The 497,343-nt window shown below is 48.6% G+C and overlaps 7 protein-coding genes, 4 long non-coding RNA genes, 1 other non-coding gene and 2 pseudogenes across 38 annotated transcripts, besides 60 other annotated features; 7 read left to right on the forward strand and 7 right to left on the reverse strand.

Moving 5' to 3' along the window:
- Positions 1 to 4,100: 4,100 nt before the first annotated feature.
- On the reverse strand, positions 4,101 to 7,989 carry LINC02075 (long intergenic non-protein coding RNA 2075). The gene is made up of 3 exons (NR_110805.1): positions 6,662 to 7,989; positions 4,829 to 4,976; positions 4,101 to 4,378 (listed from the first exon to the last, which is right to left on the reverse strand). It is a non-coding gene; the product is annotated as a long intergenic non-protein coding RNA 2075 (long non-coding RNA).
- Positions 32,521 to 33,226: an enhancer, noted in NCBI's record as "H3K27ac-H3K4me1 hESC enhancer chr17:47563643-47564348 (GRCh37/hg19 assembly coordinates)". NCBI's record gives its function as "activates a minimal SCP1, AML or CMV promoter by ChIP-STARR-seq in primed H9 embryonic stem cells {active_cell/tissue: H9 hESC(primed)}" and the evidence as "EXISTENCE:reporter gene assay evidence [ECO:0000049][PMID:30033119]".
- Positions 41,386 to 41,755: a silencer, noted in NCBI's record as "silent region_8669". NCBI's record gives its function as "represses an Ori minimal core promoter by ATAC-STARR-seq in GM12878 lymphoblastoid cells {active_cell/tissue: GM12878}" and the evidence as "EXISTENCE:reporter gene assay evidence [ECO:0000049][PMID:35858748]".
- Positions 41,533 to 61,248, forward strand: NGFR (nerve growth factor receptor). The gene is made up of 6 exons (NM_002507.4): positions 41,533 to 41,723; positions 48,303 to 48,444; positions 52,539 to 52,898; positions 56,652 to 56,904; positions 58,132 to 58,292; positions 58,948 to 61,248. The coding sequence occupies exons 1-6, from the start codon at positions 41,658 to 41,660 to the stop codon at positions 59,247 to 59,249; spliced, it is 1,284 nt and encodes a 427-aa protein (NP_002498.1). The 5' UTR covers positions 41,533 to 41,657; the 3' UTR covers positions 59,250 to 61,248.
- Positions 42,710 to 42,909: a silencer, noted in NCBI's record as "silent region_8670". NCBI's record gives its function as "represses an Ori minimal core promoter by ATAC-STARR-seq in GM12878 lymphoblastoid cells {active_cell/tissue: GM12878}" and the evidence as "EXISTENCE:reporter gene assay evidence [ECO:0000049][PMID:35858748]".
- Positions 51,897 to 120,304, reverse strand: NGFR-AS1 (NGFR antisense RNA 1). Its single transcript, NR_103773.1, has 3 exons — positions 120,059 to 120,304; positions 57,223 to 57,353; positions 51,897 to 52,740 (listed from the first exon to the last, which is right to left on the reverse strand). It is a non-coding gene; the product is annotated as an NGFR antisense RNA 1 (long non-coding RNA).
- Positions 54,675 to 55,326: an enhancer, noted in NCBI's record as "H3K27ac-H3K4me1 hESC enhancer chr17:47585797-47586448 (GRCh37/hg19 assembly coordinates)". NCBI's record gives its function as "activates a minimal SCP1, AML or CMV promoter by ChIP-STARR-seq in naive and primed H9 embryonic stem cells {active_cell/tissue: H9 hESC(naive and primed)}" and the evidence as "EXISTENCE:reporter gene assay evidence [ECO:0000049][PMID:30033119]".
- Positions 55,978 to 56,628: an enhancer, noted in NCBI's record as "H3K27ac-H3K4me1 hESC enhancer chr17:47587100-47587750 (GRCh37/hg19 assembly coordinates)". NCBI's record gives its function as "activates a minimal SCP1, AML or CMV promoter by ChIP-STARR-seq in naive H9 embryonic stem cells {active_cell/tissue: H9 hESC(naive)}" and the evidence as "EXISTENCE:reporter gene assay evidence [ECO:0000049][PMID:30033119]".
- Positions 56,629 to 57,279: an enhancer, noted in NCBI's record as "H3K4me1 hESC enhancer chr17:47587751-47588401 (GRCh37/hg19 assembly coordinates)". NCBI's record gives its function as "activates a minimal SCP1, AML or CMV promoter by ChIP-STARR-seq in naive H9 embryonic stem cells {active_cell/tissue: H9 hESC(naive)}" and the evidence as "EXISTENCE:reporter gene assay evidence [ECO:0000049][PMID:30033119]".
- Positions 57,057 to 57,140, forward strand: MIR6165 (microRNA 6165). The gene has a single exon (NR_106751.1). It is a non-coding gene; the product is annotated as a microRNA 6165 (primary transcript).
- Positions 57,735 to 58,702: an enhancer, noted in NCBI's record as "NANOG-H3K4me1 hESC enhancer chr17:47588857-47589824 (GRCh37/hg19 assembly coordinates)". NCBI's record gives its function as "activates a minimal SCP1, AML or CMV promoter by ChIP-STARR-seq in naive H9 embryonic stem cells {active_cell/tissue: H9 hESC(naive)}" and the evidence as "EXISTENCE:reporter gene assay evidence [ECO:0000049][PMID:30033119]".
- Positions 59,768 to 60,543: an enhancer, noted in NCBI's record as "H3K4me1 hESC enhancer chr17:47590890-47591665 (GRCh37/hg19 assembly coordinates)". NCBI's record gives its function as "activates a minimal SCP1, AML or CMV promoter by ChIP-STARR-seq in naive H9 embryonic stem cells {active_cell/tissue: H9 hESC(naive)}" and the evidence as "EXISTENCE:reporter gene assay evidence [ECO:0000049][PMID:30033119]".
- Positions 60,544 to 61,318: an enhancer, noted in NCBI's record as "H3K27ac-H3K4me1 hESC enhancer chr17:47591666-47592440 (GRCh37/hg19 assembly coordinates)". NCBI's record gives its function as "activates a minimal SCP1, AML or CMV promoter by ChIP-STARR-seq in primed H9 embryonic stem cells {active_cell/tissue: H9 hESC(primed)}" and the evidence as "EXISTENCE:reporter gene assay evidence [ECO:0000049][PMID:30033119]".
- Positions 61,319 to 62,094: an enhancer, noted in NCBI's record as "H3K27ac-H3K4me1 hESC enhancer chr17:47592441-47593216 (GRCh37/hg19 assembly coordinates)". NCBI's record gives its function as "activates a minimal SCP1, AML or CMV promoter by ChIP-STARR-seq in primed H9 embryonic stem cells {active_cell/tissue: H9 hESC(primed)}" and the evidence as "EXISTENCE:reporter gene assay evidence [ECO:0000049][PMID:30033119]".
- Positions 61,362 to 61,411: an enhancer, noted in NCBI's record as "active region_12363". NCBI's record gives its function as "activates an Ori minimal core promoter by ATAC-STARR-seq in GM12878 lymphoblastoid cells {active_cell/tissue: GM12878}" and the evidence as "EXISTENCE:reporter gene assay evidence [ECO:0000049][PMID:35858748]".
- Positions 61,442 to 61,501: an enhancer, noted in NCBI's record as "active region_12364". NCBI's record gives its function as "activates an Ori minimal core promoter by ATAC-STARR-seq in GM12878 lymphoblastoid cells {active_cell/tissue: GM12878}" and the evidence as "EXISTENCE:reporter gene assay evidence [ECO:0000049][PMID:35858748]".
- Positions 61,607 to 61,901: an enhancer, noted in NCBI's record as "tiled region #8308; HepG2 Activating DNase unmatched - State 1:Tss, and K562 Activating non-DNase unmatched - State 5:Enh". NCBI's record gives its function as "activates a minimal TATA promoter and a strong SV40 promoter by Sharpr-MPRA in HepG2 and K562 cells {active_cell/tissue: HepG2 | K562}" and the evidence as "EXISTENCE:reporter gene assay evidence [ECO:0000049][PMID:27701403]".
- Positions 102,716 to 102,785: a silencer, noted in NCBI's record as "silent region_8671". NCBI's record gives its function as "represses an Ori minimal core promoter by ATAC-STARR-seq in GM12878 lymphoblastoid cells {active_cell/tissue: GM12878}" and the evidence as "EXISTENCE:reporter gene assay evidence [ECO:0000049][PMID:35858748]".
- Positions 112,402 to 112,511: an enhancer, noted in NCBI's record as "active region_12365". NCBI's record gives its function as "activates an Ori minimal core promoter by ATAC-STARR-seq in GM12878 lymphoblastoid cells {active_cell/tissue: GM12878}" and the evidence as "EXISTENCE:reporter gene assay evidence [ECO:0000049][PMID:35858748]".
- Positions 121,893 to 122,152: a silencer, noted in NCBI's record as "silent region_8672". NCBI's record gives its function as "represses an Ori minimal core promoter by ATAC-STARR-seq in GM12878 lymphoblastoid cells {active_cell/tissue: GM12878}" and the evidence as "EXISTENCE:reporter gene assay evidence [ECO:0000049][PMID:35858748]".
- Positions 122,111 to 130,067, forward strand: NXPH3 (neurexophilin 3). Its single transcript, NM_007225.4, has 2 exons — positions 122,111 to 122,513; positions 124,836 to 130,067. The coding sequence occupies exons 1-2, from the start codon at positions 122,460 to 122,462 to the stop codon at positions 125,538 to 125,540; spliced, it is 759 nt and encodes a 252-aa protein (NP_009156.2). The 5' UTR covers positions 122,111 to 122,459; the 3' UTR covers positions 125,541 to 130,067.
- Positions 122,997 to 123,527: an enhancer, noted in NCBI's record as "H3K4me1 hESC enhancer chr17:47654119-47654649 (GRCh37/hg19 assembly coordinates)". NCBI's record gives its function as "activates a minimal SCP1, AML or CMV promoter by ChIP-STARR-seq in primed H9 embryonic stem cells {active_cell/tissue: H9 hESC(primed)}" and the evidence as "EXISTENCE:reporter gene assay evidence [ECO:0000049][PMID:30033119]".
- Positions 123,104 to 123,153: a silencer, noted in NCBI's record as "silent region_8673". NCBI's record gives its function as "represses an Ori minimal core promoter by ATAC-STARR-seq in GM12878 lymphoblastoid cells {active_cell/tissue: GM12878}" and the evidence as "EXISTENCE:reporter gene assay evidence [ECO:0000049][PMID:35858748]".
- Positions 127,887 to 128,440: an enhancer, noted in NCBI's record as "H3K27ac-H3K4me1 hESC enhancer chr17:47659009-47659562 (GRCh37/hg19 assembly coordinates)". NCBI's record gives its function as "activates a minimal SCP1, AML or CMV promoter by ChIP-STARR-seq in primed H9 embryonic stem cells {active_cell/tissue: H9 hESC(primed)}" and the evidence as "EXISTENCE:reporter gene assay evidence [ECO:0000049][PMID:30033119]".
- Positions 145,124 to 224,403, reverse strand: SPOP (speckle type BTB/POZ protein). 10 transcript variants are annotated; one of them, NM_001007230.1, is made up of 12 exons: positions 224,173 to 224,403; positions 214,267 to 214,318; positions 182,999 to 183,049; positions 168,973 to 169,116; positions 168,186 to 168,307; positions 165,474 to 165,625; positions 165,221 to 165,348; positions 157,520 to 157,697; positions 154,114 to 154,169; positions 153,490 to 153,612; positions 148,105 to 148,247; positions 145,124 to 146,762 (listed from the first exon to the last, which is right to left on the reverse strand). In NM_001007230.1, the coding sequence occupies exons 4-12, from the start codon at positions 169,048 to 169,050 to the stop codon at positions 146,618 to 146,620; spliced, it is 1,125 nt and encodes a 374-aa protein (NP_001007231.1). In that variant the 5' UTR covers positions 169,051 to 169,116; positions 182,999 to 183,049; positions 214,267 to 214,318; positions 224,173 to 224,403; the 3' UTR covers positions 145,124 to 146,617. The 10 variants fall into 10 exon arrangements, with proteins under 10 accessions (NP_001007231.1, NP_001007227.1, NP_001007230.1 ...); NM_001007226.1 differs by lacking the exon at positions 182,999 to 183,049 and adding an exon at positions 222,135 to 222,256; NM_001007229.1 differs by lacking the exon at positions 214,267 to 214,318.
- Positions 152,638 to 152,835: a silencer, noted in NCBI's record as "fragment chr17:47683760-47683957 (GRCh37/hg19 assembly coordinates)". NCBI's record gives its function as "represses an EF-1alpha promoter that drives an FKBP-Casp9 reporter gene in an ReSE screen in K562 erythroleukemia cells {active_cell/tissue: K562}" and the evidence as "EXISTENCE:reporter gene assay evidence [ECO:0000049][PMID:32094911]".
- On the reverse strand, positions 159,492 to 165,214 carry LOC107984999 (uncharacterized). The gene is made up of 2 exons (XR_001752929.1): positions 164,744 to 165,214; positions 159,492 to 159,845 (listed from the first exon to the last, which is right to left on the reverse strand). It is a non-coding gene; the product is annotated as an uncharacterized LOC107984999 (long non-coding RNA).
- Positions 164,043 to 164,557: an enhancer, noted in NCBI's record as "NANOG hESC enhancer chr17:47695165-47695679 (GRCh37/hg19 assembly coordinates)". NCBI's record gives its function as "activates a minimal SCP1, AML or CMV promoter by ChIP-STARR-seq in naive H9 embryonic stem cells {active_cell/tissue: H9 hESC(naive)}" and the evidence as "EXISTENCE:reporter gene assay evidence [ECO:0000049][PMID:30033119]".
- Positions 192,597 to 192,686: an enhancer, noted in NCBI's record as "active region_12366". NCBI's record gives its function as "activates an Ori minimal core promoter by ATAC-STARR-seq in GM12878 lymphoblastoid cells {active_cell/tissue: GM12878}" and the evidence as "EXISTENCE:reporter gene assay evidence [ECO:0000049][PMID:35858748]".
- Positions 222,785 to 222,834: an enhancer, noted in NCBI's record as "active region_12367". NCBI's record gives its function as "activates an Ori minimal core promoter by ATAC-STARR-seq in GM12878 lymphoblastoid cells {active_cell/tissue: GM12878}" and the evidence as "EXISTENCE:reporter gene assay evidence [ECO:0000049][PMID:35858748]".
- Positions 224,163 to 224,212: an enhancer, noted in NCBI's record as "active region_12368". NCBI's record gives its function as "activates an Ori minimal core promoter by ATAC-STARR-seq in GM12878 lymphoblastoid cells {active_cell/tissue: GM12878}" and the evidence as "EXISTENCE:reporter gene assay evidence [ECO:0000049][PMID:35858748]".
- On the reverse strand, positions 247,183 to 254,437 carry SLC35B1 (solute carrier family 35 member B1). 5 transcript variants are annotated; one of them, XM_006721632.4, is made up of 10 exons: positions 253,970 to 254,204; positions 253,583 to 253,684; positions 253,205 to 253,308; positions 252,444 to 252,574; positions 252,106 to 252,136; positions 251,364 to 251,521; positions 250,340 to 250,466; positions 249,428 to 249,534; positions 249,098 to 249,251; positions 247,183 to 247,750 (listed from the first exon to the last, which is right to left on the reverse strand). In XM_006721632.4, the coding sequence occupies exons 1-10, from the start codon at positions 254,182 to 254,184 to the stop codon at positions 247,698 to 247,700; spliced, it is 1,182 nt and encodes a 393-aa protein (XP_006721695.1). In that variant the 5' UTR covers positions 254,185 to 254,204; the 3' UTR covers positions 247,183 to 247,697. The 5 variants fall into 5 exon arrangements, with proteins under 5 accessions (XP_006721695.1, XP_011522482.1, NP_001265713.1 ...); XM_011524180.3 differs by lacking the exons at positions 253,583 to 253,684; positions 253,970 to 254,204 and adding an exon at positions 254,316 to 254,437 and having other exon boundaries at positions 252,444 to 252,549; NM_001278784.2 differs by lacking the exon at positions 253,583 to 253,684 and having other exon boundaries at positions 252,444 to 252,549.
- Positions 253,507 to 254,140: an enhancer, noted in NCBI's record as "H3K27ac hESC enhancer chr17:47784629-47785262 (GRCh37/hg19 assembly coordinates)". NCBI's record gives its function as "activates a minimal SCP1, AML or CMV promoter by ChIP-STARR-seq in primed H9 embryonic stem cells {active_cell/tissue: H9 hESC(primed)}" and the evidence as "EXISTENCE:reporter gene assay evidence [ECO:0000049][PMID:30033119]".
- Positions 254,141 to 254,774: an enhancer, noted in NCBI's record as "H3K27ac hESC enhancer chr17:47785263-47785896 (GRCh37/hg19 assembly coordinates)". NCBI's record gives its function as "activates a minimal SCP1, AML or CMV promoter by ChIP-STARR-seq in primed H9 embryonic stem cells {active_cell/tissue: H9 hESC(primed)}" and the evidence as "EXISTENCE:reporter gene assay evidence [ECO:0000049][PMID:30033119]".
- Positions 254,269 to 254,408: an enhancer, noted in NCBI's record as "active region_12369". NCBI's record gives its function as "activates an Ori minimal core promoter by ATAC-STARR-seq in GM12878 lymphoblastoid cells {active_cell/tissue: GM12878}" and the evidence as "EXISTENCE:reporter gene assay evidence [ECO:0000049][PMID:35858748]".
- On the reverse strand, positions 256,572 to 335,350 carry FAM117A (family with sequence similarity 117 member A). 5 transcript variants are annotated; one of them, XM_047436858.1, is made up of 8 exons: positions 335,303 to 335,350; positions 278,791 to 278,960; positions 268,739 to 268,834; positions 266,566 to 266,676; positions 266,000 to 266,134; positions 263,753 to 263,954; positions 262,405 to 262,555; positions 256,572 to 257,795 (listed from the first exon to the last, which is right to left on the reverse strand). In XM_047436858.1, exons 6-8 carry the CDS (start codon positions 263,844 to 263,846, stop codon positions 257,495 to 257,497), a joined length of 546 nt encoding a protein of 181 aa, XP_047292814.1. In that variant the 5' UTR covers positions 263,847 to 263,954; positions 266,000 to 266,134; positions 266,566 to 266,676; positions 268,739 to 268,834; positions 278,791 to 278,960; positions 335,303 to 335,350; the 3' UTR covers positions 256,572 to 257,494. The 5 variants fall into 5 exon arrangements, with proteins under 5 accessions (XP_047292814.1, NP_110429.1, NP_001398055.1 ...); NM_030802.4 differs by lacking the exon at positions 335,303 to 335,350 and adding an exon at positions 310,132 to 310,371; NM_001411126.1 differs by lacking the exon at positions 335,303 to 335,350 and adding an exon at positions 293,421 to 293,468.
- Positions 265,408 to 265,968: an enhancer, noted in NCBI's record as "H3K4me1 hESC enhancer chr17:47796530-47797090 (GRCh37/hg19 assembly coordinates)". NCBI's record gives its function as "activates a minimal SCP1, AML or CMV promoter by ChIP-STARR-seq in primed H9 embryonic stem cells {active_cell/tissue: H9 hESC(primed)}" and the evidence as "EXISTENCE:reporter gene assay evidence [ECO:0000049][PMID:30033119]".
- Positions 286,218 to 286,307: an enhancer, noted in NCBI's record as "active region_12370". NCBI's record gives its function as "activates an Ori minimal core promoter by ATAC-STARR-seq in GM12878 lymphoblastoid cells {active_cell/tissue: GM12878}" and the evidence as "EXISTENCE:reporter gene assay evidence [ECO:0000049][PMID:35858748]".
- Positions 310,082 to 310,291: a silencer, noted in NCBI's record as "silent region_8674". NCBI's record gives its function as "represses an Ori minimal core promoter by ATAC-STARR-seq in GM12878 lymphoblastoid cells {active_cell/tissue: GM12878}" and the evidence as "EXISTENCE:reporter gene assay evidence [ECO:0000049][PMID:35858748]".
- Positions 310,372 to 310,731: a silencer, noted in NCBI's record as "silent region_8675". NCBI's record gives its function as "represses an Ori minimal core promoter by ATAC-STARR-seq in GM12878 lymphoblastoid cells {active_cell/tissue: GM12878}" and the evidence as "EXISTENCE:reporter gene assay evidence [ECO:0000049][PMID:35858748]".
- Positions 334,069 to 334,842: an enhancer, noted in NCBI's record as "NANOG-H3K27ac-H3K4me1 hESC enhancer chr17:47865191-47865964 (GRCh37/hg19 assembly coordinates)". NCBI's record gives its function as "activates a minimal SCP1, AML or CMV promoter by ChIP-STARR-seq in naive H9 embryonic stem cells {active_cell/tissue: H9 hESC(naive)}" and the evidence as "EXISTENCE:reporter gene assay evidence [ECO:0000049][PMID:30033119]".
- Positions 334,069 to 334,990: a biological region, named in NCBI's record as "NANOG-H3K27ac-H3K4me1 hESC enhancer GRCh37_chr17:47865191-47865964".
- Positions 334,691 to 334,990: an enhancer, noted in NCBI's record as "active region_12371". NCBI's record gives its function as "activates an Ori minimal core promoter by ATAC-STARR-seq in GM12878 lymphoblastoid cells {active_cell/tissue: GM12878}" and the evidence as "EXISTENCE:reporter gene assay evidence [ECO:0000049][PMID:35858748]".
- On the forward strand, positions 334,921 to 381,266 carry KAT7 (lysine acetyltransferase 7). 6 transcript variants are annotated; one of them, NM_007067.5, is made up of 15 exons: positions 334,921 to 335,089; positions 338,126 to 338,273; positions 342,990 to 343,166; positions 344,559 to 344,798; positions 351,603 to 351,685; positions 355,359 to 355,448; positions 357,716 to 357,814; positions 362,043 to 362,153; positions 364,060 to 364,251; positions 367,577 to 367,666; positions 367,890 to 368,030; positions 369,442 to 369,535; positions 372,240 to 372,386; positions 372,933 to 373,039; positions 373,641 to 381,266. In NM_007067.5, the coding sequence occupies exons 1-15, from the start codon at positions 335,075 to 335,077 to the stop codon at positions 373,740 to 373,742; spliced, it is 1,836 nt and encodes a 611-aa protein (NP_008998.1). In that variant the 5' UTR covers positions 334,921 to 335,074; the 3' UTR covers positions 373,743 to 381,266. The 6 variants fall into 6 exon arrangements, with proteins under 6 accessions (NP_008998.1, NP_001186084.1, NP_001333635.1 ...); NM_001199155.2 differs by lacking the exon at positions 355,359 to 355,448; NM_001346706.2 differs by lacking the exon at positions 344,559 to 344,798.
- Positions 335,211 to 335,260: an enhancer, noted in NCBI's record as "active region_12372". NCBI's record gives its function as "activates an Ori minimal core promoter by ATAC-STARR-seq in GM12878 lymphoblastoid cells {active_cell/tissue: GM12878}" and the evidence as "EXISTENCE:reporter gene assay evidence [ECO:0000049][PMID:35858748]".
- On the forward strand, positions 341,583 to 341,909 carry SRP14P3 (SRP14 pseudogene 3; annotated as a pseudogene).
- Positions 348,579 to 349,080: an enhancer, noted in NCBI's record as "H3K27ac hESC enhancer chr17:47879701-47880202 (GRCh37/hg19 assembly coordinates)". NCBI's record gives its function as "activates a minimal SCP1, AML or CMV promoter by ChIP-STARR-seq in naive H9 embryonic stem cells {active_cell/tissue: H9 hESC(naive)}" and the evidence as "EXISTENCE:reporter gene assay evidence [ECO:0000049][PMID:30033119]".
- Positions 349,081 to 349,580: an enhancer, noted in NCBI's record as "H3K27ac hESC enhancer chr17:47880203-47880702 (GRCh37/hg19 assembly coordinates)". NCBI's record gives its function as "activates a minimal SCP1, AML or CMV promoter by ChIP-STARR-seq in naive H9 embryonic stem cells {active_cell/tissue: H9 hESC(naive)}" and the evidence as "EXISTENCE:reporter gene assay evidence [ECO:0000049][PMID:30033119]".
- Positions 361,917 to 362,909: an enhancer, noted in NCBI's record as "OCT4-NANOG-H3K27ac hESC enhancer chr17:47893039-47894031 (GRCh37/hg19 assembly coordinates)". NCBI's record gives its function as "activates a minimal SCP1, AML or CMV promoter by ChIP-STARR-seq in primed H9 embryonic stem cells {active_cell/tissue: H9 hESC(primed)}" and the evidence as "EXISTENCE:reporter gene assay evidence [ECO:0000049][PMID:30033119]".
- Positions 380,097 to 380,309: a silencer, noted in NCBI's record as "fragment chr17:47911219-47911431 (GRCh37/hg19 assembly coordinates)". NCBI's record gives its function as "represses an EF-1alpha promoter that drives an FKBP-Casp9 reporter gene in an ReSE screen in HepG2 liver carcinoma cells {active_cell/tissue: HepG2}" and the evidence as "EXISTENCE:reporter gene assay evidence [ECO:0000049][PMID:32094911]".
- On the reverse strand, positions 384,540 to 394,309 carry TAC4 (tachykinin precursor 4). 5 transcript variants are annotated; one of them, NM_001077506.2, is made up of 5 exons: positions 394,153 to 394,309; positions 390,304 to 390,397; positions 387,792 to 387,824; positions 386,090 to 386,149; positions 384,540 to 384,913 (listed from the first exon to the last, which is right to left on the reverse strand). In NM_001077506.2, the coding sequence occupies exons 1-5, from the start codon at positions 394,255 to 394,257 to the stop codon at positions 384,882 to 384,884; spliced, it is 324 nt and encodes a 107-aa protein (NP_001070974.1). In that variant the 5' UTR covers positions 394,258 to 394,309; the 3' UTR covers positions 384,540 to 384,881. The 5 variants fall into 5 exon arrangements, with proteins under 5 accessions (NP_001070974.1, NP_733786.2, NP_001070971.1 ...); NM_170685.3 differs by having other exon boundaries at positions 394,135 to 394,309; NM_001077503.2 differs by lacking the exon at positions 387,792 to 387,824.
- FLJ45513 (uncharacterized LOC729220) lies at positions 392,126 to 393,882 on the forward strand. The gene is made up of 3 exons (NR_164135.1): positions 392,126 to 392,246; positions 392,385 to 392,481; positions 393,172 to 393,882. It is a non-coding gene; the product is annotated as an uncharacterized LOC729220 (long non-coding RNA).
- Positions 406,404 to 406,806: a transcriptional cis regulatory region, noted in NCBI's record as "candidate enhancer chr17.3537 targeted for multiplex CRISPR interference". NCBI's record gives its function as "positively regulates LRRC59 and PHB gene expression in K562 cells {active_cell/tissue: K562}" and the evidence as "EXISTENCE:mutant phenotype evidence [ECO:0000015][PMID:30612741]".
- Positions 406,404 to 407,487: a biological region, named in NCBI's record as "CRISPRi-validated cis-regulatory element chr17.3537". NCBI's record gives its function as "regulatory_interactions: LRRC59 | PHB1".
- Positions 406,538 to 407,487: an enhancer, noted in NCBI's record as "H3K4me1 hESC enhancer chr17:47937661-47938610 (GRCh37/hg19 assembly coordinates)". NCBI's record gives its function as "activates a minimal SCP1, AML or CMV promoter by ChIP-STARR-seq in naive H9 embryonic stem cells {active_cell/tissue: H9 hESC(naive)}" and the evidence as "EXISTENCE:reporter gene assay evidence [ECO:0000049][PMID:30033119]".
- Positions 407,488 to 408,435: an enhancer, noted in NCBI's record as "H3K4me1 hESC enhancer chr17:47938611-47939558 (GRCh37/hg19 assembly coordinates)". NCBI's record gives its function as "activates a minimal SCP1, AML or CMV promoter by ChIP-STARR-seq in primed H9 embryonic stem cells {active_cell/tissue: H9 hESC(primed)}" and the evidence as "EXISTENCE:reporter gene assay evidence [ECO:0000049][PMID:30033119]".
- Positions 410,470 to 410,969: an enhancer, noted in NCBI's record as "H3K4me1 hESC enhancer chr17:47941593-47942092 (GRCh37/hg19 assembly coordinates)". NCBI's record gives its function as "activates a minimal SCP1, AML or CMV promoter by ChIP-STARR-seq in primed H9 embryonic stem cells {active_cell/tissue: H9 hESC(primed)}" and the evidence as "EXISTENCE:reporter gene assay evidence [ECO:0000049][PMID:30033119]".
- Positions 411,800 to 412,494: an enhancer, noted in NCBI's record as "NANOG-H3K27ac-H3K4me1 hESC enhancer chr17:47942923-47943617 (GRCh37/hg19 assembly coordinates)". NCBI's record gives its function as "activates a minimal SCP1, AML or CMV promoter by ChIP-STARR-seq in naive H9 embryonic stem cells {active_cell/tissue: H9 hESC(naive)}" and the evidence as "EXISTENCE:reporter gene assay evidence [ECO:0000049][PMID:30033119]".
- Positions 417,164 to 418,107: an enhancer, noted in NCBI's record as "H3K27ac-H3K4me1 hESC enhancer chr17:47948287-47949230 (GRCh37/hg19 assembly coordinates)". NCBI's record gives its function as "activates a minimal SCP1, AML or CMV promoter by ChIP-STARR-seq in naive H9 embryonic stem cells {active_cell/tissue: H9 hESC(naive)}" and the evidence as "EXISTENCE:reporter gene assay evidence [ECO:0000049][PMID:30033119]".
- Positions 426,792 to 426,881: an enhancer, noted in NCBI's record as "active region_12373". NCBI's record gives its function as "activates an Ori minimal core promoter by ATAC-STARR-seq in GM12878 lymphoblastoid cells {active_cell/tissue: GM12878}" and the evidence as "EXISTENCE:reporter gene assay evidence [ECO:0000049][PMID:35858748]".
- Positions 436,005 to 436,842: an enhancer, noted in NCBI's record as "H3K4me1 hESC enhancer chr17:47967128-47967965 (GRCh37/hg19 assembly coordinates)". NCBI's record gives its function as "activates a minimal SCP1, AML or CMV promoter by ChIP-STARR-seq in naive H9 embryonic stem cells {active_cell/tissue: H9 hESC(naive)}" and the evidence as "EXISTENCE:reporter gene assay evidence [ECO:0000049][PMID:30033119]".
- Positions 436,843 to 437,679: an enhancer, noted in NCBI's record as "H3K4me1 hESC enhancer chr17:47967966-47968802 (GRCh37/hg19 assembly coordinates)". NCBI's record gives its function as "activates a minimal SCP1, AML or CMV promoter by ChIP-STARR-seq in primed H9 embryonic stem cells {active_cell/tissue: H9 hESC(primed)}" and the evidence as "EXISTENCE:reporter gene assay evidence [ECO:0000049][PMID:30033119]".
- Positions 445,147 to 445,888: an enhancer, noted in NCBI's record as "H3K4me1 hESC enhancer chr17:47976271-47977012 (GRCh37/hg19 assembly coordinates)". NCBI's record gives its function as "activates a minimal SCP1, AML or CMV promoter by ChIP-STARR-seq in primed H9 embryonic stem cells {active_cell/tissue: H9 hESC(primed)}" and the evidence as "EXISTENCE:reporter gene assay evidence [ECO:0000049][PMID:30033119]".
- Positions 449,627 to 450,128: an enhancer, noted in NCBI's record as "H3K4me1 hESC enhancer chr17:47980751-47981252 (GRCh37/hg19 assembly coordinates)". NCBI's record gives its function as "activates a minimal SCP1, AML or CMV promoter by ChIP-STARR-seq in naive H9 embryonic stem cells {active_cell/tissue: H9 hESC(naive)}" and the evidence as "EXISTENCE:reporter gene assay evidence [ECO:0000049][PMID:30033119]".
- Positions 455,445 to 455,945: an enhancer, noted in NCBI's record as "H3K4me1 hESC enhancer chr17:47986569-47987069 (GRCh37/hg19 assembly coordinates)". NCBI's record gives its function as "activates a minimal SCP1, AML or CMV promoter by ChIP-STARR-seq in primed H9 embryonic stem cells {active_cell/tissue: H9 hESC(primed)}" and the evidence as "EXISTENCE:reporter gene assay evidence [ECO:0000049][PMID:30033119]".
- Positions 459,261 to 459,816: an enhancer, noted in NCBI's record as "H3K27ac-H3K4me1 hESC enhancer chr17:47990385-47990940 (GRCh37/hg19 assembly coordinates)". NCBI's record gives its function as "activates a minimal SCP1, AML or CMV promoter by ChIP-STARR-seq in primed H9 embryonic stem cells {active_cell/tissue: H9 hESC(primed)}" and the evidence as "EXISTENCE:reporter gene assay evidence [ECO:0000049][PMID:30033119]".
- Positions 459,817 to 460,372: an enhancer, noted in NCBI's record as "H3K27ac-H3K4me1 hESC enhancer chr17:47990941-47991496 (GRCh37/hg19 assembly coordinates)". NCBI's record gives its function as "activates a minimal SCP1, AML or CMV promoter by ChIP-STARR-seq in primed H9 embryonic stem cells {active_cell/tissue: H9 hESC(primed)}" and the evidence as "EXISTENCE:reporter gene assay evidence [ECO:0000049][PMID:30033119]".
- Positions 459,817 to 461,509: a biological region, named in NCBI's record as "MED14-independent group 3 enhancer GRCh37_chr17:47991434-47992633".
- Positions 460,310 to 461,509: an enhancer, noted in NCBI's record as "MED14-independent group 3 enhancer chr17:47991434-47992633 (GRCh37/hg19 assembly coordinates)". NCBI's record gives its function as "activates an origin of replication core promoter dependent on BRD2, BRD4, P300/CBP and CDK7 cofactors, and independent of MED14, by STARR-seq in HCT116 cells {active_cell/tissue: HCT116}" and the evidence as "EXISTENCE:reporter gene assay evidence [ECO:0000049][PMID:35650434]".
- Positions 462,283 to 462,795: an enhancer, noted in NCBI's record as "H3K4me1 hESC enhancer chr17:47993407-47993919 (GRCh37/hg19 assembly coordinates)". NCBI's record gives its function as "activates a minimal SCP1, AML or CMV promoter by ChIP-STARR-seq in primed H9 embryonic stem cells {active_cell/tissue: H9 hESC(primed)}" and the evidence as "EXISTENCE:reporter gene assay evidence [ECO:0000049][PMID:30033119]".
- Positions 470,657 to 471,166: an enhancer, noted in NCBI's record as "H3K4me1 hESC enhancer chr17:48001781-48002290 (GRCh37/hg19 assembly coordinates)". NCBI's record gives its function as "activates a minimal SCP1, AML or CMV promoter by ChIP-STARR-seq in primed H9 embryonic stem cells {active_cell/tissue: H9 hESC(primed)}" and the evidence as "EXISTENCE:reporter gene assay evidence [ECO:0000049][PMID:30033119]".
- Positions 474,550 to 475,749: an enhancer, noted in NCBI's record as "CDK7 strongly-dependent group 2 enhancer chr17:48005674-48006873 (GRCh37/hg19 assembly coordinates)". NCBI's record gives its function as "activates an origin of replication core promoter dependent on BRD2, BRD4, P300/CBP, MED14 and CDK7 cofactors, with strong dependence on CDK7, by STARR-seq in HCT116 cells {active_cell/tissue: HCT116}" and the evidence as "EXISTENCE:reporter gene assay evidence [ECO:0000049][PMID:35650434]".
- Positions 482,891 to 483,091: a silencer, noted in NCBI's record as "peak2887 fragment used in MPRA reporter construct". NCBI's record gives its function as "represses an SCP1 promoter by STARR-seq MPRAs in K562 erythroleukemia cells {active_cell/tissue: K562}" and the evidence as "EXISTENCE:reporter gene assay evidence [ECO:0000049][PMID:32103011]".
- LOC124865 (MRT4 homolog, ribosome maturation factor pseudogene) lies at positions 485,340 to 486,215 on the forward strand (annotated as a pseudogene).

A 497,343-nucleotide genomic window follows, 5' to 3' on the forward strand; every position in this document is an offset into this window, starting at 1 on the left:
CTGGCCAGTGACCGAGGCTCACTGCAGCCTTGGTCCCTCAGACTCAAGCGATCCTCCCACCTTGGCCTCCCAAAGTGCTGGGATTACAGGCATGTGCCACTGTGCCCAGCCTGGAACCTTTTTTGTAGGGCAAGACACATGAGTGGCTGGAGCTCCTTGTGAAGAAGGATCACCCTCTAAACCGGCGACTTAGCCAGCTCCCCTTCCTTCTCCTCTCTACCCATCTCATACTTTCTTCACCTCCACCAGTGCCTGCCGCACCAGTCTCCTTCCCTTCAAGTGTTCCTTCCTGTGGCCCTGGAAAATCCCTTCATGGGGACAGTGAGGGATGGGGTAGTGCTCAGGGGTTTGGGGACAGAGGATCAGGGGAGGCTGCCTGGACTCAGCCTTGGTGTCTCCTTGGCTCTGGGACAAAGAGAGCCATGTCGGGAGTGACCTCACCCTTTGGGCATCCTCTGTTGGACAAAAGGCCAATTGTTCCCCAGACTGGAAGCAGGAGGCGGAGGATGACACTCCAGTCCTTGGACCCTCTTTGGAGCCCCGGCACTCTTGCCCAGAGCGGCTCAGCATGGGGTGGGCAGGCCAGCACAGTGAGCCAGGCCTGACCCAATTTGGATGGCAAGAGAAAGGCTTGAAATACCTGTTAAGAAGTCCCTCCTAGGGTCTAACCTCAATCTGGGGACGTGAAGGCTCACTGCTCTGAAGCTAGAGGTAGATACTCTGCTTTCTGCTCTTCCATTTTTCCAGCTTTGGCCTCCATTTGCGGGGAAGCTTTTCTTTTATTTCCTGAGAGAGCAGTAGTTTTCAATTTTTTTTTCAAAAGTATTGAGACCCTTCAAATAAAATCTTCCTAGAAGCCCGGTCAGTAAAGCAGATGAAGGTGGAACTACTTTGGCTGAGGTGGTGGGGATGGTGGGGTAGAGGGCAGAGACCTCCTCAAGCCCCTTTCCTCGTCCCTTATCTTGCCCCATTTGAGCTCTTAGTTTAGATTTTCTTCTGGGGTAATTAAGCTTCAATTCTCTTTGCCCCCCTGCTCCATCCTCCTATATCGCCTTGTCCATAGAGGTTCCATACTCTTACATCTCCCTGAAAATGAACTTCACCTCCCACTACACACACATCCTTTTCTCATCCATGTCCGTCTATACTTTCATAATCCTCCTTCTCCAGGAAGTCCTCCCTGACCTCTACTTTATGTCACTCCCCCTGGCCTCAGTTCATAGCTCCCTAAGCTGACTTCTGTCAAGGCCCTCCTTATGTGGGGCCTCCTTAAGGCTCTCCCTTCTCTTAGAAGCTCCTTGAGGAGAGAGACCTTGTCTTTTCATCCCAGAATCCCTGCTTCCTGGCTCACAGCAGGGCCTTGTGGAAGGGAAGACATGAATGGCCCAGAGGGAAGCACTCAGTTTGGGGTTGGGTGAGGCCTTGTGTGTGCTTGGCCGGGCAAACACTCTAGACTGTCAAAGTTGTGCCCACCCCCACACATCCAGACAGCCCAGCGCAGACACTTTACCTCCCCCTCAAGAGCCACCACCCTCTCTCAACTGCAAGCCCCCATATGGGGGGGAATGGGGCATGGGGGGGATGGAGGAGAGGACTGCCCTCCAGATGTTGTTGGAAATCCAACACGTCCCCTCCACCCTCCCTCTCCCACTTCCCGCTCCATTTCCCCTAAATATTTACCGATTTTTATTTACATTCTTTGCCTGAGGTGCCCGGCCCCTGTCAGGTCCCATTTGCATGCCCTTGTTCCCTCCTGCCAGCTCCCCTCCTCATCCCTCAAATCCGAAGCCAGGAGTTGTGTGTGGTTGGGTGTTGGGGGTGGTGAAACCTGCGGGCTGGTAGCTCTGGGAAGGGCTGGGCAGGGGGGTGCGGGGAGGGGTAGGTCAGCAACAGGGCCAGCTTGCCTGTAGACTCCCCCCTGCCCCCAATCTGGGATCGCTTTAGCCACCCCCCTTTGTTTCACAGGGACTTCTGGAAGGGACTGATGGATTCCAGATGCCAGGAGCACCGTCACCCAGGGATGACTCTGAGGGTGGGGAGGAGGGAGAGCTGGGACAGACATAACAGGGGCTGAGACAATTCTGTTCCTGGCATGTTGGGTGGCTACTTGGGAGCTGCCCACCCACTCTGGGCCTCTGTTCTCCCACTGACCAAGGAGCCTGGAAACATGATTTTCCACTCCATTCCCAGGCTCCCAGCCCCACTTCCGCCTCTACCCCTCTTAGCTATTGAACCAATTTTTGTTGAACACCTACTATGTGTCAGGACCTGTCTCTTGTGCTGACACGTCAACAAAACAACAGACCATTATTCTTGCCCTGCGGAGCTTGCTTTCTCGTGGGAGAGAGTAAATAAATCATGGGGGATGTTAGAAAGTTATAAGTTCCGTGACTAGGGGAAAAAAGCAAGGTGAAGGAAGTCAGGAGGGCCAAGAATGGGGCTAGGGAAGTGTTGCAGTTTTACATAACAACGTCAGAAGGCAAGACTTGAGCAGAGCTTTGCAGGAAGGGAGAGAGTGAGAGTGGAGCTGGGTAGGGAAGGAGGTTCCAGACAGAGGAACAGCCTAAGAAGCATGCGATGCGATGCAGACTGGGAAGAAGGCCAACATGGCCTCAGCAGTGGGAGTGGCAGTGAGGGGCATAGGAGAGGAGAGCAGGGAGGATGGTTTGTGGTTTTTCTGAGTGGGATGAGAGCCTCTGCACGGTTCTGAGCAGAGAGTGACACAACCAGACCTGTTAATACAACAGGGTGATTCCTGCCTCCCTTGCAATGCCCCCTCCACTCTGGTCACGCTGCCTTTCCTTATTTTGCTGTCTCCTGCTTCTCAGCTATTACCCTGGGATGTGGTCCTCTCTCCCTATGATTCTCTGCCTGTACTATCTCCCTCCCAGGTAGCCTGTGGCTTCTATAAAGCTCATCTCCTCCTGGAAGCCCTCCAGGATTGCTCAGAGGAGTCTGACTGGCTCTGCCTGGACAGTAGATGTCTTTTTCCTTCTCCCTTCCCATGGGAGGGATGCTAAAAAGGGAGATGGTGATGCCTCCCTGGGGCCACTCAAGAACCAAGGGAGGGTGAGTCATTTTCTAGAGGTGCCTCCCCAAATAGCCAATATCCTGCCTCTCATGAGCCTTTCTACTGAGTTTTTCATGGACACTTCTGTCTTCCCTTTCCTTCCTCTTCATCCTTCTCCTTCCCACCAGAGACACCTTCCCTCCACCCTGTAAGCATGTAAGCAAGGGACTGAAGCCTCCCACTTCTCTTCTCTGGGGTGTGCCTGGGGAGGACCATCTCAAAAGTAAAGAGGTAGCAAGCGCTAGGCTCCCAAAACCCAAAGACCAGACCCCTGCGAGAGTACAGCAGCAGTGGGACTGTGGCGGGATTCACTGCTCTAACTGGCACCCTCCTCCACACCCTCCACATCCAGTCTCTGTGGGGCTGCTTGCTATGGGGCAAACTCTGTTTTCAAATAGTGACCAATTGCTGGCCCAAGCACAGAGCTGGTGGCATTCTCTTCCAGTAGGGCACAAACTGTGGCTTCCCCAGCTAGCCTCGGGCACTTAACCATCTTCCCTTCCCGGGTTGCCGAGGGCTCTGAGCTCCTGGTCCTGCCTTGGTAAATAACCGTCTTCCCGCCCTGGGGAGCCAAGGGCTCTGAGCTCCTGGTCCTGGCTTGGTTAAGGCTTTGCTCACTCATTCAGGCCCCACTCAAACAACTATTTATTGAGCACCTACTATGTGGCAGGCACTGGGCTAGGCTGGCTCTTGCCCTCATGGAGCCTGCAGTGTAATGGGGAGCAGACATCAATCAAATAGCCACCCAAATGCAGTCAGGATGACAGCTGTGGTCAGTGCCAAGAAAACGAAGAACATGATGCCCTAAGAGTATGTACAGGGGATTTGACCGGCCAGGGAAGCTGGGGGCCTTCCCCAACAAGGTGATGTCTGAGTTGAAACCTGAGGGGATGGAAGAACAGCCCAGGCAGAGGAAACAGTATGTGCAAAAGTCCTGTGGCAGGAGGGAGCATATACAATGTGCTGGGAGAAGGCAGACAAGGCCGGAGTGCAGAGAGAGGAGTGAGAGGTGGATGGAGACTGACAACGCGAGGGCTTCTAGGTCATGTTTAAACCCTTGATCCAAGAACAGAGGAAGCCTCTTTGCATTTTGGAGTTGTGTTGGGTGTGGAGGGGGTGATATGATCATCTCAAGTTGGCTGCAGATCGGGGGTAATGAGAGCGGAGGTGGAGGTGGGAATCCTGTTAGGAGGTAGTGGCAGTGGTCCAGGAGAGAGCTGATGCTGGCTGGAACTAGCAGTTGGCAGGGGATTAGATAAGGGTGGTGTCAAGAATGACGGCTGGATTCCTGCCTGCAGCGTTTCTCACCTGTAAAGAGGAAAGAAACAGCTCGACTTTCTCCTGGTGACAAATGAATTAACGGAGACAAAAATTATCTCAGGCAGGCATTGGTGTGAGCTGTGAGAGTAGCGCAGCTTGCTCTCCCCAGGCAGGTAGTTGTATCTTGGTTCTACCCCACATCCTTCAGGCTACCCATACCCATACAGAACCTGATGATAAAACCTTGTACTGAAAACCGCAGTGAGCGTGATTTAGATTAGACTGCTGCCAACAGGGCTGGAGGAAGCTGTTGGTGGAACTAGGGCCAGGGGATGAAAGAGCAGACAGAATCCAGGTGGAGGGCCACGTGCCTGGAGCACAGGAGAAAAGCTGTAAACACCTCACAGAACAGTTCAGGATCTGGTGAAGCTGGCAGTGGCCTGGGAATTAAGAAAGCCCAGGTGGAGGGAGCTTCAAAGGAAATTCCATACTCTGTACCTGCAAAGGTGATGCTCTTCAAAAACCTCAACCTGGGCCGGGTGCAGCGGCTCATGCCTATAAACCCAGCACTTTGGGAGGCCAAGGCGGGCGAATCACGACTTCAGGAGTTCGAGACCAGCCTGGCCAATGTGTTGAAACCACGTCTCTACTAAAAAAAAACATACAAAAATTAGCTGGGCATGGTCTCGCGCGCCCGTAGTCCCAGCTACTCCGGAGGCTGAGGCAGGAGAATCACTTGAACCCGGGAACTGGAGGTTGCAGTGAGCCAAGATTGCGCCACTGCACTCCAGCCTGGGTGACAGAGTGAGACTCCGTCTGAAAAAAAAAAAAAAAAAAAAAAAGAACCTCCACTTCTTGCTGATGGAGGAAATAGAGCATGCCCAGAACACAGGGAGATGGAGTGGCCAGGATGCAGGGTATAGGCACAAGAGCTGGGCAGGCACACAGGGAACACACCTGTGGGGGTGGAGATGACTTGAGGGGCCTTCCTAGAGGAGAAGGAAGAGGTGGAGAGAAGGAGGAGATACTCAGATGGATTTGGGGAATGCTGGATATGTCAGTCTTCTCTGGCTCAGCTGGGGTTTGCTCATTTAAGCTGACAGTGAGTTGGATGTTGAGTGATATTGACACCCCACCCCCACCCCCAATTCAGCACCTCCCTCCAGGATCCCACGTTGCTGTCAGTTTCCAGGCCTTTAGTAAAATGATGGTGGGCTCATCATTCAGCCCCTTCATTACCCTTTCCTCCTCTCCCGCTCCAGTTTATAACTCCACCCACTTTGGAAGATCTGCATGCTCTGCTCCCTGCTCCCACCTGCTCCTCCCTGGCCAAGGCCCAGAGTAGCCCCCATAGTGAGCACCCACTTGGCTGGGAGCTCAGGGTCTACTGTGCCTCTGGTTCACATGTTGGCATTTGAGGAGGGCCTGAGTCATCTTGGTCTTCCCTGAGCATTGCTCTACCCGAAAAGAGGCCCCTGGCGGTAGGGGGACCAACCTTCGCCTTAGGTGTTGAAGTCAAGTGCAGGAAGGATTTCCTGGGCTACAAAGGGTGACAGCTGAGGGTGTGGAATTCGAGGAATCAACTTATGTGCTCCATGTTGTGTGGAAAGTCCATAGCTGAGGGCTTGGCTGGGGGAGGGTATTGCCTCAGAGAGGAACAGGGACCACAGCAATAGACGGGCAAACAAATGGCTGTCAGCACCACCCACACAGCCAGACGGAACATTTGCATCTCACTGTGAACACAGCGCCTGGCCCAGAGTGCTCCTCCAGTGAATGCCTATGGAGAGAAGAGAGATTTTGCTTCCCAGTTCAATTTTCCTCTTGATCTTCCTGATCCTCTAGTTCCTTGTCTACCAAATGGGGTGGTAATCTCTACTTCCTATCTTGTCAGATTGTCATGAAGAACAAACTAACCAATGATGGCAAAAGTGCTTTGTAAACACTTTGTAAACTCTGTATGAAAACATACAGGAGGACCGAGCCCAGCACAGTGCCTGGCCCACAGAGGCTGCTCAGTATTGAATAAATGAACGAATTACCTAATCCCTACAAGAAGGTATGCTCCCCACAGGCACAGACCCAGCCTGTTTCTCCTCAGCACTGTTTCCCCAGTTCCTAGCATGGGGAAGGTGCCTGACAAGTATTTGCATGGAGTGAATGAATGAATGGTGAGACTTAATCCTATCTTCGGGGATCTTCGAGAACTTTGGAGGTGGTGAGGCTGATACCCCAGGGCAACAAACCACGCTGGCTCAATAACCCTGAAGGCAGCTATTATTTCCCCATTTACAGATGAAGAAACAGGCTTAGAGAGATTGAGTGACTTACCCAAGGCCCCACAGCACCTAGTCAGTGATGGATCAGGATGGGAATCCCGGACTCGGCCTCCGATGCCCATGCTTTTTCTACCACAGAAGGCTCCTGCTGCTGGGGATCCGGTGGAGCACTGGCCTCCGTGACCATCCCCTGGACAAGCTGGAATGTTCTTTTGTGGTGGGAGGATATGTCATAACTGCACAGCATCTCAGCGACTCTGCAGCAGGAGGCTGCTGGGTTCATTAAGAGGCCAAGATTCACTCAGGATGTGCCAGGTCTAGAAACACACACGTGCCCAGGACATCTGTGTCTAGATGAAGAGACTGAAGGCAGAGAGGAGAGCTGCTGATGGACTTTCCTGACCCACAAGTCTCTGTCATGTCTGCACACAGCCAGCACCTTCCCTTTTGCACCCTGAGCCATCTCAGTCTCCCACAGACCATGTTCCCTTGGGCAGGGACTCATCACACAACCGCTGCCCTTCCCCTCCCCGACTGAACTTCAGGCTCTACCATGCAGCTCACTGCTTCCCAAAGTATGTTCTGTGGGACTATGTCTTGGGCTGTTTGTAGACATTGCTTGCAAAAAGATTGCCTGTGATGGAAAAAGCTTCGGAAAACTGTATCAAATATGCTAACCTGGCTGCATGCTAACCTTGCAGGACTTCTCAGATCCCTGATTATGCTCATAGGGCATGTGAATCTCCAAGGGCTGGGGAGCTTCAGTAAAGAGCATTTTCTACATTTATTTTGGCCCTAAGCTGTTTCTTCAGGAGCATCTCTTGGGACTGTTGTGCCCCAGGGCACTCTTGGGAAGTCATTGCTGTAGCTGTGGAGAGTCCCTGAGGCATTTCAGCAGAGTCAGAGGATCCGATCAGTCAGTGTCTTAGGAAGACTGTAGGGTGGACTGGAGGAGCCAAGATGGGAGGCAGAGAGGGTACTTAGGAGGCTGCATCAACAGTCTGCAAAAGAGGAAAAGAGCCCTCCTGCCAGCCGGGCACCATGCTAAACTGGGGTGTCTGTCTTCAGTGAGCTTGCAGTTGAAGCAGGTGGGCTGAGCGCCCACCAGGAGCTCTCCTCCAAGGCAGAAGATGCTAAGTGCTGCAAATGGAGCCGCATCGTCAATCCAAGAAGACTCTTGATAACTTATTCAACTGGCACTCCGTGGCTTTGGCCAGCTTCCTTTCATTTTCCTTTTCAGGAATCAATAAATAATTTGAAGTTGTCAGGTGGTACTTCGTTGTTGTTTTTATAACCCTCATTGATAGGGTTGATGGTCTCAGTGTTCATTCCCAAAAGTCACGTGAGGTCAGTCTACTGCCTCACTGGGGCATTGCAACTGAATGGGGAGACTTGGCTCTAAGGCTTTAAAGTGGTAAATGCCCAGTTTATTTTTAGTCTATTGTGTTGTCACAGGTTCAGTTCCATGGCACTGAGGACAGTTTAGGTTCAGCCAGCCCTAGGGTATAGGTAGGACTTAATAACATCTGCATCCTCTCCTGCCCCCAGCCTCTGCCCCTATCTTGCACTCACTCTGCAGCTCCATTTCATGGGATAATGTAATGGGCTAATTCCGCACCCCCTCCTCCTTCCTCCCCAGGTGGATCAGGGAGCAACCAGGTCCCCAGAAACACTGGACAACAGCAGTCTTTCTTTTTTTTCTTTTTTCTTTTTTTTTTTTGAGACAGAGTCTCACTCTGTTGCCCAGGCTGGAGTGCAGTGGTGTGATCTCAGCTCACTGCAACCTCCACCTCCCAGGTTCAAGCGATTCTCCTGCCTCAGCCTCTGGAGTAGCTAGGATTACAGGCACGTGCCACCATGCCCAGCTAATTTTTGTATTTCTAGTAGAGACAGGGTTTCACCAGGTTGGTCAGGCTGGTCTTGAACTCCCGACCTTGTGATCCACCTGCCTCGGCCTCCCAAAGTGCTGGGATTACAGGCATGAGCCACCGCGCCCAGCCCGAGCAGTCTTTCTTCACTGTCCCTCCAAAGAGTCAATGTGGGAGACTGCCTGTTCTGTATTAGTCTTCCATCTGCAACTTGGCTATTCATTCAACGATTGTGGCTGTCAGGGTACTTTAGAGTGAGCATTGGGCTGCAAGTCAGGACATTTGGGATCTGGTCCTGCCTCTGCCGCTACTGTGTGACATTCTCTGGGCCTCAGTTTTCTCGTATGGATAATAGGTATTTGGGTCTTTTCCTTTGACTTGCTGTGATTCTCCTGAAACCCCTTCCTCCAGAGATCATCTCTGGGTTCACAGCTGGGGACATTGGAAACACCTTGGGAGGCCGAGGTGGGCGGATCACCCAAGGCCAGGAGTTCAAGACCAGCCCAGCCAGCACAGCGAAACTCTGTCTCTACTAAAAAGATAAAAATTAGCCAGGTGTGGTGGCACGCACCTGTAATCCCAACTACTCAGAAGACTGAGGCAGGAGAATTACTTGAACCCAGGAGGCGGAGGTTGCAGTGAGCCGAGATTGCACCACTGCACTCCAGTCTAAGTGACAGAGCGAGACTCCATCAAAAAAAAAAAAAAAAAAAAAAAGGAAACACCTTCTCCTCCCTGCCCCAACAGGTTGAATTGGAATGGGATCCTTTCCCTCAGTCCCTGTTTCTCTTTGGAACCAACCTGGAAAACAGATTTGTTTCCAACATAAAAATCTAGTTGAGTCACTCCCCTTTTCAACAACCTTCAGTGGCTCCCTATTGGCTTCAGGATAAAAGCATCTTTAGAATGACATAAAAGGTCCTTGGTGATCCAGCTTCTGCCTACTCTCCAAGCACCTCTCCTGCCTCTTGGCCACATTAGGCTTCAGCTTCCTGAATCTCACTGCAATTCCCCAAAAGGTTCATGTCCTATCCCTGTGCCTCACGCATGCTGGTTTTTTTTGTTTGTTTGTTTGTTTTCTGCTCAGAAGAGCTTCCTCCTGTTTGTTTGTCTCACAAGTTCCTATTTGGCCTTCAAGTCTGGCTCAAGTTCTAGCTCCTCCATAAAGCCTTCCCTGTTTTCTGAGCAAATACTAGGTGTAACTCACTGTGTCAAGCAGTCTCCATGCACCATCATTTAATTCTCACAACTCCATGAGATAGGTGTCATTATTTTTCCCACTTTACAGATGCGGAAACTAAGGCATAGGTAGGGCATAGTAATACCTGCATTCTTCCCTGTCCCCAGCCTCCACCCCTATCCCACACTCACTCTGAAGCTCTGGTTCACAGGGATAACGCAATGGGCTAAGGCAGCACCCCCTTCACCTCCCCAGGTGGATCAGGGAGCAACCTGGTCCCCTGTAAGTGACTTGCCCAGCATCACAAAATGAGCAGTCAGGATCAAGACCTCACTTCTTTCTGGCTCCAAAACCCCAAGTATTCCCTTACTTCTGGCTCCTGTCCCCATGCAGATTGCAGCTTGTATATACCAACCACCAAAAATCACTCTTTTACTATGTGGTTCTTATGTGTTTGCATGTCTGTAGTCCCACTAGACTGGAAGCTCCTTGAAGGCAGGGCTGTGATGATTAAATTGGTATGTGCTTGACACATCACGGATGTGCAATTAATGCTGGGTAAGGATGAAAGAAAGTGGAGGGGAAGACTCACTGGGTTCCCTACTGGAGCCCACAAAGCCTCTCACCCCAAAGCCTTGTGTAATTAGTTTGTAATTAATTAGCAATTAGTTACCTATTGCTGCCGTAACGAATTGCCACAAATTTAGTGGCTTATAAACAAATTGAGCTCAGAGGTCAGAAATCTGAAATGGGTCAGCAGGGCTGGTTCCTTCTCAAGGGGAGAATTGGTCCCTTGCCTTTTCCACTGACTAGAGGCTGCCTGCATTCCTTGGCTCATGGCCCCATCCTCATATCACTCTCACCTCAGCTTCTGTCCTCACATCTCTGTGAGTCTCCTGTCTCCCACTTTCCCTGATAAGAATACTTATGATGACACTGAGCTCATCCAGACCATCCAGGATATTCTCCTCATCTCAAAATCCTTAATTACATCTGCAAAATCCCTTTTGCCATGTAAGTAACATATTCACAGGTTCTGGGGATGAGAATGTGGACATTTTTGAGGGGCCATTATTCTGCCCACCAGACCCTGGAAACTGAGAATGAGTCAATTTGGAAAGAATGAAGACTTCTGCAGTCTCAAGTGAGCCCTCTGTCTGGCCTCATCTGCAATCATAGGGATGGGACTGTAGGAGGAGACAGGGTCTTGCTCCGTCACCCAGGCTGGAGTCCAGTGGCTTGATCACCACTCACTGCAGCTTCAACCTCCTGGGCTCAAGCAATCCTCCCACCTCAGCCTCCAGAGTAGCTGGGACCACAGGCACACACCACCACGCCCAGCTTGAGGGACATTCTGTGAGCCCAGGATTCTACCCCTGAAGCAGGAGAGATTGAGGTCAGACCACAGGAGTACCATCTCCTTTTCTTGCCATGGGTGACACCTGCCCATCCAACTCCAACTTTAACTCTGACTATCCCCAAAGCCCCCTCAACCTCCACTGAGCTAAAGTCTTGTTTCTGAGACCAAGACTGGTGCCAGGGATCCAGGGACACCCCCTCTCCCACATTGCCTTTGCCTTCCTCTCCCGGTGCGGGACAGCAGGCTCTGTCTTGGGGGTTCTGTGTACGCACAGAGCCCCGCCAGCGTGACTCAAATGGGGCACAGGGACCCTTGAGTCCTCCTTGGGTGTCTTCAGCAGGAAAAAACAAAGGATAAAATATGGTTCTGCTTCTCACTGGAAGATTTTTCAGGGAAAAGTTTGATAATTTAACTGGGAGGTAAAATATTTTCATATTGAAATAACATGGACATGTTATGGAGAAGAATACAAAATTGGCCAGAATTTTGGAAATAAAACTGGAGAATCCATTGCTGGGCAGCCACTGAAGGAAAAGCTGGAGGAAACAGAGTGGGGTCCTCTACTGGGGGCCCGGGGTCGGAGTGGGGCCGCACTGAATTGTTTAGAGAGAAAACAGGTGTGTGCGTGTGTGTGTGTGTGCGCGTGCGCGTGTGTGTACTGAGGGCAGCCAGGAGTGAGGGGAATCTGGGGAGATGAATGGCAAATCTGTGTAGAATGAGGCCTGGGGGAGGTGGGGGTGAGGAAAATGGGCCTCTGTTCCTTCCGTCCAGCTTCCCCGCCCGCCCCGCCACCCGCAGTCCTGCCTTCACCACTTCTTCCTTCAGAGCCTTAACTGGGACCTCTTGCAGGAGAGGCAGATGTTTCTAGATGAGGCCAGATGCTGAGAAACAGGGAGGAACTGGCCCCTCTGGGCTTGGATGCAGTGGGGAATAAAAGCAGGACAGGAAATGCGTGAGAAGGGAGTGTGATCTCCAGCCAGAGCCCTTCTATGCATGGGCCCAGCAAATCCTCACGGCAACTGGGGGAAGCAGGTGTCAGGCCCAGTTTACAGATGAATAGTTGAGGCCCGGCACCACCATCTCAGCTTCTGAGGTTGCCCATTTCTCCGCCCCAGCCCTTTTACCCCCTTTCCACACTCTGGCTTGGGTTTTCTGCTTTCAGATGGACGAATCCATCCCATACCTCCCCCACAGAATCCCCCTTCTCCCTTTCAGTCTCACATAGACGCTTCCTCCCTTTTTCCTTGCCTTGCTCCCCTGTGCTCTCCTTTCCTCCTCCTCCAGGAAGCTCACCTGAGGCCATTTCCCAGCTCTGTTCTGCTGGTCTATCTCTTCTTCTACTTGCTCCCCTCCCGCAATCAGACCGGGAGCCCCCTGTAAGCTCAGACTGTTCCTCCCATCAGATCACCTAACTAGTTCAAGGCTCAGGACTTCTCACTTACAGTCTTTGTTGGGGCGGGACAGGCTAGTCCCCCATGGCAGGCGCTGGGCATGAGAAGAGGTACAAAGGGAGCCGCCTGGGGGCCCCAGATGAGGAGAGAGTCTTGGCTTCGTCCCCAGCCCCATAAAGAAGGATGTTAACAGCCTCTTAGGGAGTGGGCGAGGGGCGATCAAAGGGGTGGCCGGGGGCTCACTGCTGAGGGAATGGCTCCGTCCATGCTCAGGGTCAATGCTGGCACCTCCTTTCTGCCCCACCAAATGGAGTGAAATACTGGGAGGCTGCTGATGAAAAAAGAGTGGCTTATTCCAGGTCCCTACTCCTTCCTACCACTTCCCCCAATCAGGGTCTCCTTGGACGCCCCTCCCAAAAAAGGTCCATGTCTTCCCCTCCCAGGACACCCTAGCAGCTGTTTGTTTCCTTCCATGGAGTGAGTGAGGACTGAGTGGTATCAACTGGGAGAGAAGGAGGGGAAGGGGAGGGAGGCCCCAGCTGGCCTACAACAACCTGTGCTCCCACCAGCCTGAGTGCCCAAACCAGGATCTGAGAGAGGCTGGAAGGCCTGCCTGGAAGTGAGAAGTTGGGAAGCAGAGCCAGACAGGGACTGCTATGGGAAAAAATCCAGAGAAAGCCAGCAAGGCGTGGAGGAACCCAGGGGCTGGTGGTGGAAACCTGGATAGAGGGGTCGGAGGTGGTAAACAGGTGGTGGGTGGACTGAGGCTGGCAGAACCCTTGGTGGGAGCACCTTGTATATGCCAGGACTATGGCTCTTGGGGATGGTAAACTCATTATTTTATAGGTGGGGAAACAGAGGCTCAAAAGCAAAGAAGGACTTAACTCAGAACCATATCAACACGAGTCAGTGGCAGGGCCAGGACTAGGACCCACGTCTGGACTTGGGAACAAGGAGCAAACGGCTTGTCTCCAGCACCCTGTGTCCATCTAAACTTACAACAATGAATTTCTCTTGAACATTATATCATGTGCATTTTCACTGCACCTACATTCTCTGTGTCCTTCTCCCCGAGATTCTAATACCAGGCTTTTTCCCTTCCATTGCTCCATCCCTGAACCCCAACCCACCTGGGCCTTGCTCTGCCTATAGAACCCCCTGGACCAGCCCTGGGAAAGGATGCCACACCCACCCCATTCACTGCCTGGGAGTCTCCATCCCCCTGTCTCCTGCCTCTGGCCACACCCTTGATTTTCACAATTCACTGACTCAGGAGAGCTACAGCCATCCTCTCAGTGTATGTCTGTCCTGACCTCTTCTCCAGCTGGTCCCTTATTTTCTCAGAAGTCACTTCCTGGGAGAATGGCTTGTGTGTCCTGGACAGCCCACCTCCAATGCACAGCTCTTGTTTCTCATTCACATACCATGCCAACCGTTGAGGGCCCTGCCCAGGCCATGGAACCAGAAAGCAACAAATTCATAAAACATCAGAGCTGGAAGGGACCTTAGAAGCATCATCTACCCTCTACCTCATTAAACAGATAAGGAAACGGAGGGCCACAGAAGAGAGGTGACTTGTTCATGGTCTCCCATGGAGGTTCAGAATCCAGATTTCCTGACTCCAATCTGTGTTCTCTGTGTGGCTTGTCCATGTGGTTGTCCAGGTCAGGTACCTGTGGGTCCAGGGGTCACATAGACTCTGGCCAACTCCCAGATTGCCTTCTGGCAAGACTTCTTAAAGTGGATGGCTTCATCTCGGGAGACAGGCCAAACAGGAAGGTGGAGAGTAGAGAAAGAGGAGAGAGGGCAGCTCACCCATCCATCAAACCAGTATTGAACATGTCTAACGTGCCAGACCCCATCACAGAAGCGGAGCTGAGCAAGTCATAGCCCCTGCCCCAGGCCTCTTAGGCAGGGAGGGGGCAGACACTCTGCTAACCGCACTACTGTGTGTGGAAGTGCTAGGCTAGCAATTTGAGCAAAGTGCTTGGAGGAGCACAGAGGAGAGGGCAATTCATCCTGCCTGGGCAGGGTGGGGGAAGCTTCAGAGATGGTGGAAGGAGGAGACTGCAAGTTGCCAGGTGGAGATAGGGAAAGGGCATTCCTAGCAGAGCTGACAGCAGGAGCCAAGGCTGAGAGGAGGGAAGATCCTTGGTACATTCTGGGCAAGGCGAGCAATCCCATGTGCCCAGCAACTTACTGGATCCTGAGGGGCAAGTGGCCAGAGGTGGGTTTAGAAAGGTATTCTGTGCCCACCTGTGAAGGCCCTTTAGTGCTCTATCTTTTTGAAACTTTTGATTTACTTATTTATTTTTTTGAGACAGAGGCTTGCTCTGTCACCCAGGCTGGAGTGCAGTGGCGTGGTCTTGGCTCACTGCAACCTCCACCTCCCAGGTTCAAGTGATTCTCGTATCTCAGCCTACCAAGTAGCTAGGATTATAGACGTGTGCCACCACACCCAGCTAATTTTTGTATGTTTAGTAGAGAAGGGGTTTCGCCATGTTCCCCAGGCTGGTCTCGAACTCCTGGCCTCAAGTGATCCACCTGCCTCGGCCTCCCAAAGTGCTGGAATTACAGGAGTGAGCCACCATAACATTTTATCTTGAAAGTACTGGGGAGTCAATTTTTTTTTAAGGTAGAAAGTGAAGTATTCAATTGCACTTGAAGAAGTGCACTCTGGCAGCAGCACAGAGGAAGGAATTGAAGGGAAGGACCCTGGAGACCCACTGGGAGAGTACTGAAATTTTCCAGGTGAGAGAGGCCCAGGGTCTGAGCCATACCACTGACACACAGCTGGGAAGGAGAGGTCCCATGAGGGTCCCATTTCACAACAAAACTGGCCAGATTCCACACCCACATGCCTGGTCAGATGTGGAATGGGAAAAGGCAGAGGGAGGAGTATCCCCATGTTGCTGGCTTGGGCAGCCAGTGGCTAATGGTACCTTTTGCAGAGAAGAGAGGAATGGGCTGGGGAGGCAGGGATAATGAGCTCAGGTCTCAACACAGTGAGTTAGAGGTCCCTGTGGGACAGCTGGTTGGCCATGTCACACAGGCAGGTGGATGAATGAGGCTGCTTTCAGGACAGAATCAGAGTTGTGTGGCTCAGAGATCATCTACTCAAGCTCTGAAGCAAAACAGACCTGGGTTCCAATCCGGCTCCTATGTTCTTACTTGGGGTCCTTGGACAAGTCTCTTATCCTCTCCAAGCCTCAGTAATCTCAGCTATAAAATGGGGAAAGTAATAGCAATGATCAAATGAGACCAAGTCATGGTCAGCCTTGTCACATAGCAACAAGCTCTGGCTCTTTCTCCCTCCACCTTCTTTGACTCCCTCAGTGCAATTCTAGTTCCCCAAATTCATTCCTACCTAAGAGGGTCCAGACAGAGGACTTCCTCCCCTGCCACTACCTTGATGCCAACCATTGACCAGTCATATTAGAGTCCAGCTTTGGGGCCTCAGCCGGCTGCGAAGAACATCAATACAGAGACTCCCAAGGGCTCAGGCAGGAGGCTCTAGGCTCTGGCTAGGCTGACAGGGTGTGGTTGTTCACTACCTGGCCGAGCTAGGTCTCTGATATGCTCTTGCCTTCTGTGGGCTTCCACTCCCTCCTCTGCTAGAGGAGGGGACAAGTTTGGATGGCAGGAGTTGGCCTGGGTGATCCCTGGAGCCCGGTCCAGTGCTCCTATTTCTTAGGACCTGGCAACGCAGGTCTAGCCTCTGCTCGGGAAGATGAAGGAAAGGGGCAGGCGCCCTGCTCCCTGGCTGCGCTAAGGGGTCACTGGCGGGGTCTTTTCTCACGGTGAACCTGTCTGGAGGGTGGACGGGGCAGGTGGGAGGGCCCGTGTCAGGGAGCGTCCAATGCCCTCGCGCCATGCAAATGGCACGCAAATGACCCGCATGCGGCCCTGCCCACCGCAGCTTCCCGGGGCGAGGGTCTTCGCAGCGGTTCTGAATAGAAAGGGCGCTGGGGACGGGGGAGGCCGTCCAGAGAGAAGCAGCACTCCCCACCCTGCCAGGGCCAGGACCCCACTTTTGTGGAAGGGAGGAGCGAGTCGGCCCTAATGGCTCATGATTCATCGCTGGGCTCTTGTCTGAGCTAATTGGCTGGGCCAGCGACTGATTCATGGCAGGGAGCCGGGCTCTCGGGGACCCCCGTGTCCCTCCCCCGCGCCTCCCGCCCAGGAAAGGCTGCGTGAGGCTTTTAGACCCAGGATCCGTTCCAAGGGACCGCTGCCCGGCATCCATCACGGCTGACAGACTGGGGATCGGGGTGGGGGAGGGGACGCCGACACGGAGCTGCCATCGGATGCGACGGACCCCACCGAGCACCCCAGCCACGGAGCGGCTTCCGCGGGCAGCCTGGGGCCTGGGCGGGGTCCTAGGGAGTGACACTGGGGACATCCAGGCAGGTGTGAGTGGTGAGAGGTGGCCTCCGAGAGTGTGGGGAGATGGGATGCAGCTGGAAAGTGGGAAGAGCATTGGGGGCAGGAGGAGAGGCTTTGGGAACAAGAGAGGGTGGGGCTCAAAGAGAACAGAGATCTGTCCCAGGGTGCTCTGAGCTTCATCTCAAGTTGCCCAGAACAAAAAAGACCTAAGGCTTTGTTTGAGAAATTGCTGTGTGACCTTTGGTAAGTCACTATCCAGCCTGAGCCTCCACATCTCAGGACCTTTAGTGGAAGAGGATCACCCCCAGGCATAGGCACTCTTGGGAACTTCCTTTGGCAGCCTCTTGCTCCAGGCATCCAAGAATCCCTGTACTGTCATTAATTCATTACACTTCACAATGACAAAAAATGTCCACCAGTGCCTGCCCTCCTGGGTCCAGGGATGGGCTGAGGCTCTGCTCCCTGGACAGAACAACCCCCAACACACACACACCCATTCTCCTCCAGAGTATCTCACCACATAGAGAGATTTTCAAGTTCTCCAAGGCCGCTAATGTCTCCACCCCACATCTGGGCCGAGGCAGGGCATGAAAGCACACACCCACCAGGCTGGAGGGGGAGGGCAGCTGTCCACCCTGACTGTCAGAAATAGAGCAGACTCTGGGCAGGGGCTGGGCAGGGTAGGGCAGGGCTAGGGGTTGGAAGGGGCCTAGCTGAAGCTCAGGAAATATCTCCTGCTGGAATCCATGAATGAATACTGCCTGCAGCCTCCGCAGAGGGAGCCCTGGACTTGCAACAGCAGGGGATGAATGGAGAATGCAGCCCGCAGCGAGGCACCACCAGCCTCTCCGTGGCTCCAGCCAAAAGCTCAGGCGTCATCTCTACTCCTCCCTTTGACCCTCAGCGACAGTCAGTTGTCAGTAAAGACTCCTGGCTCTGATTCTAAACTAAACATAGAATCAGGCTCTTCTCTCTGTGTCCACTGCCGCCAGCAGCTCTCAGCCAGACACTGCAACAGCACGGGTCTGCTCTCCCCTCCTGGCTTCCACGCTGGCACCTGCAATCCATTCTCTGCACGACAGCAGGAAGGATCTTTTAGATATAAATCAGACCTCGTCACTCTGCTACTCAAAACCCTCTCATGGCTTTCCATCACATTTAGGAGAAAATTCAACCTCCTTGCCTTACCTTCCAAAGCCATATGCAATCTAGCCCCTGGCTACCTCTCTGACCCCACCTCTGGCCAGTCTCACTCCACTTACACTGGCCTTCCTCTTCTGGCTCTAAATCTACCAAGCTCATTCACATTCAGGGATTTCAGGGTCATTCCCATTTCAGAACCTTTACACCTGCTGCTGTTTCTGCCCAGAATGCTTCCCCCACCCCCAAGTTCTAAACCTGGTTAGCTCCTTCTTGGCTTTCAGCCATCAGCTTAAGTATCACCTCCTCAGAGAGGCCCTCCATGACTACACCATCTGTCGCAGCCCCCAGGCACTGTCTATCATACCAGCCTATTTTATTATCTTCACCCTTATAATGATCTGATAAATTCTCATTTATTTGTTTAAAAATCTGCTGCCCTCCCTGCCCAGTCCTGTCTCCTGAGCCTTCTCTGTACTGGCTGCTGCTTTTGGGGGTTGTCTGGATCTCTCCTAGCACTCTGAGGGTTGAAAGAAGGACTCAAAGGGCAAGACTCGCCACCAGCTTTTCCTAATGGGGTATTTTGCCGCTTCTGCTTTTGTTTTTGGAAAGTTCGTCTTCTCCATATCCTCCCTGCAGCTGGACAGCTAGCCCTAACCGGTGGCCGGCCCACCCTGCATCCCACCCCATGGCCTCTCGCAGGCAGGAAGCTGAGGGGCAGAGCTGTGGTGGGAGGGTGGTCACCAGAAGGTGGCCCCTCTTTGCTCAGGGTCTCTGTGGCTTTGTAAGAGGACAGGTGGCTTTTGGGCTCTGAAGCTGGCAGGGAGGAGGACCCTGCAGCATCCAGGAGTCTAGCAGCTGCCCACATCTCCATGCCCAACCTCTGCCCCTGGGGAAGAGGAGTAAGAAGAGCTGTCTCAGGAGAGAGGATCCCACCCAGGAGGGGGTGGCCACGCCTTGCGGGACTGCCGGGCCAGGAAGTCCCTCTAACCTCGCCTCCATCCACTCTGCTGCAATTTGAGCTCTCGGGTGACCTGAGTGACCCTAATCCTCCCATAGGATTTATTTCCTTTCCTCCAACCCCACCACAGAGGAAACTGGGGGTTAGAGGTCAGGATAGAAGAGGCCAAGTTCATGTCCTCAGTGCTTAGAGGCCAGGGCCAACAGGAAGAGGCTCTGCTGTATAATTGGCAATAGGGCCAGAATGGAGGAACAAATCTCCATTTTCTGGAAGGAAAACTGAGGCGTGGAGGGCTGGTTCCACCTGCCTCAGTTTTCCTAAGGCCACCTGGGGACCAGGATCCTCCTGCCACTCCTGCCTTCCCCCTTTCCTGGAGGGCTCCAACTGCCTTCAGCCGCCACTGCAGACACCGTCCCCCATAGGGGGCCCCTGAGATGTCTAACACCCCCTGTGCCTCTTCCTTTCTCTTCTCTCTCCCCTAAGAAGGGATGGGCTTCCTGAAGGAATGTGGTGACCTCTGACCCTGGTGGTGGCCACTGCTGGCTCTGCCCAATGCCCACACCTGGGGGAGGCTGCTTGTCTCTGTAGTGGACCCAGTGGGTGCTCTGAGGCAAGTGGTGTTTCTTCTCTGAGTCTCAGTTTCTCCATTTGCACAGTAAGCCAAAGGGTCCCTCTGCAGCATTTGTTCTGTGAAGCCATCCAGCTGGGAGATGGGGGGGTCAATGTACACACAAGGGGATGGGACGTGCCCACACAGGGGAGTTGGGGTGGAGACTGCAGTGCCATTCTGAGATCTATCACCTTGGCCACTCTCTGGTCCTTTTAATTTAATTTTTTTTTACTAACCCTCTTCTTCCCCATGCCTGGCTCTGGTTAATTGCGAGAAAAAAAACTGGGGAGGGGGCTGTAGAAGAAAGGAGCAGAAGGCATGGGAGGACCCCCAGTCACCTCCTATCCTGTTCCAGCCATCAGCCACTGACCATCTGTCCCCAACTCACTGTCAGCCGAGGAGGGTGGCATGGCCCCACTCTAAGGGCTACCATTTGTGGAGAGACACAGGCCTCATCTCTTAGGGAGCCCCACGGGGAGGCACAGGTCCTGCCCTCAGGTCTTTTTTAAAGCAGAGTCTCCCTGGCCTAAGGTCATTCTTCCCCAAACTCTACTGATATCAAGACATGAAGATTATTTCTCTGATACTGGGAGAGACTTGGCAGCCACCCCAGCTCCTGGGGGCTCAGAGAGGGTGAAACCTGGGTCTGGGACCACCCTGTGAGTGAGCCACAAAGGTTGTATGTTGGGCTGAGCCCACCCTTGGGGACGCCAGAAAAAGGGCAAGAAACCCAACAGGTTGAATTTCTGAAAAATGCACCAGGATCAAGTATATGTTCTCAGCCATCTCAAGTGTGGTTTTAAATGGAAAACACCAGCCACCAGGGCAGAAGCATATTTAGATGAAGAAAGTCCCTCCCTCCCCCACCCGCCCGGGAGCTTTCTTTTTGCAAAGGCAAACGTGATTATATTTATTTTGCAGGCCTGGGAGGCCCAATTGTTACCCCTCCCCTTCTCCCCACTGCGGGACACAGATCTGGACTTTACCACCAGTGGTTTCTTCTGCCAGGAGCTTAGGGGTGGTGGAGAGTTGCTGGGCTCAGAGAGAAGGATCAGAGTTCCAGCCTCTGCTTTGGATGACCTGGAGAAACTAAATGAACTCAGTTTTCTCCATCTGTAAAATGGAGGTGATCAGATCTCCTCCTGTGGTCACCAGCCTGCAATATGGTGCGCAATGAACTTTGCATCCTGGAATCCATGCTCTGTGTCCCTTCCCACACTGCACAGGGCTCATGTCTATGACCGATTGAATATTGCAGAAACGATTGTGTGAGATGTCATAAAAGACACACCTTCCTCCTTGTTCTTTCCTAGATCACTTGCTTTACAGGAAGCCAGCTGCTATGTTGTAAGGACACTCGAGCAGTCCTATGGGGAGGCCCATGTGCTGTCAGGATCACAGCCAGCCAGGTGAGACAGCCATCTTAGAAGTGGCTCCTCCACCCCAGTCAAGCCTTCAGATGACTGCAGCCCCAGGTGACACTTGACTACAATCTCTCCAGAGATCTCTAGCCAGAACTACCCAGCTAAGTTGCTCCCAGATTCCTAACCCACAGAAACTATGTGAGGTAATCAATGGTTGTAATTGGTTTAGGTCTCTAAATTTTGGGGGCAATCTGTTATGCAGCAATAGATAACTAGTACATCCCAACAGTCCCTAATCCTTCTGGCCTGGACCACACCAGTAGCTGCCCCCTTGTCTATGGGCCCTGGGTCCCTCTCTATCCCATTTGTGCCACCTGCTACATGCCAGAACCAGCCTTCTTTGCCTTTTCTCATCTGCTGGTGTTTCCCAAACTTGTCGGAGCTTAACAATCACTGGGAAACCTTGTTAAAAATCCATAATCCCTCTAGAGGGTCTGAGTCACCCCAGCAAGTTTAATGATCCAGCAACTCTGGAAAATTCTAACCTATGTAGAAGCTTCTTACATGGCTCCTAGCACATAATAGTTATTCAATAAATTTTTTTCCCCAAAACTCCGTTTCCACCCTTATCTTCTTAAGGGATGCCACATAATGAACACACATGCCATGTGCCAGAAGGTGCTAAGCATTAGCCTATTAATTCTCACTACTGGTTAGGTGCAGTGGCGCACACTTGTAATTTCAGCACTTTGGGAGGCCAAGGCAGGAGGATTGCTTGAGCTCAGAAGTTCGAGACCAGCCTGGGCCACAGGGCAAAAGCCCATCTCTACAAGAAATACAAAAAAATTAGCCAGATATGGTGGCATGTGCCTGTAGTACCAGCTAATCAGAAGGCTGAGGTGAGAGGATCACTTGAGCCTGGGAGGTCAAGGCTGCAGTGATCTGTGATCATGGCACTGGGCAACAGAGTGAGACCCTGTATTAGTCCATTCTCACATTGCTATAAAGAACTACCTGAGACTGGGTAATTTATGAATAACAGAGGATAAATTGACTCACAGTTCCACCAGCTGTACAGGAGGCATGGCTGGGGAAGCCTAAGGAAACTTACAATCATGGTGGAAGGCAAACGAGCAGCAAGCACATCTTCACATGGCAGCAGGAGAGAGAGAGAGGTGGGGAGGTGCTATACTTTTTTAAACAAGCAGATCTCGGGAGAACTCTATTACGAGACAGCACTAGGAGTATGGTGCTAAACCATTAGAAACCACCCCCATGATCCAGTCACCTCCTACCAGGCCCCAGGCCCCACCTCCAACACTGGAAATTACAATTCAACTTGAGATTTGGATGGGGACACAGAGTGAAACCATATCAGACCCTGTCTCAAAAAAAAAAAAAATTCTCACTCCTCCTCTGAGGTGGTTTGTGCTAGAAAGCTGTGGAGCCAGGACTTGAAATCAGCTCCTTTCCCTCCACAGTCTACTCTTAACCACTGCCCCACACCACCTCCCATAGGCACCACCCCTGCCCACTGGCTGATGTCTCCCTGAGGGCTGCCTTCACATCCTTCTCTCATTTTGTCCCCAGCTCGTCCCACTTTGGACCGGTTTGATCCAACTCACAATTCTGGCATCTTCCTTGTGCCAGATGAGCTCTCCCTGTCCCCTAACCAACCCCTTCACTAAATTTCATGCCAGCTATGCCCTGCCTGCCCCCCTCCTCTGCACCCCAACCAAACTCTATGGCTCCCTCTGCCAGGAAGCCTGCCTGGGCTGCCTGCTTCATTCTCATGTCTCCTTCTCTGTCCCTGGGTCTAGGCTGGGGCCCCCAGTGCATCAGTCTTGCCACCCTGCCCCACCCCACCTGCCTCAGTTTCAAGGCTCCACAAGGGTCAGAAACTCTGAAAGGGGGTTGCTCAATTCAGAGGCAGCCTGGCAGCAGCTGTGTGATTTGGGGTCAGTCACTTGAATTCTCTGAGCCTCAGTTTCCTTATTCCTACAAGGGGCATCTAAATCCTGCCTCCCATGGCTTGTGGTAAGGGCTCAATGAGACTGTGACTTTGAAAAGCACCTACAGGCCAGGCGCAGTGGCTCATGCCTGTAATTCCAGCACTGTTGGAGGCTGAGGCGGGTGTATCAATTGAGGTCAGGAGCTCATGACCAGCCTGACCAACATGGTGAAACCCCATCTCTACTAAAAATACAAAAATTAGCAGGGTGTGGTGGTATGTGCCTGTAGTCCCAGCTACTCAGGAGGCTGAGGCACAAGAATCGCTTGAACCCAGGAGGCAGAGGTTGCAGTGAGCAGAGGTCATGCCATTGCACTCCAGCCTGGGCAACAAGAGTGAAACTCCATCTAAAAAAAAAAAAAAAAGGGAAAAGAAAATCACCTTACAGGTTGCAAAGTGCTGTATAAATGTGAAGGGTTAGTATATATGAGTTCTTCTCAACACTGCCTTTCCTCCACCACACACACACACACACACACACACACACACACACACACCCTCTGCTGAAGTCCAGGGGTTACTTTAATGCTCCCCAAAGCACCCCAAGTCTTTGTTCATGCCACCTCCACTGCTCAGAAGCTCTTCCCTTTCTTCTTTGCCTGGCTTGCCCTTATTCATCCTTCTCACGCCAGCTCAAGTGTCACTGCCTCCATGAAGCCCTCCACTTCTCCTGGCAGAATTGATGCCTTCCATCTTCTGCATGGGTGCCTTTGCTGTCTTCATTATCCTACTTGTGTCAGCTTATACAGCTACCTCCCCCAGTGGACCATCTTATTGACCTCTGTCTGTATGCATGCAGCAGGCACTCAATACATGCAGATTAGTTTTACTTTCCCTGCTATACATTCCAGTCTTACTTAATCATAGTTTGCTGCTTCTCTTTGCTATCCATAAACATTTCCTCGTTCAAATAGGTCTTCAGGATTCACTCCCTTCCCCTCTAAAAAAAATCTCCACCCATTACCTGCCCTCTGCAAAAAGAACCAAAATGAGGCACGACTGTGGTCTGGCACTCAGCCTCTCTCCTAGGGTCTGGGACAGACAAGAAAGGCATTGGGAGGGTGCAGGCAGGCAGGAGGTTCTATCACTCCACCGCCACCCAAGGGGAATTGGCTTTGGCTCCACTGTTGTGGGGATGGGGGTGGGGGGTCAGTATTTTGTTTTCTGGCATTTCATTTATGCCTTGGAAATTGGCTTGGGCTGTCAGGGGAACTGGGAGGGGAGCCTGGCTGGTGGCAGGGGGTGTCTCTATGAGTAGTCCTTGACATCTCATTGGCTTTCTCCCTGTGCTGAGGGCAAGATCAAACATCAAAAGCACGGCCTGGCTGGTGCCTAGGCTAATGGAACCGGGCAAGCCTCTTCCAGATGTCTGCAGCTGTTTTCTCCTATTCCCCATCCAGAGTCTTGGGCTTGGAGACTCATGTGAGCTGCCCAGTGGGTCACACATCCCCAGGTTTGGGGCTGAGGCTGGCCTCCCCTTCTCCCACCCACGACCCCAGGTCTCCACTGATGGAGACTCTCTCACCTCCCCCACTTCCCCTCCTTCTAGCCAAGGATTCTTTTAATGCACCATCTACTGGGAAGTCCTTCTTGCTATAGAACTTGCTACCTTCCTGCTGCAACAGTCTGTCCCCTGGGACTGGAGGAAGGGAGAGGAGGAGAAATGCTCAGGCAGAGAGGAAGGAAAGAGAGATGTTTGGGATCATTTGACATGGGGAAATGTGGGGAGATAATGAAATATGTGGAGCTCAAGTTAATTTGAAAATGGGAGCACTCCACTTCCAGGCACTCAGCCTCTCTGATATCCTCAGAGAGGATATCAGCCTCTTAGCTGCCCAAATCCCTCTTCCCAAATGCTATAAGCTTCTAATAAGGATGTAATACAATTGAATTTATTACAAACTTAATTGTTTATAGAAATTTACCCAGCTGCAGACAGGACTGGGAGGATGGACCCAGTGGGAGGATGGGAGAGCTGGAGAAACAGATGAGGAGAAGGGAGAGGAGTGGAGGAGGGATGGGAAGAGAGAAAGGGAAAGAAAAAGGAGGAGAGGAGCACAATGAAGAGAACCAAGAAGGAAGGGTGTCTGGAGAAGGAATCAGAGAGAAAGAGGATGGGATGGAAAGAAGCAGCTAAAGACAGACTAAGGGGAGAGTCAAGAGGAAATGCAAAGGAAGAGGGCTCAAGGAAGAATAAAAGAGAGGAGAGAAAGGCAGAGACAGGGAGACAGGAGAAGGTGGAGAAGGCGGAGAAGGCAGGGAGGAGGGAGGAAACCCTGCAGATAGCAGTGGGGCCTTGCTGCCCAGAGAGGATGGTCTCTATCGGGGAGGAGACCCAGACCACTGGTGCCCAGCCACACTCAGAGGACTGGGGACAGTGGAAGACAGGGTGTTACTAGGAGAATTAGCTTGGGGGATTGCTGCCAGAGGGAGAGAAAAGAATGTCCTCTGTAGGTGGGAGAGCTGGACGATCAACTATGGACCAGTTTCCTCCGAGGTGGCACCCCCAGGTCAGGATGATCAGAAGGTGAGGCTTTGGGTGCTGCAGAATCTGTGCAGAGAGGCTAGAGCCAGCTGTCTCCGTCCCTTCCAGCCTGCATCTGTAAGATAGGGAGGGTCACTCTGCCCTCATATCTCCCAGGAATGGTGTGGGATTTGGTGCTGCTACTCAGTTTTCGGATGGGGACCCGAGGCTCAAGGAGCGGGTAGTGATGTTTCCAAGGTTACCCTCAGACAGTGGCAGGGTTGCAATCAGAACTCAGGTCATCTTAACTCCCAGTCAAGAGCTCAGTCTGCAAAGACTAAGTCATCGCAGGAGTTTGGTGCTGATTTCTAAAGTGGCAGGAGAGCCAGGGGAAGGGCGGGGCGTTTTGGCTCACCTGAGGCCCGGCTGTCAGTCCGTGACTCCCTGCCTCCACGGCTCTGAGGAGGCCCCAGCCCATGTTGGTGAGCGAGTGCTGTGTGTGAAGAATGGGCCCCGTCAGCCTGAGAGGGAGAGGCTACATTGAGCCCTCACACGAATCCATGTAGTGGCCAGGCGGGACACTATGGGTGGGGTTTGGAGAAGGGAAAAACTTCCAGAGACAGCTCTTCAGGACTGGTGCTGAGACAGGGACGCCTGTGTTGCAAATGTGGGGAAGGCATCTATCTGCAGGGAGACATCTGCTCTTATTCAATTGATCAGAGCCGTGTGCTGGCTTTTCTGGCTGAGCCCTGGCTGGATCTAGAAACTTCCAGGACCCTCTCCTCTGCTATGGGTGCTATGTCATATTGTCCTTCTCTTTGGTTGTCCACTCCCTCATCCCAACACACATAAACACACACAGAAATCCACATTCTTTCATTCATTCAATAAACACAAGCAATTAGCACACGTTAGGCGCAGCCTTAGGCACTGGGGATTCACCAGCATGGTGCCCATTATCCAAGAACATACAGTCTAAGAGGCAGAGGCAGACACAGTCTGGGACAATTCTACAATAGGAGGAACATGGAGCCTGGCCTGAAGTAGGTAACCAATGAACTTCACTCTCGCCCAGGCTGGTGGTGCAACCATAGCTCCCTGCAGCTTCAACCTCCTGGGTTCAAGGGATCCTCCTGCCTCAGCCTCCTGAGTAGCTGAGATTACAGGTGTGAACACCACATCACCTAATGTTTTTATTTCTTTGTAGAAGTGGGGTCTCCCTGTGTTGCTCAGGCTGGTCTCAAACTCCTGGCCACAAGTGATCCACTTGCCTCAGTCTCCCAAAGTCTTGGAATTACAGGCATAAGCCACCACTCCTGGCAATATTCATTGAATGAATAGTGTGAACCTAGTGCTGGGAAGCAGAGGGGAGAAGGGGGCTCACTGTCTGTGGGAGCTGGCCAAGTAGTCACAGAGGAGCAGCATTTGGACAAGGCTTAGGAGACTCCAAGCTCCTTGAAGGCAGGAGCTGTGTCGCAGTCATCCTCGGATTCCACCATCCTGTGTAGTCTGGCATAGAGCAGGAGCACAGTGTTTGACAAATGAATGATGCGTTAGTCAGGAACCTCTGGGTTGTCAATAACAGAAGTCCATCTCAAACCTGCCTAAGAAAAAAAGAAGAGACTTTATGGCTCAACATAACTTAAGTTTACTGCAGTAGGGTTAGGGTTGAGGTCCGGTTAAAGCTAGGTGCAGGTGTTAAATGTCGCCACTGACCATCTCTTGGCTCTGCTTTTTCCATATATCAGCTTTATTCTCAATCAAGCTCTCCCAGGGAGTGGCAACCCCAGCACAAAGAAAGCACTTCTTTCCATGCAGCCCGAAAGAAAGTTCAGGGCTGACTCTCAGTGGAGATAGTGATGTTCCTATCCCTGAACCAATCTGATGGCTGGGGTTATTGTATGCAAATTTGCCCCGCTTTGCTCACATGGCCACACCCAGAGTGGGCAGAGGGGTGAAGGTGGAGTGAAAGTAAACTTCTCTCCATAAAAGAGTTGGGAAGAGGAAGTTTCCCATAAACAAAAAGGCAAAGTGGTGCTGAGAAACAGATGTCCATGACAAATGAATACATGAATGATTGGATAAGTGAATTGGGCCTGGAAGGGTGAATAGGAGTTCACCAGGTAGAGAAAAGAGCAAGGGTCCCCTTATGCATGTGTATACACACAGAGTCTGATTTCAATTCTGTTTTATTCTCAACCCCAGCTGTCCATTCGTGTCTGCCCCCATCTGTGTGTCTGGATCATCCTGGAAGCCCCAGAGGGCAGGGACAATGTTTGCCACACTCCATCTTGGCACTGCCCAGGCCTGTCCATTTAGACACTTAATCAAGGCTGTTTGGGTTCTGCAGCTGACCTTCCCTGCAAGCAGGGAGTTCTCTCCCTTCCCCAGTAGATCTGGGCTGGGCCAGGCCACTGTCCAGTGCCAGGGGAGGGGCTGGAAGCAGTAAAGAGCCAGAGACTTGAGAACGGGATGATAGCAGCCCCCTGCCCGCAGTCTCTCCTGTTCATCTGGGAATTCCTCCCTGCCCTCACTGGCATCAGCAAGGCCTTAAAATGTCACTTGTGAAGTGTAAACTTAGCAATGTGACATTAACAGAGGGGTTTTTTTAAGAGGAAAAAACACATACAATTGCTCCCTTCTGTTTCTTTTTTTTTTTTTTTTTTGAGACAGAGTCTTGCTCTGTCACCAGGCTGGAGTGCAATGGCGCGATCTTGGCTCACTGCAACCTCCGCCTCCCTGGTTCAAGTGATTCTCCTGCCTTAGCCGCCCAAGTAGCTGGGACTACAGGCGCCCACCACCACACCCAGCTAATTTTTGCATTTTTAGAAGAGACAGGGTTTCACCATGTTGGCCAGGATTGTCTCGATCTCCTGACCTCGTGATCCAACCGCCTTGGCCTCCCAAAGTGCTGGGATTACAGGTGTGAGCCACCGCACCTGGTCCTCTTCTGGTCTTTGAGCACATGATGCAAGGAGTTTACCTAGAGCTGCGGTTTCACTTCTTTCTACCTGATACTCTCCCTGTGCTGCACCTTGCCTCCCAATCACAGCTTTTAATGGCTAAAGTCCATGGAGGGGCTTTCTTTTATGTCCCTGATCCTCTACCAGTGGCTGTTTAAGCTGTTGTTGGTTATCTGTTCCTTCCTTCACTCCTTTATCATACATTCATTCACCCACAGCAATTGAGTATCTGCTATGCAGGCTTGCTCTAGGCAAAGAGGACACTCAGATAAAAGAGGCAATCACTCCCCTCCCCAAGGAGCTCAGCGCCCGGGTGGATGGAGAGGGAAGGAAAGCACCAGCCACACCACAGAGTGCTGGTGACAGGCAGAGAAGTACAAGGTGCCTGAGGTCCGCATCAGTCACCCAGGCTGTAATGAAATGGAGGACTTCCTGGAGGAGGTGATGCCTGTGCTGGGATGAGTAGAAGGGAGTAAGACAGTCCCAAAGAGGGACATGGTGAGGTGGTGAGGCTGGAGAAAGAGAAATGATGAGTCATTGGCTTACAGCTTTTTCTGCAGCTGAGTTCCTTCCCCTCCCTGCTGCCATGTCTTCATTCATTAGTTTGTTTGACTGTTCATGCAGCTCATTCATTCTAACCTCCCTCCCTCAGTGCCAGGCACAGGCTGGGTGCTGTGGATCCCAACAGGGACCTTCTGTTGGAACCCAGTGGAGCAGTCAGCAGCCCTGTCTCAGACAGTGGGGGTGTATGCTTGAAGTGGGAGGGGGGAGGCAGCCTTCTGCCCCCTAAGATCCAGAGTTGGGCTGAGATTGAGGGTCACACCATAGGTTCCCCCATAAAGTTTGGGTGACCCCATTGCTGGCCCGCTGCAGGAGGGGCCTCCAAGGAGGACTGGGATGGGAGAGGGACCTCAAAAGGCAGAGGAAGGAGAGAAAAGTCGCCAGGGAAATTAGAGTTTCTGAAGCTGCCTTGGCTGCAGTAATGAGAACCAGAGAAGGGGCTAATGGAGATCAGATTGCCCGGGGGCTGCCTCCCAGCAGCCCCCTCCCCAGCATGCTGAAAGGAGAGGCCTGGGGACAGGATGTAGATGGGAAAGGGCCACTCTCTCCACGTGGTCCATCTCTTAATCTCAGCTGGAGTTGAGGGAGTTGAAGCTAGAGGAGGAGGACCAGATGGACTGTATCCTATGCGAGGTGGTCAGAGATGGGGAGAGAGTGTAGAAGCCGGCTGGCTACTCAGCCCCCAGGCCTTGGGCTCCACAGGTGGCCACTCGGTTATTGATGAACTAGCCTCCCCATGCACAGGACCCTCTAGCCATGAAGGGCTGGGGTGGGGCACTCATAGGAAGAAGAAAACCTGGGCTACGCCGCTGAGAAGATTTCCCCACCTGATGGAGGGGACACACTCCAGAAAGCCCCGGCCTAGGATGCAGGATGTCCCTGGCCTCGGGGAGCCCGTTTGGTGAGAGAGGTGGCTGGTGCAACAGTCTGCCTGGCTGGGAGAAGTGACAGTGCTGACCCCCTGGAAGCACTCACAACAAGGGGAAGACAAAACTACTACCACTTCTAGGATTAGTACTTCTACTACTAGTACTGCTAGTAATAATAACAACAGCAATCTCAAATTGAGCATTCATTTTGTGCCAGAACCCTAGTTAAGAGTTTTGCACCCACTTAGCCTCATTTAATTTTCACAACCACCTCAAGAGGAGGAAAGGGCTGACGTCACCATCATTTTGCAGATGGAGAAGACAAAGCTCAGAGAGGGGAAGTCACTTGCCCAAGGTCAGAGCCCTCAAGGAAGCCCACTGAGCACTGGCCCCCGTCGCCTGATCTCCAGGAGGCCCTGTGCTCTGGACACCAAGGGACCAAGAGTCAGTGAGCCCAAGCCATCGCTCTCCACTGTCCTTTATCCCTCTGTCTTTCTCTATGTCTGCCTCAGTCTCTGTCTTTCTCTCCTTCCTCTCTCTTCTTCTCCATCTCAGTTCCTCTTTCTCTCTCTCTCTCCTTGTCTCTCCCTCCTTTCTTCTGCTCTAACTCTGTCTCTGTTCCCCTACTTCCCTCCCTCAAGTGCAGTCAAACAGGTCACTTGGCCCAGGAAGGTGCTGAGCAAATCCCATGGCGGGGGCTGGGGTGGGGGGATTCTGTGCCCTTGACCTGTGTCCTTTCCCCCAAGGCTGGGAGCCAGGAGCCAGGGCCTGCCTGCAGGGGGCTGTGAGGGCATGGGGGTGGGGCACACAGGCCACATGACCTCTTGAAGGATGCCAACAGCCCCGGGAGAGGAGACAGGAGAATCTGGGCATGAGGCAGCTGAACTCGAGGTGGGACGGCACAGGAGCTGCTCACTGGGTCTCCGGGCCAGGGTCATGGTGCAAGGTGGGGACAAAAATCCTCCTCCCTCCTCCTCCTTCCAATCCCTCTTTTCTCTTCCTGTCCTTCTGTTTCTTCTCTCTGCCTCCTTTCTCCTTCTCTGGTTCTTTCTCCTCACCCCTTCTCATTTTCTCCTCCTCCCTGCATTTATCCTAGAGCTTGCATTTTCTCTCTTTCTTTTTCTCTCTCTCTTTTCTCCCTCCCCACCCCTCCTCCCCTTCTATCGATCAGTCTCCCCAGCTCTAGCCAACACGAAGGCCTTGGATGGTACTCACAGTCTTGCTTTAAAATTTATTGCCCAGTGAATGCGGCGGCAGATGGAAGTCTCCACCACCCCACCCCCACCCTCTCTATCGCCTCATCCCAACAAAAGCCAATCTAGACAAACGTCGTCCATCAAATGCACCAATATGGGGTTATTTATAGGCTACCCCCTTCCAAGAAAGCAGAGTGTTTTTTCCTCCTCTCTCTCTTTTCTCTTTGAGCGTTCACAGCTCAGGAGTGAGAGGGACGGTGGGATTCGATATTCAAGAAGCTGCACAATGAGGTTCCCATCCGTCAGATTCTAGGGTAGGGGGGCGTAGAAGTGCCTTGATTGGAAATGAATTAATTAGAAGTGAGGCTCTTCAAGTCTCCAAGTTGGGTTATTTATAGTGTTCGGTTAATTTTGATAATTAACACTGGGAAAGAATAGTGAGTTCCGGGCAAAGCAGTGCCCGCCAACGGAGACGCGCTTCCCGCCCCGTCGCTGCCCCTCCCCACTTGCTCCATTTGGACTCTGTCAAAATAGGCTACTCTCTGCTGCCGAGGCCCTGGGTTTTCTAAAAGTAGAATGTAGGTGGGAAGGCCAAAGGCATAGGGGCTGCAGTAGGGGACTCAGGCTGTCAGAGGTCCAACGCTATAGCACCAGGCCAGTGCTCCTCTCCTCTTCTGGCCAGATGGCCTTCCTGGAGAAGCAGGTGCCAGCTGCTGGTCCGGGTGGGATGTGCAGTGTAGCCCACCGCACTGGGAGAGCAGGAGAGGCTGTACCCAAGCTCTGGGCATAGATGTTCATTCTACCAAAGCAGCCAGGAGGAGCGAGGCTGGACCAACCAGGGTGACAGGAATCAGAGACAGCCAGACAGCTGCCAGGTTTGAAAGGAGAGAGGAGAATGGGAGAGCTTCTCGGAGAAGCAGGAGGTTTTGACCTGCAGCCTGCTGTCTGCCTGTGGGCAGGAAGGGCATTTCAAAGAGAGGCAGTGATCACCACCTACCAGGAAAGGGGACTTCAGAATTTGCCAGCTCCCCTCAATCCATTTGCTGCCCCATCCCCTACCTTGCCACCAAACTGATAGCTCAGCATTTCCATCCACACCACTCCCTTTCGCAAGCAGCACCCCCTGGCCCGCCCAGAGTGCCCTGCCCTCTCCCCTGTGAGGGTCTACCATGGTTCAAGGCCAACTCTCCTGTTGCCTCCTCTGAGCCCAGCTGAGTCGGTGGCTTCCCGCCTCCAGGGCCCCCCTCATTTTGTTTAGTGGGATTCTCAGTGGTGGCAGAGAGGGCTGGTGGTAAAGATAGGACTGGAAAGATACGGAGGCTGGATTCTGAAGGGTCCTGGATGTCCCACTAGAGTCTGGCCCCTTCCCTAGAAGTGATGGGGAACTGCTTTCTTGCCTGGGAGCTGGGCAGTGGGCTGCCCCCAACACCAGGGTGGTTCGGCAGGCAGAGATCACATTCCTTCCTGGGTTAAGGACCAACTCCCCACTCGGAGTGCAGAGCAGGGGGACCACCCCAGCGCAGGTACAGGAAGTGGTGGGAGGCCTTTCCCTCTGGGCCCCAGCAGCAGTTTCTGCAGTCTCCTGTCCCACTGGAGTGCAGAGGCGGGTTGGGAACGAGAAGAGGAACTTCAAATGCAACACTCCTGCCTTACGCTCTTGGAGGGAAGCTCCACTCCCGGGCCTGCCAAGGGCTGGGGCCAGACCGGAAACGGGATCATCTTCGATCAAGGGCTGTGGGCTCTGCTGGTTCCTGCTGCCTGTGCCGGCTCCCCCGTCCTCCCCTCCTCCCCTTGCGGATGTTCTCAGGTGTCTCATCTAAATCCCTTCCCTGGCCACTCCCCTCTCCTCTCTTCCCTCTTGATCTGTGATAGAAAGAGGGAGGGGAGAAGGGGAGAGTCCTCCTCCTGGTGGCTTCTGCCTGCTCCCAATCTCCCCATCTTTGTATTGATGTAAGCTTCACCTCTCTGCCCACTGGCATCCGAACTCCCCTGAGGGAAGCCTGCAGAGACTGATCCTGCTGCCTCCTGTGTGCTGTGCGCCCGCATTCTTCAGTCTCTGGGCTCTGGACAGAGGGGCACTGGGCCACCCCTGGGCTTGCCCCAGGTTGCCTGGGAGTTGCTGATCCATATTCTAGCCTGAATTCTCTGTGGCAGACTGCAGTCCTCCTTGAGGACAGTGACTTGGTCCCCCTCCTCCCCAGACCTGGGGCTCCCCAGTAGTGTGGAAATGAAGTATCTCTGTTCCCCACCCCACCCCACTCCAGGTCCAGCCATCCCACCCTCCACCTGTGTCCTTGCCCTGTTCCCAGTGCCCACCAGCCTCCAGGCCCTGCTGCTCTCTCTGGCAGGGCCTGCGGCACTGGCAGCTCCAGGCCAGGCCCCTGACCTCAGGCCGCCATGGGCCAGCCCCCAGACACCTCTCAGTGTTTTTGCCTCGATTTTCAGCCCAGGGGCCTTTGGGGAGCTGCAATCCCGTCTCCAGCTTCCTCTGAAAGGAGAGCACATTTTTAATTAAAGTGGAAAAAGAGCTGAAAATCTGTTCGCATTTAATCATCTTGACGACCTTTTTGCTTAAGAGTTTCCAGCTGAGGTGGAGGGAGCATATAAGGCGGGGGCAAAGACATTTCTCAAGACCCGGCCTGGGTCGGGAACAAGGAGGGAGAACCTCTGCAGGGATGAATAATGGAACAGGAGCGGAGGTGGCCAGGGCTCTGAGTGCCGACTCAGCACTTCCCCTGCTGGCTCCTTCAGGAGGTGCCCCCACCCTGCCTCTCTCCCCTCTTCTGGGCACCCTGTAGGCTGGGCTGGGCTGGACAAGAACCGGGACTCAGACTCCCCAGGGAGCAGGAGCAGAGGCCATGTGGGAAGGACAGTTCCTCTCTGTCACAGGCGGAGGACACAGGTATGGAGGGGCACTGTGAGTGGCTTCTAGACACACAGAGAATTGGGGCAATGCTGAGGGGCCTAGCCCAGGCCTTCTTCACCACACCTGCCGAAACTGCTGTATAATCCCCTTCTCTGCAACTGCCTTACTGAGTGACTTGGAACATGTGGCACATGTCTCTGGGCCTCAGTTTCCCCTACTGTTGATGGCCTCTGGGCTACTTTCCACTTCTGAAATCCGACTCCCAGCCTAGAATGTGTAATTGAGAATGCTTGTGTTCCTGCCCCAGGTGTAACATGGTCCTGTTTGTTGTTGTTGTGTTGTTGTTGTTGTTGTTGTTGCTGCTGCTTGAGACAGAGTCTTGCTCTTGCCCAGGCTGGAGTGCAGTAGCACGATCTTGGCTCACTGCAACCTCCACCTCCCAGGTTCAAGCAATTATCCTGCCTCAGCCTCCCGAGTAGCTGGGACTACAGGTGCCTGCCACCAAGCTCGGCTAATTTTTTGTATTTTTAGTAGAGATGGGGTTTCACTGTGTTAGCCAGGATGGTCTCGAACTCCTGACCTTGTGATCCACCCGCCTCGGCCTCCCAAAGCATTGGGATTACAGGCGTGAGCCACCGCACCTGGCCCAACACGGTCCTGTTTGATTGGGGAACTCCTTAGACATCCCTCCCCAAAGCCATGGGCTGTGTATCTCCCCCTCCCTGCTCCCCTGCCAGCCCCAGAGCCTAGGAGAGGAGTATTGCACTGAGGTTCTCCTCCGAGTTCCAGACCCACCTCTGTCCTCCTAAGGACTGTGTCTCCCTCCTCAGAGCAGGGGGACTTCCAGGCCTCAGACTGGAGCTTCCTCCAGGGCAGGACTGCATTTCTCTCTCCTCCTTCCTTGGAGGAAAGCACTGACTTGGCAAGTGGCATTGGTGGTACTGAAAGAGCTGGTGCAGGAAGAGCTGGTGACTCAGTCTTCTGCTTTTAAATTTCCAGCCCTGTCTCAGGGGTCCCCTGGCCCGGCCAACCTGGCCTTGCAATGGCAGGACTGGGAAATGATCCTCCTTCACCTCCTCCCCTTCCTGAGCGCTCAGATGGGTTTTCCCTTGAAGGGGAGGCGGGACTTAGTCCAAACTGTGCATCCATGCCCTTTGCCCTCCCCTGCTGGAAACCAACCCAGACAATTGCACTTGACCCCACTTCCCAGACAAGTCCAAGTGAAGATAAGCTGAAGCCTGGGACGTCTCCTACCCCAGCGATTCCCGTGGGAATCTTGCTGGAGCTGGAGGCCTGTCATAGCTCTGGCTCTTATCTACAGCAGGAAGGACCCCGGGCCTCAGTCTCCAGTGCTGAAATGTCATCTCACCCCTCATCCGGCCTCCAGCCCGCAGGCACCATCAGCAGCAGCATCAAACAGAGTAAGACTAATTGACATCTCTTCAGCTCATCTGACTTTCAAAGCACACTCACACTCAATACAGTACTTCCTTGACTCCTCAAAGTAATTTGGTGAGACTAGTATCTTATGCCCACTTTACAAACGAGGAAAGGGAGGCCTAGAACAAGAAAGGGACTGTCACAAGGCCACACAGCAAATAAATGATAGACTAGCGCCCGTGTCTCCCAATGCCTCTTCCTCCTATCTTCCCATTGTTGACTTCCCGCTGTTCCAGCCATGGTGTAGCCTATTTAGTTTCTCTTTAAAACATCCTAGCCCGTGCCATGGCTCATGCCTGTAATCCTAGCACTTTGGGAGGCCAAGATGGGTGGATTGCTTGAGCCCAGGAGCTCGAGACCAGCCTGGGGAACATGGCATAACCTCATCTTTACAAAAAATATAATAATTAGCCTGGTCTGGTGGTGCACACCTGTAGTCCCAGCTACTCATGATGGCTGAAGTGGGAGGATCACTTGAGACTGGGAGTTTGAGTCTGCAGTGAGCTGTGATCGCATCACTGCCCTCCAACCTGGGCAACAGAGCAAGACCCTGTCTCAAAAAAACCCCAAACCAACCAACCAAACAAACAAACAAAGTAACAAACTAACAAGCAAAACAAACAAAAAACTATCCTGCCTGTCCTTGGATGCAAAACAAAAAGTGAAAAAGATGACTGGATGCTTCAGAACTGTCAGGCAGCTCCGCAGTCCTTCAGGGCTGGGAAGAATCAAAGTTGAGAGTTGCGAGGAACTTCCTAGAGGAAGGCTCCTGGAGGAGAACTGTGTGCTGTAGAGGTGAGGAGAGAGGCAGGACCAGAAGGCGGAGGTAAGGGGCTGGCTCCTAGACTCAGGGAGATGGCTGCCCTGGGGTATGGGGTACTCTCTGTGCCCTTCCCATTCAAGCACTTGGGTTTAGCATTGCCCACTCTGGGTACCCCTTCTCCAAGACACAAAGCCTAGGGAAGATGAAGTCCCCAGCACCTATGTTTGAATGAAGTGACCAGATCTTGTGACATTGACAGAAGGTATGGGTGCCACACGGGGGAGTGTTGGGAGAGAGGGTGGCCTGGAAGAAAGACGACTGCAGACGTCATTCTACTGTCATGTCAAAGGAAAAGAGAAGACAGGCAAGGGCTTGGAGGTGGGAGAAGCTGACGAATGTGGGTCAGATGGGGCTCCTTCCAGGATAGGGTGGAGGCGCACCAGCCTCTGAGGCTGGAGCAGACGGTGGGGGAGGGCACTGTGCAACTGGCCCACTTTGATGCTCAAGTTAATCTAACTGGACTCCAACCTTGCTAATTCCTCCCACCCCTCTCACTACTAATTCAGCTCCAGAATCAAAACTCGCTGACCCCAGACCAGTCCCCAGGCCCCACCCTGTTCCCTCATTGGACAGAACCCCCTTGCAGCCCAGGAGTCAGCTCAGAGGTAATCACTGCATCATGCTTCAAAGCCGCTAAGCAAGCTCTGAATGGGGGGCAGCAGGTTTCACTTACCTTGCCTGGCCGCCTGCCCGGGGCAGATGGGATGCAGCTGGGGGAGGGCCCCACCTCGTCCTCCGCTCTCTCCCTGGCTCTCTGCCTTGGAGATGGTTGTCTCCTTGCCCACCTCATTTCACCCCTCCTCTGGTTGGACATTGGAATTGAAGAATAGGGGAAGTGATTCCCCCAAAGCAGGAAAAGTGAGAACTGGTGAAGGTCACTTCCCTGGCTGGCCTCCACCCCTCCTCTCCTGCCCCCTAAGCTAAATTCTATAAATACATGTCAGGAGAGAGTCTGAGTAGTAGCTGGAGGGCAGAGTTCACTTCTTTGAGATGGAAGTTCTATCTCCCCAATCCACGGGGTGGCTGCCAGTCTAGCTGGGGTGAAGGCTGGAGGAGCTGGGATGGATGGGAGAAGCGACCGGGGAAGGCGACTGTTGAGGGCCTGGTGCAGAACAGTGGCCACTTACGGTACCACTGCTTCCTTCTGGAGGTCCTTGGACAAGTGGCTTAACGTCTTCAAGCCTCAGTCTCTTCTTCTGTAGGATGGTGATCCCAGTACTGTACTTCCCTCATGGGATTGTAGTGGAGTTTAAGGGGGTCAAGCAGTCCCAATAAGTGTGAGTTCTCATTGTCTGCGATCCCATTTCTGCTTGGAAGTTGGCTGGAGCTGCAGGCTGGCTCCCCAGCAACTGCTGGGGACATGAGGCACAGGGAGCTGTGAGTTGTGCTTTGCTGAGGGGCTGAGATGAGGGGGGTGGAGTGGAATGGGAGGACAGGGAGGACAGTGTGTATTAAGGACGTTGCCTTTCTGGAGGGGCAGGGTGACGGTGGGGTGGTGAGCTATATAGGGGAGGAGTTGCCCCTCCCATTTGATTCCTAAAGATGCAGTTTGACGTGACTGCCACTCCCAGCTCCATGTGGAATTGCACTGATGTTCTCCACCCTTTCTCTTCAGAGTCACTATAGGACCAGGAAGCTTGGGGGTGGGGGGTAGGGGGAGGAGTCCTCTCTATGGGCACTCTGTTATAGGAGATGGTTCTGAGGGACTCTCCAGGAACACTGCTGGCCTCTTGGTGCCCTCTGTGGGATCCCACCTGCTGGTCAGCCCCTACGAGCCCTCTCTCCATGCCATATCCTGCAGCTGTGGCTCTAAGTGCTGAGGATTAGGAGAGAGGGGGCTGGGAAGACAGTGTGGCTTGTCAAGCAGGGAGAAACTTTTGGAGCCCGCTCATGTCTGGGGCCAGGAGTTGTGGACACTAGAGGGTTATACTCAGGCAGGCAGTGGCTCCATGAGGCCTCTGATATTGTTCCTAGGAAAAGGAAGGGCCAGTGCATCCTGCCCTCATGAAGAATCTCTGTTGCTCGTGGTGGTGCAGATGTAGGAAGATAGGTGTTGGAAGCCACGGCCATGGCAGCCGTGGTGGTGGTGACTATGGTGATCATAGTGATGGTGATAACTGTGGCCGTGTCATGGTGGTGATAGTTGTGATTCTGGTAGTGACACTGATGGCAGTGGCATAATGATGATGGTCATAATGGTGCTGGTGTTGTTAGAAGTGGTGGTGATGGTGGCAGTGGTGGTGATGATGGTGATGGTACTGGTGGTGGTCATAATGATGATGGTCATAGTGGTACTAGTTTTGGTATAGATGCTTCTGGTCATGGTGATAGTGGGAGTCTCAGCAAAGGAATATCCTGATCATATCCAGGCTATCTGGTATGGTCAGTCAAGCCAAGACCTCACATTATAAACTAACTCTTCATGGCTGGGCGCGGTGGCTCACGCCTCTAATCCCAGCAATTTGGGAGGCTGAGGCGGGTGGATCACCTGAGATCAGGAGATCGAGACCATCCTGGCCAACATGGTGAAATCCTGTCTCTATTAAAAATACAAAAATTAGCTGGGTGTGGTGGCACATGCCTGTAATCCTAGTTACTCGGGAGGCTGAGGCAGGAGAATCACTTGAACCAAGGAGACGGAGGTTGCAGTGAGCCGAGATCGTGCCACTGCACTCCAGCCTGATAATAGAGAGAGATTCTGACTCAAAAAATAAATAAAATAAATAAAATAAAATAACTCTTCATATCAAATAACTAACACACTAGAACATCAGCTTCATAAGGAGCTGCATGAATCCCCAAGGCCTGCAGAATCCCCAAGGCCTAGAGCAGTGTGTGGCACACAGCAGATGCTCAATAAATACATGTTGAATGAATGCAAGGGAAGTGAGTTCCTCCTTATGATGAACACCACGTTACTTCATTTGATCCTCACCCCGCCCTTTCAAAATTCCCATTTGATAGATGAGAAAACTGAGACCAAAAGAGATGATGTAAACTGCCTGAGGAGTCAGCAATGGCAGAGAGGGAGGGAGGAATAATACCCAGGCCTGTCCCACTCCCAGTGCAATGCTCTTTCCTCTACACACTTTGCAGCCACTCTCCCCGCCAGCACTCAGCATTACGTAGTGGTCTTGCGCTTGGGTTTAATCATAGAAATACCGCTAATAATAGTAACAATTGCTGTTTGTAATTGTTTGAGTAAGGCTTAAATGATCAGGACCATGGAAATTATTAATAACCCAGGCCCAGCCATAGTGTGGGTCGTATTAAATTGTGTTGAGATGGATAACGTTAGCAATAATAGTAACTGGGATCATAAATTAATAACAGGAGTATTTAAATTAATGCCACACTGTCGATACCCTTAGTCATAAGCAGCTCAACGCTGCTGTTAGTACTAATGTTGCCCCTTCCTTCCTGCCTTTTATGAATTCAGCTGAGAGGAAGGCAGGTCTAGAAAAGCAGCGGGAGGAGGAGACATCTTAGAAGCAGTCCCTGTCTGGAAGGAATGACTCTTCAGTGATTTCTGAAGAGGTGCTCTTTGCCTGGCCTCTTATGTCCAGCCATGAAGGTGGTGGCTCACCAGCATTCATGCTGAAAACCACAATGATGTCTACCTGTCCTTTCCAGGCCAGGGCTGTCCCCTGGACTTTGTGGGTTACACAGGAAAGAAATTCACAGGACAGATATTTTTTTCCCCCATGAATGAATGAATTAGCTTCAGCCGATCTTGGAAGTCACCTACAGACTGCTAGCGTGCTCTCTTCATGAGCACTGTTTTTTGTTTGTTTGTTTGTTTGTTTTTTGAGATGGAGTTTTTGCTCTGTGGCCCAGGCTGGAGTGCAATGGCGCTATTTCCGCTCACTGCAACCTCCGCCTCCTGGGTTCAAGTGATTCTTCTGTCTCAGCCTCCTAAGTAGCTGGGACTACAGGCGTGAGCCACCACGCGAAGCTAATTTTTGTATTTTTAGTAGAGATGAGGTTTCACTATGTTGGCCAGGCTGGTCTCGAACTCTCGACCTCAGGTGATCCACCCGCTTCGGCCTCCCAAAGTGCTGGGATTACAGGCATGTGCCTGGCCCACAAGCGCTCTTGATCTCCCTTTTGTTTCCATAACTGGGGAGGGTAGTGAGATTTTTTTTTTTTCCAGGAGGAAACTGAAATCCAAACATGGTTAAGATTTGGGTGTTGGGATAGACTTTGCAGACACCCCCATCAACTCTGTGCTCCAGGGTCTTGATGTCTGGGAACGAAGAAATGGAGGGAACAGGAAAGGGGTAAGCATGGGGGTGGGTGGCATGCTTTTGGGGTTGGGAGGCATATTATTTGGACTTGGCAAGGTTTCTAGGGCAAGATGAATTTGGTCCTAGCACATGGATGGGTACACAGATATGAGTCCATTTCACCACTTTTCTATTTATTCCCTTCTACAAAACTTTCTTGAACCCTACTGTATACCAGGAATTCAGAGAAGAAACCATAATCCCTGCCTGCAGAGCTCATAAGCCCATGGAGACACTCACAGTCTGGTGAAGTCTATATTGTTGAAGATGCATCTGTTTGTTTGTTGATGGGTGTCAGTGTGTGTGTGCACTCATGAATGTGTGTGTTTGTGTGACTGTATACATGTGAGGGCTTATGCAGACACGACTGTATACATGCATGTGTGAATGTGTACATATGCGCGTTTGAATGTCCGGATCACATATGTGCCCGTGTGCATGCCTGGAGAGGTGCATGTGTGGGACAGTCAGGTCGGCAGGAGTGCATGAGAACGGTGTGGGCACACGTAAGTGCACGATCACACATACAAGTGAGCTTGAGAGTGTGTATTCCTGTGCACTGTGTGCACACCTGTGACCCCTTCAAACCCCTCATTTGAGAATCAAATGATGTCGGAATGGACTCCACCTTGAATGTCGATGGCCGAGGTAAGGGCGCCTGCGCCCCTCCCCTCCCCCTAGGCCTCTGCCCAGGGATCTCCTGCACTGGGAAGGGGAGGGGTGGGGATGGGGTGGAGGTGGGGTGATGGACTGAGATGAAGGGCAGGGAGGGCAAGCGGGCATTCTTACTGATAGGGGGCAGTTAGGGAGCAAGGCTCCAGGGAGAAGGTGAAGCCAGAGGCGGAGGAAGATGGGTAAGAGAGTGAACCCTGTGGCGGGCCGCAGCCGGAGAGGAACAGGAACCGCAGTGGGGACGCCCTGGTCCCCGGGCCCACAGCATCCGGGACGGACGCGCAGTAGCGCGGGCCGGGAACTGGGTACCAGGGCGGGATGGGTGAGAGGCTCTAAGGGACAAGGCAGGGAGAAGCGCAGCGGGGTGCGGGGAACCGCACGCCCTCCCTTTGCCTCTGCTTCCCACCCCGAGGCGGCAGGGCGGGCGGGCGCGGTTCCGGGGGTGGGCGGGCTGGGCGGGGCGGAGGCGGGGCCGCAGCACTGGCTTCACCCAGCCTCTCCCGCCCGCAGCCAGAGCGAGCCGAGCCGCGGCCAGCTCCGGCGGGCAGGGGGGGCGCTGGAGCGCAGCGCAGCGCAGCCCCATCAGTCCGCAAAGCGGACCGAGCTGGAAGTCGAGCGCTGCCGCGGGAGGCGGGCGATGGGGGCAGGTGCCACCGGCCGCGCCATGGACGGGCCGCGCCTGCTGCTGTTGCTGCTTCTGGGGGTGAGTGTTAGCCGGAGGGGGCCCGCTCCCTTTCCCGGGATCAGAACTCCGAGAAGAGCCGGGCGCCGCCACCAAGGAAACAGAACAGAGCATTGGGGTCCCAGATACTGAGGGTGGGTGGTGGGAAAGGACCTCTGATGCCGGGACCACGAAGGAGGGTCTAGGGTTCCCGGAGCGCAGAGGCGACTCTCCAGGGTGGAGATGAGGGCAAGACCGGAGCACGGATGCCGGTCCTCAGGTACCGCAGGGGGCGGTGGGGGAGCTGGGAGGGGTCTTTCAAGAGGGGGCATGGGGCTCTCCGATGCCCAGGTTCTTCGGAAGAGGACACTCGAATGCCGGGATCCCGAAGGGACTTTCCCCTCAGCATCTCGGTCTCTGGAGAGTCGTGGGACAGAACCAAGGCGAGAGAAGGAGGGGGAACTGGACGGGGACTAGAGATGAGAGGGGCGAGCTGGGCTGGGGCGGGGAGCCCGGGACGACGGGATGGAACAATGGAGGAGGTCGGAGGGACTGGAGGCAGAGGGGACCCGGCAAGGACAATGGGGACCGGCCAGACAATGGGGGGGAGGGGCGTCGGAGGGAGAGGTTGGGGAGCGGGAGAGAGGTTGAGAAGTGGGTTAGGGAGGGCAGAAGAGGGGCGACGGCGAGGGCGGCAGAGAGATGGAAGCAGAAGGAAAGGAGACAGAGCGGGGCGCGGACCCTGAAGTGGTCGGGGTCCCGCCTGCCCGCTGAGGGACAGTGAGACGAGAAGAGAGAGCAGAGGCTTGGACATTTCCAGCGCCTGTCCCCGCGCTCCTGCTCGCGGCCTCTCCCAGTCCCGGAATTGGGGCTGCGGATCTAAGGCTGGGAGGGGAGTGCCCACTTCGCCGGGGCGAACCCGCTCCCGGGGTTCCCCCACGGCCGGCGGGCTCCTCCGACGCGCGTGTTCTCACGGCTTGAAGCAGCGCAGCGGATCGCGAGGGACGGAGCGGGTGTGCCCCTACCCGGGCTGGCGGTGGCTACGTCTCGGGGTGCAGAGCGCCGGGGCGCACTAGGCGGGGACCCTTCCTGGCCGCGCGCAGCTCTGGCTACGCAGGCGGGAGGCGGCAGGCAGGGGGCGCTGCGGGGCGAGGCAAGTGCAGTCCGCCGCTGCCTGCCTGCGAGTCTGGGGCTGCGCGCCGCTCCCCACCTAGCTGCGCGACCCGAGCGCCGCGCCCACCGCGCTCCGTGGGCTCCCGCGCCTCGAAGGGTCGGGATCCGGTCTGAGCCTCTCCTGGCTCTCGGTGCAAGCCGCTGGGCACCTAACGAGACGGGGGCGCCCGGACGCCTCGGATTCTGTAGCGCGGTATCCCGGGCCACCGACTCGGCAAAGGTCGGCGGGTCCTCCGGGTGGTCCGACGAGATTGTCAGATGTGGCCTGCTTTATGGCCATGAACCGAATGCCCTGGAAGGTCTGGCAACGGAGGAGGCGTCTTCACTCTCCCCGCCAGCATCTTTCATCAGAGCACTGCGCCCCAAATTCCGGCTTTACAGATACGGAGACTGAGGCTCTGAGAGTTTAAACGACTTGGCCAAGATCTCACAGCAAGTTGGGCCAGAGTCGTGGCTAGACTCCCCGACCTGATTCCCAGCTCGGTACTCCCCCACCTTTTCAGGGGGCAGCCGCTGTCCCAGCTCGGGGTCACGGCTGCGTTTCCCAGCAGGGCGGGGGGGGTTGACACTGTCCCCAGAGTCCGTCGGCGGTAGAGCCTGCGGGTGAGGTGGGCAGAGATTCTGTCCGGGTGCGGGCCCCAGCCCGAAAGCTCAGCCCCAGTTCCCTGGAGCTGTCAGGACCTGTGGCTGCGTCCGGGGATTTGGGAGCGACCGCGGGCACGTCTGCTGACTAACGCCGCTGGTTAGAGACGCTGCTCAGACGCGGGTGGGCGAGCGTAGACCAGGAGAGCGGGGAGGAGGGACCGGATCCCAGAGGGGCAACGACTTGGGCTCCGGGTCTGGGCAAGAGCGAGGGTCCCCGCGCGAAGACCCAAGGAAGGAGGGGAGCTGGGCGTGGAGGACCTGGGCGCTTGGGAAGGTGTACCCCGACAGGAACCTGCCGTCTGCAGCCCCTGCGGCTCCCGCCTCCGCCTCGGCGCGCGGCTGCTCGGTCTGGGATGGCTGTGCGCGGTCCGAGTTTCTTCCTGGGCCGCGGTGAGAGAGAGAGGGCTGAAACCAGAGCGCGTCCCGGCGGGTCGGCTGGCGGGCCGCGCCGGTAATGGAGGCACTTTGTCATTCAGACGTCTGTAACCAGAGCCGCCGGGCTGGCTAATGCGCCTAATAGGGATGGAACGAGGGCAGCAAATGGGCGTGCGTGAGCGGCCGGGCTGAGCTGGGTGGATGGTGGATGGGGAGGCAGCTCCGCGGGGGACGGGCCCCTACCGCACTGTTCCAGCCCAGTCTGGCTCAAGCGCCTCGCTTCTTCCCTGGGGGACCGCGTGGGGAGGCGGGAATAATCGCATGTGCTGAGTTCCTACTAAGTGCCTTGCACTTCCCTGGTAGTTTCTCTTGAATTATTTAATCCTTATAAGGTCCTAGCAAGGTGAATTTAGTTATTCCCACTTCGCAGTTGAGGAAACAGAACCTTCTAGACTTTCAGGCCCGAGACCAGGCTCCCCCAGTGAGTCAGTGGTGGCGTCTTTGTTGGAACCCAGGATGCTTGGCCTGGGATGTTCTCTTTCCTACATATGCCAGGCTCCCTCCCGCCCCCTACCTTCTAGATCATGGAAGGAGTCGTGGCTCTGAGAGATTAAATCGTGCCCTATGCCTTTGGCCCCACACATTTAGATCTGAGCCCCTTCTCCACACGCAGAGGCCCTGCCCCCTCTCAAGTCTCTATGCTACATTATCTTGGGTAATTAGCTCCTTTCCTCCCAACTCCTCCCCTATCCAAAGGGAGTGAGGGGTATGTGCCAGTGCCTCCCCTGGGTTTGCATCGACCTCAAAAGGCCCTCCAGGTGTTTGAAAATCTCTCCCATCCCATGGCGGTGACCACGGCCCCATTCACTTAAGAGCTCTTTGCTGAAGCTGTTGGAATGGCCAGGGCTGATTATACTGAAACATTCGTATGGTTTCAAATACTTTCAACTGTTTCGCTGTTTCTCTCTTTTCTCTAATTAAAAAAAATGAAAATTCTTAAAAGTCAATTCATCTAAGGATCCTTCCACCTTAGTTCCTTGTAAGCCTTGAAATGGCCAAAACAAAAAGATTACAAGCGTTCTTAAAAATGAGATGAAATCATTCTGTCAAATGTGAAATGACTAAGTGTAACACATACAAATTTCAGGGAAATTTATCTGTCATCCCTATAAATTAATCCTTTTGGATCTGATTTTGGAGCAATTAGCCTGAATGTTAGTCACCCCTCCCTACTTGGCTAAACTCTCCCCTCCTGCCTGGGGTCTCCTTAAGATGAGATGCTTCTTTGATAACTAACATTTATTAAATTCCTACTGTAGACCAGACATATTTGCATAAATTATTTCACTTAATTCTCCCAGCAATCCTGGGCAATAGACATTATCAACCCAATGTTTTAGGTGAGAAAAACTGAGGTTTAGGGAAATTAAGTAATTTACCCTAAGCAACATACTATTAAGAAGCAGATCTAGGATTTTACAACATAGGGAACATAAAACAAGGACAGGAAATGCATGGTTACTAATTATCTGGCCCCTACTCCAAATGCAGTTTTTAAGAGAAGAGAGAGGACCTCAGGCTGCAGCAGGGAGAACAGGTTTCTTGGCAGGGGCATTTGCACAAAGCCCCCACACCACCCAAGACCACTGTAGACAGATCTCCTCAGCTGTCCAGAGCCCAACAAACTGGAACACAGCCAATGGCCACAAAGTAGACCCTGGAGGACAGAAAAGAGGGGTCCCAAAGTACATAAATACCTTATTTACTTGTGTAATACTTACAGCAATCCTATGATGCAGGTACTGTCATCATTACCTAATTATGACCCAGGACAAGTGTGGAGCCAGGATTCAGAGTGGCGTGAGAGCTCACAGATTGTATTCAGAGGCTTGCCTCCTCCTGGTTCAGATCCTATTTACATACCTTTATATTTTTTATTATTTTTATTTTATTTATTTATTTATTTATTTTGAGACGGACTGTCACTCTGCCACCCAGGCTGGAGTGCAGTGGCACGATCTCGACTCACTGCAACCTCTGCCTCCTGGGTTCAAGCGATTCTCCTGCCTCAGCCTCCTGAGTAGCTGAGACTACAGGCGCCCGCCACCACGCCTGGCTAATATTTTGTATTTTTAGTAGAGATGGGGTTTCACCATGTTAGGCAGGATGGTCTCGATCTCCTGACCTCGTGATCTGCCTGCCTCGGCCTCCCAAAGTGCTGGGATTACAGGCGTAAGCCACCACGCCCGGCCGGCACATGCCTTTCTACCAAGGCGAGTTCCACAGTTTCTGAAGATTCAATTAGACCTTAAATAGATTAGCGTGGTGGGGGAAGGGTTGCTTCAGGTCACACTCTGGTAGCAGCAAGAAGTGACAACTGATACCTTGACAGGAAGGGAGGAAACAGAAAAGCTATATTAAAAAAAAAAAAAAGGCTGACAGGAGAACTCAAAAAGACAAAAGTGTGGTAATTTGGGAAAAGAACAAAAGAGTTTCCCTGTATTGCAGCCCAGAGTAATCGCTGGTGTAAATACAGAGTCCCTGAGTCATGGGAAGCCATGAAGCTTTGCTCCAGAGACAGGGAAGGGTGCAGCCACCATGGTGAAAAGCAAAAATGATGAGGGCAGCAAAGCCTGGCAGTCTGGAATCTCGGCTAACCAACAGTCGCTCTCCCAGAGTTCTGGTTAATTGAGGTCATACAGTATTTTCATGTATTTCAACTCCACGCGTGTATGCATTGTGTCCCTACTGCATGCCAGATACCGCATCAGGCCCTGGGGCAATCCAGCTCCCTCAGGGAGCTGACAGTCCAATGAGGGAGTCTATAAAGTTCAGGCCAGACAAAAGCAGAGAGAACCGGAGAACAGGCTGGATGCGTAACATGGCAGCCCCACCTAATCTGTGAGCGGTGGGTGCAACAGGACCACTTCCTTGAGGAAGTGACATTTAAGCAGAGCCCTAAAGGATGAAAAGAAATCAGAACAGGCCCTTCTGGAATCTTGCCTCTTGAGGGAAAGCCTGCATCTGGGACCCTGAGGCTCCTGGTCTGCAGATGTTCCCAGCACTGAGTGTGTTGCTGCCCTGGAGGAGGTGCGGCAACACCAAGGTTCCACCTCCTCTGTTGCCTGTGCCTGTCCTGCTGGTCTCATGAGGACCACAGACTCCCTCCTGGGTTGATCCAACCTGTCTATCCCCCTGACTCCTCTGTTTCCTTCCCCACCAAACCCTGATGAGGCCGCAGGATATTTTAAAAGGCTGGAGGGAAAGGAGTGTCTTGGCCATGATCTGGCCAATGTAGAAGAAGCAGAATGCCCAAAACAAGCTTGTAAAGCTTCCCTCTGGTCCCACGACCCCAAAGCCCATACTTCTCAGCATCAAATGAGGGCTGCATGGTCTGGAGCTAGCAAAGCAGGCTTTGGAGTTTTATTAGACATTAAGTTTTTTTTAAAGGAACAGAAATATAAAGCAAGCCTCCACCAGCCCCTTCCCCTGGGGAATCTGGTGTTAAATTGTTACATCCACGAGCAAAGATGCTTCAGTGGCAGGAACCTGACTCCCCTTTCCCTTGGTTCCAGCCCTGTTCCCAGTGGCCACATGGGGGAGGGGGAGGACTGGTGGCTGGAAATCAAACCGTGGCAGGGCAGGGCTGCTGGGTGGTGAGAGCAGCCACTGTCCCATCATTGATAACAGTTCTCCCTTTCTCTCCATCTTGGTGCGAGGCTTTTGCCAAATGGCTGGCCTTTTGCCCTGGCACCAGGCTGTTGCCATCTCTGTAGAGAAATGAAGACTCAGAGGGAAGATGGGCAAGCAAGACCCCCAGTGTAGAGTCAGGATTCAAACCCAAGACCCTGGCCCTCTCCTTTCTGCTCTTGGGCATGGACATCTTCCATTTATTATTTAATATGTGGAATTAAGGACCTGGAGTAAGGCCCTGCTGGCCTTTGTTAGAAAAAGGCCCTCCTCTGGGTAGATACAACCCAGCAGGTGCAAAGCTTAGCAAATGGAGTTTGGGATAGGTTTCAGCTCTACTTGCCCCGTTGGCTGGGAGCCCTGTGCAAGCTACAACCTGTCCAACCATTCATGACATCCCTGTTGGTAGGCCCTCCGCTGGGCCTCTGGCCACCTTCCCCATGTGGTATATCCTTGGGATTCCAGGAGTTGCTGTAACCCCAGGATGAACTTTGCAGAAGGTCAGCAGCTGAAGCTCTGACCTCACACCCCCAGCAGCCTGCACGGGCACACTGTCCCTCACTTGCCTTTCCCCTGTCAGCTTTGATGTTCCTAACGCCTCCCTGGTGAGCTCATCCCAGCCCAGGTGGTTCTAATAGAAGGCAGTGGGAGGAGGGTGTTTGATTCCCCGGAAGAACCCCCCCCAACCCACCCCAGCTTTCTCTTGCCAGTCTGACCCTCCGATCTCCCTCCATCCAGGTGTCCCTTGGAGGTGCCAAGGAGGCATGCCCCACAGGCCTGTACACACACAGCGGTGAGTGCTGCAAAGCCTGCAACCTGGGCGAGGGTGTGGCCCAGCCTTGTGGAGCCAACCAGACCGTGTGTGAGCCCTGCCTGGACAGTGAGTAGAGGGTGGCGGGCAGGAGGAGGGGAGAAGAATGGGAGGGAGGAGAGGGGTGAAAGGGAGGGGCGCTGGGGAGAAGCATGCCCAGTAGAGGCCTTATAAGACCACCACTGTAAGGTCATCAGAAGTGGGTCTGACCCAGTGTAGGAGGCGCTTCTCCCAGATTCGAGAAGCTGAGAATGGAGAAGGGAAGTGTGCAGAGGGAGGAGGGGAACCCCATGGGGGATCTCCAAGGGGTGCCCATTCCCAGCTCTGGAGAAGGCAGAGGCTTGGTAGAAGAGTGTGGCTGGGCAGGGAGGAGTAGCTGATGCTAAGACCAGCTAAAAATATCATCTGCACTGCAAAATCAATGGCTGCCACTTATCCCCGGTGTGTTTGGGGGAAGGGAGAGGAGGATCAAATCCTGGCTGCCCTGAAGGCTGACCTTGGGGGATCCTGGGGGTGTGGCTGTTCCTCCCTACAGGCCAACTCTTCTCCAGCTTTGACCAGGAAGCAGAGTTTTCCCGAGGCAGCAGGGATGGGGGTCAGAGCGCCATGAAGACGTCCTTACTGTGGGGTGACAGAGGGGAGGGGAGACGGGGAGCTGTGCCCATTCCTGCCTGGGATTTCTTCCTTCCTTCCTTCCTTCCTTCCTTCCTTCCTTCCTTCCTTCCTTCCTTCCTTTCTCTCTCTCTCTTTCTTTACCTTTCTTTCCTTTCTTTCCTTTCCTTCCTTCCTTCCTTCCTTCAACAGAGTTTTGCTCTGTTGCCCAGGTTGGGAGTGCAATGGCATGATCTCAACTCACTGCAACCTCCACCTCCTGGTTTCAAGTGATTCTCATGCCTCAGCCTCCTGAGTAGCTGGGACTACGGGTGCATGCATGCCACCATGCCTGGCTAATTCTTGTATTTGTAGTAGAGATGGGGTTTTACCATGTGGACCAGGCTGGTCTCAAACTTCTGGCCTCAAGTGATCCACCTGCCTTAGCCTCCCAAAGTGTTGGGATTAGAGGCGTGAGCCACCGTGCTCGACCCTGCCTGGGATTTCTTTCAGGAGGGGAGAGAATCTCATCTTCCTGGGCTGGTGGGTCTGGGCCCCTTGGCCCCAGTCTTGTCCAGGGTCTGAATTCCCTCATGCTTTTGAGTCAGGAGTCTCGGTCCCTGATCGGTGCCCCCAGTCCTCAGTTGCTGCCTTTGGGCCGTGGGCTCCCTGCCCTTTTCCTGACTCCCTGCCTTCTACCTGGCACTCGATGCCCACCTGGAGGGCTCGAGGGAACCATACTCAGATTATTCTTTAATCCGGCTGGGAATAAGGGGATAGAGCTGGGGCCTCTGAACCCACCTGCGGACCTAGTGTTACCTCTGGATGTCCCCCCTGAGTCTATCTGTCCTCCAGGCAACCCCAACTCTTGGTGTTCCCCAGACACACTGTTTTCCCATCTCTGTGCTTGTGGATCCTGTAACACCATTCCCCAGCCAAGAAATGCCTGGGCGTATGTGTGGAGGTGGGACATCCTCCAATGCCTTTGCCGTCTTGCTTCATGGCCACCTGCTCTGGCCCTGGCCTAACAGGGTTTCCATTCCAGGGCGGGGGTGGCCAACCATCAGCTATCCCAGAACCTCCAAATCTGCCTCTCTTGCTTCCTAGACTCCAGCCCAGGACTCTCCTCCCAGGACCTAAATGATGGGAACCCTTTCCCTTCAGTCAAAGGACCTTCAGCAGGAGGTGGGGCGGAGGACACCAGGAGAGGGAAGTTCCAGAATCTCTGGAAGGGAAGGGAGGCAGGCAGAGAGGTGGCTTTGAGAATCCTCCCTTCCACTTCCTCCCTCCCCTCCATTTTCCCCTCCTTCCCTGTCTCCCCCTCCTCCACCTCCAGCTGCATTAACAGGCTGCCTTTACAAGCCCACTTTATGGGACGGAGACCCCAGCGGACTTTCCCTCTACCCTTAAAACGTTTCCACAAGGAAACCTATTAAGCCCCTGCCTTCATTCTCTGCCAAAAAAGACCACATTTTTCACACCACCTAAAACCCTCTCCCAGGAGTTTTCTGCTAATTTTCTGTGTTTTGCCATGAGCAGGCTTCTCCTCTTCCCCTCCTGTGTGACTAGACTTACCCTCCATCACACGCCAGCCAGCCAGGACCCTCTTGTTTGTATAGCTCAGACATCCTGCCTTTGCTGTTTGTGTTTGGACGTTCTTTCTGCTGTCTGACCATATTCCTACCTCCAAAGTTCAATGTCCTCATCGCTCTCCACCCCCATGGGGCCCAATCTTTATAGGATCCCAACTACGTGCCAAAGCTTTATGGCTGAATTTCATTTATTCCTCACTACAACCCTGTGACTGCAGATATTGCTCCTTATTTTTACAGAGAAAGAAAAAGCTCAGAGAGGTTAAGTAAAACACCCAAAGTCACACAGCTTATAAGCGATGGAAATGGATTTTGAATCCAGATCTGCCTGCTCCTAGGAAAAGGGACACAGGGTTCCTCTGTCAGAATTCACTTGAAACTGAAGTCTCCCTCCAGGCCCTTCTTCCTGGGTCTTTTCTTCTCTCCTCTACCCTTTTTCTTTCTTTCTTTCTTTTTTTTTTTTTTTTTTTTTTGACAGCGTCTCACTCTGTCACCCAGGCTGGAGTGCACTGGTGCAGTCTTGGCTCACTGTAACCTCTGCCTCCCATGCTCAAGCAATCCTCCCACCTCAGCTTCCCGAGTAGCTGGGATTACAGACGTGCACCACTACACCCAGCTAATTTTTGTATTTTTTATAGAGATGGGGTTTTGCCATGTTGGCCAGGCTGGTCTTGAACTCCTGGCCTCAAGTGATCTGCTCGCCTTGGCCTCCCAAAGTGCTGGGATTACAGGAGTGAGCCACCACGCCCAGCCTTTGTCCCCAGTTCTGCCCCTTTCACTTCTCTCTGGCTTTTCCTTCTTTGCCTCCTCATCCCCCCACCACACCCCCGAAGCCAGTGACCCCTTGCTCCATCTTGTCTCTGATGCCTTTGAATAATGTTGAGACCCCCCTACAGGCCTCAGTTTCCCCCTAATGGCGCTTTAGCCTTTCTGCTTCTGCTTCCACATTCTGAACAATCTGTCCTTCCCTGGTTCTCAGGTTCCTAAATCTATGCTCTTCCTGTCCTTGGAGCAAGGATAGGTCCTGCCAGATCCAGGGTGGCACAGAGTTCCCCACCCAAAGCTGGAAGGGGTGAAGAAGATCTGGCCCTGTTCCTTCCCCTCCCTGTACAAGGAGGCAAGGACCCTGGCGTGCCCAGCCTCCTTCTCCTTATTCTGGAGTGCACATCCAGTAATTAAGAAAACATGAGTGAAGAATGAGCTTGGACATCTCCCTTGCATCCTGGCCGAAAGGGCAGACGACGCATGTGCAGATCTCAAAAGGGTGATCATATAGTTGTGCAGCTTGTGTACTGCTCAACAATATCCATCTGAGAGAGTGAGTGTGGGCTAAGAGCCAGCTCTCTAGCTTCAGTGGCTCCTGCCTTACCTGAGCCCTCTTGCCTGCAGGTCCGTCCCCACCCTCAGGATCCAAGCCCTTCAGCAGCATGGGGGTAGTGCCATGGGTGGGAAATTCTGCTGTCTAACCCCGGTCACTCCCATTTAGGCTGCATCTGAGCCCACACCTGTGTGGAGAGGAACTGAAGGCAGATGAGGCAGGAGGCTCCCTAGGGGAAGGCCTACCTTGCCTGGACCGGGTTAGCAGCCCAGCTCTGGCCCGCGGGGAGGGCTGGGTGGGAACCACGTTCAGATTATTCCTTAATCATGCTGGGAACATAGTACAGGCCTGGGAACTCTCAAAGAGAATTTGCCAAGAAACTTAGCGGCACCAGCTGGGTTATGCCGGAAAGCCTCCCGGCCGGCCAGTGCTTCTGGAGCCTGGAGGATGCGGCTCCGGGCCTCCTCCCCCTTTCCCAGTTGGCTGCCACCAACTTTCACAGGCTAGGGGTCAGGGTCCCTTGGAAGAGGGTGGGAGCCGATGAGAAGGCTGAAGGAGGAAGTCAGCGTCCTGGCAGGCAATAGGGGAGGGAGAGACTCCAGCTCCTGCGTCCCGGGTGCCCAAAAGAGCAGACGACTAAATCTGGTGTCCGCTGCGCTCAGGCGTGACGTTCTCCGACGTGGTGAGCGCGACCGAGCCGTGCAAGCCGTGCACCGAGTGCGTGGGGCTCCAGAGCATGTCGGCGCCGTGCGTGGAGGCCGACGACGCCGTGTGCCGCTGCGCCTACGGCTACTACCAGGATGAGACGACTGGGCGCTGCGAGGCGTGCCGCGTGTGCGAGGCGGGCTCGGGCCTCGTGTTCTCCTGCCAGGACAAGCAGAACACCGTGTGCGAGGAGTGCCCCGACGGCACGTATTCCGACGAGGCCAACCACGTGGACCCGTGCCTGCCCTGCACCGTGTGCGAGGACACCGAGCGCCAGCTCCGCGAGTGCACACGCTGGGCCGACGCCGAGTGCGAGGGTGAGTGCGGTTCGGGGGGCGGGGGGAGTGGGGGTGCGGGGGTGGGCTGGGGGCATAAGGAAGGGCGCTCTCTGGAGGTCGACAAGGACCCTGCCTGGCCTGCTGGGGCAGCTTGGTGACCTTGAGGCAGCGTGCACCTTCCCTGAGCTTCAGTCCTTTCCTGGTAACCTAAGGGAGGAGGTCATTCCCCATCCTGTCTCAGCAAAGAACCCCTCTCTGTGTTACCTTCTTTGGGCTGTTTGGAAAGTGGGCGTTCTCAGCGTCCCAGGCCGCGGGTACTACATTGTAACTCATCCTCCGGGACGCATTTCTCTGTGGCTTCCCGCTAGTGATTAGCTGAACAGCAAGCAGCTCGAAGGTGGCCACTACCCCCAGGGCACAGAACGGGAGAGGTCTGATCCATGAGGCAGGCTTTCTGAACTGGAAGAGCAGCTTGAGGACCCTCAGGAGCTGGGACCCTTTGACTCTGAGCCCTGGTCTAGGTCCATGGTGGGTTTTGGCTCTGGGACCTGAGATGGAACCCACCCTGTCCTTGACTGACGTTAGGGAGTCCACTCCTGTCTCTGGGCCTCGGTTTCCTCACTGGTCATATGGCTGCCAGGGTTGTTGCGGGTTAGGGAATACAGTGGGGCTGGCCCACTTCAGCTTGCCCTGTCTAGGGGAGGGGTCAACCGTGTTCCGCAGTTTAGTGAAGGATGAGGGGCATGCAGGGAACACTAAGGAGGGGCTCTGTGGAAGAAGAAGGAGGGGAGGGGCAGACCTGGGGCTCAAAAGCCCGGGGACAAGGCAGTGCATGCTCGTGGCTGTCAGCTCCAGGGATGGATGGGAGCTGGGCGTGCCCACCTTAGCCAAGCACAGGCCCCAAGGAGATGGGGTGGTTCTTGGGATGGGAGAAGGAAGCCCCGTGGGAGCCAGGGCAGAGCTGTTTTGGTCTCTGGTTGGTGACGTCCGTCTCAGGGGAGACTGGTGGGCTTTTCCACTTCGGGGAGAGGCTGGCAGTGCCTTTACATCCTGTCCATCATCCTGTGGCCATGCACACATTGAGCTATTTCCCTTTGAGAACTAACCTGCATCCTCAGGTTGCCTTTACCCTGAGCAGGCAATATAGTACCTCCTTCAGTGAGCCCCCAGTTTGATGGGAGAGATAGCCTTCGCCCAGTCTAATGAGAGAGACGTGGTCCCAGCACTTAGTCCCCAGCTGAAGGAGAGATAGCTCTCACTTTAGAGATCCCCCATTCTGATGGAGGCAGCAGAGCTTCTGCCTCAGTTAGCACCCAGATCTCCTGCCCCTGGGGACCCTCCAGTCTGATAGGGGCTCCAACCCACACCTGCCTTCCAAGTCCTGCCATCTCTGGCTTTAGGAGCTCAGGATGGGGAGGGCTGTTACGCTGGGCTAAGGCCAGGTTGAGCTCAAAGCTTCCTGCCTTGGAGAAGGAATGAGGAGTAGGATGTGGTGGTTCTGTTGGCAATTGCCCTGGGCCAGGAGACAGGCAAGTGGCATCAGGCGCCAGGCAGAGCGCAGGAAGGGTTTCAGCAGCCAGGCATCAGGCAAGCAGGCAGCTCATTTCTGTAGGCAAGTCCAGACCAGCCAGCTGGGGGCGGGGCGGGGGGACTTGGGGGCGCTGCTAGAGCAAAGAAAGGTGGTGACTGTGGGAGGAGCAGGCTTTGTCTTTTGGGGCATTCACAGATTCCTCTCAGATACCAGCCCACTTTCCCAGCCACCCCGAAGGAGGAGGGTGCTCCTGAGGGAGTGTTCATACCAGACCCTGTTCCCCTTTCAGCTTCAGGCTCTGAAGGGTTAAATGTCAGCTCTGGGACAAGAGACCATTTCAGGAAATGGAATTTGATTCTTGGTTTTGTTGCCCCCTCCCCTCCAGCGTACCATACTTTCCCCGCATTTACTTACGTTTCAGGTGTCAACATGGTGACTCACCCACCCTCAGGGCAGAAGGGCTACCCGCTGCCCCAGTGAAATTCGGTTTGAATAGGGATAACCTGGTCCCTCCATGCAGCCCGGAAATGGCTGTCAGGACCTGCCAAGGGCTTAGTAGGTTGGAATGCTAGTGGACGTGGCCACATCTGGATCTCATCCCCCCGCCCCCGTCAGAGGGGATTGGAGAGATGAGGGCAGCTCCCCAAGAGTCAGTGCCGCCTCTGGTCTGGCCACGCCTTGCTACCCTCCCAGCCTTCCCCTACCATGCTCTGATCTCGGTGATGGTCTCATTCATTGGGCACCCGGACATGTACACTCCTTCACCCTCTGGCTTGGGGTCAGTCTGAGCTGAGCTGTGTCTCCAGCCTCTGGACTTGGGCTGCCCCCCAGCTTGCCCAGTCCCCTGGCAGAGCAAGAGAAGACCCTCCCCAGTCCAATGCTCCACCTGGGGCTGCCAGAAGACAGGGCTCTGTCTCCTTCACTACCTCTGGCCCCTCCCAGGACGGAGACGGGGAAGGGTGGTTTGGGTGACAGATGGCAGCCCCTCACTGCTGGCAGCCAGATGGATTCTAGATTCACATCTGGGGGCTTTGCCCCTCAGAAGGTGCTGAAAACGGGCCTTTGAAGCATTTCATCTTGAGTGGAAGAGGCCAGAAGATGGGTGGCAGCTTCTACTCCTGCTTGGGTGGGCAAAGTGGGGGCTGGGAGGGCAGAGCTGGGAGCCAGTTACCCTCCCCTTCACCCCATTGGCATGTCCTGCCTGCTTTCCCTCCCTGCCCCAGGCGTGGGAAGTGAGGAGGGACGGGGTAGGCAACATTGCCCAGACAAGTATCCCCAGGCCGTCCAGAGCCCACAACCCCTAGCACTGCCCCTGGCTGTGTGGCAGAATGGAAAATCCCACCCACTGGTGCCAGGAAGGGCTGGGTCCCCTGCCAGGGAGGCTGGCAATGCCCAGCTAGCATGAGAGGGTCTAGGTGGGTGGCAAGTCACAGTCTCCCCCCGCCAGCTGAGGCATTGAGCTGGACCTGCCTCATGGGCCCCTTCTCCACTGGCTCTCTGCTTCCTGACCAAGGAGGGTTGGGGCTACCTGATGCTGTCATCTCTGGTTGGCAGGATCAGGCTAGGTGGGAGCCAGGCAAGACAGGAAACAGAGGCTGGCCACTGTCCAAGGGCTGGCTGGAGGGAGGCAATCCAGCTGCCCCCGCACCCCTCCTTTCCACCCAAGCCTAGAGCCTGAGACATGAGGTCAAAAAGTCGGGGAGTGCTCTCAGGGAGGTGGTGTGGGGGAAGCACCTCTCTGACCAGACCTGTGTACCCTCTTCTTTCCTTAGGACAGGAGTGACTAGGGTCATCAAGGACAAGCTGGGGCCAGAGAGACATTTCCCAGAGTGACTCCAGCTCAAGGCCTCCCTGTGGTCAGGCTTCTTTGTGTGTTTGCTCCTAGATAGGCCTCTCTAGGTACTCAGGAGGTGGAATAGAATTCCAGGACCATAGCCCCAGATGGAAGGGAGCTTAGAGACTGTCTCTCTTAATAGCCCCATTAGATAAATAAGGAAATCAAGGTTCTGAGAGAAAAGGGGGCTGGGCCAGAGTCACCCAGCAAGTCAGTGGCGAAGCTGAAGGAGATGCAGCTCTGTGGGCCCACAGGCCTTGCTCTTTAGCATCATGACATCATGCACGCAATCCCAGCTGTGCATAACAGCTGGGCACAAGAGCACCTGGAGCCAGGGCGGGGACACAGGAAGAACACGGCAGTGGGTTAGAGCTAAAAGGGAGGAGTGGGGGAAGTGGGTCCTCACTCCTGTGGCCTTTTCTCCCAGAGATCCCTGGCCGTTGGATTACACGGTCCACACCCCCAGAGGGCTCGGACAGCACAGCCCCCAGCACCCAGGAGCCTGAGGCACCTCCAGAACAAGACCTCATAGCCAGCACGGTGGCAGGTGTGGTGACCACAGTGATGGGCAGCTCCCAGCCCGTGGTGACCCGAGGCACCACCGACAACCTCATCCCTGTCTATTGCTCCATCCTGGCTGCTGTGGTTGTGGGCCTTGTGGCCTACATAGCCTTCAAGAGGTAAGAGAGGGCACGGTGGCGACAGAGAGGGGAGATGTTTGCCCTCAAGGAAGACTTTGCTGTGACCTTGACCTGAAAACATACACACCCTTTTAACTCAACCCCAAACCAAGCTCATCCTCACTCATCATCTGCCGCCCCACTCCAGGGTGCAGCAGGTCAGCAGGAGGTGAGGGGAGAGGATCCACCTGTCCTGTCCTGTCCTCTCCTGCCCTGTCCTGGCTCCAGCCCCTCCCACTCCCATGCCGCACCACTCCCTGACTCCCCACCCCCAACTGCTTGTGTCCTCATCCCCAACCTCCTTCACCCCACAGTCACCTGCGTGTGCATATGTCTCTTCCCCTTCGCTTGTCACACTGGGAATGCTGTGGCACCCACATCCAGGAATCCAGGATGTGCACGAACTCCCAGAAGGCATTTTAAAGCTTTAAATGCATTTTCCATTCTTTCTAAAAAAAAAAAAAAAAAATCATCAAAGTAACACATCCGTGTTTAGGAAAATGCAAACAAGACCAATATCTTTCAAAGCAAAAAGTAAAAGCCCCCTTTTATCTCCCCAAATCCTACTTCTCTCCTTATTGGAATCTGTTTGAAATGGATCCTTCCCAACTATTTTCTGTGTGTCTTTTTTTATAAACATGTATATAAACCTTTTATAATTACATGTAAACATGGAGGGCTTTTTAGGCATCAGTGAGATCACATTGTACATATTCTACAGCTTACTTTTTTCACTCAGTCTCCCTCAGGAGACCTTTCCTCAGGAATGTAGATTAGCTGATCATTTGTAACCACTCATTCAATAGTATGGATGGATGGTAATTTATTTAGCCAGTCCCCATTGATGGACATTTGTTTTTTTTTTTTTTCCAGTTTTTTGTTATTGCTTATAATTGCAGAGGAAATCCTTTTATATGTCACTGCCCACATGTGGGAGTATTTTAGAAGGGTAGATTGGGAGAAGAGGAGTTCCTGAGCAGTCACTTTTGCTGCACTGCTCATTCCAGGAACATTTACTGAACACTTACAGAGGGCCCCTCTGCCCTCATGGAGCTTTCAGGGTAGGTGGGGGCAGATGTGCAAAGAGGAGCCTTAGATGGTGGGGTGGCGGTTATAATTGGGCACCCGCCATGCCCCTGGCCCTCACACGGCAGAGCACAGATACTCAGCTGCATCGGCCACTACAGCCCCTCGCCCCCTGAAACCTGGCCTGTCCTCTGGCTCCAGGTGGAACAGCTGCAAGCAGAACAAGCAAGGAGCCAACAGCCGGCCAGTGAACCAGACGCCCCCACCAGAGGGAGAAAAACTCCACAGCGACAGTGGCATCTCCGTGGACAGCCAGAGCCTGCATGACCAGCAGCCCCACACGCAGACAGCCTCGGGCCAGGGTGAGCAGCGGCCCGCTGGGGAGCTGAGGCGGAGCTGAGGCTGAGGAAACAGAAGCAATTAAGATTAGACTCCAGGAAGGACTGTCGGGGGGGCGGCAGGGCTGGCTCAGCGGTGCCCCTGTAGATGGATGGAGAGGCTGGCCGAGGGGAATGGGAGGGAGAGGTCCTCTCTAGAGGAACGACTTGGGAAATGGAGGCTTTTACAAGTTGGAGCATCCAGACTCATCAAGCTAATTGTCCCCCCTGGGGGCTAATTATTGCCCAAAGTAGCTGCAATTAGCCTCTTGCCCTGGACTTCTGGGGAACAAGTAGTTAAGTGTGTACCCTAATTAGTGGCCCATAGCCCAGCTCCGGGACACTTGCTGTAGTTGTCTAGAACTGAGAAGCCCTATCTCCTCCTCTGCCATGATTAATTGCTGGGGGGGAAGAGAGGAGGGATGGGGATAGGGATTGGGCTGGAGTGACAGGAGGAAGGGACAACGAGTCCCCCCAGGTGCCTTCACTTCCTGGTGCCCCACCCAGGACCTTGTCTTGGCCCCAGGCCTCCAGATGGGGAGGAGCACTGCCTCGGCCCTTCTTGGGTCTCACCCCAGTGCCCACTGTTGGGGAAAGGAGTTCAGGGGTAGGACCTGACTCTCCTCTGGTTTCTCTGCAGCCCTCAAGGGTGACGGAGGCCTCTACAGCAGCCTGCCCCCAGCCAAGCGGGAGGAGGTGGAGAAGCTTCTCAACGGCTCTGCGGGGGACACCTGGCGGCACCTGGCGGGCGAGCTGGGCTACCAGCCCGAGCACATAGACTCCTTTACCCATGAGGCCTGCCCCGTTCGCGCCCTGCTTGCAAGCTGGGCCACCCAGGACAGCGCCACACTGGACGCCCTCCTGGCCGCCCTGCGCCGCATCCAGCGAGCCGACCTCGTGGAGAGTCTGTGCAGTGAGTCCACTGCCACATCCCCGGTGTGAGCCCAACCGGGGAGCCCCCGCCCCGCCCCACATTCCGACAACCGATGCTCCAGCCAACCCCTGTGGAGCCCGCACCCCCACCCTTTGGGGGGGGCCCGCCTGGCAGAACTGAGCTCCTCTGGGCAGGACCTCAGAGTCCAGGCCCCAAAACCACAGCCCTGTCAGTGCAGCCCGTGTGGCCCCTTCACTTCTGACCACACTTCCTGTCCAGAGAGAGAAGTGCCCCTGCTGCCTCCCCAACCCTGCCCCTGCCCCGTCACCATCTCAGGCCACCTGCCCCCTTCTCCCACACTGCTAGGTGGGCCAGCCCCTCCCACCACAGCAGGTGTCATATATGGGGGGCCAACACCAGGGATGGTACTAGGGGGAAGTGACAAGGCCCCAGAGACTCAGAGGGAGGAATCGAGGAACCAGAGCCATGGACTCTACACTGTGAACTTGGGGAACAAGGGTGGCATCCCAGTGGCCTCAACCCTCCCTCAGCCCCTCTTGCCCCCCACCCCAGCCTAAGATGAAGAGGATCGGAGGCTTGTCAGAGCTGGGAGGGGTTTTCGAAGCTCAGCCCACCCCCCTCATTTTGGATATAGGTCAGTGAGGCCCAGGGAGAGGCCATGATTCGCCCAAAGCCAGACAGCAACGGGGAGGCCAAGTGCAGGCTGGCACCGCCTTCTCTAAATGAGGGGCCTCAGGTTTGCCTGAGGGCGAGGGGAGGGTGGCAGGTGACCTTCTGGGAAATGGCTTGAAGCCAAGTCAGCTTTGCCTTCCACGCTGTCTCCAGACCCCCACCCCTTCCCCACTGCCTGCCCACCCGTGGAGATGGGATGCTTGCCTAGGGCCTGGTCCATGATGGAGTCAGGTTTGGGGTTCGTGGAAAGGGTGCTGCTTCCCTCTGCCTGTCCCTCTCAGGCATGCCTGTGTGACATCAGTGGCATGGCTCCAGTCTGCTGCCCTCCATCCCGACATGGACCCGGAGCTAACACTGGCCCCTAGAATCAGCCTAGGGGTCAGGGACCAAGGACCCCTCACCTTGCAACACACAGACACACGCACACACACACACAGGAGGAGAAATCTCACTTTTCTCCATGAGTTTTTTCTCTTGGGCTGAGACTGGATACTGCCCGGGGCAGCTGCCAGAGAAGCATCGGAGGGAATTGAGGTCTGCTCGGCCGTCTTCACTCGCCCCCGGGTTTGGCGGGCCAAGGACTGCCGACCGAGGCTGGAGCTGGCGTCTGTCTTCAAGGGCTTACACGTGGAGGAATGCTCCCCCATCCTCCCCTTCCCTGCAAACATGGGGTTGGCTGGGCCCAGAAGGTTGTGATGAAGAAAAGTGGGCCAGTGTGGGAATGCGGCAAGAAGGAATTGACTTCGACTGTGACCTGTGGGGATTTCTCCCAGCTCTAGACAACCCTGCAAAGGACTGTTTTTTCCTGAGCTTGGCCAGAAGGGGGCCATGAGGCCTCAGTGGACTTTCCACCCCCTCCCTGGCCTGTTCTGTTTTGCCTGAAGTTGGAGTGAGTGTGGCTCCCCTCTATTTAGCATGACAAGCCCCAGGCAGGCTGTGCGCTGACAACCACCGCTCCCCAGCCCAGGGTTCCCCCAGCCCTGTGGAAGGGACTAGGAGCACTGTAGTAAATGGCAATTCTTTGACCTCAACCTGTGATGAGGGGAGGAAACTCACCTGCTGGCCCCTCACCTGGGCACCTGGGGAGTGGGACAGAGTCTGGGTGTATTTATTTTCCTCCCCAGCAGGTGGGGAGGGGGTTTGGGGGCTTGCAAGTATGTTTTAGCATGTGTTTGGTTCTGGGGCCCCTTTTTACTCCCCTTGAGCTGAGATGGAACCCTTTTGGCCCCCGAGCTGGGGGCCATGAGCTCCAGACCCCCAGCAACCCTCCTATCACCTCCCCTCCTTGCCTCCTGTGTAATCATTTCTTGGGCCCTCCTGAAACTTACACACAAAACGTTAAGTGATGAACATTAAATAGCAAAGAAAGAAAAATAGTACAAAGAGATTTTCTGGAAATACACATGGTTTGAATTGTTTGGGATTGGGTGTGTGGCAGGGACCCAGGTATAATTTCCAATTCGGTCAATTCCTGCCCTCTTTTCCCCCACACCAAAAGGGGAAGTTTTAACAGAAATCCAGTAAGTTCCCATGTATCACTATGGGGTGAGGTGGGGAAGGAGAAGGGGCCCTTTGCTCCCAGATCTTGGAGAGGGAAAGTGAAAATGGCCACGCAGGAAGCTAGCCAGCTGTGAACTTGACCAGATGTCAGAAGTGAAACTGACCACAGGCAAGTCAGAGGCTCGCCAGGAGGGCCAGGTCACAACCCCACAGCTCCCAGCCACCCACGTGGCCTGGGAGACACACACACACACATACACACCACAGAGAGAGAGAGAGAGAATCTGGCTCCAGATGGCCTAGCAGGAGGCATTCGGCAGGCCTGGCCTGGAGTTAGGCAGGCAGGCCCCTCCCTTGTAGCTCTCGTGGGCAGGTCCTAACCCAGGCTCCTGACAGCCTGGCTTCGAGCCCCGCCTGGCCCAGGCCTGGGAGCTCCCAGGGCTGTAGGGCTCCTGGCCCTGGGCCTGTGCCTGTCTCTGAGGCTCAGCCTCAGCCCCTGCTGGTTGTTTGGCCAAGTCCTCCGGGGAGACTGGCTTGTGGTCACTGAGGAAGACAAAGGGAGGCTTGCTCTTCCAGTAAAAACAGCAAACAAGCCTGCCTGACCTCCAGATCCAGGGAGAAGGGCCAGCCAGGCCCAGCCAGAGTCAGACAAGGGTGGAGGGGAGGTTCTCTGTCTTCCATTCCCCTCCTACGCCCCCAGACTGTGAGGGGTGTAAGGAAGATGGAAGATGTTGCGGGAGGGATTCAGAGTAGGTAAGAGAAATAATCCTGGTACTTGGAAAATCAGTGTGATGGGAAAGACAATCTCTGTCTTGAGCGAGGCTCCCATCTAATGAAGGAGACAGTCCCAGAATTGAGGATATTCTAACCTGATGAAGGAGGCACACCTCCTATCCTAAGGGTGCCCCCATGCTGATGGGGAAATATACTCTTTGACCTAAGAGTGGCTCTCCACTCTGCCCCCCACTCTTGTCTGGTGGGGGAAAACCAGATGCTGTCCTGTGAAATAAGGAGAACTCAAATCCCTGCCTTCACCAGCCTTACATTCTTGAGGGAGCTAGAGCAGACCGGCCCTCTATGGTGTGTACTGCTATAATAGTGGGGGGATCCTAAGCAAGACCCACCCACACCAGGGGTCAGGGAAGGTTTGCCAGAGAAGGGATATGGAAGCTGAGTCTTTAAGGATGAGTGGAGTTAACTAGACAGGTCGGGGGGAGAGTGCTTCTGGCAGAAGAACCAGCTCAGCAAAGGCCCTGGAGGGCGCCAGCACAGAGCACACGTGGCCTGGGGAGGCTCTAGGGCCCAGAGCCCAGAGAGTGAGTAGGAAGGTGATCAGTGGGGCCTCAGCGGGGAGGGCTTGTGAAGAGACACACTAGGGGGTCTGGACTACATTCTTGGAACACTGGGGAGCCACTGGGGGGTTTTAAGTATAGGAGTGCCATAGACAGACTTGTACTTTATTATTGATTATTTTTTATTTTTTAAAATTTGAGACAAGGTCTGGCTCTGTCACCCAGGCTGGAGTGCAGTGGTGTAATCTCAGCTCACTGCAGCCTCAACTTCCCAGGCTCAAGTGATGCTCCCACCTCAGCCTCCAGAGTAGCTGGGAGAACAGGCACACGCCACCACACCCAGCTAATTATTTTGTATTTTTTGTACAGACGGGGTTTCGCCATGTTGCCCCGGCTGCTTTTGAAATTCTCGGCTCAAGCCATCCTCCTGCCTTGGCCTCCCAAAGTGCTGGGATTACAGGTGTGAGCCACCACACCCAGCCCAGACTTGTACTTTAGAAAGCACTAGCTCCAGCTGCAGAGTGGAGGGTGCTGGGTGGAGCAGGGTGGGCTGAGAGGTGGGAGTCAGTGGCGGCCTGAAATCAAGGAGGAAGCATAGGGGTGGTGAGAAAAGGGGCTTTTAAAGAGCTCCTCAGAGCCAGGGGCATGGGGTGGTGGGTAGGGAAGTGACTGACACCGTCCAGGGGCTCGTAGGAACAGGAGGGCTAAGAAACTTAAAGACGTTTGATATGGTTTGGCTTTGTGTCCCCACCCAAATCTCATCTCAAATTGTAATCCCACGTGTTGAGGAAGGGACCTGGTGGGGAGTGATTGGCTCATGGGGGTGTTTTCCCCCAAGCTGCTCCTGTGATGGTGAGTGAGTTCTCACAAAATCTGATGGTTTAAAAGTGTGTGGGCCAGGCGTGGTGGCTCACACCTGTAATCCCAGCACTTTGGGAGGCCAAGGCAGGTGGATCACCTGAGGTCAGGAGTTTGAGACCAGCCTGGGCAACCTGGTGATACCCCATCTCTACTATAATACAAAATTTAGCCAGGCCTGGTGGCGTGAGCCTGTAATCCCAGCTACTCTGGAGGCTGAGGCAGGAGAATTGCTCGAGCCTGGGAGGCGGAAGTTGCAGTGAGTCGAGAACGCGCCACTGCACTCTAGCCTGGGTGACAGAGCTACACTCCGTCTCAAAAAAAGGAAAACAACAACAACAACAAAAAAACTGTATGGCACTTTCCCCCACCGCCCTCGCTCTTCCGCTGCCGTGTGAAGAAGGTGCCTGCTTCCCTTTCGCCTTCCGCCATGATTGTAAATTTCCTGAGGTCTCCCAGCCATATGGAACTGTGAGTCAATTAAACCTTCTTCTTGGTTGGATGCAGTGGCTCACGCCTGTAATCCCAGCACTTTGGGATGCTGAGGCAAATGGATCGTTTGAGGTCAGGAGTTTGAGACCAGCCTGGCTGACATCGTGAAACCCCATCTCTACTAAAAATACAAAAATTAGCCGGGCGTGGTGGCACATGCCTGTAATCCCAGCTACTCGGGAGGCTGAGGTGGGAGAATCACTTGAACCCGGGAGGCAGAGGTTGCAGTGAGCTGAGATCGCACCATTGCACTCCAGTCTGGGTGACAGAGCAAGACTCTGCCTCCAAATAAATAAATAAATAAACCTTTCTCTTTATAAATTACCCAGTGTCAGGTAGTTCTTTATAACAGTGTAAAAATGAACTAATACAACATGGTACCCAAGATTCCCTCTGCAGCACCCCCACCATCACATTGTGTAGAAATCCTCTTTGCCTCCTTCCATTTTTCCTTCTCTGATTCCCTCTCAACAGCTAAAATGCTTCACCAGCTTTCAGCTTACCGTTTTTTTGTTTTGTTTTGTTTTGTTTTTTTAAAGAGATAGGGTCTCCCTATGTTGACCAGGCTGGTCTCAAACTCCTGGCCTCAAGCAATCCTCCCATCTTGGCTTCCCAAAATGCTGGGATTACAGGCATGAGCCACTGCACCCAGCCTGCTTACCAATCTTAGTGTGGCCTTGGAGGCTGTGTGGAAGCTAAGTGCTTAAGGATGAGTGAAGTTAACAAATGGGGAGAGGAGAGTGGTTCTGGCAGAGGACCCAACTCAGCAAAGGCCCTGGAGGGCGGGAGCACAGAGCACAGGGGCTCCCCCAGACTCACTGCCTTGTTGTAGCCATCCTCCTCCTCCTCCTCACCCCCAAGTCAGGCCTCTTATAATTCTTCAAGTGTTGCTGGTCCCTCAAGCCACAGGGCCTTTGCACACGCTATCCCTTCTGGCTGGAAGGACACTCTTTCAAACCCTTTTTCCCAAGTTTCCTCAGCCCAATACTTTCTTAGGGCAGCCCTCACTGAACTCTGTGCCGAAATCAGGTTTCAGAGCACACCACGTTCACTGCCTTTCTTTAGACCACTTCATCTCTCTTCGTAATTAGGCACCCGTCTGAGTGATTATTTGATTACTGTAAACTCCAGAAAACCTGAGACAGGGTCTGGTTTTGCTCATCTTCTAATCCTTAGCACCTTGCCTGGCATATAGTTGGCACTCATAAAATTATGTTAAATAAATGAATGAGTGTGGTCTGAGGCAACTCCATCCAATAAAAATATGATGCAAGTGACATATATGTAATTTAAAATTTTTAGTAGCCACATTACACAAGTGAAAAGAAACAGGTGAACTTAATAATATATTTTATTTAGCACAATAAATCCAAAATGTTATTTCAACATGATTGTATACATATCGAAATATTATATATAATATTTAAAATATTAAGATATATATATAATTTTTTTTTTAGAGTTGGGGGTGTCTTTCTATGTTGTCTGGGCTGGTCTCGAACTCCTGGCCTCTAGGGATCTTCCTGCCTAGGCCTCCCAGAGTGCTGGAATTATAGGCATGAGCCACCCACGCCTGGCTCAATATTTTTAAATTATTAATAAAAAATTTTACATTTTTGGTCCCACCAAGTTTTCAAAATCCAGTGTGTATTTTATTCTTGTAGCACATCTCCATTTGGACTAGCCCCATTTCAAGGAACCATCCTAGGCAGCTCAGCTCGTGCCTCCCAGAGCAGGGACTCATGCTGAGCCCTCAGTGGGCTCCGCGGCAGATGATGGATACTCCCTTGCTTCTTCCTGTGTCATCCATCTCCTTGGGCTTGAGGACTATAGTTCTCCCCTCCTCCTCTCCACTGCTACCCCAAAGCCTCTCTCCTCTGGGCCCAGGCCTGGAGGCTGTCTCTGTCTCTCTCACCCTCCAGGCTGGAGGATCCATGAGCCTTCATCTCTGCTGGCCCATCAGGGTCCCATCTCTTCCCCTAGTGCCTCCCTCTGCTCTTTCATCCAGGGCAGTGAAGCAGCGATGAGACTTGGAACAATGTGAAATGCCTCTTCATCCAGCGGGGAGGGGCGTGGGGGTCCGCTGAGCCTGTAACCCTGTGCTCTAGGGGAAGAAGGGGCTGGGCCAGCTCTGGGGTCAAGAGAAGACACTTCCCATGATGCTCGGGCTGGGGGTCTGCTGACCATATGCCTGGGGGAGGCTGCTTCTCTGATAATGCAAAGCAGATTCCTCCCAGCTCTGCGGCAGCTGGTGGGCAGAAGGCCAGGGGACAAGGCTGGGCCCCCAGGCATCTGGATACAGAAGAGCTGAGGCAAGGAGGGCTCCTTCGTCAGCCTCCTGCCCCCCACCTTACACTCCTCCCAACACCCCTGCCCCCACACTGACCCTCCCCAGCTACAACAGGCTCCCCTCCACAGTCTTCCTGCCCTGGGCCATGCCCGGGCTCCAGATCTCTGTCTAGCTCCATCAAAGTGGGGGGCGGACATTCTCAGCACATACCCTTAGGGTCTCCAGCACAACACCCCCATTCAGATCATGCCCACACGCAGGGTGATCCCACCCAGGCTCAACTGGAAGTCAGGGTTTTGCACAATAATCCCCACTCCCCAATTCCCATGATACTCCAGCTGGGGCATCTACCTATTCCAGCCTTCCAACCATCCAGGGTTGAGTCCAAAAACATTTCCCAAAGGCTCCATCATGCAAGAACATTCAGGAACATTCCAGCTCTCACCTCCCATCCCTCACAGGGCACTCAGTCCTGCCCTCTTCCCACAGTATCCGGGAACTTCCCCATCCCTCTGCTCCCTTCCCGACAATCCCTGCTCTAGCCGTTTCCAGCAACATTCCCAAAGGGCTTCTGGGAGACGTAGATTTGGGTCTCCTCCCTGGGCTGGGACTGCTCCCTTTGGAAAAGCTTGGGAATGTTCCTACCCCCTGCTCTTTGTATTCTAGAGACTCATAGAAATTGGGGGTCCTTCTGACTCACCCTGAGAAGCCCTTGGAGTCCACATTCTGAAGCCCCAGCTCCACCCCAGGGCCTAAGGCTTTCAACAGTAGTCCAGATGGTTCACCTTCTACCCTGCGGACCTTGGGATGCCCGCAGTCTGCACGGGATGTGCGGGCCAAGGGCACAGAACTGCCCGGCTTCCATTCATCAGTGTTAAAGGCCCCACCACCACCTCTGGGAAGATGAGCTTGAGGGCTCTGATGCGGCCACCTAGCAGCTCCTCTCTCCTCACCCTCTACACCAGTTAGGATTTTTTGTGTTGCAAGAGAGAGAAAACCCAACAGAGGGTGGTGAGAGGGAACTTACTGTCCGTCAGAAGTGAAAAGGGAGTAGGGCTGGCTCTAGGCACAGCTTGATTCAGAGGCTCAAACAACACCCCCAGAACCCGGTTGCTCTCTTTCCACTTCGGCCTCTACTTCCTCAGATAGGCTGTCTCCTTGTGGGGACAAGAGGGCCGCAAAGCGTCAGGTTCAAGGCGGTGGGGAAGAGACCCCCTCAGTCCTAATAATCCCAGCAAAGGTCTCCAGGTGTCCCTGGTACTGACTGGCCCATCCCTGTGGCTTGGAAATGTGATCATCAGTTGGCTAAGGTGGAGGTCCCACGCTCTGTCCCTACGGCAAGGATATCATCCTACCTGAAGCATGGGACTGAGAGTGGGGGAAATTGAGGTACCATCCCCAAAAACAGGCCACTTAAAAACAGCAAATGTGGCCTCCAGTCTAGATTGACAGTTGGGCTTCTTCGACAGGCAGCCTGAGCAAGCCTCCTCCCCCAGACCAAAGTGTGAGTTTCCACTAAGGATCACTAGGAAACAATAATATATTACGACGCAAGAGTGTCCAGGACGCACTGGGGTTCCGAAGAGGGAGGAAGTTTTCTGGCTGCAGGGACCCAGGAAGAATTCTGCAGGGGAGCCGTTTGAATCCAGCCTGGAGGGATGGACAGGATCCGGGTTGTGGGGCTGGAAAGGAGCTGGGGAGGATGTCTCAGGCGGAGGAAAGAGCTGGAGCAAAAGCACAAGAATGGGGGTGGGAGGTTAGTGCTTCATGTTCTGGGGGAACCAGCAGTGAGGAGGAAAACAGGGAAGCAATCCAGGGAATTGTAAGGAGGGAGAATGACTAGCCTTGGCACCAGATCAGATGGGAAGATAGTGAGGCAGAGAGGAGTCTAGATGACTCCCAGCCTTAAGCCTTGGCAATGGACATGATGGAGCTGTTCATAGGTGGGGAGCTCAGGGGAGGAGGGTTTCTTGCAAGAGGAGGAATTCCATGTGGAGTTGGAGAAGCCTGTGGGACATCGGGGGGAAAGTCAGGAGACACTGGTTATACTCTAGTCCCCCTTATCCACTTCCCTTTCACTTTCCCCAGTTTCAGTGACCTGTGGTCAACCGCAGTCTCGAAATAGGAAATGGACAATTCCAGAAATAAACAGTTTGTACATTTTAAATTGCACCTCGTTCTGAGTATCGTGATGAAAATCTCACGCTATCTGGCTCCATTCTGCTTGGGACGTGAATCCTCCTTTAGTCCAGCATACCCATGCTGTGAACACTACCCACCCACTAGTCACTTCGTCTCAGTTATCAGATCAAAAAAGCATAGGATATATAGGATTCAGTGCTGTTCACGGGTTCAGGAATCCACTGGGGGTCTTGGATAAGACCATGGATAAGGGAGTGGGGACAGCCGTACTTGTCACAAGCTCAGGGAAATTCCAGGGTTACAGTGGAAGGTTTTTGAATCATCTGCAAGCCACTGCGTGAGGTTCCTATGGGTTAGGCCCTTGGACAGGCCTGCTAAGGTGACCAGAGGAGAAGAGGAGGCAGATAACTGAGAAGGGCTTGTCAGTGAGTTGGGAGGCCTGGATCTTACCCCATCAAGAAAGCCTAAGGTAGTAGCAAGCTTTCAGGAGGAGGCAGCCGGTGATCCCCAGTGAGGGACCGCAGGGAGGCCCAGGAGGCAGAGGGCTGGACAGGCCACTGGACTGGCCTGGAAGAAGGCTGCAGAGACAGAGGGCAGTGGCCAGAGGAGAGAGTGGCAGGTGAGACAGTGGAGATGCCCCTGTATAACTCTCCTTCTAGGAGCTTTGCTGAGAAGGGAAGGAGAGAGGCTTTCCCTGGGATGAGGAGGAGCTTTATTATAGGGATAGGGAGGGAGGATGTGATCTGTGGGATCAGGGAGCTTTAGATTTTAAAACTGGGCCTGGTTCAACCATCCCAGCACCTCTGTGAAATTCCACAGCTAACACCCAGTGAGGTGGCTCCTGCTTATGATCTTAGCATTTTGGGAGGCTGAGGCAGGCAGATCACTTGAGGCCAGGAGTTTGAGACCAGCCTGGCCAACACAGTGAAACTCCGTCTCTACTAAAAATACAAAAAATTAGTCAGGCGTGGTAGTGCATGCCTGTATTCCCAGCTACTTGGGAGGCTGAGGCACAAGAATCACTTGAACCCAGGAGGCAGAGATTGCAGTGAGCCGAGATCATGCCACTGTACTCCAGCCTGGTTGACAGAGTGAGACTGTCGCAAAAAAAAAAAAAAGGAAGAAATTGCACAGATTTGGTCCTCAGTTCCTGGCCCTCTTGTTGCCGCACCCCCCTCCCCACCTGACCCCGGCCTGCTTTAGTCCCCTGTCAACCATCACACACCACTGGTGCAGGGGGCTAATTATCAGGGACTCAAATGGCAGACAGGAACCTGTGCCTTGTCTCAAGGAGCTCAAAGTTCAGGTAAAATGAAGAAAGAAATTGTCTAAAAATCAAAATGGGATTGGGCTCTGCCAGGGAACCACATCCTAGATCTCCGGTCCAAATGCTACCTCTTCGATACTTTAATGAGCAGCCATTAGGCCCTGTGAGTGAGACCCCCACACCATCTCTTCCAGGGCGGTGATTGGCTGAAAGCCAGGGCGGGACAGAAGAAGCTGCCAGAATCACATCACATTAGGTTCATGCAAAAGCCACCTCAGCAGCTCTGGGTACCCAGCCCCCACTTCCTGGGGTAACACATGGGCTGGGCACGTGCCCAGAGACTGCCACATGCCTATCAGGCTGGGGCCTGCCTCACGCCTCTCCAGGGAGGTTGCCAGAAGCCCTGGAGCTGGGTAAACCCCAACAGTGACTCAGGTGAGGGGTGGAGGCTGGGGCAAGAAGGCTGCAGCCCAGGCCAGATTGTGGTCCCCCCTCCCCCCACCTGGTGCCTGGTGAGCTGAGGGACAGGGCGGGAACATGGCAGGCTGGCAGCACCAGAAACAGGCTGGGCGCCCTGTCTGGGAGCACGGTAATGTCCCCCTTCGCAGGAGGAGAGTCTGCTTGGCAGACTGGCATAGACACTGCCTTAAGCAGATGCAAACTCAGAGAGGATGCCTGATGCCAGCCAGGCAGCCCTCCATCAGCAAAGACCCTGCATCCAGGGCAAAGATGCAGCCACCGTCCAGTCCAGGAGGCGGGATCTGCCCTCTCAGCTTGCAGCAAGGAGCAAGTAGAGGGATTCATAGCCTGATTCCCTGGACTTTGGGTGCAGAGTCTGGGAGAAGAGGCCCTGCACACCCTAGGGGATGCGAGGGGGCTGGGAGCTAACCAGAGTCACTAAGCAGCTGAACCAAGCAACACAGCTCCCTGTTCCCTGGGGCCTCCTGAGACGGCGGATGACATTTGCCCAGCATTTGAAAGTTTACAAAGCACTTTCACAGCCATAATTCCATGTGATCGTTTCATTAGTTCTGCCAGAGAGGCATTATAGGACCCACTTTATGGATGAGACAACTGAAACCCAGAGGTTTGCCCAAGGCCACCTGAGTAAGGGGCTGAGCCAACCTGGGAGCCACATCTGCCGCCCTAGCACCCTGGTCTCGTTTCCCCCGTGCCAGGTTGACTGCCACCAACATGGGGGTGGAGGTAGAGGTGGTTGCACTGGGGATGGGGTGAAGATGAAGGGTGGGGGCAAGGGTGGGCATCTGGAGAGGTGGGGAGCCTGGAGTGGGACCGGAATTCAATTCAGAGAGGAGGATGCAGGGTGAAGATAAACGGACCCCATTTCAATGTTGCCAAAAGCTCGTTCCCCTCCCAATATCGCCTGCCCACTCCCACAAAGAGTGACAGGAACAGCTGGAGCCCACAAGGGAGAGAAGAAAGGGGATCCCAGTTCAGAGCCTGGCGTCTTAACCTTAATGCTGCCCCCGGCACCCCCTCCCCTCCACTCCCAGCCCCTCACCCCAGGCTGCAGGAGGCTGGTGCCGCCAGGAGCCTGGCACAGGGCCACATAGGCTAGGCCTGGTGGAGAGGGGCAGAACAGCATGGGCATGCTGCAGACTGATTCCTACCCACCCCCGGGGCCCCTGCCTGGACCCCTCAGCCCATCCCCAGGTGCCCACCACTCTGCCCATCCGTGGAGTTTCCCCAGAGCCTGGGACCTCAGTTTGGGATTCGGAAAAGTCTGCCTTTTCAAGACACCCCGGCCCTTCCAACTTTGGGCTCAGCTGGATCCCACTGGTTAGTCCCTCAGGTACCCTCCCCGGGTCCCCGAAATGATGTCTTCCAGGCCCACCTTCTAGAACACTCTTCCCACCTTTGCTGCTGGTTATTTTGGCTTCATACCCCAAGGGATATGAATGGAAAGAATGTGGCCTTGGCCGGGTGCAGTGGCTCACACCTGTAATCCCAGCACTTTGGGAGGCTGAGGCAGGTGAATCACTTGAGCCCAGGAGATCGAGACTAGCCTGGCCAACATGGCAAAACCTGGTCTCTACTAAAAATACTAAAAATTAGCCTGGTGTGATGGCACATGCCTGTGGTCCCAGCTATTTAGGAGGCTGAGGTGAGAGGATTGCTTGAGCCTGGGAGGCAGAGGTTGCAATGAGCCGAGATCTAGACACTACATTCCAGTCTGGGCAACAAAGTGAGACCCCACCTCAAAAAAAAAAAAAAGAATGTGGTTTTTAGAGTCACACAATCCTGGGCTCAAACCCAGGCTCTGCCACTTACTAGCTCTGGGATCTTGGGCAAGGCAGTCACATATCCTCTCAGAGCCTTTGTTTCCTCAGCTGTAAAATGGGGATCAATAGCAGCCCTTCGGAAATTTGCTGCAAAACTGAAAACTAGTATGTGTGAGGTTAGATCTAACACAACCCTGGGTCACAGTGAATACCTGAGTCATCATCATCTCCACCCTGGTGTCAGAGGCCCTCATAGGAACCCCAGCCTGCCAGTCCAGCCTGTCTCCCTCCCTGCGGCCAGTGTGCGCAACTCATGTTCCCTGACGTCGGCCTACATTTTCCCATTTGGAGCCTTTGCTGCAGAGCCTGTTGCCTGTGGGGCCCTCTCCACAGACCTATCTGTAGCCACATCCCTTTGCCACCTCTTCCTGGAAGCCTTTCCAGATTTCTCTCTCACATTGCCTACAGGACTTCCTTAGCACTTTGCATAGCAAGGGCTCTGCTCCACTTTGGGTCTTTACTTTACATCTTGTATTAAACTATAAGCAGATTCATCTCTGCAGCCTCCCTGTCCCCCCGCCTGCCTCCCCGCTACCCCGGCCCCATGCTCTGACTGTCGTCCTCTTCCACGACAGTGAGGTCAGTCCACCTCCCTCCTGCCCACTCAGATCCACTTCCACACGGAGGCTTCGGACCATGCGGGCTGTGTCAGCAAGTGAGGACAGAGCACGGCCATCCCGGAGAACGCAGAACCCAACTGTGCGCAGATAGACAGATGAAGAACACGGGAGAGCAGAGAGACGCAAATGAACCGGGCCAGCCCTGTGACTTAATCCAGCCTGACATGGTTTGGCAAAAGCCACTCATGGTCGTCTCTGAGGCTCCAGCCAGGCCAGCAGCTTGCGCCTTCCCCCATTCTTGGCTCATGGTGATGTGGAGAAGTAGAAGCCACCCACAGGCACCAATTTGTGAGAAAGACGCAGCCTGGGCCTCTAGGCAGGAGTTAGAGGAAGACCGTGGGGTGCGGGGAACGATGGCTGAGCTCGGTTGCGGCTGACACAGGGCTGGAGACTAATGCATCCCAAGCCTGTCTGCCCTCTGGTCTGCTCTCCTGTACACTCCCTGCCCCAGCTCTGCTTAGATTTTTAGTAAAGTCCCTTCTTCATTTCCCCTGAACTGCAACCTCCTTGAGAACGAGGGGCTGGTTCTTATTCATTAATTCTCCCTCCCCAGTGCCATGCCCAATGGACAGTTGCTAGTACAATCACCCCACTGTACAGATAAGGAAATCGAGGCTCAGAGAGGCATAGTGACTCTCCCAAGGTCACACCATGAATGCACAGCAGAGACAGAGACCCATCTGAGACCTGGACTTTTCTCACAACTCCCACAGGAAAGGTTTCACAAGCAAGATATCCTCTGCAAACTCCCAAACCTCGGCTGTTTGTGGAGGAATTGGGAGCAGAAAGCAAGCTTTTTCCTTCCCACCGTGGACCCCCCAGGCTCCCAAAGTGACCTCCTTAGCTTAGAAGGCCCTGAGCAAGGCCATTCAGCTACTGACCAGGCAGTTTTACTGCAAACCCCTGCCTCTCCCACCTTTCTTTTGCTGCCCTGGTCCTACAGAGGGGGAAGCGAGGCCCTGGAGGTGTAGTGAGTCAGCCAGCGATGCCGCCCTGAAGGCAGCTCAGGGCTCTGGCTCCAGGTTCCAGTCTGCCCTGCGCTCTGAGCCATCTTTGTAAAAAATAACAAAGCTTGGCCGGGCACAGTGGCTCACGCCTGTAATCCCAGCACTTTGGGAGGCCAAGGTGGGTGGGTCACCTGAGGTCAGGAGTTCGAGACCAGCCTGACCAAGATGGTGAAACCCCATCTCTACTAAAAATACAAAATTAGCCAGGCGTGGTGGCGCATAATCCCGGCTACTTGGGAGGCTGAGACAGGAGAATAACCCGGGAGGCAGAGGTTGCAGTGAGCTGAGATCACGCCATTATACTCCAGCCTGGGCAACAAGAGTGAAACTCTGTCTGAAAAATAAATAAATAAATAACAAAGCTCTACCCTCTCCCTTCCTCCTGCCTTAGGCTTAACCTCAGTGCCTTCTGCTATTTACAGCAAATAAGAGTTGCTTGGTGCAACCTTTAAGAAGCCTCCCAGACTGATGGGAAAGATGTGTTTTTGGTCTTTGGCCACTTCCTAGTCTGATGGTAGAAACAGGTCACACATGGAGAACTGGAGAGAGACAAAGAGCAGTGGGCACTGGTGCAGGCAGGGGGCTGGGGGCAGAGGAGAGGTGACATGAATGGGCAGGGTGGATGGGGGAAGAGTTTTTGGCCCAGTGAGAGGCCAGGGGGAGAAGAGGAGGCTTGTGTGGGTGAGGGATGGAGGTTGCCTGCCAGGACTAGCCCAGGGAGCCCAAGGGGCTTGAAGGGGGGCGTGGGTTGGGGCAAGACCCTGGTGCTAGAGGCCCCAGATCCTGGACCCAGCTCCAGTGGAGAAACTTTAGCCTGTGGGTCCTCCCCGTTCTCAATCCCCCGGTGCTAAAAAGCCCACGACATTTACGACTTCAGGAGGGTAAAGAGCCTGAGAAAAGAATTGCAGACCATATGGATTTGTTTCCTGGGTTTAGAAAAAAATCCCTCTAATTAGGCCGGGAAAAGCCATTGGCCTCTGCCTGTCTTGAGGTCCCTGGATTCAATTACTGCCCAGCCTCCCCACTTGCGGTCTGGTCCTCCCAGCCCCCTCCACGCACAGGGGGTCAGGGGTGGGTCCCTGATAAGGGGTGGCCTGAGGGAAGAGGGGAGGGGGGACCAGGAGGTGGGAAGGACCTGGGGAGATAATCTTTTTATTTATTTCTGACAGATTCCTTATGAGATCCCCTTGTGGCTGAGTCCTCAGCGCCCAGCCCCACAGCCCACCCGCCCCGTCTACTCTTCCCAGGGCAGACCAAGGTCTTGGGATGGCACTGCCTTGGATTCCCTTCCTCTCCCTGCCAGGAAAAGTTTTTGACATCAGAAGAAAACGGAACCCTTAAGCAGATTGAGAGATGAAATTATAGGTGTTTTCCATTTCTTTCTTTCTTTGTTAGGAGTTAATGTCATACTTTTCCTATAATAAATCGAAGCAACCCATGAAAAAGTCTCTCATTCCTTCCACTTGTGCTCATTGCTCTGGGCTCTCTCTGAAGACTCTGTCCCCTCGGTCTATAAACACTCTCCCACCTTCTTCATCCTATAAACACCTTCCCTGAGCCCTGCCACCCTCTCACACTTCTCCTCCTGCCTTCCCTGCAGAACTCCAGATTGTGGGGAAAAAGATTCACCCCTCATCCCTCCCACTGGCAACCAACAGTGTCGCACTCCCCTCTGATTCCTTACCCTCCTCCCACTGCAAGCTGGCCTCCCTCCTTGTGGGACCTAAGCCTCACCTTCCCAGCCTCCCTGCAGCCTGGGCCCTGGGGCCGCACCTTCCTTGAGCCACTGGACACAGAATTACCTCTCCATCCAATCCTCTGCCCACTGCCTGAAGGCCAGAGCTTCTGGGTCCCCTTCTTGGCCTTTTAGTCTCCTTTTTCTCTTTTTCTTTTTTTTTTTTTTTTTTTGTTGAGATAGAGTCTCGCTGTGTCACTCAGGCTAGAGTTCAGTGGTGCCATCTTGGCTCACTGCAACCTCCAACTCCCAGGTTCAAGCAATTCTCCTGCCTTCACCTCCCAAGTAGCTGGGATTACAGGCTTGTGCCACCATGCCCAGCTAATTTTTATATTTTTAGTAGAGACAAGGTTTTGCCATGTTGGCCAGGCTGGTCTTGAACTCCTGACCTCAGGTAATCCATCCACCTCAGCCTCCCAAAGTGCTGGGATTACAAGCGTGAGCCACCGCGCCTGGCCAACCTTTTACTCTCTCTAGGCTGTATCGCCTTCCTGCGTAAGATAGCTCACTGCCGTGGTGGCTGCCACCCCACTCTAAATGCCTCCCAAATCTGTTACCTGGGTACCGCCTCTCTCCTAGACCCGGTTTTCTGGTTGCCTGTTAGTTACTGCCTTTTGTATGTTCTACCAATACCCCAAACCCAACATGCTCAAAATGCAATGAGAATTCATTCTCTATCTGCATCACTCCTCCAAAAACAAAGCAATAACCAACATTCCTTCCTCCGTGCTCTGCTGTTGCTGTTGTTTTTTAATAAACTTTAATTTTTTTTTTTTAGAGACAGGGTCTTTTTCTGTCACCCAGGCTGGAGTGCAGTAGCACAATCATAGCTCATTGCAACCTTGAACTCCTGGGCTCAAGCAGTCCTCCTGCCTCAGCCTCCCAGGTAGTTGGGAGGCCTGGCTATTTTTTTTTTTTTTTTTTTTTTTAGCAGAGATGAGGTCTCATCTGTTGCCCAGACTGATCTCAAACTCCTGGCCTTAAGCAATCCTCCTGCCTCTATGTCTCAGAGTGTTGGGATTACAGGTATGACCCACTGAGCTCAGCCCTAAACTATAATTTTTTAGAGCAGTTTTAGGTTAACAGTAAAATTGAGCAGAAAGTACAGAGTTCCCATACACTGCCTCTGTGCACCCCTCCATGCACACACACAGCCTTCCCCACTGTTGACATTTGTTGCAATCAATGAACCTCCATTGACACATCATTATCCTCTAAAGTGCAGAGTTTACATTAGGGTTCACTCTAAGTATTGTACATTCTATGGATTTTGACAAATGTATAATGAGTTGTATATCCCATTGCAGTATCATACAGAACAATTTCACTGCCCTAAAAATCCTCTATGTTCTACCTCTTCATCCTCCCCTCCGCCAACCCCCTGGCGATCACTGATCCTTTTATTGTCTCCACAGTTTGCCTTTTCTACAGTGTCATATAGTTGCAATATATAGTATGTAGCTTCTTCAGATTGGCTTTTTTCACTTTAGTAATATACATTTAGGTTTCCTCCATGTTTTTTCATGGCTTGATAGTTAATTTCATTTTAGCAATGAATAATGCTCCATTGTCTGGATGTACCATAGTTTATTTATTATCTGTTCACCTCCTGAAAATATCTTGGTTACTTCCACATTTTGGCAATTAAGAAAAAAAAAAAAAGGCTGCTCTAAATATCCAATATCTATGTGCAGGTTTGTGGACATGACTTTTCCATTCATTTGGAAAACGAAGTAGTACAACTGCTGGATAGTACGGTAAGAGTGTGTTTAGTTTTGTAAGAAACTGCCAAACTGTCTTCCAAGGTGGCTGTATCATTTTGCATTCCCACCAGCAGTGAATGAGAGTTCCTGCTGTTCCACATCCTCATCAGTGTTTGGCATTGTCAGTGTTTTGGATTTTGGCCATTCTAATAGGTATGTAGTGGCATGTCATTGTCATATTAATTTGCAATTCCCTAATGACATACGATGTTAAATATCTTTTCATATGCTTACTTGCCATTTGTATACCTTCTTTGGTGAGGTGTCTATTCAGGTCTTTCTTTTTTCTTTTTTTATTTGAGATGGAGTCTCACTCTGTCACCCAGGCTGGAGTGCAATGGCGTGGTCTTGGCTCACTGCAAGCTCGGCCTCCCAGGTTCAAGCAATTCTCCCGCCTCAGCCTCCCAAGTAGCTGGGATTACAGGCACGTGCCACCACACCTGGCTAATTTTCTTTTGTATTTTTAGTAAAGACGGGGTTTCACTATGTTGGACAGGCTGGTCTCGAACTCCTGACCTCATGATCCACCTGCGTCAGCCTCCCAAAGTGCTGGGATTACAAGCGTGAGACACTGCGCCCAGCCTCATTTATTTTTAATTGGGTTGTTCATTTTCTTGTTGCGTTGTAAGAGTTCTTCAGATATTTTGGATAACAGTCCTTTATCAGGTGTGTCTTTTGCAAATATTTTCTCCCAGTTTGTGGCTTGTGTTCTCATTCTCTTGACATTGTCTTTTGCAGAGCAGAAGTTTTTCATTTTAATGAAGTCCAGCTTATCAATTATTTCTTTCATTGATCATGGCTTCTGTGTTATATCTAAAAAGTCATTGCCATATCTAAGTGCCATATCCAAGGTCAATTTGGTTTTCTCCTATATTATCATCTAAAAGTTTTATAATTTTGTGTTTTACATTTAAGTTTATGGTTTTTGTTTTGTTTCATTTTGTTTTGTTTTTGACAGAGTCTCACTCTGTCGCCCAGGCTGGAGTGCAGTAGTGTGATCTTGGCTTACTGAAACCTCCACCTCCCGGATTCAAGCAATTCTCCTGCCTGAGCCTCTCAAGTAGCTGGGATTACAGGCAGGCACCACCACGCCCAGCTAATTGTTTTTGTATTTTTAGTAGAGACAGGGTTTCACCATGTTGGCCAGGCTGGTCTCAAACCCCTAACCTCAAGTAATCCACTTGCCTTGGCCTCCCAAAGTGCTGGGATTACAGGCGCAAGCCTAAGTTTATGGTCTATTTTGAGTTAATTTTGTGAAGGATGTATGGTCTGTGTCTGGATTCATTTTTCACATGTGGATGTCCAGTTGCTCTAGCACTAGTTGTTGAAAAGACTAATTTGCTGTACTGTATTCCCTTGTTCCTTTGTTGAAGTGTTTATGTGGGTCTTTTTCTAGGCTCTGTATTCTGTTCCATTGATCTATTTGTCCACTCTTTTGCCACTACCATACTGTCTTGATTACTGTAGCTTTTTTTTGTTTTGTTTTCAGGATGGAATCTCATTCTCTCGCCCAGGCTGGAGTGCAGTGGTGTGATCTCAGCTCACTGCAACCTCTGCCTGCCTGGTTCAAACGATTCCCCTGCCTCAGCCTCCCGAGTAGCTGGGACTACAGGTGCGTGCCACCACGCCTGGCTAATTTCTGTATTTTTAGTAGAGACGGGGTTTCACCATGTTGGCCAGGCTGTTCTTGAACTCCTGACCTTGTGATCCACCCACCTCAGCCTCCCAAAGTGCTGGGATTACAGGCGTGAACGACTGCACCTGGCTGAGACTTTTTATCATTATCATGAACAGGTGTTGGATTTTGTCAAATGATTTCTTGGCATTTATTTATAGAATCTTGTGTGTTTTTTTCTTAGCCTGCTAATGTGATGGATTACATTAACTGATTTTCAAATGTTGAACCAGGCTTGCATCTCTGGGATAAATCCCACTTGGTTGTAGTGTATAATTACTTTCATGCATTGTTGGCTTCGATTTGCTAGTATATTGCTGAGGACTTTTGCATTTATGTTCATGAGAGATATCGGTCTGTAGTTTTATTTTCTTGTAATGTGTTTGTCCGGTTTTGGCATTAGGGTAATGCTGGCCTCATAGAATGAGTGGGAAATCATTCCCTCTGCTTTTAACTTCTGAAAGACACTGTAGATAACTGGCATAATTTCTTCCTTGAATGTTTGGTAAAATTCACCAGTGAACCCATCTGGGGCTGGTGCCTTCTGTTCGGGAAGATATTGGTTATTGATTCAATTTCTTTAATAGATACAGGTCTATTTAGATTGCCTATTAGTGTTCTGGTTTTTTTGTTTTGTTTTTCGTTTTGTTTTGTTTTTTTGCTTTTTGTCTTGGTTTTGGGGGGTTTTTTTGAGACAGAGTTTTGCTCTGTCACCCAGGCTGGAGTGCACTGGCGCAATCTCGGCTCACTGCAACCTCTGCCTCCCGGGTTCAAGCAATTATCATACCTCAGCCTCGCAAGTAGCTGGGACTACAGGCGTGTGCCACCAAGCCGAGCTAATGTTTGCATTTTTTATTAGTAGAGGCAGGGTTTCACCAGGCTGACTAGGCTGGTCTTGAACTCCTGACCTCTAGTGATCTGCCCGCCTCGGCCTCCCAAAGTGCTGGGATTATAGGCGTGAGCCATCGTGCCTAGCCTGTTTCGTTTTTTGATACAAGGTCCCCTTCTATCACCCAGGCTGGAGTGCAGTGGCACAGTCTCAGCTCACTGCAACCTCTGTCTCCTGGGCTTAAGTTGTCCTCCCACCTCAGCCTCCTGAGTAGCTGGCATTACAGGTGTGCACCACAGTGCCCAGCTGATTTTTGTATTCTTTGTGGAGACAGAGTTTTTCCACATTGCCCAGGCTGGTCAGGTTCTCTGTTCTTAATTGCTGACACTTGTACCCACACAGGCTTAAAATCTTGGTTACCAGTGACTCCACTTCTCCCCTACCCATAATTGCAAACCAAATGGCAACTGCCTTGGTTCAGGTCTTCCCCCCGACAGGGTAACTAAGAATCTGGAAGCTTGGTTCTAGGAGAGTGGAAGCTTGTTGCATCCCTACCACTCACCATCTATGTGACCTTTACCAAGACACTGAACCTCTGATCTCAGTTTCCGCATCTGTAAAATGGTGACGATTGGTTGCGACAGCCATGTTGTACACCACTTGGCTTCACAGTGAACAATATTTACATGGTCAAATGCTGTTATGTTTTATTTTAACAAGGATCAACTTTTAGGCAAATCATAGAAGACTTGTCTATGGTTACATCCTAGAAGAAAGGGGATGGGGACCAATGTCTTCACCTCCAAAGTGGAGAATCAGAGCTCATCTATGGTGGGCTGAACAAGAAATAGAAGTTCTGGCCAGCCGCGGTGGCTCACAACTGTAATCCTAGCACTTTGGGAGGCCGAGAAATGTGGATCACCTGAGGTCAGGAGTTCAAGACCAGCCTGCCCAACGTGGCGAAACCCCGTCTCTACTAAAAATACAAAAATTAGCTGGGCATGGTGGTGGGCACCTACAATCCCAGCTACTCGGGAGGCTGAGGCAGGGGAATTGCTTGAACTTGGGGGTCGGGGGTTGCAGTGAGCCAAGATCGCACCACTTCACTTCAGCCTGGGTGAAAGAGTGAAAGTTTGTCTCAAAAAAAAAAAAAAAAAAAAGAAAGAAAGAAAGGAAAGGAAATAAAAGTTTTAAAAAGTGATGCTTGATGCTGCAGGGGTGAAGAGGAGCAGAAGGTCTGAGAACAGTGGAGTGTAACCATATTTGGAAGGAGATGAGAAATTGGGAGGTTGAAAGCTAAATCCTCATCAGTCCTAAAAGGCAATCAATCAATGATGTCTAAAGGTGATAAGACAAGGAAGAGAAGTAAATAATAAATAAGGTATAGAAATTAGAGGTAAGAAGGCAATAACCAGAATAGAAATAAAAATGGTTAAAAGGGTTCCCTGGGGAGCAGGACCCTAGATGGGACAGGGAGAAGTTGTTTTTCACTCTCCTCCCTTCGGGGCTATTTAATTTTCTAGTCATATGCACTTATTACTTAGTTAAAACAAAACTGTTTAAATAAATTGTTTTAATTAAAAGTTTCAGCTGGGTGCGATGGCTCACACCTGTAATCCCAACACTTTAGGAGGCTGAGGTTGGGGGATCACTTGAGCTCGGGAGTTCAAGACCAGCTTGGGCAACATAGTGAAACCCTGTCTTTACAAATACAAAAATTAGCCAGGCATGGTCGCTTGTGCCTGTAGTTCCAGCTACTTGGGAGGCTAAGGTGGGAGGATGGCATGAGCCCTGAGCCCAGGAGGCAGAGATTGCAGTGAGCCGAAATCACTCCCCTGCACTCCAGCCTGGGCGACAGAGTAAGACCCTGGTTTTTTTTTTTTTTTTTTTTTTTTAAGTCAACTAAAGGATTTTTTGAGTTTTCTTTCCAGATATATTTTCTTTATTGAGATACAAATAACATATAATAAACTGCACTTTTTTTGGGGGGGGGGGCGGGGGACGGAGCCTCGCTCTGTCGCCCAGGCTGGAGTGCTGTGGCGCGATCTCAGCTCACTGCAAACTCCGCCTCCCGGGTTCACGTCATTCTCCTGCCTCAGCCTCCCGAGTAGCTGGGACTACAGGCGCCTGCCACCACACCCGGCTATTTTTTTGTATTTTTAGTAGAGACGGGGTTTCACCGTGTTATCCAGGATGGTCTCGATCTCATGACCTCGTGATCTGCCTGCCTCGGCCTCCCAAAGTGCTGGGATTACAGGCATGAGCCACCGCGCCCGGCAACTGCACATATTTTAAGTGTGCAACTTGATCGTTTTGACATGAGTATACACTTAATGAAACTCACCATAATCAGGATAGTGAACATATCCATTATCCCCAAAAGGTTCCTCACGTGCTTTGTAATCTGTTCTCTCCCCCTACAACTCTGATCTGCTTTCTGTTACTACAGGTTAATTTCTATTTTCTTTTTTTTGAGATAGAGTCTCGCTCTGTCGCCCAGGCTGGAGTGCAGTGGCACACCTCCGCTCACTGCAAGCTCCGCCTCCCGGGTTTATGCCATTCTGCTGCCTCAGCCTCCCGAGTAGCTGGGGCTACAGGTGCCCGTCACCATGCCCGGCTAATTTTTTTTGTATTTTCAGTAAAGACAGGTTTTCACCATGTTAGCCAGGATGGCCTCGATCTCCTGACCTCGTGATCCGCCCGCCTTAGCCTCCCAAAGTGCTGGGATTACAGGCGTGAGCCACCGCACCCGGCCAGGTTAATTTCTATTTTCTAAAGTTTTATATGAATGGGGCCAGGCACAGTGGCTCACACGTATTACCAGCACTTTGGGAGTCTGAGGTGGGCGAATCACTTGAGGCCAGGAGTCTGATACCAGCCTAGTAAACGTGGTGAAACCCTGTCTCCACCAAAAAAATACAAAAATTAGCTGGGTGTGGTGGCAGGCGCCTGTAATCCCAGCTACTGGGAAGGCTGAGGCACAAGAATCGCTTGAACCTGGGAGGCAGAGGTTGCAGTGAGCCAAGATCACAACATTGCCCTCCAGCCTGAGCCTGGGCGACAGAGTGAGACACTGTCAGAAAAAGAAAGAAAGAAAGAGAGAGACAGAGAAAGAAAACAATGTACATAACAATTTAAATATACTTCATTGCTAAAAATGCTAATGATATCTGAGCCTTCTGAGAGCTGTAATCTTTCTGCTGGTGGAGGGTCTTGTCTCTATGTTGATGACTGCTGACTAGTCAGGATGGTGGTTGCTGAAGGTTGCAGTGGCCATGGCAATTTATTAACATAAGACAATTAAGTTTGCCGCATTGATTGACTCTTGATGTTTCTGTAGTACGTGACGCTGTTTAACAGCATTTTACCTATAGTAAAACTTCTCTCTGCCGCATAGGCTCTTTTTAAAGGTGCTTTCCCATAGCACAGACATTACCAGTAGTCGTGTCAAATAGCAGTTGGTGTCTTCATTTTATGTATATTTATCATATAAGTCTGATTTTTTTTTTAAGCGTCTTGAATGGTTTTCTGGAGAGACAGCACTGGTAAGTGGCACATGACGGTATCCCAGTCATAAGAGGGTTGCATGATTCCTTTGAGTGTTTGATTTGAAAAGCCTAGTCTTGTCTCTCAAGAGCATCTCGGACCCAGAACATTCTCCAGTAGTGCATTCAGTTCAACACAGCAAGTGCTTCACTGCATGGAAAACACTTTGAAGACAAAAAAGAAATCTTATTTCTTTTTTTGTAGCCTTCCTGATATTTACAGTAATACCATTAACTGTTTTATCGATAGCAAAAAAAGGATACTTTTTGCAATGTAATTAGATGTTCTATAGTGCTACAAGGAATTGCCTTCCGAATGGAGGTTCATGTATAATACTCATTTACAATTCAATATATAATTACACAAATAATTTTTAAATATAATCAATAGTGAAGACTGTTCTGTGGATGGTAGTGTTTAATACATTTTCTATTTTGTATAGTGATTTCAGGCCTTTTGTTTTCTTAAAATCAGCAGCTATTTGGCCTAATTCTTAGCATTATTTTGTCCTTTGCGTCAGTACTTTTTTGTGCACGCTTTTTGTGATCTGTGTTAAAAACCTGCATTGCCAGCATTGCAGCTTGAACTTAAACTTGTTATTCAAATAAATATTTAATTTTTTAAATTGCTCTTGTATAATCAGATGCCCCTTTTAGTATTATTTTAGAAGCGTTGGGAGGGTTTTGTCTAAAGTACAATTTATCGGGAAAAACTAGATTTTAGCTTTATAAAACTTTTAAGTCTTTCATGGGACCTATATTTTCTTGAATTAAATTTTGTAGTTCTAGAATTAAAAAAAAAAAAAACTTCTCTCAAAATTGGAGTCGGTCCTCTCAAACCCTACCACTCCTTTATCAACTAAGTTTATGGAATATTCTAAATATTTTGTTGTCATTTCAAAAATGTTCATTGCATCTTCACTGGTAATAGGTTCCATCTCAAGAAACCATTTTCTTTGCTCATCCAGAAGAAGCATTCAAGTTTTATTATAACATGTAGCATTTCAGTAATATCTTCAGCTCTACTTCAATTCTAGTTCTTTTGCTATTTCCACCACATCTGCAGTGACTTCCTCCACTGAAGTGTTAAACCCCTCAAAGTCATCTGTGAGGCTTGGAATCAACTTCTTCCAAACTCCTGTTAATGTTGATATTTTCACCTCCTCCCATGAATCATGAATGTTCTTAATGGCATCTAGAGTGGCAAATCCTTTCCAGAAGACTTTCAATTTACTTTGCCCATCTCCATTAGAGAAATCACCATCTCTGGCAGCCATAGCATTATGAAATGCCCTTCCTCAATAATAAGACTTGAAAGTCAAAATTACTCCTTGATCTATGGGGCTACAGAATGGTTGTTGTTGTGTTAGCAGGCATAAAAACAACAGTTTTATGAGCAGTAGACCTCAACGATGGACTTAAAATATTCAGTAAACCATGCTGAAAACAGATGAGATGCCATCCAGGCTCTATTGTTCCATTTATAGAGCACAGGCAGAGCAGATTTAGCATCATTCTTGAGGGGCCTACGATTTTCAGAATGATAAATGAACATTGGTCTCAACTTCAAGTCACCAGCTGCACAGTTCCTATCCAGAGAGTCAGCCTTTCCTTTGAAGCTTTGAACCTAGACATTGACTTCTCATCTACAACTATGGAAGTCCTGGATGGCATCTTCTTCCGAAAGAAGGCTGTTTCATCTACACTGGAAATCTGTTGTTGAGTGTAGCCACCTTCACTGATGACCTTAGCTAGATCTTCTGGATAACTTGCTGCAACTTCCGCATCAGCACTTCCTGCTTCACCTTACAATTTTATGTGATGGAGATGGCTTCTTTCCTTACACCTCTTAAACCAAACTCTGCTGGCTTCCAACTTTTCTTCAGCAGCTTCCTCACCTTTCTCAGCATTCACAGGATTGAACAGATTTGGGGCCTGTTTTGCCTTCATGTGTTCACTGGAGTAGCACTTTTAATTTCCTTCAAGAACTTTTCCTTTACACTTACAACTTGGCTGTTTGGCACAAGAGGCCCAGCTTTTGGCCTGGCTTGGCTTTGACATGCTGTCCTCGCTACACTCCATTATTTCTAGCTTTTGATTTATAGTGAGAAATGAGAGACTCTTTCACTTGAACACTTCAGGTCCATTGTAGGGTTATTAACTGGCTCAATTTCAATATTGTCCTGTCTTGGGGAATAGAGAGGTCCAAGAAGAGGGGAAGAGTTGGGGGTAAGACCAGTTGGTGCAGCTGTCAGAACACGTGCAACATTTGTTGATTAAGTTCATCATCTTATATAGGTGAGACTCATGGCTCCCCAAAACAATAGTGGCATCAAAAATCACTAGGCATAGAGCACTATAACAGATACGATAGTAATGAAAAAGTTTGAAATACTGTAAGAATTACCAAAATATGACATAGAGACATACTTTCATACTTTGTATTATAATCCAATATCACTTAATTTATTTTGTTGCTCAGATTATTCCCTAAAGTAAGCACATTCTGTTAGAAAAATGGTACCAATAGACTTGGTCTATACAGGGTTGCCACAAACCTTCAATTTGTTTTAAAAAAATATATCTGGGAAGTGCAATAAAGTGAAGCATAATTTAGCGAGGTATGTCTGTATATAATGTATTTTTTCTTTCTTTTCTTTCTTTTTTTTTTTTTTTTTTTTTGAGGCAGAGTGTCTCTCTGTCGCCAGGCTGAATGAAGTGCAGTGGTGCGATCTCGGCTCACTGCAACCTCCGCCTACTTGGTTCAAGCAATTCTCCTGCCTCAGCCTCGTGAGTAGCTGGGATTACAGGCATGCACCACCACGCCCGGCTAATTTTGTATTTTTAGTAGAGTTGGGGTTTCACCATGTTGGCCAGGCTGGTCTCGAACTCCTAACCTCATGATCCACCCACCTCGGGCTCCCAAAATGCTGGGATTACAAGCGTGAGCAACCTCACCTGGCCAGATTCCTGGTTTCTTTTGTTGGAATTATTATTAGATCCCAAGAGCTGGGCATGAGATGTGATCATTTTTAATAGGATGTGGTTGCTTTAGGCCTTCTCATCTGACAGAGCAAGGAAATATATATATATATATACACACACACACACACACACACACACACACACACACACACATATACATATATACGTATACATATATATGTGTGCTAACCCATGTATAGATGAATCTATAAATATTTCTATATGTAACCATCTTTATCTGTATTAAGCTAAACATGGGGCCAGGCATGGTGGCTCACACCTACAATCCCAGCACTTTGAGAGGCCAAGGCAGGAGAATCGCTTGAGCCCAGGAGTTTGAGACCAGCCTGCACAACAGGGTGAAACCCCATCTCTACTAAAAATACAAAAAAATTAGCTGGGTGTGGTGGCGTGTGCCTATAGTTCCAGCTACCTCGGAAGCTAAAGTGGGAGGACCACCTGATTCCAGGAAGTCAAGGCTGTAGTGAGCTGAGATCACACCACTGTACTCCAGCTTGGGTGATGGAGTGAGGTCTTGTCTTGAAAAAAATAAATAAATAAGCCAACTAAACATGAGTTTGTACTGATGTCTCCAATTCTGATCCATAGATCATTCTATCATTCTTGCCTTCTCTCCTTGCTTTCCTGTGACCTCCCCTGCTTTCTTGTAACCTCCTGTAACCTCCTACATAGAGAGAAATCTGGCTCCTCCCATCAACCATCCATTTACTGAATTGTTTTGGGGTTTTTTTGTTGTTGTTTGTTTGTTTGTTTGTTTGTTTGTTTTTGAGACAGAGTCTCGCTCTGTCACCCAGGCTGGAGTGTAGTGGCGTGATCTCAGTGTACTGCAACCTCTGCCTCCCAAGTTCAAGTGATCCTCCTGCCTCAGCCTCCTGAATAGCTGAGACTACAGATGCCCGCCACCACACCTGGCTAATTTTTGTATTTTTAGTAAAGATGGGTTTCTCCATGTTGGCCAGGCTGGTCACAAGTGACTCTTGGCCTCAAGTGATCTACCTGCCTCAGCCTCCCAAAGTGCTGGAGTTACAGGAGTGACCACCATCCCCAGCCTTCTTAATTGTTTAATTTCAGTACACACATATAGCAGTAACAGAATTGTTAACCTTTACCTCTGTGGGAAATAACTTTATCAACTAGAGTACAGTGCTTATGTAAAATTTCTTTTGACTTTAGTCTTACAGACTCTACATATTTCCAAAGTGACTTGGGTCAGCACCTTTACCCCCACCTCCTTTAGTGAGGTTGTTTTATACATTTGTGATAGATTGTATTGACACATTCTGCATTCTCTTCTGAGATCCCCCAACCTTCTAAATGATTTTTAAAATTTGCATACATTATGATTTGCTCTTTGTGCTGTAAAGTTCTAGGGTTTTTGACAAATGTATAACATCATATTTACATCATTACAGTATCATATAGAATAGTTTTCACCATCCTAAAAAAAAAATCCATGTGCTTCATCTGCTTCATCTATTCAATCCTTCCTCCCTACCCCACAAACTCCTTTTAACCACTCATCTTTTTACCATCACTATAGTTTTGCCTTTATAGAAACATGTAATTGGACTTATACAATAGGTAGCCTTTTTAGGCTGGCTTATTTCACTTAGAAATATGCATCTAAGATTCATCCATATCTTTTTTTCTTTTTTTTTTTTGAGATGGAGTCTTGCTGTGTCCCCCAGGCTGGAGTGCAGTAGCACAATCTCAGCTCACTGCAACCTCCACTTCCCTGGATTCAAGCAAGTCTTCTCCCTCAGCCTCCCGAGTAGCTAGGATTATAGGCGCCTGCCACTACACCCAGCTAATTTTTGTATTTTTAGTAGAGATGGGGTTTCACCATGTTGGCCAGGCTGGTCTCGAGCTCCTGACCTCGTGATCAGCCCGCCTCAGCCTCCCAAAGTGCTGGGATTACAGGTGTGAGCCACGGCCCCCGGCCATCCATATCTTTTCTTTTATCACTGAATAATATTCTCTGAATGGATGTTCACAGTTTGTTTATCCATTTACCTGTTGACCATCTTGGTTGCTTCCAGTTTTGGGCAATTATAAATCAAGCTGCTGAAAACACTTGCATGCATGTGTTTGTGTAGACATAGTTTTCAAATCAGTTGGGTAAATACTCAGGAGTGGGATGGTTGGATCGTATATTTAGCCTTATGTGAAACTTCCAAACTGCCTTCCAGTGTTCTGTACCATTTTGCATTCCCACTAACAATGAATGACAGTCCCTATTGCCTCATATCTTTGTCAACCAATTGATATTGTTAGTATTTTAAATTGTAGCCATTTTGATAGGTGTGTAGTGATATCACATTTTTTGTTTTGGCTTTTGTTTTAATTTTCAATTCCCTGATGAAATATGACATGGAACATCAAATGTTAATTTGCCATCTGTGTATCTTCTTTGGGGAGATGTCTGTTCAGATTTTTTGCTGATTTTTTAAGTGGGTTGGTATGTTTTTATATTGTTGAGTTTTAAGAGTTATTTGTATATTTTGGATACAAGTCCTTTTTCAGAAATGTGTTTTGCAAATTTTTTTTGCAATCTGTGGCTTCTCTTCATTTTCTTAACAGTGTCTTTTGAAAAGATTTTTATTTTGATGAAGTCCAATTTATCAACTTGTTCTTTTATGAATTCCTGGTTTTGTTGTCATATTTAAGAAACCTTTGCCTAGCCCAAGGCCAAATATATTTCCTCTTAGGTTTTCTTCTGGAAGTTTTATAATTTTAAATTTTACATTTGGCCTATGACAAATTTTGAGTTAATTTTCATATATGGTGAGATACACAGTTCAGGTTTTGTTTTGTTTTGTTTTGTTTTGTTTTGTTTTGTTTTGTTTGAGATAGAGTCTCGCTCTTGTCACCCAGGCTGGAGTGCAGTGGCATGATCTCGGCTCACTGCAACCTCCGCCTCCTGAGTTCGAGCAATTTTCCTGCCTCAGCCTTCCAAGGAGCTTGGAGTACAGGCATGTGCTACCACGCCCAGCTAATTTTTTTTTTTTTTTTAAGACAGAGTTTCACTTTTGTTGCCCAGGCTGGAGTGCAATGGCACGACCTCAGCTCACTGCAACCTCCGCCTCCTGGGTTCAAGCGATTTTCCTGCCTCAGCCTCCTGAGTAGCTGGGATTACAGGACATGCCACCACGCCTGGCTAATTTTTATATTTTTAGTAGAGACGGGGTTTCACCATGTTGCCCAGGCTGGTCTCAAATTCCTGACTTTAGGTGATCTGCCTACCTCGGCCTCCCAAAGTGCTGGGATTACAGGCGTGAGTCACCGCGCCCTACGGGATCAGGTTTTTTACATGTGAATATCCAATTGTTCCAGCACCATTTGTTGAAAAGACTATCCTTTCTCCACTGAATTCCCTTTGCACCTTTGTCAAAAATTAGTTGCCCATGTACATGTGGGTCTATTTCTGGATTCTCTACTTTGTTACATTGATCTGTTTATCTATCTTTACCTCACACACATGCACTGATTAGTACTCTGCCTGATACTCAAGGCAGCCCTTTCTGCAGATCTGGGAGTTGCCCTCTGAGCAGTTGTCTCCTCTCCAGCACTCTGTCTTGCTGACTCTAGTCCCCTTGGTCTCTCCTTGGACTCTCACCTCCATCTCTTCCTTCCAGAAAGTCCCCCAGGCTCTGCCCAGTTCTTTCTCCCTGTGCCACAGCCTGATAACTCTCTAGGCAGGAAGCTGGAGAAATCTTAGGGCTCAGCTCACTTGTTTTCTGTCTCTCAAGAATTTCTTTCCTTCATTGCCTGATGTCCAGTACCTTGAAACTGATGTTCCATATATCCTCTCCAGCTGTCTGAAAGTTTTGAAGGGGAAGGAAATACAGTCCCTGCTACTCCATCCTGGGCAAAGGCCTACAACTAAAGAATTTAAAACTCTCTGTGTTAGTCTGTTCTCACACTACCATAAAGAACTACCTGAGGCTGGGTAATTTATGAAGAAAACAGATTTAATTGACTCACAGTTCCACAGGCTATGCAGGAAGCATGGCTGGGAGGCCTCAGGAAACATAACCATGGTGGTAGGTGAAGGGGAAGCAACCACATCTTCACATAGCAGCAGGAGAGAGAGAGCAAAGGGGGAGATGCTACACACTTTTAAGCAAACAGATCTCATGAGAACTCACTCACTATCACAAGAACACGAAGGGGGGGAATCTGCCCCCACGATCCAATCACCTCCCACCAGGTCCCTCCCCCAACATTGGGAATTACAATTCGACATCAGATTTGGGTGGGGACACAGAGCCAAATCATATCCCTCTCTTCCAGCTTTAAATTTTGAAGTTAATTAAGACTTCTGGCCAGTCTCCCTGCTCCATGCAGGTCTCACTTAAAGTTTAGACTGCCAGGATGCAGGAGGGCAGGAGCATGCCAAACAGAGCAAAGGGCCCGTGCAGGGCCTGGAGGTGGGGAACTGTAGGGCGGGATGTGTTTGGGGACATGGGAGTAGGAAATAGAAAAGAAGAAAGTGAACTCGGGACAGATCGTCCCATAGCTGGAGGGGAGAAGAGGAGATGGCAGAGGGGTGGGACACAGTGAGGAGCTGAGAAGAGGCCAAGGGAGCCCAGGGGTTCACCCCAGGGCACGGGCTGGTGCAGGGGAATGTGCCAAGGCTGAACTCGGCTCCGCCTGACCCCAGAGCTCAAACTCTGAACCACTTACAACCCTGCCCATTCTGATAACCTGGCCAGAAAGGTGAAGAGGAGTTCATACGGGACCCAGACCGAGGGACCCTGCCTGAGGTTCACAGCCCCCAGGAGGAACAGAAATGGAGGACAAAATTGGGTTTTCCTGGTCCCAGAAGGGTTGCTCCCCTCCAGGATGCTGAGCAGGGCCCCTGCAATGTGAGGGGCTTGGTCTGAGTGTCACAGGAGCCCAGAGTTCCCACCCGGTCCCCACATGGTCCCAAGGGCTGGGGTGAAGGCAGCTCATGGTGGACACTTTACTGTGCCCCTGAAGATCCTGGGGGTGGAAAGAGGTGGAGCCTTACAATGTGAAGCTGGGAACCTGCTGGATGTGCAGATGTCTGGGCACCTCCTGGAGATTCAGACTCATTGGGTATGGGTTGGGGCTGGGCCTTGGAGCTCCCAGGCGATTCTGTTGCAACAGGTGACCTGGGGCTCCTCCTTGAGAGGCCCCGCTTCATGCAATGGGCATCTTTTCCCAAAGAGCCGCTGGGAAGGTGGAGGGCCAATCGTTCAGTGCTCTAAGAATCTCCCAGTCAGTGTCCCAGTGGGAGTCCAGGGCCTGGGGAGAGAACAACAAGCAGGTGGGGGAGGGGAGGGGCCTCAGCAGGCAGGCAGAGGCAAGCTTGGTGAAGGGGGTTCTGTCGGCAGCCCTTTAAAGTCCCCTGTGCTCTGGGCTCCTTCCCATCCCAGATCTTATCTCTGGGTGCCTGTCCCTGGATGGAGCTTCCCCAGGGCACCCCAGGACCCCCCAGGGAAGGAAGAGGGGGCAGATCAAAGGGCGGGCGCCCAGACAAGGGAACCTGAGATGCTGTCTTTGTCTGCATCCTGGAGAGGCCCGGGGGAGACAGGATGGATGGGAGCCCTGGGCCAGAGGCTAGTGGGGTGGGGGGGTCAGTGGAGAAACCAAATCCTGGTGTATTCACTATGGACAAAAGGAAGGGGTTGGAGAGGGGGTCAGGCTCCTCTCACCAGCTGCTCTGGCTAGAGGCTTCCGGCAAGGTCTTGGTACATCCGGGTCAGGTTCTCTTCAGGGTCAGGAAAGAGCCAAAGGAGGTGGCAGTTTGGGGACCCAAATCCACGCATCAAGACTCCCTTTTAACTGATTCCAAATTATCCACACCCAGGAGGGGGCCTAGGAGCAGAACCGGGGGTGAGGGTAGAGTAGAAAAATAGGCCACTCCCCAGATTCCCCATTCCCAGACACCCCCACCCCTCCGGGAAAGCTGAACAGCCACTTGGGTGTAACACCATCCCCAAGCTTGGGCTCCCTCACATCTGGAGCCCCAGCTGCTGCTGCCATGGAGGCTGTGAACTCTTCCCCGCGGCCTGCCTGGTCACAACAACAGGAGAAGAGCCGAGGGGGCGGCAGCTGTCTGCTCGGGGCTGTCTGGCCACAGGCTGACGCCAGGGCTCTGGAAGGGGGTGGCGACAGTGGGAATCCGTGTTTCACCTGCCTCTATGGTAATTTGGGGCCTTACAGTTGGAGTTAGGGTTGGGCATGTGTTTGGGATAGGATTAGCATTATCCCAACTTTGGTCAGAATTCAAGGAGAACCAGAGACTGAGACCCCCAAACCTTGTGCCCCTCACAATATTCCAGGCGAGAAGAGGTGGTGAGCTGGGTGGAGGTGGGGCTGGGTAAACCCGGGGGCAGGTGGGAGTGCGAAGGCCTGAAGTCACCTTCCTGTTCTCCAGGGCTCTCACACACCATGACCCTTCCCTCCATCACCTCTGAGGCTGGTTGTTCTAAACCCACCTGTACCTGTTGCTGTCTCTGTTACCACACATTCAGCAGCTTAAAACAACACACATTTACCACCTCAGAGGTTTCGCGGGCCAGGAGCCTGGGTGCAGGTCCTCTACCCAGGGTCTCACAGTCCAGGTGTCGGCTGGGCTACCTTTCCTCATGGGCCTCTTCCAAGGTCACACGGTTGTTGGCAGCCTTCAGTTCTTGCGGCCCTAGGGCTGAGGTTCCGGTTTTCCAACCGGCAGCCAGTGGCTGCTCTCAGCTCCAGAGGCCGCCCACAGTCCCTGCCACTGGCCCTCACCCAGGCCCCCTCAGTGCAGGGCAGGACACATCTTCAAGGCCAGCAGGAGGCTCTCTCTGACCTCAGGGAGGGCCTCAGTCCCTCTTTTAAGAGCTTTCACTTGATTACATCAGGCCCACCCAAGGTAATCTCCCTTTTGATAAATCAAAATCAACCAGTTTGGGACCTTAATTACATCTGCAAAGCCCCTTCACCTTTGCCGTGTTCTATTGGCTGAAAGCAGGTTGCCGATCCTGCCTGCGCCCGGGGGAGGGGAATCTGCGAGAGCATCACTCACTGGGGTCACCTTAGGTTGCCTCTGCCACCATCCCACCTTTTCTCACATCACTACATCTCCTCCTTCTGCAGACTTCTGCCATCTCGGTCTCCGTGAGTCAGCGAGCCTGCCAATAGTCCAGGGAGGGGGGCAGGGGGGACCCTTTCTTTCTTCAACTTTGACTTCACAGAGGGCTGTGGAAGGTGCACCAGGCATGCTGGGGGTGTGCAGGCCTGAGACCCCCATCCTTATCGGGGAGGCTAACTCCACATAAAGAAGCCACTTTAGATCCTTAGAGGAAACCAGGAAAGTGTCTAAGCAGAGGGGTACTTTGAGCCAGGGCTGGTGGCAGTTTGCGGGCAGCCAGGATGGGGGGTGGGGAGAGGAAAGGACAGCTCCAGCTAAGGGGCGGCTTAAGCAAAGTGGATTTGGGGAACAATGTGGCTGTTGACTGCAGGGCTTTAGACAGACAGATCAGACTGGCAGGCAGCTGGGGGAGCACTGGGAATGTCAGGCTGGGGGCAATGGGGAGCCACGTGTGCCTGTGGGTGGGGGACATGATAACATCTTGTTATGGACGCCTCCTGAGAATCCCGTTTCCTTCTCTATATTGAGCTCCCACTATAAGCCGGACACTGTGTTTGGGGCTGGGAATGCAATACTGAATCAGCAGAGAGGGGACCTCAGGGATTTTAGAGACGAATCGGGACAGACAAACCAAGTCATCAATTACATCTGCAGTGTGAACTAGGAGAGGACAGGGTATTGCAAGAGCAAGGAACCAAGGATCTGACCTAGTCTGGCAAGTCCACAGAGGCCCGGATGGGAGGGGATGTGGTGGAAGGAGGCAGCCAAGCCGTGGTGGTGACCCATATATCACATCGCCCCACGAACCACGGCAGAGAAAACAGAAAAGGACAGGGGAGTGCCTCCTGGCCCTCACACATGAAAATAAGGTCTGGAACCAACCTCCTTGTCCCTAATTCTTATCCTCTTTCAAAATAAAGGCCACCCACACTCCTGTGTGCCCAAGTCCAACCTGGCACCTTCCTCCTGATTTCACCCACCATGAAGGAAAAGCCCCAGAATCCCGAACCCCTGCATGGACTCAGAGGCACGCGGCCAGCCAGAGGGGCATTGCCGTGTGTCTGCAGGCTGTGGGTGCTCCCCGGGGTGGGTCACCCCTCTGTGCCCAACTCAGCAGGCCCAGGGGCCCCCGCCCCACTGCCTCACTGTTCTGCACACCCACCCAGATGTTCTCACGCCCCATCGCCCCAGACACAGCCCCAGACAGCTGCACAGCTGGCCTCCTGGCCGGTGGGACAGTAGGCCTGCCAATAGCCCGGGGAAGGAGGGCACACAGGGGACACCTCAGACAAACAGATCTGCTGCCCTGAGCCAAAGCATACAACGGGCAGGGGCCTGAGCAAGCAGGCTGGCCAGGGGGTGGGCTTAACCCTTTCTCTTCCAGCATGGCCCCAAGGAGTCCCCTGTGAACTCATCGCTGCCATTCCCCTGCCTCCAGCCTCATGCTCCCCCTTCCTTGCTTCCTGAAGAACAGGTTCATTCATTCTCTCATTTTTACAGACATGGGTAAGACAGGTTTGCCCCCAAGGTGCCAGGGTCTAGAAGTTCTTCCTGTTGTCTGACCCTCCTACTCTGTGTTGGTCACTGCTGTCCTCTGCTATGGCAGCTGCTGACTGCCCCCTTCTGGCCAGTGGCTCCTGCCCTTGGATCTCCAGTTCCCCTCAGCCTCCAGGTGGGCCAACAGGAGGTCTAGGAATAGTAGGAGCAGGAGACATGGCCATCGCAGGGTCTGGAGGGAGCTCAAGGCACCTCCATGTCCCAAGGGTGTTGCCTCTGCTCTGGAGGCAGCACAGAGCCATGGGTGCAGCCTGGTCACAGGTCCCCACCCACTAACCAAGCCTGGACAAGTCTCTGAGTCCCTGCTTCCCCATCTGCAGGATGACAGTGAGCATAGGAGCCCCATGCGGGCTACTCAGAGGACGAGAGGAGGCCATGCCTGCCACACAGGGTGACTGCTCGGCGGCTGCCTCTGGCTATCTTTATGACAATAGCAGGTACTGAGCACACTCTGGGGACAACAACATCTGAGCCATCTTGAATTCACACTCTTGTGCGCGAGGCAGACATTGAACCCATAGGCAAATCAGCAAAACGTGGTAATCCTAGATGTGACAAGTGACAGGAAGGAAATCAAAATGGGGGTGAGCAGGGGCCTGGGGGGGAGGAGGAGGGGGCAGCCACAGTCAGGGCTGGGGTTTAGAGATGGGGTTTGCCCATCTCTCAGGGCCTGGGTCCTGGTATGTGTTGGGAGACAGATTCAAAGGTGAATGGGTGCCAGGCCCTGCCCCAAGACCTCCTAGCCCTGACAAATGCTGAGACATGCAGGGTTGCAGGCGCACACAGAAGGGGCCCTTCGTCGCCAGGGCAGGCAGAGGGAGAAAGGGGCTCTGGGCTATTGGAAGAGAAAGTGAGGCTGGGTGTGGTAGGGCGGCCCTGTGAGGCCGGAGGTGACAGGCTCTGAATGCCAGGCAAAGAGTTGGGGCGTTCTCCTGGGGCACTAGGGAACCATGGAAGGTTTGAGGCCAGGAAGTGATGTCTCAGATGTGGGTTTCTGGAGAGCCACTCTGGCTACTGTGAGAAGTAGGGGTTGGCAAGGCCGGCCCTAGGGAATGGTGCGGGCCTGAAGCCTGGTGGCCCAGAAGCCCAGGTAGAAGGGGCCAAGTTTGTGTTGAGGAGGAAAATGGGTAGTTCCTGGCGACTGACTGCAGCTGCAGAAGGGAAAGAACTGGAGTCTCCCCAGGAGCGTGACTGTGACCCGCTCCTCTCAATTCAATGCTTGGGTGAGCATCTGTGACAGGCCAGGCTTGTCCCATGTGCAAGGGACAGCCATGAACGGGCCAGATGAGGAATCTCACAGAGCTCCCAGCCTGTGAGGGACAAGCGGGTGTTAAACACATCGCAAAGAGAGTGATGACTTACGAATTCTTAAAGGAAGGGGCCAGGCTGTGTGCTGTGCACCTCGAGCTCCCTGAGGGCAGGGGCTGTGTCTCCCCCTTCACTCTGGAGTCCCTGAGGTTGGAGCAGTGTGCTCTCTGCAGGCTGGAGGCTCCCTCAGAGAGGGTCTGTCTCCTGCCAGGGCTGTGGCTGTGCACCGGCTGTCAGGCCCTGCCTGCTCCCTACACCACCTGAGGCGCCAGAACAGAGGGGAACAGGCCGTGTCATCCTGAAACACTCACCAGCCACCCGCTGAACTGAGCTGAGCCCACAACTCCAGGGCAGCCAGGCCGCCCACTTTCTCTCAGAAGCACCTCTCAGGGATGTGGCCAGAGGAGATCTCCCCACATAAGGTCCCCCCTGGGGCTCCGCCCTTGCTGCCACAGCTGCCCAGTCTCCCCACAGCCCTGGGCCCTCCGCTGTGGAAGCCAGGGGTGGCTGCTGAGTGGGGCTGGGGACTCTGGGCAGAGGCTGATATTCGCTCTCACTTTCAGAGGGCCCGAGGGCAGGAACAGGAGGGCTGGCTGCGGAAAGTGTCCTTAGCCTCCGTCCTCAGTCCTGTGGGCCTTTGTTCTATTGGCCTCAGTTTGCCCCTGAGGTGATGGATCTGCGGTGGTCATGGCAGTCCCTTCTGGCCCTCACAGTTGTTGGGGTTTTGTTTTGTTTTGTTTTTGAGATGGAGTCTCGCTCTGTCACCCAGGCTGGAGTGCAGTGGTGCAATCTCGGCTCACTGTAACCTCCGCCTCCCAGGTTCAAGCGATTCTCTTGCCTCAACCTCCCAAGAAGCTGGAATTACAGGCATGCACCACCATGCCTGGGCCAATTTTTGCATTTTTTTTTTTTTTTTTTTGAGATGGAGTTTCGTTCTTGTTGTCCAGACTGGAGTGCAGTTGTGGGATCTCGGCTCAATGCAACCTCCACCCCCTGGGTTCAAGCGATTTTCCTGCCTCAGCCTCCTGAGTAGCTGGATTACAGGCATGCGCCACCACGCCCAGCTAATTTTGTACGTTTAGCAGAGATGGGTTTCTCCATGTTGGTCAGGCTGATCTCGAACTCCCAACTTCAGGTGATCCACCCACCTCGGTCTCCCAAAGTACTGGGATTACAGGCGTGAGCCACTGTGCCAGGCCAATTTTTGCATTTTTAGTAGAGATGAGGTTTCTCCATGTTGGCCAGAATGGTCTCAAACTCCTGACCTCAAGTGATCTGCTCACCTCGGCCTCCCAAAATGCCGGGATTACAGGTGTGAGCCAATGAGCCCAGCCTATCTGTTGTTTTTTAATTTCAATAGGGACAATACATCTTGGGAAGTTGAAAGGTAAGGAATTATGCCATGTGAGAGACCCACGAGGCAAAGGAGGGGAAATGCCACAGCATGAGAGATTTGAGGCTGACACCCAGAAGGACTTTCGAGAAGGAGGGTGTGAGCCGCTGGATGGGCCCCGTGTGGTTTCTTTACAGGGCTCCATCTGGCTGGCCAGGAGGGGTCTGGGGCCAAGGCAGTCTAGGAGTACACATTTGCCCTTTGTAGCTGGGCCACAGAGTTTTGTCCTGGGCTGCTCTGGGCTGGGTTCCCTTCCTGGCATGCATGGAGTTTGACCTTTGGCCTTTGGTTAGGCCTAGGGCAAGGCTGTTTGTCTGTCCACTCACCCCAGATCATTAGGACTGTGTAGAACCCAGGGCTGGGCTCTGAGAGGAGCTGGCAGTCTGTCTGGAGGTCAGAGGCAGACACGCCCCTGCCTTCAGGACAGTAGGGACAGTCGCCACTGTCAGGGAGCTCAAATCCTATGGGGGATACCTGGCTCCTGCCATCAGGGGCCCCACCCAGTCAAAGGAAGGAGTCCCAGGCTCTGCCTCAGGGAAGAGACCTGTCACATGAAGAAAGACCCAGGAGTCAGGCAAACACGAAGCCCCAGCTCTGGAGGCAGCTGGACCCCCAACCACGTGTGACTATGAAACTGATCAGAAGCTACAGGGAGCAGAGATGGCCGCCCACCGAGGAGAAAGTGTATTATGTTGGAGGAGCAGGCATCGCCCCCTACCCACAGCCTGTCTGGACACCTGCATAGGGGAAGACGGGTGGGTGGGAGAAAGTCCTGCTCGGGGCTGTGAGCACATCCATGGGCAGGTGTTCTGTGCTCGGCCTGGAGGTTGGGCGTGCCTGTGTGCTTGGTCCTCAATGCCAGTAAACGTGCTCCGTGTAGACACTCTGCGGAGGGCCTAAGAGGGTGTGAGGTGTAGGCGTGTGCACTGCCCGTGCAGCACGCGTGCATGAGTCAGGATGTGTACTCCCGGGCAGAGGGACAAGCACTCGCCTGAGGTGGGGAGCCTGGGCACGGTCTTGGCCCGATGACATCGTGCTGAGTGATCTCGGGTGCCCTGTGCGCAGGGAGGGAGTCAGAAGGCTGTGTGAGCCTCTCCAGCAACATGGGTCTGTGTTCTGAGCCCCAAGGAAAGCCCCAGGCGCCCTGCATGCCCACTGCAGGCCTCTGTCTACCCTTGATCCCTCACCCTGGCGCCCCGACAACTGGGCCTGACCAGTGAATGCTGGCTGAGCCAGCTGTCACTGTGACATCCATTCTCCGCGGTGGGGCCTGGGAGCCCTCACCCAGCTCCCCCAGCTCTTCCCCCCTCCTCTCCTACGCCTGCCCCCACAGCTGGGAACTAGGCCCAGTGGCAGCTGGAAGCCTCCCGTGGGGTCTCACGGAATACGTAGGGTCTTATGGAGTTTTCAGCCTTAACCCATGAGCTAGAGGGGACCAAGGCAACAAGGAGCTCTGCTCCCAGCACTGCTAGAGCCCCTCTTTCCACGGCCCCTGTCCCCAGAACTCCAGGAAGACTTCTGGGGTGACAGCCCAGGCAAAGGCCAGGAAGGAGAAGACTGCTTATTTGCATATCACTCCCATCTGATTTGCATGTGCAGTGAGGCTGGCCATTTCTAAGTTATGCTGGAATCTTGATTTCAGGATGCTGAGCCTTTCCTCACATCTATTCTTGGGGCTTGCCTCTCTCCATCCCGCCTTGACCCAGACACCTCCTAAAGGACAGCCACACACACACACACACACACACACACACACACACACACACACACACTTCAGTCCCTGCATATACCTGCATTTACAGACCTGTATTTGCATACATACACCTATAGCCCCCTCCATGAGAGTCCTGGGTGCCTGGCCCTGTGCATGCTCCATGGGGATATACACTGTTACACACATGTACACACTTGCACAGGCAGTTGCACAGACACCCATGGTTATGTGTTTTCACACCCACACACAATTCACCCACATTTCTCTACACTCCTATACACCCTCCCAGAGCCTCCAGTGCATTCTGCACCCTCCATTGATGAATGAGCACACACACCTCGGCCTCACACAGGGGCCCAGAGCCTGCACACGCTCCACACACTGGGCCTGGCTGCCAGTGAGGTGCTCTAAGCAGCAGACCCCTCCCAGACCCCAACCTGGGCAGGACTGGCAGCAGCTGTCCTGTGTGACTGTTTCAGTGGCTTTACCACCAAGGGGTCTCTGGAATTCCCAAGTTAGGGGGCAGTCCTTTAGTGAGAGCTTTGTCTCCACTGAAATATGGCTCCTACCTGCATTTTCTGTCTTATCTCCATCATCCCTCCCACCCCCTCAAGTCCCCTGCCTTCATTAATCACCAAACACAGCTTCCTTGGGTGGCCCTGCCTTCTACCTTTGTTCACCCTGTTCCCCACCAGAACACCTGCTTGCTTTCCTCCACCATATACACTTGTGCCTCTTTGCCCTTGTCCATTCTCTTCCCTCCTCCTAGGTTGGCTTCCCTCCCTGTCCCTCTGATGAACTCCTATGCATCCTTCAAATCCCACCTCAAATGTCACCTTGTGGGTAAACTCTTCTCCAGCTTTACCAAGCAGAAGTAGTCATTCCTCACTCTGGGCATCCAGAGGCAGAACAGTGTGGTGGAGAGACAGGATTGGCCTGTCTGGATTGGGGCTCGTGGGCTGCAATCCTCTGTTTGTAAGAAGGAGCCAGGGGACTGTTCTGGAAACTGCAATTACATGGCAAGCATCTTGGTTTCAATGGTATTTTGTGTTTATTGCTGTGGAAGGGCCCAGGCACGGAAGTCACACAGTGCTGCTTCCCCCTTCTCTGCTTTGCACCTTTGGGCAAGTGTTGCAATCTCTCGGGGCCCGTTTCCCCGCCTGTACCATGGGCTCACGGTGGGGGATTATGAGGACCCAATTAAAATGTGAACCTTTGTGACCTGAATTCTCATTACACCGAACAGTAAAGACGAATTTGGCTCAAAGGATTTTTGCTCACTTCTCTATCTCCCTGCTGGACTGGAAATTCCTTGAGGGCAAGGGCTATGTCTCTTTTATCTGAAAAATGAGGATAAGAGGCCAGACCTTAGACTTATGATGAGGATTAGAGTTCATTCACAGGATGTGCTTAAAAGAGCTCCCTGGCACTCCCTCAGGGTTTGTTGCTATAATTACTGTTACATACACTATCATTTAATCCTGACATCAACCTTGTGTTGTTGGAGATACGGTTATCCCACTTCACAGGTGAGGAAAGCAAGTTTTGGAATGCTTAGGGCCCTCGTTGCTAAGGTAAGCAAGGTTCAGAACCCAGATTTGAACCTGGATCTGGCAGAGGCCTAACCAAGATGTCCTCATGTTGTCATCATGGATCAGGATATGATGGTTCTGGGCAAACTGATCACATGTCCAGCCCGGGACTTGGTGGTGTGGCCTGTCTGTGTGTGTCTATGCCCCCGCTGTGTCTCCACAGCATGCAGCCTGTGCTCCAGGTGGACCAGCAACTGATGACAGTGTGGACACCTGAGAAGGAGCTGCCCCGTGGCCCCATCCCCATGGCAAACAGGTTCATCTGTACCCAGGAACAGGAGGCCACAAGGGGAAGGGGAGACAGGAGGATCTGGGGCCAAGGTCTTTTTCCACAAGGGCCCAGGGTGCTGGTCGTTCAGCCCCTCCCAACACTTCCACTCAGCATCCCGGCCCGGAGCACCTGGCTGGGGAGACCTTTCCACTCCACACGCCACAGGAGAGTGAGCACCACGTGACTCCTGGGAAGCCTGCCCTGGAATGCACGTCCGGGGAGCCCTATTCCCCCCGACCTTCCCACTACAGACCTCGGGCCAACAGCCTAATGGGGGCCCTCAGTCCTGTGAGGACGGCTATGGGGACTGCATAGGGCAAAAGAGGCAGGGGCACATGGGTTTCCTGGGTGACATCTGGGCCACAGCCAGGCCAGAGTGGTTCCTCCAAGTCACACAGCAAGCCTGGGCCTGCCTGGCCCCCTGAGTCAGTGGGAGCCCCCTTGCCCTGACCCTGCTGGGGGCTTGGCTATCAGGTGGTGGGAGTCCCTGGATGTTCTGCTGTGGGCCTGGTTCCACCTGTGTGCCCAGTCTGCTTCAGGGAGGGTGTCTCAGATGGCCCAAATCCCAGTAGGGACAAACTAGGCGTCTGAGAGGTGGTAGAGCTTCCTCTGTTCTTGGGACCAAGCACACTCCCGGGAGCCTGCCAGCCTGGGACGGCAGAGCCAATGGGGCATGAAACAGGAAAGGAGGGGCTTTCTTGGAATGAAGCAAGACACGGGCGTGAGAGGCCTGCAGCTTGGGGCTGATGCTGCCTTTGGATGTCCCCGCTGGGGCCCGGCCAGCTCTGGGCGTGGGGAGAATTATGGGGAGGAGCGGGGATGTAGGGATTAGGGGTGTGGGGAGGGTGAGGCCTAGAAGAGCCCGTGATGGAGGTTGCCGTGCACAGGAAAGGGCTGTCCAGGGATATTCTAGCCTTGGGGTCCCCTGCCCTGGGCATGCACCAGGAAGCCAGCCACCCTCTCAGCCCCCTTCCCACTGCCAGGTTTCTTGGGGAGAATCTGGTAGAAGCCTCCCAATTCAGCTTCTCCCACCTGCCCGCTGAGACCCAGGGCTCCCATCCCAGCTATTCTCCACTCCCAAGAAGAGAGGGAGGAGGGCTGTGCTGGGGTTAGAGGACGGCGGGATTTACTGGGATTTATTGGTTTGGGCAGGGAACCACTAAGACGCCTGGGAAAGTGGCTAACACCCCTCTCCTGGCTTCTTCAACACCAGCTCCCCCTCAGCTCTGGAAGCAGCCATGTCGCTTTTAGCTACAGTGAGAGAGATTCGAGCTGGACACCAAGACCTGACACCAGGGGTAACGACTGCGTGGCGCAAGGAGAGCTCTCTCTCCTGCCCAGAGACACACCAGGCTGTGAAATTTGCCCGGAGGCAGGGGCATGGAAGGAATGACCTCCTGGGCAGGTCCAGATCCAGCATGACCTCACCGGCCGGGGCCCTGAGAACCGGACACTCGAGTCCTGTGGACACTCTGGAGTGAATAGGGCTGCGCGGAGAAGGACACGTGGACGAGGAGGTACCGGATGCCTGGGGCCCACCCAGGGCCTGGGCTACAGGGACCCGCTCTGCCATGCGCCGAGCCTGCTCGGGTGCGGCGGTGCCACAGCGCCCTCTGTTGGCCAGAGGCGGAGGCCGCCTGTTCAGGGCCTCTGATGGAAACGGGGACTGGAGCTGCCTACAAGACAGGCAGGTGCTCCAGCGTTCTGCCCGGAGTCAGCGGCCACGGAGGTGGCCATCCCAGCTGGGAGAACCTTGGAGACTCCTGTGCCAAGCCCTGTTCTTTTGCTGGGAAACTTGAAGCCAAGAGAGGAGAGAGGCCCGGTGCATCCGGGTGCTGGGCCCGGGACTGGACTGTGGGGGCTGTCCAGGTTCCAGTGGTGGAAGCATGGGATGCCCCAGGACTCCCTAGTCACCCCCACGAGTCACCTCAAACCCCCATCCAGCCGACTGCAAAAGCACAGCTTCTAGACAGCTCCCACCCCTGCCCCCACCTTCCACCCAGACTGCAGGCCCCTCAATCCGTAACAATTCTAGAGCCTCCCCATCTCCCCAGCACCCTCTGCTCCCACACACCCTCCAGCCCCCTTTGCCCCACTCCATCCGCAGCCTCAGGAGACTCTCTGTGCTCACCTATACACCAACCATTTCCCACTTAAAGCCTCTGCTGCTTTCTTCTTTTGTCCCCAGGAAGTGAAAACTTTATGTCTTTTCCTTTTTGATTAACTTTCTTGGATTTTCTTTTTAATTAAAAACCATAGTACTACATGTTCTTTGTAACAGCTTAAACAAACCAGAGGTATCTAAAGAAAAAGTTGATAATCTCCTCTCTCCCTCTCCAGTCCCCCTTCGCCGGTCACTAATGTGGCTGAAGGAGCGTTGTTCTGCCTTGGGTTCTCTCAGGACCTTCGTTAAACAAGTAAGAAGGACTGAGACCTATTATGTGTTGGGCTCTGGGCTAAGCCTGGCTGCAAGAGCCAACAAGTCAGCAGCCATGGAGCCCACTGCCTTGATGGGGCCTCGATTCTAGTGGAGGGGAGGAGAATGTTTCAAATGGTGATGAATTCTTGGGGGGAAGGGATGGTGGGATGATAGGTGATGGACCGGAAGTCAGGTGGCCTGGAGCAGGAGTAAAATGCCACTTTCCACCTGCTGCAAGTGGGATTGCCAGGGAAGGGCTCTCTGAGGAGGGACATTTGAGTGGAGCTCCAATAGAGGGCACTGTAGGCCACCATAAGGAGCTTGAACGTTATTCTGAGGGCGTCGGAAAGCCACTGAGGGAAGGGAGGGGACCTGATGTGATGTGCGTTGCCCAAGGACCCCTCGGGTGTCCACTGGGTGGAGAACAGATTGAGAGTGGGACAGTGTAGCTGACAGGAAACAAATTAGATAGACAGATAGGTAGATAATGGATAGATAAATCAGTAGATAATTGATAGATCAAGAGATATGTTGATCAATAGATAATAAATAATGGTTGATAATTGATTGAACAATAGATAATCGATAGCTATAGATAGGAATTGACAGATAAAATAGACATTCCTTCTATTTATTTATTTATTTTGAGACAGGGTCTGACTCTGACGCCAGGCTGGAGTGCAGTGGCATGATCACAGCTCACTGCAGCCTCAAGCTCCTAGGATCAAGCGTTCCTCCCATCTCAGCCTCCTAAGTAGCTGAGACTGCAGGCACACACCACCACACACAGCAAATTTTTTAAAAAATTCATAGAGACAAGGTTTCACCATGTTACCCAGGCTGGTCTCAAACTTCTGGGCTCAAGCCATCAGCTTTCCTCAGCCTCCCAAAGTGCTGGGATTACAGGTGTGAGCCACCATGCCTGGCCTTCTTTTTAAGTAAAAATGGGCCCAATGATACAGATTGCCCTGCTCCTGCCCCTTTTCCTCTGGTACTTCCAGGTCAGAACACGCTCCTCCACTCCAAAGGGGCAGCAATTCATCCTCTGGGCAGCCCCACAGCTGCCACAGCCCTGGCTATACATCAATCTTTTGATTTTTCCAATCCACAGGGTAAAACACCCCCCCCCCCCCACACACACACACACACACAACAATTTGAGCAACAAAAATATATTGGATAATCACTTAAAGTATAAAATAAATATCGATGAGTCCACACTGATATGTATAAATGATTGAATAAATTAGTAAGTGGGGGCCAGGCATGGTGGCTCACGCCTATAATCTCAGCACTTTGGGAGGCCAAGGCGGGCGGATCACTTGAGGTCAGGAATTCAAGGCCAGTCTGGTCAACATGGCAAAACCCCATCTCTACCAAAAATACAAAAATTAGCTGGGCGTGGTGGCAGACTCCTGCAATCCCAGCTACTCAGGAGGATGAGGCAGGAGAATCACTTGAATCGGGCAGGCGGAGGTTGCGGTGAGCCGAGATCATGCCACTGCACTCTAGCCTGGGTGACAGACCGAGACTCCATCTCAAAAAAACAATTAATAAGTGGGAGAGAAGAGACAAATATCTCATGCAGGATTCCAAATAAATTATGTCGCGACCTCACCTTAAAAGAGGGGGAACATTACTCCCCACTATGGGGTGCACATCAGGACTTCCTTCTAAATAGCACTGTATGGAGATTAACTCTGCAGTGGAGACACTGACCAAGATGACACCAGCCAGGGGATCAAGGTCAATACCAACAGTTTTTTGGCTCCTTGATATGATGAGTGAAATGGCACTTTACTTCTGTGGTCTTCCTCCCAAAAACCCACAGCCCCAACTATGAGAAAAACATCAGACAAACTCCAGCAGAGCAGTACCCTACAATATCCTTGACCAGTACTCCTCAAACTGTCAAGGTCATCAGAAACAAAGAAGGTCTGAGAAATGGCCACAGCTGAGAGAAGCCTCAGGGAAAATCATAACTAGAAGTCATGAGGCATTTGGCAATGACGGATCCTGCAAAAGAAAAAAGGACACTAGGCAAAAACTAAGGCATTTTAATAAACTATGGACTTGAGTTAATAAGCAAATATAAACATTGATTCACTGATTGTAACATGTATCATACTAAGGTAAGTTGTTGATAATGGGGAAACAGAGTTGGGAGGTACCGATGGGAACTCTCTGTACCATCTGCTCAACTTTTTTCCATAAGTATAAAACAACTCTAAAAAATTGTCTATTAATTTTTAAAAATGCACAACTTGTTGTTTTATTTTTATTTTTATTTATTTATTTTGTGTGTGTGTGTGAGACAGGGTCTCACTCTCTCACCCAGGCTGGAATACAGCAGCATGATCCCTGTTCACCACAACCTCCGTCTCCCAGGCTCAAGGGATTCTCCTGCCTCAGCCTCCCGAGTAGCTGAGATTACAGGCGCCTGCCACCATGCCGGGCTAATTTTTGTATTTTTAGTAGAGAAGGGGTTTCACTGTGTTAACCAGGCTGGTCTCGAACTCCTGACCTCAGGTGATCCACCTGCCTCGGCCTCCCAAAGTGCTGGCATTACAGGCATGAGCTATCGCACCCGGCCTCATTGTTTTTTTAAATGGTATTTCCACTAAACAAGTAAGAAGGACTGAGAACTACTATGTGTTGGGCTCTGGGCCCTGACTCCTACTGAGGCTGAATCTCTTTTCGCATAGACTAGCACACCTTGCTTTATTACGTTTCACTTAATTGTGCTTCACAAATAATGTGTTTTTTACAAATTGAAGGTTTGAGACAACCCCACGTTGAGCAAGTCTATTGGCACCATTTTTCCAACAGCATGTGCTCACTTTGTGTCTCTGTATCACATTTTGGTAACTCTTGCAATATTTAAAACTTTTCCCTATTATTATTATTATTTTATTTATTTATTTATGTTTTTAAGACAGAGTTTCACTCTGTCACTCAGGCTGGAGTGCAATGGAATGATCTTGGCTCACTGCAACCTCTGCTTCCTGGGTTCAAGCGAATCTCCTGCCTCAGTCTCCCGAGTAGCTGGGATTACAGGTGCATGCCTCCACACCCGGCTAGTTTTTGTATTTTTAGTAGAGACAGGATTTAATCATGTTGGCCAGGCTGGTCTCGAACTCTTGACCTCAAGTGATTCACCCACCTCAGCCTCCCAAAGTGCTGGGATTACAGGCATGAACACCGCACCCAGCCTCACTATTATTATATCTGTTATGATGATCTGTGATCGGTGACATTTGATGTTATTGTAATTGATTTGGGGTGCCACAAACCATGCCCATATAAGACGGTAAACTTAAATGATCAAAGTTTTGTGTGTTCTGACTGCTCCAACTGGCCATCCTCACATCTCTCTCCCTCTCCTTGGGCCTTCCTATTCCTTTAGACACATTATTAAGATTAGGCCAATTAATAACCCTCTAAGTATTCAAGTGAAAGAAAGACATATCTCTCAGTTTAAATCAAAAGCTAGGAATGATTAAACTCAGTGAGGAAGGCAGGTTGAAAGCCAAGATAGGCTGAAAGTTAGGCCTCCTGCACCAGCCAAGTTGTGAATCCAGCTTGGAGAACCTCAAGGGAAAGGTCTTGAAGGAAATTAAAAGTGCTACTCTAGTGAACCCACCGATGATAAGAAAGTGAAACAGCAAATCAATGTTGTATCTCATTGCTGAGGTGGAGAAAGTTTGAGTGGTCTGGATAGAAGATCAAATCAGCCACAACATTCCCTTAAGCCAAAGCCTAATCCAGAGCCAGGCTCTAACTCTTTCAGTTCTGTGAAGGCTGAGAGAGGTGAAGAAGCTGCAGAAGAAAAGTTGGAAGCTAACAGAGGTGGGTTAATAAGGTTTAAGGAAAGAAGACATCTCCAGAACAAAAAAAAAGTGCAAGATGAAGCAGCAGGTGCTGATGTAGAAGCTGCAGCAAGTTATCCAGATCTAGCTAAGATCACTGATGAAAGCAGCTACACTCAACAACAGACTTTCAGTGTAGATGAAACAGCTTTCTATTGGAAGAAGATGCCATCCAGGATTTTCATAGCTAAGAAGAAAAGTTAACGCTTGGCTTCAAAGCTTCAAAGGACAGGCTGAGTCTCTTGTTAGGGGCTAATGCAGCTGATGACATAGAGTTGAAGACAGTGTTCATTTATCATTTTGAAAATCCCAGGGCCCTTAAGAATCCTGCCAAATCGACTCTGCCTGTGCTCTAGAAATGGAACAAAGCCTGGCTAACAGCACAGATGTTTCCAGCATGGTTTCCTGAATATTTTAAGCCCACTGTTGAGACCTATCACTCAAAACAAAAAGATTCCTTTCAAAATATTATTGCTCGTTGACAATGCACCTGATCACCCAAGAGCTCTGGCAGAGATGTGCAAATGTTGTTGTCATGCCTAACATAGCATCCATTCTGCAGTCCACGGATCAAGGAGTAATGTCAACTTTCAAGGCTTATTAAAATTTCCATTTCAGGCCGGGCGCGGTGACTCACGCCAGTAATCCCAGCACTCTGGGAGGCTGAAGCGGACCGATCACAAGAAGTCGGGAGTTCGAGACCAGCCTGACCAACATGGAGAAACCCTGTCTCTACTAAAAATGCAAAATTAGCCAGGCGTGGTGGTGCATGCCTGTAGTCTCAGCTACTTGGGAGGCTAAGGCAGGAGAATCGCTTGAACCTGGGAGGTGGAGGTTGCGGTGAGCCGAGATCGCACCATTGCACTCCAGCCTGGGCAAAAATAACAAAAAAAGCTCCGTATCAAAAAAAAAAAAAAAAAAGAATTCCATTTCATAAAGCTGTAGCTACCTTAGGTAGTAATTCCTCTGATGGATCTGGGCAAAGTAAATTGAAAACCTTCTGGGCCACGCATAGTGGCTCATGCCTATAATTCCAACACCTTAAGAGGCTGAGGCAGGAGACTTGCTTGAAGTCAGGAGTTTGAGACCAGTGGGGGCAACAGAGCAAAACCCTGTTTCTACCAAAAAAAAAAAATAGCCAGGCATGATGGCTTGTGCCTGTAGTCCTGGAGGCTGCGATGAGAGGATCACTTGAGCCAGAAGATTGAGGCCACAGTGAGCTATGGTCATGCCACTGTACTCCAGCCTCAGCAACAGAATGAGACCTTGTCTCAAAAAAAGAAAAAAAAAAGGCCAGGCGCGGTGGCTCATGCCTGTAGTCCCAGCACTTTGGGAGGCCGAGGCAGGCGGATCACCTGAGGTCAGGAGCTCCAGACCAGCCTGGCCAACATGGTGAAACCCCGTCTCTATTAAAAATACAAAAATTAGCCGAGTGTGGTGGCATGCGCCTGTGGTCCCAGCTACTCAAGAGGCTGAGGGAGGAGAATTGCCTGAACCTGGGAGGCGGAGGTTGCAGTGAGCTGAGATAGCACCATTGCACTCCAGTCTGGGCAACAGAGCAAGCTCGAAAGGAAGGAAGGAAGGAAGGAAGGAAGGAAGGAAGGAAGGAAGGAGGGAGGGAGGGAGGGAGGGAGGGAGGGAGGGAAGGAAGAAGGAAGGAAGGAAGGAAGGAAGGAAGGAAGGAAGGAAGGAAGGAAGGAAGGAAAAGAAAAAACCTCCTGGAGAGGATTCACCATTCTAGACGCCATTAAGAACATTCATGATTCGGCCGGGCATGGTGGCTCGTGCCTGTAATCCCACCACTTTAGGAGGCCAAGGCAGGCAGATCACCTGAGGTCAGGAGTTCAAGGCCAGTCTGGCCAACCTGGTGAAACCCCGTCTCTACTAAAAATACAAAAATTAGCTGGGCTTGGTGGCAGGCGCCTGTAATCCCAGCAACTCAGGAGGCTGAGGCAGGGGAATCGCTTGAACCCAGGAGGCAGACGTTGCAGTGAGCCGAGATCGTGCCATTGCACTCCAGCGTGGGGGACAAGAGCGAGACTTTGTCCCCCCACCAAAAAAAAAAAAAATTCATGATTCATGGGAGGAGGTCAAAACATCAACATTAACAGGAGTTTGGAAGAAGTTGATTTCAGCCCTGTGGCTGACTTACTTTAAAGGTTTCAAGACCAGTGGAGGAAGTAACTGCAGATTTGGTGGAAATAGCAATAGAACTAGAAGTGGACCCTGAAGATGTGACTGAATTGCTGCAATCTCACAATAAAACTGGATGAGTAAGGAATTGCTTCTTATGGATGAGCAAAAAAAGTGGTTTCTTGAGATGGAATCTACTCCTCCTGAAGAGGCTGTGAACATTGTTGAAATGACAACAAAGGACTTAGAAAATTCCATAAACTTAGTTGATAAAGTAGTGGCAGAATTTGAGAGGACTGACTGCAATTTTGAAAGAAGTTCTACTATGGGTAAAATGCTATGAAATGCTATAGAGAAATAGTTTCGTGAATGGAAGAGTCAGTCAATGCAATCCCCACCCCACAAAGGCCCCCACAACTTCATTGTTGTCCGGTGTTAAGAAATTGCAACCAGGCACTGTGGCTCACGCCATAATCCCAGAATTTTGAGAGGCCAAGGCAGGCGGATCACCTGAGGTCAGGAGTTCGAGACTAGCCTGGCCAATATGGCAAAACCCCGTCTCTACTAAAAATACAAAAATTAGCCAGGCGTGGTGGTGCACACCTGTAATCCCAGCTACTCGGGAGGCTGAGGCAGGAGAACTGCTTGAACCCAAGAGGCAGAGGTTACAGTGAGCCAAGATCGCACCACTGCACTCCAGCCTGGGTGACAGAGCCAGACTCCATCTTAAAAAAAAAAAAAGAAAAAGAAAAGAAAAAAAAAATTGCAACCGGGCACAGTGGCTCACGCCTATAATCCCAGCACTTTGAGAGGCCAAGGCAAAAGGATCACAACAACTTACCAGGAGTTCGAGACCAGTCTGTACAACATGGTGAAACCCTGTCTCTACAAAAAAAGATACAAAAAATTCCATCCTGGTAAACCCCTTCTCTACTAAAAATACAAAAAATTAGCTGGGCTTGGTGGCGGACACCTGTAGTCTCAGCAACTCGGGAGGCTGAGGCAGGAGAATGGCGTGAACCCGGGAGGCGGAGCTTGCAGTGAGCCGAGATTGCGCCACTGCACTCCAGCCTGGGTGACAGAGCAAGACTCCGTCTCAAAAAAAAAAAAAAATTACCCAGGTGTGGTGGCATGCACCTATAGTCCCAGCTACTAGGGAGGCTGAGGAGGGAGAATGGCTTGAGCCTGGGAGGTTGAGGTTGCAGTGAGCCATGATCATGCCACTGCACTCCAGTCTGGGTGACAAAGTGAGAACCTCTTTCAAAAAAAAAAAATTGAAATTGCCACCATCACCCCAGTCTTCAGCAATCAACACCCTGATCAGTCAGCAGCCATCGACTTCGAGGGGAGACTCCCCACCAGCAAAAAGAGTACAACTCTCTGAAGGCTGAGATGATGGTTAGCATATTTTAGCACTATAGTACTCTTTAATTAAGCTATGTACATTTCTAGACATATGCCATTGCACACTTAATAGACTACAGTGTGGTGTAAACATAACTTTTATATGCACTGGGAAACCAAAATATCCGTGTGACTCACTTTATTATGATATTCACTTTATTGCTGTGGTCTGGAACTGAACTTGCAGTATCTCCAAGGTATGCCTGTATATTCTTCTGTAACTGCTTGTTCATACCTCTACTTTCAAATCTTTTCTCTTTTAAAAATGGTTTATAGTTTTTTTCATAGGAAGGATACTAATCCTGGCCAGGCGCAATAGCTCACACCTGTAATCCCAGCACTTTGGTGGCCGAGGTGGGCGGATCACCTGAGGTCAGGAGGTGATCCTGACCAGCCTGGCAAACATGGTAAAACCCCATCTCTACTAAAAATACAAAAATTAGCCGGGTGTGGTGGCAGGTGCCTGTTACTCCCAGCTACTCAGGAGGCTGAGGCAGGAGAATCGCTTGAACCCAGGAGGTGGAGGTTGCAGTGAGCTGAGATCCCGCCACCGCACTCCAGCCCAGGCAACAGAGTGACTCGGTCGCAAAAAAAAAAAAAAAAAAAAAAAAAAGGAAAGAAAAAGAAAATATATTAATCCTTTGTCTGTTACACACATTGCGAATATTACTTCGGTCTATTTTTTTACCTCTTTATTTTGTTTACAGGACCTTATGTCATTCAGAAATAATTTTTTCATAATCAAATCTCTCTCATTGACTGTTTCTCTTGTTGGTGGCTTCTTAGTTTCCTGTCTTACTTAAAAAGAACTTCCTCACCCACAAGGGAAAAGAATTAGTCTTCTAAATTTTCTTCTAATATTTTTAGTTGCTTCTAATATATTTAGATTTTTACTTTAAATCTTTGGTCCATCTGGGATCTATTTTGTAGGTGTTATCAGATGGGAGGGAGGATTTGGCTTTATTTTCTCCCAGATGGATCACTGATACGGCAGCATCATTTATTAAATAAATTGACTTTTGCCCTAAATTGGCATTTCCCCTTGAACAGATAATAAATTCCCATATAGATCCCTGGATTGGCTTCCAGGAGACCATCTTCCCCAGCTCTCCATGAGGTCATCAACATCCAGCTCAAAAGTCCACACCCACCATCTTCTTAAAGGCTGCTCCTACCTCCCCCCATCCTCCCATCTGAAATCAACATTTTCCCCACCTGCACTCCCATGGAATTCATTCACTGCACACACATTTATTGAGCTCCCCCTGGGTGTCAGGTGCTGGACTAGAGATGACTGTCCCTGTCTTCTAGGAGTTCAAGCCGGGGGCGGGAGAAAGGCAGAGAACAGAGTATAATGATGCTTGAGGACAGGTGACTGGGGTTACAGTGGTGGGAGGGGTGTCAATTCCATTTCAGAAAAGCCTCCAGGAGGAAGTGATATCTGAGCTCTGTTAAGCCTCAAATGGTGAGTAGGTGTTTGCCAGACAGCCAAGAAGGAAAGGGGGGGTCACGTGGAGGGAACACTGTGTACAAAGGCACAGAAAGCCTGCTGCGTTCGGGGAGCTGCAAATGGTTCAGAGGCCACAGTGGAGGGAGGGCAGAGGAAGGGAAAGTGGAAAGGGACTGGCGGGTGAGCGGGCCTGAACGCCCTGGCGTAGGCGTGCTGACGGGTTTGGACTCTCTCCTGAGAGGCAGTATGTTGCGATAAGGATGCCAGCACTCCTTCTTCCACACCAACATTCCACCTGTGCTCGCACGTACTTAGTGCTTTTCTTTCAATCAACTACTTTTTTTTTCCTCAAAATAAATGTATTTTAAAGGAACATTTTGTATCATTCCCATAAATGAGAAACCAGTATCCCTTGCCAGAAACAAAATAGAAGAAAAGCCTTTAAAAAGAAACATATTTCTATTAAAATTTAAAATGTTCATTTGTACTATTTTAAAACAGAGAGAGGACTCTCCCAGCCAATGCATGCCTACCTCATTTCAGGAAACGCTGGCATGGGAAAACCAAGGGTGCCCGCATCCAGGCTGCCTGGGTTCAAACCCCAGCTCTAAGGAGCACTCGGTAGAAGTCCTTGGGAAAGTCACCTCCTTTTCCTATGCCTCAGTTCTCTCACCTGTCACATGTGGCAATAACAGGACCTACCTCATTGGGTTGCGCAACTCAGTGAGAGAATGTGGGGAGTGTTTAGTGAATATGCCTTGGCTAGTTTGGGGCCATGAAAAGCCCTCCAGCATTCGAACCAGAAGAGGGGCACTGTCTAGTTTGCATCTTAGAACTAGATCTCCCTCTGGCTGTGGGATAAGGAGGGGCCAGGAGAGACCAATCAGAGGCTGCTGTGGTTCCGAGAAGCAATGATGGAGACCTGAAGCCTACAAAAGGGTGGAGAGGAAGATGCAATTGAGTACTGGGGACAGAGACCAGAGGCAAAGCTGGCACCGAGATTCTAACGAGGGGAAGCATCGGGCCCTTCGTGGAGTAGGGACCACAGGGGTTCACATATTTCTAGGACAGGATGTGTCTAGTACCCAATTTATATACCTTGACTTGGGGGAGTCAGTGTGTCCGGAGGCAGGTGACCTCAGGCCGGGTGTTCAGGAGTGAGTAGGCTGCGCCCATGGGCCAAGGTCGGGCACCTCACCAGCCCCCGCACCCCTGGAGCTGGCAGGTGCTGAGTTTGCATGAAGTGGTTGTGGCAGCCATGCCTCCCTGGTGGTCCAGGGATGAGCAGGGGTCAGAAGTGCTTTCCAGGTGGCATCCCTCCTGCTCCTTTGCTCAGTCCTCTGCTGGTCCTTTGGGCCTGGTGGCTGCCACTGAGCCCTCCAGAGAGTGCCGGGCCTGGGACCCCAATCAGGCTTCAGCCACCCTCAGGGCAATTTCCCTGCCATGTACTGCCCTCCATTGCCTCATTGAAATCTTAAGAGGCTGGGGCACTAAAGGAGGACAATGATGACCCCAAAAGGGGTGGAGGAAGGAACTCGGGAAGTCTTCCCTTCGAACTCTCTAAGATCTCTTCTGGCGTCCACCGCAGCTGGGCCCCTTGCTGGGTGCCCCTCCACTCCCCCTACCTCCACCTCTCGTCTGATGTAGAATCAGAAGATCCTAGATTCCATCCCCCCAGTAGAAGCTCAGGTCAGCGCTGCTGTGAGAGGCCCTTCTACCTCGTGGGTCCTCCTGACAGTGTCTGCTGCTCCTCTCCGCCACCATTCACTGGCGCCCAGAGGTGCCCCACAGAGAGGAGCTTCTCAGTGGGGGTTCCTGGAAAGGAGTGGAGGTCGCGGTTATCCCTCCCGCCACCGCCAGGCGTCACCACCAGCCTGGAAATGAAAGGCACAGTCAGGCCGGTCTGGACGCCAGGGGAACTGTCAGCCTCGGGACTGGCTGAAGGGCCTGGGCAGGACTGGCAGGGTGGCCAAGGACGTCCGGAGATGGCTGCCACTTGGCGCTCTGACCCCAATGTCCATCGGGAGTCCAGAGAGGCACACGCCCCTGAATTCAGGCCGCTGTGGCCGCGACACACGCCAAGCCCGAGGGCCAGGTATGCAGAGAGGGTCCAGACCCTGGACGCCCACCCTGGGCCGCTTGAGTGTAAAGGAAGCGGGAACTTCTCGCCGTACGCGTTATATAGATCTGTTTCACAAATAAAGAACCCGAGGCTCAGTTTCGTATTCCAAGTGGCACCAACCCCATGACCCGCTCCAGTCGAGACTATTTCCAGAGATGCGATCTCCTAGCACGACAGCGACACTTGGAAGTCTGTGGCTGAACGAGTAAATGAATGCGAATATAACAACAGCCGGCACTTACTGAGCACCTACTGTGTGCCAGACGCTGTTCTCAGCAGTCTAAAATGTGGATACTCTTATCCCCACGAAGAAACTGAGGCACAGAGAGGTGATGTAATTTGCCAGACGACACTGTGGCAAATCCAGGATGGGGACCCAGGCGATCTGGTTCCAAAGATCAAGGTCAGGCTGGTAACAACGCCTCTCTGTAGCAAATGCTTTATTTTTTTGTTTTTAAATTTTTTTTAGAGATGAGGTCTCTCTCAGTCACCCAGGCAGGACTGCAGTGGCGCTATCACGGCTCACTGCAGCCTCGACCTCCCAGGCTCAAGTGATCTTCCCGCTTCAGCCTCCCGAGTAGCTGGGACTACAGGTGTGCACCACCACATCCGGCTAATTTGTGTGTGTGTATATATATGTGTGTACACACTATATATAATATATAATATATAAAATATATTATATATAATACATAAAATATATTATATATAATATATAAAATATATTATATATAATATATAAAATATATTATATATATTATATAAAATATATTATATATATTATATAAAATATATTATATATAATATATAAAATATATTATATATAATATATATTATATATATAATATATAAATATAATATATAAAATATATTATATATAAAATATATTATATATAATAAATATATTATTTATTTATTTATATATAATTTATATATAATATATATATAATATGAATAAATATAATTATTTATATATATACACACACACACCTATATATATTTGTGTGTGTATATATATTATATATATAAAATATAGTATATATAATATATATAAAATATATTATATATAATATATTATATATTATATATAAAAAATATATTATATATAATATATAAAATATATTATATAATATATAAAATATATTATATATATTATATATGTATATATAATATGTAATATATGTATATATATAATATATATATACACACACAAATATATATAGGTGTGTGTGTGTATATATATATATAAATAATTTTTTTTTTTTGTAGAGACGGGGGGTCTCCCTGTGTCGCCCAGGCTGGTCTCGAACTCCTGAGCTCAAGAAATCCACCTTCCTCGGCCTTCCAAAATAGAATACTGGGATTACAGGCGTGAGCCACCGCGCCCGGCTGCCATTCGGTTTTATCGTTGTTTGAGTTTTTGTTTTGTTTTGTTTTTTTGAGACAGCGTCTCGCTCTGTAACCCAGGATGGAGTGCAATGGCGCGATCTCGGCTCACTGCAACCTCTGCCTCCCGGGTTGAAGCGATTCTCCTACCTCAGCCTCCCGCGTAGCTGGGATTACAGGCGCGCGCTCCCACGCCCGGCTAATTTTTGTATTTTTAGTACAGATGGGGTTTCGCCATCTTGGCCAGACTGGTCCCGAACTCCTGACCTCAGGTGATCCGCCCACCTCGGCCTCCCAGAGTGCTGGGATTACAGGCGTGAGCCACCGCGCCCGGCCCGCCATTCGTTTTTTAAGTTGTCTTTATTAAGCGCCGCTGTGCGCCAGAAACCGGGAGCGGAAAGGGTCTGCGCCCCAGCAGGCGAGTGAGCAGAGCGCGCGGCGGGCGCGGCGGGGCCTCACCTTCTCCCGGGCCAAGCGCCCACAGGAGGCGCCCCGAGTGCCCACCAGGTGGCGCGCTGACGCCACTCGCCTCCCACGCGCCACACCCGCTTGGTCTCTTCATCGCCCCCTGCGGAGCTGGCGTGGACCGCAGCGACTTGGGTCCAGCCGACAGGTGGCCGAGGGGGCAGCCACTGACCTGGTGCCAGGTGTCCCTGGCTCCCTGCCAGGTGCCCTGCAGTCTAGCGGCCCTGCTCAGGCCCTGCTTTCTTCCCTTGCTTCTCACCTCTGAAGACACTGAAGTGTAGCGAGAAGGAGCCCCGCACGACCCCTTCCCGCCAGTGCTTCACTGGGGACAGAGCACTTTCTACCGGCTACGTGCCGTCTCACACTCGCCACGTCCTCACCCCAGGAGGCGGGCAGGATGATCCCCCTTTGCAGATGAGGAGGCTACCGCCCAAGAAGGGGAGAGACTGCCCCCAGATCACCCTGGCCACAGAGAGCGAGGCCCCCAATCCAGGCTGCCGGACTCCAGCTGCCACGCCCTCCCCACTCCACCAGAGCACAAGCAGGAGCGCTCACAGCCAGGAGAAGGTCCCTTCTGGCGGGTGAGGTCCTGTGAGAGGCAGGGGGATAGACATGTTGACCTCTCAGGCCAGAGGAGGGTGCGCTCTGGGATGTCAGTGGCAACATCCCTTAGGGCCTTCTGGGCCAGAAGTTCCTCTGCTCCCCTGGCTCCCTCGCCCCCTGCTCCTGTCCTCCCCGTCTTTCCTCATCCCTTCCTATGCGGCCTCCCCAGGCTTTGCTCTGCTCTCTACAAGCTCCCAATACTCACCTCAGATGACTCTCCGGGCTCACACACCTCCCAGTCTTGTCCCTCCAGTCTGACCTCTATTGTGCACCCTGCTGTTCACCTGAGCACCCTCAAGCCCCTTGCAGGCCCCCTGTCCAGGATGAGATGCCACATCACCCCTGCACACCTGTGCTCCCTAAGCCAGAATGCTGGGGGTCCTCTTTGACTCCTCACCCTCATGTCCTAGAGTCTGTCCCCTCTCCATTCCACCCATTAGACATCTTTCAAGGTCATCCCTTCTTCCCAGCAGATGCCTCTGCTCTGATACAGACCACCATCACCTCCCAGCCTCTAGTTTCACCCACCCTCTCGGACCCACCCTCCACGCAGCTGCCAGAATGGTCTTTCCAGAGATCTTCCTAAAGTGCAAATCCGAGCCGTGTTTAAACCTCATAATCAAAACAGAAACAAAGACACCTTAACCACAGGATGAAACCCCAAACCCTTAGCTAGACCCGTAAAGCCCTGCATGGTCTGGCCCCTGCCACCTCTCTGGCGGTGTTGTGTCCCTCTCCCCCCACTCACTAAGCTCAGCTCCCTTCAGCTCCTCCAAAGCACCAAGTTCTTCCTAGGCTCACGGTCTCAGCAGGTGCAGCCCCTCTGTCCAGCTCTTCATCCTTTAGATCCCAGCTGAAAGGTCACATTCTTGCAGAGGCATTCCCTGACCCCTCCCAGGTAAATTAGGATCCCTCCTTAGTTTCTCTCTTGTTTGGAATTTGCTGTTCTTCTTCCCCCGTACCTCTTGCCAACACATCTCAGAGCTTATGTTTTCATGTGCTCAGTTATTTAATGTCTGTCTCTCCCATAGCCCAAATTCTCCATGCAAATAGGACTGCAGTCTCCCCTGTCCACACTGTACCTCCACACCAGCCCAGGACCGGACATAAAAGTAGACACTTGGTAAGTATTTGTGGAACAAATGAATCTTTCATCTCGTCCTCATCAGAACCCCATTCCCAGGCTTTCTTTCATCTCTGGCCTTTGCAAGAGTTGCTTCCTCTGCCTGGAAGGTTCTTTCCATTCCCTCCCACCTGGGCAGATCCACACGTCATTTAAGATTAATCTCTCTGCAATCTGTCCATCGCCCCCTCATTTGAATTAGGGTTTCCCTCCAGGCCCCCTTGGAACCCTATACATAGCACTCTATCCTAACACTTTAAAATTGCAAATTGCCTGCTAAACATGAGAGATTAACAACAATAATGATCTATCTACTCTTGCCTCTCCCCCAGACCTCTCCACTGCAGCTAGCTCAAGGGCATCACTCTCTCTGCCTTTCAAGCCATTAGGAACCCCATTTCCCATTCATTCATGAGGCACTGCTCAGGTGCCCACTGTGTCGCGTTGTTTTCCTTCCGGCAGCACTGGGGAAGCATGGAGGAAGGAAGCAGTGTAGATAGGATTCTTCCAAGGGTGAGAGGGAAGCAGGTGAAAGCATCAGAGGTGCTCAGCAAAAGCCCAGCCACCCCCATCCAGGGTGCAAATGGGTGCAGGGAAGGCTGGAGGCAGAGGGGTGGACCTAAAGTGCTCAGTTCTGCCCCCTTCACTGAGCACCTGGTGTGTGCAGGGCATGGCTGGGGAGAGGGGTGAGGAATATGGAGAGGTGCACCTGAATGGCAGACACATCACCTCTAGCACAGCTGTTAGTGTGCTTGGTACACAGAGTTTACTGTGTCTTGGATCTGTCTTCCCACGCTGGGAGTAGCTGGAGGGCCCAAGGTTGGGTACAGTTGTTGTCAAACCTCAGCCAAACCTAGTGGTCACTTTTCTGTCTCTCCCTTGCCAGGTCACTCTGCTGTGGCTCATTCCCCTCTTCCTGACACTCCCCACACCCAGATCTAGAGGCCACCTTCATCAGCATCACCTGGGTAGGGGCAGGAGCTTATATAATATGTAGTCCTCGGTTCCTGTCTACCAACTAAGGCTCCCTGGGGATGGGACCCCAGAATCTGCATGATGCACACTCCGCACTGTGTCCACTCTGCTTGGCACCTTGAGCGTGAGAACCCCACTTCTCCAGTGGCTTCGGGATCAGCCCCACCTGTCCTCCTAGCCCCTGGCTCCCTGTTCCTCCCTGGAATCCTCTGGGGGTTCTTTTCCTCTGACCACCTTACCTTAAATGCCAGGGTGCCCAGTGCTCCTCTGGCACCCTCCATACCTCTAGCACCCCAGGCTAGACTTTCTCCTGCCCTTGGGTGGCCGACAGCACCCAGACTTGACATGGCGAAAGCTGACCCTCCCACCCTCACCACAGACCCCATCCCTCTCCTCCCATCTATGGTACCCACCTCATCAACTAGCCAGCCTGTTGCTCAAGCCAGGGAACTGGGTGTCACACCTGACTCCTTCTCTCCCTTCCTGCCTCACCACAGCAACAACCAAATCCTGATCATTTTGCCTCCTAAAGATGCCTTCAGTCTCCCTGCCCCCCACCCCCAAACCACTGCATTTGTCTCCTAATGATTTCCTCTCCTCTCCCTCCCTCTAGTCCAGGGAATTCTCCAAAAGCTTTTAAAATGCAAATCTAACTATAATCACAGCCCCCTTAAAATCCTTCAAAGATTCCTCATAAACAAAGATCTCAACCCCTTGACCCTCCATCATCTGGTCCCAGCCTCCCCTCCTCCCGCTCTGTGCTCCCTGAACAGCAAACTGCTTCCAGTTCCAGCCTCCAGACCTTTAGTCATTCAGTGCCCTCTGCCAGGAATAGCCCTTGCCAGACAGGCTCTTCCTCACAACTGCAGTATCACCTCCTCCAGGAAGCCATCTCTGACCCTCTCGCCCCTGCCCCCAGCTTCCTCAGTGCATCCATATGCCTTCCTTGTTCAAGGATCTGTTATTCCACTCACCATACTGAGTTACAATTATCGATTTTCATGTCTCTGTTCCACACTTGCCGATGAGATCCTTGAGGGCAGGGAGGGTGTCCCATTCATCTCTATCTCAACCCCTGGCCTGGCGCCTGGCACGGCGGACAGGCTCGGCCAGTGGGTGATGGATAAATGCGGAGGGGAAACTTGAACAAAGTGAGAGCCAGAAATGACCAAGAGGGGAGTAAGGGCAAGCCTGGCAGGAGGAGCAGCCGGAGCAAATGTGTGGGAAGTGGAGGAGCGAGAACTTCCGTTTACTGCACTCCTACGACTGCCCACCAGCCATTGTGCCTGCGCTTTGTTTGCACATTTTGTCTCATTTGGTTCTTGCAAGAACAGATCAGGAAACGGACATCAGAGAACCAAAGTAACCTGCCCAAGGTCACACAGCCAGGTCTGGAACAGAATCTGGGACTGTCTGGCCTGAAAACCTGTGCTCTTTCTGCTGGGCCACACAGCTCTCCTAGGGACAGGACCTTCTGGAAACCAGACAAGGAGTGGGCCCAGCTACGCCCCTGCCTAGCTGAGCGCCGGAACCAGCTGCCCACACTCAGGCCAACAGCTTCTCCCTCCCAGCCAGACCAGAGGCTTAGAGGCCAAACAAAGATTTGCCTGTTCCTGCCTCCCCGGCTTTGGGGGGGTCTTTGACTAGACATGCACGCCACCACCCACCCCACCCCCCACCAACACCAAGAAAGAGCTGTTGCATCTTGGTATGGCCCAGGGTGCCTGGAAATGCAGGGGGCTCTGTGATGCTGTCTGGGTTTTGCAGAATCTGTCTCCCTCATCGCACTTGGCCCAGGCTGATATTAAGATTCATCTGCATTCCCCGCGCACCCGCCTGGCAGATGGTGGGGGAGGAGGCTGGGTGCGTGCCGGGGTTGCAGCCACGGGACCAAGCTGGGCCTTGGAGGGCCACAGAGCAGAGTGCCCACCCACCGTGCTCCTTGGGCCCAGCCCAAGCTGGGACCACTTCAAATGATGGGGTGCCTCCTCACCTTCATAGCCTCCAAGGGATGCCAGGACTTGACCTTTCATTTTTCTACAGACTAAAGGGACCCTGGAATTCCAGGAGGGAGACCTGAAGATATGGAGTGGGGGTGATGGAGGATGGGCCCCCATCTTTGGGAATCTCAGATCAGGGTCGTGTTCTTCCTCCTTGCCCTGGAGGTTTGCAGAGACCCCACTGGGACAGGAGCCACTCTCGGCCTGGTGACCCCTGTGGCATAGAGAGGGTAAGTAGTGAATAATGAAGGGACAGGCTCCAGGAAGGCCTTGCTCCCCTCACTCTCCAGCTTCTCAGGACCTGCCCCCGGCCCCAGAATCTAGCCTGGCCCCTAACAGCCTTTTCAGCCCAGGGGCCCAGCCAAATACTTCCTGTCACAGTGGCTGGACCGAGAAGGTCCAGGGATTATCTCAGCCCCTCCAAGTAAAGTAGAAGAGGGAAGGAGCAGACATCATAACAAAAGGAGTGCAGGCTAGACACCCAGAAGGACTTCCCTCAGCACAGGTTTTGGCTCTTAGAATGGGTTTTTTAAAAAAAGGATCTTTCTTAATTCCAGGACTCCTGAGTTGGGGGCAGGGCAGCCGATTCTTGCTGCCCGCTCCCGGGGAACGGGCGCCCTGCAAAAGAGGTGGAAACGGTAGGGTCCGTATCCCCTGGCCACCACCCTCTCCCTTCCTCTCCAAGAGCTACTCCGCCCCCGCGTGCCGTCCTCTCCTGGCTGGAGAGCCGGCGTCCTAGGTCCCCGGGCTGCGGGCCGGCAGGGGAGGAGTTAACTCCGGAGGTACCGGCTGGGCTCACTGTACCTGCCGCCGCCGCCGCCGCCGCCGGTGGGAGGGACGAGGAAGCGGGAGCCGCCTGGGCGCCAGGAGCGCTCTAGTCTGGCGGGGCGCAGCGCAGCGCGGGGAGCGGGCGGCCGGGGCTCCGCGCGGCTGGGGGCGTCCGCCAGGGGGCGCGCCGCGACGGGGCGGGTGGAGCAGCCTGGTTTGGGGAATTAGCACCAAGGACGGGCGCGCGCGCAGGTCCCCAGCACATCTGGGCGAGAGCGGCGCCGCTGGAGCCGAGGGGGGCGCCGAGCGCAGATCTGGAGCAGCAGAGCCACGGCGCAGCTGGGGCCCTTCGAGGCGCTCGGGGCGCACATCTGGGACCTCGAGCGGGGGCCGTGCCGCGCGCAGCTGGACCAGGGGAGGGGGGCGGCGGCTGCACAGCTGGACCGAAGGGGGCGGGGTCGGCCCTGGGCGACCCGCTGAGGGGAGGGCCGCGGGCCGCCGGGGACTGGAGCATGGGACGGCGCGCCTGAAGGAGCAGGAAGGGGAAGGAGGCCTGGGACCCCGAAAAGAGAAGGGGAGAGCGAGGGGACGAGAGCGGAGGAGGAAGATGCAACTGACTCGCTGCTGCTTCGTGTTCCTGGTGCAGGGTAGCCTCTATCTGGTGAGTGGTCCGAGGGGAGCTGCGCAGAGGGGCGGGGGCCCGGAGGATCGGGGGAGAGCGCGGGAAGCTTGCGAGCCCTGAAACTTTCTCCCTTCCCCCGACATCCCGGGGATGGCGGGGAAGACTGGAGGCTGGGGGAGAGGGCGGGTCCGAGGCCGGAGACTGGACAGATAGGGTTAATAGGGGCGGGGAGAGGGTGCTTGGCTGGCCCACCCACTCCGCAGCGGGTGGCTGGAGGTGCGACCAGCGCTCGGAAAAAGGCCTGGAGCCGGGTCGCCAGGGTTACCCTACCCCTTCCCAGAGCCTCAGGACCGCTGAAGCCGGGGGCGAGTGGGGCGCGGGTCGTGGAGCTGGTGACCTGCAGGCTTTTCCCCTGACCTCTGGGACTCAGAGAGCCTCGGGTTCTGGGTCCCCCAGAGCACAGAGCCGGTCCAGGCGGGGGGCGGCCCCCGCGTCCCTCCCCTCCCGCCTTCCCTCCCGCTCCCTCCCTCCCCGCCTGTTGTTTTCCTCTGCTCTCCCGGCTGCGCGCAGCCGGAGCCCCACAGGACTTGGGCAGGCGGCTCCCGCCCCAGGCACTCGCGGCAGCTGAGCGGAGCGCCCAGAGCCCGCTCCCCGTGCGCCGGCTCCGCGGCTTCTCGGCGACCCAGGGCGCCGGGGATCCCCTCCCCGAACCCAGCCCGTGGCTTAACTCCCCTCCGACCGAGCGCCCGCTGACCCTCCCCGCAATACTGTCGTGAAGCCTCAGCCCCACATCTGGACCTGCCCCTTTAATCAACAAGCCCCTTGCCACCGCCCCATGCCACTGTGGGAAGAGCCCTTCCCTTCTCACGGCCCCACCTTTACCCTCCAGCCACTCAGCCGTGACCCTCAGGAGCAAGTACCTACAGGTCTGCAGCCCTAGACCCAGACCCCGAGCCTCCCGTCCTAGCCGTCCCTCTACCCCACCTCTGGGGCCTGGCAGTCAGGGCCAGCCTGAACTGTGGGGCAGAGACAGACTCGGCCACAGCACACAGCTGCCGGCAACACCCAGGCCAGAACACAGGCATGAGGACCCCACAGCCCCTTGGAACCCTACTGTCCCCACCCCAGTGTCACCACCAAATCCAGATGCCCCCCGGTGCTGGTAGTAAAGACACCTAGGGCAAGTGGTTGCTTTCAAAAGCTGAGCAAACCCACAGCCAGGCTGCGCCTCAGGAAGCCCTGTCAACCCCCTGATGCCCCCCACTGCTGTCCCACTCTCCCTGTGGCACCTCCAGGAATCTCCCAGGTGTGGGTTGTCACCACAGCTGATCCAGCAGAGGGAGGATGAGCCCCTGCAGATTCCAGAGGCGGATGGCGCCTGGATAAAAACCCTTTCAAAAAGACACATCTGATCTGTGAGGCCAGGAGTGTGGAGTGTAAAGGAAGGGCTGACCCTATGTGAACTCAGCCTTGTAGTGTTGTAATCTCTGAGCCCCAGTGTCCTTATCTGTGAAATGGGAATAAGAACTCCTACCTCAGAATGCAAGTAACATCGTGGCATGTCATCATCAGTGTACCCTGGAGAGGTGTTTGGCTTTCCATTCCCATGGCCATCCTGGGTGTGGCATTCACTCCGGGTCTCCCCTAGTTCTCTTGCCAAACCTAAACTATATTCGTGCTTGAGAATTACACTGTGTTCTGCTTTCTTATTCCATTGTCTGGTGGTTCTCTTTGCATCTAAGGGTAGAAATTATCCTAGGGTAGGGACGGTGTCTTACCCAACAGACTAGGAAGTCCCAAAAGGCAGGGGCTGGCCTCTCCTGTCAAACCAGGGGCTCTCCCAGGATAAGAATGGTGCTTCCCTGTCTGACTCGGGGCTGTTTCAGAGCAGAGATTATGCCTCCCCCATCAGCCTGGGGATTTCACAGAGGCAGGGATTCTACTTCCTATCAAATTGGGGGCTCTGTCAGCACAGGGATGATGCTTCTGCAATTAGATGGGGGCTCCCCAAGATCAGAAGCTGGGCTTCCCCCATCAGACTGGGGACTCCCTAGGGGTAGGAGCCGTTGTCCCTGGTGCCACAGTTCACTGGAGAGAATTATTGTCGGTCTTTGAGACTTTGAATTTGAATAGTGGCCAAGACAGTGAGGAAAGGACAATGGGGGGGGGGGTGACCCAACTGTCAGAACCTGAGATGTACACAAGCTAGAGTGTACACTTGCCCCCCAGCTTCAGTGGGCAAGACGCAGGAGCTCCTCACCCAGGTCAGAGTGAAGTGGCAGGGACAGGGGTACTGCTGGTAGCGGGGGTGGTGGACCTCCAGGGACAGGGCTCTCACTGTACTCACAACTCCCTCCATAGGTCATCTGTGGCCAGGATGATGGTCCTCCCGGCTCAGAGGACCCTGAGCGTGATGACCACGAGGGCCAGCCCCGGCCCCGGGTGCCTCGGAAGCGGGGCCACATCTCACCTAAGTCCCGCCCCATGGCCAATTCCACTCTCCTAGGGCTGCTGGCCCCGCCTGGGGAGGCTTGGGGCATTCTTGGGCAGCCCCCCAACCGCCCGAACCACAGCCCCCCACCCTCAGCCAAGGTGAAGAAAATCTTTGGCTGGGGCGACTTCTACTCCAACATCAAGACGGTGGCCCTGAACCTGCTCGTCACAGGGAAGATTGTGGACCATGGCAATGGGACCTTCAGCGTCCACTTCCAACACAATGCCACAGGCCAGGGAAACATCTCCATCAGCCTCGTGCCCCCCAGTAAAGCTGTAGAGTTCCACCAGGAACAGCAGATCTTCATCGAAGCCAAGGCCTCCAAAATCTTCAACTGCCGGATGGAGTGGGAGAAGGTAGAACGGGGCCGCCGGACCTCGCTTTGCACCCACGACCCAGCCAAGATCTGCTCCCGAGACCACGCTCAGAGCTCAGCCACCTGGAGCTGCTCCCAGCCCTTCAAAGTCGTCTGTGTCTACATCGCCTTCTACAGCACGGACTATCGGCTGGTCCAGAAGGTGTGCCCAGATTACAACTACCATAGTGATACCCCCTACTACCCATCTGGGTGACCCGGGGCAGGCCACAGAGGCCAGGCCAGGGCTGGAAGGACAGGCCTGCCCATGCAGGAGACCATCTGGACACCGGGCAGGGAAGGGGTTGGGCCTCAGGCAGGGAGGGGGGTGGAGACGAGGAGATGCCAAGTGGGGCCAGGGCCAAGTCTCAAGTGGCAGAGAAAGGGTCCCAAGTGCTGGTCCCAACCTGAAGCTGTGGAGTGACTAGATCACAGGAGCACTGGAGGAGGAGTGGGCTCTCTGTGCAGCCTCACAGGGCTTTGCCACGGAGCCACAGAGAGATGCTGGGTCCCCGAGGCCTGTGGGCAGGCCGATCAGTGTGGCCCCAGATCAAGTCATGGGAGGAAGCTAAGCCCTTGGTTCTTGCCATCCTGAGGAAAGATAGCAACAGGGAGGGGGAGATTTCATCAGTGTGGACAGCCTGTCAACTTAGGATGGATGGCTGAGAGGGCTTCCTAGGAGCCAGTCAGCAGGGTGGGGTGGGGCCAGAGGAGCTCTCCAGCCCTGCCTAGTGGGCGCCCTCAGCCCCTTGTCGTGTGCTGAGCATGGCATGAGGCTGAAGTGGCAACCCTGGGGTCTTTGATGTCTTGACAGATTGACCATCTGTCTCCAGCCAGGCCACCCCTTTCCAAAATTCCCTCTTCTGCCAGTACTCCCCCTGTACCACCCATTGCTGATGGCACACCCATCCTTAAGCTAAGACAGGACGATTGTGGTCCTCCCACACTAAGGCCACAGCCCATCCGCGTGCTGTGTGTCCCTCTTCCACCCCAACCCCTGCTGGCTCCTCTGGGAGCATCCATGTCCCGGAGAGGGGTCCCTCAACAGTCAGCCTCACCTGTCAGACCGGGGTTCTCCCGGATCTGGATGGCGCCGCCCTCTCAGCAGCGGGCACGGGTGGGGCGGGGCCGGGCCGCAGAGCATGTGCTGGATCTGTTCTGTGTGTCTGTCTGTGGGTGGGGGGAGGGGAGGGAAGTCTTGTGAAACCGCTGATTGCTGACTTTTGTGTGAAGAATCGTGTTCTTGGAGCAGGAAATAAAGCTTGCCCCGGGGCACTGGAGTCAGAGTTGTCCAAGGAAAGGGCCTCAGGCATCCCTTGGTCCAGGAAGAATTTCTCTGATGGCCGCAGGACATTTGCTTGAGACCCAAGTGGCAGGGATCCAACCGCCCTTGGCGCTGATGTTTGCTGAGGGCTCAGGGCTTCCCTCTCCAGCCCCGGTTCCAAGCTGTCTGATCCCCCACGAGGAAACTTGAGCAAACACCCTGGGCTCGGTGCTGGAGGAGGGCGTAGCATCTTCAAGAACAGCTCAGGGAGGGAGAGCTAGCAGGTAGAATGGGCCAATGAGGGTGTTCCTTGGTGTCCTCCCTGAACTGCCATCTGCAGACCCAGCAGGGTCCTAGCCCCGTCATTTTGCTGCGTGGCCTTGGCCATGTCCATTCTCCTCTCTGGCTTTCTTTCTTTGTTTCTTCCTCTATGACATGAAGGGCTTGCCCAGACCAGGGGTTCTCAAACGCGGATCACCCAGAGGGTTTGTTAACACACAGATTTCTGGGTCCTACCCACATTTCTAATTCAGCAGGCCTGGGTGGGGCCTAAGAATTAGAATTTCTAACGAGTGCCCAGGTCTATGCTGATGCTGCTGCTCCAGGGCCCATGCTGGGAGACCCACTCAAAGGACCTTGAAGTTCATCTCTGGCTATGGCTCCGCAGGAGGGGGAGACACCTCGGATGTGATTTCCCAGCTGTAATTTCCATCTGCTTCTCCTGGGGAAGGGGCCTTTCAGAGAATCGGGGCTATTGTATTGGATTTTCAATCTGACCACATGCCAGTGAAGGAACAGGCTGGAGTGGGGTGTGGACACAGGGCCTGCGTCAGTCACTCCCCTCCTGCAGCTAGTAAGAGGCCTCAGAATGGCCAGCTGCCAGTGGCACCTTGTCTGGGAGTTAGTTGGGCCCTTTGGGACTCTGTGAAGGGAAGACACTACCAAGGTCACAGTGCCTTCTGGAGGTCATTCTAAGTCGGCTCTCTTGGGAGGGCAGCACTCAGGGCCCTTTGGGCCCTCTTGAGGAGAGGAGAGTCCTGGCAGTAAGGTAAGATGGGCTTGCCACCCCCCACCTTTCGCCCCTGCCCACCAGCGCTCCGCGCAAACTGGTCCCCTCATACTGCAGCGCAGAGTTGGGTGGGGCTGAGAAGCCATCTGGTTACAGCCCACCTTGTAGGAAATGACCCAGCTTGTTTCCCCCACATCATGCTTCCAGGGGCCGTCTCTCCTGAGTGGAGATGTGAGACACACACCCCTCCTCCAGACCACCCTCCGCTCCCCACCCTGGAGGCTTGAGACTGCTGGCACTGGAGCAGCCCACCAATGGACACCCACCGTGTGCCGTTCAGCCTCCCACAGTGCTGTGGAGACTGCAGGAAGGAGGAGGAAGCAATGGGGCCAGAGGCCCTGGGCGCCCTCCCCACCTCCCCTGGCTGAACTCTCAGCAGGCACTGGGGGCACTTTGACCCCCCTCCTGCTCCTCTCCTCCTGTGGAGAGCCAGATGCTGGCGACAGCTGGAGGGCCCGGCCTTCCTGGCACACAGTTCTGCCTGCACCAGGGATGGATTCATTTTAATAACTTCATTTCACCCTCATGCACACTGCCGCCTCATCCCTCCTTTCCACCTTCCCCAGTAGCCTGGCTGCTCTCCTCAGCTAGGACTTCGCTAACAGATTTCCTCCCAAACCTTAATTCTTTGGAATAGCCCTCTGGTCCCTACTGTTCTTGCCAGATACTTCTGTGCCCGCTTGGTCCTCACAAGGGCAAGGGGTCCATCCAACTTCCTCTGGCTAAGAAGACGTCACCTCTGCCCCATTGGCGAGCAGTGTCCCCATGGTGATGCCCCCCCACCATCACGACGAAGTGCGCTGGCCTCCCACTCTTGCCATGCACACACTCACAGGAGATTCCTCTGAAGAAACCTGTCCCCACTCTGCCCAGACCCCAAAGGGCCAGGTCCTACTCACACTCCAACCCGTTGACCTTCCCCATCCACTGCCCTTCAAGGCAGTCTGAAATGCCCTCAGACCGTTTAGCGGTCCCGTGGTCCTCCACCCTAACCCCTCAGCCCAGCTGGGGGCTGCCGGGGGCCTTGTCTCCTCCATCAGTGGAGCCTCTGGGACAAGTTTACCAGGCTGGGGGTTCTTTAAGGACACAGCTTGGATCTCCCCATCAGGCTGGGGAACACCTAGGGCCGGGGGCCATGCCTCCCTCATCAGACTGAGGACACCCTGATGTCAGGGGCTGGATGGCCCCTTAGACTGGGGGTCCCTGAGGGCAGAAGCTATGCCTCCCCTCATCAGACTGGAGTCTCCCTGAGGGCAAGAACTGTGCTATGGATGGGAGGGGGACAGCTTGCCTTTTCCTAGGCATCAGAGCACCTGGAGGCTGCCTCTGCCCTTCAGCTTTGCTCAAAGGCGCTGTCTGGGTCTCAGCATTCCTTTCTCAAGTAGGGTGAATCTCCTAGCACTCTGTGAAGCTAATAAGGGGGATTACCCGTTAGGTCAACTGGTAGCAATGCCCGAGTCTCCTTCTCGATGAAGCTTAAGGCAAAAGCAAATGAATATCTAGGTCCCTTCCCCCCCTTCCCCCCTTCCCTTTCCTGGGATGAGCAAGCGGGAACTGAGTCACCCTGTTCCCCATCCTTGGCAGGAATGCTGGTGACCTTGCATTGTGGCAGATTCAGGTGGCGAGGCCCATTGCTCGAGATGCACCTGGTGGGTGGGTGGCAGGGATCCTGGGGGAGTGTTTATGGGGACGGAGGCAGCTGAAGGGCAGGGAGGGGTGACCAGGTGCTGGGATCATCGAGTGAGTATGTGCAGGAGGGATTGTAGAGACACAATGAAACAGTTGCTCTGTGTTGGGAAGTGATCCAGTGTCATCGCTGGGAGTGGGAGACAGAAATGTTACTTCCAAAGATTCCGAGTCCTGTGGTACTGCCAGGAGAACCGGGGGCTGGGGTGATGGGTAAGGAGAGGCACCATTAGCCCCGCCAGGCAGAGGCAAGATGGGGTGGGGGCGGCACCTGCCAATTATGCCAAAGTCTTGGAGTGGCAGCTGGCACCATCACCAAGGCACAAATGCCAGCAGAGACCTGGCACTCACCTGGGTTGTGATTCCATAGGGCCCCTGTCTCCTGTTGGTCTCCCAGGCTCAAAGGCTGACCTGATAATTCAAGTGAAGGATGCCTAGTTCAAGGCCTCCCAGTTCCTCATCCCAGGCCACCTGGTCAGGTGGTCCCAAGGGACAAGCTAGGTCCTCCTGAACTGCAGAGGCTGCCAATAAACTGGCAACACAGGTGTTGCAGGAAGATATAGCTGGGTCCTCATCCTGGGTCTGTAATTTATTAGACGTGTGGCTTTGGACAAATGACATAATTTCCCAGAGCCTCCTTAGATAAAAAACTAGGGCTTTGCTTACCTTGGCGTATTGTTAGGAAAATTAAATGAGTTGCTCAATAAATGTTACTTCCTCCTGTCTTTTTTTTTCTAAGATGGGTTGTTGTTAACCTTGGCCTTGCTCCTGGTGTGGACAGGGGAAAGGGTCCCAGGCTGGAGGTAGGAGACCTAGGTTCCTATCCTGGTTCCACCCCATCATGCATGTGGCAAAGATTTCTAATTGTCCCATAATACCCATTTTCCCTTTCTCCATAGTAATGGGATTCTCTGATTTTAGCTGGGCATGTGGCTGCCTGAAATAACTACTGCATTTCTCAGCCTCCCTAGATGTAGTCATGTGACTAAGATCTGGCCAGTGACATTTAAGCCAAAGGTTTAGGTGGCACCTTCCAGAAATTGTCAGACAGCTGATGTGCACTCTTCGTCCCTTTGTTCCACCCTCTATCCTGCAGCCTGGAATAGGTACGAGACTGCTGCCATCTTAGACCGGCGGTAAGAGCCACACCCTAGAGGTGGCAGAGCAGTGAGTTGGAAGAAGTCTTGGTCCCTGGGAATGTTGTGGAATAGAAATACCATACCAGGGCCAGGCGTGGTGGTTCATGCCTGTAATCCTAGCACTTTTGGGAGGCCGAGGCAGGTGGATCACCTGAGGTCAGGAGTTCTAGATCAGCCTGCCCAACATGGCGAAACCTCGTCTCTACTAAAAGTACAATTAGCCAGGTGTGGTGGCAGGCGCCTGTAATCCCATCTACTGGGGACGCTGAGGCAGGAGAATCGCTTGAACGGGAGAGGGGGGATGGGGATGTGGGGGAGTGAGGGGTGGGGGAGTGGGGGGTCGGGGGGCCAGGGGGCCAGGGAGGGGTTGCAGTGAGCTAAGATTGCACCACTGCACTCCAGCCTGGGCAGAAGAGTGAGACTCTGTCTCAATTAAAAAAAAAGAAATACCATACCAGCCCTAGGCTGCCTGCCTTCAGACTTTTATGTAAGAGAAAAATCAAAAACAATTTTTTTTTTTTTTTGAAACGGAGTCTCGCTCTATCGCCCAGGCTGGAGTGCAGTGGCGTGATCTTGGCTCACTGCAAGCTCCGCCTCCCGGGTTCACGCCATTCTCCTTCCTCAACCTCCCGAGTAGCTGGGACTACAGGCGCCTGCTACCACGCCTGGCTAATTTTTTTTGTATTTTTAGTAGAGACGGGGTTTCACCATGTTAGCCAGGATGGTCTCAATCTCCCGACTTCGTGATACACCCGTCTCGGCCTCCCAAAGTGCTGGGATTACAGGCGTGAGCCACCGTGCCCAGCCAGTTCTATCTTATTTAAGTCACTATGCTTTGGGTTTCCCTTTCTTGCAGTTAATTCTAGCTCCTCCTAAGTCAGTGGATGTATTTGGGCACTTTACTTACATGGCCTCAGTTTCCTCATCTGTGGAACTGAGATAATGCTTACATCTTGGCACACACCAGAGAGGTTTTATAGACTCACGGGCAAGAATAAACATGGAAGGCTCTGGTCCTCCTCCCTGTCTCAAGGCACACAGCCTCTATTTTGAGGGGAGTAGCAAACAAGTTGCTACCGTATTGTTGGGAGCCCTGGAAGGGCTCAGGAGGATTCTCTAGCCCTGAAAGGCCTTAGTCCCCAAATTCGTCCCTGACACCTCTGAGTCCCATCTACATTCTGCTGTTGGTGACACACAATCCTCATTAAGGGCCTGAATGATCCCAGCCAGATGGGATCCTAATTTAATTAAAACCCTTTAATTACCTGCAACAACACTGCTTTGGAAGTCCAATGCCTTAAAAGGGCCCTGTGATGGGAGGGGCACCATCCACAGGGCAGAGTAGTGGCTGCCCTTTTAGCACTGAGGGAACCCAGGGATGCAAGGTGTTTCTCTCACCCCAGTGGGCATGGAACAGCCAGTGTGGTCCAGGCTTCTGGTTGGTTTATAGGGTACAGCCAAGCAGGGGAGTGCATGAACCAGGCCCTTGGGAGCAGAGTACCAGGCTCTTGGCCTGAAGCTGTCAGTGCTGGTTTTGTGCTGACACTGAGACCAGTACAGCCTGTTCTGGTCAGGTCTGAGCACTCCCAAGACCCTGCCCCTGCAGGACACTCCGGGTAGGAGCAGGCATGGCTCTAATTTCTCCTGAATGGGCTGGCTTAAGAAGCAGCAGTTACCTCTGCAACCACCAAAGGAAATTCGTGCCCTTGTGAACAGGGTCTTTCTTCAAGATGTCATCTACTTGGGGAGGGGCGATGAAAGGGAGTAACCTGAGTGGGCTGCAGAGGGGCCACATGGTTTCTTGGGGACTTATAAGGACTGCTCATTTTTTTTGTTGGTGGTGGTTTTTTTTTTTCAAAACAGAGTCTCACTCTGTCTGTCGCCCAGGCTGGAGTGCAGTGGCATGATCTTGGCTTAATGAAATCTCCATCTCCTGGGTTCAAGCAATTCTCATGCGTCAGCCTCCCAAGTAGCTGGGATTACAGGTGTGAACCACCATGCCTGGCTCATTTTTGTATTTTCAGTAGAGATAGGGTTTTACCATGTTGGCCAGGCTGGTCGTGAACTCCTGACCTCAGGTGATCCGCCCACCTCAGCCTCTCAAAGTGTTGGGATTACAGGCGTGAGCCACCACACCTGGTCTCTTCTCGTGGTCTTGAGCCTCAACTGGCTTCTCCTGATAGAGGCAGAAAGAAGGAGCCCAGCCCAGGCCAGAGCCTGCTAGGCCTTGGCAAAGGCAGACTCAGAAACCCAGACCTGTAAGCTGGGCTGTTTGGGGGATATCATGTGTTAATACGCCCTCAGTTCTCCCTTAGTACTGAGTCCTTCAACAATTGCTTAATTAACAAAGCCTCTGAAAGTTCCGGCTGGTCTTCCCTGGCCCAGGAGATCCAGGTGAAACGGCTTTGATTCACACCTGAGCCATAGTCTTAAAGCAAGAGAAATGTTCTACTGGAGTCAGTGTGATATCAGCAGCTGGAATTGAACCAACAAATCCCAAAAGGAAGGAGAAACTCAAGAGGGAAGAGCTAAAACCACCAGGCCCCACCATTCCACACCATTCCACACCTCAAAGATTCTTCCAAAGCTAAAGCCAAGGAGGCTATCTACATGCTTTATTGAACAAGCCCTCCAGTACCAAGCCCTCTGTGCTCCCACCCACCCATCCTCTTCCTCTCTCCTCCAGAATCCTGCTTCAGTTACCCTCATCTCACTTCCCCTGCTGTCCCTACCATTCACAGCCTCTGAAAAGCCTGTTGCTACCCCTGGACTCAGGTTGTCTGAAGTAGTGTCTGCAGTGCCAACCTGCAGACTCTCTGAGCAGGAAATGTGGATGTCCCCTCTAGACTAGAGACGGGGAACAGGAGTGGCCTTCCCCTTCGGACCAGAGACTCCCTAAGGGCAGGGGCTGTGTGCCCCTCAAGACTCACCAGAGGCCGGGTGCGGTGGCTCACGCCTATAATCCCAGCACTTTGGGAGGCCGAGGCGGGCAGATCACAAGGTCAGGAGTTCGAGACCAGCCTGGCCAATATGGTGAAACCCCACCTCTACAAAAAATACAAAAATTAGCTGGGCATCGTGGTGAGTGACTATAGTCCCAGCTACTCGGGAGGCTGAGGCAGGAGAATCGCTTGAACCCGGGAGGCGGAGGTCGCAGTGAGCCGAGATCACACCACTGTACTCCAGCCTGGGCAACAGAGCAAGATTCTGTCTCAAAAAAAAAAACAAAAAAACAAAAAAAAAAACTCGCCAGAGGCAGAGTGGCACTCCCTACAGAGGTGCGGCTGATAAGCTACCTGCATGCAGGTGCTGCGGCTCATCCAACTCTGCATGAGAGGTCATCCCTGCTGTGCCTCACTGGCCTGCTGCTGATGCATGATCACAGCCTCAGCCCACTAATGTGGGAGAGGAAGTGGCAACAGGAAGACAGACTGCTGCACGGTAGGCACCCCAAATTCCCAGGTCCTCCTGGCCGGAAGAGCAGGTGTGGCAGGAAGGGTGAAAGTGGGAAAGGATGGTGGCATGCCAGCCAGTGCTGACACACCCCTCCTCTCACCTGTCCCTGATATTGTATGTTGTCTTCTCTAGAAAGGCTTTCAGAGACCCAGGTTGGCTCCTGGGGCGCAGTGAGGGGCAGGTCTCACCCTGAATCTCTTAGTCAGAAGAGAGCCAAGGCTTCTGGCTCCTAACCAAGTGACTTTTTCCCATTATGCCAGGCTTCCTCGCCCCAGATCCCCTTCATGGCTTGGCAAAGAAAGCCCTACTTGGTCCTAGGGAGCCTGGACTCCCCTCACTTTGGGGTGAAGGCAAAGGTGTGCCAAGCTGGGATATGTTTGAAGACAGCTGTGTCTGAGTCTTCATTGGCATGTGATCATCTACCCACCTTGCCTCTCTGGGCCTTGGATGGCAATTCTTCCCCCACCTGCTCACATGGTCCCTGTGAGGGCCAAACTGGCCCAGTGGATGGTGAGCCCCACATCACTGTCGGCCCCAGCCGCTAGTGCTCACAGGCATCCACAGGAATGGGGAGAGGGCTGGGTTTCTCTTTCTTTTCAGGGCAGGCTATGTGGCACAACAGCTGAGTGCACAGATTCTGAAGCCAGGTTGCGTGGATTCAAATTCGTGCCCTGCCACCTCGTAACTGTAGACCTTGGGCAAGTTACTGATCATCTTTGCATTTCAATTTCCGCATCTGTAAAGTGGGGATGCTTGCTCCTCGCAGAGGGCTGTTGTGAGTTGGAGCTGTGTTTGGCACAGGGGCGGTGCTCAAGACCAGCGGCCCAATGACAGCTCATGATGCCTGTCCTGCTCCTGCCAAGCCTGGGTGGGAGGTAGGGAGAAGAGTGGCCATGGGCTCTATCATTCCTTGCTGCATATCCTAGCTGGGCACAGCTTTGCCTTCACCCCAAAGTGAGGGGAGTCCAGGCTCCCTAGGACCGAGTAGGGCTTTCTTTGCCAAGCCATGAAGGGGATCTGGGGCGAGGAAGCCTGGCATAATGGGAAGAAGTCACTGGGTTAGGAAGAATGTGCAGGAAAAAAACTAGGGAAGGTCAGAAGTCTGTCATGTCTACAAAAGATGACACATAAAAAGGAATCTACTTTTGTTTTCCTTGATTCTGGCCCAAAAATGGGGCACTCGGTTGCATTCCCTCTGTTCCTTGGCCCAGCATCTCACTTGTGCAAGCACCAGCCCTTCCAGTGCACTGAGTGGTTTCATCTGTGTACCACCCTCTGGACCTCTACCTGTAAACAAACGAGGCTCAGAGAATGCAGGCAACTAAAGGATTTTTATTTAGGGACCCAGAGAGCTGTCCAACAGGCACACTCTCCAGGCAAGGGGACCCTCCTGCCTTACCTTGCCCTGAGTCCTGGCCCCAGTGCCCTGTCCCCCAACCATGTACCGATAACCCAGTGCCCTCCCTCTCTCCTCACCCAGCCTCATCACCTTCGCCTGGCAGATCAGTTTCTCTAGGCTTGGATGGCCCCATGATCCCTTGCTGGTACCCCCTGTGAATGCGTGTGTGAAACATGTCCCTGTCTTGGACTGTATCCTTGAGGGTGAGGACCATGTCTGTTCTGCCACATAGTGAGTCCCCTGAGGACAGGGCCTTTTGTGACCCTTTCCTTCCATACTTTGAGAAGGGCCAAGTGCCTCGGGTACACACAGGGCCTGGCTAGTAAATCTGGTTGACTCACAGATGAACTCAATACAGTTTCTATTGTGGGAATCTTTCACAGGGACAGGGAGAAAGAGAAGGGAAAAGACAGAGGTGAGGAGGCAGCTACATTCTGCCATGCCACGCTGGCTTGGGTAAATAGAGGGTAGACGGGGCATGAGTGTGGAAAGGTATATAATGCCCCCATTTCCCAGTCTTGGCAGCTCCCAGGCCTGGGAGAGGAGGGGGCCTGCTGCCACTCAGTCAGGCTCTGCCATCTGCCACATCTCAGCAGAGATCAGAACTGGAGGGCTCATTGTAGGCAGGTTTTGTTTTTTCTCTAAATGTGGCAGGATCAGGCTCAAGATGTCACTCTAGTGAGCAGGACTAGAGATGGGGAGATAAATGTCTACGAAAATAGGGGAGAAATAAATGGAAGCTTCTATGTTCCAGAAGAGAAGAATGGGGGCAAAAAAAGAAAAAAGAAGAGAAGCTAAATAAGATAGTGTAGGGAAGATGGGCTCGATTTAGCAGGTTTGCATCCATCTTTCCCCAGCCACTCAGAAGGCAGCAACAGCCCAAGACACAGGACTCCTGGGTCCCAAGTGCCTTCCTCTCCTCAACCCTTGTGTTTTTTGTTTTTTTTTATTAAAAAAATTTTTTTAGAGACAGGGTCTCACTATGTTTCCCAATCTAGTCTCAAACTCCTGGACAAGGGATCCGCTCGACTTAGCCTCCAGAGTAGCTAGGACCACAGGCTTGCGCCACCATGCCCAGCCCCAACTCTTATCTTATTTTTTTGAGACGGAGTTTCGCTCTTATTGCACAGGCTGGAGTGCAATGGTGCAATCTTGGCTCACTGCAACTTCCACCTCCCGGGTTCAAGCGATTCTCCTGCCTCAGCCTCCCCAGTAGCTGGGATTACAGGCACGCGCCACCACGCCCGGCTAATTTTGTATTTTTAGTAGAGACGGGGTTTCACCATGTTGGTCAGGCTGGTCGTGAACTCCCGACCTCAGGTGATCCGCCCACCCTGGCCTCCCAAAGTGCTGGGATTACAGGCAAGAGCCACCGTGCCCAGCCCCCAACTCTTATTTTCATACCTACAAGCCAAACTGCCTCTGCCATGCCTCTGAGCTTCCTCTCTGGAATGCCTAATCTCCTAACTTTTGGAGACTGTAACAATGATGACAGTGATGATCATAAATGAAGAAGGAAAGAGTGATTTCCAGGTGAGTGAAAGATTTGACACAGGCTCTTTCCTGGGACCTCTGCGGACTCTCCCTCTTCCATATCACAACAGGTAAGATACCTGGAAACTTGCAGGACGCCAGGCCAGCTCGTCTACTCAGGATGCTTTTTCCAGAGTGAATCCTACTCAGAAGATTCCCACACTCCCAAAGGTGCCCATTTTAGTGTCTCATTACAGATTTTTATTCCAATCTAAGAAATCCTTACAGGAACTGGTCTCAGAAGGCCATATATGGCTTAGTTCAGAAACAATAATATAGCAATAGCTATAATCTTAGTAGCAGTTTACCTTTCTGAGGCCTTTATTCAATGCTAGGCACCATGATGAAGATGTGACATGTATATTTTCATTAATTCCCCACAAGAAGTCTATGAGATATACCCATTTTACAGATGAGGAAACTAAGGCCAGGATCACGAGTGGTGGCAGGAGATGGAAGCCAGACTCCTAGACTCCAGGTGTGTGCTCTCCAAACACCTGCCGCGGCTGGGCCCTTGGTGCAGCCTGCACTCTTACCAGCTCTTCTTCAACAGCTAGTTCAGATCATGTCTCCAAACCCCACCCTTTCCCAGTTCTCAGCCACTGACCTTATTTCCACTTAAATCTGAAAAACATACGACAAACTTGCTCAACCTCCCAGTATCAGACAAACCCACTTATTTCTGCAGGACTCTCCTCACATCTAGAGAGAGGATTCATCCCTGCCTAAGCCCACTTATCTGTTCCTTCTCCAGCACTCTTAGAACCTGAAGGCATAGACTGTCCCCGCTGTACCGGATCCTGGAGTTTCGACTGCTTCCTCTCTACTGGATCTTTCCCATCAGCTTTAAACATGTTACGTCTCCTTCATTCTACAGACAAAACCAAAACACTCCCCTCAACGCTTTTTCCTCCTCCAATTATTGTCCTTTGTCCTTCCCTTCACAGCCATGCTTCAAAGGCTTGCCTGTCTCCAGTTCCTCACCTTCCCCCATCAGGGTCCCTTCCCTGAAACGGCATTGGCTAAGGTCACCAATGACTTCCATGTTGTTAACTCCAGTGGGCATCTTTTACTCTCTTATTCAACAGTTTTTTAAAAAATTCTTTTAAATCTGGTTCACTTAACTTTGTATTTCCTTCATATAGATCTCTGGCCACTTCTCCTTTGTGGCGTATCTTCCTGTACTAGGCTTTAAGTATAAGAATTCCATAAAGTTCAGTCCTGGGCCCCCTTTCTCCTCACTCTACACTCCTCCTCAGTGATCTAACACCCCAGGATTTCAATGGCACCCCTAAAACTATATCTCCCAGAACCATCTCTCCAGTCCCAACCTCTCTTCTGAGCTCTAGGCTTATCAACTCAACAGCCCATGTGATACCTCCATTTGGATTTCTCAAGGCATCTCATAGTCAACAAGTAAAATAAAATCAATGACCTGATTGCCCTCAAGCCTGTTTATCTTCCCATTGGTCTCACTTCGGTGAATCCATCTATTCACACAAGCCGGAAACCTCTTCATCCTTACTCTGTCCAATTCATCAAGTTCTGCCAAATTTGCTTCCTAAAATCCCTCTCATATAGATGTACTCTTCTCCAGCTGCGCCACCTTCCTACTTCAAGTTCTGTCATCTCTTCCCTTCTTCCACCCCCAACCCCAATGCTAATTTTTCCATACTCTAGCCAGAGATCTTATTAAAATGCAGATCTTGTCATCCCCTGCTGCCTAAAGCTCCTCCATGGCTTTCCCATCGCTCTAGTTTAAGTATCTAAATCCTAATGTGACCTACGAAGGTTCTGCCACGGCTTCCAACTTGCTCTCACACCTCTCCACACTCTAGCCACCTGGCCTGCCCTAGGCTCCTGGAACAACACACTAAGCTCCCTCCTGCCTCAGGGTTTTATGAATGCAATTTCTGTGTGTGGAATGTGCCTTCCCAAGTACCAAGCTGACAGCTCCTCATCCTTCAGTTCTCACTTCAAGAGCTGATTTCTTAGAAAGGCCTTTCTGGATTCCCCAGACAAGATAGTTCCACGCAGAGGATCTCACAGTACCCTACACATTTCCTTCAGGGTGCTTACCATGCTTTGACATTATTTGTGGGATTATTAAGGATAATCTCGTCCCATTAGACTCCAATGACTACAGGGAGCAGTTAGTTTTACTCACTGTTGTATCCCTAGAAACTAGAACAGTCCTTGGCACATAGTAAATGGAATGTATAAATGAACTATTAGCAAAGAAAACAAAAAGAGCTGTAAAAACTCTTGGCCAAACCAAGGCAGAGATTCTTAAATATTGGTGGGAGAAGACCCTCGGGATCACCTGTTGGCAGGCGTGCTGACCACTCTCAAATGCCCTTTTCTTCTTTTAAAATGAAAAACTGTTGTTCAGAGATAATGGGGCAGAAAGGATGCAACTACGGAGAAAACTCCATGGAATCACTGAAGATTATGTTGGATAACATGTCAGTCACAATGTCTACTTTTCATTAGTGTTTCAATAAAATACACACTTCTGGCTGGGTGCGGTGGCTCACGCCTGTAATCCCAGCACTTTGGGAGGCTGAGGCGGGCAGATCATGAGGTCAGGAGTTCGAGACCAGCCTGGCCAGCATGGTGAAACCCCAGGTCTACTAAAAATACAAAAAATTAGCCAGGCATGGTGGTGCATGCCTGTAGTCTCAGCTACTCAGGAGGCTGAGGCAGGAGAATTGCTCAAACCCAGCAGGCAGAAGTTGCGATGAGCTGAAATCACGCCACTGCACTCCAGCCTGGGTGACAGTGTGAGACTCTGAATCAAAAAAAAAAAAAAAAATTACACACTTCCAATACTGATAAGATATAGAAATTTTAAAATGTGTTAATTTAACCAGAGAGTAAAATATATAATACAACAGGTATCAGTGTCAATGTATCTTTCGATTTCTGAAAAGGCAGTATTTCATTTTGCTTTTAAACTACATAAATGTATTATTTTTGTTTCCTGAGACAGGGTCTCACTCTGTCACCCAGGCTGGAGCGCAGTGGTGCTCATGGCTCACTGCAACCTCAAACTCCTCGGCTCAAGCGATCCTCCCACTTCAGCCTCCCAAGTAGCTGGGACTACAAGCATATGCCACTGTGCCCAGCTAATTTAAATTTTTTTTTTTTTTGTAGAGACAAGGTTTCATTATGTTCCCTAGGCTGGCCTTGAACTCCTGAGCTCAAGCAATCCTCCTGCCTCAGCCTCCCCAAGTGCTGGGATTACAGGCATGAGTCACTGCGCCCAGTCCATAAATGCATTTTTAAAATGCTATGGGTGGCCAGGCATGGTGGCTCACATCTGTAATCCCAGCACTTGGGAAGGCCAAGGCGGGTGGATCACTTGAGGTCAGGAGTTGGAGAAGAGTCTGGCCAACATGGCGAAACCCCGTCTCTACCAAAAACATAAAAATTAGCCGGGTGTGGTGGCGCACACCTGTAGTCCAGCTACTGGGGAGGCTGAGGCAGGAGAATCGCTTGAACCTGGGAGAAGTCCGAAGTGAGCCACGATCGTGCCACTGCACTCCGGCCTGGTGACACAGCGAGACTCTGTCTAAAATAATAATAATAATAATAATTTTAAAAAATGCTATGGGTAACAGGAGATGAGGCACACAAATGTCCAGTGGTGTGCTGGAGCTGGTTCACACTGGATCTCTAGAGATAATCATTAAATTTTCAGGAATTTGAGAGCTGGTTGCTAAACAGCCATTATTAAAAATTCAATTATACTAACATACAATTAGTAAAGGTAATAAGTACCCAAGACTTATTTCTTTCTAATTATTTTACATTTTACTACTATCCATGCTCAGCTATGGTGGGCTGTGCTGCTCTTCCCAACTCTGCTTCAGTGATGTCATTTTAGTGATCCAGAATCAGCCATGGTGGCAGTGTTTACACCGTGGGAACTGGCAATGCTGCCAGCCGGGCTTCCATGTCTGGGAACTGAATGGTGTACCTTTATAGCACACCAAGAACCAAACCACTGGCCCATGAAAACATTTGAAGGTCTGAAGCAAATGTTTACTTGGAAGATGAATAGGTTAAAAAGTAAAGAAACATGTCAGCTGGGCGTGGTAGCTCATGCCTGTAATCCCAGCACTTTGGGAGGCTGAGGCAGGCGGATCACCTGAGGTCGGGAGTTCAAGACCAGCCTGACCAAAATGGAGAAACCCAGTCTCTACTAAAAACACAAAATTAGCCAGGCATGGTGGCGCATGCCTGTAATCTCAGCTACTCGGGAGCCTGAGGCAGGAGAATTGCTTGAACCCAGGAGGCAGAGGTTGTGGTGAACCGAGATCGCGCCATTGCAATCCAGCCTGGGCAACAAGAGTGAAACTCCGTCTCAAAAAAAGAAAAAAAAAAAAAGTATAAAAACATGTCTTTAAGAAATCCTTCTCAAAATTGTGTAAGGGTTGAAGGCAATTTCTTCTCAACTTAAAGCTACAGTTGTTCTACAACATGGCTTTCATAACAAATACCACTTACTAAAGTGTCCATCGTTTATAGGACAACCTGTACACCATTACTTCTAGACAAAAACAAATGTGTTGACTAGATTGAGATACAAATCCTGAAGAGTAGGAGAGATCCCCTTCCTCTCTCCCTTTCAAACTTCTGGAAAGAGGAGCTTATTCTCAATCTATGTTTTCTCACCTCCTTGTCAGGCTTGGCTCCTGCCTCCACCATTTGACTGAAACTGCTCGAAGGTAACCCTTGACCTCCTTACTGCTAAATTCAATGGCTTCTTTTTAGTCCTCAGTTCTACGGGCTCTCTGGTTTATTTCTGCCTCCTCCATTAGACTGAGTTAATAGAACAGAAATCCTACCTTCCATACTAGGCTTAGCCTAGCACAGTGTCTGGGGCCTCCTAGATGCTCAGCAATTGTTTGCTCAGTGGCTGGAAATGTAATCTCTGTGACCTTGGGCATGCCACCTCACTTCCATGGATGTCTGTTTTCTTAGACATGAAAAGAAGGTGAATCATGTGGGACCCCTTCTTTTTTCTCCTTCAGTTTGTCGAGACTCACCTTTAAGGGTCTTGCAAGGGCTAAAACTCTCCCCCTGCTCGCCTTTTTTTTTTTTTTTTTTTTTGAGATGGAGTCTCGCTCTGTCACCCAGGCTGGACTGCAGTGGCGTGATCTCGGCTCACTGCAACCTCCGCCTCCTGGGTTCAAGAGATTCTCCTGCCTTAGCCTCCTGAGTAGCTGGGACTACAGGCACATGCCACCATGCCCAGCTAATTTTTGTATTTTTAGTAGAGATGGGGTTTCACCATGCTAGGCAGGCTGGTCTCAAACTCCTGACCTTGTGATCCGCCCACCTCGGCCTCCCAAAGTGCTAGTTACAGGCATAAGCCATCGCACCCAGCCAACTCTCCCTATTTCAAGTGAGCGTTATAAGTGGATGTGTCCACTTTTACTACCAGGCAAACTCCTGGATTTTCACCTTCTCTTTGGTCCTTGGGTCTAAGCTCCAAAGCTTTCCCTTTGCCTCCTGTTGTTTCTTGGCTCAGAGTCAGGCTGAGTGACCTTGAGGAAGTTACGTAGCTATCTTCCCAAGCTATACAATTGGAATGAATGGGAGCTGTGCAAGACAAGCTGGCAAATGTTTAGAACTCCTGTGAGATCTGTAAACTGCAGGTATTGGAGCTACATCCCCAAACTAGAGTTACACATATTTTATCTTCGTAACATTTCTCCCCTGGAGTTGATCCCCTTCAACTCCTTAATCATTTCAGTTGCTTGCACTGAATTCCCTCAAGTCTAAAATTCTTTTTTTCCTAGAGCTGCAGAAATCAAGACCAAACAGTATTCCAGATGCCACTTTCTACTCCAGCAACTATAGGATTTACAGAGGGGGAGGGATCATCTTGCTAATGGCTCAGCAGCATAAAGATCCCATCAGTCAACAACATTCAAGTTCCTGTTCTCATCCGGAGGTCAAAGCTTCTGGTTCTCCCAACTCATTATCCCAAATACTGATCATCCTACATTTGCTTTCCTGCTCACTGTCTCCATGAGGTGTCCATCTATTGGGTCAAAGGCCCCAACATGGCGCGGTCACCTCTGAAATTAAAAGAAGGAAAACGCATTCACCTTGTGCATACACGTACATAAAGAGCAGCCCAACGATACTCACCTGAATGTTAGATTAGTCAGCAAGCCATTAGAAATGAATCTAAATGATGTAGGGCAGAGTTCAGTGACAAGTCAAGAGATAAAGGAAACATACAGGGCTCAGGCTGATTAAAAAGATAATTAGTTGTGGAAAATAAGGTTGGGCTCCAGCCCAGAATTTGTCTTTGACAAAGATAAACCAAAGGCTTTGATACAGTCATTTTGGGGGGATTTAGTTGTTCTTTTATAGGAGTTGAAGAGCAAGAACAAAGCAACAGTCAGTTTCAAAGTGCAGCTCAACTCCCCCTCTGTTTGTTGTTCTGCTCATAAACATACAAGCTGTTTCCTTTCATCTGCACAGGCTCATACAATATGGAGATCCCACAATAGATTTACACCAGATTTAAAGATGAATGTGCAGAGCTGTGGTCAAGCCAGGGATCTTCCGGCCTAAGAAAGATCTCAATGTGCCTGGCTGGAATTAAAAAAAATACAAGAGAAAGCTCTTCAAGACCTAAAAGGCTTTAACAGTGAAAAAGAAAAGAGGAGCATCTCTTACCCAAATTGTTAAAACCCACAAAGGTGTTTGAGATGCCTAGTAACAATGCAAAGAGCTTTAATCTTTACATAGGGAATGGGGAAAATTTTCCATAGGTGGTCGGATATATGGGGTAAGCTGACAACACAGGGGAAGGGGAGATGGGGATGATGCCAGATATTCTATGTGGAACTGAAACTGCAACTCCAATGGTTCTGCGAAACTACTTGCCCGAAATACTGTTTTGATAAATAAGCCATATCCTCGTGGAATTGAAATCTCCAACTGCTTCACTGGCACGGACATCTCTGCAGTGACAGCTCATGCCCCAGATTGTGGAGTTAACTTGAATTAAATTTCAGATGTGGGGGAGCTAAGGGAGGGGGGTGGTGGCAGTGGGAGGTTTATGAACAGTATGCTGGGGCTCTGATGTTGTCATAACCAGATGGCTTCAACTGTATCATTTAAAACAAAAACAAACATGTCCAGAAAGAATGAAATAATGACAGAAGCATCCAGTAGCTTTACCTGTACCTGAAATCCCAACAGCTTTGTACCCACAGTAAAGCCCAAGTTGGAAATTCCATAAATATTGAAGATCCCAGAAGAGACCTTCATCCTGACAGAAGCTAGGTGCCAGGACTGCTGTCCTCCTGAGGGCATAGTCCCTGAACTCACCAGCATCCCAACCCACAGCTGTCTGTGAATGAAGAGGAAAGCAAATCTGAAGCCTGGTTTGTCCTTCTGGAACCTCTGAAGAACAGGCCAGCAGAGGCACCTTTCCAGAGCTTTGTTCTTGCTATTCCCACAGGAAGGAAGCTTTACTTTCAGTTTTGTACCTAAACATTTCAGAAATGGAACTTCCTCCAGTTAATTACGTAATCTTCAGGATACTCCATTAGAAGATCTGGCATTCAATAGTTGTATGATCTGAGGCATGTCCCTTCTCTGGGTTTCTGCTTCCCTCATCTACACAGTGGGAAGATGCCATATCTCACCTGTCCCACCAAGTTCGTCAAGTTGTTGGGAAGTTCAGATGAAATACTGTATATAAATTTAGCTGGAAAAACCTAAGACGATATGGGTAGAGGAGACTTTGAGTTCGCCCGGATTCTTGGACTTGTGTGCTGATCTGGAAAGCTAGGATGGAGGAGGCACAGGACAGCAGCCAGCAGCCAGCAGCCAGCACATGCAGAACTGGGTACTTCCTCACACAGGGGACGCTTCCCAGGGGAAACCGGGAATTGCAATGGAGTGGTTTCCAATAAACTAATCCTGCCTTTGATTATGTTAGTAACAGATCATATTTATCCATTCTAGAGGCAGTAAGATAAATGAAAAGTCGGAAAATGTACAAAGTCTAAGGTCCACTGAAGGGAAATAGAAGGAGAAATAGGTTGAGGTTCCATCAAAGGTAAAAAATACACAGGCTGGCCAAATAGCTGATGCATTCTTCAATATATCCCACTGTCCTAACAGAGCCACAAAAAAGGCAGACAGGGAGCCCCAGAACATTCTTGTGAGCTCCAGTATTAGCTTTTCTGGAAACACATCAAGTCAATGACAGAACCAGTTAGAGACAATAATTTCCCTTTATTTAATCTCCACATTTATGTCCCCTGGATCTTTTTATATTTAGTTAGAAGAAGGGAGGTGGGGATTAGGTCTTAAAACATACGGGGGGCAGTTTAAAAGCCCACTACCATTACTTGCCTTGGCAGAGGTAGGGGCCTGATCCCTCATCAGGATATGGACTGTGAGATACTCAGGGAGGACAAGAGACTGGCAGATGCTGATAGCTCACAAAGAGAACTTGAGATTACGGAGTCTCAACAAATCCCTGCGACTCATTAGGCATTTCAGACATAATCTCTGCAAGCTGAAAACTAGGACTTCAAAATCCCTTAAGCAAGGGACTCAGACCCAAGAGACAAGGCAGGTGAGTGAAACAAAAGACCAGAGATACCACACAGTACAAAATAGTAATTATTTATATTTTCAAAAAAAAAAAAATTAACATTTGGAAGTTCTCCCCTGGAGGAAGAGGGGCTAGTCAGAAGGAACAGAACTGGCTCCTATGCAGGCGGCAAGTCAGGTACAAACAGCTGAGCAATCTGGGCTGGGATTTTATCACACAGCATTTTTAATTGATAAAATTTCCTTCTCTCTTCTTTTGTTCTGTTTTTGTTTTGTGTGTTTTTTTTTTTGTTTGTTTTTTAGAAAAAGGGGTGGGGGAGAAGAAATAAAATCAGAGAAAAATGCCCAAAAACATTTTCCACAATATCTAAAAACAGAGAACCATAGTTCTTGTCAAGACAATATGAATTCTGGATGAGTTATTTTTTCCAGTTTTCAACACCAATAAAGATTTTTGCAAAAGCCACCACATCAGAACACTCATCTTCCAGATCAAATAACCTTCCCCTTTTGCCTTCACTTGTCATTTTTCATAAAAGGATAAAAGGATGTATTCTGTTCTTGCAAACAATAAGTGCTAACAACAAGAGAGCTCTTCTGATGCTTGTATGGTGGTAAGGAGTTTTCACAAATATCCAAGTTTTAGCACAGTTAGAAGGACTAAAATTTGTTTCTCTCAATATAAATACTACTGGAATCCACAAACTGATTTTTGAGAAATTCTGCAAAAATCTTTTCTTCTTTCCTTTTCCCTTCTGTTAAAACTCAATGTCCTTTCTTTTTTTTTTTTCCTTTTTGCTCCAGGCACCTGACGATTTGTTCTGCTCAGTCAGATGCAGACAGGTGTCTCCGAAGTACCACCGCTGGGATATCCTCGGGCCAGCGCCTAAACTGAATCCCCACAGTATCAAACTCAGCCAGGCCAAAGGGAACACAGTGACGCAGCAACAGGGTTTTCATTTCATTTTCCCTCCCCCCGTTTCCCCCAAGTTATTTAGTGCTGTTTTAAAAGTCTGGGGCCACAATGCAGTCTCTTCCCCTCACAACAGAGTAAAAGCTCCACAGATTGCGCTGTCTACCTGGTGGTCAGTGGCAGCAACAGTGGCTGCTGCTTCTGGAAATTAAACGGAGTCTTACAACAAGCAGGATCTTAGGATTGCTTCAGGCGTTTGCGTGGGGGTCCCAGAAAAGGGCACTGTGCTGAAGCCAGAGAGCGGTATGCCTCAGCCACCAAGTGGGGATGTGACACCACCATTGACTTCCACCCAGAGGTCTCCAAGACATCCGAAGCATGACTAGGAGAAATGTGGAGAAATGGGTTACCAAAGGGAGTGAGCAAGGGATGAATTCAACAGCCACCTAGATAGCCTAATTTTCCACTGTTAGGTATAAAGGGTGTCAATGCAAGAAACAGAAGAACCCTTAATATGCATAAGAATTTGCTTGTTAGACAATGAGCAGACTGGTGACTTGCCTGTGGCTGTCGTCATCTGAAAACCAAGACTTTGAGCCACTATATTCTCAAAAACAAAAAGCAGAATGTTCCCCAGGCCCCCAACACTGCCTATGTTCCTTATATTCACCGGTGATGCTAGTCATAAAAAGGAGCATGGGCTCCCTCGGCCAGAAGCCCTGAGCTTCTGCCTGGCTTTGCCACTCACCAGCCTTTAACCACAGGGCAGATCAGAGCCTGGGGCCTACTTGATTATCAAAAAAGAGGGGAGGATAACCATACTTCATTCAATGGTTAATATCTCAAAAGCACCAAGCAAGTGTCCAGCACACAGTAAGCACTCAAAGGAACTCACACTGATGGGTCTCTCCCCTCCCTCTTCTGCCTCACTTGATCACTCCTTAGAAAATAATTCTACAACTAGACCTAGAGGATGTTATTTCCTGTCTTTGGGAATTTTCTATGTTGAATATTGTTCACTCATCCACCTGGAATGTCTCAGACCTGTCCTGCCCCAGAACTGCTGTTGTGAGGGCTTTTCTTCTTTGGGTTTTTTCCAGCTTTTGCTCTCTCCATGGGGCAAGGGAGTAGAACATGTCCCACTGAGAAGATGGGTTGTAGTTACAACTCATCTTTCATATTATTATTCTTATTATTTCATATTATTATTATTCCATATTATTATTTCAGAAAGTAGTATTTCCAGGTCATTTGTCACTTAAGATGAAGGAACAGACCTAGTGGAATGAACATTTCTTTCTCAAAACAGTGAAACCAGCTACTGATGATCCCTTCTTTTTTCCTTATTCTACAACCAAACATGAGGTACATTTTACTAACTCATAAACATATGTCTATCCTCCTAGAAATCTACATGTCTTTTATTAAGTCACTCAGTGTGAAGTAAAGATACTATCATTTGGGGCATACAGCTTTTTCAGGCCAGCAAGTTATTTTCATCACTTCGATTCACTATGAGGAAGTAAAACACTTTACTCACCAATAGGATTCAACCCATGAAGTCAATTCCATACGGTCAACTGAAGGAAAAGATGAAAACTCTATTCTTACTGCCAAAAGGTTAATGAAGCTACTTGCCTGCTTTACCCACTAATTCAAAGCCTTTCTCATTTCTTCAGCTATCCAACTATTTTGAAAGAAGAACTTTGAAGATGCCAACTCACTAGTTGATGAAATCCACTGCCTGAGTTTTCAACTGATCTGCACTGTGGAGGTCGGCCAGGATGAGAATTTCTGCAGCGTTCTCCACGGACAGGTTACTGCAGAGGGCATCCTCACACATGACCTTTAAGCGCTCCAGGGCATACTGTAAAACACAAGCACTGCTGTCATCAGAGCAGCAATAGTTCTGGGCTGACCACTACTGAAGCTGTTTTCTTTAGCTGTACCATCATATTAACTAGATACTTGAATAGAACTGCACAGACCATGAAAAGCTACTACTGCAATGATAAAACATAACCATTTCTGAAGGTTAGATGTTTAAGCTTGAAATGTAAACAGCTAAAGTAACTTGGAAAGCTGCCATTAGAGTTCTAAAGTCTACCTATTAGAAAAATGGCAATTACAGGGTAGATCTGCATCCTGAAGTTTACTCTCCTCCTGACTGTGATGAAAGTTGTTCTTAAACCTTCACCACTTACAATTACAGTGAGGCATCAGTCTGCTTCACGTCAACAGGGCAACTCAATGGTCTGCCCTTCTAGGCCCTGCGGTCTGTGGAAACATGATCTGTGGGGAAGGGTGAAAGAATTGGTGTCTACCCTGTGAAATCCCTTATTTACTGCAATCCCCTTAGAGCCAGAAGAGGGTGAAGCACAGTCCTTTTGACTTAAGCACTGTCACTAGCCCAGCAAGATATCCCAACTGGCCCATCAGGTTGTGAAAAGGAGCCCTGTGGTGACTTTTACCAACACCTCTGCCACTAGTTGTTTCTGAATGAGGGTCAACTAAAGGCCTCCTTTTAAATAGAGAAGGATAAATAGAGTCTTATTTTACTGGGGTTGAGGTTAAGCTTCTCAGGGTAAAAGGACAAAGTGGCAGAGAGCCTAAATGCAGTTTCAGTTTAAAAACTTCAGTTTAAAAACTTGTATTTTCTAAGAAAAGGGCATAAATGTTCTTGAAATGGAAAGCCTAGGTTAATGCTGGGCACATCTGATCTACTTGATTGGTTCAGATACAGCTCTACCACTTGTTCTCTAATATGAGATTATGAACTTACTAGGAACTTGAGGGATAGGAAAGAGGAAGGAAATACAAGGAGGCACAAAATAAAATGTCATTGATCAGTTCACAGGAAAACAGTTTGCTTTGAGGCTATGCACAGTCTCCTTATAGGCCCCAGCTTGAAGGCCCCAGAACTCAATGACACAATGCCCCTTCAGGGTGAATCATGGCAATCAAATCAGGACAATTTAATTGTTATGAATTCTGGGTGAGGAGGCATATCTGCTGGCACTGTGATCTCCTGCAGCAAAAAAGAGAGGTTTTATTGGTTTTGGTGCAGCTTTAATTTTTTACATTTGAGTAACTGGAAAACAGTTTCCATGGAAAACAGGAATAACATTAGATAAGCAAGAAATGAAGTTGCCGTTTTTGTTTTAAAAGGCTGAAATGTTCAGTTTTTTATACAGTGCTGCCCAGACGATTCCTCTTATCCTTTCTCAATACATTCTTTTAAAAGGACTTTTACTGTGAATAGCTCTGATCCCTATTGCATAATTAGACAAAAGTAGCCATTCTTGTCCCTTGGGGACAAAGTTTTTTCTTAATTATGCTTCTGAAAAACCTGCCTAATGGCAGTACTTACCCAAGAGATGGAAATTGTGTCTCCCAGGCCTAGCCCAACGAGTTTTGTTGTTTTTGGTCTAATTACACATGTCCCCAGGAGACTGGAAAAGCTTAAGAGAAGCTGTTTCAGCCTCTTGGGTAAATTCTAGATGTTTAGATCATTCCATGAAAGATTTCTTATTCTGTTTTCCTAAAACTCACGAAGAGGTGTAAAGGTAAAAACGTTTTCAAATAGGCTTGAAGCAAAAACTGTCTAGTTGGAAATTCTGAATGGAATTTGAAAATACACCCTTCAATTACTTCTCATTCATAAATTTAAAGCACTGCCGTGATTCAACAGCTTTATCTTTTAAAACCACAAGTTAACACATTGTGCTGAAATGCTATCCTTGAAATGGCAGTTCAGGCTGATCACCATGCCCTGTGTACTTACAGTAGGTTACCAGTAGGTTTTCTGGCTAGGGAGCAAGAATGAAAACTAAGGGACATGGCAGAAGTTTAATCTTGGCTCTGCGGATATACAACTCTGAGCCTTAGTATTTCTGTCTAAAAAGTGGGCCTTGCAATACTTATCCTTATGGAATCTAGAAGATGAGAGGATAAACACATGATGTGTATAAGTACAAGTGACCACTTCCTTAAAAATCAGAGCACAGATCAGGCAGAATCATAATTAACTTTATAAAAGGCAGTTATTGGATTGTGTCTTCTACTTTCCCAGAGCTTGCAGTGAATATTTTCTTACTGTCTCCATTAAAAGCAAGTTTCCCCTGGTCAGAATTGAGGTAGACTGGAAGGGTATGGAATTTTCACATTGCTTCATTGTACTCATAAAGTCTTGAAAAGTGACAAGAAAGATACGGTTATTATTCCAATCTTCTTCATCAGGAGCACTGATGGCATTTACCTGCCCCATCCTCCACATACACTCCAAAAGCTGATCAATAAAGATAAAACCTCCACTATAAACACAGGCACTTTCCTCTGTCCTCAGGCACAAAGGGAGGTAGGAGACTATCCCATGAGCAAACCCTGGAAGGCTCTTGTGTCCTTAGACCAGAGCCCACTTTTCCCTCCAATGGGTATTGCAGCATCACAGCAGGAAAAGGAGGTGCTTTTGGCAGATAACCCTCTTTCTCACAGGGTCTACTGCTGGCAGGATCTACGCCCTTCTCCCATCCTCACGCCAACTCTACTTGTCCGCCAACACAGGAAAAGCTCCCACAGGGTAAACACCAATTCTTTCACCCTTCCCCACAGGTCATGTTTCCACAGACCGCAGGGCCTAGAAGGGCAGACCATTGAGTTCTCTCTCTGATGTACCTAAACAATGAAAGTCCGTTTCCCAATGTGCGTTTTGGGGACCACTAATCTTGCAGGTGATCCTTGAGAAAAAGGATTCCAGGGTTAACTAAATTGGAGAAATGCTGTCTATCATAATTCCTGTTAGAAAATTCACAGTAACATTAATATGCTACATGTTCTGAGAAATCCTGCAGTAAGATAGCAACTATTTGTCTTGGTTAAACTCAGTATTTTTCATAAGACTTTCCCACCAACCTAATATCTGTTGATATTTCACCTTATTTTGGGAATCACTGACCGAATTATTTTAGGTAATCATCATATGTCTTTGATTCTAAGATCTGCATTTTTATTTCCACACTTGAACACTTCTCAAATTGAAATGTGTCATGAAGTACAATTTATTCTACTATTAAGCTATTAATTCTCTCATAATTTTGAAGAAATACTGTTTATTTCAATAACTACTAAGGTAAAAGTTGAAAATGCTAACCAGGACACTAGGTAAAAGATTACGGCCATGCCTCACTATCCTTGGGGGACTGGGTCCAGGGCCCCGCAAATACCAAAATCTGTGAATGCTCAAGTCACTTATATAAATTGACAGTATTGGCCAGCCATGGTGGCTCACACCCATAATTTCAGCACTTTGGGAGGCTGAGGTGGGCGGACCACTTGAGGTCAGGAGTTCGAGAGCAGCCTGGCCAACATGGTGAAACCCTGTCTCTACTACATATACAACAATTAGCTGGGTGTGGTGGTGCATGCCTGTAATCTCAGCTACTCGGGAGGCTGAGGCAGGAGAACTGCTTGAACCTGGGAGGCGGAGGTTGCAGTGAGCCGAGATTGTGCCACTGCACTCCAGCCTGGGCAACAGAATGAGACTCTGTCTCAAAAAGTAAATAAATAGACCAGGTGCAGTGGCTCACACCTGTAATCCCAGCACTTTGGGAGGCAGAGGTGGGCGGATCACTTGAGGTCAGGAGTTTGAGACCAGCCTGACCAACATGGCGAAACCCCATCTCTACTTAAAATACAAAAATTAGCCAGGGATGGTGGCGGGCGCCTGTAATCCCAGCTATTCAGGAGGCTGAGGCAGGAGAATCACTTGAACCTGGGAGGTGGAGGTTGCAGTGAGCCGAGATCGTGCCATTGCACTCCAGCCTGGGTGACAAAAGCAAGACTCCCTTCTCAAAAAAAAAAAAATAAACAAACAAATAAATAGGCAGTATTTCCCTGTATCTTTATGTATATCCTCCTGTATACTTTAAATTAGCCCTATATTATCTATACTAATTAATACAATATAAATGCTATGTAAATAGTTGTTATACTATTTTGGTTTTTTATTTGTATTTTTTTAATTTATTTTTTTGAAACAAGGTCTCGTTCTGTCACCCAGGCTGGAATGCAATGGTGCAATCATGGCTCACTGTGGCCTCAACCTCCTGGGCTCAAGTGATCCTCCCACCTCAGCTTCTCAAGTAGCTGGGACTATGGGCGTGCACCATCACACTTGGCTAAATTTTTTTATTTTTATTTTTGTAGGGATGGAGTCTATGTTGCCCAGGCTGGCCTTGAACTCCTGGGCTCAAGCGATCCTTCCTCCTTGGCCTCCCCAAGTGCTGGGATTATAGGCTGGAGGCACTGCACACCCAGCACCACTGTGCCCAGCCTGTTTTTTCTTGTTTCTTTTTTCTTTTTTTTTTTTTTTTTTTTGGAGACAGAGTCTTGCTCTGTTGCCCAGGCTGGAGTGGCACGATCTCAGCTCACTGCAAACTCTGCCTCCTGGGTTCAAGCGATCCTCTTGCCTCAGCCTCCTGAGTAGCTGGGACTACAAGTGTGCACCATCATGCCTAGCTAATTCTTGTATTTTTTAGTAGAGATGGGGTTTCGCCACGTTGCCCAGGCTGGTCTCAAACTCCTGAGCTCAGGTGATCCACCTGCCTCGGCCTCCGATAAGTGCTGGGATTACAGGCATGAGCCACTGTGCCTGGCCTCTTGTTTCTTTTTTCTCAAATATTTGTGATCTGAGATTGGTTGAGTCCACATGGATACAAAGGGCTGTTTTACTGATAAAGTTTAAATACATTAATAAACTCAAAAACATTTTGTAAATTATAAAGCACAATCCAAATGTTAGTATTATTTGAATCTTTACTATCACTGTGGTTAAATTTGAGATGGAAAAAAGAGGAGAGGTAGAAGTCAAACTTATCCTTCTTTCCCATAGTTAGGTGATCATATAGTTTACTATTCAAAACAGGACACTTTTGAGAATAAAAAGTGTGCTATTAATAATTGTGTTGGAATAATATGTGTAAACCAGGACCGTCTTGGCCAAACCAAGATATATGCTCATTTTACCCACAATGCAACATAGAATCCTGTTCATGAAACACAAGAAGTCACAATAACTCCTAGTCCTGATTATTTTTCTATTCTTATCTTACCTTGTCAGCAGCTGCCAGCAAATCATCAGCCATTTTGTCGAGGTTTGGAGCCTTCCCCGTGTAAATGAAGCACATCATTTCCTTAAAAACTTCAGGCTCCACATCATTGATTTCAACTCGATTCTATGCCAGAAAAACTGAATATGAGAAACATTCCAACAGAACAAAATCCCTAAACTAAACTATTTTCATGATTTTAAGCTCTAGTGAGGAGAGAACTTTGTATCATTTAAAACCTAACATTAATGGAAAATTTCTTTGCCCGGCTTGATTATAATAGCCTTTTCGTCCATCACATGTTCCATCTTTGTTTTCTTAAACATAACAGCAAAACAACTCTTCGATTTTTTCACCTTTCTTTTCCTCAGTTTTCTGAGTAAAAACATATATGTCTAAATACCCTCACCCAAAACTGTGTGGATGATCAGCCTCATTTAATAAGTCAATCTGCTTTACCCATAATACTTCTACACCACTTCTCTCTGCTCTCAGAAGGAGTTTAGGGACTCATACTCCATTTTAGTAAGAAAAAAGTAATTAGGAAAATGAATCTGCAGCTAAAGTGGGAAATCATCTGACTCTAGATACCTGGCTAAACAGACATGTCTTCATCTTGTTACATACCTTTTTGCTCTCCTCCATTTCATGTTCAAACATGGCACTAAAAACCGGAGAACGAGCTACAAAGTCAAAGAGAAACAAGCAGATAAGGCTATCACAGTGAAATCTCTTGGTTGTTGCCAGTCATGAGGGAGAGATCATTTTCTAACCTATCCTACTGCTATAGGAAAGGTCTCTACCTCAATTTACATCAGAATTACAAAATTCCTTTCTTCATATATTATAACAATAAGTAACTAATTATAATACATAAAGGAAAATAAGAAACCACTACTTCCAAAATAACTTATCGGCTCTACTCCAACCATTCACATTTCAAGAAAATTACTTATCTATGTTGGATGATAATGCTATGTTCTCTGTATAGATTTGGGGTTCAAATGGAAGGTCCCTTATGATCAAGCAGGGTGTTCTAATACCTATGTTTTTGTTGGAACTGACACCATACTTTCTGCACCTCCAGGGACTGCACAGGAAGAAGGTCAAGAACTGGGCTCAATGGCATCCACTAACCAGATGAAGCGCATGCTCACCTATGGCAAACTGTCTGTTTTTCTAAGCTATGCATTCCTAACAGAGATGATATTGCCCCAAAGAGGTGGGGGGGGAAAGAAACTTTAGATATTATAATGATTTGTGTCCCTTTAAAGCACAACCCTACCTGATAAAATCTTCTTCCTTAGTATTTTATTTCTCTCATCAGGGAGAATTTAAATTTAGTTTTTCTCCTTAGAGGCAGGGATAATGAAGGTTGGAAGGTTGAGAAACAGTGCTCCAACTCATGCTCATTCTAGTCCAATGAACACCATGAAAAATAATAATCTCAACCACGAAAAGTAATAGAATGGCTAAGAACTCAAATTTGTTCATGTTGTCAAATAAATCAGGGGTTCTGGTGAAAGCTGAGATCCAACGATTACCTAAGAGTGAAAGAATGGACAAAATATATAGTAGAAAGGTTTTGAGCTAACAGAGAACTGGAAATTTTGGCCTATAGTTTATGTCAGAAAGCACTAATTTTAGCTCTGCCATTTTTTTTTTTTTCTTTCTGAGACAAAAGTCTTGCTCTGTTGCCTAGGCTAGAGTGGAGTGCAGTGGCATGATCTTGGCTCATTGCAACGTCTGCCTCCTGAGTTCAAGCAATTCTCCTGCCTCAGCCTCCCAAGTAGCTGGAATTACAGGTACCCACCACCACGCCTGGCTAATTTTTGTATTTTTAGTAGAGATGGGGTTTTACCATGTTGGCCAGGCTGGTGTCGAACTCCTGACCTCAAGTCATCTGCACACCTATGCCTCCCAAAGTGCTGGGATTATAGGCATGAGCCACTGCACCCGGCCTAGCTCTGCCATTTTCTAACCACATATTCTTGGGCAAATCACTTAACCCTCTGAACTTCAGTATTTTAATTTCTACCGAAAGGATATCAATTCTCATTGTTCTTATTTCAGAAGGGTTACAGACCATAGAGAACTAAATAAATATATTTCAGAAATTAAAGACTAAAGGCCCGGTGCTTTTCATAAAGAAGGAAGGGTCCAAAGCAGCCAGGTCTTGAGGGTCCTCGGTAAATAGGCAGCAGCTGATGCAACGGGAATAAATGAAATCACTCAGGGAGAAGAAGTGGAATGAAAACGGAACTGAAGCAGATCCTCAGGGCTCACCAATGTATAAAGGGATTGGTGAGGAAGAAGTAAGGAGACCACACATCAGAAGCAACCAGAGAATCAGGAGAGAGGAGTCCTAGTATATGAACTAAAGTCCTTCAAATTTAGGAACCAGTAGATCATGTAATTTTGAAAAACTGCTTTCATAGCATGGAGGTGAACTGAGGATAAGTGGGAGGAAAGGAAGTAGAAAGTGAATATGCTAACTCAAGAAACTCAGTTCTGGGGAAAAGAGAGAGAGAATAACTAGAGGGAGAAGCTTGGAGCCTGTACAGGCTGAAGGTGAAGAGGCAATAACAGAGAGATAGTGAAGATACTAGATAGATAGCAAGGGTATAACCGGTAGAGTAAGGTTTCTGAGAAGGCAAGATGGGATATAAAACAGAGCAGAGGTAGAAAAAAAGTCTGCTTTGTCCACGAGGAAGAACACCTCCACTGAGAATGCAGGTGAGGTAAGAAGCAAGAGTTGAGGAAGTTCCTACAAAAGGGCCTCCTTTTCTCTTGGAGGAAGTAGGCAAGGTAATCTTTTAGGAGTTTGGAAGGAGTTAAAGAGTGGTTAAGGTTTGAGACAGCTATCGTTAAGAAAGGGAGTTGCCTAAACATCTGTAGAAAAACTATTGGCAGTGTTGAGGGCCTAGCTAAGTGTGGAGACACTAACCAAAGAGTTATAGACTTCCTTGAGTTTTGTTTTTTTTTCCCCCGAGACAGAGTCTTGCTCTGTTGCCCAGGCTGGAGTGCAGTGGCATGATCTCGGCTCACTGCAACCTCCGCCTCCAGGGTTCAAGCGATTCTCCTGTCTCAGCCTCTGGAGCAGCTGGTATTACAGGCGCATGCCACGATGCCCAGCTAATTTTTGTATTTTTAGTAGACATGGGGTTTCACCATGTTGACCAGGCTGGTCTCGAACTCCTGACTTCAGGTGATCCACCCGCCTCAGCCTCCCAAAGTGCTGGGATGACAGGCATGAGCCACCGCGCCCGTGACTTCCTTGAGTATTACACAGTAACAGCCAGTTGTGAGAGGGAACAGGAAAATGTTTAGACTGAGGCAGTCTGAGGTTTTACCAGGTGTGTACTTTAGAATGACGGAGCGGAGGGTCTTAGTAAGAAGTGTGTTACTTGAAGGTTCACACAATTTCCTGTTAGGTCTTATGGTCTTAAGAGAAGTATACGGTGATTGTTACCCTTCCCTGGGCGGTGAAGTCAGTCCTTCCTCATCAGTTCCTCCTTGGTGTCAATCTCCCTGGTCTTGAAAACCATGGGCCTATTAAAGCAAGACCTGATCCTCCATGTCAGGGGCAAGAGTTTCATTCTTCTAGTATGTTTAAATTGAAAAGAGGGCTAACCCCTCCAGGGCTGAGGACTAGCTAGATGGCATTTAGTCCTGAGTATAGAATCCTCTCCATTACATCCTAAACCCTTATCTAGGGGTTGATACCTGCTCTTAACTGGTGCTCTGACATCTACTCTCTAGGGGCAAAGGCATTCAATACCTTTGTACATCATCATCCATGCCTTGAAAATGATGGCCTAGGTCCACTACAGAGAGGAAAAACAGAAATGTCATTTTAGAGAGCAGCTTTTTTGGTTCTGAGCATTGTTACCGGAATACAAAGATATATTTAGCTGCAGTTTGTTTTGTAGTTGAGTTCAAAAAGTTGAAGTTGTTCAAAAGGTGATTATGCAATCACTTGTTTTTCCTTATTTCACCAAAACTATAAAATTCCTCATGAATAAATACCAACCTGCTAAGATAGCCTTGTGAGCCTGGAATTCCTGGCCGGCAACACACAAGCAGCAGTCTGTGAACCGGGAATTCTCCCACAGTCCTCCTAACTCATCTGCCAGCCGGCACTCAGGAACCTTTACCATGTTCATGGTATTCTGGCCAGAAATGTTGACAGAATCTTGCACAACACTCACCTGTGAAAGACAAGGAAACACAAGCCAAGCTTTTGTTACCAGGAATTTTTTTGCCAGCAGATAGACGACTTTTACCTAACTGCTGTAGTACATTCAGATACTAATATTAATCATATTATCTTGAAACCACCTCCACAAATCAAGGCTTTAGCCCCGGATCAAGTAACTCCTTTTCTGTCACAATCAGACTTATTCTATACCATCTCAGGACAATAGGAAGAGAGCCCCACAAATCTCTTTTTCCCCCAGTTTCTAATAAGCTTCACCTCCCTTGGACTACAAACCTGGGCAAAGGTGCCAGAGAGACAAAACTAACAGAAACAAATGTTAAACCTCAAGTATTTACCTTATTCTGCCTTAAGTTCAATACAAAGAACTCCTATAAATACTACCATTTAAATTAAACTCTAGAGACAAGAATCTGATCACTTTTTTTTTTTTTTGAGACAGAGTCTCACTATGTCACCCAGGATGGAGTCCAGTAGCATGATCATGGCTCACTGCAGCGTTGACCTCCCAGGCTCAAGTGATCCTTCTACTCTAGCCTCTGGAGTAGCTGGGACTACAGGCGCATGCCACTACATCTGACTAATTTTTTATTTGTTTACAGAGACAAGGTCTCACTATGTTGCCCAGGATGATGTTGAACTCCTGGGCTCAAAGTGATCCTCCATCCTTGGCCTCCCAAAGTGCTAAGATTATAGGCATGAGCCACTGCACCTCGCCAAATCTAATAACTGAAGCCTAAAAGACGTTATTTTAGTTAGGTCGAGAACATGCACATAAAACGCATCTTCTACAGAGCCTGGTAAATAACTGGCACTTCTTCAAAAATATTAGTTTAATGAACATGACATTATTGACCCACTGTCAGTAAGGACCAGACTTGGAAGATCTTTCTAGTAGTGAAAACTGGGTGAGTATCCCACACTTTTATACCTTTAGTCAGTTGTGATAATGACATACAAGATGCTTGGCTGTAGCTACACATGCACTTATAGCTTTGGAAGATAATGATGACAATAGGTTTATAAAGGAATCCCAACTTCCCACTATGGCTTCAGCAGAAGCATGTTTTAACCAGTTCAGCCTAGGTAAAAAACCAAGTTAACTTCTAGGTGAGTCAGTGAAACTCAGATAAATCTGTTAGGGTACCAAATACAAGGATTTATAAATCATACAACATCATAAAATAAATGTCAGTTGCCCAACTGTAGATAGGACACTGCAGATCAGTCATCTGCCTAACAATTGTTGTTATGCTTCATCTCCTACATCACATTCTGTTAGAAAAGTTAAATTCAAAGCAGAACTCACAAACCTTGAGAATTAGCTCCCCACTCTTGCTGTTCCTAACAGTAAGATGAGAAAGACAGCTTAGGAACATCCTTAATGACCCAGATTTCTTTTAACCTTCAAGATGCAAGTCATCCCTTAAACGCAGTCATAAGCCCAGAGGCAAAGTTAATGACCTGTAGTTCCTTCTGTGCAGGAGTGAGATATTTACTATCAGGTCAAGAAATTTATTCATTTGTTTAAAACTAGCTGTTATGGTCTTGGGCAATGAAACAGCCAAGTTAATCAATTATGAATATACTTGGCATTAGTATCACATTTATCAGAGCCAGATTATAACATTATTTTAATAGCCTAGGACACAGTACAAACCATCCCATAGAGATTCTCTCTTGTCCTTTATAAGACCTCTAATTTGCTTCTGCCACTTTCTCATATTAATACCCTCACTTCTTTGACATAACATTAACACTGAAAGTAGAAGTTGCCTGTTCTCAGTTATAGCTCTAAAATACTAATTTAAAAAAAAAAAAAAAAAAGGAAAAGACCAATTAAATCCAACTTTCTCACAGGGAAAGGCAGGAATCTCCTGGGATGGCCAATGAAGGGAATGGAGAATGCTTTTGGCACTGGGTTCCTAGCTTGAATTAAACCAGGTTGACAGGAGCCCAAAGTCATTAACACTTGATGGCAATTTAGTAGACTGGGTGAAATGAATTGGCAAGAAGAGCTAAACTGAATTTCACATAATCAAACCATAGTTACCAGTGGGCCTTCTGCTGGTTAGATGCACATGTGGTAATGAGTGGGGCCCAAAGGCTGTGACATCTCTCACTGGGGCAATTCCTCTCTCTGGACACAGACAGGAACACAGCAGAAAAGAGAATGTACCTTTATTGTCTGAGCCAGGCTTGTTCTGTAGATATATAGATGCCTGGAGTCTCCAGAGCTCTGAATGTCTGGCACCTCTCACCAACATTAAATACGCTTAATTAAAAATAAATTCTAAATGGCATTCACAAATGAGTCTTCAGAGCCCAAACTTTTAACTTAGAAAGGGATTGTTTTCCTCTGCAAATGATGATGCTAAAATGAGACCATTCTGAGAAAAACTAAAGATTTTTTTTAATGCCTATAAAGTTGACTGGGGAGACTCATTCAGAACTGCAGCTGTGAAGATGACGTGACTGTGACATTTATGTCATCTTATAAATGACTGCATGAAAATGTCTCAGGAAGGCTGTATAATCTCCTTAACTTCAAGTTGTAAAAGGGTCTCACTTTTAAAGTCAATCCTTTTCTTAAAAAAACAAATTTCATAAAAAACTAAAGATTGTGCCAATTCTTGTACATTTCATCTATACATAAAGTAAAACCCAGGGAAATACATTTTTTAACTTCTATATAATTAAAACAATCTAGGAAAAACAGACACTGCCTACAAATTATTTACAACAGGAGCACTATTTCTACTAGCAAAAGATTAGCAACAACCTAAATGTCCATCAACAAAAGAATGAATAAATTATACATTCACACAAGACTATTATATACAGCACTAAATATGGATGAAGTATAGTTATATAAATTTTAGAAACATAATGTGAAAAAGCAAATCTTAGATGACTACATACAGTCTGACACCATTTTTATAAAGCTCCAAAACAAGTAACCTAAACAATATATTATTCAGACATACAAATAATAAACAAGTGCATGATAACATAAAATTCAAAATAGCTATTTATCATCCTCTGAGTGGGGAAACAAATCTTAGGGATTGGGGAGAAGCATTACAGGTTAGTTCCAAGTTATTGGTCATATTTTTAGGTTGAGTGGTGGGTTTAGTATATTCTCATGCTTTATAACCTACAATGATGTTACCTATTGAATCACCATTTGTGTAGGTCAAGAACAAGCAAATATTGGTATTTTCATCCAGTACAAATAATATATTCAAATAATCCAATAATTAAAGGATAAAAAGGTAAAAATGAATAGATTCATTTATTTAAAATTTAGCAAAAATACCTATTCCCATGCTATGAAGTGTGTGTGTGTGTGTGTGTGTGTGTGTGTGTGTGTGTGTGTATAAAACTATTAGTTTAAAAAATTTAGAGACAGGGTCTCCCTCTGTTGCCCAGGCTGGAGTGCAGTGGTAGCGGTGTGATCACAGCTCACTGTAGCCTCCAACTCCTGGGCTTAAGCAATCCTCCTGCTTCACCCTCCCAAGTAGCTAGGACTACAGGCACGTGCCATCATACCTGGCTAATTTTTAATTTTTTTGTAGAGACAGGGTCTCACTATGTTGCCCAGGCTGGTCTCGAACTTCTGGGCTTGAATGATCCTCCTACCTTGGCCTCCGAAAGTGCTGGGATTACAGGTTATAGTGAGCTATGATTAAGCAACTGCACTCCAGCCTGGGCAAGATCAAGATCCCATCTCTTAAAAAATTAAAATAAAGTTAATTAGTGTCTGGATATTTCACATTTATGTTATTTCATATTTCATCTTTAGTTACAACATGACAAAGAGGTTCTGGGATTATCTACCTGTCAAAGGCATATATGGTAAAGTTGGAATACAATGCTTCTTTATTGCTAATGGCTATTTGTTTTCAATATAAATAATTGGAGAAAAGGGTCAATAGAAGCTGAACTATTTCATGAAGATTTTCTGTGGACCAAATTATTAAAGAGAAAATTTAAAATGGAATTTAAACATGCCTTCATGTCTCTATTTATTTATTTATTTATTTATTTTTTAACAGACAGGGACTAATTATGTTGTCCAGGTAGGAGTGCAATGGCTACTCACAAGCACGATCATAGCACACCACAACCTCGATCTCCTGGGCTCAAGTGATCCTCTTGCATCAGCCTCAGGAGTAGCTGGGAACCACAGGGGTGGGCCACCACTCCTGACTCTTATGTCTCTCTCTTTCATTACCAAAGTAAATGCTCTGTCAAGAAAACTTGGGACCCGAGTTTGTGCTTCCTTGGGTGAATGGCATTCAGCTCCACTTAGTGTAGTGCAGCGGACTAGAGATAGAAAATAGGGAGCTGACATGACCCTCGCACTAGTTTGCTGCACAATGTTAGGAAAAATTTCCTGACTCCCTGGGCACTGCTTCTCTCCCCTTGTAACATGAAATGAAGAAAACAGAACTAAACCTAGCTCAAAGGATTGTAATAAGGGACAATTCAGGAAATGCTTTGGAAATGCTTCCAAATAAGTTAACTAAGCAATAACAACTTGGAAGAACTGCCACATTTCCTAATAGGTAAAACATCACTGAGAACTGAAAGTGATCTCAGTGTCTACAGTCATATCACCCTGAACACGCCTGATTTTGTCTGAAAGTGAACTCAATGTAGGGCACATTATAAACAAGACCACCCATTCATCATTTTCAGAGTCCACAATCTAATTTCATTTAAACATTCAACAACAGGAATACCACTGAAATAAAGGCCAAACATAAAAGGGTGCTTCTCGGTCTTCCACCATAGGAGTCCCTCTTGTGGCCTCTGGGAGCACCAGAATCCCTATGAAACAACTGTATTTATTGTATCAGGATGAGAATGAGAAGTGCCTCAGTCAAAGGCTGAGTGACGAATGGGGCACTGGGGTACTAGAACCTAGATTTCTATCTGGACATCAACTTCATAAAAGCCTCTAAACAATATGAAAATACTAATCAAACCAATAACAAACAAAATGTAAATATGAATTAAAACAAATGTGTTTATAAATATTCCACTGATAGAAGGGAAACAACAGGTCAAAGGGATAAAATGTGCACCAAAAATGATCTAGCTATGAAAAGTGCTAAGAACTTAGATGAGCTGCAGACATCCTTAAAACCCACACATCCAATACACACCCCCACGCAACCGTCTTGCAACGCTGAATGCTACTAAGTCCACAGAGAGCCTTGGAACAGAAACAAGTCTCACTAGGCATAAGCCCAAGTATGAGAAGCAACACTCAGCACCTGTGGCCAACAGAGAAGTGTGAGAGGAACAGATGGCACACCTGGTTCGATGGTAAGAAACCGATGGCATCAGCAGAACCCAGCAGACGTTACCCTGTTCAACATCTCCTCGTTTCTAAAGTGTCATCTCACTTCCCATCTAAGTCAAGGCACATCTAAACTTAACCACAGGATTTCTCCTAAGAGAATTTCATATGGGGAAGTGAAGGGAGAGAGCGAGCGAGCTGGAACTTGGCCTCGGATTTAACCACAGGATAAGAGACTGCCAAGTGAGGGCAGGCCAACTGGCTTCCAAATCAAGACTGTGAAGACAGGGGTTGGAGCAGCTGGAATGGATTGGGAAGAGAGGGGGAAGCATATGAGAAAAGGCTGGACCCACTGTGGACTCAAAAAAGCTGCAGTAAAGGTTATGGTATTGCCTAACACTGCCAGATGCAGTATTTAGGGGAGATTTTCTTCAGAGAACAGTTTAAAGATTGGCTTTCATTTCCAATAGAAACTAGAATTTTCTACTATTTTTAAGTTTTTCTGAAATGCAAGTCTGTAAGATAGGTGAAGATTCAAACTGTGATCTGTTTACATAACATCTAACCTCATGTAAAACCAACTAAATTCTCATTTCTTCATTCAGGCAACTGAGTATAATCTGTGACGTTAGATTTACACAGAATTCACACTCCAAGTTTATCAGACATAAAAGAACTGCCACATTTTATGTATTTATTATAGATGCTATCACTCTAGTATTTCCTTCTTTTACTTGGTAATTAAAAAGGAGAGGGGATACCAAATTATGCAAACTATATTTTACATATTTAGTGTGGTATTATAAGAAACTGCCTCCAAAGTTTTCTAATCATTTGCAACTACTCTGTTGCAATACAGAAGGCTGGCTGGGCGTGGTGGCTCACATCTGTAATCCCAACACTTTGGCAGGCTGAGGCAGGCGGATCACTTGAGGTCAGGAGTTCGAGACCAGCCTGGCCAACATGGTAAAACCCCATCCCTACTAAAAATACAAGAATTAGCCAGGCCTGGTGGCATACACCTATAATCCCAGCTACTTGGGAGGCTAAGGCAGGAGAATCACTTGAATCTGGGAGGCAGAGGTTGCAGTGAGCCAAGGTTGCGCCACTGCACTCTAGCCTGGGTGACAGAGCAAGACTCCGTCTCAAAAAAAAAAAAAAAAAAAAGAAAGAAAGCAATACATAAGCCTGCTACCGACCGCTAGGCCTTTTCTGCAAAAGGGCAAGATTCCTAAGGGACTCCATTCCCTGCTACTCAGGTGGTGATATGCCTTTGAAACTGTCATTAACTCACAGTGTGAGCCTATTATTTGACCGAGCGAGTTGGCAATTGGGGAACAACTGTACCATCCCCCATGATGATACACTGTTTATTATTATCAAGCGGTGCTGCTCAGGAAGTGGTTCCTCAACCTATGTGCAGGGAACACTAATGCCCCAGTTGACTGGAGATTTTATTCATTTATTACACTGTGAGCTTGTCAGTATTTCTAAATGTATTCATAACAGCATGAAATGACTAATCAGTATATACTCATTAAAGAAACCACTTTCCAACTCATTCTTGGTTTGGGAATTTTATTTCAAGGCTTCTCCTGTAAACCTGGGAAAAGCTCTTAGGTCACTGGTGAGAGGACTTTCCTAACTGACTACAGATAACTCTGTGAGCTAACTGTGAGTTAGAGAGCTTTACATAGCCTTCACCCTAGAAAAAAAATGGTTCTCACCTTCTTATTTCACAATTACTCCAGCAAGACAAACCATAGGCCTCAACTCTTGATAAGAATCTAGTTCAAAGAGCAGAAAAGGTAAGTAATCTGCAAACACACATGGCCCTCACACTTAAGGAGCCAGAAAGTATAAACAACAGATACACATATTTAGCTTGATGTGACAGTCCTTTCAAATGCTATCTGAAAAAAATCCCACAGTGAAAACTCCTGACCCAAGCAACTTAAAACTGACACATACCAAGGTAGCATACATACAACCTTTGTTTTTAAGAACAGTAACAAGTGGAAAGCTGAGATGCCCAACAACCTTGAAATCATCAGGTAGCTCAATCAGTCACATAAATAACATTTGTGCAGCACTACTCCACTTGGGGCTTTTTCTTACTCTACATCCCTGATACAATATAATTAAGTCTACCAATACTCATCAGATCTGGGAACTGCTAGTCTCAGCAGAATACAAGGACTCACCTCGCAGAAGAGGGTAAGCTTGTCATCAGGGAGAAGCCCGTTGGCCTCATCCAAAAGAAAATCTCTACGGATGAATTTCTTGAATCCCCAGTCTTTGCCTTGCACAAACCTATATGCCCGTTGACTCTCTGGGGTGGGGAAAAAAAAAGTCATATTTAAGGTTACGCAAAAACCAGATCAAAGCCACAACTTGTCAGTGTATGAAACTTCTGGATGTGAAACTTAAGAGTTGAACAAAGAGGAGAACATTTACCCATAGCTTTGGTTTCTTCTCCCTTGGCATTCAGGATGGAGAATTTGAATTTTGCCCGAACTTCACTCTTTGGACAGCTGACCAGTAACAGGTAAAGTGACAGGTAATCTTTGCTTTCTTCATCTAACCCTTTGGGGTTTACTCGCAAACACCTGTCCAAAACAGATAGAAAAAAAAAATGTCAAAAGCATCCATTTTGATAGAACTGGAAATCAGACTCAAGAGAGGGAGATGTTTAAAAAACAAATGCAGGCCCCATAGAAGAATATAATTCAGTAGAATGACTAGTTGGGAACAACTTTTTTCTCTTTTTTTTTGAGACATGGTCTTACTCTATCGTCCAGGCTGGAGTGCAGTGGTATGATCATGGCTTACTGCAACCTCGATCTCCCTGGGCTCAGGTGATCCTCCCACCCCAGCCTCCCGAGTAGCGGGGACTACAGATGTGCACCACCATGGCCAGCTAATTTTTGTAGAGATGGGGTTTCGCCATATTGCCCAGGCTGGTCTTGAATGCTTGAGCTCAAGCGATCCGTCTGCCTCAGCCTCCCAGAGTGCTGGGATTACAGGAATAAGCAACCACACCTGGCTGGGAACCACTTTCGTAAAGCAAAATGGGTCACCTTTTAAAAAGTAAACAACAGGCTGGGTGCGGTGGCTCACCCCTGTAATCTCAGCACTTTGGGAGGCCAAAGCGGGCGCATCACTTGAGGTCAGGACTTCGAGGCCAGCCTGGCCAACGTGGTGAAACCCCGTCTCTACTAAAAATAAAAAATAAAGAAAAAAACTAGTTGGGCGTGGTGGCAGGCGCCTGTAATCCCAGCTACTCAGGAGGCTGAGGCAGGAGAATCGCTTGAACCTGGGAGGCAGAGGTTGCAGTGAGCTGAGATCACACCACTACGCTCCAGCCTGGGTAACAAGAACGAAACTCCATCTCAAAAAAGAAAAAGAAAAAAAAAAGAAATGTGTGGACCAGGCACGGTGGCTTATGCCTGTAATCCCAGCACTTTGGGAGGCCAAGGCAGGCAGATCACTTAAGTTCGAGAATGGCCTGACCAACATGGTGTAATCCTGTCTCTACTAAAAATACCAGGCGTGCTAGTGGGCACCTGTAATCCCTGCTTCTCTGGAGGCTGAGGCAGGAGAATCACTTTAACCCAGGAGGCAGAGGTTGCAGTGAGCCGAGATCGTGCCACTGCACTCCAGCCTGGGCGATAGAGTGAGACTCTGTCTCAAAAAAAAAAAAAAAAAAAGTGTGAATAATCTTTTATAGATAATAATATACATAATCTTTTATAGATATTTTACCAATCTGGCAACAATATTCTAAGACTAAAATAAAAGAGGCAATATGAAGGAAGCACAGACAAAAGTAAATTATCATTACGCAGCACAGAATTCCAGGCCAGACTTCTAAATAGTGTTAGAGATGCCAATCTGTTACGGAGAGATCAAAACAAAATTCAGACAGAATAGGTTCAACTAAGTTGTAAATGTCATTAGTCAAATGCATGGGTTTCAGGCACTGCTTCTACCACATGCAATACACAGGTCATATGTATCCTTAAGCCTTATCTGTATTATTGCACCTCTCTCAAACAGGTGGCCCAATCCAGTGTCTCTCTAGGGAGTGCATATGCTACATACATTACTATACACCTTGCTAATGATGAGGATTTAAATACAATGTCTAAGAATAAACATCTCTCTCAACACTTAGTAGTAAAATGCACAATATATAGCCAAAAAATACTAAATGAATGAAAAAATAACTTTTGGTGGGTTATCAGAGGTCAAAACTGGTGGTTCAGAGACTTGCGTTTTGGTCTTTGCAGTGGGTATATGGTTGTATCCTCAACTGCCTGCTCCTCAGGCAAGATGACACATAGTCTGAATGAGACTGATCCTCACTCCTGGATCATATTTTCCCTGCTCCAGGGATTGGTTCAGGGAATGCAAACGTAAAACAATTGGTGCATGTACGACATATTCCTGGCCACACAGTTCAGAGAAAGCTCAAAGACTTTTGCTAGCATGTAGTAGATTATACCCATTGGTACTGCCAGTTATCCCTTAAGCACAAGAGAAGCCAGACCTGAGATGTCCAAGAGCGTGGAGAACAGGGCCAGGGCAGAGATGGTGTTCTTACTCTAACTACTGGCTTGCTGGATCAAGCTACCTTCAAACCCATCCTATACCCTGTCAATACAGTTACATAAGCAAATAAATCCCCTTTCTTGTTTAAAAGCAGGCAATTTAAAAGTAAAGAGATTTTTATGTTAAAATCTAGATTTCTTGCTTTTCTTGAAAAATCAGAAAATCTGGCAAGGGTCAGCCCTTACTCATGCATAGCTATAGTTAGCTGGAGCTGAGTAGCCAGCACCTCTTTTAGAAGAACACTCACTAGTTTGCCAAGCAGTCACCAGTCATTCCATTTATGGATATCATTTATAACACTGGCTTTCTTTATTTATTTACATTACCCTATAGCTTGAGTTTGCTGATTTCTGATATACTCATTGAATTAGTTCAACAAACATTTAGTGAGTACCTATTATGTGCCAGGCACTGTGCTAGGCACTGGGAAATACAGTAAGAACAAAACAAAAGTCCTGGCCTTCATGGAAATTACATTCTTGTCAGTGTCCCATAAAACCAAACAAAACAGACAACTTCAGAAAAATTTTTACAGTTAGACGTATTCTTCCTCACCATTTCAGTTTATCATTTGCTCCTGATGAAAATGTAGAACTTTTAATGACTTCACCCATTTCCTCCCGGCAAAAGCTAAAGTTATTGATGGTCCACATGTAGGAGAATTTCACTACCTTGATCTGTTGATAGAAAAACAGGAAGCAATTAAATAGGAAGTGGACAACCTGAAAAAACAGGATGAAGGGCAGATTATCATTTCCCCTCCCTCCCTCTGCATGATCCTGATAGGAAGATAGCAGTTTTCAGGTTTTTCTCACCTTATGTTCCTCATCCACATTTTAAGAAATCTCACACTGACCAATAGCTTTTATAACTTTTTTCAGCTGCTGAGAACACTGGATGGAAAGTGAGAGAAACATACAGGAAAAACAGAAACAAAAAACCCACCACCACCATGGACAGGGCTGGGAAAGCATATGATAAAACCGTACTTAAAATGGGTCTCTGTTATTAAAATGTTGATGTCACTGCCTGGGGTTGCACATCTCAAACTTGTTTCCCCAACAGAGGAAACTCAGAACACACTTTCATCAAGGGCAATGTAAGCAGATCTAGTTTCAAAGATTCCCCCTTTCAACCTCCACTGAAAAACACTAGCCTAGGGAATTTAGATTCCACATGGAAAACTAAGGAACCTGAGGCTAACAAGTATCTTATCTATCTGCTCTTTGGCAGTTATGTTCCAGAGAAAGCAAGAAGCCCAATGTAGAAAAGCAATCCTACTCCTTTCGTCCACCAAATCCTCCCCAGATGCAAGATTCACAGGCTGAAAACTTCAACTTACCTGTGTGTAGCACCAACTCTCAGCTACGGGGCCACTCGACATTTCTGCCGGAGGTGGAGGACTTGGAACCCTTGACATCGCCAGTTTGAAGGTTAAACGAGATTTCCAAAGTCAGGGGGCAAAGATTTCTGTTCCCTCTTCACCCTGGTCAGATCCAAGAAGCAAGAAAACTTTATTAGATTATTAAGATACGATCCTAACTATTGTTTGACCTGATAGAGGCTGGAAATTTTGTCTCCACATTGTTTGAGTGGCTCCTTACCACTGAGGTCCTAAAATTTTTTTTTTTTTTCCTGATAGTTTCGCTCTTGTTGCCCAGACGGGAGTGCAGTGGTGCGATCTTGGCTCACCGCAACCTCCGCCTTTCCTGGGTTCAAGTGATTCTCCTGCCTAAGCCTCCCGAGTAGCTGGGATTACAGGCATGCCCCACCACACCTGACTAATTGTGTATTTTTAGCAGAGACGGGGTTTCTCCATGTTAGTCAGGCTGGTCTTGAACTCTCGACCTCAGGTGATCCACCCTCCTCGGCCTCCCAAAGTGCTGAGATTACAGGCGTGAGCCACCGCACCCAGCCGAGGTCCTAAATTTAAATGTTAACATCAGAGAAGACTATCTAATGTAAAGTAGTCACCTAGTCACAATTATATCACCCTATACCTCTGCACAATACTCAATAACTCTATTGCTGAATGAATTTATTCAAAGGGTATTTAAAGTATATCTATGAAAAGGCTGCCTGAAGAGGAGACAGCATCATTAACATCAGACATAACTTGCCATGGGCTCCTTCCTTTGGGGTAAAAATACTCTACTCCTAAAGCAAAATGACCTTGTTACCCTCTCTAAGTTTGCTTCATCTTCTCCTATGCTTCACTGCAAACTTAAGGAATCTTCTATTCCTCAACCCATTGCTGGCTGCTCTCTTGAAGGGGAATATTTTTACACCTTTCTTAGATGTATTCCTTTCTCTGCAGCATTCGTGATCTCTCCCTGCTTACATTCCTGTCATCACTCGATATTTCAGATTCTTCTCCTTGCTCTGTTTTGTGATCATTCCTCAGTCTCCTTTACTAGATTATCTTCGTCCACTGTTGCTCCCCATCATTTAATCCTCAATCATTTTCTCAATCTACATTCTCTGTGTCAATTTTTTGTTTTTTCACCAGTCAGACATATCTTTATGGCAATTTCATCCATCCCAACAATGTCAAATTTCTACCTTTATACAAGTTTTCCAAATCTCTACAACTCTCACCTCTCTCATAAGCCTCAGACCATTCTCCAATAACTGTTATATATCTCAATGGGGTGTCTCAGTAGCAAATCAAATCCAACTCAAAATTCTTCCCTCCAACAGCCTTTCTAAATACCAAAGCCATTAAAAAAACTGGTGAACTTGGGGATGAGGGAGTGGGACTGGGGAGATGTAGGTCAAGGGGTACAAAGTTGCAGATGGGTAGGATGAATTCATCTAGAGATCTACTGTACAACATGAGGGCTATACTTAATAATATCGTATTGTATAATGGAAGTTTGCCAGAAGAGATTTTAGGTGCTTTTACCACCTACGCGGGAACACACACACACGCGCGCGCGCGCACACACACACACACACACACACACACACACACGGTAACTGTCAGATAATGGATATGTTAATTGGTTTGATTATAGTAATCATTTCACTATGCATATGCAAATCAAAACATTATGCTGCATACCTCAAATATATACAATTTTTACTATTTTTTTTGAGACAGGGTCTCACTTTGTAACCCAGGCTGCAGCACAGTGGCGCAATCTTGGCTCACTACAACCTCTGCCTCCCAGGCTCAAGCAATCCTCCTACCTCAGCCTCCTGAGTAGCTAGGACTACAGGCGTGCACCACCATACCACCTTGCTAATTTTTTGTATTTTTTTGTGGAGACAGGGTTTTGCCATGTTGCCCAGGCTGGTCTTGAACTCCTGGACTCAAGCAGTATGCCCACCTTGGCCTCCCAAAGTGCTAGGATTACAGGGATGAGCCACCATGCCTGGCCACAATTTTTTTTAATTGGTGAATTTGGTTACAATTTTTAAGCACCATAAACAAAGCCAAAAGACAAACTAAAAAAAAAAAAAAAAGCTTGTAACACATGACAAAGGGACTTAATAAAAAATTGATATATAAATTATTTCTGTGAAATCAATTGGGTGTTATCTAGTACAGTGGAAAATACATGTACCCTAAAACTTAGTAACTCCACTTTTAACAATACATGTGCTAGAGCTGTGATTCTGAAGTGTAGAGTGCACCACAATCTCCTTTTAAACAGATTGCTGGCCCCACCCCCAGAGTTTCTGATTCAGAGATTTGGGATGGGCCCAAGTTTGCATTTCTAACAAGTTCCCAGATGATCCTTTGAGAACTGCTGTCCTAGAGAAACGCTAAACGTGGGCACAAGATACAGACAAGGGTTTTCAATGCGGCACCATTAATAACAGTGAAAACTAGAAACACACTGAAAATCTTTAGTAGGGGAATAGATAACTAATTTGTATTATTTCCATGTAATAGAAAACTATACTTCAGAATTTAAAATTAATGAACTAGGCTGGACACGGTGGCTCACGCCTGTAATCCCAGCACTTTGGGAGGCTGAGGTGGGAGGATTACCTGGGGTTGGGAGTTCGAGACCAGCCTGACCAACATGGAGAAACCCTGTCCCTACTAAAAACACAAAATTAGCTGGCTGTGGTGGCATGCACCTGTCATCCCAGCTACTCCGGAGGCTGAGGCAGGAGAATCGCTTGAACCTGGGAGGCGGAGGTTGTGGTGAGCCGAGATCGCACCATTGCACTCCAGCCTGGGCAACAAGAGCGAAGCTCCATCTCAAAAAATAAAATAAAATAAAAGAACTAGATCTACAGCACCATGGACATCAAACACAGAGCTAATAAAAAAAAGCAAGTTTAGGAATGACATGTACAGTACATTATTTATGCAAATTTAAGGTTTATATATTATTTACAGATATACGATACAGTAAAAGTAAAAAACAACAACAACAACAAAAAACAGCCTTGACAGCCTATATATCAGTTTCATACTGGGAGAGGGAAGGAAGGAGAAGGAGACTGGGAAAATAATGTAAGATGCTTCAAGTTTATCTCTTGTGATTCTTTTAAAATAAGGATACAAAGAAAATATGATAATACAAATATCTGTTAATTAGGGATGACAGGTACTTGGGTATAAACTACTTTTTGTAGTGTTCTGCTTTATTTTTATCGTTTTGATATTGGAGCAATTGTGTAAGGATATATTCCATTATATCACACATCTCTGGTTTATAATATACAAGGGAGAAATTTCCTGAACACCTAGTTTGTTTTCAAAGGCCAAACAATATGAATCTTATAACTGATCATGTTGCCCTCCTTGCTTGGCTACTAAGAAATCCTGAGACAAGTTTGTGACTCATCTTTTAAAACTATAAGCCCATATGCCTGCTTTAGATGCTATATTTTATACAGGATCATTCTATAATAGTTTTATTATAGTTCATTCTATAATAGTTTTATTTTCTTAATTATTCCCTTTGCTATAATTCTCTCAACTTTTAATCTTTTATATGTTAAGTATTTTTGGAATCTGCCTCAAATCCTCTGCAGAAAGAGGTATAACAAGTAACAACAGGCTGGGCATGGTGGCTTATGCCTGTAATCCCAGCACTTTGGGAAGCCAAGGCAGGCGGGTCACCTGAGGTCAGGAGTTCGAGATCAGCCTGGCCAACATGGCGAAACCCCATCTCTACTAAAAATACAAAAATTAGCCGGGTGTGATAATGCGTGCCTGTAATCCCAGCTACTTGGGAGGTTGAGACAGAGAGTAGCTTGAACCCAGGAGGTGGAGGTGGAGGTTGCAGTGAGCCAAGATGTCGCCATTGCACTCTAGCCTGGGAGACAGAGGAAAAAAAAAAAGTAACAACAAATCACACAATAACTCAACTCACAAATATTCACTGACTACTTAAATAATAAACACGGAGATTAATAAACTACAGTTGCACTTTCACAGAGTAATACTCATAAATGAAATGAGATGTTATTCCCATGGTCATAAACACTATCTTACAGGAATTTCCTTTTTTTTGAGACGGAATCTTTCTCTGTCGCCCAGGCTGGAGTGCAGTGGCGATCTTGGCTCACTGCAAGCTCCGCCTCCCGGGTTCATGCCATTCTCCTGCCTCAGCCTCCTGAGTTGCTGGGACTACAGGCACCCGCCACCATGCCCAGCTAATTTTTTGTGTTTTTAGTAGAGACAGGGTTTCACCATGTTAGCCAGGATGGTCTCGATCTCCTGACCTCGTGATTTGCCCACCTTGGCCTCCCAAAGTGCTGGGATTACAGGCATGAGCCACCACGCCCGGCCAGGAATTTACAATTAAAGAATCTGTGAAATCACAAATGAAGCTAACATGGTGTGCTGTCTCACTTAAGCTAGCAACCTAAGCACTGCAGTGGCATTTGGGCCTCCCTGGCTTGTGCAATTCATGATTCCATGATAACATGAAGAAAAGAAGCCAAATGCTACTGTGGTCACCTCCAAGATAGGCTTGCATTTGATGGAAAACACATTCTTAAAGAACTGTTTTATTTTTCCATTAACAAGTAAGTATAAATGAGCTAGTTTTACAAATCCCAATTATCATTAATGGCCAGAATGAAATTTCAAAATTCCTACTTTGGGACAGGGTGGCAATGAAGGTTTGATTTTATGCATTAGTTAAGAACAAAAAATTTGGCTCTGGAGAGGTGGATTATAGGCACAGCTCTACACTGAGTAATCCTAAAATACCAATTTGAACTTATTTTGAGGTTAAAAAAACTTCAAACTGATCTAACAATGAACAATTTATGAATTATCTAAGCCCAGGAAAAGGCCAAATTTTAATAACTGGTTTATTTTAATGCCTTAATTGTTGTTACTCATCCTTGGTTCATTATTATAACCAGAAAAAAGAAACTACTACTTTGATCTTGACCATTTTTTCCCACCTTTTTTTGCTTCTGACTTATTTTGTAGCTACATCTTTTCCCTTCTTCTAATTTTTAAAAATCTCTAACCTCACAGCCAGCAGAACTGGAGAATCTGTCTCAGACTCTGAGGAGCTCTTAACCAAACAACCTGCTGGAAAGGAAATTGACTAGGACAGCACAAGTCTAATTAATTTCACTCATAGCAGGAACCATGGGCAAAGTGTTCATCAGCAAAGTAGCCTAGTGCTACATGAACTCTCTAGCACTTCATGCCAACTGCTGCAGATGACCAGCAGAAAAAAATTTTAGAAAAGAGGAGACCTACCTGAGGGTTAGAGTTCGAGAACCTCTGCAGCAGACAGCTAAAGCCAAAATATATTGCTCTTGCCTTCAAACAAGTTAAGACAGTCTGTCTGCATTCTCTATTGAGAAATTTATTTTCCAAAGCTTACCAAACTTTCTAGTACGCTCAAACTCTGAGGCTGAACATATACCACCATTTATTTTCCTGCTTACTCTATTAAATTCTGACCTGTGAGAACAGACCTCTTCGAGTTACATAAAAAAATGCACTTTAAAATATCTCTGTCAACTGTAATACTGCTTAATTTCCAACGAAGGTAGTATCAGCTAGCAACTAATAAAAATCTCTAATGGAATGCTTCCTAGTGGGTATTATAAGACCATGAAGTCATTAACCAGTTTTGATGTGATTCAAGCCAACAATATAATTTCTAACTAGAATATTAAACTTTGGAGGACAGACAGAAGGACAAAAAAAAAAAATGAATTACAGGTTGAGTATCCCTGCTCTGAAAAGTTCCAAAATCCAAAAGTTTTTGAGCACTGACATGACATGCTCGTTGGAACACTTTGGATTTCAGATTAGGAATGTTGAAACAGTAAGTACGTAACAAAACTATTCCAAAAAATCTGGAAAAATCTGAAATCCAAAACACTCTGGTCCCAAGCATTTCCGATAAGTGGATATTCAACCTGTAATGCTGTCGTGATGCACAGATAATGCTTTCAACTGAACCTACGGTGCACTTCTTTCCTGCCTTCTTTTATACTTATGAACACTTCTGCTGACTCCTGTAGACTTCAAGCTCCTTAAACAGAACCTGCAACTATTCTATATATCCCTTATCACCTAGCACAGCCTGCCTGGAACTCAAGGAATTCAGTACAAATACTCTGATGAAGGCCAGGCGTGGTGGCTCACACCTGTAATCCCAGTACTTTGGGAGCCCGAGGTGGGCGGATCATGAGGTCAGGAATTCAAGACCAGCCTGACCAACATAGCGAAACCCCGTCTCTACTAAAAACACAAAAATTAGCCGTGCGTGGTGGCACGTGCCTATAATCCCAGCTACTCAAGAGGCTGAGGCAGGAGAATCGCTTGAACCTGGGAGGCAGAGGTTGCAGAGAGCCGAGTTGGTGCCACTGCACTCCAGCCTGCAACACAGCAAGACTCTATCTCAAAAAAAAAAATAAAAAATACTCTGATGACTGAAACACTCATCCAGTTGCATTCAAGTTCATTAAGTTTTCTGGTTTTTTTTCACATATCTCTAAAACAGCCCTTTGAACAATGCTGAGTATATCAGATTTGCAATGTAATGAGAATAATTAATTTGTTATTTCAGATAAATTATATTACAAAGCCCAAAACTCCCAGCCCGGTACCTCTAATCCCAGTCCTGGTAAAACTGAGTTTTTCATCCAGTATCAAGTATATATTTATTCTACAAGAGGAGAAAGCCTTGTTATAATTTCATTTTGAAAACAAAAATCAGTAACTTATCTGAACTAAACTCTTGCATAATCAGAATTCTTTCAAGATAGAAGACAAATTCCCTGTACAATAAAGGAAAATGTCCCAATAGTTTATTTTGCAGTATTTACAGAACTAGGCTAGAACACCCTCTGAAAAGTGTTACACAGACAGCTTGTGCAGTCACTTTTTAAATCTTTCACTTATTTCCCATGAGCATTTCTCCATCATCAGTCTAATCTACTTATCCAGAGAATTAAATCAACCAGTTAACAGAGAGAGAGGCATGAATCTCATACATGATATCTATGAATTAGCCTTACTTATATCCATCAGTTTTAAGATGACAGGAACAAGATTGTGAAGATATTAGATTGAATCATGAAACTGTTGTTTTATATGACAAAAATAGTTGAATATCAGCAATTTCATGTGGTTCAACATAATACACAGCATGTACAAGCTAGATGGCTGGGAACAGACCAGAGAATGGTCTGTTAGGGACTTTTTAAAAGCCTCTCTCTCTGCTTTCTTCTGGTTTAAAGCTTTGTACAGTTTCCAAGTAAAGAAAAGCCCCAGTGTCATAACTATTTTCAACCCGAGATGTTTGCGTTTTCCAAAACAGAAGATGCCAAAAAGATTGACGACAATTGCAAAAACAAACAAACAAAAAAACTGTAAGACTTTTGTATACTAATTTTTGAGAAACTAATGTGACCAAAAGGAGCCTTTTGTTTTTTCTGTTACAGTGTGCTCAATCATACACAGCCCAGGAGGTAATCTTTTCTTTCTCATTACCCCAAGGGTAGTTATTACAGGTCATACTGACTTCTACTGTTGCAAGGTTTAAATGACTTTTGAATATTTGTTATGAGTAAACTTTCTGCAGTTCAATCTAGTCCAACAAAATACTAAATATACTTAAAAAATTTTTAGAGACACTGCTTAAAATGAAACTCAGGGCTTCAGACAGACCTCAATCAGCAAAGGAAAGACTGAGGTTCTCTTATGTCTTTTATCGGGTTCATGCTTTGTAAAACTTTACAAATTAAAGATGCCTGTTTTTTTGTTTTCTTTAAATTTTTTTTAAAAAAAATTTGTATAGACAGAGTCTTGCTATGTTGCCTAGGCTGGTCTCAAGCTCTTGGCCCCAGGCAATCCTCCTGCCTTGGCTTCTCAAAGCACTGGGAATATAGGCATGAACCACTGTGCCCAGCCTGTTTTCATTTTTTAAATTCTTACACTGCACCTATAGGGGGATTACCGATACCAAGTGAATCTAGAGATCAAGAAAAAAGTCCACAGCCTTACAGAAAAATGGGCAAAGAACAACCAACGGTGTACAGAAATGGAAATACCCAATGGTTCTTAAATATATGAAAAGATGTTCAACTCTCATTCAAGATAAAAATGCAAATTAAATCACACATTGATTCACCCACTGAATTGGCAAAGATCAAAATGTTTGATAACACTTACCCAGGGTAAAGAAAACATTTCTGGTTGGTGTATAAATTGTTACAATCTCTGTGAAGGGCAATGTCTATCAAAGTAAAAAATGTGCATCCCCTTTAATCCAGCAATTTCACTTCTAGAAATGTATCCCTACTGATATGTTTTAAAGGACAAATATAAAAGGTTTTTCACTGTGGGGACTATTTATAAAACACGTGAAAATGGAAATAACCTAAAAGTTCATCAACAGTGGATTAAATAAACTATGATACAGATAATGTAATAATATGCATCTCTTAAAAAATAAGGAAGCTCCATTTTTTAATAGAAAATATACATTTGTTTTAACATATAGAATATCTCCCAAAAGACACAAGGCTCTAGGGATGCTGGTTACTCCCATGGGAGGAAACTGGGTACACCTGAGTGGGAAGAAGTCCCACTGTATTCCTCTTAATACTTTCTGAATTTTGAACCATGTAAATATATTACCTATTCAAATAGTAAATTAAAAAATTTAAAAAGGAATTAGCAGCCTTTACAATTAATTTTTCCAAGTTGTGAAGAGGCTTATACATCGAGACCCACATGAGAGACAAGAAAGGAATTCTTCAGTGGCCTCCATTGCTATCTGAGTAAAATCAACCTTTTCATCATGACCACCATGGCCTCAGCATACCTCCCTGACCTTCTCTAACAATCTTCTCAATCCTGATGTTTTAGTCACTCAGGGCTTTAACTCTAATCCACAAACACATTGGGCTCTTTCCTCAGCCTAGAAAGCTCTTTCTTCCCTCAGGTCTTTTTATAGGTGGGTCCTTCTTGTCATTTAGGTCTCCTAGCAAATGAAGTTATCTTCAGAGGAGTCTTCCCTGACCACCCAATCTGAAGCCACTTCCACTTCTAGCCTATTCCTCTCATCACATTACCCTATTTTATTTTCTTCTTTATTACCACTACCTGAAATTATCTTGTTTTTATTTTTTCACTTGTCTATTGTGTTCCCTACTAGAAGTTAAGCTCAACGAGAATAGTATCCCCCTGTGCCTAGAATGGCATAACAGGCACTCAGTAAATATTTGTTCAATGAAATTTTGGTTGAGCAATTAGACTCCTTCTCTTTTGGGATCATTTTTCCCTAATGAGTTCTAGTTAATAAATTAAAGTTTAGGAGTTGTTGAATGAATGTAGCTATAGGAATCCAGGCATACTTTTAAAACAATAAAACATTTTAAAAAGAAAACTATCAAGTCACTCCAACTTTAAGAATTTATTGAGTACATTACAAAACTATTTATACCCTTCCCTGATTAAAAATCTTTTCAAATCCAAGAAAACGGAAGAAAAGGGAAACGTACAGAGCTATGGGGGGAGTTCCTGAATCCACAAGACAATAGTGAGAAAAGTACATTTCCCAGAATAAGTCAATCCTGGTTATAGAAGTACCATTACAGCAGCTGTCAGGAACCCAAGCTAAACTCTTAAGTTATTTCAAGTTAAATTCTTCTTTTTTTTTTTTTCCAGACAGAGTTTCATTCTTGTTGCCCAGGCTGGAGTGCAATGGCATGGTCTCGGCTCACTGCAACCTCCACCTCCCGGGTTCAAGCAATTCTCCCGCCTTAGCCTCCCAAGTAGCTGGGATTACAGGCGCCCACCAACATGCCCAGGTAATTTTTGTATTTTTAGTAGAGACGGGGTTTCACTGTGTTGGTCAGGCTGGTCTCGAACTCCTCACCCACCTTGGCCTCCCAAATTACAGGCGTGAGCCACTACGCCTTGCCTCAAGTTAAATACTATATATTATAATAAAATTCCAATATATTAAGTGAGGGAAATCCTTAGCATCTACTTATATTTGATCTATTGTTTTTGTATCTGACACTGGGTTGGATTCTGGATGTATGGAGAAAAGATAACTAACATTTATTAAATACAGACCAGTGTAAATATGTACATATGTAAAAACATGACTAGGCATATAACTAAATTTTTTCTATACCAGGCTAAGATGTAGAACACATTTCTGGCATAGCCAAATATTTCTCTAATTAAGAGCTGAACTACTTTGTAACTGTTGTATATAAGGAAAACCTAGAAACAAGCATAGTATTATGTGTTCAAGTCAGTACTTTTAAGATTTTCCCAGTTTACAGGTATTTCTTAGGTAAGTATAGATTCTAAAATGATTGTGAGGATTAGATATGCACTTGTACATAAAAAGCCTATTTCTCCTTCCTCTCCTCAATCTGTGTTATAATTTTATAGAAATGCCTAGCTAGTAAGGCTCATCTAGATAGATCAAGGCAAGCTGAAGATGAACAAGAAGGTACATGACTCTCAAGTCACTAAACCCAATAGGATAACAACAGAATGCTCCGACTATCAAGCCTCGGTGTGTGCTGGCAGTTTACAGGCTTACTGCTCTTCTTTCAGGCTATAAATAACTACAAACTGTCCTTGTCCCCAAGGAGACCTTAGCAGCCAGCTCAAAGGTTAAAATATGGAATAATTCTCACTTTGGATGCAACTTTTCCAGTCAGCAAAAAAAATCAAAAAAGCAGAAAATGTAATGCCAAGTTAAGTTAGGGCAGGGGGATCATTCCCTTGCCCTAGAAACTATCCACTATGTAACAGTTATTGATATAAACATGTTAGCAAAATTATTTACCCCAAAAATATGTCCAGGAAGAATGCAATGTATCTCTGCTCCAAATGCCGAAGTTTGTCCTAGAAAGGGGCAGATGCCACTCAAACACCTTGTAGGACTGCAACTCCCTGGACCTTAAAAAGACTTCTTGAATTTTTGTTTTACTTTTAATTTAGGCACAAAGGATTACTGAGCTAAACACATCCACATAACAACATCAGAGGAAAAAATTCCTCTGTCTCCATTTGGATGGAGGATCCAGCAGAATAATGGCCGCAACAAGCACAGGTTTCACAAGATCTGGGTTAATACCATCAGGTGACATGCTGCTGTTGTTAATTACAGAACCCCTGCTAGGAAGAAAAACTCCTCCAGCTGCTTAAAAAAAAAAAAAACAGAAAAAGAGAAAATAGAGTTCCTCAGATTAGACTTTTCCACACTGGGAAATACCTGAAATGGAAGGACAGGAATCCGAATCAGGAAACAAACCTGATTACAAAGGGGCTATTTCACTTCAGAGTGGGTCTCAGTTCCAAAAGAGAACATCTTTAGAAATGAAGTCAGAAAGGCAAACGCAAGCAATCAACAACTTCTCCATTCTCACAAATTAGAATCATGTGTTGATTCCACTAAATGGCTTGGGCACAAATCTCTAGGGCCACAAAGAGTGAACTTGGGAAAGATGAAGATTTTAACACGTCCCACATGTTATAAAAGATGCCTCCTCTAGGCTGAGAAAATTTACTTATTCTAAAGAAGAGCTGAAAAAGGATCAGAAAAGGAGGAAGCAGGGAAAAGCCCTATGGTAAGAAGATTCCATTTATTACATAAGTTAATATTCTCACAGCTGTTTTCCAATTTGAGAGGTTATGGTCTTTGACCCACTCCCCTCAATGATGACTATGAAGAACCTTATAAAATCTAAACAGTAAACAGATGAAAAGGCTGGCCCTAATACTATTTAAGCATGTCCAATCTGCAAGGAATTCAAAAACAGAAGAGTCATTTCATGAAACAAATAGAGCTTATATAACCCCACAGAGTCCCCTGGCTTTTATAGAAGCCAAATTCAACAGGCAGTTCTCTTTGGCCATCTATACTTCAGCCAAGCCATTTAAAAATATTTCTTGCTAACATGATTCGGCTATGGAAGGGACCCAAGGAATGAATTTCAAAGGAGAAAGTCTAATTAGTCTTAGGGCATACAATTTGAAATAAGTTCATTAACTTGGAAACTGAAAAGGCCCACCTGCTCCAGGGGATTTGGTCTCCTACAAGGGCAACTGATTATGTTCAGCATTAACTATTACTATCCAGCAGTAAAGAATTCAGTATTCCCATGAGATACTTTTCTTCCTGAAAGGCACCTAGACCTCCTTCCAACTTTAAAAGAGAAGGGAGGTATATGTATGTTTTTAATCTTCTCCTTTACAGTCTTAACTAAAAAAGCCTAACTACTATTTACATGGACCACGTGCCTTACCTAGAAACAATCTGCAGAAAATAAATTCCCTCTTCTAACATTATTAAAAATAAGCAAAATTCTATGTTAATGTTACAGTTCTAAGTAAACGAAATGGAACAAAGGATGGGCAGGAATTTCTCAGTTTTAAATGTTCATTCCAAAATTCATGACTCAAGGAAAAAGTAAAACCACACAGGCAGACAAAATAGGGAAGGTTAGACAGAATGTCTGTCTTAACAGAATTTCCTGGCTCCTGATGATTTGTGTCAGAATTTAAAAGATTAAAATGCAATAACACCTATTTAACCCAACATGACTCTGACAAAACATACACAAGCTTTGGAAGCTAAAAATTTCATACTACAAAGTAACAAGTTTTCAGATGTTACACAAAATGGTGGAGAGTTTTTTTTCTGTAAGTTACCCAGAGAGATATGAGCTCCAAGGTAAAATACACAAAGGCAATTTGTTCAAAATCAAACTCCTTTTATAAAGTAAAATGAAGCCTACAAATTTCTTTAAGGTATCTCTCTTTTTTTTTTTTTTTTTTTTGAGACGGAGTCTTGTTCTGTTGCCCAGGCTGGAGTACAGTGGTGCGATTTCAGCTCACTGCAACTTCTGCCTCCTGGGTTCAAGCAATTCTCCCACCTCAGCCTCCCGAGTAGCTGGGATTCAGGCACGTGCCACCATGCCTGGCTAATTTTTGTATTTTTAGTAGAGATGGGGTTTCTCCATGTTGGCCAGGCTGGTCTCAAACTCCTGGCCTCAAGTGATCCACCTGCCTCGGCCTCTCAAAGTGCTGGGATTATAGGTGTGAGCCACCGCACCTGGTCCCAAGTATCTCTTTTTCATAAACTGTAATTCTAATTTCCCTGAAGGTCTTTTATGTTTTTTCTGTTTGTTTTTGTTTTTGTTTTAGACAAGGTCTTGCTCTGTCACCCAGGCTGGAATGCAGTGGCACAATTATGGCTCACTGCAGCCTAGACCTCCTGAGCTCAAATTATCCGCCACCTCAGTCTCTTGAGTAGTTGGAACTGCAGGCATGTGCCACCACACCTGTCTAATTTTTGTATTTTTTATAGAGATGGGTTTTTACCATGTTGACCAGGATGGTCTCGAACTCCTGAGCTCAAGCAATCTTCCTGCCTCAGCCTCCCAAAGTGCTGGGATTACAGGCATGAGTCACCATGCCCGACCTTCCTGAAGAACTTTTCTAGGAAGAAAAATAATCTGACTCTAAGGTTTCCGTATCATATATTATCAACCATTGATTAAAAATTTAAATTCAAATATCATTTCTCCCCTCCACCATTACTGTAAAGTCTTATCCTATATCTAGAAATCACCAGAGAAGATCAGAATAAATAGTTCTGGCTTACTCCAGGTAAGAATATTTAGAATAAAACTTTTTTTGAAGACACTTATAGAAAATGTTTATTTAACACTGTAATAATTCTTATTTTAAAAGAAAATCTTACACGCTTACCTTATATGACTTTAACTTTTTAACTTTACCTATCATTTGCACTAAAATGAAACAGTAGATTGTACTCAAGAGGTGTATTTTTAAAAGTCATGGTAAATGTTTTTATGCATTTCATTCTGCTTTTTCCCTCATGATTAAACTATATTTAAAATAAAACTATGTAAAAACTCACCAAGTTAAGTCAGTAGGAAAACTCTAATTTGTCTTGTCTAACAGGAAATCTCTGTTGGAAATAGAGAATATGAATCAGACTTAACTAGATTCTGAATCTCATACAAGTCTTTACTTACTTTGTCTATTCCTAAAAAGGAAAAATCTCACAAAAGCAGGTGATATATGAAAGAAGAAATGACTAGTAAAAATTTACTAGTCAAAATTACCATTCTTAGGCCAAGGTGGGTGGATCACTTGAGGCCAGAAGTTCAAGACCAGCCTGGCATCATGGTGAAATCCTGCCTCAACCAAAAATACAAAAAATTAGCCAGGCATGGTGGTGCACGACTGTAGTCCCAGTTACTTAGGAGGCTGAGGCACAAGAATTGCTTGAACCCGGTGGAGGAGGGACACGCAGGGCAGGGCAGAGATTCCGGTGACCTCAAAATCATGCCACCGCACTCCAGTCTGGGTGACAGAGTGATACTCTCTCAAAAAAAACAAACAAAAAAATTACCATTCCTTTATCTCACTAGCTCTGAATGCTCTATTTCTTAGTCATCTCTCAAAAAAATATTATACTTAGAAATGGAAGTCAGAAAAATCCAAGCTGGTTCTCCTTTTTTTTGAGATGAAATCTCAGCTCTGTTAGCCAGGCTGGAGTGCAGTGGAGCGATCTCAGCCCACTGCAACCTCCACCTCCCACGTTCAAGCAATTCTCCTGCCTCAGCCTCCCAAGTAGGTGGGATTACAGGTGCCTGCCACCACGCCTGGCTAATTTTTGTATTTTTAATAGAGACGGGATTTTGTCATGTTGGCCAGACTGGTCTCAAACTCCTGACCTCAAGTGATCTGCCCACCTCGACCTCCCAAAGTGCTGGGATTATAGGCGTGAGCCACTGCGCCCAGCCCCAAGCTAGTTCTTCTAATAAACTGACCTATGAGTGCAGCAAAAATGAGGTGACTTGTCCTGTGTCAATATTTACAAGAAAAGAGAGATCACTGTTGCCAGCTCTTTCACAAAATGCTTAAAGAATTATTATAAGTTTTTATGTAAAACACCTTTTAAAAAAGTGCTCTATGGGTAAATTACACCAAAGCAAGATGCATTTAAACAAAGCCATGTATCCTATGGTTTTCTGTTTAGAGACAGGGTCTCACTATGCTGCCCCAGCTGGAGTACAGTGGCTACTCACAGGACTGATCATAGTGCACTATCTCAGCCTCCTGAGTAGCTGGCACTATGCAGGCACACGCCACCATGCCTGGCCCTATGGTTTTAATAAATAACTGTGACAATGAGATGCAGAATGGACTGGATTAATAGTGATTATACAAGGGAGAGAAAGAGGTTCCTGTTGAAGACTGGAGAGATAGCCAAGCAACACCAACCTCTGATAATCTACCATATCCTACAAAGTAGCTCAAAACAGAAACTGGGATAAGAGAAGTAGCAATGCTTCTAGGAGTCTAACATAGGCAGAAAATTCCACTGCTATATTCCCTTTTGTGAGAAAATAAAGTATTGCATAAATCATGGGTAAATGATTCCTTAAAAATAGAATCTCGGCTGGGCACAGTGGCTCACACCTGTAATCCCAGCACTTGTGGGAGGCCGAGGCAGGCGGATCACGAGGTCAGGAGATTGAGACCAGCCTGACCAACATGGTGAAACCCCGTCTCTACTAAAAATACAAAAATTAACTGGGCATGGTGGTGCACGCCTGTAGTCCCAGCTACTGGGGAGGCTGAGGCAGGAAAATCACTTGAACCCCACAGTGGTTGCCGTGAACAGAGATCGCACCACTGCACTCCAACCTGGTGACAGAGTGAGACTCTGTCTCAAAAAAAAAAAAATAGAATCTCTTCCTGAAAATGTAAGCACCAACTTTAACTAGTACATGGTACAAATAAGCTTCTCTTAGACTATAATAGGTTTTGGTAAACCAAGTCCAGTTACTATCAGTGATCAAATGAGCCATCACCAAAAACTGTGCTAAATGACTGATGCTAAAACAGGGCAGTCTTAATCAGATACCATAAAATAAATTCACCTGAGGTCAGGAGTTCGAGACTAGCCTGGCCAATGTGGTAAAACCCTGTCTCTACTAAAAATAACAAAAGTTAGCCAGGCGTGGTGACGGGCGTTTATAATCCCAGCTACTTGGGAGGCTGAGACTGGAGAATCGCTTGAACCTGGGAGGTGGCAGTTGTAGTGAGCAGAGACTGAGCCAACAATCCCACGTAGTTCAGTTAATAATAGCAGGAGTCAGGCTGAATTCATGCAACAAATATTTACTGAGTACCAACTGCAGGGCATTCTTTGAGACACAGTGGTAAAAGAGACAGACAAGGTTCCCAACCCTCTGAGGATAGAAAGATAGAATGCCTTTAAGGCAGAAGATATCAACCAACTCTAACAAATGAAAATAAATAGCTGTGATTCTTAAAGCAGAAACCAATACCTTTAGTCCCTTACTCTCCACTTTTTTTTTTAAGCTTAAGGTTTGGGTTTCTCAAAATTTAAAGCATCTGACAAAACTGGTAAGGGCTGAACAGGGAGACTATCATACTGTTGGTAGGAGAACAAACTGGTACCACCAGTTTGGAAAATAGTTTATTATTATCTAATAAGACTAAAGATTCTGCAATTCCACTCCAAGTATATGGCCTAGAGAAACTTCTGTACATGTTCACAGCAGCATTGTTCATTAACAGCCAAAAACTAGAAACAATCAAAGTGTTCATCAACAGAATGAATACATAAATTGTGGTATATTCATATAACAGAATGCTATATGGCAATGAAATCAAACTACAGTTCTATATAGTAACATGGATGAAAGTTATGAACATATATATTGTTAGGTTCTTCCTGAAAGAAGACATAAAAATGTAAAAATCACATAATGTATTATTCCAATTTATACAAAGTTTAAAAACAGACAAAACTAAATTATATTGGTTTAGAATGAATCCTAGGTGGTAAAATCATAAAGAAAAATAAGGATATGATTATCACACATGTCAGAAGAGTGGTTATTCTGAGCAATGGTATACGTTATGATCTAGAAGGGAGACGCAGCAGGCTTCTTCCAGGTGCTGGCAATGATATATTTCTAGGTCTAACTGGTGGTTACCTAGGTATTTGCCTTCTGTAATTAATCCTTACATTATACAGTCATGCTTTGTGTATTTTTCTGTTATATTTCATAATAAAAATGTTCAAGCCAGGCATGGTGGCTCACGCCTGTAATTCGAACACTTTGGGAGGCTGAGGAGGGAGGATCACTTGAGATCAGGAGTTCAAGACCAGCCTGGCCAACATGGTGAAACACCATCTCTACTAAAAATACAAAAAAAATTAGCCAGATGTGGTGGCGCACACCTGTAATCCCAGCTACTTGGAAGGCTGAGGTGGGAGGATCACTTGAACCCAGGAGGCAGAGGTTGCAGTGAGCCAAGATGGTGCCATTGCACTCCAGCCTGGATGACAGAGTGAGACCCCGTCTCAAAAAAAAAAAAAGTTCAAAGCATACATTATTAAAATAACCTAATAGAGTAGATGTCTATCTAGCCTCCAATAATATATAAGTGTGAGTACATCTTGCAAATAATACAGTTTTTTTAAAAAAAAAGACAATTTAGGATGAGAAGTCAGTAATAAAGCAGGGCCACCCAGGAATAAATACCTATAGGCAGGATTTTCTATTACGTTCTTTGAATTTAAATGCCATACCTAAGATCTATATTTCAGGGAAATTTTCTGTACTAATATAAAGGTTTAAATCTACATATGACTACCACCAGGAACCATGAGTTAATCCCCAAATTATTTTGAGACAAAATCTTCTGAAAAAGCAAAGCCAAGACACAAGTATTTTTTGGTTTTACTAGTTTAATCATGGCCTCTGATGGAACCTCCAGTAAAATCCCAACTCCCTCTGAGTGAAAGCCTTACAATGGCCAAAAGGGTCCTGCACAATCTGGACTTGATTACCTCTCTGGCCTCATTTCCAACTACGTTTTCCTGATCTCACTATGTACCAGCTACACTGCCGTTCTTTGTTGTGATTCCTCAGAATAAGCCCATTCCTGCCTTGGAGCATTGTACGTGTCATTTTCTGTCTGAATAAGTCTTCCCCTAGATGTTCTCAGGGCACACTCCTTCACCATTGCTAAGACTTTCCTTGTCACCATCTCTGTGAGGTCTTCCCTGATACCCTTAAAAATGAATTCCTGGCTGAGCGTGGTGGCTCACGCCTGTAATACCAGCACTTTGATATGCCGAGGCGGGTGGATCACTTGAGGTCAGGAGTTCAAGACCAGCCTGGCCAATATGGTGAAACCCCGTCTCTACTAAAAACACAAAAATCAGCTGGGCGTGGTGGCACACACCTGTAGTCCCAGCTACTCAGGAGGCTGAGGCAGGAGAATCGCTTGAACCTGGGAGGTGGAGGTTGCAGTGAGCAGAGATTGCATTACTGCACTCCAGCCTGGATGACAGAGCAAGACTCTGTCTCCAAAAAAAAAAAAAAAAAAAAAAAAAAAGCAATTCCCTCCGTTAACAACCACAATCCTATTCCTGCTTCATCATTTTTTTTTCTATAGCGCATAAAGTCATCTACCATCCTGTATCTTTTTACAATCTGTCTTCTCTAACTGGAAAATAAACTCTACCAAGACAGGTTCTTGTCTGTTTTGCTGCTGCACCCAGACAGTGTCTGGCACATGGAAGGCTACAAATACTTATTTAATAAATGACTGAATTAATGTTTTCTTTTAGATTCCCGTGCTTGAAAGATTAGACAGTAACTCTATAGCACAAAAAAAAAGAAAAAAAAAAAACCCAGAATGTTTCTCCCCTTGTATGTCAAATTAACAAAGTTTATTTTACTAACAAGTTTCAGGTTTATGCACTTATTAATATTAATGAGTCAGAGTTAAGACTTCTAAAAAGTTGATACAAACATATTTTCCCTTAACAAATGTGTAATAGTGGCCAGGCACGGTGGCTCACGCCTAAAATCCCAGCGCTTTGGGAGGCCGAGGTGGGTGGATCACCTGAGGTGAGGAGTTTGAGACCAGCCTGGCCAAAATGGTGAAACCCTGTCTCTACCAAAAAATACAAAAATTAGCCGGGTGTGGTAGTTGGCACCTGTACTCCCAGCTACTAGTCAAGAAGCTGAGGCAGGAGAATCGCTTGAACCTGGGAGGCAGAGGTTGCAGTGAGCCAAGATGACGCCACTGCACTCCAGCCTGGGTGACAGAGTGAGACTCCGCCTCAAAAAAAAAAAAGTGTAATACCTGTTTTTAATAACAATGCCATTGAGGGCACAAAGAGACAAGAACTCTCATGTACTGCTGGTGCGGTGCAAATCAGCATAACTATTATGGGAACTACTTGACAATATGTAGGATAAAGATTGAGTACTTACTATATATACTATTTAAGTTTGTAAAAAGTGAGCACATTTTACTTTTATAGTCAGAAAAAAAAGGTTTTTAAAAGAAAGAATCATGCAAAAAAATATATAATTTCAATAAAAAAGTTCTTCAGCACCTTGGGAGGCCAAGGCAGGCAGATCACTTGAGGTCAGGAGTTTGAGACCAGCCTGGCCAACATGGTAAAAACCCATCTCTACCAAAAAATACAAAAATTAGCTGAGCATGCTGGCATGCGCAGAGGTTGCAGTGAGCCGAGATCATGCCACTGCACTCCAGCCTGGGTGACAGAGTGAGACTCTGTCTCAAAAAAAGAGAAAGTTCTTTATATTGTATTTTGACTCCAACAAAAGCAATAAAGGCTTCTGTTACATATCCAGATGAAATATCTCAAGAGGGTAACTACAGTTAGAAAAATAATGGTTTTTTACTTAGGAACTAAAAAAAGTTTTATAGCAGTTTCCAGAGTGGAAGGGAAAACGAACCCTACAGTGTTAGTGTTCCATATAAGAGCATCATTTTCTTCTAAAGAAAGATTTAAGATAGGAACATTTCTCTGTAGCATAAAATGTGGGACTGATGTGACAAAGAGCAGGTAAACAATTCCAATCAAACTTGGTGACTATGATGGCATAGGGAAGATAATTCACTGAATGAAATTGCCTATTGGGTGACATGACAGATACTTCCGAGTATACATATAGTGCTTGTACTTTTGATGGAATACGTCATCTATGTTAAAGTTGGCGTAAGCCTAGATCCAAAGGTTACTTTCCAACCACAATACTTATTACCTGAACCAAACCCTAAGACAAGAACAGATCTGAGATAAAATACACAGGCATCTGATATACTAGTTCTATTTATTACTCTGATTTCTATTTGAAGGTCTTATTGGTTGTCTTAAAAAAAATTCAGCACATAAATTCTCAAATTCTTAAAGATAGTTGATATATTCATGAGACAGGTGGCTGCCCAAACTAGTTGTTAAGAAAGGAAGTCCTACTCAAACGCTTGCAGCAGGCAGAGTGTGTTATTAGAGAAGAGTAACAGTTTTCATTTGTAACACTTCAGGATTCCAAGTGCTCAAAGCTCTGAATAGGAGCCAGGTTTAAAGGGTGAAAAAACATGGAGCATAAAAATTAAAAATATACTCAACCTCACAATAATGAATAAGGCACAGTGGATTAAAGACTCCAGAAAAAATTTATAAATGAAAACCACTGGCAATTGAAACATATGGTCCTTGAACAAAATTTAAATGTAATAATTCTAATCAAATATCGAGGTGAAGACATATTTTTTAAATGCTACCTTTGGCTAAGAATGCTTCAAGAAACCCTTCTATAAATATCAACTATGTCTGGATCACACTGAACTTATAAAGTAATATAAGAAGAACATGAACTGGATTGGAGATCACTAAATAGTCCCACACAGTAGGGAGAAAATATTCTAGAAGAAGGCCAGGTGTGGTGGCTCACACCTGTAATCCCAGCACTTTGGGAGGCCCAGGCGGGCGGATCACTTGGGGTCAGGAGTTCAAGACTAGCCTGGCCAATATGGTGAAACCGCATCTCTACAAAAACACAAAAATTAGCCAGGCATAATGGCAGGTGCCTGTAATCCCAGCTACTTGGGAGGCTGAGGAAGGAGAATCGCTTGAACCCAGGAGGCAGAGGTTGTAGTGAGCTGAGATCGTGCCACTGCACTCCAGCCTGAGCGACAGAGTGAGACCCGTCTCAAGGAAAAAAAAAAAAAAAAGAAAGTATTCTAGGAGTTAAAAAGTAGTAAAAGAAAGCTTACAAGGAGAATAAAAGGTGAGCAGTAACTGAAATTTATTAAAAAACAGTTAATAACATGAGACAACAGAAATGCAAAATATTAAAATACAAAGCTGGCCAGGTGCTGTGGCTCACACCTGTAATCCCAACACTTTGGGAGGCCAAGGCAGGAGGATCACATGAGCTCAGGAGTTCAAGACCAGCCTAGGCAACATAGTGAGACCCTGTCTCTAAAAAATTAACTAAATTAAAATAAAATGCGAAGTTGCCAAATTTATCAGATTCCAAAAAGAATCCATAAGGAAAGAAAATTTCAGAGCCTCTCATTCTCTGATAAAAGAAGAGTATCATTTCAAAGTATAGAAGGTTTTCCTCATCCCTCTCCCTCCCTCAAATAATGACTATAAATACCAAAGTGTTGGACCCAGTGGGAGAACTCAAATAATGAGGTAGTTTAGGACAAAATCAAACCACTGAAACAAAAGAAGAGGAGAAGGAAGAAGAAGATGATGATGATGAGGACAAAGACCAGAAAAGATATGTACAAGGTTGTTCACTAGTTGTCTGTAATGTAATGGGGGGTAAAAAGGAAAACAATTTAAATATCCATCAAAGGGATTGTGGAAAAACTGTGAAATATTCATACTGTATAATAAAAACAAAACAGCTAAAATGGAAGACCTAGATCTGAATCTACCAACATGTACAGATTTTGGAAAAAAAGAATGAAAATAAGACTGCTGCAGAACTTATATACATATAAATATATATACATATGCACATATATACTCACACATATGTATATAATTTATTGTCTAAAAATTAAACACGTAAAGCAATACATTTTCATACATACACACATACATACATACACATCTATATTGCACTGGAATGATACACACTAAATTCATGGCAATAGGTTGTCTCTGGTAGTGAAGGATGGAAACAGAACTGAAAGTATAAATAAATAAAACTTTAGCTGACAGTGTCACAGTCTCTTTTTGTTTGGCTTTTTCTTTTTTTAAGCTTTTCAAATCGATGAATTCAGGAAAAATGGTAAATTAGAAAAGCTAAAGATTGCTTAATGACTTGTGATATAGGAAAAAAAGCTAAATAGCTCAAAGCAATATTTTAAATAGATACTAATGCAGCCTAAATCAAACCAAAAAGAGCCTATGAATTCAGTCCAGATCATCTCACTAAGGAAAATCCTGTGTTGGTAAATATTTTTCCTATAGCTGATGGAAATTATACAGCACTGGGGTTCCTTAAGCAGAGAAAGTATAGGGACTGACTTCATAAATGTCAATAAGAAAGCACATCTTCTTTCTTTCCTTCTTTTTTTTTTTGAGACGGGGTCTCCTTCTGTCACCCAGGCTGGAGTACAGTGATTCGATCTCTGCTCACTGCAACCTCTGCCTCCCAGATTCAAGCAATTCTCCTGCCTCAGCCTCCTAAGTAGCTGGGATTACAGGCACGTGCCACCACACCCAACTAATTTTTTTTTTGTTTTTAGTAGAGATGGGGCATGTTGGTGAGGCGGGTCTCGAACTCCTGACCTTGTGATCTGCCCACCTCGGCCTCCCAAAGTGCTGGGATTACAGGCATGAGTCACCGCGCCCAGCCAGAAAGCACATCTTAAATAAAAATAATGTCCACAGTAATCTGACATATCTTCATAAAGACCATAAATCCTTATACTTTGCCTTAATTTTATTTATTCCTCTAAGAACCAATCTCTCTTTTAATCATCTCAAATTTTAGTACCTGAAACTCAAAGACAGATTATAAAAAGAACACTTAAGGCTTTTTTGCCTTCTTGAATTCACTTAAGCTTTTTTTCCCCTTCTTTCAAACATGTTTTTCCTCCTTCTTCCTTGACGTTTCCCATCTCCAACCTGTTGTTGTTTTTTTTTCCTTCCATTATCTCACTGACCAACAGTTGCTTTCAACTGCTAGCAAGCCTCTGGCATATTTATATTTTTCACTTCTTAAAGGAAAAGATGCTCCCACTCCACAGCCCAAAGGTCAAATAAAGGGGAAAAAACACATAAAAAGTACTAACCATATTTTGCTGCCTTTCCTTTCTGTATTATGGCTAGGAATAAAGCTCTAATTGCCAAATAAGAGAGCAAAATCAAACTTACCTGTACATTTTATCATCTTTATAACATTTAAATTTATCCAGGGTCCTCTGTTTCACAAGTCACTTTGGTTAGGAATTATAAGGCCACTTAAAATAGGCCACTATAGTTGAGCACTATAGTCTAGTGGAAACCATAACCTCAAGATTCACAGTAGAGGAACAACCTAGGCCAGGCGTGGTGGCTCATGCCTTTAATCCCAGCACTTTGGGAGGCCAAGGTGGGCAGATCACTTGAGGTCAGGAGTTCCAGACCAGCCTGGCCAACATGATGAAACCTCGTCTCTACTAAAAATACAAAAATTAGCCCTGCATGATGGCGCAAGCCTGTAATCCCAGCTACTTGGGAGGTGGAGGCCACAGTGAGCCGAGATCACGCCACTGCACTACAGCCTGGGTGACCGTCTCAAAAAAAAAAAAAAAGAGAGAGAGAGAGAGAAGCAACCTGTGCATTTCCACCCCCATCCTCCTTTAAAAGGATTTCCAAGGTCCTTTCCAGTTAAATGCTTTAAGCTATATAACCACTCCCTCATAAGCAGTATTCAATGTTTCACAGTCTTCAAAGTACTCTGACATTTATGATCTTATTTGGGATTTTCAACAGCTCTGTGAGGCACACAGAGCAAGCAAGTATTTTACAAATAAGGGAACAGAAGCTCAGAGTTCCAATTTGCTGTGGTCACATGGCTATTAATGGGCTTGAGTTTAGAACACAAAGTCTTTTAACTCCTAAACCAACACTTTGCAATTCCTTTGGGGTGACTCTTAGATCAGGTATGGTCTTTTATTCAACATGTAGAAATGGAAAAAATACCTGAGAAAGATACTTATATTCTCTAGCTTTCAGTTCCAATTTCATTTTCAAGTGGCAACTCAGTATGAAAGTATGTTCTTTTGGCCGGGCAAGGTGACTCATGCCTGTAATTCCAGCACTTTGGGAGGCCAAGGCAGGCACATCGCCTGAGCTCAGCAGTTGCAGACCATCCTGGCCAACATGGTAGAACCCTGTCTCTATTAAAAAATACAAAAAAAAAATTAGCCAGGTGTGGTGGTGCATGCCTGTAGTCCCAGCTAATCGGAAGGCTGAGCGGGAGGCTGAGGCTGGAGAATCGCTTCAGCCCAGGAGGCAGAGAGGTTGCAGACAGCCGAGATCACGCCACTGCACTCCAGCTTGGGCTACAGAGTGAGTGAGATGCCGTCTTAAAAAAAAAAAAAAAAAAAAAAAAAAAAAAGTTCTTTTGTTCTAATGAATTTGGAGCACCATTATTAATGGAGACCTCAGCAAATCATTAATGGGTTCGTGTCTACTTCCATGACTGGATCCTGGGAACGAATCCTATGTTGTAATTATTTTTATTTTTTTTAAATTTTTTTATTTCTTGAGATGGAGACAGAGTCTTGCTCTGTCACCCAGTCTAGAATGCAGTAGCGCAATCTCGGCTCACTGCAACCTCCACCTCCCAGGTTCAAGCGATTCTCCTGCCTCAGCCTCCCGAGTAGCTGGGATTACAGGGGTGTGCCACCATGCCCAGATAATTTCTGTATTTTTAGCAGAGACGGGGTTTCACAGTGTTGGCCAGGCTGGTCTCAAACTCCTGACCTCAAGTGATTTGCCCACCTTGGCCTCCCAAAGTGCTAGGATTATAGGTGTGAGCCACTGCGCCTGGCCCTCCTATGTTGTAATTATTTTAGAATGACTTTTCATGCCTTAGCACCTAATCATCATTAATTTTTTCAAATAAAATATCTATTGTTCTAACTGCCAGAGTAATTTTTCTAGTCTAAGTTTTCAAGAAACCAGTGTCTTTCTCCACAGTTACCTTCCTCTCCTTTGCCACAAGCTTACAGAAAAGCACAATTTTTACCATTCTTTAATTATATTCATTTCAGGTGTCCATACTAACTGGCACCTCTTCAACTCAATTGCTTAAGCTAAAAACCCTATCTTTTCCTATCCTCTTTATCAGGAAGTCCTGTCAGCTGTCCTGCTTCTCAATGTATTCCATATTTATCCATTTTTGTCCAAGCCAGAGTTTTCTCACCTGAATAGTTACTGGTTTCTAATTGATCTCCCAGCTTCCTCTGTAGCCCAATTTATGTATTCTTCACATAGCAGCCACAGTGAGCTTTTAAAATGTAAATCCAGATATTGCTCCTTCACTTAACCACACTTAGAATTCCAGCTCTTTATCTGAACCTACAGAGTCCTATAAGAGCTGGCCCATTATACCAAATTCATCACCTACCACTCTCCCTTATCACTAACTTTACTCCAAAACACTGGGTTTTCTTTCTACAAACAAGCCAAGATTGTTTCCATCTTAGGGCCTTTGCATTCTTCCCTCAGGCTGGAAGACGCTTCTTCCAGATATTCACATTGCTTCTTGTTACTTAGGTCTTCTCTGACCATAGCCAAAAGTAGTAGCTCTACTCCTACACCTGCTATGAATGTTTCATGTGACTTAATCCTCTACACTGTGGGTGCACTTAGAATAATCACATGTGGTCCTGCCGGGCTGAGACTCAGAACCTAGACAATGGGGGCTCTCCTCAAAGAATGCCCATTTCTACGTCAGAAGCAGCTCCCTGGTCTTTTTCTTTTCAGTGCCCAACAGAGTACCTACTAAACTCTTTTTACTTTGGATGTAAATTTTTTTTCTTTTTTGAGACGGAGTCTCACTGTGTTGCCCAGACTGGAGTGCAGTGGCGGATCTCGACTCACTGCAAGCTCCGCCTCCCGGGTTCATGCCATTCTCCTGCCTCAGCCTCCCGAGTAGCTGGGACTACAGGCGCCCGCCACCACGCCCGGCCAATCTTTTGTATTTTTAGTAGAGACGGGGTTTCACCATGTTAGCCAGGATGGTCTTGATCTCCTGACCCCATGATCCGCCAGCCTTGGCCTCCCAAAGTGCTGGGATTACAGGCGTGAGCCACCGCGCCCAGCCTGGGTGTAAAATTTTTAAACAAAGCCATACTTAATCTTAGAAAATTTTCCTATAATGTTGTTTAGGTCTCTCTTTTTAAAAATTACATCACACCTCTAGATTCTGTATTTTTTATTTGCCTTAAAGAAATCAGCCAGAAGCGGTGGTGTCCCATTATGACTAGTTTTTGTTCTCTTTAATTGATAGAAAGTAAACTATGGGCCGGGAGCTGTGGCTCACGCCTGTAATCCCAGCACTTTGGGAACCAAGGAGAGCGGACCACCTGAGGTCAGGAGTTTGAGACCAGCCTGGCCGCCATGGTGAAACCCCGTCTCTACTAAAAACACAAAAATTAGCTGGGCGTGGCGGCGCATGCCTGTAATCCCAGCTACTAGGGAGGCTGAGGCAGGAGAATTGCTTAAACCGGGAGGGGGAGGTTGCAGTGAGCTAAGATTGTGCCATTCCACTCCAGCCTGGGCAACAAGAGTGGAACTCGGTCTCAGAAAAAAAGAAGAGGCCGGGCGCGGTGGCTCACGCCTGTAATCCCAGCACTTTGGGAGGCCGAGGCGGGCAGATCAAGAGGTCAGATCGAGACCATCCTGACTCACACAGTGAAACCCCGTCTCTACTAAAAATACAAAAAATTAGCCGGGCATGGTGGCAGGCGCCTGTAGTCCCAGCTGCTCGGGAGGCTGAGGCAGGAGAATAGCGTGAACCCGGGAGGAGGAGCTTGCAGTGAGCCGACATTGAGCCACTGCACTCCAGCCTGGGCGACAGAGAGAGACTCCATCTCAAAAAAAAGAAAAAAAGAAAAAGAAACCACTAGTTTCTTACTTTATAGTACATAGTTTACTTTCATTTATTTATTTATTGAGACGGAGTTTCGCTTCTTGTTGCTCAGGCTGGAGTACAATGGCACGATCTCGGCTCACCTCAACCTCCACCTCCCAGGTTCAAGCGATTCTCCTGCCTCAGCCTCCCCAGTAGCTGGGATTACAGGCATGCGCCACCATGCCCGGCTAATTTTGTATTTTTAGTAGAGACAGAGTTTCTCCATCTTGGTCAGACTGGTCTTGAACTCCCAACCTCAGGTGATTCGCCCGCCTTGGCCTCCCAAAGTGCTTGGATTACAGGTGTGAGCTACCGCACCCAGCCCATAGTTTACTTTCTATCAATTTAGAAAACAACAACTACTCATAGTGGGACCGGGGAGATGAGATTTGTTTTCCAGGATGAGAAATTGGCTTATAAATAGAAAAACAGGCTGGGTGCAGTGGCTTATGCCTGTAATCCCAGCACTTTGGGAGGCTGAGGCGGGCAGATCACTTGAGGTCAGGAGTTTGAGACCAGCCTAGCCAACATGGTGAAACCCTGTCTCTACTAAAAATACAAAAATTAGCCGGGCATGATGGTGCACGCCTATAGTCCCAGCTACTCGGGAGGCTGAGGCAGGAGAATCCCTTGAAACCGGGAGGTGGAGGTTACAGTGAGCCAAGCTCGTGCCACTGCACTCCAGCCTGGGCAACAGAGCAAGACTCCGTTTCAAAAATAATAATAACAATAATAAATAAATAAGTAGAAAAACAAAAAGTAGAGATATGAGTATTTTTGGAGATGAAGATCTAAGTAATACCAGCAATTTTAACAAATACCTTATACAGTGATAGTAAAAATTGACAAAACTTGCTAATACTAAATTTTTCCAGAGTAAAAGACTAAGCTGATTTGAATAAAGTGATGGAAGTTCTAAATACTCTTTGTGGGCAAGAAGTTTGTACCCAGAACATCCTGTATTGTGCCTAGCACAGAGAAGGTGCTTCACAAGAAAAGTCTGGTGAATAAAGGAATAAAATAGCTCTGGAGATATAAAAGGACTTAATAATATCCAGTCAAATTATTTCATTTTACAGATCAAGGAACTGAACCCCAAAGCAGCTTAGTGGCTTGCCCAATGTGTTAATAATACACACAGGAAGCCAGCAGCGGAGTTTAGAACAGTACCTAGCTATCATACTATCTCCCCACAGTTATGTGAGGAAAAAAAGAGATGTTGGGCTCAAGAATTTCAGTGTGGGTAAATGAAAGATAAAAGATTGGTGAAAAATAATCAGACTGTAATTCAGGATATTGGGTCCAATAATGATTGATAAATTGGAATAGCACAAGAAAGATATTGGTGAGGCACTATAGTTACCATTAAGTAGGGTCCAAATGGGCCACCAAATTCTCCTCATTATCAGAAACGATACTAGAAACAAAACCAGAAAACACACACAAAATTGACTTCCCTCAACCTAGCTTTCCAGTCTTATCTAATGTGACTGTTCAAATTAAGTCAACTGTCAAGCTACTCAATTCCACTGCTCAGTCTATATTCACAACAAAATTAAAGTGGCTATACAAACTGGATTCCTCCTAAGGATATGGAGTTACAAAGATAAATTTGCAACTCTATTTGTTCTTGGCTCCTGTAACCTTTTATTTTCAATTCAACCAAATCTTTACTGATTAAAACAGCACAGACATAATTTGACTCTGATTCTTAAGATGTGAAAGGTGTCTTTATTTCCGGAATAAAAGGCTTCCTTTATTTCCTCTTTCAAAGCAAAGATTCATCCTATCATCTTAATCAAATTATTACCAAATATTTAGAGTACCCATTTTGTGATAGGCCTATGGATCATTAAATTTTGGAAGAATAGGCCCAACACGATGGCTCATGCCTGTAATCCCAACACTTTGGGAGGCCAAGGCAGGCAGATCACTTGAGGTCAGGAGTTCCAGACCAGCCTGGCCAACATGGTGAAACCCTGTCTCCACTAAAAATACAAAAATTAGCCAGGCGTGGTGGCGGGCGCCTGTAATCCCAGCTACTAGGGAGGCTGAGGCATGAAAATTGCCTGAACCCAGGAGGCGAAGGTTGCAATGAGCCGAAATCGTGCCATTGCACTCCAGCCTGGGTGACAGAGTGACATTCTCAAAAAAAAAAAAAATTGGAAGAATAAGTTTTCCCCACCAATACTACTACAGGTGGATCATCCCTAACCTGAAAATCTGAAATGCTCCAAAATCCAAAACTTTTTAAGCACGGGTATGATGCTCAAAGGAAATGTTCATTAGAGCATTTTGGATTCTGAGTATTTGGATTAGGGGTGTAAATATTTCAAAATCAGAAAAAAATAAAAAATCTGAAACACTTCTAGTCCCAAGCATTTTGGATAAGGGATGTTCAACCTGTAGTAGAGTCACCAGAGAGACAGATTTTAATCTTAAAGCTAACAACTAATCTTAACATTAGTAAATGTGTTTCTATTGCTTGTGCCTAACTGAAGTCAATCAACCATAAAAAATATTCATTGAATGTAGTTTGAATGTCCAGTCCCATGCTGAACTGCCAATCTCACCATTACCAATGTCTTTGTGTGGTTTGAATAAGGAGAAAGTGTTTCTGGCCTTGAAGAGCCAGGAAAAGACTCAACTTAAAAGAGTAACTCATATGTTCAAGAACTTAAGAGTTTCTCTTCAGTACATAAAATTTCCTCCTCTAGACAATTTCCTACCATCTCTTACAGTAAATTCTTCCTTTAAATAGCAAGCCATTTAGAAGTCACCAAAACTATACCCTGACCCTTTCATCCCTGCATACCAAATGGAACAAAAACACAGTAAAACCAATTTTAAACATCTAGAATAGTCAGCTAGGAATTCAAATCAGGAAGGGAAACTTTGGACTCTAGACCCAAATTCGCTTCAAATAATACTTAAGGAACTTATAAATATATTTCTAAGGGATTGGGCCCCTCAAAGTTACAAAACATGGGGAAGAGTTAAAACTACCACTTTATCATTATTGCCAGAGGTAGTTGCTTTAAGAACTGTCTTACAAAGGTCAGCATTTTATTGGGTCTTCCAAAAATCAATCCTTCACAATGAGAAATGGACGTCAGTTAAATAAACTGTTAGAATAAGAACAAGTCAATATATTCATAAGCTATTGCTATCCTCAGGGCCTGAATTCTAGTGCAGGCTTGAAGATACTTTCCTGAATCTGAATTTCCTCATTTTTTTTCCCCCTCATCTTTAATTGAGGGTGACTGTGTAAGAATCTCTAAGGTCCCTTCAGTGCTAAAGTTCTATGCCCCTTTGGAAACACTGTTAAAATTGTATCTACTTTTCTTCATATATGCATTTTATTTTAAAGAAAAGCAATATATATACATAACCTAAGTAATTCAAAAGTTACAGGAAGCTACAATTGAAAAGTAAGTTTCCTTCTAGATTTCAAATCCCTCTCTAAAGCCTTTAGAGAGGGATTTTTTATATCCTCAAAACAAACAAACAAACAAAAAATGAACACAACAGGCATCTACCAGCATATATATATATAAAATACAAATAATATTTTCCCTGTAGACACACTTTATTCTTTCTAATGGTTGCAGAGAATTCCACTGTTACCCTGCCGAATGGTTTCCATGTTTTTGCTACTGCAAACAATGTAGCAAACAAGTATATCTAAACATAAGCACAAGTAGGCCCAATAGCCTGCATGCTGTTTATTTTGATATTGTCAAATTGCCCTCCAAAATATATCAATATGTACTTCCAATGTGACTCCCACTTGAGCATCTACCCTCTTTGATACATTCAGGATGGTCAGAGATAGTCACAGAAGAGTGGGTACAAAAAAAACCTTTCAGTAGAAGAGCCAGTGAGATTTAGACCAAAAAAAGAGAAAGTCAGAAATGCCTTTTATAAATACAAAAATAATATAAATATATAATATAAATATAATATACACAATATATAAGTATATAATAGATATGATATGTGGTACTTTGTTTACAAGATTTAAGTGTTGATGCTTCCTTGCAGAGCTCTGAAAGAAGATACAGACAGAAAAAAAGTTTTTTCTATTCAAGGAGAGTAGGTGAGCAACTTGTATTGCAAATCCTATGAATCCCAAGAAGGCCTAATTCTGTCTTAGATCAGGATGTGAATTTAAATGTACAACTAAATTCCTCTACATATAATCTGGCCTCTTTCACCCAGAAATGGTTATTAGCACAGTGAAAGTGAATTTAGTTCTTTGTCTTTGTCACTGACAAAGGATACCTATTAATGCAGCCATTATCCCCCAATTAAATAGGACAGTGCACAATTCCAGAGGTGATAAACATGTTAGTAAAACACATAGACAACAATTCTTCAGGCATTTTTAAAACTGTTTGTTTTTTACTAGTGACAGTGTCTATCTATGTTGCCCAGGCTGTTCTCAAACTCAGGGACTCAAGTGATCCTCCTACCCTGACCTCCCCAGGAGCTGAGACTACAGGTATGCTGCCACCACAGCCAACTAAATGTTTAATTAAATAACTGTTACAATGTCTGGCATGTAGTAGATACTGAATAAGTAATTATTAAATTAATTCATGGCATCCACTTTGGAAATTATGTTAGTTTCTTTTTTCCTTTCTTTCTTTTTTTTAAAGAGACAGTAGCACTTTGTGAGGCCGAGGCCAGCGGATTGCCTGAGCTCAGGAGCTCCAGACCACCCTGGGCAACATGGCAAAACCCTGTCTCTACTAAAATACAAAAAATTAGCCGGGCGTGGTGGTACATGCCTGTAGTCCCAGCTACTCAGGAGGCTGAGGCAGAAGAATCGCCTTAACCTGGGAGGCGGAGGTTGCAGTGGGCTGAGATCGCATCAATGCACTCTAGCCTGAGTGACAGAGTGAGACTCTGTCTCAAAAAAGTAAATAAATAAAATAAAATAAAATGGCATTCTGGTTTATTTTGTCAACTGTTAGTGAGTTTTGCTAACTACTTTTCCCAAGACCAATTAACTCTGGTAACAATGAAGAAACTGAGTTTACTAGCAAAACTGAGGAACAGATCCTGAATCTTTAAGACTCCACCAAGTTAACAGCATCCTAAGAGGGCCTGTCAGAAAAGCCAGTCAGTCACCTTATGGTGCCTTACCTTGGTCAAAACTTGTATAATTTAGTGAAAAGAATGTAACACTAGGAAGGAGATACTTAACATACACCCCTGATAAGCTCTGAACATGGTTATATACTTTAAAAAGAAAGTTACTGAGTTTAAAAAAGTACTAGTCAGTTCTCAATTTTCCATATTAAAGGATGTAAAAAGTGATATAAATATTCCAAAACAGGTATTAAAAAAGAAATTCTTGCCGGGCGCAGTGGCTTACTCCTGTAATCCCAGCACTTTGGGAGGCCAAGACGGGTGTATCACGAGGTCAGGAGATCGAGACCATCCTGGCTAACACGGTGAAACCCCGTCTCGACTGAAAATACAAAAAATTAGCCTGGCGTGGTGGCGGGCACCTGTAGTCCCAGCTACTCGGGAGGCTGAGGCAGGAGAATGGCGTGAACCCGGGAGGCGGAGCTTGCAGTGGGCCGAGATCGCGTCACTGCACTCCAACCTGGGCGACAGAGCGAGACTCCGTCTCCAAAAAAAAAAAAGAAAGGAAATTCTTAACATTTTAGTTTGGAATGCATGATGTAATTTTTCCTATAGATTTACATCCAAAATTCTATCTTGGCTGAAATAATAGTAATTATTTACGTAGCCTGGACATAGATTAAAAGACATCATGGGAGTGAATTCAAGATAAAATAGGAACTCAGCATGAGATAAATGTTGATGGATAATGTATATGAGGATAATTTAAAACTACTATATAATAATTTCTCTCGATCTCACAGCATATTCTAACAGCTCAGTCTTAGCCATAAAATAATTTTCGAATGAAAAAAATTTTTTTTTGAGACAGAGTTTCGCTCTTGTTGCCCAGGCTGGAGTATAATAGCGCAATCTTGGCTCACCGCAACCTCCACCTCCCGGGTTCAAGTGATTCTCCTGCCTCAGCCTCCTGAGTAGCTAGGATTACAGGCATGCGCCACCATGCCCGGCTAATTTTTTGTATTTTTAGTAGAGACGGGGTTTCTCCATGTTGGTCAGGCTGGTCTCGAACTCCTGACCTTAGGTGATCCACCTGCCTCAGCCTCCCAAAGTGCTGTGACCACAGGTGTGAGCCACCGTGCCCAGCCAGGTATTCTTAAAAGTTATGTAATAATCTCTGTGCCAGAAAGAACTTCAGAAACCACCTTGTCTGAACTCTTTGATATTACAAAAGAATCTGAGATCCACAAAAGTTGCAACTAGTCTATCTATAGAGAACTACAAAGTAAAATAAATATTTAAGTATTGGGAAGATCATTATTTAAATAATCCACATATAAAGAACCTTTCTCCAGTATTTCTTGTAAAAAGAGACTTCAATGTATCCAGTTTGCTTAAAATTAGGCCACATCTAGATACTGCTTTATCTTACACTTGCATACTACACAACTTCAGATGTACTAAAAATAAAATCAGTCCTCTGGGACATAACTCCCATAAAAACCTCTCCACTACACCACAACACAAACCCTCCTCTCCAATTAGTTGACTCTAGCCTGTTTGTCAGCTCATACATACAACCATATGCCTTTCTCAAATTTATTCATACCACCCCGAAAGCCAGAAATGTTCTACCTCCTATCTGAATACTACCCTTCCAGGTCCAAGTCAAGTCCTACCTTGTTCTGAAGCATTTCCTAACTGCCCCAGTATACTCTAAATTCCTAGTGTCACTTTCTTGGCAGTTAACAAATGTTACTAAGAACCCATTAGCTGCCAATTAACGTAGGATGCCCAGAATTTTAATTCTCTGTATGTTTTTCCCTATTCCAAAATTCTCTTTTATAGGTCTAGTGAGATCTAGGAATTGGTACTTAAAAAACAACTTATCAGATGGAAAGAAGAAAACAGTTGCTATACGAATAAAACTGATTTAGGCCAGGCGCAGTGGCTCACGCCTGTAATCCCAGCACTTTGGGAGGCCGAGGCAGGCAGATCACGAGGTCAGGAGATCGAGACCATCCTGGCTAACACAGTGAAATCCCGTCTCTACTAAAAAAAAATACAAAAAATTAGCTGGACATGGTGGCGGGCGCCTGTAGTCCCAGCTACTTGGGAGGCTGAGGCAGGAGAATGTGGTGAACCTGGGAGGCGGAGCTTGCAGTGAGCCGAGATTGCGCCGAGATTGCGCCACTGCACTCCAGCCTGGGCGACAGAGCAAGACTCTGTCTCAAAAAAAAAAAAGAATAAAGTTGATTTTTTTACCTTTATCAAAATGTCCTTTAATGCTGTTTACATATTTTTTCAATTACAAGAATATTTAAGGAATAATTAGGAAAAATCTAATATTGTACAGCAATTCTACTTCAGGAATAAATCCTAAGGAATCAATATGATTGATGTATAAAGATTTATGTACAACGATGTTCATCACAGCAAATTTTTTCTTTCTTGAGATGTAGTCTTGCACTGTCACCCAGGCTGGAGTACAATGGCGTGATCTCGGCTCACTGCAACCTCTGCCTCCTGGGTTCTAACGATTCTCCTGCCTCGGCCTCTCGAGTAGCTGGGATTACATGCACCCGCCACCACGCCCAGCTAATTTTTGTATTTTTAATAGGGACGGGGTTTCACCATGTTGGCCAGGCTGGTCTTGAACTCCTGACCCTATGATCCACTCGCCTCGGCCTCCCAAAGTGCTGGGATTACAAGCATGAGCCACCGCACCCGGCCTTTTTTTTTTTTTTTTTTTTTTGAAACAGAGTCTTGCTCTGTCACCCAGGCTAGAGTGCAGTGGCGTGATCGCGGCTCACTGCAACTTCCACCTCCCCGGGTTCAAGCGATTCTCCTGCCTCAGCCTCCTGAGTAGCTGGGACTACAGCAGCGTGTCACCACACCCAGCTAATTTTTTGTATTTTTAGTAGAGACAGGGTGTTACCATGTTAGCCAGGATGGTCTCAATCTCCTGACCTCATGATCCGCCCACCTCAGCCTCCCAAAGTGCTGGGATTACAGGCATGAGCCACTTCGCCTGGCCATCACAGCACAATTTATAAGGAAAAACTGGAGGAAAAAAATTCATTATTGGGAAATTGGCCAAATAAAGTATGATTAATCCATAAAACAGAATTCTATGTAGTTACTTTGAGAAGTTATTTTTTTACTGGCATAAAAGAGGTCTACAATATGCTGAATTTTTAAAGCAATTTTAAAAACACACAATCAATTTTTTATAGATATAAATATCTACATGCACATACACATTTAGAGAAATGCCCAATAAGATGTTCAGAAAACGTTAACTGTAGTTAACTCTGTATGGTGGGATTTGGGGTAATTTTTTACTTTTTTCTTTATACTTTTCTATTTTTTTCCACAAATTATTTCATAATCAGCAAAAGCAAATACTTTTATTCTGAAAAAATACCATGTTGATTTTTAAATCTCTTTTTAAGGATTCATGTGGAGTGCATTACTCCCTTTTACTACTAACACCACCAATAAAGAGCCACATAGGTGCTCCTAATGAGAAGTAATTCCTAACAATATGTCAAAGTGGACTGCAAGGAACTTCCCTGCTGTTTTCATGTTGTTTCTTCAAGCCAGCAAGTTTCTGAAATAATTTACCCATAGCTTTCACTGAAGGGAGTTTCTCACCTATGCAGAAGATGTTTCCATCGGCGGTGGCAGGACAGATAGCAATGAGTCAAGTCATATTTCAAAGGTGGACCATCACCACCACCATCATCAGACAACCAAGCGGAGAAGAACTACCACTGCTGTAGCATCTCTGGTCAACAGATTTGAGTACTGGGATACACTGAGACCAACATGGTACTCTGTGTCTTTGTGTTGACCAAATGTCAACGTCAAGGGCTCCCACAGCCATTCTACTTCATGTGCTCATCCATGCTCCCACACCTTAGCAAAGATCTGCTTGCAACTTTCTCCACTTCCCAGACACCAACTTCTGAATTTTTCTCAGCCCTCTTATCCCTCTACTAAGAAGGAGAGAAGAGTTAAAATGAGAAAATAAAAAGTGCAAAAGCCCAAAGGAGGACCTAGCTGGGTATGCTGGAAGAATAGAAAGAAGGGCAGTATAGCTTGAACACGGTCATCAAAGGAAAACACTAAAAGAAACAGGTAAGGACCACATCACAGAGATCCTAACAGGTCAGAATAAATCTGGGGATGTTGCTATTTTCATAAATGTTGCTGCTCCCATGGTGAATCAATTTTATGCAAATGAAAGTGTTTCATTTTCAATGTACGAAAATCTATTTCTTGATCTACGTTTTGAACCTCATCTACTCTTCCAAAACTCAGTGCAATAGACCCAACTGCCTGCCTGCTAGGCAGCCTCTCCTAAACATCAATACAACCAAAGCCAATCACTACCTGTTTTCCCAAACCAGCTCCTCCGACAGCTTCGTATCTGCTAATGGACGGATCATTCACCTAGGCTTTATATCTCAAAGTTATCTTTCATTCCTTGCCTATTGTCCACCTCCGTTACACACAGGCTCCTCAGTCCTTAAACCTCCAACCTACTTATATTTTTCTAGAGCCACTGACACTATCCTGATTCAAATTAGCACCAATTCTTGTTCAGATTAGTAGAGTAGGCTAGTTTCCATATCTCCAGTTCTTTCACCATTAAGTTTGTCCTACATGATGTTATTTAGATACTTTCAAGACCATCAACAAGCGGATGATATAAAATTGTATTACCTCAAGCTCTGATTTCATTTCAAGCTCCACTCATATATCTGCCTACTTAACATATTTATACTTAGCCTCATTCGCATCTCAAATTTAACATGTCTAAAATTGAACTCCTGATTTCTGATCTTCCCTCCAAATTCCACACCTACTCCTCCCATTCCTATCTCCCACCCTCATCTCAGTGACACGTCTACCCATCCAGTTGCTTCAGCCAGAAACCTGGGAGTCATTCTTGACACTTTCCTCTTCCTCAACCCCCACACTCAATCTATAATTAAATGAATTCTTTCTTTAACATACTTCTCAAATCCATCCACTTCTCTCCATCTCTTCTGCCACTAAGTCCCACCTGCAGAGATTCTTACTTAAGTGGTATGGGTGCAGCCCAGGCACCAGGAGTAGAAAAAGTTCCCCAGGTGATTCTAACAAACAGCTAAGAGTGAGAACCACTGCTCTACAACATTTGGACTTCCACCAACCTCTCTGACCTCATTTCTACTACTTTCTCTCTTGTTCACTTAACTCCAGTCATGCTGGCCTCCTTGCTGGTTCCTTGAGTATGGCAGGCACATACATACCTCATGGTTTTTGCTATTTCTTTTGTCTAGAGTGCTAGTTCTCTCCTGCATCTTCTACAGATATTTACTCAAGCATTACCTTTGATGTGAGTTAGTGAGGTCTTCCCTGGCCATTCTATCTAAAATCACAACACCTACTCCCACCCCAACATTCTCTATCTATCCCTTTTTCGGGTCGTATTTTTCTCCTTGAAACTTATCACTTTCCAATAAACCATATATTTTATTTATCTTGTTTGCTGCCTGAATATAAGCTCCATGAGAGTAGGGATTTTTGTCTGTTTTTGTCTCCAGCATTTAGAATAGCATCTGGCACATAACTGGTACCCAATTAATATTTAATGCCCCAGAAAGGCCTTCCCTGACTCCTCCACCTAAATTTAATCTCCCCATTATTTTCCTTAATAATTTATTCTGGCCAGGCGCAGTGGCTCACGCCTATAATCCCAGCACTTTGGGAGGCCGAGACAGGCGGATCACGAGGTCAGGAGATCGAAACCATCCTGGCTAACAGGGTGAAACCCCAGCTCTAATAAAAAATACAAAAAAATTAGCCAGGTGTGGTGGTGGGTGCCTGTAGTCCCAGCTACTCGGGAGGCTGAGGCAGGAGAATGGTGTGAACCCGGGAGGCGGAGCTTGCAGTGAGCTGAGATTGCGCCACTGCACTCCAGCCTGTGTGACAGAGCAAGACTCCATCTCAAAAAAATAAAAAATAATTTATTCCTTTCCTTCATTACATTTACAATAATTTATAACTGCATTAGCTTGCTGAAGTTCCTTTTCTAGACTGCAAATTCCATCAGAGTGGGGATTTTCTATGAGGCTCACCATTATACAAACTTTGCCTCACTTATATGGCACACAGTACCTACTAAAAAAATAGTTAATAAATCAGTAACAAAATTTGTGAAAGCACACCCTAATCATGTTATTTCTTCAATCAAAAGTTTTCAATCTCTCATGCTTTACCACATTAAACCCAAACTGCTTGGCCATGGTCGAAAACCTTCCAAGCTCTGAGCCCATTTATTTTCCAGTCTTATCATCCATTATCCCATCTTCTGCTTCAGCCATGCTATGCTCTTCATCATTTTCAGTACACACCCTATACTAACACTGAGCTTCCCCACCTCCACATTTTCACTCATGACATTCCTTCTGCCTCAATTCCCTTCCCCATCTCTGCCAATGGAAATCCAACCTTCAAAATACCCACCCTTCAAAGCCCAGCTCAAAGGTAACCTTCACGAAGACAGTCCTGAATCTCACCCCAGCTTCCCCAAAGAACTCTTCCTCTTCTAAGCACCAAACATATAATACTGCTTTAATCCCCCACTCATTTTGGAACATACCCCTCCCTGTCTTTCTACTATGCTTTTGCTTATAGTCACTCAGCAGGTATTTGTTAAAAAGAAAAGTCAGTTAACACTATTCCCTTCCCTTCTCTACCATAAAACATATTTAAGGCCGGGTGCGGTGGCTCATGCCTGTAATCCCAGCAGTTTGGGAGGCTGAGGCAGGCAAATCACCTGAAGTCGGGAGTTCAAGACCAGCCTGACCAACATTGAGAAACCCCGCCTCTACTAAAAGTACAAAATTAGCCGGGCATTGTGGTGCATGCCTGTAATCCCAGCTACTTTGGAGGCTGAGGCAGGAGAATCACTTGAACTGGGAAGGCGGAGGTTGCGGTGAGCCGAAATCATGCCAGTGCACTCCAGCCTGGGCAACAAGAGTGAAACTCCGTCTCAAAAAAAAAAAAAAAAAAAAAAATTTAAATTTTTGGGGGTAGGGAGGTCTCTTCCTCTTTAGAGAGACCCTTTAATGACCAAAAGATACAAAGCTAGAATGGAGAATTCTCAGTATGAACTTTCTCTTCTATGCCTTTTCTAGAAAGGCAGGACCTGCCCAAATGCAATTTTTAAAGCTCAGATTTTTGCCCCCCTCAGATTGTGACAGATTTTCAAAATATATTCAAGTGCTTGAAAAAAATGTTAAGCTGTATGTACTACTACATGAGACAAATTCCATAAGCTTCATTAAAATGGTTTCCCCTAAGATTATTATATACTTGAAAGACTATCTGGCTGAAAATCCAAACACCATAAACTCTGCTGTTAGAAAATGGTAATTCCAGGCCAGGCGCGGTGGCTCACGCCTGTAATCCCAGCACTTTGGGAGGCCCAGGCGGGCAGATCACCTGAGGTCAGGAGTTTGAGACCAGCCTGGCTGACATGGTGAAACCCCATCTCTACTAAAAATACAAAAATTAGCCGGGCACCACCACATGGCAGGCGCCTGTAATCCCAGCTACTCGGGAGGTTGAGGCAGGACAGTCGCTTGAACCTGGGAGGCGGAGGTTGCAGTGAGCCAAGATTGCGCCACTGCACTCCAGCCTGGGCGACAGGGGGAGACTCCATCTCAAAAAAAAAAAAAAGTAAATGATAATTCCTAGAAAAACATTTCTGTTCAAAAGAAATTTGAAACTTTTTATGATCTTTAAAAATATCCCATTCGTGTTGACATTATGTTCAGTGATGTTAAGTGACTGCACTAACGATCCGGTAAAATTCCATCAGGAAACACCTGTACTTCAAGTATTGACCTTTGTTTCCCCACCCACACCCTCTCTTAAGGTTATGGTTCTCAAAGTGTGGTCCCAGTAGATTCCTGGAGGTCCCTTTCAAGTGGTCTGTGAAGGCAACATTATTTTCATAACAATACCAAGAAATTGTTTGCCTTTTTCATTATGTTGATATTTGTGCTGATAGTACAAGAGCAATAATGGGTAAAACTGCTGGTGCCTTAGCACAGGGGTCCCCAGCCCCAGGGCGGCAGACCTTACCGACCCATGGCCTGTTAGGAACCAGGCGCACAGGAGGTGAGAGGTGGACGGGCGAGCAAGCATTACTGCCTGAGCTGTGCCTCCTGTGAGATCAGCCATGGCATGAGATTCTCAAAGGAGCCTCAACCCTACTGTGAAATGCAAATGGGAGGGATCTAGGTTGCAAGCTCCTTATGAGAATCTAATACCTGATGATCTGAGGTGCAGCAGTTTCATCCCAAAACCATCCCAACTACCAGGTAGTGGAAAAACTGTCCTCCACAAAACCAGTCCATGGGGCCAAAAAGGTTGGGGACCACTGCTAGCATGAGCTATTACTCATCAGCATAAGTAATGACATCGAACTGTACTACAGTCATTGTCTTTTGCCATCACACAGGTGACTTTAAAAAACAATTGCTTGCACTTAAGAATGTTCTTGATGAAGCAATAAAAATTATTAATTAAATCTAAACCCTTGAGTGTAGGTCTTTTAAATAGTCTGTAAAAAAACTGGGAAGTATGCATAAAGCACTTCTGCAAGATACTCAAGTACAATGGGCTGTCTCCAGGAAAAGCACTTGTGACTCTGAGTTGTGAGTTGAACTAGCTGCTTTTTCCATGGAACCCTACTTTTACTTGGAACAAAGAACAAACTGGTTATTTAGACATGAATATTTAGCAGACATTTTCTTGAAAATGGAGTCTGTCACTTTGAGGAAAACAAGTGACAGTATTTGTTGCCAATGATAAAAACCAGGCTTCTAGAGAAAAACTAGAATTCTGGAAAATCTGTAGCTACTTGACAGCTTCCCAATACTTATAGACTTTGCTGATGAAATGGGTGGTGATATAACTAATGTGGGTTTTTGTTATTGTATTATAAAATGTTTAAACATTTAGAAGATCTGCTTAACTCAATTAACAAGTATTTCCCAAAAGACCGCAGCATGATATTCTAAAATCACATATGGGTAAAAGATCCATTCAAGTGCAAGTCAGGTTAATGGATTTTAATGTAACAGTAACATCAATATGATTTCAGATTTCATACTGCAACTTAATTTATAAGAAACTAACACTTGTCAAGTTTTGGTGTAGTATCAGAGAAGAATATGCACAATTGTCTGAAAAGGCTATAAAATACTTCTCCCTTTTCCAACTACATGTTCTTTCAGGCCATATTTTCTTTGGGTACTTCAATCAAAACAAATTGTCACATCAGACTGAATAGAAGCAGATATGAAAATCTAGCTGCCTTCCATTAAGCTGGATATTTAAGAGACTTGCAGAAATGTAAAAAATGCAACTCTTCTCATGAATTTTTCTAAAACATTTTTTCATAAAAATATATTATGTTAACGAGAAAGGTTTATTATTTTATAGTAATAAATATTTTTAAATGTCTTCCATTTTAATATCTAATTTGGTAAATATCAATTTATATAACCCACATAAACAAAAGCTCTTTAGGGTCCTCAAAAGTTTTTAACAGTGTAAAAACTCCTGAGACGACAGTGAGAATCACTGTTCTAAGAAAAATACGCCTGATTCCAGCCACTCCCAAAACTGCTCTGTTTGTACCAAAATCTCCCACTTCCTCACCCGCAACTGAAGTTGAACCTGGGGCAGGTATCTGGCCCGGAGGAAAATCAACCTTTCAACTGACCATATCAGATCTCCCCCAGGAATCTGAATTATGCCTCATGGAGACTAAAGCCTATTTACAGCAGAACACTAGAGTCCATAAACTCTTGCGGAAGACCCTGCTACTGTTTTGGTTCCAGCCTTTTCTGAGGTTTGGTTGTTCAGCTTTTCCTTAGATTCTGCAACAGCTATTTCCTTTTTCCTTTAGATAAATCTCCCCTGGCTTATGTTTTTTTCAACCCTGCATGTGGCATCAGAAACTCTTTTATATGAACTGGTTTGAATAGGTTTCATTTCCTTATGATCAAGGAAGTCTTGACACCATAAAACTTCGATGCTTTTACCCAAACTGTTTTATTTGGTATCCTTATACAAGACACCAAATTATAATAAGGTTCCCTTCCATTTGAAGATATCCCTATATAAAATTACTCCAACAAAACTAAAAGTTGAATGGAAATTGTAGGCTCATTCAAAACAAGTGATCAGTTACTAGATAAGGAAGGTGTAATTTTTCTTTTCTTTAGGAAAAGTCCATTATATATCATGTGAATATATTTTGGACAACAAATAGCTTCATTAAAATATACCAATTTGGGGCCCGGCGCAGTGGCACACACCTGTAATCCCAGCACTTTGGGAGGCCAAGGCGGGCGGATCATGAGGTCAGGAGATCAAGATCATCCTGGCTAACATAGTGAAACCCCGTCTCTACTAAAAATACAAAAAAATTAGCCAGGCGTGGTGGCAGGCGCCTGTAGTCCCAGCTACTCAGGAGGCTGAGGCAGGAGAATGGCGTGAACCCAGGAGGCGGAGCTTGCAGTGAGCCGAGATCGCACCACTGTACTCCAGCCTGGTGACAGAACAAGACTCTGTCTCACAAAAAAAGCAAAAAAAGATTATATATATATACAGACACACACACACACACACACACACACACACACACACACACACACACCAATCTGGCCAGGTGCGATGGCTCATTCCTGTAATCTCAGCACTTTGGGAGGCTGAGGCGGGTGGATCACCTGAGGTTAGGAGTTCAAGACCAGCCTGGCCAACATGCTGAAACCCCATCTCTAATAAAAATACAAAAATTAGCCTGGTGTGGTGGTGCACACCTGTAGTCCCAGCTACTCAGGAGGCTGAGGCAGGAGAATTGCCTGAACCCAGGAGGCGGAGGTTGCAGTGAGATAGCGCCACTGCACTCCAGCCTAGGCAACAGGGCGAGACTCCATCTCAAAAAAAAAAAAAAAAATACCAGTATGACAGAAAGTCTGAAAAATAAAGAACAAGGGAGTGAGACTTGCCCTATCAAATATAAATAATTATTATAAAGCTATGAGAATTAAGGCAGTGTAGTACAAGATAGGCAAAAAGACCAATGGTATGGAATAGAGAAAATACAGATACAAACTCTCATATATATGGAAACATTTAAGTGGCATTAGAAAAGTTGTAGGGAACAGATGGACTATTCAATAAAGGATGCTTGGTCACTAGATTATCCTTATGGAAAGAAAATTGGATCCATATTTCAGGGTTATCTTTATGAAAAAAAAAAGTGATCTCTACTTCACAGGAAACATCGAAATAAACTCCAGGTGGATTAGAGACCTAAAGGTGAAAAGCAAACTTTTACAACTTTTAGAAGAAAATATAAGATGAAACCATTACCTCCATATAGGGGAGGATTCCTTCATGAAGACAGACACACACACACACACACACACACACACACACACACACACACACACCCATATAGGAACAATATAATAAATCTGATTGCATGAAAATCTAAAACTCAAGGCCGGGCACAGTGGCTCATGTCTGTAATCCCAGTACTTTGAAAGGCCGAGGCAGGCAGATCACTTGAGGTCAGGAGTTTGAGTCCAGTCTGGCCAACAATGTAAAACCACATCTCTACCAAAAATACAAAAACAAGCCTGGTGTGGTGGTGGGCACCTGTAATCCCAGCTACTTGAGAGGCTGAGGCAGGAGAATCACTTGAACCTGGCAGGCAGAGGTGGCAGTGAGCCAAGATCGCACCACTGCAACTCCAGCCTGGGCAACAGAATAAGACTCCATCTCAAAAAAACAAAACAAATCTAAAACTCAGTTTGATAAAAGATAAAATTAAGTTTAAAAACAAATTAAAGGGCTGGGCGTGGTGGCTCACGCCTGCAATCCCAGTACTTTGGGAGGCCAAGGTGGGTGGATCACCTGAGGTCAGGAGTTCGAGACTAGCCTGGCCAACATGGTGAAACACCATCCTAGTAAAAACACAAAAATTAGCTGGGCATGGTGGCGCAAGCCTATAATCCCAGCTACTCGGGAGGCAGAGGCAGGAGAATCACTTGAACCTGGGAGGCAGAGGTTGCAATGAGCCGAGATCATGCCATTGCATTTCAGCCTAGGCGACAAGAATGAAACGCTGTCTTAAAAAAAAAAAAAAAAAAAAAATTAAAACACACCCATTAGGATGGCTACTATTACAAAAAAAAAATTTTTTTTTAACAAAATAAGTATTGCCCTAAAAGGGATATCCAGAGCCTTAAAAAAAAAAAAAAGGCCAGGTACGGTGGCTCACGCCTATAATCTCAGCACTTTGGTAGGCCAAGGCGGGCGGATCACTTGAAGTAAGGAGTTCGAGACCAGCCCGGTCAACATGGCGAAACCTCGTCTCTACTAAAATACGAAAATTAGCTGGGCGTGGTGGCATGCGCCTGTCATCTCAGCCACTTGGGAGGCTGAGGCAGGAGAATCGCTTGAACCTGGGAGGCAGAGGCTGTAGTGCACCAAGATCGCACCACTGCCTACCAGCCTAGGCAATAGAGTAAGACTCCATCTCAACAGGAAAAAAAGAAAAAGTATTAGGCTGCAGAGAGGTTAGCACTTTTGTGAACTGTTGGTGGCAATATAAAATGGTTCAGCCACTATGGAAAACAGTATGGAGTTTCCTCAAAAAATTAGAAATAGAATTACATGATCCACAATTCCACTTCTGGGCATATACCCAAAAGAACTGAAAGCAGGGTCTCGAAAAGATGTTTGTACACTCATGTTCATATCAGCATTACTCCCAATAGCCGAAAGGTAAAAACAACACAAGTGTCTATCAACAGATAAAGGGATAAACAAAATATGCAATGGAATATTATTCAGCCTTAAAAGAAAGGAAATCCTAGCACATGCCACAACATGGATGAACCTTAAGGACACTGGGCTATGCGAAACAAGCCAGTCACAAAATAGACAAACTCTGTATAATTCCACTTACACCACTCACCTAGAGTAGTGAAATTCCTAGAGACAGAAAGTAGAAGGGTGGTTCCCAGAGCCTGGGGGTGGGAGGAAACAAGAAGGTGTTTAGTGAGTACAGAGTTTCCGTATTGCAAGATGAAAAAGTTCTAGAGATCTGTTGCATAACAATGTGAATATACTAAACACCACTAACTGTATCCTTAAAAATGGTTAAGGTGGTAAATTTAATATTAAGTTTTTTACCACAATAAAAAGATTGTTTATTATGTGTAATAATAAAAAACTCAAAATACCTTATGTGTATTAAACAGAAAATGGATAAACCGTGGTACAGCATATTCATACAACCAAATACTAAACAGCAGTTAAAATGAACTCAAGTTACATGTATCAACATAAATATATCTCAAAAAAACATACTAAGCAAAAATATTAAGGTAAAGAATGGTATTGACTGGAGTATATAGTACATATTGGATTATAGCACAGTTAGAACATAATAAACACCAAATGCAAGATAGGTGTTACCTCTAAGGAGGGAGGGAAGAAGAAAATAGGAGTACACTAAGGCTTTGCTATTTCAGTAATGTTTTATTCACTAGAAAAAGTATCTGGGGGCAAATATAATAAAATGTTAAGATTTTATAAAGCTGGGTGATAAGTATATGCATGGTATTATTCTTTATATTTTTCTATATGTTTAAGATATACATATATACACACATATATATTGACATATATATAGACATATATACACTCATATATATACATATCTTTTTTTTTTTTTTTTGAGACGGAGTCTCTCACTCTTGTCACCCAGACTGGAGTGCAATGGCACGATCTCGGCTCACTGCAAGCTCCACCTCCCAGGTTCCCGCCATTCTCCTGCCTCAGCCTCCCGAGTAGCTGGGACTACAGGCGCCCGCCACCATGCCCAGCTAATTTTTTGTATTTTTAGTAGAGACGGGGTTTCACCGCGTTAGCCAGGGTGGTATCGATCTCCTGACCTCGTGATCCGCCCATCTCGGCCTCCCAAAGTGCTGGGATTACAGGCGCGAGCCACCGCGCCCGGCCTTTTTTTTTTGAGATGAGTCTTGCTCTGTCGCCCAGGCGGGAGTGCAGTGGTGCGATCTCAGCTCACTGCAACCTCCGCCTCCCAGGTTCAAGTGATTCTCCTGCCTCAGCCTCTCAAGTAGCTGGGAATACAGGCGCCCGCCATCATGCCCGGATAATTTTTGCATTTTTAGTAGAGACAGGGTTTCACTATGTTGGCCAGGCTGGTCTTGAACTCCCGACCTCAGGTGATCCACCCGTCTCAGCCTCCCAAAGTCCTGGGATTACAGGCGTGAGCCACCACGCCCAGCCTAAGATATTTTTATAATTAAAAAATTAAAGAAACACCCAAGAATGATCAATAAAAAATAAATTAAAAAAAAAAAAAAGCAAGTTGTAGTACGGAATATTAAAAAAAAAAAAAAATTAAGACCAGGCATGGTGGCTCATGCCTGTAATCCCAGGACTTTGGGAGGCTGAGGTGGGCGGATCACAAGGTCAGGAGATCGAGACCATCCTGGCCAACATGGTGAAATCCCGTCTCTACTAAAAATACAAAAATTAGCTGGGCGTGGTGATGTGCGCCTGTAGTCCCAGCTACTCGGGAGGCTTAGGTAAGAGAATGGCTTGGACCCGGGAGGCGGAGGTTGCAGTGAGCCGAGATCGCACCACTGTACTCCAGCCTGATGACAGAGCAAGACTCTGCCTCAAAAAAAAAAAAAAAAAAAAATTAAGACAGCATAAAAGATGTTCACTGAAAAACTGTCATTTTTATTTACAGAAAATTTCTACATGGTTATCTGTTTCCAAATATCAAGTAAAGGAATATATAAATCTCAATTTGAGGAGATGAATGATCACACATACATTTTTCCTCTTACAAATAAATAGATATATAGATGGGGAGATTAGAGGCTTTCAAAGAACTACTGACATGGCAAGGAGATTTACACTAACAGCTTTTTAGAAAATCAAAAGTCAAGAATAAAGGTCTCCATGGTCAAGAAGGTGTTGCTGTCTGAATGGTTAATTCCCTAAGGTCTATATCCAGCTCTCCCAAAGCTGCATGACCAGCTCTGTCATAGAGTACCTAGGCAACTCCTTGCCAGTTCTATTAAAACATGATCATAATTGGAAGAATGACAGCCCAAGCATTTCCTCAAGAATGTGTACTTTAGAATTTCTTTTTCCTGTAATGGGAGCTTTTCAAAAACAAAAATAAAAGCAGCTACTAGGTCTTATTGGCAAATGTGTCAGAATAGCCTTTCGGAGAGATTCACTATGCCTGAAAACAAACACAAGAAACAGGTGTGCTTCCCTGAATATACAACCAGGATTTAATTTGGGACCAGTATTGTTATGAAACCAGGTTGAGAATAACCTTGTAAATATGACAAAATGGTAAAAAGAAACTGAAATATGAATTTCAGATAAATATCAGAATACTGTTATTATCTGGCTTTGAGTAACCTGAAATCAGTAAGATTACTCAAATACCACTACATTGTAGGAGTCTAACAAAACATTTTTTGCTAAGATAGGAATTAGTCCACTCCGAAACCCACTTTAGAATGCAGTTCTGCTGTATCTTTCATTTGTATTAACCTTTATTAGTGTGATGAATTTTCAGAAAACATTGTGGCTGCCCTGACTTTTCTCCTGAGTCTACAGTACATGACAGAAAGCCACAGGATTCAGCACTGTTCCAGACCCTGAGTTAAGACAGCTAGATATCAGAGTTTACGGCCTATCTGAAATTTTTCCCTAATTAAGAACAATTTGCCTCACTTCTTTATGATGAAAATCTAGTAATAAAAAAAATATGCGATTACAGCATAATCTTACATAACACTGTGTAGAGATGAGGAAAAGGGAAGACATACTTGTGCATAGACGCACAGATGTTTTTATATAATAATAAAACCGCCACATCCCAAAGCTTAGAAACACACAATTTCAACTTCTAAATTTTATTCTGTGTGCCTTTCATCTTAGAAAAAAACAAGTTTGCTCATGAGAGGTGGGGACAACGGGGTGGTCAATGCTCTCTTCAGAGATACTGCCTTTCACGAAGAATATTCAAGACAAGGAAGCTGTGAGTTCTAACATCCAGAATCCAGCAATGCCAGTGACACAGAAGCGAGTCAAACACTAGGTACATCAAGTTAAAATTAAAGCACCTTTAGTTTTTAGAATTTGGTTCCAGAAGCTCCATATGGTAGACAAATAACCTGTTAGAGGTTGGTGCAAAAGTAATTGAGGTTTTTACCATTAAATGACAAAACCGCAATTACTTTTGCACCAACCTCATAATTTACTGAAAGGGAAGAAAATGTCATATACATAAAGGTTAAGGGTAAGGGTTCTGCATCTAGGACGGGAAAAATACAAAGTGAGCTAGGAACTTCTTGTGACAGAAAGCAAGGAAGCACTCATAGCTCAAGCTTAAAGGGCTCCCACAGGCCAAATACAGGACAGTGTGAGCATCAAAAAGAAGGTAATGTTGGTAAAACAGAATAAACTAAAATCCATGACACTAAAACAATGAGAGTGAAAAAAACTCATTTACCACCATTAGAGATGATATTGTACCATTTCCTTACTCAGAAAAGTGTTAAAGAAAAAAAATTAAGAATTTACCTCAATTTTTTAGTAGAAATTATAATTTAGGCCAGGCACAGTGGCTCATGCCTGTAATCCCAGGACTTTGGGAAGCAGAGGCGGGAGGATCACTTGAGGTCAGGAGTTTGAGGCCAGCCTGGCCAATATGGTGAAACCCCATTTCTATTCAAAACACAAAAATTGGCTGGGCAGGGTGGCTCACGCCTGTAATCGCAGCACTTTGGGAGGCCGAGGCAGGTGGATCACAAGGTCAGGAGATCGAGACCATCCTGGCTAACACGGTGAAACCCCATCTCTACTAAAAATACAAAAAATTAGCCGAGCGTTGTGGTGGGCACCTGTAATCCCAGCTAATTGGAAGGTTGAGGCACAAGAATCACTTGAATCCAGGAGGCAGAGGTTGCAGTGAGCCAAGATCGCTCCACTGCACTCCAGCCTGGGAGACAGAGCAAGACTCCATCTCAAAAAAAAAATTATAATTTATTCCTAACCGATGAGGAAAATCCTTACAGAAGATTGAAAGCAAATCAGTGTAAAAGAAATGACAGAATCAGAAAAATCACTATTTCCAAAAACCAATGAATTAACTGATTTAGGCAAAGATCATTATCATGAGGTGAAATGTTGCTGGAGAAGTGTAACAGTACAATGCCAAAGTAGCACCACTCCACAGATAACTTACTAATTACAAAGGGGGAAAATTGTCTTTACAACAAATGAGTCTGGTATTTACCACCTTAAATGATCAAACAAACTCAGCATCATTAATAGTGGGACATTATGACATTGTGTTTCTCCTACTATGATGCAGCGAGGAGCAAAGAAACACGTACAAAGTAGTCTCATCAAAAATGTTTAATGATAATCTAATCAGACCTTTAGAGCTCAATATCTGTTTATGAAACTATGAAGAAATAACCAGAAAATCCCATAAGTGATATATTCTACAAGACAAACAGCTCGGGCTCTTTAAAAACCAGTATCATGAGGCCAGGTATGGTGGCTCACGCTTGTAATCCCAGCACTTTGGGAGGCCGACGCAGGCCAATCACTTGAGTTCAGGAGTTCGAGACTGGCCTAGCCAACATGGTGAAACCCCGTCTCTACTAAAAATGCAAAAATTAGCCAGGTGTGGTGGTGGGCACCTATAATCCCAGCTCCTCAGAAGACTAAGGCAGGAGAATGGCTTGAACCCTGGACGCAAAGGTTGCAGTGAGCCAAGATCATGCCACTGCACTCCAGCCTAGGCGACAGAGTGAAACTCCATCTCGAAAAAAAAACAAAAAACAGTATCATGTGGCTTCTAAATTGTTCTAGATTTAAAGAGACTAAAGAGATATATTTGGAGGAAAAAAAGAAGTGTCATCTTCAAGACAATTGGGAAAATCTGAACACGAACTGGATATTAGATGGTATTAGAGAATTACTGTTAATTGCCTTAACTGTGACAATATTATAAGCTTTAAGGAGATACAGCTGAAGTATTTAAGGGTAAAGTGTCATGATGTTTGCAATACAAAAATTTATATATTTAAATATATATGCACGGCTGGGCACGGTGGCTCACGCCTGTAATCCCAGCACTTTGGGAGGCCAAGGTGGGTGGATCACGAGGTCAGGAGATCAAGACCATCCTGGCTAACATGGTGAAACACCATCTCTACTAAAAAATACAAAAAATTAGCCGGGCGTGGTGGCGGGCGCCTGTAGTCCCAGCTACTTGGGAGGCTGAGGCAGGAGAATGGCATGAACCCAGGAGGCGGAGCTTGCAGTGAGCCAAGATCGCGCCACTGCACTCCAGCCTGGGTGACAGAGCAAGACTCTGTCTCAGAAAAAATAAAATAAAATAAAATAAATATGCATATACATAAAGTAAATATAGCAAAATGTGAACAACTGTTGAATCTAAGTGATGGATATAAAGGTGATAATTGTACTATTTTTTCCATTTTTCTGTATGTTTAAAATTTTTCACTTAAACCATTATACGAAAAAAGAAAAAGGCTCCAAATGCACTTCCTCCAGGAAGGCCTCCCAAATGAACTCTCCTCTAACCCTTAATCATGTCTTCACAAGGTCCTCTCAGCATGGAACACAGTGTATTACTGTTCCAGTTCTGTTTTCTAATTGTTCTCTTATTATTTCCTATATTCAGTAGGTGTGGCTTTACAACAAGATTACATCTTTGGGCCGGGCGTGGTGGCTCAGGCCTGTAATCCCAGCACTTTGGGAGGCCAAGGCAGGCAGATCATCTGAGGTCAGGAATTCGAGACCAGCCTAACCAACATGGAGAAATCCCGTCTCTACTAAAAATACAAAATTAGCCGGGCGTGGTGTTGCATGCCTGTAATCCCAGCTACTCAGGAAGGCTGAGGCAGGAGAATAGCTTGAACCAGGGAGGCAGAGGTTGCGGTGAGTCGAGATTGCACCACTGCACTCCAGCCTGGGCAACAGCCGTGAAACTTGGTCTCAAAAAAAAATAAATAAATAAATAAAAAGATTACATCTTTGGTTTTGGTATCAGGGTAAGGCTGGCCTCATAGAATGAGTTTAAGAAGTATTCCCTTCTCTTCAACTTTTTAGAATAGTTTGAGTAGAATTGCTATTAGTTCTTCTTTAAATGTTTGGTAGAAATCAGCAATGAAGCTATCAGGTCCTGGGCTTTTTCTTTGATGGGAGACTTTTTATTATTGCTTCAATCTCGTTACTCACTATTATTGATCTGTTCAGGTTTTCTATTTCTTCATGGTTCAATCTTGGTAGACTACATGTGTCCAGAAAGTTATCCATTTCTTCTAGGTTTTCCAACAAGACTGTAAGCTCTCTTCAGGCACAGACATATTTAATTATTTTCTATTTATTTGAAGCTCATAGTGAAGTATTCTGCTATCAGCAGACTTAAAAAATGCTAGTACCAGTATTCTGTACCAAGAGAGCAGACCTCAACTAACTAGATTAGCTTTTCAATTTCTCACCAGAATAACAGCAGTTTACTTGGATAAACAATTTAAAGTCAGAGCTATCAAAAGGAGATCATAAATCATTTACAGGTTTACAGAATACTAACAGAGAAACTAGCATCTAAGAGTTAAAGGAAGAAATTGGAATATAGGTTTTTTATGTCTTCCTAGCATTGTCATGGATTTGCTATTATCCAGACATATGACTTTATTCTCATGACATTATTTTTCAAACAAAATCCTCCATGACCCCTCCCCAATCTGCAAAACAGTGAGGTATTTATACACAACTCTTCAGTGAAATGAAGCTTAACAAACTACATAATGAGCTTTAAAATCTTAGATAAAAGACTGCACAAATGATCAAAAATTTTGATAATAGTGTTGGTGAGAAAACAGGCAGACTCACACTGCTGGCAGGAATATAAATTCATACAACCTCTGTGGAAAGCATTTAGTAATACCTAACAACATTACAAATGCACATCCATTGATCCAGCGCTTCCACTAGGAATTTAAACCAACAGACACCCATGTACACAGAATAAGTACATACAAGGAATTAATTGTATCACTGGAAACAACCTAAATGTCCAATAAGTGTTGGCTGAATGATGGTACATCTACACAATGGAATTATCTGCCATCTTTCAAAAAGGAAGAGGGACTGTATTTACTACATGGAATGATCACCAAGATAAATAAAGTGAGAAAAGCAAAGTGCAGAATGAGCATAGTGTCTTATTGTGTAAAACAAACAAAAACAAAAAATGTGAAGAATATATAGGTGTATATGCTTGTAAAAGGATATACTGTCTCGGGATGAATAAACAAGACTGTTGCCTTTGGGAAGGGGAACTCATGGATAAAAAGAGGATGGTAAGAAAAGAAAGACTTCACTCTCTGTGTACCTTTTGAATTTTGTTTCATATGTATGTACATGTGTTAACCCATTTTAAACAATGATTTTTTAAAAAAGGCTCTGCACCAGTACGAATTATTTAACAATATTCGTCTTAATCTAAAAGCATTGCACGCCATCAAAATTTTAAATGAGGCTTCAGTGAATTCAACTAGACAAAATGTTTCTAGAAAAAATCAGGCCGGGCACAGTGGCTCGCACCTGTAATCCCAGCACTTTGGGAGGCCAAGGCGGGGGTGGATCACTTGAGGTCAGGAGTTCGAGACCAGCTTGGCCAACATGGCAAAACCTCAACTCTACAAAAAATACAAATTAGCCAGGCATGGTGGCACTCACCTGTAATCCCAGCTACTCGGGAGGCTGAGGCAGAAGAATCGCTTGAACCCAGGAGGCAAAGGTGGCAGTGAGCTGAGATCGCGCCACTGCACTCCAGCCTGGGTGACAGAGCAAGACTCGATCTCAAAAAAAAAAGGAAAAAAGAAAAAATCTAAGCATCCCAATGGCCGAAACCTACTGAGAAGACGGACACTTACTACAATAGTTTCACTTCTAGATACTACCTAAGTAATATCTAAGTATGGACATAGGAAACAGTAAACATCTCCAAATACCAAACTAGCTACTATGAAGAGCTCTAAAACGAGAAATCAATAAAGTACTAAATGGATAACAACTACCCCAAACCTAAGGGTGGGGTAGTCTTACAATAACTTCTACCTCTAAGGAAAAAAAGGTGAGTTTCCAGCTCTTTCCCAGGAAGATATATGCACCCCAAATTTCTCTGTTCCCTGTGTGTCATCTCTTGGTTCTAACTGTAACCATGGCAACAGGAAACAGCACAAAAGACAGCAGAACCCTGTAAGGGCCAGGGTTAAAAGGGGAAGTGAAAAATACATATACTTTAAGGCCCAAGAACATGCGGTTTTGGAGTTAACAGTGGCAGCCAAAAAAGCCTTGAGAGAAGAACATCAAAGAATACAAACTAAAGAGAATTGAAAGTAAGGCTTACTAATAGTTCCCTTCCCAGTTATCCAGCTAGGAGACGGGATTGGCAAGGAGAACTGAAAAACACAAAAAATGCCCCTCCTCTCGCACTCCCTTCCCCACAACAATTTAGCTATTCATTTCAATGTTATCTAGAAAATCTTTTGCTATTAAGATTTTATCTTTTCTTCACTCTGTTTTGATGGCAGAGGTAAGCAGCAGCAAAGTATCCAAAAAAAGGGCCACATATAATCGCTAACTGAAAACCCAGGTCCTAGATCACTGAAATACTATTGTACTTCAAAGTTCGTTATTTACATTTCTTTTTGTTATCTGCCAACGTGAAAGAAACATCACATTACTTAAAACCTCCACTGAATAAGTTATTGTCCACCAACAGTTTCAGATTGCTTTCCGATTTGTTTTCATGTTACAGAGCACCAATAAGGTACAGATAAAATGAAAAGTGCTAAGGAAGATCTTTGACCAAAAAAAAGGCAAATAGGTCACACAAAGTAAGAAGGCCGGTGCCCTTTATCTCTCTTATCTAGTTCTGCGAATTAAGAATTTTACTAAAATGAAATGCCTCACTTAGTTCCATTTATGACCCTTAGTCTTCTTTAGCAAGGCTTCCAAAATCCCCTGCCAGAATAAGTGATGGGATGGAGCACCCACTCCTAAATTTAGGGTAAGTTGGTACTAAAAGGTACAAGCACAACGATGGGAGTATAGGAATGGAAAAGTAATCCTAGAACTAGAAGATACAGTGACAGTTTCAAAAGAAGGGTCAGTGTGGGACACGCTGGCTCTGCGAGGCGTTTGTAGCCTGGGAGTCTCTAGGGCAACACCAGATGAGAATAGTGCTTTGTCCGTTAAGTCTTTCACATAATTTAAATTCTCCCCTTTGGACAGGAGCAACAGGCTCATTATCTGGCAGCAAGTCTAGCCCACAGCCTGGGAAGAAGGCGGACTCGTGCTCCACCGGCTCTTTATCCCGCAGGTCCCTGCAACACCGCGATGCGCATGCGCCCCCGGGGCAGCGAAGAAGCAGCCCGAGCGCGTTCACACTCGCGCATGCGCAGTCACCCATCTCGCCGCAGGCGACAGCTCAGTATTTGGCAAGGGGGATGGGGCTGGGAAATGATGGGGGGGCTGAAGGCAGGGGGCGCGTTTGTGTCTTCTGAATGCTTGAGATAGGGAGAAGGGACGGCTGATTCGGCTCTGGCATTCGCAGGCCACGTAATCCGGGTGTAGGAAATGGGACTGAGGAGAGTATATGTGTGTGGCGGGGGGTGGGGGGACAGTGGGGGTCAGTCACCTCTTCAGGGAGGTGCCCCCCCCCCACTCCGACAGGACAACCCCCTCCCTCGACTCTCCTCCCCCCACTCACCTGAGAGCGGCGGCGACAGCTGCTGGTCCCCGTCCCCCTGCGCTTGCCTCATACTGTCCGCAACATCCGGGACCTGCGGGACCGCCGATACACAAATACACACACACTCGGAGCGCGCACACTCACACACACACATACACACCGACACACACCAGCCGGGGCGTCATGGCGTCAGCACGTCGACGCAGCCAGCGCGTACCGCCAGACCCCACCCCGCGCGGCCTCCTCCCCATTACTCCCTTCTCCTCCCCTCCCCTCCCTGGGTTTCCCTGCTCCTCCTCCCTCAAGACTCCGCCTATCTTTCCTAGTGCGCATGCGTCTCGGGGCCAAGTCAGGGCCCGGGGATTTGAGAGGAAGGAGGGGCCTGAGTAAAAAGAGGCGGGAACTTGGAGGGGGTCGCGCGCAGGGCGCGGGAGCCCGCTGCGAGGTGCGAGGACCAAATAGAGGCGTAACAAGCCAAGGGTCGGAGTGGGCAACGGAACAGTTAAAGGCATTTCACAACAGCGATTTAGGTCTGCAAGCAGTTTATGGAGTACCAACGACTCTTATATGTATTAACTCATTTTTTAAAAGCCAGCCCTGTCAGTAAAATATTTTTTGGACTTTATGATGATGCTAGAGACCCTTTTAGGTAACTTTTAAAATTTAGCACTTGTAAACAAAAACAAGGACTATCCTTTCAGGGGAAGGCAGGAGATATAGGTGATCTAACTAAAAGGAAGCTGACCACGCATGGTGGCTGACGCCTGTAATCCCAGCACTTTGGGAGGCTGGGGTGGGCGGATCACCTGAAGTCAGGAGTTCGAGACCAGCCTGGCCAACATGGCGAAACCCTATCTCTACTAAAAATATAAAAATTAGCTGGGCGTGGCTGGGTGCGGTGACTCACGCCTGTAATCCCAGCACTTTGGGAGGCCAAGGCGGGTGGATCACGAGGTCAGGAGATCGAGACCACGGTGAAACCCCGTCTCTACTAAAAATACAAAAAATTAGCCGGGCGCAGTGGCGGGCGCCTGTAGTCCCAGCTACTCCGGAGGCTGAGGCAGAAGAATGGCGGGAACCCGGGAGGCGGAGCTTGCAGTGAGCCGAGATCGCGCCACTGCACTCCAGCCTAGGCGACAGAGACTCCGTCTCAAAAAAAAAAAAAAAAAAAAAAAAAAAATTAGCCAGGCGTGGTGGCACGCGTCTGTAATCCCAGCTACTCCGGAGACTGAGGCAGGAAAATTGCTTGAACCTGGGAGACGGAGATGACCAGAGATCGCGCCACTGCACTCCAGCCTGGATGGCAGAGCAAGACTACGTCTCAAAAAAAATAATAAAATAAAATAAATAAAAATAAAAGGGGCCGGCGCGGTGGCTCACGCCTGTAATCTCAGCACTTTGGGAGGCCGAGGCGGGTGGGTCACGAGGTCAGGAGATCGAGACCATCCTGGCTAACACGGTGAAACCCTGTCTCTACTAAAAATACAAAAAATTAGCCGGGTGTGGTGGCGGGCGCCTGTAGTCCCAGCTACTCAGGAGGCTGAGGCAGGAGAATGGCGTGGACCCGGGAGGCTGAGCTTACAATGAGCCAAGATCACACCACTGCACTCCAGCCTGGGCGACAGAGCGAGACTCCATCTCAATAAAAATAAATAAATAAATAAATAAATAAATAAAGGAAGGAAGGAAGGAAGCTAATTCAGTGACAATTTGTTGTCTTGGACACCTGAGTTCCCTGTCAGCTTCACATTTTAGCTCCAATGGGCCATAAGTGATTCCTGAGTTGAGTGAAAGAAAAGGGCTCGGATCACCTTGGCCCTTAGAGAAAAAAAGTTGTCTCGGTGTTACAGTAATAATGTTAGTGTTGGGTATTAGTTGTTATGATTCTTTCCTTTAGCTCAAATTTTAAAAATTTTTAAAAATTATTCTTGGGCTGGGCACAGTGGCTCATGCCTGTAATCCCAACACTTTGGGAGGCTGAGGTGGGAGGATCGCTTGAGCCCAGGAGTTGGAAACCAGCCTGGGCAACAAAGCAAGACTCCGTTCTACAAAAAAATTAGCCAAGTGTGGTGGTACCTGCCTGTAGTCCCAGCTACTCAGGAGGCTGAAGCAGGAGGATCCCTTGAGCCCAGGACTTTAAGGTTACAGTGAACTGATTGTGCCACTGCACTCCAAAGTGGGCGACAGAGTAATACCTTGTCTTAAAAAAAAATTATTATGACGTTGTGTCTGTAATCCCAGTACTTTGGGAGGCTAGGGTAGGAGGATCACATCACTTGAGCTCAGGAGTTCAAGACTGCAGTCAGCCATGATCACGCCACTGTGCTCCAGCCTGAGCAACAAAGTGACATCCTGTCTCTAAAAAAAAAAAAAGAAAGAAAGAAAAAAGTTTTTAATATATGTTCTTACTGAACGCCTCTTTCGTGCTGGAATGGTATCATTACACATACACACACACACACACACACGCACATAGCATTGGACACGAGAGCAACCCAATGAACCTGTAGATTGGGAGGTGACACAGTGTGGGCCCTGCTTTGGGAACAGCTTCCAGGAGCCCTGCTGTCTCCCAGGCCTATGTGACTGTCTCTAGGAGACAGTGCTCAGTGTCTCCTGCCACACGCGTCCTGGTGCCAGGTGGCTGGTGAGTCTGTTCAGCCAGGAAGGCTGGGAGCCCATGAGCAAAACCCCAGGGGTTTGAAAAAAAAAAAAAGCCCCTGACAGTGCCAGGCTGTCTTCCACTTTCAAATACAGAAGCAAGTCCTATAATCTCACAGTTTAAAATTTCCTAGGAATCACGGACAAAACACTCCAGACTCCTAGAGTTTACACAACCGATTTTTCAGCCAGAATGATCAAGAAATGTAGATCCTAAATTCTACAATGATGTGGTGACTGTACCTGCCCCACTGCAAAACAAAAAGAGCCTTTGTCACCTATTAGGCAGAGGCTTGAAACTTTCCAATTAGATTTCACTTATCAGGTGGCTCACACTTGTAATCCCAGCACTTTGGGAGGCCAAGGCGGGCGAATCACTTGCGGTCAGGAGTTCGAGACCAGGCTGGCCAACATGGTAAAATCCCCGTCTCTACTAAAAATACAAAAATTAGCCTGACATGGTGGCACACACCTGTAATCCCAGCTACTCAGGAGGCTGAGATAGGAGAATCGCTTGAACCTGGGAGGCAGAGGTTGCAGTAAGCCAAGATCAAGCCACTGCACTCCAGCCTGGACGACATAGCGAGACTCTGTCTCAAAAAAAAAAAAAGAGATTTAACTTATCATTGTTATCAACAAACATGATTCCTTTAGCTGAAGCCAGCAAAGTTTTTGGTCCTGAAAATTCGGAATGCCCCAGAAATAATCCAGTAACCAGTAACAAGTAACTGGTTCCTGGTGTCACTGAGGTTGCTCAATTACCTATTCTCTTGACTTCAGAGTTCACACAAAAGCAGGGAAAAAAGAAAAGGGGTACTCTTTGCAGGAAGGAGCATGAAAATCGGGAACAGGGTGCAGGAAAAGGAAACTGGATGCATGGACAACCTACTGTAGCTCCCTCACATTTGGAGCTAATCGTAACAGCTTCGCCAGACTCTACCCAGGACCTGGAAGGGGACTCCTTGGGGAAAGTGAGTCTGTGCCAACAGCTTGTCCAGGCTGGGCCCGAATCCCCAGTGATCTGGAAGGGTATGAGAGGTCTTATCCCCATCTGTAGCCTGGTGCAATGAAGCTCCTATTATACTGTGGGGACCATACCTCCCACCTGAGATGTGATCCTATCAGCCTCTGTACAAAGGACTTTGATTTGGTGTGGAGCTGATTAAACGATTGTAGATGTCCTTGGAAGCACTGTGTGGAAGAATTTTAAACAGCTTCTCCTTTTTAATATGCACTTCCTCTTCGGTTTTAATTATTTTGTTCCTACATTTTCCCTTTCAATTTACTAAAATCTAGAAATGTAATTAGAGCAGAGGCTGGGCTCAGAGAAAGCTGCCAGGATTTCTACAGCATGATTAAATATACCAGGCATCCCTTTAGTGTGGGACTGAAAAATAGGATTCTCATTATTATCTTTCCCTTATCCAGGAAAGAATCCGCACCACATACAGATACGGATTTATTGAACATGCAGCACTAATTAAAAACTCACCCAGCCTCTTGACGAGGTTTGGGTAAAGAAAAAAAAAGTGCAGTTATTTAATTTTTTCCTCCATTAAATGTTTTGTTGCTGTAATGACAACAAGCAAGAAGCGCTTCTTGTTCTTCTTTCCTCAAAATAAAATTCTTGTCTCCTCCTGAGGGACTTAATGAGGCTTTTATCTATGCAACAACAATCAAGCTTACAATGGCACCAATTCAGTTCACTGCTCCTTGTGATGGTAAGCAACAAGCAGAACTCATTTTCTTAATCCGAAACACAGACAACAAAGTGTTCATTGGCTGTTATGAGCCAGGTCTGGGTGCGGGATCTTCCCCAAAGGCTCTGAGATGCCAACGAGGATCTTCGGCTCCATTTTACAGTCCAGCAAGCAAAGGTGTGGTTTCCCTTGAAGCTCTAGGGGAGGTGGAGGCAGGCAGGACTGAATAGAAAATGAGTACAGACTCCCATTTTGGTTGTAAGTGCTGTAAGAAGCTGAAGTCTTTCTCTCCTCACTGGACAGCTCTTCCGTTGAGTGGTCAATGATCAACTTTTCAGTTGGGCAGTTGGTCCCCGGGCCCAGCGTCTCCTTTGGTGGAGCCCTTCATGGACATTAGAGATGAATATACAGGAAGGAAGATCTTTAGTAGGGGCAGAGTCCTGTGTTCCAGAGGTACCCGCCTAAAGGAAAAGAGACAAATGTCATACCCCAGGACACAGGTGTAAGAACATGCACAAAGAAACAAGAATAACACATTTATGATGTTGCACTGGGGCCTCTATGGGGCTCACAAATATTAGCAGTGGAGACATTTTCATTGATTCATGAAATTGCATAGTGAGGCATCTGTGGCTTAATGAAAGGGCTCCAGCCCCCTTGTCTGGAGACTCAAGTTCAAACCCAGCACTAACACTTACTACAATATAAAGTTGGACAAACCTCTCTAAGGCTCAGTTTTTCCATTGGAACAATAAGCAAAATAATGCCCACCTTATCATATACTATGTGAGGATGAACTGAAATAATATTTTGTTGTTGTTTTGAGTCTTGCTCTGTTGCCCAGGCTGGAGTGCAGTGGTGCAATCTCGGCTCACTGCCACCTCGGGCTCCCAGGTTCCAGCATTTCTCCTGCCTCAGCCTGCCCAGTAGCTGGGACTAAAGGCACCCGCTACCATACCTGGCTAGTTTTTTTTTTTTTTTTTTGAGACGGAGTACCCAGGCTGGAGTGGAGTGGCACAATCTCAGCTCACTGCAAGCTCCGCCTCCTGGGTGCATCCCATTCTTCTGCCTCAGCCTCCGGAGTAGCTGGGACTACAGGTGCCCGCCACCACGCCTGGCTAATTTTTTGTATTTTTAGTAGAGACGGGGTTTCACCGTGTTAGCCAGGATGGTCTCGATCTCCTGACCTCGTGATCCGCCTGCCTCAGCCTCCCAAAGTGCTGGGATTACAGGCGTGAGCCACCGTGCCCGGCCTTTTTTTTTTTTAGTAGAGATGGGGTTTCACCATGTCAGTCAGGCTGGTCTCGAACTCCTGACCTCAGGTGATCTGCCTGCCTTGGCCTCCCAGAGTGCTGGGATTACAGGCATGAACCACTGTGCCTGGTTGAAATAGTATTTGAACACAGCACAGTCTCTGGCATACAGTAGACTCAACTTATTTATGAATGTGTCACTGAATGTGGATGTTTTGGAGTAAGTGTTCACATACCTGCTAGCCTTCAAGTCCCACTCTTATCTGTGCACTGTGTCACTCCTTGCCTCCGTGCCCTTCTTCAGAATTCTTTGGGGAGTGTGGAATCAAGAAAACAGCACAGATTTCTCAGCCAGAACACCGTTACTTGCTAGCTGTGGCCCCTGCACAAGCTCTTTGACCTCAGAACCTGTTTCCTCAAACATCAGCCAGAGTTCCCAGTTGCAAGAACTGCATCAACTCTGGCTACATCAATCAGAACTGGAATTGACTGAAGAAATATTGCTGGCTCCGAGAATTAACAGGAGCTAAAGAGTCCAACTTGGAAATTCAGCTGGAAACCAATGGCTGGTGGAGGAAGGACAACCACCTTCTTCAGCAGGACAGTCTGGAGAGGAGGCCCAGCTGCTGGGCACTGCCACAATGTGCCACCAGCAGACACATCACCACTGCTGCTGCTGCTGCTGCTGCTGCTGCAAAGGATGTCTAATCTTCTCTTCATCTGCGTCTCATGCTGCAAACCCACAGCTCCAGGTGGAAGTATCCGGTTGGCCAATCCTAGTCCACCTCTTGGGCCCTAACTACCATGGTGGGTAACAAGGAAAGGTCTCCCTGCCATGGTGTCCATGGTGTGATATGTGACCCTCCTCACTGATGCGATCCACAGCAGAGGACACATCCCAAACAGGAAGCAGATCAGATGCTGGACCTCTAGGCCCCCAACCCATCAGTGAAATGGGGCATTCCATCATAGGGTAATAAACAGCATTGGATGACATATTTGTTCAAAAGGGCTTGACATACAAAAGGATTCCTTTACTTTACTTCCCTCTTTAATAAAACAAAAGGGAGCTGGGCTGTGGTTTGTGCCTGTAGTTCCAGCTACTTGGAAGGTTGAGGCACAGGAGGATTGCTTGAGCCCAGGAGTTGGACGCTGCAATAAGCTGTGACTGCAACACTGCACTCTAGCCTGGTTGACAGACTGAGACTCCAACTCATAAAATAAAGTAAAATAAAATGACAAAACAGCTGGGCACAGTGTCTCATGCCTGTAATTCCAGCACCTTGGGAGGCCAAGGCAGGAGGTTCACTTGAGCCCAGCAGTTTGAGACCAGCCTGAGAAACATAGCAAAACGCTGTTTCTACAGAAAAATACAAAAATTAGCCGGGCATGGTGGGTACCTGTAATCCCAGCTACTCAGGAGACTGAGGTGGGAGGATCACTTGAGACTGGGAAGTCGAGGCTGTAGTGAGTTGAGATTGTGCTACTGTGGCGACAGAGCCAGACACTGTCTCAAAAAAAAAAAACCCAAAAAACAAACAAACAAACAAAAAACAGCTTGGAATGGTGTACTTATCTGAGGACTTGATCAATATATGTTTACAGACATAGAAGTTCTGAGGTTTTAACCTGGGAAATGGCAGGAATACATGATATCTATAGGGTGGCACTCCAGGCAAAGAAGAAACAATAAGAAAAAAGAAAGAAAAGGAAATGGCAGGTTTGAGCCTATTTTTCTTTTATTTTTGTCTTGGACTAGCAACACAACTCCATCTCCATCTCATTCATCTTTAAAACGGGTCTAAAAGTTATCTGAAGTCATTACTTCAAAATAAGTTTTAGAAGGTTAATATTTGTTTTCAACAAAGAATATATTATCAAAAGTAGATTTTATTCACTGTCATGAATTATTTCCGGTGGGTTTTTTAGGATTTCCCAATCCTATTCTGAATGGGATTGATCTACCATCTGTTGGCATTTGCCCGAAAATAACATTTACCTAAATGTAGATAATTAGTTTAGCAAAAACAAATTTTTTTCTACATCAACTCAAATAAGAATTACTTTGGATTTTACTGTTTTAGATTATCCTTGCCATGGCTCTACTTTATCAAGGTGAATTGATTTCAATTGAAAGTTTACTCTACATTAGAATCTTATTTTTAAAAAAAGAATTTAATCTAAAATTCAATTATGGAAGATCTGTGCCAAAGTGAAAAGTCAACTGAATGCTCCCCAGGTACAGAGCTCTACCAGGGTACTACAGGGTGAGTCAAAAGAAATAGAAATATTGTCCCTATTCACAGACTTTTCAAGTTAGAATAAAAGAATTTTATAACTTAAAGGGACCTTAAAGCTTCTCCAACCCAGTGGTTTTCAAACTGTGCTTGCTTCCCAAGCTCCGGGCTTCTGAAGACTTGCCTCAGGGGCTCCAAGGAAGTTTGGGAGGGAGGGACCTGATGGGGCCAGGACAGGCCAAGCCAAGCAAACCTGGTTGTCTTTTTCACCCATTCAGTTCAGAAAGTAGCCATCATTGACCAGGTACAGTGTCTCACACCTGTAATGCTAGCATTTTGGAAGGCTGAGGCAGTCTGGTCACTTGAGGCCAGGAGTTCGAGACCAGCCTGGCCAAGATGGCGTAACCCCATCTCTATTTAAAAAGGTACAAAAAAATTAGGGGGGCGTGGTGGCGCATGCCTGTAATCGCAGCTACTAGGGAGGATGAGGCAGGAGAATCATTTGAACCAGGGAGGTGAAGGTTGAAGTGAGCCAAGATTGCGCCACTGCACTCCAGTCTGGGCAACAGAGTAAGGCTCCATCTCAAAAAAAAAAAAAAAAAAAAAGAAAGAAAAAGAAAAAAAGAGGCCCGGCATAGCGGCTCACGCCTGTAATTCCAGCACTTTGGGAGGCCAAGGCAGGCAGATCCCAAGGTCAGGAGATCGAGACCATCCTGGCTAACACAGTGAAACCTCGTCTCTACTAAAAATACAAAAAATTAAAAATTAGCTGGGCGTGGTGGCGGGCGCCTGTAGTCCCAGCTACTTGGCAGGCTGAGGCAGGAGAATGGCGTGAACCTGGGAGGTGGAGCTTGCAGCGAGCCGAGATCGCGCCACTGCACTCCAGCCTGGGCGACAGAGTGAGACTCCGTCTCAAAAAAAAAAAGAAAGAAAGAAATTAGCCAGTATCCTTGGCCTTGGCTCCTCTAGTCCCGAAGTCTCACACCTAATCCATCAGGAATTCCTGTTAAGTTCTAGTTTCAAAGTGTCTCCTGAATCCATCCACTTGTCTACTTCTCTTCTGTCCCACCGAAGTTCTAGCCACCATCCTCTTTTGCCTGGACCATAGAAAGAGGGTCCTGAATAGTCTTCCTAATTCTCTGCTTGTCTCTCAATCCATGCTTCACTCAGCAATCAGGGCAATCTAATTAAAATTTAAGTCAGACCACATTGCAATCTGGCTTAAAACCTTTGAATGGCTTTTTGTTGTACCAAGAATAAAATCCAAACTTTGTATCACCAAGTAACAGAGCCTCATCTTCAATCACATCTCATGTTGCATCTTTTCCTGTCCTTGCTCCAGCAACCCTGGCCATCTACAGATTCCTAGAAACCCATCAAGCTCTTTCCCTCCCCAGGCCTTTGTGGCTACTATTGTCTCTGACTAGAATACTTTTTGCCTGGTTCTGTCTCTTCTTCAGGTTTCAGCTTAATTGTTATATCCTTCTCTGACCTCCCACCATATCCAAAATAAGAACTTTCTGTTATTTTCTATCATGGTACTTTGTTTACTTCCTTTACAATACCGCCAACAATTTGTAACTGTTTTTGTGAATTTACTCTTTCATTATCTGTCTCCCCTACTGGATTGTCAGCTCCATGGGGACAGTGACCTGGCTGGCTGGCTCTCCGTTATGTCCCAGCATCCAGCATAGTTTGAGACCAGCCTGGGCAACATAGCAAAATCCTGTCTCTACAGAAAAAGACAAAAATTAGCTGGGCGTGGGTGGGCACCTGTAGTCCCAGTTACTTGGGAGGCTGAGGTGGAAGGATCATTTGAGACTGGGAAGTTGAGGCTGCAGTGAGCTGAGATCCTGCCACTGGGGCAACAGAGCCAGACTCTGTCTCCAAAAAAAAAAAAAAAAAAAAAAAAAAAGTCTTGCGGCCAGATGCAGTGGCTCACGCCTGTAATCCTAGCATTTTGGGAGGCCGAGGCGGGTGGATCACCTGAGGTCAGGAGTAAGAGACCAGCCTGACCAACATGGTGAAACCCCTCTCTACTTAATACAAAAAATTAGCCGGGCATGGTGGTGCATTCCTGTAGTCCCAGCTTTACTTGGGAGGCTGAGGCTGGAGAATCGCTTGAACCCGGGAGGCAGAGGTTGCAGTGAGCTGAGATTGCGCCATCGCACTCCAGAGCCTGGGCAACAAGAACGAAACTCTGTCTCAAAAAAAAAAAAAAAAAAGGCATGGAATGGAGTACTTATCTGAGGACTTGATCAATATGTTTACAGACATAGAAGTTCTGAGGTCTTAACCTGGGGAATGGCTGGGATACACGGTATCTATAGGGTGGCACTCCAGGCAAAGAAGAAGCAATAACAAAAAAGAAAGGAAAGGAAATGGCATGCAGCACATGCTGACATGTGGACAGGAAGTGCTCTGTACTTACTTACTTACTGAATAAACATATAACAGGAAGCCTTAGCCTTGCCTGGAATGTCACAGAAGACGCAAGCAAAAGTTGGAGGCATAAATGGAAGGCTGATAGGTAATGTGGGTGAAGGGGAATTGGGGAAAAACCGTCCAGGCAGGCAGAGAATCTAAGGCCAGGGAGGGCTTGAAGTTTTTTAGAAACTCCACGAAGATTAGTGTGGTTGGGCCAGGTGCAGTGGCTCAAGCCTGTAATCCAAGAGCTTCTGGAGGCTGGAGCGGGAGGGTTTCTTGAGACCAGAAGTTCAAGATCAGCCTGGGCAACATAGTGAGACTCCACTCTACAAAAAAAATTAAAAATTACCAGGGTGTGTTGGCACGTGCCTGTAGTCCTAGCTACTTGGGAGGCTGAGGTGGGAGGATTGCTTGAGCCCGGGAGATTGAGGCTGCAGTGAACTGTGATTACACCACTGCACTCCAGCCTGGGCCTCAGAGTGAGAGCCTGTCTCAAATAATAATAATAATTAATTAACTAATTAATTCATGTGGTTGGAGGATAGAGAGCGAGCAAGAGGGCCGTGTGAGGTGGGTCAGGAGGGCAAGGCAGAGCCAGCCTTTCTCCCCTGGAATCCAAACCACAGGACCTGAGAGTAGGGGAGGAATGAACTTCCCCAAAGCACAGTCAGGGTGCTCTGGGTGGGGAAAGAGGGAAATGAATGCAGGGGACAACAATGCAAGACCACTACTCTTGGTTTTCCTCTGCCTTCTCCGGCTGCTCCTTCTCTGTGTCCTTTACAAGCTCTTTTTTTAGCAATCCTTTGAAAATCTGCTTTCCTCGGATTCCATTCACTTCCTCTCCTCTTCACACTGTCTTCACTTTCCTTGAGATCTCTCATTCACTCTCACAGCTCCCCTGCCATCCATCTGCCAGAGAATATTCCCAGTCCGTCTTGAGCCAGGCTTTCCTCTTGAGCCCCAGACTTACCTACCCAACTACCAACCTGATAGCTTCGGTCAGATGTCCCATGGGCACCTAATATCCAGCAGATCTAACACCTGGCTTTCCTCTAGTATCTCACCAAGCTGCTCATGCCTGAAAACTGGGGAGTAGCCTTGATTCCTCCAGCCCTCATCCAATTAATAACCAAATTCTGACATTTCATAGTTTAGTTAATCTCTCAATTCTGCCTACTTCCTTCCATCTCCACTGACATTTCCCCAATTCTTTCCTGGATCACAACGGCCTCCTCAGCAGCCTCCCAGCCTCTGATTATCCCCCCTCCAGTTCATTCTCCACCCTGCAGCCAGAGTGAGCTCTCTAAAATAACAATCTGGCTGGGCGCGGTGGTTCAAGCCTGTAATCCCAGCACTTTGGGAGGCCGAGGCAGCAGATCACCTGAGGTCAGGAGTTCGAGACCAGCCTGGCCAACATGGTGAAACCCTGTCTCCACTAAAAATACAAAAATTAGCTGGGCGTGGTGGCGCGGCCTGTAATCCCAGGTACTCGGGAGGCTGAGGCACAAGAATCACTTGAACCCGGGAGGTGGAGATTGCAGTGAGCCGAGATTGCAGTGAGCCAAGATTGCATCACTGCACTCCAGCCTGGGTGACGGAGCGAGACTCTGTCTCAAAATAAATAAATAGGCCGGGCGCGGTGGCTCATGCCTGTAACCCCAATACTTTGGGAGGCTGAAGCGGGTAGATCACCTGAGGTCGGGAGTTCGAGACCAGCCTGACTAACATGGAGAAATCCCGTCTCTATTAAAAATACAAAAATTAGCTGGGCATGGTGGCGCATGTCTGTATTCCCAGCTACTGAGGAGGCTGAGGCAGGAAAACCACTTGAACTGGGGAGGCGGAGGTTGCAGTAAGCCAAGACCGAGCCACTGCCCTCCAGCCAGGGCAACAGGAGCAAAACTCCGTCTCAAAATAAACAAATAAATAAAAATAAATAAAATAAAATGCCAATCTGATAAAGTCACTTTGCATATAACCCTTCATTGGCTCCCACTGCCATCAGGAAAATAAAATCCAAACTCCTTAACAGGGGTGAAAGGCTCTCTAAAAGTGACCTGTGCTTTTAACTCTAGGTGCCCTCTTACCCTCCCCACCCCACTTAGCAATATATTTCCAGTCGTACACAGATCTACTTTCAATTCCCTGAGTGAACCAAGTTCTCTGTTTTTGCACATGCTGTTCCCTCTTCCCAGAACAGTCTTCTTTGTGTCTTTCCCTGCCCCCACCCCCTTCCCCCTGTTAATTTCCTGCTGATTCTTCAGGCTTCGGCTTATCCATCTGTTCCTCCAGGAAGCTGTGCAAGTGTCTCACAGCCCTGAGCCAGGTTTTCCTAAAATTCTTCTTCCACTGCATGTCACCCTGGATTGTGGGTGCCTGAGTCCTTCCCTCTGCTCATTACTAAATTGTAAGCTCTTTGGGGACTTATTCTTTTTATTTTATTATTTATTTATTTATTTTTTTTGAGATGGAGTCTCTCTCTGTTGCCCAGGCTGGAGTGCAGTGGCACGAACTCGGCTCACTGCAACCTCCGCCTCCTGGGTTCGAGCGGTTCTCCTGCCTCAGCCTCCCGAGAAGCCAGGATTACAGGCGCCCACCACCACGCCTGGCTAATTGTTGTATTTTTAGTGGAGACAGGGTTTCACCATGTTGGCGAGGCTGGTCTTGAACTCCTGACCTCAGGTGATCCACCCGCCTTGGCCTCCCATAGTGCTGGGATTACAGGTGTGAGCCACCACGCCCGGCCTCTTTTTCTCTATTGTATTTCTGGCACCAAGCAGCATTCCTAGCACATCACAGGTATTCAGATAAGTACTTGTGGAATGAATACATGAATGAATGAGTGAAATAAACATTCCTCTCAGGAACTTAGTTCCAGGAGCATTAGGCACAGAAGCCTCCAGAGCCTTCCTCTTCTTGCATCCATTATTTGGCCTCAGGCTGGTCGGTGGGCTGGCTGGTCAGAGGCCCGTGACAACCCTGAATACCCATCCAAGAGGTTCCTTGACTCAGACCTTCCGTTGGGAGCCCAGTCTTCCCTTAAAAGGCCACCTTATCGGAAAGTGCCTGTGAAGGCATTTATGAGCTCTATTTTTATCCATGTTGGAAAGCCTCAAAGTCAATTCCCAAGCCAAAGACATTACACTCAGCAACGCCGACGAGCAAGGAAGCATCTCTGCGATGCCTTTGAGTCACAGCTTTGTTTTCTGTGGCAAGGGCCTCAGTTCCTCCCCATAACTGGGCCCTTGTTTTTAAGGACTGACTCTGAAAAGCTTTTGATCTCACATTTGTGAAAACTAGATCTTGCAGCTCTTAATGGTCTGTGCAATGGTGTCACCTTCCCTACGATTTCTTAACTCTGCCAGGCAGGGCAGAGCAGAGTGGATTGCCAAACATCTCCCAGTTTATTGAAACTGGCTTCCCATCCCCATCTCCAAATGGAAATTCATCTTGGATGATGGAAGGAAGGAGGCAGGGTGGTCAGAGGGGAGGGCTCCCAAGGAGCCTGGTCAGGGAGATAATTGGACAGAAGCTACAAGGCTGAGGAGAGTAACACAGCAGGGCTGGTGAGCAAGTTGAGAGCCTTTGTCAGGGAAAGGATTCACTGTCAGCACTGCAGACAGCAAGAGCGGGAGAGAGAGAGCGCCAAAGGGAGGAGTGTGAAGAGAGGAAAAAGACAGTGAAAGACCAGAGGAAGGGAGGATAGTGGGAGGAAAGCAGGAAGCTGCAGGATGTAAGGATCACTGGTAGTTTACGGAGAGGGAGCATGCATCCTCCCCTTAATCCAAGTCAGGTAAATTGGGGAGAGAGGGCGTTAGAGAGTCAGACGGAAGCCCCAGAGAGATGGTCAGTCACACCCTCAGATGTGACTAGAAATCCGGATGTCGGTGTTAGAAATGAGAGTCGGGGAAGATAGGAAGGAATGTTCTCACTCCCAAATTCCAGGCACAGACTTTGCCATCATTCCTGTTCCTGGGGATTTAGGAAAGATAGGGTTTTTGTTTTGTTTTGTTTTGCTGTTTTAGAGGAAGGCTCTCGCTCTGTCACCCAGGCTGGAGTGTGGTGGCAAGAGCATAGCACCTGGACCCCCCTTTCAAGTGATCCTCCCACTTCAGCCTCCTAAGTAGATAGGACTACAGGCATGTGCCACCACGCCTGGTTAAAGATAGGTTTTGTCGGCTGGGCATGGTGGCTCATGCCTATAATCCCAGCACTTTGGGAGGCCGAGGCAGATGGATCAGGAGGTCAGGAGATCGAGACCATCCTGGCCCACGTGGTGAAACCCTGTCTCTACTAAAAATACAGAAATCAGCTGGGTGTGGTGACGAATGGCTGTAATCCCAGCTACTCAGGAGGCTGAGGCAGGAGAATCGCTTGAACCAGGGAGTCCGAGGTTGCAGTGATCCAAGATGGTGCCACTGCACTCCAGCCTGGCAACAGAGCAAGACACCATCTAAAAAAAAAAAAAAAAAAAAAAAAAAAAAAAAAAAAAAAGATAGGTTTTGTCAAAGAGTGCTGGAGCCCAGAGGACTCAAGACACTGTTAATTCACTCTCTCCTTTCCTTTAGCAAAAGAGGCCCTAAACAATTGAAGGTCCATGCCCCACTGTCTCTCCAACCCCACATTCCCCCTTCTGAGAACAGACACAGCCCGTACCACAGTCCCTTATATGCCTCTGCCTCTGTTGGCCACTCTGGGACAGGAACCAGAGTTAGAACTTGGAGTCTGGGCTGAGTCAACACTGTCTGTGGGAGAGATGGCTTCCTGGGAAGTCTGGCTTCAAAGCTTCTGACTGGCCAAGCACGAGGTACCATGGAGGCTGGGGGTGGCTTTGACTTTCAAAGTACCTCTCACTAGAGACACAATCATGGGATAGAAGTTTCCATAGTCTAGGCCAGGCGTGGTGGCTCACCTGGATTTCACCCGCCTCTTTAGTAGAGACAGGTGAAACCCCATCTTTACTAAAAAATACAAAAAAAAAAAAAAATTAGCCGGGCGTGGTTGTGAGCGCCTGTAGTCCCAGCTACTCGGGAGGCTGAGGCAGGAGAATGGCGTGAACCCGGGAGGCGGAGCTTGCAATGAGCGCCGAGATCGCGCCACTGCACTCCAGCCTGGGCGACAGAACAAGATTCCGTCTCAAAACAAAAAACAAAAACAAAAACAAATTGTTGTTCCCAGGTTGTCTCCTTCCTCCTCCCTCCTTTCCTTCCTTCCACAGACAGTTACAGAACACCTACCATGTGCCATCCGCCATGTTAGGGGCTAAAGATACAAAGATACAGCGCTGGGGGAGAAATACATATAAATACTAATCAGATCCAAGGCAATGATATAAGTACTTCAATAGGGTAGGTGGCAAACTAGTGACCCTAGGCCAAATCTGACCTGCAGGCACGTTTTATTTAAACTAACAAAGAATTTAGGTCAGGCATGGTGGCTCACACCTGTAATCCCAGCACTTTGGTAGGCCAAGGCCGGTGGATCACTTGAGGTCAGAAGTTCGAGACCAGCCTGGCCAACATGGTAAAACCCTGTCTCTATCAAAAATACAAAAATCAGCCTGGCGTGGTGGTAGGCGCCTTAGTTCCAGCTACTCGAGAGGCTGAGGCAAGAGAATTACTTGAACCCAGGAGGCAGGGGTTATAGTGAGGTGAGATCCTGCCACTGCACTTCAGCCTGGGCAACAGAGCAATACTCCCTCTCAAGAAATAAATAAATTAAATAAAATAAACTGACAAGGAATTCAAAAATTCGGGTGGGTTTATGTAAAAATTGGGATTTCCACCTTCTCTTAAAAAAAAAATTGGTGGGCCGGGTGTGGTGGCTCACGCCTGTAATCTCAGCACTTTGGGAGTCTGAGGTGGGTGGATCACCTGAAGTCAGGAATTTGAGACCAGCCTGGTCAACATGGTGAAACCCTGTCTCTACTAAAAATATTTTTTAAAAAATTAGCTGGGCGTGGTGGCGGGTGCCTATAATCCCAGCTACTTTGGAGACTGAGGCAGAAGAATCGCTTGAATCCGGGAGGTGGAAGTTGCAGTGAGCCGAGATAGTGCCACTGCACTCCAGCCTGGGTGACAGAGCAAAACTCTGTCTAAAAAAAAAAAAAGAAAAGAAAAGAAAAAAAAGGGCCAGGCTCGTGGCTCACGTCTGTAATCCCAGCACTTTCGGAGGGCGAGGCAGGGGGATTGCCTGAGGTCAGAAGTTTGAGACCAGCCTGGCCAACGTGGTGAAACCCCATCTCTACTAAAAATGCAAAAAGTAGCTGGGCGTGGTGGCAGGCACATGTAATCCAGCTACTCGGGAGGCTGAGGCAGGAGAATTGCTCGGACCCAGGAGACGGAGGTTGCAGTGAGCCAAGATCACACCACTGCACTCTAGCCTGGACAACAGAGCAGGACTCTGTCTCAAAAAAAAACTTTTTTTTGATAACAATGGGAAGGAGGTGAAAAGCCACAGCACTTGATTTTTATTTTTTATTTTTTTACTTAGCATAGTGGGCTCTTCTAGAACACTGCACGTTTTAAAAATTTATTTTTTTTATTTTGTTTTTCTCTCCTGAAACTCACCATTTAGAACACAGCATCTTTTAGATGGAACACGCATTCTGTTTTTCACAGGCTGCGTCCCACCCCTTTTCCTATTGACCTAAACTGGCTTGCCTCATTCATCCATGTTCCCTGCAATGATTGTGCAGGTGTCAGAATTTAGGACCCTTAAAATGAAAAGCCATCACAGGACCCAAAGGAGGGAACAGTTGACTCTGCGTGAGGAGGGCAGATCAGTTAGCCTTTGAACTAAGTCCAAGTTCCTTGTTTATTTGTTTACTTGTTTATTGTCCCCCTACCCCACCGCCCTCATTGTGAGACTCGTAAGAGAAGGGCTTCGGTCAGCTGCCTTCTCCACAGGGTCTCCGGTGCATAGCCTGGTACAGGGTCGGTCTCAATACCTATTCGTGAAATGTGTTGAATGAACAGAGTTGCTAGAAGCGCCAAATGGAAAAGGGAATTCCAAGCAGAGGGAACGTTGGGCACCAAAGCATGACAGTAAATAGCATACAGGGAACTGCAAATAGTTCCTGGTGAGTGGAAGTGCCGGGAGTGCGAGGTGGGTGGGATCGAGCAGGGTGGAAGTAGCAGGAATTGAAGCAGGGAAAATCGACTCCGGTGGGATCCTGAAGGGCTTTTTGTGCTGCGCTAAGAAGGTAACTGTGGAACCTTGGAAGAGATTTGAGAAGTGGAGGGACAGGATCAGGTAGATTCTTGTTGCACAGAAATAGCTCTGGCTGGGTGGGAGTGTGGGAGATGTGGGCTCCAGAGGAGAAACAAGCAGCAAACAGAACCTTCCATTCAAACTCCCCTCCTCACCTCCACCTTCCCCTTTTTGAACCCCCTGAAACTGGCCTGGGAATCTATTTTAAGAGAATGGTGCCCCCTGCTGACTAAGCCTGGGCTTGCACCTCCCCGGGCCATCAGGGAAATTAAAAAATTTTTGGCCCTGAACAAAAAAGCACCTGGAAGGCTTGTGCACAGAACTGCAAGTCGTGATGTATCTGAGAGTGCCTTCCTTTTCCTAGGAAGAGAGGGGCCCATAAGAACACTTGTGATCATGAGTAATGCCACAATAGTGTTGCCAGATAAAATACAGAACACCAGCTAAATTTGAATCCAGGGACATACTTACACCAAAAATTTGCGTTGTTTGCTTGAAATTCAACTGCAGCCAAGCATCCTGTATTCTTATTTGTTAAATCTGACAATTCTAGGTAGTGTGTAGTGGGGTCAGGAGAAAACTGGAAATGAAATTGGACAGGTTACTCTCCTTGGGTATCTCTGCAACCTCAACCTCATCTAAGCAGGCAGAGCTGGAGATGATGCTTTCTCGTATTTTGCAGTGGCTCTTAGTTGTGTGGTTCTATTTGGGAAATCACTTTTAATTGAGTCCCGTGATTATGGTGATCCTGTGTATGGACTCCTTCGTGAATATGAAGAGAACTGTGGGCCCTTTTTACAGAAAAATGAACCTACTAGCTACACACACACACACACACACACACACACACACACACACAATGTTTTCGGGGAGTCCCCAGCCTTCATGTAAGAGTAACACATTCCCTCTAGGGCTGTGGTCTGACTGTGGCAGTTCTTGGGTTCTGAGTAGGAGGAAATGGCGTCTTGTCGGTAACCCCAGCTGAAACATAGTGCTTCTGTTAGCTCTGGCCACCCACACACCATGACAAAACACAGAAGTGGGCAGGAAGAAATATACCATCCCTCCCCTTGGTGAATGCCTTGAACCACTTCCCTCTTCTACCTCTCCCAGAAGTCACGGGGGAGTCAGGCATATTCAGACCAAAAACCCACCTGTCCTCGCAGGCTCATACTGCCACAGAGTGGAAGGCACTGAATGAAGTCACGCTTCATCCCAAGTCCCTCTTCGCTCCCCTTCCCGCCCTTCCTGCCAATGCCAGGCATAGCCCACTGGCTCCCACTCTGAGGACCATGTCTGTCAGAAACTGGCTCTCACCAGCTGGTGGCAACCCTCCAGAATATATTCTGGACATTCTGGGCTGGGTGATCAAACCCCTGGTCTGAACACGCTGGGGGCAGATCTCAGCAGGCATGCCTGGAGTCTCATTACAGCCCTTTCTGGAAAGCTCTCTAAGCCTCCATAGCCTGCTGTCCTCCAGGCCTTATAGAGGGAAGGTAGAAGCAGCCAAGGCCGGGGGATGTGGCTTCCAGAATCTCTTAAAGTATCCAAATTACAGAAAATCTCATTTCAGGTTGCTTCTGTCTCTGTCAGACAAGCATGTTTATGTGACATTCAGCTCTGCTGGACTGCACTGTGGAATACAGTGCCCAAACTGACCAAGTACATCAAGCAAACAAGCATAGTGATATACCGTACAATGTATGATTGTAGAATAACGTTTTATGTTGAACATTTTCTGCAATTAAAAATTAATTTAATGAATACAGTAGTATGATTTCCAATCATAATTTCTTTTTTTTTTTTTTGAGACGGAGTTTCACTCTTGTTGCTCAGGCTGGAGTGCAATGGTGCGATCTTGGCTCACTGCAACCTCTGCCTCCTGGGTTCAAGCGATTCTCCTGCCTCAGCCTCCCAAGTAGCTGGGATTACAGGTGTGCTCCACCATGCCCAGCTAATTTTTTGTATTTAGTAGAGATGGGGTTTCACCATGCTGGTCAGGCTGGTCTCGAACTCCTGACCTCAGGTGATCCTCCCGCCTCAGCCTCCCAAAGCGCTGGGATTACAGGCATGAGCCACCATGCCTGGCCTCCAATCGTAATTTCTTTGGAAGAAGGGTCCTTTTTTGTGAGGTTGGATAGCTTTTCCTAAAATCTTCTGAGTTAGGCCAAGAGTGGTGGCTCATGCTTGTAATCCCAGCACTCTGGGAGGCTGAGGCAGGTGGATCCCTTGAGCTCAGGAGTTTGAGACCAGCCTGGGCAACATAGCAAAACCCCGTCTCTCCAAAATTACAAAAATTAGCCAGGTGTTGTGGCATGCACCTGTAGACGCATCTACTCAAGAGGCTGAGGTGGGAGGTTGGCTTGAGCCCAGGAAGTGGAGGTTGCAGCAAGCCATGATCGCACCACTGCACTCCAGTCTGGGCAACAGAGCCAGACTTTGTCTCAGAAAAAAAAACAAAACTTTTTAAACCACAATGGTGATATTTGATTTTTTTTAAATGTCCTTACTTGAAAAAAATTAAAAGCCAGCATACCTCCAAATTATTTGAAAATTCTACTGGGAACTTTCAGAAAATCCAAACAGCTGGAAACCACTAGTTTAGCCCACTGAGGGTTAGGGTTCCCTGACCCTGGAAAGTGGGAAGTGAAATAGGAGGCTCCTGCCCTCCTGTGGGGCAGTGCAACGCGACCTTCAGCTGATGCATTTTGGTGGGTTTCAGGCTCCCTCTTCCAAATATGGGGAGACTGGTTTCTGGCCCAACCTCTTCCCAGGAGTGTTCTAAGGATAAAATGTCACGTACTAAAGAGCTTTGGGAAAGAAGGCGCTCTATAAATATATGAGATTACTGTTCCCAAAGACAGCTGGTGTGTTTTTAGTGGGAAGGGCTGAATGATTCCACAGAGACTCAGGACAATTTCTCTGCCAGGGCATCCGGGGAAAATGACCAGCACTACTCATAAAACCTGCAAACTGTTCCACTGATAAGCGGGGCCAGACAGAGGCAAAGGGTCTCCCAGTGGGGGCTTCACTTTCCTCCCTCAGAGGGCACAGGTCCAAAACGCAACTTGAATTCAGGGAGCCTGGAGTTCTAGTTTGTGTCTCAGGGACATACCTAGGGACCAACCACAGGTCACCTAACTCTCCGTCATTTAGGTTTTCCCAACTCTAAAAAGTGTGGATGTCTGCTGAGTCCCCTTTTCACAAGGGTGGTACGAAGCTGTGAGAAAACACATAATCCATTCCTAAATACCTCACTTGATAGATTACCTACCATTCATGTTTAATTCCTGCCACCTTAAGTCTTTTTAAAAACAACATGGGACTTCAGTTTCTTTTAATGTTTAACTCCAGAATAGCTTTCCCCATGATCGTACCCCAAATCACACTGCAGCGGGGCAGTGGGGGCAGGGGGTTACTCCCCTTGCCACAGATGAAAAGGTGAACAGGGAATGAAAAATCATTTTATCATGCATCTGAGCATGAACAGTAAAGGAGATGGCTCAGATGCTTTGACCAAAATAGCTGTAAGCACCATACACCCCAAACGAAAAACAGTGTCGGGAAATTTGTGTGCCGGTTCCCTCCCTTCGACACATAGCTGAGAATTAACTGCAGATGAAAGTCCTTTGATCTGTAGAAACCTGAGGCATCAGGCCGCCCAGGGTTAGCCATCACCATCACTTTTGTTTGAACTTGTCTGGTATTTCACATTTATCAGCCCTATTACAAGTTAACAGTGTTACTGACTTTAGTCAACTTTGACTCTCCCAGTCCCTGTGATCCTGCAGGTAAGTTGACACCCCAAGCAAGCTGGCAGCTCACAGAACCTTTTCAGGTATCTTCAAGTTGAGCAAAACAATGCCTCCTGTAAAATCTGCTCTTCTTCTATATGTTCCCTATGGAACTGACCTAGGCAGGAGCAAGGGGCGAAAGGTAGTCAGGCACCCCTTTTCCTGCTTGGCAGTGGAGCCCAAGCTCCAGCTCCTCCTCCTCCTTTCATCTTCCTACACTCTCCAGCTCAAGCCTCACCTTGCCCAGACACCTTCCTTCGTTGTTATCCCTGCATTTCTGAGATGCAATAATGTGTTTTCCTGTCTCCCTATTAGACTGTGAAGTCCCTAGAGTGTAAGTTCTAGTCCTACTTAACTTTGAACTCCCAGCATGTTCACAATACATGGCACCCAAAAGGAAGTAAATGTAAGATGGATGGACAGGGGACTGAACAAATACACTAGAACTGGGCCCCTAGCCCACCCTGGGTAGGACAGGCTTGCTCTACAAGCCATTTCTCTAATAACAGGTGAGAGCCATGCTGAGCTGCTGAAACCCTGCCTTGCTCATGACTAGTATTAAGCGTTTTTGAGACAACCGGTTGAAAATGGTAGAAGGAAGAGGTAGAGGGAATTGGTCTGGTAGCTGGGAAGATGTCTCTTAAAACAGGCCCAGATGACAACTGCTTGCACTTGCAGGTCCCCGGCCCTAGTAACATGCTCTAACCACCTAACCAATCCACAGGAGAAGACAGTTTCGAAGACCCATAAATCTAGTAGGGAAGAAGCTAATTGATGCAACTTTCAGGGTGAAAAAAAAGACAGGGGAAAGAGGGTGGAGAAAGGAAGGAAGGAAGTTCAGCCAGATGTACTTAAAGCATCTTCTCTCTCCAGCAGCTCAAAATGATAGGGGGCTTTTGGGGGCAGGGCTGCAGCGACACCTGGGTCCCCAGAGAGTGAGATGAGCACAAGTGAGGCAGGGCTTGAAAGGCTGGGCGGGGGGTGGCAAGGCAGCCGTTCAGGAAGGAGGCCGGGCTCCCATCTGGAGAGCCAAGGGGCTGGGGCTGCTGAACAGATGGAGAGAAAGTTGCAGCTGGTGGAAATGCACTTTCATGTGTAAAGTTTGGTCCTTGGAGGATTGCGATTTCCAACTCTAAAGGCAGCAGTGGGCAGGTGGCTCTGCTCCATACTCCGCCTTTTCCCTCTGCTGCCACTCAGACAACTCGACAGTGGCTGTGCCAGGACTCAGCCACCATGACTTCCGCCAGCATCCCTTTCAACAGGCAGAAGCTGGCATGGTGACACCTTGGCACAGCAAAGGATGGCAGAGGACTGCAATGCTTCAGCAGCTGGAGGAGGCAGGGGAATAGGAGGGATTAACCCAGCCTCCCTGGAGGGGACCAGGTAGACTGAGAACAGACAGACAGATGGAGGGGGAATATCAGGAAAAGTACATCACAGACCTTCCAAAGCTGATCATGATGTATGCACTGGGTCTCCACTCTGGTCTTGATAGAGCTGTGGCTGAAGGGGAGGCAGTGGGGAAATGGCAAAACAGTAGATTCTGAAACTCTGGGTTCGTTTTACCCCAGCCTCAATGAATATTTCTTTTCTGTTTTTGATTTTTAGTGGAGACAAGGTCTAACTATGTTGTCTAGGCTGGTCTCAAACTCCTGAACTCAAGTGATCCTGCTGCCTTAGCCTCCCAGAGTGCTGGGATTACAGGTGTGAGCCACTGCACCAGGCCTAAGAAAAAGACAGAACACAACTTTGTTTTTTTAATGAAATATTTGCCCACAGGAGCTTTAGGAGAGGAAGTGACTTTTACATTCTCTGGCTCTAATGGACAGCCACCCGTCCTCTAATGGGACCAGCTCTAACGGGACAAGCCTCACCCATCGGAACAGAAGCCATTAGCACAATTCTGCGATCTCACAGAGTTCCTCCCTATAATCCTCAGGTTCTTGGAGGAATCGCCCACTCAACCATGCTAACCACACCCGTGAGAGGAGCAGCCTGGGTAATGAACATCCAGCTCTGCCTCTTCCCTCCCTCTTTTATTTACCATAGACTGCTCCAGGGCATGAAGAACAAAAACCACCACTCTGTCTTGTTAAAATCCAAGTGCATTTTTTAGAATATGTGATTTTGCTTGATTTTATTTTATTAAAAAAGACTGGAACTCAGTCCCATATTCCTATTAAGTCCATTTTCCCAAGAGATGTCACTGTTTGAGATAATAACTTAAATATTCTTGATGTGGAGGTAGTCTCTCTCTTCCTAGTGGGATGTCTTCTTAGCTCCTTTCCCAAACTTGGCATCAAGACCAAGACCTATGAAAAGGAAGAAAATGGGCTTAGCCTTATGGGGGGAAATGAAACTTACCAATGATTGTGGTGGGGTGGGGTAGTCGGCCTTGTATCTCCAAAATGGGGGCTTTAAATAAAATACATGTCAGAACACTGGTTTTATGTAACTTCCTCAGAGACAAGAGAATGGCACCAGGATACTAGTTATTACAGATATCTGTATCTATATAAATATATCTATATAGAGATACAGATAGATATAGATACATATATAATACAGCAAGACTAAAAGAAATTTAAGAGTCAAAACTTCTAGGCTATGGCTGAATGTGGTGACTCACACCTGCAATCCCAGCATTTTGGGAGACTGAGGCAGGAGGATCATTTGAGCCCAGGAGTTTAAGGCCAGCCTAGGCAACACAGCAAGACCCCATCGCTACAAAAAAAAAAAAAAAAATTGGTCAGGTATTGTGGTACATGCCTATAATCGCAACTACTCGGGAGGCTGTGGTGGGTGGATCACTTGAGTCCAGGAGATCAAGGTTGCAGTGGACTATGATCATGCCACTACACTCCAGCCTGAGCAACAGAGGGAGACCCTAGGAAGGCTGGATTAGAAATAAAGCTTCCTTTTCTCCTTTTATTTTCTTTGGATACAGATTTTCACTCTGTCACCCAGGTGGGAGTGCAGTGGTGTGATCACAGCTCACCTCAGCCTCCACCTCCTGGGCTCAAACGATCCTCCCACCTCAGCCCCGAGTAGCTGGGACCACAGGCGTCTGCCACCATGCTCAGCTAATTTTTGTATTTTTTTGCAGAGACAAGGGTCTCATCATGTTGCCCAGGCTGGTCTCGAACTCCTAAACTCAAGCGATACTCCTGCCTCAGCCTCCCAAAGTGTTAGAATTACAGGCGTGAGCCACCACACTCAGCCTCTTTTCTCTTTTAAAAAAGTTTTCTCTGGGCTGAGCGCGGTGGCTCATGCCTGTAATCCCAGCACTCTGGGAGGCTGAGGCGGGGGGAATCACCTGAGGTTGGGAGTTCGAGACCAGCCTGACCAACACGGAGAAACCCCATCTCTACTAAAAATACAAAATCATCCGGGCATGGTGGTGCATGCCTGTAATCCTAGCTACTCCGGATGCTGAGGCAGGAGAATTGCTTGAACCCAGGAGGAGGAGGAGGCTCACCCGATTGGTGAGCTGAGATCGTACCACTGCACTCACTCCAGCCTGGGCAACAAGAGCGAAACTCCGTCTCAAAAAAAAGAGAAAAGTTTTCTCTAAAATATTTAAACAAATTTCATAAATATACAAGTAAATTTTAGGAGAAAAAATTCAGCTGTCACTGTGTCTCTGTGTGGCCACTTACCCAGGAACACAAGCACAGTGCCCACCCACTGCATGGGGCTGATGGGATTGGCGAAGAGGATCACAGAGGCCAAAATTGTGAAGAACTTTCGAGTTGTAGTGATGATGGAGCAGGTCAGGGGACCAAAATACACAACCGTCATAAAGATGAAGCTCTAGAGAAAGATAAAGGTGAGGTCCGGTGGGCTTCTGGGTATCTGCCATTGGTCTAAAGTCTATAAACAGACCTCAGGGCTAATCTTGCCACCCTCTTCTTCCAGCCAGGCCAGTCTTTCTTAGGGAACCAGCTGCCAGAGTAGGGAAGCCAAGCCATCCCCTTTCAAGCACTCACCTGACCCAGGGCACTGGTCAGCCCAAAGAGCAGGATGTTATAGATGATGGCAGGGTACCTTTCAGCAAAGCTCAAGAACTCCCAGAGCTCCCCAGTGAACAGGATTCCTGAGAAGACATGTCAACAAATGTACGGCGCATTTTGTGCACACAAAATGTGCGCACACACACACACACACACACACACACAGACACTCCTGCACATGGCCTGTTAAAGAACTGCAAGGGAGGTGGGACGCGGGAAAGTGTATGGTGTGGGTTTGCATCGTCTCATCATTGATTCTTCTCATATTTTTCTCTGATTAGAGAAACTAAAGAGAATTTTGTGAGAAAGGCTTGAAAGTTAATGAGTTACTTCTACCAAAGTGATTACAAGCAGAAATCCTCAGATGCTGTAGAGATGCTGACCCACACATCCTTAGCTCAAGGAAGCCCCTCGCATTAGTCACCTTCAGCCATCAGCAGCCTCCACCATTAACCCCAGTGTGCTGTATAAAAAATACTTTCTACATGTGCCCAAATTTGAAAAGTTAGGAAGCACTGATTTCAAAGCAAATCATTCACATTTGAACTGTCTTCAGTGTACAGCTAACTCTGTTTCCTGTGAGCACTACGTGTGTCTCATTTCCCTCATGAAAGGGAAAGTTCCCAGGTACCTCCCTGTGTTTTACTACTGAGTGTCTTCCCATGACAACTGACACACGACTCTCCTTCATTGTGCCAGTAACAAGTAGCAAACAAATCCTGCTGGTGCAGGTTTTTCCAGGAAGGTTTCTCAAGGGCTTGAACAAAAGGGCATCTTGGAACTAATTCAGGCCCTTGGTCTGGGCAACTAACAGCTAGAGGGATCAAAAGGATGAGGGCAGCCTGCCCTCTGGTGATACATGGGAAGAACAGCAGAACTGGCTCTCACCCATTCCCAGCAGCAATGTCGACCAAAGGTTGATGTTCAGCATCATGTGGTTGGAGCCTGTTTGGTAATGAGCCCGCATGTGGTCCTGGGAAACACCAGTCAGTCCATCCAGGGTCAGCGATAATAGCTGGGAAAGAAAGGGTGCAGCCTGCAGTGAAGTGGCCAACAGGGCCCTTTCCAAACCCAGGACACAGGATTCTCACTCTCAGGCTCCTTGGAAAGCCACTGCCTTTAAAGTCCTCAGAACAAAACGTTGCCATTTGGTCACAGGTGGAAGGTGGGGAGAGACCATGCTCACTACCCCCCACCCCCGCCCCCCGGCCCACGCACTGGACTGACAGGCTAACTGAGCTACGTAGTGATTTTGTAATCAGAGTAGAGCAGGAAGCTCACTTCCCAACATACTGGGAGGGGAAAGGTAGTCCCAGCAGGTTAGCTTCCTAGCTTGGAGTATAGTGCTCCAGAGACCGGATCCTGTGCTTAGGCTGCCTGGATTGGAATCCTGACTCTACCACTTCAAATAGCCAAGTGACCATGGGCAAGCGAGTTAACTTCTCTGTGCCTAGTTTCTTCATCTGTAAAATGGAGATAATACTACATATGAGATTATTGTTGTAAAAATTAGTCAATTAACATGTAAAACACTCGGAACAGTGCCTAATGCATACATACCAGCTACTATCATATTATTTTAAACTCTGGCTTCCAGGTTTCTTGGAAAGCCACAGTGAGAGACATTATTCCTTCCCTCTTTGCTCTCAGGTCTCTGTGACCTCACACCAGGATTCAGCCACAACCCTCAGAGTTATCTCTTCTCCAGAATGAGAGCTGAGTTGTAGTTAAATATTTCAGGTTTCCCACTATGGCATTAATAGAGTCAGGGGCCTGCAGCAAAGAGCAGATATGGGGACAAGGAGCACCACAACCTCCCTTGACACAGAACTGGCCTTCTACCTGCCTAGGTGAGACTATCCTTTGGTTAAGTTTGCTGGAAAAGGGTGCCTTCCCCAACAGGATCTCATACCAAGAGTAGCTCTCCATAGCCGACTGTGTGTTCTTCTATCCCAACAACTTTCTTGGGTTTGTACATGAAAAGGGCCACTCCAGCCACAATTAACAGCACACACAGGTACTTGGCCAACGGGTACTTCTTCTTCAAGAGGGTCACCCCAAGGAGCATGACTACAGGGAAAAAACAGAGTGGAAAATTCAGGCATCCATAAGGTATTGATGACCCCAATGCCCTCCCTCCCAGGAACCAAGAAAAGACTCAGGGAGAAAAGAATGACTGAGAAGGAAGGCTTAGAGAGGACAAAAGGAGGGTGCCAGGCTGGCACCTAGATAAGGATTGAGCAACAGGGTTAAGTATAAGACAGGGAGGAGGTAGAGAACAAAGGTGAAAAGTCCAGGAAGGGACAGGACAAGGGTAGGGAACAGTGGAGAAGGAAAAGAAGTTGAGATAAAGAAACTGATGATCAAAATGGGAATTAAGTTGTCTAATGACAATATAAACACATGCAACACAGAAATGGCTGACCAAGTGAAGCAGGCTAGGTCAGCCTTTAGCTCCTATTAAGGATTACCAGCCTATGAACATCACAAGAAGTGACACAGATGACAGGATGGGCAGCAGGGAGAGCTGGGGGAAAGTCCCTGGAGACAGCCATGATGGGATGATGAAGCCGAGAGGGACACAGTTGTAGCAGAGAGAGAGCTTACTATAGGAAGAGTGACGACAGAAGAGGAAGACCATCTTCTTTGCTTACCTGGGATTGGCTTGCAGGATTTACCAAGGACCTGAAATTAAATCCAGCAAATAATTTCTGAGCATCTGTGATGTGTCAGGTACTATGCTAGGTACCGCACTGATTAAGATGAGTAAGCACAGGGCCTGCACCAGAGACCTCAGCCTCAGAAAGCAGCCCTATCATGGCCCAACCCACCACCACTAAACGTAAGTTCTATGGTTCTATACACTCCCAATGTCTTACAGGACCGTTATCTTTTTTTTTTTTTTTTTTTTAACTCACAGACCTGAGGGAAGAACTCTTAGTCCTTTTCAAATGATATCTGAGCCAACCATCATCCCACCCTGAGGTTTCACCTGAGTTGGGTAGTTGACAAACTGTAGTGCTGAATTGCTGGAGACCATGGCACCCAGATAGGAGATAGAACAGGCAGCATAGAGCCAGCTCCGGGTACGATCCACCCTGGCAGTGTCAAAAAACTGGATCACTGGGAGAAGACAAAAAAAAAAAAAAAAAAAGAAAAGAAAAGAAAAAAAAAAAAAAACAAGAGAAACCTGGTGGGGCTAGGATGGACCACTAAGCAAAGCTGAAGCCACATGAAAGGAACTTGTCTGTCAAACAAGACACAAGCTATTTCTGTCCTGTTACACTGGGAAATCTCTGAAAATTATTCATCTTTCCAATTCTACCTAAGCCCAACAAAAGACCACATGCAGGGTGGAGGTGGGGGCCTCATTCAGTTCAAGGGACCAGTCAGCTCTGCTGCTAGTCCCCAGGGAACAAAGAGAGAATGCTCAAAGCATGCTTGAAGCTGACACACAAAAGAAACTCAAAGGGAAAGAAAAAAATGTTTTAAGTATTTTCAATGGGGATTTGGAATATAGAAGACCCATTCTCTGAACATTTCTAACTCAGAAGCTGATAAAAATTGGGGAAATAATATTTTACTCCACTTCAAAGTCATTAGTTTTACAGACTTCACAGAGAGGCTGTGTAAGTACAAAATGGGGTGGAGATCATGAGTTAGCCTTTAAGGTTGAATCAATGCTTAATGCCCAGCATACTGAGGGAACTTGGGGTGGTGGGGTACCCAACAAATTACTATCTGGGTACTCACAGATCTTGGCAAACACAGCATTGATCACACATTGAATGAAGACCAAAGTTAAGGCAAAGGTGAACGTCTCCTGCTTGGCTCCTTCCCCATACTTTCCTCTTGTTCTAGAAATGAAATGCATGAGAAAAGAGGGAGAAATTAGTGTATTTCACTCACTGTCATCTAATATATCCCGAGCCACTGAAAACTTTAAAATTATCTTGCCTCTCTGGATGTAGGCAGAGTTTGTTAAGGACCACTAGGCTCATTTGCAAAAGGGGCTGATTTTACTGGATCTAGAAACTAGACATCCCAGCCTACTGATTCCAAAGCCTAAGAAAAGAATACCCGAAAAAGACGGAGAGGAAACATGCAGAACGAGATAGTGAAATCAGGTACCCCAGGCAGGAGGAGACGGTATTTCGGCTATGGCACCAAGGCCGAGGACGAATAGGTTGTTTGCAAGCATCTGGGAGTACCAAAAGGGGGCCGACTCGGGTCCTGTTTGAGGAATAGAAGTCTCAGCCTGTAAAACGCAGGCCCTTAGAACCAAGCGGGGAAAAACAGCTAAGAAAAGAAAATAACCAAGTCCGAAGAATCCAGAAAATAATCCTGGAGTTCTGGAATTCTGGGTAGGCTCAGCCATAGCTGCAAAAGTAGTAGGGTGCTAAGAGGGCGACAGCCGGGCAGGAGGACAAGAGGAAAGCCCGGGTCCAGAGGCAGAAGGCCCGGGATCCCTGTCACAGGCTGGGGAGAGACTGTCGGCCCGCCCCCGGGGTCGCTCACATCTTTTCCTGCAGGATCCCATAGTAAAAATAGCAGACAAAGACACCCAGGAAGCAGAGCGGCAGGCGCAGCCGGTCGGGCACCAGGGAGCTGCTAGAGGCCATGAGACGCCCAGAGGAGCCGACTGGAGACCCGCTCACAACCGGCACCGGCAGCAGCGGCGGCGGAGGCGACAGCTCCAGCCGGACATCGCCGACCGGCGGCAGGGGCCTCATAGGAGCTGCATGCGACCGCTGTCCAGCAGGGCCCAGCAGTCACTACCAGAACTGCCGGCTCATGGCTGCCAAGGGGGAAACTCCTCAGAACCCAGCAACCACTTCCTAGGAAAGAAAACCCGCCCTGGGACCTTGGCTCCATCCCTGAGGGCCAGGGGAACCGGCAGCCTCGAGACTGATCCCTCGCCCTGGAGATTTTTCCAATCAGGCAACTCTGAGGACAACTGCGACCCAGAGCACCACAGGGTGTCCTAGAGCCACCTGGGCGTAGAATAATGACGTATAAGGATGTGGAGGCCACCAATTGGCTGCGCTGTGCGAAGACGGACAGGTAGGCGGGGCGGGAGGAGGTGTGGTCGGCAGAGCAAATCCAATAGTCTTTTCCGCGGCGGGCGGCCAGGCTTCTGCTGGGTCCTAATGCCAAATTCCTTACTGGAGCTTCAGCGCCGTCTAGCTGCTGCCCAGCGTCAGCGACTTTACCTGCTCATTACCTAGGCACATCACTAGGCTTCCAAGGGGGAGAGCGGCACAGTAAGTCTCGGCTTGGTCACTTAAAGGCGGGGTAACCTACCCGTGTCACCCAAGTTCTGAGCCAGAGTTTTCCAGGTCTGGAAACTAGGGATAATTAGTAATAGCCACCTTGTCGCCTCTTGGCTGTTGTGAGGATCAAATAAGAGTGTTTTGTAAACTGTAAAGTATGCTGTGCAAGCTTAAGGTATTATTAGTCATCACTGTTTGTCAGCCCTGATCTTATTTCCTCACATCGAGGGGTGGAAATGGAAGCTTACTGAAGTCAGTTTTCTTCCAAGTCTTAACAACTCACCAACAATGGCGCAAACCCTTCGGCCGCGCTCCTGAATATTTCCCATTAATGAGCTCCTCGTTGGATCCCTTCCTCATGCAAGTGTTGGGTCTTCACTTGCTGGCACGAATTGCCAGGGCAAGACTGACCTCAGGTCTTCCTACTACTACCTCCAACCCCCTACTTAATTGGCCCAAATCTCCGGCCACCTGGTGGACTCTGGGCTGCTCTCTAGGTCGAGGCTCCTCTTCTAGCAGCCTGCTCTTTTGGCACAGCCTCAGGCAAAGGAAGGAAATACTGGGCAGCACCACACCCATCGCTCCGGGCCTGACTCAATAAGGCTTTGCGGGGGAGCCAGAAGTCTTTTAGAGGGAGGAGTAAGGGATAGAAGATAGGGTGTCCCCAGCCCACTGTCTCCTCGATATTAGTGGCATGGGAAAGCCCCATACATTTGCTCTCTTGCTCACTAGCTTACTCTACTGGCTCAGCCCGCGATGCCAGGGCACCAAATAGCTGGGAAGAGAGACCTGCCAGCTCTACTTCTTTACCAGCTGGGACCTCAAACAATTCGCTTGTCCTGAGTCGAGTTTCCTCACGTGAAATTAATGGGAATATAATAACAAGCAGGAGAGCGCTGTGGTTAGAAACATGGGCACTGGATTCAAATGATCAGGTTTCCAATCCTAGCTCTCCCACTTCATATCTGTGTCTTTTGGGGAAAGTTATTCGATCTATTTGTCCTTTCCTGATTATACAGTGGGACTTACCATATTTCTCTTACTGGGTGGTTGTCATATTTCAATAACACTTTATGTAAAGCACTTAACATGGTAGCTGGTTCTTACCAGCCCAATGAATGGTGGTTGGGATAGCCTGGTTTAGGAGTTTGTTGTCAGGTCTTATGAGGCAGATACAATTGTACTTATTATGACTGCCCTTGGGGTAGTCAACTGTTCACCCATACAATGGGGATGTGTCTTTTGTGAAAATGCTTCGGAAATTCCAAAGCATCATTGAAATATTGAGATGGTTATTCCCATTTTCCCCAAAAGCCTAAGAGCTCTTACAGGTGCAGCATTATAAAGGCTGCGAAAGGATAAGAGTAGTGTCTTTGTATAGTTTCTTTGTTCCCTTTAAGGCTGCACACTATGTTGTGGGTACTCCCTGAGATGAACCAAAGCTTCCCCAAAACTGTCAAGAGATCCAACCAGTGCAAAGAACACCCACAATGTCAAACTGTCTTCCCTTGGTCACCTGCTTTTCCTTTCTGAAATCCATTCTCCTTAGGGAGCTTTTTCAGACTCATACAAGAATGGGTAACTTCCCCAGTGACTCCCTCACCCCACCTCTAGGACAAACCACCCTCTTCATTCTGGACAGCCTTTTCATGGGTCTGTTGTTTATATGTCCATGTAAAGTATGCAAGCATGGTGTCCAGAGGACAGGAACTCTGTGTACAGCCATAACAACACCCAGATGTGGGAATTGAGGCTCCTTCTCTTGAAGACAAAGATGAAATGATCAGTATATACCCTTAATCTCTACCCCACTCCTCCTTCCCCAAATATTTAACAGAACTTCAAGCTGCTGGGAATATTTATTTATTTATTTGGTCTATTAACACCAAGATCTGCAAAAAACAACCTCTAAACACAAGATAAGAAAACTCGAACATTAACATTCTTCAATTTTGTGTAAGCTCTGCAGTACGGAAAATATACAAACTTCAAACAGCTGCAAAAATAGTGTCTTTGGGAGAAAATAGAGTCTCTACATCGATACAAGAAAAATAGGCATTTTTCTAATCCATCCAGCCCTGGGGCGGGCGGAGAGTATAGAGTCGCCATTTGCCACCTGGAGGAATGCCAGCTCTCCTCCCCACTACCCACCTGGGGCTGGGCGGGCTGGGCTGCTACTTAAGACAATCTTTAGTCAGGGTGAAAGCGAGATGAAAATGCCACTTGGGAAAACACTTGTTTCCTCCCTCTGCCAGCAGCTGAATTGGTCAAGTGTTATGGCCCGTTAGGGCTGCTTTGGTCAGCTCCTCCAATGAGAGGGAGGCATGGGAATAGGGCTGAGAGGATGGGGGATCTATCTTATGGTCTCCTGGAGGAGAGGGAAGGAAATCTGTGGCGTCTTCTCTCCTTCGTTCATGGCCAGCTTGCTCTGTGACAAAAATAAGGGCCTCCTATACAGTCATTTGGACTGACACCCAGGGGTGGGGGACTCAAGACCTTCTGGGTGTTTTCCACCAAGTGAGGGATGTGGCAGGTACACAGGTGTGAATTGTGAGCTGCCCAGCTACTAGTGGAGAAGGCAGGTCCCATCACGTTCAGAGGGGCCGGTGCCCATCAAAAAGAGGACCCAGGGCTTTGACACAGTAAGTGAAAGAAAGTGCTCGAAGGCCGAGAGGGAAGGGCCCCTCCATACCCCATCTCAGGGGACCTGGGGAGGGACCTGCCACCAAGGCACTGGTCTCTATGGTAAAGTGGGGCAGGGGTGGGACCCTCAGACCATCAGGGAGCTCTGGAAAAGCACAGGCTCTTCTGATGGTGGGGTGCGCTGCCATGGCTCGAATGGCAGTGGGGAGGCCTTGGAGGCTTCCGGATCCTTCCGAGGTGGTGGCCTGGGGCTGGCCGGGGGAAGGGGAGATCCCGGGTTTGAGGGGCAGTTACGGAAGATGAAGCCCATGCCGGGGAAGAGGGGCTTCATCAGGTTGACGGGGCAGAAGGCTGAGCCAGTCGGGTTGAAATGGACTTTGTTCTTGTCAGGACAGGAAGTCAGGAAGGCCAGGTCAGGACCTGGAGACCTGGAGGATGAAGAGAGACACACAAGACACATACGTACACACAGAGAGAAACAGACAGCGAGAGAGGGTGAGATGTCACAGCATCAAGGCAGCAGGAGAGCTGGGTCTCTGTTCAAACAGAATTGGAACTTGACCGAAAACCAAGCCCCTCATCTCTCTATTTTTAAAAAAATATGGCTAAACAACGGGAAATGCTCTTCAGCTAAAAAAAGGAGGGATTGAAGCTAGACAGGAAGGAGAACTTCCTGACAATGTGATTCAAGAAGTGGAGACCAAGAAATCTTTTCATTCGAAAGATTTCATCAGTGGCCGGGCACGGTGGCTCACGCCTATAATCCCAGCACTTTGGAAGGCCAAGGTGGATGGATCACTTGAGGTCAGGAGTTCGAGACCAGCCTGGCCGACATGGTGAAACCCTGTCTCCAGTAAAAATACAAAAAATTAGCCGGGTGTGGCAGCATGCTCCTGTAATCCTAGCTATTCAGAAGGCTGAGGCAGGAGAATCACTTGAACCTGGGAGGCGGAGGTTGCAGTAAGCCAAGATCGTGCCATTGCACTCCAGCCTGGGCAACAGAGCAAGACTCCATCTCAAAAAGAAAAGAAAAGAAATATTTCCTTAGTGAATGGTGTTTTTGGGGACAGACCACATGCCTGAAAGCAGAGATCAAAGCCAAGTGACTAAAGTGGGGTTTCTCAGCCTTGGCACCACTGACATTTTGGGCTGGATGATTCTTTGTTGCGGGGTGGGGATGGAGGCATTGTCCTGTGCATTGTAAGATGCTTAACAGTGTCCCTGGCCTCTACTTACTAGACCCCAGTAGTACCACGACTCCTCCCCTCTAGTTGTGACAACTAAAAATGTCTCTTGATATTGCCAAATGTTCCCTAGTTGAAATCTACTGGCCTAAAGAATCTAATTGTTGGGCACATTTGAAAGGTATGGGGTTGTTTATTGTTGTTGTTTTGTTTTTGAGACAGAGTCTCACTCTGTGGCCCAGGCTGGAGTGCGGTGTGGCAGGATCATGGCTTACTGCAGCCTCGACCTCCCCGGTCCAAGCAATCCTCCCACCTCATCCTCCTGAGTAGCTGGGACTACAGGCATGAACCACCATGCCCAGCTAATTGCTTTACTTTTATTTTGTAGAGAAGGGGTCTCTGTATGCTACCCAGGCTGGCCTCCAGAAAGGTGTGATTTTCAAAACTTTGAGAGGAAAGGATGGTAACAACTGTGAGAAAGGCAGCTAGACCTTATCGGAAGATCTGGGTTCTAACTCACCATGTGGTCCTTGTCATATCTGTCTCACCCTCCTTTTTAATTTTAATTTTTTAATTGTTTTTAGAGACAGGGTCTTGCTCTCTCACCCAAGCTGGAATACAGTGGTGTGATCATAGCTCACTGCAGCCTCAAACTCCTAGGTGCAAGTAATCCTCCTGCTCAGCTTCCCAAGGAGCTGGGATTACAGATGCCTGCCACCATTCTAGGCTAATTTTATTATTATTATTATTTTTTTAGTAGAGATGGGAGTCTCACTATGTTGACCAGGCTGGTCTTGAACTCCTGGGCTCAAGTGATCCTCCTGCCTTGGCCTCCCAGAGCACTGGGATGACAGGCATGAGCCACCGCACCCAGCCTGTCTCACCTTTATAATGTGAGAGGAATCATCCTTCCTCTTTTGATTGTTTAGGAAGATGGGATGATAAAAGGTCAGGTCAGAGAGTTCCTGAGTAAGGAATAGCCCTGATTCCTTACTGTATGGCCAAGCCTAGAGGGTGAAACAGCCCTAAGAAGCTGACGGTTTGAAAATCCCAGGTGAGAAGACAAAGGTATGGGAAGACGGTGAAGCTCTGCCACCAATGGTTCTCACCAATCACCTTTTTCTTTTTTACTTTTTATTGAAGTATAATATATACACTCAGAGAAAAATGCACTCAGTATACAGACTGATAAATTGGTTACCATCTTTTTTTTTGGACAGGGTCTCACTCTGTTGTCCACGCTGGAGTGCAGTGGTGCAATCTTGGCTCACTGCAACCTCCACCTCCTGGGCTCAAGCAATTCTCCCACCTAAGCCTCCTCAGTAGCTAGGATTACAGGCACCCACCACCACACCTGGATAATATTTTAACATTTTTTGTAGAGAGGGTGTCTCCCTATGTTGCCCAGGCTGGTCTTGAACTCCTGGACTCAAGCAATCCTCCCTTGGCTTCCCAAAGTGCTGGAATTATAGGTATCAGCCACTGCACCCAGCCAATTACCATCTTAATTCCGGAATTCCAATAATTCTAGAGCCCAGGAAGAGCAAGGTGTGAAGAGAAGAGCAGAGACCTGGCACAGAGTCAGGAGAGGTGGAGGGTAAAGGCCCACGTGGTGGGTGTGTTTGGGAAGGCCTGGCGTCCTAGAGACTCCACAGTGGCAAGGGCTTCCCTGATGGAGAAGGGTTTAAAAGAGTCCCAATTTACGGAGGGATGGGGAATGGGCAAGAGAGAGAACGTTCTAGGTGTGTGCATGTACGTGTTGGGAAGGTGACCAAGGGGAGACCCAGCAACACTCAGAGAATATGATGGCAACCAGCATGACCCTGAATACCTTGACTCCTTGCCTGGAAAATCCAGATGATCTTGGAGGGGACAACAGCTAAGAAGGGGGAAATGTGGCAGAAGAATGGCTAAACACACAAACTTCCCAATAGGAAAGTTGATTAAATAAAGAAACCTCAGTGAACTACAGAATTTAAATCCCGGCATATCTTAGAAAATCACTGATGGATCACCACCACTCTTTTTTTTTTTTTTTTTGGAGACAGAGTCTCAGTCTGTTGCCCTGACTACTGAAGTGTAGTGGTGCGATCTCAGCTCACTGCAATCTCCACCTCCTGGGTTCAAGCAATTCTCGTGCCTCAGCCTCCTGAGGAGCTGGGATTACAGGCATGCACTAACACACCCGGCTACTTTTTGTATTTTTAGTAGAGGCTGGGTTTTGCCATGTTGCCCAGGCTGGTCTCGAACTCCTGGCCTCAAGTGATCTGCCCACCTCAGTCTCCCAAAGTGCTGGCATTACAGGCGTGAGCCACTGCACCCAGCTGATCACCACTTCCTTTTTTTTTTTTTTGAGATGGAGACTCACTCTGTTGCCCAGGCTGGAGTGCGGTGGCGTGATCTCGGCTCACTGCAACCTCTGCCTCCCAGGTTCAAGCGATTCTCCTGCCTCAGCCTCCTGAGTAGCTGGGATAACAGGTGCCTGCCACCACACCTGTCTAATTTTGTATTTTTAGTAGAGACAGGGTCTTGCCATGTTGGACCAGGCTGGTCTCAAACTCCTGACCTCAGGTGATAAACACGCACCTCAGCCTCCCAAAGTGCTGGGATTAGAGGCATGAGCCACTGCACCGAGCCCACCACCTCTCTTAAAGGGTTAATGCAGGGGCAGGAAGATAAATGAGCTGACTTTAAGGCCTCTTCTGGCACTGAGTCTATGAAAAAATCAAGATGAGCTACAGCTTAATTTCCACCCACATTTCCAGGTTGTAATTACTCCACCATAATGTGGATTGAGGGAGGGTACAAGAGTCTAGAGCCTGCTGAAGCTAAGAGATCTGGCCTCTTCCCTCCACAGCTTCTCAGAGGACCTAGGAGTCTTGAAGGGATCCCAGGCAACAATAATAACAGTAACAAAACCTCTAGTGGCAATGGTTTTCTCTGTAACTCCTACTGTGGCTTCTGTATGTACCTTCGGCTGCCACCATGGGTTATTGCTCCCTTATTTGAGATACAAATGGTGCTCTCAATGACCCAAATCCAGTCCCAGCTACATCTTCACTCACACACCATGACTAAACTTCCTGACTGCCACTGAAACCCCAACTTGGTGTGAATCTGCCCTGGTGAGTATTAAGCTGGCAGCAGGAAATGAAATGAGCTCTTTGGTGCCTGCTAACGGGGACAGGGGCATTTGGAAAGGTTGGCTCTCAATTCTTTCGGCTAATGGGAGGAAAGTGTAAAGAATCAACAGAAGAATGGCTTCTGAACGATCCAATCTGGTTTGGAAATTTTCCATAGTCCTTACTTGCAAGGACTGGAAATTTCTGTCTGGGAGTTCATGACACTTGAACCACTGCAGCCACAGGGTGAAGACTTGACTCCGAAGCTCAAACTGTTAAGCTGTTTAGGCCCCCCATTCTACTCCAGTGGGGCTGAAACACTTCTAATCTCTGACTGAAGAGAAATACTAATATGTTCTCCCCACACCCCCCATCTCTCGCTCTCGCTCTCTCTCTCTGATTATGGTCTAGCAAATTCTCACACCTTCCCCGGAGATGGAAAAAAATAGAAGAAACAAAGGGCTTAGGTTTCAGATATATTTTCTTTCCAGCTCCTGCTGCGCTTGTGGCTGGCATGTGGGCAGAGAGCAGGTTTCTATGGAGATAATGATAAGCAAAGATTTAAGTGCTCAGAGTAGGTAATGTCAACACGTTTGATCATGGAAAGCTGGCAATACTTATCATCTAAAGTTGACAACACCTCTATGACAAGAGAGAGTCCAAGACTGAAGAAGGTGGGAGAATGTAGGCCCACCCTCCCCTCCCACACCCTGTCCACTTGGTGTACTCACGTGGCTTCTTCAAACACACGCACTTTCTCACAGCCTTCTGGGGGCTCCCGTTTGAAGATGTAGCTATGATTAGGTCGAGGGGAGGCAGCAAAGGCAAGGACTGGAGATGGGCTGCCATCTTCAAGAAAGGCTGGGTGTCCTGGAGAGGAGGCTGTGAACAGAGCAAGGCTAAGTCTAGTGGAGATGAAGGGAAGGCCTCCACTTTTCTGGGTCCAGGACTGAGGTGTAAAGTGGCAAGGCTGGGGACACATGGTAAGGAAGAGGGTAGCGGGTGTGCTTATCCAGTGTGATTATACTCTACCTTAAAAACCTTTGAGGCAGCTTACAAAAATACACAGTGTATAACAGAACAGAAAAACGGAGTTGAATGTATGGAAAGTTAAGATCTCATACCAATTCTATATTCCCAGGAGGTAGACTGGGACCGGAACTCCAGATCTCAGACTTGAAGGAATACTAACTGTGTCTCTCTCTGCCTTCTTCCAAGACTGTCACACCCTCCCTGCCAACATACCACAGCTTCTTCCTGTCCACAGTCTTGAAAATCTATCCTTTCTTCCAAGAACTCTTCTCCGACTCAGAGAAGCAATCTTTACTCAACCCCACTTGTAGGATAAAATTCCTCTCCCTTTCCACACAGTGAATGTACTTTGCCTAGGTTGCAAATATTGACTTTATCTGTATTTATCTCACATTTATTCCTCCTTATTCTATGCTCTGTTTACCCATGTGTATTGTTAGATCATGCCCTTGACCAGCCTACCTCATGGGGTTGATGTGACAATCAAATCAGACAACATAGGCACAGTGCTTTATAATGTAAGGATTATTATTAGGAGGTAGGAATTTCATCTCATTTTCTCAGAGAAGTAGCTAGGGCATTGTAGAAAATAGAGATTTGGAGTAAAAAAAAAAAATGAGTTTTGGTCTGGGTCAAACTATGCAACCCTGGGCAAGCAACCACATTCTCTTACTTTGTATCACTCACAACCACTTTGAAACCATTGTTGGGAATGAGTACAGTGGACACCTGAATGAAGACTTGCTGCTTTCCCCTACAGCTTGCTGAACCTCAGCCCAAAAATGGGGATGGCAGGGATTGCTTCTTTGGATCCCAGTGAGGATTAAATAGAAGTATAAATGCAGTGACTTCATAAATTATCAATCAGAACAGGATGTATGGGACCATTATTATCATTGGTATAATGTGCAGAAGAAAGATGACTCATAAAGATATTCTAGTAGGGTACTGAGAATGCTAGGCCTGAATTGACTAGAGGTGGAAAAGGGAGTGGAGCCACTCATGTGCCCCAGAGTCAGCCCTGCTGCCTCAGCCTTCGCGGCTTACCTTTGTCGTTGGGGGTGGATGCCAGCTCCTCGGCGGCACCCCGATGTTCCTCATGACTGGCCAGGCCACAAGGCTGGGGAGATGCCAAGGACATGGAAGGAGAGCTGGCAAGGTTGCCAGGCTCCAGGAGGAGGAGGGGATGATCACAGCTGCCACTCTGGGGAGGAGCTGGGGCCCGGTGCCCATCAGGGATATCAAGGATCTAACGGGGAAGGACGGTAAAGACTGTCAGCCCTGAGTATTTCAGGCCTGCAGCAGCACAGTGACCCCAAGGGTATTTCCCTTGCTGCTGTCATTCTCTATCCATGACACACAACCACAGAACACCATTTCCTCCAGCGATTTATTTCCCTGGCCACCCTTCAATCTAGAAGAAACTCCCTCCTGTTTCTTCCATAGCACTTTGCTCTTATCCCTAATAGCACTCACAGTCCAATGTATAATTACATATTCACCTGTAGGGCTTGATCAATGTGTTGTCCCCATAAGACTATAAGCCTCATGAGGGCAGGGACCTTCTGTGCCCTGGGCTCTAGGAACACAAAGATGATAACGTATGCTGGAGGGCACAATAGCGGCAAACCACCAGGAGCCTATAAGTGCTGTAACCATTGCAGAACAAGTATGCTGATGATTAGCATGTGTTACATACCTCCTCACCCCCTTTTAAAAACACTCAATGGTACTTGAACCTGTAGCTCACCAAATTATGTGCATGTGTTTGGGTATATGTAAAATCCTGCATACATGCAAATTCAAAACCAACTAGTAGGTAAATCATAAACTGAGAAGTGTGCCCATTAGAATCATATTAATATTGGCCAACTGGCATTCCCCAATTAAACTGTGTCAATATAAAATTGTGCCTGAGGCCAGCTGGGCGCAGTGGCTCACGCCTGTAATCCCAGCACTTTGGGAGGCTGAGGCGGGCGGATCACGAGGTCGGGATATAGAGACCATTCTGGCTAACAAAGTGAAACCCCGTCTCTACTCAAAGATACAAAAAAAATTAGCCAGGCATTGTGGCGGGCACCTGTAGTCCCAGCTACTCGGGAGGCTGAGGCAGGAGAATGGCGTGAACCCAGGAGGCGGAGCTTACAGTAAGCCCAGATCACGCCACTGCACTCCAGCCTGGGCGACAGAGCGAGATTCTGTCTCAAAAAAAAAAAAGAAAAAAAAATGTGCCTGAGACCAGCACGGTGGCTCACGCCTGTAATCCCAGCACTTTGGGAGGCCAAGGTGGGTGGATCATGAGGTCAGGAGATCGAGGCCATCCTGGCCAACATGGTGAAACCCCCTACTAAAATACAAAAAATTACCTGGGCATGGTGGCGCATGCCTGTAGTCCCAGCTACTGGGGAGGCTATGGAAGGGGAATTGCTTGAACCCGGGAGGCGGAGATTGCAGTGAGCCAAGATGGCGCCACCGCACTCCAGCCTGGCGACCAGAGCGAGACTCTCCAAAAAAAAAAAAAAGGCCGGTGGCTCACGCCTGTAATCCCAGCACTTAGGGAGGCCGAGGCGGGTGGATCATGAGGTCAGGAGTTCAAGACCAGCCTGGCAAAGATGGTGAAACCCCATCTCTATTAAAAATACAAAAATTAGTCAGGCGTGGTGGCAAGCGCCTGTAATCCCAGCTACTGGGGAGGCTGAGGCAGAGAACTGCTTGAACCCGGGAGGCGGAGGTTGCGGTGAGCTGAGATCGCGCCACTGCACCCCAGCCTGGGCAACAAGAGTGAAACTCCATCTCAAAAAAAAAAAAAAGTGCCTGAGACTTCAGCAAAGGTAGCACATATTCTGCCTGGGAGTGGAGTCGGGGAGAAGGCTGCATAGGAGCAGCTTGGCATGAAGGAGGCATGCGTGTTACCAGGTAGAGATGGAGAAGGGGCAGGGAGCAGCAGGCACTGAGGCGCCCATGCCGGTGCCGAGCACACGGGGAACAGTGAGAACTGGCAGTTTGGCTGAAGATGACCCCTGTCTGTTCCTCCCAGCGGGGGGGCCTCCTCTCTGCCAATCCTTGCCCCCTGTCTTTGTACTCACCACCACAAAGCCTGCCCTAGTGACATGGGTTAAGGCCATTTGAGACTAATAAACTCCATTTGCATTCCTTTTGCAGGCTGGTGTTTGTATGCTGCTGTTTGCGTAGCCATAGCCTGTGAGGCCCCAGAGAGCAGGACTCCCAGTTCCCCTCGCCCAGGCCAAGTGAGGCACGGACTGTGGGTGCACTCAGGGTGCAGCCGCCACTCACCCTCAGCAGCTCCTCTTCTCCCTGCTCCTTCACAAATACCTCCTCCAGCTCTTGGTTGAGCCCTTCCAGGCTCCTGTGCAGGCAGGGGCTGAGTCGCAAGACAGGGGACCCTGAGGGGAAGCTGGGAGGGGACGCCTGAGGAAGAGGCAAATGACAAAATCACACACAGCCCCACCAGGCCTAGACAGTCTTTCATTCTGACCAGGGGTAATGGTCATGTCCACACAGCAGAACTGAGTGAATGAAGGGTGATTTGGGGACAGTTACAGATTGCAATAGGTCCACTCAGGGCAGTTTTCTCCAAAAGTTTGAGCTTTGCAGAGTCTACTGTGTGCTGTAGAGTCATTGCCTCAATTATATGGGGATGGGGGTAGAAGAGAGGGAGATTCAGAACGGCAAGAAGCCCTTCCAATATCACACAGCAAGACCAAGTTTGGACTAAAACTTCACAAAGCATGCAGTGTGGTAGGGGGCTCGGCAGTTCCAAGACCCAGGAAACCTCTGCCCATATAGGGGGGCCTGCATGGAGGAGAACAGAGGGGAGAGGGCTGGGGGAGAAAACATACCCTCAGTGCTCCCCGCACTGCGTGGTCCCCTAGGAGTGGTGAACCTCGCTCCTTCTCTTTCCCACTGCGGCTCAGCTTCGTCCTCTGCAGTTGTTGCTTCAACTTGGAAATCTAGCAGCCCAGAGAGAAGACGACAGAGGCAGATTAAGGAAAGCCAAAGTGCACTGGGTCCCTCTTCCAAAGAGTGGCTCCTGGCAGAGGCCCATGAAGATATATACAAGGAGGATGGAAGTTAATCTTCCATCTCAAAATAGCTCAATGGTGTTAAAACTGTGATGATCTGTTCCTCAGACGAGTTGGATACCTCACTTAACTAGATGGATTGGATTCCAAATAATTAAAAATATACAACATGGAAACCATTTTGTCTTTTACAGATTCCAAAGGCATGGACTACCCCTCTTTTTTTTTTGAGACTGAGTCTCGCTCTCTCACCCAGGCTGGAGTGCAATGGTGCGATCTCGGCTCACTGCAACCTCCACCAGGTTCAAGCAGTTCTCTGCCTCAGCCTCCTGAGTAGCTGGGATTACAGGCACCCACCATCACCCCCAGCTAATTTTTGTATTTTTAATAGAGATGGGGTTTCACCATGTTGGCCAGGCTGGTCTTGAACTCCTTACCTCGTGATCCACCCGCCTCAGCCTCCCAAAGTCCTGGGATTACAGGCATGAGGCATTGCGTCTGGCCCTACCCCTCTATAAATAGCAATGGAAGATGATGTTTCTGAATGCTAAGGACATTCAGAGTACATTCACAACGATCTTAGAGGCCCTGAGACCAGGAAGGATGGGGATATTCTCCCTTGTTTAAAGTAGACTACACTAGGAACAGGGATAGACACTCAAGAAGGGGATATTGGATTTCATCTTGACTTTCATATCCTGAGACTACTACAGATTATCATCAACAGTTTTGAATATTATCCCATCACATGTGCAATTCTGGACCTTCTTGCCCTCAACTGGAAAATGCTCAGGGGATGAAGAGCTATTTAAATATAAGCCTAAATTAAATGGAATTCAGAGAGTAGATCTGCTACCCACAGCCATAAGATTTATGACTAGAGCCAAGAAGAAAGAGCTTTCCAATTTGCTATTGTGGGTCACTCATACCACATCTCCCCATTCTTAGTGTGAATAACTTGCTTACTCTGACCATTGAAAAGTTTAAATATTTTTTATTTCCCCCTTGTCTTAAGCTCTCAACGTATTCACTTCATATTTTCTCATTGTTCTCAGCAATAGAGGGCAGAAGCAACTTCCTCTTGTAAAGGCGTGCAGGGTGAGTCCTATCGAGTTGACCCTCTCAGAAGCTGCCACACAGCATGTCAGGAGGAGCTGATGGGGAGCCCTGGAATATTCCAGCCTACGGCTTTCTCCCCTTAACCTCAATGACTTGAGCACTCCTGAGGGAGAGGGAGGGCCAGGAAAAAGTGTTTGGGAGCATTTCGTTATTTTTCTCTTCTCTTGAAAATAAGGCTAGGGCTGGGCGTGGTGGCTCACGCCTGTAATCCCAGCACTTTGGGATGCTGAGGCTTGCAGATCACCTGAGGTCAGGAGTTCAGGACCACCCTGGCCAACACGGTGAAACCCATCTCTACTAAAAAAAAAAAAAAATTCAAAAATTAGGTGGCTGTGGTGGTGGGTGCCTGTAATCTAAGCTACTTAGGAGGCTGAGGCAGGAGAATCGCTTGAACCCAGGAGGCGGAAGTTGCAGTGAGCCGAGATCGTGCCACTGTACTCCAGCCTGGCCAGTAGAGACTCTGTTTCCAAAAACAAACAAACAAACAAAAAACTAGATGAGTAGTTAAGAAGTAAATGAGGCTGGGAGCTCCTAATTCCCAGGAACTCCCTCCCTGTCTTCCTCCAGTCTCTGAGCTGCTTATCTGGATCCAATCCCAAAGAACAATGGTGGCTCCAGCCCTGTGCTTGCTGCTGAAAGGCACTAGCAGCCTCTGGCCAAGCCCCTGCCTAGCAGGAGGGTCTGGGCTCCTAAGACCTGGCCACTTGGAGAGTGGGAGTCAGCTAGGAAGGAGCCATCTCATCAGGAAAAGGCCAGGTCAAGATAGGAGAGGTGAGCAGTGTGACGCCACCATGGAGCAGATGCATTGCATGGTACTAGGGGATCGAGAAGAAGCCGCTACCCTAGGCAGGGAGTCAAAGTGGGTAGCTACCTCTTTTCGGTGGTCTGTGCTGCCCCAGGATGCTGAGCGCTTGTGTGCACAGGAACTGGCACGCTCACCTTCTAGCTCTTGCCAGGACAGGGGCGTCTGCAGGGAGAGAAACACAGTGAGACACAGCAGCTTCTTTGGCAGGCACTGGGGAACAGGCACACTGTTTTCTGGGTAGAGGTGATGGCCCTTTGAGCCCTTCTCTCTGCTCATCAACCTCTGAACACTCCCAGTCGGTGTTCTTCTTCAGGCTTCTCCACCTGCACTCCCTCCTTCCCAGTTCATGTCCTCCAGCAAACATTCCCTGATGACCCAACAGGGCCAACCTCCTCTTTACTCTTTTCTGAGTGCTATACATATATGATATCCCAGTTATTCCAGCTGATCCTCAGTGGTGAGGACAAGTATTGCCACTCCTATCCCAACCAGCTCCAAGAGAATATAGGCTCAGGCTCCGGGAATCACTGGCACTCTTTATTCTCTCGCCCTCTACATGTGTAGCACAGGCCCAGGCTCCTGGGAGCCTAATAAAAACAAGTTAATATATAGGAGTGCATTAAGGGATTATTAACTGGTAAAACAGGAAAAAATGTCAACATAGGTCCCCTGACCAAAGCAGGGGACTCCTGTATGGTGCAGTGCTTCATTTTTCCCTGCACATGGAATAAGTGTTACTCCCCCAACCCCTGCCCCCGCTGCAAATAAGCAGGAAGGAGACATTTTCAGAAAGGAGAGAGCCACAGTTCTGAATCCAGCCCTGATTCCTGATCCCTCTTGGCCTTATCACTCCTTTTCCTCCCGGGCCTGCCCAGCCCTCATAAAAACAGGGCCCTCAGTGTGCATCTTCTCTCCCTTGCTGCACCGAAGACAGAGTGTCCAAGATGGAGGCAGGGAGAGCTGCAGGACTACTTCCTGAGCCCCGACCCAAGGGAGGAAGCTGTTGGCTCTAAGCATGAAGCCAAAGAGGCCCAGAACCCTCCCCACCACCAGTATCCCTACTTCCATTCCAAGGGAGGGGCCCAAGGGGGAACGCTCCAGTGGAACCAGTTTCTCTCTAACTTCTGTGCACAAGCACAGGCTGCCAAAAACATGAGGGCCTGGGAACTGTCTCCTCCAAGAGATCTGCTGACCTCCCCCGAGAGGTTGTTGCAAACAGAAAAGGGGGAGGACGGGGAAAAAAACCCAACTACTCGCCACCCAACAGCTGCTAAGAGGAGCTCGGCGGGGGAGTCTGAGCAAGCTTGTGAGAGCAGACGGCCGTATGTGACAGCTGCAGTGGAGAGGGGCCACTGGGGATTGGGGCTCCCTGGCTCTTCCTTCTCCCAGCTGCTCATGGATCAGCACCTTTACTGGGCCACGCAACATAGCCAGGGTGAGACAACTACCCTAACTTTCTTGTTCTGATGAGCATCACGAGTAAGTAGGTAACAGAGGAGTCTACAAATGCTAAATAAAGCATCCAGAGATCCATTTCCCCACAATTCCCTTCTTTAGGAAAAGGGCAGACAGCACATCCTTCAGGCCCAAATCTTCAGCACAAACCCTAAAGCCATATACTGGCTCTGTCAGTATATGGAAAGCTACTTCCAAATGCCCATGTCTCTCTAAACCAGGGTTCTACCAGACAAAGCCTCAGAAAAGGCTGGTGCATGCACTGAAAAGTGAGGAGGAAGCCCATCTCTCCCAGCCACCTCGACCCAGCAGACACACAAAGGATCCTCTCCTCAAGGCTCCAGGACCAACTCTAAAGATGACTACCTCTGCTAATCGAAGCTGGGCCCCGCACCCCCCACACAAACCTGTTGTCCCTGGAAGGTGGCAGAGGCTATAGAGGGATGACAAAAGCTAAAGGGACCGTTCTGCCCATTTCCCTTCCTCAGGGAAGATACTGTACTCACAGGTGGGTGGTAACAGAGAGGAAAAAACAGCCACATTCAGGCCGCCACGGGTACTACTAATATCTCTTGCAAACTCTTCAAGTACCTCTTTCTTCTGGGATATGCGAGAGGATGGAAAGAGAAATGCAGGCTAGCACAGGACTTAAAAAGGATGTGAGGCTGGGGGTGGTGGCTCATGCCTGTAATCCCAACACTTTGGGAGACTGAGGCGGGTGGATCACTTGAGGTCAAGAGTTCAAGACCAGCCTGGCAAACATGGTGAAACCCCGTCTCTACTAAAAATAGAAAAATTAACTGGGCGCCTGTAATCCCAGCTATTCAGGTAGCTGAGGCACGAGAATTGCTTGAACTCAAGAGGTAGAGGTTGCAGTGAGCTGAGATTGCACCACTGCACTCCAAGCCTGGGCGACAGAGCAAGACAGTCTCAAGAAAAAAAAAAAAAAAAAGAAAGAAAGAAAAAAGAAAAAAAAGAAAAGAAAAAGAAAGGGATGTGAAAATCATAGCAGCTAGGGTCATCTCCTCTCTCAATCCAAGTGACCCCACCTCTCTCCGCTCAGCAACGTCTTCCACCAACCACTGCCTTCTCTGTGTAAACTATACTACTAAGGCCATTTCTTTGTGTCAACACCCAACCCCTGGCCATAGAATTCACCATCTGACCCTTCATCCCACGGGCTCTCCATCCTTGGCTCTCTGTCCTCCCAAGCAAACCCATCTCCCTCTCCTTTTTCTTACCTTACCCCCAACCTCCAAGCCTGGTCTCCCGATCTAAGACGGCCTGCCCGGCCAACTATTCCCATTCTTCTTGTCAGGGAGCCTTTCCTAACTTGTCTGCCTCAGGCTGACTGCTCTTCTGCTCTGTGTCTCCTCCTTGCAGATGGGCTCTGAGTGTACAGCATTCGTGCAATCAACAAATAGTGGCTGAATGTACACTGTGTGCCCGGTACTGTTTCAGGCACTGGCCATACAACCATGTACAAAACAACACAAATACTTGTCCCGTCTGAGTTTATGTTCTTATTGGGGAGACAGTTTAAACAGTGATAAGTGCCAAGGAGAAAAATACAGCAAAGAAAAGGGATAGGAATGCTGGGTGGGGGATACAATTGGAAATGTCAGGGAGGCCCCCAATGAAAAAGTAACATCTGAATAAAAACACGAAGGAAGTGAGGGAGTGAGTCATGTGCGTATCTGAGGTAAGAGTAATCCAGACAGAGGGAACAGCCAGTGCAAAGGCCCTGTGGCGGCAATGAGCCTGGCATGTTTGAGAATGATAAAGAGGCCAGTGTGGCTGGAGCAGAGTGTGTCAGGAGATGCAGTGACAGGTTAAAAAACAGCTCCTCAAAGATGAGGAACCTATAAATGTTACCTTGTATAGTAACGTTTTTGCAGATGTATTAAGGATCTTGAGATTATCCAAGATTATCTGGGTGGACCCTAAATACCATTACAAACGTCCTTAAATAAGAAAGAGGCAGAGGGAGATTAGATGTATGCACACTGAAGAGGATAAAGCGATATGACCACAGAGGCAGAGACTCGAGTGATGTGGCTGCAAGCCAAGGAGTGCCAGCAGCCACCAGAAGCTAGAAGTGCAGGAACAGACTCTCCCCAGGAGCCTCCTGGGAGAGAATGGCCCTACCAACACCTTGATCTCAGCCCAGTGAAACAGAACTTGGACTTCTGGTCTCCAGAACTGTGAAATAATACATTTCTGTGGTATTAAGCCACTAAGTTTGAGGTAATTTGTTAAAGCAGCCTCAGAAACCTAATGCAGTAGGTTATCCTGTGTTTGAAGTTGTTGACATGCTGACATCGAGTATTCTTTTTTTTTTGAGATGGGAGTTTCACTCTTGTTGCCCAGGCTGGAGTGCAATGGCGCAATCTTGGCTCACTGAAACCTCCGCCTCACGGGTTCAAGCGATTATCCTGCCTCAGCCTCCCAAGTAGCTGGGATTACAGGCATGTGCCACCACACCTGGCTAATTTTGTATTTGTAGTAGAGACGGGGTTTCACCATGTTGGTCAGGCTGGTCTCGAACTCCTGACCTAAGGTGATCTGCCTGCCTCAGCCTCCTAAAGTGCTGGGATTACAGGCATTAGCCACTGCGCCCACCCGACATCGAGTATTCTCAAGGCAGGAGTGTACACAGGTGTGGACTATAGCCCCTCCTAAACTGGGAGTGCCCAGAGTGGGGACTGTGTCCCCAGTTTCCAGTGCCCAAGGTTAGATAGGACTCCTCTTCTGAGTCTCACCATGTAGTCACAGCTAAGAAAAGCTCCCCTTCAAAAAGCTAACCTGGCCAGGTGCGGTGGCTCATGCCTGTAATCCCAGCACCTTGGGAAGCCAAGGCAGTAGGATTGCTTGAGGCCAGGAGTTCAAAACCAGCCTGGTCAACTAGCGAGACCCTATCTCTATAAAAGAAATAATTTTAAATTAGCCAGTTATGGTGGTGCATATCTGTAGTCCCAGCTACTAGGGAGGCTGAGGCAGGAGGACCACTTGCGCCCAGAGTTCGAGGCTGCAGTGAGTCATGATAATACCACTGCACTCCAGCCTGGGCAATAGAGTGAGACCCTGTCTCAAAAAAAAAAGGAAAAAAGAAAAAGAAAAAACTAACCTTCTGGCCACAACAGGGGTCACACCATGCTGCTCAGTCATTCTAGATGACCCTTTGGAAGCAGGGTAGAGCTGGAGCTCAGCAGACCAAAAAGTCATGTTTGTCTCCAGGCACGGTGACTCATGCCTGTAATCCCAGCACTTTGGGAGGCTGAAGTGGGCAGATCAGATCACTTGAGGTCAGGAGTTCAAGACCAGCCTGGTCAACATGGTGAAACTCCGTCTCTACTAAAAATACAAAACAATTGGCCGGGCATGGTTGCACATGCCTGTAATCCCAGCTACTTGGGAGGCTGAGGCAGGAGAATTGCTTGAAGCTGGGAGGCGGAGGTTGCAGCGAGCCAAAATCGAGCCACTGCACTCTAGCTTGGGCGACAGGGCGAGACTCTGTTCTCCAAAAAGAAAAAGAACAAAAAGTTGTTTGTCAGGGGGAGTCATGCACTGGAACAGATTTGACACCCTGGCCCAGGGTGAGCAGCTGAGGGACAAGTAGGGTAGCTTCTGACCATGAGTGGCATGGGCCAGCTGTGCAGATGATACTTAGGTTATGCAAAACTGGACGTGGCCAGACCAAGGAAGCCTTGCCTGGGATTGAGATCCCAGAGCAACATGTGGAAGGACAGCTGGGCATGGGGGTGGAGGACAGTTTCTCAAAGAGCCATCTAATATAATGAGGAGGAGGGGCGGGATGAAGCTGAAAACCCTCCAAACTGGAATCTCTCAGCCTCCAGCCCAAAAGTTTCTACCTAGACTCCATGACCACAGGCAGGAAAGTCCTGGCCCTCACTGTCTCCAGTGACCTTGGCACCTGAGTAAGCTCCATGTGTGGAGCTGGGCTAGGCCCTGGGAACGTAACCCACTATCCCTGCACGGGACTGTCAAGCAGCATGGTGCCTGGCCTGGTGTGGACCGTCAGGACCACGTGTTCAACTGAAATTCTGCAGGGAATCAGTCCCTTAGGTCTCCGGCCAAACAAAAAGGCCGGAAAAGGCTCTGAGGGTGGTCTGCTGGTCAGCACTGAAAACTGGCTGCAAGTGGCCAAGGCCACCATCTCTGGCCCTACAGTGACTATGCAACTCTCAGATTTTCCATCATGGCCCCATTTTCAAATGTTTGGTACTTTTGTCAAACTATGCTGAACAACTGGTCCTGATCGCCAATCTGGAAAACAGGCAGTGTGCCCAGGCCCCCACACCCACAAAGAAAAACATTTTTAAAAGGTCCATGATGGTCAGACTGAATTGTGTGTCATCACTGTTGGGGCACTGGCTTGGGAAAACAGGGAGGATAGTACACAGGTAGGGGAAAGACACAGGAAGAGAAGTCTTCCCAGTGAGCATGCCCACCTTCACCTCTGGCCTTCCTCATACTCCGTGTGGTTTGTCAAGACTTAAGCTTTTTTTTTTTTTTCTAAAGGGTAAGTTGGGGCTAAAGAAAAAAATATCCTATCATAGAAGCTTCCCCATCTTACCTGGGGAATGCAGAGGGAATGGGGCTGGGGATGAGTAGAATGGGGGGCTGGGCTAGGCAGGACAGGTACCCAGAGTCCTGTCCGTCAGCAGGATGAGACCAACAGGGGAACTTTGCTCAAACAGTCATTCCAGCTGTGATGAGACCACTTCCTCCCTCCAGAAAAATACACGAAGACTCAAAGGTTTGCACAGCAAGAAGGGAAAGGGGTAACTGCAGCCACCGGCATGTACTGCCCTCACCCACCCTGGCCTGGGCCCAGCCACTAGAAGTGGGCAACACAAAGCAATCGGTGGCCAGCTCTAGTTTACCAACTGACCTGGTCATCTCTCCCGTTGCTCAAAACATGCAGCATCTCCAAAGCACTTCTTCCCCAATTACCATGTTCACACATCCTCCTCCCAAAAACAACCAATATCACAAATAACATATATCCGCACGCTTCCTCTTTCCTTGCCCCAAATATTTGGGTAACCCAGTTCTCCATGTCTGACTGTAAATGGCCTGAGGACAATCCTTTGTAACCACCTAAGAGTTTAAAACACAACGAGGAAGGAGATACTAGGATGAGATTGTTGGCACTACTGGGCTATATTCAAGAACTGAGAGCTTTTCGCTCCATCTTCTACTCTGTGAAGAAGCCTCAAGATAGCATGCCCGGCTATCTAGACAGCAGGTGTCCCAGGCTTGCTGCCTAGATCTGAAGCTGGCTTGCAATGGGCAGGGCCCTGGTCTCCTCTCAGGGATTCAGAGGAAGGAGCTGCTTAGCCTGAACCATAACTGCAGCTGCTGACCTCATTGCAAGGCATGCCCTGGGAATGCCAGGGCTGCTGGCTCTTGGTGGAGGGAGGTTAGGCAAGTAGGACAGTAGTAGTGAGTGCCCACCAGTGAGGGAGGATGAAGCAGAAAATAACTACTATATTGGTATGACTAGAAGAGAAAGGGCAAAAGGTAAGGGCAGCGGTAGGAACAGCCCCACCCTCAGCTTAGGGCAATTGGGAAAAGGTTCTGGCATCAGTCTTTTTTTTTTTTTTTTTTTTTTGACACAGAGTCTCGCTCTGTTGCCAGGCTGGAGTGCAGTGGCATGATCTCGGTTTACTGCAACCTCTGCCTCCGGGTTCAAGCGATTCTCCTGTCTCAGTCTCCCGAGTAGCTGGGACTACAGATGTGAGTCACCATGCCCAGCTAATTTTTGTATTTTTAGTAGAGATGGGGTTTCACCATGTTGGCCAGGATGGTCTCGACCTCCTGACCTTGTGATCTGCCCACCTCGGCCTCCCAAAGTGCTGGGATTACAGGCGTGAGCCACCATGCCTGGCCATATTAGTCCATTTTTAACAGCTTAAAAGCTTTCAAGGACTTTGGTAGATCCTGCCACCCTCCCTTCCCTCTTCCCCTCTCCAGACACCTTCATGTCTTCCCAGTCAAACCTCTCCTTCCTCTCCAGTCCTTTCTGGGTGATATCCCAGTACTCAATAGGAAAGGAACACCAGTTACTTAGGAATATGTCAGGTGAGCCTCAGACCTCCACAGTGTAATACCAGTGTTGAAGAGGGTAGCTTGGACCAGGCCCGGGGGCTTAAGCAGGAATTTGAATGGAGCCCAAAACCTAGAAGCAGCAAATTCCCAGAAGACCAGGAATGAAAGATGGGTAGAGTGCATATTTTGGTTTGGATGCCTAGGTTGATCAGCATTCTCCACCTCCTGACTGCGGCCACAATATTGACAGGTTGCTAAGAGTTCCTCGAGGGCTGGAGCCCATCCCAGGGAAAGAGGAAAGCTGCATGGCTTGGCCTTGCCAGACCCACGGAGGCTCATCGCTGACCTCTGTCTTGCTGTGGCAAGAAGCCCAGACTTGTTATATAAAAGATCTGGCCTACAGCTGGAGCCTGAGCAAAAACACACAGCCTAGGGCCCATGCCTCTAAACTCAGCCAGGGAACATCTGAGGCCAACCCTGCCTTCAGTTGACAAAGAGAAAGCTATCTGAGGAGTGGGATGGTGACTTCCTAGAAGGCTGAAAGCAGGAAATGACAGAGGCAGAAATAGGTGGGCTACACAGAAGCCTGCCATCTGACAAACAGGGATGCAATAATGAGCTTACACACTCAAAGGAATCTCAAGTCCTGTTCCTCCAGGAAGCCCTCCTTGACTACAAACATATTTGAACTAAGCACTCCTATCAAAAGACAAAGTTATGTGTGCTCCCAGGCCTGTGAGGAGGAAGCATAATTTATCCTACTTGCCTTTTCCAAAGGATAAAGGGAATGGCAGTGCCCAGGGCTCCCAGGAAGGAAGCCTACTCTCTCTCCTTCCTGGAGGGTATTCTCCTTTCACAGTCTATTTGTAGATCCAAAGAGGGCCATGATTTTAACTGCAGCAAATTCTTGTTGATTCAAGGTGGGGTATTCCCATGAGAATTCCCCTTCTTTAAACTTTGCCAGATATTTGGCTCCATCTCATCCCTTGGCTGTCTGTTTACTGGCCCTCATAGAACTGGAATCCAGACTCATGGAGGCCAAATCTTGTCCTCATTTCCTTATTCTTCATTCCAACATGCCAAGAACAGTACTGGGCATTCAAACATTCACTAACAACATTTGAAAATGGATCGCATTAACAAAATAAATAAAGGAAAGAAACTGACATGATGTGGTCAGAAGAGGTACCAAGCACTTTCATGTGTCATTTGGCCATCATGCCACCTACACAGAGGCAGACCACGCACTCTCCACCCAGTTTGCAAAGGAAGAGCTGACTTGCCCAATGTCCCCCAGGGTGAAGGGCTGACTCGGACCCTCATGTCCTAGCCACCCTGTTTCTGCCTATCTCGAAATAACTCATTTGCTCTGAAGATGAACAAGAGTGCGTTTAAACTGCATCAAAAGGGAGATTTGACTCTTAACAACTTAGCTGCTAAGAATGAAGTCCTGAATCAGATTAAGAAATGTCTGTATAATTTCACATATGAGATACGTTCGTGCTAGCTTATCCAAAAATTGGTAAATGAACTGGATGATCTGCAGAGATTCTTTCCGAGCTTGGGATTCTTAATGAAAAGACTGTCTTAATGAAAATACTGAAGGAGAGGAAGCTGGCTCCCCAGTCCTTGAATGGGTACACTGAAATCCCAGTCGGGGCTGCTGGCAAGGAAGAATTCTCCATTATCTGAGAACTTCCCATTCCTATGGCTCCAGTGGGATCTATTCTGGCTCAGCATACTTTTTGGCCACTTCTTTGGGAAATACAAACTCAATAGAATGTTGGCCTTGGTTTAATTTTAGCAAGGTAAATCTCATTTTTTATTTTTTTTATTTTTTTGAGATGGAGTCTTGCTCTGTCACCCAGGATGGAATGCAATGGCGTGATCTCAGCTCACTGCAACCTCTCCCTCCAAGGTTCAAGCGATTCTCCCGCCTCAGCCTCCCAAGTAGCTGGGACTGCAGGCACCCACCACCACGCCCAGCTAATTTTTGTATTTTTAGTAGAGACGGGGTTTCACCATGTTAGCCAGGCTGGTTTCAAACTCTTGACCTCAGGTGATCCGCCTGCCTAGGCCTCCAAAAGTGCTGAGATTATAGGCGTGAGCCACTGCGCCCAGCCTAAATCTCATTTTTTAAAAAGCTAGAATAAACTCTAAAGTCAGCTGTTGATTACCCCGACACAAATACTCAAAGCTAAACTGAAAAACCCAGATTGACTTCTCTCTTCCACCAGGCAGGTGGAATGCAAACTCATTTCCATATAAGTTTACAAAGAAAAACGGTGGTAAATTAGCAGGGCGTGGTAGCAGGCACCTGTAATCCCAGCCACTTGGGAGGATGAGGCACGAGAATCACTTGAACCCGGGAGGCAGAGGTTGCAGTGAGCCAAGATCGCACCACTGCACTCCAGCCTGGGTGACAAAAGGAAACTCTGTCTTAAGAAGATAAAACATTACATGGATAATATGTACGACCAAAACCCAAGACAAATCATCGCAATGACTTGAGGAAGACCAAAGGCCTCCTCAGCCAGCTCTCCCGCCCCATCCTTATCCCTTATCCCATCAGGAGAGAGCTTCATTACCTGGGTGGCCTTGTCATTGGTGCAGCAGGTGAAGGCCCCATCAGCATCTCGTGGCCACTGGCCCAGAAGGTAGGAGCTGAGGATGGTGTCCAGGGAGAATGTACGCCGGACCTGAAGTGGCTGAGGCCTACACACTGACTTTTCTGGGGCCACCGAGCATGGGACGCTGGCTGCAAGAGAACACAGCCCGCACGCCTTGCCATCAGCATGGAGGAAGGAGACGTGGCAATCACCTTCCTCTTCTAAGAGATGTGGCCTGCCTGCCCCGTCTTCACTCATATCCACCACTGTCCTAAAAGAATTTGAAGCAGCCTGAAACAGCACATATGGTCTGACAAGACCTTTCCTGACCTACTCAGCCAGCCTTTATCATGGGAAACAATTTATACCATTTTACTTTGGACTTGGATGTTACTTTATAAATGTCCTCTATCCTTTTCCTGCTCCTAATGGACTATGAACCGTGAACTCCTAGATCTCCACACTGAGTTTCCTGAGAGCAGCACTGTTTCCCATCATTAAAGATAAAACTCTAAGTGGATAAAAAACAAATTTTCTTCCATCTTTTATCTCCTGCCCTTCTTCCTCCCTCCAGCACCTTTGCAGGGCTTAGGCACTGCACAAATTCATCCCCTTAACTGAAGACCTCCTCTTCCTCTTCATACTTCCTTCAGGACTGGTTAGCTCCCCAGGGAACCCCGGTGGCTGACATACTGGAACTACTTTCAATTATCGAGGATTGAGGAATCTAGTTTACGGAAACATCCAAGTTTTTTGGTTCTCTCCTCTGTCTCTGACTTCTGTCTAAATGGGACAAAAATAAAGCAATTATAAATCCATTCATAGGCCGGGTGGTGGTGGCTCATGCTTGTAATCCCAGCACTTTGGGAGGTGGGCAGATCACTTGAGGTCAGGAGTTTGAGACCAGCCTGGCTAACATGGTGAAACCCCATCTCTACTAAAAATACAAAAATTAGCCGGGCGTGGTGGAGGGTGCCTGTAATCCCAGCTACTCAGGAGGCTGAGGCATGAGAATTGGTTGAACCTGGGAGGTGGAGGCTGCAGTGAGCCAAGATCGCACCACTGCACTCCAGCCTGGGTAACAGAGGAAGACTCTGTCTCAAAAAATAAATTAAATAAATAAATCCATTCATTTATTTTTACTTTGGTTAAAGCTTTCTAGAAGGAGGTAAAAGTTGAAACTGTGGATAAAATGTAAGGGTACTGGAATCATTTGGAAGTTGCAATCATCTAAGTTGACCCTGTTTTCCATGGCCACATTCAAAACACTCTACTATCTTAAGATCTATGGCTGGGCGTGGTGGCTCAAGCCTGTAACCCCAGCACTTTGGGAGGTCGAGGCAGGTGGATCATGAGATCAGGAGATTGAGACTATCCTAGCTAACACGGTGAAGCCGCGTCTCTACTAAAAATACAAAAAAATTAGCCAGGCGTGGTGGCAGGCGCCTGTAGTCCCAGCTACTCGGGAGGCTGAGGCAGGAGAATGGTGTGAACCCAGGAGGCAGTGCTTGCAGTGAGTCGAGATCACGCCACTGCTCTCCAGCCTGGACAACAGAGCGAGACTCTGTCTCAAAAAAAAAAAAAAAAAGACCTATAAAGGCTGTTGCATTTAAACAGAACAAAACACTTTCACATCTGTAGTAATCCCTTAATAATTCACATGTATTTAGCACAGCAAAAAGAACTGGGAGCTGTAGGTATAAATAAACCTGAAGAACTTTATATTAAAAAGACACTAGGGCCGGGCGCAGTGGCTCACACCTGTAATCCCAGCACTTTGGGAGGCCGAGGCAGGCGGATCACGAGGTCGGGAGATCGAGACCATCCTGGCTAACACAGTGAAACCCCGTCTCTAAAAACAAAAAAAAAAATTACCCGGGCTTGGTGGCGAGTGCCTGTAGTCCCAGCTACTCGGGAGGCTGAGGCAGGAGAATGGTGTGAACCTGGGAGGCAGACCTTGCAGTGAGCCGAGATAGCGCCACTGCAGTCCAGCCTGGGCGAAAGAGTGAGACTCCATCTCAAAAAATAAATAAATAAAAATAAAAATTAAAAAAAATAAAAAGACACTAAAAGGTTGGCAGTTCCTCAAAAAGTGAAACATAGAATTACCATATGACCCAGCAGTTCCACTCCTAGGTATATACCAACAAAGAACCGAAAGCAGGGACTTGAAGCATTTTTCACAATAGCCAAAAGGTGGGAGCAACCCGAGCATCCACGAATGGAGAAACGGATAAACAAATGCAGCACATCCATACTGTGGAATACTATTCAGTCTTCAAAAGGAAGGCAATTCTGACACACACTCCAATACAGATGATGCTGAGTTAAGTAAGCAAGACAAAAGGACAAATATTCTGTTTTTCTTGAGGTATCTAGAATAGGCAAATTCATAGGGACAAAAAAATAGAATAGACTTTACCAAGGGCTTAGGAGGAGGAGGGGGAGTAGGAGTTATTGTTTAATGGATACACAGTCTCTGTTTGAGATGATGAAATTCAGGTTGTGGAAATGGACCCTGGTTATGGTTGCACAACATTGTAAATGTATGTAATGCCAGTGAACATAAGCTTTTATGGTTAAAATAGTGAGTATATATTTTACTACAATAAAAAAAAGGACACTAACTGACCAATATGGTGAAACCTCATCTACTAAAAATGCAAAAATTAGCCGGGCGTGGTGGTGCACACCTGTAATCCCAGCTACTTGGGAGGCTGAGACAGGAGAATTGCTTGAACCCGGGAAGCGGAGGCTGCAGTGAGGTGAGATCACGCCACTGCACTCCAGCCTGGGCAACACAGCAAGACTCCGTCTCAAAAAAAAAAAGACACTAACAATACTACCTCCACTCTCCAAATTCACTGAAGCATTTACATACATTTTGCCATAGTTGTAATCAGTAGGAAATATGCTATATTATGTTCTGCTTGGTTCCACCTATTTCATATACCTTTTCCCATGTATTAACAATCTACATATTTGTTATTTTAAAAGACTATATAATATTCCTCCAGGTTGATGTACACTAGTTTGCTTAGCCATTCTTGTATTTTTGTCTTTTCTTTTTATTTTTTGAGTCAGGGTCTCACTGTGTTGCCCAGGCTGGTCTTGAACTCCTGGGCTCAAGTGATCTTCCTGCCTTGGCCTCCCAAAGTGCTGGGATTACAGGCATGAGCCACCACACCCGACCCATTCCTATATTTTTGAACATTTGAGGGATTCCTCTCCAATTTGGACATCAAAAATGTTACTATATGGCCAACTTTTACTCTGTGTTTTTATCTAATCCCTGGCATAGTTCTAGATCATTCTCACTCAGCCATCATATATGTGCTTATTTAAAACAAGTGAATAATTTATAACTACAACAGTAGTAAGTGTGAACTGTAGAAAAGTCAGGAAATATATAAATATAAACAAACAGAAAAAAACCCTCAACTCTCAACACCCAGAGATAACCAATGTTATGAGAAATATAAACTTACAGGTCTTACCTCTTCTGTGTGTGTGTATGTGTGTGTGTATATATACGCTTTACAATTTAAAATGGGATTATACTGTACGTATTGTTTTGTTATGTTTTTACCTTATAAACATCTTTCCAAATCAATATATATTGACATAAAACACATCATTTTAAATGATATTAACATTCCTAGGTTAAACCTCTTCAAAGGCTCTCTTTCTTTTTTTTTTTTTTGAGACGGAGTCACGCTTTGTCGCCCAGGCTGGAGTGCAGTGGCACAAGCTCGGCTTACTGCAAGCTCCGCCTCCCAGGTTCACACCATTCTCCTGCCTCAGCCTCCCAAATAACTGGGACTACAGGCACCCACCACCATGCCCGGCTAATTTTTTTGTATTTTTAGTAGAGACAGGGTTTCACCATGGTCTCGATCTCCTGACCTCGTGATCTGCCTGCCTCAGCCTCCCAAAGTGCTGGGATTACATATGTGAGCCACTGCACCCGGCCCAAAGGCCCTCTTTCAAAGACGGAGGTAAAGCCTTCATGTTCTGGTCCCACTTACCTGTCCTTTATACCTCACTCTTCCTTAAGGTCACTAAATCTCAGACAAACTATACTGCATACCATTTCCCACCCATGTCCCAAGCCTTCCCTCCTCTGAGATTTTGCATGGGCCCAGGGTTAAAATCTGTTCATCTGTCAGGGCCAGCTTTACTGCCTCCACTCCACCAAGCCTTCTGCATCCACTGGAATCCCCTGGAAGCAATGTCTTAGAATTTTCTGTTTCCTCAGTACTTTGTACTCTTCTAGTAATGAGCACCTTCTCTTGAGGAATAGGGTATTTGTAACTCCTAGATAATAAACAGCCTGAGGCCAAGGGCAGGCTCTGTGTATCCCCCACAATGTCTAAAGCATAGGGCTGGCAATTGGCAGGCATCTAATATTTGAATAAAATTGAAAAACCTTCACAAGAAGGGTCAACTGGCTCTACTTTTACCAGGGGTTCTGACTTTGCATGTGTGTTCAACACACCCACTTGGAGTAAAGATCCCATAGCTGCTTGTCTTTTTTTCTCTCTCTGAGGCTCAGGAAGGCCCAACCTCTTTCTTACCCTTCCTGCAACCTTGTTGCCTAGTAAGTTGGTGACAGGCACACTGGGTTCAAGGCACAACTTTATCTCTACACCAGCATTTCAAAGACTCATTTTCCTAACCTGGGTTTAAAATCAAAAGATAGCAATCCAGATATTTCTGGGAGCTTCTGACCCACATCAGCAGCCAGCTCAGGCCAAAATGCTGTCCTACGGGCCTCCAAAACTGTCTATTAGAGTCCAGTGACGAGGCAGGGACTCTGGAAAGTGGATTTACAAAATTACATGACAGATAACCAAAGAGGCAGATGGGCCACGGACGAGCAAGTGATTGGCATAAGGGGTAGGATCTCATAATCCTAAAGGCTGCTTCATCACTGTTTCGAAGGAAAAGGAGTAGGACTCCAAGGCTGAGGGATAAGTGACAGGAGAAAGGTTTCCTGGAGCTGCTTCTCCCATGCCCTCATCTGAAGTCCCTGCAAAAATCTCTTTTAGATTCTTTCCTTACTGGGACCCTAAAGCTATCTCGTGTTTACGTTGTGCTTTCAAGTTTTGCCCCATCCCCACAAAGTACTTTGGTGTGCTGTAATCTTTTACTCTCCTGTCAGCTGTAAAAGGGGATAGGGAAAGACTGTTAAGGAAGACTAAGGCACAAAGAAGCTTAGTCTCTGATTAGACTCCTTCACTCTGTAAGTCAGCAGCAGTCCCAGATCTAAATCCAAGCCTCCTTCCTCCTAAATCAGTCTTCCAACTACTCACTGAGGCTCACATCCCTCTTCTATCAGGGACACCCTCTGAGGCTGCTGGGACACCTGCCTAGACACCTGGAGGATGAATTGCTTTTGTATTAATAGCTTCTTTTTAGCACCTAATGGAGGAGATGGCAGGCCCAATCCTATTGTCTCCAATGACCTATTTTTTGTTTTGCTTTTGTTTGTTTCTTGAGGAAGCCTTTGAAACTTGAAGTAAAGGACTCTATTATCTCCTAGGGATAACTTTAACCCATTTTATATTGGTTTCCATCACTCTTCATATCCTACCCTATTCAATGAATCCAATCTCTAGGACAATAATCATAGGTGGTACTTTGCTCCCAGTACTCACAGGGCTGGGGAGCACCCAAATTCCTGGAATGTGATGTGAGAATCCAACCAACGCATTTTGGTAAACTCTACATTCTTTCCGGCTCCCTCTGACCAGTTATCCATTAAGACTCAGGACTCAGTGGGTCCTGACTTGTTCCTCCATATACAAAAAAATGTCACACAAATAGCAGAAAAGAAATAAAAAGGGGAAAAAAGGAGGGAGGGGAAAGGATTGAGGAGAAACCAAGGAACCCCCAATCCAGAATCTGCAGCCCCTGACTCCCTCTCCCCTGGCAGATATGCAAGGATCTTACTACATCTAAATCAAACAGGAGGACTTGCCTCAGTTTCTTTTCCTTAAATGAAGAGACAGCTGGGCCTCAGCCTTATTTCCACAGAGGCCACATCCTGGCACAGGGTGCTGGCACAGCGCCTCACTGGCCATGAGATGACAGAATTACCTTCTGTCTCAGAACCCTTAGCAAGGTCCACTACCCTCCCAACTCTCCAAATTCTTGGCATGTCCCAGCTCTTTTGAGGAGACGAAAATACCATATTTCCTTTAAGCCTAGGAAATAAGGGAGGGGACTTTTTTTAAAAATTAGATTTTAATAGTTTAAAAAAAACTACCACTTATTTCACAAACCTCATCGCAAGTGGTTTGGTAAGCACCTGCTTCTTTGGACATCAAAATTGGTTAAGGGCTAAACCAAGGTGTCAAACTTCCCCCAAATGCAACACAAACCAAAGCCAAAATGAGACAATGACATGTCTCGTGCCACCCTTGAAGGGGCTGCAGGCTGGTGCAGCATGGCCACCCCAGATATCTAGTAGGAGCTAAGAGGTGGGGAGGGTAGGTCTGACTACAGCCAACGCCACCCAGCCTCACTGGGCTGGCTCTCCCTCTGGCCTAAGTTACCTCTGAGGGATGTTATGAAGAGATGCAAATACACTTTAAAGCCTTAGTTAGAAAGATTATGTCAAATCAATTCATGTCCTTTAGGATTGAAGGTGTAGGTGAAGGAGTCCGGAAAGAGGAGACTACCCAAAGACGTGCAGAGTAAGCCCTAGCCCCTCTATCCGTAGGCCTACACTCTCCTGGGCCCCTGGGAAGATGCCCATTTTTAATGTCAAAGCCCTTTCCTTTACTAGTGACAGTCTAACCCAGGAATAAGTGATGCAGGGTAGAATACAAAGCTGCTTGCAGACCGGAGCATCAGCAGCTTCAGGTCAACACTTAAGTTCTGCTGCCCAATGAGATTGACCTCAATAGAGAACGTCCCCTAAGAAATCTTCTAGGTGAGCCTAGTTGAGATAGAGGCTCTTGGGTTTATCCTCCATGGGCATACCGGAAAGATCTGGGCATCGGGTTCTGCCCTGCACTTGTGTGATTATTGTTAAAGGAGAAGCAGCATTGAGAAGTCACAACGGTTGCTTGTGGTTGGAAGATGAACTGGTTTCATTTCTGGAAAGTACCCCTCTCAGATTTAGGAAATAGGGGAGGGAAATACGACAATAGGCTTCCCTATCAGAGAAGAGAAGCCCATATCATGACAGGCCATGACAAAGCAGCAGGCTGTTGGGGCACTGGCTGGGTGGCTGCAGGAGGGTGGAGTGTCCTGTTTACAGCACCGTGGGGTATTATCAGCCCATCACATGCAGCAGCCTCCACAGCCCAACCACCTGGTGAAGCACCCTGGCACCAGGCCAGGCCATTTCACCATGCAGCTGAGCAGTGGCGGATGCTTTGGTTCTTGAGCAACGGCAAATGGAAAAAACAAAACAAAACAGCACACACAGGAGATAAGAAGCCTTAGGTGCTATCTTCCAGAGCCACTTGGTCCTGTCTCACAACTGCTACACTAGGATGGCTTTAGAGAGAGGGAGCTATGAGTGGAGAGGGCCAGCGGTCAAGTATCTGCCTGTTGGGGGAAAGTCAACATGGCAGAAGGCACACAAACGGCAGATAAGACAATGAACCAAGAGCAAAAGATGGGCCTGGCACACTGCAGCAGACTGATGCCTTTGGTAAGCAGATTTTTTTTTTTTTTTTGAGAGGGAGTCTCACTCTGTCCCTCAGGCTGGAGTGCAGTGGCGCGATCTCGGCGCTCATTGCAAGCTCCGCCTCCCGGGTTCACGCCATTCTCCTGCCTCAGCCTCCCGAGTAGCTGGGACTACAGGCGCCCACCACCGCGCCCGGCTAATTTTTTGTATTTTTAGTAGAGACGGGGTTTCACCGTGTTAGCCAGGATGGTCTTGATCTTCTGACCTTGTGATCCGCCCACCTTGTCCTCCCAAAGTGCTGGGATTACAGGCGTGAGCCACTGCACCCAGCCTGGTAAGCAGATTTTGAGCACTCACTACGAGCCATCTGTCTGTGATAAACACTGGAGGAGTAAGACAAGAACCTGCTGATGAGATTGAAGTGAGCAAGGCTGATGCAAATTCTCTCTAAGTGCCAGGCTACCAGGCAAGACCCCCAGGGGATACTCCCCCAGGAAATGCTTTTTCAGAAGGACCACCAATTTGTCTCTGCTATTCCCAATATCCCTTGCTGAAAATCAGCTCAGGCCTGGCCACACCAGCATATCTCCCCAACAGGTACCTAAAGGAGAAGGGTGACAGCTCTTAGAAGAAGGGCAGGAATGGCATTAGAGGAAAGACAGTAGATAATGCAGGAACTGAGGCATTGTGGCTGCTCTTCTCAGCGTGACCAGAGATAGACTGTGGGGTAGAGGCTTAGCACTTTACAAGGGGAAACAAGCCCCTGACCAGTGGGTTCTGGGCATCTAGGGGACGTGCTCCACTTATTTCACTATCTTTGGGGTGATATAGGAGAGAAAAGCCTGTGAAATAAAGACAGGGCTACTCTCCACCCATCGTAGTTATCCCAAAATACCCAAGAAGGACTACAGAAGGAAAATGAGAGAGGCAGCCAACGAGATCTTACACATGGCAAAAACTCAACAACTAGCTGGTTCAACAAACAAGTTATGAGTCATTTTCTCATGGCATCAAGACTTGAAGCATTATTAGCACTAGTCTTCTCATTTCCCCTGTTTTTTGTTTTTATTTTTGATTTTTTGATCTCACCTCTCCCCTTAAAGAGAAAATAACTTATAACAGAAACTATGCACATGTTAGAAGAAGAAAATGCAGATAAACAAAAACTGAAAATGACCAACTATGCATGCCCGCACTCAGAGATCACCACTTTGCTCACCAATCCTGATCTCTCTCCATGCACGAGCCTGCATATGTATTTTTAGTAAAATGAGGTCATATTATACATGCTTTTCTACAACCTGTTTTTTTTCAGTCAGTGATCTTCACTTAAGGAGGAGAAGCAGGCAGGGTCAGAGCAGTGTGGTTAGACACAGGAGGAACAGATCCTGTCCTGTCCTGTCCTAGTTGTGATACAGCATTTCTGTTAGAGGGAAATGTTAATCTGGAGTTAGAAGAGCAAAGTAAAACAGGAATTCAGAATTTCTAAACATTTCCCCAATAACAGGTTTGCAGTAAGCACGGGAAGTTCCTCCTAGCAGCCTCACAGGGATTATTTTTCTATTTCAGCACATTTGTTGGGATTAAACAGGGCAGGCCGTCTTCTGAGCTCCCTGTGGTCCAGTGCTGCTTAACTGCTTAACTAGGGATGGGTGGGTTTTGTGGGGAAGTTGTGGCGAAACTGAAATTTCCAATATGACTGTACAAGAGTTAGAAGCCCTCCTTGGAAAGCCCAAGGAGACCCCATCCATCCCAGCTGAAAAAATTAAATCTGGAGCTGCAAACACTTCTTTAAACAACACTTCTTTCAATAGCTATCCTTAACAGGTAGAAGAAACTAAAGAAACTACATTAGAAAGAAAGAAGAAAAATGATAATATCCCATGTTATCCCTACCAATAAGACTACCCCAAATGAAAAAAGGAGCGACGATATTTGTACACACATGAAAAACTTCTCAGCCAGGCTCTCAATTAATTACTGACTCCATATTTAAGTGTACAGCTTAAGTGAGAGCCACTGAAAGCATTTCTGGCTGTGTGTCCGACTTCCCAAGATGCAGACCATATCTGTAGGCAGCTGGAGAGACAGGCCAAGAGAAACCCTTCTGGAGATGTCATTGTGGGAAAAAAAATAAGGAATACATTGGCTCTTTGTAACAGTAAGGAGAAAAAGGGTGAACCCAAAGTCTATGTGTGTATATAAAAAGAGTAGACAGCAGTTACTTAGACATTTGTTCAATTCTTAAGCTGCAGTTAGAAGAAAAGGAAGTGGTGTGAACTTTTCACCTTTTATCTGAATTCTCTGAAGAGGAGTTCTGCAGGATTTCAACATCCTTAAAACAAAACACTAGCAGTTACTGATTGGAACATACTTTCCTTTGGGATCTACATGGCCTTTGCAAGAATAGCATAAATAGCACATAGCCTAGCCCCTATCTCTAAAAAAAAAAATCCTTACTCCATGGTTATTTGGGAGTGATGGGTTTCTGGAGGGCTGTTTTAAACTCAAAGGACAGGCATAAACCCTTTGAATCTTCACTTCTCACAGGAATCTGATTTCCATCAAGTAGGAAAGAAATCATGAAGCCCAGTCAGCTCTTAGGTAGTGTTTTAAGTAAGGTGAAGGAAAAACAAACATTAGGGAAGTTCAAAGACAAAAAATCCTACAAGAGGACAACCATGATTGAAACTGTACTCTGATTTCTGTTATGGGTATGTGCACCCCCACAAGCTCATGAATTCTCTTATGGAAGAGAGGGCTGAGCTTCCAAGGTGATGCAGGGCCTATGACACACCCCCATGTAGACAGGTGAACTGATTTCTCCAAGGTCATAGAAAAAACTGAGACCTTTTATTACCCAAACAGAAGATTTCTGAAAGTACATTTCCTACCCTGTGTTTTGTTATCAGACTCAACTATGTCATGACCTCCTGGCACCCTTGGTTCAGGAACTACTCCGTGGGTTGGAAGGGTCTATTCCTTTCCCTTGCTAGAAACCAGGATGATCACACCTGGGTCTCAGGAACACTAGTATACCCATTGGGCATGTTGGGTGGGCCAAGGTAGGAAGAGAACAATTTAAAAATCAGGGATTGGCCAGGAGTGGTGGTTCCTACCAGTAAGTCCAGAACTTTGGGAGGCCAAGGCAGGAGAATCACTTGAGTCCAGGAGCTTGAGACCGACCTGGGCAACATAGCGAGACTCCACCTCCAAAAAAAAGAAAAAAAAGGCCAGGCACAGTGGCTCACGCCTGTAATCCCAGCACTCTGGGAGGCTGAGGCGGGCGGATCACGAGGTCAGGAGATGAAGACCATCCTGGCTAACACAGTGAAACCCCGTCTCTACTAAAATACCAAAACATTAGCTGGGCATGGTGGCGGGTGCCTGTAGTCCCAGCTACTTGGGAGGCTGAGGCAGGAGAATGGCATGAACCCGGGAGGTGGAGCTTGCAGTGAGCCGAGATCGTGCCACTGCACTCCAGCCTGGGCAACAGAGTGAGACTCTGTCTCAAAAAAATAAAAAAATAAAAAATAAAAACAAAAAAGAAAAAATGTTTTATTAGCTAGCATGGTGGCACGACATGCCTGTTAGTCCCAGCTACTTGGGAGGCTGAGGTTGAGAGGACTGCTTGAGCCCGAGAGGTTGAGGCTGCAGTGAGCTATGATTGTGCCACTACACTCCAGCCTGGGTGACAGTGAGACCCTGTCTTAAAAAAAAAAAGGTTGGGGGGGGCGTCCCTTTTCCAGTGAGGAAGGTAGAAAGCAAGTGAAAGAAGGAAAAGGAAATCAGAACAGGATTAGAGATAACTTTCGGATAATCAAAATAATTTCTGCTTTATGAACAAACCATGACTTATTTTTGGCTCCATTCAGCTTGCCTTCTCCCTAACTTAAAACAAACTGCCAGACAGCAGCATACAGTCATCACTCGGTATCCATGGGGGATTGGTTTCAGGACCTCCTGCAGATACCAAAAGCTATGGATGCTCAAGTCCCTCATATAAAATAGTGTAGTATTTTCATATGACCTATGCACATCCTCCCGAATACTTTATTATTTGTTTATTTATTTTTCTTTTGATTCAGGTTTTTGCTCTGTTGCCCAGGCTGGAGTACAGTGGCATGATCATAGTTCATTGCAACCTCAAACTCCTGGGCTCAAGTGATTCTCCATCCTTGGCCTTGCAAAGTGCTGGGATTACAGGCATGACCCACCTCAGCCTCCCGGGTAGCTGGGACAACAGGTGAGAACTACTTTGCCTAGCTAATTTCTAAATTTTTTGTAAAGACAGGATCTCCCTATGTTGCCTAGGCTGGTCTTGAACTCCTGGGCTCAAGCGATTCTCCTGCCTTGGCCTCCCAAAGTGCTGGGATTATAGGTGTGAGTCACCTTGCCTGGCCTCCCTGCAATCCCACACTTTCTCTCTAGATTACTTATAATACCTAATATAATGTAAATGCTATATAAATAGTTGTCGTACTGTATTATTTAAGAAATAATGACAAGACAAGAAACCAGGCATGGTGGCTCACACCTGTCATCCCAGCACTTTGGGAGACTGGGGCAGGAGGATCACTTGAGCCCAGGAGTTTGAGACCAGCCTGTGCAATATAAAGAGACCAGATCTCTACAAAAAATTTAAACAATTTTAAAATTTGGTGGTATGTGCCTGTAGGCCCAACTACTCTGGAGGCTGAGGTGTGAAGATTGCTTGAGCCAAGGAAGTCAAAGCTGCAGTGAGCTGTGATCGCATCACTGCACTCCAGCCTGGGAGACAGAGCGAGACTCTGTCTCAAAAAAAAAAAAAAAAAAAACACACACACACACAAGAAAAAATAAGTCTGTACAATTTTTTCCAAGTATTTTTAATACTCAGTTGGTAGAACTCACAGATACAGAACCCACAGATACAGAGGGCTGATGGTATATGTTTTAGCAACTGATACTCAAGTTAAAAACCTACAAACGTTGACAGAATTTGATGGCCCCATTTTGTTGCCTTCCCTCCAGTGATTTCAAAGGCCAAAAGACAATTTTTTGGTTATTCTTCTTTTGAACTGCTCATGTCAACACTCACATCTATTAGTGTTAATTCAGAACTGGCTTTATGCAACTCCCAGAGTAATATCTCTATCAGGAAGAGTTGTCAACAGATGCCAACACCACTGGGCCAAAGGTCATAGGGAACAGAAGATTTATATAATCCCAAAGTATTATCCAGAAACCACTTACAAAGAGAATAATGTACTTTTATAGCCTGGGGGCTACCATACCACCTCAAGTGATCCAACTGAGCCTGACTAGCAGTGGACATTCTGGCATTATGTATCTCCTAAAGTGACATTTTATGAAGTACATAGCTTTATCCATGAGATGTTCTTGTCAGAAATGTTTAACCTGAATCTAATCAGGCCCCAGATCTAACTTCCCATTTACAGGAAATACAGGGGATAGAGGAGCAAGTTAGATACCACCATGAGGAAACAGAAAAATCCAGTGTGGGACAACCAGAGACAATTGACATGTTTTCAAAATGTTAGTCTCAAAAAACAAATACAGCAAAACAAAGAAACAGGAATGGGAAGTAGTTCCAGATTGAGAGACTTTTAAAACAGACATAACCAAAAGGGGACTTTGGCTGGGTTCTGATCAAAAACAAAAGAGCCATCAAAGGGGAAATTTGAAAATGGACTAAATGACATCTCTAGTCCATTTTTGCCTTTGGCAAAGCCACAATTACTTTTGTACCAACCTCATAGATGATGTCATTTCATTAGGTATAATGATGGTATTATGATTATGGAGAAGGATGTTTTTATTCTCAGGAGATGCCACTGTTATGAAGTGACAAATGTCATGATATTTGCAACTTACTGTCAAATTGTGCACCCAAAAAAGTGCATATGGATGTATATATGTGCATATGTGGGTATGTCTAGACACACATATACATAAACAGAAGGAGAAAAGAGAGATAAGACCATTGTGGCAAAAGTTATCAATGAGTCTAGGTGAAAGATAAATAGGTAGACATTGTGCTTCTAACTTTTCTGTAGGTTTGAAATTTTCCAAAATAAAGTTGTAAGAAAAAAAAAATACTGGCTTCATTTAGGAAGACAAATTCAAATCACTCCTCAGAAAGGACCTAAACCCTTTAGCATTTCAACATTGGCAGGTTATAGCCAAATTCAACTGGGTCACTAGACTTCTAATTTGGGGGACTGAAGGTAGGCAAGGAATAAAAGCATGGATAAGGCTGAGGCAAGGAACTGAAACTCACAAGATGTAAGTTAATGCAAGGTAGAATCAAGATACTAAGTGAAAGAGACACTAAACTAAATTAAGAAGTGTCATGTCATCCCAGGAGCAAGACCAAGACTATAGGCAGAATTAAGAGCTTCCTATAAGTCCAGAAACATGGCTGGAGTGGGATATAACCTCAGATATACACAGCCAAGTGGCCCCTCGGCATCCATTTGTCATGATTGCTCTTCAAAAGGAATGCAGAAACCAGAGAGATCCCAGAGACAGAGGTAAAAACAGCTAAACGGAGGGTAGCTTGATCCCAAGGGGGAAGGAAAATGAATTAGAATTTATCGGTAGTCTTCCTTGCAGGTGCAAACATGAAGGACAGTAAAAAGGCTTTAGTTAGAATAAGAGGGAGTCTAGCTAGATAGATAAAAGGTTGAATGAGGGTGGCTAGAATCCGCCTCTGAACAGCCCCAGGAAGAGATCATTACACGTCCCCAGCTGTCTCAGTTATTTACCCTTGAAGACAGGAAACTGTACGCAGATGAGTTTGGGCCTCCTCTAGTTCTAGAATTCCCCAACTATTAAAGGGTAAATAAGAGATGGCTACTGATCAATCAGCTAAATTGAAAGCTCAGAACCCATGCTATTACTTGGGGCAAGATAAGTAGAAAAAAAAAAAGGCACAAATTCAAAGGAAGATTTGCCTTACCTAGGCTGATCAAACAGCTGTGTTGTGGGCTCCCAGATGATCTCTCCCACCTCCTCTACCACACAGGAGAATATAAATAGCACTCAGTTTACCTGTGGCTAGCCACAAGCAGAAGTCTGGTCACATGACTGGGCAAGCTGGGAGTAACCATCAAGTAGACATGAACACTCAGAGGGCAGGTTTGCTCTCTCGCTACAGCTCACTAGGTTGGACTCTGTCAGGACCCTCTGCTCCTAACCCTGACTGATTCATTTTGCTCTGGGCTATGGGGAGGAAGTTGGGGGGCACTTATAAGGAACTATTCAAGTTCCTCAGGGCTAGAAAGGTCACAGTAATAGAATTTGCTCTGCCTTCAGGATCAAAGATCCTAGTAGAGTTGTTCTTCTCTACCCCCCGCATCCTTGAAAATCTGTGTGAACCATCTCAACCCACTTGCAGAAAGTCTTCTCTGATCATCTCCAACTCCTTAGTCAAGCTCTATCTACTTCATGCCCCCAGCTTCAAAAAGGGGAGATACCTTAGAGACCACAACATCCCATCTAGTGGTTCCCTGCCCGGGCCCTGATATTTTGGAACAAACCTCAAATCAGTGGCAAATTCCCATGCTGAGCTCTAGCTGTGAAAGAACCCCAAAGTGCACTGGGCAACATTCCAGGGCAGACCTTGTTTTGAAGCCCTGGTCTTGCTGGTTGTTCAGATTTCCTAAGGGAAGCTCAAAGGTTATGTAGTGCCTCCAGGGTAAACCTAGTCTGAAAAGCAAGATTAGATGGCCCTTCCAGAAAGAGTGTTGAAGATATCACATTGGAAAGATTCCTCCTACCCTCAATATATGCTGACAGCTTCATATCAGAAGGATACTTATGAGGTCGCCTCTCCTGTGCTTCCAGATGCAGAGGAGTGGGTGGCAACACCACTGGAAGGTAAGTTATAGCCTCTTCCCCTGTATATGATGGGCTTTAGATCTGTTCTGAAATCAGGGATGCTTAACAGTAATGTCACCTTCTTTTATACTTAAGTAAAAAGGCTTAACCTCATGAAGCAAAAAATTGATCCAGGGAAACATTGGTACATTAATTACCAATAAGTCCTAACCAAACCTCCAAGAACTAGAAGGTCCAGGCTCAGTTATGATGGTCCTCTCTGAGCAGACAGCATTGCCATTTGCACAGCAGCTCCAACACACACCTCTAAGCTTCAGACAACCCAACAGGAATTTGAGGGCAGCCTCTTCGCATCCTCCTGCATCTTGCCCTGATTCTGGTTGGCCACTACCGGAAACTTACGTTAGAGGAGGAAAGAGCCTGAGGAATCAAGAGAATGGTGGGGGCAGTGTGTATAACTTCATCACTGCCTAAGGACAAAAAATCTAAGTATATAAGCTGGGGTAACAATATAGTAAGTGCTCATGGATCTATTTCATACAACTAGCTGGGCCCCTGAAAAAAAATATTTTGATGACAACTTAACCATGGTCAGGATTAATTAAGTCTAAGGTACCTACAGGTAGGCATTTCAGATAAAGGATGCACTCTAAAACTAAAGATTTTCAGGAAAATGTTTTCTCTATGTTAAGAATTTGAGTGGGACACATTCATTCACTTACCCCCAACTCTGACAGCTGGGGGAAAACATCAGTAAGCAAAAATGACAAGAATAATTCAAGGGCCTTCAAGGAGTACAAACAGGTGCATAACATGTGGTTTGGTGTGAGAGGAAAGGGGCCGGCACACAAGCGGCAGTGTCTGAACCTCTAGCTCTGTCTGCTTAGCAATGATTACCAGATCCACCCCTCCTTGGGCCCTGTGGTTAATGAAAGGTTTTCACTGACTAAAAATGAGCCATCTCTTTGTGCATGAAGTTGTAACTCCTGACCTACTTGATACAATGTGCTGCACTGAACCACGCAACCTGCTCACTCACAAGGCGGTGGGTACAAACAATCGACTGGTACGTAGCAGAAGAAAGCTCTCTGGCCTAGGCGTATACCTGGCATCACTTTGTAAACCAAACCCACTCCTTTTTCCCTCAGATCTCGACTATATATATATGAGGTAATAGTCCCTCATGGCTCTGGTGCAGCAGGGCCTTCCATTTTCATGTATTTTAAGAAATGAAGGCCAGGCGCAGTGGCTCACACCTGTAATCCCAGCACTTTGGGAGGCAAGGTGGGCGGATCACAAGGTCAGGAGATCAAGACCATCCTGGCCAACATGGTGAAACCCCATCTCTACTAAAATACACAAAAAATTAGCCGGGCATGGTGGCACGCGCCTGTAGTCCCAGCTACTCGAGAGGCTGAGGCAGGAGAATCGCCTGAATCTGGGAGGCAGAAGTTGCAGTGAGCCGAGATCGCGCCACTGTACTCTAGCCTGGTGACAGAGCAAGACTCCGTCTCAAAAAAAAAAAAAAAAAAAAAAAATGGAGATTGTTGAGGGCAGAACACAGTGAGAGTGTTTCTTAGTCTAAGGAAGCACTTTCTCTAGAAAGTTCCTGGCCATCCTGAATATGCTCAGTGTGCTTCAGCATATATATAGCTGCAACCCTGCTGACTCCACTGCTGGGTCAATGTGAGGCGTGGACTGGGCTGGGACACACGGCAGTGGGCACCCAATCAGCTCTCAGAATCTGATGCCAACCTGGTCCAGCTAGAGTAGTAAGGACCAGCTATGGTCTCCTAAGAGGTGGCCTACTATAACGGTCAATACCTGGGCTCACATCCTGCTTCCACCCCAATGTGCTATGTGAACTCAGACTGATCACTTAACTTCTCTGGGTGTCAGTTGTTCCATCTGTTAAATGGGGAGAGTAAGATATGTTATCAGGATGTAGAAGAAAATTTCCATTCCAGAGAACTCCTAGTGCAGTCAAATTAGTCTCACATATATCCATGTGTTAAGTATCTTCTTTGGAAATAACTTCAAATTTATAGATGCAAGAATAAGAACAGTACATAGAACACTCATATAATCTTTACACAGATTCGCCTATTAACAGCTGCCCCATTTGCTTTACTGTTTGCTTTCTTCACATGCACTTTTTCTTACACATGCTCAAACACGCCCACATGTCCACACGCAAGACAGATACTCACATGCAGACACACACACACACACTTTCCTTCATTGAGTTTCCTTGTGTGGTGTTCTATTTGAAAAGAACAGGGAACTACTGGAGGAGGGGAGGATCAAGATGAAGAGAAAGCGAAGGAGGCATGCTATTTGGTGATGGTTCCACAGCTCTGTTCCTTTTTCTTTGCCAACAATGCAAACAGCAAGCACTCAGGTGTTCCTGCTTTAGAGATGAGCTATTACTGGCCGGGCATGGTGGCTCACGCCTGTAATCCCAGCACTTTGGGAGGCCAAGGCAGGCAGATCACCTGAGGTCAGGAGTTCGAGACCAGCCTGGCCAACATGGTGAAACCCCCCATCTCTACTAAAAATACAAAAATTAGCCCGGCATGGTGGCAGGCACCTGTAATTCAGCTACTTGGGAGGCTGAGACAGGAGCATCGCTTGAACCCAGGAGGCAGAGGTTTCAGTGAGCCAAGATTGTGCCACTGCACTCCAGCCTGGGCAACAAGAGCAAAACTCCATCTCAAAAAAAGATGAGCTATTACACGAACAGGTACCAGAAAAAGTGCTTGGTATATAAGATTATTAGTTACTACTTTTTTAAAAACAACAAACCCCACAAAAAACAACAAAGCATTTATATGAACCATGGAAACAGCTTTATCATACAGAAGCATTTTTGTAATATTTGTTGTAATGGGATTTTACCTTGTGAAGTTGGGAAATAAGTAGGAAAGAAAGGTTTCGGCTGGGTACAATGGCGCACGCCTATAATCCCAGCACTTTGGGGGGCCGAGGCAGGCGGATCACCTGAGGTCAGGAGTTTAAAACCAGCCTGGCCAACATGGCAAAACCCTGTCTCTACTAAAAGCACAAAAATTAGCCTGGTGTGGTGGTGTGTGCCTGTAATCCCAGCTACTTGGGAGGCTGAGGCAGAAGAATCGCTTGAACCCAGGAGGCGGAAGTTGCAGTGAGGTGAGACCACGCCATTGCACTCAGTCTGGGCAACAAGAGCAAAATCTGTCTCCAAAAAAAAAAAAAAAAAAAAGCCGGGCGCGCTGGCTCACACCTGTAATCCCAACACTTTGGGAGGCCCAGGCAGGTGGATCACGAGGTCAAGAGATCGAGACCATCCTGGTCAACATGGTGAAACCCCATTTCTACTAAGAAATACAAAAATTAGCTGGGCATGGTGGCATGCGCCTGTGGTCCCAGCTACTCGGGAGGCTGAGGCAGGAGAATCGCTTGAACCAGGGAGGCAGAGGTTGCAGTGAGACGAGATTGCACCACTATACTCCAGCCTGGCAACAGAGTGAGACTCGGTCTCAAAAATAAATAAATAAATAAATAAACAAACAAGAAAGAAAGGTTTCACACAGCATATGGTTATTAGAATATTAAAGACTTCTGGGCCACGCACAGTGGCTCACGTCTGTAATCCCAGCACTTGGGGAGGCTGAGGTGGGCAGATCACAAGGTCAGGAGTTTGAGACCAGCCTGGCCAATAATGGTGAAACCCTGTCTCTACTAAAAATACAAAAAAATTAGCCGGCATGGTGGCGGGTGTCTGTAATCCCAGCTACTCAGGAGGCTGAGGCAGGAGAATTGCTTGAACCCGGGAGATGGAGGTTGCAGTGAGCCAAGATTGCACCACTGCACTCCAGTCTGGGCAACAGAGTGAGACTCCATCTCAAAAAAAAAAAAAAAAAAAAAAGACTTCTAGGCCAGATGCAATGGCTCACGCCTGCAATCCCAGCACTTTGGGAGGCTGAGGCAGGAGGATCACTTGAGCCCAGGAGTTTGAGACCAGCCTGAGCAACATAGTGAGATCCCATCTCTATTAAAAAAAAAAATTCTATACAGAGTATGCTTTGGAGGTAAGAGTGGCTTGTAATCTACTTGGGAGGGTTAGATAACCTCCAAGAAGTCAATTATCCGTGATACATAGTCCCTAGATGGAGCTTTCTCCCAGAGTTTAAGGCCTTGCTATTTCCCTTACTGGGCACATGCCTGTCTCGGAAGAGCACTATCATACATTACAATGACTCCACTTTCAGTTAACCTAAAGCTAGGAGAGGGAGACATGCTCAGACAGATCCTGCGCCCCCCAGGCTTCTTTCCCACTAGAAGTAGGGGGATGGTTACACCAGGGGTCCCTTACAGAGAGGACTAAGCTATTATGGCACAATGCCACTTGCATCTACCCCCACCCCTGCCATAGGAACGCATCACCCACATGTATTCCCAGGTGCTTTTCTGGGTTTCACATCATCACACATAAGAATCCTTTTCCTGTAAGATCCATCTTCGCATGTCTCCCTAACATGGCCTTGCCCCAAGCTCAGTAACCATGACCACCCCACAGAGGCAGAAAAATCTGGTCTGCCTCCTATGTCCTATCTGTCCCTGGTTAGCCACTCATTCTACATGGAAATGGCATATCTCAAACCAGCTGGAAACACTCAAAAGCCGCCACCATATCACACACATAATAATGTATTAATAGTAACCATCATCTTCCAACTACTCACACCAAGTGAGTATTTATGGTGTGGATAGTCACCTTGGGGTGCTAAAGGAAGAAACGGACTTCTTTGCAGCCCAGTTTCCAATTCTTTTTTTTTTTTTTTGAGACAGAGTCTCACTATGTCACCCAGGCTGGAGGGCAGTGGTGCAGTCTTAGCTCACTGCAACCTTCGCCTCTGGACTCAAGTGATTCCCCTACCTTAGCCTTCCGAGTAGCTGGGACTAAAGGAAGGTGTCACCACACCCTGCTAATTTTTGTAGTTTTAGTAGAGATGGGGTTTCACCATGTTGGCCAGGCTAGTCTCAAACTCCTGACCTCAAGTGATCTGCCCGCCTCGGCCTCCCAAAGTGCTGGGATTACAGGTGTGAGCCACCACACCCGGCCCCAATTCTCTTTTGCTTAGCTTAACAAATGAATCTTTGCTCCTGGAATACAGGTATATAAACATAGAAGAAACAAATGCTGGAGGTGTGCTGGGCAGGTGGCAGTGGATGCCAGCCTGAGACAAAATTCACAACGGACTTTTTCTGCATATGTGGGAAATGCCCTTTGCCTAATTAAGCAAAAGGGGTTTATTAGTCATTTGGTGTTGGACAAGAACTTCCTTTCTGGGCCTCAGTTTCCTTATCTGCAAAAACAATGAAATGCCACCTGCACCTGCAGGACTGTTGTGAAGATGCACGAAAACATTTGAGAGTTCCCATCAGAAGCACCACAGAGCTAAACAAATGGAACATATTGTCAAAACTAATGAAGGCCAGGCACGGTGGCTCACGCCTGTAATCCCAGCACTTTGGGAGGCTGGGGCGGTTGGACCACCTGAGGTCAGGAGTTCGAGACCAGCCTGGCCAACATGGTGAAACCCCGTTTCTATCACAAATAAAAAAATTAGCTACTTGGGAGGCTGAGGCAGGAGAATCACTTGAACCTGGGAGGTGGAGGTTGCAGTCAGCAGAGATTGTGCCACTGCACTCCAGCCTGGGTAACAGAGTGAGACTCTGTCTCAAAAACAAACAAACAAACAAACAAAAAACCTAATGCTATCTATATTCTCCATTTCCCTGAAAAATACAGGTGAATTTTTGGGCCTCTTAGAGTTGAGATTCAGAGACTCTTTCTTTCTACAGAAGCAACTGTTTTTGTCTTCCTCTGTGAACACGGAACTACTCCAGATTCCAATAAGAAAGAGTCCAGATGCTGCTCTCAGCATTAAGATGTGCACACCCCCCATGGATGTGGTTCACATAGCCCTTCTCTCCCCAGTTGCTAAATCCAGACTATGTCATATTGTGAAAGCCCTCTGGCTGCATCCCCTCTATCATGCCAAATGCTATCCACTCCCACCCCAACCCCACCCCTGGCTTATGTCATATCTGATGGGCAGGAGTTAAGAAGACAATCCCCAAACAGGGGCTGTGTGGCAAGTTTTCCACCAGCCTGCAGCTGTGGGGCAGGGAGTGCACGTGTTATCAGGAGTGGTTTTCCCAAAGCCACGTGGGCGACCAGACATGCACAGAGCACAGCAAACTCTTTTTTTTTTTTTCGAGATGGAGTCTCGCTCTGTCACCCAGGCTGGAGTGTAGTGGCGCCATCTCGGCGCACTGCAAGCTCTGTCTCCCGGGTTCACACCATTCTCCTGCCTCAGCCTCCCAAGTAGCTGGGACTACAGGAGCCCACCACCACGCCCGGCTAATTTTTTGTATTTTTAGTAGAGACAGGGTTTCACTGTGTTAGCCATGATGGTCTCGATCTCCTGACGTCATGATCCACCCGCCTCAGCCTCCCAAAGTGCTAGGATTACAGGCGTGAGCCACCGTGCCCGGCCAAGCACAGCAAACTCTTAAAGGGAAGGGAGTGTGGGGTAGAGAGGAGAAGAAGGGGAGGGAAGAGGGGATAAGAGAAGCTGCCTATGCTCCCAATCACATTTTCACTCTGTTCAAACTTACACCCAGCTGGGCAGGTTAAAACAGCCGTTTTCGGCCAGGTGCAGTGGCTCACACCTGTAATCCCAGCCCTTTGGGAGGCCAAGGCGGGTGGATTACCTGAGGTCGGGAGTTCGAGACCAGCCTGACCAACATGCAGAAACCCCATCTCTACTAAAAATACAAAAATAGCTGGGCATGGTGGTACATGCCTGTAATCCCAGCTACTCGAGAGGCTGAGGCAGGAGAATCGCTTGAACCCGGGAGGTGGAGGTTGTGGTGAGCCGAGATCGCACCATTGCACTCCAGCCTGGGCAACAAAAGTGAAACTCCGTCTCAAAAAAAAAAAAAAAAAAAAAAGCCATTTTCACTAAGCCACCAGACACATGGTTGGCAGCCTTCAAGGCAAGGAACACAGACTCTGTGGACAACAGTGTAAGTGTCCAGGGCCTGCGAAGTGGTAACAAGCATCTCTTTCTTGCACTTCCCTATCTGGTGGTTGGTGGGAGAAGAAATAGCAGTGCCTGCTATCACAGGATGGTGGCTGGCTTGGGAGAGGGGCGCTTTCAGCCTGATCACACCTCTGAAGCCATCCTAGGGCCAACAGATAATTCTCCTCCTTGGCCTAGAAAAGCCACTGATCCAGATTTTGTTTTCCTCCATCTTCTTGCTACACAGAACACTACTAGGAAGTTGGCAAAAATCTACCTGGAGTGAAAAGACAGTTAGCATTCATCTTGGTCTCCTTGGCCTCTCACCATATCCACTTCAAAGCCTAAAGCCAGGCAGTCTGGCTTTTTAACAAAATCATAACAAAATCCTACACATTGGCTGTTTCCATGGATCGACCTGGTAACTGCCCAAGCTCACCCTCTAGCTATAAGTGTGTTGGGAAAAGAACCTACAGGCCTAGCAATGACATCTATGGAAATGCCACGTCTTTGCCACCAACTGGGCTTCAAGCCCAATGACCAGGATGAATAGGAGACCAGTGATTTAAAGAAAGAGAGAATACTAACACTTCGGGGGGTTTTGCCTTGTAAGTAGCTGAAGAGAGGTATTATAGAGGGGGAACAGTATGTGGGGACCAGAAGTGGGAAAGACCATTCTGAGTGAGCCTGGGGGAGGTGTGGCTTACTCTCCCCACTCTGCTGCCTTCCCAGCAACTCAATCCAACAAGTATTTATTGAGCATGACACTCCCCATCTGCCCTGGTCCTCCCTCTGCAAAAACACTCAAATCTGTTCAAGCTGCAGGGTGAGTTCCATTGCACTTGAACTTGAAACGTGAGGTGCCTACTCTTAAAAAGGCAGGCACACAATTTCCAGTATACGGCAGAAGGGACTCAAGAGGTTTGAGAAAAATAAGGAATATAGCTGACTAGACAAGGCGAAACAATGTCACTTTTGAAAGGGAAAGGAAAGGAGAGAGTAAAAACTTAATTTAACCTTAGGGAGAATAATATATTGACACTTTTTTTTTAAAGCCTATTCAAAACATCCCAGTAGTTTTCTCTAATTAACCTCACCAAACACTGAGTATTTCTTCATTCTTTGCCTACTCCAGCTTGAATTTATATTTTATTCACTTATGGATGTGTTAGCAATCTACTTTTAGAGTTGCACATTAATCCTTCCTTTGACCTTTGAGGAGGTAATACCTTGGTGCTCTCCTGCATGTCTTCATTTAGGATCAGATAATAAGAGACTCAAGTGGCAGAGCTCGGGGTGAACTAGGCTGCCCCCTAACAAACATGGCTTCCCTGGAAAAGTGATCCTTCATTTACAAGATAGAGAGTTCAGAGTCAGAAAGGAGGCACCCCGTGGATGGCTTGAGCCCAGGATGCTATAGTGAGCTATGATGGCATTACTGGATTCCAACCTGGGTGATGAAGCAAGACCCCATCTCTCAAAAAAAAAAAAAAAGAGACAAAGGCCAGGCGTGGTGGTTCACACCTGTAATCGCAGCACTTTGGGAGGCCAAGGCAGGGGGATCACTTGAGGTCAGGAGTTCGAGACCAGACTGGCCAACATGGTAAAACCCTATCTCTACTAAAAATACAGCAATTATCTGGGCGTGGTGGCACACTTGTGTAGTCCCAGCTATTTGCGAGGCTGAGGCAGGAGAATTGCTTGAACCCAGAGAGGTGGAGGTTTCAGTGAGCTGAGATCACGCCACTGCACTCCAGCTTGAGCTATAGAATGAGACTCTGCCTCAAAAAAAAAAAAAAAAAAGAGAGAGAGAAAGAGGAGGCACCCCAAACCTACAGCTTTGTTCTGTCAAATACCATCCATCCTCTAAGAAGCCACATTCAGACAGTCTCTGAGAGAAAACTCCTCAACCCTTGATCACAGGCCAGCTGCTTCAGAGCAACCAAAACCCTCCGAGTCTTCCCAGGCCTCCCCCAGCCTCCACCCCTTTTATTGGGGAGCTGGGAGCTCAAACTGCTAATGTGTAGGCAGAGCTGAGCTAAAGGCACTCCATCTGTCCTCCACCCCCCCAGCAACTCTCGGGGGCTCCTGAGCAAATCCACAAACCTGTATGCCTGAGCAGGGCAGGGTAAATGTCTGTACATGGCCTGGACTTCAGTTCCAGGTCCCCCAGGGCCTGGACTTGAAGTTTTTCTATTATGAAATACTTGGATAGCATTCTTTTAAGTTCATTAAAGCCACCCTTGATTAGCTGCAGTGCTCCCACACAGTAAGGGTCGATCAAGGCATATGTGGGCCTGAGGGGAAGCATTTAAATGACTGCAAGGCTTGGCATTCAGCTTTGTAGTGACCCTGAGGGGAAAGCACAGTGCCAGGCAGAGTTTTCCAAACCAGGAGGTTTGGTGGGGACCACAAGCTGAGCCCGAACACTAGCAGCCAGCTGTTACGAGAACCTCCCACCATCCAGCTGTTGCCAACAACAACGGCCCCTTCATGAGCTCCACACGACTGGAGAAAATGGGGGCACAGATAACTTAGAAATTTCAAATATCATCCACAACTCTTCCCTGAGATCAGGATTTGTTTTTGACCTAATAATGTGAGTAGATTTGGCTAATGTTTGGTTAATTCATACCCTGCAAACCAAATAATGGAGCCCTCTGTGAAGATTGAACCTAGACGAAGGGGGGAAACTGACCAGATTTCCCACCCATCCTTTCTTTGCTTCCACTCTTCCCTGTTCCCACTTCTGTGACAAAGAAGGGTAACATGCATCTCAAAGGATGGCAGAGCTTACTAACCCAAGAAGAGACTGTCCACTCTCACTAACTCACTCTCTAGTGAGCATCTACCTTTGCTCTGAACTGGGAGCGACACCCAAAGTTTTCCTTTCCACTGCTTTAAAAGGGCTCCAGGGCCAGGTGTGGTGGCTCACGCCTGTAATCCCAGCACTTTGGGTGGCCAAGGCAGGTGGATCACCTGAGGTCAGATGTTGGAGACCAGCCTGGCCAACATGGTGAAACCCCCGTCTCTAATAAAAATACAAAAAAATTAGCTGGGCATGGTGGTGCGTGCCTGTAATCCCAGCTACTTGGGAAGCTGAGGCAGGAGAAGCGCTTGAATCTGAAGGTGGAGGTTGCCATGAGCCGAGATCATGCCATTGCACTCCAGCCTGGGTGACAGAGTGAGAGTCCGTCTCCAAAAAATAAATAGGCCGGGTGCGGTGGCTCACGCCTGTAATCCCAGCACTTTGGGAGGCTGAGGCGGGTGGATCACAAGGTCAGGAGTTTGAGACCAGCCTGGCCAATATGGTGAAACCCCGTCTCTACTAAAAATACAAAAATTAGCCGGGTATGGTGGTGGGCACCTGTGGTCCCAGCTACTTGGGAGGCTGAGGCAGGAGAACTGCTTGAACCTGGGAGGCGGAGGTTGCAGTGAGCCGAGATCGTGCCATTGCGCTCCATCCTGGGTGACAAAGCGAGACTGTCTCAAAAAAAAAAAAAAATAAAATAAATAAATAAATAAATAAATAAATAAATAAATAAATAAAATAAAAGGGCTCCAAACTGTCTGTGGAGTAACGGTAAGCCCAGGCAGGTCTAGTCAGAACACTTGAGCTAGAGTCAAACGTGATAGTGTCAGTAAGAACTCCATAACCAGACCTGCCCCTCAGAAGATGCCACACCCAAAAGCCTGAATCCTTTAGCAGGAAGGCTCTATGTGAGTCATCTAAGAATCTGGAGGAAGATGCTCTAACAGTTCTTCTAAGATCAAGGAATAGTGTGGCCCTGATGCCCATCACACCATTCAAAATAAACTGAATTCAGCAGAAAATAAAGGCATAGTGTTCTCTTGGCTATTAAAGCCCACCAACCACTGTGGTAACACCCAAATTAGCACCATCACTATGAAAGTTTTGCATTACTGCTTGCAACTTTCTAAAGATCTATCTATGTCTAGAATGTGAGAGAACAAAGTCCTCTTGCCATCACAGCCCACTGTTGTTCTCACCCCTCTGACACTGACCTCAAATGGTTTAAGATCTCTTAGCTCTATGTTATATAAGTGAGACCTTCTCGTACTATATAATCCTTTGCTATCCAAAATACCGAAGAACACATGGACTCACACTCCTTTGGGTACCAAAGAGATAAAGCAGTTAAGCAGCTAGTCCCCAAATTCAAGGATGTCATCACTGGTGATAACATTTAAGAGCCAGATGCTTCAGCAGTGCATTTTGCTGACCATGTATGTGCCTGGTGCTGGCAAAGCTGTCAAAAGCAACAGTTAGCAGTGTTGGGCTAGGAAGTGTCTGGTGTTTTAATGCTTCCCAAACAGAAGCTGCCTCAATCACAGGTTTTAGAAGGGGAATTGTAGCTCTTAAAGGGTTTTAACTGCACCCCCAGGCCTCATTATAGCAAGATGATGCCTTGGCATAGAACGGTTGGAAATCTCTTCTAATCTCCAGGCTGTTTCTGGCACCAGTAGCCACACGGACCAGTTTGCTGAGGGCTTTCTCTTAGGGTCTCTAATATGCAACCTCCTTTTTATGGTTCCAGACCTATCTAAACACCTATCCCCCAAGAAATAAGTTTTCAAAGCATTGCAAAGAAAGGAGTTTAACAATTTAATAATATAAGCACTGCAGCCTCGTATTCACGAAACAGCCATCCTGGGGAACCTAATCGACATTTGATATAAATTACCCTTCTTATATCCCCATGGGGAAGCCAATATTTTAGGGCAACCATGACTACTGCCAGCTCTTCATAATCTGTTCACAAAAATAAAAGGTAATGAGAAAAATTCAAAACAGGAGATAAGCCTAAAGTAATTTCCATCTGATTTTGAAATGTGTTCACCGCAGTTTTGGGTTGTCAGGTTGGGGGAAATGGGTTAAGAGAGGAGAGGGGGCAAATTTGCCTAACAGTTAAGCTTTTATATAAATTCAAATTAGCTTATGTCTACTGAACACATCACCTGACAATGGTGGGGGTGGAGAGGCTGGATTCACACATGATGATGTTCTACAAAGATTGAGAACTGACTGGAAGCAGGTGACCTTCTTTTCTTTTGCCTTAAAATAGAGTGGGACTACAGGCTTGTTCGTTTTCTTTACCCCCTTAGAATTTTCTGAGGTTTATATTACACACATTTGAAACTGATCTTTATATAGGAAAAACAGGTACACTGTTTGAGACAAGAGTTGGCAAACTTTTCTGTAAAGTGACATATAGTAAATATTTTAGGCTTTGTGAGCCCTACAGTCTTTATCACAACTCTTCACTCCACCACCGACAGCACAAAAGCAGCCCTAGACAATATTTAAATGAAGCAGTGTGGCTGGTTCCAATAAAACTTTATTTACAAAAATAGGCCCAGGGCCAGATATGGCCTGTAGACCATAACTGCCAATCCCTGGTTAAAGAAGGTTCTGGTGGTCAGAGGAGGTTCCAAGGCAGTATTTAGCTTCCCTAGCACCCAGCTGGTCCCAGTGGGGCTGGTCCACTGGAGAAATAATTTGCAAACCTAGATGAAACATTATCTTCATTTTAGGGACATACAGACAGACACGCTAAACAAGATAGGTAAGACTGGAACCCAGAACAATTCACCTCCTAGTCCTATTTTGTCCTTCATCATGGTCCTGGAAGAGTATAAAAGTCAGCGGCCTCTAACTGACATTAAGACACAAAAGAGAATTTAATTTAAGGGAGAATTGCAGTGAGAAGTTTATCTTAGGTTTCTACTACCCAATAATGGCTCTTAGCTTTTTTAGAGTTATCTTTCATTTTTCTCTCCACTCTCTTCAGCCTTCCTCACTCCTAGCCCAGGTTCATAAAAATGAAGCCATTCCTCATTTTACGAAGACATACCTTATGATGAATGGTTGCAGAAGGCAAATCCTGCTCTTTACACCATAACCCTTTTCACGAGGTCTAATATATCTTGTCAAGAACACAGCAGGATGTGTGGTGGGGAGATAACTGCAGAGCCCTGAGCGTTACATCACTTTGAGATGGGCAAGAGAAACAGTGGCGACCCTTAATTGTTCCTGAAGCCCAGTCACAGCTCACATGCCTTTTTAAACAGCTGGGTTTCAGAGCTCTGTTTAGAAAGTTCATTTTAAAAGATGAGGGAATAAAAATGCAAGAGGAGGCCCTGAAATTCTGAAACCTGCAGTACTGGTTTCAGATCAATCTGGGTTTGCTCTTTGAAGCCTGAAAAGGCAATGGGCTCTGGCCAACAGTGCTCTCACCTTGGCGAGCAGAGGGAATAATAATATAAGCAGCAGCAAACACTTTTATAGCACTTCTCATGTGCCAGGCACGTTTTAAGCACTTTCTATCTATTAACTCATTTAATTCTTATGATATAGATATTATTATCCACAGATGAGGAAACTAAGACACAGAAAGAACTTCCTCAAAGCCACACAACTAGTAAATGGCAGAACCTGGATTTAAAACCCAGGCATTCCAGCTCCCAGTGCCAATCTCTTAAAGGTTTATGACTACAAGGGGTTTCCTTTTATCCCATATACTCTACTGTCCTAGAAAAAACCACCTCTGGTGCTTTCCAAGGCCAAGGAATGGAAATAATGTGAACACGTATGTGGGCTGAAGTTAACATATAAAAGCCCTGATGTGCCTCCAAAACAGAGGCCAGGTACATTCCCCTAATGCCTGGCCACTTTCTTCTCCTATTTTTTCCCCTCTCCTGCCATACTGAAAATCTACAGATAATCCCCCCAACTACCAACTAGGCGAATGCCTTATTAACACTTCTAAGATATTAATAGGTGGACAAATTATTGATCAGACCAATCTATAAGCAAGAGTCCACCCAACTTGCCTTAAATCACCTGACAAATTATGCAGAGCTCTAGCTTCCTACATTTCTACCAGTATCCCAGGGCCTCTGGCTCTATAAAAGGAGCAGGCCATGTAATGAACCCAGACATCCAAACCTACGTTCTTCCCCCTTCCACAGCATCCACCAGCAATTGTCCTTTTAATATTAGTTCTATAATAGACACAAAATAACTGATCTTAAAATGATTGCTAATCAGTTTCCAGCTACTATACAGGTAGGCTTTCTGTTGTTTTCCACTAAAAGTGACTAAGGTTCCGGTTCTTGTTCTACCAACTTCCCGGGGTTTCAAGGAAGCCCAAACAAAACCAACAGGTTTGTAGTCTTGTGGTTTGCTTTATAACTCATGATAGGCATGAGTTAGTCTGGGCATTGCCTTACTCTACACCACCGGATTCTAAACATACTTTTACTACTTGGTCACCATCTTGCTACCAGATTTGACCAAGTTTCTGCATCCCAAGATGTGATGCTAACATATACAGTGAAAAGTCCAGAAAGACTTGGGGGCTTTCTATCTCAGAGATCCTCTTAAGCCCATTCCTACCTAGCAAGGAGTAGCCCTGTAGTAGCTACTACTTCTGTAATAGCCCTGCAGAAGCAGGAAGGAGATGTGCAGTAACTAGGCTTGGTAATCATCAGAAGCTCAAGAGACTCTGGTTTAGAGAATGTCATTAACCGTTAAGACGGCAGGAATCATGATTTTTGTACATTTGGTAGAGGCTCCGGCTTTGGAAGTGTGCAATGATCTTTTCACATCTGGTGTGAATCAAATGCAAGCCTCACTTTCAACTTATTGCCAACCTCCTCATGCAAGTAGGTTCCTTTTCCCCTTCCTAAGTACTTGCATTTGTGGGATCCTCACAGATTTGAGTATCAAAGCAAGGTTAAGTTTGCTTCTCCCTAGTTTCCCCACAGCCACCACATCAAGCTGTTATTAAGAACCCATTTCAGTGCTGTTCAGAAAGTGGGGTACTTGCCACCATGCACTTGACTGTAGCCCTCACCCCACTGCCACGTTGGCTGCAATGCCCCGGACAAAACAGCCTTGGTGGGTAGAGGGGTGGAGGGAGTAGAAAGAAAGGTAGGGGGCAAAACTGCCCAGGTCTCCCCCCCGCTACACACACACACACACACACACACACACACACACACACACGCTCGTACACAAACGATGGTTGGAATGAGACAGCCATATTAAGCAGGTCAAGAATCTGGGAACGTACAACTTCTGGGACACAGGGAGAAGAATGCAGGGAGCTGGGCATTTGCACCACGGTAAAAGCCGTTAAACTTAGTCCAGCGGGCTGAGATGAAATCAGTTCCAGGAGGTGGCATAAAGGGAAGCGCACGTGAAGTGGTGGAGAATGGAACTCCAGCGCAGTTGAGAGGGATGCTGGGGCCAAACTCAAGCTGGAGAAGTAACACACGGCTGCACGGGGCTCTACTCCATGCCCCTCCCCCTCCCCGTGCAATAGTCCAGCGCCCACCGACTCCTGCTCCCAGCGCCAGCCATCCGCACGGGGCGCCCCCACCACGCGCCACTCCTCCTCACGCCTCGCTCCCACCCCCTGCATCTTCCACTCACCCCACACGACACCTCTGCCCACTTTTCGGTTACGCCCCCAAAGCCAGCCTCCATCTGCCAGGTCCCTCCCCTCACCTCCGGGACCCGACTCCCCGCACACTCCGTCCCAGCGGTGCTCCCCACGTTTCACGGCTCCTCGCTCTTGCTCCCTCCGCCCTCATAGACTCTGAACGCCCCCTTTCTCTTCCCTCGCCCCCATCCACTTTCCCCTCACACTTCTCCCCGTCCCCCTCCCGCGGTCACGCGCCCCCCCTCCCCCAATGGCTCCTTCCACGGCACCCGCTCCAGGCCCGGCTCACCTGCACGGCCACCCCCGTCCCGGCGCTGGTGCGGCTGCTGCAGCTGGAAGGGGATCGTGGCCCTGAGCGGCTGCAGCCCAGCCCGGGGGGAGCCGGCGGGGGCTGGGGGAGAGCAGCCCCGCCGGAGCCCCCCGGCCCCTCCGCGCCCCGGCCCCCAGGCACCTCCGCCTCTGCCGCCCGCTGCGGCCCCCGCCATGGCTCTCCCGGCTGCCTGCCTCAGCCCCACTGCGAGACTCACACAGCCCCCCAACCCCCGAGGCCGCTGCTTATCTGCTGTACGGGGCGGGGACCGGCCCCCTCATCCTAGAGCTGTCATTGGACTGCGGAAACCCAGACCTTCCACCCCAGCCAATCCACAGCTTAGCCTTCCCTTTCCTGAGGATGATTGGTCGATGAGCCTAGCGATCCAAGCCAAGACCCCACCCTCACACCGCCCCCTTCGGTTTTCCAACATCCCAGGGGCTGCTGATTGGCCTGTACAGAAGAGGGCTGGTTCTCCAGCGCCACCAATGAGAAGACGCAGAATAGGGGAGCGTCACACCCAGTCCCAGGTAGTATGCAAATATAATGTCACGTGACGTCAGGCTGAGCTGGAGAGTGGGCGCGGCGCTGGGTGTAGGTTGGAGTCAAACACTAGTGAAATAATTTTTGGGGGCGGGAGTAGGGAGCAGTGTCAAACTTTACACAGTTGAGTCCCTGAATCACAGAGAAAGCGATACCTTCAAAAAGTATTACATTTAATTTAACCTAAAAAACATTAGTTTTAAATCCTTATAGGATCTCAGTGCTACTTACAAGCTCCAAACTAAGATCCTACAAATTAATGCAAGGTTTGCATATCATTTGCATGTGATTTGCATTATATTTGTGTATTTAATGGCGACCTTGCCTCGTGTGACACTTACATCTGTCTTTCTCCACGTTTCCAAGTCCCTACTTGGTGTTGATCCAACCTTAAAAAAACAATTGCTAGCCTGTAAATTAAATTGGGACTCTGAAAAGAAGCAGGGAATTTCCCTTCAGAGTCGTCCACTCCAAGTCTAGCTCAGCAGAGTGAAAGGAACAAAGCAACTGAAAAACTTGCCCAAGTTTGCACCGCGACTCCGTTAACAAATCCTGGTCTTCCAAGATCAATGCTCTCTGACTTACAAGTCAGAATGAGACTGGAAGGTCCCCAAAGAGAATGCATGCAGTTGTGAAAAGCACATGATATAATAATATAAAGGGATTTGGGAAAGAAAATAACATTTAAGATACTATTAAAAAGTATTATGCTTCAAAAGAAAAAAAATATTACTCTTGGTATTTGTTAACCATTTTGTTCTACATATGGAAAAAGCAAAAGTCAATCAACCCTGGATTGTCTGTGATTGGGGACCATTCAAATAATTGAATAATTCCCTCCAGATTTATATTTAGCTGTGAATTCTATTTTTGATCTTGCTACAGATTTTTCTTTCTATTTCTGTTTTTGCCCAGTTTAATGTTAAAAAGAAGATATTCCCTGAAGCCATACTAACTAATCAGAGAAAAAGAGGTAATCTGGGAGCCTGCTGTGAGGCAAAGAGAAGTCATTCTGGGATTAAATATTGAAAGTAGATAATACCCAAAGTGGAAATTCAAGAGTGGGTTGAATATTAAAATTAGCCTACATACACTGAATGAATTGAGGCAATGGAACATACCGAAGAAAGGTTTTCTTTGCAAAGAGTGTACTCTTGCAGTTTTGAAGGATTTACTTCAAGATCTGACATTTGAACTGTTTTTTTAATTGATTGAAGAAATGCTGTACTACTTTTCCATGAAGAGGACAATCTAATCAAAGACAGAGAAGAATAAACAAAAATTGATGAACTGATTAAAAACTCAGTCTTTATAAGATTAATTAACTCAGTTGAAAAAAGATATCTTGCATTTATATTGTTCCTCAATTTCAAGTAGTTCAAAGTCTTCATGTACTTTTAAGAAATCCTCATGACAATCTGGAAAAGGAAAAACATGGATTCTTACCATGTTACAAGTAGTGAAACTGAAGTCCAAAGAAGTGAGTCCTTTTGATTCCTAGCTCAGATCTCTAACACATCATATTGAACCACCCTGCCTCACATCTTCATTAATAAAATCAGTAATGGTAGCAACGAATATTCATTGAATTCCTTTCTCCATGCTAGGTACATGTTAAGTACCATGCATACTTTATCTTATTTATTGCTCAAGACCACACTTGTGAAATGGGTATTATTTCCTCTTCATTGAGACTTCAGGGAGAAATACAGTAACATGCCCAAGATTACCCAGGTAGCCTGACTCCAGAGCTGAGCTCCTGATCTCTATGAGTGTAAAATTTTCTTAAGAACACAGGATTACTGTTCACATCTTACATAAAGGGTCTCCAAAGATGCAAATCTGATTAAGATGTTAAAATTAACATCTGTCTAGTGTTTTATAGCTTTCACATACATTATCTCATTTAATTATCACAATAGGCATGTAAGGCAGAAAATGTAGATATTATTGTCCTCATTCTTCAGGAGGTTAAGTCCTACAGAGGCTAGGTGACTTGCCCAAGATCATCTTAGTAAATGGCAGACCTAGGACTTACATCCTTGGTCTTTTGACTCCAGATTCAATGCTTTCCCAACCAACACTCAACTTCTAGATCATTGGTCCTGCCTGAGAGGCAAAAGGTAGACTAGTTGGTCTTTTGAAAGCTTTTCTTGTCTGACAACTTATACTGTGTTAGGACCCCTCAACATGTAAATTCTCAATCTTAGGAGATGATGAGTGGTTTTTATTGGCTGAGCCAGACAATGTGTGTTTAGAAGTAAAGCCCTAGGATGAGAATCTTGAAACACTTTGGGTAAGTGGCTTCCTCTCTCTGTGCCAGAATCATCCCTGCTCCATCAACCTCACAGACTTGTTCTAAAAATAAGGCGACACATTATCGTACAGATGCTTCCTTCCCTCAGAGAGAGGAGTAATGTGCATGGTTCCATGGATACTGTGTTTAAACTTTATTCCAAAGCCAAGGTACCAGAAATTAAGAACCTGGACGGTAGAAAAAGAGGCAGTGGAGGTGGTATAGCTAAAGAAATGGATCTTCTGAGTCCAGAAAGTCATGGTCTTTCCTGATAAGTTGCTGGCAAGACACTAAAGTTGATCCTAGCTGGAGGAGTGAGAAGGGAGGCATGCATAGGACAATTTGGTCCTCTCCTTACTAGGTATCATGTCCAACCAGCTGTCTCTTATTCTCTTCTCTATCACTGATAGCTTCTCCTGGCATGGGCATGATGGGAGGATAAGGACTACATCTGAAGATTAATCCGTCTGCTTCCTCCAATGAAGGAAGCCTTGGCTTTGGGGAGGCTGTGCACTGCTAAGGGGAGATGACTTGCATTCATTACAAAGCATCTAACTTGCAACAAAACCTTTGCCACTGCCCTTACTGTCATGCTTATCAACATCATCGCCATTAATTAATTAGCTCATCACAAATTTATTGAAATGAACACTATGTGCCAGACACTGAGCTAGGCACTGAGCTCTGAATGACAATAATGTTCAGAGACATTGTCCCTATGCTGAAGTTCACAAGCCAGCAGGCCTTGAAGCCTGTATGCAGAAGTGGCCCTGGGCTAGATGCTATTTCATTTGGGATACATGACCTGGTTCCTGCTTTCAGAGACTTTGGGTCAGAGGATGACATTCAAAAACATCAAAAGTAGAGGATTGGCTGGGTGTGGTGGCTCACGCCTGTAATCCCAGCACTTTAGGAGGCCGAGGTGGGTGGATCACCAGGTTAGGAGTTCAAGACCAGCCTGGCCAAGATGGTGAAATCCTGTCTCTGCTAAAAATACAAAAAATTAGCCGGGAATGGTGGCAGGTGCCTGTAATCCCAGCTACTCGGGAGGCTGAGGCAGAGAATTGCTTGAACCCAGGAGGCGGAGGCTGCAGTGAACCAAGATTGCACCACTGCGCTCCAGACTGGGCGACAGAGCAAGACTGTCTAAAAATAATAATAAAAAAAAAAAGTAGAAGATTATAGATACTAAGTGTATCAATAATTTTTTTTAATCTATAAGAGACTTATTTGCTTTATGGGTTTCCAACAGCAAATGCTGTTGACTGCAGCATGCTCTTGGGATGTCCACAGCTAAATGTCAGAAATAAATGAGAATTGGCATTATTTTTCCTACAGGTGTAAGTCAGAGATATAGCCATTCCCCAAGCAGTCCCTATGAGGTTTCAAGTCTTAAAAGCTGCAAGGGTCTAAGAGATTACCAAGGGCAAAAGGCTGTGGGGACTTCTGGCAGATCAGAGGATCAGCAGGGAAGCCTTACCCTGCTGGCTACTGAATCAAGAGGAACTTTCCACTCCTGAAGGACCTCGCTGGGCCTACATCCAGGGCACCTTGAATTCCACCCTGTGCCTCCATTTATGCCACAGGAACCAACAAGAATGGGAGTTTCAAATCACCATTTTTACCCTTCAAAATATGACACCCAGTAGCAATTATTCAGCGGGCTAGAGAAGTCTTGGTATTCCTTGGTACCTGGAAGACGGTCTCTGAACTTCCTAGTAAATTCTAAGTGCTTACGTCTTTGCTCCCCACTCCAAGTTCCAAAATAATAAAACAGAAAATAAGATGACGCAGATACACTGTGTCTCTTTCCGACCTACCTCCTTTACTCAGCCTCTGTCTGAAATGTCAGGACTGGCTCCTCAGGGAACAAGATCCTGAGGAAATGGGGTCAGAACTGAAGGAGCAAAGCAGCCTGAGAGGGATTGGGAAGGAGGGTTGAGGGAATGAATGAGGTTATGGGAACAGAGTAGGGAGGGGGGTCCTAGCCCTCAGCATCTCTTCCCACTCTGGTGCCTCCCTCTCCCTGCGTCCCTTCCCTCTTACTCTCAGGGTAGCCAGATGGCCTGGATTTTGACCTTCAGTACTTTCTCTGACTCATTTTGTCCCTTGCTGTGGCCCACGACATGCTGTCTTCTTAGCTCTCTCACTTGTTCCTTCTTCATTCAGACTGGCTGACATTCACCCCTTCAGTCTCCTTTTGCTCTCAGTGGCCATCTACTTTCCTTGCTAAATGGCAGCCCTTTTAAAATGAAGATTCTTGGCTGGGTGTGGTGGCTCATGCCTGTAATCCCAGCACTTTGGGAGGCTGAGGCGGGCAGATCACTTGAGATCAGGAGTTCAAGACCGGCCTGGCCAACATGGTGAAACCCCGTCTCTACTAAAATACAAAAATTAGCTGGCCATGGTGGCACGCGCCTGTAGTCCCAGCTGCTTGGGAGGCTGAGATAGAAGAATCCCTTGAACCCGGGAGGCGGAGGCTGCAGTAAGCCGAGATCGTGCCACTGCACTCCAGCCTGGGTGACAGAATAAGACTCCATCTCAAAAATAAATAAATAAATAAAATAAAATGAAGATTCTCATCCTTGACAATATATGATATGGTGGAAGTTTTCAAACAGGTAAAGGGTAAATGTAGGATCAGAGACATTAAAACTTTAGAATAGGCCGGGCGCGGTGGCTCACGCCTGTAATCCTAACGCTTTGGGAGGCCGAAGCAGGTGGATCACGAGGTCAGGAGATCGAGACCATCTTGGCTAACATGGTGAAACCCCATCTCTACTAAAAATACAAAAAAAATTAGCCGGGCATGGTGGCGGGCGCCTGTAGTCCCAGCTACTCTACTCGGGAGGCTGAGGCAGGAGAATGGCGTGAACCCAGGAGGCAGAGCTTGCAGTGAGCTGAGATCGCGCCACTGCACTCCAGCCTGGGCGACAGAGCGAAACTCCGTCTCAAAAAATAAATAAATAAATAAATAAATAATAAATAAAACTCTAGAATATTGGACTTAATGGTACTCTAAGAAAAATACAAGGTAGATTTTAAACAAACAATTGGAAGAAACAGTAGAAACTATATGTGATTCAGCCTCTCACATTACAGACCTAGAAACAGATGCCCAGACAAGGGGAGGACTTGTCAGAGGCCATTCAGCAAATCAGAGACAAGCAAAGGACCAGGACTTCTGGATCCCGTTCAGTGCTGCCTCAAAACATAAATAACTTCTAAAAGAATTTAGGACCAGGCATGGTGGCTCACACCTGTAATCCCACTACTTTGGGAGGCCAAGGTGGGCAGATCACGAGGTCAGGAGTTCGAGACCAGCCTGGCCAACATGGTAAAACCCTGTCTCTACTAAAAATACAAAAATTAGCCAGGTGTGGTGGTACGTGCCTATAATCCCAATTACTCAGAAGGCTGAGGCAGGAGAATTGCTTCAACCCAGGAGGCAGAGGTTGCCGTGAGCTGAGATCGCGCCACTGCACTCCAGCCTGGTTGACAGAGCAAGACTCTGTATCAAAAAAAAAAAAAAAAAAAAAAGGATTTAGATGGAGTACTTTTCAGCAACAAAAAGGAACAAGCTACTGATATTTGCTATAGCATGAATCGACCTTGAAAAAATTATGCTAAATGAAAGAAGCCAGGCGCAAAGAACTACATATTATATGATTCCATGTATATGAAATGTCCAGAAACGCAAATTTATAGAGAGAGCAAGCAGATTTGTGATTGCCTAGGACTGGAGGTGGGAGCAGGGATTACCTGCCAATGGACACTTTTTCGAACTCTTTGGGGTGATGGGAATGTTTCTATGCTAGAATGTTGTGATGGTTGCACAATTCTATAAATACACTTAAAAATAATAGAATCGGCCAGGCGTGGTGGCTCACGCCTGTAATCACACCACTTTGGGAGGCCAAGGTGGGAGGATCACTTGAATCCAGGAGTTCAAGACCAGCCTGGCTAACATGGTGAAACCCTGTCTCTACAAAAAATACAACAATTAGCCGAGTGTGGTGGTGCACGCCTGTAGTCCCAACTCCTCGGAAGGCTGCGGCTGGCAGATCTGTTGAGCCTGGGAGGTGGAGGTTGCAGTGAGCCATGATCATACCACTGCACTCCACCCTGGGTGACAGAGTGAGACCCTGTCTCAAAAAAATAAAAATAAAAATAGGCTGGGCATGGTGGCTCATGACTGTAATCCCAGCACTTTGGGTGGCCAAGGTGGGTGAATCACTTGAGGTCAGGAGTTCGAGACCAGCCTGGCCAACATGGAGACACCCCCATCTCTACTAAAAATACAAAAATTAGCTGGGTGTGGTGGCAGGTGCCTGTAATCCCAGCTACTAGGGGGCTGAGGCAGAAGAATCGTTTGAACCTGGGAGGTGGAGGTTGCAGTGAGCCAAGATTGTGCCACTGCACTCCGGCCCAGGCAACAGAGCGAGATCTCTGTCTCAATAAATAAATAAATAAAGAATAGAATTATACATGAGTAATGGGTGAATTTTATGGTTTATAAATTATACCTCAATCAAGCTGTTTTGAAAAACAAAAAGGATTTAGATACATTTATCTCTGAGAGATTGATGATGTGTGGGAGACCCTGCTAATCTTTTCAGGGGAATGTCTTAGGAAACAAATATACCTGCCCTTATGATATCCCTAAAGAGTTACTGTGACAGACAGAAGATGCCGCTCTTTGGACTATGGAATATCCAGGCTGGTATTTCTCATTAAAAAAAAAAAATGTCCTCCTGCACTAAAATATATAAGCTTCCTAAGGAGAGCAGGTATGTCTTGGTCATCTCTCCATAACACCTAGCACTGTAACCGGCATGCAGATGGTGCTTCATGAAAAATGAATTAAAGTTTACTCTAGTTCCACTGTGTCAAGTGGGTACCTTGAGAAACCAGCTGGTTTCTAGAGCAGTGCCTTAGCAGGAACAGTCTGCATCCTCCACACCTGACTTTCCTAGGCACCCCCTCCCAGAGGAAAGTCTCTGGAGAGGGGATGCTGGTTGAGTACATTCCCAGGAGACTGTGTATAAACCAAAAGATCTGTTTCATGCCCCACTTTAGATTTCTTTCTTCTCCACTGTTCCCACTTATCTTCTTCAAGTCTGCCTCAAAACTACAATTGTCCCTGGGGGCAAATAAGCTACAATATATCTTTGACACTCTCCACCTGATTCTACATCCACTCCCACTCCCTTCCCTTCACACCATGCACCAAATCAGGCAACAAGTATCATCAAAAGGGCCAGGTACGGTGGCTCACACCTGTAATCCCAGCAATTTGGGAAGCTGAGGTGGGAGGAGTACTTGAGCTCAGGAGTTTGAGACCAGCCTGGATGATACAGTGAGACCTGGTCTCTAGTAAAAATTTAAAAAATTAGCCAGGTATGGTGGGGCATACCTGTAGTCCCAGTTATTTGGGAGGCTGAGGTGGGAGGATTGCTTAACCCAGGAGATCAAGGCTGCAGCAAGCTAATTTTGTGTCACTACATTCTAGCCTGGGCAACTGAGGGAAACTCCACCTCAAAAAAAAAAAAAGTATCATCAAAATCCAGTTCAAGCTGGGTGCGGTGGCTCATGCCTGTAATCCTAGCACTTTGAGAGGTCTAGGTGGGTGGATCACAAGGTCAGGAGTTCAAGACCAGCCTGGCCAACATAGTGAAACCCTGTCTCTACTAAAAATTCAAAAATTAGCCAGGTGTTGGCCGGGCGCAGTGACTCACGCCTGTAATCTCAGCACTTTGGGAGGCTGAGGCGGGTGGATTACGAGGTCAGAAGATCGAGACCATCCTGGCTAACACGGTGAAACCCCATCTCTACTAAAAATAGAAAAAAATTAGCCGGGTGTGGTGGTGGGCACCTGTAGTCCCAGCTAGTTGGGAGGCTGAGGCAGGAGAATCGCCTGAACCTGGGAGGGAGAGGCTGCAGTGAGCCGAGATCATGCCACTGCACTCCAGCCTGGACAATACAGTGAGACTCTGTCAAAAAAAAAAATCCAGTTCAAAGATATGAAAATATAACAGAAGAGATGAGTAATTTGAAAAGTGGTCTATGGTCTGATTTCCTTTAGACCCAGGGCATAGGCCCCAGAGCTTATTTTCAGAGTTGAAAAATATCATTTATGGCCAGGCGCGGTGGCTCATGCCTGTCATCCCAGCACTTTGGGAAGCCAAGGCAGGAGGATCACGAGGTCAAGAGTTCAAGACCAGCCTGACCAACATGGTGAAACCCCGTCTCTACTAAAAAATACAAAAATTGGCCGGGCGTGGTGGCTCACAACTGTAATCCCAGCACTTTGGGAGGCTGAGGCGAGTGGATCACAAGGTCAGGAATTCAAGACCAGCCTGGCCAACATGGTGAAACCCCGTCTCTACTAAAAATACAAAAAATTAGCCAGGCGTGGTGGTGGGCGCCTATAATCCCAGCTACCTGGGAGGCTGAGGCAGAGAATTGCTTGAACCTGGGAGGCGGAGGTTGTAGTGAGCCGAGATCACACCACTGCACTCCAGCCTGGGCGACAGAGTGAGACTGTCTCAAAACAAAACAAAAAATTAGCCAGGCGTAGTGGCACACACCTGTAATCCCAGCTACTCAGGAGGCTGAGGCAGGAGAATCTCTTGAACCCGGGAGACGGAAGTTGTAGTGAGCCGAGATCACACCACTGCACTCCAGCCTGGGCAGCAGAGCAAGACTCCAACCAAAAAAAAAAAAAAAAAGAAAGAAAAATATCATTTATATTGTAGATATAAATTGTTGTACATAACTACAAAATATCACCACAGATTCTTATTAAATTTTATTTTCTGTGCCTTGGTCAATGAGATATCACCCTGCCCTGCAACTCCATCTTCACCATCATTTACTTTAGCTTCAAATTAGACCTCGCTTTCTCCAAGTGTTCCTCATCTACCCTTATCAGCTACTAATTCTTTCAGGACTTAGGTGTTCAGTTTGTAGCCCATAATAATTTTGTAGTAGCTTAAGGTAGCTTTTTTTTTTTTCTGGCGACTGAGTTTCATTCTTGTTGCCCAGGCTGGAGTGTAATGGCACGATCTCGGCTCACTGTAACCTCCACCACCCTGGTTCAAGCGATTCTCCTGCCTCAGCCTCCCGAATAGCTGGGATTACAGGCATGCGCCACCACGCCCAGCTAATTTTTGTATTTTTAGTAGAGATGGGATTTTTCCATGTTGGTCAGGTTGGTGTCAAATTCCCGACCTCAGGCAATCTGCCCGCCTTGGCCTCCCAAAGTGCTGGGATTACAGGCGTGAGCCACTGCGCCTAGCCTTAAGGTAGCTTTATAATTTCTCCAAGTCATTTTAAATATGGTTGTCTTTTCTCCACAGCTGAAAGCAAAGGAACTCATTAACTCTGGTATTTCTTTTTCTTTTTTGAGATAGTCTCACTCTCTCTCTGTTACCCAGGCTTAAGTGCAGAGGTGCAATCATAGCTCACTGCAGCCTCGACTTCCCAGGCTCAAGCAATCCTCCTCCCACCTCAGCCTCCGGAGTAGCTGGGACTACAGGCAGTCGCCACACCTGGCTAATTTTTGTATTTTTTGTAGAGGCATGGTTTTGTCATACTGCCCAGGCTGGTCTTTTTTTTTTTTTTGAGACGGAGTCTCGCTCTGTCATGCAGGCTGGAGCGCAATGGCGTGATCTCAGCTCACTGCAACCTCTGCCTCCTGGGTTCAAGCGATTCTCCTGTCTCAGCCTCCCGAGTAGCTGGGACTACAGGCTCGCACCATCATGCCCAGCTAATTTTTGTATTTTTAGTAGAGACGGGGTTTCACCATGTTGGCCAGGATGGGCTCAAACTCCTGACCTCGTGATCTGCCCGCCTCAGCCTCCCAAAGTGCTGGGATTACAGGCGTGAGCCACCGTGCTCTGTCAACTCTGGTATTCCTTGTCAGCAACTAGCACAAGCTAGTGCATCCAGCAATGTTGAGTCAGTGTTTGTTATTTAAGTATTTGACTGTTTCTCCAACTAATATTCCTGATCCACTCCTGAAAGTTGATGCTAACGGTCCTGCAGGCTGATAGTGGGAAAGGCTCCAGATTTTGTGAGGTCTGATGTTTCTTCTTAAAAAAAAATTACTTTGGGGGTTCCTCATTAAGTAAAAGAGTTTAAAAAATTATACACATAGAATTAGGTACAGTGCCTTGGAAGGGGTCTGTGCGAGTAATGGGCTCTGACTCCCTAAGTTTCACTAGCATTACTGTAAATCTACTTCTCACCCCACCCTCTGGCCCCCCTCTGTTGCCTAGGCTGGAGTGCAGTGGCGCGATCTCAGCTCACTGCAACCTCTGCCTCCCAGTTTCAAGAAATTCTCCTGCCTCAGCTCCTGAGTAGATGGGATTACAGACATGTGCCACCATGCCCGGCTAATTTTTGTATTTTTAGTAGAGACGGGGTTTTGCCATGTTGGCCAGACTGATCTCAAACCCCTGGCCTCAAGTGATCTGCCTGCCTAGGCCTCCCAAAGTGCTGGGATTACAGGCATGAGCCACTGCGCCCGGCACTGTAAATCTACTTCTGACGGAAGGAATGAAGCCCAGTTACATCCCACCCAACACTTCAACCCTGACTGAATTTGGTGTCTATTCCTGGTTTTTACTGTGGATTTCCTGTACCCAACACATCTATTCCACAAGACGGCCCTGGCTCAACAAAATGGCCTTGGCAGTCTCTCTAGCTGATGAAAAAGTCCCAAAGGGCTGACTGACACTCCTCCCACTTAGTAACTTAGTGGCTCTTAGAACAGTGCTCCTTTCGGCAGGCGGTTTCTCCTGCTGTGCATGGTTGAAGGTGAGGAACTTGTACCCAATTCTGGAAGCCCCTGATGGTTCAATGCCTCGAGGAGTTGTGTTGTGCAGCGGAAGGGCCTGGAATGTTCCAGTACATTCCACCAGTGGCCTCTGTGACCCCTGCTTCCATTCAACTTTGGCAAAGGCCTGGTAGTCTACAAAGTAGCCTGTATTCTGCTGGGGTAGGAAGCAGCTTGGCCTTGCTTCTTCCTTGCCACTCTGATAATATCACACAAGTTGGCACCTTCCCTGGAAGTCCCACCCAAAAGCTCTGTCCAACTCTCTGGCCTCCTGGGTATTTGCCCAGAATGTTGAGTTAGGGTTTAGATACCAATCCTGTCAATTTCTTGGCCCTGTACACCCAATTCTGAATTCTTCTCCTGATGAGAAACCATGGGGATTCCTGAACCAATGGTGGGTTTGCATTCCTCGGAATGCCAAAAAAGCACCACCCCCCTCCCTTCATACGCCTGTGGAGATAGTAACATCAAGGCTCCAGGAAGGAAGTAACACAGCCAACAGCCATGATGTAACCGGCCATGTGCCCCTGCTTCACAGCACAGAAGAATGGCGCTTCTACTTGCTGGGCGCTGACTACAGGCTAAGCAATTTACACACATGGTCTCATTTGATCCTCATGACTACCCTATACAGTTGGTATAATCATCCCCATTTCACAGGTGAGGAAGTTGAAGCACAGAGAGGTTAAAAAATGTATTGATGGTTATATAGCTAGAAGGGAAAGGTCCAACTGCTTTCAAAGATTGTGCACAACCACTACTGAGGGGCTCAGTGGACTAGGTCAGAGAGACCCAGACCTAGACAAGTGAGAAATACAGGCCAGACCAGTCATTCCCCTGCCTCTCTGTCACCTTCCACAGCCCTAAAGACTCTAGAGCTCTGATTTTGTTTATAATGCTAAGAAATTATGGAGGTGCGTCTAGAGGTTTCTAGCTGCTCCTGGTATAGGAGTTGAACTATTCTGCGAAAGGATTATTATTTACTATTATGTCTCTGCCTCCAGTGGACTAGCCTAGGACCAAATCCACTCCCTCTCTCCAAGCTTCCTACTTTGGGGGAGGAGAGCAAGATGGGGAAAGCTGGGGGGTTTCCATGAAGGAGAAACCAGAAGATTAAAGGAGGAGGAGGCTGGCGCTGCCCTTTCAGAAAGCCTGCCAAAGCTAGGGAACCGGGATTCCTAAGACACTTCAAGAGTGTGCCAGGGAAAGTAGGAAAGCTCTTTGTGGGGTCAAAAGGGAAGCTGCAAGAGGAGGCCCTAGGGGAGACTTGACGGAAGAGGGTGGAAGAGGAGGTAAGAATCCATGCAGGACCAGAAGCGTGTGTGGATTCTGAAACCACCAAAAATTCAAAAGAGAAAAAGACTCACTCCTTGACTCTGTCTCCCCACCTCTTGGGTGGGGCAGCCAAATAAGGGGAATTCTTGTGGGACTGTGCTCTCCATTGCCAGAAAACACTGGCTGCATCGCCTGCCCAGCCTGCCAGAATGCTGCTGGAAAGAGTGGCTGGCCGCTGTGTTTGGTTGATAAATGATGGGCACCCCTGCCTGCCGCCCATTCTCTCTTTTCTCCCTGCTTAGCTTGCAGCCTTCTGCCTGGCAGGGAGCCTCAGGGTAGGGGTGGGGGAATAGGGTCCTCCAGACAGTATTTTATACTCAGTGATTAATAGGCTGCTGGAAGGGGAGGGGTGGGAAGCAAAGAGGGAAGCCCCAAGCCTAGTTTCCATGAGGCACCAGTGCACCACTGACAAGAGTCAAGGTATCTCTTTTCTTGATGCCTATTCCTTCAGACCCAGCTTTGGGACAGGATGCAGCCTTCATCCCTCCTGGGGCCTGAGACTCTGGTAGTATCTTGTATGAGACCTATGGAACTGGCTGGAATGAGGTTAATGGACACACATCCAAATCCTCAACCTTTTCTTTAAGCTCCACACTGCTGGGAGAGGGAAGAAATAAGTGAGGCCAAGCAGCTTAATAGCTGTTTTTGGAGGATTTTTTTTTTTAATGTTCAAGAATTCTTTTGAACCCTCCATGGCTCCAAGAAAAACTATTTGAAATGTCCCTTCTTATGGGGCCAGGGGGTTAAGTGCCAGGGATGGAAGGCTAAATGCCAGGGATGCTGGTTGCAGGGATTCTTGGGACCGGGGCTAATGGCCTCCCTGCTGTGGGCTCAGGAATACCAGGCCCAGGCACTGGTTGCCCTGAGAGATGCAGCCATTTTTACTTCTGATTGAAGGGCACCACCTTCCGGGATTTTCCCTTCTCTGGTGGGAAACAGAGTAGAATATGCCAAGGGACCAACAGGGTCTGTGCCCAAGAGTGGAGGGCACTGAAGGTGATAACATGGAGGCACTGGGATAGGGTGAGACCAATGACTTATACAGCTTAGAATTTGGTCCTTCCTGGCGGGAAGAAGATGCACTTTGTGGGAGCACATGGTAATTGCCCTTCGTAAGGGTGATCTCAAAAGGTCAACGGATGGGCCTTGAATAGCCCTAATGTCCCTGAAACAGTCCATTGTGTAGCTATTGTCTATACATGTAAAGGAACCCTTCTTGACCCTATTCATACTTTTCTTTTTTTGCCTCTGGGGTTTCCCAAGTGAATAATTGCATACTACCTTATTTATCCTTCCACCCAAGTCTACCTCTTTTAAGCTAACAACAAAAATAGTTCAGAACACATTTCTTGAGTCCCTATTAAGTGCCAGGCATCATGCTAGGTGCTGGAGATATGCAGATAAATAACACATGGTCCCTCCTCTGGAGAATCCACAGTCTGTTTTTTAAAAAATGACCCTTAGTGTTGACTTTTGGGATTTTGAAAACAAATCTGCATGTATCTCCTTTATATTTTCATATACATGGATCATGATTTCAGCCTCTATCTTTTCACAATCTTTTAACATTTTGCCTGGTATAGTAGTCTCCATTTAGATCAATTCAGATTACTTTCCCCGACTCTGATATATCTTCCTTTGCAGGTAGAGTGACCAGAATTAGGCGCTATATTTCACATGCAAATACTATATAAATGTGTGTACAAGAGTAACACTATGTTTTCTAACTTCCTTCATTTACCCACTTGCCATTCATGCATACATCCAATAGTTATTGAATGCCTACTAAGTGCCATGCACTCTGCCAGGTCCTGAGAATGCAATGGTAAGTAAAATGGACACTGCCCTCATGGAACTTACAGTCTGGGGTGTGTGTTGGGGAGACAGAAAGTAAAGAATCCAAATAACACACACATAAATGTATAATTACAAACTGAGACAAGTGCTATGAAGAAAAGCACAGTGTGCAATAAGAGCATGGCAGTGGGGGCCTTGATCTAGCCTGGAGGGTTCAGGAAAAGGTTTCCTGAGAAAATGGTATTTGAGCTGAGATCTGAAGGATTAGTGAAAATAGGCAAAGAAGAATATGGGGGAAGAACATTCCAGGCAGAGTAAAGAGCATGTGCAAAGGTCCTGAGAAGGAAGAAACCTGCACACTCCTAAGGAATTGCAGGAAGGCCAGTGAAGCTGCGGCACTGAGAAGGAAGCAGGTTTGTGTGAGATGGGCCTGAAGAGTTAGCCAGAAGACAGACCAGGCAGGACACTGAAGGCCAGGGAAGGATTTCTGTCTTTACCCCTCCATGGATAGGCACATGGAATGAAGGTCTTTAAAGAAGAGCTGCCAATGGTTCTTTCTCCCAGATTACTAATGCTACTTACAGTTGTCTGGAAGGAGAACAGTCATGACGGTCTAAGCTGCTAGGAACTTCCCAGCATCCTGACATGGTGTGGCTATGCCTGGCTGTCACTGGGGAGCCCCCAGAACCCATGGATCAGCCCTAGCCTACAGCCCTCAGGCAAGGGATAGCCCCCACCCATGTGGACAAAGGGGCAGGGTGGAGGGTGGGTGGAGTGCTTTGCCTGAGATCTCAGCTCTGCATGACATTTGGAACAGCCCCAAGACTATGGCTCTTTTTCCTAGATAACTCTATCATGTGTACCCCCCATTTAAATGGCCTGCCGCCCTTCCTACAGCAGCTGTGCTCCCCACCCAATCTGGAGAAGGTCCCTGGATAAGAACTCTGACTCTGCCCAGAGACTTGGGTCTTGACCTGCTAAGTTTAGGCCTCAGGACTGTTGGGAACCATGGATATATACATATCCTTGATAGTTTTCCAGGGGTATTAATGGAAGCCATTGGAGAAGAGGGTCACAATTGTTGGACTCAGCCTTTCTAAAGCCAGTCCTTTCCTTCCAGTCATATCTTTGGAAAATGTGGTTTGGTGTAGTGACATCTGCTGGCAAGGCTAGGCACATAATACAATGACTGGATGTCCACTCATCCTCATGTAATTTCCAGACTAGCAAGAAAATCGTTCTTAACTTCTGAGATTGGATTGGGCTCAGTAACCTCAGTTGGCAAGAGCAAGACTAAGATGTCCAAGGATGTGGGTCTGAACTATGTATGGGCTAGTTTGCCTTAAATAGAGAAAATGTGTTTCCTAGTTGTGGCTTATACCCCTCCCATTGGTCAGTTGATTCATATTTGGGTACAGTTAATCACAAGGGAGATTGGGCAAACATGTATAAATGACTCAGAGGAACCCGTTCCTAGCCCCTATGCCTGGGAAAGCATCTCCCAACAAATAAAAAGACCCACATTTTACAAATGGCAAAATGCAGTGTCATTTTTTTATCCTCCTGAGGTTGACTAGTTTGGGAAACTTTTTAGTTTCTCCCAGGTCACCAGGAAAGTAGTGTCTACAGAATCATCTTCATGGTTCTTATAGTGGGCAAGACTGACTAGGGCTTTTATAATGGCCCCTCCACACATGCTGGGGTAAGGGCAGTGGCGTGATCTTGGCTAACTGAAACCGCCGCCTCCTGGGCTCAAGCAATCCTCCCACCTTAGCCTCCCAAGTAACTGGGACTACAGGTCCACCAGTAATTTTTTGTATTTTTAGTACAGATGGGGTTTTCCCATGTTGGGCAGGCTGGTCTTGAACTCCTGGCCTCAAGTGATCTGCCTGTCTCAGCCTCCGAAAAGTGCTGGGACTACAGGCGTGAGCTACCGCGCCCAGCCTCTCCTCACCACTTTCATCCATGCCATGTACACATTCTGTTTACAATCTCACCCTTTTTCAGTAGTATGTGATCTTGACAGCATTCACCACTAGATGTAATTGGGATGCCAGGGGGAAAGGGTGAGGAGAAAATACTAAAGACATGATTCTGAAGCAAACGTTCTGCCTTTTCTTTTTGAGATGGAGTTTCGCTCTGTCACCCAGGCTGGAGTGGAATGGCACAATCTCGGCTCGCTGCAACCTCCGCCTCCCGGGTTCAAGCGATTCTCCTGTCTCAGACTCCCAGGTAGCTGAGATTATAGGTGCCCACCACCATGCCCGGCTAATTTTTGTGCTTTTAGTAGAGACGGGTCTTCACCATATTGGCCATGCTGGTCTCGAACTCTACCCAACCTTGGCCTCCCAAAGTGCTGGGATAACAGGCGTGAGCCACCATGCCTGGCCATGTTTTGCCTTCTTAGTAACAGTAACACTGACCCATAACTGAATGTAGCTCAGACAAAGCATCTCTTTCTCTCACTCAAACTTAAGAAAATCATCAAGATAAATTAGTAATGAATAGGGTTTCCCAGAAGAGGAAACAGACCTAGTAAATAAACACATGAAAGACTGAAGTATATCCTCAGTAGAAATAAAATCGAAAGCACATTTGGGGTGCCATTTTCATTTTTATTAAAATGACAAGATTTTTAAAAAGTGGTAACACTTAGTTCTGGAAACAATGACTTAAATTGGCACCCTTGCACTGATGATGACACTGTAAATTGTGAAAGTCTTTAAGGAAAGGAAAGAAGCAATATATAAGTGGCAGAAATAAAAACAGGAGAGAGCTATGGATGCATGCAGACACTCACTGCAGCATTATCTGACATAAAAGAGCTTTAATAACTCCACAACAGGAGAATGAGAGCACATTACATCATAGCACCACAGTGCAATGTCACACAGTGAGTATAGTTACAATTATGAGGACTCTAGGGAAACACAGAAGATGCTGAGAAGATGTACAAAATATAAAATTTCAGCCAGGCACAGTGGCTCAGGCTTGTAATCCTAGCATTTTGGGAGGCTGGGGCAGGAGGATCCCTTGAGCTCAAGAGTTTGAGACCAGCCTAGGTAACATAGTGAGACCCCGATCTCTACAGAAAATAAAAAATTAGCGGGGTATGGTGGCATGTGCCTGTAGTCACAGCTACTTGGAAGGCTGAGCAGGAGGATCGCTTGAAACCAGGAGGTTAAGTTTGCAGTGAGAGGTGATTGTGCCACTGCACTCCAGCCTGGGTAACAGAGCAAGATCCTGTCTCAAAAAAATAAAATAAAATTTCATGTAAATAATGAGTGTATCTATGTTAAAATATGCACATAAAATGTATGCATGAGGAGAAAAAATGGAAGGCAATATACAAAAAATAAAAATAGTTGGGTCAGGCGTGGTGGCTCACGCCTGTAATCCCAGCACTTTGGGAGGCCGAGGTGGGCGGATCACGAGGTCAGGAGATCGAGACCATCCTGGCTAACACAATGAAACCCCGTCTCTACTAAAAATACAAAAAAAAATTAGCCAGTGTGGTGGTGGGCGCCTGTAGTCCCAGCTACTCGGGAGGCTGAGGCAGGAAAATGGCATGAACCTGGGAGGCGGAGCTTGCAGTGAGCCAAGACTGCGCCACTGCACTCCAGCCTGGGTGACAGAGAGAGACTCCGTCTCAAAAAAAAAAAAAAAAAAAAAAAAAGCTTTGTGCCAGGCATGGTGGCTTATGCCTGTAATCCGAGCATTTTGGGAGGCCAAAGCGGGTAGATCACTTGAGACCACGAGTTTGAGACCAGCCCGGGCAACATGGTGAAATGCTGTCTCTACTAAAGATAGAAAAATAAGCCGGGCATGGTGGCACGCACCTGTAGTCCCAGCTACTTGGGAGGCTGAGGCAGGAGAATCGCTTGAACCCGGGAGGCACAGGTTGCAGTGAGCTGAGATCATGCCACTGCACTCCAGTCTGGGTGACAGAGCTAGACTTTGTCTCAAAAAAAAAAAAAAAAAAAAAACCCTTTGTGGCGGCAATGAGATTAAGGATGTCTTTTATTTTCCTCAAATTTTCATTTAGTGTTATTACACTGTGTTAATCATTTTGAAATGGTGGAAGGGGGTTGAGGGCAGGTGAAAGTGCTCCTCTAGCCCCTTCCTGTACATACTTGTCCTAAATTGACAGAGAGGAAAGACCATGTCTGCTTATTCAGCTTCTGGCCAATGCCTAGCACCTATCAGGTGTTAAATAAACATTTGTTGAATGTATAAATGAAAATGCCTGCAGTCTAAATGTCTCAGCCCATGGTGACCGGGTACTTTCCACCCCGGCAAATAGAGCAATTTGGTTTTGCTGGAATAAAAAAATGAAGGTTTATCCATAATGGCAATTCCCTGGTCTTCTTGGTAAGTGAATGTGGGCATGGAGAACCCAGGAGAGACAGTCTGTTAAAGAAAACCCAATTACCATTGTGGAACATATGTTGCCCTGAGGCCTCTGCTGCCATAACAACATCTTGTAACTATAACTACAGCCCTGGAGGGCTTTGGCCCCATAGAATATGGAAAAGGATGTCTTCATCATAAGACAGCTTTGTGCTCAGATTGACTTCCCTAGGGAGCTTGGATCAGGGAAGGGAGGTAGATAAGTGGAGGAAGGGGGGGAGATGAAGGGCAGAGGTGGGAGAAGAACTGCTATTGAATCAAGATCAGAGTGATTTTTTTTTTTAGCGATTTTCAAAATGTGGTTATTTGACTGTTTAGCTTTGGTGGTTATTTATATCCCCAGCTGCAGAGGCAGGGAGCTGTGCCTGAGCCTGCTGGGATCTGTCCAATAACTTCTCCCAGGGTGGGGCTGCGGGTGGGGGCTAAGGGTGCTACAAGATCCAAATTAGGTGGCCAGAATGTAAGAGAAGCTCCAGGCCATCTCCAGCAAGAGTAAAGAAGAAGGGCCTATTAGTGACTGTGCTGACCATTTTTAAGGCAGCTGCAAATGAAAATATTTTAATAGGAATTACGGTCACATCAGCAACCTCTGAGATTCTCCCAAAAGGATAGAGACTAAGCCAATACTTTGCCTCAGAAGTTATGAGATTGACCTGGCTACACTAGCATTGTCTTTAAAAGGCCAAGGCATGCTTCCCCCACCTTACAAGACTGCACACAGAGGAAATGGCTATCCCTAACCCCTACTAGCCACCTCACTGGTCAGAAAGAGGCTTAGAGGAGAGAGCATGGCTGGTTCTGTGCAAGCCTTTCCTAGCTGAGTCAACAACTGGCAGTGGGGTGAGAAACATTCAATTTGGTGCCACCCCAATTACTAAGCCCTTTTGGGTGCCAGTCAGCAAGGGAGAAGCTGGAGATGCTGTGGCCATCCAGGCAAGGCTCCTAACCTCTGGAAGAAGCAAACAATGAACAACTACATTTTGTATTTGAAATATGGTACCTATAATTTTACTGTCAAGGAAACACTTTAAAGGACATCAAGGGATCTTTTAGGCAGCTTACAAAACTGAGGAGGCAAGAGACTGATACAAGTAAGGAAATAACACAAGCACATACACACAAAAGATTGCCCCCACTCCCAGTGCCTATTTCAGTCTCTCCTTGTCTCTGGCTAAGGCTATTTCAGCAGCCTTCTAACTGGTCTCCTGCCTTGGGTCTCCCTCCTACTCTGATCAGTGCCCTTCACAGCTGCCAGAAAGAGATTGCTAAAATGCATGTCTGACTGGCGGCCTCCTCTGCTTAAGGACTTTCAGAAATTGCCTACCACTTCCAGTTCAGTCTCCACAGAAGGGTGCTGAACACTCTGCATGAACTGGTTCCCAAAACCATGCCTCTTATGTACCCTCCCCGGCACCCATAGATAATGCTCCTCCACACCTCTCTACTATTGCACATTCTGTTTTCTTTGCATGGAAAACCCTTATATTGTCCTTGTTTACTGGCAAACATTCATCCTGTGAAATTCCACTCTTGCTTCACGTCTTTTATGAATCCTTTCCTAAACTTTCCAGATGAAACACTCTACCTCCTCCTCTGTAGCACTTCTGAACCTTGCTTATCTCCCTATTTTCCCATGTAATACTCTACAGTGTTTTGTAAGTGTGTGCTCACTGGCTTGTCTTCCCTACTGGATTCTAAGCTCCTTTAGGGGAAAGTTGGTGTTTTGTCCATGGGGTATAACTCAGTGCCTGGTACCTGGGTGATTAATGCCTGGGTAATCACTCTGTATGTCTTCAGTTAAAGTGGTTGAACAGAGGTTGAACAGAGTTAAAGAGGTTGAACAGATAAAAGCAAACAATCACTGAGACCATGTAAATATATAGTCACTAACATTAGAATGTTATAGCCATGATTAGAGTGACTGGAAATATAAATAACAATAGCCATTTATTGAGCAATTACTCCATGTCAGGAACTGTGCAAAGAGCTTTACAACACTCATCTTCTTTATTCCTTACAACCTTGTGAGGTGGCTATTAATGTCCCCACATCACAGGTGAGAAAACTGAGACACAAACAAATTTAAAACTTGTCCAAGGCCGGGCATGGCTCATGCCTGTAATCCCAGTGCTTTGGGAGGCTCAGATGGGAGGATGGCTTGAGGCCAGGAGTTCGAGACTAGTCTGGGCAATGTAGCAAGACCTCATCTCTACAAATAATTTAAAAATTAGCCAGGCATGGTGGTGTGTACCTGTAGTCCTAGCTACTCGGGAGGCTGACGTGGGAGGATCGCTTGGCCCAGGAGATCAAGGTTGCAGTGAGCTATGATTGTGCCACTGCACTCCAGACTGGGTGACAAGAGTGAGACACTGTCTCTTAAAAAACAAAAAACAAAAACAAAAACTTGTCCAAGAGTAATGCAGGTAGGAAGCAGCAGAGCGGAGATTAAAATTCAGATCTGACATCAAAGCCCTGTACTGGACACTAGTACAGCTGATGATACAATAAACATGATTTATCTATGTTTCTATTATCTGTTTGGGAAGGGAAATGAACAGAATTATCTACCAAATTGTACAAGGAAAATAACAAATCCAGCAGTTAAGTGCAAAATAACATATCATTACGCCCTACTACCTTACAAAGAATGAATTGGAAAAGATTTTCTGAAAAAATAAAATTTTATTGAGGGTTAGGAGATGCATCCAGGCAGGAAGAAAAGCCTGAGAAAATAGAAAGGCAAGGAGAACTGTCGAGAGTGTCAACGTGAAGTCTGGTGATTGAGGATAGCCAGGGGGCAACCAGTCAGAGGCATTGAAATCAACATCAGTTCCTGCTTGGAAAGCTAATTGTGTTGTGATGAACATGACTCTCAAAGTAAATATTATATTTGGTTTTTTAAAAAAAGAAGAAGAAATAAGCTTTTAAGATCCTCCCCTTCCCCATTCTAAATATACCTGGCTGGTCTACTTTCAAGTACTATACACATTTTTTTCCTTATGATCATGTTTCTATCCTACTGGTGTTAGTTTTTTCATCTTTCTGCCAGAGTGTACACTTTCCAAGGACAAGAACCATATCTAAATGAAACTGTAAACTCTTTAGTGTCAGCTGCAGTCTTAGGGAATCTAGCATAAGAAATTAACTAACGTCGAACATCTGTAATGCTGGTATTTGTGTGACGGATGCAAGTCAGGATAAGATCTTATTCTAAAACACTAATTTCCAGGGAGGATAACTTCACCATCTCTGAGCGCTATACATTCAGAGACTGTAAAACAGTAATGATATTCTTACTGAGTAGCAAGCATTTACTGTGGGAAGAACGAGGTTTGAGCACCATTGGAAAGGATGGTATGAGCCAGGCGCAGTGGCTCACACCTGTAATCCCAGCACTTTGGGAGGCTGAGGCGGGTGGATCACCTGAGGTCAGGAGTTCAAGACCAACCTGACCAACATGGAGAAACACTGTCTCTACTAAAAATACAAAAAGTAGCCACATGTGGTGGCGGGCGCCTGTAATCTCAGCTACTCGGGAGGTTGAGGCAGGAGAATCGCCTGAACCCGGGAGGCGGAGGCTGCGGTGAGCCGAGCTCGTGCCATTGCCCTCCAGCCTGGCAACAAGAGCAAAACCCTGTCTCAGAAAAAAAAAAAAAAAAAGAAAGGCTGGTATGGCTGGGAGTGGTGGCTCACACCTTAATCCCAGCACTCTGGAAGGCCGAGACAGTAGTTCAGCTCAGTAGGTCGAGACCAGCCTGGGCAGCATGGTGAAACTCTGTCTCTACAAAAAATACAAAAATTAGCCAGGTGTGGTGGCACACGCCTGCAGTCCCAGCTACTCGGGAGGCTGAGGCAAGAGAATCCCTTGAGCCCACGAGGTGGAGCTTGCAGTGAACTGACATCCAGCCATTGCACTCCAGCCTGGGCAACACAGCAAGACTCTGTCTTGAAAGAAAAAAAAAGAAGAGAGAGAAAAAAAGTAGGATGGTATGAAATAACTGAGATATGCTCTTAATGTAAGAGATCCTTACCACCAGTTGGGGAGCCAGAACATTCAAATGTAACCTCAGGAACATATCCGTGAGTGCAAAATAACAGAGTAATGTATGAAATTAAATGCTTAAGTGGTGAGGGGCTACATGAAATTAAATGCTTAAGTGGTGAGAAGTAATGTGAACCATTTTCAAATAAGTTCTTACGTGCAGTTCAACCTAAGTAGGTTATCAAAGGTATTTATACTAAGCACTAAAAGCTAAGTATTAAATACTAAAAGCTGCCTGTGTCAACACTGGCCCAGGACATCCCCAAGGAGAGTGCTGGCTAAAGGTCTGGAACTTTAAATCTTTAGAGTTCTTTACTTAGCACATCAATCAGATATTTACCTTCTGCTTCTTTGTTCTTTAGCCCTGCTCCTGGGGGAAATCTCCATCTTAACGGGGCCTCAGTTTGAAATTGGGGTTCGGGATCCTAACTTAATGACTGAGCGTGCCTGGGTTCCACCCAGTCGCAATTGGTCAAGACTTGGTCCTCTCAAGGCCTTTCCTCCGGAGAGGTTAAATCCTCAACGCCTGCTCTCCACTTTCCAGCCTTTTCTTAAGGCTCTTCTTTCAGCCTAGTATCTGTGACCAACTTCTCCTTCCTAGGCCCTCTCATTATTATTTAAATGTCCATTCTTTTGGGGGCTTCAACTTCACTAAAAACATTCCTTCCTCTTCCTCCGCCTCGTAACTCTCTGCTCAAGCATCTGGATGCCAGAGGTCATTTGAGCTAAATGGGGTTCAAAGCTTTTCTGACTCTGGTACTGCATTCCCCACTTTCAAATCACATTTTTCACCCCAGGGCCCCCAGTGGTCTCAAACCCAAACACAGTGCGGTTAGGAAGTGGGCACTCGCCACAGAGCTAAATTGGGAATTATTTGACCTGCAGCTTCTGGAGAATGGTTTTGCCTCCTCCCCGCGACATCAACTAACTCACTTGCTGTTAGCTAAGGGCAAGGACAATGTCTCCTCTACCAGACAGGAAACTTGATGGCGGACGCTATCCGTTAGTTCCTTTTTCAATTCCCCATTCCCACCCCTTCGAGACCACGATGTTTCTTAAAATACAAAGTTTCTTTTACAAAACATCCCTCCGCAACTTTGAGTTTATATAATAAACGGAAACGTCCTTTAAACAATCAGGCTACGAAGGGGTTAAATCTAATCTCAGCAACCTGATGGATTCTGGGGGGTTTCCTTCCTCGACTCTAGAAATTAAAACGAAATTTTGCCCAAGGTAAAGATGAGAACCGTTTACATCAACTGTCAGGCTTCTGCCCCAAACAAGAATGGCTACCCACGCCCACAAACAGAGCCACTCACGTAACTAAAAATGGTTGGCTCCGGGTTCCACCACTGGAGTCACTTTCTGCCCAACTTCAAAATGGCGCCCACTAGCTTCACCAAAAGGATCGAACTTCCCAGCACCCTCTCTGGCCCGTAACGTCAGGTGACGCGAGACCCAGCCGGAAGTGAAGGAAAAAGCGCTTCAGCCCGCGGCGCCTGCGCAGAACGCTCCAGACGCTGAGAGGCAGGAGGCACTAGGGATCGTCCGCAGGATTGGGACTGATACAGAGGCCGCCACGGAGCCCGCCGGAGCCACCGTTCCTGCTGCTGCCGCCGCTGCCCGAATCGGAACCGTCGGGCCGCAGCCGCCGGCAATGCCGCGAAGGAAGGTGAGAAACGGGAGAGGAGGGATGGCGGGTTTCTAAGGACAGTCGATTGAGCACCGTGACGCAGTTGGCCACGCCTCACAGTGCTTGGGTCCCAACTTTCCGCTCCCCCGAACCTTGTTCAGCTACCCTCTCTTCTGTCCATACCCAACAGAAAAATGTGGGCCCGACCCTGGCCTCGGCCTATGCTTGCAACTATTCCCGCCCTCTGCTTGCCTGGATCGGAGGCGTTCTTATTAATTGGTCGCTGAAACGTCTGGAAGCATATTGATTGGCTGGTGACGCCGCCTGTTTGGGCTCAACGGTCACCTCCCCGCGTGCGGGGGCGGTGTCTGGCCCCGGCCCCAGCGCTCTCCCACTGGCTGGAGAGAACGATCCCTCCTCTCCTGATTGGTCGAGGTTGGCAGTCTGTCCTGTGGGGGCGCGGCTTAGGCGGACCTCGATTGGGTGGCCCGAATCCCCGCCTTTCCGAGCGGGGACGCTGATAGGTGCAGAGGCGGGGTTTTGGAGGCCTCGTTACCTTCCAGGTGAGGGGCACAACAAAGCAGAAGACTGGGTGGTGGGAAGCCAGCGCCCACTCGCAGGGGATCCCTCTCAGGCCAGTTGCCTCTTTCCTTATTTGCTAGTTCGACAGCGCCTAGAAAATGCAGTTGGTAAAAACTAAAAACTTCTAGAATTAGAAGGCACTTAGAAGATCACCCAGGAATGGCCCCGTCGTTTCTTCTTACAGCTGAACTAACGGAGGCCCATGGAGTGCCGCAAGCCACTCAGGCAGTGGCAGATCCAGAATATAGAACAAATCTAACTCAATTCAACAAATGTCTATTGACTACTTTCTGCGCGGTGGTTGCTGTGGATTCAGAAATTAATTAGATGTGATCCCTGGCTTAAGGGTGTCACAGCCCGATAGGAGAAAACAGACATGAATAATCTTAGAAGGATCTAGTAAGTTCTCAGCTTGGAGGTGTATACAAGGTGTTGCTGGAAGGAAGTGAAGGAGCAGTTAAGTCTGCCCTGGAGTACAATGGGAGATATATTGGTAAAAGCCACAGAGAAGAGCTGAGTTCCAGGATCAAGCCAGGAAGGAATAAGTCTCACGTCAAGGCTTTAAATATCTCGGTAATTAGACTATAATGGTGACTTTTAAGATTCCCCCTTCATTTCAGCCGTTTTCTGTGATTCTTGCTCATTTCCTGGCAGGTTACCCTTAAGATACTTGGAAAACTGGGTGGTATTCTTGCTCATATCAATAGAAATCTTTCTCTTCACAGCGGCTTTTCAGGTTGAAAATGTACACTTTTTAATGTCTCCTAAAATGACCTCAGCTGGTGGGTGGTATGTATGTGTTTTTTTGTTTGTTTGTTTTTGAGACGAGGTTTTGCTCTTGTTGCCCAGGTCGGAGTGCGATGGCGTGATGTTGGCTCACTGCAACCTCCGCCTCCCGGGTTCAAGCGATTCTCCTGCCTCAGTCTCTCTAGTAGCTGGGATTACAGGCGGATTCCATGACGCCCAGCTAATTTTTGTATGTTTAATAGAGACGGGATTTCACCATGTTGGTCAGGGTGGTTTCGAACTCCTGACCTCAGGTGATCCACCCGCCTCGGCCTCCCAAAGTACTGGGATTACAGGCATGAGCCACCACGCCCGGCCGGTGGTATGTATGTAAAGGCTCACCAAATGCAGGAATAATATTGGTGCCTTGAAATAGGGCCACAGTCCTCTTTCTTAATTTCCCAAATACCGGGAGTTACTTGAAAATGTACATTTTTTTAGTAACCTGTTTGGCGGCAAACCTGTCTTAATCTGTCCTGAGGCTACTTATGGTTTTTGTGTGTCTCATTTAGTGTGACTGTTTATATTTTTTGCTGCAGAAATACTATTATGTTTTGTTATTGGGTGGTATTTGCAGGATACATGCAAAGTACTCCCCTTCTAAAAATCCAAAACAATTACAAATTCTAAACACAACTGGCCCTCAGGGTTTTGAATAAATAATTGGGACTTACAGTGTGAATCTTTGTATTGTTTTCAGTAAATATTTTTTCCTTTCTGGTTTTGTAAAGGGTATAGTGTTAGTGCTTAATTGATAAAAGTTATCTTTATGGCTAAGAAAGAACTCCTCAGGAGGATAATAATTGACAAATCCTTGCTCATTGAAAAGATGGTTTTGAAAACAACTGTTTTTGAATACCCATGAGTCTTCATGTGCAAGCTGCCTTTTTGGAAGATAGATGGCTTTCATGTGGAGAAACGTCAAGGATAGATGGCATACGCACTAACAATTTTCATCTTTTTCTGCTTAAATTCTTTTGGGATTAGAGTTGTGGTCCATGATATTTTGAGATAGTGTATGGTTTTTAAAAAATGTGATAGCTTTTCATGGAGACATTGAACAAAAGCTACTCTAAGTTAAATGAGGTCCAGCACCAACGATTTTCTCACTACAGTGGACCTTTTTTTGTGATATTGATCTCCAAATGGTCTTGGTTAATACTTAGTACTAATACAGTAAGAATTAATTCTCTTCATGGCCGGGTGTGGTGGCTCACGTCTGTAATCCCAGCACTTTGGGAGGCCAAGGCGGGTGGATCACCTGAGGTCAGGTGTTCAAGACCAGCCTGGCCAACATAGTGAAACCCCGTCTCTACTAAAAATACAAAAATTAGCTGGGCATGGTGGCGGGCGCCTGTAGTCCCAGCTACTCGGGAGGCTGAGGCAGGAGAATCACTTGAACCCGGGAGGCGGAGGTTGCAGTGAGCCACGATTGCGCCCTTGCACTCCAGCCTGGGCAATGAGAGCGAATGAAACGGAAGCTCTTCATTTATTTAACAAAATTCCCTATTTGTAGGTTGTTCCATTTAAGTGTTCTAAATAAAGTGAAGTTGCCTGAGGGGGTGGGAGGATGAGAAATGCTTGTGGAATCCTTATTTAGGTTTGAACTTGGGGTTTTCAGTGTCACAGCTTGTTTTATTTTCAATGTTAATGCAAACTCTCAGACCAAATGCTTCTGTGCTAATATCTGGATCTATGGTATTACAGAGGAATGCAGGCAGTAGTTCAGATGGAACCGAAGATTCCGATTTTTCTACAGATCTCGAGCACACAGACAGTTCAGAAAGTGATGGCACATCCCGACGATCTGCTCGAGTCACCCGCTCCTCAGCCAGGCTAAGCCAGAGTTCTCAAGGTAAAAAAACCTTCATTTTTCCTTACCACTCCTCACATCTGGCTGACTGGCCCATCACATTATTTTCCTAGTTAATGTGGAAACTGGCCCCTTGGCTTGGTGTAGATGACAGTGCACCAGATGATTGGTAAAATGTAGAGTGAATGCAGAGTTGTCAGGTCTTTAACAATGCCTCTGTGGGGGGCTACTATCCAATCTGTAGACCCAAAGGAACTGCGGATGGTATAATGGATAGAGACACACGTATGTCTTGAGTCATTTGTTTGTTTGTTTGTTTGTTTTTTTAGATCGCAGTGTCTCCATCAGTAAAATTGGAATGTTATCCCTTCACTTTCTGTTTGAATGTTTGAGGCTTAGGGACTTGAAGTCCAGATGGTATCTGATTTATGGTGGCTTGATTTAATTTTTTTTTTTAACTTTACAGTGGTGCTAAAACAATATGCATTCAGTGGAAACTTTTAGAATTTTGAATTTCGGTCTTTTCCTGGGCCAGTGATATGTGGGCCAAATATTTTCTCATGTTGCTGAGTGGTGGCAATGAGCCATAATAACTCCAGTCAGTGAGCCGTAACTCCCAGTCAGCCATTTGATCATGAGGGTAAACCAGTACTCTTCAGTGTACTGTCTTTAATAAATTATATGCAATATTCAACACTTTATTAAAAATAGGCTTTGTGTTAGATGATTGTGCACAATTGTAGGCTAATGTAAGTGGTTTGAGCCTATTTAAAGTAGGCTAGGCTAAGCTATGATGCTCGGTAGGTTAGGTGTATAGCGGTTTTTTTTATTTTCTGGAGACAGGGTCTTGTGCTCTGTTGCACAGGTTGGAGTGCAGTGGTGTGATCTTGGCTCACTGCAGCCTTGACCTCCTTGGCTCAAGTGATCCTCCCACCTCAGCCTCCTGAGTAGCTGGGACTACAGGTGCACGCCACCATGCCTAGCTAGTTTTCTTTGTTTTTTGTAGAGATGAGGTCTTATTATGTTGTCTAGGCTGGTCTCAAACTCCTGGACTCAAGCAGTCCTTCCACCTTGGCCTCCCAAAGTACTGGGGTTATAGATGTGAGCCACCATGTTCAGCCTGTAAATGCATTTTTAACTTATAATACTTTCAACTTATGATAGTTTTATTGAGACTTAACCCCATTACAAGTCAAGGAGCATCTGTAGTCTCTTGGACTTACTCTTGGCAGAGGCCCACTTCTAAAACCATGTTTAACTCTGGAATGTAATCCAATAAACACTTGATAGATATTAATAGTTGTACCAAAATATCAGTGTGGAAATAATGGAATTTTGCTTTGGTAATAAGGAATTGAGAATCTTGGGGTTGGAAGGTAGTTTGAACTATCTCTAGTGCATTTAGGCATCTGGGGTTAGATTTGGAGGGTACCCTTGACCCTCCTGGCTCTGCTCTGGTATTCCCTGAGGAGGAAAGAAGGTTGCAGCTAATACAGAAAGCCGATGATCAACAGGTGATAATAGATGAAGGGAAAAAAACTTTAACATGTTTTGAGCACTTCAACAGTGTTGCTTTGGTTAATTTTTTTTTTTTTTTTTTTTGAGATGGAGTCTAGCTCTGTTGCCAGGCGGAGTGCAGTGGCATGATCTTGGTTCACTGCAACTTCCGCCTCCTGGGTTCAAGCAATTCTCCTGCCTCAGCCTGCAAGTAGCTGGGACTACAGGTGCACGCCACCGTGCCCAGCTAATTTTTGTATTTTTAGTAGAGATGGGGTTTCACCATGTTGGCCAGGATAGTCTCAATCTCTTGACCTCATGGTCTGCCTGCCTTGGCCTCCCAAAGTGCTTGGATTATAGGCATGAGCCACCGCGCCCTGCTGCTTTGGTCACTTTTATATGAGTATGTTGCACAATGAGAGAAAAACCATCAGTTTTTCAAGCAAGAAAGTGGGAATATCCTCTTTAACAACTGTTCCTAACTTTATTTTTGAATTTAGGATTTCAGCTAAAGTATTGCTATTGTCTCTTGATTTCTTAAGCTTTAAATTTTTACCACAATGAGACTATGGATAAATAGCTACTATAACTCAAGCAGTATGTTATGTACTAGGAACCATGATAGAAAAATCATAGTTCCTGTCCTCAAAGATCTTACAGTTCAGTGCAAGATACAGATATGAAAATTGATCATGGGAATACATTATGGCAAGGGCTGTGAGAGGGGTTTGCATAGAGTACTACATAAGCCCAGAGGTGGGACAGCCAACTTAGGGCAGCACTCCCACAATGATGAAGTCTTTTTTGTTGTTGTTGAGACAGAATCTCGCTCTGTCGCCCAGGCTGGAGTGCAGTGGCATGATCTTGGTTCACTGCAGCTTCCGCCTCCTGGGTTCAAGGAATTCTCCTGCCCCAGCCTCCCAAGTAGCTGGGATTACAGGCGAGCACCACCATACCTGGCTATTTTTTGTATTTTTAGTAGAGACAGGGTTTCACCGTGTTGTCCAGGCTTGTCTTAAACTCCTGATCTCAAGTGATCTGCCCGCCTCGGCCTCCCAAAGTGCTGGGATTACAGGCGTGAGCCGCCGTGCCCAGCTGCACACTGAGATGTCTTAAAGGCTCTGATAGGAATTTACAAGTTGAAAGATGGGAATATGTTATTCTCGGCAGATGGAACAGCATATGCTAAGGAAAAGACATAATGTTTGTAGGAAGTATAATTGACCATGCCCTAGACACCTGAAAACTAAATATTCAAAACAGCTAGGAAATGCGTAAGCACTGAGTCTCTTTCTGGTTATCATACCTCATGACCACAGAGTTGCACAACTCCAGGGGTACCATTTACAATGTCAGCAATGTAAGGTGGTCCTCCCTAGAGCACAAGGTAGATCATATTGTGAAAGGAGGCCCCTTGGAGATGTACAAATGGATAACCTTGCTCTGTGCTAACTTTTCTCACCCGAAAGTTTGGAAATTTTCAGTTTTCTTCTTTAGAGAATCTATAAGATTTCTTCAGATTTTTTTTTTTTTTAAATATACGTTGGGGGGTGCAGCCGTGAGAGAGTGAGGCTGACACCGCGCCCTGGCCTGTGCATCCCGCCCTCTGAAAAAAAAATTAATTAATTAAAATAAAATATACTTTAGAGAGGATTTTGACTGTTCTCACCACAAAGAAATGACAAGTGTTTGAGATATGGATATGCTAATTATTTTGATTTCATCATTACACAATGTATACGTCTATCAGAACATCACAGTATACTCTATAAATATGTACACTTACATGTCAATTAAAACAAAACTAAGACTGCTAGGGGCTTACACGGAGGGAATTGAGCCAGCATCACCACGATGGTGTTGTTGGAGAGTGAGCAGTTCCTGACGGAGCTGACCAGACTTTTCCAGAAGTGCTGGACATCGGGCAGCATCTATATCACCTTGAAGAAGTATGGTGGTGGAACCAAACCCGTTCCAAAGAAAGGTTCTGTGGAGGGCTTTGAGCCCTCAGACAAGTGTCTGTTAAGAGCTATCGATGGGAAAAAGAAGGTCAGCACTGTGGTGAGCTCCAACCAAGTGAATAAGTTTCAGATGGCTTATTCAAACCTACCGAGTGCTAACATGGATGGGCTGAAGAAAAGGGACAAAAAGAACAAAAGTAAGAAGACCAAAGCAGCAGCACAGTAAAGGGCACAAATTTCCTGCTTTCACCAATTAACCACTGAATTGTTATTTTTTCCTTTGGTTTTTACTTTTGGCCACATAGCTAGGTTTCTGGTTCCCCTACACTAGGTGTTTTCACATAAGATGTAGGGTCCTTTTGCAAAGAATAGTTGCAATGTTTATAGGGCAGTTGTGGTAAGAATCTAGTTTATTTTACATTTGGCTAATTGGTCTGTACTGCATGGTTATATACTCCTGGATTATAGATTAAAAGTCTCTGTAGTCATCTCTGTGAAGAGCAAGCTATGATTAAACATGTCTCTTTATAAAAAAAAAAGCACAAAAAAACTAAAACATATCTACATATATTTTTTAAAAATGCTTTAATTTCAGCTTTGAATTTTCCTTCATTTCCTTTGTCCTCAGGTTGGAGATATAAAAGGGCTGCTGAGTGCCTCAGAATAGGTTTTTCTATCCAAAAAACTTAAAATGCTGCATTCCTGCTTTACCTTTATGAATCTATTATGACAGTGCCAGAGAGGGTAATAAGAAAGAAAAAAAAATCGGCCCCTTAAGAAAGGAAATCGTTTTGTTTGTTGTTATATCTTTGGTAATAGAATATCTGTTTTATGGTGGGTTAGAAAAAGGGAAGAATGAGAGGATGCAGTTAATATTTATAAAGCACTCTGTACCACGGATCATGTTAAGTGCTTCACATGCATTATCTCACCTATTCCTCACCACAGTGTTATGAGGAATGTGCTACTAGTATTTTCCTTTTCAATAGGTCAGGAAACAGGCTTGGAGAAAATAACTTGCCCAAGATGCCACAGCTAGTTGGTATGGTGGAGTGGAGTTGAATCAAGTTCAGTCCTAATTCCAGAACCTAAACTTATTAATGCTGTACTACATTACATCTGTATACCTGAGCTAGGCTCTTTTGCTTATATTTTATTTAATTAAATAGATATTTTAAGGATTTGTTGGATTTTGTGAAATATGAAGAGGAGGAGGAGCGATATTCTGATAAATTATATGGATAGGAAGTAAAACAGATTTCCATCTTTTTTCTTTATTTTCTTTTAAAATTGGGATCAGATTCCAGTCCTGTTCGAAATCTGCAGTCTTTTGGCACTGAGGAGCCTGCTTACTCTACCAGAAGAGTGACCCGTAGTCAGCAGCAGCCTACCCCAGTGACACCGAAAAAATACCCTCTTCGGCAGACTCGTTCATCTGGTTCAGAAACTGAGCAAGTGGTTGATTTTTCAGATAGAGGTGAGTGGGTATGGTATGACTTAGACCTATTACAGAGCATCTGGGTGAAATTCTTTTTAAGGAGGGCTTGGGGCCACTGCAGGTAGATGCCTAATACTTCAGCTAGATGAATGCTGTTTGCTTGCTTCCTTTCTTATGTCTTTTTTTTTTTTTTTGAGACGGAGTCTCGCTCTATTGCCCAGGCTGGAGTGCAGTGGTGCAATCTTGGCTCACTGCAAGCTCTGCCTCCCGGGTTCACGCCATTCTCCTGCCTCAGCCTCCTGAGTAGCTGGGACTACAGGCGCCTGCCACCACGCCAGGCTAATTTTTTGTATTTTTAGTAGAGACGGGGTTTCACTGTGTTAGTCAGGATGGTCTCGATCTCCTGACCTCGTGATCCACCCGCCTCAGCCTCCCAAAGTGCTGGGATTACAGGTATAAGCCACCATGCCCAGCCTCCTTTCTTATACATTGCTGAGGACAGTTTGATATCAGAATATTCTCAAGGTCCAGAGTAGCTGGAGTATATTAAATCGTACCTGTAATAGGAAAAAGAGACTGGGCCCTTCTTAACCACATTTGAAAAGGGCTTGAAGCAGACTTTTCTTATAGCCATACTTCTCAGTCCATTTATCTCCAAATTTCTTAATGCAGAGGTCACAGACTGGTGAACTACTTCTAGCTGTCCGCATGGTTGGTTGGTTTGCTTGCACAGTGTTTAAAATTTTTTAAATTTGTTGCTAGTATTTGAAAACACAATGATTTCATATAAAAACCTGGATTAATAGTTTATTTTAAACAATGAAAAGATCTGGGAACACTGGGCGGCCAATCACCCATAGTAATAATTGGCTGGAGTTGAATAGTAGTTGTCCCCTTTAGATGGACAATGAGCTGTCTCTTTGGCCTTGCTGAGCCCCTGTAGGCATTTGGTTTGCAATTCCTGATTTAGAGTCTGGAATTTCAAGATTGAATTGTTAGACTACAAACAGGCTCACTCAAGACTCTAAGTCCATTCACATCTTACACCAAGCCTGTTCAGTGTCATCCAGAAAGATAATCACTGTCACTTATCTTCTGTCCTGTGTATCTCCTGGAAGGGAAGTGGGATAGTAATGTTTTAAAAACGTATTTCCATCTAGTTTTGATTATCCATGATTAGCAACTCAGGAGAAATACAGATAGGTGTAATAGATGAAGTACAAATTTAATTTTAATCAGAATTTAAAGTTGCACAAAATGGATGGTGTAGAAGTGCCTCTTCATTTTCCATTTAGCCATCTAGCAGATGAATAGCTGAAAGTTACTGGTTAAATCATAGAAAAAGAACCTGGGAAGCCCATAAACTCTGAATAGTAAACTTCTAAATAAATGAACTCCACTCATAACTTCTACCAATTGCTTTTGCTTTAGAAACTAAAAATACAGCTGATCATGATGAGTCACCGCCTCGAACTCCAACTGGAAATGCGCCTTCTTCTGAGTCTGACATAGACATCTCCAGCCCCAATGTATCTCACGATGAGAGCATTGCCAAGGACATGTCCCTGAAGGACTCAGGCAGTGATCTCTCTCATCGCCCCAAGCGCCGTCGCTTCCATGAAAGCTACAACTTCAATATGAAGTGTCCTACACCAGGCTGTAACTCTCTAGGTCAGTGTGCCCTAGCTTCATGACATCCTTTGTTCTGTGGTTCTCTCTCCCAGGATCATCCAGAAATGTTTTGTGTTCTGTTGGGATTTAGCTTCTTAGGCTCTTCAGTGGTCATGTGCTGAGTGATAATGAGTTGCTCACTTGAATAAAAGCATTTATCTTCTTGGCCGATGGTCCATAATAATAGATCTGGTTGTAAGGAAATTAACTATGATGAGCCATTCAGTTTATCCTAGAGCTTTTCCCAGTGAAAAATTCCCTCATTTTCCTAGCAAAAGCAAAAAAGACTATCTGCAGATATCTTACTGCATGGCACATAGCTCGTACTCAGTGAGGACTAGTTAAGGATAAGGTAGTGCAGAATAGTGGTTGCACGGCCATAGCTGTTAAGGAAATGAGAAAAACATTTCCTGTCAAGAGGCTGTGAAATTAGGAGTACACATGAGACCCTGGCCTTCTGTAACTTTAGTAGCTTAGGTTCCTTGCTTTGTGTACTTAGTAAGTATGAACAAGATAAAATATTTCTTCTGTGATAAATAAGTATCTTATTATATTCTTATGAGTTTTACCCCTTAGTGAATTACTTTAGAGATTCTTGTGGTTTGAACCTTATTTGTGCACCTTCAGTGAGCTGAGGTGCAAATATTGGGCTTAAGGTTTTGTCTAGAGTTGGAAGATGCTGATTGGGAGGTAAGGGGCCTTTCACTACTGGGTCTACTTCTCAAATTCACCCTTTGCATGTGGCTATCAAGTTTGAAAAACCGTAGAACAGAGTAAATTGCTGCTTGGCAGGCCAACAGTACACTTCCTGTAGTGTGTTTTGTTTGTTTGTTTGTTTTTGAGATGGAGTCTTGCTCTATTGCCCAGGCTGGAGTGCAGTGGTGTGATCTCGGCTCACTGCAACCTCCGCCTCCCAGGTTCAAGCGATTCTCCTGCTTCAACCTCCTGAGTAGTTGGGATTACAGATGCCCACAACCACACCTAACTTTTGTATTTTTAGTAGAGATGGGGTTTCGCCATGTTGGTCAGGCTGGTCTCGAACTCCTGACCTCATGATCTGCACGCCTTGGCCTCCCAGAGTGCTGGGATTACAGGCATGAGCCTTTTGTTTGTTTTTATAGAGAGACAGGGGTCTCACTTTATTGCCCAGGCAGAGGTGCAGTGGCATGATCATAGCTCACTGCAGCCTTAACTCCTAGGCTTAAGTGATCCTCCCATCTCAGCCTCCCAAGTAGCTGGGACTACAGGCACGTGGCTTTCAAGCTTGGCTTTTTTTTTTTTTTCTTGTTTTTTAGTAATGAGGTTTTTGCTGTGTTGTTCAGGTTGGTCTTCAACTCCTGGGCTCAAGCAATCCTCCCCACTCAGCCTGCTGAGTAGCTGGGACTACAAGCGTGAGCCACCATGCCCAGTGGTTTTCTGTAGTGTTTAATTAATTTGGATTGTTTCCTGGCCTTTTTTTTTTTTTTTTTTTGAGACTGAGTCTCGCTCTGTCCCCCAGGCTGGAGTGCAGTGGCGCGATCTCGGCTCACTGCAAGCTCCGCCTCCCGGGTTCACACCATTCTCCTGCCTCAGCCTCTCGAGTAGCTGGGACTACAGGCGCCTGCCACCATGCCCGGCTAATTTTTTATATTTTTAGTAGAGATGGGGATTCACCGTGTTAGCCAGGATGGTCTCGATCTCCTGACCTCGTGATCCGCCCGCCTTGGCCTCCCAAAGTGCTGGGATTACAGGCATGAGCCACCACGCCTGGCCATTTCCTGGTCTTACAGCAGTTTCTCAGATAATTTCAAACCATCGGAATAAATACAGCAAAGTTGTCTTGAACTCCATACCAGTTGTCACTCGAAGATAATTGTTTCAGGCCTGCATTGATTTCCTTGGAATAAATAATGAGAAAAACTAAGAAAGACAATATATTACACTAGTAGATGATATGATGGCTAATGTGCTTTAAGAGTTTAAGGGGATCTGCTTGCCATGCATCAAGAAAAGGAATTTTCCTCTGCTTCTGCTTGTTACTAACCATGCATTGCTAAATTGTTAATTTTATGTACTATATTTGGTCATTCATGCAGCAAATATTTACTGAATATTGGTCATGTGCCAGATACTGTTTTAAGTTATGAGGATGTAGCTATGAACAAGTCAAAGTCTCTGCCCTCATGGAGCTTATAGTCTAGCTGAGAAAGGCAAATAGATAGACGTGTAATATATCAACTGGAGATAAATGCTGTGAAGGAAAATGAAACTGGGAGTACTGAGGGTAGGATATTGTGTGTGTATATACATACATATGTGTATGTATATGTGACATATATATGTAGTTGGCTAGGAAAAGCTGCTGTGATATGGTCACATTTGAGCGGAGACTTGCTGTTGGAATATTTGAGAATAAGCATTATGGGTAAGGAGAACAGCAAGTGCTCTGGGCAAGAGAATAGTTAACCAGTTTGAGGAACACTTAGAGGCCAATATACCTGGGGCAGAATGACCAGAACGGAGAGGAGGAGATAGGTCAGAATGGGGCCTGATTGTGTTATTTATGCCCAGGAGTTAACCTCTTAATGGGGTAGACCATAGGGTAAATAAAAAATATGTTGTATTAGAGGAAAGTTTACTTGTATTTGTTTATTTATTTATTTTGGAGACAGAGTCTCACTCTATAATTACCAGGCTGGAGTACAGTGGCGTGGTCACTCACTGCAACTTCCGCCTCCCGGGCTCAAGTGATTCTCATGCGTCAGCTGCCTGAGTAGCTGGGGATTACAGGCATGTGCCACCACGCCTGGCTAATTTTTGTATTTTTTAGTAGAGACAGGGCTTTGTCATGTTGGCTAGGCTGGTCTCAAACTCTTGGGCTCAAGTGAAAAAGTTTACTTTGACTTTGGTTTTAATGTATTGGAACTTTGAAAAATATGAACCCGAGCTTCCAAAGTATCCTTTTTTTTTGAGGCAGAGTCTCACTCTGTCACCTAGGCTGGAGTGCAGTGGTGCAATCTCAGCTCACTGCAACCTCCACCTCCCAGGCTTAATTGATCCTCCAACCTCAGCCTCCCAAGTAGCTGGGACTACAGGCACATGCCACCATGCTCAGCTAATATTTGTATTTATTGTAGAGACAGGGTTTCACCATGTTGCCCAGGCTGGTCTTGAACTCCTGGGCTCAAGTGACCCTCCCACCTCAGCCTCCCAAAGTGTTGGGATTACAGGCGTGAGCCACTGCACCGGGCCCCAAAATATTCTTGACCCTAGTCTATTCCTTAAGAGTTTTATGTACTTGTGAAAAATTAAAACTCTATAGGAAAGTTTGAAGTGCATTAAGTAAAAATTGCCCTTAACTCATACCCGCAGAACTGTGCCACAGATACAAAACTTCTGTTTGCAGTTTTCTATGAATGCTTCCAAGAAGTTTTTCTACATATATAAGCACACGTATATGTACACATATTTCCTTTTTGTGATTATTCATAAAACGGAAAATAGGATACATTTGTTCGTTGTACATCTTGGATATTTGTATTTAGAGGCTTGTCTTTTTAAAAGATACAGAGAATTTCATTATATTGATAGTTTATAAATTATTTAAATTGTCTCATTGACATTTAGATTGTTTCTCATTTTTAGCTTTTTTGAACAATATTGTAATGGGTAGCCTTGTATGTACATATTTTGGTGTCTTTCTAGCAAATCTGTAGGATAAATTCAGAGCAGTGGAATTTTTAGGTCAATAGATCAGCTGTTCCTTTTTTACTGTAGATAATAGATTGGTTTTATTTAACATATAAAAGAAAACATGCCCTGAATAAATTACTAAGAAGTATGGATATGCCTGGGTGCGGTGGCTCATGCATGTAATCCCAGTACTTTGGGAGGCCGAGGTGGGCAGATCACCTGAGGTCAGGAATTCGAGACCAACCTGGCCAAGATGGTGAAACCCCATCTCTATTAAAAATACAAAATTAGCCAGGCGTGGTGGCGGCGCTTGTAATCCCAGCTACTGGGGAGGCTGAGGCAGGAGAATTGCTTGAACCTTGGGAGGTGGTGGTTGCAGTGAGCTGAGATTGGCCATTGCACTCCAGCCTGGGCAACAAAAGGAGTGAAACTCCATCTCAAAAAAAAAAAAAAGACGTATGGATACATAGTATCTGAAAAGCAAGTCTTGCAGTATTAATGACATTACTTTTTTTGAGACAGGGTCTCTCTGTCACCTAGGCTGGAGTATGGTGGTGTGACCATGACTCACTGCAGCCTTGACTTCCTGGGCTTAAGTGATCCTGGCACCTCAGCCTTCTGAGTAGCCAGGACTACGGGCATGGACTACCGTGCCTGGCTAATTATTTTTCTTTTTGTAGAAATGGAGTCTCACTATGTATGTCACCCAGGCTGGCCTCAAGCTCTTGGAATCACATAGTCCTCCTGTGTTGGCCTCCCAAAGTGCTGGGATTACAGGTGTGAGCCACTGAGCCCAGCTGATGCTACATTGTATGTATGGTATTTGATCAGTGAGGATGGTTTTTCGTGTTCAAGATAATTTTGCGGACCTCTAAAATTGCATTTTTTTTTTTTCTGAGACGGAATCTTGCTCTGTTGCCCAGGCTGGAGTGCAATGATGTGATCTTGGCTCACTATAGCCTCTGCCTCCCAGGTTCAAGCGATTTGCCTGCCTCAGCCTCCTGAGTAGCTGGGATTACAGGCATGCATCACCATGCTGGTCTAATTTTTATATTTTTTTAAGTAGAGATGGAGTCTCACCATGTTGGCCAGGCTGACCTCAGGTGATCTACCTGCCTCGGCCTCCCAAAGTGCTAGGATTACAGGTGTGAGCCACCGTGCCTGGCCCTAAAATTGCATTTTTAAAATTTATTTATTTTATTTTATTTTTTTGAGATGGAGTCTCGCTTTGTCACCCAGGCAGGAGTGCAGTGGTGCAATCTCGGCTCACCGCAAGCTCCGCCTCCCGGGTTCACACCATTCTCCTGCCTCAGCCTCCCGAGTAGCTGGGACTACAGGCACCCGCCACCACACCCGGCTAATTTTTTGTATTTTTAGTAGAGACGGGGTTTCACCGTGTTAGCCAGAATGGTCTCGATCTCCTGACCTCGTGATCCGCCTGCCTCGCCCTCCCAAAGTGCTGTGATTACAAGTGTGAGCCACTGCGCCCGGCCTAAAATTGCATTTTTAATAATACAGTCCCGGAGAAATGATGGCCTGAATGTCCTAAAATCACCCATTCACCAGTACTTGGACTGTTTTTTCCTTTTAAAGTTTATTCTATAAATTATGTTGTGTAAGCTTTAAACTCCACTTTCTTCTTTACCCCAAATTAAATGTCTTTTTTTTTTTTTTTTATGAAAGATGAAGATTTTTGTAGACTTGCTATTCAGGTTAGCTAACTTTTTATCTCATTAGCATTGTCCTATGACCCCTTTCAATCTTAGGTGTTTTATAAACCTTTTGGTTGAAGAGAAATATATAAAAAGGAAATAATGTTCAATTCCCTGTGTGTTTTCAAAAAAACCAAATGAAAAATAGATGAATGGGCCGGGCGCGGTGGCTCACGCCTGTAATCCCAGCACTTTGGGAGGCTGAGGCGGGCAGATCACGAGGTCAGGAGATCGAGACCATCCTGGCTAACATGGTGAAACCCCATCTCTACTAAAAATACAAAAAATTAGCCGGGCGTGGCGGCAGGCGCCTGTAGTCCCAGCTACTCAGGAGGCTGAGGCGGGAGAATGGCGTGAACCCAGGAGGCGGAACTTGCAGTGAGCCGAGATCGCATCACTGCACTCCAGTCTGGGCAACAGAGCGAGACTCCGTCTCAAAAAAAAAAAAAAGAAAAATACATGAATGAAGAGATACCCATTTAAATAAAACAAGCTTTCGTGTTTTGTTATTCCTAACATTTTTACGTCTTCAGAAGGCCTTGTGTTACTGCCTGTTTCAGGCGTGGCTCATGCCTGTAATCCTAGCACTTTGGGAGGCGGAGGCAGGAAGATTGCTTGAGTCCAGGAGTTCAAGACCAGCCTGGGCAACACTGAGACCCGTTTCTACAAAAAATTTTAAAATGGGCCCAGCGTGATGTTGTGAGCCTGTAGTCCCAGCTACTTGGGAGGCTGAAGTGGGAGGATCACTTGAGCCCAGGAGTTCAAGGCTGCTTTGAGCCATGGTTGCACCACTGCATTCCAGCCTAGGTGACATAAAAAAATTTTTTAAAGTAAAAAAATCTGATTATAGAAGAATCCTAAATCTTTAAGCAAAACTCAGTTCTCCCTCCAAAAAATAAGTATTTAATCTGGTTTAAAGTTATGTAAGTATGTTTACTTATATGATAGAAAAGGCCGCTTCTCCATTTTTCATAAATTTGAGTATTGAAAGGGGTTAAATTCAGGTTGGATAACATTGCACAGTAGAAAGAAAAGTACACTTATTCTACATATAACCTGATTAATTTAGTATAGGAGAGTTACATTCCACCAAAAGAAAGTGTTCCTGTTCATAGTCTTGGGCTTTAATTACAAATGTTGACTTCGTGACATTTTGAGATTTGAGAAGTCTAAGAGCAGAAAGAATTATAGTTTATATTGATCATACATAAGCATGTTCAAAGACTGCCAGATCCATCCTGTGGAAGAAAAGAATGAGTGTAAGTTATAGCCCTACCAGCCTTATGTTTGGTGGATTCAGTCTGATCAGACATATATTTGATAAAAATGATGTAGCAAAAAAACAGGTTTGTCTTAGAGAAACATACTACTTTCTAAGCTTGTCTTCTTTCTTGAGATTAAGTTTTCCCTCCTTTAACAGGACACCTTACAGGAAAACATGAGAGACATTTCTCCATCTCAGGATGCCCACTGTATCATAACCTCTCAGCTGACGAATGCAAGGTAATTGTGCTCTCATTTATTCAACACATGCTTATTGAGTGCTTACCGTTTGCCAGGCACTTTGCTGAACACTGGGGATACAGTGGCCAACAAGATGGGTAGGGTCCTTGTTCTTACATTGTAGTGGAGGAAACATAAAAAACAATGTGCTTTTTTAGAAAAAACTAGTTAAACAGACAAAAGAATTGTAATATGTAATGAGTGCTTTGAGAGAAGTTAACAAGGAGATTATGAAACGTTTGGAACATCAGCCACTAGTGCATTGATATTTTCTGTTGAAAATTGGCTTCGAAGACTGCTAGGGACTTATTGCACTAAGGAATAACTTGCATAAATATGTGATCTTAATATTTATGCATTCGGTTCTCTTCTCATAAATCTATGAAGTCATTTTGCTTTTAAAAACCTTTCATAATTCTTGTTCCTTTTTCTGTCCATTTCTGTGAAATACTTTTTGTTACTCTCAGTCACACCTACTTTTGGCTAATTCATCTTTTAAATTCTTGAAACCTAGCTCCTAAATAACCTTTGGGATTTTGAGATAATGTATTTAAGTAGAAGCTCAGATCCCATTTGTGCGTTCTTGTGTGGGTTGCTGTTCCCAAGGATGGAACCGAAGATCTAATTATGGGGAAGCAAGAGTGGAAAATGTTATTAATTAAATGGATTGCTTGAGTAGTATTGGACAGGTTATCTAAGCTGGTTAGACCAAAGTATTATTGTTGTTTTTGTTGTTACTTTGCTAGTGACACCAGGGTCACAGGTTTATTCCTGTCTGAGCCAATTTCATTGTGAGGAAAATTAGATTCCCTAGCTAACATTAATTTTCCTTGATTCAGAATTTGTTCTCTTATTTACAGGTAGACCGCAGGGGTGAAAGTTTCTTTTGTGTGGTTAGTCTTTCAGCAAAGTAGTGTACTTTCCGTGCTTATATGGATTTTAAGGTCAATGACCCTACTCTTATTTTTCTTCATTCCAAATCATTTTATAAGTGGCAATTCCTTCTGCTCTGTGTAAAAGTGAGTTGTAGATCTTCCCATTGTCCTCCCATTATTCTGGGACTAAATCAAAACAGAAAAAGCTGTGCCCACATCTATGTCAGAAGCAGGAAAGGCTTCAGGTACTTCTTTCTCAGAAAATAACTGCGATCCCTGCTTTTTGAGAGTTGTCCTCTACCACTTGTCTCTAAATACAATGATCTGATACTATGGATGGTTTTACATAAAAATCTTCCTGAGATGTCTTTTGCTTTTGAAATTGTTAGTTTGTAGCAATATGACCATGTAACGTTAAGCAGTTTATTTTAGAAAAAGAAAAATTTCAGTTTGGTGAAGAAAATTCTGACCAAAGGAAAACATTTCTATCTTGAATTTATCCTCTTTGTTCTCTCTTCTTTGCAAGGGGCATTAGGCGCAGAATAATCCATCTTTACTACTGGAACATGTGCATGGAGGATCAGGAGAATTTCTGAGATGATATATTTTTATTACATTTAGAACCCTAAGTGGAAAGATTAGACAAATTCCCCACATTTATTAACAGCTCTAGTGTTTTTGAAGAACCTGCATATACATGATTGCTCTTGAGTTTCCCAGGACACCCTTGCGATCAGTGATGTTACATTTGTATTCAGTCATATATTTCTGTAGCTGCATGTGCCAAATACAGGTATCTGAGGATTCAGTGAATAAAAGACTGCATTTAAGGAGCTCATGTTCTCACAGGGGGAGGCAACATAAACCTTCAAATTAATAAGTAAATAATTTTGTGTAGTGATAAATATTGTGAGGAAAAAAAGACGAATGATATAGAGAGAGTCTGTTTCGGGGGTGAGGGTAGGGATAGCACTGCTTTTCCCAGGATGGTCCTGGAAGACATTCCTGAGGAGATGGCATTTGATCTGGGACGTGAATGATGGCAAAGAAGCAGTTGTGTAAAGATCTAGAAGAAAAGATATCTTAAGTAGAAGCAACAGCAAGTGCAGAGGCCATGAGGCGCGGCTAAACTGATGGGTTTGAGAGGCTGAATGAAAGTAGGCCGTGTATGGCTGGATCCAGATCATAAAGGACCTTGTGGACCTTGGCACAGGAGTATATTTTTGTTCTGATAGAATGAGAAGCATTTGGGGGGCTTTAACAAAGGCATGACAGGATTTCAGGCACGCTTTTGAAAACTGAAGACTTGTTAACGTGGAGAATGGAGTGTGGGGGCAAGAGTTGATGCAGGGTATAGGGTGCTTGGGAAACTGCATGGAAGTTCAGGCAGTAGTTGGTGGACTGGACTAGCTTTGTATCGGCAGCAATTCTAAGACTAGGTTGGATTCAGGATACGTTTTAGAGGGGAGCAACCCGTTAGGCTTGCTGATTGATTTGATGTGAGGTGTGAGAAAAGAGAAGAATCTAGGATAACATTCAAGTTGTTGACTGGATCAGCTATTTAGACAGTATTGCCATTTATTAATACTGGGAAGATTTGGGGTAGAGCAGATTTGTGGAGAAATGCCAGTCGTTCTGTTTTGACCATTCTGAGTTTTAGTGGTGAAGTGGAATAAGCAGTTGGATATCAGTTCCCAATTCCCAGATTATGAAACAGAAACTGTTGAGAGCTGATGTGATTTGTCTGAGGTCATGTAACTACAGAATTAAGTTTCCCTGGAGACTTGAACCCAGGTTTTCTTTTTTTTTTTTTTTTTTTTTGAGACAGTCTCGCTCTGTCACCCAGGCTGGAGTGCATTGGTGCAATCTCAGCTCACTGCAGTCTCAGCCTCCTAGATTCAAGCAATTCTCATGCCTCAGCCTCAAGTAGCTGGGATTACAGGTGTGCGCCACCACGCCTGGCTAGTTTTTGTATTTTTAGTAAAGACGGGGTTTCACCATGTTGCCCAGGCTGGTCTTGAACTCCTGGCCTCAAGTGATCTGCCCACCTTGGCTTCCCAAAGTGCTGGGATTACAGATATAAGGCACTGCATGTGGCCAAGCCCAGGTTTTCTTTCTTTCTTTCTTTCTTTCTTTTTTTTTTTTTTTAAGACAGAGTCTCACTCTGTTGTCCAGGCTGGAGTGCAGTGGTGCGATCTCGGCTCACTGCAACTTCTACCTCCCGGGTTCAAGCAGTTCTCCTGCCTCAGCCTCCCGAGTAGCGGGGATCACAGGCGCCTGCCACCATGCCTGGCTAATTTTTTGTATTTTTAATAGAGACGGGGTTTCACCATGTTGGCCAGGCTGGTCTCAAACTCCTGACCTTAGCTAATCTGCCCGCCTCAGCCTCCCAAAGTGCTGGGATTACAGGCGTGAGGCACCACACCCAGCCCAAACCCAGGTTTTCTAATGTTTTCTTTGTACTTCCATACTCTATTCTTGCACTTCCTCATGCTTTTTTAATTTATTTATTGTACTTTGAGAAGAGTCCAGGCTCAGAGTCATCAGACATGATTAAAACCTTAGTGATCCCATCATTTAGCTGGATCATTTCAACTTCTCTGATCCTGTTATTGGCTGAGAAGGCAGAATGTGAATCTTGCATTATCTCTTTCTTGTAGAGATTGTGACAATAAGTGTGAAGACCCTTTGAAAGTAAAGTACAACATAAATCCAAGGCATTATCATTGTATTCTTATGCTTTAAGTAAACGTAGTCTTAGAAGCAGGTGGATTTATTGACGTTGTTGATGGTTGCAGGTGAGAGCACAGAGCCGGGATAAGCAGATAGAAGAAAGGATGCTGTCTCACAGGCAAGATGACAACAACAGGCATGCAACCAGGCACCAGGTATGGGCCTTGTTAAAGCACTGGCCATTCATAGTTTGAGGTCCGTTTCTTGGATCTCCTCTATAATTGTCTTCAGGCATGTCTGTGCCTCATTTCCTGTGGTATATCTTCCAGATGTAAACTTAGAATCATGTTTGTTTTTCAAACAGTAAATTTTCATAAAACAAACACTTCTACCTCATGAATGAAGGAATCATGCTATCTACAGTAGTAGTAATAGTAGTAGCAGTAGTAGTAGTAGATAATTCTGATTATTTGAAAGATTACACTTGCTGCTTCATTTCCTCACTTCGCATCCTTTAAGACTATTGTAGCTTTCAAACCTCTCCACTCTGCTAGCACCTTTCCAAGGCCACCAGTGACTTTTCCCCAGCATTTGACACTTGCTGACTGTGTTATTTGTCTTCTACTTATCTCTTCCCTTGGTTTGTAGGGAGCATCCTGGCTTGGTCCTAAACCTCCTCCTGCCTCTCTGAACATTCCTGCCACATTGGTTCACTTACTTCCTTGTTCTTCCCTAAATGCCTTTGGTCTTCACTCTTCCTGTTTTCCTGCCTGGAACGCTATACCTGTACCAAGAACAGATGGTATTTTCTTTCAAGGCCCGTGCAGTTCTCAGCTGTTGGAGGAATTTTTCCCAAATTCTCTCCCACCGTTAAGGAATTTCTTCCTTATGTATTCCCATTGTAGTGCTCTCAAAATGTTAGCCTTTGTGACATATTATATTTTGTTCATCATTTAGGTGTCTGTTTTTGCAGTTAGATTATAGTTGGATAGCAGAGATATATGGTGATGAGGAAGAAGTTTGACTTTGGAGCCAAACAGATGTGAATTTGAATACTGATTATTTAACTCTAGCTATGTTGTCCCGGGCAGGTCAACTAACCTATTTCTTTGTTAATAAGAAGAGGTGAATAATGCCTACCTGGCAGGGGAGTCAGCTAAATTATGTATGTAAAGTACCTATACCCAGTGCTTGGCAGGTAAAAAGCACTCCATAAGTGGTAACTACACTTTTCTTCGTTGTCTATCTTAGGTTTAATTTAATTTAATTTATTTATTTTTTAGACAGAGTTTCACTCTTTTTGCCCCGGCTGGAGTGCAGTGGTGTGATCTCAGCTCACTGCAACCTCCATCTCCCAGGTTCAAGTGATTCTCTTGCCTCAGTCTCCCAAGTAGCTGGGATTACAGGGGCACGCCACCACGCCCAGCTAATTTTTGTATTTTTAGTAGAGACAGGGTTTCACCATGTTGGCCAGGCTGGTCTTAAACTCCTGACCTCCAGTAATCCACCTGCCTTGGCCTCCCAAAGTGCTGGGATTATAAGCATGAGCCACGGTGCCCAACCTTGGGTTTTATTCTTATTCAGTTTTTCTATTTAAATTAATACATATAAATGAATTTTTGTACCACTGTTGATCAGATCAATAAGCATTAATTGGAAAACAGTAAGCATTCTATAAATGATTAGTTGAAATGATCTTAATTTTATTCTTGTTGCTTTGGTGGAGACGTCTATCCTTAGTTTATGTTAGTAGTAAAATAAGTTTGTATTCCTGAACCTATATTTAACTGGCAGTAAAGGTGGTGGGTGATGAGAACCTGATTTGGAATTTTTAAATTGCCATATTCATGAAAAATTTAGCTGGGCGTGGTGGTGTACACCTGTAGTCCCAGTTACATGGAAGACTGAGGCAGGAGGATGGCTTGAGCACAGGAGGTAGAGGTTGCAGTGAGCCGCGATCGTGCCGCTGCATTTCAGCCTAGGTGACAGAGCGAGACCCTGCCTCAAAAATAATACAAATGAATAAAATAAAATTGCCATATGATTTGCATTGTGGCTAGAAAATTTCTGGCATTTTTTTCTCTTTAAAATTTTTTTACATGTTTTGGTACCTTCTTTTTTTTTTTTGTTTTTGTGCCAGAGTCTCGCTCTGTCTCCCAGGCTGGAGTGCAGTGGCATGACTGGCTCACTGCAACCTCTGCCTCCCAGGTTCAGGTGATTCTCCCACCTCAGCCTCCCGAGTAGCTGGGATTACAGGCGTGCACCACCATGCCTGGCTAATTTTTGTATTTTTAATAGAGATGAGGATTCACCATGTTGTCCAGGCTGGTCTTGAACTCCTGATCTCAGGTGGTCTGCCTGCCTTGGCCTCCCAAAGTGCTGAGATTACAGGCGTGAGCTACTGTGCCGGGCCTTGGCACTTTCATTTTGAAGCTTAGCTTTATAAGGAGTTTTCTCTCAGTTTTCTCCTTTTTCCTTTTAGGCACCAACGGAGAGACAGCTTCGATATAAGGAAAAAGTGGCTGAACTCAGGAAGAAAAGAAATTCTGGACTGAGCAAAGAACAGAAAGAGAAATATATGGTGAGGGAAAGTTAAATATTTAATGAGCATGAACTCCTGCTATCACATTTGATTCCTTTTGCTTTCTGAGCTTCTGCCTTTCAGATTTGCCATTTAGTATTCTCCACATGTGAATACCAATTGACTCTTCTATGGCACTTAGAGTTTATTTCATCCCCCAAAACTGAATTGTTGAGAGTGGAAACAGGAGGTCTTGGGAAAATGAAATACAATTAGAATTTAAATTTTAAAAAATTTGATCCTCTAGTTGTTCATAAATTTTACTTTCATCTTAAAGGGTTAAATTTACCCGCTAGAACACATGCCATGGCACTGGAAATGTCTGTATGAAGAAAAATATTCAAGCTTAATAGTAGTCTGCTTATTTTAATGGAAAAATAGATTTCCTCCATGATTAAAAGGTATTAATTGGGTGAATATTCTGTAATAGACCTTCTTGTAGTATTTTAACATTTTTTTCTAACTTTAGAAGTAATGTACATTTGTAAGAGAATTTAGAGTGATTAAGCAAAGTATATGGAAGAAAACAAATCCTACTACCTAAAAATAGCCACAGTTAGTGTTTTTGGATATATCCTAGCTTTTTCACAATCTCTTATTTACATAATTACCTTCTTACTGTATGTAGCACTTTGAATTCTGTGTTTTCGCTTAAAAATCTTTTTTTTTTTTTTTTTTTTGAGACAGTCGGCCAGGCTGGAGTGCAGTGGCACAATCTCGGCTCACTACAACCTCTGCCTCCTGGGCTCAAGTAATTCTCCCGCCTCAGCCTCCCGAGTAGCTAGGATTACAGACATGTGCCACCACGCCCAGCTAATTTGTGTATTTTTAGTAGAGACGGGGTTTTACCATGTTGGCCAGGCTGGTCTCGAACTCCTGACCTCAGGTAATCTGCCCACCTCGGCCTCCCAAAGTGTTGGGATTACAGGCGTGAGCCACCATGCCCGGCCTTAAACATCTTTTTTTAGGAAAAGATTTTATTATAAATGTATTAATACATGCTTACTACTGAAAATACCAAAAATATAGAGAAGAAACATTCCAATAAAAAAAAATTGTCCTTCAAGATACAAACCACTGCTTAACATTTTGATGTGTGTTCTTTCACAGTCTTTTTCTTTTTCTTTCTTTTTGAGACAGAGTCTTGCTCTGTCACCAAGGCTGAAGGCTGGAGGCTGGAGTGCAGTGGTGCGATCTTGGCTCACTGTAACCTCTGCCTCCTGGGTTCAAGCAGTTCTCTGCCTCAGCCTCCCAAGTAGCTGGGATTACAGGCGCCCACCACCACACCCGGCTAATTTTTGTATTTTTAGTAGAGATGGGGTTTCACCATGTTGGCCAGGCTGGTCTTGAACTCCTGACCTCGTGATCCACCCGCCTCGGCCTCCCGAAGTGCTGGGATTATAGGCATGAGCCACTGCACCCAGCCTTTTTTTTTTTTTTTTTTTTTTTTAAATTTATTTATTTTAAATTTTAGATAAGGGTGTACATGTGCAGGTTTGTTACATAGATCTATTGTGTGATGCTCAGATTTAGGCTTCTAATGATCTTATCCTGTCACCCAAGTAGTGAACATAGTGATAGGTAGTTTTTCAACCCTTGTCCGCCTCCCCACTCTTGGAATCCTCAGTGTTTATTGTTCCCTTCTTTGTGTCCCTCTGTACCCAGTGGTTAGCTCCCACTTATAAGTGAGAACATGCTGTGTTTGGTTTTCTGTTTTTGTGTTAATTTGCTTAAGATAATGGCCTCCAGTTGCATCCATGTCGCTGCAAAGGACATGATTTCATTCTTTTTTATGGCTGCTCTTTTAGATTTTTTTCTGACATTTTAGTTTTTTTCATAGAATTGGAATGTTTTCTTATTCAGCCATTGGGATAGATTCTTAAACATAGGGCATGTGAATACTTAGTCAGAGCATGGCTTCACTAAGACAAAAATATGCCAGACTATGCATAGTTGACCCTTCGTATCCATGGATTTTGTTCCTGTGGATTCAACCAACCACGGATCGGAAATATTCCGGGAAAAAAATGTGGTTTGTACTGAATGTGTACAGACTTTTTCTTGTCATTATTTCTGAAATAGTAGTGTTAACAGCTATTTACATGGCATTGACATCACATTATAAGTAATCTAGAGATGACTTAAAGTATACTGCTGGATGTGCCCAGGTTATATGCAAATATGACATCATTTACATACGAGACTTGAGCATCCATGGATTTTGTTATATGCAGGGAGGTTGTGGGGGCGTTCCTGGAACTGGTCCCCCAGGGATATCAAGAGATGACTGTATTTCCTTTTTTTTTTTTTTGAGGCGGAGTTTTTGAGACAGAGTCTCACTCTGTCACCCAGGCTGGAGTGCAGCAGTGGTGCAATCACAGCTCACTGCAACCTCTGCCTCCTGGGTTCTGGGTTCAAGCAATTCTCCTGCCTCAGCCTCCTGAGTAGCTGGAATAATAGGTGTGGGCCACCACACCCAGCTGATTTTTGTAATTTTAGTAGAGACAGGGTTTTACCATGTTGCCCAGGCTGGTCTCAAACTCCTGACCTCAAGTGATTTGCCCACTTCGGCCTCCCAAGGTGCTAGGATTACAGGTGTGAGCCAGCACACCTGGCCTGTATTTACTTTTTTGACAGTCATCACTGTCTTAAATGCTAATTTTATGAATACATGGACATAGGCCAATGTAAGATGGGTTGTGGGGTGAATTTGTAGTTAGACCTTTACACCAGACTGTGTTGGTTTGTACAGTGAGGGCTTTAGTAGTGGGCTATAGGGTACCAGATTGTTTGCTTGCCCCAGTCTTGTTCACTGTTTCCATCTGCAAACTTGTTAGAAGGGTAATAAGACAATGATACCGTATATTGAGTGATTAGTGCTAGGCACTGTGATTGTGACGTTCCTTTGATCTTTTAACAGTCCAGTATGATTGGTGATATTTCCCATATTTTATATACAGGAAAACTAAGACTGAGAGAGGTAACTTACCTAAAATCATACAGGCAGAAAGAGTGTCTGAAGTAAAAGTTCTTGAAATTTTTAACCTTAACAAACATCTGCTCTGCTTTTTAGTAATTTGGGATAGGTTATTAGGACCCAACCTCCTTGATTAAAATGCTGGCTAGGACTTTTTTCAAGCTTTTTTTTTTCCAGTGTTCCTCAAAATAGAAGAAATAACTAATGCGTAGAACCCAAATCTTAGATGATAGAGTCCAAATTTAAAAAGATTCACAGCAGATGGAATCAGATTAACCGGAAGAAATTTTAATAGGGATAAAGATACTGATGAATGGTCTCTTCATATGGTAATATGTGTGTGAAATCTATAATGTTTTCCTGAGATAAGCCATCCACTCCACTTAACTACCATTATCTCCTATTCTCTGGATGGGAGGTGGAGCCTACAACAGAGTGGGAAGGGCTGAAATCAAAGGCTTAAAAGGGAAGTTTCCTTTGTAGAATCTCTTTCCTGGAAAGGATTCTTGTAGTGACTGCCATGGTAAGATTAGGGAATTATTTAAGACTGGATTATTCTCATGCTTTTAATTTTCTATGGCTTTCACCTGTCTTATTCTTGCTTAATATTTAGTAAGTCATTTTTAGAGAGTCCAGCCTATTTTTCTGTGTATGTGGACTGGAGTTTGAGGGTAGCACGCCTTTTGCAGACAGCATAATGGTGGCTGGAGCAATTCAAGTGAAAGAAGTTACAAAGGACTGCTTCATCCAGCTGCCCCTGCCCCTCCCTTCCTGCAGATTTTCTTTTGAGTCTAAAATCTTAGACACTAAGGCTTAGAAAATCTGGTTTTTGTTTGTTTTGTTTTTAAATCGGGGAGTATCTACCAAAGCTCCTTCCAAATCTCAGGATTCTGGGAATTTGTAGTGTCTCTGGGTTTGTTGTACTTTATTTATTTGTACTGTCATGTAAATTTTTACATGAAGGAACAGCGTTCTGATCCACAAAGTGTATCTTTTCAGAGATAGAAGAATGAAGCTCCCTTCTGGAGCTGTGGGAGCATTTCCTCTCCAGAATCACTGGGGTGGGTAGTGGGAGTCTTGTGGCATTAACCTGATAAGTAGTATGTCTTGTGCTCAATCCCTAGCACCTAGTATGTAGGCACTAAATAAATAGCTTATGGTTGTGTGGTTTGCATGGATTGAAATGAAATAGATTAAAAAGTTCTTAGAAGCAGAGAGTATCAGAGTATCACGCTCTGGTTATTTTCCTAGGAACACAGACAGACCTATGGGAACACACGGGAACCTCTTTTAGAAAACCTGACAAGCGAGTATGACTTGGATCTTTTCCGAAGAGCACAAGCCCGGGCTTCAGAGGATTTGGTGAGTATTAAAACCTCCAAACTGAAGGCCGCTTGTGAAAGGTGCTTAGAGTTGCCAGGAAAAATGATTGCAAATCAGTTTGATGGGAATTAAATGTACCTTGCTTCTGGAATCTCTTTCCCTGTCTCCCAGCTGTCCCTTTTTGGAGACTAGCCTTCCCTTTCAGATTTAAAATGAATCACCCCTCCTCCCTTCCTTTTTTTATTCCCTGCTTTCCACCTCGGCTCCCGGAAGTACCAGTTTGGCTAGAGCTGATGAGGCTGGATAAAACCATAGGCGCCCCTTTGTCTCAGCTGGGCAATTTGCAATTCTGAGAACCTGTAGCCTAGGAGAGACTCATCTCTGTTGTTTTCTTAATCCCAACAGGAACTCCCCTTTTGCTAGGTTTCCTCTGCACTAAGAATGAAAATAACAGTGAAGAGGAATAATGGAAAAGGCTGTTGTCAGATGTTTTAGAATTAATCTTTGACACAGCCAAGTTTGATACATTGGTTTTCCATTCTGATATTTATTTAGAGCTAGTTTATACTGAGTTGCTGTCCTAGGCAGAATTTTTAACAACTTTGCTTGAAGAAAATTCTGGTGATTGAGTTTACCTCTGATATAACAGATTAAATGTGTTCAGGGAAGCTCAGTTTTAAAGTGAATCTCGTCTTCACCCCCTTCCCCCTTGTATTAAAAAAAAATTGTATCAAATACTAGACTTGTTGAAAACTTGGCAGAGGCAGGGTTTGCTGGCTACCCTTGGCTGGGATGGGCTGTTACTGCTGCTGGTTTTCTCTATCCTATTCTGGCATGGAGCATTTCCTGGGCTAGCCTTTTACAACTTTACACCTGGTTATGCTTACAAATTATACTTTTGTAGCCAACTCAGAGCCACTGAATGGAGATGGATATCCGAATTTTTTTTTTTTCTGAGACAGGGTTTTGCCCTGTTGCCCAAACTGGAGTGCAGTGGTGCCATCATGGCTCACTGCAGCCTCGACCTTCAGTGCTCAAGCGATTCTCCCACGTCAGCCTCCTGAGTAGCTGGGACTACAGGCATGCCACTACACCCATCCCAGAAATATTTTCTGCCTTCTAGAGTTTAGATTCTAGAATTATCATGCACATTTCAAAAATATTTTTTAAAGGGCCTGTTTTTTTTTCTAAGTGACCATTGTGGATATATTTCACGGAGATTCATATAGCTTTATAAAAGCTTCTGCAGATAAGTAAGGCAGATTCTAAATCAAGTTTTTTGTTTAGTTTTAGAATACTTTATAAGGGTGGGGAGTTTGTATCTGTGATGATTTTCTTTATAATTCAGTTTGGTCTAGGCTGATAAAAATGAAGTTTCCAAGGTATCATTCTGGTGAGGCCCAGAATGTGGGAGGTAGCAGAGAAACCTCTCTTTTGAGACCTGTGCTCTGGGCAGTATGGGTAGTAAGTTTTCTGTACACCTGTGTGATTTTTCATGTAGCTCTCTTTAGTGTAAATTCTCATGGATAGAAGCCAAATCTGTCTGATTTTTTTCATAGCCTAGCGTGGTGGCATGCACACACACTTTTAAAAACAAAGATAATATTTATTTTTTTAAAAAGGAGTTTCGCTCTGTCTCCCAGGCTGGAGTGCAGTAGTGCGATCTCGGTTCACCGCAGCCTCTGCCTCTTGGGCGATTCTTCTGCCTTAGCCTCCCAAGTAGCTGGGATTACAATTGTTTGCCACCACACCTTGCTAATTGTTGTATTTTTAGTAGAGATGGGGTTTTGCCATTTCGGCCAGGCTGGTCTCGAACTCCTGGCCTTAAGTGACCTGCCTGCCTCAGCCTCCCAAAGTGTTGGGATTACAGGAGCCACTGTGCCCTGTCTAAAAGCAAAGATAATAAATTCTGATCCTCCTTTGACTTTTGATTTCTTGGCAATAGGAGAAGTTAAGGCTGCAAGGCCAAATCACAGAGGGAAGCAACATGATTAAAACAATTGCTTTTGGCCGCTATGAGCTTGATACCTGGTATCATTCTCCATATCCTGAAGAATATGCACGGCTGGGACGTCTCTATATGTGTGAATTCTGTTTAAAATATATGAAGAGCCAAACGATACTCCGCCGGCACATGGTGAGTTGTCTTGGGTTCCTCTGCCTTGACCATGATGGCAATAAGCTGTAGGATCTCTAGATTTTGCCATAGCGATGGCATCTGTTCAGGCACCTTCTCAGTGGTCCTCAGCAGTGGGATGAAGGCATAGGAAATGACAGGCCACAGCTTAAGGCGGGGTATAGAGCCTGAGGTATGGCTTGTGCTGGGTGCCACCCAAAGCAGCTGAGGGCCCTTACCCACATCCTGTCATGTACATCTTCTTGTCTTTTGTTCTTGCTGCCTACTGCTCTTCATTTCCTCCTTGGAATATGAATTACCTCTGCCCACAGGTTTTGTGTGTCCCAAACTAGATGAAAATACAGACTTCATTAGGCACAGCAGAGACAGCATGGCTCACCTTCATATCCCTAGCAACTAGTGTGGACAACTGATGCCCAAGAAGTATATGTTGAATGGGTACTTATTAATATTTAATAGTGATCAGCCTGTGACAGATTATGAAAGTAGCAGAGTGGGTCCTTTGGTGCCTTCCCCTCTTTTTCCTAATAAAACAGGTATAAGGAGTTGAATCTGTTATTGTTGACAAATAGGTTTACTAGATTTTTTGCAGCTTCAAAAAAAAAGCCATTTTTCCCCCGCTCTGTTACAGAATAAGCTTTGTCTTAAGGGGAATTTCTGCCATGGAGCAAGGGTGCGGAACAGGGGAAGGAGTAGAGATTAGCCTTTCAGGCAGAGAAGACTTTTTCTTGTTTTTTTTTTTTTTGAGAGGGAGTCTTGCTCTGTTGACCAGGCTGGAGTGCAGTGGCGCGATCTTGGCTCACTGCAACCTCCGCCTCCCAGATTCAAACGATTCTCCTGCCTCAGCCTCCTGAGTACCTGGGACTACAGTCGCACACCACCACACCTGGCTGATTTTTGTATTTTTAGTAGAGACAGGGTTTCACCATATTGACCAGGATGGTCTTGATCTCCTGACCTCATGATCCACCCACCTCAGCTTCCCAAAGTGCTGGGATTACAGGCATGAGCCACTGTGCCCAGCCCTTGTTCTCATAATCACAATATAATTTGGCTCTAAGGCCTCTGGGGTGTCTCTTTTTCCTTCCCCTTCCTTTTTTATTTCCCAGGATTTCCATATGTTGAGCATCTATGACCCAGGTTTCCTGTGATTTCTGTCATTATACTCTTCTCCCCAGTTTGGTTGGTGATAACTGCTTTTTTATGTTCCCAGTTCAGGAGCATGTGGTCTGTAAGTTCAGGGCCCAGAACTGTTGCTTTGACTCAGGTTCTCCAGACCCTGGCACACTTGACTGCATAGGGCTAGAGTCATGGAGGGGAGGTGATTGGCGGCGATTGGTAGAAATATCAGTGCACAGGAAATAATGGGGTCAGAAGGTGGGGCACTGATACAGATGGCAGGCCGTGGAGATAAAGTAAAATGGTTTTACTGTGTGAAAGCGGGTATTTTTATTGATGTGAACTGCTTACCATTTATGCCTTTTTTCCTTTTCGTTTCTGGTTGTTGAGTGACACAAACCAATGAAATAGCCAAAAGGGCAAGAAATAGTAATAGAAGGAGAAAACAAAGAGTCTGAATAAATCTGAGAATCAAATAAACATTCTGAATATTTGAAAATCTTCCATATTATATGATATAAAAATCAGATTTCAGGAAATACCTAATTTATTCCATGCCTGTTCTTATTCCCGTTGCTTCAGGTGTGATCACTGAAATGAAATGATCTTCCTTTGGCTTGGCTTCTGTTTCTGAACAAATAATAATTGTTACATGAGTTTGGTTATTGTTGGGAAGAGCCAGCATGAGTAAAGGGGTAGAGATAGGAACAAACTACAGATGGAATTTTCTTGGATGGATTCCAGTTAATAAATATTTGGATTTACATATGACAAATTGGAACATGCTTCTTGAGTTGACAAAAAGAGTTGCAGTAAATTTGCTTAATAGAAAGTGTTTCATGGGCCAGGTGCGGTGGCTCATACCTGTAATCCCAGCACTTTGGGAGGCTGAAGTGGGAGGATTGCTTGAGGCCAGGAATTTGAGACCAGCCTGGGCAAAATAGTGAGACTCTGTTGCTTCAAAACCCTTTTGAAAAATTAACTAACCAGGCATGGCGCCATGCGCCTATAATCTTAGCTACATGGGAGGATCTTTTGAGCCCAGGAGTTCGAGGCTGCAGTGAGCTATGATCGTGCTATTTCAGCCTGGGTGACAGAGTGACACCCTATCTCAAAAAAAAAAACTTTTTTTTATACGTCTATACTTTTTAAACACTTTTTTCTTTTTTTTTTTTGAGACAGAGTCTCGCTCTGTCACTTAGGCTGGAGTGCAGTGGTGCAATGTCGGCTCACTGCAGCCTCCACCTCCCGGATTCTTCTGCCTCAGCCTCCAGAGTAGCTGGGATTACAGGCCCCCGCTGCCACACCTGGCTAATATTTGTATTTTTAGTAGAGACGGGGTTTCACCATGTTGGCCAGGCTGCTGTCAAACTCCTGACCTCAGGTGATCTGCCCACCTCAGCCTCCCAAAGTGCTGGGATTACAGGCGTGAGCCACCGCATCAGGCCTTAAACATTTTAAAATGTAAACCTTTTGAAGAATTCACCTAACAGCAGATGGCTGGCTGGCTGGCTGCATTAAAACAGTAAGCACTTGAGGGTGAGGAAAAGGGGGTACTTTGTGCTCCCTTGTGGCCAAGTGACCCTAGCTTCCTGCTGCTCAGCTAGGCTGCTTGCCTTTTTTTTTTTTTTTTTTTTTTCTTTTTTTGCCACAGGACTTTCTCTTAATTTCCTTATATAACAAAGGGAATGCACTTGCAGGGGAGAAGGGCAGACAGGTAGTGGTACATGGTTTTTATCATTGTGAGTGGGTTTTCTAATCTGAACAAAGAAGGCCATCATGGTTAGGTGGTAATGAGAAGTTATGGGTAAAGGTGAGAGTAAAGTACTTAGCCACCCTAAGCTGCTGGAAATAAGCTGCTTAAGAATTTCCTGTTGGCTTGAGGCATTTGGTAATAAGCAAGCGTATTGTTATTTATTTGGCCTTTATGTAGTGGGTGATTTTAATCTCCTGGGCTAAAGTAGTGCCAGAATGTAATCCAGAATACTTGTTCCAGATTGCTATAAAAGTGTCATAAATATATTCAAATGACTTTGGAAGCCTTTGTTTTATGGAAATAAAATCTCTGTTTTGCTGTATGTTCTCAGCTTGTCCAACTGTCCGGTAGCTCAGTTAACCACATTTGACCTGTCATTCCTTTTCCCTTTTGAGGAGCAGTCTTGTTGGGAGGCTTTGGTTCCCTGATGTGAATTTCATTGTCTTGCAGGCCAAATGTGTGTGGAAACACCCACCTGGTGATGAGATATATCGCAAAGGTTCAATCTCTGTGTTTGAAGTGGATGGCAAGAAAAACAAGGTAAAAAGTGGTGACTTTAGAAAGGAGTTGAAATGTTGTATATTCACAGGTTTCAGAAGGCATATGTTTTTTCTCCATCACACCTTGTGAAGGACATAGAACTCTTCTCTTGCCAAAATACACAATGTGTTTCATTAATAATTATGGTATGTTTGTGAATTTTAGGCCTTTATCTGTTTAGGAATCAGTGGCCCACACATGAACTCTGTTTCTCTGCTTCCAGATCTACTGCCAAAACCTGTGCCTGTTGGCCAAACTTTTTCTGGACCACAAGACATTATATTATGATGTGGAGCCCTTCCTGTTCTATGTTATGACAGAGGCGGACAACACTGGCTGTCACCTGATTGGATATTTTTCTAAGGTAAGCAGGATCTGGAGATTAAGAAGCCAATGGCCAGAGCAGGGTGATCCATGTTCGCAGTTGGGGGCTCAAATCACTGACAGGAAGAAGCTGTACTCTGGGCAATGATGACACCCCTTCCTTAAATTAAAAAAAAAAAAAAGGCAAACCCATGTATCAAAGATTGTTTAATGAAAATGCAGTTTTTATTAAAAGCTTCTGGTTCATTCATTTCTAGAATTGTGGACTGGAGCTGCCTATTAATAACTGGCCAGAGCCCTCCCTAGTAACTCACAAGCCCACATCTTGTAGTCAAACCAGTTCTGCTGGCTTTGCCTGCCTCTATGTTATTAGCTTAAAACCAGGAATATACTCTTTTTGCCTGATTGTTTAGCTGGGCTCCTTCTAGCACAGTGCCTTCAGTGATAACACTACTGCGCCTTTTAAAGACCCAAGGCCAGATTTTTTTTTTTTTTCTGACAGAGTCTCACTCTGTTGCCCAGGCTGGAGTACAGAGGTATGACCTTGACTCACTGCACCCTCTGCCTCCCAGGTTCAAGTGACCCTCCTGCCTCAGCCTCCTGAGTAGCTGGGATAACAGGCGCCTGCCACCACGCCCAGCTAATTTTTTGTGTGATTTTAGTAGAGATGGTGTTTTACCATGTTGGCCAGGCTGGTCTCGAACTCCTGACCTCAAGTAATCCACTCGCCTTAGCCTCCTAAAGTGCTAGGATTACAGGTGTGAGCCATTGCGCCCGGCCTAAGTCATAAAAGTTTATGACTTTTAGTATAACAACTTTATTGAAATATAATTCATATACCATAAATTCACGCACTGAAAGGGTACAATTTAGTGGTTTATAGTGTATTCACAGAGTTGTGCAATCAACCCAGTTTGCATTATCCTGAAAAGAAATTGATAGCAATCACTCCTATTTCTACTCAATCCCTCTCAGTTCTTCTTTCTCTATAAATTTCCCTATTTTGGACGTTTCCTACAAGTGGAATCACACATTTTGATTTGATTCAATGTGATTTTTTTTTTAATCCCTTTGCAGAATGGGGACTTACAGTGGTGTTTCCTTCCCTTCTCTTCCAGTAGGCAGCTCCTTTTCAAAAATTGCGTTTAAAGTGGGCTTCTATATACTGAGTCAGCAGTCTTAAACTTCTTGCCCTACTCTGTGGCTGTCAGGAGCCCAGAGTCAGCCTCCTTAAAATGACACTGGAGGTCTCAACTAGGGAAATCCTGGGATGATTAATGGCTTTGGCCATGATAAAGGGTGTGGTTATAACAGCTGTGAGCCTGGCAGCCACTCCTTGGGACTGGTTAGCCAGATGTTTTGCAAGCAGCCTTATTTTGCATCTGTGGAAGTGCTGAAACCTTTGGTTTCAAATCCTCATGACGTGTTCATCTGTTTGCTCTTGATTTTAGGAAAAGAATTCATTCCTCAACTACAACGTCTCCTGTATCCTTACTATGCCTCAGTACATGAGACAGGGCTATGGCAAGATGCTTATTGATTTCAGTAAGTGAAACTGCTAAGTCATTAGTTCCACAAGGCAGGGACCATGTGAATATTGTTTGTCTTTTTGTCCTGTGGTCTCTGCAATTCCTGGAATATAGTGAAGGTACATGGATATTTAGTAAATGAATGAACAAGTAGGAAAAACCTGAACATTGTCATTCTGCCTAATACACATTGAACATTGAAGGAGTACAGGACTCCTCCTTAATGAGTAGGAGGTACAGAGGATGATAAAGTAAGCTCTTTAGGATTATCCCAGTTTGAGACTTTTAAACAGCACATACATGCATGAGGCTTAAAATCTGGTCCTTGATGCTAGGGATTTCACTTTTGTAGGGACTTGTCTAGAGGTAATCCATGTACCCAATGGACCCTGTGCATAATATACTCTGCCCTCATTAATTGTGGATTCTGTCTTTGTGAATTTGCTTACTCACTAAATTTTATTTGTAACCCCAAAATCAATCTTAACATTTTTGTGGTCATTCGTGAACATGCACAGAGCAGCAAAAAGTAAGAGTCATGGATGCACACATTCCCAGCTGACTTCAGAGTTTTCAGCTCTTACACTGTAAACAAGTTCATTTTCAGTCTGGGAATGCCACATGGTTTTCGCCTTCTGTTGATTTTAAATGGCCCCTATGAGTAGTACTGATGTGTCTGGTGTTCCTAATCTCAGGAATACCTGGGGTACCTTACAGGGGTTAGGTAGCTTTCTTCAGGTGAATTAGAGAGTTGCTGGCAGTGAGTTCAATGTTAATGATATCAACAGTGTATATTAAATAAGGCATTTTTAAACAGAAACATAAAATAAGTTTATGTATTGATGGTTGACCAATATGTGACCAGAGGCTTGCAGGAACCTAACCCTCCCTGTATTTCCCGTAGGAGTAGTGGTTCAATATTCACTAATTCAGGTTCTCAGTGACTTTATAAAACATAACTGCTGTGAATAACAAGACTCTACTGTGTGTTATTCTATATTTGATGTCCACTGTCATAGGACAGGGTATATTGTAATCAAAATTGGAATTCCTAGAATTAGCCTTCCAAGCCTTCTTTCTTTCTTTCTTTCTTTTTTGAGACGGAATTTTGCTCTTGTTGCCCAGGCTGGAGCACAATGGCCCAATGTTGGCTCACTGCAACCTCCGTCTCCCGGGTTCAGGCAATTCTACTGCCTCAGCCTCACGAGTAGCTGGGATTACAGGCATGTGCCACCACGCCCAGCTAATTTTGTATTTTTTTAGTGGAGACGGAGTTTCTCCATGTTGGTCAGGCTGGTCTCGAACTCCCGAGCTCAGGTGATCCGCCCACCTCAGCCTCCCAGAGTGCTGGAATTACAGGCGTGAGCCACCTTGCCCGGCCACCTTCTTTCATTTTTAAGTCACCTGAGAAGAGATGAACTGGGAAGTGACATAAGAGGGGAACTATATATCTTTGAATAGGTAACACTGTTCTTATAAACTTGATTTTATAGAAATTTTTAAGCATTAACAAAAGTATAATAAATGCTTCTATACCCATCACCCAGCTTCAGTAATTACCGTTTTTTGGGGGGCTAATCTTGTTTTACCTACATTTTCACTTGCCATTATTTTGGTATCTCTAAAAGATAAGGTCTATTACACCTTAAAAAAAAAAGTCCTTCATGTCATAAATTGTGATATTCAAATTTCCCTGGTGTGATTTTGTTCTTTTTTTTATTTTTATTTTTTTAATACTCAGATCCAGGTAGAATTGATAGTGGGATTGAGAAATGTGGCTCATAATTCACTTTTAGTCTAAAACTTTCCACTCCCATCATTTTTTTCTTGCTGTGTTTTTGTTGAAGAAAGCAGGTTAGTTGTCTAAAAGGGTTCCCCAGATTATGAACTTTGCACACTGCATCTCCATAGTGTTGTTTTATATATTTTGTATAAATTGAATGTTAGGTGTTTAGACTTTACAACTAGAGGCTTCATCATTTGGGTTTTTTACACCCCGCACTATCTCATAGGTGGTACTGAGCTAATCTGTTCTTACCATTCAAAGATTTAAAAAATACTTAAAAACTAGGTAGTGAAGTGGCTTCACATTTTTGTTTCTCATCTCCCTTGTTTCCAACACACACCTACAGAGATTCATTATCAAAATAATGGTGAAGGCTTCCAGAGTTCTTTTAGTGCCTATTACAGTAGTGCCCTCCTTATCTGCCATTTCACTTTCTGCAGTTTCAATTACCTGTAGTCAACTGCGGTCCAAAAATAGGTGAGTACAGTACAATAAGATATTTTGAGAGACAGACAACCTTCACATAACTTTTATTACAGTATATTGTTATAATTGTTCTGTTTTACTATTACTCTCTTCCTGTTCTTAATTTATAAGTTAAACTGTAGCATAGATATGTGTTGATAGGAAAATACATAGTATATATAGGATTTGGTACTACCCACAGTTTTGGGCCTCCACTGGGAGTTTTGGAACACATTCCCTGTGAATAAGAGGGGACTCCTGTGTCATGTAAATGCAAATACACATTCTTCCCCTTTTGTTTATACAAAGGCAGTATACTATAGTTAACCACACAGTATTCCATTGAATGACTAAATCCTAATGGAGTGGACTGTGCTTCTTAAACCTTCTTCCATGTTGGCACACAGTTTTTTGCTATTAGGATAAGATCGAGTGTTGCTAGAAAAAGTCTGTATTTGTTCCCTGGCAGGTTATTTGCTTTCCAAAGTCGAAGAAAAAGTTGGCTCCCCAGAACGTCCACTCTCAGATCTGGGGCTTATAAGCTATCGCAGTTACTGGAAAGAAGTACTTCTCCGCTACCTGCATAATTTTCAAGGCAAAGAGATTTCTATCAAAGGTTGGTTTTTGACTCCTTGGAATGGTTGATTGTTACCCAAGAAGTTAACTCTACTGGGTATTGTGTTTCCCCTGAATGTGAGAACGGAAGGCCCACTGAATATGGACCACTGCGGAGACCCTCACTAAAGCTGCCTAGGAATCCAAAGCATTTGGCCCCTGGGAATGGTTATTAATTGGCTTCTCAAATCCAGAGTTGCCAACACTTTAATTCTTATAAAAGTCAAGAAGCAAAACTTCAGATCGTTTGGTTCATCTTTCTGAGAAAGACATCCCTGTGTATTTATGCAAGGGTGGAACAATTTAGTTTGATCTATATTTGATCCTGATTTCTAAGGGGCCAAGAGTAGCTTCTTGCTGTAATATCCTTTTGTGGTTATTTGGACTGGTCAAATGAATACTTTGTAAACTCCTTCTAAACAGATTGGGTTGAGTACAGAAGATTCTGTCCATTTGGATTTCCTTTAAGGGAAAGTAGACCTTGGTTGGGGGCAAAGGGGTGGGAACCTGCACTTTGGCCAGGTTGTCAGTACTTCTTCTGTTTCAGAAATCAGTCAGGAGACGGCTGTGAATCCTGTGGACATTGTCAGCACTCTGCAAGCCCTTCAGATGCTCAAATACTGGAAGGGAAAACACCTAGTTTTAAAGAGACAGGTAAGGTTCTCATCAGGGGCTTGCTCATTGCTGGATGTCCTTCAAGACTTAGCAGAGCAAAGTATGGGCCTTAAGACTGGAGAACCTTCCCTTAAAGGAGTTGGGCTACACGCCCCTTTTACTGGGTCTCATTTCTGTAGCTGGCAGTGATGCCTGTGTTGCCTTATCCTTATCAGAAGGTTTTGATAAGCTCCTGTCTCAAATTTGGATGACACAAGTTAAGCAGCTCCAGTTAAGCAGCTTTATGTTGTACAGCATTTCTGTCATTTGATGTTTTTCTTAGGTGGGAGGAAATTGCCCATCTGTAGAGGAATCTTCACAAATGCTGTCTCAACTCAAACTCACATCTAATTTTTTAAATTATTTCATATATACAATAAAGGTCGGTGAGCGATGATTTTCATTTCTCACTGAGGGTAAAGTAGGAAGAATGGATTAGATAGGAAAGCAGTTTATAAGTCAAAATATAGTATTTTTTTTGATACCCTAATATGTTGTTAAACCTTTGGCAATTCCTTCTTGGCGGTTAGTTATTTTGGAATCTATGTAAAGGCACTTGAGTTGAAAGTATGTAATCCTTTTTCCCATTGTTCTCCCTCAGGACCTGATTGATGAGTGGATAGCCAAAGAGGCCAAAAGGTCCAACTCCAATAAAACCATGGATCCCAGCTGCTTAAAATGGACCCCTCCCAAGGGCACTTAAAGTGACCTGTCATTCCGAGCCAGCGAACCCCAGCAGTAGGAATCCGTACCCTAGGGATCTGTCTGTCATTTCTCTGTTGCTCTTGTGATTGGCAAGTACAGTATCCTTTGGGAAGGCCATCCCCCTCAGGACTGTCCTGGCTCCGACCTTTGTGTACACTGCAGACGCTGGTTCTGAGGAACTGTTGTTTCGGCCTCAGTGAGGTTGCCTGGATGGGATCTGTATTAGACTTGAGTGCAGGTCTCTCAGCACTGACCCAAGGAGTTCTGTTATGGTACTGTACCTGTCCAGTCACTGGTTCTCTCCTCATGTCCTCTCGCCCCATGAGGTTGTGTTGTGTCTTCTAAGCGTGGTACTAGTGCTTGCCACCTGGTCACCAGACCTCCAAATATGGCTGCCACCACCAGGACCTTTCCAGTTACTCCTTATATGTGTGTTCTATGGAGGGGCAGGGAAAAGGTGGCACTTGTGAGTGTGTGTGGATTGGCAGGGGGTCCATTCACTTTGGGTTCCATCTTGCTTTAAATTTCTTCATTTTGATTAAGAGACCTCTTTTTGATCTGTATTGGGCTAACCAGAGCCAAATACTTTTGAAGAGTTTCCCAGGGACTAGTCATGGTAATAGCATATAATTGATCTGAATGAGATGGAGAGAAGAATGAAGGGGTGGTGGTTCTGGGTTTGATTTGAGTTCACCTGTGGGCAGTGGGCAGTGGGCAGTGTCTTGGTGAAAGGGAACGGATACTACTTTTTGCCTCACCGTAAAGTACTCACTAGTAAATATTTCCTTCTCTCTTTACTCCCACTTTTTACGTTTGCAGGTGCCAAAGTAATGTCCACTTTTCCCTTTCATGCTGCATATTAACTGGTTAATTATACTGCAGAAACCTTTTCACCTCCACTAGTCTGATACAGTACATCTGTACTTCCATATACCTTGCACTGATTTTGTCTGAGTGCCCTGGGAGAAGTAGAAAATGATTGAAAGTGACTTCCGTATCTCAGCCCATGACTCAGCAAGGCAGAATGGCCACCCCTGCCAAAGTTTGCTTCTCTTTTCAACAGTGCCTCACCCTCCCTCTAGGATTAAAGTGCTTCTGCCCTTCCACGAACTCCTCCTCCATTTCCTTTTTGGGATTTGTCACCATCCTTCTATTCTCTGGTCTTCTATTTTTGGTGTTGTTCAAGTGAAGGAAGAGATGTTCCCTCTAATTTCTCTCTAGCCCATTATAACCTGCTATCTTGGGGCAACTTTTGATGTATGACATGTCACCCTTCCCAACTTGGTCTCCTCCAACATGCTGTCTTCATGTGGAGCCCTCACCACAATCCCTGACTCCGGTCATTTGTGCCTTTCTCTTGTCATCTCTGTACACTACTTATATTCACTGTGGGTTGGGGGAGCTAATTTTAAGCATGTTCAGTGGCAGCTCCCCTCCAGTTTCAGTGTCACTGTTAAAATTTATCAAAAAGCAACTTCACTAGGGGTTTTCTTAAGGGATAAAGGCCTTTTACAGAAGCTAAACCCTTCCCCACATGTGGTAGAATGTGCTCTTCTATATCTACTCCTCAATAAAGCATGTTCTCTGCTCAAGTCTGTTTCATCTGGGGGCTCTCATTTATATATGAAAATGATGCACACGATCTGCTACTAATAGTAAATGCACTTGGGATTTGCTTTCCCTAGCAGTAAACTGTTGAGGGATGTGGTTTGTGGCTATGGAATGTTTTTCCCTGTGATACAGGCTGTCTGTAAAGATCAAGGGAGTGCTCACTCTGAACTTCTCTAGATGGTGGCACAAATTTGATCTGCCTCACTTTGGTTCCAGCTAATCAGTATACGTAGCAATGATTAGTCAGTATTACCCATTCTTTCACTAAGTGCCATTTTCCACTGATTTTAGGGGCAAAGGAACCAATAGGAAATTAGGATATATGGGGGTACAGTTGATGCCTGTAGGAGATGGGAACAGACATTCCTTCTCATCTCCAAGCTCATTCACCAGTATTGAGCAGTGTCACCTCTAATTATTGACTCTCTCGCAGGTTGAAATTATTCTTTTTGAAAATAGCTGCATTTTCATGTAAGATATACCCAGCACAGGAAAAGGGTGGCTGAGCACTAACCTCCGTATGGTGGAAAGGAGGAGGCTGGGAATTGTATGTGCTGGAATGGTTTCACTCACTGTGACCAGTAGTGGTGAGAACCCATACAGTTGAAGTTTTTTGCACAGTCCTGATCCCAGGTCTCCACTCGCTTTGCCATCCCACTTTACTCCCTAAAAATAAAAGGATTTATTATCTCATTTAAACCCCCACAGGTGTGGAAACAGAGTTTCACTTGCCTTGGCAACTTTGCATGAGACTATCCCATTTCATTCCGTTTTTTTTTTTTTGAGTCAGAGTCTGGCTCTGTTGCCCAGGTTGGAGTGCAGTGGCGCAGTTTTGGCTCACAACCTCTGCCTCCCGGGTTCAAGTGATTCTTCTGTCTCAGCCTTCCGAATAGCTGGGATTACAGGTGCCTGTCACCATGCCCAGCTAATTTTTGTATTTTTAGTAGAGACAGGGTTTCGTCATGTTGGTCAGGCTGATCTCGAACTCCTGACCTCAGGTGATCCGCCCACCTTGGCCTCCCAAAGTGCTGGGATTACAGGCGTGAGCCACTGCACCCGACCTATTTTTTTTTTTTTTTTTTTTTTTTTTTTTAAAAAAAGACAGTCTCACTCTATCATCCAGTCCGGAATGCAGTGGCATGATCTCAGCTCACTGCAATGTCTGCCTCCTGGATTCCAGTGATTCTCCTGCCTCAGCCTCTCAAGTAGCTGGGATTACAGGTGCAGGCCACCTGGCTAATTTTTGTATGTTTAGTAGAGACAGGGTTTTGCCATGTTGGCCAGGCCAGTCTCAAACTCTTGACCTCAAGTGATCACCCGCCTCATCCTCCCAAAGTGCTGGGATTACAGCCGTGAGCCTCTGCACCCAGCTTTTAACTCCCTCTTATCTGCATAACAGAAGCTTAGCTGCTTAAGCTCCTTTATTAGAAGAGCAAAAGTCTGAAATTATTCCTGAAACCTGCTCAATGGAAGTACCTACTCTATTGGTTGCTTCCCATATGGTTGTCACTGTACCTTCATACTGCCTCATTTGACCCTCATATTAGCCCTGTACAGTAGATGGGTACACTGGTTTGCCAAAGGAGACCTGGAATCCAAGGTGGAAGTAAGCAGCAAAGCCAGAAACTTCAATTCTGGTCTGTCTACCTTGATAGCCTGCACCCTCCCCTCTACCGTTTTCTTCCACTATTTTTGATTCCTTAATGATGAATCATCCTCTCCCTTCTAGTTGGATTTGTTTCTAATGGCTTCCATTACAAGGATAATAATGAAACTGGTGAAAACTTTCAGGCAAAAGGATTTTCTTTTTATATTTTTTCTTATTATTTTTTAATTATTAACCAAATTAACTCATTACAGTAAAAAGGACTGATTTTTAAGCCAGCTGTGATAGCTCTGTAATAGTCTGTAATCTCAGCACTTTGGGAGGCCAAGGCGGGCAGATCGCTTGAGTCCAGGAATTCGAGACTAGCCTGGGCAGCATGGTGAAACCCCAGCTCTACAAAAAATAGAAAAATCAGACGTGGGCACATGCCTGTAGTCTCAGCTACTTGGGAGGCTGAGGCACGAGAATCGCCTGAACCTGGGAGGCAGAAGTTGCAATGAGCTGAGATGATGCCACTGCACTCCAGCCTGGGTGACAGAGTGAGACCCTGTCTCAAAAACAAAAAACAGAATTGATTGATGTTAGTTGGCTTTAGAAGCAGCAAGTTTAGGGGGCTACAGAGCTAAACCAGGAAGCAAAAGATGTGCCTCATTCTGGCATTGTTTCTGATTTAGGAATAAACTGTTCAGTAAGCACTGTCCCTTTACTTCCATGGTTTTCTTCATTCCTCACCACAGCACAGTAAGGTGGATATTATAGTCTTCTTCTAGATGAAAAATTGAGGCTCATAGTGGTCTTGCTGCTGTGTCATAGCAATAGAATGAGAGAGCCTTGCTTCCCTGAGTCCAAATCCCATACTTTTGGCATTGTTATGAGGTCTGGTCACCTGATGCTTCCATGCTATTTTCCCATTTCTTATCTGGGGATAATGAGTCATATTAAGTAATTTTTTTTTTTGAGACGGAGTTTCGTTCTGTCACCCAGGCTGGAGTGCAGTGGTGCGATCTTGGCTCACTGCAAGCTCTGCCTCCCGGGTTCATGCCATTCTTCTGCTTCAGTCTCCCGAGTAGCTGGGACTACAGGTGCCCACCACCACGCCCAGCTAATTTTTTGTATTTTTAGTAGAATGAGGTTTCACCGTGTTAGCCAGGATGATCTCGATCTCCTGACCTCGTGATCCACTCGCCTCAGCCTCCCAAAGTGCTGGGATTACAGGCGTGAGCCATTGCACCCAGCCATTTTTTTTTTTTTTAAGACGACGTCTCACTCTGTCACCTATGCTGGAGTGCAGTGGCGTGATCTAGGCTCATTGCAACCTCTGCCTCCCAGGTTCAAGCGATTTTCCTGCCTCAGCCTCCCAAGTAGCTGGGATTACAGGTGCCCACCACCTCGCCTGGCTAATTTTTGTATTTTTAGTAGAGATGAGGTTTTGCCCTGTTGGCTAGGTTGGTCTTGAACTCCTGACCTCAGGTGATCCACTCACCTCAGCCTCCCAAAGTGCTGGGATTACAGGCAGGAGCCACTGCGCCCAGCCAAGTAACTTTTAACAGTGTGGTATAACCTTTAAATGACAAGGTGATGCTTTTGACTTGTCCTCAACTTTGATTTGTACTGATTTGTCCCTATAGTTCTGGGTGGGGTGGGTCAAAACAAAGTCTCGAGCTGTACCAGGATCAAGCAGCACAGCTCAGCCATGATCCTTTTACCACTTTTTTCTTCTGTCCTTGAGACTCTAATTAAAGCACTGGATTTTTAAAAATCACCCTTGTAAATATGCACACATTTGTCTATAGTTGAGGAAATTGTGCCGTTGAAGTCCATTCTTGGACATGGAGTTAAGAAACCCTGGTTTGAGAAAAAGCCCCAGTGAGACAGCAGGAATCCTTTTACCATACAACCCTCAACTAGTTTAGTGTGCTCAAGCTCAAATAACCAATCCCATCAAGTGAAAAGAATGGCAGCAGGGAGAAGGCCTGGCTCACTGAGGCTCTCAGCATTAGTTTCCTCTACCTCTTGTGTCTCACAGGTGCACATATGTACAGCATATCAAAGTGTTGAATGTCATGAGAATAAAATATGAAAACTACTTTGCTGAATGATAGTATGTGATGTGTGCTAGGACTTCTAGAAGCCACCCTTTGCTTTGCTGTTCATTGGGATCATGGAATCGGACCTCAGCTGGTTTTGCCTCAGCACTTTCTTTCACAAAATTATGTGTGACTGCCTCCTCCAGACTGTTTCCTGCTGATAGGGGCAGTTTAATAGCCTTCTTCCTGTGTGGTATCTGCAACAAAATCCCAATGAATGTCACCAAGAAGGAAACAAAGGATTGCCCAGCGATGAGAAATGTCCCTGGTGCCAAAACATCAGTTTGCCCCTAACCTCTTGTGCAATACCTTTAAGTCCAGGTCATGTTGTTACCATTTGGGGGTTTGCGGATTTGTTTACTTGTGCCCAAGAATGGAGAAAATAACCTGTACTATTGTACAACTCTGGCTCCATGGCTCCTCACAAATGTTCCATGTGAGATATAAACATCTTTATCCTCGACAAGTCATGTTCATTCCAAGAAACCAGTCTTTGTTCTTAATTGGACATTTGTTTCTGCAAACAGCTTACCATACATTCAATTCCAAAGTTATCAGAAACCTACACTCTTATCTCACAAATTTAGAGGTGTGGTAGATCATCTCCAAAGATGGCCACCAACAGTTGCTCTCATCCTCTGTGCACGTGCTATTTCCAATAAGGTCTATTTTTTTCTACAGTGAGGGCTGAACTTGTGACTTGTTTTGACTAATAGGATATGGAAGTGATATTTTGGCAGCTTCCACTTTTGCTCTTGAAAATAAGCTGACACGTTTCCAAACGAGAAGCTTGGGCTAAATTACTGAATGGTGAGAGACGATGCATAGGAGAACCAAGGTGCTCTAGTCACAGCACTAAAAGCCCAGACTTGTGTCTCTTGAAGGTTTCAACCCCGCCAGACTCCCAGCTGAACGCACCCTCATGAGTGGCCCTTGCTGGTACCACATGACACTAAAGACATCTAGCTGAGTCCTGTTAACCCAGAGAATTATGAGAATACTGTTTTAACCACACGTTTTGGAATGGTTTGATACATGGCAATGGAGAAGTGAAACAAGGGGACTTCGGAAACTAAAGGGCTGGAATTCAGTTTGCCTTGTAGGTTGATTGGAAGCCAGATGTGCCTAGAGGAAGGCTACCACCTTGTGCAATTCCAGGGGACACTGTTTATGTTCCGTGTAAATGGCAGCCTCAGTTCACCTCATTTGGTTATTTATCGTGTCTTCGCTGTCAGTCAAATTGCTTCTGAGATAACTGGCTGGCCTTGGAATTCTTAGCCACCTCCTTAAGCGGATCAGGAAAACTGAAGAATATCCTTCTGTATGTATGTATGTATTTATTGATTGATCGATTTATGAGACAGGGTCTCCTTCTGTCACCCAGGCTGGAGTGCAGTGGTACGATCACGGCTCACTGCTGCGTCGCCTTCCCAGGCTCCAGCTATCCTCCCACCTCAACCTCCAGAGTAGTTGAGACCACAGGCGTGCACTACCACGCCCGGCTACCTTTTTGTATTTTCAGTAGAGACGAGGTTTCGCCGTGTTGCCCAGGCTGGTTCAAGCGGAGCTCAAGCAATCAGCCTGCCTCGGCCTCCCAAAGTGTTGGGATTACAGGCATGAGCCGCTGCGCCCAACCTTCTTCTGCTGTCGAGATACTGCTCATCACCTGCCTGCTCCAGAATTCATGTGGCTTCTCATTGCTCAATGGATTAAGTTCATGTTTATCCTGGCTTTCAAGTCTTTCCGTAAGCTGACTCAACCTACATAGCTTTCATCATTCCCTTACACATAACCTCAACGTGCAACAGGATTAGTCTATTATTCCCTTTCTTGTGTTTACTGAGAAAGCCTCCACTTCAACGTTCCATGAAGTGTGTTCCATTAAATACCAAAGTATAGGCAAAAAGTTCTGTGGTCAAATAAATTTGGAAAACACAGAGTGTTTCCAAAGTTAGTATCAGGCCAGGCATGGTGGGAGGATCACTTGAGCCCAGGAGTTCGAGACCAGCCTGGGCAACATAGGGAGACCCAATCCCTACAAAAAAATTAGTTGGGCATGGTGGTGTGCACCCGTAGTGCCAGCTACTCAGGAGGCTGAGGTAGGAGGATCACCTGAGCCCAGGAAGTCAAGGCTGTGGTCAGCTGAGATCCCACCAGTGTGCTCCAGCCTGGGTGACAGAGCAAGACCCTGTCTCAAAAAATAAAAAAATAAAGATAATACCAGTATGTTTCTTGACTTGAAGATTTCCCAAAACCTTCAGTAGGCTAATGGGTGTTGGAGTTTTCCAAGAAGACACAGGATGTAACATTTCCTAAAATGATTTGATCTGGAAGGAGCCTCTTGGACTGGTGTCCTGGGTAGGGCTTTTGGAAATGTTTCTTTCCCACCCGAATAGGCCCCTAATTCTGCTTGAGACTTGTCTGAACTATCATGGCATAGACCAAGTGTGGGGCTTGATGTATGTGAAGTCAAGCCACCGTAGCCTAAATCCTGGCTGTCATTTCCTTTGTAACTTCAAGCAAATGGCTTATCCACATTGGCAGAATGGGGATAAAATTGTGGAAAATTCTCTTGCAGTGCTTGCCATGTATTCATTCATGTAGTCAGTAAACAAGTTCTGCTGTGTCCACCATCTAAGGTGGGAATTAGTTGAGTCTGGGGAACCAGTGGTAAGCCCTGTCTAAAAAAGGGCCTTTATCATGGGAGCTGAAAGATGAGTTAGCAGGATGGGGGCAATATGGAGTAGAGGGACTGGGGCAGTGTCCAGATCCCAGAGCAGGCCAGCATTTGGTGTGTGTGTCTGAGAGAGCCTGGTGGCGAGTGTGACAACACAGAGGAGAGGGATTAGAGAGCACGGGGCCCTGGAGGTTTCTGCAAGAATGTCAAGTGTATGCTAGGACACCGTTGGACTGTGGCCGACAAGGAATGGACGCGATCCTATTTCCCATTTTAAAATGTCACTCTCTGGTGGACAAACGCTGGGGGTGGCTGGCTGGCAGGAGGGTGGAAAGCAAGGAGGTCTGCCAGGAGGCTACTGCCCTCCAAGACAAGGGAGGAGGGTGGCTGCTACCAACAGTGACAAGATGGCAAGTAGTAGGTGGACTCAAGATGGATTGTGGAAGGTTCATCAGCTAGGGGATAATGAGTTAGGTGTGAGGAATTGAGGGGAACTCCCAGGTTTGTAGCTGGGTGTGTGGAGGTGCCGTTTGTAGAGATGCGGAAGATGGTGAGGAGTAGTTTTGGGGCAGTGGATCAACAGTTCAGTGTATGGACAGGTTGAGTGAGAACTTTGGGACGTGTTCAGTAAGTAGCAGCTGCTACTATTTATTTCAGTTACTTGTATTAAGTTTGGCTCTCTAACGAGACTCCTTGAGGACAGGAAATGTGAGTCCGTCACAATGCTCTCCAGGGACCTCTCATGTGCCAAGCACTATTGTTGGCGCTGAGGGCACAAATATAATAAGATGTGGTCTGTGTTATTCCGAAACCCTGTTTTGCAGGGGAGGTAAATCATTAATTATAACATCAACATTGTAACATACAGGAAGTGCTGAATGAAAGAACTTGTAAGGCATTTCGGGAATGCCAAGGAGGGAATGGACGAGTGTTTCCTGGGCTGGAAAACCTTTACAGAGAAATGGATCTTGGCAAAGAATTCACTCACCAGGATGGAAAGAATGGCATGTGCAGAAGCCAGAAGCAGGAGTGAACGTGGTGAGCTTGAGAAAGATAGGACTGGGGAGCAGAAGGCGGAATTTGCGTCCGTTAGTACATCTTGGCTCTCCTATAATACTGTGAGGTCTTCAAGGGCAAATTCCAATCTCACACTTCATTCATATCCCCAGTCCCATCGGAGTTCCTAGTGAAATGCTGGCACATAGATGAAACTGTTTGGTGAGTTCACTTTTTTCCTAAATGTCCCCGACTTCAAACACAAGAATGAGGTCTTCAGCCCTCTTTGCTGGTGCTTTGAGTTGGGTTATTGCAGTGAACCACCTCTTGGCACCTCGCCGGTGGCTGGGTGGGGTGGGGCAGGCACCGGGGATGCCTGGTGGGTTAGGAGGTTAGGAGTGGGTGAGATGGGAAGTACATTAACTGGAAAATTCTGCAGCAGTGTCAGAGTTCCAAGGAGGAGGCTTGCACTGGCCCCCACTCCCATATTCATTGCTGGACATGATGGTAAGGTGTGAAGATGGAGAAAACGGGGCCCTGGGGTTTATTAGGGTCTCACAGTGAATAGTCAGTCTTGGGAGAGAGACTACCTCACTACAGGTTAAGTGCAAGGACTCTTCCTGCCTATGCTGGTGCCATTTGGCCTCCTCCTTGCAGCCACCTTTGTTGTCTCTAAAGCCTTTTCTGGCACCCACAGGAGGGTCCTGCCCTCTGTACCAGCACGCCTGCTTCCCCCTCCAGGCTGGAGTGCAGTGGTGCGATCTTGGCTTACAACACCCACCTCCCGGGTTCAAGCGATTCTTCTGCCTCAGCCTCCCAAGTAGCTGGGACTACAGGTGCACGCCACCATGCCCAGCTAATTTTTATATACTTAGTAGTGATGGGGTTTCACTATGTTGGCCAGACAGGTCTCGAACTCCTGACCTCGTGATCTGCCTGCCTCAGCCTCCCAAAGTGCTGGGATTACAGGCATGAGCCACCGTGCCCCGCCCCCTTCCTTTTAAACATAGCCCAGCTCCCAGCTCCCTCCACCTGCCTGCAAAGAATCAAACACCCAGAAAAACTCCTAACCTGTTTTCTTTTTTTTTTAGAGAGAGGGACACAGAAGCTAAATGCTTTGTAGCCTAGTGGATTAATGAGCCTCCTTTACTGCTGGACCCACACACAATTCCCAGTGCATTCCTTGGTTCAGCACCTCCACATTTAGGACCTAGGTTTGCCTCCAGGATTTCATGCTGGCTCATGTGCTGCTTTCTAAGGGGTCCTCTGTGTCCCACCTGCCTATAAACTGCTAGTGCAGGGACAGTTGCCTCCTCAGTCTGGGGCTCCCTGAGGTTGGGAGCTGTTTTGCTCTTCTAAGGTGCTCAAGAATGGGGCTGTGTCTTAATCACAAGGCAGTTAGTTGAAGGGTCACCTTATACAAGACAACTGAATAACCTGGGACCCTGTTCTCTGAGTCAGGAGACACATGGATTTGAGCCCTTGAGATCATGTCTGTGAGTAGGGAGAGGGTGTCTTCTTTCAGGCTGGGGCTTCAGAGGACCCTAAAGGGAAGAAAGACCCCTTGTTTTCAAATCCCTTCCCTTCCAAAATGCCTGCAATACCTTCCCATCCCGTCGTGGGCTCTTTCCTGTTTCTGTCATTCTTACCTGTGTCCCAAGCCTGTTTTCCCACCTGGGGGTAGGACCAGGGCTGTTCAGTATTTCTCTGCGATTCTGCAAAAGGGCTCTTGGCCTGTTGACATACCAGTGAGGCCACTGAACAGACTACAGAGCCCAGGCCATTCCTGCCCTCTGCTGTGCACCAGAGAAGGAGCCATTCACTGGTCACTCATTTATTGAGTGCCTACTGTGTGCTAGGCACAGGATACAGAGTGTGCGAGTCTCCTCACTGCTGTGCAGTGAGATGCCAACTCTGAGTGTGAGGGAGGGCAGAGTCAGTGCAGCTTGCTACGGCGAAGCTGTGCATTTATGCAGGACTGCTGCTTGACACTGAGAGTCCAGGAAGAAGCCCAGTGGGTTCAGTGTGGGCCTTGTGTGAAGTGCCAGCGATGAGGACAGGAGACACAGAGAAGAGAGTTGGCCTGCCGGCTTGTCAGCTGTGACATCCAGGTAGGAAGAAGCGGCACCGTGTCCTCTGGGAAGTCTGTGGTGGGGGCTTTTACTCTGAACCTTGGGCCTCATCCTCTCTGCCTGGGGAGAGTTTGGTATATGAACCATGGTTAGTCGGGGGTCTTGTCTGGCTCCTCCACCCTTAGAAGTCTTCCCTAGTTGCATTGAAGGCCTTCATCTTCCTAACCCCTCTCTCCTTTCTGGAGATATCTAGGGCAATGGGATTACAGGCTCATCTGTCATATCTTCCATTATTCAATTGCTAATGTCTCCAGAGCATGGATGGAGCCCACCCTCAGTTACCCTCTTTAAAGGTGGGGAAGGCTATCCAAGAGTCCTGGGAACATGGCGGGTGACATGGACTAGGAAGCAGGAGACACAGTTTAGTCCTGGCTCTGTTATCGGCTCACTGTGTGACTTTGGGCCAGTAGCTTTCCATCTCTGAAAAATGATGACTGACTCCTAGTATTCCTGCCCACACCATGCATGGAGGAACATTCATCTCTATTTGTTATTGAGGTGACTTCCATGGCTATTGAATGGAATGAGTCGAGCAGGTGTTCTTTCAGGGGTGCTAGGGAGGCGAGGGGTCCAGAAGTCTGCAGCTCCGGTGGAAGAGGTTAGGCACTAGGGAAGGCAGACTGGAGCTCAGTGTCTGTGACCTGCCGGGGCGCCCACTGCCCGCTCACTTGAGCTGTGACCTTTCCCCAACCTGATTGATTTATCTACTTTCATGCCTGGTCCCCTGAAACCATTTGGGGACGTGGCCTCTGCTAGAAAGTGTGAACTGATAACTGCTTATGGTGTTATTCCTCCCAGAGTGATCTGCACTTATTTACAGTGGTTGAAGGCAGAAAATCTCTGAAGACTAAAGGCATGACCCTCTAATGATCAATGATTAGTGTAACGATCAACGATTAGAGCTTTGCAAACAGTGAGGGAATGGGGGATGTTCCAAGGTCTGGAAAACTAGGCATCAGTCCCTGTGGTTTCAGCTGGCCCTGAGGGGCAGGGGTGGGGGCAGGGCAGAGTGTGCCTGGGTGTGTCATGGGTGGGGAGGGTGCAGCTTCTGGGCCATAGCGATTTCAATCTTGGGACCACCTCCTTGCACTCGACTGCCTCCCCTGGGGGCCTCCCCATGATGGCTTGTGGGGAGCCTGTCTGTCTAGCTGCCCAGCCCCCATCTTGCAGACTGGCAGCAAAGTGTCTGGCCATTTTCCCATGATGCCCTTGCAACCACCAGCGGCTCTTGCCTACCTTCTGTGAACAGGCTTCTCTTGCCCAGGAGGCCCTGGAACGTGTGTTCCAGCTGATATGCTGGTGGTGGGAGAGAGAAGTGGTAGAGGAGAGAGGCAGCAGAGGTAGGCTGTTTTGGGAACCAGGGAAGGACAAAGGACAGGGCCAGGGCGAGGGCCGGGGCCAGGGCTGGGGCCTTGCAAATGGGATCATTTCTCTGTCATCCCGAGAGGCGAGGAAACACCGTGGACTGATTAATTTATTCACTAGTTCATTCGTTGATTCCCTCCTCCCCCTCCTCCATTCTCCCTCTGCTCTCCCTTCACAAACGCCTGGTGGTGCTTCTAACAGGCAGAAACTGCTGGGAACTGGAGATACAGAGGCGACAGCAGACCTGATGCCTGCCTGTTGGGGGGCTTCCAGTCTGGGGACACCAGCCAGCTATGTGACCCAGCAAGACAGTGTAGTGCAGTGTGCCAGGAACAGGGTCGCACTAGGCCATGGAGACAAGCTCTGTCTGTGTACGGCAGGCAGTCAGGGAAGGAGAGCTGGTTAGGATGGGGCTAGGAGTCAGGTCAGTGAGGCAGGCCTGAAGGATGCGGTGAGTCGCATTAGGGGACTAGACTTGGTCCTGAGAGCGCTGAGGGAGTGGAGGGTACAGGTTGGTTACTTTTCTTTCTTTCTTTTTTTTTGAATGGAGTCTCGCTCTTGTCGCCCAGCCTGGAATGCAGTGGCGTGATCTCGGCTCACTGCAACCTCTGCCTCCCGGGTTCAAGCGATTCTCCTGCCTCAGCCTCCTGAGTAGCTGGGATGACAGGCACCCGCCACCACACCGGACTAATTTTTATATTTTTAGTAGAGACAGGGTTTCACCACGTTGGCCAGGCTGGTCTCGAACTCCTGACCTCAGGTGATCCACCTGCCTCGGCTTCCCAAAATGCTGGGATTATAGGCGTGAGCCACCACACCCACCTGGCCAGTTGGTATATTTTCTTTTGATTTTGTTTTTCGCTTTTCACTGAAAGATTTAAGCAGAGTAGTGGCTTCTTAGATTTGTACTTTTTTTTTTTTTTTTTTTTTTTTTGAGACAGAGTCTCCCTCTGTCACCCAGGCTGGACTCGGCTCACTGCAACCCCTGCCTCCTGGGTTCAAGTGATTTTCCAGCCTCAGCTTCTGAAGTAGCTGGGACCACAGGCACCTGCCACTACACCGGGCTAATGTTTGCATTTTTAGTTGTATTTTGTATTTTTAGTCGCCATGTTGGCCAGGCTGGTCTCGAACTCCTGACCTCAAGTGATCTGGCTGCCTTGGCCTCCCAAAGTGCTGAGATTACAGGCATGAGCCACTGCCTGGTCCAGATTTGCACTTTTAAGATCATCTGGTGATCTTTAAGCACTCTTATCTCTAGTGGTTGACTTTTTTTTTTTTTTTTTTTTTTCTAATTCCAGGCTTTAGACGTAAGGTAATTTTGAAACGCTGGTCGAACTAGATCCATCACTGTCTATTCCTATCCCTGCAGCCGCTCCTTAGGACCACCCCTCTTAAGGAAACAACCAGAAAGCCTAGCATGGCCAAACCACACTGGCCCCACCTCTGCACAGCAATGCCAGCCTGGCTTGCCCCTGGCCAGAGCATCTCCCCTCACCCACCTGGTTTGTTTGTGCTGAGGACAACTCAGCCCTCCCTAGGGGGCATGTTGAAGGCAGGTTTGGGCAATACTTACCTTTTTTTCTCCTTGGCTGGATCAGAGGTCTTCCTGGGGGAAGGAGAAGGAATGAGGACTACGGACTGCACTGCTTCCCTGGGGGCTTGGTGAGGTGGAAAAGGCTCCAGTTCTTTGAGGGTTGGTGCATTGGTGGGTCTTCAGTAGAATTCTAGTCATCCCCAGTTATCCTCTGTGGCAGTAGGAATGTGCTGGTAGGGGGCAGTGTGGAGTGGCTGGAAGTGCACAGACTTTGGGGTCACTGGCACCTGGTGCCAGCTGGGTGGGCATCCTTGGGAAAAGTGCTTAACCTATCTGAGCCTTAGTTTCCCCGCTTGTGATAAGGGGGATATTATTGTGGAGATTTAATCTTTTTTTTTTTTTTTTTTTTTTTTGAGAGTCTCACTCTGTCGCCCAGGCTGGAGTGCAGTGGTGCGATCTCGGCTCACTGCAAGCTCCGCCTCCCAGGTTCACGCCATTCTCCTGCCTCAGCCTCCCGAGTAGCCAGGACTACAGGCGCCCGCCACCACGCCCGGCTAATTTTTTTGTATTTTTAGTAGAGATGGGGTTTCACCACATTAGCCAGGATGGTCTCGATCTCCTGACCTCATGATCTTCCCACCTCAGCCTCATAGTAGGTGCTCAAGAAGTATTTTCTCTGACATTCCCATCCCCCATCCTTCATGAGTTGTTGGATTTGGAAAAGAAGTTTGAAATGGGCCGGGCGCGTTGGCTCACACCTGTAATCCCAGCACTTTGGGAGTCTGAGGTGGGCGAATCACGAGGTCAGGAATTCGAGACCAGCCCGGCCAACATAGTGAAACCCCATCTCTACTAAAAATACAAAAAATTAGCCAGGCATGGTGGCTGATGCCTGTAATCTCAACTACTTGGGAGGCTGAGGCAGGAGAATTGCTTGAACCCGGGAGGCAGAGGTTGTAGTGAGCTGAGATTGCGCCATTGCACTCCAGCCCGGGTGACAGTGTAAGACTCCATCTCAAAAAAAAAAAGAAGTTTGAAATGGCTCAGTTCAGAACTCATTTTGTAGAAGAGGAAACTAAGGCCAAAAGTGCTTGGTCACAAGTTGGTTTTCTCTATTTTTATATGTGTATTTTTTTTTTATTACAAAAGCAGTCCTTGAATACATCCACTATTTTGAAAAGGTTTGTACAAGTAAAATTTAAAGTCTCTCTTCCCTTTCTCCCCCCTCATCTCCACTTCTGTCCTTGAAGTAACCACTGTTTACAGTTTGATATTTATCCTTCTAGAACTTTCCCCATGCATTTGCATATCTGTGTGTATGTCGTTTTTTAAAAACAAGTAGGCTCCTCTTGAATATTGATCTGTAACATGCTTTTTCCCACTTAACCATGTATCTTGGAGATCTTTCCACATCTTTCTATGGGTCTGCCTCATTCTCTTTAATGGCCACAAGGGTTAAGGATACGTGTAATAGATTTTGACCATTCCCTGATTGATGGTGTTTATGTTATTTCCGAATTCTTGCTATTACAAGCATGTTGGCAGTGAATACCCTCAGGGCTCATGTAGTAACAGCATGTCTGCCTGAAAAGCGAGACTCTGGGTCAGAAAGGTAAGCACATTTCCAACTTGCCTGGATATTGCGAACGTGTCCTCCAAATAGACAGTGTAAAAGTGCCAGTTTTTTCACACCAAGCCAACACGGAGCATTACCACTTAAAAAATGTAATATTGACAATAAGAGAAAACTGCTCTGTGTGCAGAGTATTTTCTCCTGGTCCCCCAAGGACAGGACTCCTGAGTTGAAAGTGCCTTCAGGGAACACAGGTTTAAGTTAGTAATTTTGTTTCAGCCAAAGAAAATTGACTAGAAAGCTTGGCTTGTGGCTTTGCCCACATCCAGACTGGTCTCTAGCTTCACTGCCACTCCCCAGAGTCATCCAGAGCATGGAAGGCACCACTCAGGGTGCAGAGCCTGTGCCCCCACCCTTCAGGTGCCCGTGCTCCCCATTGTTGGGAACAGCCTTGTTTACACTTGTTGCCTGGCGTAATTACTAACACTCCCCAAAGTGTCCTGGTTGCATGCTAATTTCTTTTTTTGAGATGGAGTCTCGCTTTGTCGCCCAGGCTGGAGTGTAGTGGCATGATCTTGGCTCACTGCAACCTCTGCCTCCCAGGTTCAAGCAATTCTACTGCCTCAGCCTCCTGAGTAGCTGGGATTACAGGCACGTGCCACCATGTCTGTCTAATTTTTGTATTTTTAATAGAGATGGGGTTTCACCATGTTGGTCAGGCTGGTCTCAAACTCCTGACCTTAAGTGATGTACCCACCTCGGCCTGCCAAAGTGCTGGGATTACAGACATGAGCCACTGCCCCCCAGCCTGGATGATAATTCCTATGGACAGTCTGTGCCACCCCATCTCATGAGCGACCCCTACTGGACTGGAGTACCTGACCCCAGTTACTGGGCTTTGACTTAGGGCCTCTGCTTTATGTTGCAGAACCCACTCAGAACCCCTGCTTGCTGGGCTCCATTGTCATTGTCACTCACCTCCCACTCGCTTCCCCATCAGCCCAAAGAACTGGCTTGCCTTGCCCGTCTTCACCTCCTGCAGCTGGAGCTGAATGCTGGGGCCAGCGCCTTCCTGAAGAAGCAGAGAGTTAGTGTTAGAGTTGGGAGGTTGTCCAGCAGACGGGAGGCCAGCCTGGGCAATGGCAATCTCAGGAGTGACAGCTGGTGGTCAGCAGAGACTTGCTGTGCACTGGCACTGGGCACCTCAGCATATTTTACACAGTACTGCACATCTTTGTAATAATAGCTAACATTTCACCTACTATGTTCTGAGCACGTTGATCTAGTAACTAATTTAAACCTCACCAAAACACCAGGAAAACAGTACCCTAAGTACTGTTACTGTCATTTTACACATGAAAACACCGAGACACAGGTTAAAGAATTGTTCAGCTGGGCGCAGTGGCTCACACCTGTAATCCCGGCACTCTGGGAGGCCGAGATGGGTGGGTCGCTTGAGGTCAGGAGTTCGAGACCAGCCTGGCCAACATGGTGAAACCCCGTCTCTAATAAAAATACAAAAATTAGCTGGGCATGGTGGTAGACACCTGTAATCCCAGCTACTCAGGAGGCTGAGGCAGGAGAATTGCTTGAACCTGGGAGGCAGAGGCTGCAGTGAGCCAAGATCCTGCCCCTGCACTCCAGCCTAGGTGACAGAGCAAGACTCCATTTCAAAAAGAAAGAATTGTCCAAGGTCACCCAGCTGGGAAGTGAGAGGTGGAACCAGAAGTTGAACTCAGGCTCAAAGGCTGGTCTGAAACACTGCAGTCATAATCTCATTTAATCTTCACAACCACCATAACTAGTAGAAACTATGATTTCCCCCGGCCCCTGCATTTTACAGATGGAGAAACTGAGATGTAAGGAGGTTAAGTGACTTGTCCAAGGTCACACGGGAAGAGGCTGAGCCAAGATTCAAAGTCTGACTTCACAGTACTGGTTCTGCTCTATCATGGGAAGTGTCTCCAACATAGATGAGGAGAGGGCAGCCAGTGAACTCACGGTGGGTCCCCAGGAGGCAAGGCAGGACTGCTTCCCCTCCTTATCCCCACTCACCTCTCTTCCCCAGGCACTTCCCCCATTGTCCCAGATTTTCCTTGCCTTAGAGCCTGGGCCTCCCGGAAGGAAGTGGCATGTGGTCTGGGGGTGGAGGCTATTACCCTGGGCAAAGACATTTTAATCGTTGTGCTGATGGCATCCTCAACCAAGGACTGTGGATTGACATTCTCATTCTTCCATTAGCCTCTGTGACCTTGGCCAAAGCCTTCTCCCTCTCTGACCTTAACCTGAACTTCTGAACTGGGGCTTGCTCAGTTCTGCTGAAAGGGAGTCGCTCCCTAGTTGAGAGAGTGACAGTGGGTAACATTCATTAGACTGTCTTCACATGTCTGTATCCCCAGCTCCTGGCACTGAGCCTTGCACACATAGGAGCCCAGCACACATGGGACACAGAATGCCAAATGAGGAGTCCTTTCTCTGAGAGTCTGGGAATAGGGAGGGGGCTGGGGAGTCCCCTTTTCCAGGAAAGCTAAAGATAGACAAACAGAGCCCTAGAGTAATGCGAGCCGCCTGCCAGGAGCTGGGAGCTGGGCTTGGATCAGAGGCTCTTTCTTCCATCCCCAGTTTCCCTAGGGGTAGCGCTGGAGCTCCTGGGACCAGCAGGAACCTGGCTAGGGACGACATAAACCCTCTTGTCTCTCACAACTTGTGTTGTGGCACCTTTCAGGATCAGGAATGGATTGTTTTCTAAGCCTTGGACTAATTCACTCACTTCCCATCTGCTTCCCTCCCACCCCACCAGGACGTCAGTGGCTGGGGCATCTATCTTGAGCTGGAGTCACCCAGCCTGGCCAAGAACTGGAAAAGTCTCTTTGGGGATTTGGACCCATTTCTGAAAAGCTCATGAAAACCACTTTGCCTTGGTAAGAGGCAGCCTTCAGGTGCAAGCTGGAGAGAATGGCCACTTATGAATTCAATAGGACTGACCTTTCTCCCCCACTGGGTTTCTGTGCCTGGTGGGGGGGCATTCGGAGACATTGGTTTCCCATTCACTCCGACAGGACTCCTGCCCCCAGCCGGAGCCCTCCATATCCATTTAACCCAAATCCCCAACTCCAGGGATGACTACAGGTTGGGGGAGCCCCGAGAGCAAGGGAGGTAAGTGATGCGATCATGCCCCATTCCTGTTACCTCATTTTTTTTTTTTTTTTGAGACAGGGTCTCGCTCTGTTGCCCAGGTTGGAGTGCAGCAGCACAAGCACGACTCACTGCAGCCTCAACTTCCTGGGTCCCAGTGATCCTCCCGCCTCAGCCTTTTGAGTAGCTGGGGCCACAGATGTGCATCATCATGCCTGGCAAATTTTGTTTATGTTTTGTAGAGATGGGTCTTTCTATGTTGCCCAGGCTGATCTTGAACTCCTGGCCTCCAGCAGTCCTTCTGCCTCTGCCTCCCAAAGTGCTGGGATTACAGGCATGAGACTCCACAGCCGGCCGTCACTTATGTTATGCTTAGCATCCCACAGCATTTGTAAGTTCTTCCTGACTTCTAACCCAGTCTCCTCCCATATTCCAAGCCCTGTATTTTGGGAAGCAGAGGGATGTGATATTAAAGGAGAGTGAAAGGAGAGTAAGGATTAGACCCAGCTGCAGGATGAGGTGCTTTTGGGAAACAGTCCAGCAGCACTAGTTGAAGTTTTTAACGTTTCCCATGGGGCTGCGTAGTGAGGCCCATCACCCAGCAAGGCTTCTGTCTCTAGACCAGGTACCCTGATGTTTGGCACTGACTATAAAAGCATATCAAAGCTGGAGAAAAGCCTTGGGGGGTCACTTCCCTCCTCCGTTTTGCAGGTGAGGAAACTGATGTCCAGAAAGAAGCAGGCATCAGTGGAGACACTCCTAGCCCTGCTGCCCTCTCCTCACTGCACACACTTCCAGGTTCAGACAAACCGGAAAGGAAACCCACCATGCAGGACTGTCCATGTGATGGCTCTTCCCGTGGCTCCATTTCTAAGCGCCTCCGAGGACCTCATCGTGGCCCAGGACCGCAAGCCAAGGCCACCCCAGTGTCCTTACCATCCTGGGAATGGGAGGAGTCAGGCCCAGCCTTGTCCTGTCTGCCCCCCTGGAAGCCTTCCCTGAGCACTGGCCTCTTATTTACCCGTCTTTGTCTCTGGCTTGTTGGTATCTGTCCCTTGTCTGATTAGGGAACGCCTGAGGTCAGGATCTTTGCCTCCCCAATCAGATTGTCAGGCAGGAGTGGGGGTAGTGCAGATGCTGGGTCATTTCTACATGTGAGACCAAATAGTGGTCCTGTTTAAGTTGATCCCCTTGAAAGAAAATTCTGGAAAAGCTCCTCAGATGCACAGATACACAGAATCAGACCTTGGGCAAAGTGTGTAGTTGTGCTTTTGAAGCTGTGCAACCTTGGACAAACTACTTGACTTCTCTGTGCCTCAGTTTCCTTATTTGTGAAATGAGGGGTAGTCATGATACCTTCCCCATGAGGTTGATGGGAGGATTGAGTTAATATTTATAAAGCATTTCAGACAGTGCCAGAGATATACCGTGTGTTAAATAAGTATTTCTTACACACACACACACACACACAGACACACACACACACACACACACACACACACACACTTCGGAGGTCTGCCAGGCCAGGGCTCATAGCCTTGAATCTACCCATGGTAGAGAGTCAGACAACTTGCCTTGCAGACTGCCTGCTCTCCCAGCAGCCATGCAGGGGATCTTCTGCCTCTGCACTGCCGATTATCCCCTGCCCTCGTCAGAGCCTCTCCCCAAAAGTACCTCCAAGGCCACAATTACCCAGGTCTCTGCTTCAGTGCTGAGTGTCTGTTCCTCTCCACCATCACCTGCCACAGTGCACACGGACAGCTCCATCAGGAGAAGCAGGGCGAGGCAAGGCAGCATGGTGAGCCTGCACTGTCCTGGAATCTCTGGGAGCCCCTCTCAGCTTGAAGATGCCTCCTGCAGGCTTTGGTTTGCTCTTTGGCTCCTTGAGTGTAGATAGGGGAAACTCCCCCTGTTTTCTGGTCCTTCCAGCTGTTCCTGATTCCTTCCTTCAGCTTAACTGATCCCCAGGCCAGTTTCTGTGACTCCCCTCCCTCCCTGGCTGGACAGGCCAATGATATTAGGAGCTGCTCAGGAGGAGGGATCAGACCTCTTCCACTGCTGCCCCCTAACATTTGATCCCAGGGCTTAACACTCTGATGCAACACCTGCCTCACCTTTGGCTGTTTCCCTGGTGGCAGGTGCACAGTGGGGCAGTGTGTGGGACCTGGAGCTTGCAGCTTCCAGGCTGGAAAACCTGAAGGGACCTTCTCATCTTAGAAATAAGGGAGGGGGCCATATGCCTTCTCCCTACCTGGTGCTCTGCTCCCCTGTACAGAGAGGCCTCTCCCTGGAAATTAGCAGTATCCCCTTTCTGTCTCCTCTTCCTGTCTTTGAGCCCCCTCCTCTCCAGCATTCTCCTCCATCAATAGTCCCTGTGTGTGCAAAAGAACACGTCTTCCTTTAAGAGAAATAACACATTGCTTAAAGAAATGAGGCTCCTCACGAGTGGGAATTGGGATTTGCCAGAAAAATGGCTGCAGGTTTCAAGCGTCATTGGCTCTAAGTGATCTTTCCCCTGTTGTCAAAGTGATGTTTCTAAGTCCCTAAACTGACTTGTCTCTCCTGCTTACAACCTTTCAGTGTCTTCCCACTGCCCTTGAGTGAATTCAAGCTCCCTAGTGTGGCGTTCATGGTGTTTCATTTAGTTCTTCCCTCTCGCCTATCCACCCAGATCCATTCATCCATCTATCCACTCATCGGTCTAGAACAAGGGCTCTGTGGTCACAGAGGCCTGGATTCCAAATAGTTGTGTGACTTTAGGCACATTACTTAACTCTTCTCGAGAATCCTTGTCTGTAAAACAGGATTAATAATAGCACTTGTTACCAAAGTTTGAGGATGAAATGAGAGAATGCCCTGGAGCACTTAGCATAAAGCGTGATGGTCAATATTTACCACCTGCTGACTTTTTTTTTTTTTTTTTTTTTTTTTGAGACGGAGTCTGGCTCTGTTGCCCAGGCTGGAGTGCAGTGGCGTGATCTCAGCTCACTGCAGCCTCTGCCTCCTGGGTTCAAGCAATCCTCCTGCCTCAGCCCCTGAGTAGTTGGGATTACAGGCGCCCACCACCACACCTGGTTAATTTCTGTATTTTAGTAGAGACAGGGTTTCATCATGTTGGTCAGGCTGGTCTTCAACTGCCAACCTCAGGTGATCTACCTGCCTCGGCCTCCCAAAGTGCTGGGATTACAGGCATGAGCCACCGCACCTGGCTTGACCATTATTACTGTTACTGTTATCGGCATTGGGTGAGGCAGTGGGTGGTAGAAGATGAGTAAGACATTCATCCTGTAGCATATCACAGTTCAGGCACAGAGACCTCTGGTTGGCAGATAAGCTACGTTTGGTTTGACATGTGCCAGCGTAGCGGTGGGAGCAAGGGAAAGGCACGTGCGCCTTCCCAGTCCACCCCTACCCCTGTTCCAGGACAGGCTGTTGCCTCTGCTGGACCTCCCTTTCCGCCTGGTGAATTCCCATTCATTCTTAAAGATCCAGCTTAATACTCGCCTCTTCCATAGAATTCTTCTGTCTCTATTCCTGTCTCTAGCAAGAAGTAATTGGCTCCTTTTGCCAACATCTGCCACTTGGATCTCTATGGCTTCCCACGGGCCTCTATGTGAAGTTGTGCAGGTTGTGTCCTGCACAAGGCTGGCTGCAGAGGGGGCCAGTGGAGGTGAAACGCATCCCCAGCTCTGCTCACTGATCTGCGCAGCCTAGCTCGGGGTGTTCACCCCTGGAAGAAGAAGCTTGGCTCCAGTTCTCCCAAAAGGGACAGCTGGGCTGAGGGCATCTCTGCTAGTCAGCCATGTGGTTGTTGACTTTGCCATGAGCTCTCTGAGAGTAGGGCTGTGACAGATGTGTGCTTGGCATACAGTAGGTCCTTAAGAAACCTGCACTCACCCTGAATCCAGGCCAGCCAAGTCAGAGATGATTAAGGGTAAGTATGGAGTGTTTGAGGGAGGACTACCCCCTCCCCCCACCCAATTTCGGGAATCTTTTTGGTGCGTTCTAAACTGGAAGGCTTCAGAATCCCCAAATTTGCTAAAATGCAGCTTCCCCAGCTTAACCTAATTCCCAGGCAGCCAGTCCTGGCTTGTGGGTTGCTCCCAACTCTGCAGGGAGGCAGTCCCCCAGCCTCCCACTGAGCTCCCCCAAGCGCAGGACACCTAAAGCCTCACACTCCATTTGGGGTTTTCCATTGTCATTAACAGGTTCTTCCTTAGAGGAAACAAAATGTTGCGTTCATCCTCTTGGTTTCACAGGTGTGGAAACTGAGGCAGGCCGGGCTTGCTGTAGGATACACTGAGAATTCATTGGCCGACTGGCTTGGACCCCCCAGCCAGCTCTTTCCCACCTTCCAGTGGGGTCTTACCCACAGGGTTTCAGGCAGAATCACAGCCTGGGCCTCTAGACAGGGGAGATGGCCTTCCATTCTCCTGATGCAGATGGGGTGACCTTAGTCTCTACTGAGTGTCTGAGCCTTAGTTTTCTCCATCTGCAAATTGACGCTGACCCTCCTAGTATGTAGTAAAGATTTCATGAATTCCTGCCGGTAAAGCGTTCAGCAGAGTCCCTGACACACAGCACGCGCTCAGTTAACCCTAACTTAATTGTTGTGATGATGAGGAGGATGATGATTTTATTCCTTCGAAGGAGCGCTGGTCTCCTGGCCCCCTCTCAGTCTCCCGACCTCGCCAGCGCCAGAGCCATCCTGCATGGTCCCGACCTCGTCAGCGCCAGAGCCGTCCTGCATGAGGCAGGATGTGGTGGGCGCACAGCAGGGACGAGGCGGGGGGCACGGGGCAGAAAGGAGAGGGCGACGGGAAGAAGGCAGAGAAAACCCAAAAGGTCCGGAAGGCTGGGAGGGAGGCAGGGCACAGGCTGGAAACCGCGGCTATTTGCAGCGTCGCCCTCGGGCTGCGGTCAGGCTGGCGCTGGCAGTCCTGGCGGCCGAGCCCGCCGCCCCTCCCGGTGCCCTCGGCCACCCGGGCACGGCCCTGGCCGGTGCGTCCAGCTCCGCCCGGTCCCCGCGGCCCCGGCGGCGGGTGGGCTGCGGCGCTGCCGCCAGAGGAGGGACCCGGCCGATCCGGGGTGGGCTGGGGCAGGGCCGTGCGCAAGTCGGGGTGCGACCCCCGGCGGGGTATGTCGCGGCGGTGGCGCCCCCGCGGGAGCCGGGCCGGGGGCGGGTCGCGGCCGCGGCGAGGCTCCCAGGGCGCCGGGTGGGCGCAGGATTGCTAAACGCTGCGGTTTGGCTAAGATTGCGGAGCCGAGAAGAGAAAGGGCGCAGGAGGGAGGGATTTAAAACAAAACTAAAAGGAGGGGGGAAGCAGAGGGAAACGTGAGATGAGGGCGGATGAGGGCAGGAAGCTGACATTTCCTGAACGCCTCCTCCAGCCAAAGTCGGTGCGTGATGGGCCCATTTTACAGGCCGGCGCTGGGAGAAGGCCTCCAGCCATTAAGGGGCAGAGGTGGGATTCGAACCTAGACCTATCTGCTGCTCGCGGGCTCTTTCATCTTGACTGAGGAGCGCGAACCCGAGGGAGTGGGGCGTGGGGCTGGGAGGCGAGGCGAAAGGGAGAGGGCTCGGTGGGGGGTCATGACTGCCTGGTGGGGACCCTGGGGACAGGGGCAGCCGCAGGTTGACGATCTGGGTTCCTTCACCGACCACGCACGAAGGGTGGGGGGAGGTCTGCTTCAGTCTTTCCCGCGCCCCTCCAGCGCCCCCACGTGGAAACTTCTGACCACCTCGTTTCCCCTCCCAGAGCGCCGGCGTGGCGAGATCCAGGCTGGGCTGGAGCTGGGTCCTGGACTTGGAAAGGCCTGTCCCTGGATAGAGGAACAGGAGATAAAGCAGGGGCAGGGCTGCCACGGGCAGGGGGCCTGGGTGTCCTCGGGCACGTAGTGCGGCCCTTCTAGTGGCGGGGAGGGTGGTGGGTAAAGGTAGCCAGGAGTGCTTGACTGGGACTTTGCACCCTGCGCTTGGCCCTCTCCCGCTGTGATGGTTTAAGACTTCGGAAAAAACAACTCTTGCCCCAAGTCTTTGAGGTTCCTTTCATGCATTCATTCACTGATTCTGGATTTACTGAACACCTTTAAATGAGAGTTGCATGCGAACCCAGTTGAAAGAAACAGAGGGCTGGGCACAGTGGCTCACTGTCTGTAATCCCAGCTGTGGTGGGAGGATCACTTGAACCTGGGAGGTGGAGGTTGCAGTGAACAGAAATTGTGCCACTGCACTCTAGCCTGGGTGACAGAGTGAGACCCCATTTCGAAAGAAAGAGAGAGAAAGAGAGAGAGAGGAAGGAAGGGAGGGAGGGAGGGAGAAAGAAAAAAGAAACAGGCATCACAATTTTAACACGGGGATGAGGTGGGGCACACGGGGAAGAAAGGAGAGGGTGACGGGAAGAAGGCAGAGAAAACTCCAAAGGTCTGGAAGGCTGGGAGGGAGGCAGGGCACGGGCTGGAAACCGCAGCTATTTCCGCAGTGTGGAAAGTGCCATGGCAGGGCACTTGGGGGAAAAGGAGGAACCCAGGACTCCCTTTACCTCATTGATAATGCGGGTGTGCTCAGACACTTGTCCTAGAGAGAACACTTAGGGTTTGGAAAAGCGGATCTCTAGGTCCACAGTGTAGATGGAACAAACAGAGCCCTTGCCCTCTGTGCCCAGAGGTTGTGTGGGCAGATGCCTTTGCCCATATTCGTGGCAGGCGGTTTGGCCCAAGCCTGCTTTGGTCTTGGCATTTCTAGCCCCTCAGTTATGCCCCGTGTGTCTCTGAAAGGGCCTGAAGGTATTGCCCAGTTTCAGAAAGAAATTCTCACCACTAGCGGATCAGAGTTCTGTTTTGTTGTTGTTGTTTTGAGTCTTGCTCTGTTGCCCAAACTGGAGTGCAGTGGTGCGATCTTGGCTCACTGCAACCTCTGCCTCCCAGGTTCAAGCAATTCTCCTGCCTTGGCTTCCTGAGTAGCTGGGAAAACAGGCGTGAGCCACCAAGCCCGCCAATTTTTTTGTGTTTTTAATAGAGACAGGTTTCACCATGTCGGCCAGGCTGGTCTGGAACTCCTGACCCCAAGTGATCTGCCCGCCTTGGCCTCCCAAAGTGCTGGGATTACAGGCGTGAACCACCGTGCCCGGCCTATTTCTTAGACAAGGTTGAGCATACAAGGACCTTAAAGGTAGATTTCAGAAGCAGAGGGAGCCAGGCTGAGGGAGGCTGGTGAAGCCCCTCTGTTGGGGCATGTGGGGTCTTCTCCTGACCCTGGCCTCAAATGTGGCCCTGAAGAAGTCTCCCTCCAGAGTGCGTATTCCTCCCGGAAGCCTGTGTGCTATCAAGTCACCAGCGTCTGACCCCATTAGTGAGAGAAGAGAAGCTTATGATTAACATCAACCTTTTCTTCCTGGATCTTGGTTAGCAAGTGCGAGAGAAAAGTGAACAGCTAATTGCAAATGTAATTATAATGCACTGTCCTCTGTCTACCACGTGGAGCCTCCAGACCCCAGTGTCTGCAGAACGGTTTGTTTCTCTTATCAGGGAGGACTCTGGAGCCAGCCACATGGAGACAGCACCCACGGGTTGGGGACTTGGCTGGCGGGGACTTGGTATGAGGGGCGCACGGAGCTGCCCTTTTGGGATTGACCCTCCATCCTGCTCTCTCTGGCTGGACCAGAACCCCTGAGCTGATGGAGCTGGGGGCAGCAGCTGTGGGGGATGAGAGGCTGCCCAGTGTGTCTGTGGTCTGGGAGAGCAGGGGTTAGTCTTGGGGTGGGGAGGGAAGAACCCCAGTCCCTTTCTGGCCTCATGTGTGAGCACTCAATCAGGGAGCAGAGATGGCTAGAGAAGGCAAGTAAATGATTCTCTAAGTCCTTAGGGTTGACTTCCCAGGAAGCGTCCAGGTCTGGAGTTGGGACCCTAGGCTCTGCGGTCTTGGCTGGGCTGGCTCCCCATTCCTGCAGTTCTGCCCCTGCAGATGGAAACAGCTGGAAAGTTTTAGGGCACAGTTGCCCTGTGCCTCGCACTAGATGTGGGGCCTTTAAAGAACTTCCCTTTAGGGGCTGTACGATCTTCATGTCTTGGTACTTTCCCTCCACTTGTCTGCAGACTCCTCTTCTCCCTCCACTATTTCCTTGTTTTGCCTTCAGCTCTGAGTGACACTAGGCATGACCTTTCTTCTCTTTGAGACTCATCTGTAAAATGGAAAGTTTGTTGAATAGGAAGATCTGAGATTCTAAGTGAGGTGGATTGGAGATATCATTTGGAGTAAGTATGTATCTCGGACGGGCAGAGAGGGAGAGAGGGAGGGGGCAGAGGAGAGGAATAGTCTGAGTGCCACCTTTATGGTTAAGTAAACCATCATAGACAGGGATGCCCTATACAGTTGTGCAGGTTGAGCACTGCCCAAAGGTGCCTGGCTGAGGCAGATCATGGAGGCTGAAATTCAGCCCTGCTCATTTCACCAAACCAACCGCTTGGGCCTCACCTGCACCATTCAAGGAAGGGCTGCCTTTTCCCGTTTCACACAGATGTGCCTTATGGGCTAGCACAGGCCCTGATAAAGCCAGACTGGGGGGACAGATGATGAAATATTAGAGCAGAAATCCAAAGGGGATGATGGAACTTATCTTGTCCCCAAATAGGCATCCTTTGACCCCTAATTAAAATGCCTGTGCCAAGCATGGGGAAATAAGAACAAGACATGTCACAGCCCCAGAAAGCTTACACAGGGCAGGGGGAGAGAGGCATGTGACTGGAGACAAAGCACAATAGTACCATTGCTTTAAGCATGGCAACCATATTTATTTGAGTGTCAAATCAGGACATAGTGTACATTGTATGAGCACACATACAGGGCTCACAAAAAGGGGTTTTTGACTTTAGGAGTTTTCTGGTCAACCTGAGCATGAGTCTGGAGGAGTTATAGCAGAGTTTTGTACAGAGCATGGATGCATCGAGGGGAAATTTTGCTGGGAGAGTCAGGAAAAGTTCTCAGAGGAGATATTGAATGGTGGATGCCAGTTTGCCGAGTGATGATAGCGAAGGGTGTCTAGGCAGCGGGAACAGCACAAAAAGGTACTGAGGCTTGAAAGAAGACAGTTCTCACTGGGTTTAAGTTCAATGAGAGCCTGTACAGGCTGTCTGGGAAATGGGGAGCCTCGAATGCAATGCTGGGGAGCTTGGATTTTATCCAGGCGGATAAAATCCCTAGGGATTTTTATTTCTCTTAAGGGCTCTTAAACTCTCCTCTCCTCAAAGAGGTGATGAGGAGGAGGGAATGGAGATGGGGAGGGGCTGGAGGCAGGGAAGCCTTTTAGGAGGAAGTCATTGTAATAGTCCAGGGAAGAAATGGGTCGGCCTCGAAGGCAGACCTGGGGCTTGGGAGAAGAGGGCTGGGGCCAGTGACATTGCAGAAGGCATCAGGCACCAGTAGATCTGAGACCTGGAGGGAAGGAGGATTGGGAGGAGGAAGAGGAAGGAGAGCAGGCTCGGGGTGGGGGCGGGTGGGCTGTGAGTGTCCATTTGGACAATTTCATGGGAGATGCTGGAGATGCTGGAGCTCCAGGGGCAAAGCCATGGAGCTTTAAGGAACTCAGTGTTTGGGGCTGGTGAAGCTAGAGGAGACCAGGAAAACCCTGCAAAATCAACAATAACAGGCTGACATGGAGACCTAGGTAGGCTATGGCAAGGGGGTGGGATGGGAGAGACCGAGAAGGAGAATTAGAAGGGCAGGTGCATCAGGAGAGAGAAGAGGTGTGGACACCAGGGAGAGTGACACTTACAAAGGTACAGACGCATATGTACAGACATGTACATGTTCACACCTGATAAGGGCAGGAAGCATACACTTCTGAGATGAGCTGAAGTAACATCATCCATTTGATATGCTGTATTATTTGAATATTTTACAGTGAAAATATGTGCATGTATTACTTGCAGCATTAAAAAGCAATTGAAGGCCCAGTGTGGTGGCTCATACCTGTAATCCCAGCACTTTGGGAGGCCAAGGCAGAAGGATTGCCTGAGTCCAGGAGTTTAAGACCAGCCTGGGCACAAATCAAGACCCTATCTCTACGAAAAATGAAAAATAAAAAATAAAAAATAAAAAATTAGCTAGGTGTGGTGATGTGTGCCTGTAATTCCAGCCACTCAGAGGCTAAGGTGGGAGGATTGTTTGAGCCCAGGAGGTCAAGGCTGCAGTGAGCAGTGGTTGTGCCACTGTACTTCAGTCTGGGTGACAAAGCAAGACCTTGTCTCCAAACAAACAAACGAAAACAACAAACCACAATTGAAAACAGATAAAAAGTAATCAAAATGTCCATTAACCTGAGAATGGATTAAGCACTTATGGTAGTGGACTATTACACAGCAGTGAAAATAGATGAGTTAGAGTGCATGTATCAACATATAAACTCATAAAATGTTGACCGGGTGCAGTGGCTCATGCCTGTAATCCCAGCACTGTGGGAGGCTGAGGCGGGCGGATCACGAGATCAGGAGATCGAGACCATCCTGGCTAACACGGCGAAACCCCGTCTCTACTAAAAATACAAAAAATCAGCTGGGCGTGGTGGCACTCGCCTGTAGTCTCAGCTACTCGGGAGGCTGAGGTAGGAGAATCACTTGAACCTGGGAGGCGGAGGTTGCAGTGAGCCGAGATGGCGCCACTGCACTCCAGCCTGGGTGACAGAGCAAGACTCCATCTCAAAACAAACAAACAAACAAACAAAAAAACAACTCATAAAATGTTGAGCAAAAGCAGCAAAGTGCAGCAGAATACCTATAAGGCCAGCCCATCTAGGTAGAATTTACAAACATGAAAGACACATCTCCATGTTATGAAGGGATCCATGCACATGTAGTGAAAGTGTGAAATATTCATGGGAATAACTGATGGGTTTAGGAGGGAGCTCACCCATGGGGAGGGAAGGAGGGAGGGGGATGGGGTCAGGAGAGGACACAGGTGGTTTTAATTCTTCTTGGAAATGAGTTATTCCTTAAGCTGGGTAGTGAGCATTCGGTTTTGCCATACTGTTATATGTGCTTTATGTAATTCACCCATTTTGAAAAAAAAAAGACTAGAAGAGAAATATGAAAAGCCCATGGGGAGAGGAGTTTTAAGAACCAGGGCCTGGCCAACATGGCAAAACCCCGTCTCTAATAAAATACAAAACTTAGTCAGTCTTGGTGGCGCACACCTGTAGTCCCAGCTACTCGGGAGGCTGAGACAGGAGAATCACTTGAACCCGGGAGGCAGAGGTTGCAGTGAGCCGAGATCGCACCTTTGCACTCCAGCTGGGGCAACAGAAAGAGACTGTCTCGAAAAAGAACAAAACAAAACCATGGAAGGTGGCTGGGCATGGTGGCGGTGGCTGGGCATGGTGGCAGTGGCTCGCACCTGTAATCCCAGCACTTGGTAGGCTGAGGTGGGTGGATTGCTTGAGCCTAAGAGTTTGAGACCAGCCTGGGCAACATGGTGAAACCTTGTCTCTATAAAAAATTTAAAAATTAGGCCAGGCACAGTGGCTCACACCTGTAATCCCAGCACTTCGGGAGGCCGAGGCAGGCGGATCACCTGAGGTCAGGAGTTCGAGACCAGCCTGGCCAACATGGAGAAACCCCGTCTGTACTAAAAATACCAAAAATTAGCTGGGCATAGTGGCGGGCGCCTGTAATCCCAGCTACTCAGGAGGCTAAGACAAGAGAATCGCTTGAACCTGGGAGGCGGAGGTTTCAGTGAACCGAGATTGCTCTATTGCACTCTAGCCTGGGCAACAAAAGCGAAACTCTGTGTCAAAAAAAAAAAAAAAAAAAAAATTTAAAAATAGCTGGACATGGTGGCATGTGTTAGGAGGCTGATGTGGGAGGATCACTTGAGCCTGGGAGGTGGAGGTTGCAATGAGCAGAGATTGTGCCATTGCACTGCAGCCTGGGCGACTGAGTGAGACCCTGTCTAAAACAAACAAACAAACAAACAAACAAAAACAGGGAAGAGTCACCAGTGTCAAATGCAGCAGAAGGTCCCACAGGGAAGCAGGGGCTGGAGGCAGAGACATTGGGGTATCCCGGGGCAGGAGCATGCCCACCAGTGTATTGGGCCTGCTTTCAGTTTTCCTGTGAAGAATCCTCCTGGCCAGAGGGCCCTAAAATCCCATTATCAGCCAGTGGTCCCCTGGGGGGTTTCCCCTGTGGCTTAGAGCCCCTGCAGCCTCTGGGACTTGCCTCTGGGACTCAGAGGCAGCGCCTTGGTTCTTTGATGTTGTTAATGATGGTAGAGTGAAGCTGTCCTCCTCTCTCACCAAAGAGTAAATGGAGTCATCACCTTGAGACTCATTGGAAGACCTGAGGGGGTGATAGTAGTGCCACCAGCCAGTGCTCCCGGAGGTGTAGGTTGGCCCTGAGACAGGGGGATGACCAAGCTGACTTCAGGAAGAGTTGGAGAGTCTCCAGTGGAGATTCTCCGGCGCCCAGGGGCAGGTGGGCGAGGACGATGTTGAGGCTTGAAGATTTGGGGAGGCCAAAGCCAAACCCTGGTGCCCAGGCATGGAGAGTGAGTGCTGCCCAGGCTTGGCAGACAGCAGGCTGAAAGATGCAGTGCCAAACTGGGGAGAGGGGCTGCCAGGGTTGAAGATCAGAGGAGCGGATGGGGGAGCCGGGGCACTGTCAGGGCTTGAAGCAGGAGGCCGCCGGGGGTGGCATGTTGGGGAATCAGTGAAGCCAGGGGAGGCTGGGAGGAAGCAGGCATTGCCAAAGCAGCAGTGGGAAGGAGTCAGTGCCAGCTGAAGGCCGGGGGTGGGGAGCTGGGGCAGCAGGAGGGAGCCCTAGCACTAATTCCCTCCCCAGACTTCCTTCGGTTTTGCAACAAAAACAGATGCCCCTGTTGGTGAGTTGTAAACAGAGTTTTAGGGTTCAGAGGGTTCTTTGTGGGGTCTTTTCCAATCCTGTTTTTGCACAGATGGAGACAGCAAATGCCCAGAGTTGGGGAGGTTGGCCTATGCAAGGCCACCCGGTGAGTCTAGTGACAGGACCTGGATTGAACCTGCCTGCATGTCCAGGTCTCTGCCAATGTCTGTGGACTGTAGGGTGGGGACCTGGGGGGAAGGGGGTTCCCAGAGTGAAGGGCTCCAGTCCTGACCACAGGGAGCAGCAGTCCTACTGGGGAGGGAGACGAGACGAGGCTCAAACACATCTAAACCCAGCCATGGATGGAAGTTCTGTGTGCGCTGTCGGGGAAATATTCTGGAGCAACAGTGGACTGGCCCTCCGGGAGCCAGTGTCTTTGAGGGAGGTGTGCCACAGAAGCTGTAGCTTGGGCAGTGCTCCAAATAAAGGGGAGGCTTTTAAATCCATTAAGAGTTTATTTTCAGTGGAACCCAAATATCCCAGCATACTAGAAAAGATGTGAAAGACAAAAATCCATCATGAAGGTGGAATTATTATTATTATTGTTATTATTTTTGAGACAGAGTGTTGCTCAGTTGCCCAGGCTGGAGTGCAGTGGCAGTATCTTGGCTCACTGCAACCTCCGCCTCCCGGGTTCAAGCCATTCTCCTGCCCCAGCCTCCCAAGTAGCTGGGATTACAGGCATGCACCACCACACCTGGCTAATTTTTGTATTTTTAGTAGAGATGGGGTTTCACCATGCTGGCCAGGCTGGTCTTGAACTCCTGACCTCAGGTGATCTGCCCCCCTCAGCCTTCCACAAAGTGCTGAGATTATAGGCGTGAGCCACCACGCCTGGCCAAGGTGGAATTATTGTTGGGTGTCTAAAGCTAACCTTGGTTCCTCATGCTGTCTGAAGGGAGCCAGGGTGTGGGCCTCCAATCAGCAGATAATCCTGACCCCATAGGTCTGCTGGGGGACAGAGTTGAGGGCCTTCTCTTAGCTTTCGTCAACTGCAGCCCCAGGAATGTGCACCGCAGGCCAAGGGCAGAGGTCACTGGGGAAGTGTCCCGGAGAGCATCAGTTCGCCACCTCGTTAGACAGTGCCGCAGCCTGAGGTCCCGGGAGAAGTAACAGCCTCAATGTTTGATTTATTTCTAGGATGTTTGCGGCCTCGCATGTGACTAGAGGAGTGTTTGCCATTCTGGGAGGGCGTTAGCTTGAACTAGGGTGGTGCCGCCAGAGGGCAGTGAATGGCCCTGGGATAGGTGCTCAGGAGAGTGGGCCTGGCTGGGCAGAGATGGAACTGTGGGGAGGGGCCGATGGTGGCCTGAACCCTGAACTGTCTCCACCCTGTGTTTGGCCTGGGGATGCTGAATGATTTGGAAGGGTGGCCCACCATCAGGGGAAGGGCGGGGTGTCCAAAAGTTCCTGGGGGCTGCAGGATGGGACCCATTTAGCCTCCGCAGTCATCTGACCCCCATGACTCAGGCCTGGCCCTGCCCTTGAAGGGCACTGGGCCAGTCTGAGCTCATCACCACTGCCCAGAGCAGAAGTGGTAAACAAGTTCACCCTCGGCCTCCCACCCCTGAGAGGAAGCAGAGGGTGAGGTGGGGGCCCTCAGGCAGCTCAGCCCAAGCCTTCTACATAATGCAGGTGCATGTCACGGGTGTCCCAGGGGCTGGTGGGGTGTGTGCTGGGCTCCTGCATGCGGGCGACACGCACAGGTACATGCTTCCCTTCACTCACACTCATGGGGGTGCCCATGGCCAACCTTTCCAGGGGCCAACTTGGCCAGGTTCATGGGGACCATTTTACCCCCTCCGTGATGTCCAGGGCCAACAGCCCAATGCTCATGAGGCTGGGCCTGAGGACTGGGGGTCCCCATGGAGTAACCCCTGGTTTGATTCCCTGGTCGTCAGGCCTCACGGCTCAGACCCATGTGCTATGGGGTCCCTTATGGCTTCTGGGACCCTAGAGATGCCACAGAAAAATATTCTTGGCCTACCTAGGTCCGTGGTAACATCTGAGAAGGTCCGATCTTCTTAAGCATCTTGCTTCTCCTGTTATCTTCTGCCCTCCCTTCCTCCCTCTTGCCTTTCTCTGTCTTCCTCCTTTTCTTTTTCATCCCCTGTCCTGATCTTTCTCCATCGCTTTTCTCCTCTCAGCCCAGGTAACTGTTATTGCTACTTGTAGCCACCAGATGGCACCAGCGCATCATGTGTCCCCGGTCCTTGCTGGGGGTCCCCCCCCCACCCGCCAAGATGATTAACCTTTCACAACACCCACACCCTGTCCAACGCCTTCCCAGGACTTTACACCCAGAGGAAAACATGCAGCAAAATACCAGCAGGGCCAGGGTAGGGGCAGGAGCATCCAGCTCCCTGGGGAGAGCCTCTACCTGCCATTCCCTTCAGGGTGTCCGCCCACGCCCACCGAGGGTGTGATAGCCTTTACTCCCGGCAAGCCAGTGAGGTCCTAGTGATCATCTCCAGAGAACAGAATTCAGAGAAGTGAAGCCACTTGCTGAAGGCAGGACAGCACGTGTGTAGCGGAAGGGAACTCAAACCCAAGCTTCGCAGGTTCCAAAACCCTGGGCTTCCTGGGCAAGTGAGGCAGGAAGGGGCTGGGGCAAGGATCTCCAGAGCCAGAGCGCTCTCTCCCACACCAAGTCCCTGTTCCTACTTCCGTCCCTCTCATGTCTCCTTGGTCCGCTTCTTTCAGACCTGACTCAGAACCCTCTGCCCAGGGAGGTGCTCGTGATGACCTCAGCCCTTGGGTCCTCTTAGAATTTAGGCATCTGGGCCGGGCGCGGTGGCTCATGCCTGTAATCCCAGCACTTTGGGAGGCCGAGGTGGGTGGATCACCTGAGGTTGGGAGTTCGAGACCAGCCTGACCAACATGGAGAAACCCCATCTCTACTAAAAATACAAAATCAGCCAGGCATGGTGGCGCACGCCTGTAATCCCAGCTACTCGGGAGGCTAAGGCAGGAGAGTCGCTTGAACCCAGGAGGCGGAGGTTGCAGTGAGCCGAGATCGCGCCATTGCACTCCAGCCTGGGCAACAGAATGAAACTCCGTCTCAAAAAAAAAAAAAAAAAAAAAAAAAAAGAATTTAGGCATCTGTACATGAACCAGTTTCTTTTTTTCCCTTTTTTTGCCCCTTTGTTCTGTGTATCCTGGCACTCTTTCTCTTCTAATGAGGTTGAAATGTAGAAGAGGTGGTCCCTGCCCTCTGGGAGCCCCCAGGCTGATTTGAAAACATAACTCTGCCCCAGGGGCCAATCGAATGGGGGAGACAGAGGTGCGGCCATCTGGGAGCCCCTGCTAGTGTTGAGCCTGAGCTAGGTGAGGATATTCAAGGCAGGCTTCCTGGAGGAGCCAGGGAAGGGGTGGGCCAGGACTAGGGGAGGTAGGCTGAGTGAGGGTAGTGCCCTCTGTGACAGCCATGGGGCTAAGAGTTGTCCAATGATCTTCATGTGTGGGGAGCAGAGGTGGGGCTGTCACAGCCCTGTATTCAGGGGAGGGGACCGCGTTGGCCCTAACTTGGGCTAAGCTCCCCTCTGGCCCATCCCGCCGCCCCACCCCTCACTCCCTGTCCCGCTGGGAGGCTGGCTGTGGGCTGGGGCCAGGAGGGCCAGGGTGGGGTCCCTTCCTCAAGGCTGGAGCAGGATCCTCAGCAGGCTGTGGCAGTGCCCAGGAGCCAGAGAGGAGCCGCCGCCCCCCACCCCCTTGGGCCCCTCTGTAATTAGGGCTATTTTTAGGCCCCTCTTCCTTCCTATTTCAGGCCTCTGGACTGGGCCGGAGAGTGGGCTGTCCTGGGGCCGCGGGCTGGAGCCGCTAAACTGGGCCGCGGCGTGGGAGCTGCAGCCACAGCAGAGACCACAGCCCGGGCGGAGTCCTGGTGGGGGAGGGGATCCCAGGACGTGGCCAGGCCTGGGGCAGGGCTGGGAGTGGGGGCGTGTCTTGGCTCATCAGACCCCTCCCTGGGCCCCTTATGGATCGATTCCACCCTCTGCCCATCCCTCTGCCAGTGCCCCCAGCCCTACTGATGTGAAGCAGTTAGTCCTTGGCCTGCAACTCTGTGTGTATCCAAAGATTGTGCAATGCCAGCACTTTCAGGCAGTGTTGGCCCTAGGAGCGATGCCCAGAATGTTCATAATAATGACCAGCATTTATTGAGTGCTTACTTTGTGCCAGTTACAGTTCCGGCGCTTTACCTGTATTAACTCACTGCTTACAACAGCACGTTGAGATCAGTGCTATTTTATCTCTATAAATGTCTCAGATAGAAAGATTGAGACTCAAAAATAGTTCATTTGACAGCTGGGCACAGTGGCTCATGCCTGTAATCCCGGCACTTTGGGAGGCTGAAGCAGGAGGATTGCTTAAGCCCAAGAGTTCGAGGCTGCAGTAAACTATGATTGCAGGACTGCACTCTGGCCTGCGCAACAGAATGAGACCCCATCTCTTTTTTTTTGACTTGGAATCTTGCTCTGTCACCTGTCGCCCAGGCTGGAGTGCAGTGGTGCGATCTCGGCTCACTGCAATCTCTGCCTCCTGGGTTCAAGCGATTCTCCTGCCTCAGCCTCCCAAGTAGCTGGGATTACAGGTACGTGCCACCACGCCTGACTAATTTTTGTATTTTTAGTAGAGACGGGGTTTCACCATGTTAGCCAGGCTGGTCTCAAACTCCCGACCTCGTGATCCACCTGCTTCGGCCTCCCAAAGTGCTAGGAGTACAGGCGTGAGCCATCACACCCAGCTGAGACCCCATGTCTTTAAAAAAGAAAATAAAAGAAATAGTTGATGTATCCTGTGTCAGGCTTATTCTTGTCTTTGTTAGGTATTGGAGGAAGGAGATGCTGAGAGACATGCGTTTCTTCCCGGATATTTTCAGGCTCCAATCTGAGGGTCCAGTACTATCAGGCATGGCTCCCAGGCAGCTGCCTGCTGACGCTCTGTCTGTCCATACTGCGATGGTCCGTGACCTGTCCTGCAGGCGGAAGGGTGGGTCTTTCCCAGCTGGTTCCAGTTAGGCACAAGAAAGCGGGCGAGGGGTATATTTAGCCCTGGTTTCTGGAGGAGCCAGAGGTCTTTCATCCTTGGAGGCGCCGGCCGCAGTGGGACTCAGCTTGCCAACGCTGGGCTCCTGGGCTGCAGGCTTCAGGGCAGAGAGTGGGGTCAGGGAGAAGAAGGGGCAAATGTGATCCTACCCATTTCAGGGGCCAGAGTTGAGGGCCAAGTGGTGATGCCAGGCAGGGCAAGCAAGGCTTGACTGCCATGCTCAGAATATGTCCCTGTAAGCTGGAGGGCTCCTGTAGGTAGTGGAGGGCAGGCCTGGTGGTGGGGGAGAGGGATAACCCGCTGCCTACCCCTCCAGCCCAGACCCAGCCTAGGCCTAGTATGTCCACAGCGTCAGGTTTATTCTCTGGTGCTTAGCTCTGGCCTGGGAATCTGGGGGCCTGTCCTTAGGAGAAGTGAGCAGGGGCAGAGTTCAAGGAGTAGGGAGGGGGTACCCTAGACTGCCTGCCATGTTTGGGTGTTCATATTTGGAGAAGGTGGGAGGGTTGGGGGGGCAGATATACACGTGCAGGAGAGAAAGAGGCAGGCATAGAGCAGCAACAACATGCCACGTGGTGTGTTGGGGTCTACAGGAGGGGCGCACATGTTTGATTCAGCACTATGTGCTGGGGCTATGTAGTCTGAACATGGTGTGATGGGGCTGGTGGGCTGGGACCCCATGAGGTATGGAGGATTGTGTTGCTGGGATCTGGTGGTGTGTGGGTGTGAGATGACCCATGGGTGACCGTGGCATGCTCCACTGTGGGTGACTAGGACATTGTGTGGCTCCATCATGCTGTCCATGGGGGCAGCCTGTGAGTATGATCGGAGATGAGGGACTAGAGTTTAAACTGTACGACTGTGATCTTGTGGGGTGTGTAATTATCCCCATGGATGTTGGTCTCTGTGTGTGAGACTGTGAGTAAACACATGTGTGGATGGAGAGTTTGGGGCTCTGACTCTGTGTGTGCGTGTGTGTGTGCGCACATACCCACGTGTGATTGTGATTCTGAGTGTAGCTGGGTGTGTGAAACGTGCACAGACCTATCAGCCACTGCAAACGAGGCCTGCTCCCTGCTGAGGTTCATGGCCTCTTGCCCTTCCGGGGACCCCCACCCCAAAGCCACAGGCCCTCTGGGCCTGAGGGAGGGAACCCTACAAGTTGTAAGCGCCTGTCTCTCTCCTAATCCTTTCACCCCCACTCCCTCCGACCCGTCCCCACAGACTGCAGGCTTCTACCTGCCCCAGGCGGGAGGCAGGGGAGAGAAAGAGGAGCCTGCCCGCCTGCCCGCCGCCCCTCTGTCGTCTCCACGCTCAGACAAAGAGCTCACCCTGGTCTCTGTGGGCGTCTGGGAGACGCTGGGGGGATTAGCTGCCCGCACCGCCCTCTCCCCACCTTGTGCCAGCCCACCCGGCTGGCACCAACACCTCAAGCCCAGGGGCGGTGCCCTCACCGCAGCCTCTCTAGCCTGGGAGAGTGTGTGTGTGTGTGTGTGTGTGTGTGTGTGTGTGTGTGTGTGTGTCTTGCTCAGCAGGGGTATGTGTGGAAGCAGAGGTACAGGCCCCTGAGAAGCGGGTCTTGGGACACCACCTTCCATTGCTGGCCTGGGCAGGCTCTCACCTTGGTTTCTGCTTCTCTGTCACTCCAGCCTGTGCTTGGAAGGCCTACATCTTTGTTGTCACCCCTGTGTCTTTGAATCCCTCATTCCCTGCCCTCTCACCCCTCCCCCACTGTTGACTGCAGCTCAGACCTTCCATTCTTTCCCCTGCATTCCTGGGGGAGGGCATGACCAGGCCAGTGAGCTCTGAGAGCAGGAGGGAGAGAAGGCGGCAGGCTTCCTCCAGTGAGAGCTAGGCATACCCCCTCAAGGCTAAGCTGTCCATTTCACCACGGGCTCAGGAGGGATAAGGCTGGATGGAGGAGACTTGGGGATGACACTGGGAGTGGCTATTACTTGTGTTTCAGGAGAGTCCCCTGTGGCTTCCCCTGCATCAGCAGAGCAACTAGTATATGGTTAGAGTAACTGTCTCATGACTTCAAGGCCCAAAGTTTGGCCCTTTTCTTCACATTGTGCAAAACCAGAAATGGTTTTCAAAATTCTTTCATGTTTATTTTCATTGGATTTTCACAACAGAAAGGGTGAGTATTGCTACTTTTCTCATTTCAGAGGTATTTAAACCAAGGCTCAGAGAAGTTAAGGGATTTATCCAAACTCACACAACTGGTGAGCAAGAAAGCGGAGAGAGAACCCAGGGTCTTGCTCTGTAAGTGTCAAGAGAGACCCTTTGGATCCTTCATAATTCCTGTGACCAGACCTCTGCCTCCCCAGTACCTGTCCCCTCCACCCCTGAAGAATCTGCTGTCTCGGGAAACTCCAGAATGGAGCTGGGCCAGTGGGAGCTGGATGAGATGACCTGGCTCCTCCCTGAGTCACACCCAATCCTTGAGCAATCAGGTCCCAATTCCACAGACAGTTCTTATGGTCCATCCCATGCTTTTGAGAGAGTTATGGAAATCCTCCTCTTTCTGCTATGTGGGTTGGGGTCTACTTTGTTCTTAAAGAGCCCTCCATATTCTTTTTTATCCAAAAGTTATTACATAGTTTAGGCCCCTCCTGCTGCAGAAAAGGACTGTCTCCTTTGGTTTGGTCTTCAGTGGAGGTGGTGAGGCACTGGCCCCATCCCTTCTATGGGAGTGTGCTTCCAAGAAGGATGCTGGGATTTCCCAATGACTGGGGGAGGCCATGAAGGTTAGGGAGCTGGCTCAGTGTCTTGAAATAAGAGATGACCTATAAATGTAGAGGAACACACAGTGGTGAGTGGGTGGATAAATATATAGAAGTGGGTGATGTCCAGGTGAGTGGATGGAGGATGCATGTGTGAGTTAGTGGGTAAGTGGATGGATGGATGAGTGGGCAGGTGGGGTTTGTGGATGGAGGAGCGGCTGATGTTTGGATGGATTTGTGGGTGTTTAGGTAAATGGATATAAGGGTGAATGGTTGAATGGATAGATTATTAGGTGGGTGCATGATGGATGGCTGGATGGATGGATGGATGGTTGAATGGATAGATGGGTAGAAGAAAGAAAGGAAGAATAGGATGGATGAATGGATAGATGGATGGAAGGAAGGAAGGATGAATAGGTGATGGAAGGATGCATAGGCGAATGGGATAGTGGGTGGATAGGCATGAGAGTAGATTCGTGGCAGAGATTTGGGAGCCTGGAGGAGTCTTTAAAAGACAGACTATACATAGTGAATGAGTTTTTCACATCTACCTTAGTTTTGGTCAGCTCTCAATCATCTAGACTGATGGAGAGAAACCATGCTATGGAAAAGTCTAGAAGGTGTTGGCCTATTTCTTGGTCTCTTCTGCCCTTCGGAAAAATCTTCTCTCGTGGGACTCTATGGCCTGGTTTCCCATGATTATAGGAGCCCTCATGCATTGAGAACATGCTGGATGCCAGGTGCCTTACATACATCGTCACATTTAATTCTCACAACATCCCTTCAAGGTAGGGAGTACTTCTCCCATTTTACAAATGAGGAAACTGAGGCTCAGAAAGGTGAAAGGATATGCTCAGTATTACCCAGGCAGGATGTTGGAAAATCAGGATTCCTATTCAAGTTGGCCTGACTTCTCTGCCTCATGCCACCCCTAATTTCTGAACACCCCCCCCTCCCTGCAGTCCCAGGCCCAGCTGGAGAGAATGGGTCCAAGGAGCATCAACTGGAGGGACACATCAGAGAGGTGAAGGAGAGGGCTTCAGAGGATGCAAAGGCTAGAGGACCAGAGATGGGCCCACATGGGGATCCTCAAGGCTTCCAGGGCTGGTGCAGGGGCCAGTCAGCCTCTGTCTGAAATAAGAGGCAGCATGAAGGATTTGGGTGAGACCACCAGAAGGACTTTCTGGCCTAGAGGGGTATAGAACTCTGGAATGGGTGGAAGAGGGAAGGCATAGAGAAACATCCTTTGGAGAAAGCATCTTCTGGGAGCTGCAGTGAGGCTGACTTCCTGACCAGAGCAGGAGGTGGCTAGAGGTCATTTCAGGACCTGCCCTTTCAGCCAAGAGGCTGGCATCCCTGCCTGGCTGGAAGTTCCGAACCTCAAGAGCTGGAGTTTTTCCGGCCCAAGGAAAGGCAAATCATGGGGACTGGTCCTAAGATGCTGAAGCTGGAGCAGTTTGGAGCCCACTTCAGAACACTGAACCTGGGGCAGAGAGAGGCCAGGATGCTTTTTCTGGGAGACAGAGAGGTGGTGGCTGCAGGAACCATGAGAGATGCTCGCCTTGCTCAGAAGTCCCTGAGGTCAGCAGCCTGCCCTTCGCCTGGGGATGCTGCCCGTGAGCAGGTGGCTCTGACCTCTGGCCAGCTGTGGGCAGGGGTGGAGGAGGACTGGGGGGCTGAGACTGTGTGGTCCAGGTGGCCCGAGCAGAGGGTGGCCCCTCCTGTGTCTCTCCTCTCCCTCTGGCCTCGCCTCCTGGCCCTTTGATGCTCCTCTCACCACAGACTTCAAACAGGCTGCCCTCTGCTCTGCCCGCCGCCCGCCCTGCCTGCCTGCGATAATTAGAGCCTCACTCCCTGCCTCTTGCCCTCACTCTCTTCCCAGCTCTCCAGGGAAGCTCTGCCAGCTCTCTAGGCGCCGATCCTCCATTCTTTTTTCATTTTCTCACCCCTTCTCTTTTTCTCCATCTCTTCCCTCTGTTCTTGGTTCTCTGTCTCTGATCCTCTGTCTAGATCAGGGATCTCTCTCTCTCTCTCTCTCTCTCTCTCTCTCTCTCCTCTCTCTCTCTCTCTCTCTCCTCTCTCTCTCTCTTCCCCCTCCCTTCTTCCCCATTTCTCTATCTACCTCTGTGTATTTTCTCACTCTGTCATCTTTTCTCTGTCTTCTCTCCTCTATCCATCTCTGTCTTTCCTTTTATTTTTCTTCTCTCTCCCTTTTCAGGAGATCTTCACCCCCACACATGGTTGGCTGCCCTCTTCTGTGCCTTTACCCTCCCAGAAACTGGGCCTCGGGACTCCCCTCTGCTCCCTGATTGAGCTGGGTCCTGGTGCAGGCAGGAAGTAAGCCAGCACAGGGCCCCTCTGCCTCCTTTCTGGTCAGGGCCCTCTGGGCTCCTGGGCCTGGAGGAGGGGGCAGCCTCAGGGCCCTCTCACCCCTCCTTTGGCATCTTTTAGGCCCTTTGCAGGTCTGGATTTTCTGACTCACCTGGCCTCCCACCCAGAGTGCCCCCTTCGTGGCCCTGTGGGAGGCGGTACCATGGCCATTCTCTTTCCCAGGAGAAGAGGGGTCTTGCCTAGGAGCCTCTCCGTGGCCTGATGGAAATAGGGGAGCCAAGAACCCCACAAACCTCCCTCCACAGAGCACTGGAGCTTGGGCTGGACCTTGAGCCCCTGCCAGGGCCCAGGCACCTCTGGCAGTATCTGTCAGTCAGGAGCAGGGGTCCCATGGCCACTGAGGAGAGGCTTATACCGCCCCCCACCCCCGGGCCCAGGACTTCTGGTGCTGCAGATCCAGGCCTCTTGGAGAGACTAGTTTAAAGGGGCAAGGGCCTTGGAGGGTGGTGAGAGCCCAGGCTGTGCACAGACTCCCAGGGCTGAGAGCCAGATGGGTGGGAGCCCCCACTGGCACTGCAGCCCCGGACTGGACCCTTGGCATCCCTGGGCTGCAGTTTCCCAAGGGCACTGTGATGGTAAGAAAGGCATGACACAGCCCTCAGCTGCGCATGCTGCTTTCCAGTTCATAGCCCTTTCCTGGTCACGAGCCTCCTGACACCCAACACAAGCAGGAAGTCTATATCCTTTGTACAGATGAGGACACTGAGGCATCAGGCGTGCCTCAGGTGCTCTTCTCTAAGGTCCCTCCTGGAGGGGGAGGGCAAGCTGGCTGGGCCGCAGGCTCAGGGCCCCATGGGATTCCAGGCCCCAGACAGTGGGTGGCAGGCAGGACACAGGCCTCTGTCCAGAACTTCACTGCCCTTCAGGCGCGGGTAGTTCTGGCCAGTTCTAGGTGGCAAAAATGGGTGCTCACCAGGTAGGTGGGAGCTGAGGAGTGGAGGGGCTGCAGCAGGAAATCCAATATTTACTGAGCATTTCTGGATAGGCCCCAGGAGAAGCCATGTCTGGGGGCTGCCGAGGGGATCAGGAGCTGGACAGGCTGGGGGAGGGGCCCTCTGAGTTGGCCAGACCTGGGGCAGAGGGATCTCCCAGCCACCCAAGGGTGTGTGTGTACATGTGTGTGCACGATTGTGAGGCGGTGTGGGATTGTGTGTACAGATGTGAACGTGTATACACCAGCACGAGTGACTGCAGGTGTGCTGTGTGTGTGCACACGTGTGCATGTGAGCGAGGGTTTGGGACTATGTACATACGTGTGTGTGAAGGTGTGGTTATGTGAGTGAACGGGAATGAGGGGGAATGACCATGTCAGTGGCTGCGCCCTGAGTGTGCATATGAATGGGCTGGGGTCTGCTGGTGAGAGGATCCACGAAAAGGTGAGAGAAGGGGCGGGAGTGAGCAGGCATGAGAGTGTGTGCTCATGAGCATGAGTGTGTGTGCTGATGCATGAGCGTGTGTGCACACCTGGGGTTTCCTCCTCATCTTTAGGTCTTGTAGCATTGGCCACCTTCTTCCTCCATCCCAGCCTCCCTTACTCCTTCCCTTTTTCCTTCCCTCTCCCCTTCCTGCTCAGCCACCCTGTGAAGACCGAGTTCCAGGAAGCACAATGGGGATGCCCTTTTCTCCCTTTGCTGGCAAGAAGGGGGTCCTCAGAGCCCGGGGTGGATGGTTGGTTCAGGAAGGATGGTCCTGGGGCTTGTAGGGATTGAAGGCTCCAGGGCACAATGGCACCTATCTCTGGGAGCTGGGTACAGAGGAGGAGTTGGGGAAAGTGGCCTCCTCCCTGCTCCTCTCCCCGCACCATCCCAGGTGAAAATGTGCATGAGAGAGAGTGGTTGTTAAGTGTCAGCATCTGAGACCTGAGTGTGGGACTGTGTTGCTGAGGGAGGCAGCTCCAGGCAGTGCCCTGGGTGCCAGCTCCTGCCTTCCCTGCCCTGTGGCCTGGCAAGTCCCTGCCTCTCTGGGCCACCATGCCTCACCTTCGAAGTCTTCTCCTTCTGGTCCTCACACCTGGCTCCCTGGCCCTCACCCCCTCTCCTACCTCAAGAACTTTGGCCCGTTTTCTCCTGGCTGTGCCAACTTGGCGGGGCCTGCGGTCTGAGGTTCTTGGCTGGGGAGAAGGCCTAGAGGAGTGAGGGAGTTTATTTTGCCTTTAGAAATCAGGGCTTTGGGCTGAGGTTGGCTTGCTCACCCCAGACAGACTTGTCTGAGCACACCTCTGCTGCAGGGAGGGCTGGGCTTGGGCACTCAGCGCTGCTTTCTCCTGCCACTGCCTGGGTGGGAGGGAGCTGTCCGAAGGGGACACTTGCTCTGGGGAGCCCCCATCCAAGGGGCGAAGCACAGCCCTGACCTGGGGGACCCTTCTGTTTGATGAGAGAGACAAGACACGCTGGATACCCAGAGAGCCGGATACACACAGTGGAATAAGGACGCAAGTCTTGGCCAGACAGAACCCCCAGAGTGTTTAACCAAGGGCCGGGCAGAAAGTGGCCACTCAATTCCTTTTTTTTTTTTTTTTTTTATCATTTGTTTGAGACAAGGTCTTGCTCTGTCGCCCAGGCTGGAGTGCAGTGGCAAGATCTCGGCTCACGGCAACCTTGGCTTCCCTGGCTCAAGCAATCCTCTCACTTCAGCCTCCTAAGTAGCTGGGACTACAGGTACACACCACCATGCCCAGCTAATTTTTGTATTTTTTGTAGAGATGAGGTTTCACTATGTTACCTAGGCTGGTCTCCAACTCTTGGGCTCAAGTGATCCTCCCACCTTGGCCTCCCAAAGTGCTGGAATTACAGGCGTGAGCCACCTTGCCTGGCCTAATTCTTTGAATGAATGAATGAATGAATGAAAAGAAAGGAAAGAAGGAAGGAAGGGAAGAATGACATCAGGGCCAGAGGGGAGGGAGGAGATAGGTGGTGCTGAGTGAGTGAGGAGCCTGGGCAGCTTCCTGAGGGCTCCAGGATGTAGGGACAATGAAGCCTTTTCCCTGAAGCTCAGGACATTTGAGGCCTCTAACATCTATTTTGACTAGTGTTTTTTTTCCCCAAGATGGAGTTTTGCTTTTATTGCCCAGGCTGGAGTGCAATGATGCAATCTCGGCTCACTGCAACCTCCATCTCCCGAGTTCAAGCCATTCTCCTGCCTCAGCCTCCCAAGTAGCTGGGATTACAGGCATGTGCCACCACGCCCGGCTAATTTTGTATTTTTGGTAGAGACAGGGTTTCACCATGTTGGTCAGGCTGGTCTCGAACTCTTGACCTCAGGTGATCCACCCGCCTCGGCCTCCCAAAGTGCTGGGATTACAGGTGTGAGCCACCATGCCCAGCTTTGACCAGTATTTGAGGCCTCTCCAGGACTCTGGAACCAAGGCCTCGTGAGATTCCCTGCTTAGTTCACTCTCTCTTTCTGCCTCCATCTTCCACTCCCATTCTGGGGAGACTGCCCCATCAGCAGCCCAGAGAGCATGTCCAGGGATTTCCCTCCTCTGTGCCCCTCCTTAGGGAGATCACTCAGCTTGGAGGAGGAAGCAGGGTCCTCGTCGTTCAGGGGCAGGGAGAGATGGACCAGCTGGGCCCCTACTCTCTTCAATGTCTGGATCACTTCCCCTGTGGCCCCACTTCCTCCCTGCCAAATTCTGGAAATCACAGCCTGGCCTGCCACACTTGTCTCCTCTCTGACACCATCCCAGCCTCTTCAGTGGCAGGGAGGAGTGCAAAGTGGGGGTGGGGAGGACTACAGTGGGAAGAACCACTACGTCATCCCTGCGTTCAGCCCCAGACGCTGGGCTAAAAGGCTGTAGTGGGCAAGATCAGGAGGATGGGGCCTCCAGGGGTGTCAGGGACCCACCAATTCCCAGGTAGCCTGCAGGGCGGCAGCCTCAAAAATGAGGCTCAAAGAAACCCAGAGGTGAGTGGGTGGGTGGAGAGCAGGTTCCAGCCCACTTCCTGCTCTCATCAGCCCTCACCCCACAACATAGGGCTGCTGTGTCTCCCTGTGCCTGGGGTCTGTCTCCAGAACTGAGAGGGTGGGATGCTGAGGGGGGAGGGTCCTGAGACCTGAGGCTGGTTGTCCCCCATCAGCTGAGGGGCTCTTGGGGGCAGGGGATATGTATATGTATCCCCCCATCTGACTGGTTCAAGAAGAGGGAAGTGGTAGGCATGACCAAATTAGATGGACTTCGAATTACATCCTGATGGCAGAACCTCCCCTGCCCCAGCCCATTCCCTTCTTGGTAGGAGATCAAGGTTCTGGAGGGCTGTGAGTGGGCTGGCCCTCTGCCCCATGTTGAAAGCTCCATCCGACACACACCGTCTTGTGTAGCGATTGCTCTAACAGCTGCACTTAAAATGGATGGATGCAGGCACGTCTCAGATAAGAGCTGCTTGAGATTTCGAGTACTTTACAGTTGCACCTTCACACACCTGTTCCCATTTGGAGTCCCCTGGCAGCAATCATGAGACAAGGCGGGGGATGGGTTGTGTTTTTCCTGTTTTGCAGGTGAGGAAATTGAGGAGGAGCTGTACCTGTGGTTCAGGAAGTGTACAAAGGGTCTGGACCCCAGCCTAGGCTCTGGGACCCCAGCTCTGTCTATACTTCTCTGTCTTCTTATTTTTCACATTCACAAACTAATTTGATTCCTGGCTGGGCAGTGGCTCACACCTGTAATCCCAGGACTTTGGGAGGCTGAGGTGGGAGAATTGCTTGAGTCTGGCAGTTGGAGACCAGCCTGGGCAACATAGTGAGACGCCCCCCACCTCCATCTCCATAAAAAGTTAAAAAATTAGCTAGGCATGGGGGTGCATGCTTGTAGTCCCAGCCACTCAGGAGGCTGAGGTGGATGGATTGCTTGAGCCCTGGAGGCCAAGGCTGCAGTGAGCTGTGGTTGCGCCACTGCATTCCAGCCTTGGTGACACTGAGACCCTGTCTAAAAAAAAAATACAAAAAAATAAAAAATACCCAATTTAATTTGGTTCCTTTGGATTCCTCGTGGGTAGGCTGTGTCTGGTCAGCCCAGGGGGGCAGGGCCAGCAAAGATGGATGGGCCCATTTCAGGCTGCGTCCAGATCCCCTTCCCAGCCTAGGGGCTCGGGCTTCCTTTGGGGGAAGTTCTACAAGGTAGCAGCCCTCTCTCCTGGTAGCCCCAACCACTGACCTGTGGGCTGCACCCGGGCTCAGGGGGCTGATAGGAGGCACAGGGTCTGGGTCAGGCCCCAGCCAGGGCTGCCCCTCTGTGGATGGGTGGGAGGTGGGCATGGGAGCCTTTGATCTGTTGCCATCTAACCCTGGGTACTTGAGTGTCATTGTGGCCCCCATGCTAGTTATTGGCCAGGCTACTCCAGAGCACACTCCTCTCTGGGTGACAGCCCCCTTCCCACCATGGCCCCTGGCAAGAGACCCCCTCCCCTCCACGCCCACCTAACAACCCAGACACCCCAACTCACCACCTCAGGGCTCCCCTCTGTCTTCCTCCTGAGGTGCCAGGGCCCTATAGGCACTTTACCTGGGTGAACTCAATCAGCCTGAGAGTAGATATCATTATCCCCCATTTTAGGGATGAGAAGCTGAGGCCCAGGAAGGTAGAGTGATTTACTCAAGGTAACACTGCTAGGAAGCTGGCGGAGGTGGGATTCAGGCTGTCAGGCTCTGAGAAGGGCATAGTCAAAGGGGATGCTGCAGAGAGAGCTTGGAACTTGGGAAGGGCTTTGAATGCCTTTCAGAGGAGTGAGCCTCAGTTTATTTTGTAAGTGAGGAGCTTTCAAGCAGGACAGTTACACAGTGATAGTTGAGAGCAAAACTGTCTGGGTCCAAGTCTTGCCCTGAACACCTAGCTGTGTGACCTTGGGCAAGTTACCAAACCTCTCTGTGCCTCATGTTCTCATCTGTAAAAATGGAATGGAAAGAGTGTCTAACTAATAGGCTTGTTATAAGGATTAGGTGAGTTCAGGAGCCTAAGGCACTTTGGACAGAGAGCAGTACATGGCACAAACGAAGTGCCACATGTTTGCATTAGCATTGGTGGCTCCTAACCGGACCCCCTCCCTTCTTCCTTTCTTACTAACTTCCAACCCCATCCACCATCCTCTCCTTGAGGAATGGGTGATAATGCTTGGAGGAAGGAAATGGGCCTATGGCCGGCCAGGGGCAGAGACACAGTGTGCCTTGCAAGCTGCCCAAGCCCTTGCCCATCTCTTGTTATGACTGGCACATGCTTGGTGGGCAGGAGGTATGTGCATTTGAGTCAGATAGGGGAGGGGAGGCAAAAATGGAAAAGTCTGAAAAAGTGATCTGAAAGAGTGGATTGCCTGTACTTTCTCCTGTGCCCTCCTGATGACTGGCTGTGGCTCAGGGTATGGCCAGAGGGACCCATGTTAGGCATGAAGGGGATGGCTGTCACGGTAAGAGGGTCTTCCGGTGCTGGGTGAGGAGGAGGTGGGACCAGCTTCCAGCAAGAGGGCCAGAAGGAGCTGGGCTGAGAGGAGGGGAGGGGCTGGCTATGAAGAGCAGGGGCGGGGTGCCAAGGAGGCAATGGAATGGTAGGGGTGGATGGGTGGGAGAGGATTGAAATCCACGGGGTGGGGGTGGGGCAGGTGGAAGGCAGGCCTGCAGGCAGGAGAGGCAAGGCCGACTGATGGTGGGAGACACCCCGCCGGGTGGTGGAGATGAAAGCAGCTGCAGCGGCTCCTGCGCCATGTCCCTAATCCCTGCTTGCTCCCCTAGAGGCTGGGGCATTCTCCCCAGAGCGGCATGCTCCTCCGGCCTGCCCTGGCCCAGCTCTCAGGAGTGTGCACTTCCACCCCTGATACAGCCAGGGATGAGCTGTGGGCTGGGGCAGACAGAGCCCACAGATCAAAGCACTGGCCTCCTAGGTGAGACGGGACCTCAGCTGTAGGCAAAGCGGGATGTTTCCCAGTTAGAATTCACAGATGAGCAATCTGATCCCTCACCTTTTCCCTCCCTTTTCCCTTTATTCCAGCACTGAGTACAGAGCCTGACTCACAGTAGGCACCCAATAATTTTTTGACTTTATAAGCAGAGCTAAGGATGCATTTTCTATGGTTCCTGCTAATGACCTGATGATGCCTTTGAAAACTTTGATTTTTTAATTTTGTATTTGTATATATATTTTTGAGCTAGGGTCTCGCTCTGTCACCCAGGCTGGAGTACAGTGGTGTGATCACAGCTCACTGTAGCCTCAACCTCCTGGGCTCAGGGGATCCTCCCACCTCAGCCTCCTGAGTAGCTGGGACTACAGGTGAGTGCCACTATGCCCAGCTAATTTCAAATTTTTTTTGTAGAGACAGGGTCCCATTATGTTGCCCAGGCTGGTCTCATGCCATCCTCCTGCCTTGGCCTCCCAAAGTGCTGGGATTACAGGCATGAGCCACCACACCTGGCCTGAAACTTTTAAAACTTAGTTCCAGCTGGGTGTGGTGGCACGTGCCTGTGCTCTCAGCTACTCAGGCGGCTGAGGCAGGGGGATCACTTGAACCAGGAGTTGGAGGCTGCAGTGAGCTGTGATGGCGCCACTGCACTCCAGCTTAGGCAACAGAGCAAGACCCTCTTTTTTTTTTTTTTTTTTTTTTTAATTTAAGATGGAGTCTTGCTCTGTCGCCCAAGCTGCAGTGCAGTGGTGCGTTCTCCGCTCACTGCAACCTCTGCCTCCCAGGTTCAAGCAATTCTCATGGTTCAGCCTCTCGAGCAGCTGGAATTATAGGCACGCACCACCACGCCTGGCTAATTTTTGTATTTTTAGTAGAGATGGGGTTTCATCATGTTGCCCAGGTTGGTCGGAAACTCCTGGTCTCAAGTGATCCGCCCACCTTGGCTTCCCAAAGTGCTGGGATTATAGGCGTGAGCCACCGTGCCTAGCCAAGACCCTAACTCTTAAACAAACAAACAAACAAACTTAGCTCCATCTGTTAATAGCTGTGTGACTTGGGCAAGTCCCTTGGGCTCTCTGTGCCTCTGTTTTCTCATCTGTGAAACGGTGATAAGAGTAGTACTTAACTCAGGGGGTTATTGAGAGAATTACCGGAGTTAGTATTTGTAAAGTGCCCAGAGGGTGCTGGGTGCATAGAAACCGCTCTGTTTGTTAAATGGAATAAGTAAACAAATACTGCTGAACAGTAACATCTGTGAAATTATGGTTTGGTGCACCAGTTATATTTTCTCACATTAAAATAGAACACTATTAACCATTATCAAGCCTAAAATCATCTTCCATACTGCCCATGGGACCATCCACTGCTGTCTCTGTACACAGGTAGGTCCTTATGTGGTTGAATCCCCTCACCCTCTTCCTGTGGGTATAACTGCAGTGTGCTCATCAGCCTCACTGTCACCATGGCTGTGCCAGAGCTCCTCTGCTGAGAGATGTCAGGGCCGTCTGCACCGCATGTTTTCTGTTGAAAATGACACTGCTCCTAATGACACATTGACACAGATGGGACATTAGAAGTATTTACCGGGGCCGGGTGAGGTGGCTCATGCCTGTAATCCCAACACTTTGGGAGGCTGAGGCGGGCGGATCACCTGAGGTCAGGAGTTCAAGACCAGCCTGGCCAACATGGTGAAACCCCGTCTCTACTAAAAATACAAAACTTAGCCAGGCACAGTGGCAAGTGCCTGTAATCCCAGCTACTAGGGAGGCTAAGGCAGGAGAATGGCTTGAACCCAGGAGGTGGAGGCTGTAGTGCGCTGAGATCCCGCCACTGCACTCCAGCTTGGGCGACAGAGTAAGACCTTTTCTAAAAAAAAAAAAAAGAAGGAAGGATTTGGGTCAGACCTCAGGAGGAACTTTCCAGGTCATAGGGGGGTGCATGACATTAAATGTGCTGGATCCTGGCCTAGAGTGGGGCAGAATTAGGGAATTCCTCTGCTCCAGGCCTTGGAAGGCCACCCTGCTGCTGTGGCACTGGGCAAGGTATGGGGGCAGGTGCAGTTGACAGGAGAGGGAAGAGGGAGGCTCAAGAGTTAGCACTAGAGGCTGGACGTAGCGGCTCATGCTTATAATCCCAGCACTTTGGGAGGTCGAGGTGAGTGGATCGCTTGAGCCCAGGAGTTTGAGACCAGCCTGTGCAACATTAACGAGACCCTGATTCTACAAAAAATTAGCTGGGCATGGTGACACGTGCCTGAAATCCTAGCTACTGAGGCTGAGGTTGGAGGATCACTTGAACCCAGGAGGCAGAGGTCGCAGTGAGCCATGACGGCACCACTGCACTCCAGCCTGAGCAACAGAGTGAGACCCTGTCTCAAAAAAAAAAAATAAAATAAAAAAATAAGGAGTTGGTTGGGCGCGGTGGCTCACACCTGTAATCCCAGTACTTTGGGAGGCTGAGGCGGGTGGATCACCTGAGGAGTTTGAGACCATCCTGGCCAACATGGCAAAACCCCATCTCTGCTAAAAAAAAAAAAAAAAAAAAAAATTAGCCAGGCGTAGTGGCGCATGCCTGTAATCCCAGCCACTGGGGAGGCTGAGGCAGTAGAATTGCTTGAACCCGAGAGACAGAGGTTGCAGTGAGCCGAGATAGTGCCACCACACTCTAGCCTGGGTGACAGAGCGAGACCATGTCTCAAAAAAAAAAAAAAAAAAAGTTAGCTCTAGAAAAAATCTGAGGGTAACATATACACAAGAGAAATGAAAATGATTGAAACTCTTCTCGTTTATTTTCCTCTTCCAGCATAATTCTTAGGTCACATATACATTTGGGAAAAAAGGCTTACAATGGGATCTGCTAAGGCCTGGAACCTTCATCGATGACTGGGAGAGGGGCACAGTCCAGCCCTGGGTGAGCTGTACCTGTCGTCTTAATGGAAACCTACAGGTCACTCTGTTAACCCTGCAGGAGGGCCCAGAGGAGGTCATCCCAGGCAGGCCCCCATCTCCAGATTGCTCCATTGCTTCACCAGGAGACTGTCTCTGGAGTCAGGCTCCCTAGACTTGAATCCTGGCGTCTCCACTGGCTTATCCAGTGGTCTTGAACAAGCGGCTGCCTCAGTTTGCTCATCTGTAAAACAAGAATAATAATTACAGTGTCTATCTCATTGGGGGAAGGAATGAGGTAATTCCGGGAAAGCCCTTAACGCAGTACTTGGCACATAACTGGTGTTCGGGGGCGCTGGTGATTCCCCTGAAACTCCTTTCAAATGGTCATTTTCACAGTTCTCTGGGAAATTCTCTCTGCAGTTTGCCCTCCAGTCCTCCTGTGATCATGACAATGTCATCTTTCTAGCTTATGTGGGGAATCAGGGCAGTGGGCATGTTGGTCCTTTCTGGCCTCAGTTTCTCCTTTCTTAAATGCCGCCTCCTCACTTCTGCCTCCCCCTCCCTTCCTCTCTCCCACCCACCCACCAAGCCTGCATGGTGAGATAATGTCTAAGAGATAGTTGGAGTTACTTGGAGGAAGAGGCCAGACAGTGAGTGACCAGAGGTGATTATCTGGCGTGACTAAAGCAGTGGTTTCCCTCCCCCAAGGCTGGGCAGGGGGAGGGGTATATCTGAGGTCGCTGGCCCTCCACGAGTGACTTCCCAAGAAGTTCTGGACCTGGGGAATCCTAACCTGGGGCGAGGGTGAGGGGAGTGGATGAGACTAGAAACTCTTTGTTCCAGGTGGATTTTCACAGAACAAAAAAACAAAACAATGCATCCCATTTGGGAGGGGCTTGGAGGGAGGGGACTGGCCAAAATGGCTCCCCAGCATCTCGGTTCTTTTCTCCCTTTGTTTTTCTTTTTGTTGTTGTTGTTGTTGTTTGAGATGGAGCGTAGCTCTGTTGCCCAGGCTGGAGTGCAGTGGCACCATCTCGGCGCACTGCAACCTCCACCTCCCGGGTTCAAGCGACTCTCCTGCCTCAGCCTCCTGAGTAGCTGGGATTACAGACGTGCGCCACCACGCCCAGCTAATTTTTGTATTTTTAGTACAGACAGGGTTTCACCATGTTGGCCAGGCTGGTCTCGAACTCCTGACCTCAAGCGATCCGCTCGCCTCGGCCTCCCAAAGTGTTGGAATTACAGGCGTGAGCCATCGCGCCCGGCTCTTTTCTCCCTTTGAACCGCCGTCCTGTCTCCAGCCCTCAGCCTGTCTCCTCTACGGAGACCGCTGCCCTTGCCCCTTAACCTTCTCCCTGCCACCCCTCAGCCGGGACCTAGCCCTCTCCTGGCACCTCCCCCCATCCTGCCCCCGTCCTGGGGTCCCCGGCTATGGCAGCCCAGGCCTAGACACCACTTTGAGACGGGAGCTCCCTGCCGATGGAAGACCCAGTCTCCGCCTCTCTTGGCCTCTCCTTTGCCCACCCCGCCCCCGGAATGCTGCCGAGGACCCAGCCCGGTAGGACAGGGCAGCGGGACTTGTCTCCGATTCTACGGCCTCCTCTCCGCGGAGGGACCCGGACGGGGCAGCTGCAGTTCCCGCGCAGGCCTCTGGGTGCTGCTCGGCAGCTGCGGTCGCTCACCGCCCCAGGCGGCCCTATACCTGACAGGTCCTCACCCGGGCCTTACGGCTCCCTCCCGCTCCCCGCAAAGGGGCCACCTTCATTTACTAAAAGGGAAACAGCCACTCAAAGGGCCGAAGTGATCCTACTTGGCGTTAGTATTGCTGAATCCCATTTACACACGGGGACACTGGAGCTCCGAGGCCAAGCGGATTGTCTAGGTCTCACAGAAACGGGGGGTGGTGGGGATCCTGGCAAAAACCTTAGAAAGACCCCTCTAAGCCCCTCCCTTCTATATCAGTTAGATTTCCAGAAGAACTTCCCATTCATAGGTGTGCCAGGAAAATCTTCAGCAGGTGAGAAAAGAAAAAGCAATTCAGGGACATTTGGGGCAGTTCAGGGCAAGGTGGGTGAGCGCCCCTCATTCCCCTTCCATGCCCAGTGTCATGGACTCTGCCCCTCCCTGTCCTGGGCCTCTTCGAGGAAGAAAGGGGAGGAGGAGCCTCTGTCTTGGCAGCCCTTGGGAGGGAATGGAGGAGGGGAGCCCGACAGAGGGGCTCCTCTGCAGGGGGCCACATCATGAAGGAGGGCTTCTTCCTCCCCCTCCCTTCTCCCCTCCCTCATCATCTGCCCCGCCTTGCCCCATGCCCAGCATTCTCCCAGCAGGGTCTGGGGGGACAGCAGCAATTTTGACGGTGGGCCTAAGAGTATACAATATGGTATCAGCATCAGCATGTGAGAGAGGCTGTGTGTGTGTGTGTGTGTGTGTGTGTGTGTGTGTGTGTGTGTGTCCTGTCCTAGCTGGAGTCCTTTCCAGGCTTCTTTACTGTAGATTCCCAAAACTCTGTGAAGCCCCCTACCCACAACACACACTCCCCAGAGACAGACAGCTGGTCTCCAGTCACCCCTCCTCAGCCCCTGTATGTGCGCGTGCGCATGTGTGTGTGAACGTGTGCACATATATGTGTGGGGGGATGTGCTTGAGGTTGGACAGGAACCACAGAGACATGGTCTCCCCCACTGACTGGGAGCCTCTGAGGTAAAGACCAAGCCCCTTCTCTAAATCCTGTGCCTAGGCTGGAGCGGGTGCTCTGTAAACATTCAGTTGGGACTGATGGGAGTGTGGGTGGAAGGGGGTTGACCTCTCCTTGGGGCGAGAAGGGTGTCCCCAGAGTCATCACTTCCATTCATTGCCTAGAGGATAGGGCAAAAGCCTCCTTACCTGCCCTGTCCCCTCCCTTCTATTCCTTAAGTTTTATTCATTTTAAAAAAGTTTCATTTAAGAAGTTATAAAAGTGCTACATACTTGCTGTAAAATTCAAATATAGACAGGCGCAGTGGCTCACGCCTGTAATCCCAGCACTCTGGGAGACTGAGGTGGGAGGGAGGGATCACCTGAGGTCAGGAGTTCCAGACTAGCCTGGGCAACATGGTGAAACCCCGTCTCTATGTCTCTACTAAAAATACAATGAAAATTAGCATGGTGGCGGGTGCCTGTAATTCCAGCCACTCGGGAGGACGAGGCAGGAGAATCGCTTGAACCCAAGAAGCAGAGTGAGCCGAGATCATGCCATTGCACTCCAGCCTGGGTGACAAAAGTGAAACACCATCTCAAAAATAAATACATTAAATAAATTCAAATATAGAAGACTATAGAATACAAAGTGTTCCATAAGTGCATCCCCCCATCAGAGGTAATTGATTGGTGTGCTTCCTTCCAGACCTTTTAAGCATTAAAAAAAAACCTTTTTATTAATAAAATACAAATGGGAGTTTACAAATAGTTTTTCAACTTGTTTTTCCATCATGCCCATCTGTACACACAGAGTGATCTCATTTTCAGGGGCTGCAGAGCATCTGTCTTCTGTGTGGCTGAACTCTAACTTGCTTAACTTTTCTTATCAAGGGGCATCTGGGCAGTCTCTGATTTTTCATCGTCATAGATAACTCTGGGACAAGGATGCTGGTACGAGCACCTTTGTGCTCCTGTGAGTGTGCTTCTGTAGGACTGCTCCTACAGAACAGCTGCGCCAGCGTGTGTGTGCATTAAACCTCCCGAGAGCTGCTGCTCAGTGGGTTGTGCATTTGCCACCACCTTTAGAGGAGGGCGTCCTCCCTTCTGTCCCGGTGATATGATCCTGGGGGCAGCGTCCACCTGTTCAGGAAGCCCTTTCTCAAGTCTGATCCAAGTTGCCTCAAATGGAATCTGAGCTGTTCCCTTCCCAAATCCCCTGGGCAGGGTCCTCTTCTTTGGGGTGGCACTCAGCTGGCTGGGTGGTCTGGGAAAAGCTGCTCTCTTAAAATCGTGTGTGTGTGTGTGTGTGTGTGTGTGTGTGTGTATGTGTGTGTGTGTGTGTGTGTTGGAGGGAAGGGAGCATTCTTCTCCTCTCCTTGTGGGAAGCTTCCTGCAGAAAAGAGAAAATTCTGGAAAGGACCAAGGAAGCTCTGGAAAATTAGCACCAGTGTTTCCTGAGAGTTGGGGGTGGTGGTCTCAGGACACTTCCTGCCTCCCAGGTCTTCATGTCTGGAAAGTACATGAAGCCTTCTCAGCTAGAAATTTCTAGACATTTCAAAGCACTTCTCACATACATACAAAGGCTTCCTTTGGGAAGGGAGGAGGGGACTGTGGCTTCTGCAATGCCTGGGGGAGGGTGGGTGGGAGTGGAAGGTAGAGCTTGGGGGCCAGAGAGGACCCAGGTGGCCCTCCTTAGTTGACTCTGGTGTTGCTTGTCGGTTCCACTCACGGCCCCTGTGGTCAGGTTTGAAGACTGTGTGGTGGTCACTCTGTGTGTGTGTGTATGTATGGCTCCACACTCATCTCCTCTATGGAATACTTTTATTGAGACTAAAAGGGTCAGAGGAGTCAGCTTTAACCCTTTGTGGGTTCACCTGATCCACAGAGCTCTGCATTCTGAACCAAAAGCCAGCCAGTAGATCTAGTCAAAGCCAGAGCCTTCAGGGCAGCACCCAATTCCTTCCCAAGGCTGTTGCTTATCTCTGCACTCTGAGCGCCCATTTACACAGCAAACCCTTGCTGAACACCCAGGCCCAAGACCCACATCTCATGAATGTGTTGTGTATGCATCTAGGGACGGACAAGAGACTGAGCCCACACAATGAGATAAGTGCTTTGATTGAGGAAGCAGCAGCAGGAGAAATTGCTGATTAGAAACTCACTCACTACGGTCTGATGCCTATTACCTCAATTACCCATAATTGACACCGCTCCTGGCTCTGTGACAAGCCAGGGGAAGTCCCAGGTCCATGAGGCAAAGCCCTCCTGGTTTTCACCAGGAGCCAGAAGGCAAGATTTGAACCCAGGACTGTCTGACTGCAAAGCCCTTGGCCTCTGCATCATCCGCCTCAGATAACACCACTAGTGGACTGGAGAGGGTCAGACGCTTGATATACCTTTGGTGAATGAATGGGCGAATGATTGAATGCCTGAATTGCAAGTGTCTATTTCATGTGCGGCTTTTCCTTGAGGCTGTGAGCATCTGTTGGTGGCACGGAGTATACCTTCTCCGTGTTTGAAGTCCCAGTCTGGAACAGAGGAGGGACCTGGTGAATAAATGAATGTGTAAATGAATGACGAAGCCATCAGTTAGTTCTGCTCTGGTAAAGCTTCCTGACGTTCCACTGATATGTTTTAGAAGGAAGTCAGACTGCAGGGTTAGAAGCCATCCCCTCCATGAGGCTCGGCACTGTCAGGATATTCCAGTCTCACCTGGACTGGGCCATGCAGTGGAGTGGAGGCAGGGCAAAGCCTGGCCCAGGCTAGTTTGCCTTGCAACAACCCCTGTCCTGAGAGCTGGGATGGGGAGGCCTAGGCAGGGATGCCTCTGGGCCCTCAGGGGAACTTAGGAGGCCATTGTGCCTATTCCCCTGCCTCCATGCCAGCTCTCACTCATCCTTTACCGCTCCCCGCCCCCCGGGCAAGCGTGCAGGACCCCATGGGAAATGATCAGCTTCTAGCACAGTGCCTGGCAGTCAGCGGGCTTGCAAGAAATGTTATTCAGGGAAAGTCAAATGAAAGGAATAGCGATATCAGGGAAGGATGTTCTGTAATCAGGCTACTCGCCATGGGGAAATTTTCCCTCCAGTCATACTGCAGAGGCTGCAGAAGGCTTCTGCCCATCAGGTCTGAATGACTGGCCTTGGGGAACACAGTGTCTGAGAGACCCCCAAAGAGCACCCCCCCCACCCTGAGGAACTGCTCATTGGGTGGGTCCCTTGCAGAGATTGTTTTCTTTTTCTTTTTTTTTTTTTTTTTTTGAGACGGAGTCTCACTCTGTCACCAGGCTGGAGTGCAGCGGTACGATCTTGGCTCACTGCAACCTCTGCCTCCTGGGTTCAAGTGATTTTCCTGCCTCAGCCTCCCAAGTAGCTGGGACTACAGGCATGCACCACCACACCCAGATAATTTTTGTATTTTTAGTAGTAGAGACATGGTTTCACCATGTTGGCCAGGATGGTCTTGATCTCTTGACCTCATAATCTGCCTGCCTTAGCCTCCCAAAGTGCTAGGATTACAGGCGTGGGCCACCGTGCCTGGTCTCTTTTTTTTCCTTTTCTTTTTTGAGATGGAGTCTCACTCTGTTACCCAGGCTGGAGTGCAGTGGTGTGATCGAAGCTCACTGCAGCCTCGACCTCCTGGGCTCAGGTGATCCTCCCACTTCAGCCTCCCAAGTAGCTGGAACTACAGGCATGCGCCACCACTGAGCTCAAACCATCTGCTGGCCTCGGCCTCCGAAAGTGATGGGATTACAAGCATGAGCCACCATGTCTGCCTTTTTTTTTTTTTTTTTCTTAAAGACAGGGTCTCGCTCTGTCACCCAGGCTGGAGTGCAGTGGTACCATCATGACTCGCTGCAGCCTCAAACTCCCAGGCTCAAGCAATCCTCTCACCTTAGCCTCCCAAGTAGCTGGGACTATAGGCGTGTGGCCACCATGCCCGGCTTATTTTATTCTATTTTGTTTTATTTCTTATAGAGACGGGGTCTCCCTGTGTTGCCCAGGCTGGTCTTGAACACCTGGGCTCAAGTGATCCTCCCGCACTGGCCTCATGAAGTGCATGGGATTACAGGCATAAGCCACTGCACCCAGTCAAGATTCTTAAACTTCTTAGAATCTTGACAAGCTTTGATGTGGAGAGCATGTATAAAATGGAGGTTCCTGGGCCCAGTGAATTAGAGTGGGGACGCTGTGGGAATCTGCGTTTTGAACAAGGGTTCCTCTAATGCTGAGGCAGGCAGGTGATACATGGCCTATATTTTGAGACACAAAACCTCAGTGACTATATCTCTGAATGCTAGAAAGGACATTGAGAAGATATCTGGTCTTTTTCTCCCCAAAAGGGGTTGGGTTTTGTCTTTAGGGAAGAAGGTTCATGGAGCTGGAGAAACCTCAGGGGCTTGGGTTTGATCCATTATAACCCACTGCACCCGTGCTGAGCACCCGCTCTGGACCAGCATCACAGCAAGCCCTGGGGGAGGAATGGGGAGAGGCAGGGAGGGGAAGGTGGCAGCTCTCTGCCCAGAGAGGGGAAAAGGGCCCAGGTGACAGAGTGAGAACGTTCTAAGAGACCTGGTCTTGCTGTGTCCCTCGGCCCATCTTGGGACTCATCAAGCTTAGCTTTGGCCACCAAGATTGCTTTGTTTCCACACTGCTAAGTCTCTCTTCCTGCAAAGGATATTCGTATAGGGGTAATGCTAGTGGCTGGGGCTTTTCTTGGGTCTGACACAGTCTAGGGGCCCAGGAAGCAGGGGGAATCCATGAAGATAGCGGGACAGTGCCCCCATCTTGAGCACCCCACCCCTGCCCCCCTCCACCCACGGGAAGATGGGGGTCGCATCCCAGGCTGAGATCCACTCTCTCCTTTTTCCCTTGGAGGATACTTCAATCCTGCCTCACGGTCATCTATTTCATTTTACCCACTGGGGAAGGGCTTCTCGATATTTTACTTCAAGCTTTCCTGCTGACAAAGAGGCATCTATCTATCTTCCTTTTCAGACAGGGGAAGGAAAGAGGTCTGACCCGGATCTCATCCTGCTTCTGAAGCCTATTAAAAATGCCTCCAGTTAAGATGACATATTTAAAGGAAAAAAAAAATGTTGTCCCTGGCCGGGTGCTGTGGCTCACGCCTGTAATCCTAGCACTTTGGGAGGCCGAGATGGGTGGATTGCCTGAGCTCAGGAGTTCGATACCAGCCTGGGCAACACAGTGAAACCCGGTCTCTACTAAAATAAAAAAAAAAATTAGCTGGACGAGGTGGCGTGTGCCTGTAATCCCAGTTACTTGGGAGGCTGAGGCAGGAGAATTGCTTGAAACAGGGAGGCGGAGGTTGCAGTGAGCCAAGATTGTGCCATTGCACTCCAGCCTGGGTGACAGAGCAAGACTCCAACTCAAAAAAAAAAAAAAAAAGTCATCCCCCCACATTCAGTCTAGTCACATTCCTCCCTGGTCAGAGAAGCTCCCAGTTCCCATCCTGCTTCCTCCCCCATGTGCTTCTCGCCTTCTCTCCTCCCGCTCCCCTCCCATTCCCATCCCCTGTGGAATGGTGGAATGCAGGGAACCTCCTGTTCCTGCTGACACCCTCTCCTCGAACTCTAGGCTGCTGGTGGGGGGTGTGCAGGAAGACCAGTTTTTCCAGCCCTGAGACCAAGGAGAGACCTGCCTGCCCCCAGGGGCTCTTCCAAGCCCAGTCAGAAGGCAACCTGGGCCTCTGAGGAATGCGGCAGATCCAGCTCTTGCTGCCACAACGCCAACAGAGTGAGGTCGGAGGTGGCCAGAGTCCAGGGCCAGCAGGGTCCAAGGACGTCCCCTCCCACTCAGGCCAGGAACCAATGCCAGCAGCATCTACCCCCTTCTGGTCCCCTCCCCTACTTGTTCAGAGGCTCTGGGACCTTTCAGATCCACCTGACTTGGCCAGGCCACCCCTTCTTCCCTTTGTGGTAGTGATGGGGGGTCTTCAGGTTGGCATGCTCTGCTCTTCCATACTTCCTTCTCCAACCAGCACCCTCTCCTCCTCCTCCTCCCTTCCTGTCCCGCCTGACGTCTGCCTCCAGGAGGCCTTCTCAGATTGAGGGGTCACTGTGCCCTCCAGATTGTAGGCATCCCAGGATCAGTGCCCCTGCCTATTTCAGTCACTGCCATATGCCTAGGGCCTGGCACACATCCTGGCCTGGTCATGTCCAGTAAGTTACACCCACATACCTGCCAGAGCACTGAACTGGATGTGTGGAGATGAATACATCTTGCAGAGGCATGGGCTGGCTGAAGAGCCAGGCTCCCTGCATCCCGCACGGATATGGCTCATTGGTACCCTGCTCGTCCCTGCCAGCCCAGGATGTGGAAAGAGACATGGGAGAAACCCTCCTGACTCCCTGTTCCCTATCCTACCTCTGACCCAGGATACACAGAACCACTGCCCTCTGCTCCTTCCCACTGTTCTGGGAGCTCTCTCCTCTGCGAGGCTTTCCTGGAACCTGATTGGCGAAGACCGTTTCTCCTGAGCTCTTTTCTCTGAGACATCACCATAGATGGCTATGAGTCAAGTGCCCCCATCAACCATTCCTGCTCTGCCTGGGGGCTTGGAGTCCCTTCTGATGGACGAATGGGTCAGTCTGAATCTTGGGGTCCCTTTGGGGTAAGTGGGAGGCACAGCAGCCAGTGCAGGGGGAGGAGGAGGGGAGAGGCAAACGCTGGATTCACACAAGGCCAAGACCCACTCAGTTTGCAAGAGTCTAGTCTGGTTCACAGCATATGTGGTTCTCCAGACAAAGTCTCCCCACTAGAGTAATATTAATAACAGTGACACTTGCCACTTATTGAGACTTACTTTATGCCAGGCCTTGTGCTAAGAACTTGACGTGGCATTTCATTTAATCTTCACAACAATCTTATGTGATAGGTACTATTATTGTTCCTGTTTTACAGATGAGCAAACTGAGGCTATTAGCTCAAGATTTGAAGGAGAAAACAGTCTTATTTTATTTTATTTTATTTTTTTAGAGATGGCGTCTCCCTGTGTTGCCCAGGCTGGTCTCAAATTCCTGGGCTCAAGTGATCCTCCTGCCTTGGCCCCTCAAGATGCTAGGATTACAGGTGTCAGCCACCACATCCAGCCCTCAGTCTTTTTTTTTTTTTTTTTTTGCCCAAGTGTCTGGCATGGTCCTGCCCACCCAGTGCTGTGTGTGGGAACCTGCAGATGTTCACCTGACATGTAGTCTGCTTAGAGGGGAGGAGGTCTCCATGTACAGAGGTAGGCCTAGGCCTCCTTGCTCAGCTCCAAGGAGTCTGTAATCCAAAAGAGCTGGCACCAGACTGGAGACTGGCCTACCCTCTGCTCATTTCCTAAGAATTCAGGAGGGTAGGCCGGGTGCGGTGGCTTGCGCCTGTAATCCCAGCACTTTGGGAGGCCAAGGCAGGCAGATCACCTGAGGTCAGGAGTTTGAGACCAGCCTGGCCAACAAGGCAAAACCCCATCTCTATTAAAAATACAAAAATTAGCTGGGCATAGTGGCGCGTGCCTGTAATCCCAGCTACTCGGGAGGCTGAGGCAGGAGAATCGCTTGAACCCAGGAGGCGGAGGTCGCAGTGAGCCGAGATTGCGCCATTGCACTCTAGCCTGGGTGAGAGAGACTCCATCTCAAAAAAAAACAAAAAACAAAAAACAAAAAACAAAAAAAAAACCAGAATTCAGGGGGGAGAAAAAGATAGCAGGAAGAACTTTTGGACGAAGCTCGGTGAAGCCTTTTGTGGGCCTGACATCTAACTCTGTGCCTGCGCAGCCAGGGTGTGTGCGTGTGTGTGTGTGAGCGCGCGTGGGGGTGAACAGGTGTGCACAGGCTCTCGGCACGGGTGGGGGATGGATGGATGAACTGCCCGGCCCTGGATGCCTCGCCTCAGATCCCTGTGTCAGGTCTCTCTCCTGAGCCCTGGGGGAGTCCCTGGTGGGTGGGGCTGCTGTCAGGACTGTGTTGTGATGTTCTGGGCGGGAGGGCGGGTACAGCACAGGCCCTGACCTGGTTGGGCAGGTTGGCCCACCCTGAGTGGCACCTGTGACCAGGCGCCAACCCCACCCACCGCCCTTTGAAGTCATCCAGCCTGGTCCAGCCCCTCTTCTGGGTCACCTCCCTGAAAAGAAATGGGGTCCTCTCAGAAGACAGCTCCTCCTGCCCAGGGCTGGTTCCAGTGGGGGTGGGGCAGGCCTGGCTCCAGGAGGTCCCAGCCCCCTCCCACATCACCAGTCACTTTGGAGCTTTGACCTGGCCTCCGCAGGGATTGGCAGAGGCCCAGGTGAAGGGGGCTGAGTGAGGGGTGGGGACCGGCAAGGGGTTGGAGGGCTGATGGAGGGAGAGGGCTTAAAGAAGCTCAGTGACAGGCAAGGGGTTCCACCAGGGTGGTGGGGACTTGTTGAGGAAGCCCCCTGTCCCTTTCTGAATGGCCCATCGGCAGGAGGTGGCTTGGGGTGTTTTAGTCCCCACCATCTTCACACACACATCCCGCACCCTCACTCCACGCAATGCTCTGTGGCTGGCGTTTCTGTCTTGTGTAAAGTGTTGGGCAATCCCAGCTCTAAGACAGCCCCAGCACCTTCGCTGGATCTTCACCCCTCCTTGGCGGGTGTACAGCCAGCAGCCCCTGTATCTGTCTACGCAGCACAGGCTGGGTTAGCACAAAAAAGCCATCTGACTCCTGGCCTGACTTGGCACTCGCAGAGCCCTGGCCATACCCGGCTCTAAAGCCTAAGTCCGTCTCCTCAGCACAGCTCAGGCCGGAGCTACAGGCTCCTGGATCCTTTCCCCATCCGCCCCGCCCGGCCCTGAGCTGACCTCTAATCCGCAGGGAGCATCCTCCGAAAACCATTAGGCAGCCAGGCCCTCCCCCAGCCAGCTCCGGGCCCGACGCCGGCCCAGCCCAGCAGTGCCGGGCGCCGGGCCCAAGCCGACCCCCTGTTTTGGCTCTGCCGCCTGATTTCTACCGCAGGCAGATATCTTCCGAGACCCCGGGCCCCTAGGCTGGCCTCGCGCCGCTACCCCAGGGCCCCAAATGCCTGAGAGAGGTGGAAGAACTCTTATAACTAGGCTTCTGCCCCGTCACTGCCTACTCTAGTCCCGCCAGTTTTGGGGTAGCCGGGGGACTCGCTGGCCTCCTGTTCCCGCTGGGAGCGGGGCCAGGGTCTCGAGGTAGGGGGGAGGGGGGATGCGGCGTTGCAAGCTCGGGCGTGGCGGCCCCTCCCGGGCTGGGTCCCGCCCCGCCCTGCCCTGTCCTTGAATCCAAGGCGGGCGCAGTGCGATCGCGCTGCCCAGGCCCGCACCCGACCATTCCTCCGTCTCTCTGGCCGCCTCCCTTCTCCATCCAGGCTGGCCTCCTCCTCTTCCTCCAGGAAGCCTGCCCTGAGGGCCACACCTCCTTCCCTCCTCAGGTAGCTCCTGTTTCTGCCCACTGTGGCGTCACCCAAACAACAGAGTCCCAGAGAGAGGGTTTGTGTTCTGGCCTTGGGCAAGCCACTTGACCTGTCCGAGGCGGCTTGCCCAGCTGTAACTGGGGCTATTAACCCCACCTTTCGAGTTAGGGTATTAGAGGAGATTGGCCCAGGGAGTGTTTGGTGATCTTATGATGTAGCCATGAAGGGCAGGGACCTGTCTCTCCCTTCGAACTTGTAGGGACTGCCACCTTCCTTCCTGTGCCCACAGGGTCCTGCCAGGGAGAGGAGAGAGGACCTGGAGTGACCTCTCCGTCTTACAGGCCATGCCAGGCCCAGGAAGTGGGTGTGTCCTCTTCTGTCCTCGCAGGCCAAGAAGAGGAAGGACAACATGGGGATTGGGGGTTAGACTGGGAAGGGGGGTCCTGTGTGCTGGTTCTCCCCAGAACTCTAGGTTGACAGAGCACGAGGTTGGAGTGGGAGAATTCCCAATGAGAGGCAGGAAACTGGCCAAAAAGACCCTTCGAGAGGGCCTCTTTGACCCTCCTCTCCTTATTTAGGGTCCCTGGGGAAAGGAGAACTTTTCCCATTGGTGGTGGTGGGTGTCTCAGCCTCCCTGTCACCGGTTAGCAGCTTTGGATGGTCCTCCCCCAAGTTAGGTCAAGGTGACCATGGAAGTGACGCCTCTCTGATGGTCCAAATCATTCACTCTGAGAGTGGACAAAGAAAATTAAGACTTGACAATTGCTGAGCAGGCTGAAATTTTAGAACACACACAGTGGAGTGAACCATCTTCTAATCAAGATGGAAGACAGAAATGACAATAGGAATATTTATTGCATGAAGCAATATATGTAATTTATGCTGAATTTTGTTTTTCTTCTCATGAAATCTCCGTCTTTTCCAGGCAAGCCTGTTGGTGTATGTTTAATAATAAGTTTCCACTTATCGTTGCTTACCATGTACCAAGGACTGTGCAAAGCACTTTATTTCTTTAGTTTGTTTAGTTTCCACATCTCCACATCTCATTTATTCAAGATTATTTCAAGGAAATATTTATTGAGCATCTACTATGTGCCAGGCATTATTCTAGATATTGGGACTAGAGATATAGGGACACACACATACACACACACACACACACACACGCGTGCGCGCGCGCACACACACACACACACATACACAAAATCAGATTAAATCTCTGCCTTTTTGGGGCTTACATTCTAATGAAGGAGAAAGAAAGGAAAAAAGAAAATAGATATTTAATGTCAGGTAGTGATAAGTGCCCTGAAGGAACCCGAAGCATCATGAAGGGACAGAGAGTGTTTGGGAGGGCCTCCTGGAGGTGGCATTTGAGCAGAGACCTGAATGAAATGAGGGATCAGCCATTTGAATGTTGGGGGCCCAGCAATTCCGCCAAGAGGAACAGTAAGTTTAATGGCCCTGAGATGGGTTTGCTTCACTTGGCACATTGCACAGCAAGAAAGCCAGTGTGTGAGAGCAGAGAGGGCTTAGGTGACTGCCAGTGGCAGAAGGCTTGGTGGGATGTGGGGAGCAGTAGAGAGAAGTCCATGAGGAAGGTACTGTTGTTAAATCCATTTTGCAGATGGGGAAACTGATGTATGGAGCAGTTAAGTGGTAAGTGCAAAGGCTGGATACAAACCAGGTTGCCTACATTAAGCCTGGGCACCTGATCATTTTGTGTGTGTGTGTGTGTGTGTGTGTGTGTGTGTGTGTGTGTATAGTATTTACACAGCACAGGGAAGGGGGCAGGGCTGGGTCTCCTGGCCAGCTCTCCAGAGGCTCTGGTACTTTCAGATTTGTTAAGTGTAATGCAATGAAAATAGAAAGGGCTGGGAGTGGTGGCTCCTGCCTATAATCCCAGCACTTTGGGAGGCTGACGTGGGAGGATCACTTGAGCCCAGGAGTTTGAGACCAGCCTGGACAACACAGGAAGACCCCCCTACCCCACCTCTACAAAAAATTACAAATATTAGTGCGGCATTGTGGTGTGTGCCTGTAGTCCCAGCTGCTTGGGAGGGTGAGGTGGGAGAATTGCTTGAGCCTGGGAGGTTGAGGCTGCAGGGAGCCATGACTGCACCACTGCACTCCAGCCCAAGCAACAGAGTGAGACCCTGTCTGAAAGAGAAAGAGGAAAGAAAGAGAAAGAGGAAAGAAAGAGAAAGAGGAAAAAGAAAGGGGAAAGACAGAGAGAGAGAGAGAGAGATAAAAGAAAGAAGAAAAAGAAAGACTTCTGAACACAGTACAAATCCCCACATTCCCCACATTTGAGTCTCACGTGGGTGGGAACCATCCTTCCTTACTATATGCCCCAGCACCTTGTACAGAGGAGGGCATATAGTAATAGTTTGTGGAATGAATGGAAGACTATTAGTTAAGAAGCAAACAGACTGATGTTCTAGTGAGGCCACCAGTTTCTATGAAGGATATTAAGATTTTTGCTGTGGGAGGGATCCTTAGAAACCTACATTGAACCCCATTGATTTGTGGATGAGGAAACTGGGGCTCAGAGTGACGGCAGATGGCTAATGCTGCTGTGTGGAAGAGTGCTGGGGTGTGCCAGCCTCTTTTTTGACACTCCCCAGAGTTGGAACTGCCAAGAGCTCTTCTCTGGTAGGAGCAAAGGCTCAGATCCACTGGAATTGGGAACAGTGAGGCTTGAAGGAAACCTTGATTATCCCCACTGTGGAAAAATCAGAAACAAATGCGGCATATGGGAGTCAGGGATGGAGAACCTGGTCTCAGATGAAGCTTGTATTAGCAAGGGAAGGGAAGAAATGATGGTCAGGTCAGACCCAAGGAACAGTTACCAGAATCTTCCTCAACACTCTTTCCTACCTTTTGTACTCTGTCCACCCTAGACCTCCTCCTCTCCCTTCTTGTTTTCTCAGCCTGAGCTTCTCAAATGGAGGCATTAATGTGCCCTGAGCATATGGGATGTCCCGGGGGATGACCAAAGCCATTGTATGTCTTTCTGGCATGTCTATTTGACCCAGAGATTTTGTTTTTGAGACAGGATCTCACTCTGTCACCCAGGCTGGAGTGCAGTGGCATGAACATGGTTCACTGCAGCCTCGATCCCCTGGGCTCAAGCAATCCTCCCACCTCAGCCTCCCTAGTAGCTGGAATCACGAGCATGTGCCGCCACGCCTAGCTAATTTTTGTATTTTTTGTAGAGATGGGATTTCCCTATGTTGCCCAGGCTGGTCTCAAACTCCGGACTTCAAGTGATCCTCCTGCCTTGGGCTCCCAAAGTGCTGGGATTACAGGCATGTATTTTTGAAGAAAAAATAATTCAATTAGAATATGTTTTAGAATGTCTGCTTTATAGTAAGCAGATTTGGAGAATATGAAGTGAAATGTGCATGTATATAACATAAAACAGATAAAACAGAGCCTGAAATGAAAGAATTTGTGAGTGAGTTGCTTTGGGTGGCATCTCCCTGCCCAACTTCTCCCTAGCCCCTGCTCTTACAGGAATCCCAGGTGAAACTCTGAGAAATCCTGTTTGCCCATAGCCCACAGGGGTTTTTTCTCCTGTCATTTGGAGACGGGGTCCATGCCAGACTGACTGTAGGGCAGACATAGGTCAGTGGGGAGGAGGAAGGACTGTCAGGAAGGGCCAGAGCCTAGGCAAAGATCCTGGGCCCCACCCTTGGTGACAAGCTGGCAGGGCCCTCCCAGGATGGGAACAAGGTAGGGAGTGTTGGTTTCTAGGTAAAGGTGTTTGGAGCTTGGCACTTCCTGGCGGCGGCGGAAGGGGATGAGTGTGTGTCCACGGGCATTGGGCGGTGGCAGGTTTCAGCAGGAGGAGGCCTGAGCTGCTGGCACGAGCTGGCTCTGGCACCCAATGCTCCGCACCCAAGGCCTGCTGTGGACTCAGTCTGCACGCCATCGGCATGCCATCTGGGAGTGAGAGGCCCAGGCGCCAGCCAGAGGGGTGGCAAGAAAGGAGGGCTGAGGTGGAGGGAGGAGGGAAGTCACTGGTTGAGTGCAGGGCAGGGACACTGGAAGGATCAGTCCTGGAGACAGAGGTGGGAGGGGAGGGTGGTGTCGCCAACCCGGGCTTGGGTGGGGCTAGGCAGGCTCTGAGGGATGTGGAACCTGCCTGAGGTTTCTCTGGTCTTGGAGAGGGTATCCTTTCCTGGGAGAAGGAGCTTACTGAGAAAAGGACTTTCTGATCCCTAAGGTGGAGGGACTGGGGCTGTGAGCATCTCATTCCTCAGCCATTTGAAAATAGGATGGTGTGGGCTGGAGAGAAGGACAACGGACTTTGTCTAACAATACCAACATTCCCCAGACTTTTTTTTTTTTTTTGGTGACAGGGTCTCCCTCTGCTGCCCAGGCTGGAGTGCAGTGGTGCAATTGTGTGATCATAGCTCACTGCAGCCTTAACCTCCTTGGCTCAAGAAATCCTCCTGCTTCAGCTTCCCAAGTAGCTAGGACTACAGGCATGTGTTGCCCTGCCCAGATAATTTTTTAAAATATTTTTTGTAGAGATGGGATCTCACTGTGTTGCCCAGGCTGATCTCCAACTCCTGGCCTCAGGTGATCCTCCCACCTTGACTTCCCAGAGTACTGAAATTATAGGTGCAAGCCAGCACACCTGACCCTGGACTCTTACTTAGTACCAGCCAGTGCTCTAAGAGATTTACTTGGATTAACTCATTTAATCCTCAAAATAAAACCATGAGGTAGGTACTTTCATTATGTCCTATTTTATAGATGAGGACATTGAGACACAGAGGGGTTAAGTCCCTGTTCTATTGGGAATTCAGACACCTGTTCCAGATGGTGCCCAAGAATCTGTAATGGAGTCAGGCAAAGACATAAAGAGAAAGTCCACTCATTCGTTCATTCATTCATTCATTCAACAGGTATTGACTCAACTGGCTTTGTATGCTGGGCACCACTTTGCAAACAGCTTACAGGATGGACTGCAGTCCTCACAACGATCTTCAAAGGTAGAGTTCCCACTTCATAGATGAAGAAACTGAGGCTCACAGAGGTTATATAGTAGCTCAGGGTTATGTAATAGTAGGTTGTGGTCACAGAGCAAGTAAGTGGCAGAACTAGAATTCATACCCCGGTTGTTGTGAGTCTTTGGGCCTAGGAAGAGCCCTTCTTGTTAGTGAAGAGAAGCCCACACATCAACTAGGAATTGTGCCAGAAAATGGAAGGTAGAGAGTGTTTCTAAGAGAAATCCAGGGACTTTCCTGCATTCCTCCCTTCCAAATATCTGTGCTCAGCTCTCTGGAAGCCAGGTCTACAACCTTGCTGGGAGGGAGCACTCTGCTTAGCCAGGGAAAACCAGAAAGGAGAAGAGGCAAGTACCTTGACCCAGGGAGGCAAGTGCCAGTGGGAGGAGTAGGGATTATTATTCATTTGAGACAGGGTTTTGCCCTGTTGCCCAGGCTGGAGTGCAGTGGCAGGATCATGGTTCATTGCAGCCTCAACCTCTCAGGCTCAAGTGATCCTCCCACCTCAGCCCCCCAAGTAGCTAGGACCACAGGTGTGCACCACCACACTTGGCTAATTTTTTTATTTTGTAGAAATGGGGTCTCCCTATTTTGCCCAGGTTGGTCTCAAACTCCTGGGCTCAAGCGATCCTCCTGCCTTAGCCTCCCGAGGTGCTGGGATTACAGTTATAAGCCACTGTGCCTGGTGGGATTATTTAAAAAAAAAAAATCAACTTGTTGGTAGAGCAGGATGACGTCTATTCAGCACTTTGCTCCTTCTTCCCCTCCGCCTCTTCTTCCCCAGGATGCCCTGGACTTCCCCCGCAGGGCTTGGTTGCCTCTGCCCTCCATCTCTCGAGCCCCTTGCCTCCAGCTCTGTCCTGCTTCTCCCTCCAGGAGCAGGCCCCACCTGGTCCCACAGGTTATCACACCACACCAGGTGCCTTCCCTGCCTTCTCAGAACCCACCCAGTGGCTCATCTCCCCCTCAGGGCTGGCCCCACCCTCCACGGGGTTCCTGGAGTGGAATTTCCCCTAAGGGAGGAGTTGCTGATTGCAACAGGATTGGGCCTTGGGTGGGTTTGAGATTTGGGGTGAAAGGTGACCTGGGAAAGTTCATAAGGCCATCCCCAGGGGGAGGAATGGCTTAGCCCTGAGGTAAGAGAGAGAAAGAATGGGGAAGGGGACATGGGATTGGGAGGTGTTTTTTTCCGCAGAGCTAGCCAGGTTGGGGCACCCGGATGCCCTTCACCTTCTCCCCAGCCCTCAGGCAGGAACTGGGGCCCTCATCGACCTACTCTTTGGCTGGGCACTGGGGCTCCTGCCTCAGGCCCTAAGGCTTGATAGCCCTCTTCTACTTCTCTTTCAGCGAAATCCCTCCCTCCCCAAGAGGGAAACCAAGGGGAATTTCACACTACCCCTTTCTAGACCACAGAACCTCAGAATTCCCTACCCAACAGCCCCGAGCCCGCTGTCAGGGTCCGCGCCAGTTTTCCCTTCACTCTATCTTCCACTGAAACTCTTAGGCCCCAGGGTGACTGTTGGGGTGAGGCGTGAGATAGGGGAATTGAGGTTGTGTGGGAAGGATGGACCATGGATGGTGGGCTAGGACACCCAGCTGCACGTGCATGAGTGCATCTATCTGGTATAGGACATAGAAGACAGGGTTACAGAGCCTGGGGACCTCCGTGCATGCTCTCGCCCTGGCTGACTCGCCATCAGCACTCCTGTCCCACCTCCTGGAACCCCCAAACCCCAGGAGATGCACATCTCCATATTGCCTCTTGATCAGCCGTGGAGAGAGAGGCCCTAGGGAAGGGGAAGGTGAGAGGCAATTCTTCTCCAAGTCCCACTGGCAGGCCTCCTGTGACAGTCCCAGCTTTTAAGACTCTTTCTGGAGCAAGCATTGAAGGGGTGAGTTTGGCTTGCAGTTGGAGAGGTGGGGTACAGGCTCTCTTTTGCCTTCTTTTACCAGCACGCTCGGAGTTGTGGCCCTACGGGGACCCGGTGAATTCAGCTGCCTGTATGAGGTGATGTTGTTTTGCCTTAAATGGTCCCCTAGCCTCTCCCAAAGACCCCTCCTTACTCTTCCCAAGAATGTCCCAATTCCTTTCCCACTTGTGCCACTCATTTTCAAGAGAGGAGATGGCCCAGCCCTCTTCTCTTCCCCACCTCCCTCCCCCAAACTGTGTGACCCTCAGCACCCAGGGCTCAGGGGGCTGCCAGAGATGGAGAGGAGGCAAACCCAAGCCAGCTCCTGGGGTCCTACAGGGAGGGAGGGCATGTAAATCTTGCCTCACCCTCTTCCCTCCCAGCCCTGCTGTCAGCTGGCCAGCCCCATCCCTGGAGCCAAACTGCTTCCATGCAGGAGGGAGGGAAGCCTGCTCAGTGGGAAAAGATGAAGCTGGTCCCCCCGCGTGTCAGTGAACAAATTGGGCCAATTTGGTGTGATTAGTGAAGAATTCACATCTGGCCAGCAGAGTCCTCCCCCCAGCCCCAGCCCAGCCTGGCTCCTGCTCCCCATTAGAAGCTATTTTCTCTGACGGCTCCATTTGTCTCTGTAGTGGGGGATTTGACAGCTCCCTGGCCAGCCTGGGAGGCCTGGCTCTGAGTGAGAGGCCCAAGGCCAGGCTGTGTGCCCACACCCTTGACCTGATGCCACGGGGGATGCCATGCTCCAAACAGGGCCCAGGCACCTGTATGGGCCCTGTAGGTCCCATCCCTCTTCTGTGTGCACAGATCCATAGTTGAATGGGGGCCTGGGGAGCACAGTTCACTAGGCTCCCTGACCTGGGCCCCCCTTGGGCCTTGGTCATCTTGCACAATGATTATTGTGTTTTAAGATCAACAGAGACTTGTATGTGTGTGCATGGTGGTAGAGGAAGCAGGGGTCTGGTGTTTCCTAAAAGAAAACAGCTGGGCATGTAATAGGCGGGCCTGCACCCCACTTCCTTCACCCCTTCCTCACCCCTCCCAGAGACCTGTTGCTGCAGCTACCCCTCAGGAATGCCTGTAGATGGCTGTCGCACAGCTGGAAGGCTCGCCCCGAGAAGCGGCTTCAAGGTAGTGCCTTTGGGGGTGTGGTCTGCTAAGCCTTGAGTCTTCCTCCCCGAGCAGCAGCGACCCCAGGTTGCCTGTGTCAAAGACAATTTAAGGGCTATTTAAAGGAGCCTGACCTAGGGGTCACCTGGGCAAATCTCCTCCCTGGAGAATTACCACCAGATGGCAACCTGGGGCTTGTCTCCTAGAAGGTTCTCCCTGGTTGGCTAGGAGCTCCTGGGCCCTGCCATTGCCTGGCTTGTGTGAATGGAGGCAAGGGTCCAGGACCTTAGTCCTTAGATGAAAATTCTTCTTGGAGAAGGGATAACTGGGGGAAGGGGTCCTGGACTGCAGTGGAGGGCGGGCAGGCTGCTTTTTGTTGTGGTGTCACATGGTTGTGGGGGTGGAGAGAGAAACCTTCTCCAGTCTCCAGGATTTTTCCATTGCCACATGGATACATACAGAAAACCAGGCAGAGTGAAGGAAATCAGACATCTGTGATCTCTCCAATCTCCAAACCTGTCCTGAGAACGAATCATCAACTCTCCCAGTTTGCCCCAGACTGAAGGGTTTCTGGGGATGTGGGACTCTCAATGCTAAAGCCAGGACAGTCCTAGGCTAACTGGGACAGCTGGTCACCTTACCAAAATACAAGCCCCAGGGTCCAGGCAAAGGGAGACAAGAGAAACCAGTTGTTTTGAGGTCTGTTGCCTGATTTCCTATTTGATCTTATTTAGTCCTTACCTGATTTTAGCCTGATGCCTTATTATTATTCATAGATTCTCAGCCTTCTTTTCAAGATAATACCTAGCATGTTGGCAGGATGTCCCAATTTGGGGTTGAGGGCAGTGGGGCTGGGGGCAGGTGGCTTGGTGGTACGTCTCATTCAATCTGAGATTGCACGGCTTGGGGTATGAGGTATGATGACAGCAACCAGGCTGGCCTGCTCTCCCAGGGTGCCGACCACCTAGCACCCATCTCCAATTAACAGATACACCTTCAGAACACCCACTGTGTGGTTGCTAAAATTATATTCCCATTTTAGAGATGGGATAACTGAGATGGAGTCATTGGCCCCAGGCCTGAGTTGGGGGAAAATGGAGCAGGGTCTCCTGAGTATTCCACAGCCCTTCCTCACTCACGCACCTTACCAGTCTCCTGTACGGGCAAAGGTGGCTGTTTTCTTCAGGTCAGGAATAAATGCTGGCCCCAAATGAAGGCGAGCCTGCTGCTCCTCCCCTGAAAGGTGGCCTCAGCCCCACTCCTCAGACATTAATTACATAATTAAGGATGGAGAAGGAGGAGGAGGTCAACCTAGCAGAATTCTAAAGGCAGAGAAAGGCTTCAGAAAAATCTAGATATTAGATCAAACTTCTACCTGCTCTCACAGCAGCAACTGGCCTCCAGGAGACGGAACCCGAAGAAGTCAAGATTTTTAAATGTCTGAAAGGACTTTTGGAGGAAAAGGGGACCAGCATCAGATCTCTGCTCCTGCTGTCCTGGGAGCCTGGAGCTGCTGGGGCTGGTTCCCCATCTGTCCTGCCCTCACTCTACCTCTCCTCCAAAGGCCCCTTCCCTACCTCAGCCTCTCCCTTCCCCTTCTCTGCCCATGTACCCAGAGGCTGGAGGCCGGGTGCAGTGGCTCACGCCTGTAATCCCAGAACTTTGGGAGGCCGAGGCAGGTGGATCACCTGAGATCAGGAGTTCAAGACCAGCCTGACCAATATGGTGAAACCCTGTCTCTACTATAAATACAAAAATTAGCTGGGCGTGGTGGTGTGTGCCTGTAGTCCCAGCTACTTGAGAGGCTGAGACAGAATTGCTTGGCCCCGGGAGGCGGAGGTTGCAGTGAGCTGAGATCACACTACTGTACTCTAGCCGGGGCAACAGAGCAAGACTCCATCAAACAGCAACAACAACAACAACAAAAGAATCCAGAGGCTGGAAACAAGAGCTGAGTTTGCATACAAATTGAGCTTGAAGTGCCTGTTTGAAGGGAGACTTGGGAAATCATTGAGGGGTTCATCCCTTCTGATTTCCTACTGAGTCCAAGGACTCTGGAGCTCCTGAGCATTTGAGAAGCTACGTATTTTAGGGCTGGACTGTCTAGCTGTCATATTTAGGCTGCCAGTTTTCCAGAAGGATTGGGTGGACAAGGGGACCTGTGTGAGGGAATTTTGTCTCCCAGGAGTCAGGAGGAGTGGGTGATAGGCTGAGCTCTCCTTCTGGGGGAGGCTCTTTTTTAGGAATCGTATTCCTCTAGGAAGGCCCCTCTGTAGCCCTGCTGGGCTTCTCCGAGAACCCCCAGGCTTGGGGGTTATGTATTCCCCAGCCTTCTCAGAGAGAAGGATGCTCTCCCCCTGTCCTGGCACTACTGTCTCCATCTCGGAGTCTGCCCCAGCCCCAGCCCTAGAAGAAGCCTGAAGGTGCGGTGCTTGCCTGTGTACACCCTGTTTGAATTTGCTTCAAGCCTAAGGCGACTTCCTGTTTCCATCAACAGGTCCCAGGAGAGATCAAAGGCCAGGGCTGGTGAGTTCAGGGAAGAGGAATTGAGGATGGCCGGTCCCACCACTATGTAATGAGAAGGCTGAAATTTATGTGGAGACCTGGAGCATGGGTAGGACTCTGGGGACACAGCCGAATTTCCAGGGTGCTTGGCCTAGGCCTGCCGGTGCCTACCCCGTCTTATCACTCCTCCAGGGAGCCCTGGGCATCACTCCATTCCGGAGTCCTGACCCCAACCACAGTCTGCTCCTCCTGTGTCCCCCGGCAGCGTCCTCGCTCCTTGCAGAGTTTGCCTGATCCACCTCCTAGCACGGGGCTCCCTACGGAGCCTGGGCCACAGCTGGAGGGGCACCCTCTCTACGGCGGGCCCGCCCCCTGCCCCGCGCGCCAGGCGGGCGTGGCCCGCGGGGCGGGCGCCCGGCGAGGGGCTCCGGCGCGGCGGCCGTCACTCACGCACTCACGCGGGAGGAATGCAGACGGCAGGGCTGCCCTGTGGTCACGTCCCCGCCCCACCGACGGAGGTAGGCGCCCAGGTACCCAGCCTGTGGGCCTTGGGAGCCCGCCAAGCTGCTGATGAAAGGCGCTGCCAGATTAACCCTTTCTTGGCCGCACCCCCTTGCTGCTGCCGGCTGCCGGGTGGTCGCAGAGCAGGAGGGTGAGGGGCAGGAGAGGAGTCTAGACACGCCTGGCTAACGAGGGGGCGGCTTTGGCCTCTGCGCGCTTGCCGGGTGGGTGCAGGTCCCCTGCCCCTGCCCTCCCCCTTTCTCTGGCCTTAGGACCCTAGGGCTGACATGGTTGAGGGACAGGACTCCCAATAACATCATAAACCTCACCACGGGGATTCTCCACTGGGCACAACCTCCCATGCTGATGTGCTCCCTCCTTAAGAGTCACTGTAGCTAAAGAGCACTGGACAGAGAGTCCAGGAACTCATGCAGTCATCCAACACAAATTTTAAAAGCTGAGAGGTGGCTGATGTCTGTAATCCCAGCACTTTGGGAAGCTGAGGTGGGAGCATCGCTTGAGCCCAGGAGCTTGAGACCAGCCTGGGCAACATAGGGAGATCCCATCTCTACCAAATAATAAGAATAATATTAATATAAAATATTAGCCGGGCGTGGTGGCGCTGTGGTCCTAGCTACCTGGGAGGCTGAGGCGGCAGGATTGCTTGAGCACAGGAGGTCGTGGCTTCAGTGAGCCGTGATTGTGACACTGCACTCCAGCCTGGGCAACTGGGCAACGGGGAAAGCCAAGTGGGCTCTATCTCAGTTTTTCCAGTCTGTAGAATAACAGGGTCGATAATTCAAACTATGGGGTTATTTATTTGTGTCTGTATTCACAGCAACCTTCCTTTCTTCCCCAGGCGGAATCTCAGGCAGATGCCTGGTATAGAATTCAAACAAAGCGGAGAGTTTCTGGTTGGAGTTGGGAGTGAGGTCCCCCTTTCCCTCTGGCATCTTCATCTCATCTCCTGAGAACCCCTAGGGAGGATTTCAGGGAACACAGTTTGGAAAGCTTTGAGAGCTAGGTATGGTGTGAGGTGCCTTTTGGCTCTGATATCTTTCTTTCCTTTTGTCTGCATCTGCTGGGTGATGCAGATGTATCTCTGTTCAGTGGGGGCTTTGCCAGCCTGGACATTTGCTACATCTTCTGGGCTCTGTGTGGGGCATTCTGTGATGCCCTGAGATCTGGGCTCCCTCTTCCGGGGTCTGGGTGCTGTTATCTGTGCTCCCCACTGAAAATTGGCCCTGGACAATTTTCATTCTTTGCCCATATCCTGGGGCTTGGGCTCGCCCTCTGTACTTTCTTTGTTGCTGGATCCAGTACACCGTAAGGTGATGTTACTCTCAAGTTTCCCCTCAACCCCATCTGTCTCCCAGACCCTCCTTTCTGGTCTGCTAAGAGTTCTAAGAATCCAGGGGCCAAGGGAATACTTTTTGTTTTAACACAGTTGCAGTGGTACAAGCGTGTCTGGTAGGCAAGGTGAGGAGGGCAAAGCTCTTGGGGCTAAACCTGCCTCAAGTTCAGGTGTCCTTCTCCCCCACCCCCGCTCCACCCTCTAACTAACAGCAAGGGAATCTTCCAGAGATCAAAGCATGTCGGTAACCCTCACTGAATTGGGCCATGGCCTGGGAGTTCCCAGATCTCTTCTCCAACTCATCCAGCCTCCTTGGGAGCCTCCCCCGCCACCTATAAGGGGCTGGGAGTGTCAAGAGGGGCAGGAAATCAGAGGCTAAGTCAGGAGGCAGTGCCAAGAGGCGGCAGGAAGCCAGGCGGCCTCATGCCCAGCCCTAACCACCCCCCACCTCACTCCTCAGTGGTCTCTATGAGCCTCACTGCCCTGGGGGAAGGTATACCACCCTGAAGCTGAGTTTCCAGGAGGGGCAAGAGAATCTAGGCTTTAGCTACAGTAGAACTGCAGAGTAGATCTCAGAAAGGACTTCTCAACCTGCATATCCATCTCCCTTGAATACTAGTTCCTTGGGTATGCTTTACACAGCTTAAAGGTGTTACCACCTCCAATATAACAAGACTAGAAATTTGCAAATCACCCTTAGTGCTCCGCTCCCTTCACCATCCAACTGGCCACTGAGTCCCATCCTTTCTGCAGCATTAGTGGTTTGAAGGTACCCTCTTTGCTTTCCATTTCCATTGCTCCTGATTCAGTTGACACCTTTTCTAACCAGCCCCTGAGACTATTGCAATAGTGGCTGGTTCCCCTGACTCCCAGGAGCACACCCCCGTCCTCCCTTCCCTCCCCAGTCCCTCCTCCACACTGCACCAAGAGGGATGTCAGAACACAGGTTGGAGCATGCCACTCTTATGCTCAAAAACCTTTGATGGCTCCCCATTGCCGGCAGGATAAAGTTCCAACATTGCCTGGCATTTACAGCCTGCCCTGATCTGGTGCCAACCTACCTTGCCAGCCTGGGTCCCTACTGTGTACTTTATCTCCTCAACTCCAGCCACATCCTATGGCTCGTCTTATCCCAGACCTGCTGTGCATTTTCATGGCCGACCACCTTGGCTCATAGACAAGCTTGTTCCTAGCACTTACAGTGTTGTGGGGGAGGAGGATTAATCACATAATCCCGTAAATAAATATATCCTAACAAACTCTAAGTTCAGCGTATCTTTAGGAACTCAAAGAGAGGTTATAATGGGGATGGGATTTAGACTGGGGACTCGGAGAAGGCCTCTAGGCATGGGAGGCACTGCAGTGTATTGGATTCTTGTTACTTCGAATGCTTGGGGCGGGGCTTATTTCTTCAGAACGAACTTCCCATCTGTGCCCCCAGATTTCTTGGCATCTCTGACCTAGCTTGCATTTAATTCTGTTTTAAACTGGAGCCTGTCTCATGTGTTGCAGCCCCTAGACGGTGAGCGACCGAGAGAAGGGAGGGTTGCTCGTTCGTGCTTAGAACACCATCATTCAGCACACAGTAGGTCTGGGGCACAGTAGGTCTTTAATAAGTGTGTTTTTATTTTTGAGGTGAAGGTATGCAAACTTCCACGCTGAATGAGCATGGAAATAGACCTGAAAGCAGGAAACATTCCCGAGAAATAGTGGGGCTTGGCACAGAAGCAAGGGATGGACAAGACAGCCTCCTAGTCATCCTCTTTCATGAAAGCTCTGTCCTCTCTCTAAGTGACTCTTATTTCATACCTCCCAAGATGCTTCAGAGAATCTTCCGAGTTCTGGCCTATGAACCAGCATTCCATTTGGCCCAGCCAGCCTCCCCTCAATGCTCCCCAACCCCAGGTGATCCATGTTTGCATAGAGAGGAGCTGTTCCAGACAGCAGGGGAGGGGCTTCTTTCCTGCTGGGAGATGGTGGTCCTGGTATCAGGAGCCCCCAACCACCCAGGACTGCTCCTCCACTGGACTGACTGTAGGTTTTGGGGAGGAAGGTGTCCTTCTTGCCCCCACTCCTACCCCCATACACTAAATGCCATGCAGTTCCTCCAGCTCCCTAGGAACAGAGCATAGAGGAAAGAAGGGGTTAGCCTGCCTGGCTTTGAGCAGACAAGGGAGGAGGAGGGAGATTTATTGGGGAGTGACCCTGCTTTAGAGGCCGCCTCCGCACACACACTCCCCGCCACCCCACTGCAGCCATTTCCAAGCAGACAGCAGCAGGCCATTTCCCAGGGTTTCCAATTCAATTCTCTTCCCCCGATACTTTCCCATCAGTGGAGAATTTTGGATCTGAGCAAGGGCTGGGGCGTGGCTGTTGAACCCATGAAGAAGCCAGACTAACCTATCAAATTGCAGCCCGGTCCCCTTGGGTCAGGTTCTTGGGGTAAGCTCTCCATTCAAGAATCTGATGTGGGCCGGGCGCGGTGGCTCACGCCTGTAATCCCAGCACTTTGGGAGGCCGAGGCGGGCGGATCACGAGGTCAGGAGATCGAGACCATCCCGGCTAAAACAGTGAAACCCCGTCTCTACTAAAAATACAAAAAATTAGCCGGGCGTAGTGGCGGGCGCCTGTAGTCCCAGCTACTTGGGAGGCTGAGGCAGGAGAATGGCATGAACCCGGGAGGCGGAGCTTGCAGTGAGCCGAGATCCCGCCACTACACTCCAGCCTGGGCGACAGAGCGAGACTCCGTCTCAAAAAAAAAAAAAAAAAAAAGAATCTGATGTGATGGTGAGGGCTCAATTCCTGCCACAGAGGGACACAGGAGCTGGCCTCTGGGAACCACTACTCAATCTGAGGGTGGAGACCCAGCCCCTGTTCTGAAGATGCTTCCAGACTCCCGAAGGACACAAGATGAAACCAGGACACAGACGCTCGTCTCCTCTGTGCTGGTCAGTGGCTAAGATGCCCCAGCAGGCTTTCCAGATAGGGGCCACTCCCCTAGTTCAATGTTTTCCTCAGGGCAGCTGTGTCTGGTAGTCTCACTGCAGTCTCTCTTGCTGCAGAGGCCATGTGAGTGGTGGTACTCGCAGCACAGGTGGTATCCGGCAGGTAGGGAGCACGGGGGAGGAGGAATGTGCCCGGGGCCTGGGCAGGATGCCAGTGGACAGTCCCAGCAGCCCCACCCCTACCCATGACCTACTCACCCCACCTTCTGCCAGCCATGGTCCTTGTCCCTATGCCAGGGGTCACAGCCAGTCATGGGTTCCGGGTAACCATTCCTGGGAGGAGACCCGGCCTCCAGACGTGAGGGACATCTTCTGGGGCATTAGTCATTGCCATAACTGCCATTTCACACACACTGACCCTGGTCTATTTAGTCCTCACAGTTAAATATTGTATTACCCCCATTTTACAGGTAGGCAAACCAAGGCTCAGGGTGAAGAAGTCCCTGATACTGTGTACCTGGTGCAGCCTGACCCGGAGCAGCAGTGGATGGGGCATTGTGGGGGTCAGAGCAGGGGGACTTGTGGATCTGCAGCTCCTGGGGTTGAGAGTCAAAGGGTCTTTCTCATCCCAGAAGGAATTTGTCCCCACCGTGAGAGGGGTTAGACACGGCTGGAAGTGGGGACAAAGCGGGAGCAGGCTCAGCACAGGAGTGCTTTAGCCAGCACCCTGCAGCATGCCAGGGACCCTGTGCAAGAACCACCTCCACCCGCCTCCTCCCTGCACCCTTCCAGAAGCTGAGGGAGCAGGTGGGGAGATGGTGACTCTCCAGAGCCCCTGATCTCAGCAGAGAGCCTGCTCCCTGCTACAGCGCCCCAGGTGTTCCACTGTCCAGGCGGCATCCCCAAGACCACCCCCCACCCTATATGTCTCAGAGTGATGCCTCCAGAATGAGAGCAAGGGCTCAGACCAGTGAACTGGGGGGAAGACTCCGGGCTCTACTCTCCAATCCCTCTGCTCCCTCCCCCTCCACCTCCCTCCCGCAAGCTTCCCTCCCAAACACTCAGTCATTCATTCCCCAGACCACCTACAAACCACCCATTTGCCCAGACCGCACAGCTCCTCTGCCCAGCGCAGCTCCCCAGGATAATGGCCGCCCCACCCCCACCCTTCCAGGATGCACCCCCAAGCCTAATTACCACCTTGGCACCTCCGGGGCAAGGGGGGCGCTGACCTCTGTTTATGCTTGGAAATCTCTTGGGCAGAGGAGGCCTGTTTTGCTCTGGACATCAAGGAGCAGGAGGAAATTAGAGACCCTCAACGAAGCCCCCTGTGGTCCCTCCCACCCCACGGCCTTGTCTCTGGGCCCAGGCTAGTGGGGCAGGACAGAAAGGCAGGATGGTGGGGACCCCTGTTTGCTCCTCTCTCCTTCTGGGCACAGTGAGGGGATGGGAGAAGGAACAGGCCTGGACTCTGTCCTCCAGATGCAGGCTCGGGGAGGACTCCCCAGAAAGAGCACTGGACTGGGAGTCAGAGACTGGGGTTTAATTCCGCTGACCCTGACTCCTTGGACTCCCCATCCCGTTGGGCCTCAATTTCCTAGGGTGTGAGAGACAGCTGATCTTCTTGGTCTCTAAGGGCTCTCCCAGCTTGGGGCCGTGAACCCCAAGGAGGTGACTGAGAGATGCTGCTCTCAATCCAGCCTCTCTGCACTGCAGAGAGACCCCCTTCCCACCCCAGCAGAAAAGCAGGGGGAACCCAAGTGGATGGAGGAAGCTGCAGGAGGAGGACAGGTGGTCAGGACAGGGAGACAGAGCAGGGTGTGGCCTGACACCCATCAACACTGGGTGGGAGGGAGGATGGGCGCCATGACAGGCTAGGAGTGGTGGAAGTCGAGAAGCTCTGGGCTGGTAAGCTCCACTCCTCTGGCATCAGCAAGGTGGTAGAAGGGAGGCCCTCCCCTGAAGGGGCTTGTGATTCTGCAGGGACCCTCTGCCTTTCCAAGGCTATGCCCCCAGCCCCTGCAAAGTCTACCCTGACCAAAATCCTAGCAGCTGCTCCATGAGGGTAGGGACCAGTTTTTGTCAGGTGCCCAGTGTGGGCTTTGGCTTAGAGGAGGTGCCCAGAAAATCTGAAATGAATGAGTGCATATGGAGCAGCTTTGGGGAGATTGAGGAAAACCCAGATGTGTGAACCTTACCTGCAGCTGTGGGAATGGGGAGTGGGCGGGAGAGAGAGGACCATGGGGTGGGGTGTTGGTGGGTTCACCCTCACCAGGCAAGACTGAGCTGGCCTAGGCCCTGGAGGCCAGGGCCACCAGGGCTGGGCTGGGGCGGATGAGGTGGTCTCTGTGGGGTCCCTCTCAGGATCCCTCCTTCCCCCGTAATTACCTCTGATTAGCTTCACCACAACAGCCAGGCTGGAAAGAGAGGGGTGTTTGGAACGTGGGGGAGGGGACAAGGTGGAGCAGAGCACTCACGACAAGCCACGGACCCCAGCAGAGCTCCCTCCCCACAGCTCAGAACACACACACACACACACACACACACACACAAGTGCGTGCAGGCGCACACAGGCACACACACATATGCACACAGGCGCACCACAGCCACACACTCAGGCTTGCACATACACAGGTGCACACATGCACACAGCCACACACACATAGGTGCACACACACAGGCACACCCGTGTGGGTGCACACACACACACACAGGTACAGGCACACACAGGCACACACACAGACACACTCGCACACACACACACACGCACCCTGAGCTGGAAAATTGCAAAGGAGTCCATCTACACAGGCCCACAGTGGCAGTGATCAGGGCACCAGGTCCTTTAAACAACTCACCCAAGGGTATTCAAAATGCAACCTCTCACCCGCTGCAGTTCCTGGGAGGGAGGATGGCTAGGCGCAGCTTCTAGGCAGAGGGGAGCGGGGAACAGTGAACGGAACAAACACTTCAGTTGGGAAAGGGGCTGTGGCAGACATGTCTACTGGCACAACGCAACGCCCACCCTGGAGCCCCCTTGCTGGCAGCTCAGACAGTTCCTGGTGTCCAGCCGCTGACTCTGCTGTGTCCCTGCAGAGCTGAGGGATCTGCAGACAGCTTTGCCCTTGTCCACCGGCGTCCTGCCCTCACCCACCCGCTCCTTGAGACAATCCAGCCTAGGGCCTTCCCTGGGAGCCAAGAAGCTGGGGCCCCTTCTTTCTAACCTGCCAATGGAACCCTCGCGTTCCCCCAGACTCATATTCCAGGAAGGGCTCCTGAGGTGAGGAGACCCAGCAAGGGGGAAAGTGTCCCCTCCTTTCTCGACTGTTCTGGGGAAGAGAGCTGTGAGCCAGGCAGGCACTGGTAGAGTGAGGGAAGAACAGTGACTTCTTCCTCTCCAGCCTTACCTTAGAGAAACTATTATGTAATCAATAGCAGTATTCCTTGAATTTTTTTTTTTAAAGCTTGCTCTAGGTCTGAGCACCAGGCTGCCACGCTTACAGACGTCATTTCACTCGTTCTCTTTTAGGGAGACCCGAACCCTGCCCTCAGGGAGCTCCCCAGCACTGCCCGAGTTCGTACCTCCCCTCACAACCCCTGCCCTCAGGGAGCCTGTAGTCTGATGGGAAAGACTTGATGCACAAATAGAATGGACAACCCCGCCCTGGCCTCCTCCCCACGTCCCTGTTCTCCAAAAGGGAGCTGGGCTTTCGGAGGTGAGAGGAACCGCGAGGCAGCAGCGGTGTGGGGAAGGCACTCAGCTTTCCTGGAGGAGCGGCTCCCGGTGGCGGCGGGCTGCCTGGAGGAGGAGGCAGGGCCAGGCTGGGCGCTGAGGAGGCCGCCCCGGTGGCGCTCCCACGACCCGGGCAAGGCAGTCTGGGCGCCGTCTCCGGTCTCGGGGCCTGCGGTCGGGGCACCGCGGTGCCGCGTTTGAGCCGGTCAGCTCCCTGCGGAAATTACAGGGGCGCTCGGCGCTGCGGTCGCGCCCCCCGGGGCAGCGCCCGCTGGTTGGAGGCGTTTAAATTGAAAGCAGCTTTGGGGAGAGGGGGCGGACGCGGGCCGCCGAGCAAGGGGAGGGGGCGGCCCGGCACAGCGACCCCATTGTCTGTGCCCGCCGAGGGGTGGAACCTTGCGGTGAGCTCGGCGCGGCGCCCCCTCCCCGAGCTCCGGCCCAGCGGCGCTCTCAGCTGGTTCCCACGCTGCGCAGCGCTGGCCACGACCCCTCGTCCCTTCTCCACCTGGGTCTGCCTCTTGGCTCGCTGACTGCAAGCCTGGCAGCGCGCACGCGCACACTTCCTCCAGGTGGCCCTCCCAGACTAAGCCTGATATCAAGTCGGGCATCACTGAGTCATGGAAGGTCAGGAAAACCCGGGTTGACTCTGCTACTAGGCTTGGTCACCTTAGGCAAATCTCCTTCCCTCTCTGGGCTCCAGTGTCCTCTATAAAAATGCCTACCTCTTTCAGTCATTTTTAAAGATGATTTGAGCCACTGTATGGGAAAGTGTTTTGAAAACTGAAATGCTGCAGGTAGCTGAGCAATACAAGACGAGAATAAGCCCCTCCTTCTACTCTTCACTGTGCGGGCCCTTTTATACACAGGTGTGCTGGTGCTAGAACCATAGCGCTAGTGGTGGGTTGGAGGAGAAGAAAAGCAGCCAACAGAGTGGAGGCTAGAAACCACGGTGGACTTCCCGGAGAAGGGAAATGTGGAGCAGGGCGGGAAGGAGCAAAACGGGGCAATTTTTGGAGACAGGAGAGAGATGTCTCCTCTTGGGAGAAGCTCAGCAAAGGCCGGAGAAGTGGCTTGGGGAGAGTGGCTGTTTGCCCAGTTGCTGGGTGGCATGTCTCCTGGGAAGGCAGATTGGTGGCAGCTCCTGGTGCAGTCTCTGGGTGATGGGTGGGGCCTATGCCTGTCACCCCTGGGGAGTGTGGGGCGCTCCCTTTGGCCTGTTTCTGGTTCTTTTTCCAAAGGCTTTGAGTACCTAGAGGCTGGTCTCTGGGCTTCGGGCACCAGGTGCAGGGATCTTGGTTTTATTGTTCCCTTTGCTTCCATCAGCAGGAGCAGGCTGTTTACCAGGCCTGGTGCCCAGGGACGGGCCATGTGCTCCATACCTGGCAGAGCTACATGTTTCTGCCCTACTTCCTGGGGGCCCCTAATGGGCAGCCAGGTATGGGGGGCAAAGGCTATAGTACCAAGTCCCTATGAAGGGAGCCTGAGACATACACACTTGGTGGCAACAAGGAGAGCTGAGCCCGGCAGGAGGGAAGTGGCCTCTGTAAGGGTTCCCAGATGAGGGGACTGAGGAGCAGCCTGGAGAGGAGGGAAGAAGAGGGGTGAGGAAGAGGAGGGAGGGAAGGCAGAGGGGCAGGGCGGGAGTTTCCGCTAGAGGCATGAGGGCTGTCAGAGTTCCTTCCCAGCCCCCTTCCCATCTCTTAACACTGCACCCTGCCCCCACCATCCCACCCTCAACTCCTCCTCCAGAGCCCAAAGCTTCTCAAAGGCCTGTAACAGAGAGTGCTTGGATCTGGCAGCTGGGATGAAATCTACAAGCCGGCTTTGGAGATTCAGAGTTGGGGTAAATTAGATTGGGGGTGGGCTCAGAGGCTCTGCCTGTCCTTTGCACCTCCTTTCCTGGTCCAGGCAGCTGATGAACCCACCCACCCAGGATAGCTCCCTCACCCCTTGGCATGTCCTATGCTAGTGCCAGCTGGGCACAGGGCAAGGAGGCTGTGGGAAAATAACTCGAGAGCCTGGCGAGGACAGGTGACTGCCCAGAGTGAACTGACTGGTTAGGGCTGGGCCTCCCCTGTCCAGAGAGCTGGCCGGGCTCAAGGAGCCTTCCTGATCCCTAGGCATGGGACTCACGGGACATGACTTCTCCCAGGGGACAGGGGCCCAGGTTTCCCTTGGGTGTGGGGAACGCAGGATGGAAGAGTCCTGGGGAGAAAGTCCTCCTGTAGATCACCTCCTTGCCTTTGGAAGATCTCAAAGCGTTTAGCCTGACCAACGCCTTCCTTGGCCTTCTGCCTGGGAACCTGGTGGTGGGGTAACTCACCACTTTTCCTGGTGATGGGGGAGAGCAAGCTGACAGCCCAGAGGCCTCGTACACATCACACTCCTAGTTAGCAACCAAATACTAACAGGATTCCATTCCCGATGCAGGCCAACGGCTACGCCAGCTCTCTGAAGGTGTTTCTCCTGCTGCAGTTGTTCCCTGAACTCCCTGTTGACAGTCACCCCCCATTTCCTAGTGGAAAACCCTGGCCCTGTCCCTCTCCTTCCCTCCCTCCTCTTCCTCGACGCCCTCTTCTTCCCTGCTCTCCAGGCTGCTCCTCAGTCCCCACCTTCTCAGAGCCCAGAAAGCCTTCCACACATGCCATGCACACCTCTCAGACCATGAAAGAGGCTTTCCCAAGCTTGCCTCGTGCCAGAAGCCCGCCAGGTTGAGCAGGGATGGGGAAGCAGGGAGCCAGACCCACGCAATCCTTGGCCTCCAGCCCCCTGAGTGTGCCAGGCCTGAAAGAGGCAGAGACCTATCTTCTTGCCTACCTTGCCCGGCCTTAGGGTCTTGGAGGTCAGGGCTTTGGGCAGAAGGGAGAGGGCACTGAGGCTGAGGCTTCTACAGGCCCCAGGCCCCAGGCCCCAGCTGACGGGCTTCACATGGGCTGAAGGTGACTCTACTGGTTCACATCTGCTTGGGGCCAGGGAGAAGAACTCTAGGAGTAGGGGGTTGGGGTCTAGCTAGACTGGGACAGGAAGAGGCTTACGTACCCACCTGGGTCATCTGTCATCAAAATGCCCCCAGGTAGGTGCCATGAGTGGCAACAGTCACAGAAGTGTCCTTGCTCTCAGAAACTCAGGACTGATGCTTCCAGAAAGAGCAGGCTGGAGGAGGGAGCCAGGTGAGAAAGTGAATTGACCCACATGACTTCCGAGGCTCCCGCAGCTAAGACTCTGCAGTCCTGTGATCCCAAGAACCTGAGCACCTAAGATATGGTCCCTAGATGCTGGGATTGTAGCAATCGTCATCATAATGATAGCATCAGGCACTGTCACAAAACTTCACATGCCCATCTCACCGCTCCACAGTGAGCGAACTGAGGCACAGAGAGGTTCAGTTAGCTTGTCCCGAGAGCCACGGAATGGGGAGCCCAAACTGGGTCTGCCTGACTTCAGAATCTGCTCACGTGGCTTCTCTGCAGCCTTTTTGTCCCTAAACCCTGCTCTCCGTAGGGTCTGTGATTCAGCATACCACTAAGTCCAACACTAAGTCATGACTCAACATCTTTGGTGGGAAACAGCAGGTGGGAGGGGTGGATCCTGGCAGGGAGGCTATGGAGACAACTATCTCCCATCCTCCTCTTCTGGGTGCTGGAAAGCTTCCTGGAGGAGGAGGAAGAGGAGGAGGAGGAGGAGGAGGAAGAGGAGGAGGAGGAGGAGGAAGAGGAGGAGGAGGAGGAAGAGGAGGAAGATGGGCAAGAGAGGGCAGAGGAGAAAGAGGAAAGGAAGAGAGTATTTCAAGATGGCTAGTAGGGGTGGCCATTCCAGGGCATTACCTGGGGCACTTGGAGGAAGATGACGTTGTTTGAGGCTAGACGATTGGAGGGACCCAGTGGGGGCAAGGTGGGAGGACAGGAGTCTGGTTTGGGTGCATTCCCTTCTCCACCAGCCCATGGGCCCAGTGTCTAAGGACTTAGAGCCCAGAGGGCAAAGAGGGCTCAGGCCATGGCCCTCTGAGAAAGCCTCCTATGCCTCACCCCTCCTCCAGCTGCTCAGCCCTCTGTTGCTCCAGGCGGGAGGCCACTTTCAGCCACTCTCAGACAAAATCCCTGGGGGAAGGCCCCCCCGGCTGCTCTCTCCCAGGACTGATTACAAGCAAACAGCTGGAGGCAAACATCTGCTCCTCTCCCAGGGGAGGACTGTCCTTGTTCCCTCAAAGGTATGGAGCCTGCGGCCATCTTCCCTCCCCATTAAGGAGACAGCTGTCTTTGCGGGCATCCAGGAGACTGGACAGAGAGAAGACAAAAAATAAACATCACTGAGTGCCAGCCTTCAGGCAAGTGGAACAGCCTCATTTTGCCAAGGGGAAAACTGTGACACAGGCAGGGGAAGTCCCACAGAGGGTCGATCTGGCTTCAACTCTGGCTCTGTTCTGGTTGTAAGGTGCTAGGGGTCTGTGCCCAGTGGATGCACTCTGCTTCTCCCCCCTACAGCTCCCACCCATGGGTTTGGCCACAGATGAGTTCAGAATTCCATGAAGGCATGGGTTCCTCCTGGGGACAAGGGTACATAGCAAGGCTGCGGGTGCCTCTCAGCAGCCCCAGGGAGGCCCGCTCCCCACTTCTTGTTGATGCTACAGCTTTTCTGCCAGCTGGGTTGTAGTTACTGTTGACCTTTACTGAGGGCCTTCTAGGTATCAGGCACTGGGCTAAGCATCTTAACAGATGCCATGTTTAATCCTCTCCACAGCCCTAGGAGATAGGTTCAGTAACTCTCACCATTTTACCGATGACAGAACTAAGGCTCAGAAATGTGAAATAATGTGCCCAAGATTACCCAGCTGTACGCAGTGGAGGTGAGATTGGCATCCAAAACCTTCCCTCTCAAGCTCTATGCCACTCCCTTTGGTGATACAATTGCTGAGTATGTGGCTCTCCGTCTCCCTTAACCAGGGTCCGGCTGGATTGGAACAGCAAACCCTCTCTGCCTGCCTCTGGCCTCTTCTTGCCCCCTTGGATTGAAGAATTGGCTCAGGGTGCTGCCTCTGACATAGGTTGCAAAGGCAAGTGGATGAAATTGGACAAGCTCTAAATCCAGTTTCCCCTCTGCTCACCCTGTCACCAACTGGGGTTCCAGCTCCCTCTAGGGTCAGAAGGAAATGACTTGTGGGGTACCCGGTGTTTGGCAAGTGGATAAGGGTACAGGCTCACACCCTGTCACTTGCTTGCTGTGAGACCTTGGGCAAGTGACTTAACCTCTCTGTGCCCCAGTGCTGGCATCTGTAAAATGAGGAAATAAGTACCAGGCTCATGGGATAATGATAGGATCGAGCTGGAAAGAGTTCACAGAGTTTGGAGCAGTGCCTGGCATGCAGTGAGTGCTTCTGCTATTATTATTAGTTGGAGAATCAAGAGACAACTGTTTAAAAAGAGGAGCGGCCAGGAAGTATAGGCAAGTCTATCAAAAAGACATGGTTGATTTTGGGGGTCTAGATTTCCTAATTATTCAAGGCTGAGGGTCCTTGAGAGGGAAGAAAGGGGTGAATGGTTTCCAGGTGACATTTCTGCTTCCCCACACCCATCCCCAGGAGGGTGAAATTCCTCACAGGTCTCTGTGCGCTTTCATGTGAAGCCTGCCGAGCCCTGGCCAGCATTCCTCTGTCCATCCTGTGGGTTGGGAGCTGGTGGAGAGGGGTCATTAGCCCTTTTTCAGCTGTGTAAAGTGTGAGGGTAGGGCCCCAGCGGGGACCTGCTGAAAGCGGATGTCCCTCCACTCCCAGCGGAGGGGCTTCGAGGGAGGAAAGCCCATCTAGGTGGGTGTTCAGGGCTGCCTTACCCGCCCCTCGACTCGTGCCTGCAATGCAAGCGGATGCCTGTGACACAGACTGGAGGACCAGGTTGGGCCATTTCCCCTGCTGACATCCCCATCCCGAGGTCCCCTGGAAACAGGGTTTTGTGTGGACACCAGGGAACATGCCGTGCTGCTCCAGGGGACATGACCCTCAGTTCTGTCCCTGCCCCTGTTCTGTCCCTGACCCTCAGTTCTGTCCCTGCTCCTGTAGCTCTCAGGCTGCTGTGGGAGGGCAGGAGCTAGGGAGAAGGCCACCCCAGCTGGTGAGAGCTGGGGAAGCAGGTGAGATTGAGGAGAAAGTTGGATGGGTGGGGAGGTAAGGGCAGGCTTCCTGGAGGAGGGTAGGAAAGATAGAGGGAGGATCAGGACTGGTGCGACGGGGTTGGGTGCAGGGATGTGGAGACCTGCTCTTTGAACCCTCTGCCTCCATGCCTGTGTGTTCTTCTGCACCCACCCACTTATCCATCCATCTATCCATTCATTGACCCATTTTACATTTACCTGTCTGAACAGGACTTATGGAAGCCCTCACCCATTAGCTGGAGCTGTCCCACCACAGACTGGGCTAAATGGCCAGTGGTAAGCTTCGCCTCACTGATAGGTGGTAAGCTTCCCCTCACTGAAGTGTTGTGAGAGCTATCATGAGGGGGGACCCCCACACAGGATGGGGGCTCCGTTACATTTCTTCCAAGGTGTCCTTCCTGCTCTAGGGTACTGGGAGGTTTTCCACCTCCAGTTCTTCCCTCCCAGGATCTGAAGTTCGTAGCTTTCTCTCCAGTTGTCAGTTGCTTCACCTTCATCCTGTCTCCTTCCCTCCCATCTCTAATTTGCCCCTCCTCCCCACCAGGCCCACGTGGGCTTCTCTATTTCCCTCTTCTCCAGCCTCCCTACCTCCACTCTGGCTTCTGCTGCCACCAGGGATAGCTCTGAAGGACTTTGCTGTAAGCGTGGACTTCCCTTGCTCAAAAGCTTTCCATGGCTCCCTGTTGCCTGTAGGGAAACATCCAAACTCCTCTGTCTGCCTTTCAAGGCCTTCTCTGAGTGGGCCCCAGGCACTTAGCCCACTTTTACGCATGAAAGCCACTCCACCTTCAGCACCTTACTCACCCCTTGCCAACCACCTTGCTTGGAGAACTCTTAACTGCAACTTTTAGCTGAAGCTCAGAAAATGTCTTCTTGATGCAAGCTGGTGCCCTCAGCAAGGCAGTGACTGAGTTGCTGGCTGGTTTCTTTGAGGGCAGGGGCACATCCTTTCTTCTTCTTTTTTTTTTTGTTTTTGGAGATGGAATCTCGCTCTGTCGCCAGGCTGGAGTGCAGTGGCGCAATCTCGGCTTACTACAACTTCCGCCTCTTAGGTTCAAGCAATTCTCCTCCCTCAGCCTCCCGAGTAGCTGGGACCACAGGTGCCTGCCGCCACGCCTGGCTAATTTTTTGTATTTTAGTACAGATGGGGTTTCACCGTGTTGCCCAAGCTGGTCTCGAACTCCTGAACTCAGGCAAGCCACCCACCTCGGCCTCGGCCTCCCAAAGTGCTAGGATTACAGACGTGAGCCACCATGCCCAGCCCTGGCACATCCTTTTATGTTTGTGTCCCCAGTACCCAGTAGCTGGCATACAGTAGGTGCTCAACAAATGTAACTAACAGTCAATAAATTTCCATCCCTCTGCTTTGAGGACCTCCCATCTTCTCATCACTGCTTGCCCAAGTCTAACCCATCCTTTGAGGTCATCTCAGTGCTTCTCCCTCCTTAACACCTTTCCTGGGCCCCCATCTGGGAAGCTCCACTCTTCCCTGAACCTCCATGGTAGATTATTTTTGTCATCCTTGTGCCCAGTGACTCTTTCATTGAACTGCAGGTTTCTACAGGGCAGGAACTGAGTCTCTCTTCATGTCATTGGATTGCTATTAATATTGCTATAACCACTAATGCTTTAAAAACATTTGTCCACAACTCTGTTCTAAATTAAGTCAGCAGGGCCAGGCGCAGTGGCTCATGCCTATAATCCCAGCACTTTGGGAGGCCAAGGCGGGCCGATTACTCGAGGTCAGGAGTTTGAGACCAGCCTGGTCAATATGGTGATCCCTCGTCTCTACTAAAAATACAAAACTTAGCTGGGCGTGGTGATGTGTGCCTGTAATCCCAGCTACTCGGGAGGCTGAGGCAAGAAAATCGCTTGAATCTGAGAGCAGAGGTTGCAGTGAGCCAAGATCACACCACTGTACTCCAGCCTGGGCGACAGAATGAGACACCGTCTCAAAACAAACAAACAAAAACCCCAAAGAACATATTAAGTCAGCAGACAATGATTGAGTTTTTTTTTTACGCCGCTGCCCAGGCTGAAGTGCTATGGTGCGATCTTGGCTCACTGCAACCTCCGCCTTCTGGGTTCAAGCAATGCTCCAGCCTCAGCCTCTGGAGTAGAGTAGCTAGGATTACAGGCATGCGCCACCACACCCGGCTATTTTTTGTATTTTTAGTAGAGATGTGGTTTCACCATGTTGGCCAGGCTGGTCTCGAACTCCTGACCTCAGGTGATCTGCCTGTCTTGGTCTCCCAAAGTGCTGGGATTACAGACATGAGCCACTGCCCCCTGGCTCCAGTGATTGCGTTTCTGTGTCTAGTATGTTCTGGGTACTGCTCCACTGCTCCAGGCCAGGGGCTCACAGTGGCAGGGCCTCATAGTCCTCTGGAGGCCAGGGGAAGAGAGACCATTAACAAACCCTTTGAGGTAAGGCTTCTCTGGCCTCCAGCCACACTGCAGAGCTGAGGTTACTGAGCTGAGAGGTTGCATTTCCTGCTAGGGTCACACAGCCAAGGAGTGTGGGGGTAGGCCCCCACAGGAGCCCTTTTACCCAGTGCTGGCTTCAGCCTACATACAGCCACCCAATTCAGATGGATGATCAATAAAGTTATAAATCCACACTTTTGGATTTCTTTTTCCTTTTCTTTTTCTTTTCTTTTTTTTTTTTGAGATGGAGTTTCGCTCTTGTTGCCCAGGCTGGAGTGCAATGGTGCGATCTTGGCTCACCGCAACCTCCGCCTCCCAGGTTCAAGAAATTCTCCTGCCTCATCCTCCCGAGTAGCTGGGGTTACAAGCATGTGCCACCGTGCCCGGCTAATTTTGTATTTTTAGTAGAGACAGGGTTTCAGCATGTTGATCAGACTGGTCTCAAACTCCTGACCTCAGGTGATCCACCCACCTCAGCCTCCCAAAATGCTGGGATTACAGGCGTGAGCCACCGCGCCTGGCCTGGATTTCTTTTTTAAATGATAGCAGCCAGGTTTGGTGGCTCACCCCTGTGATCCCAGTGCTTTGGGACAACGAGGCGGGAGGATGGGTTGAGGCCAGGAATTTGAAACCAGCCTGGGCAACGTGGGGGCAAGACCCCATCTCTACAAAACAAAATTTTAAAAAATGATAGCAAATGCAGCTTCTTCTTTTATTTGGAGTCTTTGGGTTAGGAACCCAGTTGGTGCCCCAACTAGGTGATGAGCCATTTCTATTTCTGACATGAAAACGCATTGCAGGGGCACTTGTTACTTCCCGGATAGACCCACGCTCCACCTGCTTCCTCTGTGGCGTCTCTCCTAAAGGAAGAGGGTCAGGCCTCATCTCTCAGGCACCTTCTTCCCACAGTGGCAGCTCCTATGATCAGGGGTTGGGTCCTGGGCGTTCCTGCATTCCCTCCCAGGGCAGAGAAGGGTTCCGTCCAAACTGGGAAGTGATCCCTGCCCTACCCAGGAGTCTGACCCCAATCTCTCCCACCGAGGCCACCACCACGTCCCCCTGCTCTGGCCCCAGAGGAAGGAGCAGAGTGTGGCTCCAGTGGGGAAGCCTCTGCCCCTGGACCCCTGGCCCCATCGCGGAGGTCCTGCCTTCCCTGCTGTAGAGCTGGCTCCCAGCCCCCACCAGGCTCACCTGCTTGGCTTCCATCATGGGGGACAGAGATGTTATCCCTGGGGGTATGGGCCTCAATGGGGGCATTGTTCCCGCCCCATCCAGAGCAGGATCAGGGAGGGGACAGGGCAGAGACTGGGATTGTCCCAGGTGCCACACAGGCCAGCTTTGTCCTCCTCCAGCTCCCCCTCCCTCTGCCCTCCTACCTGTCCGGCCCCCTCCCTCTCACCCCTGCCTAGGCTTCTGGCTCCCCTCATAGGCTCCTCTGTAGCTTGGGGCAATGCAGCTGTTGCATGGGTGGGGTTCAGCCTGGCCCCGGGCGGTTGTGTGGGAGCAAGATGTCCCCTCCACATGACATTGCTCTTTGGAGCAGGGCCTCTCCTAGGCCAGGCCCAGCCCTGCCTGCCCAACTTGTCTGCTGATGGCACCCCTGTCTGGGGAGCACCCTGTCCCATCCTCACCCAGGCCTACCCACTCCTCTCCATGTACCATCCAGACCTGGTCTAACCGCATAGAGATTTCCTGATCACATCATACCGAGAGGCCCCCAGGAGGGAGGACAGGCTGCATATAAAAATCAGTTCCCAACGCTGACCTGACAGCCAGGACTCCTGGATTCAGGTCCCAGCTCTGCCAGTAGCTGTGTGACCTTGGTGAGTCATGGTACCCTGGAGGCTTCATTGGTCCCATCTGTAAAATGATAGCATTGGACTATCTTTTCTAAGCTCCTGTTGGGCTTTGACCTTGTGTGGCTGCCTCCTGGGAAGTAGAGACGCTGCTGGAGACTGACCCCGAGAGAAAGGAGCCCCCGCTCCCTGGCCTCTGCCTCTCCTCAACCTCCAGCCTGAGCTTTGTCCCCAAAGCATGAGTGACAGCCAAAGAAAGCTAATGGAAACCTGCACTGCTGCAGGTGAAACTGATCTCCAGCTCCAGATCCAGTTTCTCCTCCCGGCTGGCCCCCAGTCCCCCTCACACCTGCTCTGGTCCCCTTTGTTCGTTAGGCCAGGAGCAGTCCTGCCTTTCATCCACCTCCTGCCCCATTCATGCCTTAAGCCTGGGGCACCGCCTCCTCCTACCTCCTGGCTGGGGCACCATTGCTGTAGGCTGGCCAAGCGGGCACCCCAGGTCCGGGCTTTTCTCTCCCTTCCGCTCACCTGGAAAGATCACAGGGAAAGGAGATCAAGGTGGGGGAGCGAGAGGGCAGGAGGGGAGGCACTGTGTTCTACTGGATGCAGCAAGTTCTTAATGCTGGGAGTTTTGGCTTCTTGCTGAAGAAGGTACAAATTCAGGAGGGCTTCTTGGAGGAGGGGGCAATGTCTTACATAGATTTAGCACATGTTTGAACCCAGTGGTGCCTATGAGGAGATCCTGCTCTTCCTTTCAGGACTTGTCAGAGCCATTCATTCATTCATTCATTTGGCAAATATTCATTGATGTTGACTCTGTACAAAGCACTGTTGTAGGTGTTGGGAATACAGCTGCAAACAAAACCAAACCCCTGCTTTTGCAGTTTCTATTCCTGAGTGAGGTTGGGAAAGTCAGACACAAACAAATAGATATTAGTTGGTTATGATTGCTTAGGAGAAAAATTAAAATGGGTAACGGGACACCAAGTGACCAAGTGATATTTAAATAAGGATCTCAGCAGGCCTCTCAAGAAGTTGACATTTGAAGAGAGAACCAGGTGGGCAGCTGGGGGAAGATATCTTAGGCAGAGGGGATCGTAAGTGCACATGCCCCGAGGTGAGGGGAGTGGGCCTGTTGAGAGAGTAGCAAGGAGTCCACTAGGGCTGGAGTAGATGAATGGAGGGGAGGGTGGTAGGAGATGAGTCGAGTCAGGTGGCACAGGACCTCGTAGGCTGTGGCTGTGACTTCTGATTTTATTCCAGGTGAGATGGGGTAAGGAAAACAGCCAGGGTGCCTCTCCTTTGGGTACCCTGGACGGCTCTAGCCCCCCTCTCTTCTTTACTGCCCCCCAGGATTAGGGAGAAGTTAAGAGCTCAATTTGGGAATCAGACCTAGGTTTGCTCATCCATCATCATCCATCCATCCATCCCACCACGCATCCATTTCTTTGATGATGTTTCCTGCATACTCTGTGCTTAGTGAAGCCACTTACTAGACGGCTCACCTTGGGCAAGTGGTTTATTTTCCTTTTCTGTGAAGTGCATCCAGCAGTCATTCTTTCTTACTTCAGAGGAGCAGGACCCAGTGTTTAACTTGCTTAGCCCAGCATGGGGGCACAGTGAGCAACTGCTTCATCCATGCCTGCGAATGTGACTCATATATACAAGCTCCCCGACCCCAACCGGCTCTGACCCACTCAGGGAAGTGTGACCTGCGCCCACCCTACTCCCAGCAGTCCTCCCAGAGAGAGCATCCCTGCCCTGTGGCCTTAGAGCCTCCTTGTGCTCCTCTCCCTACCTCCCAAAATGTCCCACCCCTGCTTCCTACTCCCTGCTCCCTGACCTCTGCCCTCTACCCTCTGCCCTCTGCCTCTGGCCCCAAGCATGGGGTCAAAGCTCATCAGAACTTTCTCTCTGGGCCTCACATTCTAATTCACCCTCTTTATTTGTCAGTCTGCCTCTGTCCACCTCAACCTGGGGGCCGCTCACTCACCATCCTCTCAGAAAAGGCCGGGCGTGCCTTTTGTGCTGTCATGTGTTGGGCCCCAGCTGGGGGCACAAAGACCCAGAGACAGAACCTTAACTTCTGAGGAGCAAAGCCTGGAAAAAGCCCAGGCTTTGAAGCCCCAGAGAACTCTGGAGCCAGACATGTTGAGCAAACCCTGTCCCCAGCACATCCTCGCTGCTGATCCTTGCTAGTCCCTTCATGTTGCTGGGTCTCAGTTTCTTGATCTGGAAAAGGGAATGATAACACCTGCAGAGTTGTTGGTGGATCGGAGATCGTACACATAAAGCTCCCGCATGGAGAATGTGCTTCTCAAGTGGGTGTTGAGGAGCTGGGGTGTATGTACCCACACTAAGGCAGAAGCTCTGGCCCCGGCCTGGGAGTGTGATCCCAGAAATCATTTGTGTGTGTACATGTGTCTGGGGTGAGGATCCATAGCTTTTGTCAGATTCTCCAAGGGGCCTTGAGCCAAAAAGCTGGCGATGTGAGGATGGCACGGCCAAAAACTTAAACAGAGTCAAGAAGTCAAGTCTAAGGCCAGGCACGGTGGCTCACGGCTATAATCCCAGCACTTTAGGAAGCTGAGGCGGGCGGATCATTTGAGGTCAGGAGTTTGAGACCAGCCTGGCCAACATGGTGAAACTTCCATCTCTACTAAAAATACAAAAACTTAGCTGAGCGTGGTGGCAGGTGCCTGTAATCCCAGCTACTTGGGAGGTTGAGGCAGGAGAATTGCTTGAACCCAGGAGGTGGAGGTTGCAGTGAGCTGAGATCGCGTCACTGCACTACAGCCTGGGTGACAGAGTGGGAATCCGTCTCAAAAAAAAAAAAAAAAAGAAGTCACTTCTAGAACATTCACTTGTCCATTCATATTTTTCAAAATCAATTATTTGGACAACATATTTTTGGTACCTACTCTGTGCGAGGCCCTATAAGTCAAAGACTCATGGGGACCCCCACCCCCATCAAGGTGCCTTCTGTTTAGCCTCATGGGGACGCTGCACTTGACAGCTTATGGAGAGCCTCATCCAGGTGGTCTTCACTGAGCATTTCTGCTCCCCTGTAGGAGAGGCAGTGTGGGGGGCGCAATTTTACAGATGAGAAACTTGAGGCTCAGAGATACTGAGTGACTGGCCGAAAGTCACACAGCTGATGAGCAAGACAGGTACCACGAGCCCTGCACTCATGCCGCCCTCCTGGCATCTCCACTGGCCCCCAAGGAGTAGAAAGCTGCTTGCCCTACAAGGGGTTCCAGGGACCACCCTCTCTTTCAGCCTCGGCACCAAATAGTCCAGCCTCCTCCTTCTCACCTGTGGAAGCAGTGATGGCCCACAGATGCCTGGTACAGCTCACCCACTGCTCCCTGCCATTGGAACCTTCAGGGCCCTGGTTTGGCAAAAGGGGATCCTTCCAGAAATTCCAATCACTGCCTGTATTTTCTTCCTCCTCAGTGCTGAGGGATGCCATCTGGCCTCGCTGGAAGAGGCAGCCTGGCTTTGGAGTTGAAGGTGTGGAAGGAGGGGTGCCTGGCATGTGAGGCAGAGTTGGTGGGGTTGTGAGAGATGGGGGAAACTTGCAGCGGGACCCTCCCTCCCCACACAGCTCCCACTGCACACACCTCTCCCCCCGCCACAGTCTTTTTGATGCTGCTGAGGCTAAGCCAGGCTTCAGCCCACGCGAAACTCTTCACACACACCTCCAGCTCCAGGCGGTCCCCAGGACCTCGTCAGGGGCTGGCCCCGTGCCTAGGTCCCAGCCCAGGGCGCCGAGCAGCAGCGAGGGGTGGGAGGCCCCGTGTGTTCCAGTATTTATTTATTTGAAGGCCCAGCATTTACACATACCTGGCTCTGATTACCCCCCGGGGCCCGGGAGGAGGGGGACGCTGCTGCTTGGGCCTTTGATGTTCCAGAGAAGAGATGGTGAGATGCTGTTGGGAGTCACAGCTGCTGTGGGGTGTGTGTGTGTGCGGGGAGCCCTGGTGATGTCACCTCACCAGACTAAGGATGGCAGGCACTGTGCTGGGCCCAGGGATGACTAGAAGGGGTCAGAAGTGGGAAAAAGAGAGGTCCTTCCTAGGCCGAACTCTTGGTCTCCAGCCCAGCTACCCCCACCAGGGCCACAGCCATTGTCTTGGGTTTGGAACACGGATGCCCTTTACAGGAGCAGGGGCAAAAGGTGGCAGAACCTCCTCTCACAGATTGAGGGAGGCAGGGAGGCAGGAACCACCAAAGCCCGGCGGCACAGGCCACCCCCACGCCACAGAGAGGCCCGACAAAGATCTGGAGATGGTGACACAGCCCCCGAGGAGGTCAATGTCAAGGAGTCAGGGACTACATGGTACAGGACAGAGACCTGCTCAGAACCACCAAGACCCACCATGATGTGCTCTGTTAGTGGGTCTCCTGTCTCCCCCAAAGATCCAGGGTTACCAAGGGGATGCAAACTGAGTGATGAGGGTGCTTACTCATAAGTGAATGAATGAATGAATAAATGAATGGAGATGTTGACACAGATGCAAAGACAGAAAGACAGGAGTGCATCTAGCACAGCTCCCATATGCCCTGAGTGTCCGCGATGGCTCAGGCACTGTCCTAGGGTTGAGTGAATGAGGAAAAGACACCGAGAGCACTAGGGACTATGTAGGGGAGGGGTCCAGGGAAAAGCAGAGCGAGAGGGCAAAACAATTTCAGAAGCTGCAAAAAGAAACAGTACAAAGAGCACCCTATGCCTTTCACTCAGACTGATCTATTGTTAACATTTTACCTCATTTACTTTTATCATTCTTTCTCTATATACATCCATGTATATGTACATATAGATTTTCTCCTGAACAATTTGAGGGTAAGTTACATCTATCATGGCCTTTGACCACTAAATGCTTCAGTGCGTATTTCCTGAAAATAGGGATATTCTCTTCCTTAACCTCAGTATAGTTATCAGTTTCATAAATTTGCTTTGATAGAATATTTTATCTCATCTATCATCCGTAGGTTCATATTCCAATTCTGTCCATTGACCTAATAAAGCCTTTTCCAGGATTTTCCTTTCTGTAGGTCACAGATGCATCGGGAGAGAGACAAAGCAGTGGCACAGCTATCTAGAGACGCTGGGACAGAGGAGCCAGACACCCAGTGGGGTGGGGATGAGCATGTATAGGAGGGCGGCGCAGAGGAGAGGAGTGGTCTCAGTAGTCCCCACAGGTCAGAATGTCCTGGCCTTACACTCTGCAGACTTTGACAAGGCAAGGGGGCAGCCCAGGCCTAGACCACTCAGTCCAGCAGGGTGATATGCCTCCACCTTCCCAGACCAAGGGCCCCATTTTGAAAGTGTGCTGAGACCCAGATACCCGGCTCTCAGGAACTTCTGAGCTAGCTCCTGAGAACTTGGGAAGCTTCCTCTCACTCAAACATCTTTGGGCTATCAACACAGAAAACAGAAAAAGCCTGACTTTCAAGGAGGCTTACGAAGCTGCACAGACCGGCGTCCCATTCATTTGGCCTGCCGCCCTCCCCAGCACACACTCGGGTTGGGAGTGCGGAGCAGTGGGAGGAACCCCACATCAGTTGTTCCAGATGTTCCAGCTGGCGAGTCCCAGGCTCAGCAGGGCCAGGGTGGCCAGTGGGGTTGTGGTGTCCCAGTCTCAGAGGACCTCCACTGATAGGTCTCTGGGATTTATGGCGGGTAGAGTCTCCACCCAGAACTTCCGGGGACAGCTGCAATTTTCCCCTTCTGAGGCCTCTTCTGGAAACAGTCCCCTCTGCTCTGAAGGGCTCTGGCCCCTTCCCCACACTCTTGTTCCGGCTAGAGATGGAGCCTTCCAGGCTGGGCTCCTGCCCATCTTCTCTCCTGCCATATCCCTACGCCTAGAACGGTGCCTGGTGCCTAGTAGATATCAATACATATTTGTGGAATGAATGAATGAATGAATGAACAGTTCTTATTTCTATTCAGGGGACCAAATTAGCATATGTATTTATGGTTTTAGGGCTCCACCAAACAAATCACTGGGTCGCTAATCCTGGGGTCTTAGGCTTGGTGCAGCAGTGGGTGGGAGCACATTTAATCCACCCATTTGCCAAACTCAACCACCTCCAGGCACCACCTATTGGAAAAGGAGCTGGAGAGAGAATGCATGATGAGAGAGAGAGGGGTCCCAGGAAGAGAGTGACTACCTGGTCTTTACCCCTGATGAAGAGCCAGTGGGTGGAGCTTGCAATACGACACTGCATGGTTTGATATCAAAAAGGACGTCTCAATATATTTTGGTGTATCTTGGATGGTTTCACTGTCAATGTGTCCAGAGGCAGGGAGATGCCAGAGATGACTTCTTGACCCTCCCAGATGGCCCTTTGGGGCCTCCTGGGCCCATCCAAAGCTCTGCCCACCAGGCGTGGGTGGCTGGACTGTGGATGGTTGGCTCAAGCCTGCATCATTTGGACGGCGCCAACCGGGCCAAAGGTGCCCCACACATTGCCTGTCCCGGGATGGTGTCCAGGCCTTGGTCCCCAGGGTCCTCCCACCCCTGCTGGACAGCAGCCTCTCCCAGTGACTCAGCCCTGACGTCGTGGGGCGAGCGGAAAGGCCAAGGGCGTGGGAGGTGGTGGCTCCCTCCCTCCTGTCCTCACCTCTCTGGGTTCAGTCCCCATAACCTCCTTCCTTCCCGCCATCCCCGTTCTTTCATGAGCCTCTGTGCAGGAGCTATTGCCCCGGCCCATGGAGACATGCCCTATGTGTGCCCAGGTGTGTGCCAGGCCACCGTGGGTCATGGGATACAAGAACCACAGTGTGAGAGAGCTCCTGGCTCTGGATCCCACTCCCTCGCCCCTCACCCCAGCAGTCCCACCCTAATAGAGGGTTGGGGGGCACCAGCTCCTTTCTTAGGTGGCCTGGGGCACTCTCTGTTCACACTTGGGGATCTCTGTGCCCCAGGCCCTGGATCCACTTGTCTGCCCCCTGCCCTCCAGGGCCTCCCTTAGGTGTGTGATCTCAGCTTTTTTTATCTCCCCTAGATGGGAGAGGATCCCTGGGACCCACACCTCCCCACTGCAGGCCAGTGCACTGGGGCCTCCAACTCTGTCCCACCTGCACCCCGCCCAGCTGCCCCCTCCTCCAACCCACTTCAAAGCCCAGAGCCAGCAGGAGCTAATTACATGCCCCCCACCCCCCTCGCTCGTTAAGTGTCATTAGCTCCAGTTTACAGATGAGGAAACTGAGACTGGGGAGGTAGAGGACGTCACCCCCTCCGTCCCCACCCTGGCTCCCGAGCCAGCGCTGGCACAAGGTCCCAGGGCCCTGCCAAGACCCCTCTTCCTTGGAGGACCTGGGGGCCCAGTGCCCATCCCCAGCTCCCACTTCCTGCCTTCCCCGAGCTCTTCTCTCCTTTCCTTGGAAGGAAGCTGCGGGCTTGGGCAAACAGCTGCTGAGTCCCTAGAAAGGGGTGGGCAGGGTGCCTCTCTGAAATCACACATAGGCAAAATGCAAATGAGCCCCCCAATTATTATAGAGTCAGGGCGGTGGCACTTCAGGTAATAGGACTTGGGGAGTGGAGGGACCCCACACCTATCCGCTTACCAGCTTGCCAGAGGCCCCCGCTGTGGGCAGGGGCTGGTGATGCTGTCACCCTGAGTGAGGCTGGGATACAGTGGGGTGGGGTGAGAGGAGGATGCTGACACTGGCATGGCTTGGGAGGGCGCCGACCTGATGTTGTCAGCTAGGACGGCCCTGCCCTCCGGGACCAGAGAGAAACCCCAAACCTCAGCTTCTCCTTGGGAAAGCAGAGGCTTCCCTTTGTGGTTTGGGAGCAAAGCCAGCTCCTTGACCCTGTTTGACTCGGCCATCTGGGGCTTAGTGGGCTGTGAGATCTTTGAGACACCCCCCAGCAAAGGGGAAGAATGCCCCCCTGCTTACAGACTGGGAAACTGAGGTCCAAAGAGGGAAATGGTTTGTCCAATTGGGATCACACAGCGCAGAGGGAAAAGCAGAGAATCTGGAGAACACAGTCAGTGAAATTAGGACTCCCGAGGGAAAGGGGCAGGCTAGGGAGTGGGGAGTGGATGAGAAGTGCAGGAACTGTACGGAGAGAATGCACTGGGCACTAAGCTGTCCCCTTCCCAAGTGCTGGGAGCTTAGGGTAACTTTCTCTTATGGCTCCTATTGACAGATAGGGTACCGGGCCTATGACAGGAGAGAAATACTTACCTGGTTACTAGTTGAGTTTTTCAGTATTAATGACTTTATGAACATACAGGAGTTAAAATTGCAGCATCAGAGATGGAAGGCAGACTTCAGGAAGAACTTCGCACTTTTGTGGATGAGGGCCTTTGAGATAGGTGGCGAATCCATGAGCAGGCATTCTGCCCTGCCCAGTCCTCTGGTTCCCTCTCTGGGTTACTGGGGCATCTCTCACATCCATCCCACAGCCTTCCCCCTCCACACTGTCCTCAGCATGGAATGAAATGCCTGTGGACTTTGTCATCATGAGAAGATCCCACATTCTGGAAAACCGGAGGTGACATCACCACAGCTTTGCACCAGGTGTGCGGCCACCACTAGCTGAGCTTTTGCCCCTGCAGCTGGGTGGGTCTCAAGTGAGATCTAAGGGGGAGAGCTGCCGGGGGAGGGGGAGAAGTCAGGAAGCAGAGGGAACCAGGACCTCAGAGCCTGACTCCTGTCCCTCCCTTCTGTCCCCACCTTGTCTCCTCAACAGGTCTTTCAGAGCCTTCTAGGCCTGGTGACTCCTTGTCAGTGGCCAGGGGCACATGATGTGACTCAGAAAGGAGAGGGCAGAAGGCAGGGGATCTGGCTGTAGCAGGACTTAGTGGGGGTGTCATTGCCCTTCTCTGAGCCTCCTGTTCTCCAGTGAGGCGCCTGGACTGGAACAGTGGCTTTTACAGGGGTAAAGGAGTCTGTGTTGTTGAACCTGCACAGAAGGACAGAGCCTCCCATCTGTCCATATCCCCTATAGGAAACCCTCCCTGAGTCCCCGCTGCCAGAATGAATCTCTCTTTCCTCGGCCCTCATCAGCAAGCACCGAAGCTCACACATTCCTGGGACATGGCTCCCATGCCTTGCATTGCTGTCCGGGGACTCCTGCCCACTCCCCACCTAGAACACCAGACCTCTAAGGCAGGGATGTGTCCACTCCGGAACTGACCCAAGGCTTGGGCGTCAATGTGTCAGGGCTCAGTCTCATGCAGCCTGGGTGGCTACAATGCTCTTGGCTGTCCCCACTCTGGGGGAGTTTGGAGAATACCCCCAGCCCCCAAGAAGGCCCATTTCTTCTGTTTGGTTTGGTGACAGAGCCCCGCCCGGGTCCTGGTGCATTACCTGTGTGCTACAGGCCTTGGGTGTGGCATTTTCCCTCCCTGGGCCTCAGTTTCACCCGATCATGGCCAAAGTCCTTTGCAGTTTGAACATTACATCAAATCTATACTCAGAAACTAATTTGGTCCACAAACTGCCCTGTCCCTCCTTGGTTCATTTGCATTCATATTTGCATAAATCTGCATGGAGCATCCAACAATCTCTACGGTTCTGCTGAGTGGCCTTCTTTTGATTTCTGGTCTCATTCCTCCCCTAAGTGACCTGAGTGGGGAGCTAGTGCAATGGCCATAGACCTGCTTTTGTCTCTATGACCCCATCAATGGCACATCATGTGTGCTTCATAAATCCTTGTTGAAATGAAATGGCCAAGAGTTGGGCAGGTACCTGGTGGGATGGGGGTGCATGGGGAGTGGCTAACTCATGGAGCGGTGAGGGGGTGGGGTTACAGGGGGTGGAGTAGGGAAAGCAGCACAGGGGCGGTGGGGAGATGAGTCCGTTTCTACACCCATAGATCCGTCAAGATGATGAAATGGGGTCCCAAAGAGGTGTGATGGCTGCGAAGGCCATAGAGCTGGTTAGCAGCAGAGTTCAGACTAGAACCATCACCTTTGGACTCCTTGAGATGCCAGGCTGATGCTGGAGCGCCAGAGTGGGGAACTCATGGAACTCATAGTGCTTGCGGGGAGCTCCTCAGAGTGATGGGGGAGGCAAGACACCAAAGCACTCAGGATATAGACACAGGGAAAGGCAACAGCATGCAGACTCAGTGAATATCGAGGGGTGGGGGTGCGGATGGGGGTCTCCCCTTCCCACTTTTCCTCCTCCTCAGGCTAAAAGGTGAGCTGCGCTCATTTCTTCAGTTACAAGGACCAGAGACCTGCAGGAAGGGGGTCCCTCTGGATGGTGAAGGGCATCCTGGGTTGTGAACTGGCCCCTGAGAAACTGGCAGAACCCAGTGGAGAGGTAGAAGGGCAGTGAGCCATGGTCCTGATAGTCCTTTGAGATCCTAGAGGGTTTCTGAGATGGGGGTGAAACCCTCTCCCCTAGAGGCCAGAGGGAGTCAAGGAAAGCCTCCCCATCCATTGTGGGCTGGTCTGAGACCAGTCTGGTGTGGGGGCAGGTATTATGGCCCTAGGACCTCTCAAATGTTTCCAGCCCCGTGACCCAGGAGGGAGTCCAGGAAGCTCTGCGAAGGGCACGCGGGGCCAGGCCACCTGCAACAGCTGGTATTCGAGGCCGTCTGCCTGCTCCTCCCTCCACTCTCACCCACCATCATCATCCTGGGCTGGCACCTGGGGGAGGGTTGGCAGGTGGGATTACATCGGGTCCCCATGCCCCTCTGAGGGGATTACAGCATCCATCCCCATTTTAGGCCCCAGGGGCAGCGCTAAGGGACAGAGGCTGAGGCTGGGGGCAGACCTGGAAATCCTTTGGGGTGCTGGGACTCTTTCTTCAGAGGGTGAAGGCCAGGGCCCAGCCAGCTCCTCCATTCTCCTCCCCTGCCTCCATTTCATCAGCCCTGCTTTGGAAGCTCTTCTGCAGGCCACTCAGAGGGGATGGGTGGGGAGCCCTGGGCCCAGGCCCCACTCCTCCTGCCCAGGACTCTGGTGCTTTGGCTGGACACCATGCCTCTCTGGATAGGGCGCCTCCTGCGGGGAGACCAATCAATCCTCTGGCTCATGGAACTCACAGTGCTTGCAGGGAGCCCACAGAGTGATGGGGGAGGCAGGAACCAGTCTGATGGGGGAGCCAAGACACCCGTGTGCTCAGGATATAGACACAGGACAAGGCAGCAGTGTGCAGACTGAGTGAATATTGAGGCGTGGGACACAGGGAAAAGGGTAGACAGGGTTTGGGTGGGAGATTCTTGGCAGACTGCCTGGAAAAGGGGCAAGGGGCACCTGGAACCTAAGGAGAGGAGAAGAAAGGGATGTCGCCTCAGACGATCATCTCAGACAATCGCCCCAGATGGGCTGCCCTCCCCTCCCCGGTGCCCACCCTGGCCCTCCTGGCTCTGCCAAGCCGAAGCAGTCCCGAGCCAGTGCCTGGAGAGCAGGGTGCGCAGGTGTTTCCTCAGACAGCTGCCTTAACTCAGCGAGGGCTCAGAGGAGCTGCCTTCCAGGGCCCAGAGAAGCAAGCTGAGAGCCCAGGAGAGAAGTGGAGGAGGGCAGACGGGAAGCCAGAAAGCCAGTGCCTTAGCCCCAGGCCCGGGGGCTGAGGAGGTGGAAGAAGAACGTTCAGTGCTCACGGGGCAGAGGGGAAGATGGCAGGGATGCTGGGGCCCAGATGCAGGCTGGGCCGGAGCGCTGACTACACTCCCCTCCCCTGTGACACCCTGGCCCACCCTGGCTCTGCCCAAAGCCGGCCTGGCCCCCAGCGCTCCCCCAGCCAAGCCAGCCCCAAAGCTGCTGCCCAGAGAGCGGGGTGCCCCAGCTGCTGCGAGGGTTCGTCGGTGGAGCCTCGGTGGGGGTTGATAGGAGACTGCCAGGCGCCGCTTAATAGGATTTTAATTATACAGCTCCAGCAAGAATTTTTTCCCCCCTGGGCTTGAGCCCTCACAGATACCTCCATCTCCACCTCAGCATCTTCCCAGCCCTGGCAGCTAGCTCTCCCAGGCCCCCGCTGCCTGCCCTCCACCCACCGTGGGGGACGCTGGCCCATCTCCTGGGGGCTCAGGAAGGGCCTGGCATCTGCCCCCAGCAATGATGCAGAGGGCGCCTGCTCCTGGGGGGGGGTCCTGGCTCCAGGAGCTCCTCTGAGCTCTGCATCCAGGACTGGGGACGGTCAGAGCTGACTCTGGTGCAGGGCAGAGATGGTGCCCCTGCCATTCAACTCACTATGGACTCGATGCTCATTTTTCCAGAGTGATTCTGCCCCATGCCAAACCCTTTCGCGATGATTGTCTCATGTGACGCTTACAATTCTGGGAGCCAGGCAGGACAGATAGAGTGATCATCTCCATTTTATGGATGAGGAAATTGATCCCCAAGAGTTGAAGTGACTTGCCCAAGGACATGGTGAGTAAGGAGTCTGGACTTCCCGCAGGTTTGCTTGACTCTGAACTCCAGGTTCTGTCCATGGCCCTGAGCTGCCATTCCCCTGAGCTCCACACCCCACACCCCTCACCCCTCCAGAAGGAGCTAAGGGCAGATTCTCCTCCCTTATCCTCCAAGAAGTCAGGGGCTTCTTGCTCTGTTTGAAATAAAAAGCAACTGCGTCTGCGCACCAGTGGCAGAGACGGACTTTGTACAAGCATCGGGGTGAAATGAACATTCTTCAGGCATGAGATGTTACCTCTCCCCATGTCTGGGTTAGGGTCCCCGCTTCATGCTCTCACAACTCCTGAATTTTGGCACCATAACCCCATCACACTGTACTGGATTGGCTAGCAGGCTGGCTTACCAATAGCCTAGAATTTCCTTGACACGTCAAGAAAAATCTCCCTGGTGCCCACTGGTCAAGCATTTAGACTGTCCCCACCCACCTGCGTTCTGCAACAAGACCCCCTCTCCTGCAGGTGGCCTGCTCCCCCTGTACCTACCCATCAGGTGATGCCAGCCACCAATGTGTCAGGATAACCACACGGGCTTTCTTGGAGGCAGCAGTTTCAGTGAGGCATTTTTTTGGTGTGTTTATTATACAATTTTAACACCTATATTTTAATTTTAGAATAGTTTTAGATGTACAGAAAAGTTGCAAATAGAGAATTCCCATACACCCCTTACCCAAGTTTCTTCTATTGTTAACATCCTATATCACCAGAGTACATTTGTCATAGCTAAAAAACAAACATTGGGCCAGGCACAGTGGCTCACACCTGTAATCCCAGCACTTTGGGAGGTCCAAGGCGGGAGAATTGCTTGAGCCCAGGAGTTTGAGACTAGCCTGGGCAACAGAGTGAGACTCTGTCTCTATAAAAAATTTAAAAATTAGCTGGATGTGGTGGCACATGCCTGTAATTTCAGCTACTCTGGAGGCTGAGACAGGAGAATTACTTGAGCCCAGGAGTTTGAGGCTGCAGTGAGCTATGATCGTGCCACTGCTCTCCAGCCTGGGCAACAGAGTGAGACCCTTACTTAAAAAAAAAAAAAGTACACTACTCTTAACTAAACTCAACACATGATTTAGATTTCACCATTATTTTTTTAATGCCACGAGTAATACATTCTTGTATGAGATTCAACAGTGTAGTAAAAGAAACAGTAAAATATGACTCTCCCTTCATTCCTTCCCCAAGGCCTCTCCTGCCCCAGGAGGAATCCTTCTGCCTCCTCTCTGCAGGTACACCTTATTCCTGCCACTTTCCCCCAGGCAGTGGGTCTCGAGCTGGTGGTCAGCACATCCGCCTACCCTCATGCTCTTGTGTCTTGATGACAGCCCCCTCCCCTGCTGCAGTGAATCCTCTCTTCCCTAATCCCTGCCCATCCTCTGTTCTCTCCTCCAGCCACACTTCCTCTGGGTAGCTTTGAGGAACTCCCAGCCTCCAGGGGCCCCCCTCTTCAGACTGTCTTTGTTTTGGTCTCCTTGACCCACAAACAGTTGGGGGTGATGACAATGCTCCCTGCCCCTCCTGTCCCTGTGAAGCTCCTAGGATGCAGTAGGTACATGGTAATGGGCTGTGAATGAAGTGAACCAGGGCTTCAGGAAAGGCGCCTGGCTGTAATTGGCAGTGGGTAGTGCCTTCCAACACTGTGGTGGAGCAGGTAGGAAGGTGCGGAAGACTTGGTGTCTGCCCTCAGGGCCCCCCATCCTGGGGAGGACACACCCACACATGCTCGCCTGGCTCCTGGATGGCTGTGGCCAGCAGAGCTCAGGCCAGGCCCAACTATCTGTGCCCAAGGCTGGGGGTGGGACTGGGGTAGAGGGTTTCTGGACAAAGCCTCTGCCCTGCTCTGCTTGATGTGGCTTTGCTCTTTTCTGCCATGGCTAGGACTCACCCCCCAGCCAGAGAAGGAGGCCGTATTCCAGCCTTTTCTGCCTCCTCCATACCTCCTTCACAGCAAGTCCTAGAGGGCAACTTTGAGCTGTTGCCTCAGCATCCTTCATCAAAGCATCATCTGTTTCTCTCCTAGCCCCCTGGTGGGCGGCTGCCACCACCAGCAGCACCGAGAACTTATCCCGGCCCCCTCCCCACCAGTGCCAGCTGGTCTCAGCCTGCACTTTGCCCAAGGTCCTGGGAATGGGGCTGGGGTTGGAAGGGGGCCGATGCCTGGGGTGGCAGCCTGTTCACCTGAGGAGCTGGTCCTCCTCACTCGCCATGGGTCAGCTCATCCATCCCCTTGCCTCAGTGCTTGCCTGCCTCTGCCAATCCCAGGAAAAGGAGAAGATTCGGGTGAAGACAATGGCTGCTACCACCAGCAACGTCTGTGCCTCTGATTGCCAAGTCTCCTCCTGCCGCCTCACTGCCTCCCCATGGCTGCCTGGGCCTTCAAGTCAGAAAGGACAGGGCAGGAAAAGGACTCTGGAGACAGGAGGAGTCCCAAGGTGTTGGGGGGTGGTGATGGAGGGAGGCTGCTCAGGGAGGAAAGGATAGTGGGGGTGAGCCTCAAGGTGTGTGCTCACGTGACCCTGGGAAGGTGTGTCTGTGTGTGTGTGTTTACAGGCTGAGGAGGGGCCATGCCCCCCAGACCACCCTGGGCAGGTCTGCAGCAGGGGGCCAAAGCCCTGGGGGTCCCAGGTCTTTGGCTCCTATGGGGCCCAAGCCCAGGAGAGGCTGTGGAGCTGGACAGCCGGGGGTGGGGGATTGCAGCATCAGGCTGGCTGCCGTGGCATGAGATGAAAGGCCAGGAGTGGGGCTGTTGGCAGACTGGCAGACGGACAGGCGGGGCCGGGTGGAGGCGTGGGGTGGGGGAGGGGAGATAACCATCTGCTAGAGCCGCCAGGTGTAGACATGGTGGAGTGTGGGGGATGCGGGTGGAGGGTTAGCCCTTGCCATCAGGGGAAAGAGCCAGAAGCTGGAAGGGCTCCCTGTGAGGTCATCTTGTCCAGCCTGATGCCTTTGGGCCCTCGGCCCCAAACCAAGCAGGCCCTGCTTCTGGCACTTGGTGCTCCTCCCTGGCCCCAGCCCCCAGCCTGTCCTCCGCACTGCACCCATCCCAGAGCAGTGCCCCAGAAGTCCAACCCAGAGTCCTCTCCGCACTTAAAGGCACAGCGCTCCATAGAGAGGGTCCGCCAAGCCCGGCCTCCTCTTAGTCACTAACTGCTGGGGTAGCCCAGGACTGGGTTGGTCCCTATCACCTTTCGTCTCCTTGATTCCAAACCTCTCTTACTGTAGTTGTATGATTATTTGTTGGTGCCTTGCCCCTAGCCCCAAACTTGGAGAGAAGGTTCTAGAAAGCATGGAAAAAGCATGAGCAATGAAGCAAGCCGCTCCTAAACAGTGTGGGGTCCAGGACAAGAGTCTTGCTTCCTAAATCTCTCTCTTAACCTCTTGTTGTCTTTCTGTACTCACACCTAATTCTCTAGTCCAGGCTTCTAATTTTCTCATCCAGAAATTACTTTGACAATTCCCCTAATATGCCCCCCAGCCTCCTCACTGCCCTCTGATCTGCTGCCTCAGTGGTCTGTCTAACACGAGAGTCTCACCATGTCACTTCTCTGCTCAACACCCTTCAAAGCAGTACTGCTTCCAGAGCCAGCAAGAGGAATCCCTGCCCCAGGCCCCTCATGACATGGATATGACACTGACGCTTCCTTTGCTGGAGAACCCATGACAGCCTAGGTCATGCAGGCTCTGGTACCAAGGGCTGCGGGGTGCAACCCACAGCTTCAAACTTCTGCTCTACACTTCTGTCACTACAGCCATCGGGCCTCAGTCACAGGCTTCTTGCTCTAAGTGTTTGAAACAAAGAGCAACTGCGTCTGCGCGCCATTGGTGGAGATGGACTTTGTACAAGCGCCGGAGTGAAATGAAAAATGAATGGGGAGCATCATAACTTCGGGTTTCCAGTCTGCCACATAAGAAGCTTGGAAGTCACCGCTCCATCCTAATTACAAAAAACAGAAGTAACTGAAAGAAAAAATACATATACTTGTTAGATTATTTCTTTCAAGTAGCGTACATGCAATAGATTATTAATATTTTAAAAACATTCAAGAATAATTAAATGGATTCTTACATAAACTCTCCTTGTAGTGTTGAGCATCCTTGTCCTTATTTCTTCTTTGTGAGTACAAGAGGTACTCATAAATCAGTGTAGCATTCAAATGAATGCATGTTGCAGATGAGAAACACTTTGCTCTACTAAATAATTCATATAATTTTTTTTGTTTTGATACGGAGTCTTGCTCTGTTGCCCAGGCTGGAGTGCAATGGTGCGATCTCGGCTCACTGCAACCTCTGCCTCATGGGTTCAAGTGATTCTCCTGCCTCAGCCTCCCGAGTAGCTGGGATTACAGGTGCACGCCACCATGCCAGGCTAATTTTTTGTATCTTTAGTAGAGACGGGGTTTCTCCATGTTGGCCAGACTGGTCTCGAACTCCTGACTTTATGATCCACCTGCCTTGGCCTCCCAAAGTGCTGGGATTACAGAGGTGAGCCATCGTGCCCGACCTTCATATAATTCTTAATTTGTACAAAGGTAGGTCTAGATGGAACATGCATGAAACTTGATAGTAACTGTACATTGGCAATTTGATGGATGGTGAACGTTGAAATTACAAAGCATTATATTTTATCAAAATATATAATAATATTTAGATTTACAAAATTTTAAATAAAAAATTTAGTTTCAGGCTGGACGAGGTGGCTCATGCCTATAATTCCAGCACTTTGCGAGGCAGAGGTGGGAGGATTGCTTGAAGCCAGGAGTTGGAAACCAGCCTGGGCAACAAAGCAAGGCCCCTGTCTCTACAAAAAAAAAAAAAAAAAAGCCAGGAGTGGTGGTGTGCAACTGTAGCCCCAGCTTCTCAGGAGACCAAGTCAGAAGGATCGCTTGAGCCCAGGAGCTTGAGGATGCAGTGAGCTATCATTGTGCCACTGCCCTCCAGCCTGGGCAACAGAGTGAGACAAAAAAAAAGTAAAGAAAGAAAGAAATTAGATTCAATTAAATAATCTTAATTTTCTACTTAACATTCATTTGTTATAATTTACATTCTGCCTTTTATTTTAATAAATTAGAATATTTTAGTCACATATATATTTAACTGTATAAAAACCGTGGCTTTATGCAATTTAAAAAATTTTGTTGTCCAGGTGCGGTGGCTCATGCCTGTAACCCCAGCACTTTGAGAGGCCGAGGTGAGCAGATCACAAGGTCAGGAGTTCGAAACCAGCCTGACTAACATGGTGAAACCCCGTCTCTACTAAAAATATAAAAATTATCTGGGTGTGGTGGTGCATGCCTGTAATCCCAGCTACTCAGGAGGCTGAGGCAGGAGAATCGCTTGAACCCAGGAGTCGGAGGTTGCAGTAAGCCAAGATCATGGCACTGTACTCCAGCCTGGGTAACAGAGCAAGACTCTGTCTCAAAAAAAAACAACAAAAAAAATTTGTTGTTGGTCAAGTGCAGTGGCTCACGCCTATAATCCCAGCACTTTAGGAGGCCGAAGCGAGCGGATCACTTGAGGTCAGGAGTTCGAGACTAGCCTGGCCAACATGGAGAAACCCCGTCTCTACTAAAAATACAAGAATTAGCCAACTGTGGTGGCGCGTGCCTGTAACCCCAGCTACTTGGGAGGCTGAGGAGAATCACTTGAACCCGGGAGGCGGAGGTTGCGGTGAGCCAAGATCACGCCACTGCACTCCAGCCTGGGTGACAGAGCAAGACTCCGTCTCAAAAAAAAAAAAAAAAATTGTTGTTATGAAGGCTTATTGTCAAAGAAAGTAGGAAGAATGTGTTTAGCGATGTTTAGCTGGATAGTGACCCTCCACTTGTACTCTTGTCCTGGACCCCACACTGTTTAGGGGCGGCTTGCTTCATTGCCCATTTGCTGCTGGACCCCAGAGCATGACCCACAAAGGCTTCCTCTGCCTGAGACTCCAGGGTTCCCTGCTGTCTTCACACAGCCCTGGACCGTGGGGAGGTGGGGAATCCCAGAACACACATTTTGCTGTGCTTTTCCCAGGTCTCAGACGACCTCTCCTTCCCTAGTCACTGTATGAGGGGCAAGTGCCAGCTCATACTTCCAGTCTCAGCCCAGATCTGCCCTCCCCGGCTCCAGCAGGCAGATGGCTGCCCCTCCAGATGCCCCATGCTATTTGCAAGTTACCTATTAAAAATGGTTCTTCCACGTGGATTCAGTGCAATGCCCAAATCCAAGTGTGACAAGAAAGTCTCCTTAACCAAAACTGCCAAGAAAGGCTTGGAATTGAAACAAAACCTGATAGAAGAGCTTTGGAAATGTGTGGACACCTACAGTACCTTTTCATCTTCTCTGTGGCCAACATGAGGAACAACAGGCTGAGGGACATCCAGAACACCTGAAAGCACAGCTGGATGTTCTTTGGCAAAAACAAGGTGATGATGGTGGCCCTGGGTCAGAGCCCACCTGATGAGAACAAAGATAACCTGCACCACGTCAGCAAAAGGTTGAGGGGTGAAGTGGGTCTCCTGTTCACCAACCGCACAAAGGAGGAAGTGAATGAATGGTTTACGAAATACACAGAAATGGACTACGCCCGAGCTGGTAACAAAGCAGCTTTCACTGCAAGCCTGGACTCAGGGCCCCTGGAGCAGTTCCCCCACTCCATGGAGCCACAGCTCACGCAGCTGGCCCTGCCCACTGCCCTCAAGAGAGGTGTGGTGACCCTGCTGTCCAACTATGAGGTGTGCTGACCCCAGAGCAGGCTTGTGTCCCGAAGCTTTTTGGGTATGAGATGGCTGAATTCAAGGTGACCATCAAATACATGTGGGATTCACAGTAGGGAAGTTTCCAGCAGATGGGAGATGACTTGCCAGAGGGCGCATCCGAGTCTGCAGAAGAGTCAGACTCAGAAGACAATGACTGAAAGGGTCTTAGGACTGAAGGTCTCCTGGAACCTTCTGAGTCTCACTGGACCATGCAGGACTGCTGCCACCCCTCTAGAGAGAGCAGCTTTTTATTTGGCTGTAGACAGGGAACGTGCTGGGCACCGACTTCCTATAAAGAATAAAACTTTGCAGGATGTCTCCCTGGAGACAAAAAAAAAAAAAGTTCTTCTGCCACACGGGAGGTTTGTGGACTGCCTCTTTATGGATCAGGACCTTTTCTTGAGCAGGAACTTGGGAGCTCTGGGAGTAGGGAGGGGGCAGGGCCTCTGTGTGGGGCTCAGAGCTCAGTGCTGGGATGATGGGGTTTTGATATCTCTGAAGTCTGCAGGGCTTGAGCACTGAAGAAACTCAAAATTCTAGGGAAAACTAGCTGAGGACTTGGGCTTTGCCCAGGGGTGAAGCCACCTGAGAAGGCCCCAGAGAACCAAGGTCTGAGAGGAGGTTGGTGGGAACCCCCATTGGCACCCCTGCCAGCCGCTATCTCTGAGGGCCAAGGTGGTGAGTGGCAGCCAGGGGCTCAGTGGGGAGGGCAGAAAGTGGAGAGGGGCCTCTTGCAGAAAATCCAGGCTCAGCTGGTGGCTCTGAGGTGGGGGAAGAAGGGAAATGGCAGGATGTTGGAGGCAGCCAAGGTTGGGGGTGGGATGGAAGTGGCTGAGCTGAAAAGAGGCAGGGACCAGCCTAGGAGGCCAACCCATACCTCACTCACAGCTTCTGGCTCCCTGGAGAAGGATGTTCTTTTTGGCAGAAGCCAGGGCAGGTGGAGTGTGAAGGGAACCCTGCCCTTACTTTCCTCAGAGGACACTTCAAATGAGTGGGAGTCCCAATATTTACCAAGTACCTGCTGTGTGCCAGGCACTGTGCTGAGGGACTTCACCTCACTTTCCCTAGAGAGCGATGGCCTACCTGTCGGGTGGCATCAGAGACCACCTAATCCAATTCTCCCATTTGCCGGAGGAGGAAGCTGAGGCTCAGACGTGGGGAGTGACTTGCCCTGAGGTGAGCGAGAAGAGGACCCTGGGCTGGAGTTTGGGTCTCTTGACTCCTTGTCCCGGGTGCTTCCTTAACTGTCCCTGGGCCATCCAGGACAAGGACATGCTCTGCCCAGAGCTGGTGGAACCACAGCATTGGACCACCCCAAGCTCCCGACATGGTAGCTGGCTCTGTCCTGATGCCGCCACCCTCTGTGTCCCTGCCATGGCCCATAATGCCTGGTGCTGGTGGCAAGGGGACTAGGAGGGGCTGATTCAGCTGCAGGCTCTTCTTTCTCCTGAAAGAAAGAAAGGGCCCTGCCTCCCACGGGCCCAGCTATCTCCTCTCTCTGGATCCCTGACTCCCCAATCCAGCCTTCAGCTCCCCTAAGGCCCATGGGATGCTGTCTCCTTTAACCCAAAGCCAGGAGGAGTCTGAGACAACCACTGGGACTGGGAAGTGAGAGGCTGGGTCCCCTGTTTCATTCTATTTATTTTTTTCATCATGATTGTCATCATCGATGTCCTCACAATGATTGAGAACATTCGAGGGTCCACTCTGGGCTCTGATTACAAGCAGGGACTATTATTTGCTCCATTTTCCAGCTGGAGGAAATGGGGTCAGAGAGGGTGATTGAAGCCCAAGGTACCCTATTCAAAAGAATCAGAAAGGGGCCGACTCCCTGGTCCGCTGGGGGTGTGCAAAGGTGAGCATTCCTGCTCTATCTCTATCCCCTCTGAGCCACGACCATCAGCTCCTCCTCCCTCTCCCGGGACACCTGAGAAACCGGCTGTGACACCTACCCTCCCTTCACGCCCACCCCTCAAGGCTGTAGTTTGGTCAGCCAGAGGAACTCTCCGTCTAGGAGCTGGGTGTGTGTGCAGACCCCATCAGAGAGAGAGCCTGGGGATCCTCCTCTCTGCCTCTATCCCCTCTCCCATCCTGCCCGTGGCTGTGCCCAAAGGCAGCTCTCGATGTGCTGGGGATGGACGGGAACACTGCTCACAGGGCTGGGCATGCTGGCACGCACCTGTAATCCCAGCTACTCAGGAGGCTGAGATGGGAAAATCACTTGAGGCCAGGAGTTCGAGACTAGCCTAGGGAACACAGTGAGATCCTTGTCTCAAAATTTTTTTTTTTTTAACAAAAAGAAAGAAACACCGTTGACAGTCCCTGATCATTTAGCCCACAAACATGGACTTGAGCTCCTATTGTGCCCCCACATGGTCCTGGGCACTGGGCAGGCAAGTCTGGAATGTAGACTCTGCCCTCCTAGAGCTCACTGTCCAGGGTAGGTGGAGAAGAAACCCACCACCTCCATTCAACCTGCAGACAGTGAACCTTGTGTGCCAAGCACCACTGTAGGCACTAGGGGTCCAGATATGAACAGAACAGCCCAAATCTCTGTCCTCAAGGAGCTCACATTTGAGAAGAGAGAGACAGAATGGAACTAAAATAAATAAGCAAGTGACATAGCCTGTAGAAGGGAATGTGTGCTAGGGAGAAAGATAGATAATGCAGGGAGGTGCCAGAGAGTGGGAGTGTGGGAGTTGCGATCATATCACAAAATTCACTGGTGCTGTGGACAGTTTGGGGGCTGTAGAAGAGCAGAGAAGGGACCTCTGACCCCTCCCTGAGCTGTGCTTGCTCTCCTGAAGGGAGTTAAGAATGGAAATGGGGAATTCAGAGCACCTTTGTCCCAGGCCCATGGTCCCCAAACATCATGGCAAAGAGCAGGCACAGTGGGGCTTTCTGAAATGATCTCCGACACTGTGTGCACCCAGAATGCAAGGGGACAGACTGCACACATCTGGACATGAATGTGCATATAGATATGTACCATCGATAGACACCCAGTGCTATTTCAGCACCAGTGCTATTTCAGGCACCTTGTCCCTAAGAGGTCTCAGATGCAAAACAACAGCTCGCATGAAGGCAGGGAATGCTGAAGGCAGAACCAAGGGGCAAGAGGTTATAGAAAACATCCCGGGAAGCAGCAGAAGTTGAACCAGCCTAGATGGCCTTTACTAGATTAAGCTCTAAGAGCTGCAGCTGCCTGTAATGAAATAAAATGGCCTAGCTCAGGAGGTAGCGAGTTCTTATCACCGGAACCTCAAAGGAAGGCTTGACAACTTGTGAAGGGGATTCAAGGACTGGATTGCGGGATAGCACGAATGTCCTCAATAAGGTTACTTGGGTCCTATAAAGTTGGGGGAGTCACTAAAGGACTGGAGGGAGGAATGGTGGCGTGAAGCACTTGGACTTTATCTTAGAGGGCAGTAGGGAGCCATGTTGGGTGTTGGAGCAGCAGAGAGACACATGGAAGGCTGAGTCTTGGAAAGATGAATCAGACAGCACTATGCTGGATCAGACTGGGGTAAGGAGGGACATAGAAGGGAGGAGACCAATTACTAGACTAGCCAAATGCATCAATGGGGGTGTGTGCATGTGAAAACACGTACAATGTGCATGCAAGCAGAAACCTCCAAAGACTAGACAACCATCAGTTGTGACAGCGTTGAATGGTCTCTAGTCTTGAAGCAGGAGTTGAACTCTGTGATATTTCAAGCCCATTTCCAAAGCTTTAGGCACATGCAGGAGTGTCTGTGGGTGTATGTGCAGACCTGGGTGTCTATGAGTATCGACTGAGTTCACTACTCCTTCATCAGCGAGGTCTGATGTGGGGAGCAGGAGTGCACACCACAGGGTGACTTGGTGTTGGGGTGACTTTGTGGGCCTCTATTTGGGAGTATAGCTGGGAAGCAAACATTCAAGATACTCATGACCCTGTGGGATTTTGCTGTCCCAGGTGTGACACACAGGTGTGTGTGCGTGTGTGTGGGTATGTGTGTGTAGGAGATGGGATTGGGGACGTCCAAGGGCTGAGTGAGGCTTTGTGAGGGAATTTGTTGTTGCAGCTTGGGGTGGAGGAGTGGCCTGGCGTGTGGCTCCCTGTGACATTCTCTCTTTTTTTCTTTTGAGACAGGCTCTCACTCTGTTGCCCAGGCTGGAGTGCTGTAGTGTGAACATGGCTCACTGCAGCCTTCACCTCCTGGGTTTAAGCAATCCTCCCACCTCAGCCTCCTGAATGGCTAGGACCACAGGCATGCTCCACCACGTTGGGCTCATTTTAAATTATTTTTATTTTTTGTAGAGACAGGGTTTTGTTGTGTTGCCCAGGCTGGTCTTGAACTCCTGGGCTCAAGCGATCTTCCCGCCTCGGCCTCCCAAAGTGCTGGGATTACAGGCATGAGCCACAGTGCCCGGCCCCTGTGAGGTTCTGATTTCTGACCAGTCTGGGGACACCAGTTTTGGGGGTTGCTGTGAGCGAGGGCCTTTCCCATACACCAGCTCCCTGAGCCATCCTAGCCACCCGTCATGATCCTTCTTGTTTCCGTTTCAACAAGTGAAGAAGCCGAGGCTCCCAGAACCTTGCCCAGAGTCACAGTACAATGCAAAGCATAGCCAGACCCCAGGAGTCCAAGCGCAGAGCTCTTGCCTCAGTGGCTACCTCTATTACGTGGGGACGTGAGTCACCAGAACACGGTTGGAGGAACAGTGCTGCCTTTACCTCTAGGCAAGGCATCTCCTCCCAGGCACCTATGCACCTTCAGAATCCCGGGCGAATCCCTGACCTCACCCTGACCCACCTCCCTCCACCTCCAGGCTCCTCAGCTCCCCTAGACCCCTGCTCCTGCAAACCCACATCCCGCAACAACCTCATTGGAAAGCCGGGAGCAGCTCGCAGTCAGCATCCATGTTTTCACCCCAGCTGGGTGCTGCAGTCATTGTTCTGGCGAAGGAGGGCGAGGGGGCGGCTCGTGGGCGTTGCGACGCCGGGCTGTCTGCTCCACTCGGCCGCTGGTTATTACCTCTCCTCAGGCTCCCATTAGTCCGCCTGCCCCAGAGGCCCGCGCAGGCTCCCTGCACCTCGGCACCTTTGTTCCTTAATTATCACTGGGGAGCTCGCTCACCTGCCTGCCACTTTCTAAGAAGCTGTCTGGCTCTCTTTGCCGTCCCGCACCCCCAGGACCTAAGCCTCTACACCCCCTGGGGTGGGGGCTGGTGTCTAGCAGCAGCTTGCCCAAGGATTCAGCCGGCTCCAGAGCCTCAGGTCTGCCCCATCCCAGCCCCTCATAGAAGCCCTTCCTCTTCCTCTCTTCTGCCTTCTCCAAGAACCCTGCCTGGATTAACTTTGTCTTGGATATCAGGCCTGGAAGGGACTTTAAATTGCCATGTGGGCCACCCGTGCGGTGGCTCATGCTTGTAATCCCAGCACTTTGGGAGGCCTAGGCGGGAGGATCACCTGAGGTCGGGAGTTCCAGACCAGCCTGGCCAACATGGCGAAACCCCATCTCTACTAAAAATACAAAAAAGTAGCCAGGTGTGGTGGCGGGTGCCTGTAATCCCAGCTACTCAGGAGGCTGAGGCAGGAGAATCGCTTGAACTCGGGAGGCGGAGTGGTTGCAGTGAGCGCAGATCGCACCACTGTACTCCAGCCTGGGCAACAGAGCAAGACTCTGTCTCAAAAAAAAAAAAGAAAAAGAAAAAGGCCGGGCGCGGTGGCTCACGCCTGTAATCCCTGCACTTTGGGAGGCCTAGGCGGGCGGGCAGATCACAAGGTCAGCAGATCGAGACCATCCTGGCTAACACAGTGAAACCCTGCCTCTACTAAAAATACCAAAAAAATTGGTCGGGCATGGTGGCGGGCGCCTGTAGTCCCAGCTACTCGGGAGGCTGAGGCAGGAGAATGGCGTGAACCCGGGAGGCAGAGCTTGCAGTGAACTGAGATAGCGCCACTGCACTCCAGCCTGGACGACAGAGTGAGACTCCGTCTCAAAAAAAAAAAAATGCCATGTGGTTCGATAGTGGCACCCTCATTTGCTACCTGGATTGGGCCACCTACAGAAGGTACTCAGTGAATATTCAGTGAGAGGATGATGAACCTCTGCAGCCTCTATTTGAATGTCTTAGTTGATAGGCAGCTCACTTTCTCCCAAGGCAGCCAGCGCCACCTTGGATGGCTGGGACGGTTATAAAACCACTCTCCCCTCATGTACTGCCCACATCTCTCCCCAGCACCTTCTGATCTTCATAGCCCTGAATGTAGACTCCACCTTGCTGTGTTCTGAGTCTGAGGCTCAGTCCTGTGTTTCTTACTAGGGGCTCCTTGATGTCCGCACCTCAGGCGGGAAACTTCCCAGCGTGGGGCTCTGTCCAGGAGCACTCGCTTCTCCTCCCAGGCTTAAGGATTCAGCCTTACCCCAGCCCAGCTCTAGCACCTGGGTCTCCTTCTGTCTCGGACCTCTGGCTGCTGTTCCTGCAGAGGAAGGTGAAGGGGAGGAGACACTGGGGTGAGAGGCCTCGTGCCAAACAAGCTCTGACAGCCGGCAAGCACCAGGGAGGGAGCCTGCTGCACACACAGGCCGAGGCTGCCCTGCCGAGGGGAAGGCCTGGTGGAGGGCATCTCCCCTCCCCAGCTAGCCTGCTGCCCTGACCCTCACACACCTCCCTGCCTCAGGGCACTGTGGGTTTCAGAGCCTCAGAGGCTGAGCTTCCAGATGAAGGAGCCAGGAGTGAGCTAACCCAGGTGGGCACCAGGGGCACCCTCCTGTCAGGACAGTGCCTGCCCTCAGCGTCTAGGGCACAGCACTCCTCTCCCGGGGAGGACCTCCAGGGGACGAAAGTGGCTGTCAGAGTCTACGGCTGCCTCTGGACCCAGCCTGTTACCCACGGTTATACAGAGGACTGGGACATGCAAGACACAAAGAACCCTGTGTCCACAAAGCGTCTCAGAGCCTGAGGAGGCTCTCTTCGGAGGCCACTCCACTCAGCGTAGCCATCTCCTCCCATGTCTCCGCCCTTAGCCATTCTCCTCTCCAGCCTTCATCCAAGTGGAGAGTTTCCTTTTGGTCTCCACTTTGCGCTCTTTACATGTCTTCGTCTTCCCTCAGACTAGAAGCTCTGTGAGGCCAGGACCCTGCCTCTCCTCTCAGACTGCGGGGCGGTCTTGAGGCCCAGATCCTGCCTCTCACCTCAGGCTAGGGGCTCTGTGAGAACAGGATCCTGCCTCTCCCCTCAGACTGGGGGCTCTGTGAGACCAGGATCCTGCCTCTCCCCTCAGACTGGGGGGTCTGTGAGGCCAGGATCCTGCCTCTCCCCTCAGACTGGGGGCTCTGTGAGGCCAGGATCCTCCCTCTCCCCTCAGACTGGGGGGTCTGTGAGGCCAGGATCCTGCCTCTCCCCTCAGACTGGGGGCTCTGTGAGGCCAGGATCCTGCCTCTCCCCTCAGATTGGGGGCTCTATGAGGCCAGGATCCTGCCTCTCCCCTCAGACTGGAGGCTCCCTGAGAGCAGGGTCATGTTTCCCCTCAGACGGGCACACAGGAAGGTTGGAGACTATAGTCCATCCACACCCTGTCTCGGTTCTGAGTGTCTTTCATCCCAGGAGTGCTATGGGGAGGCCAGGAAGGCGCCTGGCACTCGCTGGAGGGCCTCTGGACAAACACCAGCTGGGGGTGGAGGACTCGGGTCGGCACCTCCAGCCACCAGACCATGACCTCAGCTGGGCCGCCCCAGGCTGCCCTCCGGATCTGACTCAGAACCTTCCTGGGGCTGCTGCTGGGCGTCCATCCCCAGGGTCAGCCCGAGGAGGCCACCAGATTCCACAGGCCCCACCCAGTTGGAGGCCACTGCCCCCAGACCCCACTGGGGTCGCCAGGGGCTCCATCAGGGTTGAAGGGGAGAGCAGAGGGCAAAGGTCACCTGCCAGGCCCCTTGCTCCACTACCCCCATCCCTTCCCACCCTCCTCACAGAGTCCCTGACACAGAGGCTGGGGACAAGGGGATCCCCAAAAGGCAAACAAGGCAGTTCTTCCATGATAGGAGACCCCCTCAAGGTAGTGGCTAAGTCACCCCCAGAATCTTTCTCATTAGGAGAAAATAAATGAAGGCGACTCCTGTGGTACGTTCCCCAGAGCCTGGGTCTAGATTTGCAGCGGAGTCTGAGGGCTTGGGGGATGGAGGTCCTGGAGGGGCAGGGCGAGAGGTGCCCCTGCCTGATCTCAGCCCGCACGCGCTCAGCTAAAGGGAGCTTTAAAAACGTAAATCAGGGTGTGTCCTCTCCTGCTTCCAACCTGCCAACAGCCTCCTTTCTCTCTCAGGATAACAAGGCCCTATTCCATCAGGACCCTGTCCACCTCAGCCTCATCTCTGGCCTTTCCCTTCGTCCATTCCTCTCTAGGCTACTGATTCTCACACACTCCAGGTTCACCCATCCTCAGGGCTTCCCCGCCCCACCCCACCCCAAAGCCGTAGTCTTGCTCTGTCGCCCAGGCTGGAGTGCAGTGGCGAGATCTCGGCTCAGTGCAACCTCCACCCCCTCGGTTCAAGCAATTCTCCTGCCTCAGCCTCCTGAGTAGCTGGGGTTACAGGTGCCCACCACCATGCCCGGCTAATTTTTGTATTTTTAGTAGAGGTGGGGTTTCACCATGTTGGCCAGGCTGGTCTCAAAACTCCTGACCTCATGATCCTCCTGCCTCGGCCTCCCAAAGTGCTGGGATTACAGGCATGAGCCACCACACCCGGCCACCTCAGGGCTTTTGTACTCGTCATTCCTTCCACCTAGAATACTTTTCCCTACACTTTTCCTTATTCTTGTTCTTCAAAACTCGAGAGACTTCTTCAAGAGGCCTTCCTAGATGACCCCATCTGAAACAGTGCCCTGTGTTTCTCCGGATGCCCCTATCCCTTCCCTCTCTACAACCCTGGCCTCATTCTTCCTCCCAGCACTTGTCACTGATTGAAATGGGTTTCTTTGAATCACCTGGTTACTGTCTCCCCCGCCCACGGGGATGTAAGCTCCATGAGGGTGTGGCTGTATCCTCATCCTCAGTGCCTGGCACAGGCTGGCGTAGTGGTTGCTCCAGAGACATCTGTTAAATGAGTGCCCTTTGGAGGGAGAGAAACACACACAGATACCCCAGGGACTGGTGGGGTGGGTACGAGCAAGGACGGGACAGCAGTCCTTACAGGATGTAGGGAAGGGGGCTGTCAGGCCTCAAAGGTACCACGGGCTGAGGGAGGAGTGGGAGGGAGGTGGGAGGGGGCAGAGGGAAGGGAGGCTGCCAGGCAGTACTGTCCTTGAATGTCCCCACCCCGGTCAGAAAACACAACTCTGGGTGCCAGTGGGGCTGAGGAAGGAGGCACCACAGACCCATTCTTGGGCGTCCCTGGTCTGGAAGGGACAGGAAAACAGTGCTTGGAAAGTCCTCGGGGTCAGACCTGTCTACCCAGCTTTGAGCCTGGGTTTCTGAAGCCATGGGCAGTTCTGCTTGGCCCACTGTGTCAGGCTCTGTGCGTTCCAAACCCAACGCCTCATTCTTCCTGCAGCTTGCCCTGGCTTCTCTAGCACCATCAACAGACTGCTGCTCCTCCCAGGCAGGCAGGCCCGAAAGCCCAGAGTCGCCTCTGCCTACCCCCCTCACTTACCCACGGCCCCACAGACCCCTCCCTGTGCAGTGACCGGGGACCAGGCTTCCCCGTCATCCTGGGCCTCTCCTTCGTATAAAGCAGCTGGAAAGGGAAGCGTCCGAGGCAGTTTTACCTCCATCGGTCCAAGACTCCTCCAGCCTCTGAAACAAATTCTACCAAGGGGTCGGTGGGGGTGGAGAAGGGAGGAAGGGTCCTGCCAAATTCTGATCCACATCCTCTGTAAGGGAAACTAGGTTGTGTTGGAAGTGGAGTCTGGAGTTAGACAGACTTCAATTATCTCACTTTCTACTTACTCTGTGACCTTGGGGAAGTTACTCAATTTCTCTGTTTGTTTCTCTGTCTCTAAAATGAAGATAAACAGATATATTTTACCAGGTTGCTTGGAGATTATGTGGGAAAACATATAATAAGCACCTAGAAAAATTCTGAAATACAGCTGATGTTAATAAATGAGAAGCTCATCCCTTCCCTTTCAACCTGTACTCCTGCCCCCTGCTCAAGAACCTGCTGTGGCTCCCTGTTTCATACCATGTCTGATCTAAATTCCTCTGCCTGGCTCTCAAGGATCTCCAGTGTGTGGCCTGGCCTTTTCCATCCAGTCATCACCCCGAAATCTTCCCACACTCCCTCTTTACTCCTGTGTCCCCATGACCACGGTCATGCCTCTGCCATGCCTTCTGTCCACACTGCCCTTCTTGTCCCCTCTGCCTATCCTACTTGCAAACCAAGGCCCCCTTCTCGAGGAAGCCCTCCCCAAGCCACACCTCCCTTGCCCATTCTCTGGCTCCTCCGGGAGCCTGCTACTCACTCAGCCCAGTGGGACAGCCATGCTGTCCGAGCAGTTGGATATTCCATCGTTACAGATGTTGCCTGCCCATCCAGGTTGGTAGCTGTTTCCAGGTGGGCAAAGAACCACCCCTTGGATCTCTCTAGAACTTGCCAGTGTTAAACATACAGTGAGTACTCAGTGAATATCTGTCTTTTGATTTATTATGAAGCAATAAATAAGGCAAATCAGTAAGTGGCAAGCAGGTGTTGGAAGGGATTCTAGAAGGGGTGAAGGGGTGTTGAGCCTCTCCCTTGTGACAGAAACTGGACTCAGCGCTTCATGTGTTATCTCCTCATTCTTACCAGTGTGGGAGGTAGTATTAACTCCATTTTACAGATGGGGAGACTGAGGTTCAAAGAGATGCGGTGACTTGCCCAGGGCCACATGGCTAGAAATTGGCAGGGGCAGGATTTGATCTGAGGCTGGGGGCGGGGTGTGGTCTGGGGAAGAGCATTTCAGAGGGGGAGCAGCCTGTTCAAAGAGTCCAAGGGGAAAGCCAGGGTGAGTGTGTGGAGGGAGAGAGTGGGCAGATGCGCTGGAAGGGGTGAGTGGTACATGCGGGAAGGCACTGGTTTGCCCATTTGAAGAAGAGGGGAGAGGACTCTGGAACTGCCTCTCTGACAGGCTGAAGGAAAATGCAGCCAGATGCCCCTCCTGGTGAGCTGACTAGGACTTTAGAATTTTCCTGTCAGAAAAAGCTGCAGCTAATTTCCTGAGTCCATACCGGGAGCTCAACCTCCTCTCCCTAGGCCCTCTGTCCCTAGAAGAGAAAAGATGGTGGCCGGGCACGGTGGCTCACGCCTGTGATCCCAGCACTTTGGGAGGCCGAGGTGGGCTGATCACGAGCTCGGGAGATCGAGACCATCCTGGCTAACATGATGAAACCCCATCTCTACTAAAAATACAAAAAATTAGCCGGGCGTGGTGGCGGGCGCCTGTAGTCCCAGCTACTCGGGAGGCTGAGGCA

This window comes from Homo sapiens, chromosome 17, assembly GCF_000001405.40.
Source record: "Homo sapiens chromosome 17, GRCh38.p14 Primary Assembly".
Classification (NCBI taxonomy): Eukaryota; Metazoa; Chordata; class Mammalia; order Primates; family Hominidae; genus Homo; species Homo sapiens.

Bases quoted from the DNA above. Each gene is read 5' to 3' on its own strand.
- NGFR (NM_002507.4), top strand. From the start codon at position 41,658: ATGGGGGCAGGTGCCACCGGCCGCGCCATGGACGGGCCGCGCCTGCTG. The intron at 56,905-58,131 runs GTAAGAGAGGGC...CTCTGGCTCCAG, and splicing joins GCCTACATAGCCTTCAAGAG to GTGGAACAGCTGCAAGCAGA. The intron at 58,293-58,947 runs GTGAGCAGCGGC...GTTTCTCTGCAG, and splicing joins GCAGACAGCCTCGGGCCAGG to CCCTCAAGGGTGACGGAGGC.
- NXPH3 (NM_007225.4), top strand. From the start codon at position 122,460: ATGCAACTGACTCGCTGCTGCTTCGTGTTCCTGGTGCAGGGTAGCCTC. The intron at 122,514-124,835 runs GTGAGTGGTCCG...CTCCCTCCATAG, and splicing joins TGCAGGGTAGCCTCTATCTG to GTCATCTGTGGCCAGGATGA.
- SPOP (NM_001007229.1), bottom strand. From the start codon at position 169,050: ATGTCAAGGGTTCCAAGTCCTCCACCTCCGGCAGAAATGTCGAGTGGC. The intron at 148,248-153,489 runs GTAAGATAAGAA...TGTGTTTTACAG, and splicing joins TGCTGGCAGCTGCTGACAAG to TATGCCCTGGAGCGCTTAAA. The intron at 146,763-148,104 runs GTGAGTTGGCAT...CATTTCTCCTAG, and splicing joins GCAGTGGATTTCATCAACTA to TCATGCTTCGGATGTCTTGG.
- SLC35B1 (XM_006721632.4), bottom strand. From the start codon at position 254,184: ATGAGGCCCCTGCCGCCGGTCGGCGATGTCCGGCTGGAGCTGTCGCCT. The intron at 253,685-253,969 runs GTGAGCGACCCC...TTCCTCAAACAG, and splicing joins GGGATCCTGCAGGAAAAGAT to GACCCGAGTCGGCCCCCTTT. The intron at 253,309-253,582 runs GTACCTGATTTC...TTTCATTTCTAG, and splicing joins ACCGTCTCCTCCTGCCTGGG to AACAAGAGGAAAGTATGGGG.
- FAM117A (XM_017025182.2), bottom strand. From the start codon at position 281,026: ATGCTCGGGTTGCTCCCACCTTTTGGCTATTGTGAAAAATGCTTCAAG. The intron at 268,835-278,790 runs GTAATGAAGCTC...CTCTCCCTGCAG, and splicing joins CCAATGACAAGGCCACCCAG to ACGCCCCTGTCCTGGCAAGA. The intron at 266,135-266,565 runs GTATGTTTTCTC...CCTCTTCCTCAG, and splicing joins CAGTGCGGGGAGCACTGAGG to GCGTCCCCTCCCAGCTTCCC.
- KAT7 (NM_007067.5), top strand. The intron at 338,274-342,989 runs GTAAAAAAACCT...AATTGGGATCAG, and splicing joins GCTAAGCCAGAGTTCTCAAG to ATTCCAGTCCTGTTCGAAAT. The intron at 343,167-344,558 runs GTGAGTGGGTAT...CTTTTGCTTTAG, and splicing joins GGTTGATTTTTCAGATAGAG to AAACTAAAAATACAGCTGAT.
- TAC4 (NM_170685.3), bottom strand. From the start codon at position 394,257: ATGCTGCCTTGCCTCGCCCTGCTTCTCCTGATGGAGCTGTCCGTGTGC. The intron at 387,825-390,303 runs GTGAGTGACAAT...TCCTTCCCCCAG, and splicing joins GATGGGGAAGCGAGTGGGAG to GAAGACCTCTGATCCAGCCA. The intron at 384,914-386,089 runs GTAGGCAAGAGC...AACTCTCCCCAG, and splicing joins GAGAAGCCTGTTCACAGAAG to GCAGAGAGGATGAGGCCCAA.